We start from the raw sequence: 576,716 nt of genomic DNA on the forward strand, positions 1-576,716 counted from the left end.
TGTTGTGTCTAAACCATCCAAGACCGATGGCTACCCAGCCTCCTTTCGAAAACCTCCAGCGAAGGAGCTTCCATGATCTCTCGAGGCGTCTGTTCCATTGTCCTACTGTTCTTACAGTTAGGAAGTTTTTCCTGAGATTTAATCTAAATCTGCTATGCTATAGTTTGAACCCATTGCTTCTTGTCCTGCCCTATGTGGAAAGAAAGAACAACTTTTCTCCGTCTTTTTTATGGCAGCCTTTCAAGCATTTGAAAACCACTGTCGTGTCAGCCCTCAATCTCCTCTTTTCCAGGCTAAACGTATCCAGTTACTGAAGCCTTTGCTTGTATGGCTTGCATTCCATCTCTTTGATCATCTTTGTTGCTTGCCTCTGGACCCTCTCCTGTCATCCATTAGTTTGAAAATATTCCTGCCAATGGATCTGAGATTTCTTCAGCTAATTCCTTTATTACCCTCAGGTGAATAGTATCAGGCCTCACTGATTTGAATTAATCCAAATTGGTCAGAACATCTCTGATGTGTTCTTTATTTATCCCAGTCTGCATCCTTTCCCCTTCACTGTCTATGGTAACTTCATTTAGTCGTCCAGTCATGTGTTATTTTTTGAGAGAAGACTGATGCAAAGTAGGCATTGAGCAGTTCTATCATCTTCGTATCATCTTCCGTTACCAGCTCACCTTCTCCATTGAGCAACAGACACACACAGTCCTTGATCTTTCTTGTTTGTCAGATATATTTGAAGAACCCCTTCTTGTTGTCTCTAACATTCCCTGCCAACTGTAACTCATTCTTTGCCTTGACTTTCCTGAATTTGTCCCTATACACTTGTGATGTTCTCATGCATAATTCCTTGGTGACATGCCCCTCCTTCCATTTTCTGTATTTATCCCTTTTGGTTTTAGATAGCTAAAAATGTGCAACCACATTGGCCTCCTGTGGCTCTTCTTATCTTTCCTTTGTACCGGAATAGCCTACTATTTCTCTGAGTTGGTTGAAATCCGCCTTTCTGAAATCCAGTGTCCTTGTTTTGCTGTTCTCAGGTCCTTCTTTCCATAGGATCTTGAATTCTATTAGATCATGATCACTTCCTCCCAAGTTCTCAACCACCTTCATGTTTGCAACTAATTCATCTCTGTTGGTCAAAACTAGACCCGAAATCTAGTTGTTTCCTGATTCAGAAAGTTGTCCCCTACACATGCTAAAAAACTTATAGGATATATTATATTTTTCTGTAATAGTCTTCCAACAGATATTAGGGAAGTTAAAATCTCCCATTCATATTAGGTCATGTGTATTAGTTAATCTTGTTACCTGCTTGTAGTATGACTCATCCACTTCTTCCTGATTTGGTGATCCATAATTGATCCCCACCATAACATCACCACTGTTCTTTTCCCTTTTTATCCTCACTGAGAAACTCTCGGTAGGTCTGTCACTAATTTTGTTTGAAGCAAATAAAAGAAAAAAAACTTTTCTACTATTGTGTTATCACTTGTGCCTTTAAAGATGACATTGTCTGAGGTTAAATATCTCTCCCATCAATACTTTGATATCCCTATAAGTATCTCAGGGCTTACTTTCCAGTCACAGATGATTTTGAACCAGATACCTGTAGGTCAGTAAGTCTCAGATGCCTGTAAAATACAGAGAACCACAATCAAACTTGGTGACCCTTCATGGACATAAGTGGAATTACACCAGAAAGGAGTTTGGTCCAGTTATGTAATCTATTTTATAGTGGTGCCCATCACTGAGAGATTCCAATATAGATATTACATGCAATAAAACTACATTAAAAGAACTTTATTAAGATTACAAATTCAAGCACTCAAAGATTAGGAAATGCTAGAATTAAGGTTGCCTGTGTCACTGAATGTGTGGCCTCAGATCTTATTTATGACACTTTTCAAACTCTGCTCAGACACAGAATTATGGGCTTCATGGGCTTACTCATATCATTGTAGTATCTGAGTACTTCACAAACATTAATACATTTATTTTCACAACACTCCTGTGAGATGTGGGGGGACTATTATCCCTATTCTACAGACAGAGAATTGAGGCAGAGAGATAAAGATGAAAAAAAATTCCACTAATTTTGAATGCCCAGTTTGAGATTACTAGAACCTGATTTTTCAAAGTACTTAGCATTATATGCTACATTATATGTTCAAAGCACAGATCCCATTGATTTAAGTTGCAGCTGAGAGTGGTCAACACTTCTGTAAATCAGGTCGCAGGGTCTTTTCTCTCACCAGGCCTGGGTCCTCAACCCTCCATTGGGACAGCTTCCTCCTTCTCCTTTCCTTGCCATGAGCCACAGAAGGGAGAGAACTAAGAGCACAGGAGAGACAGTCTCCTTGCTCTCAGGTCCTGTTCCCAGTGCAACCTTAGCCTTCAGCAGCTGGGAGCAGCAATTCCAGGGAAAATCCAGCTCAGACCTGGCAGCTGAAGCTGGAGCATGCTCAGTGCAGATGGAATCTTTGGAGAGTTTATCTGGGAAACTCTAACAAGTCTGGCTCATAACTTGACCAATTGTAGGTGGATTTTTCACAGGGACAGAAAAATGCACCATCCTGATACCGGGCTTCCTCCCAAATTTCAAGTCCCTGCTTGAAAGCATGGAGGTGCTCGAGCTTCTCAACTGAACAGTGGTATGCATTTTTTAATTCATGCACCAAACAACATATTTTTCCTTACATAGCTCTGAGAAATGGCTGAACTGTTTTTGTTGAAATAATAAATAAAATAATAATAAATAAATAATAATTCGTCCAGAACTCTGGCATGGAAAATTTCAGCTCAAATGAATAACATTTGGCAAAGTTATAAGCAACGTATATGCCGCCTAGAAAAAAAGGTAATAGTCTCCCTTGCCTTCCCAGTAGGTAGGAGTAGGATGTTTGAATAACATTAGGTATGAGTGTTTATGTTCATGTAGGGAGAGTGAGTATTATGGTGTGTAGTACCCCTCTAGGTCCCCCGAAAACCTCAAGTGGTTGGGGCTGGGATACAGCTGCATGGCCCTAAATTGCTATTTTCCTACAGGGCTGTGGAAACAGAAAGACATATAAAAAACCACAGGCAGCTGAGATTACTAACCTAATTGATATGACAGATATAAAAAGTGGAAGGTGGGACAGTCTAGTAGGCAACAGACCATAGAAAGGAATACTGTTCTCCTGCTCGAACCCTAGAAAGAAAAATTTCTATTTGTGGTTATAATTTGTAGGAATTTGGTAGCCTCTCTTTAAATAGTTTGTGAGCCCTTTGGTAGCCTTCATTGTTCTCTGATTTCCGAAGCCACCAAAACCCTGCCAAAACAGCAGTGGACATTTGTAGCTAGGACTTTGTATATGGTTATTTGTACCCCACGTGGCTCCTTCATATTACATTTGTTAATGTAAAAAGCAAAAGCCACAGTAGTATTCCAGGTGAAAAAGGAAGCGGACAATAGAGTTAGGACTCAAACTATATTTGCAAAGAATGAGATTCCTGCATTGTGAAGTGCAGGCTAGATCTGAGGGAAAAGCAGAATGTGATTTTTGCAACACTGTTAATGAATAATTAGTGTCCATCTTCATCAAAATGTTGACAGAACTACCAATTCCAAAATTCCAATTTCAAATAGTTGACCAGCTCTATTTAAATCATTGCATAGATTAATGAATATAGCATTGAATGGCTGCAGGGTGCTGAGCAACAAGATGCAACTAAGTACAGAAATGAAGTTAATAAGACAGATGTGCACAGAAATGGCAAAAATCAATTTGGAAAAAAGAATTAAGTCTTGAACTGAAGGAAATATTCTGAGAAGTTAAAAAAAGAACAGGAAGTTGTACAGATTTACTGCTGTATTTAAATCAAAGAATGAATGGGGCATGGGGGAAACGCGTTGGAGCAGATGAATGTAACAAGATAACTAAGTGGAAGGGACTGAAAGGTGTCTGACACCATGTCACTGTAATACAGAATACTCAAAGGTGAAAGAGAAGCTACAAGATGAAAGGAAAGCTGATAATGGGTGACACAAAATGTTCTCACTCAAGGACGATGATACAAATGTGACTACAAAGCCATGGTATCCTGTGCACAGAGTGTCACTGGGGTCAAACAAACACATCTATGTGTAATAAACAGCAAACAAATAGTTAAATTACAACTATAACTTTGCCTGGTGTAAATTGGCATAGCTCCATCATCTTCAATAGAGCGATGCCAGTTTACACCACGTGAGGATCTGGATCAGCTAAATGTGATGTACGTTGAACAGCTCCTTTAAAATCCCAACCATGCAGAAGTATGCAAAAGTTGCAAAAACACAGTATTATATTTGCTAAATATATTTATATTATGCTCACAAGTAAACAATAAAGTCAATGTTAGAAAAATCTAGCAGCAAACAATAAAGGAAGGTATCATGACCAGGTATGGAGTAGTTGACAACTAGGACTGCTAATGAAGGAGATAATACAACACTTTCAGATTAAATTACAACCACTTTTTTCTACCAGAAACCAGAATCTTTTGATTTGGGGGCAGTCCCTTGATATATGGATCATGGAGCCAGATTGCTCAACACAGAAATCACTAGTATAAAACCACGTTCTATATCAGGCCTGCATAACTCCAAAAAACACAGCTGAGGTCTGAACCTCCTTCCCAGCTCCCCTGAAACACAACACCCTCCCAGCCCCCCCAAAACACAACACACACACAGAATGCCATCCGCACCGTGGAAACAAACCCTCCGTCCCCAGCACCGCCCTGCTGAAACAGCTATGGACTGAACAGGAAGGATTTTTTGGGGGGAGGGGGGAGGAATACTTTATTAAGAATTTTTCAATTAAAGAAAACAATAATTTTTTGAATTATTTTAATTTTTTTATGAATCATGGAAAAATGAAAAACACCTGTTCCGTTCAAAGCAAACATTTGCGCTTTTCATAATTACCTTGCAAATTTAATGAGACATATTACATCTCTTTTTGGCAACAAGCTTGTCGTATTTGGGGGTCATATTTGAAGTGGATATTTTTATAATGTCTTCCAAATGGTCGTCAGTCAGAGAAGAACATTGCTTGTTTTTAGTCATGTTCATAATGGAAAATGTTTGTTCACGTATGTAAGTGCTTCCAAAAATGCTGAACGTTTTCGGTGCAACTTAGATAAGATTCTTGTATTTTTCATCATCCAGACTTTTGTAGAACTCCCTCAGGCTTCTTTCTCTGTGCTTATTTCAGTAAACTGATGAACACTGAAGTTCAATAACCTCAACTGCAAATCTACTGGCACTTCTTCTGGATACACAGAAAAGGGATCTTCAATCAGCTTCAACTGGATGTCGTCTTCTTTAGACAAAGTAAGTCTTCTGTCAAATTCTTCAGTCAAAAGATTGATGTGCTTTGCGTATTTTTCTCCTAACTCAGCGTGTTTGTGCTGAGGAACACACTGTGCACAAGTGGGAAAGTGACACATTTCACCTTTTGACAGCCGACGTTTGAAAAGTTTCAATTTCATTTTGAAAGCTTTCACTGCTGCACACATTTGAAATATAAGTTGATTTTTTCCCTGAAGTTGAATGTTGAGATCATTCAGGTGTGCTGTAATATCACAAAAGAAAAAGAGATCTTGATTCCAGGACTCATTTTCAAGCTCTGGGAATTTTATTGGCCCATTTTCTAGGAATTTTGCTACCTCCTCTTTCAAAGCAAAGAAACGCTGGAGCACTCTTCCTCAACTCAACCACCTCACTTCCGTATGGTAGATTAAGTCACTGCACTCAGCGTCTATCCCTTCAAGAAGGGCTCGGAATGTCCTGTGTTTTAGTCCTCTAGAACGGATGTAGTTTACAATGGAAACTACCACTGGCATTACATGCTCAAATTTTAAGACTTTGCTACACAAAACCTGCTGATGTATAATGCAGTGATGTTTGGTTATTTGTCTCCCGATAAATTCTTCTTCTGCTAAACCCAGGGTTGTGAGTTCAGTCCTTGAGGGGCCACTCTAGGGATCTGGGGCAAAATCAATACTTGATCCTGCTAGTGAAAGCAGGGGCTGGACTCGATGACCTTTCAAGTCTCTTCCAGTTTAGGAGATAGGATATCTCCATTAATTTATTTATATTTTTATTTAAGAGTAACTGCTCCAGCATTTTTTCTGCACATAGCTGAAGCACCATCAGTACAAATGGCCACCAAGTTTGTGAAATCTAATCCTGACTTATCATTCGTGCCCTTTATCACTTCACTGGAGATTTCTTTTCTCGTTGTGCGACCTGTCATGGAGCACATGCCAACAAGTTCTTCAGTAATTTCAAAGTTTTTATCAATACCTCTCATAAAAATAAGAAGTTGGGCGATGTCTTTTAAATCAGTGCTTTCATCCATAGCAAGGGAGTATAAGCAGAATTCACTGACTCTCTGGTTTAACTGATCACTTAGATTGGTAAAAATGTCAGCTATTCTTCTCTGTACAGTCATGCATGAAAGACTGACATTCTCAAATATTCCCCTCTTTTCTGGACATAACTCAGATACAGCAATCAACATACACTTTTTTAAAAACTCGCCTTCTGTGAAGCATTTCCCAGCAGCAGCAATTTCCTTAGAAATTTGAAAGCTTACTTTAGTAACCGTATCATTCTCAATGCTCACTTTCTTGAAAATTTGCTGTTCTCCACTAAGGTTTTTTCACTAAACTGGCTGCTTTAATTATTTTTTCATTTGAGTCCAATTTGGCGAGATTGGGATGTTTAGTTTCAAAGTGCCGCCGAAGGTCGTATGCTTTTGGAACGGCTAATGTTTCACAACACACGAGACACAGTATTTTGTCTTTGGAAACAGTACATAAGTATTTATTCACCCATTCAGTGTTGAAAACTCTGTGCTCTGATTCTATTTTTCTTTCCACTCATGGTAGCCATTATGAAGCTCAAGATTTTGTTGAATAAATTCACCCACAAGGAAAACACTCACAGTCACACACAAAGAGAAGAGATATCTCACGGCACGTTGCCCACTAGCAAGGCACTGATGGTGTGTGGAAGCCTGTAGAGGGGGAAAGAAATGGCAAACATAGGGTGACCAAATCACAGCAGTAAAATAGGACCCGCCCCCCTCCCCGCTCGACCCCCCCATCACACCCCTCTTCAACCCCACAGGGGTCACTATATTACTGCACACAGCAGTACCAAAAATTAAAATACTGAAAATGGATGCCTCTCTCCAGCCCCTGACTCGCCTCCTCACCCCGCCCCAGTATAAAGCCTCACCGCCACTGCCTGCCCGCCCACTCAGTTCATCATCCCCTCATGAAATAAGGGGAGGAGGAAAGGGGGACAGTTTGAAGGGATTTTCTGGGGCTATAAACTAAGCAGGGGAGGAGAAAGGGGGGCAGTGTGAAGGGATTGGATGTGCCTGTCCAACACACACACACAGGGGCCACAGGGAGCTGGGGGTGGGGGCAGCGTGATAGGGGCCAGAGAGGGGAAAGGTCCCTGGACCAGGGAAGGGAGCAGCAGTTGGGGGCAGGTACAACACACACACACACACACACACACACACACACCCTCCCCTGAGGAATTCCTGGCTGCCCACAGACAGTTCAACATCCCCCTTGGGAGCAACCAGTGCAGTAGCCACCCTGCCCTGCCTTCAACTGAAGGAGGAGGGTTGTGGGTGGGTCTTGGCCCAGCCCCCCCCCCACGATCTGTGGCTTGAGCCCAGGTCAGGTGCCCCTCCCCTCGCTCAGCACTTACCAGCTCTGCCTCATGCCCAGCACTTCCCGTCTCAGCAGGTGGGAACATCCTTAACTTACCTCATAAGCTTTGGGGAAACAGGGCCCGGAGAACCAGATAGAGAACCCTACCGAGGGTAACGTATCCCTAGGGCTGGGGGCAGGGGAGATGTCAGTAACTGTGGACGCCATCCCCAATGTTAGCTGTCAGGGATTTGCAGCCAAGCAAAAGGCAGAGCCCTCTCTAGAGAGCATAAGGAAATGTATACTAGAAGCAACTCCAGGAAGGGAGGGGAGCTGGAAATTTTTTTGAAGAGGATGGGAAGCTGAATAGAGAGGCCCCTGTGGGGAAATAACAGAGGCCCTGGGCAGCCCTATACGCAGTTGGTTGTATCCAGCCAGCACCGTGGGGAATTGACGCTATTGTTGCAGGCACAGAGGGTGCCCGAGGCAAGCAACAGTGGTTCGTGCCTGGAGTGCTTAGCGCCGATGAACACACACCAGGGTGGAGAAGCAAGCAAAGTTTATTTGAGATCTCAAAGCGGTGCTGGGAGACTTGACATGCCTCAGATCCAGCACCCCTACACAAGCGGCTTTTCCCTTTTTATAAGTTTTTTTTTCTCTTTCTTCTTTCTTCCCCTCCTTCCTCCCCCGTAGCAATTACGTAAGCGCAGGTGCATTAAGTAATCTTGGCCGCGGCAGCTCGTTAGTAAGTTTTCCTTCTGCAAGTTATCTTGTCCTTCTGCTAAAGGTGCACAGGCCTCATTATTTCTGCTTTAGACCAGTTAAAACTGTTGCAACTGATAACGGCTGTTACACCTGGCCGTTTAGGTTGATTAAAGTTCAAACATGGAGGGACTCTTGTCTGCTGAGGCCTAAAACCAGGAAGGCTCCATACCCTTGTGGCCTTCCACCCTACCAAGTTACTTAGGGTTATGCTTAGTGACACCAACAACTCCCTCCTCTGAGAATACTCAACAAACTTTTGGCTGAGTGTTCTCACATTTAAAGGATAACATGTGATTTAGCTCTAGGGAGCTGAAGTGCTTTACAGCAAGCAAGCAAGAGAAGAGTAATGATACACAACACCACACCAGTGAGCAGGAGGTGAACAATGCCTTCCCCTAGTTCTCCCAGGTTGAGTAACCAGCCCCCGAGGGAATCAGAAATAGTGGGTTTCCTTTCCTGGGCCTTCCACTGTTCAAAAGCCTGTTTGGCTGACAGGATGTGCTTGTTAATATCCTGTGTGCTTTCTGGGACATAAGGACAGCAGTCATCCCCTATAAGGGCGCATACCCCACCCTGGGAAGCCACACTTCCACCCAGGAAGTGTCCACGTATGTCTTGATGATCACAGATCAGATGGTATTTCTGATGCATCTGTGAGGGCAGTGGGCCAAGTCTGGTACTCAAGATCGCTCCGAATGGCCATCAGCTGGTCATTCAGGAAATCCTGAATTCCTACACATACTAGATCCCACTACAATGCCTTCCCAGCCTCAGTGATATTCAATACCATCTTTCCTTGGTGTAGTACTATAATACACCTGGTATTTAACTATTCTCAGATACTTTCAAAAGGCATCGACATTAATAGCATTGGAGGGGGGTTTACATTATTAGTCACTCTCCAGGACACAGAATAAACCCCAAGCTCCAATCAATACCACATTCCCAAGCATGGGTCCCACAAATGTCCTCCAGCCAGTGTATAATTCTTTGTTTCTTCACCAGGGTCAGTTCTTAATGTCCTTTCTAGTCAGGAATTCCTGGACTTTGGCAATTTCTGAGTGTTCCTTCTTCTTTCCCGAAACAGTCGTGGTTCAGCATCCTACAGGGGAGAGGTTACTAGCACATCACCCTGTAATGGTTTTGATTCTTCTAGAAAAATTCAAAGGCACAGTAGATCTGTCAGTGGACAAGGGAGAGGTTACTAGCACTTCACCTTGCACTTTTCCCCTGCTGTCCAGAAGGCACAGTGGAGCTAGAAGGCGAAATAGGCTAATCATCAGTAGGAGAATTCTCCCGATGTGGAGGGGTCTTTTTGCAGTGAGAATCTTGGGTCCAAGCAGTCAGTCTTTGGCACTTCACAGTGGTGTTGGTAGGTAACAGGACTTAATAAGGGCCTTTCCAGGGTGGAGCCAGAGCAGTCTTTCATTGGTGGACCTTTACATCAATCCCGTCTCCTGGTTCCAAGGAGTGGCAGGGCTGCTAGGGTCTTTGGGTAGTGCTTCTTTACCTGTGAGAAAAGAAACTTAACACATTTCATTAGTGCCTGGCAATGTTTTGCAAATCTCATAGCTGCGTGGGCAAATTCAAGCCCTCCTTTTCCTGGTTGTTAGCCAAGTCTTAACTGTGAGCAGTGTCCTTGAATGGAGTCAGTATCTTATCTATAGCCTGAGCTTGCTATTTTATTTTATTTTTTTCAGTTAATTCATTCTGTTCTTTGTCCTTTTTCCCTTCTTGGCTTCTTTTAACCTGCAAAGGAAACTTCCACTTTTTACTTATACACCTTTTTCCCAACAATGAACACACAAACATTGTCATTATACAGTACATTAGTCTTATTATTTAATATATGCCACACACACCCTTTTACTAAAATAACCTTATTACAGAGCTTTGGAGCAACAAGCCAGGACAAGCACACCCACTTTGAGGAGTTCACTCAATACAACCTCTAGTCCAATAGCTTTCCACCATCCCCAGCCCTCTGGCTAGAAATCTGAGGTAGCCAGAAAGATCCCATGTACAATATGGGGAGCAGGTAACTTTTCATGTCTTTGCTTTCAAAGACTGTTGGTATGCAAATTTTAACAACAATTTTTGCAATTAACAACTTGGCCAATGAAGTTTCTTTTCCTTACTTAAGGAAATGCATTAGACTTTAGTATATCACATTCTCCTGATTTATCCAAACACTTTGTATTCCAAGTTGAACAAGACAAGTATCTGCATTTTAATTTAACCTTTTTGTTTAATTTTAAAATAGACTATTCTATGAAAATATTAAACACAACAATTCCGGCCACAAGACAAACACCACAGGACAGAACATAGAACACAAAACATGATTGTACGTTGGTAAGTTGAATGCTGTTCAGCTGGCCTCAGTTTTCTCTGGTTATCTGAAAGACAAAAAAACAGAGGTCTACCCACCCCTTCTGGGCAGACAATCATCGCTTGAAATATACAAATACCCTTGTTGACTTCAGGCAAAACAGAGGAATTACCCCATATTTTCTTGTATTTGTTTCATAGGCAGCCCAGGTTTTCAATTACATAACACTGTATACATTCTTCAGCTAATTCAAGTAAATTGTTCATAGCCAAATTAAATGATTGCAATCCAATAATTTCTTTGCCTGAATTTATTTACAAACATTTCACAGACATCAAGAACTTTCTTCTTTAGCATTTTTACAAAGTTCAGCTGCTGTTCCCTCCAGCAACTACAGAGTTCACTTCTCACTCTCCCTTAAATCACTTGCTTGTCTCCCAACAGCCACTTTTATCAACTTAACTCACCATTCCAAGTAAGTCCTGGGTAGTTGAAATCCCCATGCTTACACTTACTGACTCCTTCCTTCCACTACACCCTTAAAGTTTTCCAGTCTGTTTTCCAATCTCTGTCTGTTGCCTGCCCGCCTGGGCCTGATCCTGCTTTTCTTGCTGAACCGTCCCTTCCATAGACACCAACTTGTTCCACTACCAGTTTAGCTAGGAGGATGGGCTTCTCAACTAGCCCCCACCCCTCCTGGTCTCTTCCCTTAAACATTCTTACTCACATGACTACCCGAGTACTCCCTCGTGAGGCTTGTCACCTGGACAAAAACACATGACCCATTGGGCAAAGGCCATTTACTTAACATATAATAAAAACTCCTTTAGAGGGTTTACCCAAAGACCCATCCATCTGTCTGCTGACACTTAAACAGAAGAGAGAATTACACAGAGCAGAGGAACCTACAGTCTAAGCTAGGCTTTCCCACTTCTATACACTGACCGCTACAGGGGATGGGACAGAAGGATCTCAATTCGACCTCAGAGCTTCCTCGCATGCATGGCTTCCACTCCGAGGAATTACGAACGAGAGGTTCAGTTCTGCCCACACTCCTAACGCCCAAATGAACAGAGCAGAAAAACAACAGTAACCGGTTAAACAGAACAGAACCAGAACCAGATAGCGTTTTCTTATCCTATTAGGACTCACTTTTACTCATGCAGTTCTCAACATATAACACCAACAGTACCAAGCAAAGCAAACATAAAATAACAAGGGTAAAACAAATAAATGGTGTAAATTCTGCAGGGCTCCCCCCTTCTTAATTGCTTACCAAACTGTGACAAATTTCTGTTACCAATCTATCTCTCATGTCAGGTGATCAGGCTGACACAACAGGATCTTTGGGGGAAGATAAAGAAAACACACCATATGACTGAATTTTAAAGCTTTATTAATAAAATAATAAAACAACAACGGAGAGTGTTGGGAACACTCCCACATCACTCAGGAAAATATTAATGCCCCAAACCCGAAGCCCCTTTCATACTCACACACATACGTCCAGACTGGCCACTTCTCTGTATAATGTTTAGAGAAGGGGGAGAGGTGGAAGGGAGATTATCCTGTATACAGCTTGTCGAGAATTTCCAACATGCTTCCGCTCTTGGGAGGGCTGTTCTTTTACACCCTGGAATCTCCTGCAGTGTCTCTTTCAGAGATTCCAGTCCAGGTCGGCTGCCTGTGACTTCTTCGGTGTCACCAAGCCACACCGGCTCCGGGGTCACAAAGGCACACTGTTGGATCTTACTGGACAGTTAAGTTTTGCAAATGTAATCTCAGTTCTGTAACTTGTATTGTCTTTGGTTTGCCTCTGTCTATATTTTTCCTTCACAGCCAGCTGGGGCCGAAAGCAGTTTTTCTTTGTACTTAGCATAGTCTGCATTGATTCTTGACCTTGAACGCAGAGCAACCCCCCCCCCCCGGCCCCTTCCATCCCTGGGCCAAGATGATTTTTAAATTAACCCGTTCCTTTCCTCAATAGACAAATTTTCTCACACTGTGTCAGGGGTTTTTGGTGATTAAACGCTCCTCTTAGATGTATGATCTTATCTAGATTGAAGTACCTTCTAGTGGGCATTGTTTAGATGGATTTTCACGCGTGTAAATATTCCAATTCTCTAAATACCTGCAGGTTGATGAACCATAATGTACGTACATGTAATATGCTGGGGTACCCTTAGGGGATGAGATGGAATGTTTAGAATGCCCCTCCCCATTTTCCACTTACACACACAGGGAGGGTGCCCCGCGCTAGCGGCACATAAACTAAGGATTTTTCCCTACAGGGTACTCACACAGGAGATGCTAACGAGGATGGCCACGACCCTCCTACACCTCCCTTCAGCAAAGAGCGTCGGCTAGTCTCTGGGAGACGGCGCTGCTTCCTCTGATTGCATCCAGTGAGATGATCAGACTATCAGTAGCCCACACGGAAAGGAAAGGGGAAGGGAAGATGGGTACACACACTTCTAGACCCAGGCAGCTTCCTCACCGGACGATGCCAGGCCGAGTCAGCCCACCATGGGTCGGACCTCCTAAAGATCCACTAGTTACCGGGCTTGCGTTAGAGTAGTCCTGGTCACGAGCTTCTGCTTCACAGGGTACTCTGGGCGTCTTCTGGTAACAGTCACTCACACTGGCCCCCAGTACCATTCTGCATCTGATCTTGCTTTTTAGCTACAACAGGGAGAGAGTGCACTAGGACATAGAGTCTCCCCTTTCTAAACAGGTCCCTCCTTTGTCCCTGCACTATCCCTAACCTGCTTTTGAATCCTTGCATTCCGCCAGACAGGGGGAAGAACAGGAGCTACGGTGGGGGATTTTTACAAGAGCTCTCCATGCAAACAGCTTCAGAAGCTACCCGTTCGCTGACAAAACAGAAGTAATTGGAGGATCGTGTTATAATTAAGTGATCCTTCCGGTGGCCACCTTTCTGGTCCTGTAGTTGATATTGAGGCCAGTCTACTATACAGAACTTTTTAGTTTGCTTTTAGTTAGTGGATCTGATCCAAACACCTCCCAATTCGCTAGAATGCATTCTAAGGGTGTACACCATGCCCTGCCTGTACTCTGTCCCTGCCCCATATCCTAGGGTGACACTGGGCATCCCCAGGTCTTAACAGGCAAAAATCCAGACCACTGGACTGTTCCTACCTTATCCAAGGGACCGGTTCCTCACCGTCACCCTCAACTGCTTCTCCACTACTCGAGCGCATTGCACTGTTGTGCCCTCTGGGGTCGGTCGAACTGCGTCTCCGCTGAGGCCCCCGGTGAAGTCACCGGTGCGCGCTGGGCATCGGTCGTCACTGCGATCCGCCGGCCACCGAGAGGGGTCCAGGCAAGGCTGATTTTAGCCTCGAGGCCCACCCAGGGACGCCAAAACTGTTGCAGGCACAGAGGGTGCCCGAGGCAAGCAACAGTGGTTCGTGCCTGGAGTGCTTAGCGCCAATGAACATACACCAGGGTGGAGAAGCAAGCAAAGTTTATTTGAGATCTCAAAGCAGTGCTGGGAGACTTGACATGCCTCAGATCCAGCACCCCTACACAAGCGGCTTTTCCCTTTTTATAAGTTTTTTTTTCTCTTTCTTCTTTCTCCCCCCCACCCCCTTCCTCCCTCTGTAGCAATTATGTAAGCGCAGGTGCATTAAGTAATCTTGGCCGCGGCAGCTCATTAGTAAGTTTTCCTTCTGCAAGTTATCTTGTCCTTCTGCTAAAGGTGCATAGGCCTCATTATTTCTGCTTTAGACCAGTTAAAACTGTTGCAACTTATAACGGCTGTTACACCTGGCCGTTTAGGTTGATTAAAGTTCAAACATGGAGGGACTCTTGTCTGCTGAGGCCTAAAACCAGGAAGGCTCCATACCCTTGTGGCCTTCCACCCTCCCAAGTTACTTAGGGTTATGCTTAGTGACACCAACACTATTACCACATGATGGTCCTTTTGCTGGTCACTTGGAGGTACAGAAGACATATGACAAGCTAAAGAGGAACTTTTACTGGCCAGGAATAGAGAATGACGTGAGAGATTATTGCAGGTCTTGTGCAGTGTGTCAGGAGAGGAAACAACCCAGTGGACCCCAGAAATCTTCCCTGCGTCCCTTGTCTGTGATACAGGAGGCATTCCTGAGGTAGCAACGAACACTAGGCCCCATGTGGCGTCCCACTCAGAGAGGTGGTGGATTTTGCCAATAGGTATGCTGAGGCAGCCGCTCTGCCAAATGTAGAAGCTGCGAATGTGGCAAGAGCCTTTCTCACTACATTCAGCAGAGTGAGTTTCCCTAGCGAAATTTTGTCTGATCGGGGGGCAAATTTCATGTTTAAATATTCAGTGAGCTATGGAAGATCTGTGGCATGAAACAACTTAAGACTGCCTCCTATCGCCCCCAGGCCAGTGGTTTGGTGGAAAGGTTCGATGGAATCCTAAAATCCATGCTGGGAATGTCTGCCAAGAAAAGGGGCCAAAATTGGGATGAGTTGTTGCCCTTTCTGTTGTATGCTTACTGGAAGGTATCCCAAGAGTCAACAGGGTTTTCTCCATTTGCCCTTTTATATGGGAGAAAAGTAAGGGGGTCCCTCAATCTTATTAAAGATTCATGGGAAGGATGCAATGAGGTGAGGGAAGATCCAGTAACTGAGTATGTTCAAAGGTTCAGGAAGGAGTTAAAGGACATGATGGAAGTTGTCCAAACCAACCTCCAAGACAGGCCAAACAAAGGCGTTGTATGACAAAAATACTTGTAAATGCACTTTTGACATAGGAGATTTGGTGATGGTACTCAGCCTCGTGAAAAAGTTCAGAATGCAAAACTCTTGGGATGGGGCCTTCGAGGCGGTGGAAATGACAAATGTGGACACATATCAAGTTAAGAACCCCCATGATGATATTGTCCACCAGCTGGTACACGTGAACCAGCTTGAAGCCTATCACAGCAGGGAGCCTATAGTAAACAGGATCTGTTGTGTGGAAGGGGAAACTGAGGCACACCCACTCATTGATTTGATGACTCAATACCAAGATGGTTCGACTCTGGAAAGCATTGAAATCTGTGGAGAATTAACACCAATTGAAAGGGGGGAGGTGTTAACAGTGCTGCAAGGATACAGTGGGGTGTTTTCCAACAAGCCAGGAAGAACACACTATCCCATAAAATCCTCATCAAATGGACACTACCTCCCATACCAGGCCTTACAGGGCCACTGGCAAGGTACAAGAGCAGATTCATATGGAGATACACAACATGTTGGACCTGGGAGCAATTAAGGAATCTTAACAGCTCTTGGGCATCCCCTGAGGTTTTGGATGGCACTGTAAACTTTTGTGTGGACTATAGAAAACGTAATGCTGCTACTGTAACAGACACATACCCTGTGCCGATAATTGATGATATGCTGGATGTACCAAGTCAAGCCTTTCAATTTAACTAGAGGTTACTGGCAGATTCTCCTGCTTAGTAAGAAATAACAAGCACAGTTGTAGAAATCAGGATCAGCTAAAGAAAGATTAATGAAAAGGGCTCAATTTACTGTGGGCTTGTCTATGTTGGGTGGGGGGGAGGGAAGCTGTAGTAGCTGCTGCATAGTAGGTAATCTGCACTGACCTCCCAGGCACTCTTACAGTGCATTAGCTTAATATGCTTTGGAAGTGTACTAAGCTAAACTGCACAGTAAGAGTGCCCATGCGGGGAGTTAATGCGGAGTAGCTAGTCCACTTTAAATTCATATTCTAGCTTATTGAGCACTAACTTCTCCGTATAGACAAGCCCTGCAACTCAGGTCACAGGCCCACACAAGGGAGTAAGAACTCCCCTTTATAGCCCTGCATGAGCTACCCAGACCTTTGGTCTAGTCATGTGGGAGTAAGCAGATGGTGAATGCACCATGGAAAAGGTAGGCGTGGATTGGGTGGAACCTTGGCTCCATCCCCACTACTCCCTGGCCAGCAAAGCTGAGCCAGTGTGAGGGGACATCATAATTCATAGTCTAGGCTATCCATAAGTTTTTACCCCCAAGGACAAAAAAGAAGCAGGAGAGGACCCTGAAAAAAGTAATTGGGCAATTGAAGCCAGGGTGTGACCTGTGTGCTTGTAGGCTGGTTTTTGGTGTCCAGGCTGGGGGCCACAGCAGGATAGCATTTAAGGCACCCAGAACCACAGGGCAGGCAGTGATACAACCGCTCACTGGTCTAGGTTGAACCTCAAAGGGTCCCAATCACTCTTTGCTCTGGGCTGGACCTAGTCACAGGGTAGCCCACAATGAGTATCCCTGTGTATTAACAATTATAATTTGACCAACTCTGATCTTAATCTTCTTTTTGATAAGGTCAATAGTTGCTGCTTCTTCAATGTCTCAACTTTGTAGCTCTTCCCAAGCCCCATCTAATTTTCAAAATCCTTCTTAATGTGTGGAGGTCAAAACTTGACACAGTATGCCTGGGATGGTCTCGTCAATGCCATATGTACTACTACCAACTCGTGAATCTGACTTCATAGTCTTATTTACACATCTAAGGACCCAACTATATTATGTCAACACAGTTACCTTTATCAAACACATTTGCAAGTTTGTCAAAGAGTAATATCAAAGATTCTCAAGAAAACCTTTCTGCCTAGAAGCTATGTTGATTGGCCTTCATTATACTTCTGTCCTTTACTGACAAAGTCCTGTATCACCCGTTCCATTATTTTGCCTAGTCTAACCAGCCTGTAATTATCTGGAATCATCTTGTTTACCCTTTTAAAACATATTGGAACAATATTTGATTTCTTTTAGCCCTCTGGAATTTCCCCAATTTTCCAAGATTTATTAAAAGTTTTGATAAGAATCTTTTGACATCAGTGTTCTGTTCTCTTGATAGGCTCTTTCAGAAAAACTCCCGCCATGTTCCATGCACATAGGGGTTGCACAATATTTTAGTTAAGAACTGACATGGACTGGAGAGCAGAATTTTTCTCTTTATGTTGCAGTCAACCTCATTTGGTTTGGCCTGTTATCAGAAAAGCGTTCAACGGACTGTTTCCCCCAGAAGAAATATTTATGAGCAGACTAAATTCCTTGGAGGAGCTCAGTTCAGACTTAGGCTTTATTTTTCTTACGTCCCATGTGTATCGAAAAGTTATGTCTCATCTCTCATTCTGATATCTGCAAATTAAAGTGGTAGCTCTTTTTCCATTTTCCTTAGTAACACTTACGTGCTAAGAAACCTCAGCATTGTGCTGTTTATCATATTTAGTGATGACAGAAGATATTATCTCCACAGCGTCTTGATGCAGCTGGCTGTGCCAGCCATAAATATTTTAACGTTTTTTTTGGAGAAAGAATTTATAGTGATTCCATGGTGTGCTTCTTACACTGCTATTTACACCTGTTATAATATATATACAACATGTGTGAGGGATAAAGAGTTCATTGAGCTGGAAGAAGCTGAGAGGAAAACCAATATTCTTCATTTTGTGATATAATAAATACATTCAAGTTTGTTTCCTTCATGAGGAACAGACGCAATGCACATCATACTGTGAGCTTCTTCAGTATAATTTTTTTTGGCACAGATTGTTAGAACTGGTGGAGTCCCATCTATGCACACTTGATTGTTACTGTTATGTGTTGTTCAACATTATTGCCAAGGTTTAGATCTCAACACGGCACTGTCACTGACAAATAATAGCTTTTACTGTATTCAGGCTTCGGGAAATTACTGACATTTATCTTCACCTTCAAATCACTGGCCATGAAGTCTTCTACAGTGGTTGGAAAATATATATTGCTTTCAATGAGCTTGATTATGACTAGGCTTACCCAAAGTGCAGGGGTGTCAGAGCAAAGGATTCCCCATTACATCCCTATGTGAGCGACCTGGACCGGAGATGTTAGGGTTCATGTATATGTGGGCACTATATGTGTGTTGCTACCTCCACCCAGCAGGTGGGTAGGAAAGGGTGCACAATGCAAAAAACAGCTGAGTGAAGCCAGCCATGAAGATGATTTGCTGATGCTATGGACTAGCAATAAAACTACTCCCCCCACCAGGAGCAAGGGAGCGGCACTGCGGGCATTGAAACTCTCAGAGGCATTCATTACTTCCTATGCTGCTCTTGAGATAGCCCAGCTATGCACTGGCCCCTACAGAGAGCTTGTGGCAAAGCCACAATCTAGCCTTAGGTTACAGAGTTGGATTGTTGCTGCTCTTATTTGATTTCAGCCCCAACCCTGCAGGGTGCTGATGTAGAGTTGCCAGGTGTCTGGTTTTCGACCAAAATGTCTGGTTGAAAAGGGACTTTCACAGCTCCAGTCGGCACTGCTGACGGGGTTGTTAAAAGTCCGATTGACTGCTGAGGGGCTAAGGCAGCTCCATGCCCAGCTCTGCGTGGATCCTGGGAAGAGTCAGAAAGTCTGGCTCCTAAGCGGAGGGGCGGCCAGGGGGTCTCTGCGCAGTACCCCCACCCACAGGTGCAGCCCCAAGTGCCAGCTCCACAGCTCCCGTTGGCTGGGAATCTGCAGCTGACGTGAATCCGGCTAGGAGCTGGAGGAACATGTTGCCACTTAGGAGCTGGAGGAACATGCTGCCACTTCTCAGGAGCCATGCAGACTTCCTACGTCCCTGGGAAATGCTGGGGCAGCACTGGTGTGGCTGCTAAGGGGCTGCCTCAGGTCAGCACCTCCCAGAACCCCTGCATACTTCAGCAACCAGAGCTGTCCAGAGCCTGCACCCCAAAGGCTCTCCACACCCCAGACCTCTGCCTCAGCCCAGAGCCCCCTCCTGCACCCCAAACCCCTCATCCCTGGTCCCACCGCAGAGCCTGCACTCCCACCCCAGAGCCCTCATTCCCTTCTGCACTCCAACCCTCTGCCCCAATCCAGAGCCCCCTTCTGTACCCTGAACCCCTCATTTCTGGCCCCACGCCCAGAGTCTGTATTCCCTCCCACACTCCAACCCCCAGCCCATACCCTGCTCCTGCGCCCCTAACCTCCTCTTATATCCCCAGTCCCAAGCACCCTCATGCTCTTCCAAGCAGCTGCCCCAGCTAGGTGGCCTTGCTCCCCACAAGTGGCCAGCGGCAGTTTGGGGAGGAGGAGCCAGGTGAAGATGCTCTGAATTTGCAGCTCCCTTCCCTAGTAGTCTCTCCTTGGGATCCTCCTCTTCAGCTCCTCTGAGCTCTCGAGGGTATGTCTAGACTGCAATTAAATGCCCTGCTGCCCTGGCTCACAGGACTAGGGCTGTAACATTACTGTGTAGACATTTGAGCTCTCTGAGTCCCTCCCCTTTGGGATTCTCAGAGCTTGGGGGTCAGCTAGCCCAAACACAGCCTCGGTCAGCAAACAAGTGGCAGCCAGCTTTAATTGCTGGGTAGATCACACCCAGCCACACCCCTCCAGGCAAGTGGGACACAGCAGCTGCTAGCCTACGTGGCCATGCAGGCCAGTCCCACCCTGCAGGTGGTGCATGTAGGTTAGTGTGGTTTTGGGATGTCTCTGTCAGTGCATCCAGGGGCAGTGCACTGGGGCTGGGCCGGCCTCAGCCTCTGGGGTGGCCACTGCAACCTACCCAGTCAGCGGGGCACATCAGGAGCCACGCCAGCAGCCAGACATCGCTGTGTGCTGGTGGGTGCCCACTGGAGTCTGCAAAAAGTAAGTGGATCATATGGTCTGATGGTGCCAACACCCCAGGCAGCACAAAAGAGGCCTGGCAACAGGGAATGCAGAGCTTCACTAGGACTGATGTTCCTGAAACAGAGTCCCTGGCTATGGTGATCTCCCTCACACCATATACAGATCCTTTATGTTTCAAAAAAAGGGCAACTTAGAAATTATAGAAGAAAGTTTATTTTTAAGGGCACCTGTCAAGGTTTTCCCCCCCACTTTGAACTTTAGAGTACAAATGTGGGGGACCTGCATGGACCCTTCTAAGCTTAACTCCTAGCTTAGATCTGGTAACGCTGGCACCAGCCAGAATATAGTGTCTGGCACACTTTCTGTTCCCCCAAAACCTTCCCTGGGGAACACAAATCCAGACCCCTTGGGTCTTAAAACAAGGAGAAATTAACCATCCCTCTGCTTTCCTCCCCCTAGACTTTCCCTTCCCTGGATTGCCTTGAGAAGCTTCACACCAATCCAAACTCCTTGGATCTTAAAACAAGGAGGAATTAACCATCCCCCCTCCTTTCCCCCCACCAATCCCTGGTGAGTTCAGACTCAATTCCTTGGATTTTAAAACAAGGAAAAATCAATCAGGTTCTTAAAAAGAAAGCTTTTAATTAAAGAAAGAAAAGGTAAAAATTATCTCTGTAAAATCAGAATGGAAAATGCTTTACAGGGTACTCAGACTCATATAGACTAGAGGGACCCCACCCGCCTTAGCCTTAGATTCGAAGTTACAGCAAACAGAGGTAAAAATCCTTCTAGCAAAAAGACACATTTACAAGTTAAGAAAACAAACATAAGACTAATCCGCCTTGCCTGGCTATTACTTACAATTTTGAAACATGAAAGACTGATTCAGAAAGATTGGGAAAGCCTGGAATGATGTCCTGTCTCTCTCAGTCCCGAGAGCGAACAACACAAAAAGCACAAACAAAGACTCCCCTCCACCCGGATTTGAAAGTATCTTGTCCCCCTATTGGTCCTCTGGTCAGGTGTCAGCCAGGTTTACTGAGCTTCTTAACCCTTTACAGGTAAAAGAGACATTAACCCTTAACCATCTGTTTATGACAGCACCTCCCCAGTGTTTTGTGACACTCACTCATATACAAATACCATTGTATTACAGTGTACAATTCTTTGTGTGATTATTGATGTGTAATGTGGAACATTGGGCACTGAACCAAGGACAAGTGGTCATGCTGTGTGTGACATTCTAACATATTTGCTCTCAACCTGCTTTGGGACAAATCTGGAACACAGTACAGGTGAAAACCCTTGAAGAACACCAGAAAATCTCTTGGCTAGCAGGATGGTACAATAGGGAGGGGTCAGTTTTTGCAGCATGAATTATATTTTATGTAACTTCACCTTCTTAACATTAAAGATCTATAATGAATTCATACAATAACATCAATGCAATATTAAGGTTATAGATTTATACGTCAGGAAATGTTAACCTTAAGACTCCCATAACATTAATTTGTCCACATTGCATATATTGTCTATTAAAACATACATTTAAACAATTTAACTAGTCATTAAACATTGCACCAGCATAGCTTTCTCCCCTGCTATATAGTCCATTGTCAAGTAGGGAAGGAGTCAGTCAGTGGCTGCAGCACTACTGGATCCCCTACCAGGACAGTTGGGTGAAGGCAAGAAAAATCAAGCTCCTGCAATGGTTTCTTTAGTCTCACTCATTGCGAGTGAGTGGTACTCTTTTGGGGGCAATTAATTTTACAATAGTGTTTAAAATCTCTCCCTGATGAGGTGAAGGGTGTTTGAATCACACATGCCATCTCCACATTCAAACTGTGGCAAATCCTGGTGCCTGCTTGGGCCTTGCAGTAAAAATGAGTGAATGCGTGAGGGTGGGGGACAGCAAGCGACGGAGGTAGGGGGAATGGAGTGAGCGGGAGATGAGGCCTCGGGAAGGGGTGGGGCAGGGCAAGGATGTTCCATTTTCTCTAATTAGAAAGTTGGCAACCCTATGCTTATGAGGGCTTCCTACAAGGTGTCGAGAGTGCTTTCTACAAATGAGTGAAGGGCTTGAAACCTCTTGACAATCATACCATAAAAAATTCTTTGGCAGTTAATAGATGCAAAGTTAAAGGACTCATTTCTCACAAATACAGAAGAACTCCTAATGCCATGTGAAGCACTTTCTCGGTAGAGCATGTCCATCTTATGTACAGTATCATATTCTGAAGTCAATGAGAGCCACAGGGCTTGGTGCCTCTGAGAAGCAGGTTACTTTTAATTATGAGACTAAATACAGAGTTAGGCACCTAAATTCTGGCACTCAGGTTTAGAAATTTGGGCCTTAAATCTTTGCTAAGGACCACTTGTTGCTGTGAAAATTAGCATGTTTTGATATTAAAAACAAGATTATGGGTTTAAAAAATCATGTTTGTGACTTTTCTTAAAGCTCCCCAGGGATATTTTCTTAAGAGTAAAGACATTAGTCCAAGCATCCTGGCCAAACACGCATTTGAGTAATTAGATTGATCAGAGAGCCCAGAAGCCTTCATGAGGTTCACCTCACAGAGATTCTGGCAACTGAGTTTGGTGGCAGAATGTAGGTGAAACTAGAGTTGTGTCAGTAGGAGTCAGATGGGCAAAAGTGAAGGAGAACGCAGTAGGAGAGCTAGTAAAAAATTATGTATAATTTTGGTGGGAATTTAAAAAAAAATTAGATTTTTTATTTCCCACAAAAGAAATGTCACCTTTTCCATGAAAATCAACTCCCCCAAAATTTTCAGGTTTTCAAAAATATCTGGTAATTTTTTTCTGTGTTCAAAAACCAAAACCTGATTTTCTTTTTGCCCCCACAACAGAGTCAAAACCTGAACATTTTTCCATAAAAATTCTTTTAATGAAAAACTGGAAAATTTCAATCAAAATGAGTATTTTCTGAGAAAACTTTCATCTTGGTCAAAAAGCCATTTTTTTTGTTCAAAAAAAGATTTTTACCAAAAAAAAAAAAAAGCAACCATTTCTATGCAGTAGTTACTGGTGTTGCCGAAATATTCTCTTAGGCTTGGCATGTCTACACAGGGAATTGTCCTGTAACAGATATTCCTAATTGACTATTCCTGATTAAATCCTTTTCTGGAAGTTCTAAATCCACTTTGGAGTGGATTAAGCTAATTTGGAAAAAGGCACTCTTATTCTGGAATAAAAGCATCCACACATGGAGTTAATCAGGAATAATTGTTCCACCTTAAATTTACACCCTACCTTAATCTGAATTAATGTCCCTGTGTAGACAAATCCTTTCACTGAGAAAAATAATTCCCTCCACTGCAGGAATTTTGGGTGAAATTCTTTGGCCTGTGTTATGCTGGAGATCAGACTAGACAATCATATTGGTCCTGTCTGGTCTTAAATCTCAATGAATCCAGTGCAAGCAGGAAATCACCAAGATACAGACATGGGCTTTGACAGTTGACATGCAGTGGAAGGAACAAACTTTGATGTTTTCTGGGGAGAATCAATAACATTTAATGTAGGGCATAAAGGAAAGAGAGGATAATGTTAGTGTTGCCACTCTGGAATACGGGGAGGATGGTGGTTTAGCATCTGCTTGTGCTGCTGTAGTGCAATTATTGAGACAGCAAAGCCAGCATCAAGATGCATCCTGATGTATTTCCTTCTACCTTCGGAACTACCCTCTTGCCCTGGTGCTCTTATTCAGAGACAACACATACACCACAAGATTTCCACCATTCTTAGCATCGTCCTTGTTCTAACACATTTTAGGACCTTTGCTCTTGGCTGTTGTTAGAAGCTTGTTTTAACCCTATATCCAATATTGTATTCTGGGCACAAATAGCAGTCTGCCTGAATGTGGCATTTCCCATTCTGATTATTTCATCCACATTCTCATGTTACAAGTGATGCCTTCTTGCATCAAAAACCACATGCCGTTACTTCAGCATTATTCTGTGTTTTGCTCATTCTCAGTACGTGAAATTCAGCAGAGTCCTTTGCTTCAATTTCCCCTGCGTGCGGGGCATGAAAGCGTCACCTATGAAACCAAGCATTTCTGAATAGCCATCTGCATGACTGTCAGAAAAATCAGTTTCTCAAGGAACCATTTAGTTTGATCCGAAAGTCACAATGCTCTGATGGCATTTGTACAAGAGGGTTGTGAATTGTGTTATAAACTCACCTTCAGCTTAATCTTTCTTGTGGAATAAGAACAATCCAGCTGTTAGTAGTTCTTGCAAGATATGTTGCTGCAAACTGGTGTTATCCTTTCAGGGAGTTTATTGTAGGCTTCTTTGCTGAAGTGACACATCTAGTTAGTGAGTAAGTATTGGCATCCATGAAAGTTACCACTGCTGGTGTAGCGAAGGACACAGTGTACTGAGCATGCTCAGTTCATCTGCTGAAGCCACTGCCCTTCACTTCATCTCATTTGCTGCCAGACATTCCACAAATGTGGGCCATTATTCCACTAAGTAAACTTACCTTACCAACACAGGCTGCCAATTCAAAGTAGTTATTGTAGACATCCCTTCACTACATGTTATGCAGTGCTGGGTTGGGTTTGTTTGCTATTATCATCACCAATTACATTATATATTTTTTTCAATTGTGTGGTTTTATCATTCTTGTTAGCAACAGAGTCCTTTTATGTGTAGTTTGCCTCCAGGGATAAGAGGGTAGCTTCTCAACTGGTGCTAATTGCTGCAGCTACATTAATTTCAATGGAGCTTTGATTTACACCAGCTGATGAGCTCTCCCAAAGTATCGGAGACTTAATTTTGTCCCCTTCTGTTATGTGAAACAATTTAAACTCATTTAATTTTGTCTCAAATAAAGTATGTTCTGGCTGAGCCTAGTGTTAATTCTCTGCTCCCTTCAATTTACCTTTATAACAGGTTCCTATCTCTAAAATGCCTCCTTGAGAACTTTACAAAATTTGCTTCACTGCATAGCCAGATGATAGCAAAATCACTATAGAATCTTCTTGCTTGCAAAGAACTATAGAGCATTAGAAAAACTAGTCCATCCCTTATGCATCATGGTTCATTGATCTGTATACAAAATAAAACTCAGTTTCAATTTTCGAAGCGAGCCTGAAGCAAAGTCATTCCATTGCCCCTAAAATTTCCATTGCTGGGGTTTGACCATAGACTGCTAACATATCCTCTGTAGCTCCTGTTGGATATCTGACAATGTGCACAGTTTATGATGTTTTTTTGTACTACACCTGTGCTACCAAGATTGGGGCCTCATTGTGCTAGGCACTGTAAAAACACATAATAAGAGAAGTCCCTGCCCGAAGACAAAAGGTGGGAGACAGGAAGTATTATCTCAATTTTATAGGTGGGGAACTGAGGCATGGATGGATTAGGTGACTTGCCCAAGGTCACACCGAAATCTGCAGCAGAGTGTGGAATTGATTGTAGAACTCTTCATGAGTCTCAGGTCAGTGCCTTGACCACCAGACCCTGGGGTGAACAGTGCCCCTCAGGCATCAGGAATATGATCTGATGCACCTAGTTTATTTACAGGGCACATAAATATACTGTGTGATTTAAGGAGAATGCAGTTAGTCTCTCTCTGTCTCATGTACACTGTGCTGAAGGCATGCGGTAGTTGTGCAGTTTATAAGTGAATGGGCTGGCTTCCCCTTTCATTATGTGTAAGTCAGGAGTCACTCCATTGTGTGTAAAACTAGTGTAAATGGGAGATCTCTAATTCTTAACCTAGGACATTGTTACAGCATACTCTTGCTGTAGTGCTATAGCCCTGGGATGTCAGCTAGAAGACATTTTTTGAGACTAGTTATATATCAGCACTAACTAATGCACTTGTATAGTTACTCAGGGCTATCCTTGTGGGGTATGGGGCCCGGGACAAATCAGCCCTCGTGAGCTTGGGGGCCCCACTCTGCATCAGCAGCTGGGCCGGTGAGACGGATCCGGCCTGGTGCTGGGCCGCCCACTGCTACCGCAGGGCTGTTGTTGGCCATAGCACCACAGCGGCTTGGGGCTCCAGTCAGGGCGGGGGACTCGCTGCACCGAAACGCAGGCAGCCAAACTGGGCGCTGTCTGTGCTAACTGCCAACAAGATGTCGGGCCCTGCAGAAATGACAGATTCGTCTTCTGGGACTGACTGCGCCGGCCAATCTCACTGGCCCGCAGGGCCCCCCAAAGTGTGGGGCCCAGAGTGGTCACTCCGATTTGCCCTACCCAAGGGGTGGCTCTGTAGTCCCTGTTGCCTTTGGGCTACATTGTCCCTGGCCCTTTTGTTGTGCCTGGGAGGATGGAAGTATTCAAAGAACTTATGCTCTTCTCCCATAGCACATGCTGTACAAGGTCCAGAAACACTTTGCAATCCCTCTCTGAGCTCCTCTCGCACCAGTGATATTCTGCTCAGCCCTAAATAAAAAGCAACCCCTCATAGGCCCAGTTGAGTCATTTAAGAGCAATAACACTTATTGCTGGGCCAATTCTCTGCTGATTACATTTACTGGACTCCACTGGGAATGCATCTGCTGTAAGTCTGCCTACAGTTTGTCCTGCTGTTTTTGTGATAGTGTGTTGCAATTTAGACTCCCTCAGTGGCAAGTTGGTAAAGTTCAAAGCAATCTAATGCACAATGAAAATTGTTCATGAAGTGAAATAGTATGAGCTCGGTAGTGGCTTTGCCACAAGCCCCAGTTGATAAATAGTGCTGATGAAAATATGAATCTTATGAAATTGATGGGACACCTTGCATGAGCAAGACTTAGTCATCTAAATAATAGCTTGCAAGATCAGGTCCCTATGTGAAAAAAAAATGCTCATGGAGTCTTTGTTATGCTCTCAGTTTCCATTCAGCGAGACTTTATTGGCATGAAGTTTGGATCCAGGATTTAGGGATATACAGCTGTAGGGCACTGAATCAGGCCCCATACAAAAAATATACATGCACACATGCATCTTTATATATTAAAGGAAATGTTCAGTTTGGAAAATAAAAATAAAGTGCCCATCTCTTCAAGTCCTGATTCAATTGTTATTCAGTCCTGACGTGGCAAGTTGCAGTTGATGTCAACAGAGATTTTGCCTCGATGAGGACAGAATGATAACTGGGGTATTTGACCTGCTGCCCTGTGGTGAATGATGGTGGTGCATGGGGAAACAGGAAGAGTGCAAAGAGCTCCACCCTTTTGCGGTGCTGTTCAGCAACAGGGGGCATCTGTAGTCCTGGCACTCCCCAGAGTGCACATAACCATTTCCTCTATGTCCTCTTGTACATAAAACCCTCCAAAGAGACAGGGAGAGAGGTAGGGCCAGGGACCTATTCCTGCCCCATCTCCTGGCAATGGCCAAAGCTGGCCATATTGATAGGAGACTATGTTTAATGAATGAGGGGTGTAGCAGTGGACAATCTCTCTGGGATCCAAACAGCTCAAAGAGGAATTGCACCTGGGCTGGTGCATCCTAAACATGGAATTGTGCCTTCAAGGCACAACAGAGCCCTGAGCAAGGACTTTAGGGCTGGAGCTCATAACACTTCATGCTGGTACCTAGAGCTTTTCATTCTCAGAGCTTGAAACCTGACCACAGCTTCATTGGAACAGGTTCAGAAGTGAATCTCGATTGTCAGCTTGACAGGCTTTGACCAAGCTGATGCTTGTTCTTAGGAGAAAATGGAAAAGGATGAAAGAGAAACGTGGCTTGTGTTGACTTAACTGAGTACGAAGGACTGCAAGCAGATTGATAGTGCTGTCAAGAGAATGCTAATGCCACATTTCATTGGAATGGTCACGGAGCTCAGTTATCCATCCAGTCGAAAAACACATTAGCAAACAAACCAGTTTAATAGGGATTTCCTCTAATGATGTACAGCACTTGTTAAAATCCAAAAGAGGGGGGAAATGGAAAATACCCATTTTGGGGGCCATTCTGATAAATTCATACAGTACATTTAAATACAAAGCACTGGTCTGAATAACTTGCTACTCTCCTGTTCTCAGGAGGACTAGCGAGAAATAATTTGAGATGGTAAAGGAAAGATACAAGTGGCTTGTTTTAAATAAATTTCCTTTTTGATATTGCAGGTCATAGATCAAAAGGATATATATGTGCAACACACCGTCTCCAAAGAAAGACACGAGTTTCACACACTTCCTGGTAACAATTTTCCATACATGTCATTAATGAACACACAGACAACAATGACCTTTCAGAGATTTAGAGCCTTGTCTGAAAAGAGAACCCATACAGAGCCCAAAGGTGGATGATGTCGTTGTTAGGGAGCTACCAGGAGTGCCATTAAAAACAGTCCAGCATTTAATGTAGTAGTTTAATTTCCTATAGTATTTGTGATGTTCCCCATTTGAAGCAGAGGGAATTCTAGTACTATGGCACAGTGAAATACTGTGACACCAAATGGACTAGATCCTCAGCTGGTATAAATTGGTATAGCTGCTTAGAGAGAATGTAGATAATAGCCAACCCTTGCGGCCAGAGCTGTATGGAAATCAGTGGTCTCTGCTCAGTATTATCTTTGAAAATCAGACCCACAGTTGTTGTTTTTTGTTCAATGTGTCTAAAAATCAGGCATTGTATCATTGTTAATATGGTGCCAAAAGTATGAATGGTGCTTTACATGCTGTGTCAAATAAACAGTATCCTTCTCCCAATAAGCATACAAACCAAGGACCAAATTTTCAAAAGAGCTCAGCACTCAGAATTGAGGCCAGATTTTCAAGAGCCCAGCTTCTAAACTTGCATCACAGTATTTGGCCAGACTTCCAGGAGAACACTGGCTGTGTGGTGGGTGCTGAGCAGGTTTGAAAATCTGGATCTTATTTAGATGTCTAAAAGGGAGCTGAACTCTTGACAATCCATGGCCCAGATAGGGTACATTAGAGTGAGGAAGTGAGGGCAGCCCCAAGGGATTGATCCTGTGCAGTGTAAGTGTGGAGTGCTGTGCATGTAAACACCAGGGAAATGATCAGGAGCTGAGGCTTATAATTGCAAAACCTAATTTTGTTTCTTTATATGATTTAGAACCCAATTTCCAGACTTATCCCTCTCAGTTACTTCCATATGTGGGCACCTAGATTTGCACTTAGTTGCCTGAAGCGGCTCTTAGGGTACCTCAGTGTTGATGAGGGTTCTCAGGTGTACAATCTGGGCCTCTAACATAGATATGCCCATGTTTGAAAAGCAGCCTCTGAAGACACCATCGTAGTCTCTGAATCCCTCACTGTGATGCTGGGTGTGGTTCTGGAGCACAGAGCACAGGACAAGTCCTATTTTGCCACTGGAAAGAGAAAAAAGCATTGGAGTCAATGTCTCCATTGCTCACAGGGCAGGGCTCATTTGCACTGTCCTTCTGTACGCAGCTCCCCTTTTGTTCTGGAACAATCATAAAAAACATTAGATCAGGCAAAAGATAAACATGACTCTTGCTCATCCCCTCATGCAAAACCCCTGATTCAACAAAAGGATTCCATACACTGTCCTCATACAAACAACCCCAAGCCCAAAAAACCCAGCCACCAAATGCTTTGAACTCAAGCCTCTAAAACTGCAAAGTCTTTGTTTTGTGGTCGCTTTATAGCGTTCTAATCCACCGACAAAAGCTGGATGCCACTCTCTCTCTTTCATACTGGACACACACAATTGCAGCTCATGGAAAGAAAGAAAACAGTCCCTCAAACTGCTGACAGCCTCTGGAAAGGCAGAGAGGAATGAGGCGGGGCTATTTGATTTTATTTAATTTGCTGCTGGTGGCTGGCATTTAGTGCCACACACTGCCGTGGAGAGAAGTCATTGGCATTTGAGGATGAGGGGCCTAGTTTCTATTTCTCCCTCCTAAATTCCCCAAACACATTTCTGATCCAAACTGGAGAGACAACAACACACAGAAGAGGGGATCTTGGGCCTGCACAGCCTCCCCCAAGCCATGTATAGAAGCAGCTACCTGCGAGAAGTGCGTAAGGAGAAGTATGAGCGATCTGATGCCTATGATGAGCTTCGGGGCACCTCAGACTTCAGCAGCCTGGCCCAAGCCCAGGGCCTGGAGAACCTGCAGGAGCTCAACGAGAGGTTTGCCAACTACATCAACCGGGCCCGGATGCTGGAGCAGCGCAACACTATCTTCCGTAAGCAGCTGGAGACCTTCCAGCGCATGGATGTGCTGGCCGGCTTGGAGGAGGCCTTTGCTGAGCAGATTGAGCTGAACCGCCTGCGCATCCGTGAGCTGTCTGCCGACCGGGCCAAACTGGAGCGTGAGGACAAGGATTCACAGCGCATGCTTGATGAATACCGTAATAAGTAAGCCAGCCAGAGTCAAGGGGTGCTGCCCAGCTCCTCACTCTGGGTATCTATTACCCTTACATGTTACCACTTTCTAGGGGTGTTTATCACTGTTAGGGAGAATGTACCATCTTTCATCTGTAGAAGCAATTTGCTCTCAAACAACAATTTTGTTTTGGTTTGGCTCTAGAAAGCTCTCTTAGTTAGATGCATTTCTTTAGGGAAGGGGGACGAGTCCCATTTCTTGTTTCAAACCTCCACAGCCCCTGCTTTCAAAGTGTGTTATTTGCTTGCTATCCCATACTAGGAGAAGGCCTGGCTGACAGCAGCATCCTCTAATTGCCTAATGAGTCCAAAAGCCATAAGACATAGCCCATGGGGCCAGGATCTGTCCTGGATGTTGGTGCATGGCCACTATATTGACTTCAGTGTGCCCAAGAGCAGGGGCCTGCTCAAGGGAGAGGGGGCAAGCTGGGGCATCGGCCTTCCCAATAATCGTCAGGGCACAGAACTTCTTTGGCCCCGGGAACACGGAGACAGGGAAGAGTAAGTTCCTGCCGAGGTGCAAGGAAAAGCAAACTCCTCCCGAGAGTAGGGTAAGGGAGGGGAGGTTTGCGTGAGTTCCAGCTGGGGCTGGGGCAGGGAAGAATGAGCTTCTGTCAGGACTGGGGCAGGATGGGGAAGGAAAGAGCGAGCTCAGGCCGGGGAATGGGGAGAGGGAAGAGTGAGCTTTTTCCAGGGTGGTGGGGGCACTGAGCTCCTTCCAGGGTGAGGAGGGGGGAGAGTGAGCTCCTAGGGGGGCACAGAATATGCCCCTCCAAAAAGAAGAAGAGTGATGAACGTGACTAGGAGCACCGGGGAACCCCTAGGCTGCATTTCGTGAGAGTACTGCTCTGTGGGCACCGGTTACTCCTCCTGCCTACTAGCAGTAGCATGGTCTTTGCAGGGAATGCATAGGTAAGCACCCTGTTAGCTTTATGAGCATCATGCTTATGCCTGCAAGAAGCACAGTAAAAAAGGCACAACCCAGTTGGGAGGCTGAGGGACAAAGGTGACTTTTGTCTGATGTATTTTCATGTCTCTCTAGCACAAAGCCAGTTTGCTGGTTATTCTTAGATGGTTTAAATCTATTTGAAAACTGATTCATGAGCTCTGTGCGAAGACTTAGATTGTGAGGAATAATAATTATTAATGATTTTGGCCAAGGCCCAGTCATGCAGCCAGTAATGCAAATTTACTCCTATACTAAGGCTATATTTACTATGTAAGCCCTCAAAAGGGGGGTATATGGTGCCTATTCTTTAACCTTCTGCATAGCAGTAAATTTTACCCATTAAGGCATTAAATCTGTGTGAGATGGTTGTCCTCAAAGGCAGATAGCACCTTGAATGGACATAAGGCTTCTTCCGTATGGGATGGTTAGGCAAGACCATCTCTTAACTCAGGCGTTAAGATCCAGTCAGTTAGGAGCTGTAGAAGCAGAGTCCTAGACCCAGCTCTGCAGATATGCTTATTAAGGAGAGATGGTGGCCTCTCATAGCTAAGATTACAGTTACTCTACAGGACAATTGATGAGACTGATTTTGATCTCATATACAGGAGAAGAAAGAGAAAAGCAAATCCTTGTATTTTCAAATGTTTAGTGTTAAGTCAAAAATAGGAATAATGTTACTGACCCCTCTGTAAAATGCTTTGAGATCTCCTGATGAAAGGCACTAAAGACGAACCAGGTATCATTTTTATTATTGTAAACAAGACACGAGAAGTCATTCTTCCGCTCTACTCTGCACTGGTTAGGCCTCAACTGGAGTATTGCGTCCCGTTCTGGGCACCGCATTTCAAGAAAGATGTGGAGAAATTGGAGAGGGTCCAGAGAAGAGCAACAAGAATGATTAAAGGTCTTGAGAACATGACTTATGAAGGAAGGCTGAAAGAATTGGGTTTATTTAGTTTGGAAAAGAGAAGACTGAGAGGGGACATGATAGCAGTTTTCAGGTATCTAAAAGGGTGTCATCAGGAGGAGGGAGAAAACTTGTTCACCTTAGCCTCTAATGATAGAACAAGAAACAATGGGCTTAAACTGCAGCAAGGGAGATTTAGGTTGGACATTAGGAAAAAGTTCCTAACTGTTAGGGTAGTTAAACACTGGAATAGATTGCCTAGGGAGGTTGTGGAATCTCCATCTCTGGAGATATTTAAGAGTAGGTTAGGTAAATGTCTATCAGGGATGGTCTAGACAGTATTTGGTCCTGCCATGAGGGCAGGGGACTGGACTCAATGACCTCTCGAGGTCCCTTCCAGTCCTAGAGTCTATGAATCTATAAAAAAAAAATGAAGTAAATCAAGAACTTTTTGAAACTTAAATAATGTTAAATGTCTCCTTTTTGATTCCTCCCCCTCAAGTGCTTAATGCTTCTTCCTACCCCTGTCTCCTAGTTTTTGAATACATTGGGAGGTAGATTGAATCTATTCTTAGCTATTAGTGATATGAAAGAATTACTATGAAAAGTATGTTTGCTTTATTATACATACAGTAGCTTGTATTTTATAATATTTAAACATATATGTTAATTGTATCTTCAGATTCATAAAGTTCTTCTCCCCTAGTGGGGTCTATGGGGGTCTTGGACTGTCTGGGCTTGGTTCCGCAATCCCTCTTCACATTGAATAGCACTTATTCTCAGGAGTAATCTTGTTGAGATCACTAGAAATACTCACATGAGTACATGCTGCCCATTTTAAGGAATGAGGCAGTGCACCCTCCTTTTTGCATCTCTCTTTCTGGGATAGAGATCCTTGAGTAACTACACTGATTGCTTTTGTCCTTCTGCCTTGGATCCTCTGGATTTAGCTTCTACCTGCATGTTGTGAGTGCTCACCATGACCCACTAGAGAACTACAATCCAATGCTCCAGCAGAAAATACTGGAGCCCAGGAAAGAAAAAAAATAGCAGATTAAGGACATGATAGACACTAATTCCTTCTGGCAAACTGGGAAAGAATTTAAGACAAATAAGCAAACAGATATCCCAACAATACAGATTTGCAAAAATCAAGGCATAGTGCTTCTGGGATTTATATAAAGGAATTCAACCAGGATAGTTGACACAAGAACAAAACAGCATCACTTAAGAAAAACAGTTGCACCTGAAGACGTCATTAGAAACTACCATCCCTCCTGGTCTCCCCTTAACAATACAGGAACAAGAAGAATCCTTTCAGAAACTCATACCTACCTATGTAGCCCAAATCAAGCAATGATAGTGATGGCATCATGCTCATGTAGCCCCTTGGAATGGACATTGCTGACAAATGGGAGCATGGAGCTAGCCTGAGTGAATTGTACCTACCTCTGACAGATATTTAAGGGGTCTGTCTGGTTGTGGTTTGTTTTTTACTCTTGTATAGCTTTTCACGCCAGTGGAGTCTCACTGAGCTGAATTGTGTCCTGTCTTAGTTGCTCTATGTTTGGTTTCTACTGGCTGGACTGTCCAGTCACTGATGTTTTAAACATGTTTTATGTCACTTTTTTGCAGTATAGAATACTTACTTCTTTCTGTGACCAAAATAAAAAATAACTGCTACAACTGGCACATTTGATTACCTGTTTTCAAAGATACCTCCTCCCCCCACCCCCCCGCCTCTTACAAATACAAAGATTTTAGTATCCTGGCACGCACGCACGCACGCACTCACTCACTCACACACACACATACACACACACACACACACACACACACACACACACTCTGAATTTATCCTATTGACTTGCAGTGGTTTTCAACCTTTTTTAATTTCTGGACCCCTAAAAAATTTTGAATAGAAATGAAGACCCCTTTGGAAATCTTAGACATAGTCTGTGGACCACATGTTCTGTCAACCACAGGTTAAAAAACACTGTTCTGTGGTAACCACAACTTTTCGCAGACCCCTTAGACAAAGTCTACGGACCTCCAGAGGTCTGCGGCCTCAGGTTGAAAAACCACTGAGCTAGATCACACGTCCTTCTGAAGTTACATTTTAAATGCACTAGGGTTGCTACACTATTTGCAGAATTAAATCCTGATGAACCACTTGAAAACAGATCTTACATTCAAATTTATTTTTTGTTTATCTTTAATGGGATTCACATCTCTCTATATTAGCATGAATAATTCAGACTCTATGTATCAATGAATAATGACTTCTTTCTCTAGAACTCACTTAAGTATTCCTGCAGACTGCCTACCACAGCTTGCAATACCATGTTGCTAATTATGTAATTGTATTAAGTATAATTATCATAGCAGTATTATATTTTGCATGTGGGAAGGCGGAAAATACGGAGTATATTTCTCTCTCTCTCCATGGTATTCAGAAAGTTATTACAAACTAGATTATTTTAATGTCAATGTCTAAGCATAAGTAATTTTTAACTGAAAAAAATTAAAGATTTACTCATTAAAACAGAGTGTTTCATTTAAAATATATCCAAAGATAGAACTTGTGGGATTTGTGCATAATGTAACTCCGTGGAGATTGTTAGGTATAAAGCTGGGAGCTGGATTCCTCAATAATTCTTCATAACAATTTTTGTTATGATTAAATCTAATTGATATTTCTCCCAAACTGGACCCCTTTTGTGAAGCCAGGGTGACCATGTAACCTGTAATCAGAGGTATGGGGCACACCTCTAGTAGCACAACAGCTGGAATGTGTGAGGTAAGAAGCGCTCCATAGTCGGTAAGCATCTTCAAAGCCACTTTCCAAACCCCATCTGCAGAAGCTATTGCTTTTGGTTTGCTCAGAGTGAGACATGGCCAGGGCGTATGGCATTGCTTAATGCTCTACAGGAAGATGCTCAGATTCTTTGGTGATGAGCTCAGTAAAATAACCTGAGTAGAACAGAATAGAACAGAAAAGTAGACATGTCCTAGCTCCAGTCTTCTTACTCCCCTGTTACCTATGACTTGTTTGATGTACATACATGGTGACTGGATCCATCAAATGCACCATGACCGGAGCATCAGGCACTGGACAGCAGTGACCCTTAGTAAGAGGTTGGAGGAGGTGGCTGTACATGTCTTCAAAATGTCATCCACCTAAACAGTCCCAGACCATCCTGTACACATTCTGCTGCCCTCAACATCCACTGACCCATGGTAACCCTAACAGCCTCCCAATGCAAGAGAGCAAGGAGCTCACTGATTTTTTGGTAGTATGTGTCAGCTGGCCTGACCAGTTCAGTGTACCCCAACTCACTAATTTCATAAGTTGTATCTAATGGTGTTATGTAAGATATCAACAGAAAGATAATGACATACTGATCATTAATATTAGTGTGTGGCATATGTATGGAGGACAACTTTCAAATTATAAACATATTAGAAATAATGTTATCAAAGTATGTCTGACAGGCAGGGCTAGACAAAGGAATGTAATTCTGCCACCTGGAAGATATTTCCAAGGTACATTAAGAGACAATGGGCACACAAATTCCATTGACGGTCAGCAGGACCATCAAGACAGCAGGAGGAGGAGATTGCAGGAAACAGATAAATTTGCATTTAGCAAACTCTAGAGCGGGAAGAAGCCTTCATGAAACTCCCTAGACCAAGAGACTCTGTCGCTTTCTTCGTAGCTTGAATGAATGTTACTTTGATGGGGGGAACCTTCAGAAGAATTCATTTAAAGATTCACTGGACTACAAAGGAACTAACAGAGAACCCCAAGTTATATTTCACATATGAAGACAAAGGAACTGAGCACTTTGAACTTTGTGGGAGATCCTTGACTTGAGGAGTTGGTCAGCCATCTTGCTGGAAGGTAGATTGGTAAGAAAACTATCATGAACAAAGGCTGTAGCCTGTTTTGCTAAGTCTTTGCATTTTTCTCTTTTGTTTGCTAACTTTGTCCTTTATACGTGAACTCATTTATAATCCTATCTCTTTTTGTTAATAAACTTGTTTTACTTTTAATCTAAACTAGGCAGTGCTTTGTTTGGTTTAAAGTGAATGCTAACTCTAGTTAATGTGGCAAACTGTTGGGTATTGTGTCTTTAAAGGAACAAACGAACCTTAGTATCTGTCTGAATGGTCTAGGAAAGAGCTGGACATTGCAGATCACAGTTTGGGGAAAATCCGGGACCCGGGTGATGGGTCATTTTGCCAGGTGTAATCAAGGCTGCTGGAGTCCAGAGAGGGACAGTGTGTAACAAGCAGGCTGCTGGAATCAGAATTGCTGAGTCAGAGCTGCTTAAAGACATTCAAGTGCATGGTTGTATGCTGGCTGGAAGCATCCAGACAGAGCCACAACAGCAAAGCATTCTAAGGCAATCAAGTTACAGGAGAGGCAGTGACACCACCCCTCAGGGGGTCTATATTGCACCCTAAAACGTGACACCACCTAGAAGAGGGATGACTTAGCACAGATAATTAGGGCCCTACCAAATTTTTGGCCATGAAAAACATGTCACAGACCATGAAATCTGGCCGCCTCCCATGAAATCTGGTCTTTTGTGTGCTTTTACCCTATGCTATACAGATATCACGGGGGAGAGCAGCATTTCTCAAACTGGAGGTCCTGACCCAAAAGGGAGTTGCAGGGGGGTTGCAAGGTTATTTTAGGGGGGTTACAGTATTGCCACCCTTACTTCTGCATTGCCTTCAGAGCTAGGTGGCTAGAAAGTGATGGCTTTTGGCCATAGAGTGACCAGATGCTAAGTGGAAAATATCAGGACCGCCGCAGGGAGGGTGCCTTTTTAAGTGTTACATTCACCCGTCCGGGTCTTCGGCAGCAATTCAGTGGATGGTCCTTCAGTTGCTGACGGTTTTCAGCGGCATTTCGACAGCTGGTAATAAATCTTGCCGCCAAAGACAGAAGCACCCGACACCGAAGATTGTCAGCAACTGAAGGACCCTCCCCCAAATTGCCACCAAAGACCTGGACGTGTGAGTGTAAAGGAAAAATAAATGCCCAAAACAACATATCGGGACAAATGGCATCTCAACAGTACTTCAGTTGGGACGTGGGATAAACTACTCATTATCGGGGCAGTCCTGATTTTATCAGGACGTCTGGTCACCCTAGTTGGCCAGGTACCCAGTTCTGAAGGCAGCGCCCCACCAGCAGCCGCACAGAAGTAAGAGTGGCAATACCATACCTTGCCACCCTTCCTTCTGCGCTGCTGCCTTCAGAGCTAGGTGGCCAGAGAGTGGCGGCTGCTGACTGAAGGTCTAGTTCTGCAGGCAGCAGCACAGAAGTAAGGTGGCAGTACCATACCATGTCATCTTTACTTCTGTGCTGCTGCTGGCGGCAGCCTCTGCCTCTCCCAGCCAGCAGCCACTGCTCTCCAGCTGCCCAGCTCTGAAGGCAGAACCACTGCCAGCAGCAGCGCAGAAGGAAGGGTAGCAGTACCGCAACCTTGCCCCTACAATAATCTTGTGACCCCCTCAATTCCTTTTTGGGTCAGGACCCCTACGATTACAACACTGTGAAATTTCAGATTTAAATAGCTGAAATGATGAAATTTACTATTTTTAAAATCCTATGACCGTGAAATTGACCCAAGTGGACCATGAATTTGGTAGGACCCTACACCTAGTGGAAGGACACACCCGGGCCCTAGCTGACTGCACTACCAAAAGGGGCAGCATAACAGTGACGCTACTTCATTGAGAGTGGTGTATAGTAAGAACTAAATAAGGAAGATTGGGCTCATTGGTCTTGTTAATACAAATAGTAGTCAGTACCTCAGAGATAAGCAGTATAAGCTATGTCATGTATATTCTTAGTCTGCCAGTTACAGGTACTGCAAGATGAAATGCAAGTATTTCAGGCTTGTGCATCATGCTGGTAGGACTTGCATTCCATAGTTTGTCTTTTCTTTGGCAGAGGTATCTATTGGGAAGAAGGACTTACCAGCCAAAACATTGCTGTTTCTAGTGAGAAAAGGTCAGTGAAAGTACATCTCCTTCATTGTGCCATAAGGAGACAAGACATGGGGTCATCCTGACCTCCTGTACATGAGAATTCCTCTGCTGCTCATCCTTTACTGAAAACGTTTTGTCTCCAGCTCTGGCAAGCTTCATCCCAGGTACCTTCCGCTTCCTTGCTGATTTTAATATTCTTGGAGTGAGTTAAGGGAGAGGCAGCTTTCAGGCATCTAGGCATGTTGAAGGCCAGGACCATGAGTTGAATCCAGCACTGTGTGGCTGAATGCTGAGTAATGTGGTGATGTTTTCTTGTCTACTGTTCTGCTTAGGAGACAAGACGCTGCATTTTGAGCCACACTCAGCTCCTGGAAGCCTCCCAGTATCAATGCCAGGGAGAGAACATGACTGTAGTCCAGCCTTGAATAACAAAGATGTGGATCATTGTGGCTAGGTCTACATCTGTGAGGAATAGGTTCATTCTACTTATCCACTGGAGAAGGGAATAGATATTTCTAGCCACTGCTGAAGTCTGGCATTTCAGAAATGGAGACGAGTCCTGTTATAACTCCTAGACTGTACATGTCCCTCATATTCAATAGGCAGATGCCATCAACTAACGGGAGTGCTCATGGATTCTGCTAAATAGCTGAACTCGGGGGTGTAGTGGCAGAATTCGCATATTGGTAGCTCTCTGACTGCTGAAAGAGGAAAGCAATGCGGTGGTGGATCTTTTAAAGGTCTGCTCTAGCTTACTTGAATCAGGCAGCTTCTTCAAAGGACACCTACTAGCTTTTCCCTACTCCTGTGGCTACTAATACTCTATATGCAGCAACACAAGTGAAGCAACAGCCCCTCCATTGCTGACTTCTTCTGCTTGCTGCTTGGCAACAGTCAAGGCATGAAGAACATTGTCCAGTCCGCTGTCCACTGTCCAGCCCTGGATCCACACTGCCAGCTAAGGATCACATTTATATTAGGAATAAGGATCTTAGTACCTTTATCTGCTTCATGAGGGTCAAAAGATGACTTTGCAGACCTTGGTTTCATCCCCTCACATACTTACCATATCAGCACAGGTACGCCAGTCAGTCTGTCCCCTGACTGGCTGGCCCTTTCACTGTTCAAGATTTTCAAAAGTGACTAGAGATTTTGAGTGTCACAATTTCTGGGTGCCTAACTGGAGGCAACTTAAAGGGGCCTGTTTTCAGAAAGCACTGATTTCCCACCCTCTGAAAATCAGATGCCTTTAAGGTGGTCTCCAGTTGGGCACTAAAAAATGGCATAGAAAATACTAGTCACTTTGAAAATCTTGGCTAGCATGTGATTTGTTCACCTTTGGGGATAATCAACTGGTCATTGCACTTCTTCAGCAGTTTCCCATGTATTTTTTTTATTGATGAACATTTTTGCATGATTGGGCTCCACGATAGAAGAAACAGCTCGAGAGAAAGAGAATAGAATATAATTTTGTTTTCTATCACGCCTTTCTTATGGGAAATGTTCTAATGAGCTTTATAAGGCAACAAATACCATAAGATCCTGGCAGTATAGTGAGTGTAAAAGCCAGTGCAGTAACCATGCATTTAAACATGTGATATCCATGTGTATGTGTGAAAGACTTTTTCAGAAGTTGCATAGATCTCTTAGTGTACAGAGAAGAGCAGAACAGAATGGGGATTGAGTTAAATCTCTTCCAAGAGGTGGTCACGCTAACATCACAGTATATTGAGTGTAACGCTTTATCCTCAGATGATACATGAACACACAAGGGAGTGTGGAGTGGAGTAACGTATGGGTGTTATAACAGCCTTCTTATGCCATTAGCTTTTGGGCTAAAGGACAATGATGGAAATGGCTGCTAAATATATTTCAGTTAATGGTACTATATGGAAATTCAGGCAATGAGCCAGAATCGGATATCTCCCCTCCCTGAACTGTGGTGGGGTTGAGATCTGGACTCAGACTCTGTCAGCCTCATCTCTTTTGAATTCAGTCAGTTAAATTACTGAGAGAACAGCATTTTACCATGGCTGTATGATTTTCATGATGTGCTATGATTTTCATTCTTTCCCAGTTGCCGGAATATATCTATGCAAATTAATGAACTATTTGTTGCCAACTGCACATTGAAGAGATTTACAGGGTCCAACAAAATTTGTTTTAGGTCAGCAATTTAATAAAGCTCCATAATGAATACGGTCTTAACTCAGAGGATGAACGGCTTTGCTGGTGCGCTGGGAAACATTTGGACAGCTATTGTGATTTACTAACAAGCTCTGCTTTAGAAAGCTACAGAACAGCATTTCCAGAAGAAGAAAGTCATGAATGTACAGAAGCGAGAGTGAAACTAAGCAACCTTTTCATTTTTTTTACCAGTTTGCTAGCAGTTCCCAGTTCACCACTGGCACCGAATAATAGCGTTGTGTCCTGCCCTTGCAACATTGTGCAGGGAGTAAAGAGGCTTATTTAGCCCCACCCGATTCCTTTGTAGACTGTCTGTGCTGTGTGGAAGTCGGGGGCTGCAGAGAGAGAGACAGGATGGCCCAGTTGCGGGATGCTAGCTTAGGACATGGGGCAACCCGCTTTCAACTCCCGGTTCCACCACAAACTTCCTGTGTGACTTGGAGCGAGTCACTTGGGGCTAGACCCACAAAAGGTAGTTAAGCTCAGCAATGTGATACTTAACTTCAGGCACCCTGCCACCTCCTGGAATCCTCAGCCTCGAGTTTGGCACCCAGACGCCCCCATTGAGATGCATGGGGCGAATTAGGAGCCTTAACAATGGGATGCTTATGCCAGGAGGGCTTTGGCTTCCTCGACCACGGGATGCTACTTGAGGAAGGACTGCTAGGAACAGATGGCGTTCACCTTTCGAAGAGGGGAAAGGCCTTATTTGTGCACAGACTGGCTAACCTGGTAAGGAGGGCTTTAAACTAGGTTCGACGGGGACAGGTGAGCAAAGCCCACAGGAAAGTGGGGAACAAGACCTGGGAGATGGGTTGGAAACAGGAGGGGGCACGGGCTATAATGACAGAGAGGAAGGAGGGTCAGGGCAAAGCTGGGAGGCAAAATCAAACCAGTATCTTAGATGCCTTTATACAAATGCAAGAAGTATGGGTAATAAGCAGGAAGAACTGGAAGTGCTAATAAATAAATACAAGTATGACATTATTGGCATTACTGAAACTTGGTGGGATAATACACACGACTGGAATGTTGGTGTGGATGGGTATAGTTTGCTCAGGAAGGATAGACAGGGGAAAAAGGGAGGAGGTGTTGCCTTATATATTAAAAATGTACACACTTGGACTGAGGTGGAGATGGACATAGGAGACGGAAGGGTGGAGAGTCTCTGGGTTAGGCTAAAAGGGGTAAAAAACACAGGTGATGTCGTGCTGGGAGTCTACTACAGGCCACCTAATCAGGCAGAAGAGGTGGATGAGGCTTTTTTCAAACAACTAACAAAATCATCGAAAGCCCAAGATTTGGTGGTGATGGGGGACTTCAACTATCCAGATATATGTTGGGACAATAACACCGCGGGGCACAGACTATCCAATAAGTTCCTGGACTGCATTGCAGACAACTTTTTATTTCAGAAAGTTGAAAAAGCTACTAGGGGGGAAGCTGTTCTAGACTTGATTTTAACAAATAGGGAGGAACTTGTTGAGAATTTGAAAGTAGAAGGAAGCTTGGGTGAAAGTGATCATGAAATCATAGAATTTGCAATTTTAAGGAAGGGTAGAAGGGAGTACAGCAGAACAGAGACAATGGATTTCAGGAAGGTGGATTTTGGTAAGCTCAGAGAGCTGATAGGCAAGGTCCCATGGGAATTAAGACTGAGGGGAAAAACAACTGAGGAAAGTTGGCAGTTTTTCAAAGGGACGCTATTAAGGGCCCAAAAGCAAGTTATTCCGATGGTTAGGAAAGATAGAAAATGTGGCAAAAGACCACCTTGGCTTACCCTTGAGATCTTGCGTGACCTGCAAAATAAAAAGGCGTCATATAAAAAATGGAAACTAGGTCAGATCACGAAGGATGAATATAGGCAAATAACACAGGAATGCAGAGGCAAGATTAGAAAAGCAAAGGCACAAAATGAACTCAAACTAGCTATGGGAATAAAGGGAAACAAGAAGACTTTTTATCAATACATTAGAAACAAGAGGAAGACTAAGGACAGGGTAGGCCCACTGCTCAATGAGGAGGGGGTAACAGTAACGGGAGACTTGGAAATGGCAGAGATGCTTAATGACTTCTTTGTTTCGGTCTTCACTGAGAAGTCTGAAGGAATGTCTAGTATAGTGAATGCTTACGGGAAGAAGGTAGATTTAGAAGAGAAAATAAGCATAGAGCAAGTAAAAAATCACTTAGAAAAGTTAGATGCCTGCAAGTCACCAGGGCCTGATGAAATGCATCCTAGAATACTCAAGAAGTTAATAGAAGAGGTATCTGAGCCTCTAGCTATTATCTTTGGGAAATCATGGGAGACGGGGGAGATTCCAGAAGACTGGAAGGGGGCAAATATAGTGCCCATCTATAAAAAGGGAAATAAAAACAACCCAGGAAACTACAGACCAGTTAGTTTAACTTCTGTGCCAGGGAAGATAATGGAGCAGGTAATCAAAGAAATCATCTGCAAACACTTGGAAGGTGGTAAGGTGATAGGGAATAGCCAGCATGGATTTGTAAAGAACAAATCGTGTCAAACTAATCTGATAACGTTCTTTGATAGGATAACGAGCCTTGTGGATAAGGGAGAAGCGGTGGATGTGATATATCTAGACTTCAGTAAGGCATTTGATACAGTCTCGCATGATATTCTTATAGATAAGCTAGGAAAGTACAATTTAGATGGGGCTACTATAAGGTGGGTGCATAACTGGCTGGATAACCGTACTCAGAGAGTAGTTGTTAATGGCTCCCAATCCTGCTGGAAAGGTATAACAAGTGGGGTTCCGCAGGGTTCTGTTTTGGGACCGGTTCTGTTCAATATCTTCATCAACGATTTAGATGTTGGCATAGAAAGTACGCTTATTAAGTTTGCGGACGATACCAAACTGGGAGGGATTGCAACTGCTTTGGAGGACAGGGTCAAAATTCAAAATGATCTGGACAAGTTGGAGAAATGGTCTGAGGTAAACAGGATGAAGTTCAATAAAGATAAATGCAAAGTGCTCCACTTAGGAAGGAACAATCAGTTTCACACATATAGAATGGGAAGAGACTGTCTAGGAAGGAGTATGGCAGAAAGAGATCTAGGGGTCATAGTGGACCACAAGCTTAATATGAGTCAACAGTGTGATACTGTTGCAAAAAAAGCAAACATGATTCTGGGATGCATTAACAGGTGTGTTGTAAACAAGACACGAGAAGTCATTCTTCCGCTTTACTCTGCGCTGGTTAGGCCTCAACTGGAGTATTGTGTCCAGTTCTGGGCACCGCATTTCAAGAAAGATGTGGAGAAATTGGAGAGGGTCCAGAGAAGAGCAACAAGAATGATTAAAGGTCTTGAGAACATGACCTATGAAGGAAGGCTGAAGGAATTGGGTTTGTTTAGTTTGGAAAAGAGAAGACTGAGAGGGGACATGATAGCAGTTTTCAGGTATCTAAAAGGGTGTCATCAGGAGGAGGGAGAAAACTTGTTCACCTTAGCCTCCAATGATAGAACAAGAAACAATGGGCTTAAACTGCAGCAAGGGAGATTTAGGTTGGACATTAGGAAAAAGTTCCTAACTGTCAGGGTAGTTAAACACTGGAATAGATTGCCTAGGGAAGTTGTGGAATCTCCATCTCTGGAGATATTTAAGAGTAGGTTAGATAATTGTCTATCAGGGATGGTCTAGACAGTATTTGGTCCTGCCATGAGGGCAGGGGACTGGACTCGATGACCTCTCGAGGTCCCTTCCAGTCCTAGAGTCTATGAGTCTATGCACAGAAGCCACCATGCTGAGCAGGGAGCTGCCTAAGTTAGACAGTGGTAAATGCCAGGGTGAGGAGTGTGACCTATGCCCCACCCCCACCCCCTGGGCTGGAGGGGGTGCCTTCCTCTGCTCAGGATTCATAGCTGTGAAACCTTTCCTGGAATTAGGTGCCTAAGGCAGATCAGCAAAGAATCCTGTGGCACCTTATAAACTGACAGACGTTTTGGAGCATGAGCTTTCATGGGTGAATACCCACTTCGTCGGATTTCACCCACGAAAGCTCATGCTCCAAAACGTCTGTTAGTCTATAAGGTGCCACAGGATTCTTTGCTGCTTTTACAGATTCAGACTAACACAGCTACCCCTCTGATACTAAGCCAGATCAGTCCTTTCTCAAGAAACATTGAGAAGGAGGAGTCCCCTTATACTCAATAGCCCAGTGGTTAGTCCACTCATGCAAGATGTGGGAGATCAGGGTGCAAGTACCCATGCTGTCTCATTGGGAGCAGAGTCTTCCTCCTCCCAGCTGAATGCCCTAACCACAGAGCTGTAGGGTTTGCCGGGAGTGGGTCTCTTTCTATCTTTCAATAGTTATTGGGTCAGAAAGAGGGAGAGAATGACACTGTGGCCTAGTGGTTAGTGCACTCTCCTGGGAGACCCACGTTCCAGTTTCTGCTCCAATGAATATTTAAGAATTTTATACGAAGTGGGACAGCTTCCACAGGAGTGAATAACTCTAGAGTTGAATGAAAGAAGTTTTCTTGTGACTGGACAAGTACCTTGGAAACCATGAACTCACCTAGAAGGAACTGATGATTTTGGGAGAGAGTTGAAGGATTAAATTATTAGGACGAGAGAACTTTCTTCTAACTCTTTAATGCTTTCCTCCTAGGTCGAGCCTCAGGCAGTATTCACTACCATAGCCTATGTTACACCTACTCTATAGATAAACAGAAGATTTCCATTCCCCGGGCTAACTAACCGTATTTTAAAATGTTTAAAGTAGATGATGAAAAGATGGCAATTTTCTTTTCTGCACTTCTGTAGTAGAAATTACTTCAGAGAGCGAGGAATAAGCAGCCAGGCTGTGCCTATCTCACTCTTCAGCCACCAGCAACAACCTGACTTTGATGAGCAATTTGTTCGGTGTTTGATGATAAAACCTGGTTGCTCAGGATTGTAATATGTTTCTAATTGTTTTTTTAATTGCAGCATCTCGTTTAATTACTTCTCTGGTTAAGCAGCTTATTTACAGTCTTGCTTTTCTTAAAGGAAAAGAGGAGAAGACTCTGCAACAGGGTTCTTTTGTGCCATCTCCAAAGAAAGAACTACAATCACTCAATCACCCTTTAGGGGTGGTGGTGGTGGTTGTTTCTTTCCATGAGAAAAACCTCTTTAGGAGAGGATTCTTTGTACATTACAATACAAAGCTGACATTCTTAAAATATAACCTTTTATGCCATATTTATCTTAATTCAGAGAGAAACAAAGCATAAACTACATCATTTTCTTATTTATTTATTTCCAATTTTTCTCTAATATAGGAAATTTCACATATACATATGTGTGTGTTTCTGTACATATATATAGGAGTATATTATAATGGCATATAAAAGTTCATGCATTTTCTAGTTTCAGCAGGCAATGTTAAATAATGTGCTCATTAAAATCTGCACTGGAGTTTATGAACGATATAAAATGGTGGGTAATATTAAAAAAGACTCAAACCTCAAGAAAATCAAATGTATCCTCATTCTACACTTCTTACTCAGATGAAACTCCCATTGAAATCAACTGTGCACCACAAATTGCAACATTATTTACTGTGGGCACAACTAAAATGTCAACATTTATCAGTTTTTACTGTACCACAGCAGATTATCCCAGATACACTGTCATGGTTATCTCCTCTAACAGCAGAATGAAATATTGTGATATCTCAGCTATCGAGTCTGGTAACTGTTGGTAAATAGTGACTTTTAAATGGTGAGCACTGTTGTCTGATATAGTTTTGTAAAATGTAAATCACTGACATTTTATTGGAAAAGATCTATCCTCAGACTTTCTTTAGAGAAGTCATGGCAAATGTCCATCCACTTCATTGTGCTTGTTGCTTGATGAAAAGAGTAGAGGGACCTAATCAAAACAAGAATTACACTCACCATCTGAAGCCAAAGATCTACGCTTAAGTTATGAATAAACCTTGTGGGCCTGGTCAAGATTCATAGTCAACTTAATGTGAGGCTTCTATAGTGCACGATATTGTAGATGGAGACACAGTATGTGAAGAGATAAGCCACTCGACTTCATCTTCTTTGTCCTATCTGCAGGTACAGAAATGAACGTGAATATCAGCAGAAGCTAAAAGAGACCCTTGAACGCCTTAATAAGGTGAGCCTGTTACAGTAGGAGTGTGCTGTTTGCATCAGCTGCTTCCTTTCATTTCATTTACTAGACATAATTACTTTGATGTCCATTCAGTTTGGTTCAACTAATTTTTAAGCAGTTATTTTAGTTCTGATGGAATTTATTTTGGTAATATTATATAATATTACTTTTTCTCCCATAGTCACACGTATTGGTGCCCCCACAAATCATGAAAGGACAGTTCCTATCCTCTCTCCTATTTCTGGCCATAAGCTATTAGTTTGTGCAGGTAACTTTACTGTCAATAACATTAAGAAATTGGAATCTAGGATAGTGCGAGAATTTGGGACCTTTCCTCATTCTCCAGTCCTGGGTGATTTCTCTTCATCCTGTAAACCCTGAAGGGGAGCCCTTCGGCACAGATTTTCAAAGGTTGATTTCAATGTGAATTAGGCACCTAACCTGCTTAGACCCTTATGATAAAGCCATTAGGTGACTATCTGCATCTTTAGGTATTTAAATACCTTTGAAAATCTGGCCTTAGAGCCTGATCCTAAACATACTGCAGTCTCTGGGAATAGGTTTTGGATTAGGCCCTTAGAGAGAGACCTATCTGATCATTAACTGGACTTACTCTTTCCTTTGTTATCCTGCACGTCCCTAGACCCATGGAATATAAACTTTGTAACTGATCCAGTAACACAGGCCTCTTTAAGTTACAGTTATGTGCATTAGTAAGTTTTTAGCTGGATTCGGGCTGTTAGGCACGATTCTGAGTTTACTGAAGTAAATGAGAGTTTTGCCTGAGAACGGAATTCTGGACCAGGTTGGTAGGACAGACGATGGCTGCACTGATTTACCGTTGGAAACATTCATTGTTGGCAGAGTTCCTTAATATCAAACCAAATATAGTACAAATCAATAAATAAGAGAAATGAAAGCCCAAGAGAACAGATTTTAAATTCATTTCCTCTACAGATGGGTGATTTGTCTTCTGTGTTTTCCCATGTAGTCCCTCATTTGCCTGGGATTTTTTAAGCCCTTGACAGGCCTTTATGGCAAGCTACACATCTTGTAAGGATCCTTCACTAAGAATTGCCCTGCAGAGCATTCCCACTGTATATCTCTTGTTGTTGTGTGTCTCTGGCCACCTATGGGAGAGGTGTACTGATATGATGATAATGATGTGGAAAAGCAGAGCAAAGAAAGTTACATCTAAATATGAATATATATCATTTTGGCTATAAGGCAAAGAGAAATAAAAATGATTGTTCTGGTTGCTGTAAACTGCTACTGTCTGCATGGTTGAAAGCATCATACCAATGAGCTCATTAAGAAAAGAGCTCCGGGCCAGAGGCAAGCAAATTGATCTAGAAAAAGGGCTGTTTTCCCTAATCATTGTTTTGTTCTTTTTGCATTTATTGACCACTAATAGCTGAAAGCCAATGCTGTCACATTGGTGTAATCTGTAAAGTCAGATGTGTTAAAAAAAAAAAAAGCCAAAAATGGCTGAGAACTTAAAAATTGGATGATAACAGACCACAGATCCCAGTGATGATTGAACCTGGTGATATTCTAAACAAAAATTGCTCTCAGCCGTGCTTTAGCTATTTCCATCACTTCACACTGACTCAACAAACCTTCTTGGGTTCAGAGTGACACACGGACAGAATGAGACTCCTGGAATGTTGTTATATAGATTAGCAGTTCTTCTTACTATGGAAGGGATCTCACTTAACAGAGATCCCATCTTTATGTGTACTGTCATGTTTTTTAAACATTCAGCTCAATGATCAAAGAAATCCCTTTAATCTGGTGCATTGTAATTATTGAGCTCCTGGTCAGAGAAAACTGCATGAGTCTCTCCACTCAGGGGTTTGTCAGTTCTTTGTCAGTCCTGTTACGACAGTCTGGGAGCTTCAAGGAGATTATCTGGCTTTGAGGATTAAAACTGTATCCTATCCTGCAGGAAAAGGTCAAGTCCATTAAATAACACCACGTTCCCGTTAACAAAAAAAAATAGACGTTTCATTCCTTGATTTCTGCAGATTAAGAGGATTTTGAAAGGCCTGATCTCTGGCATACCTTGAATGCTGTTGCAATCAGAACCCTTAAGCAGAGACTTACCTTTAAGGAGGTGAACAACCCACTGATGGAAGCTTGATTTTGGTTTTGGAGTGAGGGTGGGTCAATACCTACGGAAAGCCATAACACCGTTCTCCATCTTGGCCCTGTACCAGTGTTGTCCTTTTTCCATGACAAAGAATAATACTCCGTCCTCAAACTGTGCTAGACAATCATGAGCCCAAGATGTGGAACCCAAATGTAGGCAGAATGCTGAAGCTATTCTGTAAGTCATACCGTTTAGCCAAATGGTGATAAAATGAACATAAGACTATTAAGGGAAAACACAGAAAATAGCAGATGAATATTAAAAAGAGCTAGTGCCAAGCTCCCTAATTCTTATCACAGAGATAACAAATGTCTTTCATTTGTAGAGCAGTTTTTACAGTGCCGCAAAATATGTTAGTGGTGAACAGCATAATGACTTGAGCTGGGATTTATAAAGCACAGTACCATTCAAAATTAGTGTGAGTTGGGTGCCTAACCCTAGTATCGTGATGAAATCCTGGCTCCACTGAAGTCAACGGGAGTTTTCCCATTAATTGAGGTGGAGCCAGGATTTTACACCTGGTATTTAACAGCAAAGGGCCGGAGTCAGCCTGACTCTTTTGCAGGTTCTCAGTGATGGGGAGGCCACAAGCAGCTTTGTTGCCACTTGTCTGATCCTGACTTGAGACATGCAATATTCCAGTTCCTGCATTTAAGCAAGCACAGGGACTCCCAACTTACTCCCCTAGGGACAGGGAGAAGATGGCCTATCGCTGCCTGTCTCCTAGAGCTGCCAGTGGATCCATCTGACTGAACAGTAGGCAGTAAAATGCATCCTAAACAGGGGATATAGTAGAGTGCATGCAGCTCAGCACCTGCGGGAACTCTAGTAGTGAGAGTGCTTCCCAGTGCTCCCTCTGGGATGGTGTGATTCTGCACCAAGTCCAGCTGTTGGACCAGGGGCGGCTCTAGGCATTTTGCCGCCCCAAGCCCGGCAGGCAGGCTGCCTTTGGCGGCATGCCTACGGAGGGTCTGCTGGTCCCGCGGCTTCGGGAGGTCCGCCCCAAGCACATACTTGGCGTGCTGGTGCCTGTAGCCGCCACTGTGTTGGACTGTGCCTCTGAGGCACAACTGCGCCCTGAATTACTAGTGCTGTTTCTAAAGAGGTTAAAATGTAACATTTCCTGGCAGCTTTGTTTCCTGGATTCTTCTGTCTTCAACTACCGTCCGATATATAAACATTTCTTACTGGAAACAGCTAACAAGATATAATGGCACCTCTGTACCTCACAAGGGTGTTGTAAGGATAAATACATTAAAGATTATAGAGCACTCAGATATTCCAGTAATGGGGGGCCAAACAGGGGCAACAGATAGATACAAAAATCTGAAGTTTCTTGCTCTCACCCAGTTTCTTCTCCTTTATCTCATAGAGAAGAAATAAGTGACTGTGTTTTCCCCATTCCCAAACTTGCCCCTGGAAACAGTAGGCATGATTAGATGAGAACGTGCTCACAAGGGACATCATATGCAGTGCCATTTAGGCCATTCATACTAACTCGGTGGCTTATGATGTAATGATGCAACTGTACTATACTCATAGTACTAGCTTCAACACTACTTAGACTCTATTGGAGAGAAGGAGAGGTTCTGCTATCCAGCCTGAATGTATTTATTCTATAAACTATTCAAGATAATGTTTAAGCTGAGCCTGAGTAGCCATTTGTCAAAAGACAGCCAATTAGCAGATCTTTTTCCTCCATCAATTTTTCTTTCAATGCTGTAATCTAAGGCTATGTCTACACTACAGAGGTTTGTCACCAAAAGTTATTCCGTTGTAATTAAAGCGCTTTAATTAAACTGCAGTTGCATGACTACGCTATGCTCCTTGTGTCAGTAGAGTGCATCTGCACTAGCAGCTCTTGCATGGACACAGAGAGCAGTGCACTGTGGGTAGCTATCCCACTGTGCACCTGGCCACAGGGTGCCTTGAGAAGGGTTTGCAATGCCTCATGGGGCAAGTACAGCATCACATGATGCAGGTTTCTCAATCTCATCATGGACATCCTAGTAGATTGCCACCTCTTTTCTACTGAAGTGGGTGCGGGAAGGGAAAGAGTGTGTAACAGGGAGTGGGGGGTGGTAGGAGAGACAGAAACAGAGTGCGTGTTAGGGGAGAGTATGTGTGTCCACATGCTGTCCCCGTAAATTCAGACAACTGCCAGAAGCAACCAGTCCTGACATCAGCCCCCACCTCCCTCCCTGGCTCAGCACAGCAGCCTCTCTCTCTCTCTGGAATCCTTTTCTACTTGAGATCAATAGGAGTTTTGCCTTACTACTGGCAACAAACCAAGGTTAAATCAACATTGACACCATTGAGGAAGTGGGTGAGAATTTATACATAAAGACTGATGTATTAGTGAATTCTTTATTCATTTGTTCCGGCTATTTTTTATTGTTCAAAGTAGAAGGAAGATCCCAGTGTCAGTTGCTTGACTTTCCCTGAGTCCATTTTAAGGTATCCCGGGCACTAAGATAGCAAAGAATCCTCTGAGCAATGTATGTGCTTTCTAAATAGGAATCTATTCATAAAGAACTATGCTACAGAGCAATCAGTAACAATCAGCTACCTTCCTCACAATCTCTTTTACCTTATGGACCTTTATTTCTCTGATTTTAGTGAATGTGTGCTCTGTAGACTCAGCACCTATGAATAAGAAATAGCTTTGCTGGCAGAGGATGTAAACACAGAAAAATAATTAAGGTATCAGAAGTGGCAAAAGACTGAGTAGCCTGTAGCTCAGCAGTTCTCCAATTTATCTCATCAAAGCAAGTAGTTACTGTTTACTGTGCACTGAAGAAAACTACTTCCTATTTTCTGAGTCCCATGTAAATAGCTGGATTCTGTCATCCATATACACACTGACTAATACCTTACTCTATGAGGTGTCCCACTGATTTCAATAGGATTACTTACCAAGTAAGTTCAACAAGCCAGAGTCTCCGCTGGCTACACTGATTCCAGTGATTCATTTGTAATGAAACAGGTGCCAGGTCTCAAGCAATTAGTTACTGTGGCTCAAGCAATTTTTTAATGTTAATAACTAATATAGCAAGCCCAGACATGCCAGGGCTATGAACTGCCAAGCCTAGAAGTGCCGGGGCTCAGCCCTGGAAAGCTTTGGCACAAATTAAGCACTGACTAATTCATAGATTTATAGATTTGAAGTCCTTAAAGAGACCTTTATGATCATCTGGGCTGCCCTTCTGCATAATACAGGCACAGGATTTCACCCAGTGATTCCTGCATCAAGCACATGATGTCTGGTTGTGATAGGCTAGCTAGAGCATCTCTTAGCAGTCAGTGCAGTGTCGTTGGAAGTCAATATAGCTATGCTAGTTTGTGCCATCTGAGGCTCTGGCCCAACACATTTAAGGATGGCAGAATCTGGCCCAGTGTGTTTAGAGTTGGCTTTAATACTTTCATTATTCCTTTCTGTGCCCAAAAGAGTTTGTCTTCTGTCTGTGTTTGGAGTCAATGCACAAGTAGTCAGCAAAATTCCATCCATTTGCAAATCATAAGTTTTGTATCTCTTTTAAGTGAATACCATGCAGTCAACATGTCTGTCTCTCCCTCTAGAAGATGAGTGGAGAAAAATGTGCATTTAAATAGAGCCACAAGGTCCTGATCCTGTGATATGCTCAGCAGCTTCGATTCTCATGGACCTCAGTGAAAACTGAAGGCACTCAGCCCGCTGCAGGAGGAACTCAACTCCATCTCAGAATTGGCCCCTCACTGTGCAAATCTAGTTTCCATAGCAAAGGAAGAAAACTGAATGGTTTCTTTTCAAGCGAAGTTTTACCTTAGATGTGCACTTTACAGAATTAAGCCAGTAGAACAAATAATGGCTTGCATGGCGAAGAGTTTGAAAAGTCCATTAACGTCTTTAGAAAAGGTTTTTCAATGCCAGGAATATGAAATTAAGAAAAAAAATCAAATTTATCTTTCTTTGCTGTTTGCATTCTTCTTTGAATTAAGAAAAATAGATTGTCTCCTTCCCCAGCTCTATTTTCATTGCTAATCCTTCATCTTTCACTTTTCTATCCCATTTCTGGCATATTAAACAGTGTTTTTCCTTCCCTCTGCAAAATGCAGACGTGGCTTTGTGCACACAGGGATCATTTGAATGACTTGTACTTTTTTTCATCTACTTTTTAATGTCCAGAACATCCCTTCTCCTGCATATTTCCAAGAGATCATGTGCTTAGAATTTGCCAGTATATTGGAGCTCACTTAGAACAAGTTTTATGGGTATTTTATAAGCTCACCAAATGGAAAGGCAAATCCAGTCATCTCTGGAGTCAGGGAGGTCTCTCCGGCATCAGAACCAGCATGGTTCCACTGCACAGGGAGTGCATTTTCAAAAGTGGCACAGCATGAACCCCAACATGTGGTTCAGAGCCCAACTCCACTGGCCTACCTGTGACAATGCAGGGTGGGATGGGGGGGCAAGGTAGAGCATGAACTGTGTGCTGCATGGATCCTCAGTCCTCTCCTTTCACAAAGGGTCATGGGGTGCTAGTTCAGCCATTGGGCAGAAATAGCCTTCTCCGAGCAGCTCTGCAGCCATTCTGCCTGCTGAGGAGAAAGGTTCCTGCTCCCTAGCCCCTTCATGGAGATTACCAACCACTGGTCTGATACAGGCTAGGCTCCAGTGCCACAGATTCAGAAGGGACCATCGTGATCACCTGGCCTGAACAGGATATGGCTCATAGTGATCAGAGATGGGTGAAAGTGAGGACACATTTTCACAAAGGGTCACTCAAAAATTTTGTTTAAGGCAGTTTCACAGTTTGAAGATTTGGCTTTTCTGCCAAAAAATGGAGATATTTGTTTTTCACTTAAAACATATGAAAACCTGAAAAACAAATTTGTTGCTGGGAAATATGATGCCTGTGAAGTTGTGAGCAGACATGGCAGGGGTCTGGTGGCCATCTCTGACATTTCTCTCTTGTGCCTTATCGATGTGGAGGAACATAAAAAGAGAAAGCAAAATGTAGCACGCTAATGTACCACGCTAATGGATACAACTTCTACTAAACCCCTTCTCATTATCAAAGTGTGAATATGTGTTAGAGGTCTCTCTCTGTGGCTGAGTCTGCTGGAGCTATAGGTTGAGAGCTTTAGCTCAAGCTATGCACTTAGCTCTGGAGGTTCCTAGTGTGTCAGTGAAGATGGCATCTTTCACACAGACAGAAGGGATTATAAAGATTAGGTAACGCAATCAGGGAACAAAAACAATCAGCTGACAAAGATGACAAACCGCAGAGCGCATACTATCAAATGAGCGCTAGAACGTTCACTGAGGCAACCAGTTTGTGAGCAATCTTTAGGAAGAACTTTGTCCATGCACAACAGTCACTGATCCATCTGAATAACGAAGAGCCTTACTGTGTGTTTGCAGACTACTGCTGAAAAGGAAAAGGGGCTCAGTTTAGTGAATGATTTGTTGTTTGTAAATTTTATACCTCTCTCCATTAACAACAAACAGGGATCCAAGCCCTGTCATGAAGGCCATTTTGCAAACAGTTTACTCCATACATTTATGTGTGTGTGGTAAAATTCTGTGCCACTGATACATTTCACATGATATCAAATGACATGGAGGATGTTACACATCTTAGCAGGTTCTTAATAGCAGTATTCTCTACAGCAGGGCAGACAGCAGATATGAGATACATATTATGCTGAGAGCAAAGTTCTGGCATTTGACATGATTGCATTGTCCATATTTATCAGTGACACAGAATTCACATCCCCATATCCATCACTTTATGCTTAAACTAGTATTTGGGTACATTCAGGTCAATTTATAAATGTAGGAATGCAATGGCTTTTACTCAGAAAGATAAGTCCATTCTGCTTTGCAGTTCATTTTCTGTGCATAATACTCAGGATGAAGCCTGGTTGCTTTTTATACACGCAGGAATCTTTACAAATAGAGAAGAACACATCAACGTACAGAGCCATTAAACAACAGTTCTGCAAAGCACTGGACTTGTCCTATCTCTATTTGTCAATGGGAGTTAGGTTCTAAATACCGTTGAAGATCTGAGCCCTTGATCACTGCGAGGGCCACCTGTGGGGGGGGGGGAGGAGGGGCAAGTGGGCCCACAGAGGCCCCCATGAGAATATAGTATTCTATGGTATTGCAACTTTTTTTTATGGAAGGAGCCCCCAAAATTGCTTTGCCCCAGGCCCCCTGAATCCTCTGGGTGGCCCTGATCACTGCTGGAGTCAGTATCTAAAGATTTTTTTAAAAAAATTCACATAAAGAATAATGAAAGAATGATACCAAGTTGAGAAGAAAATAACTGGATGCTGTGTTATTTTGATACAGCGTGAGGGTTCAGTGAATGCATAGCTAAATCTAGCTTATTTAAAAAGAAAAACAGCAAACACATTTTCTCTCTTGGGCAAACATTTGAAAAGCTGAAGACTAGACGTTGCTCATTACATACAAAAATTCTTGCTAATTGGGGATGTCTGCTTCCCCCACAAGACTCCTAACGCTATCGTTGTTGTGCTGATCTTTCTCTCAATAGGAAATCATTAAGGCTGCATAAATGCTCCCCAAATGCCTGATGACTGGCTTAGAATATTCTGGTCATGGTCTGTTTTAATTAGTGGCATTTGCTCACAGTGCAGTTAACTAGCACTAGAGTAAAAAAAGTTCATGGTCGTTTTATTGGTGCATCAGCAAACCTGGCTGGATGAGTCAATGGCATAATGAAAATCGCAAGCATCAACACATTTCTCAATAGCATATCAGCCCTGGTGGTTAATTTGCTGTGCATGTAAAAATGGAAATCCCTCTTTCACCATAGTCACATGCCCTGCCCAGAGAGGCGAGAGTTTAATTCACTGCACATGATCTGATCATTGGGCCAGATATTTACCTCTGATAATTGAAAGTGGTGAGTTTTAAAGGGATGCCATATGTTTAAAAATCTGTTTCCTCCTCCCATTAAGATCTATTGTTACAAGCAACATCTAGTGTTACTCTGACTGCAATCGATTAGGAGAAAATATTTGTTCCCTTATTTTCTGTTTCCTTTGTGCATTTGACAGTACTTTATGCATAGCCAGCATCACATGTTCCTGTGTATAGTCAGTTATTTATTCAGACCATGTCTATGCTACAGATGCCACAGAGGTTTAGTTCCAATGCTGTAACTATGTTGCTGTACTGCCATAGCATAGACACTTCTCACAGGAATGGAAAGGGGTTTTTTCATTGCTGTAGGCACTTCACCTCCCCGAGCGATGGTAGTTAAGTCAAAGGAAGCATTCTTCTATTGACCTTGCTGCATCTACACTGGGGGTTCAGTGGGTGTAGCTGTCACAGTCTGAGGTGTGAATTTTTCACACCCCCTTAGCACCAAAGCTATATGGCTCTAATGTTTAAGTGTAGATCAGATCTTAGTTTCCCTTGATGATTTTTTAATTGTGTCAGGTTAGGTTTTGTGTGAAGTAAAACAGTGGTTCTCAAACTTGGGCCGCCACCTGTTCAGGGAAAGCCCGTGGCAGGCCAGGCCAGTTTGTTTACCTGCCGTGTCCACAGGTTCAGCCGATGGTGGCTCCCACTGGCCACTCCAGGCCAATGGGGGCTGCAGGAAGAGTGGTCAGCACGTCCCTCGGCCCGCACCGCTTCCTGCCGCCCCCATTGGCCTGGGGCAGCGAACCGCAGCAAATGAGAGCCGCGATTGGCTGAACTTGCAGATGCGGCAGGTAAACAAACCAGCCCAGCCCGCCAGGGTGCTTACCCTGAACAAATGGTGGCCCAAGTTTGAGAACCACTGAAGGAGAACACACTTTCCTGAGAACTAATCATCAGCCTTTGTATCAACTTTGGGATTATCATAGATGACAAAATCAATTAGATTGAATGGGCCTGGTTCTGATCTCCTGGACACCAGTGTAACACTACTGATTTCAGTGGAGATATGCTTGATTTACCACAGAGCTTGGAATCCCGCATGTGCTGGCAAGTATGATATAGGTAGGTTCACAGTGCACATGCTCACTTTTCTATCCCAAATCCTGAAAAGTACTGAATCAGACCTTCTCCCTAGCATACTCTTACCTTGAGGAGCTGCCATGAGCAGTGCGGCTGGAATTATGAAGAAAGAAATGAGTCAAGAAAAAAAAGCGTTATGTATTTAGAATGTAACTATCTCATAAACTCAGACACATTGGACCTGATTCTAGTCTCTGGTATAAGGCTCAGATTCAGCAAATCACTGAAGAGCATACTAACTTTCAGCGTATGTGTAAATCACATTGATTTCATCAGGAATTAAGTGGGTGCTTAAAGTTAATAACTCGTTTAAGTGCTTTGTTGAATGGGGTAGGACTTCTCATGTGCTTAAAATGAAGCATGTGCTTAAATGCATTGGTTAGTTGAGGCCTAGCAAAAGAGGATCTTCACTGAAGCCAGTGGTGTTACACTATCTAGATGAGATCAGAATCAGGCCCATGAAATATTAGTGATTTTAGCATCCATGGCTACCCCAAAGTTGCTGCAAAACTGTTGATTATTGCTGTTGAGCACAACTTACCATTCAAAATCTGATGTGATAGAACTAAAGAGACACCATCACCTTGAAATGTAGTTAATGGGAAAATATGAATTAAATGCACGTTTGGATGTACAGCTACCCTGGAGACTCACTGTCAAATTTTTGATTTTACAATCAGATATTCCAATATTTTACAATTTCCTTTTGCTCTTGCTGTGTCAGAGATGCACTAATACAGCAGGTGGAATGACCTAAATAGCTGCTTGTATCGGGAAATTGTGAAACTATACTTAATGTGCTGTCAAACGCAGAAAGTAAACAAATTGCAAAAACAATTGAGAAAAGGACTCCCCCCCGCCAAGGTCTCAGGATGTACTTTGTTCTCTAGAATAAGAGCTACTGAAAATCTATGGGATTTTGTGATATCATAACAAAACCATTAACAGAGAGAGACTGCAAAGGGCTGAGTTTACATGATGGAAAAAATGTCTCCAGGGTTTTCAGAGAGCTTGTGTTATTTAAAGTCTTACCCACAAACATTTGGTCACGGAAGTTGCCAAAATGCATTGATTTCCTGACCAAGAGTTACATGTAAACAATCCTCCAAAATACAAAGAGTGAAGTTTTGGGGCTTTTTTGCCATTAACTTCAACGGAGGCTTGGATTTTACTCAAGGTCCAGATTAACCTCTGGCACGTGGCTCCCCTGGTGGGCCGGGCCAGTTTGTTTACCTGCTGCATTGGCAGGTTCAGCCAATTGCTGTTCCCACTGGCCGCGGTTTGCCGCTCCAGGCCAATGAGGGCGTCGGAAAGCCGCGGCCAGCACATCCCTCGCCCGCACTGCTTCCTGCAGCCCCCATTGTCCTGGTCCGGCCCACCAGGGTACTTACCCTGGTGAGCTGCGTGCCAGAGGTTACCGACTCCTGATATATATGATAGATGCCTCGCCTGTGTCTGTTGATATATTTTAATACCTTTTTTATCACTGCAAGGAATAGTTTTGTCTTCTGTAAATCTCAATTCAGTTGTATTGGTGCAATTCAGCCAGCTCAGGTATCACATACAAAGTCCATTGAAATTGGTGAATTTCTTTCCCTTGATGTCAGTGGGCTTTGGATCCGGTTCATATTGCATTTATAGCTTCATGGAAACACCCCCACTTAAGTACATTATAAAATGTCATAGGAACCATTGAGTGTTAGGGAGTTGCCACAAGGATTCAATTGGTCGTGTTCAGGAGACCTACCAGAAACTAAACTCTATTGGGGAATGATATGCTTGATTAGATGCTGATGTATTAGATAGCAGGCTGAAACTTATCCCCATAGAATTTGTTATTTTGTATTGTGAGATTGAAAGTTACTGGGAAGTATTTGATATTCAGGAGCTTGTTTAAAGTCGTATAACCAAGTAGTGAGCCAAGTGACCTCTTTGAATTGAAACAGGAGTTGGATACTGGGGCCAGATGCTGCTCTCTGTTACGCAGGTGTAAATCATGGTAATTATTTTGCATTCTGTGTTCATTTCTCTAGACCAACTGGACTCTAAGAATCTTCTGCCTCCTGAATTTATAATTAATTGCAATTTTTTGCCACAAGACTTGCTTTTCTAGTTTTTGTGGGCCACCATGTTAATAATTATTAGTCCCAGAAATGTCACAGAAAAATCCAATTTTATGATGTGTGTAGCGGAGTGGTTACCCCTGAAGGGCTTAAAACAGCCCTGGGAGAGGGCTGTGGCAGGGGAAAAGCTGGGCTGATTGGCAGAGCATCTGCAGCAGGGGACACTCCCCAAGCGGAGCACAGCTGGCCCTTATAAAAGGGCTGTGAGCCAGGGGCTGGAAGAATCTCCCTCTAACTGAGGAGGGAGATGGACCTAGCTGCTGGAATCCTAAAGGGTACTGGAGTGAAGCAGGGCTGGGGAAAGGCCAGAAGAGCAGGGGAGCTGTAGACTGGCAACTCCCCAGGCTTCAGGGCCTGGTCCTAAGCCCACAGAGATACTATGATGAGTGGCTTTTACACTGCAGTCTGCCCCAGGGAATGGGGTCTAGTTGTGACTGGCAGTAGCCTATGACTGAGGCGAGGTGGGGATAGGTGGTCGGGGTTTCCCGGGGAGGGGAGACCCCGAGACTGAGGGTTTACTGCCGGGGGCAGCATCCCAGATAACGGGGCACCTGAGTCCTGGGAGGGACACTGGGGCCAAGCGGCAGCGGGACACCAGCCTGCAAAGGGTGCTGCAGGCTGGAAATTGAGCTAATTCCCTGAAAGACCAGCAGGAGGCGCCACAGGGGTGAGTCCGCACGCTTACAATATGTGAGACATCACAAAATGAAAAATTTCAGGGTGACACAGAAATATGGTATGTTCTTTAGTGTGATATTTTTAAAAAGTGTCAACATATCAAATGCTGTCATAAATATTGGAGAAATCAATGCCTTATATTGTTAATTCCTCCTGCTTAGAATCAGACACCACTGCAAGCTTCACTGATCGGTATTTCATAAAGTGTCTATTCCTTGGCTCCCAGCCACCATAAAGCATGTGGTCAATGAGCTGTGACAGCACCACAGTACTGAAATGTATTAACTGCTTGTCTTTATCAGTTTTTTTTAGAAAAATAGTGTATACCACAGGAGAGCCAAATGGATAAAAGTACATATTGTTTGTTAGTTTCATCATACCCTTGTTTCTCCCATTAGTCTTTAATTCTCAACATAGGAGGCTACAAATTTTAAATGATTCACTTTTTTGGATAAGTGACTCCTCTATTCTTAGTGATCCTGAAGCCAGTACTGAAAGTGTTATGTTTATCTGCACTGCAGGAAGCGGATGAAGCTTTGTTATGTAATCTGGAACTTCAGATTGAATCACAGTTCCTGCAGGATGACATTAATGCCACAAAGGACAGGTACAAGAAGGTAATTGCACTGAATTCCCCACCTCTCAGAGGGCTGGTCCACACTAGGGGGGGGAAATCGATCTTAGATACGCAACTTCAGCTACGTGAATAACGTAGCTGAAGTCAAATATCTAAGATCGGATTACTCACCTGTCCAGACGGCGCGGGATCGATGTTCGCGGCTCTCCGTGTCGATTCCGGAACTCCGTTGGGGTTGATGGAGTTCCGGAATCGATATAAGCGCGCTCGGGGATCAATATATCGCGTCTAGATTAGATGCAATATATCGATCCCCGAGCAATCGATTTTAACCCGCCGATACGGCAGGTAGTCTGGACGTACCCAGAGAGGAGTCTGGAAGGTTGAAAAGTGTCACACTAACTTTTGATCTCCTTTAGCGGCCACTTGAGACACCTACAGAGTAAAGGTTTGTTGTTTTGTTTTATTGTGAAAAGGCCTTTTGAAAAGGTTCAAACAACCACACTGACCCCAGGTAAGACTGGATATGTTAGTGAATAAAATACATTCAGTTCGATATTCTCTAGACCAACAAGTAGGCTTGGTGTATTTTATCAAAGGTCACTCACTCAAGATCAGCAGTCAAGAATCTTTAACATGATTAACAGGTTTCAGAGTAGCAGCCGTGTTAGTCTGTAGCCGCAAAAGGAACAGAATTAATATGCAAATTAGATGCAATTAACTTAGGTTTAAAGAATGAGACTGGGAATGGTTGGGTCATTACACTAATTAAATCTATTTCCCCATGTTAAGTTCTCCTCACACCTTCTATGGGTCATCTTGATTATCATTTCAAAGGTGTTTTTTCTCCTACTGATGATAGTTCATCTCAGTTGGTTGACCTCTTACAGTTGGTATGGCTATTCCACCTTTTCATGTTCTCTGTATGTATAAATATCTTCTGTCTGTGTGTTCCATTCTGTGCATCCGAAGAAGTGGGCTGTAGCTCTCCAAAGCTTATGCTGAAATAAATTTGTCAGTCTCTAAGATGCCACAAGTACTCCTGTTCTTTTTATGATTAACAGGATCTGCTTGAATCTTTTATCATTTAATCTGGGACTCGGAGGATTGTAGTCTGGCATTCCCAGGAAAAGACCCATTGTTAAATAGCTTCAGGAGCCGTATATAAACTGGGAATAGATTTGGTAACGTTAATCCTTTCCCACAGTTCTTTGGCATTGTTTCCACTGATAGCAATGGAAGCTAGATCAGGTCCATAGGGGCAAAAACTAGAACAGGGTCAATGGTCAATGATTCAAACCAGATGCTGGACTTGGTCAACTTTTTCTGAGCACATTTACTAAGTGTCATCTGAAAGGAGTCACAGTGCTACGCATCGGCCATACAAATGAAAATAACCTCCTTCCACCCTTCTTCATTACGCCATTAACCACCCTTACCCCTTCTCCTCCTCCTCCACTGGTGTCTAGATCAGATTATATTCCCATTTGTTCCTTTAAAACATGAGTAACATAATACTGAATTAAGAATATGCTGCATCTCATCAGTAACCCAACAGCTTTAGCAAAGTACTATCTGAGTACGGTGATTGGGGTACTAAACCGCTAAGATATGTAGAGCCCAGTTCAGATGAGTAGAAGTTCACTAGAGTCAGGGTCGCGTGTATTTATGACAGATCTGATTTGACTCATACTTTTACAAGTGAAAGAAGTTATCATCAAGGAATAAATCACAGAAGGTCAATCAATTGAACTGAAAATCTTGCTTTACTAGTTATTAATTAAAATGATTTTACTCCACCACAGAATATCATGGAAATACAGACCTATATCAGCATTTTACAACAGATCATCCAAATGACTCCTAGTGTGACCACCATTACAGTTGGAATAAGTGAGGTAAGTGTTTCACTGAGTAAATAAATGCTATGTAGTGAGCACTAGTAATGTGATAGTCGATAGTTACCCTAAGTGCCTGAGATACTCTGTGACGGGTTGGATCACAGAAACCCCCTTCGGGCTGCCAACTCATGTGCCAAAATTATTTCTGCCCTGCTTTCCCTGCCAGCCTGGGACTCCAGCACCCTGTCTTGTTGAGCCAAACACACCAATCCTCTCCAACACAGACCCAGGGTCTGAACCACGTCCCTCAAAGCAACCTACAGAAAGGTTCTTGTTTTTAACACTCAGATGCCCAATTCCCAATCGGGTATAAATCCCAAATAAATCCATTTTACCTTGTATAAAGTTTATACAGGGTAAACTCATAAATTGTTTGCCCTCTATAACACTGATGGAGAGATATGCACAGCTGTTTGCCCCCCCCCAGTTATTAATGCATACTCTGGGTTAATTAATAAGTAAAAAGTGATTTTATTAAATACAGAAAGTAGGATTTAAGTGTTCCAAGTAACAGCAGATAGAACAAAGTAGAGGGCGATGCCGTGGTATCTGTGAGTAAATGTGGAATTTCTAATGATGACAACAGAAGATGGAAGTTGCAGCTTTGAAAACCTTGAATGAGCTTTAGGAGCTTAAGTATCAAAAGAGATGTCAGAAGTCTTGAACAGGGATTTCTGCTAACCAGATATATTTTGGGACCTATACCAACCCCATGTTAAAAGTCTACTCCAGCAGCAGCAGAAGTAGGGCTGTGTCCCATCAGAGTAAAGAGATTCCAAGATTTGAGGATAGGGATGTGAGCCTACTTTGTCTGCTCCCTCTCCAAAGAGGCAAGATGTGGCAAGAGAAAGAGGGATGAACCCTTGTGAATCAAACTGATTGGATGAAATGAGGTGAGACAAAGGTGGTGGGGTTTCACTTTCGCACCAGTGTAAGACAGTACCCCAGGAAACAATTGTTGTTTGGGTGTGAATGGCATAAGCAGACATTTACTAGTCTGCTCTACACAGCAGCATGGTAAACCTTTTCCTTTCAAATGAAGTGAACGATTTTAAACTAGAAGCAGTGCTTCTACAATGCCTCTATTGGGAACTTGAGACGATTAAAGTTATGTAGCAAGAGGCTGAGATGTCATCTCATCATTCATTTTGTCTTTTCAGATTGACTGCAGGTAATGAAATCTCTGGTGGCATGTTTACACTTATCAGACATTCTTTCTTCTTCTTTTCTCAGGAAAGGCTGATAGCAGAAAGGAGAATTCCTATCCTGCAGAGTCAGCTGGAAGAGTACAAGAGCATTCTTTGTCAGCTGCAGACTCAGAAATTGAAACTGCAGACTGAGGTACCATACAACTAACTGGAAAGTCTAGTGACTCTCATTGATTCAGGCTAGTGTATGACGGATGCCTGAAAAGGATTTTTTTTATTTGAATTTTACCTATCTCAGCTTCCTCCTTCTGTCTAACAGGCCCAGTATCATGGGATGAAGATTTATGTAGTTAGTTTCAGAGGGTCAGTCATTACTGTGTGATAGCTGCTTAGTAGACTGAGTGGAAGTGATCGGAGGCCTTAATCCAGTACTTAGTGGAACAAGATGCCCAGATCACAACTGGATTGCTGATGGACAGTCTCAGCAGACAGGTCAAAGACTGAAAAGGTCCAGGGTCTGAGTCTCCCCTTCCCCCAATCCACTATGAAATGCATTGGCACTGTGGGATAAAATCAGAAGTCTTCAGACCTGTCAGTTCAGCGCTTTTCCTGAGCACTAAATTCACTCCCCAAGTGCTGGGGTTGATGTGGGAATTACTGGGTGAGATTCTGTGGTTTGTGCCATGAGGCAGGTCAGACTCGATGATCACAACAGTCCCTTCTGGCCTTAAAATCTATGAATTTCCTCAAAGTGCATGTCCGGTTTCACACAACAGCCTACAAATATCCTTGATAATGATAACAACGAATTAGCACCTCCAGCCAGAGCTCAGGGGCCATCAGCAACAACAGTCTCTGTGTCTGTGCAGTGCTGACTCACAGGGCATGAGTTACTAGGACATTTCCTGCAGCCCCTGCCTGTCCCCAGCCAAGAATTTCATAGTACGGCTTATGCCTTCTGCAGCAGTTCATTAGGTTCTGTGATCCTGTCAGGCTAGGCTGAAATAGCAACTTAAGCCATGAATGTCAGGACCTATATGCTCACCCCTAAGAAGGATTTAATTAATGGGTGGTTGTGGGAAATGTTTAGCTTAGCACTGCACGAAGGAGCCCTTACTTGTCTGTTCCGGGGACAGTGTGCTGATGCGCAGCACCCCCTGGAGATCTTGGGAAGCACTGTCACTACAGCAGCTTGCTGAGTCTCCACAGCTCTTCTGGCCAGCACGCAGAGGGGTTGGGCTAAGGCCACACCTCTACCTCAGCTTCCTGGGGGTGTCTAACACCCTAGTCAGGACTCAGGGGACAGTATGGACTGTGATGGTGCCTGAGTTCTGCTCAGATGTACAAGTAGCTTGAGAGAACCTGCCCTCAGATGGTTAACCCAAGAAAAGATGAGCATGATCTGGCCTTTACCAGTCACAATTTCAGAACGAAACTTTAGTTTTCAAGGTGACACTTTATATTAAGATTCCATTTATAAAGGGTTAATAAATGACATATAGCAGTTATACTCATATTGAGAATATCAGTAAAAGGGGCTGTAGGGGGTTATAAGGCATGGTTATAATCCACCTGTTGAGCTGTTGGACTCTAAGGGTGGAATTTTTCCAAATAAAACAAATCACTCAGGTTCTCTGGAAACAGCTCTTCCCCTCCTCCTCCCTCCCTCCCCACAGTCTATAACAATTGAGTAATTAATTATTAAAGCAATATATTAATGATTTATTAACCCTCTACAGCAGTAGTTCTCAACCTATTTACCCAGCTCTGTGTGTGTTGTGGGCAGCATGCACACAATATATACACTGCCTGTGCAGCCACACAAAAAAACCCCAGGTTTAGTATTTGTTACATGACAGAAATACAATTCAAATTGATACAGCACCTTTCAATTCAACACTGGCAAATGTCTGCCAAGGGCATTTTAAGTTAGTAAATAAGTCAAAACATTAACTGTTAAAATGAATGAATTTACTGTAAGGATGGCATGGCTGCATTGCACTGCTGCTGGTTGTGCAGCTAGGCTGAGTGCCCAGAGATCACAGCTGCTGAGCCTGCCGGCAAAGATGGGGAATGCTGCCCAGTGCAGGGTGCCCTCCCCGAGCCAGAGACATCCCCCCCATGCACCCAGCCCCTCCAGCCAGAGATTGTATCCCAACCCCTCCCACACTGCCCTCCCCCCCCCAGCCAGGGAATGCACTCCATCATCCAACCCCCCTGGAACTGCCCTCTCCATCATACAGTCCCTCACCCAGGGACTGCCCCCCATGCAGCCAGCCCCCCACCTAGGAACTGCTCCCTGATAACTGCCCCCAGCACCAGAGCTGAGAGTCTATGAACCAAATGGTAAACCCTGTATATGATGGAAACCATTTCAAGCCAGGGGGTGCTGCAGCACCTCCAGCACCCCTAGTTCCAGCACCTATGGCCCGATACTGCACCACCCCATTTTTACACCCTGCACTTTTTCTGCATCTGGGATAGGTGCCCCTCCTGCCTCTCCCAAGTTATGGCCCTGAGGATGTCACATGGACCACAGCTGTGTGCTGATTGAGACCCACTGCTCTACAGCCTAGTTATGAATGAACCCTTCTTATAAAGTGTGACTGTTTGTAAAAGAAAGTGCTACAGGAATTATGTAATAAGCTAGGCAAATAGCAGAGGTAACACTTTGCTGCAATTCCCTCTTTTTTTTCTTCAAGTGACACAGCACCATCTTGTGGCCAACTTACATTCCAGTGATGTATTAATAAAATCCTATTTATATGCAGGAGTCACTGCACAGACGTTAGTCTACAAGCCAGAATGTTCTGATATTAACATTTAAAGGAAACTCCCATGTACTACTTCCTTGGTCATCCTTTAACTGGGTGGTGGAGTAGAAATCCCAGAAGGATTAGCTGCTGCTTGCTCCCTGTATGTGACTCTCCCCAAGTGTTTTGTGAGGGTCAGTGGCAGGATGCAGCTTGTAACGTTAAAGTTTGTCTTTCAATTACTACACATGCACTGCAGCTAGCTGTAACTTGGTCTGCAGCACTGCACTCTGGGCTCCCACAATGCCCGTGGCACCAGTGATGTCACATTTAGTAACATGGCTGTACTAGTAGCAGTCTCAGAATTAATCACCTTCAGTCTCATATAGCACCTGTCCATCTAACGTGAGCTTTGCAGTCAGCAATGAGATATGTAAGTACTATATTTCCCAACCGACAGCTGGTGAAACTGAGGTAGAACGAGCTTATGGGCTAGATTTTAGCCACCTCCCCGTTGGGCAGAACAGGCAGCTCTCGTCTCTAGGCTCCTGTCCAGTCAGCAGCGGTAATCCTTGTGCTGGTGCCTTTGGAGTGCCACGTACAAGGGATGTATAGCAACTGTAGTGGTGCTACACAACCTGCTGGGGTTGGCACTGGGTGGGATCTAAGGGGGTTGGAGCCAAGCTTCCTCTAAAGACATGGTGCAAGAAGAATATAGGCTGACCCTCCAAAAAAGAGCTGTAAGAGGCAGCCATGAGCCTGCTCCTGCCAGAAGAATTCTGACTGCCTGTGTCTTCCATGGGCAGAACAACTCTGGCCATTGCTGTTGTCATAGCGCATTAATGTGTGTCCTCCCCACCCCCGCAAATGCAGCAGTGTGGCCACTAAACCAACACTGAAACTCTGAGTGACTTGCCTGGAAACATACATAACATCTGCAGTGACGTCAGGACTCTAGCTCAGACCTCCTGTCTATGCTGCAGCCCCAAAAACCATCCTTATTCCTCTGATTTTCAAACCTGCTTCCCTCCTCCCTTTTGTCTGCCAGAGACCAGATTTGCAAAGCCCATCTTCTTACTGTCAATATTAAGGCTGCTCAGAGCAGTGTGATCTATGATGGATATATTTATAGAAAGGCCTTGAATGTTTTAATTTATGGAATAGATGACCATGGTGGGAGCAATAGATGTATTTTTTAAATATGAATGAATAACTAAATGAATGTAATGAAAATGCCAATAGGCTAATGGTGCAGCATCAGGCCTGGTTTTCAGAACTTGTGCAAGGGAATCCAAGATCTTTGTGGAAGGTATTCATCTGGCCGACTTAGACATCTGCATAGTGAGAGCTGGAGGGGAATTCTCTGACCTAAATACTTTTTCATAGGAAAATGCAGATTTGTAGAACCCAAAACTGTTTGCAGAAAAGAGTCAGTTTCACCAAAGCTCTCAATTCCAAACATTTCGGTGGAAAAGTTTTGGACTTTATTTAATTTAAACTTTTAAAGGGTTTTTAAAAGATCAAAAGCAAAACAAAATTTTTCAGAATTATGTTTTGATTTAACCAATCTGATTTTTTTTTCGGATTATTGGTCCATGAAAATGTTTGAGGTTGCAACTTTTCATCTCACTTCAGTATGGGGAAAAATTGAAATCTCAAAATCTCATGGGATGGGAAAACCACCCATCTGTATTCACTAGCCATGTATAGTATTGTAGTCAGCTTCCTCTTCAATAATTGTGCCAAGGGATACAACTTATTTTCAGTCATTAGTTTGCTGACATAGAAAAGTATGTCTCGCCATTTAATGATTCCTCTGAAAATGTCTCAGTCCCCACATAGGAACTGGTGTATATCATTGCTTTCAATTTCCTTTATTTCAGACCACCATGCTGGAACAAGCTATTAAGAGCACTCAAGAGAGTTATGATGATGAGGTTCAGCTGTACAACGAGCAGATTGAAGCCCTTAGGAAGGAGATAGAGGATGCTGAAAGGACCTTGGAGAAGTATACGAGTGACTGTCACCAGCTGGTGATATATCAGCAGTCCCTGGAGAATGAGCTGGAGCGGTACAAACGTATCATTGAGAATGAAGACAACCGGTAGGGCTACTTTCTGTATGGTGCGTATGGTGGCCAACTTTCTAATTTGTGAAAACCTGACACTGAGCACTGGAACATCCCCCACTTGCTGCGCCTCTTCCCCTGAGGCCCCACCCCTTGCTCCACCTCTTTCCCTCGATGCTCCACCCGCATTTCTCACTGCTCTCTCCGCCACCCTCCCCCTGCTAACTAATGTGAAACAGTGACTGGAACCCAGGCCTCTTGGCTTGCAGGTGAGTGCATGAACCACTGGGCAGGAGGTACCGTGGGGTCAGGCTCTCTCAGTCCTGACTGTTACAATGGCTCCACTTTGTATAAAATGCTGAAACATTCATTGGGCCATAGAGAAAATGATTCTCCAGCCTGCTGGTTAGGGCATGTTCCAATCCCCCATTCCACTAACTATTTAATTATTTATACAAAGAGGACAATGGGAGACCTAGGCTTGATTCCATTCTCTGCCTGATGTGGTGAAGGGATTTGAACTTGGGTTTCCTGCCTCTGTGGTGAGTGCCCTACTGTGATGGGTTTCCCAGCGTGCAACCTGGCAGGTGGGACCACTGAGCCATCTGTCCCACCAACCTGGGCTCCCTAGCACACTGTGATACTCTTGGCAAGCTACAAACCTCTGACAGGGACTGCATTTATGCAGACATCCAGAAGCAGGGACACACCTACCTGAGTTACATGAATGCTCCCAACCATTCATGAACCAGCAATAGAAACACTTCAGCCAGTTCCCCAGCATTGCACCCCAGAACTGGCCTATCTTGTCTGGTTAGAAGCATTACCAGTGTAAGTTCATTTCCCAGTCTGCCCCTCCCTCAATGTGGAGAGAACACACACTAGCCTTTGTAAACTGAGCTGAGATTTCCAAGCACTTCAACCAAAACGCACTGGTTTGGGAGAATATTAACAGATTTATTTACTACAGTAAGATAGATTTTAAAAGCATGTAGGACAAAGTTGGTTACCCAAGAAATACAAGTAAATTTGCAATCTTAGTTCTATAAACCAAATAGGATTTGAATCAAGTGGTGTCTTACCCTGATGGATGGTCCAAACCCCAGTACACTGGCTAGGACACTCCTCCAGCCCAGGACTACCCTCCCTAGTTCAAAGTCTTTATCCTCTAGATGTTTCTTCTAGATGTTGAGTTGTGGGGGGAGTGAGGCCAAGCCATGATGTCACTTCCCCTCTTTATAGTTTCTTCCAACTTGCTGGAAAGATCTTTTGCTTGTGAAAGGGAATCCAATTCCATTGGCCAAGCAATCTCCATTGTCTACATGCTCTCTCTGAGGAGTCTTCAGAGATGGTCGGTGGGCGAGTGGATTCCCTTCATTGGGCCATCAGCACACCTGGCTACTCCACTGTTGTACCTGAAAGGCTGGTTGTGAGTTATCTCAACCTCACAAAATATTTCAATAACATACACATAGCAAAACTTCATAACATTACATACAATGATAGCACATACAATCCAACAGGATATTGATGGTCCACAGGTCAAGACTTTTTAAATGGTACTTCAGAAAGCATGCTTTGTACAAAACATATAATCATATCACCATTGTGAATATGGGGGTGCCAGGATTCTACTCTGAAGTTCAGAGTGCCACACCTACCCACTAGCCTATAATATCATATGTGCTCGCTCTCTTTAAATTAAAGTGCATATTTATTTTTTTATAAACTGTGGACCAGCTTTTTATAAACTGCAGGGGGAGGGATAGCTTGGTGGTTTGAGCATTGGCCTGCTAAACCCAGGGTTGTGAGCTCAATCCTTAAGGGGGCCGTTTAGGGATCTGGGGCAAAAGTCTGTCTGGGGATTAATCCTGCTTTGAGCAGGAGGTTGACTAGATGAACTCCTGAGGTCCCTTCCAACCCTGATATTCTATGATTTAACAGGAGAGAGTTAGAGACTTCCACTGTATGCATCTGTGAAGTGGGCTTTAGCCCACAAAAGCTTATGCTCAGATAAATTTGTTAGTCTCTAAGGTGCCACAAGGCCTCCTCATTCTTTTTGCTGATACAGACTAACACAGCTACCACTCTGAAACCTTCCAGCAAAGTATCCCATAGCTAGCAGTTAGGACACTCACCTGAGAGATGGGAGCCTCAACGTCACATGCAGTCTCAGCCTCAAGCAGAGAGGGCATTAAACCTGGGCTTCTCATGTCCTTAACCACTAGACTAAGGCATTGGGAGTCTAGGTCTAGCTCCTCATCTGCCCTCTTCCCTCCCCAACCCCACAGCCATTTGGTGTGGGGTTAGGTGTGCTCTGGGCATGCATACCAGAACAGGCCCTCCAGGTGGGACAACACCCAGTCTGAAGATCTCGCTGGGGTTTAGGTGTGAGACAGCTGCATCATTGCTGAGACTGAAGCAGCTTTGCCCATGGTCAATGGCAGAAATGTAGGCACCTAGGGGACTTAATCGTAGAGAGTTAGATTCCTAGGGATGTTAGACATCTCCAAGATTAGAAGGCAGCTAAGCAGGGTTAGTGACGATCACAATAAGGTGAGGTGGTTATGTCACTTCCCCTTTTTTTATTCTGTCCTCGATGCTGGAAGAAATCCTTGCTGTGTCATGGGGGGTTAGGCAGCCCCGTGGTGTACATGCTTGAGCAACTGACTCTCATGTGAATTGCAAATCTCTTGTTTAAAACTCCCTTGCTGGTGAATGGCCAATGGTGGTTGCTTAACACCTGGTTGGGTGTTGGTCACTCCTTTGTTGCCAGAGAAGAGCTAGTCTGTGTGTGTTTTCCAGATCGCAGCATGTTTCAGTGACAAACTTATAACAAAAATCTCATAACTTCATATACCATAACGATACCTACATTTCAACAGGCTAGTAATGTCCAATAGATTATGACTTTTCCAATGATACTTCACAGGGCATTTTTTTTTACACAAAATATCATAATCATATACAAGTGGTTCATATGGGGTTACAGGGTGTTATTTTGAGGTACAGTGTGTCTCAGTTCCATTATGTTTTCTGACTCAGCTGGCCGGTCCCCACCCACTGTATTTCAGCACTGCAGAAACTTTAGTGGGGGGAAATTGAAAAGTGAACTAATTTTGGTTTTTTTTGACCCGATACTTGTCACCCTACGCCTTACCCTTAAACTACATTTTGTGTGTGTTCTTGTGAATCAAAGGGGCATTTTCTCCTCTTAGTTCATATGCCTCTGAGCTCCCACTGGGTCATTCAGAGTTGCAGGTGATATGCAAGGTTAGTTGAACAGAGCAGAAACAAGTAGGTGCAGTGCCCAGCTGGGAACACTAGAGGGAGCTTGCATGAAGAAAAATGAGCAGATGGCAAGCGCTGTTGCACTAAGTTAAATAAAGAATCTAGTTTACTTTTATTGACTGCTTTCTTATTTGCATTAAACTGCATATGCATATGGTTTGAGGGCTGTATCTGGCCCTTAGTTCTATGTGGAAGATCGCCAAAAGAGTTAGATACCCAGATCCCACTGACTTCCAGAGGGCATGGGATGGCTAACTGCCCTTTGTGCCTTTCAAAATCTCCCCTTACATCATGAAATCATTCTTTGACAAAACTAGGGCTGCTTTTTAAAACTGTGTGTTTTGCTCTACATGCTATATGTAAGTATAGTAGGCCAGATCCTCTGTTGGTGTAAATCAGCATAGTTCTATTGAAGACAGTGGAGGCATTGCTGATTTACACCAGCGGGGACTCTGGCCAGTAGTACATGGCCTATGCTCTATATTGATTTGAATGCTATTTTATGTTCTCATTTTGCTGTGAGACGAATTGTCCTACTTGTTTAAGGTATTCTGGGGGAAATTTGACTCATGCAAATTCTCTCTGCCAGGTTAAATTCTGCCATAATTGGAACCCCAGTTGCACTCTTCACACAGAGCTACAGACCCTGCCAGGTTACAACCTGGAGGAGGCGAGGTAAACGGCTGATATTCTTTTCTTGTTTGAGGAAATACAGGAACATTTGCTTTTTAAACCATTTTCACTGATCTTCAGCATGGCCCCATTGTTGAGGCCTCAATCAGAGCCTACTGAAGTCAATGGGAGACTTTCAGTTTACATCAGTTGGCTTCAGATCTGGCCCTTGAAGGCTGGATCCCCTAACCAACTGGTTCCTTAGCTATACTGGTGGTAGGACATTTAAAAAAATGCAAAGAGATCACATAGACTTGGAATATAACCTAAATCCTGACAATCCTTTCATTATTACTAAACAAAATAGGATCATTTGGGTAGCCCTGCAAATACGCCTCTACCTCGATATAACGCTGTCCTCGGGAGCCAAAAAATCTTAGCGCGTTATAGGTGAAACTGCATTATATTGAACTTGTTTTGATCCACCGGAGTGCACAGCCCCGCCCCCCCAGGAGCGCTGCTTTACCGTGTTCTATCCGAATTCGTGTTATATCAGGTTGCGTTATATCAAGGCAGAGGTGTACAGATAGGCAACTTAGTCATGTTTATCTGCCATGAACGCAGTTTGAGCTGAATGGAGTCACATTCCACACTGTATGATTGCTCCTCAGAACTGTATGATTAATACATTTAGAATTAGGATGTTCGTAAGAGCAGGAACTAGTGAAGGAAAATATCCAGGGCTAAAGTAGAAATGATTTTGTTAACAATGGAGATGGATGGTTTAATACCTAGATACTTTACATACCAAGTTGATAGATGTCTCAGAAGTATCATGATAAATAGATGGGTAATTGGATGTTTTATTGAAAACAAGGCATGTTAGAAAATGAAGATAAACTGTTGCATGTTCAAATTTTTGGTGTTTTGCCAAATACAGCAGGCTTTAATTAAGTTTGTTAGTGAACAAATTAGCTACTAATACATGGAGACCAGATCCTCAACTGGTGTACATAGATGCATCTCCATGGAAGTCAATGAAGCTATGCTCATTTACACCAGCTGAGTATCTGGCCCATGCATCTAACTGTGCTTTGGATCATTACCTACAGGACTTGACTTGAGAGTCTAGAGAGTAAGGGAAGAACTTGCCTCTGCGTTAGGACATGAGTGAGTCTCCTGTCAACATTCACATGAACCTGATTTGCATTTATGGGGATAGCTCTGGGTGGAGTCTGCAATTCTTCCACAAGGAACGGGGTGGGGGGAATGTTTTTTAACATGGCAATGTTTTTCCTGTCACATCTGGGAGATGTTTCTGCAGCTGGAAAGCCCAGGAGTCCTGTGAAGCAGCTACAGGAACTACTTCCATGTGGGTATAGCCCTTAATCCTGCTACTGATCCCAGATAGTGGTGTTGCACACTCTATTGAAAAGCAGCAGTGAGCCCTAAATGTACCTTCAGAGCATTAGTATAGTCTTCATAGTTTATAGATGCTGATTTTGTGCGCTCCGTTTTGTATATGCAAAAGTTAGTATTTATACATTTTATGTATAAAAGTGGTGATATTACATGCAAAATGGATACGTGCCCAGTGTCGCACCCTCAGAATAACCATCTTCATACATAAAATGAATCCTTGCCCACCTTTGCAGCTGCACTCTGTGCTGCACACACTGTACTGACAATCAGGCCCTTTGGTTTGGAGATAGATTGCTAAACTGCCTTGGCCAACTCCTTTCAATGGTGTGTGCTGTTGCCTTTGTTTTGGATTTTCTTTAGATATCACCCTGGTTATGCAAGAGATTGCAAGTGCGAAACCAAGACAAAAAGGTCTGGCCAAGAAAATTTCTAGAAGAAAGGAGATCACTTCCAAAGACCTAGATGGGTTTTCACCTGAAAACAGCTATGAAAGAACTCTGGAAGGCTTTCATCAGGATCAGCTTCAATTTAAACATGAAAGCACAGTAATATGTGAACCTAAGCAGGAAGGATTAGAACTAGATGAGCAAGAAACGGTCCCAGAGGATGTGCCTGATGGAGCTCGGATTAGTAAAGCTTTTGATGAATTGTGCAACACTGTAAGAGAGAAAATTAGATGCTACAAGAGACCCGAGCCTACCAAAGGGCGTTATGTACTTGTCACAGGGGAAGCAAGCTATGACCATCCTTGCTTCTATTCTTCCTCCACCCCGGCTGGAGGTGGGATCATTGTTTCCACTAGCAATGGAAAGATACCAAATGGTGGGGAGGTGGAGCCAATTCCAGAGCTTCCTGAACCCTCTGAACCATCAGCAAATGAGAAAGGGGAAGTCCATGAAATGCAATATGAGCTTGAAGAGAGAGAAGAAATAAATGAACAGGGCAGAAAGTCAGAAGAAAAAGCCGAAGAGCCCTCAAAGCAGCCAGACATCACTGAGCCTGAGGCAGCACCTCCAGCTGGTGTAGTCAGCCCTTCAGAGCCAGACATATTTGAAGAGACAGAGTATGACAAAGAAGACCAACGAGAAGGCCAAGCATTCAGAGAACCAAGCTTACCCAGTTCCATGAGCTATGAGAAGGTGGAAGTAGTAGAATCCATCGAGAAGATTTCAGATGAAAGAATTCAGACTTACGAAGAGACAGCTATGATTGTGGAGACAACGATTGAGAAGACAAGCAAGAAGAAGCTAGGAGACAAAGGCTCTTAAGTTACATCATATGATAAGCAACTTGTCTGGCATAGTTATTAAATGACGTAATTATTTTTTTCCCTGACACAATGCTAACATAGTGAGACTTTTGCTGTTTGATATAAAACATTGCTACATTAATGGCAATTCTGTCTGGTGTAGGTTTACCTTTAATGTAATAATCACTAAAATGTACTTGGGCAACTAGTAGCAGGTTCATTTACAAAACACTTTTTGTGATTAAGACAAGTAGAACGTAATTATTAAGAAGTTGCTTGTCTAAACCACACCTAAGTAATATGTGCTCACTAGAAACTGGCCCCTTGCAGTTTATATTCTTCTAATGATGCTTTAGCTGCCATTAGTTTCCAATTTTCAGACAGCTGCAAATGTTAGCTTGTGACATCTGGTTCATTGAATAAAAGTTTTGCATCCTAAAGAACATAGTCACAGTGGGTGTGTGTTACCTTTAACATCAAACAGTAGCATTAACCAAGCTAGTATTAACCAATTAACAAACTGACTGACATGAATGATGTTTTCAAGGTGAAAGACAACGCACTTTAGTTCAGTAACATATTTCAACTATCCCTGTTTATACCCTTTATGTATAAGAGAGCTGAGCAGTCATTTAGTTTTAGATATGTTACCAAACAAAAATATGGCTGAATTTGTCATCAAGATCTTACTATATATCATCTAGGCTACTGAGGATAAAATATGCAACGATACCAAAAGAAAAAAAGGGACAGCTTTAAAAAAGAATGGGTCAAGAATCTTAGTTCAGCCTTTACACACAACCCTCCCATTGACTTCGGGGGGGGGGGCAGGATTTCACTAGGGTTTTCATTTAATTGTGTTTATTTTTAAACAGTTTGCATCTAATTTTTATGCTTGAATGTCTGTTATTGTCTGGTTTAAAAAATAGCTTCCTTGAACTCTATTTAAAATTGTGCCCACTGCAAAATCCTGTTACTGAGGTCGAGGTCTTTAGTGCATACTGGAATCTCTTCAGAGGACTGCAGACACTTCAAAGATTGTCCGGTTGGGGTATTTTCAGTGTATATTTTATTATTTTTTCCCTCAAATTTGTTGCATTTTACTGATCCAGACCTAGAAACCCCATACCTGATCCTGCAACATCTTAGTGAGGGGATTGCTCAAGCACATAGGGAGTGAAGGTTTGCAGGACTGTATCCTGTTTTTGACACATACGAGAAAATACGGTTTGACACATAAGTATTACACGGTGTATCAGAAATTGGAATGTCTGTCATGTGGGAAATGCTGATAGTTTGATATTTGTTTTCATGTACAGATAAGCCAAAGTATGGAAATTTGTCACAGAGGGAAAGTTCCAAAAAATTTTGATTCTGAAGTATCAAAACACTTTATTTCAGCTCAGTTAGACGGTCACCTGCATCAGCCTGAGCTGCCACAGTGCCTCATGTGAGGAGCAGCTCGGGTGCCTCATGTCTCCGATTCTCCTCTATGGGCCAGGATTGCTGGTTGTACTACAGCTCCCTTGATGCACTACAGTCTTGGGACTCCCATGATGCACAGAAGCAATTCAACCAGAGAGGAGACCATTGTACATCATGGGCAATGTAGTCCAGCCATGGATGCCATAGAAGCTAATGGCTCTTGATGAAAAAAAAATCAAAATTTTCCATGGGGAACTTTTGATTTTGAGAAAATGTCCTTTTCCATAAAAAAAAAAAAATCAATAAAAAATTCCCAACCAACTCTAATTACCCAGAACTACAAATTTATCATTAAATGTTAATGATGCTCCCATATGTATATTGCTTTCTTACTATCTCATCCATGTAGGCCAAATCCTGCTCACTTTATTCATGTGAGTAGTCCCAGCAATTTCAATGAGAATAAAATCTTTCACCTCTAGAACCATAAAAATGTGTGCATAAGTTGGGTATTACTTAAGGGCAAAGGCTGTGGTCCAGCAGAGGACTTAAGCAAGTACTTAAGCGCAAGCATGTGACTAGACCCATGAAAATTAAGCATGTACTTCAATGGTTTGCAGGTGTCGGGCCTAAACCGTGAAGGCCTTAACTCAATTTTTACTCAGACAAAACATGTATTGAAAGGGCTGAATAAAAACTGTGTAAGGGCTTCAGGATTGATAAGGCCTTTGGGATTTAAAGTAACAAGAACCTCTGACAAAACTCCTGCTGCAGCATATCAGAATGTTCTGTATTACATAGGGCTTGATACTGTGCTCCCTGCAAGCACTGATAAAACATCTATTGATTAAGAGGTGACAAGAATCGGGCTCATGCCCCTAATCTGCTCCTCCTCATTATATACTGTGGGACAAGAAGAACCATCTGCACACTTTTTTCCTTTGGAGCTTGATGATGCATTTTACTAGCTAACCTACATTCATATTGTGCTTTTTATAAAATGGTGTCTTTTTAAAACAGTGATAGGTAATGCACACATTAACAGCATGCAGAGATGTTGATCAATTAATTGAAGACTGAACAATGAAAAAAATAGTTCTAGACTAAAAGGCCAAGAAGCTGACTAATCAAATTTTACTTCAATCAATCTTACAACAGCAGTATTGCTTCCTTGGGGGGAGGGTGGGGTGTGTGTGTGTGTGTTTGTGAGAGAGACTATTACATTCGCAAATCGTGTGTGTGTGACTATTACATTCACAAATCATGTTATATTTAAAGGAATTTTTGCTGTTGTCTTCTTGTAATGCTATGAAGTATATGTCATAAGCTCCTTTTCCATAGCAGATTGTTTTGCAGCTTATTGTAGACAAGGAATCTTTAAATGTAGACAGTGGGCCAGATTCTAGTTACCCTACAAAAGGAGGTGGGGCTTCTCCTAGGTAAATGAGTCCAGCTGAGTGCAGTGTGTGCTAGTGAAACATATTTTGACTCAGTATGGGGGAAAGTCTTCCCTGTGCAGAGGCCTAAGCACAAAGTCCATCCACCCACGTAAGTCCTCAAAATTGGGCTCAACTGGATTTAAGTGGTGCTGTCACCATGCACAGGGGTGACTTTCACCCTGTGATTAAAATAAATTTGGTTTTGAGGCCTTCATATATTATACAAACTCCAAATGAAATAAGTTTGTGCCCCCTGTTGTGGGGGAAGCAGTATACTGTACTCAAACAAAACGTAATGCACTTTGGTGTTAAGGGCTGAAGCCTGTGAGAGGCTGAACTCCCTGAACCACACTGACATTAGCAGAAGCTGAGGCCATGCAGGACTGGGTCCTGAGTTCAGAGATATGCGTTCCACAGACCTACCAGTCATGCAATAAAGCGGCCACAAGGGAAGAACGGTATTGTGACCAACACTTTAGATAGCTGTATAGAAGAGAAAGCCACAATATGAAAGCCCAGGGCTTGTAACTTGTGCATAAATAGCCAGAATTATGTCTGTTCTTGCTAACAACGATTGTGGAAGGGATATAAAACCTCAGGAGTTAAACCTGTCTCTTTACTGCGAACAAGACCTGTGTTTTACTCTATTCTGCCTCCCATGACAATGGGTATTGAGTAAATGAATTTCCTGGGATCATTCAGCGCTCCAGTCATGTTGGGTGGCTAGACAGCTGGGTGTCTAATAACATGTGATTCCTGTCCTATAGGAAGAAATGGGTACTAAAAACAGGAAAACCCCAAGGAAAGACAAAGGTTTCTTGTGGATCAAAATGGCTATTTGCAGTTGTTTTTTGTTGTTTGTTCTGCATTCTGAAAAGCTGGATGCCACTTCCACTTTCAATAAAGCTGGATCTAATGAAGGCTGGTTGTTCACAGGACAAGCTGGACTGTGTCTCACAGCACTGTTGGTCATTCAGGCCCTGATGCAGAAAAGCACGTAAGCAGATGCTTATCTTTAAGCCTTTACTTAACACCCCTTAACACTCAAACACATGCTTACCTTTGACCATGTGCTTAAGCCCTTTCCTGAATTAGGGCCTCAGTTGACAGTGCTTCATTGTATAACACACCTAACAGCTAAAACATTGCTGAACAGCTTTAGTTTTACTGTCGTTATGCTGCGATGCCTTTCCTTGATGCAGATAGTTATCTCTTGTGCATTGAACATACCTGAGATGTGATTTACCTTATCAGGCCTCCATTATTAAAAATAGAGCATTTTGAAGTGGTTTCACTGAATACACGTCACATCCCCCATAACTTCTGATAGGCAATGATGATAGGACCTGCCAGTTTACAACATCTCTTTATTTTACTCAGATTATAAAACATCATCACAGGGCTTTATATTTTAACAACATTCACCTGTTTTAAATCAAGAACTGAATTAGTTCCTCTGTTATAAATGCTAATAAATTAATTTATGTTGCATCAGCGATACCATAAAAACTTATTCTAACTGGACATTTTTCAGTGCTTACTCTGATGCAAAAATTCTGAAGAGTCTGAAGTCTAGCTATATATATATATTATATATATATATTGTATATACACTTGGTTTATATATACGCATATCAAAACTCATAATTTCTGTTAATCACCCCTTACAGTCATCTTGCACTTAATAATTTAAGTCAATATTATGAAAATATGAACACCCATTAAGTTATTTTGCTGCTATAAGACATTTAATGTTTAAACAGAGAATTGCAAAATTACATGAATGCAATAGGAATTAACGTACACTTTCATTTAAAATTGCCACAATTTTCTTAATCCAAGAACTTTTTCCATATTTTAGAATACTCTTTAATATGTTTAAATGATCTGTTTCTTTAGTAAATACATACACACAAACATGACGCATGTGTATATATATTTATTGTGTTCATTATATGTAATATATACAATGTATGCTTGCATATATATTACATACTATATGTATGTTCTATATATCATGTGTGTTTGTGTGTTATCAAATGCATATGTACACATAATAGGGGCAAGTTCTTCCCTCTGATATGCACGTGCAACTCCCATTAACTACTGGGAATCACAGGCCCAATTCTAAACCCATTGAAGACAATGGGTGTCTTCCCAGTTCCAAAGACACCCACCTACTACTTTAAGAATTGGCTCATTGCCTACATGTGTGTATGTGAGGTTAGAAGTGGGCCCGTGGTGTCCTTTGGTTTATTTTAAGACCCCCAGATGAGATATAGTTGATGCCTTCCATCTATTGGAACAAATGAACAACATGATTTTAAAAGTCACTCCTATTAGGTGGTATTTTAAAAGTAAAAGCCTGACGGCCTGTTTCTCCTTCCACTTACACCTAAGTGTGACTCCATTGTCTTCACTGGAGTAACCCCTCAGTAACAATGGTGTAAGGCAATGGAAATCCTATGAACACTTAGGTGCTTAACTTGGCTTATAGTATACATAATGTAAACATAGTTTAAGTAGATAATTTGTTTGGGATTTGAAAGGAAAAGAAAAAAAAATCCTGTTATGGAAGGATAAGAGAAGAATATTCACTTGAGATAATAGAAATATACATTCTGGGGTAAAACTATGCATTTCATAACCTGTTGGTGTCATTTTTAATCATTAGATAAATATGTATTCATTTTAATTGTAGTTTGCAACTGATTAACCCAAGCAGCTCTTGATAACACACATTTTAGATGTATATTCTGCATATTAAAAATAGAAAATAATCAAATTCTGAAACTAATTACTGCCAACTTCCTAGGCCCCAGTCCTGCAAACACTTATGCACATAGAGTAGTTATGCTGAAGCCAAAGTAACTACTCATGTACTTAAAGTTAAGCAAGTATACAAGCGTTTGCAGGATTGGGCCTGTAGTTACTATTCAGAGTTTACTAACTGAGCTCCTAGTCCTACAAACACTTTTGGGTGTTGTGTTTGCCACTGCGTGTCATCTCCATTGAGATCAATGGCAGTAAGATAGATCAGGCTCTGAGAGGTTTAATTTACTTTTTTGAATCAGATGCTAAAAACACTCCTAAGTGTAAGAGTTTGAAGACTAGGTCTTTTAAACAGCAACAATGATTTATGGGATAATTTTTCACAAATTTATTCTTTTTTATTGCTAGTCAAAACTAACTTTGCATTGTGCACATATAAAACAATCTAAGCAGCCTTTCTTCTTAAATAAACTGATACAATTCAAAACTGACAAACTCTATCATTTAAAATAAGAAAATTTGAATTAAAAATTGCTTTTGGACTGAAAGTTCATATGCCAAGTTTCTCCTATAGCAAATTACCAACCCCAGAATATAGGGGTTTGTAATGGAAATGCTGACACAGCCTTATCTTATGCTGCTATAATTTCAGTATAAAGGAGAGCAGATGCCATCGCAGAAGGGTAGCTCTCCAGTTTGAATTTCATTCCCAATGTGATGATTTGGCATACATTGATCTGAATTACCAAATTTTAAAAAAATACTTGTGCTTTTAGAACATTTGGACCCTGTTTCCTAATGCACGTCCTTTATCAGACATTTTGTCTCACTTATTACATACAAATGAATCATCTCTAAGTCAAAAAATGTTCTGTGGTGTGTGTAAGTAAAAAGGAAATGGCAATTTCCAAGAGGAGATTACCATCATTCTTCATCTCTAGATTATTTTTTCCTTTTAGGGCCTATGCCTATTCTTACTGAAGCCAATGGGAAAACTCCCATTGAAGTCAATGGCGCAGAATCAGGCTGTTGGTCATTCAAAGGCATCTCTAGCCAACTTGTTACTGTTAACATCTCTATCATGAAAGCTGACCAAATGGGTTCATTACCACTAACTGCCAGTTTTAAAATTTACTCCCTCTTTTTTAAATTTTTAAATACAAACAACATTTACCACAAAAATATGAAGGGAAAAGCCATCACGGTTTTGTTTGCAAGTTATTACCTATTTGTATGACACAAAATCATTTACAGTCACAAACTGTACAGAGTAGTTGATAGGGAACAACATATTTGTGGCTTAGAGTAAAAAAAAAGATTGCTTCGGTTGTAATTAAAATAATCATTGACAGGATCTAAGACTTTAAAATCAATAAAGTATGAGAATTTGGCTATGGAGACATTGTAATGTGTCTAACACAGAGGTCTGGATAGTAGAAAGGTGAGTAGAATGATCTAGAATGGAAAGAGAGACCAACATGCAGAACAGTGCTAGTTCTTGCTCAGTATACTCTTCAGACTTCTCTCTACTGCTTCGTCTAATTCTTCTTCCAGCTCTTCCTTCTTGGACATAGCCAGTTTGGACTGGTAATCTCTTACTATTTGGTCTATATATGGTGCGCTTTGTGTCCCATGTAGCATCAGTGTCCATTCCTTCAGTACTCCCCGCTGTGGCACGCTATCAACAAATCCAACTTCCAGAACCCAAGTGCCTCTGGGGTCTTCTCCCCAAGTGTGTGTTGTCATGAAAGGCCATTTGTCAAAACCCACCTTGGAGTCATCATCTCTTGGACGTCGGCTCAGTAAAATGGATTTAGTCCCCATAGGTGATGTCATGTTGATGTTGAGGTCCCCTCGCCTAGTCGAGTTCACGGTTATAACTGCTTGCACATGTTCTAGGTAGCGGACAAAGTTTTCTTTCCCCTCACAAGCATCAGTTGTAAGTGTTAGAACCAACTTGCCACTTGATGGTATTTTTCTGAGGGTTTAACAACAATAAAATAGGTTACAATGATATATACAGTGAGGCACACCTTATTTTTCATTAAACATCTACATGTGTTTATACAAACACAGAAAAATACTATAATAGAAATTGAAGAACATGAATGAGCAGTGAGAACGGAACTCCTTAGACAAGCAGGAGTTGGAGGTTGTGCCATACATGATTTGAAGACTACGGTAAGTGCTCAAGGATGACCCATTGCCTCAACAAGTTAACTATCAATTCATATGGGTCACCATTGTCATCTTCATATTTACTCATCACCATAAAACTGACCCCGGCTTAAATACCATTATGAAACTCTTCAGTCATCTACATAATGAAGTGGAAAGCAAGCCAAATCCAGAGATTTAAAGTGACCATGGGCACCAAATCCAGATGGTACTTATTTTAAATATTTGCTAAAATCATTATTTTTTATATTATGTTACCTGTTCATTCCCATAGCCTCCTAATATTAAAGTATGTAACCATTTCCTTCTTAACTCAAAGCAATTTATTGAAAGGCAATAAAGGTGCCAAATCTAGATCAACAGGACTCAAGCTTTATCAATACAATATTGGCATTTTAAGGAGTAAGTCAGCACCTGATTTGAAAGTAGTTTACCAAACAGACACAGAAAGAAGTAACACGTTAAGGAAGTACACGCTGAGAATTAAGAAATAGCAATGTCTATTAAAAATTATAGACGGCTTTTTTTGCTTACTAGTATTTCTGGTTCTGGTTTAATTATAGGTTATATTCTCTAGAAAAACTGAGAGCAGCTGGTCTTGTGAGACAGTCACTATTAAAGGATGTCAGAAAGCATTTCTGGCTAGAATGACAGGAGGCCATTTCAGAACCATCAGATTCAAATCTGTATCCTTGCCCTAATCTGCACTCAAACCCAAACCATGAGCCCTATCCCTAATTTAGTCTGGATTATAACACACTTTTGTTTGCTCATTTATACTAAAAAATTGCTATAGTTGACATTTTAAACACATACACACACACAGGGACAACTATTTTGCCACATTCTCAATATGTCAAATCCTGAGGCCTTCCTTCCTTAGTTATTATAACTCAGTTCTTATGTAGAGAAATTTCCAGTGAACTCAACAAAAATTGCCTGAATACGGTTGAAATAAAAACTAGGGACAAAATTTATGGCCAGCCTCTGCATGAGTGCAATTTACACTCTATGGGTGAAATCTTAGCCCCACTTAAGTCAATGGGAGTTTTGCCATTGACTTTGGAGGAGCTTGGATTTCACATTTTGTGCTCGCAATTACACTCTTCGTGCTTGTGTGAGCAAAGCAATTGTTCCCCAATTTTCAACCCAAAAGGCAGAGTTTTGGTGCACTCCTTTCAGGTGCTAGCCAATGGAGAGTGGTAGCAGTGAGTTCACTCCCCAGGTATGCCTGAGAACGCTGGGAGACGCTGTACCTGAGAAAGCAACAATACCAGGGAGGATTTATGTTGGTGCAGCGTGGCTCCACACTGCCATTAGCACATACCCAATAGGCACTCTTGGGCCCTGAAAAATTACCTCAGGAATTGCCTCACAAATCATACTAACTACAGAGGTGGTGTAAAAACCTGTGAATACCTTGAATGCCTTTAACAGCAACATGCAATGAACAACGTAAAATGTTGCCTCTGAGTGAGTGAAGCAGCTGAAAGATATAGGAATTACTTCAGTCATTACAGAAATCCTTTAAATGTAATTATCAAACTCTGTTTGCCTTCTGACCTGCCCAAAAATTCTTCTCAATGGCTAACTTCCATGCCCCCCCCCCCATTATGCAATTGTTCATAATTCTATAGTGTTGCATGTGTCACTCTTTTAAAAAGTGCGGCATTGGTCATGTTGGAATGAAGAAACAGAATTTCCCTTTTAAAAGTAACGTTTGCAATCAGAAAAATAAGGTTGACATTTTACTAAGTGCTATTATGATACAGTGGGACTCAAAAGGAGCCTTTATAAGGGTTATTTGTATATGTTCAAAAATTTAATTTTTCAAAATGCATAACAGGGTGAAATGCCACTCGGCAGGAACGCATGTCCATAGGAAAAGTGGCACTTTATAAAATAAAACTTTTCAAAGTCCATGTTAAGTGGGCTTAGCTTTTAAATGTTGAAATTCATGATTTTTCCCTTGGCAGCAAGAGCAACCCCAATGATAAGGTTGTTGACACTTAGCAACCATTGACTCTTTGCAAGAGGAAGCTGCATTTCTGTCCATTATCAAATGACATAGTTAAACTCTGGTGTCTTGGAATCTTTCACTGCAATACACCATAGAGATCAAAATGTCTAAAGCATCATTAACTAATTTAGAGTCTGTATAGCCTGTAGCTTCAGTGAGACCTTCTATCGCCTCGATCTCTTCAGACCTCGTAGGTTAAGCAGGCTTGGGTTTGAGCAATATTTGGATGGTAAACGTCCCCAAAATACTTTAGGGTTGAAGGAAGTGGGTGTTAGTGAGTCAGCAGCTGGCACTCTTACCATTAAGTCTGCACTAAATGCATGTTCCAGTCTGATGTTAGAGGTGCTGTCTTCCCCAGATGAGATGTAAAACTGAGGCTTAGACTACCTGTAGTGATTAAAGCTCCCATGGCATTTTTTTTCCCAGGAGTGAGATTGCTAACCCAGCTGTTTTAAGAGTATGTGAAGTTTGTAAAGTGCTTTGGGATTCTTTAAGAGGAAAGGCACTGTTGTACATGTAAGGTATTGTTATTAATTACTGATTATTAACTAAATTAATTCAGATTAAGAGGGGGCAACCTGGGAAGAACCATCATTCAATGTTCTCCCTTTAACTTCCATGCACTTTCCAAACCTAAGGTGGTTTTTGTTAAAGCTTTCTGAAATGTACATGAAAATGTGACCTTTTCTTTATTTTAATAATTTAGAATAAAGTTTATTAAAACATCTTAAAATCCAGAACAGTATCCAAATGGTTTTTTTGTTTGTCTTTTTTTTTTAAGATAAATAGGCTCTGTTCCAGCCTAGGTTTTTTAGTATAGTAAAGTAAGAAGGAGGTAAATTATTACAAGATCACTGTCATGCTGTTTAATAATGTTTTTATTTTGAATGTATTATTTTGATGAGAAATGGGTACAAACTGCTACACCTTTAACTATCACTCTTTCCCAATAATAACAAATAGCACAATTCTTCTATGAGCAGTAAAGAAAGCATTTCACAAAGGTGTGGCCATAAGCCTGTCTCCTCTCAAAAGTGACAGTGTTGATCATGAAGTAAATCCTGAGTCTTATGCTATAATGATGATATTACATAGCTCTCATCATAGATCTCAAGGTGCTTTACAAAGGAAGTCAGGATCATTACCCCCATTTTATAGATAGGGAGACTGAGGCACAAAGTAGCAAAGTAATTTGTCTACGGTAATCTAGCAGACCAGTAGTAGAGCTGGGACTAAAACCCATCTCTCCTGAGTCCCCGGCAACTGCACTATCCACTAGGCCACTCTGCCTTTCATAGAGCATTACTAATGGCTTTGGGCCAGATTCTGTTCCCCTTAAATGCATGGAGTAGTACCTTACCAGGACTACCTGAGGAATAAGTAAATACTCAGTGTGTATAAAGGGAGCAGAATCTTGACCATTGTACATATAGTGACAAAGTTCCTTCTCTACCTTGGTGGGTCCTGTGCTTATTGGCAGATTTGCTCGCCTCACAGATTCACCCTGTGGATCGGGAACAGACCAGAGACCTTCCCCTCTGGTAGAACCCACAGTCCAAATCAATTCCTCCTGTGCTTGATCAGGAGTTGGGAGGTCTAGGGGGAACCTGGGCCTGCCCTCTACTCCGGGGTCCAGCCCAGGGTCCTGTGGACTGCAACTGTCTAGAGTGCCTCCTGGTACAGTTGCACGACAGCTACAACTCCCTGGGCTACATCCCCATGGCCTCCTCCAAACACCTTCTTTATCCTCACCACTGGACCTTCCTCCTGATGTCGGATAACACTTGTATTTCTCAGTCCTCCAGCAGTATGCCTACTCACTCTCAGCTTCTTGCACGCCTCTTGCTCTCAGTTCCTCACATGCACTTCCTCTCCCCTGGCTCCCTTTGGCCTGACTGGAGTGAGCCCATTTATAGCATCAGATGGGCCTTAATTAGAGTCAGGTGCTTAACAGCCTCACCTGACTCTTAGCAGGTTAATTGGAGTCAAGTGTTCTCATTAGCCTGGAGCAGCCCCTGCTCTAATCACTCAGGGAACAGAAAACTGCTTATCCAATGGCCAATATATCTCCCTTCTACTACTCTGCTGTTCCCAGCTGGCTGGGTCTATCACAATATTAATAATATAAAATGTTTGAAATAAAGGTATAATGCTATGAAGATTTTATCTTCCAAATCTGATTTGCTACACTGCATGCACCAGCTGTAGATGGGGAGGGAGGCTGATTTAAAAGTCTCTTAGATGTGAAATATGTTATTCTGCCAGTGAAACTTGAAAAAACGTTCTTTGAACAGTTATAAATCAGTGATGATGCAGATCAAATTAATCAAGCTCAGGACACCTGGCTAGAAGTCGACACAACCTCCAATGGTGTGGTGTCATTATTGAGGTCTTGTTGGCATCCATATTTCCTCCATTTTGAAGCCTAGAGAATCTCAAACTTTAAATATTGATGTCTTTTCGTCACATCACACACAATAGGCTGTAGATTCTTCCCTAGCCTGTTTCTGCTAATCAGCAGTGTTGCTATGGCACACTCCGGTCTATCCTGTGCTCACCAACCTAAATATAGAAAACATTGCGGCAGCAATGCCCAACTACAAAAATAAAACAATTATCCATGGCTGAAGCAAAATGTCAGTTACACTTCTCATCATCCAAGCAGAATCGCTGGAGATGGGCTGGATCCTCTTCATATGGGTTTTGTTTTTATTTTAAAACCCAAAGTATAAAGATGTTGCAAATCATGAATTTTATTATCCACACAAGAGGCATGTCGGATGTGTGGCATCAACACTGTATTATTAGACATTTACATAAAACACAAATATTTTAGGTGAATCACATGTACGCTAGTATTTTCTGGCTTGAGTCTGTAACAGATTAGAGAGAGATTTTCAAGCACAGTTACCAGTAAGGTGCCTGACTGTCACTGAAATGGCCTATCATTTGTGCCTTTGAGACCTCCCCTTTAGAAAGCCAGATCTTGGAATTTGTCCGAGCAGTGCTAGGCATAGCTCAGGAGGATGTGAAAAGGTGGCTTCAAGACATTTTTTGGGCCTCCCCTCCAGTTTCTGGGGCTGTTTGGCAAGTTGAGCAGCCATGAAAGGAACGTCTACTCTGCAATAAAAGACCTGTGGCATGGCTGCGGTTGGCCCAGGTCAGTTGACTTGCGCGGGACAGTCCAGGATCAGCTGTGGGGCTATACTATTGCAGTGTAGACGCCCGGACTCTGCGACCCTATGAAGTGGGGAGGGTCTCACAGCCCCAGCCCAAATGTCTTCACAGCAGTTTTTAGTCTGGCAGACCCAGCCCAAGTCAGCTGACCCGGGCTTTGAGACTTGGAGCAATGGGTTTTTTATCACAGCGTAGATAAGGCTTTCTTGTACCTGGGAATCCCTGGAAAGCAAATACATTCCAGCCATATCCCTTATTCCCTGGATACCTCCAATGGGGCAAAGCACCTCTTTAAAAATACTTTAGCAGTAAAGAGCACCAACTTTCATTTATTTTGCCATCCCATCATGTCTTTCAGTTGAGGATCCTTTTTGATGGGGTGACATTAATCACTGCAAAACAACTGCATACTTCTATCTAATACATTTCAGTAGTGGTAATGTGACTGGGAAATTAAGAAAGGAGGAGACTATTAGGTACAGTACTGAGCTATTTTTTGCTGAATATGCTCACAAGATGTCTCTACAATTTTAACTTTTGGACACAGCCAGACGTAACGGACTAACCTCTTTCATTTACCCCAGAATAATCCCCATTTACTTTAAGGGTGCTGCATTAAAGTGATAGAGGTCAGAAATTTTTCAACACATTGTTTTTTTAATTAAAAAATGCTGAGTTATCAAAAACCAAACTTTTCATGAAAAAGGGTTGCAATTGACAGATTTTCCCATGCAAAAAAAGTCAGAAAAAAGTTATTAAATGGAAAATTTCGTTTTCCAGTTTGAAACAAATTTTTGTTTAGAAATTGAAGCTAATACAACTGAAAAAGGTTAAAAAGAAAATAATGATGAAATCAAAACAAAACATTTTGAAATTATCACAACAAAACATTTCAATTGACCCAAAATGGAAAATAAAAGGGTTTTCAATATGCAAATATTGTTGATGATTTGATTTTTCATCCTGCCCAGCTCTACCTGAGGGGAGATTTTGGCCCAATTTGTCTTTATAAATATAATCATTCTGCATTTTAGTTATTCGGTCAAATCTGAATCATCCCTTGGCTTTGGTTTTGCAGAAACAAAATTTAACAGATGAGATTTTGCAAAACCAACTTACAGTCTTCCTGGCCTATCTTAGCTCTGTGCCATGGTGGTACATTGCTTTCTTCTCTTTTTCCTATAAATAATAATGCCTTTAAACAATGGCACTGAAAAGCCAAATTGAAAATGTTATAGGCATAAATTGGCCATCATTAGATTAGTATTTCAAATAATTAAATTGAACTTTAGCTGTTGTAGTCAATTAGTATTAATTGACTCACTTGTTGACTCATTCTACTTTGCACATGAAAGTAATCAGAAAATAATTTGCCTACCTAGCTGGCAATTAGAGATGTGGAAAACATAAAACAAACACATTTAAATGCTGTAATGTTCAAACTGAATCTTTGATACCTGTGAGTGATTGTTATCATTTTCTGGAGTTAAAATTATCCACTAGAATAGGAAATTGCCAAATTTAAATATATCACATTGTAACAGAATATACAATGTTTACACCCAAACACTATTGTAATAATCTTTTTACAAAGTATGCTTTTTAAGGTATCATTTGAAAAGTTATGATTTGCTGGTCAGTACTGTCCTGATAAAATGTGTGTGGTAACATGGTACGTGAAGCTATAAGTTTCTCCTGTATGGTGTGATTAGCAATTTTTTAAACCCCACAGCTCTGCCAAAACAGAAATTGGCAAACAGGTCTGTCCCAAACAAAGGAATATGTGCTCTACTTAATTTGCATTGAAGCAGTAAACAGAGTCATCAAGCAGGAAGGGATGACAAAGGGAGTTCAAACATGTGAGTAAAAGCCAGCAGTGAACATCCTTCCACATAGCCTTTGTGTCCTGTGCCTAGCTCGTAATATTTTTCAAGAGGGGGACTGAAACTACAAAAAGGAGGGTGAAATACTCCAAGGCACCTGTCTCTCCCTGCCAATTGCATTCACTGGACTCAAAGAGACAAAGGAAGCAGATGTTATACTCTGCAGAGGGGTCCTGACCTGAGAATTTGGTCCATAATCTGCTGGAGCATATAATGAGACATTTTGCTTGATTCTAGTACAGTTTGTTAAATTACGTAGTGTATGTCCTATCCAACCCCACCTTCCTTCTGATTTCTTCCTCTGCTGAGAGTTGACAGGTCCTCTCCAAGAGGTGGATGTTACTAAATTAGGCTTTAGGAAACATCTTATCTTTATTTTTCTTGTAACCATTTCTGACTTTTATGCCTTATTACTTGAACTCACTTAAAATCTCTCTCGGTAGTTAATAAACTTGTTTTACTGTTTTATCGAAACCAGTGAGTTTAAATTTAAGTGTCTGAATAACTATTTGAGATAATCGGGTGGCATATTATTCCTTTTAAGGAGTGATAGACTTAAAATATTTGTGCTATCAAGGAGAGGGATGGGCAGTATGGGACATACATTTCTGGGAGAAAATCTGATACTGAGGTTGTATTGGGTCACTGTTTCTGTGTGTGTCTGTCTGTGATCACTGAAGTGCCTGAAAGGGAACAAACTCCATAGACTGGAAAAAGAGCATTGACTTCACTTACTCAGGTTCTTGTATTGATCCTCCAACACAGTGGAATCTCTCTGGAACAGTCTTCCAGTCTTTTGCCATTTTAACCATTGCCCCAGCATCGAGGACTCCATAGCCAAACAAATGGTTAAATTCCAGACCAACACCATTTCTACGCCATTGATGGACTTCGTCATGAAGTTGGTTCCTTTTGGAGGTGAGCACTGTCAGATGCTGCATGTCTCTCCACGTCAGATCCAGGCTATGGAAGAATAACATAGAAAAGGTTGTTATTTTGTGGTGTTAGAAGAAGAATGAGAAAGAATGATGTGGCCAAAACTGTCTTCATTCCATAAAACCTGCCTCAGAAAAAATCCTCCGTATCTTTTGGCCCAGAACAATCTCAAACAAAGATCTATTGACACAGTGCAGCCAAGAGGATCTGAGCACCATCCTTGCCAGGAGGCGTTGGACGTGGATCAGTCGTGTGCTTCAGATGGAAACTGATTCCATCACCAGAGCAGCAATAAGACACCAGAAGGCAAGTGAAAACAAGGCTGCCCAAAACCAACATGGCGAAGTGCTGTGGAAGCCGAACTGAAAAACCTGGGGCACAGCTGGGGAACCATTGAAAGACTTGCCAGAAACAGACAGGAGTGGAGGAGCTTCATCACTGCCCTAAAGGCCAGAGGCGTAATAGGAACATGATGATGATGACGAAGAGAGGATGGTTTTCTCTTTCCATAATAAGTTTGAAAGGACTGGTGTATTTGAACACTCAGTAAGGTAAATGCACTAAAAATAAAGGCATAGACATTGTGGCTCAGGTTTTAGCTATTTTTAGCATGCTAGCCCAAGTCTATCTGCTGAGACTGCCTACAATGGGTGACTGCCATGGGTGACTGCCTACCCATGGGTGACTGCCGGTAGCAAAAATCCTCAACTGCTGGAGACAGGACATTAGATGGGGAGGGCTCTGAGTTACTACTGAGAATTCTTTCCCAAGTATCTGTCTGGTAGGTCTTGTCCCCATGCTCAGGGTCTAACTGATCGCCATATTTGGGAATTTTCCACCAGGTCAGATTGGCAGAGATCCTGGGGGTGGGGGTCACCTTCCTCTGCATCATGGGGCATGGGTCACTTGCAGGTTTAAACTAGTGTAAATGGTGGATTCTCTATAACATGAGGTCTTTAAACCATGATCTGAGGACTTCAGTAACTCAGCCAGAGGTTAGGGGTCTATTCCAGGAGTGGATGGGTGAAGTTCAGTGGCCTGCAATGTGCAGGAGGTCAGATTAGATTATCACGATGGTCCCTTCTGACCAAAGCCTATGAGATTGGGAGGCTTGCTCCCAGCTGCAGTGTAGACATACTCTCTATGGTCAGACTCCCACAGACTGTTCTAGGATTTTAGATCATAGAGATACCTATTAGTCCTCCAGAACTCAAAGTAAAGAGACCCTGTTTGGAGCACAGACTCCAGTCTGCTCACAGCTATAGAAATATGGCAAGTGCACAGGGCATCATGATGGAGACAGTGGTGCTGTGTAGGCAGTCATTCTAGCCATACCTCTACATCCATGGGTGGGTGGGGAACTGGGTGCTAGCCAGGGTTTATATTGTCAGGGAGCAACTGGTGGTAGAGCAGAGGAAAATTCAAGAGGTGGGGGGAATCCATGGGGACACAGCCAGAAGTCGGGACAGAGGAAACTGGAGGAGGGAAACAGGTGAGTCAGCTTGGGGAGGGAGCATTGGGGAGACAGACGGTGGAGTCAGAGAAAGACTATGAAGGGCCCGTCAGCAGGCAGCCAGAGACAAAGCAGGTAGGGAGGGGAGGAAATATCTGTAAAATGAATCAATATATGAAAATAAGGCAGTGCACATTATATACACTATGCAAATTAGGGCATTGCATTATTTACATAAGCTCATCTAAGTTTCTGCACCCAGGGCTTGATCCAAAGCCCGTAAAGTCAATGGGAGTCTTTCTATTTATTTCAGTGGGCTTTGGATCTGGCTGTTCTAGCTTTAACAGCCCTTAACTTCAGCATGACAGACAAGTAATTCAAAAAAACAAAAAATCCCTCTGCTCCTAAACCTACTTAGCCTCCAGTGCCAATGCAAACACGCCAGCTGCCTCTGGTGCAGCTGCAGATGTTCCAGAATGACGTAAGGTACAGTTGCCATATAAATCCGTAGTAGCCTGCAAAAATATCAAAAAAAATGTGTAAGACTAGCTATTTCATTCTCCCTTGTGCTACAGACATGGAACAGCACGGAAGGCAATGCTTGTTGATTAGAGTAACGTTATACTTGTCACTAGAAATAGAATAATTACAGCCCTTTTCAAACTACTAGATCACCTTTAAAAAGAATGGGTAGATACACAGGGCAGGTGGGAACACGTGATTGGATAACGACAGTAAGAAGTAAATATTCATTAACATCTAAAATTCATAGAGAGATTATATTTCTATAAATGTCACAAAGCCCCGCCAGTCATCAATAGGATTTGAACCCAAGACTTTTAGCACCATAGAAGTCTTCTACTGCTTGAGTTACAGGAGTCGCTCCAATAGCAGGCAGTAGTATACGGTGCTATCATCTGTGAGGACTAGCCACTAGAGGGAAATGTGACACAGCCTGCAAGCAAATTGCACAGTGATAGTCATGTATGTAATGTAGATCACTTCATGCATACAACTGACCCAATGAAATAAGTCAGTATTTTCAAACTCATACAACAGATCTAGGACAGTCCAGATTGTCTCTATACTCAGAACATGAAATAACTGGAAAATGTGTAGTATCTGTTGACAAACATTGACCTTTTTATTAAGACACCTGCCTGGCCCTTTTTAAATATCAGATCCCACCCTGGATGATCTGAAGACTGTTAAAGTAAGAGATGCCCCACCACACGCTAGCATACTGGGAGGAGCATGCTGTACCTTTCCAAGAGGTGGCATAGTGGAAACGTTCCTAGTGCACACCTGGAACTGTGAGGGATTGTACCCCTAGGGTGTGAAGCTCCACTCTCCCTCAACATGGGCCTGCACCTATCAGGTATAATCTGACACCTAATGTGTCATCTTTGGAGCAGGCTCCATCTTCTGTTTTGTACAGCACCTCACACAATGGATTCCTGATCCAGGCCTGGGGCTCCTAGGTGTTACTACAATGCTAATAATAAATAAATAATAATAATAGATCACTGTTGAATTAAACAATGGGAATTTGCGATGCAAATGTCAAGGTTGTTTATTTAGAGTTTTACACACATTAAAAAGGAGCTTTAATCCTTTGCTCTAGAGGCTTCTTAAGCTATTAAATAAACAACCATTTCTGTAACCACACTCCTAGACCAAATCTCTCAGGAAAAACACTAACCAGACGGGCAAAAAGCGAGAATATGCAGAAACCACCCAGGAAGCTTGACAATATTCCATATTTCACTACTACTTTGCCCTGAACTTGTTTCATTATCAACCTTATTCTGCCAAACCTACACAGGGTTACAGACAAATTGGCAATGACTATATTAGCCTAAAATTGGAGGTGATGTGTTATGCTGGGGATTTCAACTCTTCGTTATCATGCAATTACACAAAGAAAGTCTGCCTGGGAATTAAAAATTCTGAGGACATATGAATAAATAAGACCTAGCTTCACTTTCCAAGTTGTATTCCGATAACTAGGGAACAACACCTACATGCAGCCATAAAACACGGAAGCTCATTGCTGCTTTCAATATTGACCTCTCATCTCATCAGCTGGCAGTTTGGGCATTGTTGGGTATTGTGAATGAGAAAATATTATTTTAACAAAGGAACATCTGCTGCTCCTAAGCAGAAAATGATGCGTACAGACGTGTGTGAGTGTAGGGAGCAGGACAACAGCACAATAATATCTGCACTCACCACACCAGCTTCGGGATTTCTCTTCCTCCCATTGCTGAACGTGGAGGCCAACGTCGAAGAGCAGCTTTCATCATACAGAGCTGTCCGGCCGTCATTAATAGCAGAATTGATGGAGATAGTCCACATGCTTGATGCATAGCCGTCACAGTTACAATCATCATAGCTGCCACCATCTCCAGAGGCCCAGACGTAGATGCTTCCCTTGCCGCCACGGCCCTGTGGAAAAGAAATTGAGTCTGTCAGGTTAAATTATGAATTCAAACATGAAGCAAGGCATCCATCTGTCAAAGAGAAAACAAGCCCTAGATAAATGTGCATCAGTAGCAAGCTGAAAGTGCATGGACTGCTGCAGACTTTAAAAATCCAGTTAACCGTTAATCACAGCCTGTTCTGCAATCTTTTATGTGCAGAGTGTTCTCATTTATCATTTTGTTTGCTTGGCACACCAAAGGTTTCTGTGCTAAGACATTTTATGGATTCATTAGAACCTGGAGTTGATATCAGGCACTAAGCACTATGGAGACATAAGAATACAAGAACGGCCATACTGGGTGAAACCAAAGGTCCATCTAGCCCAGTATCCTGTCTTCAGACAGTGGCCACTGCCAGGTACCCCCGAGGGAATGAACAGAGCAGGTAATCATCAAGTGACCCATCCCCTGTCATCTATTCCCAGCTTCTGGCAAACAGAGGCTAGGGACACCATTCCTGCCAATCCTGGCTAATAGCCATTGATGGACCTATTCTCCATGAATTTATCTAGTTCTTTTTTGAACTCTGTTATAGTCTTGGCCTTCACAACATCCTCTGGCAAGGAGTTCCACAGGTCGTCTGTGAAAAAATACTTCCTTTTGTTTGTTTTAATATTGCTGCCTATTAATTTCATTTGGTGACCCCTACTTCTTCTGTTATGAGAAGGAGTAAATAACACTTCCTTAGTTACTTTCTCCACATCAGTCATGATTTTATAAACCTCTTAGCTGTCTCTTTTCCAAGCTGAAAAGTTCCATTCTTATTAACCTTTCCTCATATGGCAGCCGTTCCATACCTTAATAATTTTTGTTTCCCTTCTCCTAACCTTTTCCAATTCCAATATATCTTTTTTCAGATGGGGGCGACCACAATACACACAGTATTCATGATGTGGGCATACCATGGATTTATATAGAGTCAACAAGATATTTTCTATCTTATTAAGAAAGTGATAGATAAGGATTCCCAACATTCTGTTTGCTTTTTTGACTGCCACTGCACATTGAGTAGATGTTTTTCAGAGAATCATCCACAAGGTCTCCAAGATCTCTTTCTTGAGTGGTAACAGATAATTTAGACCCCATCATTTTGTATGTGTAGTTGGGATGATGTTTTCCTATGTGCATTACTTTGCATTTATCAATATTGAATTTCATCTGCCATTTTGTTGCCCAGTCATCCAGTTTTGTGAGATCCTTTTGTAGCTCTCTGCAGTTTGCTTGGGACTTAACTATCTTGAGTAGTTTTGTATCATCTGCAGATTTTGCCACCCCACTGCTTACCACTTTTTCCAGATCGTTAAAATAGATATACTATTCATTTAACTGACCAGGTTTATAAGGTACACTTAAGGTCTGAGTGTGGCTGGAAAACCATGTAAAACTGTCACCACTTTCTTTGCTCAATAGATTGGCTCCCTGGGCATATTTTACTCATGTCTGTTTGTTTTACTGACCAAACTAGCTTGAATTACTGATATTGCTATAGAACCAATACCGCTATGAGAGTAACAATCATCAACAACAGAAAGCACCTCCCAACTCCCCTTATGAAAATGAAGACATGATGGATGGAACCCTCTCAGTAGCTAAAGGAAAAGAAAGTAGTATCCTCCCACATACTCCATGCAACCAGGAAGAGGAAGGGGTTATTTCAGCAGCTTACCCCAAGAAAAGAGGGGTCAGGGCTGAATAGAGAAATGTTCTGACAGAGTCTTGAAACCTTCAATGAAATCTTGGCTACATTGAAGTCAATAACAAAATTCTCATTACCGTCACTGAAGATTTTACCCTTGTGAGTTTTAATCTTAATCCCCCACCCCCATTTATTTCTGATAATATAAAAGGGAGTAAGAACACAGCTTAATATCTAGCTCTCGGATATGTGTGCAGTGCTGAAGGTTACGAAAACTACCTAGCAAATGTGATCTGGAAGTCATGGAGCACATAAATACAGCCCCCTACAATGTCATTTTAAGAAAGTATGTTCTCTGACAGTACTTGATATCAAATCCCATTTCACAGCAGTGCCTCATATCTTTTATCATAACACAGTGGATGATGCAACTTCATTATTTTTAAACGAGTTGGCAAATAGCATTATAATTCACTGATATCACAGTGGGATTTCTGCTGTTAGGATGTATTTCTTCTCTGGAGAAGAACTCTTGTAATAAAGATTATGGCACCAGATAGCTTATTTAAACCAGCCTAAAGGTACCCATATAGACTCGAGGTTTAAACTAGGTTTGACGGGGACAGGTGAGCAAACCTCACAGGTAAGTGGGGAACAAGACCTGGGAGATGGGTTGGAAACAGGAGGGAGCACGGGCTATAATGGCAGAGAGAAAGGAGGGTCAGGGCAAAGCTGGGAGGCAAGATCAAACCAGTATCTTAGATGCCTATATACAAATGCAAGAAGTATGGGTAATAAGCAGGAAGAACTGGAAGTGCTAATAAATAAATACAACTATGACATTGTTGGCATTACTGAAACTTGGTGGGATAATACACACGACTGGAATGTTGGTGTGGATGGGTATAGTTTGCTCAGGAAGGATAGACAAAGGAAAAAGGGAGGAGGTGTTGCCTTATATATTAAAAATGTACACATTTGGACTGAGGTGGAGATGGACATAGGAGATGGAAGTGTTGCGAGTCTCTGGGTTAGGCTAAAAGGGGTAAAAAACAGGGGTGATGTCGTGCTGGGAGTCTACTACAGGCCACCTAATCAGGTGGAAGAGGTGGATGAGGCTTTTTTCAATCAACTAACAAAATCATCCAAAGCCCAAGATTTGGTGGTGATGGGGGACTTCAACTATCCAGATATATTTTGGGAAAATAACACCGCGGGGCACAGACTATCCAATAGGTTCCTGGACTGCATTGCAGACAACTTTTTATTTCAGAAGGTTGAAAAAGCTACTGGGGGAAAGCTGTTCTAGACTTGATTTTAACAAATAGGGAGGAACTCGTTGAGAATTTGAAAGTAGAAGGAAGCTTGGGTGGAAGTGATCATGAAATCATAGAGTTTGCAATTCTAAGGAAGGGTAGAAGGGAGTACAGCAAAATAGAGACAATGGATTTCAGGAAGGTGGATTTTGGTAAGCTCAGAGAGCTGATAGGTAAGGTCCCATGGGAATCAAGACTGAGGGGAAAAACAACTGAGGAGAGTTGGCAGTTTTTCAAAGGGACGCTATTAAGGGCCCAAAAGCAAGCTATTCCGATGGTTAGGAAAGATAGAAAATGTGGCCAAAGACCACCTTGGATTAACCACGAGATCTTGCGTGATCTACAAAATAAAAAGGCGTCATATAAAAAATGGAAACTAGGTCAGATCACAAAGGACGAATATAGGCAAATAACACAGAAATGCAGAGGCAAGATTAGAAAGACAAAGGCACAAAATGAGCTCAAACTACCTATGGGAATAAAGGGAAACAAGAAGACTTTTTATCAATACATTAGAAGCAAGAGGAAGACCAAGGACAGGGTAGGCTCACTGCTCAGTGAGGAGGGGGAAACAGTAACGGGAGACTTGGAAATGGCAGAGATGCTTAATGACTTCTTTGTTTCGGTCTTCACTGAGAAGTCTGAAGGAATGTCTAGTATAGTGAATGCTAACGGGAAGAGGGTAGGTTTAGAAGATAAAATAAAAAAAGAGCATGTAAAAAATCACTTAGAAAAGTTAGATGCCTGCAAGTCACCAGGACCTGATGAAATGCATCCTAGAATACTCAAGGAGTTAATAGAGGAAGTATCTGAGCCTCTAGCTATTATCTTTGGGAAATCATGGGAGACGGGGGAGATTCCAGAAGACTGGAAGGGGGCAAATATAGTGCCCATCTATAAAAAGAGAAATAAAAACAACCCAGGAAACTACAGACCAGTTAGTTTAACTTCTGTGCCAGGGAAGATAATGGAGCAGATAATTAAAGAAATCATCTGCAAACACTTGGAAGGTGGTAAGGTGATAGGGAATAGCCAGCATGGATTTGTAAAGAACAAATCGTGTCAAACTAATCTGATAACATTCTTTGATAGGATAACGAGCCTTATGGATAAGGGAGAAGCGGTGGATGTGATATACCTAGACTTTAGTAAGGCATTTGATTCGGTCTCGCATGATATCCTTATAGATAAACTAGGAAAGTACAATTTAGATGGGGCTACTATAAGGTGGGTGCATAACTGGCTGGATAACCGTACTCAGAGAGTAGTTATTAATGGCTCTCAATCCTGCTGGAAAGGTATAACAAGTGGGGTTCCGCAGGGGTCTGTTTTGGGACCGGCTCTGTTCAATATCTTCATCAATGATTTAGATGTTGGCATAGAAAGTACGCTTATTAAGTTTGCGGACGATACCAAACTGGGAGGGATTGCAACTGCTTTGGAGGACAGGGTCAAAATTCAAAACGATCTGGACAAATTGGAGAAATGGTCTGAGGTAAACAGGATGAAGTTTAATAAAGATAAATGCAAAGTGCTCCACTTAGGAAGGAACAATCAGTTTCACACATACAGAATGGGAAGAGACTTCTAGGAAGGAGTATGGCAGAAAGAGATCTAGGGGTCATAGTGGACCACAAGCTTAATATGAGTCAACAGTGTGATACTGTTGCAAAAAAAGCAAACGTGATTCTGGGATGCATTAACAGGTGTGTTGTAAACAAGACACGAGAAGTCATTCTTCCGCTCTACTCTGCGCTGGTTAGGCCTCAACTGGAGTATTGTGTCCAGTTCTGGGCGCCGCATTTCAAGAAAGATGTGGAGAAATTGGAGAGGGTCCAGAGAAGAGCAACAAGAATGATTAAAGGTCTTGAGAACATGACCTATGAAGGAAGGCTGAAGGAATTGAGTTTGTTTAGTTTGGAAAAGAGAAGACTGAGAGGGGACATGATAGCAGTTTTCAGGTATCTAAAAGGGTGTCATCAGGAAGAGGGAGAAAACTTGTTCACCTTAGCCTCCAATGATAGAACAAGAAGCAATGGGCTTAAACTGCAGCAAGGGAGATTTAGGTTGGACATTAGGAAAAAGTTCCTAACTGTCAGGGTAGTTAAACACTGGAATAGATTGCCTAGGGAAGTTGTGGAATCTCCATCTCTGGAGATATTTAAGAGTATGTTAGATAAATGTCTATTAAGGATGGTCTAGACAGTATTTGGTCCTGCCATGAGGGCAGGGGACTGGACTCGATGACCTCTCAAGGTCCCTTCCAGTCCTAGAGTCTATGAGGTCAGTCATTTTAGATATAAGTATCTGGATATAGTGTTGTAAAATGTATGCTGTAAGAACAAAAGCTAAGGGACATGGGCTTGTATCTGTCCAACAAGTGATTCTTTAAAAGCAAAGCATCAAAATAAGATGCTTTTTTCTTCCATTTTAAAATATCCCATTTGACTTGTAGCTGTAGATTTGGGGAAAAGAAGAAACAGGGACCCAGTATCCTAAAGTAAGTGCTTGCCAGAAGGCAATGCTTCCTCTCTGTGGTGAGATTATGTTTGGTAATACCCCAAAACTATTCCCAATGATGGCATTGAGATGGCCTTTGGTCTTAGCAGTATTAGTATAAAGAACACCTTCCTTCTAAATTCGCAGGACTGCACTTTTAATTGGATATTAATAGTGATGTTATACTTTAGCCAGTTTGCTAACTCCGGAGATGGAAGAGTAAGTGAGGCTAGGCAGTATTTTTGTACTAGGAATAGAAGATAGCAGTCACTAATCTCCATGGCTCCTTGTTAACTTCCCTGTATTTAAATACATCTTTCATTGGGATAATTAAAAAGGGATTCTTCTATCACATTAGCAAAAGTTTGTGAAACATTAATACAGTGTAGAAGACTAAATCACATAAATAAAATAAACAAGGTGATAAGTGCAAGCAGCAGAGTATAAGGCTATACAGTGCTGGTTGGGACAGGTTCCTAAAAATAATTCATTTATATAAATATTAAATGCCCCGAGTTATCATCTTCTAGGAACAAGTAAACAATTTTTAGAATTCAAAAAAGTAACTCCCTCATCACATTCTCCCCAATTCTCTTACATTTTTCTCACTTCTCTATTCTAGCTAGGACTGGAAACAGAAGTGCACAAACACCGTGGGAAAGGCTTTAATAGCCCAAATAAAGGACTGGACATCTCCTCAGAAATCCTGTTCTTTTGAGATTTCCACCCCAATGTGGCAGATTTCAGAGGTTCAGTTGGCCAAGGGAAACTTTTGGTTAATTATTTGAATATTTCAAGTTCTCCTCTTATTAGTGAAGATACTAAAGCTGATCAAAACGTGCATAATAAAACCAGGAAACAGGAAAACTGGAGGAAATTTATCCAGTCTGGGGCTTAATTACAAATCTGTCTAATGCTGAGGGCCTCCTTTTGAAGTCCGGACTCTCACATGTGACACATGAATATACTCACACTAATCCCATTAACGCTAATGGTAAGTGTTACTCAACATGGGGAAACATGGCAGACTCAGGCCATGAACAGAGTAGGAGTAAGTAAATGCTGAACATAACCGAGATACCAGAGGGAGCTTGGAGAAAGACACGAAGAGAAGAGAAAAGAACAAGGAGACAGTGGAGCTGTTACATTTTTGTATGTTTGTTTCACTCAGATTCCTGCTCGTTTCCCCAGAAAATACAGCTGGGAGTTTAGCTTCCAGATTTGTGGCTCTTCTGAATCCAAAACTCAAATTGGGAGTTGAGGGTGAATCAGTGTGGACTTGGCACAGGTATAACAGACGTCTAAAGGACACTGTTCATTCCAAGTATACTGAAATGCAATACAGGGGCACATACAAAACATGGAATGTTGGTGGCGGCTGCTGTACTATTTTAAAACAATATCTAGCTGAAGAAACCAACAAGTTGCCTATCTGTAATCTTGTGTATACACTACCAGTTAAAATAGGCATGGCTTGCCCACTGTGTAACTATGTTTTCCATTTTAACTGTTGCTTTGTGGAGCTCATACTTTTCAGAAAACTCCCTTTACTGTTGTCTAGCTAGCTAGACTGTTGGGTAACACTGCAGGCTAATTATTGAAATAGCTCCTTAAATAAAACTCTTGAGATGTCTCTTTATTACTGCAGTACACACAGTGTTAATAGTAGTGTCCAGGGGCCCCAGTCATGGAGTAGGACCCCACTGTGCTGAGCATTGTAGAAGCAGAGAACAAAAGGATAGCCCCTCCTACTAAAACCTTACAATCCAGCTATAAGGCCAAGTCTATGCTATAAACCAGAGGTGGCCAAACTTACTGGTACTCGAAGCCACATACGACAGTCTTCAGAAGTCCGAGAGCCAGAGCGCACCTGCTGGGAGCTGGGACTTGGGGCTTCAATCCCGCTCCTGCTGAAGCCCCGAACTCCGGCAGGTGTGCGTCATAAGCCTGAAGCCCTGAGACCCTTCTCCCCACTGGAGAGAAGCTCCTACCCCACTAGCCCTCTGCAAGGCAGAGGTTCCGAGCTCCTCCCCTCCCCGATCTGGGTAGGTGGCGAATACAGGGGTGGAGGGGGCTTGCGAGCCACACTTTCATGCAAGTCACAATTTGGCCACCCCTGATATAAACTTACATTGGTATAACTATATCTGTCACGGGTATGAAAAATCCACGCCCCCGAGCGACACAGTTATACCAACCTAACTCCCCGTGTAGATAGCTGTATTGATGGGAGAAGTGCTACCACTGCTCACTGAGGTGGATTAACTATGCCACTGCAGCATTTTTAGTGAAGCCCTGCCCTAAGAGACAACTGGTAGATACAGACAGATGGGGATGTACAAGGACACAATGTGACAATACTAGTCTCAGCACACCAATTGCCTCACTTTGTCAAGAATGTTTTAGAATCCATGGCAAAAGAGTTTTAAGAAGGGACTTGAAGGACAACGTGATGGTTTCAAAAGTTCACAGGCAATTTCTCCCAGGTGTGAGGGGCAGTATGGGGAGAAAATGTGAAGGTTCATCTTTGACAAGTATAAGAAAAACATCATGCAGTTTGAAATTGTTTTCTGTCAAGAAACAGAATTTGTCATTGGGTTTTCTTTTTCTTTTTCCTTTTCATGTTATAACTGTTTGTACAGATTTTTTCTTTCTTCCCCTTGAAAGAGGAAATATTTTGGAATCTCCTGTATAATTTAATTGTAATTTTTGTCCCTACCATAGAGCTAGGTAGGATGGTTTTTAAAAAAAAAGAGGATGATATCACTCGTTATCAAATTCTAGCTTTTGGAGTCCTTTCCGTAGGCCCTTATGACATTTCCACAGGACTACATTTGTTTCATTCCTGTTAAATTCCATACTGCTTTCCCATAAGAGAAAGTACATTTCTTTCTCTTCTAGTGTTGTAGTTAAGGTTAATGCTTTTATATTGAACTCTATAAACATTTAAATAAGAATAAATACTAGCCATGTCTTTAAACAACAACTGTTAATTACATTCAACAGGGCTGTATTGTTACCCATGAGACAACGTGGCTAGAACATGTTGCCCTGCCTGAATGCTTTTTACCAAATTGTTCTGTGCAAGTGACACATCAAACATCTTCCTATCACTCCTCAGACTAAGGTCTGAATCCTCCTGTCCTACATGCAAAGAGCAATCTGGAATCCTGCATCCAGCTGGAATAGTGACATGTCTTTATAGATCAGGTCCTGTTTGGTGCTGGCTAGTTCAAGGGCCTGGACTGCCAGGTCTCTCCTACTAGGGCCTAATCTCCATCCCTTAGTGAAAAGGTTTCAATATGAGTTTCAGATTTGGATCATACCTGCCTTAACAAGTGCTTTTGTCTCCAGTGATCAGTTTCTAGATTGGATTAGAATCCATAATATAGACAACATTTCATAGCAAGAATTATACAGCCTAATATAAGGCGCATGTGCGTATGGTTTCCCATTACAGCCTACAGCTATGTCCTTAGTGCTATATGCAAGGAAATCCATCACTGCATCCTTTAGAAAGGACTCAACTATAGCCCTTTGATTTGTCTCCTGAATTATTTATACATTAATTCCGTTAACAACAGAATTTATCCTTCCTGCAAGCACATTCCTGCAAGTATTTCATACATGCAATGCTCTTTGACCAGAAAGGGTGTCCTGCCTATGGAGTTTGAAGGCACAGGCCATATCTTACTGAATCACAACAGGTGACTCAGACTTCCCTGCCCACTGAAAGCTTTTCTCTGAAGTGTTAATATAATTGTTACTATTTAATAATTGATATTTTTCTTTAATTAAACAAATAAAAATAAACGTAATGGTCAAGCCATTGTCCATATCTAAAGACGGCATTCATATAAATGAAAACATACCTCAATTTAGTTCATATGTAAACACACACACAAACAGATCTCTCAGGAGTTATCTTCAATCAGGTAGGTCATTTGTAATATAAGAATGAATGAGTTGGTTTAGATAAAATATGAATGGAACTGAATTTTAGGCCAAAGCCTGTATCAAGCCTGAGGTTCAGAAGAGTTCAGATACTGTTTGCTCCCAATAATTGTTCATCTCCATATGCCAGTGCTCTGCTCAACTGTTGCAAATTGGCATAGCTATATTAAACCACACTGATGATGTGTATTCTTCACATCGTCCCACTTACTTCAGTGGGATCCCTTGTGAACTCTGGTGGTGTTTAATGTGAGTTAGGATATTTGAGTCTGGCCTTACATTTTGCAGGTAGTTTGCACCGTTCTAGTATTAATCACATTTGTAAAATTCATAACATTCATATTTCAAAAGTAATCCCCCATCAGTGGTTTTGAAACACCTTAGATTATTAACAGAGAAAGGATTTTAAAACATCTCATTTAAATTTCACCACTTAAAGTATTAATTTTTTCCCCAATCAGACCATGCTATAAATATGGGCCTGTCGGTTTCATTTTTGCATTCTCATGCATTAGTTGAGTGCTGGTTTTTTGTTTCAGTCACCGAAGGGAAATAGCTCCACTCCAATGTTTTCACTTAAAACAAAGTGCACCAAATTAATGAAAATATTTTGCACTAAGGTTTTGCATTACAAACCGAATGGAATCAAAACTGAATTGGTCCTGTGCCTTTAAACCAATAATTTAAATCCAAAAGATGAAACATGCAAATCAAGGACCTAACTACATTACCAAAATTCCTATGTTGGGGCACTGTGTTGCAACATGGTAACGTTCTCTCCCTGTTCCAGCAGTAGCTGGGTCTTGTCTTTGTGGATAAGAAAAAGAGTTCAACTGCCCAAACTGTCAACTTTACCAGTGGTAATTAAATCAATGGAGTAACATCAGATTTACAGCAGTGTAACAGAGCATGGAATTTGGCCTCAGACATGCAGCACAGTTCTCTAAAGTTACAATAAAGTTTTATCTTAACTTATACAAACAAGACAAAACCCACGATTACAACCCATAGCTCTGACACTATAAAAGCTGTAGTAGTACGTTGGTCCTAAATTTAAAAGCAAATTAGCAAGACTTCCTTTGAAAAAGTGCTAATACACAAGACTGATGTATCTCAAACTAATTTCTTGATGCCCATTAAATTACTGAGTTGAGTAGGTGGTAGTAGGAATAGCTAAATTTGATAAAATTATTGCTCTCAACCTTCACCTTCCAACAAAAGAAGTGCAATTTCCATAGCACTGGATGGGGGAAAATGAGAAATAATTTCTTGCATGTTTAATATTCTCACAGCTTCTTTCACTGGAGAACCCAATTACACTGACATGATTAGCTTATAAATTCTTACTATTTCTCCCCTGGCAGTTTCTACTCTCACAGCATTTTCTTAGGTAAAACCACATTATGGGGGCACTAAAATATTCACCAGTAGTGGAGGAATCGATAACATATTGTATAGTCTGGCTGAGCAGGCCAAAGCTAAATAAGTTATTTCAAGCCATGACCTATCCTTTAGCACACAATAATATAAAAAATCCTAAATGATAAAAATGCAATAGGCAGAGACTGGCTGTTCTGATTACTTTTTTCAGTCTCTTAAATTCAAACAGCTGAAGCTGGAAGACTGAAGCAGCAAGAAAAAAGCAGCCTCTTGGACGCACTCATAAAACGGGGACATATCAGAAAACTTCTAGATTGCAACTGTGGCCTATATTTTGGACTAGAATCAGCCCTAGTTCAGAGGACTTCACCTGGTTTAACTCTGGGTGCAATGTCCAGGAGAGTTGTGCTATGCCAAGTATCCCATCTGGCTCACCCCCAGCCAGTGCAGCCCCCAAAGTAGGCAAGAACTGGCCCAAAAGGGAGCATCTCATCTTGCAAGACGTCTAGTCAACCATGACCTTTATATACCTATCTATCCATCCATGATATCTGCCACTCAATGCTGTGTCTAGGTGTGGTGGTTAGTGCTGACCACTCCTCCTTCCGTATGAGTGCCTAATGGGTCAGCTGATCAATCTCGAATCTATTGGACTGATCTTTAATTCCATCCCCTTTTTCTTTTTTCTGTGCTCCATATCTGCGTTAATATTTATCCTTCAGTTTGGGTTGAAATCCTGCCCTAACTCACCAAAGAGATGGGTGTGCTCATGCCTATATGTCCATGTGTGCACAGCAGCATGTAGAGGTGAGGGTTGAGGACCCCTTTTGCCGATGCAGGTTAAGAAAGCTCAGCAGGCAACATGCTCAGCTATGCACCTTACTGTAGATCCACAGAGAGGCAGCACGTGTCCTTTCTCACTAAACCCCAGCTTCTGCTGCTGATCACAGATGTGGACAGGAAGGCTAGAGGTCTGCACTGCAAGTCAGATGGCAATGTCCCTTGTAGCACTGGGAGAGAAAGTGTATTAGCCTGGCCCCTTTTTTAATGCTCAAGCGAGTGCCAAGGAGTGTAACCTGTCTTGCTCCTGGCAAGGGTGGTTGGGGAGACAAAGCTCCCTGTGCATCTTCCCCTCCAGCCCAAAGTACTTGTGCACGACAGGACAGAATTTTACCCTTATTCTGTTGTGGTCTTTTATTTAGGCACATAGGAATTGCCATACTGGATCAGACCCATGGTCCATGGACTAGCCCAATACCCCTTGGCAGACAGTGGCCAGCATCAGATGCTTCAGAGGAAAGTGAAAGAACCCCACAGTAAGCAGCTGTGTGATAATCTGTCCACCCCCCACTCCCACAGTGTTCATCCTGGTTTCTCATGGTTAGAGATGACTTAAACCTTGAAATCTTGCTTCCCCTCCAATCATGCTGTACCTGTTTTGCAAAAAGGTGTTTCCTAGACAGTGTAATTTAGATCATGCTCTATGTTCTCACCTGTCTATATGTGTAAAACGCATGCTTGTACTAATTGTCAGCTTTTGCTGAGGTTTAAAATGTATGAAATTTAATCCAATTTTTATTCTATATATTCTGCTAACTCAATAATTAGTTTATTTAGTATTTATTATGTTATTTCCCTTTCTGCTGATAGTAATGACAGTTGGTGGACTGGTCCTACAAGCCTACTGATTTCTAGTAAGTGCCGCCAACTCCCATGAAGAACGGCCTACCAGAGTGCAATCAAGAACAGGGAGGGCACAGATTCATTCTGCACAACAGCCCAGATCCATTTACACTAGCATTATTGTTATTCTTCTTTGATATTTGTATTACAATAGCAACTAAGAAACCAACTCTGGATCACGGTCTCATTGTGCCAGGCCAAACAAATAACAACAGGCTGTCTTGCCCCCAAATGCTTACAGTCTGAGAGACAGATTCTGCCACCCTTTCTTATGCTGCATAGTACCTTACTTGTGGAGTAAAGTGCATCTTGGTGTGAGTAAAGTTACAGGAATCTGTCCCGTGATTACAACAGGCTGCAAGAATGAATGAGTGTAACAAACAGAAGGGAGAAGGCCAAGCGAAACAACAAGCGTGTTGTGTACACGTTAACACAGCAGTTTTGAGTCACTTCTTTCCTAGCCATCAGATAAAAGGAACAAAAAATGAGATAAGCATGAGAGATCTCTGCCATTATCCCAATCTAGCCATTATCAGGTGACATTTTACTGCAGAGATCACAGCAGAAGGAGGTGTGGAGGAAGGATTTTAAGGAGGATATGGCAGCATGTGCTGGGGAATTCTCATGAATGTCTTTTCTCCTTGAATTTATTTCCAAGTTGCAGTGGCAACAGGATGAATATTACTTGTGCCTGTCAATTTACTTAATTTTATATTCCTAACAAAAAACCCCATTACACCACATATCACTCCTGATTATTTATTTTCATTTATTGCATCAGAGAGAAGGATATTAAACTTGCTGTGCGCAGGGGTTCTATTATCTTAAGTTTCTTTCCAGGACGTTGCAAGTATCATTTTCAGTTTAATAGCACATTTAAATTCTTGACAGGTCCCTGACTCAATGCCAACCTTTCAGCTCTCATCATTTATTTATCAGTTACTATCCTAGTGTCTGAGAATCATGCCCTGGACTGCATGTTTATTCATCTTCGAGTCTATAAAAAACATATGACTTTGCTTTTTGATCAGTATTGTACCATTCCGAAAATAGTCACAAATGTAGATTTCAGATTGTAGGAGAACGAAAGAAAGAAAGAACGAAAGAAAGAACTTCAGGCCTGACATTGAAATGTATTTAATGTAGCATTTAGCATATAGTAAGGCACCTAAAAGGATTTTCAAAACATCTAAGCAAGTTAGGCCCTTAACACCCATTGCAATCATGTAAAGCTGCCTAAATACCTTTTGAAAATCTGGCCCTCGGAGCAAAAAAACCAAAACAAACCCCAAACGCCCCATATTAATGCAACATTGCAACAAAGAACGGGACGGCACAAAAGTCAGGCTATGCAAAAACAAATATAGGCCCCAGTCCTCAGAAGCGCTGAAGGAGAGCAGAGCACAGTTGAGAGCTGTGTGCATAACTTCCTTTGTGCTCCACTGATCACACTGCTGGCTGTGTGCTACACTGCTGCCCCAGAGCAAGCAGGATCTCAGCCGTCAGACTGCTCTAATTGATGCCAGCCTCCAATTGCCCCTGGAGCAACTATGGCAACTGGAGACCACTGAAGCACAGAGAAGCCCTGACCATATCCCCCTTTCCCTAGTCACAGTCTCAAAAGATGATCCTATACCGGCTCTATATCTTCAGATGATCCAGCCAACACTGGGATGATCTTCCCAGAGCAGCGCCTGAATGCAGTTGAGGATCAGGGTTATAATTTGCCCCACTGAGCATGAATATGATTACACATGATGGTGCTTTATTACACCCATGGGAACAGAAACTTCAAATGTCCTAACTTGGGTGCATTTATGCTCTCAGTCTTATTGTTGCCTTACTGTACCGTTTTACAATGAATTTCCCTAATACTTTGCTCATACACTGATCCAATAGCACTTCTCTGAAGCTAGGCCCCTCAGGGCACTGAGTGGATAATCACACATCAGGTGTGCAGAGGAGACAGTTTGCTAATGCCTATCATTTGGATTTCAAACCAAATTTCTCTGGGCCTGATCCAAAGACCACTAATGCCACAAGAATGTTCCCAATAACTTCAATCTATCTAAAGTACTTACCTGGCTCCCATCACTGCAGTATCTGAGTGCCTCACAGACTATAATGTATTTATCCTCAGAGTACCCTGTGAGGTAGAGAAGTATTGTTATCCTCACTTACAGATTGGGATCTGAGACACAGAGGGTATGTCTACACTGCAAAGTAAGCTAGGGTTGGAACTCGGGCTCAAGCCTAACCCCCCTTCCATCTACACATAAATCATGCTAACTCAGGGATGAGACCCAGGGTCCCAGGAGTGGAAGATCCATGCCTGACTCAAGTCAGGACTTAGGGTTCAAGCTCTATTGCTGTGCAGAGCATACACATCCCCACTGGACTTGTGCTCTGGGAGTCCACGAAAAGTATCCCACAATCCCACAAGCTGACTTTCTTTCTCTTCTAGACAGTCAAGTTTGGTGGACAGTCAAGTTTTCCCATACTGCACCTTGAACGAAGGGCAAGAGAGGCCATATTTTGGGAGGGTGTTAGGAAGTCTGGGATTTGGGCAGTTGCACTCAGGCCCACGTAATGCAGTGTAGATGCTGCTGCCCCAGGCTGGGACGCAGGGTTCAGCAATTCCTAATCAGAGGTTAGAAAGGAGTGTAGACACTTGAGTCCTAGGTTAACAACTACCTTGAGTTTGAGTAACCCTAGGCTTACTTTGCAGTGTAGACATACCCTCAGGGGCTAAGGGACTTACCCAGCATCACAAAGAGAACCTGTGATAGTGCAGGGAATTGATGCTAAGTCTCCCAGTTCCCAGGCTAGCATGCTAGCCCCTGAATCATCCTGCTGTGGGCTTTGAAGAATAACCTATACACATAAGGAGCTGGAAGTTTTAAAAAGAAGCTTCATCAAGCATATGAACTTGAAATTTGCTGATAGGATGCCCAGCAGCAGCAAACACGTTGGGTTCCTTCTAATATCATATGAGTGCCTTAGGATTCAGTTCTCCACCACGTTCAAGCAAAGCTGTATAAGCAGCACAGAGTGAAGCAGATTGGCCAAGTGTTTTCTTGCCAGGAAAGCATTTGCAATACGCATGAATACTGTCCTACCCTGGAGGGGTCTACCTTTCGCACTGTAATAAGACAAAGAAACTGAGGGTGTTAATGCACAGAATGAAGTAGATTTCACCAAAGAAATACAGAGTTCTGCTTTTCACCTTCCTCAGTCACCTTCCCAAACATCAATTTGCACCAGTCTGATTTAAAGAGGTGAAAATGGAATTTATGTACCATAGCAGAGAGAAAGAGCTGAGGGTCAAACAATAAACTTTGCATTCACAAAAACATTCTCTTTGCCTGCATGTTCAGTATCACGGACTCCGCAGCACAAGAGCTTAGAGCAGTGGAGGGCCACCTGCGGCTCGCGGGCTGCACACGGCCCATCAAGGTAATCCACTGGCAAGACAGTTTGTTTACATTGACCATCCGCAGGCACAGCCACCTGCAGCTCCCAGTGGCTGCGGTTTGCCGTTCCCAGCCAACGGGAGCTGCAGGAAGCCACTGACCGCAGGGATGTGCTGTTGAGTCTGATCCACAGCCTGCCACGGGACTGGTATCGTTACAAGACTCATGTTATGATCCTGGCTGCAGTCAGTCCCCATGCTGGATTTGGGGGCCAGCAGCATTCCATCCCAGCTCACCAGGTCATTATGTAGCACAGTAGTCTCTGTGCTGGGCACAGTGCCCAGGGCCTGGTCAAAATCATCCTAAAATGGGCATGTTGCTGGAGAGTTGCCCTTGGTGCAATTTTATTCTGGGTCTTTTTTTAGCATCTTAATTTGTTCCCTGCACTGATCACCAGTCTAGAAAATCTGCAGAGCTACCAGCTTTTTAGCTATCTGCTGGTATGCGTGGTCACTCCTTGTGATTTTGCTGAAGTCCACCGGCTTACTGGCCTCGCCCCACAGATTCACCAAAATCTGGCTGTGCTCTTGCGACCAGGAAGTAGATCTCTTTGCAAAAAGCTTCTTCTGACCGGTCTCCATTGAGAACCCTGCAGACTCTCAGATAGTGTGCTTGCAGACCAGTGTTCAGCAGACAATGGGTTAACTCTGAGCTGAACTGCTGCCATTTGCAGGGGTGCTGGAACAATTTGTATAGTGAGAGTGCTGAGAGCCATTTAGCCAAATTGTAAACCCTGTATGTGATGGAAACTACTTCATGCCAGGGGGTGTGACAGCACCCCCAGCACTCCTAGTTCCAGCACCTATTCCATTTGCAAAGGGAATTATGGCTGCCATTTGCAATAGAGTGCAATAGACTGCATCACAGATTGTTGGCATAGAGAGAACCAAGAAAGTTGCCCCCAGGAACTCTGGGATACGTCCAGAAGACTTCTGGGACCAGAGTGAAGCCAGGTCTTTGTGCATGCAGGAAAGCAACAGGGCTCTGACCCTAGGTCCCAGCTTAACACAGGCTCAGACCCTCCAGCCCTGCAGGGTCCTTGGAACCTAGGTCCAAGCCTTAGGTTAACACAATTGATGTATGGACGCGAGGGGGGATAGGCTTGCTCCCGGGGTCAAGCCCTGGATTACATTGTTGTGCAGACATAACCACAGAGATACTTGTGCGAGAAGCAAATGGGAGGAACAAGCTGGCAAAGAAGAGGTGGCGGGGACGCTGTGAAATGAAAGAAGAACAGATAAGTAGTTAGAGGCAGAGTTAAGCAAGGCTTGGAAGGTTAAGCAGAACAAGAAGCTTGAATCTGATGAAATGGAGAAGAGGTGGCCAGTGGAGGGAGTCAGGCCCTGATTCAGCAAAACACATAAGCAATTTAGGTTTATTCAGATTGCCATGAAGCATAGAAACCCCAGTGCTATTGTACTAGGTGCAGTGCAGACATAACAAAAAGAGCTCACAATCTAAGTATAAGACCAGAGATAGCAGGTGGATACAGCAGGGGAGCACAAAGGAACAACAAAATGATACTGTTCAGTATGAGAAGAGCTGGCACAGCACACTATGGTCACAGCTGCCTATGCCCTGAATTCAACTGGACATATGTCCCAGCAAAGTGAATAAATGAATTGCTGAACTGGGCCTTCAAAAAGAGAAGCAACATAATCTAAATGGCAAGCAAGGCAGATGGTGTTAGCAGCTGCATTTTGTATGCACTAGATGCTGAGAAAAACAGAGAAGATCAGATTCCCCCAGATACTGTGATCAGCACACCTTGGATAGGAATATTTTGATAAGTTCAGCAGCTGCTAAACTTGACACTAGAAGCATTTGTAGCTAAATATTCCAGGAAGACTGGGGAGCTTAGCTGACTTACAAATTCAGCAGGCTGATAACATACATCGTATAGGTAGATATGTCCTGTTATTATTTTCAATGTAAAATACTAGAAACAAATATTGATTCCAGACCATAAGCTCTTCAGGAAAAAGACTGTGTCTTCCTTTGTAGCATTCAGCAATGAGTATATGTTGAGTGTAACAATATTACTCAATAGTGTTAGGCAACAGAATTGTTTTTATATAGTGTCTCAGTTTATTCCTTCCTCTGTGTAAATTCTATGAACGTCAGCTGGACGTGTACTGAGACTCCTTTCACACTGATTTTGAAATTTGCAATGACATAGGAAGGCACATAATTTGAAAGTGGCAGTGCACCATGTCCCTATGTAGCAATTATGTTTTTTTAAAGGGAACTGCTCTCCTGTTTCAGAGGGAAACAAATATAAAAAAATCGGATATGCCCAATGCTCTGATGCTTGGACTGTGTAGAGATAAAGAACCAGAAGGGAAAAAAAATCTGTTCTTGTACGTTCCACAGCCATAAAGCAGGTGTGATGCCAGTATAAATCCACAAAACAAATTAAGGCATATTGTGATATGATAGCAAGTTAATTAAAAGCTCTTTAAATACCACAAAACTGCACAAATGGAGACTACAAATTCAAATCTGTTTCTCTTGAGAACATAAGATACCTCTATTAAGACTAGCTCACATTCCCTTGCCAGGATTATTAGTGCCTTTTCTGTCACTTTTAGATTCGTTCTGCATGTGAATGTTATAATAGAAAAGTTCCAGCCCTGTCCTCGTCTCCTAAGGGCCTGATTCTGCTCCCATTGACTTCAGTGGGAGTACAATCAGACGTGAAGACAGTTAATATTTTCCCAGAGGACTTTGATACACTGACCTGGATCCCTGAAGATATTAGTCTGTTATTTAAATAATAGTCAGCATACCACAAATAAAAGTTACCGTCCCAAAACAAGGGAATGGTAGAGGATCAGGGAAGCCTTTGCTGAAATGTTGGGTAGCTTGCTAAGGTGAAACCACATAGCAGGCTAGTGCAATTCTTACTGTTAATGAAGGATTGTTACAATAACAGTGCTATGCATGCCCACTACAGTGTCAACCATTTGTGAACTAGTATTCATTTTATCAATGTGCATTTTATCTCTTTATTCACTTTCTAAAATATTCATACATAGAAAAGAATCTGCCTTTCATTTATTTATTTTTTTTCCTAAAATGCCACCCTGGTGAGCCTGATTTAGATACTGCAAATATATGTAACAGTCACAGTTTTAAAAATGCATTAACAGCACAGGACCAGACCCTCAGCTGATGTAAGCTGGATTCAATGGAGCTTACAGCCACCAAGGATCAGGCCCACAGAGTCTTGTAATATTTGTACAATAGACTGACTAGATTCAAAGGAAATCTCTAACAAGTTTGCTTGAGTTATTTGAGCATGTTGCTGAATTTACAGCAAGAGTGAGACAGTGCCTATAATTCATCTGCTCAGGGCAAATCACCATAAACTGTGGATTCAAGAAAGCTTTACTACCTACAACAGTTCTTTTAATTACCATGTCCCAAACCATGGTACACTGAATGTACTGTTCTGAGGACCGTAGTGGAGGCAAGGCGGGAAGGAAATCCTTCAGCTGGAAAATGAATAATTACAGAGCTACCACACAAAATCTCCCAAGATTTACTGGGGAAGTTCAAAGAGGTTTACCATAAATACACTGTGTACAATCAACTCAGGGGAGAGGAGTCACTCCATACAGCACTGAGGGCAAGTTTGTTCAAACTAACTGGACTGTGCTAAGGAGATGGAGACAGGTAAACACATTTCACTCCCTCTGTTCTTCTGCCCTAAAAACATTCTGAACCTTCTACCACTTCCTGACGTCTCTCTCTTTTCCTCCAGATCCAGATCTTTTTCTCCCCATTCCATCCATCCTTCCATCTTCCTCTCCACTTCCTCTTCCTTGTAAGCCTTCCCTCCTATTCTTCCACCTTCGCTCCCTCTCTACCACAGCACTTCCTCTCAGAAAACAAACCTACTCAAAACTCTTGGGATCAAATCCCTTCCATGTTCTGCTCACCTTCTTTCTGCCACCAGTTCACCTCCTTTCTGCCGTACACCATATGCTGGTTCCTCCCCGACCTCTCTCCAGATAACAAGCTCCACCCCTTGTTGGTTCCCAGCCCAGTAGAACTGGGTGTACGAAACCTCATTGTGTGGTTGAGGGGCCAGGAAGGGTTTCCAGGAGAAAGGGGTTACATGAGTGGGACTCACTACTCTGTCCAATGGTTCCAAACCACCTTTTCTCCTCATCGCTGGAGGTCCACTCCAGTCCAAAACACCTCCAGTCCAGCCCCCTTCTGAGCTACACAAAAACACAGAAAGCAGCCACTTCCCACATCTCACCGAGGAACTAGGCTATTCAGACATAACTATTAGCTTTATCAGCAATTATTCACCTAGGTGCCTGTACGGCTAAAAATACCAGCCCCTAATTTTGATCAGAGATAGGAACTGACGGACTGAAATAAGCAGAAGATGGTTTTGTAAGTGTGAAAGTAGATATGCTGCATAATCCCTTGCATTACAATGCAGTACAACTCTAATCTCTACAGCTGTAGCCCACTGTGCCTGATAGAGCTAAATAATGCATGAAATGCTTAGCTAGAACACTAAGGGCCACTGAGGTCACTGGGAGTGTTTCCAGTTACTTCAATGAGCTTTGTACCAGCTCTTAATAATACGGAAAGAGAAATGAAGAGGCACAGACAAGACAAGCGTGCTGGTTCACGCTCCAAATTCCCATTCCATGAGAAATTTTAGAATTTGTTTTCATTCTGATTCAGAACAAAAATATTTTTGAAATTTCTCCTGGAATTGAACTTACAAAAAAAATAATAATTTGGAATTTCAAAATGTTTTGAATTTTATTTTTGAATGTTAACATCTTTATTATTTTATGACACAGCAGCAGCAGCAGATAAAATGTATTACTTCTTTTTAAAATGTATTACTTCTATTAAGGGCAGCTGCTGCTAAACTTTGATCTAGAAACAGATAAGATGTTTCAATCAGTACTAAGTAGCAACTGTCTATTTTTAAATAAATAAAATAGGATATTTCAGCTATGATGTTATGCCTTATTAAGACAAGTCAGCAGTACATGTTATGTACTACTACTGACATGCCATGAAATAATGTAAAATAACACAAATAATAAAAAATAAATAAAATTCAAAATGAAATTTCAAAAATTGTCCAAAACAAAATTTCTGACAAAATTCTTTCAAAGTCCATCCCCCCAGGAACTTTAGTCAAAATCTACCATTTTTCAGAGCATTTCAATTTAAATGAAAATAGCATTTTTTGTCAGGAAAAAAAAAAGGAGAACAGTTTACAGATCAGAACTGAAAATAGATGCCGAGCTGATTCTAGTTCCATAATAACAATGACAATGAGATGTACGTACCATCCCATTAGTATAAACAGTAGCTCTGATTTCCCCTCAGCATTTGATCCTCCTGAAGACTCTTAGTCATAGAATCATAGACTATTAGGGTTGGAAGGGACCTCAGGAGATCATCTAGTCCAACCCCCTGCTCCAAGCAGGACCAATCCCCAGATTTTTACCCCAGTTCCCTTAATGGCCCCCTCAGGGATTGAACTCACAACCCTGGGTTTAGTAGGCCAATGCTCAAACCCCTGAGCTATCGCTCCCCACCCCCCCTGTCAATTCACTTTTGCTCCCTATCCACTTCTCTGTAGCTGCAGTCTCATCTCCTTGCTCTGCCTCTCCAGTCAGTTCTTTCCCTAATCAGTACTGATACATGCTCATAGCTAATGCTCACCTTCCTGCTTATATCTGGCCCAACGATGGGAAGAAAGAGACATCTGAGAAGCAGATCACGAGAAGGGGGATTAAAGAATGATTCTAGCATGGAGGAGGTGAGTTTATGTCCAGGGGATCGGAGATTAAAACCCCAATGGCCACAATGCAATCACTGTGCATCACCTCTGCGATGAGGTTTATCTATAAATGACTGAAAGACAGTACAACTTCAAAATGTGATAATGAATCTGGTGAGACACAGAAAGGGCCAGAGTTGTGCCACCTTTACAGATCACATGGCTTGTGTTGGAAGACATCGAGACACAATGATCGGAGAGGTCTTTTACATTTTGACTGTGATCCCATATGATAGAACAGAACAAACACATGCCACTCGATTTAGAGCAAGATTGAGATTTTAATGTAGACAAACTGTGTCCTGAGACCAGGGAATAAATATATGCAAACACTGGTGCTGCAGAAGGAACCACCTGCAGTGCAGACCATGGCAAAGATTTGTGAGCAATAAATCTACAACTGGGACAGCGTGACATAATCAGATTGCGTTCTGCAATGTTCCTAAGTGATTTGCAGAGTTTTGACCTACCCACCTGCAGTGCTTTCAATGCCCAGTGTGTGTCAGCAATACAGTCATCTTCCCCAGTGTGTTTAACAGAAACATTACCTTGTTCACACCATCTGCCATGGCTTGCAAAGTTAGTTCTCTAGGTCCATCCACAGTCTTTCCATTATCAGTTGGCCCCCAGCTGGCACTATATATATCTATGACTTGCGGCATGTGACTGATAGAAGAAGCCTCAATAATATCTGTCATAAAAGGCTGGTCCAGCATTCGGATACCTGTTGATGTAATCAACGTAAAAATGAATTATGAATTGCCAAAGACAGGATATAGGCTCAGAATCTGATTTATACCTGCAGTTTCAGGCATTACAGCCCACTGGTTATCTTAGTTCCACAATAATTTTGTATGGAAAGTTCACATTCCAGTCTGTACAACAGAGTGTTATCATCAAACCATACATCTATAGCAATGAAGTGGGGGCACAGAAAGGAGCGAGTGGTTTATTATGGATTCTACTAATGAACTTTGCAGTTATACAGCACCTTTCATCAACGCCGGCTCTACTGTTTTCGCCGCCCCAAGCAGCATGCCGAATTGCCGCCGGGGACAGCAGGGGCAGTCCGTGTGCCGTTAGGGCAGCATGCGTGTTTCCACGCAGCAATGCGGCGGCAGCTTCCGTCTTCAGCTGGAAGACAGAAGCTGCACCGCTGCGGACAGCTGAACATAGAAGCTGCTGCCGAATTGCCACCGCCACGGAAATGCATGTGCTGCCCTAAGGGCACACGGACTGCCCCAGCTGTCCGCAGTGGCAATTCGGCGCGCTGCTTGGGGGCAAAAACACATGGACTGCCGCCCCTTGCAGACTGCTGACCCAAGCACCTTCTTGGGATGCTGGTGCCTGGAGTCGGCCCTGCCTTTCATCCAAGTGTTTCCAAATACATTAAGAAACAATTAAGCTTCACACACTCTGTAAGGAAAGAGTAATTACACATGTTTTACAGATGGGGAAGTTGAGACAGAAATCGTGTGATCTGATCACGATCATAAAGTCAGTCAGTGGAAAATTCAAGGACTAGAGCACAAAACTCTTACACAGCACTCTCCCCTAACCATTAAATCACATTATATACTTCATTCATCTCCCAACAGGTTTTCCCTTGTCTTTCTCCACAATATGGGATAGTGTTTATAATCAGAAAGGAGAGGGAAATCTACAAATGTCTTATATGGAAATAATGACATCTGTACCTTTGTACACATGTACAGAAGGGAAATGGCTCTCATACTGAATTCTTTTTTTGATAACTTCCAGTATAGGCTGATTTAATTTGTCTCTTAATTCCGACTCCAACCAAGTCAAAGAGTATGACGATTTGAGCAACATAAGCCTTTCTGGGGACAACACTAAATCATGATTCATTATAAACCCAAACACAGGCCAGGCTGAGGGTTAGAGACCTTTCATTGAGTCTTGCCTGAGACTAATCTGGAATGGTTTAAAGTAAACTCATTCCATGTATGGCTTTGGGTGGGAACTCATTAGTTTTCAATGTTTTAAACTAGGAATGGCCTGGAACAACAACAAAAAAAACATACAGCTGGGTGGGAAACAGATTTCCTGTCCCTCAAAATATTCTCAACCAGGCACTAAAGTTGAAATCTTGAAAACCTGGAAAAAATTGGTTGAGGTCAAACAAAACTTTTTATTTCCATAATTGTGAAATGTTTCATTTTGATTTTGACCATTTTTTATTTAAAAAAAATAGAATTAGCTTAATTGTTTTAACAAATAGTTGTTTTGAACTGGAAAACTGGATTTTCTCATGTCTGAAATGCTGGCGTGAACATTTTGACAATTTTAAAACTTTTTTTTTTCAAAAATGTTTCAAGTTGAACCATTTTGTTTTCAACAAAATTGGCGTTCTCTGAAACTCAGGGTTTGAGATCCCGCATACACTCAAAGAAGCAAAGGCTGGCATGAATGTCTGTGAACTGAAACTGCTGAATTTCACAGACAATGACAAGAGAGTGCCCAGACAGAGCTAAAATGTGAGGATATGACTTCAATACAAAAAAGCGGGATCAAAGGTAAAAAAGTTAGGAGCCAGATCGTCAGCTGGCTGTGACGTCCTACGCCACTTTACATCTGTTGAGGATGGGACCCAGAGATATGTTGTAAACATGTCAGCTTCCTCCAGAGGTTTGATGGATTTACTGATTTCCACTGGCCCCTTGGTGGTGCTATAGACCTCAGTAATAAACCAGAGCCTCTCTCAGTTTAGAAACATGGGATGTTGTTTGCCTTAAAATAAATGTATCTCAATATGGAATTTTGTTAGGAAATTGACAAGTGTGGTAGCTTGTTGCAGCTTCGTAGGACATTAGTACAGCCCAAGGGCTTTGCTATACAGCTTATAAATAACTGACTTGAAGTTAGAGAGTTGCATGAATAGTAGAGATAGCCCTGAACCGAATGGATGCAAATGTGGGTGTTCAATATCAGAATATAAATGCTGTGTTCTGTGCCCTTCTTTGATCAATGTGTGTAATTACTGAACAATGGTGACAATGGTCCCTTCTCAATGCAATGCTACATATAAATTTGAACTTCATGTCTCACTGACTGCAGAAACTAGAACAATAACACCATTCCTCCCCTTCAAATTTTGAAGGGAAGGGCAGGCATTGCAGTGGAGACAGGCTAGAACAACCTGGAGTCATGAAGACCTGTGCACTTTAATAAGTAACTGGCTGAAAGGAAGCAGGAAGTAACAGATCTCTCATGACAAACCCTGTTCTTACAAGATTTTCAACTAGGGTATGGCTACACTTGGAGATGTGCAGCGCTGGGAGTTACAGCTGTGTTCGTACAGCTGTGTAGGGAAAGCGCTGCAGTGTGGCCACACTGACAGCTACCAGCGCTGCTGGTGTGGCCACATTTGCAGCATTTGCAGCGCTGTTGGGAGTGGTGCATTGTGGGCAGCTATCCCAGTGTTCAAGTGGCTGCAACGTGCTTTTCAAAGACGGGGGTGGGGTGGAGTGTGACAGGGAGCATGGGGGAGATAGAGAGAGTGGATTTTTGGAGCTGACACTGTTCTCAGCTCCCTGCCTTGCAAGTTCTAAGGACTGGAAGATACACAGTGCCTACCTTCAATCATTTTAAAAGTTTTGACCTTTCCCCCACCTGTCTCTTATTCACTAAATGCAAATTATGCAATCCTAAATAGTCTTTAGACCATATAAGCAGCTGCTCAACAGTACCCTCTCCCCTCTCTCCTCAAGCAAACAGCTGTGAACATTCCAAAGCAATTCCCCTGCCTCCGCTCGCTCGCTCGCTGGAGCAAAGAGCAGCTGTGTTTGTTTTTTAGCTAAATAGCTATGGGGAGATCAGAGTTCAGCCATTCTTCCGGTTTGTTGTGGACAGGAATTCTGTGATACCTCCTAATACCCTGGAGGCCAATAACAGCACTTTTGGTGGCTACACTTGATGACCAGCGCTGCATCACCAGCACTGGAATCGCTACACCCCAAGCAAACCAGGTGTACAGCCAGCATTGCAACCAGGGAGTTGCAGCGCTGGCCGTTCTTTGCAAGTGTGGACACAGAATGAGTTGCAGCGCTGTAACCCCAGCACCAGCGCTGCAACTCTCCAGTGTAGCTATGCCCTCAATGTATACAGATCCAAGAAGTCTAGCTGCTATTTTGTATTTTCCCATGCACATACCCACATCTACACCCTCATCACCCCCACCCCTTTTTGGGGTGCAGATCTAAACCAGACTCATCATCCAAACCCTTTAAAGTTCATTCATTGCAAGGAAAAAGAGTCAGAAGTTGAAATAGCACTTTGTACATGCTAGCTGATCTTTGGTTTTTGAGCTTAGGTTTCCTGAACAAATAATACTATTTCAATTAGTTTTGTTGATCATGATTTGTAGTGATAATTTGCTTGGCAGAGGAACACAGGAACTGCCAGACTGGGTTCAGGCCAGTGGTCCATCTAAGGCCACAGGGTGTAACATCCTCTACAGAGTGTGATTTCTAAAGCACATGAATGTGTTGTGCATTAATTGGTCTGTAGACTCTGCTGGAGTGCACTAAAGATTCACTAGAGCTCTTTAATGTGGTCCTGTTTCAAATACCACTCCATGAAAGTGAACCAGGAGGGTCTACACAGTCCAATTAATGCATAATAGGTTAGTGCACTTTAGAAATCACACCCCCATAGAGTGCATTACCCCACCATGTCCACAAGCACTAAGTCCTGTATCTTGTCACCAAGAGCGACTGATAACCATTGCTTCACAAATCCTTGCAAAATATCCTGCATTAGACAACTTGCCCACAGAAAGTTCCTTTTTAAGTCTCATTAGTCAGAAGTGATTAATTCCTGAAACACAAGTGTTTATATCCTTTCCATAACTCCTGGCTTTTTATTTGTTCGAAGGGGTTTTTTTGGTTCTGTGAATTTCCTTGGGGTTTTCCTAGTCAGGACAGAGTTTTGTACCATTTTGAGTGGCAGATAAAAAACAATACTCCCTGTGAGAGTGCCATTTTGAGCCAATTATAAAACGATAGAACTGTCTTAGCTTAATTGCTTAGTAGAAATTGCTTTGCCATTCCATCATGGAGATTTTGCTTCTGGGCATGTGCCCGATTTGGGAAGCTTATTGTTTTATGGATCTGGATGTGGTGATCATTCAGATATAACAACGAAAAGGGAGGCCAGCTAAACCGTCAGAACACAAATCACTGTGCATGCACTCCAGGACCCAAACTGTCAGCTGGGGTCAACAACCATCAACATTAATGGCACTACATTGATTTACACCAGCTAGGTATCTGGCCCCATGCAAACTTAGAGATAAGTTCAGTGTAATGGAGTGGATTTTGCTTTTTCTGAGATGCACAACTGATAGGAAAAAAATCTGAGGCAGCTCAACTCTGCATCATATTAAGTACAACTACAAGTATATTTCTTCTGCTGCACATTTAGATTTGTTTCAGATGAGATCTACAACAGTACACAAAAGGAGAAATAAGTTAGCTCATATTGAAATCAGTATGAAAACAGGACTTGAAATGAGAATGAGCAGAAGGAATGCCATTCCCCTTGTTAAATAATTAAGTATATTAACAATATAGGAGAGTAAGAGGAGGGGAGATGTTAAATGTTTAGCACTTAAAACTTCTGTGACAGAAGTACAAATTCTGGACCAAATCCTGCAGTCCTTACCTGGGCAAGGCTCCCGTGAACTACAGTGGGAGCCTCACCCAAGGAACAGGAGTGAGGAGAACAGGATTGGGGTTTCTCCCTGTATTGGTATCATACCTGCCACCTTTGAGTTGTATGCCACGCCAACTCCACAGATGTTATTGTTTGCTGCAGCCGACACTTCCCCTGCACACCTGGTTCCATGACTGCAAAGATGAATAAAGAGAGACCACGTAAATCACTGCTCCTGATCAACATTACCACCCAGTTTGCACACACAGTATCACACACCATTAGGAGCATGCTGGATCAGGCCATTTGGTTAATCAAGACTGGTATCTTTCCTCTTGTCCCAGTTAACACCAGATGCTCCAGAAAAAAGCAAAACTCCATTGCTGCCCTTAGAAAAATGCACAGTGCTGTATGTGGAGTAACCAGTTTACCCTCAAAAGCCTGAACAATGTTTATTTTAATACTAGCATGCATAATTATGCTCTATTTAGTTGTAAAGTTATTCAGCCCTTTTTAGAATCCAGTTTTTCAAGCAGGCTCTATCTTGTTGGAGAGTAGAAATAGCATTGGAAAGAGCTGTCTAATAATAATACTAATACTTAGCACTTCAACAGCGTAAAGTAATAGTACTTAGCACTTTTATTATTTATTTTGCATGTTATGGTAGCACCTAAAGGCCCCATGGATCAGGGCCCCATTGTGCTAGGCGCTGTACAAACACACAGCAAACTGAGTGCCCCGACCTGAAGAGCTCACAATCTAAAGAGGCAGCAGATAGATGCAACACACAGATGGGGGAGCATGTGACAATGCGGGTCAACATGTCAAGCAGCAGTCACGACACACCAGCTGCAAAAGCTTTGCCAAGTGAGGCAGGGTGCTGTGTGTGTGTCTCATCCTCCTCTAGCAGCTAGTCCACAGAGAAGATACCAGCCCAGTACTGCTGGTAGCTAATAAAGTGATTTCTTTAAACTCATGTAGGACAAGTCTGTGCTTTGGCACTGAAGGCCCCAGGTTCAAAATCAGCCCATTGTGCTTCAATCGTATTTTTCATCTTCAAAGTGTTTTACAAACCTTAATAAATTAGTGCTTAAAATATGCATCAAGTTAGGCTTGGAGGCCTAAGTGGGGGAGGGAGGGTGGGCATCTGGTTTTCCTCTCCAATAAAATAAACATAATTTTTTTTTTTTTTTTTTACAGTTTGCCATGTTTTAGCAGATGGGATATTTTCTACACCTAAATTATATTACCCTCCATGCATGTATATTGTGGTTATCTCTGTAGTATCCTGGTGGCTCACAACACTAGCTTTACCATATTATAAAGGTCACATACACTCCTATGCTTTATACCCTGCGGCAGCTGGATTATTTTGTTTTATTTCTTTTTTTAAATTCAGCCTCTATCTTCTTTCCCTCTACCTCAAAATGCAGGTTGAAAAGGCTGGTACAGAGGTGTGAGAAATCTTGGGACCATGTATTCTTTCTCCTGTAATATTTCCTAGCTTATGTTTTTAGAGACACATCTATTGTAGGAAAATGACTGGTTTCCAACTATCCCACCATCGTGAAAATCTTATGCTTGTTTCAGGACCCTTTTCTGAAGGCTCTTTGGGCAGCGAAAAGACTGAAATATGTTTCTTGTACATGTGCTAGATAACTTTCTTTCAATAACTCAGGAGGTTTTCCTTGACCGTCCTTGTTAAAAGAACTGTGAAAAAAGGTACAGCGTGGCTGGGCATTCATTATCTAGTCACCTGTAGGACATAGGGTGTGACACTGCTCCCAGACTGCTCCCATCACACAGGGAAGCTACAATGTTCAAAAGCTTTCTAAAAATGCCAGGTCACTCCCACCCCACGACCTCTCCCCTGGTTGTAGGAAGCTCTGCAGATTTCCCCACCACCACCACCTACACTTCCTGCATCCATCACTGTTCAGCTGCAGGGGGAGGGATCACTGTACAGGGAGCTGCTCTACCATCTGTCCAACCCCAGTGCATCCAGACCCCCTCATGCCCAGGCCCTCCCAATGAGCCTCCTCCCCCCGCACCTGGACCACCCCAACGAGCCACCCGCACCCAGATCCCAACCCTACTGATCCCCAACCAGCTGCACGTGGATCCCAACCCCACTGATCCCCACTCCCCCAGCATCTGGACCCCCCACTGAACCCCCCCACTCTCAGACCCCCTGCTGAACCCCAACCACCTTCACCTGGACCCCCCCTGCAGTGTTCTGTTACTGTTGCACCCAGAACCCCCCAACAAGCTCCTGTGCATCCAGATTCCCCCCGCACCCGTATCCCCCACTGAGCCCTCTCAACCCACACCTGGATTCCCCCCACACCGAGCCCCTCCACACTTGGATCCTGCCTTGCTGAGCCTGCCTGGCCACACCTGGTGCACCTAGCATGGAGGGGAAGAGTTATGTGGTGTTTCTAGGGCAGGCCCGGTCCCTGCGCTGTGTCAGGGTTGGGTGCAGCCTCACGGCTGAGTCCATGTCCCGAGAGGAGGGAGCTGCAAAGGGATCTCTCACCTCTGTGTAGCCAGTGGCCTGTGCTCCCCAGTGCCAGGCTGGAGTCTCCACATTTATTTGGCAAATAAAATTTGCAGAATTTTATAATATTGTGCACAAAAAAATAATTTTTTGGTGCAGAATGCCCTCAGGAGTAATTAATGCAATAAAAAAGGCTGCTGTATCTGTTTATACAAATCCCCAATTATCCATTATGTTGTTCTCATTATATTGACTGAAAAAATGAGAGAGAACACTGCAGGTGTGACCTTTAATAAATAGAGGTGAAGGGTAATTGTAACTCTGACCAAGTTCTTCAGAAGTACTTAATATGTTTGACAAACTAATATCTGGGAAAGGGGGAGGGAACATGGAGAATATAAAGTGTTAATATTTATAGGGCCGCATAAGTAGAAATGAGCTGTCTCATAATGATTTATCTATATTACAGTAGCACTTAAAGGCCCTGCCTGAGAAGGAGCCCCATTATATTAGAGCTAGGCAAAAAAAGTTGGCCAAAACTTTTCTGGTGGGGGGTGAAAATTGCAGATTTGGAAACCCAAAACATTTTGCATATTTATAATCAGTTTTGCTGAATGGTTCATGTTAAAAAAAAAAAAAGGCCAAAAAAGTTGAAATGTTTTGTCACAACATTTTTTAAATTAAAGATTCAGATTTTTTGTTTTGCGATAACCTTTTGTTTCAAAATGTCCTTCAAAATGATTTAATTTGTTTGAAAGTGCTGAAAAAGACTCAAAATCAAAATGAAACGTTTCATTTGGTCAAACAAATCATTTATTTCTACCTGAAATGATTTTTTTACTTTTCAAAATCACCAATTTTTTTTTGAAGGTTTTCATTTTTGGTTTGACCTGAAATGAATCCCCCCACCCCAATCCAATATTTTGGAAGTGCCAGCAAATTGAAAAAGCTAATATTTGCACAGCTCCTCTGTATAATACACATAGCAAGAGACCCTCAAGCACTCACCTTCTGAACAGGAAGAGAAATAGAGAGGTGACTTGATCAGCATCAAGCAATAGGTTAGGGACAGAACTGGGAGCAGAACCCAAGTCCTCCTAAATCCCTAGCAAGTGCCCTACACACTGGGCCACACAGCACAGATACCCAGCCCTATGGGCCTTAGTGCAGAGGTGTAACATGGGTGGGCCATGACCTTCCCAGTCAACACTCAGGCACACCCAAATCTAAGCTTGTGTGATACCCCTGCCGCACACACACCTCTTCCTGTAACAACAGCAGCAGATTGCTCCAGGGGCTGGGCAAAGAGACAGAAAGCCTCTGATCCTGGGAGCATAGCCCTCTCCCCCAGCTGTTCCAACTCAGTCAGTAACTGCTCCTGCCACCACCCAATAGGGAGGGAAGAGGCACACAATTTAGAAAACAGATTCCCTGCAAGAGCCTGTATCGGTGGAACCGTGCACCCAGGGAGGCAGCAGTCAGAGCCAGGCAGCTGCAACTATGTGACAGAGAGAAGCAGAGGCTGCTGCTTCTGTGGTGTCGGGTACAGGACATGACACAAGAGGTGATGGGGAATGGGTAGCCGAGATAGGAAAAGGGGCCCAGCCAAACTGTCTGGTCATTGCTCACTGACCATAAGTTGGGGCCCTCCCAAATTCCCATTCCTCACTATGCTACTGTTTCAGAGACCACTGTTTATTAGAATTAAGGTGACAGATTTTTGGCTGTCTTAAATAGCATGAGTTAGAAGAGGTATCTGTGTTTACAAGCAAAGCAGCTGTGGTTAATGTAATCCTCTGAGCATGAACACCTCCGAGTCTTTTAAAAATCTAATGACATTTTGCACATGCAGCTGCCTGCTAACAAAAGCCCCCTGGTTCCCCTTTTTAAAAAAATCTCCACTTCCTGTTACACAAATCACTTAAAGAAAATATTTCTCTGTAAGCAATTTACGTAAAAATGATATTTCACTTTGCAGTTCCTTCTTGCATGCATTTAAGTCACTCACTTTATCACTGACTGCAAGAGGAGCAAAACTGGACCCTTATAGTCCATTCTTTGAAAAGCTAACCCTGTACGACTCTTACACCAGCTAAGGATCTGCCCCTAAAATTTATCAAATACCACCCATCTGCAACAATGGGTGGGGGAAATTGATGGGGCCAGCGGTGAAAGGGGGACTGTCCCAGCAGCAAGGGAGGGACACACTCACCAAGGCACAATAAGTAGCTCCTCCCTCTGGGAGTCTGTCACCCATTGGCCAGCTGGGAGACAGGGGTGCTCATTGGCTAGCGTTCCCCAGTTCCCAGAAGAGGCCATGTGAAGCCTCTTTTGGCTGTTACAGCAGGGAAGGGGTTACTCACTGCCTCCTACTTGCATCCTATGGGTGGGTGGGGTCCATGCAGGGGATGCAGCTCCTGTCCCAGCCTCGGCGCAGAGGGAGCCCAGCTGGGGGGTGGGGCAGGGTGGAGAGGGAGGTGCAGAGAATTAAGCAATGAGGAAACGGGATGAAGGAGAAGAGCAAGTGGGGGGGGCCTTGAGGAAAGAGGCACAGCAGGGGCGGGGCCTCTGAGGGAAGAGGCGGAGCAGGGGCGGGATGTACTCCGTTTTCATGAGACTGGAGATCAGTCGAGGACCAATGTGCCTGCCACAGGCGCAGGAGGAGAGTCACAGGTCGAGGGGAGCAGCTGGGCAGGAGCTGAGACCTCTGCAGGAATAGTTCATTTTGCAGATAGTGGTGAGTCAAAAGAGGGTGTCCTTCCTGGTTAGGATCCAGAACCCCTCCTACAGGAGGTGCAAGGGATGGATTCAGGGTTTGAGGTTGAGAATAGTGAGGGTCCAAGCCTCAGAGGTGGACAGAGATGATGAGGAGCGGCTGAGTGACCCTGGGACTGCGCTTCACACCCATAATCTGCCAAGAGCTCTTCAGGCACCCTCAGGATGCAGCAGTGGAGTTTGTCAGCAGCTTTCAGGCACTGAAGGAGGGAACTGCCAATCTCAGCACAGTGGGGCAAAATGGCAACCCAGATCCCTCCTCCCTCAGACATCCAGCCCGGGGATGTGGGCTGACTTGGCAAAATCATTGGCATCGGTGGCCCATAGGTTGGCAGCCTCCTTGATGAGAGTGGGCCCCTCTCAGACGAGGGGGTACGACTGTCAAAGGTTTGGGGGGCTGGTACCTCACAAAGGAATATGGAGCAATTAGGAAGGGACTCCCCTGTTTCCAGGTGGCATCATTCCGAATGAAAAAAGGCAGGAGACATGACAGCTGATGACCATAGAGCTTATGTGAGATCCACTGTCCACTTGAGAACCATCTGCTTAAAAGGGGTTTAAAAAAAGATTTGGAAAGAGGAGTTTGTGGATTTATCTATCTTGCTGTTCAGGACAGAGGAAGGGAGAGAAAAGCATGAAAATGAGAAGGACAAACCCTCCAGGCCTAAGGTGCCTCAGACTCTTGAGAACTGGTGCACAACCTTTCACATTTATGTGAGTATAATTTGTGTGAGGAGCCCCGAGAGGTATATTTCCTTGTTTAAGTATGAGTAGGGCCTTACCAAATTCACGGTCCATTTTGGTCACTTTCTTGGTCATAGCATTTTAAAAATCATAAGTTTTTCATGATTTCAGCTATTTAAATCTGAAATTTCAGTGTTGTAATTGTAGGGGTCTTGACCCAAAAAGGAGTTGTGGAGGGGGTCATGGTACTGCTATCCTTACTTCTGCACTGCTCCTGGCGGGGGCGCTGCCTTCAAAGCTGGGCAGCTGGAGAGGGGCAGCTGCTGGCTGGGAATCCAGCTCTGAAGGTAGAGCCATCGCCAGCAGCGGTGCAAAAGGGTGGTATGGTATGATATTGTCACCCTTACTTCTGCGCTGCTGCTGGTGGGGTGCTGCCTTCAGAGCTGAGTGCCCAGCCAACAGCTGCCGCCCTCTAGCCGCCTAGTTCTGAAGGCAGCCCAGAAGTAAGGGTGGCAATACTGCGACCCCCCTAAAATAACTTTGCAACCCCCCTGCAACTCCCTTTTGGGTCAGGACCCCCAATTTGAGAAATGCTGGCCTCCCCTGCAAAATCTGTATAACATAGGGTAAAAGCACACAAAAGACCAGATTTCATGGGGTGGACGTAGGAGGGGGAGACCAGATGTCACTGTCCATGATGCATTTTTCATGACTGTGAATTTGGTAGGGCCCTAAGTATAAGGACTTAATAGTAGGGGCTCATGCTACATATGGAGGCGTGGGGTGGGAGAGTGTGATTAAAGAGAATTTAGTTAGAGGATAGCAGAGGAGCCTGATTTACCCTGGGGTAAAATAGACCAGGACCTTTACTGAAATGTCTGACTCCTTATCACCTTGCCCAGCTGACATTCACTGAGAGCAGGTTGCCCATGCCAAAACCTTGGCTTCAACATGCCGATATAAAAGCCAACATGTGCTTTGCATTTAACGATGGAAAATGTTTTCATTCCCAGTGCAGGTACAAAACCCACTATAGGAGGTGCAGGGATCAGCATAGCGCACTCTCCTGTCATGGAGTAAAGGATGGTTCCAACAGGACAGTAGGAAAGCATGTTCTCAAGGTCCCAAGGCTTCAGGAGCTGCTACAGGGGAGGCAGTAACCATGGAAAAGGCTCCTTCTTCAAGAAAGACACAGGTGTTATGGAACTTGTTTCTGGACTACCCTAAGAAAACAGATGCTGCTTACTTATGGAATGGATCTTCAGCCAGTTTTCAAATCCCTTATGAAGGCAGGAAGTGCCACTGCTAGACAGAGAACTTGAAGTCCAGTAAAAGCTTTGAGTATATAGTAAGGGCAAAGCTCACCTTGGAAGTAACAGCAGGCAGAGTGGCAGGCCTCTTCTGATGTATTCCAGTGCCAGATTTGTGCATCTCCCCCCTGGGTGTGGTACCAAAGAAGGCAAAGAGGGAATACAGGCTGCTCCATCACCTGTCCTACCCCGGAGGCTCATCAGTAAATAACCATATTGACCCCCTGCTGTGTTCAGGGAGATGTTTGTCGTTTGATGCTACAGTAGCCTGAGGTCAGGGACTGTGGCCATGGGGCACTGTGGCAAACTGTGACACCAAGTCTTTATGAAAACTTTACATGTATTTTCAAGTTGTTCTCAAATGCCTTTCCTGACAGATTTCCTCCTGCTCATAAAATCCCAGTCTCCATATTGCTCCCTTTAAAATAACATGAAGGCTGTGGGTGAGACGTGATGGAGGAAGGAGAATAAAAAATAGTTATGAAGCATAAATTCAGACTTGGGTATCATGATTTCTTCAGTTAGCAGACAGAAAATTATATACAGTTATCACCTCCACAAACATTTCAGGTATGCCTTCGCCTTTCTGGAGTAGCAAACACTTTATATACCATAACTCAGCTGATCAGAGTGATAGAAGAGGTTCCCAGGAGAACACACTAGATAAAAAAAATCAATGTGAAAACAGTAATATCTAATCTTCAGGCAATAGCGACACAGCAACTTCTGTGCTGAAAACCACAGAGTTTAGTGGAGAGATAGATACTGAAGCTATCAGTAGAGTCTTATAATTTCCTAATACCTGAAGTGACAGCTGACTGAGCTCTATTACCTGTTAAACCAGTCATCTGTGTAGCGGGGATATGGGTAGGGATCGTTACTGCTGAAGTCGTAGCTGGCTTTGGCATTCTGGAAAACACAAATATTTCAACGAGTCTGCATGAAAACAGGCTAACAAAGCAAAACAGAATGTAGAATGAGGGAACTTGTAAAATGTTAATAAACTCCCCTTTTTGTTCTATTTAATCCATCTCAGTGTCATCTGATATACCTGGTTTGCTGGACATAACACATCTCAGCTATTATTAGTTACCGCATTAAATGCCTGAGATGACCTTTCCTCAAAGTAGTATGCAAGCAGCATAGGCTGGTGTTTATTACTATTCCGACTTCTGTCTCTGGGTCACTGACGTACCATGAGCAAGTCATGCCACATCTTTCTGCCTCAGTTCCCCCCAAATGGAGATAACATTTACCCACCTTTTATAGTGCTTTGAGATATTTGTATTACAACTGTTGGGCATTATTATTATTGTTGTTTGTATCAGAGTGGTGCCCAGAGGCCGCACCTGAGAGGGAGGGCTCATTGTGCTAAGCAGTGTACAAAATAGTAAGAATTTACATCTAAATAGACAAGGCAGACAAAGAGTGGGAGGGGAAACAGAGGCCCAGATCGGTAAGGTGCTCAAGGTCACACAGCATGTCAGTGGCAGAACCAGGAAATGTCCAGAAGCGGAGGTTTTCTTTAGGAGGAGAGGTAGATTCAAGCTAAAAACTCAACCTAGTTTTTACATAAGAATGGCCCTACTGGCTCAGACCAAAGGTCCATCTAGCTCAGTATCCTGTCTTCTGACAGTGGCCAAAGCCAGGTGTCTTAGAGGGAATGAACAGAACAGGTAATCATCAAGTGATCCATCCCGTTGCTCATTCCCAGCTTCTGGCAAACAGAGGCTAGGGACACCATCCCTGCCCATCTTGACTAAAAGTCATTGATGGACTTATCCTCCATAAAATGTATCTAGTTTTTTTTTAACCTTGTTATAGTCTTGGTCTTCACAACATCCTCTGGCAAGGAGTTCCACAGGTTGTCTGTGCATTGTGTGAAGAAATACTTCCTTTTATTTTTTTTTAAACCTGCTGCTTATTAATTTCATTTGGTGACCCTTGATTCTTGTGTTATGAAAAGTAGTAAATAACACTTCCTTATTTATTTTATCCACATCAGTCATGATTTTATAGACCTCTATCATATTTCCCTTAGTCATCTCTTTTCCAAGCTGAAAAGTCCCAGTCTTATTAATCTCTCCTCATATGCCCGGTACTGAAGTCAGGCTTACTGACCTGTAATTGCCAGGATCACCTCTGGAGCCCTTTTTACAATTGGTATCACATTAGCTGTCCTCCAGTCATTGGGTACAGAAGCTGTTTAAATGATAGGTTACACAGTACACTGCAATTTCATGTTTGGAGTTCCTTCAGAACTCTTAGGTGAATACCTTCTGGTCCTGGTAACTTATTACTGTTTAGTTTAACAATTTGTTCCAAAACCTCCTCTAATGACACAATCTGTGACAGTTTCTCAGATTTGTCACCCCAAAAGAATGGCTCAGGTGTGGGAATTTTCCTCACATCCTCAGCTGGGAAGACTCATAAAAAGAATTAATTTAGTCTCTCTCCAATGGCCTTATTGTCCTTGAGTGCTCCTTTAGCATCTCGATCATCCAGTGGCCCCACTAGTTGTTAAGCAGGCTTCCTGCCTCTGATGTACTTAAACAATTTTTTGCTATTACTTTTTGAGTCTTTGGCTAACTGTTCTGCAAATTATTTTTTGGCCTTCTAATTACATTTTTACACTTCATTTGCCAGAGTTGATGCTCCTTTCTATTTTCGTCACTAGGATTTAATTTCCACCTTTTAAAGGATGCCTTTTTGTCTCTCACTGCTTCTTTTACTTTGTTGTTTAGCCACAGTGGAACTTTTTTTGTTCTCTGTGTTTTTTAATTTAATTGTGAAAGAAGCTTTTCACGACTGAGAGAACTTCAGGGGCTACTCCCAGCAATTCTGCAGCAAAAGCCAGACCATAGGAATTCAAAACAGTACATAGGTGAAGTGTCTAAATGAGAGAGAGAAAATGTATTGCTAGTTCAAAACACCCCATCTTCAAGTATCAGGATGAAATCCTGGCTCTGTTGAAGTCAGTGGGAGCTTTGCCATTGACCCTTCCTGTTGGTGTATAATAGACCAAAGAGAAGTGAATGAGTCAACAGAAAAAGATCAAGTCCTTTCATGTATTAACATGTACTGGGTCCACTTATAGTACGACCAGCTGGACAGCTATCTGGGCATGGTAAAGTCAGAATGAAAATCCTGCCTGTCTATGAGTAATTTAATTAGGAGATAAAGTACACTCTGTACCAATTTCTAGGTTTGTTTCCTCTAGAGAGAAATGCATTTGAATCAGGAATTAAAGAATTTTCTAATGCCATTGCCATGGATTATGCATGGCATGGATTTTAGGCAAACTGGAGGTAACTAATTTTAATTCAAATCTCATTCTCCTAGCCAGTAATATGAGTATGTTCACATTCAAAATCTAATTTGATGAGTTCTGGGCTTTGCCAGTTCCTCATTTGGTGCAGAATTTATGACCTTTTTCCCCATAAAATTCTCACTTTAGTGAAAATTGCTATTTCAATCTTGGTGTGGGTAGATTCAATCCACTCCCCACCTGCTAAACCCAAAGGAAATTACATGTGGCTAATTTGTCAGGAAGGAATTAGACATGCAGACACCCTTTGTATACTCATCAGCTGCTCTTGGTGTTGGTATCAGACAAAGAAAGAAGGGATGGAAAGTCCTTCAAGATATATAATTATATGACTATATATTCAAAGTAGGGATGGGCAAATTGCTTCAGAAAACAATCCAACCCACCCTACAGATGCAGCTCTCCTGTATGTTCAAAAAAAAAAAAAGTTGAATAAGGATGACTTTGGCCCACAGTTCTTTTGTGCTTTAAAAATATATATAAAGATTTTTTTTAACATAGTGTTCAGTTCTTTGCTCCCTCATATGGGTACAATTCCCTATGGAACTGGTCCTGTACCTTCCGGTTTTCTCTCGACTCCTACACTGACCACAAGATAAAGAAACAATAAGCCTAAATGATGGTGTGTAATGTCTTTGACAAATTGCTTGTGAGTACTGTTCAAAGCCGTACAGTGGAAATAAATAATTCAGTTGTTGTACATCAGATCTTAAGTGCAGAGGATAAATTCTTCATGAGATGGAAAAGCAAACAGTGTATTCTTTGCCTAGGGGAGTATAACTGAGGGCAAAATGCCTCACTGAAAAACACCCAAACAATGGCACCAAAACAGTGTTGCTATGGGGAAGGCTTCCCTTATTTGCCAGCTGAAGCATTTGCCTTCTGTTTGTTTTAAGACTATTCAGAAAGTCCCACAGGGTTCTTGCTGCAAACAGTTCTGGCATGAAGATTTCTCTGAGCCCTGGTAACCTTTTATTTACATTTTAAAAGGCATCTATTTATAAATGCATAGGAAATCTGCTAATTAGGTATACAGTTTGTTTTACATGCAAATACAGAGGTAGTTAATTTGTACAAGTAGAGGCATGGGTGAACATTATAAACACCATTTCTTTTGGACCAGCATTGTTATTTGCAATTAGATGGTCAAATATCAGCAAATGGACACCAGGTTGTCAGCCTGCCTGGGGCGCAGTGCAATTTGGTGTTAGCTCTGGGTCATTGCTCTTTGTCCTTCTTCTGTGTGTATAGAATATTGACTCTAACCCAGTGATCCTTGATTGAGACTGTCAGAATCAGGGTAGGATTGTCCCATATCTTTAATTTCTTTTGTCAAAACATGCTCACATGACTTTATGTGAGCAACACAATTTCTTTTAAAAGACTGTTTCTCTTTGGAACAAATCCAGCTCTTTGTTTTCATGTATATGGGACAGAAGGCAGTCAGATGCTACAGGGATGGGTGACTTTAGAGAGACCTAGTTAGATATCTAACATGGACCCCTGGGTAGGCCTGGACATGTATAGAAACTGAGTTATCCCCTCTGTCACCCATAGAGATTGGGGATATTTTACTTCATTTTGTTGGTATTTTCTAGTGTGGAGAATGAGGGAGTTCTGTGTATTATTTTTTATAACCTTAGTTTACCTGCATGATATTTTCCTGCCTGATGATATTTTCCTGATAGAATAGCATTTAATCAGAGGAGGCTGATGCGGGGGAAGTAAACATGAAATGAAACAATGACAGATAAGTCTCCTTAGAGAACAGTGGGGGAAGCTATGGACTGGGGAATGTCTCTGCTAGGCTTCAGCCAGGCTGGCCAAGTTTACTTTTCCCAGACACCAGTCTAAGGTCAAAGGGGATACCAAAGCCTTAAAGATGCCAGCTTAAGGAAGAAGGTGGCTGTAGTGGGTTGTCAGCAGCTGCCTTGGTGGGGAGAGATTGACAAAGACACAGTGATGGTGAGAGACTCAAACTGTAGCAGGCATGGAGATAATTGAGGTCAAGGGAACATACAAAAGCATTCAAGGAAAGATTCTGGTGTAGGTGAGTCCCATGCATTCTTGTATTAATCCTATGCTCTGTGTGCTACGTACCTCTGTGTGAACAAAAAACGTTTTGTTTTGAAGAAGTTGGTTCTGAATCATTTTAATCAGCTGCTGTTACAGGCTCATGGAGGTAAAGGCCATACAGATGTCAAACCCAGGGCCGGCACAACCCACTAAGTGACCTAGGTGGTTGCCTAGGGTGCTAACATTTGGGGGTGGTGACTTCAGTGGCCGGCTGTTCAACCGCTGTGGTCGTCAGCGGTATTTCGTGGGCAGGACCTTCCACCGCCTAGGGTGCTAAAAAGTCTGCCGGTGCTTCTGGTCAAACCCAGCTAGATCTGTTGGGTTAACATGGCTGGGAAACAGGGGGGCTGCAACCCAGAGATCCAGTCTAAGAGTGGTAGGAGTGTGTGGTCCCCTTTCTCCCCAGAGAGGGATGAAGGTGGCAAATCCTATCCTCAATAGGACAACAGATGGGCTGCCAGAACTCGTTTAAATGGAGGTAATAATTATACCTGGCTATTGTAGAGTTCTTTTCTTCAGTGGGTAGCATTATATTCATTTTACAGATGGGGAAACAGACACAGAGGTGAAGTGACTTGTACAAGGTCATCTGGCAGGCCAAGCCAGCAATAGAACCCAGGTCTCCTGCAGTACAGCACTCTTTGCACCAGGCCATGTGCCTCACCTACATATATCTCTTTCTCTCCCTTGCCCCAACTCCCACAAAGCACCATCACAATTGATACTAATTGACACCCTCACTAGCAGCCTCAATGAATAAGGTCTAGGACCGAGTAGGCCAGGGGAGTAAATCCCCTTCTTCTCGCTAGGGATGACCCTCCTGATAAATATGAGGTACACTGGCAGGAAGATGCTAGTATTTCATGGGTTCATACCACACCATTCTGTGGATAAAAGGAGGACTTTGCTCTTCAGTTCTACCTGGTATCTTCCATGAGAACATTTACTAACACAACATTCGAAAAGAAAGGGTATTTCCTGCATGACTCCAGAAAGCAAGAGGGAAAGATGAAATCCTGTGAACGTGGGGGGGGGGGGGAGGGGGAATCTATTGACTCACTAACATGCTCCTTGTGGTGTCGGGCTCCTAGTTTCATAGGTTTTAAGGCCAGAAGGGACTCATTAGATCTTCTAGTCTGGCCCCCTGTATATCCTAGGCTATAGAACTGTATTCATTTATTCATGTATGGAGCCCAATAACTTGTATACAAAATTCCCATCACAGTTAATGCAAGTTCCCTGTGTTCATCTCCAGCATACTAAGAAACAAACCAACCGTAACTATTTGCAGCATATGACAGGTTTGTTCATACAAGTGATTGAGTTTGGGCTGAAATGTGATGGAATACTACTGGCCCAGCACAGTCTGAGTTTTCAGACACTGCCGACAGCCAGAACACAAAGTGACAAGTCATCTTCAAAAATTCCTTGCCCATGAATACAATAGTTTGCTTCTAGCAATATAAGAAGCCCCTGTACTTATTAGTTATAGGCACATCATAAAAAGAGAAGATTCTCAATTAGATAAAACCAGCAGACTTCTAATACTGAAAGGGCAGCAAACCAATCCTGCTCTCTTTGAAAAGAGCCAGATAATAATAGATTGGAAAGGCATTTGAAAAGGATGGGCTATACCGGCCCTTGGTTAGCACCCAAGCTCAGAGACCTACTGGTTCTTCTCTACTGCTGATCCAGCTATTCAGTGTTGCCTCAGGGGATTTTACTTTTCCTCCCAGGGTGATGATATATTGCATACTGCCTGTTCTCAGAGCTCACTAATTACTGACAGTACAGTACAAGGTGCAACCATGATTTCAGAATGCAAAGCAACAGTTCACAGAGCTTCCAACTGGAACAGCTGCTCTAAGAATTAAGCAGTTTAAACTAAAACAAAACATTGGACAAGATTAGTGGAGTAGGACTCCACCTTGCCACATGTGTTTTGCACAAACATCCACAGATGTAAGCAGGGTCTGAATGAGCTCTCCCCTGACATCTGGTGGTGAGCTGGGGGAAAAGCCTTCAGGAACTGACTGTAGGCACAGACACACCGACTCTGCCTAGGTGCACAGCATAATGGAGCTGTTTTGCCCAAATGATCACTTTTGGTTGGTGTCAGATTGCAAGTCACTTTGATGTTGGGTGCTGGGGTGATGAAAGGTCATTGTCCTTGTCATGTGAGTGGGGGCAGCAGAACTATCCTTGGCATGCCCTGATTGAGGAGAGTCACTCTCAATGGAACTGCACCCTCTAAGCAAGGCGTAAGGGGGCCAAAGGTGAGTGAAGTGGAGAGTGGGTGGGGACAGGTGCTTGTACCTGGTGGTGTGGTCTCTGCCCAAACAGTCCTAGACATCATTTGACTCTTTCCCTCTCCACTGTTTAATAACAGCTGATTAGACTCAACTCCGAGTCTTTTGTTTTGTTATGGATCCACTAGAGCTGAAATAACACTTAGACCGGGCTATCAGTTAAGACTTAGGCCAGCATGTGGGACATACTTGCAGCATTTTCCCCAAATTAATGCCAAGTTCTTTCCCCCTTTTTTATTAAAAGTTTTCTTCTCGATACTCAGACTGACTGCTTATGAGAGGGGAAGTATTGCCTCTTAGAGGTGCCTGGAATGGTGTGTAAATTTTCCCAGGTTACTGCATGGTAGCTTGAGCTTCTTCTGTGTTGCATTGTTATAAGAACTCTTAGATATTGAACTCGACCCTTGTTGCTGCCAACTCCACTTGACAGAAGGGTTACACAAACAATATCACATTTCTCTTCATTCTTGTATTCTTGCCAACCAAATTTGGAGTGGAGACATGGATTTCCTTAGTTAGGAAATGCATTTGTTGTCTGCAGCAGAGCTGGTCAGAATGTTTTTCCATTGGGAACACCAGTTAATTGAAATTGGAATGTTGAATGGAGATAGTTTGAACCTACCTGGCTCCTTGGCTTGCCTGACTGGTTTTTCAACACCCACCTGGCAGTCTGATGGGAGCCAAGAGTCTGGAAGCCCTGGATTCCAAGAACCTAAGCTCCCAGATCCTCGGCTCCTTTGCAGTTTACATGGCTACTGTGGAATGGGGCTCCCCAGGCTTCCTGGCTGGCCGATGGGGAACCAGGAGCCTGAAAGCTGTGGGAACTGTGCCTCACAAGCTCTGAAACTCAAAATCCTCCATGAAATGGAATTCTCTTTCTGCACAGAGCTTTAGTCCGCAGTCACAAGGACAGCTTAGTTTAATTGGAGCTGATAACAACATTCTGGGTAACATCATAGTAATAGGAATTTGGAAGATAGCCTTAAGACAGTTGCATTAATTTCCTCAAATCAAACAAGTCTGTATTAGGTTAGAAACCGAACTATTTGAGGAATTAGGTAGCAAATGGGATAAACTGTTTAAAAACAAAATGACTGACTTTGTATGCTTTTGTATCAGGATGCTGATTGTATTTGCTCTGGCTTATGTCGTATAGTGCTTTGACTCTGTATTTTCTTGTCTTGTATAGGTAGGAAAACAACTCATACCGTTAACATTTCTGTTTATCTTCATTAAAATAATATTTTAAAGGCAGCTGTTTTAAAGGAGAACGGCTTCATTGAGAGAATCATAGATTGTGTTCTCCTGCTCTTTAGATCAATTTGTGAAGTGCAAACTCTTCTCTTCATTTCTACTCAGCGCTAGAATGTCATGTAGTTTCTTATTATATCTCCTTTTCACTAATTTCTTTCCTACTTTCCCTGAAGACATGGCCAGTAAACCAACATGAGCAACACTGTCAGATGAAGCTTTTCAACCTGGGTGAATCCTCACAAACAAGACCTGTATCCCCAGATAACCTTCCAAACTCTAATTATTTCACAGAAATACATGGGGCCAAATTATCAGCTGGTGTAGATCAGCATAACCCCATTGATTTCTGTGAAGCTTCACTAATTCCCAGCCAAGAGACTGGCCCATAATTTATATGACATTTTTTGCAGATAGTGTCAGGAACAAGAAATTCTTACAACCCTCAGCCATGGGGAAATAACCATGAACTCCCTACTTCTTTGCCACACAAACTGCTAAAGCTTTCCCCACTGCAGTACTCCAAACCATGTGAGCACAGAATGCTTGCCTGTAACTTCAGAACCCAGCAGTTCTACCTGCAAAGAGCTAGCAGCCTTCTCCACAGAAATCACTGAGAGGCGACAACAGGTGGCACATAACTCCCTTAGACTCCTTTGAAAATACCAGCCTTACTCTCTTAAAAATTAGGCCTCTCTGGAATGAGATGACAGCCTGAATCCAATTGTGGAAGAAAATTGTCCACATCACAAAAGCAGAACTGCAGCTGTCCCCTTGGTTACCCTTCTTCACAATTTCAGTAGAGACTAAGCTTGGAATGGGCAGGGAGACAGCTATCATATGATCTTCCATGATGATTCCTCTGAAACAGTGCAGAGCCACATTGGTACAGCAGCATGAAGGAAGCATAAACTGCCCCTACTAAAGCTGTGTCTGATCAATGGATAGATTTGTCTGGATGGCAGCCATGAGCACTAAAGTAATGGAGTTTCACTGGTGTAAATGAGGTCAAGAAGAAGCACCATTGATGTAGTGGAATCACTCATAATTTAAATGAGATTGGATGTAAACTGACCAAATACTAATTTTACCCCAGATCCCTAAGTAACCCAATGCTCAAACCACTGGTCCTGCTAGTGAAGGCAGGGGGCTGGACTCAATGACCTTTCAGGGTCTGTTCCAGTTTCTCTAAATGAAAAGGGGTGTGTGCATGTATATAGTGGAGTTGTTTTCTCAAACTCTCAGTGCCCAGTACTTATAAATAAATACCCTATTGTATTATTACTTATGTTTGGCTAAGTGCAGAGAAAAATGTTCTCTTCAGATCACTTTCATGCCCAGCAGAACCAGCCTGAATTTATAGCACTTGATAAACTTGAATAATCTGTTATACTAGAACCACAAAAACCTTTTAACCAGATATTTCCTATTTGATTCTGCTTAGGAAGCACTTGCAAGAAAGTGACTATTAGTCTGTATTTATTTAATTTATTTTCTTCTTACAAGCCAGAGTTTTTTCATATCATAACTGGAAAAAAAAATTATAAGCGCATAAGCATTAGTAATAATTGCAATTTTCTTTTGACTGCTTCACAGTTTCCCATCTCAGTAATTTTCCTCTGCACTGGCTGTGTTTTTAAACTAAGAAGGCTGGATTTTCTTGGCAATATTTCATTCACACTTGTGAGTACATGCCCAGAAAAACAAAACTTTGCTAAGATAGAAAGAAAGTATCTGGTCTAACTTTTAAAAGTGACTATTGATCATTGATTTTGGCTGCCTAACTAGAGATGCCCACTCAGTGAAAAGTGGGCCCTTTTAAGGGGTCTCAGCTTGCATACCCAAAACTGAAGCTCTTAAAATCACTAATCACTTTTGAAAATGTAGGCCTTCGTATTTCCAAACTTCAGAAAAAAGGATTTTGACAGAATACTATAGTTAAAAGCAAGCAAGCAAAAACCCAAAAGTTTGCTAAATGAGGGCTACACTCTACAATCACTATTCATCCAGAGTAGCTTTTTACTCCTTAGATAAAGGTGGCAGAGTCTAGCCTTGATGTCTAAAATAAAATAATAAGTAATAATGTGTTATAGTAGAAGTTAGATGATACTGTTAAACATCAGGTCCAGTTATACCCACTTGTAGGATTCTTCTGTAGCTGAGTGGACTGACAGACTAGCAAAGATACCTACAGGTGGCCAGACACTACTGTTTTTGTTATCCATAACTGGATAAGTGTTAAACTATTCGAGATAAGTCAAGTAAATCAGGCAGAAATGCCAGGGCTGCAGAAAACCAAATGGCTACCAAAGGCTAGCAGACAGTGGAGAGCGATGTCAGAGTTTACGGTCATGAGAAAGGATCTGACAACCACGCTCTGAGCAGTAATGAAGGAAGTTACAGACTTGGAAGAACATGTCACTGAGCCTGTAGAGACTGGCCTAAGAGAAGCAAGTGCGAGTGAGACAGAGCTGCAGAGCCACATGGCACTCATGGACCAGAGAAAGTGGGGTGCAGCTTCAACTGGTTGATCTAGAAAACAGACTGAGAAGAAATAGCTACTCTGGGGTGAGGGATAGCTCAGTGGTTTGAGCATTGCCCTGCTAAACCTAGGGTTATGAGTTCAATCCTTGAGGTGGCCATTTGGGGATTGGTCCTGCTTTGAGCAGGGGATTGGACTAGATGATCTCTTGAGGTCCCTTCCAACCCTGATATTCTATAGTCATACAGGTTCTTTTTCTTTGTGTATGAATAGACTTGGGAAGATATGCTGAGTAGTTGTAGTTTTGTTTATGCAAGGTTGTGGGTAGAAGGAGTTGAGTGGACAACAGGAAATTTTGCTCTCTGCCTGCACCTCCAATTAGACAGTCAATAATTGAGGCAGAGGAGTTCCTTAGGTGTTGGGCAATGGTGCTGGGCTGAGATTGCTGAAAGAGGGGATTGCCCTGAAAGCTGTTTGACCACCTTGCGGACTGTTTATGTGTAAATAAAACAAAGTTACACTTAGTGTATACCTAGACTCGGCATCACTACCACCACCACCACCCTGCAGAAACACAATGCTGGGGTCAGAACAGGACACTGGTGTTGGAAGAAGGGGCAATCCTAGTGTTACAAGCGAGACAAAGTTTTAAGGTTGCCAACCCACCAGGATTGTCCTGGAATCTCCAGGAATTAAAGAGTAATCTTTAATTAAAGATCACATCAGGAGATGAAACCTCCAGGAATACGTCCAGCCAAAACTGGCAAGCCTACAAAGTTTCCAAGATGGCAGATTGGCAGCAATAGTGATGATAACCTTGGATCAGAGCTACTTTGTTTGCAGTTTATAAACTACCTAGGCATAGGCTGCCAAGCTTTTAATCTACTTTTACTAAAAACTATTTGACTTACAGAATTTACAAACCCTATGGTGACTTCATGGAATTTTTGGATGTGCAAATATTGAAACTTGAACAACTAACTCCAAAATGAGTTACAATTAATAAAACACATTTAGAGTCTCAGTATCAAGATATTTTTGAATTACAGTCTGCTTTTATAACAAAAAGAACGGGAAGACTTTTCAGAAAGAAAACCTACAATTTTTCAAAGTCCCTTCAATCAAGGAAGCTATTAAAGAGATTCATCTTATGATAAAAGATCATCTTCCTAGAAATCCCCTGGCCTCCTTACTTAATGCTGCAATAAAAGATCTGCATTTTAAACAGAATGACATTTCATTATTATTGTTACAACTAACTTCTGTATTGCACCTTATTGAAACAATGTGACACCCCCGTCCCCTCCTTATGGAATTGTGGAATTAGAAAATATGGACTGTTCTTATAATGGAAAAGCTTTCACACCAAGCTGTGCTCAAGGGAAGAGACAAAAAGGAGCCCCAGGTATTTAGAAATCTGGTTACAGTTTCTAGCATACTCAGAGGAGGTGGGCTCCCCAGTTGGCAAACAGACTCTTTGATCTTGAACAAGTAATGTAGGATGTAGTATGCTAACATTCTATTGTAATTGACTTAATTTTTTTAAATGGCTTATCTAATTACCCTCAAACCTTCCCTTTCACAAATATTTCTTTGGCTTAAGCAAAAGCATGAGAATTTTTTTGGCAGAAATCAGTTTTTATTGAAAAAACACACACACACACACACTAATTTGGGAATGAAAAAGTATCAAAATAGGTTTTTTCAATAAAGGCAGTGATAAAAACAAAACAAAACAAAAAAAAAGAAGTGGATAAACTAACCTAAACTATGCTCCATATTCCCCAGTTTACCCTACCTCAATTACACTACTAAATAAAGGCTACCTGACAACTTACCTTAATACTATCATGGCTCTGTAATTTTCACTGTGTTGTGTAGGAAATCAGAAGTACTACTCCCATGGTTAACAGGATTTGAACAGCTGATTACCTAGCCAGGTTCTATTTACAAATGGAAAAAGGAAGCTAAAATACAAAAACTTATAACTATCAGTTTGCTTAGCTAGCTACCCTTTAACTTTCAAAGTGGTGCACAATGGTCTTAGAAGTTTGCCCATCATAAAATAAAGGGGAATTGCATGGTTCTAGCATTGCATGTTGCTTTGAAAATTAAAGGATTTATTGTTAAGCACTGTCAGAGCAAGCAGCACTTTTTCAAGCTCTTATTATGCAATGTGCTCTTTGTTGATTTCTTTAAAGTGAAAAGATAAAAACTTCCATATCTAGAAGGTTAGAAATGCAAGATTCATTGATTTATATTTATATATTGTATTTCTTTAGCAGTTGGACAGAGCTCAATAAGTTTTACTGAAAAATGTTAAGGACCTACATAGTGGCTGGCATTAAAAAAAAAGTGGAAATCCAGGTCCACTATCCTTAATTGTATTCCTCCACTTAGTATAAGAAATAAACAGTGCTGTCTTTAAACACTGAACTGTGGTAACCAATAACGAATGTTGAGTTTTAATGGCGGCCATTGCATACCTACACCATCTACAGAGGCATGAAATGGGAGGAGGACGAGGACAGTTGTCTCTCATATGCATTAGCTAATCTCAGTAGGCCTGATAGAAAGCCCATTGAAATCAATGGAAAGATTCCCATTGTCAAATGCCAAGTGGCAGCTGAGATTTATTTATTTTTTTTAATCAGCATTAGAAAACCCTCCAAATTAAAGGCGTATAGTAAGAAGATAACCATAGTGGTAACTGTGGCAGAATGACATGGTTATGTGGCGAGGATGTGGGGAGACCACACATGCTTATAGGGACTACAGCTTAATCAAGAACACAACATGGGATAGAGGAGTTTGAGGGATTTATTGTGGCTAACATATTTAGGGGATAGTCTCGTTCACACTGATGTCAAAGGCAAAATTCCTTTTGATTTCAGTGAGTGCTAGATTAGGCTCTAAATCTTTCCATGAGAAAGACAAAGCAAGTCTTTGGGTATGTTTCTAGAGGTGTATTCTACACCAGAAGAGGTCATTCTGGCATTATACATGGTGTTGGTGGAATGTGGTCATCACCTTTAAAAACCTAGTGGTTACAAGATTGATGATAAAGTGCAGGGGATAATGCAAATGCTGCTGTAATCTCATTTGTTTCTCTAAAGTAAGAATGGAAATATGTTAAGGCTGCATCATGTGAAACTCTGGTCATGTTATCACAAGAAAAACAAAGTAGAAATTAAAACTCTGCAGAAGAGGGAATCCAGTATGGTTCAATTTGTTGCAAGTATTAGTTATAGCAGCTTGACTTGGCCAATAATGCATTTTTTTAAATAAAAAGCAGAAAGAAAAACTGTTATAGATCTGAAAGGCAGCAAAGAGACTGAAGGCAGTAACTGGTAAAGACAGTGCATTCTAAAGCTTTACAGATTGACATGGAAGGAAGAAGCCTACAGGCAATTCAAGCAGAGTTTCATTTAAATTGTACAAAGATGGAACAAGATGCAAGGCCATGTAATAATAGTCTTGTAAGCCAGTTCCAAATTTCCAAGAGTAAATCAGAAAATACTATACAAGCTACTACCTAGACTTCTTTTGTCAAGGAGAGGAGATGCAGGTTGATTTGCATGCCTTAAAGCTCCTGAGGAGCCACACTGTGTACTCTATTCTATAGAAGTTCATAGCTCTCCATCTTCAACCCTGAGCGCCTTCTAGTAGTGCATTAAGTGACCTGACTAATATCTGCCATGTGTCTTCTCAAGACCTTCAGTGTTCCTTTTTATAAACTATTGTCATTTATAAAGAATGTTTTAATGGTTTATTTTGTATGGAAGCCTATGAAACCAATGGAAAAAATCAAAACAAAATTCTAGGAAGTGGGGTTGAGATCTTTGGAACAGTCACTTGCAAGAGCTTCTTTTGTCCTCCATGGGAGCGCTTTCCCTGGGTGAGTTCTCCGTAGAAGAGCTGTTTAGGAATGCATTTGTCTGACATTCTCACGACATGTCCGGCCCATCTGGTCTAGGCTCTCATAAGCAGTGTGTGAACTGACGGCAGACTGGCTCTGATAAGGACTTCAGTATCAGGCACTTTGTCCTGCCATCTGATTTTTAGAAGCTTTTGCAGATAGGAAATATGGAAGTGATTGAGCCTTCGTGCATGACTCCAATAGACAGTCCACGTCTCGCAGGCATACAGCAGAGTTGGAAGCACCACTACTCGGAAGACCTTCAGCTTTGTTGGTAGGCTGATCCCTCAACATTCCCAGACGTTGGAGTGCAAATCGGACAAATGCAGAGTTGGCGTTAGCAATTCTGCAGTTTACTTCATCATCAATTGACACTGCTCGGGAAAGGGTACTGCTCAGGTACGTGAAGTGGTCCACTGCCTGAAGTCTCTGTCCATTTACAGTGATGACGGTTCTGAGTACGGAGTGTGGGGAGCTGGCTGGTGCATGACCTCAGTCTTCTTGATGTTAATGGTGAGACTGAAGTTGTTGCATGCAGATGAAAACTTGTCCATACTGGCTTGCATTTCTGGCTCTGTACTAGCATTCAGAGCACAATAAATCATCGGCAAAGAGAAAAGTCTTGAAGTACAGTTTCCTTCACCTTGGTGATGGCACACAGTCGCCTCAGATTGAATAGCTTCCCGTCAGTTCTGTACTTCAGGCCTACTCCTTCAGTGCAGTGTTGAAAGGCATCAGTCAGAGTGGCAGAGAATATCATGCTGAACAAAGTGGGTGCTAAAACACAACCTTGCCTGACGCCGTTGGTGACTGGGAAGGCCTCAGATGTTTCATCGTCATTCAGGACACGAGCCATCATACCGTGATGAAATTGATGTACCATTCGTATGAATCTGTCTGGACTGCCGAATTTCGACATGATCCTCTACAGGCCCTGGCGACTGACAGAGTCGAACGCTTTCTTGAGGTCCACAAAAGTTGTGTAGAGTTCACAATTCTGCTCTTGACATTTCTCCTCACAGCAAAGATCATGTCAATAGTCCCACGTCCCTTGCGGAAGCCGCACTGCGATTCTGGCAGTAAGCCCTGCTCCAGGTGAGTGATCAAATCAGTTCAATAGAACTAGTGCAAGAACTTTCCTCGCTGTAGAGAGCAGCGAGATTCCACGGTGATTGTCGCATACCTGGCGACTGCCCTTCTTATAGAGGTGCACAATGGATGCATCTCTAAATTCCTGTGGAATGGATCCCTTCTTCCAGAAGGATTGAAACAGCTCAGGGAGTTTCCGTAGCAGCACGGGTCCATCGACTTTGTACACCTCTGCTGGTATGGCATCTGACCCTGGGGCTTTGCCACTTGACAGCAGGTTGATGGCTTTCTTCACTTCGTCCTCTTCTGCTGAAGCATCCATGGAGTCATTGACTGCAACCTGGGGCATCTTGTCAATGGCCTCATCATTGATGACCGAGGGGCAGTTGAGAACTGCTTCAAAATGTTCAGCCCATATCTGGAGAATCTGCGTCTTCTCTGTAAGGAGCACGGTGCCATCAGAGTTCAGGAGGGGAAAGCTCCCAGAAGACTGAACCATAGAGTGTGTTGAGGGCTTCATAGAACTGCTTATAGTCGTTCCTGTCCGCATACGCCTATATTTCATCTGCTTTGGCGCTCAGCCATAAGTCCCGCATTTTGCACAGTCGGTTCTGTACTGTTCTGCAAGCGTTGATAAAGGTGGTCATCTTTGCCGCTGAGGATGGGTCGTTCGGATATGCACGAGGCGGGCAGTGCTTCTCAGCAAGTAAGGCCTGGATTTCTGCATCATTTTCGTTAAACCAGTCTTGCCACCTGCATGTGGAGGGCCCCAATATCTTCGATGCAGCTGTATGAACAGTGTTGCGGACTTGCTCCCAGTCTCTCTCAGCATCATCCTCAATACAAAGATCAGCAAGCTCATTCTCTAGGTCTTCCGCTAGATTTTCAGTGATGCGGCTGTTCTTCAGCTTCGACACGTTGATCCTTTTGAGAGCCTTACAGCCTTGTGGTCGTCTCTTCGGCATGATACGGAGCTTCATTTTGGATACTATGAGCCTGTGATCTGTCCAACAGTCAGCGCCGCACATAGCTTTTTTAACCCTGACATCTTGTCTGTCCCTTCTGATGATAATGATAGTCGATCAGACACCAGTGCTTGGAACGGGGATGCATCCACGAAGTCCTGTTACGGGTAGGGAGGCGGAAGACCGTATTGGTGATCAGAAGGTCATGTGCTGCACAAGTTTTCAGCAGTAACAGGCCACTGCTGTTACACTTTCCCACTCCATTTTTCCCTGATGACTCCTTCCCAGGCTGCGGCTTCGCATCCGACTCTTGTGTTAAAATCGCCAAGCAGGATCAGCTTGTCTGTGTGGTGCACTGATGATAGCAGAGCATCTAGTTCTTCGCAGAACTTATCCTTCACATCCTCTGGGTTGGTCATTGAGGGAGCATATGTGCTGATCAAAGTAGCTTGTTTTCCTTTTTGGAGCGGAAGCTGCATTGTCATGAGTTGGTCATTCACACCCTTGGGGGGACTGGCAAGTTTCCGAACAAGATGATTCTTGATGGCGAAGCCAACTCCAGATTCGCAACGCTCATCACTGCTGCGGCCACTCCAGAAGAATGTATAGCCTCCACCTGACGTGGACAGCTGTCCTTCATTAGCAAGGTGAGTTTCGCTAAGGGCTGCAATGTCAGTGTTGTAGCATGCAAGCTCTCTGGTGAGAAGTGCTGTTCTTCTCTCCAGTCTGTTTGCCGTGATGTTGTCCAGTAGCGTGTGCACATTCCATGTGCCAATGGTGATCAGTGTCACACTAAGTTTTGTTTTTGTTCGACTGCTTTCATGGAATCCCCGCCAGCCACTGTATGCTGGCTTGGGTAAGGTGATGGCAGGCAATGTTTAGGGCACCTTTTCTAGCCCCCTCCTCATTCTACGGAGGTGAGCGGTGCAATCCTGAATAGGGCTGCTCATTTGCTCAAGAAGATGCCGAGCTCCACTGCTGCTTCAGTCAGTGAGGAATGACCATTATACCTTAGCCGCCTGTGTGCAGGTCCATGGCTACAGCTCCCAGTGTATCCACACCTGCTGCTTCATTGCTCACCCATCGCCACAGGACTTGATATGATATGTCGTCGAGACTTGCACGTGAATTGAATTAAAGTGAGGGAGAGTTGCGCGATGTCAACCTCACTCTCTCTTCCCAGTCCCTATCTGTATCCAGTGGCAGGACAAGAGTCGAGACGGCTGGAGATAGGGTAGGGCGCAGTGGACGACCAGGACGCCTACGTGTCTTGTCGTGCTCTTGAGCGGTCCACAACACTCACTGTCACTGCCCTCCTGACAGTTGAACCAGGTTTCCTCAGTCAGCCTGATCCAGCCTTCGCATGCAATGGGTAGACAGGCCCTAACTCACTGAGGGTCTCAGACTCATCGGCTACCCTCACCTGGTGTAGCCCGCCAGTCGAGACTGCTTCCGGGGTGTGGCCGCTGTCGCATGCTGACAGTTACTTGGAGCCACAGGTGAGAACTGAGTGTCAAGTGGGGACCAAAGTGGATGAGCTACTCCTAGGAGTACGACTGCTCCCCCATCAGAGGTACTACCCCTCCCTGACAACCCCATACACCCTACATTATCATTTACATATCATCAAAAGGCTGTTCCGTCAAAGATTTATAGGTTTGACCATAGCCAACATTTTAACAGTAACTTACTGGATATGCAAATGGGGTATCTTAGATACGATTAGTTGACTGAACAAGAGCTTCAGAATTACATTAATCTGACATGGTATGACAGTTGACTGATTTTGCAATTGACTCAAGTGCCACGGAGCTTAAGATGACAGCTTCCAACAGGATGTAAGACTGAAACATTATCTAGCATTCAAAATACAAGGTATAGAGCTTTCAGAGATTGTATAGTCTTTGTGCTCTCCAACAGTCTTACTTAAACAAAGAAACACTTGTAAAGTCCAGAACAAAATACAGGCACAGAATTTTAACAAGATGCAATGTAAAGAAAAACTCAGACAAAGAGTACATTGTATGTCAAATAGTAAGATCCTACCATTAATGGGATCCACAAATGCTATGAAGATTATGGGTGAAATCTAGGCTCCATTAAAGTCAATGGCAAAACTCCTACTGACTTCAGTGGAGCCAGGATTTTACTCTATGTATGGTATGCTCTGTTCTATTCTACTATTAATTTTATAATATGTATTGCATCCACCACGAAAATTGTATAAACTTAAAACTAGTTAAAAAACCAAACTGATCTGGGCCAGGCAACCAAACAAAACCTTAATTATAAAGTTGTTTAGCTGAGAACAAAATCAATTTTTTTTTCATATTTTGAACATATATACAACCACTGACATCAGAAATCCTAGTGAGCACTAGAATAATATGGAGAATATAAATGCTGTGGATTAAGAACAATCAATGCAAATAAAAGATCTGTAGCGTCAGGGAGAAGCAGTGGAACAGAAACATTAAGGCATTTCAAGTGAGCAAGAATAATTTACAGATAATAATACTGAAGGAGAAGCATTTAAGTATGATAAGTCATCTTTACCTTTGTCTAAGTTATAACAAAAAACAAATTACCACCCAATTACATTAGGTTAAAGCAGGAGTAATTCCACTATATCAGACTTGTGTATGGGAGAGGAGAATCAAGCCCTTAGACTCCTTTGTTAGTTCCCATCTTCCATGCATTACCTGCTCAGTATATATCTTGGCACCTACTGCAATGCATTCCAGAAATCACATGCTGTTTTCAGGGGCAGTGAACGACATGAGCTCGTCAGATTTGCAAGGAATGATAGTGAATAAAGCCCAAGGCATGTAAATGTTTGTCTCACCGCTCTCAGGATCAATGTGTTGTCATGCATCAAGGAACAGTCAAACAGAATAGTAAATAAAGATTTCTGGCTTTCACTTTCCTTAATCAAGAGGAGAATGGTGCAGTTGTGGATCCAGAAACCATTCCCTCTAGACCAATCCCAGCTGGTACTAGATGGAAGTGCTGGAAACTTTATAAGGTGCTCGGGAACTTGTAAGGCACAGGCACGGATGGGTAGTGGCATGGAGATGCACTACCCCCAGACCAGCTGTGAGAGGTGTGGGCATAGGTAGTGCACAACAAGGGTATGATTCTCTCCACAGCTGGCCAATTCTACTGGTGTGGCCTGAGTGTGGTGGGGCCATGGTCTCATCTACCCCAAACCCCTTAAGTGGTAGCTAGGGACACTAACCAGAAGCAGATCTTTCACTCAGGACTCTGATTGTGATTAGCCCTGGAAAGCAGGAAGGCTCTTCCACAAGCTTACATATTCACACAGGACTTGGTCACAATCCATCCCTTATTGCCTCCTCCTCCCCTTATTTTGTTGCCCATTCAATTACTTTTGGTTCTGAGAATTGAATTTTCCTCACCACACTTCTCAGTGGGCTTGAAAGATTCCCACTGAGGGAAAACGGTGACTTACTGTAACTTCCAACTCAAACTTCTCTTGTACAGCTGTAAGCTATGAGGCCAGCAACTGAAATGCATTATCCAAAGGCTAGAGCTGATTTTGGTGATGAAGCAGGACAAAATGTTGAAATATCAAAATTTTCCATTCAATGGAAATTCTGAAGTTTCAATTTTTTTGATCAAAATGAAATGTTCCAACATTCCTGAAACAGAAATGTTTCATTTAAGTTTGCTGAACAGCATTTCAACACTAAACTGAATTTCCCTATTGCCTTTGAGAGTTGTAATTGAGGCTCCTATGCTCTTCAATGGGTCAGGCTCTCTGGCTGGACTACATTTCCCATAATGCAGCCACAGTCTTGTCACTTCTATGATGTAATCCAGAAGAAATGCATTATGGAAGATGGAGTCTTCCAGGAAGTTTGGCCCATAGAAGTGAATTGGGGCTGGAACTACAAATCTTATAAGGCAACATTCCATGGGAAAATTCAGTTTATTTTTTTTAACAGATTGAACAAACCCTATAAAACAAAAATAAAAACAATTTGAGTCAGTTTAAAAAAGCAAAATATTATGATTTGGATCAAACTGATCCAAAATAAAATATTTAATTTTCCCAAAAGAAAAATAAAATATTTTCTGGAAAATCAAAATCTTTCTGCAGAAAATGTCAATTTTGCAGAAATCACCTTTTCCATCAAAAAAACACTGATGAAAGATTCCTGATCAACTCTGTCAAGGACTGACTCAAATTAAATCAACAGATTGAGATGCAAAGAAAAAAAAACCCTAAATGACCCAATACTATGTCTCTCCATGAGCACAGCAAATAGAGTGGCTGCATTTCCTCTCTATTCCAAATAATAAAGGGGCTGTGGGGGGAAACCTTCAAAAATTGAGTCCACAAGACTCACCTGAACAAGCCCAGGAAGTAGTAACAAGCTAAATTCAAAAGCATCAGCCCAGAATCGATGCAGGAGCATCATTTCCTGAACTCCTAGACCTTCTGTACACTTGTGGTAGTGTGTTAGACATGTGCAGCTACACACCACAGTGAAAGTAAGGCTGTGTCCACGCTCACTATGGAATGTAGCTATGTACTACAGTGAAAAGATCTGGCATGGTGGAGGCACTGGGAGCCTTTCCCCACTGTCTCCTCACTGCCAGAGCCTTTATTCTGATGCTGGAGCCTTTCACAGTGGTGGGGAAAAGGCTTTGCTGGGAGAGCTGCCAGAACCTTTCCCTGCCACAGTGAAAGACTCTGGTAGTGGGGAGCAGCTGCCTCCCTGCTGCCAGACCCTTTCCCCAATGCTAGAATCATTCACTGGAGCTGTGAATGGCTCCAGAAAAAGGGAGGCAGTGAGTGCCTGCACTGCCTAAAACAGCAATGTAGATGTGAGGGCAGGGCCGTCTCCAGCTTTCTTGCCACCCCAAGCGGCAAAGAATAAAAAACAAACAAACAAACCACACCACAACCCAATTGAGCTGCTGCCAAAGAAGAAGAGAGGGAGTGAATGACCCACCTCCGAAATGCCACCAAAGACCTGGACGTGCTGCCCCAATAACGGACGGACTCCGCCCTTTTCTATTGGCCGCCCCAGGCACCTGCTTCTTTCACTGGCGCCTGTAGCCATCGCTGTGTGAGAGGCACTGCTTGAGTATGCAGAGAACCATTTAGGGTATATACACCTTAAAAGTTCAGGTGTGTGTGGCACTCTACTCCACACACCTAACAGTGCCTCACCAGCTACACCACTATTTATACCTGTGGTAGCTGCACATGCAGCATCTGTTCTCTATGCACCTACTCCTATACATGTGCACGCCTCATTTGAGCAAACTATAGTTAATTTACTATCCATGGAAGACTCTTCAAGTGAAAAAGAACAGTAGTAGGTAATTACTGAAGTGGTGAACAACCTCGCGCCTCCTCAGGATGCAATTACTTTAGTTTTGTGGAGAAATAAGCATTGAGGACAAAAACTGTAGTCTTTAGTTTATCAATGAGCATGCATGGCACTAAGCTTTTTTCTGTTTTTTTTTGTTGGTGGTGGTTTTTTTGGTGGCTTACACAACAGAAATACATTTAACTCAAACTTTCCTCTCAGGTGGATGCAACAAAGGAAGAGATCTGACAACTTTGAGAATCCTGCAGTGCTTTGAGGATAATCTTAGTCCACAGCAACAGTGATATCCAGCTGCCATTTTGCTCCTCAGTGTACAATTCACGCCACTCAGAATATTTTATAGCCAGATCTTTGCTGGTATAAATCAACATTGCTCCATTGCAGCCATGGATGTCAATAGACCAATGTTGATTAGTACAAGCTGAATATCTGGCCAGTGGCTCCAAATCCTGAAAGATGCCAAGTGGTTTCAGTTTCTCTCATACTGTGCTAACATCTATGCTTTACTAAAGCAGGTAGAATAATATTTCTGCTGCAAGAAATAATTTTGGTTCAGCTGCAAGCACAGCTGTGAGTGTGACCCAAAATACACTGTCTGAAGCAAATCACTCCTTCCTTGACAGTTGCAGGTTCTTAGGCTGAACAAGGCCAGTTCTATCTCAGACAATATGAGATGGAACTGATAAGAATCTGTTTTCATCCATTTTGGGGAAAATTTAAACTGTGACCCTCCTGCTATTTTCAACTATTCATCTTTGTAAATGCTTTTAGAGCTAAAAAGCTTTGCTAGTATTTATGATTATAATGTAGCTTCATAGTTCATAAAACAAGACGACACTGCCATATTCTTCATAGCATCACAGCTTCCCTTTGCTATCTCATTAGCTGCGCACATATTAAGTTGCTAGAGAGACAGAAGAGAGGAATTTAACAGTCATCATAATTAATATATAATATTCAAGGAATATTGTAACTGGCATCTGCAAACACTTCCATTGCTGTAGAAAACACTTGTTTATTGGGCCACAGGATGTTTTCTAGGATAAAAAACATTTTCCATGTACAGTAAATTTAGGACAGGCTCAAAGGCACTCTTGAAATCAGCAGTTTCCCACTCCAAAGCAAGTAGACACCCTTGCTTACCATTTTGCCCCTGATCAGATGGACCAGCTATTTCCTTCACATCCTTACCCAAATGAAAGGGCTAAGTGGTATGAAGAGAATCAAATATATTAGTGGGATGAACCTTGGAAACAACCTTGGAAACAAATTTAGCACAATCTCAAATGTACTTCATCTTTGTCTAATTCAAAACGAAAGGCCTGATTTTTCTCTGGCTTACATCAGTTTTATACTCATGAAACTTCATTGCCTTTAACATAGTTGAGTACAGGATCAGGTCCAAAATAATTACTTAGCCCATCCTCAGAATGCCAAGGGCAGCTATCCAGCTGCAAAAAGTTGCCTGAGCAACACAAACTAGCTAGACAAAGGGCTAAGGATCTGGCTGAGGACAGAGGGCTAGATGTCCAACATCTATAGCTATATCATTCTCTCTGATTCTGTTTTTAAGCCATTCAACTATCTGATATATTCCACCACCCTGGTGGAAAAGACAGTTTATGATCACTTTCTTCCATCTCAACTTCTTCCGCTAAAGAATTTTCTGCTGCTTCCATATCTACTATATTTTACCCCAGCAGAATCTAGCATAGATGCTGTCAGAAACTTGTCAGTCCATGTCACCCTAAAACAAGTTCTCCCCCATCCTTTACAGTTTGTAGGATAGTGCAAGGTATAGCAGGATTGGGCGGCTTTTGTGCAGAAGGACTGAGATGATTTTCAGAGTACGTGATGTAAATACCTACACATTCACAATAGTTTGCCATACTTCAGTGGACAACACTGTACAAGAAGGGTTAAATCCACAAAAGGACTTGGGTATTGCAACACTCAGCCTTGCAACATTTAACTCTTAAGGAACCCTATTGCTCAATGGGATCCTAGGCCCTAAGTTAGGTGCCCATGCTTACAATACAATGCCTGGAGAGAGTTAGGCACCTAAAAATGGGATTTACACAACCCAGCAAGCTGCATGGGTAGCCACCTAACCTAGTCAGTAGGAAATACCAAGGAGAGGGGTCTAAGCTCTGCCCCTCAAAGTTAGATAAGTGCCTAACTTAGGGCCTTATATCTGCTTGGGATTCAAGGCCACGAACCCTCTTCTCATGGAGTTAGGTGCCTAAGCCACATCAGCTCTTTTTCATGAAAGAATCTAGAAATAGAGAAACCCCACCCCATTATAGCCAATAACGCAGTGGTCCGGGCACTCACACTACATGTGAGAGATCTATTTTCAAATCCCTGTCTAATCATACTCTCTCTTTTTCTCTCACATAATTAATATTTTATTATTGATACAAAGTGGAACAGCTTCAACCAGAAAGCCCCAACCCCAAAATACCCTACTGCAGTGGTTCCCAAACTTGTTCGCCATTGGTATAGGGAAAGCGCCTAGCAGCCCAGGCCGGTTTGTTTACGTGCCGCATTCACAGGTCTGGCCGATCGTGGCGCCCACTGGCCGTGGATCGCTGCTCCAGGCCAATGAGAGTTACAGGAAGCAGCGGCCAGCACATCCCTCAGCCCGTGCCTCTTCCCGCAGCTCCCATTGGCCTGGGGCAGCGAACCGCAGCCAGTGAGAGCTGCGATCAGCTGGACCTGCTTTCCCAAACAAGTGGTGGAACCAGTTTGGGAAACACTTCCCTACACCAGTAACTGCTACTATACCTTGCTAATCCCCTGCCAATTGATTATTGAAAACTAGGTGGCATAGTGAGATGGAATGTCCTCCCTCCAAGGCTGACTGGAAGGAACCACTCAAAGCCACTACACATGCACTCAGGTTCAGGCAGAGCCAAGTGGTCTCTCGCAGACCTGAGCTATGTGACTGCTTAATGTCTATAGTCTTCTGCCTCCTAACCTTCACCACCAGGTTTCTGATGATATTTTGGAAACTTCATGGATTGTGCCAAAGTAGGAGCAAGTCAAACTCTCTTGGCCAGATTCTGATCTCATTTACACCACTTTTAGTGAGTGGTCAGATCTGTAGCTAGTGTAAATTGGATAATGCATCTATGCCAGTTGAGGATCTGGGCCTGGAATACTTACACTAGAACCAAAACCAGTGTGAGATAAGAACCAATTTCTCTCTCTCTTCCTGTCCTCTTTTATCTCCATATACCTTTGCTCTCACACAGGGCTTTTCTCTCAAACAATTTACTGAAATTTGTGAACAGAAAACCAACAGCTGCTATTCTCCTTATTTTCCTCTTTTAATAAACAGCTCTCATACACTGCAGTGGATCTTCATTCTTCTTCCTAGGAGATCATTAATCTGAAAAATCACTAGCTCTGTGGGTATGGTCTGAACTGCAAGTAAACCATGGACTATATTATGCTCCTATTTTAATTATTAGTTCATAATTAAGGGTTCTCATAGTGGAAAAAATAATTTCCTGAAGGCAGAGCCAGTGCAGAATTTCCAAGGCTTGAAAGAAAAGATTGATACTACATTAAAGGCAGTTACTGCAGAATGGAAAATTCCGGCTTTGTCATAACTCTCTGACTTCAGGAGAGCAAGTAGCTATACCTTTTATATCCAGCTGCACAGGAAAGGTAGCCTGTACAGTGTAGGAACAGCAGAATGCTGCTCTCCATACATATGGAAGGGCTTTCAGATTGTAACGAAAATTACCATTGCAGTAATCAACCTTACAGGGAAGCACTTGAAGCAGTCCTGTCTGAGAAGTGTTTGCTCCTGGCAGAGGAGGAGCCCTCTGCACAGGACAGAACTGGGGCAGGGACAACACATTGCATGTTCCTTACATTGTTGCTTGGACATTTTCTGCCTGGATATTTAAAAGCATATGAAGTCTGTGGGAGTCTTTCCAAGGACTTTAATAGGTTTAGATCAGACCCTAATTCTCTATGCGCCCAATCCTGAAAAGTGTAGAGGGCTCCAATCCAGCATGTGTTTAACTATGATCACTTGACTAGTCTCACTGAAGTACATGGGATAACTCACCTGTACAAATGTTCTGTTGGACTGTGGCCAAAGTGTTCAGCACCTTACAGACTCACGCCCATTAGCACCAGATTGTCAACCATGAGCAGCCAGTTCTGAACAAGCATTTTTACAGCAACTCTTGAAACTCATGAAAAACAATATTCCATCAAGGAGATTCCTAAAGGCAGTTTTGTATCACACCATTGCATTGCCACTACCTTTCCACATTTCCATCAAATATATAGAACCTTCTGCATTAGAGTTAAGATTTAATGAATGAAAAAGCAACGTTTATAAGTCAATTTGCAAGGGAATGGATCGGACAGCTTACTTCCATTAAGTCTTTTTTTCCTACTCCATTTGGAACATTCACCACAATTTTTACTTTAAACTGTATGTGTCATTTTTTATTGTGTACTTGATATTTTTTTTTTTACAGATGTACTTGATTTTTTATAAGAATAAATTGATATTTAAAAAATAATCTCTATAGCTTCCAGTTGTTGACAGTGCTTGCTCAGAGATGAACCACACATTTTTTCTGGTAACAGCATGGCATACATTCTCACAGTTCCTGCTAGGATCAATCCCAGCTCTCACTTCTCTGGCATGTGCTACCCTCTTGTGAAACTGACTAGAAACAGAAAGCAGAATAAAGATGATAGGGACAGCACAACTGAGGAACCATGTGGGGTTGGGGATGTGACACTGCAGCCTATATGATTTTATAAAAATATGCTAATAAGTGAATATAATGTAACTGGAATAGGCTTCATACAAAAGGTCTCCTGTAAGGTATCATTACAAAGCTTATAATCTACTGAATGTGATCATTCTATTTGTATAAAGGTAACAGTCTTGGATCTGAAACTAGAAATATGAAATATAACTCTGAGGGCCTATTGTAATTATGCAAAGTGTGAGCCATTAATGGTGGTCTGGAATCTTGATGACTCCCATAAACCAGAGCAATTGACTGAATGGCTCTGTTTGTGGGCAGGCCTTCCTGTGAGTCAGGCTGGGAGGAATGAAGGTTTGGGGTTTTACAGTGACATGTGATCAGGTCACCTGAACTGGAATCCATCTTTAATCTGGTGTTTTTCCATTGAGAAGGAGGGGGTGGAAACCCAGAGGGACAAAGGATTCCTGCTTTATGAAAAAGATATACGTAAGTGGGTGGAACAAAGAGGAGAGGAGCTATCATGAAGAATCCCCTAGCTACCACCTAAGCTAGAACAAGAGCTGTATTAGGGGAAAGAATTGTGCCCAGGCCTGGAAGGTGTCCAGTCTGAGGGGAAAAACAAAAACAAAAAAACAAAAACAAACAAACACTACTTACTGAAGCATCTCTGAGGGTGAGATTATTCAGTTTGATTAGACATAAATTTGCATGTTTTATTTTATTTTGCTTGGTGACTTACTTTGTTCTGTCTGTTACTACTTGGAACCACTTAAATCCTACTTTCTGTATTTAATAAAATCACTTTTTACTTTAACTCAAAGTATGTATTAATACCTGGGGGAGCAAACAACTGTGCATCTCCCTCTATCAGTGTTATAGAGGGTGAACAATTTATGAGTTTATCCTGCATAAGTTTTATACAGGGTAAAACAATTTATTTGGGTTTAGACCTCATTGGGAGTTGGGCATCTGAGTGCTAAAGACAAGCACACTTCTGTGAGCTGTTTTCAGGTAAACCTGCAGCTTTGGGGCAAGTAATTCAGACCCTGGGTCTTTGTTGGCTCAGCAACACAGGGTGCTGGAGTCCTGAGCTGGCAGGGAAGACAGGAGCAGAGGTAGTCTTGGCACTTCGGGTGGCAGCTCCCAAGGGGGGTTCTGTGATCTAACCCGTCACAGGGGGGCACTTAATATGAACAAATATTTACTGTGAATTCTGCTTTTTAGGGGGAGTTGTTGCTGTCAAATATTATTTTCAACCTAACACCAGAAGCCCAAGCTTGCCTCTTTTGTAAGACAGGATTTTCACTGTAGAATGTTGGATGCTTCTTTTGCCATAGGGAATATTTTCATAACATGTTATTAGACTCCAAAGCTGCTAAATGACTTATTTCACCTTCATTTTAAACCTGTGAAATTCCCTTTGTGAAATGATGATGCATACAGTAACATCAGGAGAACAATTGTAATTGTGCCCCTTAATATCAAGCTAAACATTATGGTTTCAGTTAAATGTAAAACCAAAATATTATGGAGGATAGACACAGAGGTTATTTAAACTTAAAAGTACACATAAAATATGTATGAACTGATTTAAATATTTATAATCCTGCCACCATGGCCATGGAGGATATGAATTCTTTATAGCATCTGGGCCATTGTGTGGGTCACCCAGTTATAATATTCATAATAGCAGCTGTCATAAACAGATGGTTAAGGGTTAATGTCTCTTTTACCTGTAAAGGGTTAAGAATCTCAGTGAACCTGGCTGACACCTGACCAGAGGACCAATGGGGGGACAAGATACTTTCAAATCTTGGCAGAGGGAAGTCTTTGTTTGTGCTGTTTGTTTTGTTCGTTGTTCACTCTTGGGAAAAAGAGGGACCAGACGTGCAACCAGACTCTCCAAATCTTTCTGAATCAGTTTTTCATGTTTCAAACTTGTAAGTAGCCAGACAAGGCGGATTAGTCTTCTGTTTGTTTTCTTTCAACTTGTGAATGCTTTTCCTTTTGCTGGAAGGATTTTTACCTCTGTTTGCTGTAACTTTGAATCTCAGGCTGGGTGGGATGGGGGGGGAGGTCCCTCTAGGCTATATGAATCTGAATACCCTGTAAAACATTTTCCATCCTGATTTTACAGAGATAAAGAAAAGGAAAAAATAAAAAATTAAAAGCTCTCTTTTTTTTTTTAAAGAACTTGATTGATTTTTTTCCTTGTTTTAAGACCCAAGGGGATTGGGTCTGAACTCACCAGGGATTGGTGGGGGGAAAAGGAGGGGGGGAAGGTTAATTCCTCTTTGTTTTAAGATCCAAGGAGTTTGGATCAGTGTAGCCTCTCAGGGTAACCCAGGGAGGGGAGAAAGTCTGGTGGGAAAAAAGAGGAGGGGGGGAAGGCTAATTTCTCCTTGTGTTCAGATCCAAGGGGTTTGGGTCTTGGGTTCCCCAGAGAAGGTTTTTGGGGGAATAGGAAGTGTGCCAAACACTATATTTTTGGCTGGTGGCAGCATACTAAATTTAAGCTGGTAATTAAGCTTAAAAGTGATCATGCAGGTCCCCACTTTTTGGACGCTAAAGTTCAAAGTGGGGAAAAAACCTTGACAGCAGCCTTTTCACTATAGCCATGAAATTCTGAACTTAATTACACTAGTATAAATCAGGAGCAACTCCTGTAAAATCAGAGAGTTAAACCAAAGTAAAACTTGTGTGCAAGTCCAGAATTAGGCAGATTATCCCATCTGGAATGGCTACACTTAGGCCTGGTCTACACTATGAGTTTATATCAAATTTAGCAGTATTAAATCGCATTAACCCTGCACCCATCCACACAACGAAGCCCTTTATATTGATATAAAGGGCTTTTAATATCGGTATCTGTAATCCTTCCCGACAAGGGGAGTAGCGCTGAAATCAGTATTTCCATTTTGGAATAGGGTTAGTGTGGCTGCAATTCGACGGCATTGGCCTCCGGGCGCTATCCCACAGTGCATCATTGTGACCGCTCTGGACAGCGATCTGAACTTGGATGCACTGGCCAGGTAGACAGGAAAAGCCCTGCGAACTTTTGAATTTCATTTCCTGTTTGCCCAGCGTGAAGCACTGATCAGCACAGGTGACCATGCAGTCCCAGAATCAAAAAAGAGCTCCAGCATGGACCGTATGGGAGATACTGAATATGAACTCTCTACGGGGAGATGAATCTGTTCTATCAGAACTCCATTCCAAAAGACGAAATGCCAAAGCATTTGAAAAAGTCTCCAAGGCTATGATAGGCAGAGGCCACATCAGGTACTCACAGTGCTGCGTGACAGTCATAACGGAAAGCCAAAGAATCAAATAGACGCTCATGGAGGGAGGGAGGGGAAACTGAGGGCTCGAGCTATCCCACAGTCCCCGCAGTCTCCAAAAACCATTTGCATTCTTGGCTGAGCTCCCAATGCCTAAAGGGTCAAAAACATTGTCATGGGATCTCCACCCCTCACCCTCCCGAGAAAGAAAAGGGAGAAAAATCGTTTCTTGCCTTTTTTCAGTGGCACCATATGTCTACTGGATGCTGCTAGCAGACGCAGTGCTGCAGCATTATACAGCAACATCCCATTGCCTTCCCTTCCTGATGGCAGAGGATACTATTGGCCTGGTAACCATCATCGACATCCCATGAGTGCTCTTGGCTGGCTTCAGTGAGGTCGGCCGGGGGCGCCCGGGCAAAAATGGGAATGACTCCCGGTCATTCCCTTCTTTAAGTTTTGTCTCCTGGAGATTCAGTCCTGCCTGGAATATCATGGCAGCTGGAGGCTGCCTCCCCGCTCCCATTTTATCTCAGTAAAGTCAGCGTTGTTTCTTATTCATGCATTCTTCATTACTTCATCACACAAATGGGGGGACACTGCCACGGTAGCCCAGGAAGGATGTGGGAGGAGGGAAGCAATGGGTGGGGTTGTTGCAGGGGCACCCCCTAGAATGGCATGCAGCTCATCATTTCTGCAAGGTGTCTGGGGCTCTGATCTGGTATGGCTGTTTGCCTCTCTGATTCTTTAATAGGCTTGCCTGATATTCTAAGCAGGACTGACTCTGCCTTTAGACAAAATGTAAAGAAAGGAATGACCTGGGGAGTCATTTTCAGGTATCTAAAAGGGTGTCATCAGGAGGAGGGAGAAAATTCGTTCACCTAAGCCTCCAATGATAGAACAAGAAGCAATGGGCTTAAACTGCAGCAAGGGAGATTTAGGTTGGACATTAGGAAAAAGTTCCTAACTGTCAGGGTAGTTAAACACTGGAATAGATTGCCTAGGGAAGTTGTGGAATCTCTATCTCTGGAGATATTTAAGAGTAGGTTAGATAAATGTCTATTAGGGATGGTCTAGACAATATTTGGTCCTGCCATGAGGGCAGGGGACTGGACTCGATGACCTCTCGAGGTCCCTTCCAGTCCTGGAGTCTAAGAGTCTATGAGTCATTTCCATTTTTGCCCATGCACCCCCGTCCCACCTCACCAAGGCCAGCCAGGAGCACCCATGACAGCAGCAGACAGTACAATAGGACTGTTAACGTCTCTGCTACCTTGCAAAGGGAAGTGAATGCTGTTGTGTAGCACTACAGTACCACATCTGTCAGCAGCATCCAGTAGACATACGGTGACAGTGAAAAAAGGCTAAACAGGCTCCATGGTTGCCGTGCTATGGCGGCTGCCAGGGCAATCCAGTGAAAAGGGTGTGAAATGATTGTCTGCCGTTGCTTTCATGGAGGGAGATTGACTGATGACATTTACCCAGAATCACTCGCAATACTGTTTTTGCCCCATCATGCATTGGGATCTCAACCTAGAATTCCAATGGGCAGGGGAGATTGCGGGAACTATGAGATAGCTACCCACAGTGCAACACTCCGGAAATCAACACTAGCCTCGCTACATGGACGTACACCGCCGAATTAATGTCCTTAGCGTGGCCACGTGCACTTGACTCTATACAATCTGTTTCCAAATACTAGTTTCTGTAAAATCGGAATAATCCTGTAGCGTAGACATACCGTTAGTTGCACTTCGGCCCCAATTCTCATCTGCACCAAAGCTCATTCAGCACAGCTGAGGAGGTGGGTTTAAGATTCTCATCCTCAGGCCAGCTTGGCCCCAGGCATAACTCAGAACATCAGCTTGTAGAGACCCCAATGGTTCTGTTTAAACCCCATCACGCTTCCAGGACACCACATGTAGGCGGTGAGGGGGTGGCACAATACTATTACAACTAGTTCTGTGCCACCTCAGGTTCTCCCATGTCAGGGGCATCCCCAGCTGCCAATTAAGGGCATCTTTAATGCTTCTTTGCACTGTGCTGAAACCCCATGAATCTTATTCATGAAAGCAGAACCTGCAGGTGTTTTAGGGCCTTTGGAAATCAGGCTACTTTTATTTAGGGGCCTAAATGTAGATTCCCCCTAACTTTAGGCACCCAAGTTTTAAAATGCTGACCAATATTATTAGCAAAAATGTTCAATAGTAATGTTTTGCTAAAAGCCAATTCTTGCTCATCTCATTCTGCTGTTATTGAGAATTTCAAGCTAGCTCAGTGGTTCCCAAACTTTAACAACCTGTGAACCCCTTTCACTAAAAAAGTCAAGTCTTGTGAACTCCCTCCTAAAAAATGAATATTTCCAGGGATTTTCTCCTTTACCTGAGCATAAATTATAAAAGCAGTGATCTTCGAAATATAAAATTTGTGTTTATGACATGCTTATTACACACTTATGTATCATTACAGTTATTACATTATGAAAACAGTAACACTCTTCCAAGATCTCACTTTCGTAGCTTGTATCTCTTTGAATAAGCCTGTTATAAGACAAGGTTCCTTTGTTTCATCCAGGAGTATCAGATGTGAAACAGCACGAAGGTATTTAAGAAGCCAACTCAAAGAGTTCCTCCTACACAAGCATTCAGGTCTTGAGCAGTCCAGGCAAACAATGGACGTTATAAGAAAGCTTAAACTTGTTCTTCATAATAATTTAATTTTAAAAACAGCAAAAAAAATATCCATCCCCTTTTCATTTCTTATAAGGAAGTTTAAATCTCCTCAGTGTGATCGATAGGCTTGCTTTGATCTTCTTAGCTCTTGGAAGTCCAGAGGCTCCAGGCTGCTGCCCAGAGTCCCTAGGGCAGGGGTTCCCAATGCGGTGCTGCGGGCACCATGGCACCGCCGGGGCATTTAAGTACACCCATGTACTGGCCTGCGGACGAGCATCCGCCAAAATGCTGCTGACAAGCAGCGTCATCTAGAGGCATCGCCACCAAAATGCTGCCGATTTCGGCGGCATTTCAATGGCAACACCTCTGGATGACGCTGCTTGTCGGCGGCGACGCCTATTGACGTTGCTGCTTGTCGGCGACATTTCAGCAGCTGCTCGTCCGTCGCCATGGTCCTCCGTGGTTTGTCGTCTGGTGCCCGCCAGACAAAAAGAGTCGGCGACTACTGCCCTAGGGACAGCAGTCCACCATTAGGGAATTTCTTTCCTGAGAACCCTCTGTAACATTGAGAACCCCAGTCTGGGAACCACTGAGCTAGAAGCACTCAGATCATGAGGTGGCTTATTGCAGCCTCAAGAGCCCATACTTTATAAGGCTAAAACAAAGCCCGTGATGTAACAGGCTAGGTGACATAATTAAAAAAAAAAAACAACACAAGCATTATGTATGGTTTCCATAGAAGAAATAAAGATTTGTCTTACCCAATTCTCCTTTGACAACCTATAATACTCCAACCTCAAGTGGCTTGGAAACAGCTGAGAAAGTTCACTTTTTAAAGCAATTCTCATAGGTTGGGGGAAACAAGGTTCCCCTTACAATGCCCACAATATGGAGAGATGTCAAAAACATTCAATTATTTGTCTCTTGTAGAGTTATGTGAATATTTAATTGGGCAAACCTCACTCCCACTCTCTGTCGCTATGACAGATGCACTTTACCCAGCCTTGGGCTAATTACTTTGTGTCTCTCACAAAATAAGGGAAAAAATCTTTAACTGGTGTAAACTGTCATAGCCAGGGCCAGCTCCAGGCAACAGCATCCCAAGCAGGTGCTTGGGATGGCAGTCTGCAAGGGGTGGCAGTCTGTGTTTTTGCCCCCAAGCAGCGCGCCGAATTGCTGCTGCGGACGGCGGGGGCAGTCTGTGTGCCCTTAGGGCAGCACGCGCATTTCCGCGGCGGTGGCAATTCAGCGGCAGCTTCTATGTTCAGCTGTCCGCGGCGGCGCAGCTTCTGTCTTCCGGCTGAAGACGGAAGCTGCCGCTGCATTGCTGCCGCCGTGGAAACACACATGCTGCCCTAACGGCACACGGACTGCCCCTGCTATCCCTGGCAGCAATTCGGTGCACTGCTTGGGGCAGCAAAAACAGTAGAGCCGGTGCTGGTCATAGCTCCACTGAATTTCAGGGAAGGCAATGGAGCAAGGTCAATTTACCCCAGCTGAAGATCTGGCCCAATATAGTTTAGGGTAAGAGCACAAGATCACATTCTTTACTTTACACAACATGGCATCAGCACTACTCTCTACCATATTGAACAGCTCAGTTGTCTGTTCACTGGATATCCTTGCCTCTCAATATTGAAAGTTTATAGATGATTACAGCAGGTTGGGGGAGAGGGGAGCAAGGGAGGGGCTTTCCACTTCCGGAAGAAATCAGGCGACTCCAGAGTCTGACTGTCTTTAGGAACAATGCTAAACCTACCTCTTCTAAAAGTTCTTTCCGTCGTAACAATGACACTCACAAGCCTGACACCCCCTTCTATTCCATAAACCCCAATCAAGCATACAATAAAGGAAATTAACAAAAATCATTAAAAAAGAAGCAGTACCGTTTACCCTGAAAAAGGAGAGTGCCAGAGACTCCATGAAATCCAGTAGGCACTATTGCTGTCAATTTTATGTAGGAGGTGCCCACATGCTATGCTGACGGACAGTAGAATAAAACACTAGATGTCAGGCTATGTATCATGGTGAGTCATAGATGCTTGGGATGAATAAAGAGCCACCCTACTCTGCAAATGTCAGAAAACTCTGAGGTCCTATTTTGCAGGAACTCTCATGTCTCACAAACAGGTGACTACAGGTCTTGTGAGAGCCTGGTAATATGAGTGATCCAGTCCCAGCTGTATGATTTAATCTGGTTTTTAGATCTAGATCTGCTCTTAGATCCAGCTTAAACCAAATCTTTGGTACCTGCTTCAAATTACAACTCAGTCAAGCAAAAGCAATTCTCTGCATAAGTAACATGTTTGCACCAGATGACAATATTTTAAAATGGCTTTTTGGTCACTGGCTTAAATATGATTATTAATGTGGATCAGGATATTACTGTGCCATGTCCTATATCTCCAGCTAATTCATACTGAATCTAGGACACATGGACCAGCTATATAGACTGTCCTTGCCTTGATTATATGGACATTTTCTATGGAAGCTCAGTGATATCTTTGAAACACAATGGCTTATTTCAATTTGTTCCTCATGTTTTTAGGCTCTTGTATTAAATGGATCACTCTAAAATATCAACACAGACTTGATTGTGTCAGTTAGGGACCATGATCTTTCTTGTATATTTGTCTTTCCTGCCCTCTTCTCCCCTCTTTTTCCCTTCTCCATCACTGCTGGAAAGTCCTCGTCTGTTACTCATGTCAATGTCACTTTCATCTCCCCCTTTCCTCCTCCTATTGAACCTGTCACTCAGTGCTGTTGCTTTTCCTGTACAGCAGTGTTTTCCAAATTTGTTCCGCCACTTGTGAAGGGAAAGCCCCTGGCAGGCCGAGCCGGTTTGTTTACCTGTCACGTCCACAAGTCCGGCTGATCGTATACCCCACTGGCTGTGGTTCGCCGCTCCAGGCCAATGGGAGCTGCTGGAAGCGGCACAGGCCGAGGGATGTACTGGCCGCTGCTTCCCACAGCTCCCAATGGCCTGGAGCAGCAAATCATGGCCAGTAGGAGCCACGACTGGCTGGACCTGCAGACACAGCAGGTAAACGAACCAGCCCGGCCCGCCACGGGCTTTCCCTTCACAACTGGCATCCCAAGTTTGTGGAACACAGTCCTACAGCATTTCTAAATTCCACCCTTTCTCTTCCGTCCCTATAAACAAATCCTTTATCTTGCACTGAGACACACTCCCTCTCCCTCTCTCTCCCCCCCCCCCTCCTCAGCTTGTTCCCTGCAGTCCATCAAAGATGTCACTGCCAAAATCATCGTCCTCACCCTCTGCTTGGACAATGTCACTCTCTTGCTGACCTTACTGGCTACGGCTCACGTTCCACCTCAAGGGCAGCCAGTTTGAAGGCTCTGCACAGCTCTGGTTCCACTTTTCCTAGCTCTCATCTCTCCCCTGCTCCCCCGTGCTTCCTTTCTGCTGCCCAAACTCCATTTTTAAACACACTTCCATGTGGTCCCTTCTCGCATTCTTATGCTTGCACCTGCTTCCATGTTTCTCCTGACTCCTGGGACTCCCTCCTTTACCAGATGTATTGAGAATCCTCTCTCCATTTCAAATATAGCCTTAAAACACACTGCTGCAAAGCCTGCCAATATTCATTTACCAGTTCAAGGTGGAAGGTCCCTTGAAATGTGTTAACTACTTATGCTAAACAATCTGTTCCACCTTGTATTTAGCTGTGACATTCTGCATATGTTTCCCAGACCTGAAGAAGAGTTCCGTGTAAGCTCAAAAGCTTGTCTCTTGCACCAACAGAAGTTAGTCCAATAAAAGATACTACCTCACTCACCTTGTGTCTCTAGTCAAGCATAAACTTTTTAGAAACAGAGTCATCTTTCATGTTTTGTTCACACTATTACTGCTGGATAAATTATGTTAGTAGTAGTAATAACATGCTATTCACTTGGATCTAGACCGGGGTAGGCAACCTATGGCACGCGAGCTGAAGGCGGCATGCAAGCTGATTTTCAGCAGCACTCACACTGCCCAGGTCGTGGCCACCGGTCCAGGCGGCTGCATTTTAATTTAAATGTTAAATGAAACTTCTTAAACATTTTAAAAACCTTAATTTACATACAATAGTTTAGTTATATATTATAAACTTATAGAAAGAGACCTTCTAAAAATGTTAAATGTATTACTGGCACCTGAAACCTTAGAGTGAATAAAGGAAGACTCAGCACACCACCTCTGAAAGGTTGCCGACCCGTGATCTAAATGTAAAAAACATATGTAAAGGTCATCTTTGTGCAGAGTACTTTATTTGTTTCAATTTAAATAAACTTCCGGCTTAGTCACTCATTCGAGATAAGCATATTGTAGTTAAAAAACACAGGATTTAATAACTGCAATCAAGTCATTAAGTAGATTAATAAGGTGTGAAACTGACCACCCTGCACTTTACATTCTTGATTAGCTGTTTTCCAAGTGCATTGCCATTCATGCACGCCTCCCACTTCTACACAGTCCCGGTGAAATCCTGGCTCTGTTAAAATCAGTGGGAACTTTGCTCTTGACTTCAGTGGAGCCAGAATTTCACCCTTTGCGTGTGCCTGTTATTCTCTTTAATTGCACTGGAGGATTTTCAAACTGTTTTAAAAATAGCTGGCTGAAAAGAATCCTAAATATATCATCATCTCCCCTGTCATTTTTGTGCCAGTGTATGTGCGTAATGTCTCTTTAACCATCAATTCTAGCTTTCCTTGTTCGTTTTAAATCACACTTGGAAATCAAATCTGTTTGCAATTCTGCTTTCAGGATTCCCAAATTCATAAAATTTGTAACCACACCTTACAATATTAAACAAGAAAACTCACTGTAGTAGCAATAAGTCAATTGAAAAGAATGGCAGTAGTTGTCCTGTCTAATGGATGGAGAAAATGCCAGAGACATGTTGAGATTGTTCAGCAGAGCTATACGTTGCGTGATTTAGAACAGCTGATTAGAGCTAGTCGATTTTACATCGGAGACCGCCAATTCATCTGAATCTAAACACCGCACAAAGATAGTTCAATTTTATTGAAGTTCTGACAGAACAGAGGCTGGGGTCTGATGGAATCCTACTTGTCAGCTCATCAACCTGGCTTCTCAGCAGTCCATCTGGTCCCTAGCTTACCTGAGGCTTTTAGGCTCTTACTTGCTCCACAGCCCACTAGGCCCGAGTCAGGGCTCCATTCTCTTTCACAGGGGACTGAAATCTTTGGGTTTTGTCCCAAATCAGAATGAAACTAGATTCTGAAATACCAAAATCCTCCATGAAACTGAATTACCTTTCTCCACATTCTCTATGCTGACCACAGATATAGACATGACAAGGTTATAAGCTGTGTTTACCTTTCACAGCAACTCATGAATATGAAACAGATGATATCAATGAGGCTACTGTATAGCTAAAGATTACCCAGGACCACGTGATAGGTATAGTGCATTGCATGTTTTTGTATATTCCTTTATTGTGAATTACACTTCAGTGCAGAGAGCCTGAACAAGGTCTATGCACCACTTAAATCCTGTTTAAACTTACAAAATATAGTTTAAATGAGACTTAAGCAATGTATGAACCTTGCGCCAGGCCTCTGTACTGTGGTGAATTTCACCTTTCGTATTGAAAGAAAATTGATACAGAACTCTCTCTCTCACATCTTCCGTACATAAAAATTGGCAAACATTATAGTCCTCTGCACTTCAGCACAGGGTAACCACCCACTAGCATGGAAGGGGTTAAGGAGAGCCTTTGATTCAATCTAGCGCCGCCCCATTATATCTGCAACCAATGCCAGGCTTGGAGGGGAGAGAAAAGGAGGGAGCCTGGCTCAGTTCGGGGCTGACAGGCGAAGACGCAGGAGTTACCTGAGGGAAGGATCACTAGGCTGCCGGCCAAGACAGTCACCACAGACCCCAGTAGTTCTTCCTGGCCAAAGGAGCTGGAGAATGAGACCTAGGAGCACCTGGCCTAAGAGGAACCTGTCTGACTAAAGCATGGAGATCTTGTGGGGGTTCTGAACCTGCCAAACTTACAGCTGCCCTGCCATGAGGAATCTGGGACCACATCAGGATGTCACCCAGGGCCCACAAGGTGGCACTACTAAGAGACAAGCCACCACAGGAGCTTGGACTATAGGGGCCATGCCTCAAACTACAGGGGCAACAGCAGGAAGCAGCCCAGGGCAATGAATGTATACTCCCTGCTGGGAGGTCCCCTACTCAGGGGTGACATCAGGTTGTAGCCCAGGGCCCTGTGTGAGTGGGATGGCCCAGGTCCCACTACTCCCCCACCTAAAAGACTGAGGCACCTCAACCACAGAAGCAGGGGCAGGAAGCCAGGTACTCTAGACACTACGTCAACTGGCCCTCCAAGCCCCCACCCCTCTTGTTACATGGCCCTATAACAAAGGCCATGGAATCAGTCCCTTATGTGGAATGGAGGGGGGGGGGGAGAGTATGCCTGGCAAAAAGATGTTTCAAAAAATGTTCGAGAAAGTGGAGAGTGGCACACCCTCATCTCGATATGCAATGACAGCCACAGCCATTGTGTGTGTGGTTTCAAGAAAGTGGCAATACTGGCTACTTAAGTGCTGCAAAGGTGCCATCAGGATTATGCTTCTTTGAGCCCCATTGCACAACAAATGGCCTAACCGTAGCCATCAGTTTCAATGTAGAAAAAGCCTAACATAGAGTGGCAACTGAGGGCACCAGCAGAAGCAGGTAGACAGAGCAGTAATGTCAAAGAGGACAGGACAATGATAATGGAGTCTAGACTGTGAAGAGGTAGATCGGAGGCGAGTCTGAAGAAACAATCATTTTACACTGTACACAGTGTCTGACTGTGCTACAGAGAGTTCATGCGCAGGATCTGGGAATGCTCTGAAATGTTGAATTTAATCACATGTTGTAAATGTTACAGTAGTTTTCAAACTCATACACATTATAGCCATTGTGAACAAACAGCAGCCCGCCCACAGCAGTAGCATCTCTGTTGTTCTCCACCTGCTAGGTGAATTCTGCATTTTAATAGCAAGATTTGGAGCCAATTCCCAGGTTACTCATTTCTGTCCTGAATTCAATATTGCAAACTGCAGCTTATTTAAAGGTAGGCAACACCATCATTCCTCCACACTGTTTCATTCTTTACCCAGGAAGCTCATGTCTAGCAATTTGCCAGGTCCCATTTTTAGACCACTTGCTTTCTATGTAAGATTTATCATCTGCAAGATCAGTAGCTGAGTTGTGCAGTTCCTGCATTCAGTGTGTAAACATTGTATGAAAGACAGACCAAAACAATAAAGAGTCTCACATTTTACAGAAAAGGTCAATGTGTACTTACATAATTTGAGGCAAGATCAGGATGAAGATAATCAATTCCTGCAATGAGACAGAGACAGCACACAAACCAAAGGTTAACATTAAACAAACCAAACCAGAACCCCTACAACAAACACTTTATAATAATCATAAAGCACAATAAGAGTCAATTGCTACTATAGGAAAAACCATAATAAGGAATAATGCTGGTCTGTAAGCGTGTAGACTCACCCCTGCGATGCCTCCTGGTCTCTCAGGGAATTAGCTCGATTTCCAGCCCACAGCGCCCTCTGCAGGCCCATGATCTGCTACCACTTGGCCCCCATGTCCCTCCCAGGACCAGGTGCCCCTTTATCTGGGGTGCTGCCCCCTGGCAGTAACCCCTTTCTCTCAGGGTCTCCCCTCCCTGGGGGACCCCCACCCACTATCCCCACCTCCCCTCAGTGTAAGGCTACTGTCATCATCTAGCCCCCATGCTCTGGGGCAGACTGCAGTATCAGCCTACTCTTCACTGGCAAGGTTGGGTTTGGACCTGCTGCCTTTCCCTACCCCTGAGCTGCCCCCTGCAACCCCCAGTACCTGTTGGCCTTACACTAGGCTTCCCCAGCCCTGCTCCACTCAGGTACTTTGTCTGTAACTCCCTGCAGCCAGGCCCTTCTCCATCTGCAGGCAGAGGGAAACTCTGAGCTTCTGGCTGCCCTGGCCTTCTTATAAGGCCTAGTTGCTCAGTTTGGGGTGTGGCCCCCGCTGCAGGCTGCTTCCCACTCAGCCTGGGCTGTTCTCCCTGCCCTCCAGCCTTCTTCCAGGGCTGCTTTTAACCCTGTCAGGGCTGCGAGTGGGTAACCACCCCGCTACTTGGTCTCAAAGCTTGTTTGGCCTGAGAGTGTTCATATGTGGACTTTTAAATTAGGGCACCAGTTCTGCTGTGAGCTTAGCTGGGAGCTTTAATCCATTAAGTCAGTACCTAAGTGCCACTTTGCACCCAAAAGTGTGAAATGAGACACCAAATGTATGGGACAAGTATCTAAATTGGATCATATATGGTTAATAATGGTAGTTCTAGTAAAATTTTACATTTATATAGTACCTTTCATCTGAAAGGATCCCAAAATACTTTACAAACATATATATCTATATTCTATTATTGAATATATTGACACAGATTACTTCACCCACCACTAAGGTGCAGCCACTGCTGGTTAAGAAAACAGCACATTTTTAAAGGCTTGATTAAAAACCTATTGACTTCAGTGGGCTTTGGATTTAGGCCCTAATAGCATATAGTTTTAATACACAAGTGTAGGTGAGGAAAGGAAACTATCATAGCCATTGGAAACTGCACAGGAAAATTAAGTAAGCAGAATATTATCTAAATTAAAAATGGAGAGATCACTCAGGCAAACATGTCTATTTCTGCAAATAGTGCCAGGGAATTCTTAATGGTGGATCAGATTGGTTTGCAAACTTCTGAATACCATTACAAACTGAGCATTCAGCTTACTAAGATATTCCATGGTGCTTACTGAGCTTAAAACTAGATGTGTGTGACATTTAAGACATGTGACATTCAGTTATCTGCTTCTGAATTTACAAATTAGAAAATCCCCCACAGATTCACTCACATCCATTGGTAATTTGAGCAAACTGAGCCTATTTATAGTTTTGCACAAAAACTATGAAAAATTTGTGATTTCTCTGTGATTCTGTCCAGAAACAAAGTGAAACTCATAATGCATAAACTCTGGAAAACAAAACAATATAGTCCATGGATTTAATCTAGATCTGTGAAAATAACTGATTTTTTTGGTTCAGTGGCTGAATCAAAGAGATTGAAAAAATTTGTTTACACCCAAAACAGCTTAAAAATATTAAAATGAAAAATCATATAAAAAAATTAAAATGGCATTAAAAAATGTCAAAACAAAAATTTGACTTTTTGTTTCAGATGCTACCCACCCACCAAAACAATTCAGCAAATTTGATGTAAATGACGAGGGGGCAAGGGCTCTTAGTAATTTGAGCTGTGTTGGCTGGCCTTCACAGGTCACATACAATGTTTCTATTCTTTGATTGGATGATCGTAACTCTTCGAAGTGCAAATATTCACATTTACAAATTCAGAATTGGCTTTCTGCAAACATTTGCTTAAATGTGCTGTGTTGGTGAACATTCCTGCAAGTAACTGGCTTGCTAGAATAGTCACAGGGTATCAGTTAATCATGGGAAAAAACTCCTTCCATGCTCCACTCTCAAAATGCATCCTCCAGCTAACTAGCATTGCCTCAGCAGCCTAATTTAGACTGAGCTTCAACCAGCTCACTGTCACCCAGGTTGCAATTGTGCCCAGTCTCTGAAAATGCAGTCCTTGCTAAATGGGACCAGTGAAAAGAAGGAAGAGAGCTGTGACACATTCACATACTGATGTAACCACAGGCCAGTCTTCCTCACTATTTACCCAGCCGTCTCACTTGAGTATGGAACAAGAGGGGGGTGCCAGAATAGAACAGGGACAGATCCTAGTGGATCACTGAAGATACTGCTGGTTTCAGTCCTTTCTCCTATTTTTAGTATTGTTCAGTCACTATGGCAAGTGTACTCAGCTCCTGCAAAATTTCACTAGCTCAAAAGCGCTGAGAAAATGTAAGAGACTTCCTATATTTTGTTTGCAGTGTTGTTGAACCTGTGTTTTTTTGACCCAGGTCATGAGAGAACAAGAAGAGCTTTGTAGCTCGAAAGCTTGTACCTTCCACCAGCAGAAGTTGATCCAATAAAAGATGTTGCCATACCTACCTTGTCTTTCTTGTATTTTGACAGTCTGATGAATCCATGCAAAGTACAGCTGTGTTTTCAACATGCTGTTATCTTCTCTCCCACTTCCATTTTACGCTAAACTATTAATGTATATAATATGTGGGTCACTATGGACATCCAGTGAGAAAGTATTAATTATTTCTGTTCTGCTGTACACAGTCAATATTTTAACAAGGGAAAATGCTCTTATATCTACTGTGTGCAAGGCAATTGAAATCCCCATTGAAAGCCCACTGAAGTCAATGTGAGGCCTCACATTCAGCTAATGGCCATAAAAGAGCTGTGTGTGTGATTTATAATAATTAGGGGTTACTTAAAGTTGTATAAGGTTTGGATGTTCACATTTCAATGGCCCAATTATAACACATATGCTTTCCCCTGCCAATCTCAAAGTCTTTACAGAATCTGGAGAGCAGCATTGGCATTATCATTAATCTAGGTTATACTTTATTTCAAATTTTTAAAAGAAGATTCTGCATAAGATTGTACTAAGTAAGCTATTTAAACATCTAAAGCTGTCTTACATGTCTTCAAAAACAATGAGGAGTCCGGTGGCACCTTAAAGACTAACAGATTTATTTGGGCATAAGCTTTGGTGGGTAAAAAACCCCACTTCTTCAGAGGCATGGAGAGAAGAGCGTTACCTTACAAGTGGAGAACCAATGCTGAAGGCCAATTTAGTTGGGTGGATTGGAATCCTCACTTACCATCATCCATAATTCCTATGGTAACACCTTTCCCTGTATATCCCAGCTCCCAGGCTTCAGCCACATTTAGATCAAGTCCAGGGGTCCCATCTGCTTGACCAGTGTTGATCTAATACATCAATTGAAAAGAAAAAGAGTATTATAATTTCTTTTTCTTTTGTGTGTGTGCACAGATAGTCTACTATTGTAGTGTGCTGATTGAAACATCTTATATTCTATTCTAGATCAAAATGTCTCCTGTTTGTGTTGTAATGAAACAGATAGTTGAATTTACCTCTTCCAGACCTAAAGAAGAGCTTCACATAGCTCAAAAGCTTGTCTAATTCACCAACTGGAGTTGGTCCAGTAAAAGGTATTACCTTACTCATCTTGTCTCTCTCATATCTTGGGACCAACATAATTACAACAACACTGCAAACAATATTTGAAATAGTTTAATAGACTGTTTCATGACAACACAAACAGGAGACCCTTTGATCTAGAAAAGAATATAATATGTTTCAAATCAGTACTAAGCAGCATCTACCCTTAACGATTTTAAAAAGTAAAATTAAACACAAATAACTACTATATTGTCATATTTGACACATCTGTAGTAGGAGTGCATGTTATGCTCCCTTACTACTGACATGTCAAGAAATAATGTAAAAATAAATATAAAATGAAAAAAATTCAAAACAATTTTAAAATTCTGAAACAAAATATTGAAATTCTGAAATTTAAATCCATACTTTTCCTAAATGAAAATTTTCTGAAACGATTTTTTTTGTTTTGATTTTTTCCTGGATTTTTTGTCAAAGTTAACATTTTTTAAAACATTTCAATTTAAAAAAAAACATTTTCTTTTGGAAAACAAAGTTTCAACAAAAATGTTCTGACTAGCTCTAATCAATAACTTTCTTATAGCTCCTGAGGTTCTTCCTGTTCCCATTTTGTTTTCTTTCCTATGTGCGACACCTTCAACTATAGCTGTGCAAATAACTAATTTGTTGGTTCACTGGCAGTCCAAAAACTTTTTAAAAAAATCAATTCAGGGAAACGCCAAACCATTTTTTTAAAAATTTTCAATGAATCAAGAAGTCAAGAAAAAATTGTTTGGATTTCAAGCCTCTTTAACTGTTTGTATATGTATATTTAAAAAGGGAAATCTGGAAGCAAAGAGTTAGATTCATAAGGAAACTATGGTACAACCCCAAAGAGCAGGAGCAGAAGGCAGTGCTACTCTCTCATCACACTCACTAGCTAGAGCACTCAGCCAGTCTGTAAGAAACTCAGGTTCAAATCCCCACTCTGCCTGACTTGGGGCAGGGATTTGAACCTGACTGCCCAAATCCCATGAGGCTATATATAAAAAGTGTGCATGGCTGAATGAATAGTTAATTATTTAAACAAAATGCAACAGCTTGAATAGGAGATATATGTAGAGAGCCGTGGCTAGGGCACTCAGCTGGGAAGGGGAAAACCTGAGCAGGGATTCACAAGTGGCTCTCATATATTTCCAGATAGGTGCCCTGGATATAAAGTGACAACCCCCCTCCTTCTTAGATTTGTGCCTAAATCCATTTGTGACTCTTTTTGATGAAAAACTGAAATTTTCCAACGGGGAGGGGAAGACAACATTTTCCAAACAGTTGTGTAACACATTAATGAGCTTCCACATAGACACTGGTTGCATCCGTATGATTAAGAGCTCCTGAGACTTGATACGAAGGTACATTATCAATTTTCACAATCCTGGCTGCACTGTATGAGGGCTCACACAACCCCCACTATGGCCCTGATTCAAAGTCCACTGAAGTCAATGAGAGTCTTCACTGACATCATAGAACTTTAAGATCATGCCCCTAACTCCAGTCCCAGAATACAGCAGGTTCCCTATATATCCTGGGAAAAATTCTCTTGGAATAAGTTCAAAGTTCTAGTGAGAAATCTGGAGGGCATGTTCCCAGATTATTGCAACAAGAAGGAATAATGTGTAAGTAAACTGTGGGGGGTTTTGGTTACTGAAGATCTCTACTAAAAATGACTGATTTGCTTACCAGATACCATTGCTTTGTAAATAAAGGATCGTTCATGTTTATGTCAATTTCATTGATCTCTCTATAGCCTCGCTTTTTTCTGCCAAAGCCTTCCTGCTGCACAGCCTTCTTTATCTGGAATAGTAATGTTTATATTATTAACATAACATCCATATTTGTAACATATTTTTTCCACTTGTTTTTTCTCAGAGAAGTCAAATATTCTTAATCAATAGAAGTCAAGGCTATTTAAGAAAACCCACTCCAGGCTTCAGGTTTTGGTTAAAATAATGACATGGATCTGAACCAGTACTGACTTTTATCCTATGTATTTCCAAAGTCAGCCCTGGTTTCCTGTATCAAAAATAGCACACTGGATACACAGAATAGTTTAATAACACTTCATTTCTACCAAAAGGTTGTGCTATGAAAAAAATAGCTGGTGTAGGAGACTTCATCTGTGCACTTGAGGTTCTAAAATATTTTTTTGTGTGTTACCAGTTTTTATGAACTTCCTTACTATAAATGCCTGGCTGTAAATTGATTTCCCCTTTAGCACCTGGAAACACTGTAGATTGGTAAGCCTCTGGGTGAATTAAACAGCTCACACAGTCTATCAGTGTACCCTCACCAAGTGTCTTCATTGTCACTGTTCTCCCTTGTGCACCAGATAGATCACAGATATAATAGCAACTAGAAGTCTCCCTTTCTGCTCCCTGGCTCAGCCTTTTACATTGCTTGCCTTCTTTTCCCAGCTATCCCACCCATGAGCTAATTATCTCATCAGCTCATCAGGTTCTCTGTAGGTCCAACTGATCCCTTCTAACCTTCCAAACCCAATCAGACCAGCTAAATCCCTCCTACTCTATTCATACCCAGTATCCTCAGTGTTCTCTAAGCTACCAGGAAGCTGGCTAACAGCACCTTGTCACAATGCCTGACAGTGAACCAAATATATTGCCCAGAAAGACTCAGTGGAAAGAGTCAGCTTAGATGGTTACACGGAGACTGGAAGAAATGAAAGTATTGCTTATTACACATAACAGATCAAACCATAGATATCAGATACACCACTGAACTTTGCTGGATATCTGTATTGAGTTAAAGAAAGGGATGAGAAGATTGTCGGAGATCTCTAAAATAAGGTTGGGTGGTGCCATGGAGACAACAGAGAGATGATCCATGATTACGCCTTTGTCAGCTACCACCTCTGCTTGCTATTCCAAACCCCAAACTGTCATCACACGAAATAAATTAAAGAACAGAAATCAAACTGCATTACAGGAGAATGCCAGAGAAAAAAAAAAACAAGTGTTTGTACTCCCACACAAACCCACTGGCTGCACATGACCCACTTCAACAAGGGAAGGAGCAAGGATTTGATATTGTAGGAGCGCGACTCCTTAAACATCAGCTTTTCATTTCCATCTCTTTTCTTCAAGACGAATTGAAAAAAATGGTACAAGACACACAAAAATTGGCTCTGAAAGCTTCACTATTCAGTGTTCCCAGGTCTGATGGGCAGTGAATTGTTACATCTTTATTATGGTCAGAAGAGGAAATATATCAGAAAGGAATGTGCAATGTCCCCCAACAAAAATCATGCTACAGGATGTTTTATGAATGTTTTACATAAAGATGATGTATGCAGTATGTTAAAACCTGAAAATGCAATATTTTTGCTCTAAGGCTTGTGTTCACTAAGAAAAAAGCTGTGTTCTTACTAGAGCTGGGTGAATAAATAATTTTTTTGCCTGGTGATAGTTTCAATCCCCCGCGCAACCCATGCAAAAAGGAACAAAATGGTTCAGGGTCAAACCAAACCAGAAATTTTTTGGAATTTTTGGTGGATTGAAGAAGTGTGCTGTGGGTCGGTTCCAGAGTGTGGATTTGGACGTGGGGTTTCTACTTAGTCAAGGTTGGTGCCCTAACTTCTAAACAACAGTAGCACCACTAACTAGGCCTCCTCCACCAGTTGCTTTGTAAACAGCCAAAACTATTTGTGTCAACTTCATGAAGAGTTTTGGATTTACTGAAACTGCATTTTTGTTGACTAAACTATTCCTCTGAAAAACTGTGTCCAGCTCTAGTTCTTACCTCATGTGGTACTTGACACAAGGTAAAATCTTGGTGGAGAGAATGTAGATGAAGTTTTTGTATGAACTAGCAGGCCTAAGTGAACCCTAATATCTCCCGTGGTCTTTACCTTAACCCGCTAATATGTGTGAAAGCTACAAGCTGTTTTGTCCTTACCAGGATTTTATCTCATGTTAGCTAGCCCAAGGCCAGAGTGCACCTTCATCCCAGTGAACACACACACAGAAGGTGTAACAATGCCAAGTTCATATGATGACTTCAAATTCATATAAGTCTCAGGAAACAACCAAAAGTTCCCCATAAGACTAAATTCCCTATTGGCATAAGAATGCACAACTCTGATAACTTCATTGGAATCATGCGCCTACGTGGCAGCAGTGAGTTAGTTTAGAGTGTTTTATCCCCTTTCCTAGGGTGCATCTAAGAGAGATGTATTTTCTGTAGATCCCGATAGCTAATACGTTTTAAGTCCTAGTGTAGTTGGGAGGAGGGGGGAAGGCATCTACGGTTCACTTTGACCAGCCAGCATATTGAAACAGATAAAGTTGCCCTGTCTATACTAGGATTTTAAACATCACCTTGATTGATCGGTCTTTCAGCCCTCGTATAGACTGAACCGATCACAACACGTCTTACTTTCTTTTCGTATCTGGGCCTTCCTTCTCCATGCACGGCCATGTCTTTTCACAATAAAATCTTCCTATCTCTTTGGGAGTCAGCTGAGTAGTTGTTTCAGTTCCCATCAGTACCACTCGGTTCATTGATTGTCAGTGAGCCTCGCTATATGCCTGGCTCATTGCATTTTACTATGCCAGTTCTCAGCAATGACGTCCTGCACTCCACTCTACTGTCTGATCACTTCATTGGGAACTCAGTCCCGGATTGACATTCCCAGAATTCTTCTTTCCATTGCTCCCCAGTGTTCGTCAGTGCCCATGTTTAAACGTGTTAGCTATTATCTTCTAAAGACATGTTTTTCCTTGTGTAGATAGGGCACATAGGCAACACTAGAGAATATACAGAGCCATTGGGGTACATTCTGATCTCCTTTCTTGCTGCAGTAAAGCCGTTACTCCATTAACTTCAGGACAGGCCCAATCCTGAAAATGCTTGTACATGCAGTCCCATTGTTTTGCAAACATGCATAAACTGAAGTAGTTAAGACTGTTTGCAAGATCAGGGCCTTAAACTTTTGAAAATGGCATCATGAAAGATTGGCTTTGTGAAGTGTGACAGTCATTAAAAACTAATGGAGAAACAAGATTTGCTTCCTAAAAAGGCATAGTATTTTCATTCTCTCAGAGTCTGGCTCACTTGTCAACAATAATGGCCTCTTGTTATTTTCATTCATTCTATAGTGTTTCATTAAGTGCCTGGATTAAACGATGAACACAATCTAAGCATTTAGATTTTTATTAGCATGTGACTAAATCATTTATGAGTTACTAGCTGGATTCCAATTAGACTAAAAAAGAACCATCTATCAAAGAAGGTAGCTCACTGATGACAAAATACCTGCAAGGAAAAAAGAGATTCAAGTATTGATTTTTAATATATTTCCACTTATGCATGGTGCATAAAGTAACTTGGATGGTAATAAACCAGCAGGATTTTGATATAGGACAAATTAACAAAATAATCAATTGACTGCAGTACTGCTCCAGGAGGGCCAAGAACCACTGCGCTGTAACTGAGTGCCTCTCCCTGTGCAACAGAAAAATGCCAAGAAAATCAGCTCATTTTGAAGGAACAGTGTAAATTGTACTGCTGAGCTCCTGCAGTTAAATGACCGTGTGCTACACTGAGCATGAATGATACATATACTAAAATTATTCCAGTGGATACATCTATCACAAAATCAGTATCAGCGGAACAGCACACACAACCCTCCTAGCTGGAGGGGGCAGGATGTTCATCTCAAGAATCAAGAGACATCTCTGCTCTTGAATTTAAATAAAGGAAAGTTCAAACTGAATCACAGGAATAAAATTCCTGACACAGATATCTATTAGGTGCTTATTTTAAACTGTGAAGGTGATTAACCATTGGGAAAAAAAACCCTGGGAAGTGGTGGATTCTCCATCTCTTAAAATCTTCAGATGAAGACTGGATGCCTTTTAGGATGATAACACACGTTACTGGGTTCCATACAGGAGAAACTGGATGGAATGCCACGGCTGTGTTATACAGGAGGTCAAACGAGATGGTCTAATAGCCCCTGCTGGAATAATCTCCTGTGGAATAATCTCCCAAGAGAAGTGGTTGAATTCACAGCATCTGAAATTTTACAGGACTAGAGTGAACAAAACACTAGAAAATGTGTTGGTGGGAACAATCCTGGATTGGCTGGGAGATGCTCCTGATTATGACTATTATTGTTATTTTATAGAACACACTAGAATGTGGGAGGTGCTTCACATAAAATATGTGGCTTGAGATTTTCAAAGCAGTCAAAGAGATTTGGACATTAAAATTAATAGAAATTGCGAATCCAAATCTGAAAATCTCAGCCATAGAAGAAAGGTCCCTGTCCCAAACTGCATATGGTATAAATGATGATCTTTTCCATCTCTAATTTCTATCTACTTCTTAGGACTTGTTTTCACTACTGGGGAGATTAATGCTCCTGCAATCGATGCAGTTGGTGTCGATTTAGCGGGTCTAGTGAAGACCTGCTAAATCAATGGCACAGCGCTCTCCGGTCGATTCCAGTACTCCAGATCTCCAAGAAGAATAAGGTAAGTCAATAGGAGAGCGTCTCCCATCAATGCAGCGCAATGAAGTCACCGCAATAAGTCGACCTAAATTGCGTCAACTCCACTTACATTATTCATGTAGCTGGAGCAGTTTAACTTATGCTGGCTTACCCTAGTAGTGTATACAAGGCCTTAGTAGCCACAAACACAGATGTTCACGTCTCCTAACAGTTTATGTTGTCACTTTTATGGGTAAGAGAGCTAAAAGATCTTTGCTAGAGGAATGTTAAACCCTGTCATATCTTAGAGGTTGGCTATTTTATAGCTACCTCATCAGCAGAATTGAAAGAAGACTGTTAAAAACTTACAGAGATGTAATAGATGGAAATTAATCATATCTCAAGTTGTCTGATGTTTCTTTTAAAGCCCCAGCTAAGCAGTAGTCAGGTTATGTGAGAATCTCAACTTTCATTTAAAACAAAAAGTAAATATGTAGGCCTCCTCATTGTGGAGAAAAGCATAAAAGTATAACCCAAGTGTAACTAAAGGCTTCAAATCCAGAGGAGAATAAAAAGAACCCACCATTTATTACTTTAAAATTTCATGATTTTTAAGGCAATCTCATGGATTTTTTTGGCTCGCTCATAATTTTCAAACACTGGGGCCACGGGGAGGACCACAATATAGCACTTCAAACCTAGGCCTGCGGGGAAACAAAGAACTTGGCAGATAGAGAACAACAACAAAGTGTGGAAGCAGAGCGTAGACCAGCAAACAGGAACTCGGTGGCATCTGCCTCAAGGAGAGGGTACTGTTTAATAGTATCGATACAGAAGCGGATTTTCCATCCTGCCAAAATTTTAAAGATTTTTTTTTTTTTTGGAGGGGGAAGGAAATCATCTAAAATCAGGCCAAAAAGCAAAAAGTTTTAAATTTCTTGTGAAACAAAATTCTGAAAAATGTCATGTCAAAACATTTTGGTTCAATACATTAGAAATATTTCACTTAGATTTTGACCCTTGTTTATTTTTTTAAATATAACACAATGTAAATTTCAAAACAAAAACTCATTTTGAAATGAAAATTCTAAACTTTTTGTTCCAAAAATGTCAAAACAGGATGTTCCTGACATTTTCAAAACATTTCCAGGTTTTTTCTGAACAAAATTTCATCAAAATCGATATGTCTGCACACACGAAAAAAAAAATTAGTTTTGTTGAACAACATTTTCCAACAGAAAACAGTTTTTACAAAAAACTTCCAACTAGCTCCACTGTATAGCACTTTGCCAAGGCAAAAACGGCTTGAAAAATAACAGGCACACAAGATTTAACCCATACAACTCCCACTCCAGTGAGTGGGAGTGGAGCAGTTAAGCCAAATGTAAGCAAACTAAGGGGCCTCTCGATGCTCCCTCTGAGGTGGTGTCGCTGTGTATTGCTCCCAGCATATGACTTTACCTGCACTGCACAATCCAGATTTACAGGTGTTCAGTACTCACAATTGGGGCCAGATCTTCCGTAGAGTTCCAAGGCACTCTATTGTAGCTATTCCATTGTGACGCTTTATGGAAGATCTTTAAAATAATCTAAGCTCTTTTGAATATCTAGTCCTAGTTGTGGGAGGTGAGCTGTGCCTTTCATAACTAGAGAACAGCACCTTGGCACAGCACAGCTCCAGAAACAGAGCAGGCCTTTTTTTTGCCTGAAATTCAGCTAATCCTGTAAAGTAAATATCTTAACATATTAAAGACAATATTTCATAATTCTTGGTAAAGTCATTATCAGCAAATTATCAATTATAAAAGACAAGACTAAAGTAGCCCATAGTCAAGACCTGCAGACTCAGGAGAATGTAAAAAGTGTTGAGAGATGCAGTTAACATGTTAGAATTAATTTTTTTAAATTTCACTATACCCTTTTTTCCTTCAGGAAAGTTCCAATAGAACTCACAATACATCTAAAATTAAAGAGCATTATAACTAAGACACTGATCCTTAAGTGTCTGTAGGACTGCAGGTCTAGAAATTTTATTGGATTCTCCTATATCTGCTTAAAAAGAATTTCATCACATTCTGAAAAATTCAAGCCTCTTCTGGAAACTATCCACTTAGACAGTAGAGGAATAAATAGCTGGTTATGAAAAAATAATTTGTTTTTAATTATAGAGGTATGAAATGGTTTGATAATTGTTCTAAGTATTTCCAGTGTTATTTTTTTCCTTTGACACCAACCACTCATCTTATCAAATGAATCCCAAAAGATATAAGAGGAATCTTAAGCTGATTCTTGCTATAATTAATAAGGTTTCTCTTAGAAGTGCTGTCAGACTGAGTCTGTATAAATCAGGAGTTCCCTTGAGAAAGGTACATCGTAGCAGACAGTAAAGTATGGTCAGATCAGCAAACTACTTCATCTGACATCAAGGAAATAATTCAAATTGACAATCCAGCATCTCATCCTTGATTCACAATATTAAGGGTGTATCTTTTATCATATTAGTAGATATTAATCTTTTTTTCTCTGTATATTAAATTCATTTCCATATTAACTATTCTCTCAGAATCTTTATGATATTAACAGCGTGTGTTTGAATTCTAAGCCAAGAGCATTGGTTTTTAACCTGAGAGTGACCTGTATTCAGGAATTTGATGTGATTGAATACTGTTAATGGCTGTATCTAATTATCCTCAGCATCTCCAGGTTTCTGGGAACCACGGTGTCCAGGAAAAAGACTCCTCAAACTAATACTTCTGGAAACATATTTATAAGCAGTAAAGAGTCCTGTGGCACCTTATAGACTAACAGACATACTGGAGCATGAGCTTTCGCGGGTGAATACCCACTTTCCATGAAAGTCATGCTCCAATACGTCTGTTACTCTATAACAGTGGTTCCCAAACTTTAACAACCTGTGAACCCCTTTCACTAAAATGTCAGGTCTCATGAACCTCCTCCTAAAAATGAATATCTCCAGGGATTTTCTCCTTTACCTGAGTATAAATTATAAAAGCAGTGATCTTGGAAACATAAAGTTTGTTTTTATGACATGCTTATTATACACTATTTAATATTAATTATCATTACAGTATTTTTATTACATTATTAGAACAGGAACACACTTCCAAGATCTCACTTTCGTAGCTTGAATCACTTTGAATAAGCCTGTTATAAGCAGGAGCGGCTCTAGACATTTTGCCGCCCCAAGCATGGCGGCATGCCACGGGGGGTGCTCTGCCGGTAGTCGGGAGGGCGGCAGGCAGCTCCGGTGGACCTCCCGCAGGTGTGCCTGCGGAAGGTCCACTGGTTCCGAGGTCCACTGGTCCCACGGCTTTGGTGTACCTCATGCAGGCGTGCCACCTGCTGCCCTCCCGGTGACCAGCAGAGCACCCCCCCGGGCATGCCGCCCCAAGCACGCGCTTGGCATGCTGGGGCCTGTAGCCGCCCCTGGTTATAAGACAAGGATTCTATGTTTCATCAAGGAATATGAGATGTGAAACAGCAGGAAGGTATTTAAGAAGCCAACTCAAAGAGTTCCTCCTACACAAGCATTCAGGTCTTGAGCAATCCAGGCAAACTACACACATTGCAACAAAGCTTACATTTGTTCTTGATAATACTTTTAAAAACAACACTAGCTGCCTATTTCATTTTAATAACAGCAAAATATATCCACCTCCCCTTTCCATTTCTTATAAAGAGTCTTGAAGTTTACATCTCCTCAGCGTGATCGATAGGCTTGCTTTGATCTGCTTAGCTCTTGGAAGTCCAGGGGCTCCAGGCTGCTGGGCCCATGCTGCCCGGGGTCCCTAGGGACAGCTCCGGCCACCATTAGGGAATTTTTTCTCAAGAACCCCCCTGTAACATTTTGTGAACCCCCAGATGTTCACGAACCCCAGATTGGGAACCACTGGTCTATAAGGTGCCACAGGACTCTTTGCTGCTTTTACAGATCCAGACTAACATGGCTACCCCTCTGATACTTTCCAGAAGTATGTTATAAACAAAACTGGGTGATTGATATGGGACACTTGTTATGGCAGATGTTTTCTGGAATGGACTGGGTGACTGATAAGGAATAATTGTTATTACAGATGGATTCTGTAATGGATGAAATAATGATTCATAGAAAGACGTTTTTAACTCATTTGGTTTTCATGGCTGTTAGTAATAATGACTGGATTAGAGGTTCCTTTTTACTTCATTAATCAGGTAAACTGAGGACCATAAAAGAAATTCCGTCTGTAATTAGGAAAACAGAATACGTGTAAATTTAACCGGGAAAAATATGTGTGTCTCATACCATACAGAAAGACAGAGGTTTTGGAAGTTAGATGTGGGGTGTGCAAACTGCTGGCATCCCCTCAGTTACAGGGGTGGCAAAGGATCTGTTTATTCTGTGCAGGGCTGTATTGATCTCTGACTGATAATCTTTGATTAATTAATTCCATTTGAATTTTATAATCTTGAATCACTATTAAATCCAAACATGCAACAGATGGCACTGTGTGGGCTAACTATCACACCTGCCATTACGGAGGGTTACCAAGCTTCTCACAGGCACTAAAATCAGTGAGGGGTATTCTGGCAGATAGCAGGACAGATAAACAACTCCAGAGAAGTACCCCAGGAGGAATATACTGGTTCAGACAGGATTCAAGAGGCCAAGGAGACATTATTGAGGGTCAGCAGCAACTAACTCAGAGACAGGGGCACCATTTAGGTAGAGCAGGGAGGGCAAATTTTGTACCACAATAGACATTTTGGTAGAGATATCCTCCTGCCTTCCCTAAATGGCGCCCCTGCAGGTCAGCTTCATGGCGCAGCATGTCAGGATCCCACTGCCAGAGCCTGTACCCCTTCTCCGGGGAGCAGCATAGGAAAAGGCTGTACTTCGCAGGATGGGAGCTTATCACAGGGCCGCAGATGCTGGACAGCAGCTGGAGGGAAGGAAAGGAGGAGGATGGGCTGTGCAGCTGGTTCCCAGCAAGCTATGTGCAGCTGCTGGAGGTAGGAGATTGGCTTCACCAACCACCTGGTGAGTGGGGGGCACGAGGAGGGAGCACAGGGAGCTAGAGCCACGAGGGAGCGTAGGGGTTAGGAGAGAATGGGGTGCAGAAAGGGTTGGGGAGAAGAGGTGCCTGCCCCCATCCCAGGCTCTGCAGCAGTCACTCCAGCCCCTCTGGGCCCTGCTCTTGCCTCTGCTCCTCCCATCCCTGTGTGTGAGAATTTCCAAAGGGGTGGCACCCCAATATTTCCATTGTGGGGGCAGTAGCCCCCTGACCTTCCTGTTATGCCTCCCCTGCTGCCTGGTGGGAGGTGACAGATGGAGGCCTAAGACCTAAAGGGGCACCCTTCAGCAGAGAGGGCAGAGGTGCTGTTATCTTGTGAAAATGGCGCAGGTCCATTTTCAAATTAGTATCAATAGGAAAAAAAATCCTCAATTATCAAGCAGTTTTCCATTTCATTACACATGTCTCATTCCCCCAGGATGCTGCAAGCTGGGAGGAAAGCTTTGATGAAGTGCTTAAATTAGTCCCCACCCCAATGGGCGTGTCTTTATGTTGCCTAGCACCATGGGACCCGATTGATCTATTTGAGAGCTCTCTATGCTACTGTAATACAAATATAAATATCAACACACAGTCAGGCCATTCTGGGAAACACTGTAGAAAGTTGATCATTATTCAGTCCATAATAAAATACCAAAGAAGTGCACTTTCTGAGCTCAAAGTTTTCGCTGCTGTCTCCACCAGCAATGTTAATTGCATGAGTTAAACACCTCCTCATTTAACCAAGTTCAGGTTAAGAAAAATGAAATTACTGACTTGGCTGTGCCTCACTTTGTGAACTTTCCATTTGCCCAATATTAGCTCAGCGCCTGGTAAATGAGATGTTTTCACCAAAAGGGGTGGGGCAAAAATCAATAGTCTGTCCATTTAGATGAGACTCTCACAGTTCAGTGACATTCAGGCAGTGCTGAGTAAAGAGAAAAGGAATCGATGCGTACAAGGAGGCTGCAGATCATGTTCAGCCAGTTCCGCTGAGGAATCAATAGCGCTCTACTAGCCTCTCCTTTGAAATTCAAGTGAATTGACTAGGCTGTAATAGCAAGATAAATGAGGAGATTGACGCTGTATTTCTGCATTTGCAATGATAGGAGTCTAAGAGCAATTGGGTAGTTCCAACAATGCCCCATTGCAAGACAGCAAGCCAATTTAATTTGATCAGGAAATAAAAGCTACCAATGAGAATGGAATTTCACAGGAATGGAATATAACTGTAGAACAGTAAACACCTACATTCCAAGGACATCTAGTTAAGAGCTTCTTCTGTTATGCCAGGCTCCTGGCATAACATTTCTTCATTGCCAAAGCAGAAGGGCAGCAGTTTACATTTAATTTGCATAGATGTAAATGACTACAGACATTGCCAGGCAGCGGCGAATTAGACCCAATGAGCAGAGATTTTTTTCTGTAAGCTTCATGACCTCACTATTTATTTTGTGAGATGCATTTTTACAAATAGTAGATTTCCATTCCTCTTTCATCCATTGCAACTACTGGTTGGACCCAGGGCTGGTGTAACCACTAGGCGGCCGCCTAGGGCGCCAAGATTTGGGGGTGCCAAAAAGCGATATCCTGTGTCACAGAAGTCAGCTGAGCGGGGCAGGACGGGGAGCAAGGCCTCCATAACAAACCCAGCCCCGCAGCGAGGGGCGCCGCACAGAACAGTCAGTGGAAGCCTGTGGTGGAGCAACGAGGAGACAGCGGGCTGGGCGCAGCAACCAGCGCTACTGAGCGACAGAGCCGTTGGGGGAGGCAGGATGCTGTCCTGAGCTCAGGTGAGCTTCTCCCTCCAACATGCCGTGCCTGGAGCCAGGCGCAGCTGCCTCCTGGGGTGAGGAGGGAAAGTGAAACTAAACCCCACAGTGTGATGGAGGGGAAAGGGCTGGCGCATGTGCCGCTTCCAAACACCGACCCCCTTCCCCGGTGGCACTGTGCCAATGAGGGGAGCCGGCCCTGATCCCCAGGGAGATCCGCACCTGCTCCCTGGGAAAGCCCGACCTTGCCCTCCTTGCCCCGGGTCCCCCTCTCCGGAGAGCGAAGTATTCAGAGCCCAGGAATGTTTAGAGACCCTGCGAGCTGGAGGCATTCTCAGCCGCCTCCTTGCTCATAGGTTCCTCCAGGCCAGAAGGCACCATTGTGATCATCTCCTCTGACCCCCTTGTATTAATTCTAATAAACAATGCCACATTATGCAGAAAGTGTATAATAAGCGATGCTGCAGGGGGAGGGGAGAGAGAAGGAAAGGGACAGGGCGCAAGGTGGAAGTTTTGGCTGGGGCACAAAATATCTTTGCACTGGCCCTGGCCAGAATTGTGCACACCTCGACTCTGGGGAATTACAGACCAGTCAGCTTAACTTCAGTCCTGGAAAGATAATAGAGCATATAATTAAGCAATCAATTTGCAAACACCTAGAAGATAAGGTGGTAAGTAATAATTAGCATGGACTTGTCAAGAACAAATCATGTCAAACCAACCTAATAGCTTTCTTTGACAGGGTAACAAGCCTTGTGGAGGAAGTGGTAGACGTGGTATAGCTTGACTTTAGTAAGGCTTTTAATACTGTCTCGCATGACCTTCTCTTAAACAAACTAGGAAAATACAACCTAAACAGAGCTACTATAAGGTGGATGGAAATGGGTTGGAAAACCATTCCCAGAGAGTAATCATCAGTGGTTCACACTCATGCTGGAAGGGCATATCAAGTGGGGTCCCGCAGGGATCAGTTCTGGGTCCGATTCTGCTCAATATCTTTATCAGTGATTTAGATGATGGCATAGAAAGTACACTTATAAAGTTTGTGGATGATACCAAACTGGGAGAGGTTGCAAGTGCTTTGAAGGAAAGGATTAAAACTCAAAATTATCTGGACAAACTGGAGAAATGGTCTGAAGTAAATAAGATGTTCAAGAAGAACAAATACAAAGTACACCACTTAGGAAGGAACAATCAGTTGCACATATGCAAAATGGAAAATGATTGCCTAGGAAGGAGTACTGTGGAACGGGATCTGGGGGTCATAAGCTAAATATGAGTCAACAGTGTATCATTGTTGCAAAAAAAGCAAACATTATTCTAGGATATATTAGCAGGAGTATCATAAACAAGACAGGAGAAGTAATTCTTCCACTTTACTCTGTGCTGAGTAGGCCTCAGCTGGAGTAGTGTGTCCAGTTCTGGGTGCCACATTTCAGGAAAGATGTGGATAAATTGGCGAAAGTCTAGAGAAGAGCAACAAAAATTATTAAAGCTCTAAAAAGCATGACCTATGACGGAAGACTGAAAAAACTGGGTTTGTTTAGTCTGGAAAAGGGAAGACTGAAAGGAGATATGAGAAACAGTTTTCAAGTACATAAAAGGTTGTTACATGGAGAAGGGAAAACATTTGTTTTTCTTAGCCTCTGAGGATAGAACAAGAAGCAATGGGCTTAAATTGCAGTAAGGGAGATTTAGGTTGTTCATTAGGAAAAATGTCCTAACTGTCAGGACGGTTAAGCACTGAAATGGATTACCTAGGGAGTTGTGGAATCTCCATCACTGGAGATTTTTAAAAGCAGGTTAGACAAAGACATAACAGAGGTGCTCTAGATAATACTCAGTCCTGCCATGAGTGCAGGGGACTGGACTAGATGACCTCTTGAGGTCCTTTCTAGTCCTATGATTCTATGATTCATGGTTGTGATATTGGGAGAGATTTTTTAATTCCAAGGCAGGGTAAAATAATGGAGGGCAGTCTTTGGGGGAATACACTCCAGACAGTAACAAAACATCAGATGCACAAGCTGATCAACGCCTGTATGAAATGGCCCATTCACCTACACTGGGCTTTACCTTGAGGTGCTGGAGATTTCAGACCATCGTCTCCTGGACTGTCCTTGGGCTAAGGGAAACAGAGGAGAGTTTGCTAAGATGTGGCACTTCCTCTTTTCTTGGGACAGAGCGGAGTTCAATAGGCCTTGGAAGCTGGTGTGTGAAAGAAAGAGAAGGGATACCTGTTCTCTGCTCAAAGGGCCTGCTGGGCTGGATTAGCTGTTATCTGTGTCCCTTTTACTTAGTGTTGGATAATGCTTGGATAATGGTCCCTGATAGGAAATACTATCAGCTGTTTTCAGAGTAGCAGCCATGTTAGTCTGTATCCGCAAAAAGAACAGGAGTACTTGTGGCACCTTAGAGACTAACAAATTTATTTCAGCATAAGCATTCGTGTAGCCCGCGAAAGCTTATGCTGAAATAAATTTGTTAGTCTCTAAGATGCCACAAGTACTCCTGTTCTTTTATCAGCTGTTTTGGGGCTCTAGTCTCCTTTCTAGTATTCAGGATGTTTCTGAGAATGGCGGCGAAAGAGGAATAGTCATACGCTTCCTTCGGAGTCTCTGAGATAACTTCTGGCCTTGGCTGCAGCTACTTTGGTCCATTCTAGTCGTGCAAAGCTGTCAGCTACCTGGAGGTTCCCCTTGCATAAGGACAGTTATCAAGGCACTGACATCAAATATTTCAGCACAATGTCCAATCATGCAGTGGTGAACCTTGTGGAGGAATTTATGTGTGTGTGAAATAGGATATAGGCTACCATAACAGAATTCTCCTCTCACATCAATGGCAGCATCCTCCTACTGCAAGTAACTTCACAAGGTACAAGAAAAGAGAGCCAAGCTCAGTGCCTTTGAAATACAATAGACACACTCTGTCTATCAGACAATGCAGAATCTAGGTAACATCTACAACAATTTAGAGATATTACTTTGGTCACCAGAGGGCTCTCATTTTTCCATTAATACAACAGAAACATACTGTAACTGAATCTCAAAGTCAACGTATGGTCTCTCAGGGTGCATCCACACAGAAAGTGGAAGCCTGTGGCAAAGAGTTTTGGATCCCAGGTCTTCAGACTTGGGTTCGCATGCAGAGCTAAAAATAGCTGTTTAGACATTTCGGCTCAGGTTGGGATACCATACCATACCATACCAATCCATACCATGCCACACTTACTTCTGCACTGCTGCTGGTGGCAGTGTTGCCTTCAGAACTGGGCAGCCAGCCAGCAGCCGCTGCTCTCCAGCCAGCCAGCTTTGAAGGCAGTGCACAAGTAAAGGTGACAATACCAAATCACCAACATTAGTTTATATTTCAAAAATCTGTCTGGATGGAGATTGCAGGACCAAGAAGAGGTCATGTCCAAGAAAACCTGGGTTAACTAAGAACTGTAATGAAATACAAAGGATCTAAAGGTTATCACAAAATTTTGTGTGATCTTGCAACCCCGTACTCCCTACAATAGCCTTGGGATACTCTTTTGGGTCAGGACCCCCAGTTTGAGAAACTCCGCTCTAGATCATCAGCTCAGGATGGCAGCAGCTAACCACTGTCCCCATAATACATGATTATCTTAAATGACCTCAGTGTTCTCTGTCCAGTTCTTAGTGAATAAGCAATGATCATGGAAAATCAGCTAATACAATGTGTAGTAATGGGAACACTTGTCACAAGATGGAGCAGGGACACAAAAGATTGAAAGGGCAGAGAAACTGGCTGTTCATTCTTGATCTTCAGTAACTATTCGACTTCAGTTTAAAATAAGACAATATAGTTCTTATAATTTAGCTGTGCATTTCACCATACACCATAGAGTGATTTCTGTATTTAGTTTTATACTAAGGATGTACAGAAACAGACTGAAGTTCCAGTGGCTGAGACAATACTCCAGACTCCCTATTGTTATCTCTATAGTGTGTAAATTATGCCTGGAGCACTACAAACCGAAGACACAGGCCAGATCCTTAACTGCACCCAAGGGTGGCTCAGTGCAGCTGAAGGCAGTGGCGGCAGTAAAAGGAGGTGTGATGGGGTGTGTATCCACACAGGCAATGAAAGGGTTAACAGGAACCTGAGTCGAGTTAGGCCACTCGGTGGCACTTGTCAGGGTGTTGGACAAATAACCCTGATAGAGAGGTGCTGTATCTTCATAAAGGAAGGAGGATAGGCTCAGTTGGAGGAAGACCAGGGAAGAGACCCAGCTGAGAGGTATCTGGGTGTTTCCTCTTCTTGGCTAAAGGCTGAGGGAAGGCTGGTAGGCATAAAGCTTGGAACTAGACCAAGAATGTCTGGAGCCAAGAGGAAGCCTGGGATACCATGCTCTGAAATTGGAGAAAAAAGAACTTTGTGAGCATGAGCTGAGCCCTGCAAGACGACTTGAGGAAGGAGTGTATGGGACCTGGAGAGGAAGCCTCAGAAGCTGAGGGTGCAGGGAAGGCTGCTAGAAGCAGGAGAAATGCTGGGTATGGACAGTAAAAAGGCAAAGGCTACAGGAGATGATGATTCTCACCACAGTGGGCCCAAAAGAGCGTTCAATATGGAGCTGAGACAGAGGGAATACTAAGATGGTGGGATACAAAGGGTTCTCACCATGACATGCTTGAGAGAAGGCCTAGTAAAGTACTGGGAGTTGCTTGAGTTGAATTTTCTTTGAGTGGTCTACATTGAAGACCCCAGGGGAGGACACTGGATCTTAGTAACCCCTCGGAAGAGGAGCCGAAGAGACTGGAATGCTAGGTACTGTTCTATGTGGACTTGGAACCGTAGTACCTTGGAAGGGGCATGGAACTGAATTGTGACCTGGAAGGAGGGCCAAGTGCAAAAAGAGGTGGACCAACACAGAACTCGACTGACCATCAGCAGGAAGTGCTAGACTGGAGAGAACTGCTATGCCATGGTCAGCCAAGAAGGGGTAACAGCAGTGAGTCCACTCTCTCACCTTTCCACTCCTCTAATCATGATCGCTTCTCTGCCAATCTAGTCACTCAGCACAATTTATAGCAGCATGAATGTGCTGAGCCATCTCATTCACCTTGAGGGCTGCTCTAAAGGTGCCAGAATCCCCAAAGAGTTATTACATCAACCAGGGATCATTGAGGCATAGGGACACCCCAGCCTAGCTTTCTGCATTGGCAGCAGGGGAAGAGCAGGTCATGTAGAAGCTGCTATGGCAGTTCTGCGCTGCCCGAGGATCCAACTATAGTGGGGAAATTCCAGGGCTATCAGGATTGTAGCAGTATTGTACTGGGGGAATGATATAAAGCTGCCCTAATGGAGCCCTGGATCTGCCCAAAATCCCTATGCTTACAATCCAGGTAAGATTAGATGGGGAGAAAGAGATGGAAAAATAAGGGGAACAGTAACAGGATTATATGAAGACTTGAGTCGCTAACACATTTTTAGTTTTTTCCCTCAGGCTCTTGATCCTTTTTGTTACATTTATTATTAGTAGAAAAATGTGGCCCTCCTAGTGTGACAGTCTGGGACGATAAGGGGGTGCAAATTGCTCCCTCATGCCTCTGTGCCAGTTACCTGTATAACAGGTTGCAGTGTGGGAGAAGGAACAGGTGTAGCAAAGCAGTTATGTTATTAACCCCTAGTGCAGGCTGGTAGGAAATATTAGGAAATTAGCCCTTAATGCACTTGGTGGCATAGCTGCACGAGCGCACTGGGGAGTATATGCTGCCCCAGTGTGGATAAACTCCCTCCCCCTGCCCGACGCAGCAGGGACAGTGGGAGGAAGACTGTGATTCACAACAGCTCATGACCCAAGCCACAGGATTTATCAAGTTCATGCTCTGTCGTGTAACTACAGTAATAATAGTAATGATACACTGCATTTCTTGCATTTTCCACTTGAGGATGTCAAAACACTTTACAAACATTAGGGTGAAATTTACTCCATACATAGGGCTTGCATGAGACCTCTGACTTTAGCCTCACAGTACTCATGTGTAGGAAGCATTATTATCCCATTTTACAGCTGGGGAAAATGAGGCACATAGAGGTCAAGATCTTAATGTAGCCTGTAGATAGTTCAGAGAAAAAAAACCCCAAACTGATTCCTAATCCTGTGCTTTAAACCTGGCTTCAAGTCACTGTTGTGACTCTCAGTGTTTCCACTTAACTCTGTACACAATGCTTCCCACTTGACTATCTTCCAAGAGCCCATCATTTGCCTTGAAACATGTTCTTTGAAAAAATTATTTCTGCTTTTCCCATAAAACATAGACTTGTCCCCCCACTGCCCCAATCAACAATCTGAAATAAGCAGAGGACCCTGCTGTAGTCTCTCATTCATTTAAGAACCGCACAATAGCCCTTCATTGTATGGACTTGATTTAGCTTTAAATGCTCATTCCTTGCCTAAATGGCTTCCCATTAGAGGAGACAAATATACTTTTGTATAGCTACCCTAAGAAATAACAGCAGCATTACATTGTGGTGGTGGAGGCTCCATTCATTCAGTATGGCTGAAAGTAAAAGCTTATTTCAGCTGTACTTTGACATTTATAGCTTTCCTAAGCAGATGATGCTTTCTGGTTGGGAGGTCCTATCGCAGTGAAACATTATCATACACAAATGGCTTCAGAATCTGATATTTTCCATTAGTGAGCTGTTAGTCACATGAATGACTGTCCTCAAAGTCAAGAGGAGTGATCATGTAACTGCTCATCAATATAAGTATGGGGTTCACAATCTGGCCTATTACAAGTTGGGACACACATTTTCATTTGTTTTTCTATCAAAGCACTGGCCATTTTTCCCCTTTCCCTGTTTCTTCTATGTTATGAGCAGAGACCAGACCAAACTTTCCCAAAGACTATGTTTAGGCAGTTGGAGGGGGGAAGGAAGGAGGAAAGCAGGTGTAGGGAGCACAGTGGCTAATCTGCAGGAGACTAAAAAACGTGAACAAGACACTGGTTTTCTATATTATGAACACCCTGTTCTGAGAGTCATCTGCTTCTATTTGATGTATATATAATAATATAGAGAGAGATGTACCTATCTCAGAACTGGAAGGGACCCAGAAAAGTCATTTTCACAAGACTTTCACTAGCAGGACCAAGTACTGATTTTTTGCCCCAGATCCCTAAGTAGCCCCCTCAAAGATTGAGCTCACAACCCTGAGTTTAGCAGGCCAATGCTCAAACCACTGAGCTATCCCTCCCCACAACAGAGGATAGGCACTATGTGAAGGAGTGAACCACTGCACATGGCTGCATTCTCTTCCTCATGGAACTCTGGCAGCTTGTCTGCAGGTTTGGCTCTCCACCTCACCATTATTGTTTAATTGCCATCAAAAATCTTCATCCCATCTGCTTCTCTGACAGTGTGAATGTATGAATGATTGAATGAACTTTGCTTTAATAAAAAAAATCCTTATTTTTATAATCCTTCCTGCTTGAAGGATACCTTGACATTCACCATCTTTATTAAAAAAGCCCATCCTTTTTAATAGTTAAAGCTGCATCTCCTCACATGTTTAATATTATCAATAATGAATGTATGGAAGCAGGATTTATTATTGGCTTTTTAATACTTTAAGGCCTCTCTGTGACTATCTCACTCAATGCAAATAAAAGATGCAATCACAGAATGATGGTCTTCATAAACTAATAGCCTATGGATATTGCAGAGGCTTCATAGGCTTCCCAAGGACCTTCATAACTAGAAGCCAGCAACAAAACAAAAGCTGATCTCATGATAAAGAGAAATTACAATACAGGGCTGCTTGTATTAGACTCTCTGCTCATGCATCAGACGGAGGCAGAATTGTTTACAGCAAAGCCACTTCCTTATTCTATTAACATAAACACATTGCATGGTAGAATACAATTATGCATTTCTTTCACAGTATAATAGGAAGATACTGAGAATCTGAATTGATCGAGCTGCACACTAGGAAGGCTGCTGGCCCATCAACACAAAGCTGCAGAGATTTATGTAAAGCTATCATGAAACACACTAATAAAAGAGGTAGTAGGAGCTGTGATTTTATACAGCATCATATTAGCACAGTTTATAGCTATCACAATAATAACACCCCCTCACCTCCCCCCACTATGAAGTGACAACAAAGATTGTTTCTTCTAGAATAATTTCCTTATCCAGGGAAAGAGTTAGGAGGATATAGGGATGGAAAATTGGTTTGAAAAAGACAAGACATCTCAGTCCTTTCCCCCAAACCAAATTCCAATTTAACAATATTGACAGTATCCCTCTTCCATAACCTTAGCTGTCGACAGGCCACCGCTAGCACACAGAACCCTTCTCTTAACCCTCAAATAGACTTTTCCATTGCTGAACCAGCCACCTTAGAATTGCTTCTGCACAAGAGCCAGCAAGAGTTTACACTTCCCCACCAGACATGCCAAACCCGTGGGAAAAAAACACAGAAATTGAGCTTGGTTTTGGCTTAATTAGCTTGCGAGTTGCTTGTTGGCTAATTTTTGGCTTGTTGCTTGTAGCTTGTCACTTTTTTGTTAATCAGCCCCTGGCAAGCAGGGGCACGCGGGGGAGAGAGCAGGCCCAGATTGCACGCCAGGGGGATCTAGTCACAGAGTGTTGGGGTTCTGAGGGACTGCCTTGTTTTGGCCTTGTTTTGAAATGGGATTCGCTTGATTTTTGGCTTCCTGTGAAAGTCGGGGTGCTTATTTACCATGTCAAAGTTGGCAACTGTGTCCCTCACCCCAAGGAGTAAGGGACATGAGTAATGGCAAGAGATCTGGCTGGAGCACAGAGGATGTTTTCAGCTGGTCACAGAATCCAGAGGCTGTAAAGGTGCCATAAAGCCACTTTTACTCCCCTAACTCTCTGAATTGTGCTGAGCACAGCTTGGATGCTGCTCAGAATCTGTCATAAACTCCAGGTCTTTCCCTGAGTCAGAGACCCACAATTTATTATTTGACAAAAAGCCTCCAGAAACGCCTGAGATTGGAAGAGAGTAGCTGGCCTAACAGAGACATTGCAGGCTTGAGATCTATTGATGAAAAATATCATTAAGGAGGGTGGCAAAGAGAAGTATAGCATCAGCAGAAGGGAAGGAAGAATGATTGGGCTGGTCTGGGAGCAGAGTTTGGAACAAGCCAGTACTTAGAATAGTAAGAAGGAGGGAAAAGTGAAACCTCGGAAGGTTCAGATGAGAATTAAAATTTTGGAGTTTCTCCAAACTGAACCCTTCCTGGGTTCACCCTTTATCAACATACTGCCACTGACAACAAAAAATTAAGGCTTTATGCTTGCCATAGGCATGGCTTTCTTGACATAACCCTTGACTTTTAGGGCTTTTTCATATCTACACGTTTTTTGGCCCTCTGTCAAGCCTGTTCCTGAGCAAGTCTGCTCTGTCTCTGACACGTTTGGATCTCTGTATGTCCAACGTGGAGGCCTATGGGACAGCAACCTTGATTTCTAGAGTGCCAAGAATTTCCATTGCAAAACAGATTATATTTGGCTCAAAATAAGATAACCTGGTTCAGATCCTGAATAATGGCTTAGGCATGTACAGAGCCACTCAGGAGAGGGAGTGCACAGATGTTTGTCAGCTACTTCTGTGCTCTCTTCATCCTGGGCTTTTCTAGTCCCTGGTGCAACTCAGAACACTTGCATGCTCTCAGCTGCACCTTCTGCCAGGAGACTATTTCCAGCAGTCAGAGATCTCTGGATCATGAGGAGTTATGTTCATGTCCCCTACAACAGCAGCCAGAAAGGAGGATGCAACCCAAACTTTCTCCTACACATAAAGTTGTTCTCCATGGGCCAGAACCCCCAAGCATAAGGATGAAAAGCCCTAGTGGAGCAGTATAAAGCACAGTCCAAGGCCATAATTTTCCAAACATCAGTGGGGCCAGAATTTCACCCCTGGTTTACATACATAACAGGTGCGTGCAAATCTGGGCCGTTCTCCCATCGCATCAGGCTTTGAAAATGTTCCCCTAAAGGTTGTAGTCACCCCCTGTGAATTCATATTAATGAGAGTTGCATGCATACATTAAGAGATACCCCTAAAACTACCATGTAGTTTGATGCTGTATGTGTCCCTCATGCTTACTAGATATATGGACTGCTTTATATTCAACTTAAAGTAACAAAAGAGTCATTATGCTAGGAAAGATTTGAACTGTTGCTGCTTTATTATTGTACTTTTGGCCAGGAATGAAGGAACACATTTTCACCTCAGTAATTAGCATAAAATAATTGGACTGTGGAGTATATTTTTCTCTCAGTGCACATGCATAATTCTTATTAACATTAGTGGAGTTGCTTTATTCACATGCACTGAAAGAAAGATATACCCCAGGGTGCTGAGAAAAACTCAGTCTGAAGTGTGCTCTTGCTTACTGTTGAAGATTTTCATGAACTCTAAATTACCATTCTCATTACACACTTCTCACCTTTCATGGCTCACTTCCACTGGGACAGAATGTTTAGCATACCCTGCACAATGACTTGCCCCGGCTTCACACAGTAGATAACTTGGTTCACAGAATTCGCAAACATTTTTGGTTAACCTCAGTTCATGATGGTCAAAATTTCATATCTTCTACCTACAATAGGCAGGGTTGGTGCCTTGCATAGAAGGGAAATATCAAGGGAAAGTTTCTGCCATGATTTTTTTTGTCCCACCCCTGCCCAAAAAAAAGAAAGAAAAAAAAAAGATGAATCCAAGGTCAACTCTACCAAGTGTCTGCTACTCCTAATGATAATAGGGAATTTAATAATCTCAAAATGCCCAATATTAGTCTGTGTCATGGGAAACAGTGATTATCTGAGACTACTACTACTGTATAGAATAATGCAATATAGCTGCAAGGAAACACAATAAAGGTAGGCTCGTCTTCATGATGATCTGAACCAAATATATGGGTTTCAGAAATGACACTAAACCCATATCTGCTTTACTTCAGTGAGTCTTTGGACAATGCTAAATAGTCTAGTTCAAAATCAGTCCCTGTCAGCAATACAGTAGTGTCAGTTCTCAAGTCTTTTGTTCTGTGTCTCACTCTGTCAGGTGCAGGCCAGTTGTTATATCCTTGGAAGGCTATTACAGAAGAAGAGTGGTGACGATCAGGCCTGGTGCTAGAGATACAATGGATTATATCAGGGATGAAACTTGCCCACCGTATTGCCAAAGTCCTGGGTCTAAATACAGTTTTGCAGGATTATGGGCACCAATAGCATAGTGCAAAAGTAGCTGAGGAGCAGTGAAAGAGAAAGATGGCTGAGGTACCATGAAGTGGATAAAGTGGCACTTACAAAGTGCCAGTAGAGGCCCCTTTTATAGGTTGTTTGTTACCTGGAATTAAATTGTTCAGCCAGAAAGGTAAGTGCAATGGGTCAAGATCTGCTTCATGTACATGTGTCAATACAAAGTAATTCTGTTGACTTGATTGGATCTTCTCCAGATTTATGCTGGTGCACGTGAGGGCAAAATTCAGTCTTTTATGGTAATTGCCTATAAGCAATTTCCCTCAGTTCCAGAGAAAATTAGCACTTCCATTTCCAATGGAGCCAACCGAACTGGCATGCGCAGAGGTCTAGATCATGGAGTTACCAGTGCATCAAGTAAGGGGCACTGCACAGTTGTGCTGCGCCAGGAGCTGAGTAGGGACTAAATTGTGACTCAGTCATAGTTTGCTCCCTAGTTTTCCCTTGCACCGATGGAGAAGTCATCACTGCTAGCCCCTCACAACTTCCCCCTGCATGGCAGGCCAGCAGTGCTGGTTGATGCAGTGCGATGGCAGGATCAGCGGACCACTCTTCATCCAGCTGTGCAACCTCAGGGGAGAACATGCTCCTGTCTGCATTGTGGCCGCACTACAGGTAACTGACACTGGAGAGGCAGGGAGCAACTTACATGCTCTTAATCCCCTACATCAGTGGTCTCCAAAGTGGGGTGCGCAAGAGGATCCTTCGGGGTGTGCAGCAGGAGGAGCTCTTTTTTTTTTTTCCTTCAGCAGTTCGGGTGGGAGTCCGAGCAGCTTTTTTTTTTTTTTTTTGTTTGGGGCCGCAAAAATGGCAGAGCCGGCCCTGTGGCACGGCAGGGGGTGCATGCTTAAAATATTTTTACTGATAGGGGTGCGGGATCAAAAAAGTTTGGAGACCACTGCCCTACACAGCCATATAACTCACGTCACAATCTGGCCAAGGATGAGGAAGCAGCTTCAATTCATGGAACAAATTAATGCTATACTGGAAGCACTGCCAACCAAACATCACTCAGGAACAGGAGGCCTGTGTTTACATGAGATCTTGAAAGTGTCCTTTGTATAAATTTCCTCTGACTACAGCTTGATTTTTTTTTCCAGTTACCTTCAAACCTAATTCTCCTGATTATACAAAGGTTCTCCATAAATGGCTGCACACTTTGGTGTTTGTGGCTAAACAAGCAAACGGAGTTGCGCACAGAGAATTAAGAAAAGGGGCTTTTTCAAGATTTCGTAAATTTGCACAAGCAAGAATGCAGATTTTGAATCCTGGAAATGTTCTGTGTACATAAATAAACTACACAGAAATGTTCTGTCTGAATAACTCCAAAGAAAATCATTTCCATTAAAGGTTATCTGAGCCTCTGACACAGAACACAGTTGGAAAACAAAGTACAGTTTCCCATTTCTCACCCACACACAACACAGAACAAATAAAGACTTGAGATAAGTCCTCCCTTCTTTTCCTGCTGTCTAGCTCCTAAGGAGGTAAAAACACACCAGAAACAAAAGAAAAATCATTAGTTCCTTTCTTTTTATGAGTGGAACTAGTAGTTACATATATATTTGTGCTGTATTAATGAGGTTTCAAATCACTTTGCACAATGTAAATAGCTTTACAATTGCACTGTACTTCTTAATATAAACAATAATATATAAATCTGACACTAAAAAACACAGCTTTTACATTTCACAGCTTCAATTGCTAAGAAAGCAGCCATTTGTTACTCTGTAAATCATGTTTTCTGCAGAAAAGATTACACAGTCAGGGTGTGCATGAGTAAACTGGACTACATTTGATGAAACCACATTTCTAACTCACAGAAGATATGTTAAGTTATCTGATGGCTTGGGGGAGAAAATCTATTGGACAATAAAACAAAACACAAAGAAATAAGGAAATTATAAATTAGGTAAGTTTTTTTGGGGGGGCGGGGGGAGGGAAATGAGTGTCTCTTACCTTATGTTTGTTCAATGCCTAGCACAGTGATTTCATTTGAGCTCTATAGGTATTACCATGATATAAACAATAACTAAGAACAATAAAACTAGCATATTTGGGCTTTATAGGATCTATACTGACTTGTATACCTTTTTCTCTCTCACTGCTTTCTTATCATGTATCTGGTTGCTGTTGTATTAATTTAGATGGAATATATGGGCCAAAGGTGTTAATGTAACCCAGTTACTGTCCAACATTAAACAGCATTAAACGAGGTTCAGGGCTTGGTATGCAGAAACCTCAGCCTGCTTAGTACCATGGCATCCTTTCAGTCTTTTATTACGGGCAAAGAAAAGAAGGGAAAACAGTTAAAGCATTTGAAATGTAAAGTATTCAGTACGGCTCTCATTTAAACAACATCCCTTGTTTCTTTTCCCTTTAGCTGGAGAGAGTTTTAGAAGGAAAAGCCCCCTTGTCTGACAGTCCCTTAGATGGCATCAAAGATTGTAACAACCATCCTTTTGGGGAAAAGAAAAGAAGTTCATTGAGATGGGCTGGGGCTGTTGTTGTGGCTGTTGTTAAAAAGTCCGATCCCGTTTCATTCCAGGTGGTGCTTGGGATTCAGCTGGAGCCAGCAGAGGTGGCAATGTCATCTGGGTCCCTATCTCTGGCCCACTCTGATCTGAACATCTCTAAGGATTAAGAGAAGGAAGGTCCAAGATCCCAGGAGACGGTGCAGGAGGCAACCACGATGGTAAAGCTCACTCCAGAAGCCTCTGTCTGTTCTTCCATATTTTTCCCAGAAATCTCTTTCTTTAAGGACTCCAAAAGAGAGTGATGGGTGGCACAGCTCATCCCCTCATTATTTTGTCTACCCATTAGGCCTAATATCTAACACATCAGTTTTGGTTCATTAATTTCCAAGGCCATATTTTCTTGTTTACCAGGCATGATCTTATCACAGCCCTTGAATTATGCAGTAGGCCTTTGTAGTTGGAATAATTCAGATTTTCTGTCTCCCTTTCATATCTTTTCTCATCAACATGTTATTTGAGGTTACTGTAACATCTTATGAACTTTACATACTTTTTACAGTTGAGCTCACAGTTAGGGTAAATTTGTAGGCCCAATTATCATAACATTGCCCAAATACTACACAGACTCCTAGATTCTGCTGTGGCAGAGAACTGGGAGTCAAGAGACCTGAATCTTTGCCAGTGATTCATTACATGATCTCTGGTAAGTTGCTTAGCCGTCCTATCTTTAAAATGGGGAAAATCCACCTTGAGAAATTGCTATGAGATCTATGTATGAACAGTATTATATTATTAGTTGCTAGACTGGCACTCTAAAAATATCTAAAATAGACTGGCTGATCATTTTATTGGGAGTTCTGTGGGTATTAAATTCAGATGTCAGTTTCCATCTCAACCTCTCCTGTTTGGTAAGGAAGCATTTTGCCAAGATCTCATTTACTTACTGGTTTCTATCTGAATTATTCATTGTTTCCAAAGCAGATAGGCCATTTACCCTGCCACTGAGTCTCAAAGACAGTACAAATATGCTATTAATGGATTCTTCAGATATAAACATTAAACACAGAAAAAACTGCCATCTTTTTGAAAAAGGCCCCACTCCATGTCAAAAAATCAACTTTCTAGAATTAATAGTATGATACCTTTAGACTTAAAAATGCCTCATATACCTAAGCTCCTGGTCCTCTGCATGCCACTTATCTGCATTTGGATTCTACATTTCTTTCAGATACTCCGACTTCCTTACATTCCCCTTGGACCAGATGCTTCATAACAGAGTGACACATTTGCATTATGACACTGAAGTGGTACTGCCGTCAATAATAACACAGAAAAGGCAGAAGGGTAATATAATTAATGCCAAATTGACATGGGTTTATGGAAAATAGATCCTGTGAAACTAACTTAATTTTTTGTATCTATTACAAAAGTTTGGTTGAGAAAGGTGTTGATGTAAAATACTTAGACTTCTGTAAGGCATTTTGACTTGGTACCACATGACATTAATTAAAAAAACTAGAATCATACAAAATTACGATGGCATACATTAAATGGATTCAAAGTGGTTTGCAGATAGGTCTCAACATGTAATTGTAAACAGAGAATCATCATCAAGCTGATGTGTGTCTAGTAGGGTCGCGCAGGGAACAGTTCTTAGCCCTGTGCTATTAAACATTTTGATCAGTGACCCTGGAAGAAAACTTAAAATCATCATTGATAAAGTTTGTGTGGATACAAAGATTGTGGGAGTGATAAATAATGAAGAGGACAGGTAATTGACAGAGCAATTTGGATTGCTTGGCAAACCTATTGTAAGCAAACAATATGTGTTTTCATATAGCCAAATATCGATGTATTTGTCTAGGAAGAAAGAATGTAGGCCATACTTACAGGATGAGGGACTCTATCCTGGGAAGCGGTGACAACTGAAAAACTCTTTCAGGTTATGGTAATCAGCTGAACATGTGATCTCCCAGTGCAATGCTATGGTCAAAAGAGCTAATGAAAATTAGTAGTAATAGGGAAATTATATTACCTCTGTATTTGGCACTGGTGCAACCATTTCTGGAATACTGTGTCAAGTTTTGGTGTCAATCAGGGCCGGCTCCAGCCACCAGCCCAGCAAGCAGCTGCTTGGGGCAGCAGGTCCGGGTCTTTGGCGGCAATTCGGTGGTGGGTCCCTCACTCCCTCTCGGAGTGAAGGACCAGCCACCAAATTGCCACCGCAGACTAAAGCAGTGGCAGTAGAGCTGCAGATCACGATCACAGCTTTTTTTCTTTTTTTTGGTGCTTTTTGCTGCTTAGGGCAGCAAAAAACCCTGCAGCTGGCCCTGGTGCCAACAATTAAAGAATGATGTTAATAAATTGGAAAGGGTACAGAAAAGAGTCACAAGAATTATTAAAGGATTGGAAAACATGCCTTATAAACTCAAGGCGCTCACTCTATTCAGCCAATCAAAAAGAAGGTTCAGGGGTGATTTGATAATAGTTTATAAGTACCCACACATGGGAAACAAAACGTCAATAATGGGCTCTTCGGGCTAGCAGACAGAGGTCTAACAAGATTCAATAGCTGGAAGTTTAAGGTACACAAATTCAGATTAGTCATGAGGCACAACATTTTTGACGGTAAAGGTAATTAACCATTGGAACAACTTACCAAAGGTTGCAGTAGACTCTTCATCACTGACAATTTTTAGATCAATAGTGGATTTTTTTTTTTGAAAAATAGTATGATCCCCATCTGGGGTTTACCTCAACTAGCTACGTCCAGATAAGAATTACCCACGCCTTGTTTCCTCTAGGATTTTACACTGAGATAGATAACTGGTGATAGCTATCTCAGTGTAAATACAGCTTTCTTTTTTTGCTGTGAAGTCACAGCCTCTGGATAAAATTCTCTCTTGTGTGAAGCGCTGCCTCTTGTAAGCCCTATTTTGGGGACTTAAGTGGTAAACTCTGCATGAGGTAAATTTCACTCTTTGTCCTTGGGCATTGAACAAAGGCAGTATGGGCTCAGTTAGGTTTTGTTTGTGGTAAAGTCTTCAGGCAGTTACAGATAGAAATTGCCTCCTAGACTGATATCTAACGAGGTGTAACAAGTTTTCCATTCATATGTCATTGCTCAGCAAATTATTAGTAGAAAATGTTTTGCCTGTACCAAGCCTCCTTTGTTTCAAATTCTCAGATAAGGTTCATGGATATAGCCCTGATAAACTTTGCTTGCTTCCTACCACATACAGGAGTAATATAACTTATCCATTTGTGTGACTGTGAGAAACTACTCCATATAGCAGAGCTATGGTCTAACTAAACCGATAAGTTCCTACTTCTAGGATTCCTGCAGTCTAATACATAGGTCCCATGCTGACAAATCTAACTCAGTGTAAACATGTTTATCTTCTTTTATTATTACATAGTCATACTTCACCTTGGGCTGCCACCTTAACATGGTGGAGAAACTTGCATATACTTAAGACCCTAAGAACGATGCCATCTGAAGTCCTGTACTCCCCGTAGGGTCACCCATGGCAGTAAGGTCGAAGGCGAGGTACCAGACAAAGTACAGCCCAGCACAACGCAACTCAGTACAAGACCTCAATGGCAGAGCTTGTGGATGAAGCAGGATCACCCCTCAACGGCTGTGAAGGCGGACAAAGGCTGCAACAGAGGAGAAACCCCTGGTCGTCTTGGACCTCCTTGCCACTGGACCCAGGTGCCTCCTCCACGAAGATTTGTGTGGCTGCTGGTGTGCAACAGCTCCTGCACGTTACATTACTCATGCACACGCTTCTTTCACAGGAAGAACTTTTTTCCCACCCCTACCCAAAAAAGTCCTGTGGTGATGGGAAAGTGGTGATGGGGATTGGTGAAGTGATCACCCGGAGTCCCTAGTCACAGACCCACACATAGGCAGTGACTGCAAGATGGTCATCATGTGCCTCTGGACTCAGTTAGGGGGGCATTTTCAGCAGCAACGGTCATGACTGAGCAGGCCTCTTTAGGAACCCCTCTGCTCACCCCATATGGGAAGGAGCTATAAAAGGTTTCCCAAACACAGGCTATCCCACCATACCTGACTGGAGAACCGTGTCCAGAAGGATCACTCCCAATGCGATTGAAAACGAAAAATGTTTCTTGCAACTTGGAATGTCCGTACCCTGCTAGATGGATCAAAAAGTGAAAGACCCAAATGCAGAACAGCAATTGTTGCCCGAGAACTCTCGAGGGACAACATCAACATCACTGCTTCCAGTGAAACAAGACGTGCAGATGAAGGCCACTTGAGGGAAGCAGTTACACTTTCTTCTGGAAAGGGAAACCAGCAAGTGACAGGCAAATATACAGTGTTGGCTTTGTAATAAAAAACCTTCACCTTAGCCACCTGAGCTTGCCGGTAGCATCAATGAGCACCTTATGACCCTCCGCATTCAAGTGGTCAATAAGACATTTGCCACCATCATCAGTGCATAAGCACCAACTCTTGATGCTGAAGAAGAACAGAAAATCCTTCTACATTGACCTTGATAAAATTTTGTCATCCATTCCAAAATTAGATAAGATAATCCTCTTAGGGGACTTGAACTCAAGAGTTGACCGTGATTCTAACATATGGAGTAGCACCATTGGGAAGGAAGGAGTGGGCAAGGCCAATTCCAATGGCATCCTTCTACTCAGCAAATGTGATTACAACCACAATCTTCAGAGAAAGCAACAAGTACAAAACAACTTGGCAACACCCCCACTCAAAACAGTGGAAGAACAAGATCTAAGAGATGTCCAAATCATCCATGTCATGAGAGAAGCCAATGATTGCTGAACTGAACATAGCCTAGTGAGTTCAGTCATGTCCATCAGGATTGCACCAAAGCATAGAAAGCAATCCAAATGATACAGATGGCAATACAACATCCAAAGACTTCAATCCTCAGTGCACCAAGAGAACTTCCAAACACTCCTCAGTGAAAAACTAGCCATAGGCACACCTGGAAATGACAACACAAGAGTTGAAGAAGACTGGGAAGCACTAAAACAGACCATCCATGAGGTTTGTGAGGAATCCATTGGCTACCATCAGGACTGGTTTGACAACAACAACAACAACATTGAGATTACAGCCCTTTTGGGCCAGAACAGAAAAGCTTTCTGTGACTGGCAAAACCAGCCACTGTCCAGTCAGAAGCAGAACTCTTTCCATCAGCTCAAAGCTGAAGTTCAAAGGAGGATCTGAGAAATCAAAACCCAATGGTGGGAGTACACAGCTAAAGAACTGCAAACATCTGCTGACAGACATGATTTGCAGAGCTTTTTTTGTGAGACAAAGACCCTGTATGGACCAAGCTCATGTGGCCTCACACCTCTGAGATCTGAAGATGGTAGTTCCCTTCTTAAAGGCAATGAATCCATCAAAGAGCACTGGAAGGAACAGTACCAAAAGCTTCTAAATCAAGAATCAACTGTGAATGATGATACCATCGACTCCATCTCTCACTACACAAACCTGGGAAACTCTTGCCAACCCACCAACACCTGAGGAGGTCTGCGAAGCAATTAAACAAATGAAGAACAATAAAGCACCAGGTCCTGATGGCATACCAGCTGAAGTACTGAAAGTTGGGGGAGATACACTGACTAACAAGCCTTACTTGATGCTCCTCAAAATCTTGCGCACCAAAGAAATCCCCGCTGACTTACCTCAACTTCGAGGCTCTGTGGAAAATCATGTCAAAATTTGGGTGTCCAAGCAAATGTATCACCTTTCTAAGACTCCTCCATGATCAGATGACTGCCTCCATCCTGTACAGTGGCTCCACCTCTGAGCCCTTTGTCATCTGAACTGGCCTAAAACAAGGCTGTGTACTGACACCCACCATATTCTCCACTTTCTTAGCAGCTATGAAAACATTAACCCAAGACTGTCTACCACAGGGCATTGGCATCCAATATCAGACTGACAGCAACCTCTTCAACCTGTCTCATCTTCATGCTGGAACTAAAGTAATATCGGCAACAATAACCGAACTCCAGTATGCAGATGATTGTGCTGTAGTTGCACACTCAAAGGAGGATCTACAAACAGCCCTTAATTGCGTCTCTGAAGCTTACAAAAGCCTTGGGCTAACTCTGAACATCAGGAAAACAAAAGTTCTCCACAAGCCAGTCCCTGGTCAATCATCAGACCCAGCAAGGAAGATCTACATCGACAAAGAAGCACTGGAAATGTAGAATATTTTGTCTATCTTGGCAGCCATTTGTTGAAGAGGGCAGACAAACATTGAGATTCAGCACAGAATTAGCTGTGCCAGCCCTGCCTTTGGCAGACTGTCTTGCCAGGTGTTCAACAATCACAACATCAGAACACATACTAAACTTCTAGTTTATAAAGCGGTGGTAATCCCAACTCTTCTCTATGGCTGTGAGACTTGGGTGACCTATAGAGAACACCTGAAAAACCTGGAATGCCAGCACCAGCACTTTCTTTGGAAAATCCTCAAAATAAAGTGGGAGGATCATCACACTAATGTCAGTGTCTTCACAGAGGCCAACATCTTCAGTGCTGAGGCCCTGATTACCCAGCACCAGCTGAGGTAGAGCAGGATCTGTGTGCACATGGCTGATGTATGCTTACCAAAACAACTGCTGTACACCCAACTCAAATGAGAAAGGTAATGGGGAGGCCAAAAGAAACGCCTTAAAAAACACCCTCAAGATAAATATACAGAGATGTGGCATCGACACCACACACTGGGAGACATCAGCCCAGGATAGGGATAACTGGCAAAGACTTGTCAGACAACCAACATCTACTTCTGAGGAAAATCACCTTGCCCTGGTTGCAGAAAGAACACCAGGAAAGGCAACTGTCATGCAGCAATCTCGGCCCAACCCTGTCTTCCAACACCAGCTGCAATGTCTGCCAACAAGCCTGAGGCTCAAGGATCGGACTCCTCAGTCACCAAAGGACCCATGAAAAATAAAACCTGTGAAAGAGATCATCCTCGACCTCAAGGGATTGCTGACATATAGTCATAAAGAGAAAATGAATTCTATCTACAGTACACTGAATTTTAATCACAAAACTCATTGAAGTAGCCAAAATCGTATTTTCTAGTAGTGTTGCTCTGGTAAATAATGATAAAAACGTCTACACAAGATTCAACAAAAGAAAAATGGCAAACGAATGTTAGCAAGAGAGCAATACACAGGTGTGACTGTGCTGGTAAAAGCATAGGCAAAATCTTACAGGGTTTCCTACAAACGAGAGTTTAACTCTCACTAACCAAGTTGAGAAAATAAACTGGAAAAAAAAATTTAATGGAGAGGCAATATCCTGACCCATCCCTTAATAATTCAAATAAAAGCTCTGAGAGATGTTCCCAAGTCAAACTGAGATATCAAGGAGATAGCTGTCAGAGGAAGAATGCATGGTCTAAATCTAAAATTATAATCACCCACTTTTGTCAAGGGCTATTAAATCATAGCTCTCAGAGCACTTTATAAATTATTCTTGTGGGGGAGGGGGAAATCTACACTAATTCCCAAAGTATGGCCTGTTTCTCCTGAATTAGACAGAACGGATCTTGCTGGTTCTATACTAATTAGTGAAGTGAATGACTTCAAAAAGTGTTTGTTTTAGATAATGACAAAGGAATTGAATGATCAGCTAAACCCTTGTACCACCTGAGGCTGTCATGGACCTCTATTACCCCTCTTAGGCAACAGCCTGACAGAGAAGATTGACAGTACTGATGACATTTGACTTCCTCTTTCAACAGTGGACCCTCAGTTCCTCCCTCCAAGTCACCACATCGACCCCCTACAGGCTTTCATCTTACAACCTTCCATTCAGGAATTCCAGATATGCAGTTCACCCCTACTCCCTGAAGCTCCTTTCCACTCTAGAATGTATTGTTTAGTTCAGTCCATTTTTCTTCTGGACTTCGTTACACTGTCAGATTCTGCAAATTCTGCTACATACTCGGGCTTGTTCATCCTCAGAATCCATAAAATGTCAGAGAGAGAATTGAAAGTGGAAGCTCTTGGTCTCAGTAGAAAAGCAACTGTTCGTTAGAACACAAAATTCAGGGGGCCTGGAACAGCAGAGAGTGGCTGACTGTTATGGCAGGGCAGAGGGAAACAGAGACCTATGAAGGAAGGGCCCCAGAGAATACCAAGAGACCAGTCATGACGATCCACTTGAAAGGAAGGAGGAAGCCAGGTTGCAAGAAGACTTCTTGGGAATTGCTGAGGCAGAACAAGTGTCCCCCAAACCAAACCCATCCCAATCCTTAAAAACAGGTTCAGGTTCAGTTTAATGAAATGGCTGAAGGGAGGGTGGTTCATCCATGTCTACTAGTAATATGAGGAGGCTGAAATTTTTTTTAGCCTACAGCGACACATTCTTCCAAAAAGTTTCTCATTTGTCACTTTTTTTTTGCATTAGCTATGCATTTGAGGTTGGGATGGAGAAGAGAGACTTAGAATTAAAAATGTTTGTAAAATGGAATCTTCCTTTTGCAAAAAACTTTGACATTTTAAAATTACTTTCCATTCCAAATCAAAACAAAGTCAAAATATTGATAATTTTAATGAAACAACAAATTCCAAAGTCTCAAACTGGATATGTTGAAACAGAAAATTTACAGTTTCAAGCTGAAGTGATTCAACATGACTTTTTGTTTTAAATCAACATTTCTGAATGTTTAAAATTTGTTTTGTTTCCAAGTGAATTTTTTCTTTGATTTGCTTGATGAGAAAAATGTGGTTTCATCAAAATCAAAACTTTCCTCATTAAATTTTCAATGTTTTATTAATTTTTTCAAAATTTTTCAATAGAATGTTGATCAGTTTTTCTCAGAACATGTCCCTCAGAGATGGAGAAAGATCTCCAGGGGTGATTCAGATATATATTGTGACAGTCTGTACTCTTATGTTCACCCTTTTTGCAAGACTATGATAAAGTTTATACAAAGTATGCCTTGTGAGGTATCATTTGGAAGCAATCTGCAGAGCTTATTGTCCCGGTAAAATATGTGTGGCAACATTGTATGTAAAGTTATAAAATTTTACTGTAGAAGACACGTTCCAAGTCTGGGAAAACAGGTCCAAAACAGTTCCCCAGAGACAAAAGGCAAACTGGCACCTCAGCCAGGTGTCAGCAAAGTCAAATGGACAATCACCTGGTTAAGTGGCCATTCTTTGGCAGAAAGAAGGGAATGAGCAAGAAATTTACACCTTGTCAATGGAGCAGCTGCAGGTTCCCATGTAAGCAGACTGACTGTCACCTGAATACCAGCTGGATATGATTCTCAAAGAGAAGGAAAAGATATAAAAATGAGGAACAGAGGCCCCAAATCACCTCTCCCCTGGTCTTTACTCATGGCATCAGCATTGTTTGAAAAACAAAGAATAATTGAACTGGGGGAGAGGTCCTGGCTGAAGAAATCCAACCAGACTGCTGTAAACATGTGGTGAGAGAAACCTTTTTGTTTAAATTTACTTAGCATATTGTTAGGTATTAGTTTGCCTTTTATCTTTTATATCTTTGTAACCAATTCTGAATTTTATGCCTCATTATTTGTAATCACTTAAAATCTTTCCTTATGAGTTAATAAACTTGTTTTATTCTTTTATCTAAACCAGTGTGTGTTTGGATTGAAGTGTCTGGGAAGCTTCATTTGAGATAACAGGCTTTGTGCATATCATTTTCTATTAATAAAATGACAAACTTTCTATGAGCTTGTGTTGCCCAGGACAGCAGTTCAAGATGCACATTTCTGGGGAAAAGTTTGGGACTGGGAATGTGCTGATGTCACTCTGCAATATAATTCAGGAGTGGCTGGCTAAGAGTACTCCTATAACAGAGCTGGGAGTAATTTACATGCTAGAGGCTGTGTGAAAGCAGGCCAGGAGTAGTTACTCTCAGAGCAAAGCAGTGTAAAAGGGACTATAATTTGGAAAACTGAGGGGATACAGCAGTTAACAGTCCAGATTGTACCCTGGGTAACATTATATATGAGACTAGGTCTGAAATCTAGACAGTTAAATGACTCAGCCATCAAAGAGTATCCCTCCTTCAGAAGATGAGACGCCTCAAAACAAAAGGCACTTTGCTATAGCGAACAAGGAAATTTTTCTAATAAAAGCTCTGGTTCACAAAAAAATAAAATTGATTCCAGAAGATGTTTTCCCAGGAGAGAGAGTTATTGCTCAGAAATGAAAAAGCTGTGTTCAATTATATCATCATCTCTGGGTTTAGAGAAACAGACCTCTTGTCCAAACCCATCAGAGATTACTTGTTATCCTGCAATATCAGAAGCATAAAAATATGAGAGGCTGGCTGCTAAAAAAAATGAAAGGAAAGGAATTCACCTGCTCTGTGCTAGAAAATACAATAATCATAATGTAACATTTATAGTGCTTTACATCTATAAAGACATTTTGCAGACATTGTCAGAAAATATGTGCAAGTTCTCCAAAAGGACATATATGCAGTCACAGCTAGAACTGATGATGGCCCATTACATAAGAATAATTTCATCCCATATGTAACTATGCTTACTTCAGTGGAGTGACAACAAGGATGAGTTTGGCCCACTGGGCCAGAATCTCAGCTGGTGAAAACTAACATAGCATCATGGAAGTCAACAAAGTAACACGGAATGATTGGGAGGCTTTGGCCCATTATATCTGCTGGATGGTGAAGTCCAGGTGGATTGGTACCAAGTTTAACATATCACTGAACTTCAGAAACAAAACAAACCAACGTGTTCAGTAGATGTCAGGCATTTGTTTCAGAAGTGATTTTCTGAAGTTCTTGAGAAACATCTACACAACCCATCACTGTGGACTGGTAGCAGAAAAAAGAAAGGGGAAAAATAAAGTTTGGGGCTTCTTCCAAATAAAGCAAGCAGAACTGAGGGGAGGAGGAGAACCAGTTCTTAATATTCAGAAGAACAGTGCAGGATTACATGAAGCTAAAGACAAGCAGTAATCCTCTTAGCAATTTTGCTGTGAGACCTGTAATATAAAAGACCTAATTAAATCTGGTAATGGTTTGTTCGGTGGAGGTTTCAGGTTTGCAACAGCTGAAGCACACACTATGGCATATCTTTCTTGACCAAAGAAAAATACTCAAGAGAAATGGAGACAGACTATATTAATGAAAGATTAAATTAACTGTGCGTGTGATTATTTATTTTCAGCATTCAGTCTGTATTTTGGTGCCAATATAAAACATAAAGAAATCACTTAAAGCAATGTGCCTATTTTGTTTCCACTTCACACAAGTATATTAGACTGTCATATCAATCAGGATCTATTTATGATAGCAAGAAATGCATGGAGCTCCTAACTAGAACAAAACCCTTTCCCACAGAGTTTAAGGTATCCATTAGAGCATCATTTCATACTGACTTTCCTGATCAGACTTGATCTGTAAACAGTACAAAAGTTCACAAAGTAAGAAGCATTTGTCATCTTAGATAACTAGTGAAATATATCTATTCACGTTAGTAACTACTAGTGGCCATTCTAAGTCTACGGTTAGAGGCAGCTATCTTGCTATAAAGAATGTAAAACTGAACAACTACTTCCAAAAAATATTTGAAAACATTTCCTAGAATATAATTTTGAATCCATTTGGATGGCATTCCAAGCCCTTCCATTTACTTTCTGTGACCTTTTGTAGGAGTGATTTTTGCATGCAAAGAAAATGGTGTGGGTGCTTGTGCAACCTTTTGTTGTACCTATTGATACAAGAAATGTTGGTACATTAAAAGCTTTATGCATTTATATGCCACCCAATTAGGAATCAGGAGTAATATTATGTGACCGAGGGACCAGTCAAACTGTATAAAAGGATTCCAAACATAAAATATTTGCAGCAATAGTCACTGGGAATAGAATGCAATCAATCTGAAATACATTCGCCAAAAAAAATTCTTAATTTTAAACAAGCAAATTAGTAAAAATATTTAAAATACTGCGCGTGTATATAATGAATTAGTTTCTAGTTATATTCAGTATGTGTCACTTTAAATGCCTGTTAAATGAAGTCAAGGAGCAAGAGGAATAAATTGCCATAAATCTATAATAATACTTTCTAGGGTATGTTGGGCAACAAACCCTATTGATTGCAATTTCTTTTCTAGGTTGACATAAATATTTTATACCTGTAATGCTTCTTATGTAATCTATTTCCAATCTTTTAAAAGACTGTAAAACAGTTTTCCAATTATTCACTAGACCATATGGTCTGTTACAATTAGATACTGACCAAAGCAAACACGAACCCTTTCCAGATTGGGAGACATTCTCAAAAGGTGGCTCTGTAACATCTTTTCCTATGTGCTAGATATTAATTTGGCTAACTTCAGTGTAAGGTAAAACATGAAAGGTGGACATGAGGATTTAAGAAAGGAATTCTATGACACACATAATTCTGGGTTCTGCCAAAGAATAGCACTGGCCAATCTGTGCATGCAAACATGATTCATCACAAATATTCATTTGAATTTGAAACATTATGGATCTTGCCATTATGATATGCAAGTGCAGTCAGCATGGTACGTGAATAATTACTGAGCCAATTTCAGCAGCATAAGCTGAACTAAACTGAGCACTGGTGAATACAGAGGTAAGTATGCAGAATGAGGGTGAGTAGATAGGAGCGTGATCAGCGAATAGGTGACAAATTACAATCCAGTGAAGGCAAATACTGCACACAGCTGCCCTTTTTAGGATTTTTAGTTACTCTTCTCTCTAACCGTGGTAGTAGCTTAAACAGTGGTAGCAGGTTAAATCACTTTTGCATGTCCACACTATGCCTCTAGTGTCGGCAATACGCACCCTCACTAACAGCACTTGCATCGATGCAGAAAGCAGTGCACCGTGGGTAGCTATCCCACTGTGCAACTCACCATTATCTAACACAGGGTGTTTTGGGAAAGGTTTGCAATGCCTCATGGAGGCAAACAAGTCATGCATGGATGATTGGGAACATGGTTTCAAATCCCATGATGCAGTTTTATCCATCCCATAATTTTTTCTGCATCCCATAATAACTTGTCTCTTTTCAAAAGTCCAACAACCCACACATTGGCATCTGTGTGAGAAGTGTGGATCCTGAAGAGCTCTACATTATTGTGATGAGCATTGTGAGCATGGTGCACCTGATCCTGCAGTATTTGCAGAGCTGCTAGAGGAGCAATCTGCAGGACATAATGGATAGTTTCCAAACAGTGCAGAGTGATTGGTGCCATCTGACCACCTTGCCACAGAGTGCATCGACAGAAAGGGCTACTTTTCTATGGTACTGCAAGCACTGGTGGATCACCGGGGATGTTTTACTGACATCAGCAAGGGCTGGTCAGGAAAGATGCATGACACGTGCATCTTTAAGAACACAGGCCTGTTCAGAAAGTTGCAAGCAGGAACTTTTCCAGACCAGAGGATTACCACTGGGGATGTTGAAGTGCCAATAGTGATCATGGGAGACTCAGCCTGCCCCTTACTGTCATGGCTCATGAAGCTGTACACTGGCCACCTCAACAGCAGCATGGCACACTTCAACTACAGGCTTAGCAGGTGCAGAAGGACAGTTGAATGTGCCTTTGGCCATTTGAAAGTCCACTGGTGCTGTCTACTCATGAGATTAGATCTCAGTGAAAAAAAATATCCCAATGGTTATAGCTGCCTGCTTCACAATATCTGTGAAGCAAAGGGGAGAAAGTTTCCACCCTGGGGGAGGTGGAGCAGCTGTCTGCTGATTTTGAGCAGTCAGATACCAGGGCTATAAGAAGAGCTCAGTGGGGAGCTATATGGCCCAAGGAGGCTTGAAAAAACAGTTTAAAACAGAGCAGCAGTAATGCATATTATGGTAATGTGTTCTGCCTGCATTTGTTTTTTGCAACCTGGTATGAACCTTGTAAGAAGTGATGTGTGTGTAGTAATATAACATTGCAACAGCACCTATTGCTGTTCTCTGTGAATTATGTCAGCCTCAGCCAGCATATGTTGTGAACTAACAAAGATGAATTAAGTTTCCATAAATAGACTTTTAGTCCAAAACCAGGCAAACAGACACATTTATAACTGAATAAAACTTTATAAATATAGAGAAAAGAACTTTTGTAGGGGAAAGAACAGTTATTTCCATTTACCCTGACCTGTGAGAGACAGGGCTGGCATATGTGTGGCTGTGAATATCTGTACTCTACCCCAGGGTGGAATGGTAGGGGTAGTGCAGCAGTCCCGGACACCACATGAAATGTGGGTGTTGTTAGTGTAGGGAAGTCCTAGAATGCCCTTCTCCATGGATTGTAGAGGGAGGCAAGGAGGGTCTGTTGAACCTGAAGGTCAACAAGAGTCTCCAGCATGCCTGTTTGCCACATGAGAAGTGCTAGCATCTCCTGCTGCATGTCCCCTTCCTTTTCCTGTGCTTTTCTCCTATCCCCTCTGTCCCTGTCCATTTTGTCTGCAAGGGTTATCCTTCAAGCACTATGCTCCGTATCTAAACCGCCAGAGGCTTACAGGATCTCTTGGAACACGTATCCCACTTCCTCTTCCTTCTCTTCTTTATCTGGCTGAGTTGCTCCACTGGTGTGGATGATGAGACCGTCGAGGCCACATTTCCAGTTGCAAAAGATACAATACACAGAGGTACTACTGTGAGAGTATTCAAAAAAAAATGGAAACTTGATATACTTAACTTACTCCCCTTGATCCACACAAGTTACAAGCACTATATTCTCACTTTTCCTTGGGATTCATAGATCAGAGCAGCAGCCATCCGACCCATGGTGAGTATGGCCAGGTGGGGAGGGAGCGACTTAAAACAATAAGGGGGTGGGGGAAAATAGCTCACAGGCATGAGTATCTATGGATAGGGCAATTGAACTGAATACTTGCTCCATTTTCCACAGGCGGTGGTGATTTTAGCTGATCTCTCACTTCTGAGGGTAACAGTGCCAGAAAAGGAATAGCTCCTGCACGCATCTGCTTGCAGACTGGGTCCGTATGTTGCTAGTCCGTGTGCCTCAATGGCGCCTGAGGAACTAATCGCTGAGTGACATGGGAAAGTGTCCTACTGCAGTGGAAGAAATAAGGCAGCCTTCCCCAGAAACCTTCAGCAGAGGTTTGCAGACTACCTCCAGGAAAGTTTCCTAGAGAGCTCTATGGAGGATTCATGGGATATCCCGGTGCCCATAAACTGTTCTGCAAGGCCCCTTCTGCCTAACTGTGAAGGGGAATGAGAAGCAGATAGCAACTCTACCTCTATTTGGTTATTTCATTATCTTTTCTAGCACGATTAAAAAAAGAGTAAATCAACAATTGTGTCCCTGCAATATCAAAGCAAACTACATACTTACCAGAGGTTCCTTCCCCTGCATCCAGCTCGCCCATGCTGGACTATAGGAACTGACTCAACTGCTCTGGAGTCAAAAACAGGTCTTGGCTCGCTGTGCCACTGGATCCCCCAGTCTCTTGTCCCCCATACTCCTCCTCATCATCATCCAACACCTGCTCCTCACTGTTCACTTTGGAGCCCTTCAAAGTATCCATGGACTTGTTGGGGGTGGGTCCTCCACCGAGGATGGCATGCAGCTCTTCGTAAAAGCAGCACATTTGCAGCTCCACATCACAGCAACTGTTAGCCACCCTGCCTTCTGGTCTGCCTGCCACAGCTCCTTGGCTTTCACTGCTGTGGATCCCTGTTGTAGCCCTTCTCCTCCATGCGCCAAGTAATCTGCTTATAAATACTAACATTTCTATGGCTGGATTGGAGCTGTGTATGCACAGCCTCTTTTCCCCATAGACCCAGGAAATCCACAACCTCCTGTGTACTCCAGGCAGGAGAATATCTGCAGCATGTAGCCCGCACGGTCAGTTGCTAGGTGAGCTCTCCAGGTCGAGCAAACAGGAAATGGAATTTCAAAAATTTGCTTGTCTTTAGAGGGGAGGGGCATATACTTGTGTACCACCAGGCAGCAGAGTTCAAAACAGTGACCAGTGTGGTCAGAGCACTGAGGGACAGCTCTTGGAGGCCACTAAAGTTGACATAAGTAACGGTGTCTACACTGACACTGCATCGACCTAACCACATCAATCTAAGCACTACGCCTCTTGCTGAGCTGGAGTTATTAAGTCAGCACAGGGGGTGAGTTACATTTGGCGGGAGCAACATTTTAGTGTAGACACTTACAGAGTTAGGTCAACATAAACTGTCTTACATCAACCTAATCCTGTAGTGTAGACCAGGCCCAAGCATGCTTAAGAGCTGCACTAAAAGGAACTAATAGGAGCTGACACCGCTAAAGAAATGTGCCTATAGGCTTTGGGGCTTGATCCAAACCTCCCTGGAATCAATGGAAAGGCATTCATTTACTTCACTAGGCACGGACTCAGGCCTTTGGAGAAGAGTAATTCTTACAACCAATCATTCCATGTCTCATGTCATATGCTGAGTGCTATGTTCTTGATGGTTCAACAACCTGTAGAATCTGCTCCACTCAGCTTACTTCACCCTACTGAATCATTCAGAACTCAGCATCCTACAACTATCTCAGCACTGCTCTCTGCTAACAATCATTTGTACCTGTCATGGTATATTTCCCCAATCTGAACCTTAGAGTCCAAAAGTTGGGGTACCAGCATGAATTCCCCTAAGATTATTTACCAGCTTAGATCTGATAGCTGCCACCAATCAGGACTTGGAGTGCCTGATACACTCTGGTCCCCCCAAAACCTTCCCTGGGGACCCCCTGGACCTTAACACAAGGAAAGTAAACTCTTTCCCTCACCAGTGCCTCTCCTAGGCTTTCCCTCCCTGGGTTACCCTGGAAGATCACTGTGATTCAAACCCCATTCTCCCTCACCCAGAGGCAATACAGACTCAAGCCTCGTGAATCTAAAACAAAGAGGAAACTTACCTTCCCCCCCAGCCCTGCCTTCCTCGCTCTCCTTTCCCCCCCACCAATTCCCTGATTTGTACAGACTCAGTTCCTTTGAGCCTTACAAGGGGAAAAAATCAAACAGGTCTTAAAAAGCAAAACTTAATAAAAAGAAAGTAAAAGTTGTCTCTGTAATTTAGATGGTAAAAGTTACAGGGTCTTTCAGCTTATAGACACTAGAAAGAAGCCTCCCCCCAGCAATATACAATTAAAATACTTCCAGCAAACTACACATTTGCAAATACAGAAAACAATCAAAAGACTATAACCGCCTGTTCTACTTAATACTCACTATTCTGAATATATAAGAGACTGTAGCAGGGAGATTGGCAAGAAACCTGGTTGCACGTCTAGTCCCTTCCAGGACCCAGAGAGAACAAAGCCAAAAACACAAACAAAGGCTTCCCTCCATCGAGATTTGAAAGTATTTTGTTTCCTGATTGGTCCTCTGGTCAGGTGTCCGGTTCACTGTTTGTTAACCCTTTACAGGTAAAAGAGACATTAACCCTTAACTATCTGTTTATGACAGTACCTCTTTAGCATCAAGCCCCTTGTGTAAATCCCATGACTGTAGCTTCTCATTCCATTATTCTCACCATTATTATTTGTATTGCAATAGAGTCCAGCAATCCCAATGAAAGATCAGGGCTGGGAACTGCAGAGACAAATAAAAAATGCAATCCCTGGGCCACAAGGTTTACAATCAATATGTGAGACAGGGCACACCAGGTAAATGAAACAGAGTGGGAGGCTGACTGGAGGATGAGGTTACAATAAACACAGTTTAACAGAAAAGCAGAATCTGCACTCACCGCTTGACTAACCAATGCCAGATAACAGCTTGCAGGCATCACAGCAATGGTAGGGGGGGTTTAACCAATTAATTCTACCTTTTCTAGATACTTATTGAGTTTCAGGGTTGAAGTGTATATTCTTAAGAAGCAAAGCTCACATGAAGTATTTTAATATACTACATATTTCAGCTGCAATTAGAGATGGAGAAGTTTCATGAACTCATGATGTAAGTGTTACGGATAAAGTATAACAACTCCCATGCTGGTTTGTGATGAGTTTTTGGTTTTGTTCATTTTAGACATTGGTTAAAATTAAGCAATTTCCTAGCTTTATCCTGCTGTTTAAATGTCATCTTCAGCAATGACTTGTCATGGTTTACATATGTCACCACACTACAAACCAACTGTACTTTATACTGTAGTTTTATTTTTCTTTTATATTATTTATATTTTACTCATTTATCTATATAGCTATTTCTATATTTTTTGCACATGTAGATTGACTTTCTTTGTCCAAGTAATCCTACGTAGTGTTTCTTTGCAATACATTATGTTCACTTTTTCATAAAACATAACCATATAGTGTCCAATCTCAATGTTATTCTTTTCTGGAACAGTTTTTCTAATTGCAAATCAATAGATGCATCTGACGAAGTGGGGTATTCACCCACGAAAGCTCATGCTCCAAAACGTCTGTTAGTCTATAAGGTGCCACAGGATTCTTTGCTGCTTTTACAGATCCAGACTAACACAGCTACCCCTCTGATACTTGACACCATGCAAGGCACTGCATTTAGCCGTATGGAGTGGAAAACCATCAACCTCATGAAGAAACTTGCACAAATACAGACAGATATCATCTTCCTTTTCAAATGCAAACAGATGGACATCATACCAAATGGACTGAAGGTAAAAAATCTACTGCTATCTACATACTACACAGACCACAGTGAGAGATTATGCCATACTCTATCAAAGAAACTGAGGAACCACCTGATCAGCATCCCATACAGCAAACAGGAAAACATCAAAAAAGAGCTCTCCAACCTGGAGACTCTCATTAATAACCAAACTTCCATACAAACGGACTTCACTAAAATAAGACAGGAGATCTACATTACTCACTTCACCTCTCTACAAAGGAAAAAGGACTGTAAGCTGTCTGAACTCCTACCAGCCTCAAGAGGACACAACCATGGTACCCCCAACCCACCCAGCAATATCGTCAATCTATCCAACTACACACTCAGCCCAGAAGAAAAGTCTGTCCTATCTCGGGGACTCTCTTTCTGCCCTGCCACCCCCACCAACATGATACAGTTCTGCGGTGATCTGGAAGCCTACTTCCGCCGTCTCCGACTCAAAGAATACTTTCAGGACAACACTGAATAGCGCACTGATACACAGGGACCCTCCCACCAACAGCACAAGAAGAAGAACTCCACATGGACTCCTCCTGAGGGTCGAAATGACAGTCTGGACCTCTACATTGAATGCTTCCGCCGACGTGCACAGGCAGAAATTGTGGAAAAACAACTTCACTTGCCTCATAACCTAAGTCATGCAAATTGCAATGCCATCCACAGCCTCAGAAACCACCCTGACATTATCATCAAAGAGGCTAATAAAGGAGGTGCTGCTGTCATCATGAACAGGTCTGACTACCAAAAGGAGGCTACCAGACAACTCTCCAACACCAAATTCTACAGGCCACTTCCCTCAGATCCCACTTAGGAATACACTAAGAAACTGCACCATCTACTCAGGACACTCCCTACACTAACACCAGAACAAATCAACATACCCTCAGAGCCCCGACCAGGGTCATTCTATCTACTACCCAAGATCCACAAACCCGGAAATCCTGGACGCCCCATCATTTCGGGCATTGGCACTCTCACTGAAGGACTGTCTGGATATGTGGACTCTCTACTCAGACCCTATGCCACCAGCACTCCCAGCTATCTCCGTGACACCACTGATTTCCTGAGGAAACTACAATGCGTTGGTGACCTTCCAGAAAACACCATCCTAGCCACCATGGATGTAGAGGCTCTCTACACAAACATCCCACACACAGATGGAATACAAGCTGTCAGGAACAGCATCCCTGATGATGCTACAGCACAACTGGCTGCTGAGCTCTGTGCCTTTATCCTCACACACAACTATTTCAAATTTAATGGACAATATATATCTCCAGATCAGTGGCACCACTACGGGCACCCGCATGGCCCCACAACATGCCAATATTTTTATGGCTGACCTGGAACAATGCTTCCTCAGCTCTCGTCCACTCACGCCCCTTCTCTACCTACGCTACATTGATGACATCTTCATTATCTGGACCCATGGGAAGGGGTCTCTGGAAAAATTCCACCACGATTTCAACAGCTTCCACCCCACCATCAACCTCAGCCTGGACCAATCTACATGGGAGGTCCGCTTCCTAGACACCAGCGTGCAAATAAGTGATGGTCACATTAACACAACCCTATACCGAAAACCTACCGACCGCTATGCCTACCTTCATGCCTCCAGCTTCCATCCCGGGCACATCACACGATCCATAGTCTACAGCCAAGCACTGAGGTACAACCGCATCTGCTCTAACCCCTCAGACAGAGACCAACACCTACACAATCTCCACCAAGCATTCTCAAAACTACAATACCCGCACGAGGAAATAAGGAAACAGATCAACAGAGCCAGACGTGTACCCAGAAGCCTCCTACTGCAAGACAAACCCAAGAAAGAAACCAACAGGACTCCACTGGCCATGACATACAGTCCGCAGCTAAAACCTCTCCAACGCATCATCAGGGACCTACAACCCATCCTGGACAATGATCCCACACTTTCACAGGCCTTGGGTGGCACGCCAGTCCTCGCCCACAGGCAACCTGCCAACCTGAAACATATTCTCACCAGTAACTGCACACCGCACCATAGTAACTCTAGCTCAGGAACCAATCCATGCAACAAACCTCGATGCCAACTCTGCCCACATATCTACACCAGCGACACCATCACAGGACCTAACCAGATCAGCCACACCATCACCGGTTCATTCACCTGCACGTCCACCAATGTAAAATACACCATCATATGCCAGCAATGCCCCTCTGCTATGTACATCGGCCAAACTGGACAGTCGCTACGGAAAAGGATAAACGGACACAAATCAGATATTAGGAATGGCAATATAGAAAAACCTGTAGGAGAACACTTCGACCTCCCTGGCCACACTATAGCAGACCTTAAGGTGGCCACCCTGCAGCAAAAAAACTTCAGGACCAGACTTCAAAGAGAAACTGCTGAGCTTCAGTTCATCTGCAAATTTGACACCATCAGCTCAGGATTAAACAAAGACTGTGAATGGCTTGTCAATTACAGAACCAGTTTCTCCTCCCTTGGTTTTCACACCTCAACTGCTAGAACAAGGCCTCATCCTCCCTGATTGAACTACCTCATTATCTCTAGCTTGCCTGCTTATATATACCTGCTCCTGGATATTTCCACTACATGCGTCTGACGAAGGGGGTATTCACCCACAAAAGCTCATGCTCCAAAATGTCTGTTAGTCTATTAGGTGCCACAGGACTCTTTGCTGTTTTTACAGATCCAGACTAACACGGCTACCCCTCTGATACTAGATTATTTCAATTTACCAATTAGATAATTCAGAATGGACATGTTTTAACACCGTATATCAGGAATTGTTTAAAGTATTTAATTTTCTATATTTAATAAGGCGGTGTGATACTCTACATTAGAATGCTCTTGTACATGTTGAACACATTGTAAGTATCCAATCAATGCAAGTAGTATTAGGAGTTACACTGTAGTTAACATAGGCGATTCAAGCCCAATCCAGGAAAATACTTGTGTGCTTAGCTTAACTTTAAACATGTGCTTTATCCCATTGGAATTAGTGGAACTATTCATGTGGCTAAAGCTAAGCATGAGTTTAACTGTTTTGGTGAATCAAGGTCTCATTCTTTTTTTAAATGCTTTCACTTTGACACAATGTAAAAATTGGCACTTGTACAATATATTTACAAATCTAGCTGAACAGAAACTTTTGAAAACAGTTCATTTTCAGTGACATCCTATTTGCATGTACAAAGCCTCAAAGTGGCAAGAGAGGCAAAATACATACAAGAATACTTACTAGAATCTAGATTAAAGAGAGTCAGATACAGCTAATCAATTGCAAAATGACTGCTCAAGGGGCCTAATCCACATCCCTTGGAAATCAATGGAAAGACTCCCATTGACTTGTTCTTAGAGCTGCAGCCACTTGGCCCTGGCAAATTTAAAGGGCCTGCCCCAGAAACGGATGCTTTGAAAAGGTTCCTATAATGTGATAATCCTAGTGGCAAGAGAGAGAGGATGTGGTAGTGACAAGGGAAGGTTCTTCTGCACAATGTACAACAGCACTCCATCCTAGGTATCTATAACTTCATTATTTTAACTTCAACATCTACAGGATTTTCCTCCTCTATTTGGTTTGTCCTCCTTTCTTTAGTCATGATCCCAAACATGCCAAAGCTCACAGAGCAGAAACCAAACCCTGGACCATCTCCCTGATGTGCGACACTATTTCTAGTCCACTGATCACTGCCAGCAGAATCAAGATGCCAAACCCAGTGAGAGAACTTCCTTTCCATGGCTCAGTCACCCAAAGCACTCCACTCAGCCTTGATTTTTCCTCCACTTCATTTCCCTTATTTGGAATGACATGTACCAGCTGACTCAAGCTGACATACTGTATAACTATTATATTTTTGTCCTGTTGACTGCAACCTGTCTTCCTCCACATTTGATATGAAGGTTTATTCTGTCCCTCCACATATTGATTCTGATTAGTTCACAGTATTTACATTCTATTCTTAAAACTGTGACTGTTGCAAATGGTTCAAACATTGTGAATGCAAAGGGGTTTGTATCTACCTTTACTGTGTGTGTCCTGCTAGTTACAGAATCTAACAGACTCTATTTTCTAATGCGATGTAGCACACCTGGCATAAAAAAGTCTTGCAAGGAGGCTCTGAACTGAGCTATAAAGGGAAATAAATGATACTCACAATGAAGTAAACTTGATAAAGCTCTAAACTCAACACTCTGGCCTAGCTGGAACACTCTCCTAAAAGCCAACCCTCACACAGTGCAGATAAAGCACAAGAGAACTTGCCCCAGGAAGACATGCTAGATGAAATAGTGCTCCACTCATAATGGAAATATTACTTGTTTCCTGCAGAATACACTATACTCTGCAACGTGACAGATGAGAAAAATACTTCAGTTCTTGTTTGATGAAAAAAGCTTGCAATATTTTTTATCTAATAGTGTGTGGGTTTTTATAAATATAGGAAAAAAAGACATATCCACTAATCTGGTTTCTTTGCTTGTTCATTATTTATTAAAACTACTTAAACAAAGCCCCTTATTGGTTAATGTTTCATTTCCTTTTAAAAAGATTATGGCAGTGCTCGCTCAATGCTGTCATACAGTGCTGTAAAATTTATGGGTGCAACAAACCTTGCCTATGTGTGATTCTATTGGTCTGCCACCACAATTAAATCATTCTTCATACTCTACATTAAATAGTCTTAATTAGGGAAGTCTGTCAGCTTCACAACCTGGAACATGAGTTTACTGCATAATTATCCACACAAAAAAAAAAAAATCAGAAAATGGGAAAGGCCTTTTGTTCTGTTTGTTAATACAGAGACAGTAAGTTCCATGCTTTTGGAAAATTGGCTAGTGTCTCAATGCCAAACATTGCACCTAAGATTCAAGAAAGAACAGCTAACCTCCGGGACTAATACCTAAAACAAAACTCCTGTAACAGGGCTCGGGTAGCCAAGCGGCCCAGTGATTAGATTGTCTGGTTCTCAGACCCCTGCAGGCTGTGTGGACTCAGTTTTGAAGGCTGTGGGGAGGAGACCCAGGCCCTCCCTCTCCACTGGATCCCAGCCCAGGCAACTGGGGGCTGGAACAAGGGGGTTAGAGTCCCTCACAGCAGGGAGTCAGAATTCACTGCCCTGGGTTACTTCCTCCCAGTCCGTTCAGTTTAGGCCTGGGTCCCTCTAGTCCAATCTACTGGGAGGCTTGATTCCTCCAGGATTCCCTCTGGCGTTCAGATAGTGCCTTGCTGGGGTCCCAGGCTACTTCAGGGAGGGCAGCCTCAAGCTGGTGAGGACAAGTCCCCAATATATCTCTGGGGTTCACTCACTCATTTCCCTCTTTTGCTGGGGGTTCTTCCACAATCTCTCTTGGCTGGAAAACCAGTGCTACTTCCAGATGGCTGACCTGACTGGCAGGCCAGTGGTCTGTCCCTTCAGACAGGCAGACAACTAGCTCCTGCCTGTTTGCCAGTCAGCCCTGAAGTGAGCCTGGAAACCAGGCTCCCTTCTTTTATCCTGCCTCCAGGTCTGGTATTGGCTGCAAGCATAGCAGGGCGGGGCTAGTTGGGCCCAGCTCAAAGGCTCTCTTTAACCCCTGCTGGGCTGTGCTGGCAGTTTCTCTGCTTTATCACAACTCTTAACTATGGAAATTAAATATTTCAGCAGAATCTGAGTAAAAAGGGGTGAATTTCACTAGGAATGCCTCTTAGATTTTAGCGAGACAAGGTGGGCGAGGTGAAAGAGACAAGGTCCCAAGCTGCACAGCGCTCTTTTTCTATATTATGGGCCTGAAAAAGAGCTCTGTGTCACTCGAAACCTTTGTCTCTTTCACCAACAGAGTTGATCCAATGCTTCACCTACCTTGTCTCTCTAATATGCTGGAACCAAAATGGCTACAACAACACTGCAATCAACCAGTTTTAGGAACCCAACCGTTTTCATCCCAGTGACAGACAGCGTCTTGGAACATCATCAAGATTCATGTTGCATAACCAATGGTCACATCCATGGTAAAGCACTTTTCTGCACCTGCCAAAGCCAAAGGAAATTACATAAACAACAAACAGAAGACACACGGAGAAGGCTGTGGTGTGATTTGACTCTCAGACAGGCACAGCACACTGACCAATGAAGTAATGGATACACCTCCTTTGTCCAACATCTCACCCTCTTGGTTCCAGTACTCCAGATGGATTGCAGGGGTTGTTGAAATACCTCATCAGGTGCACCATCACAGGGCAGCTCATGAAGCCAGGGGACATAACTGGTACCAGTTAACAGACTGGCCAAAAAAAGGTAGATAGAACAGCTGGAAGCAAATAAATTGGTATCTGCATACTGATATATTTACTGACTATGCAAAAGGCCTTTTTCTTAAACAAACCCTATTTTCCATACATCTGGTGGGTAGAAAACCTGTATTCCAACCCACTCATCTTCGAGTACTACATAAGGTATGGCAGCTTTCTTGGGACCACAAAAAGAAAATGAAATAAAACTTTCTTCACCCCCTGAAGCTCCAACCTATTCAAGTGTGCATAGGCTTTTTTGCTTGCCTTTTCCCTTATACATTGTCAGTCACTCTAGACAAACTGTAAGGTTCCACATGGCATCTTCTGTGCATGTGGTCAGCCCGGGATGAAGAAAATACCTTTTCCCAGCAACCTCACTAGACTTTTAAAAAGCTTTTATTTAAAATTGCTACTTGTAGTTTTAGGTATTTCGGACCCCAGTTGTATTACTTTTTAGTCTTATGGGGCTGCAGATAGCACTGGGGCTCCTGAAAGATGGATTAAAACTCCCTCACTGCCAGGAAGATTCAATGACCACACAGTGTCCTAATGCAATTGTGTCCTTTATAAAGGCCAAAGCAGGATGTGGGCTAAGGTTGATGAAACAATGAATAAATTTCTTTTTGTATTGGTTTCAGCACACGCATAGGGATAAGGGACCACAGGAAGGAATGTAGGTGCAAAATATAGCCATTGTACTTGTTTAAAAAAAAAAGGCAAGATGTTACATTCAGTCACATTCATTTACTTTTAATTTCTAATGAAATGCTGCAGAAGTGTGCTAAGAATGCCAGCTTTTGAGTTAAAGACTAGTTAAGGTTTTGATTTTTGCAAAACTGGGGATGTTTCAGTCCTGAGTTGTGAACCATGAAGTTTCAATCAGAGCACTTATATTGAAGCTAGCTTTGTAACAGAAAGTCTTATAAACAGGGGCAATACACTTCAATATTACAGAGTTATTCATTTTCAAATGTACCAGCAGTTATGGAGTATTCTATGGCTGTTTGCTTTCTTAACAAAAGGCAACCAGGAGATCTTTCATTCATAGACACACAAGGCATAGTCCACCTCTTGTGATATTTTCATGTGAAGAAAGATTGTGTTAAACAGTTTTGAATTTAAAATATATGTGAAACTCCATAGGAAGCTGTCCTGTACAAGACACTAATGACAAAGAGGCGTGCATGAAAGACAGACAATGCAAAGAATGTGTGGTTTATGTGTATTTGTCACACCAATTTCTAACAGACTCAAATGACGTTGCAAATTCCCCCATCTGTGGAAATCAAGCCACTTATTTAAGATGCCTGAACACTGAACACTCAAGTTTGATAATTTTGACCTAAGTCCACATTCTACACCGTTTCTTACACAGAAATAGTAAGTGATTATTTCCCATTATCCTTCCAATATTTCTTATTTTGCCATCAGATTACAGCTGATGCGCCTATCTTTTGCTCCTGTTTTGTAAGCTTTTTCAAATTGGTCAATGTCTTTCCACTTCTGAGATGTGTTTTTACTAAGCATGATCAATTAAATCATTCCTGTCTTAGGATAGGACCAGGTGGTTTAATCTCAGCCTCCAAGAATAAGACATCCATTAAAACAATCATTTCTCTTAACTATTTTATGTGCATACACAAATATATGCAATGCACTTTGAGTTCTAATAATGGGAGACGGTCAGTTAAATATATGCACCCCAGGACAGTACCTGAATATGTTATTTCAATGCAGCTGTTCTTTCTGAATATTAGACAGATAAGAAATCTCCTTTGGCTAATTAGTCAGCCATCTTTTCCCATTCCTATATACAATTGTCCAGAAGGAGAGCAGTAAGCCCAGTGTGGCTTTTGGGAAGCTGCTTTTGCAATGCATTGTGCCCACTATTAGGGCATTGTACAGACTGTAAAGACCTAAGATCCTGCTTCAAAGCCCACTGAAGTTAATGGGAGTCTTTCCATTCATTTCAATTGGCTTTGGATCAGGCCCTTAATCCTGTGCTTCCCAATCTGGGGACCTGTCCCTTTGGGAGAAATGGGAGACTAGTCCACATGTGCACATGCATGCGTACAGAGCAGGAGAGGCACCGCAGGGACTTGAAAAGCAATAGGAGAACGAAGATCCACTCTGATCTCCCACTGCAAAAGTGCTGCTGCAGGCCAAGTGATTCCTGTACTGCTGCCTACCTTCCTTCCCCAAATGCAGCTGGCCACAGAAATACCTTAAACATGCAGGGTCTCAGACTCCAGGTGTGCCTGCACTGAAATCTCAGGGTGTGTCTGCAGCTCAGACATATGCAAGTTAGCTTGATTCAAGCTAGCTTGGGTACCACAGGTGCCTTACACATCATGCAACTTTTTGGAGAGTGGGGGGAATGAGGGTCACAATCACATATCAAAGCACAAAGACGTAAAAATATTAGGTGTGACAAAGTTCCTCCTCTACCTTGGTAGGTCCTGCGCTTATTTGGCAGATTTGCTCACCTCAGTGATCTTTCCCACAGTCTGGGTCAACTTCTCCTGTGTCTGATCAGGAGTTGGGAGGTTTAGGGGCAACTCAGGCCCACCCTCTACTCCAGGTTCCAGCCCGGGGCCCTGTGGATTGCAGCTGTCTATAGTGCCTCCTGTAACAGCTGCATGACAGGCACAACTCCCTGGGCTACTTCCCCACAGCCTCCTCCAAATACCTTTTTTATCCTCACCACGGGACCTTCCTCCTGGTGTCTGATAATGCTTGTACTCCTTAGTCCTCCAGCAGCACACCGTCTCACTCTCAGCTCCTTGTGCCTCTTGCTCCCAGCTCCTCATACGCACTTCCTCTCCTCTGGCTCCCCCTCACCTGACTGGGGTGAGCTCCTTTTTAAACCCAGGAGCCCTGATTAGCCTGCCTTGATTGGCTGCAGGTGTTTTAATCAGCCTGTCTGCCTTAACTGGTTCTACCAGGTTCCTGATTACTCTAGTGCAGTCCCTGCTCTGGTCACTCAGGGAACAGAAAACTACTCATCCAGTGACCGGTATATTTGCCCTCTACCAGACTCCTGTACCCCACTGGTTTGGATCTGTCACAAAGGACAGAAGAGAGAACATAGAGAGAAGAAGAACATGACAATTGTTAGGATGTGGGGGCAACCAAATGTCAATCCACTCAAATAAGGCTCCAGCAAAATGGTTGGGCATCTCTGAACAAGCTGTCATACCAATGAGGGTATATCTAAAATATAGTAAAAGTGCATAAAACAAGGATTTTTTTAAGACTAAAGGCCAGATTCTCTACATTTATGGCTCCCTGATTTTCTGTCCTTGCCTGAGCCCTGGCAGCATTTAGAGCAGTTTAAGGGCTCCTCCAAACTGTGTCCATTGGTCATAGAGCCCCAGAAACCCTACATGGTTTTCTCCTTCTACCGCTGACACGGACGGCCCTTACGCATTTACCCTTTAAGGCTCACTTTCTAAACCATTACATTTGTAGTAATCACCGGTAGGTGGCTATTCATCTGGATGTGTGTTTCTAATGGACTCATCACCACAGCATCAAGGCACCATGTTCAGAAGTGAACGTATGTATCTATGTGAAGATAGAACCAGTTCTCGTCCCTATATTAAAGCTTCTTTCTTGAGTGGAATTAATGTACGCAGCTTCCTGAAAGGAGAGTCTGTGTGGGAGGAAAATGTCTTCATTTAAAACTTGAAAGAAAACAAAGCAATCTTGGATAGAACAAATAGGTTTTACAAATTGAGTTTCAACTCCTTGTCCTTATATGAGAGGCACTACATACCACCAGCAAAAACAAAAAACTAAAAATTAATTCACCTAAAAAGTGAAATAAGAGTTGTGTATTCTTACCATTCATGTTCATTTTCAAAACATTTGCTAACAATACCTTTAAGCCTCTCAGCAGGAGGTGGGATTGTGAGGTCTCTTAAGATGTTACAATGTGCATGAAGGAAGGAAAAGCCGTTGTTTACTTGCAGCTACTAGGCTGGGAAGGTCTCTGCTCTTGGCACAGTCTCCACTCTGCAATCAACTCACATTTTCTTTGTTAACTGAAGATTACACTTCAGAGAATCAGGCACCCCAAATAAATAAAACAATAAAAACAATGGTGGGGGGGAGATGCAGTTTTACTTTCACTAAAATTGTTATACAACTGCAATTGTTGTATTCTGGCTGGTAAATACCCCAATCCTCACCGTTTGCCTCCTACTCATATTGCTATCCCAAACACTACTGTGATTTTAGCAACCACCATGGGTGAGTTCTAGTCCTTGCACCAGCAGGAAGTGAAACCAGATATTATAGGGATAACCGAAACCTGGTGGAATAGTACTCATGACTGGAGCACGGGTATTGAAGGCTATGTGCTGTTTAGAAAAGACAGGAAGAAAGGCAAAGGTGGTGGAGTAGCCTTGTACATCAATGATGAAATTAACTGTAGCGAAATAAGAAGCGATGGAATGGATAAGACAGAGTCTGTCTGGGCAAAAATCACACTGGGTAAAAAAGCATCTAGAGCTTCCCCTGACATAGTGCTTGGGGTGTGCTATAGACCGCCGGGATCTGATTGGGATATGGATAGAGACCTCTTTAATGTCTTTAATGAAGTAAACACAAAGGGGAAATGTGTGATTATGGGGGACTTCAACTTCCCGGATATAGACTGGAGGACGAGTGCTTGCAAGAGTAATAGGGGTCAGATTTTTCTGGATGTGATAGCGGATGGATTTCTTCATCAAGTAGTTGAAGTACCTACGAGAGGGGATGCCATTTTAGATTTGGTGTTGGTGAGCAGTGAGGACCTCGTAGAAGAAATGGTGGTAGGGGACAACCTTGGTTCGAGTGATCATGAGCTGATTCAGTTCAAACTAGATGGAAGGATAAACAAATGTAGATCTGCGATTAGGGTTTTCGACTTCTCGAGGGCTAATTTTAAAGAGTTAAGGAAATTAGTTAGGGAAGTGGATTGGACGGAGGAACTAGTGGATTTAAATGCGGAGGAGGCCTGGAATTACTTTAAGTCACAGCTGCGGAGACTGTCGGAAGCCTGCATCCCAAGAAAGGGGAAAAAAAACATGGGCAGGAGTTGTAGGCCAAACTGGATGAGCAAGCAACTCAGAGAGGGGATTAGACAAAAGCAGAAAGCTTACAGGGAGTGGAAGAAAGGCAGGATCAGTAAGGAAAGCTACCTTGGTGAGGTCAGAACATGTAGGGATAAAGTGAGGAAGGCTAAAAGCCGCATTGAACTGGACCTTGCAAAGGGAATCAAAACCAATAGTAAAAGGTTCTACAGCCACATAAATAAGAAGAAAACAAAGAAAGAAGAAGTGGGGCCGCTATACACTGAGGATGGAATGGAGGTTAAGGATAATCTAGGCATGGCCAAACATCTAAACAAGTACTTTGCCTCAGTTTTTAATAAGACTAGTGAGGAGTCTAGCGATGATGGAGGGATGATAAACGGGAATGTGGATATGGAAGTGGATATTTCCGCAACTGAGGTAGAGGCTGTACTTGAACAGCTCAATGGGACGAAGTCGGAGGGCCCGGACAATCTCCATCCGAGGATATTAAAGGAACTGGCGCGTGAAATTGCGAGCCCGTTAGCGAGAATTTTTAAGCAATTGATAAACTCGGGGGTTGTGCCGTATGACTGGAGGATTGCTAACATAGTTCCTATTTTTAAGAAAGGGAATAAAAGTGATCCGGGTAATTATGGGCCTGTTAGCTTGACGTCTGTAGTATGTAAGGTCTTGGAAAAAATTTTAAGGGAGAAAGTAGTTAAGGACATAGAGGTCAATGGTAATTGGGACGAATTGCAACATGGATTTACTAAAGGTAGATCGTGTCAAACCAATCTGATCTCCTTCTTTGAGAAGGTGACGGATTACTTAGATAAAGGAAATGCGGTAGATATAATTTACCTAGATTTCAGTAAGGCATTTGACACGGTTCCACATGGGGAACTGTTAGTTAAATTGGAAAAGATGGGGATGAATATGAAAGTTGGAACGTGGATAAGGAACTGGTTAAAGGGGAGACTCCAGCGGGTCGTATTGAAAGGTGAACTGTCAGGCTGGAAGGAGGTCACTAGTGGAGTCCCTCAAGGATCGGTTTTGGGACCGATCTTATTTAACCTTTTTATTACTGACCTTGGCACAAAGAGCGGGAATGTGCTAATAAAGTTTGCGGATGACACAAAGCTGGGGGGTATTGCTAACACGGAGAAGGACAGGGATACTATTCAGGAAGATCTGAACCACCTTGTAAACTGGAGTAATAGAAATAGGATGAAATACAATAGTGAAAAGTGCAAGATCATGCACTTAGGAATTAATAATAAGAATTTTAAATATACGTTGGGGGCGCATCAGTTGGAAGCGACAGAGGAGGAGAAGGACCTTGGGGTATTGGTTGATAGCAGGATGACTATGAGTCGTCAATGTGATACGGCTGTTAAAAAAGCAAATGTGATTTTGGAATGCATCAGGCGGGGTATTTCCAGCAAGGATAAGGAGGTGTCAGTACCGTTATATAAGGCGTTGGTGAGACCCCATCTGGAATACTGTGTGCAGTTCTGGTGTCCCATGTTCAAGAAGGATGAATTCAAACTGGAACAGGTTCAGAGACGGGCTACTAGGGTGATCCAAGGAATGGAAAAACTGCCTTATGAAAGGAGACTCAAAGAGCTTGGCTTGTTTAGCCTGGCCAAAAAAAGGCTGCGGGGGGATATGCTTGCTCTATATAAATATATTAGGGGGGTTAACGTTAGGGAGGGAGAGGAATTATTTAAGTTTAGTACTAATGTAGGCACGAGGACGAATGGGTATAAACTGGATATTAGGAAGTTTAGACTTGAAATTAGACGAAGGTTTCTTACCATTAGGGGAGTGAAGTTCTGGAACAGCCTTCCGAGGGAAGTAGTGGGGGCAAAAGACTTTTCTGGCTTTAAGACAAAGCTTGATAAGTATATGGAGGGGATGTTATGATAGGATCGTTAATTTGGGCAATTGATCTTGGATTACCACCAGATAGGTCTGCTCAATGGTCTGTGGGGAGATGTTGGATGGGATGGGAACTGAGTTACTGCAGAGAATTCCTTCTTGGGTGCTGGCTGGTGAGTCTTGCCCACATGCTCAGGGTTTAGCTGATCGCCATATTTGGGGTCGGGAAGGAATTTTCCTCCAGGGCGGATTGGCAGGGGCCCTGGAGGTTTTTCGCCTTCCCCTGCAGCGTGGGGCACGGGTCGCTTGCTGGTGGATTCTCTGCAGCTTGAGGTCTTCAAACCAATTTTGAGGATTTCAATAACTCAGTCCTTGGTTAGGGGTTGTTATAAAATTGGATGGGTGGGGTTCTGTGGCCTGCCTTGTGCAGGAGGTCAGACTAGATGATCATATTGGTCCCTTCTGACCTATGAGTCTATGAGGTTGATATGCTCTTGAAGGGCCTGTCTGTTCACACAAACCTTCTGCTACTCCTGTTCTTGCTCCCAGATATCTTTCATCTGCCCTGTAATCCTGGCCTTTTCACCTTTGGGGTAAGTCTCTAGGATTCTGGCACCCAAACTGCCAGGAAATGGCCACGTGGCAGACATCCACAGCTTCTTCACCCAGCAGACATCATTGTGGACAGCAGTGAAGAAGACTAGAATCAGCCAGAGCTGTTGAAACCTTCATCAGCAACACCAGCATAAGTGGATTCTGTCGTCATCAAGACAGAGTGTTCAGGACACAGGGTTGAACCATATGATTGGCATGGCTTCTGGTATAACCCATAGCCACCATAAGTCCAGTACTGTTCTTTTAGCATAGATGAAAGGATTTGGCATAAGGAGTTGTCTTGGGGTGCACTCATTGCTAGGCCTCATGGCCACTCTGGGGATTAGCTCATTCCAGGTCCAACTCCCTTCTGCTGCTTACTCTACTGCTGCTGCCTCTCTCCCTCTCTCTGTCTGCAACTCAGGTTGCTCCATCTTTGAGGCTTGGCCCTCCAGCCAGATGACTGTGTTTTCCTCTTTTGGGGTATCAAAGTCTCTGCTTCCAAGCTGAAGCCTTCCCTTCTCTGCCCAAATCAGTGCCACTTCCCCAGTGGCTGGGAGGGGAACCCAGACCCACCCTCTACTCTGGGTTCTAGCTCAGGGACCCTCTAATCAGAAGCTAAGGTCTGTACCACCTTAAACCTTGCTGCCTTTTTCTACACCTTTCCACCAGTTTTCCCTTCCTTAATCTACTGTCCAAAGAGTGGGTACAGGCTCCCTCACTACAGTTCCTGCTACTGCTAGCCTTCTGGCTTTATCCAAGCGCTGCCTATTCCATTCCAGCTGGGTTCTATCATTACTCAGGGGTTATTAAAGCCATTAATTCCCCTCAGATGGGGCCTATCTGGTTAATTGGCCTCTCTTCACTCTCATAAACCCCTTCTATGCTGGTGTGGGGTGAATACCCCATCACAGGAGTATACTGAGTTATTGTCTTTCCAGGAGGTGAACCCTCCCCAACCCATTATCTTCAACGTCCTGACGGGTCAGAAGAGGCAGCAGGAGATTAAGAAATGGTTCCTTGTTGAATGGGTTCTACTTAACTGCTATGCAACTACTTGGGTCCATCAGGCATGATTGCTGCAGAACAGACAGACAGCTTTGCTGTGTTTCACCATTTGTGATGCCCAGCATGCAGGGGGGTGGCTGCAGTATAAGAACTTCCCCAAGGACATGTTGTTCCTCTGCAGAAAAATCCTCATAGGGGAAAGCTCTAGAAATTCAGGACATATGGCAAAATTCACATTGCAGAACGTCCTTGCTATACTCCTTTCCCTTTGGAGAGGTAACAGAGGAGGCAGGGAGCAAAGCAATCAGGATTTGACTGAAAGTGTGTCAAATGATTTAGACGAGGAGAAGCATACACCCTTGTTAAGACATTTCTGTAGAAGCCTGTTTCCACAGGTATAATAAACTCTTTTCTCCTCTTCTCCAGAAACAGACAAACAAAATACCCCTCCCCCCCACCCCCAGAATCACCAGCTAATACTTAGTTCTTCATTTTAAATGATGGCTTTCAAGATGTAAGCAGGGTCTGGATGAGCTCTCCCCTGACATCTAGTTGGGACCTGGGGGAGACAGGAGCTGACCTTGTGTGCAGCATGATGGAGCTGCTTAGTCCAAATGATCACTTTTGGCTACTGCAAGAATGTGATAGTGTGAATTTCCTTCCTCTGTTTGTTTCCCCTCTCAGCCTCAGTGGTCTTTTCATAATGATACTGTATATGAATCATGAATAAATTGCTACAATAGTCCATAGACACTTTCTGATTATACTCGGCACTTCTTTTCTACATAATCTTCTTTCAGTGTTTACTGTAAGTATACAGGATAGTCAGCAACATACACGTGAATCCAAGTCTGAATTTTATCTGATAAACATTTTATGGCAGAAACGTTTTTTAAGCAATTATAAATGGATTTCAGGTCTTGTAATCCTTTTGTGATATGCCCACTTTAAGAAATCATCTTTTAAAACAAGATCAAGAGTGGATATCTGCCATTTAAAGTTGTGCAATTTATTATGGTACTTGCCATTCTAAGAGAAAGAAATATTTAAAATACTGTTCGAAGATTTAATGCCTTCATGAGGTTCATGTGCCCATTTCCAAATCTTCACCAGTCCCTAGCAATATTGCATTCGATGACACTATTGTGTCTACCACCCTCTACTGTTAATATTGCTTCAAACTTCATTAATATTGAGATAGCTGTTGCCAAACAAAGGTAGTAAGGTTGTTTCTCCCAGAAGGAACTGAAGCACTGTCCTAACTCCATGAAGACATCTTAACATACATTTGAACCCGGCTCTCTCAAGAGCAGTGATTTTTGTCATATAAATTCTGAATACATTTGGCATATCTCAAAATTGTTTTGGCACCAAACACAGAGAACATTTTACACAACTGATCCTTTTCAAGAAGTTTAAAGACATCTTGTTGCATCTGCAGTGTATGGAGATTATAAAGTAACCTCTTTGCAGTAGCATTCTGCTGCCTGTCTCCCAGGACTCTTGCAGAATTGACATGGTTTCCTCAAGGGACTTACTTAATTAAAGAACATTAATTAATTGAATGAACATCTGCACTGTTTTCAACTAATAATTAAAATTAGATAGGAATTGTAGTCCCTTCAAACTGAAAAACATACAGACTACCACTTCAGCTCATACCCACAGATTTTATTTCTCACTTTCTCAAAAAAAATTGGGTGGAAATAGATACAAATACTAAATTAATCTTAGTGGCTTATCAGAGATTCAGTGGACCATATGATTTGAAGACAGTCTGTTTGCTTTCTGGCTATGCTGACAATTTAATAGTATTTTATTCTTAGTTTCATGTGTTGAATTTATTAACCATGACAGTGCTGACATTCATTCCTTAGCAAACATTGGGGGAAATGATCTAGAGGGAAGTCATTACACTTAGGTGCACTGGTGGCTGAAGAGATTATTTTTGGAGTTCAAAAGTAGAGTGTTATGTCTGTAGTTCACATTTGCTCTTATCCATGCACATGGCTAGAGCTTTAATGATGGCTCCCACACTGATCATTGTGATCAGAGCTTGTTTTATTTGTGCTCAGAACACATATAATAAAAAGTGACTAACCTGTACAACTGTTTTCTTATTTTGAAGTCCCACGGGAGCTTTCAGGATCCCCTCATTATCTCACCATTCATGAGGGATGAATTACTCTGGCACTGAAATCACACTTTGGAGTGTTAATAATTACTGTTCTCTAAGTCATGGTGCTTTGACCAAAAGTCATCTCGTTAGGAGCCAAAAATCCAAGTTCTCTTGGATGACTTTCAGCATGGATGGAGAGGAGATACTAGGATGGTGGTGAGAAACATCAAGAACTCTAAGGGCAAGGAGAAGCTTGAAAGGCCAGGAGTTCATTGGAAAAGAGAGTGTCCTAAAAGCACCGGGAGAGTATTAGGAGAGCTGGGAGGCTACACATGAAGTTGTTAGGAGGGCCACAGAGAAAACGTCAAAGAGCCTACTGAGCAACACAGAAAGATAGGAAAGAATCAGAAAGGTCAGAGTGTGCTTCCAATTTGGAAATTAAAGCAAATCAGTAGTTCTGTCTGGAGCTGAATGGTGTACCAAATATCAAGGCTTATCCATGGCCATGCTTTGCCACTTTTTGGAGATATTTTTGTTATGGGTTTATTCAGTAAGGGAGAGCAGGTCGGCAGGTCGTAAAGCTAAGTCATCATTACACTATGTGGCAGTGCAGGAATCAGCAGGACAATCAGGAGGCAGTGGAAATTAAAACCAAAAATTCAAGTGAATGTGTTGGTTACGAGAGGTCCCAGACTGAGACCCCTGGAGACCCTGAAGTCCTCTTTACTTACATAGAATGGATACAAAATAGAGCAGCTCTGAAATGTAGGCTGCGTGTAATTAAACAATCTCCATATTGACCTATGTTCACATTATGCAGTCAAACAGTTCAGGCGTAGTCAGCGCAACAACAAGTCTAGTATTAACTAATACCGGGAGGCCCACCTTTGCAACATTGAGGGCCAAAATGACAACTTAAGGGACATGTCTGATTTACACAAACCTCTATAGAGAAGTAGAAATATTTGTTTCAAGTACATAGAGCTACACAGCCATCGGCTTGTATAATATTTGCCTACTCCTGTTCTTTATTAAATAGTTCTTAATCAACTGACTATTTAAGGACTGGATGGTTAAGGAAAACTGGAGACTTTTACTTCTCAGTCCACTCATTAGTATCCTGCAATAGGTGGTATTGTCTGAAAGTTGTTACTGTCCAGTCCTTGTCTGGTAAATTGTATTAAATGAATTTGAGAATCTCAGTTTAATGCTAAGGGGGCAGGGGTCTGCATCCCACACATACCCAAACTCTAGCTGGTGCCCTTGTTGGCAGTCTTAGAAAAGAAGCCCAGGAGTGAATGGGCATGGAGATCCTTTAACCCTTGAAGATGGTAGTTCAGAATATCAAGAGACATTCTGCACACCTGACTGATACTGACACAGGACCCATGATGCCTCACTGAACTCAGTATCACAACAGAGTGTGACCTAAAGAAAGTGGGGGTGGCCAGCAGCTGGCAGTTGCTTGGTTTCAGATAAAGTGGCCAGTGCAACACACATTACCAGCGGTCAGATGGGCTGACTACAATTTGGAGGGGTGCCATATTGTTGGTGGATCTGTGCCCAAAGTTATTTTAACCATCTCCTGCAAAGGCAGAGAGTGAGCTGGAAATTCTTCAACCCTGCTTCCCAACATAGCAACAGGCAGCTTCTCAGTTTTAGTTAAAATAACTTTCTTGTTTATTTATTTATTAATTTTGAAAGGTGCTCAGATACCATGATGATAGGCAGGGCAACAAAAACCTAGGTAGAATGGAACAGCACAACTCTTTCCCACGCCAACAGAAATGGAGTTGGGTATTCAGGGGAATAAATTGATCATCTATTTGCTTTCATAACATGAATGCCAAGAATGATTATTTTCTCTGGGCAGTAGAAACACTTTTTTTGTGCTAGCTGGTTCTGACCAGGCCCTAGTATTTACCTTCATAGAATATCAGGGTTGGAAGGGACCTCAGGAGGCCATCTAGTCCAACCCCCTGCTCAAAGCAGGACCAATCCCCAACTAAATCATCCCAGCCAGGGCTTTGTCAAGCCTGATCTTAAAAACCTCTAAGGAAAGTTTTTGTATAATAACAAAAACTCTGAGGAAGAGAGAGAGAAGAAACTGCTGCTAGATCACTGCATTATGGTAAAGGACCTTTTCTTTCCACCAGTAAGATGAATGCTGAGGGGGAGGGGAGGGAAGGGAGGTTGCTTCTTAAAACTAGAAGTTTCATTTGCAAGTGGGACCTGGAGTTTCTAGAATAAAAGTCAAAAGTCTGCTGGGCTGAATGAGCAGCTGGTCTTGTTTATGTTTGAAACATGCCTTTTGGAACTCATTGACTGCAAGTGCGGCTACTAGCAGAGATTGCAGTATTAATAAGTGTGAGCATGGATGGAAGACTCAAGCTCGAAGCTGTGACTGTTGTTGTCATGTTAAAATCAAAGCTTAGGTTGTTTTAACTTCTGTTCAGCAGCCACGGAGCTTGGCTCAGGCGTGGAATTACCTGTGTTAAGACTTCATGGTTATCTGATCCCATACGGCACAGTTGGTTGGCATGGAAATCATGATTGCTGGATGGCAAATCAATGGGAAAAGCTTACCCTCGGGTCTTTTTCCAAATGAAGCTTGTGCTGAAGACTGCGTCTTCTCCTGGCCCTGGAGATGCCATTATGATAAAAATGGTACCCAGTATCTATAAAGGGAAGCTGGGGAAGAGAAAGAGCAAATTAAAAACAAAAACAAAGCCAAAACAAATACACTTAAGAACAATAGAGAATTTTTTAAAAAGAGCCTAAGTCCTATTCACTTTTTAAAGACAGGCTCCTAAGTCACTTAGGTACTTTTACCCTATAACATTAAGGTTATTTGCTACAAATGTATTGTTTCACCTGTAAACATTGGTATCAATGTCACTCTGCATTCAAGGTCTGCAGCACCAGTATTTCTGCAGGGCTTCCAAATTACATCAGAATTATTTCTTATTCCCTGAAACATCCAAAATAAAAGGACAAAATTGTCTTTACTGCAAATGACTTAGAATTACCACAAATTGTATTTCAGCAATAAGGCAAGACAGAAATGCTTTTCTGAGCCATTATATTGCACCTAAAATGAAGTTCTAAGACTTAGGGCAGAAAGCAGAGTGATTTTCTCTACCAGATTAAGGCAGTGTCTGGAGTTTCTTCTCAATACTGTGGAATGAAATTGATAAAGAAAAATAAGGGAGGGGGGAAAAAGATGGTCTCATGCATTATTAGCATGGTACAACATTTCTGATAGCTCCACTTGTGTCTCAAGTTCTAAAGCCTTCTGCTAATTCTATTTTCACAGGCAGAGTCCAATAAATTATTTAAATCTATCAAAAGTTTTTTTTAATTCTCCTTTTGGCAACCTAAAATTTTTACTTCTCAAAACAAGCTGTATTTAATGACGCTAATATTTCAGTTTCAGGGACTTAATTTAGCGGCATTATCAAGGGAATAATTAAGAAAAATTACAAATACTTATAGGGGTTTTTAAAATGTTTTAAATCAAAACAAATCCAAAACATTTTATCAATGAGTCTGTAATACTTATGAAAATATAAACATGGAAATTATTAATCGTGATTCAACTTTTCTGATTGAAAATTGAGATCAAGGGCCAGATTCCAAAGGGTCTACTCATATCCAAGAGTCTACTGCACTTGATACGTAACATCAAACAGCAGCTCACAGGGCCAAGACTCTGCCTGTCTTTGAGACTTATTTGTAAATTAGTTTTACAGTGATTCAAGTAAAAAAATAGTCTAAAAGGGGCACCTTCACAAAAAGGATAGCTATTTCTCATGGTAATTCCCAGAATCCAGAGTACGATGCTAAATCCTGGCCTTCCAGATGAAAGCCCTTAGACTGATCACACAGGATATATTTGTGTGTACTGCAAAGATGTACAGTGAACACAGAGGATAAGCAAAATCGCTGGATTAGTTACCATTTGAAATACACTGACTAGATCGACTTTAATGCTAACCTTGGCCAAGATTGTGCCTACCCTTTCATAGCTGCACTGTGTATGCAGGGGCAGAGCGGAAGGCCACAACAAATCTTTTTTCTCCTTGTGCAAACTACACAAGGGCCTCATTTGACTGCCATCTCTGCATCCCCTACAGCTACAGTATATATGGGGTATGGCAGTGCATAGCTCCCAAAAGATGCAGGAGGAAGTGAAGTCCTGGACCCATCTCTGCACTGATATCAGCATGCAGGGCAAGTAGGCTATTCTCTATAAAGTGATGTAATAGGAGTTGCACTCTCCCAGCATTGCTAGGAGGTTCTGGGCGGGCGAAGTCTTCCTCCACCATGTGGATCTCCTCTCTAGACTCCCTCCACCCCCCAAAAAGTGCAGTTCCACATTGCCCCCATTACAGGGCTGCGCCTCAAAGGTACAATTGAACCCAGGGACAGTAAAACTGCAAAGCGAGAGAGAGAAAGAAGAGAGACCAAATTTTGCAGGTGACAAGGTCATCAAGCCAGAGAGGAAGGAGAGGGCATGGAGAACTTCTCACCATTCGGGGAAACAATCCGAGTGTAACACAATGACTAAGTATATCACACAACAAATAAAAGTCTTCTACTAGTTACTCCTTTAACTCAAGTGACCTAGACTTGCACTTTTGGTGATGAAGGTCCTGCTGACTCCCCACTGTGGAAGACTTGTTATGTATTTACACTGCCCTCATCTCAACAGAGGGTACTATAAGGATTATTCCAGCTCTCATAAATTCATGGTCAGGTTTCCTCCCTATATCCCCCAGTGAAGTCAAGTTATTTTTCCTTTTTACCAAGCATCCAAATCAGTTCCTATCAAGAATTCATTTCTGATGCTTTCAAAGAAACGTGTTCTCTTGGCTATTTTGGACACATCTGGAGAGAAATAATAGGCCCCTATGGCTCATTCTATGCACATTTTGTTGGACTGAACTTACATATTGTACAGTATAGCAAAACAACTATGGGTATGTAGAGGACTTGAACGTAAGCAAAAGCAACTAGACCAAGTCAAGTAATGAAAATCACAGATTCAGGAACATAGTCACAAATGAGCTACTTGAATCTGATTTATTGTAATTCAGAGAGTGATAGTACCCATTTATTAATAGTCAGAGGACTATCGGTTTTCATTATATTTGTGAATCCCAAAAACTTTGTGAATTTGCATTGGAATTATTCATTATTATTGGTCATTTATTAGTCTCCTGTTGAAAGGCTTCAATCATGGTAAGGAAACAAGAACAAATGACCAGTTGCTTACCAGGAATTGTCAGTAATTAATAGTGGTAGTGAACAATTTGCAAAGAGTTTGTGAACCAACAATTGTCTGAAAATTATTTGTCTAAACTCTTCAGTGAACACTTACAAATAATGAAGCTCTTGAGAGAAATCAGGATGAGATCACACACAAAACTAGGCCTAAGAAGGTGAAACAGTTTGATGAATATGACTTAACTAGTTGCTCAAACCCACAAACAGCCGTATTGGGCCCTCTGCTTTTGAGATGGCTTCCTGAAGTCCTGTCCTGATTCAGCAACCTCTCATGGACCAGTGAGACCACAGGGGAAAGTAACTAATGGTACAATATTACTCTCCACCAGTGACTTGGGGCTTTGCAAATGGAAGTGCTGACCATTGCTTTGTAATAGGGTGAAATCAGAATGAAAAGATTCATGTCTGTTACAAAAAAGAAATAAAATGTCAGTAACCAGTAACTCCATGACCAATAAGGAGGAAGGACACTCTAGAGCAGTGGTTCTCAACTGGGGGTCCACAACCCCCTGGGGGGCTGGAAACAGGTTTCAGGGCCAAGCAGGGCCAGCATTAGACTCACTGGGGCCCAGGGCAGAAAGCCAAAGCCCGAGCCCAGCCCGAGTCCCTTAGCTTTGCATGGACCATGGCGTGGGGCCATGGGCAACTGCCCTGCTTGCTACCCCCTAATGCCAGCCACAGACTTCCCATATGTCCTTTGGCATGTCTCTTACTCTGCCCTGTGCCTCAGCTCCTCATGTATAAAATGGGCCCTCAGACAGAGTTGTAAGGATGATTAAGTACAGTATTAATTATTCTGAGGGTCTCAGATATTAAGGTGATGAGGGCCATGAAAGTACCTACAGAGAACAGAACAGCAAACAGATTAATCTCCACTTGATGTACAAATATAACATAGCACTGAGTACTCTCAATGTGTATCAAAGTGAGAATAAGCCTCGAAGGATTTCAGGCATATTTTATATTGATCATGTTCAACACTTCCTTACAATCAACTCTTCTGATGCAACCACTCTTGTACATTTTAAAAAAAGCTCTAAGAGATACTGCAAAATCATGAAGGAGTCTCTCTATATCCTGCTTATCTCGACTCTTTCAAGATGACACTCCCCTAATTCTTTATTCTCCAGTTAATAATATAAACAACACGGTAAAAATAAAGTCATGTTTGGCTTCTTCCTTTATTATTACAACTGCAATCACACCTGCCAGCCCCAATCATACCAGGAACCCGCATTGTGCTAGGTGCTGTACAAATACAGAACTAAAAGTAAGTCCCTGCTCCAAACTGCTGGCAACCCTGTAAAAGAACCACCTCTAAAAATAAATTTTAAAACCTAATTACAAACTAAAAGGGGGAAACAAAAACTATTGAAAGGGAAGAGGCTTTGCTAATGACAGCAATTACTAGAACGTATTTTTAACTACAGAAGCAAGATTACATTTTACAGAAGTGAAAAGTATTCCACTGGGTACTGTTACTGCTTGCGTGTGACTCTGGGATGTCTTTGTTGCTTCTCAGGCTACTGTTCCAACTGATAAGCCAGGGAACAATTACATGATTAAAGTCTGCGTAGGAGGCAAGTACATAAGTTATACCTGCCTCAGCCCCTAGCTGCACCTTCCTCCTGAAACCAATACTCTGGGAGGTAAAAATTATCTTGGTTTCAAATGGCTTTTTTAATTTGCTCATGAACTTTGCACCTGTTCTGTGATTTTTCCTTCCCAGATGCAGAAAAGAGGGTGAGGAATTTACTGAGAGAGGCTCAGTCACAAGCACACAGCCCACAGAGAAGGGTAGTGCTTAGCTGTGCTGCTACATAAGTATCCCTGAAAGGAACTGTAACCTACGCAGCCACAATTCTCCTGCTGCTGCCCCATCATTCAAGGAGGGTAATTTGCTGTTGGCTTATCGCATCAGCAAATACCCCCTCTGCAGCCCCAGGGTTGGTTCAGCAGCTGCACAGTCAAAAAAAGCATGAGGTGGAGCCAGGTCTCCACTCATTCTCTGTCCATTCAATGCCCCCCTTCTTTGAGGAGGGAATAAACAGATGTACTGCACACACCTGCTCATCTGCACCTGGATCCAAATAGGACTGTAAGAGGGTAAGGGGGTGCTCTTGTTCCTTTTTGTTCCCCTGCACATGTGTAAAGTACAAGTTACAATCCTGCCTTTAACCCCTTCTCAGTCTTTACTTGGATAAAACATTTGTTGATACCGAAAGGGGTTTTTCTTGAATAAGAGACAGACTCAGTGCAGATGTTAATGAAAAGAAACCATATGAAGGGTCAAATTCAGATTTTAGATGTGCAATAGCATATTTTGAGACACACACACAGTGCTGTCATGGTGCATGCAAGATTAGAAACTGACCCTATCTTTGATGGTAACTTCCTTATTCTACAGCAGTAGAATTAATTCCTTAACCAGCAAAGGGAACATTAGCCAACGAATTTAGTATAATCAGAATGAAGGCACATGCATAACAAGCATATTATGATGCAATAGCTAAAAACAGCTAAAGCTCACAGTGGAATCAGTATTACTTGAGGCTCAGTGAGAGATGCTGCATTCAAAGTCTGTAGCCACTTTTAAGAAGCAACATAAATGAAGTAATTAACAAACAAGGAGAGAGCATGGGTCTGAGGCTTATAATATCCTTAACATTGAACTGTAATGATACATTGCCGATTGGTCAGCCTATCCCACTGTATTATATATCACAGTGTTTTCATTGTATGTTGCCAGTTGTAATGGAGTGCACTCACCTCTCGCGAGCGCCCCCTGGCCAAGTGCATGTGCCTGCACACTCTCTCTACCTGTTTGTGGTGGGTCTTCAGTGACTCAGCCCTCCGGCCTAGTCATACACAGTCTGTCAGTGAGACAAAAACAAAGCAAACTCCTTTCAGAGTGCAAGGCCAACAGGGGCCTCTCTCAGTGCCCTCTGAAACATCTCTCTCAAGTTGTCCCGCTCTGGTGCAAAGTGGTGCCCCAGGGCTCCCTCCCTGGAGGCAATGTCTTCACCTCACAGGGCCTTTTTGGCCACAGCTCTCCAGCTGGACCAGTATAGTTCAGTTCCCCTTCTGGGGTGCTTCAAAGTCCAGGTCACTTTCCCAGGGGACCCAGGCATACCTTTTACTCTGGGATCCTGCAGATAGCAGCCATCCACCATCCCCCTTCAAATAAACTGCATTGCTGCTACAATTCCCTGGGCCACTTCCCCATGGCTCCAGCATATTCTTCACCCTTACCTCAGGGCTTGTCCTGGTGGAGCTCCAGTAGCCAGCCTGGAGCACCATCCACTGTCCTCCAGCTCTAGCAAGGAACTGATCTCAGTCTGGCCCTGCAGCTTGTCCTATACTAGCCTACTGGGCCCTGACTGGTTGCTTCCCCTGCAGCTTCTCTAGGCAGCTTGTAGGATCTCTCTATTGCCCTTTTCTGGGGTCGGGTGTGGCAGGGCCACAAGGCCTCCAGGGAGCTTCAGGGCCTAGTCCACCCTGTCACAGATAAACTTAATATAGAGACAAATACACAATTATAAATTGACCTAAAGAAGTGATATTGATGAGAGAAGCTACCAGTCACTCTCTTCAACTTTGTGCTATTGATCACATATTCTAGTTGATGTATTTCTACTGTTCATAGTCCTCTCCCATCTTGTCAGTTGATAGTGTCAGTTAAAGTCTTTCATTATCTCATGTTTAGGTCCAAACTTATGTTTTTTTTACATTTAGATGTATAACCTGTTTATTAGTGGTCCAGTCAAAACTCTATGCGATATTAAACTGCTCTTTTTCCTCCTATTTTCCTTATTTTAATATCTTAATGTTGATATTAATTTGGAGCATTGTTGAAGGGGTTTCTCCCTTCAAAAAAAGTTCTCAAACTATCAGGTTTGGTGGCAGGCAATTACCTTCTTCCAGAAAAATACAAAAAGTTCCACCACATTACTAAGAAGCTATCCTTTTTCCTTCTCCCCTGTAGAACTCTAACATGATGAGTTAGTTTTTCTAGATCCAGAATATCCCACATTTTTTATATCCGTCAATAGTTTTAGAGGAGTCACTCCTCTTCCATCACCTTGCTGTGGTAATTCTAGCAGCATCTAGGAGATGAGTGATCAGTTTTTCATGGTTTTTCCGAGACTCAGAGTTTTCAGGACAATTTAATAAAAATACTAAGGGATTATCTAATACCTGATTCTGTTATGTCCTTTATGGAGTCTCCAATAGCTTTCCAAAATGTCTTAGTTTCAGAGCAGGAAATAACTACATTCCTACATGTATTCTGTTGTAACAAAGAAGCTTCTTTTGGTTCATATGATTGTTCTGCAGGGCATGCAAGAGTTGATCCGGAGTGACTAGGGGATGCAGATTTGAACTGTATCTGGCAGAAAATGCACTATCAATCTAAAATATAGTCCTGCATTACCTTTTGCCACTGTTCCTTAGAACGGTTGTGTCTGACGTACTCTCTGAGAGGTGCAACTCTGTCTGAGTGGTGAATCAGGTTCATAACATACCCAGATGCAACACAGCCCCTAAACTAAATAGGAGCTTCAGTAGAACTACTTGCACACTTAACTTTAAGCATGTGCTTAACTATTTAACTGAATTAACATCTAAGCAAACACTTGTGCTATGCAACCATTAAAGATCCCTGTTTGAAATTAATTCTTTCTGTGCACTGAGGATTAAGACAGGAATAACATCAAAATCATGTAGCACTTAATAGTTGTTTTGCCAGAGCCCAATGCAATCCAAACTTCAAATATCTGAGGTGTTGATCTACATCTCAAACTCATTTTCTGAGTGGGCCATAAATGTGGTGAGATAGTTTCTTTCATCCTATTACCTGTGCCCTATTTCCACCCAAAGGAAAAGAAAATCTCTATCTTTCAGTAGTAAATGCATTCAGAAGATGCACATTTCCCCAGTGAACTGACTGGCTCTGTTACAGTTGTCTGAGAACTAGGAACTGCCTTGCAGCAGAAATTAGAAACCTTTTCATCCCACTTAGAAAATGCTCTGAGGAGGCTTATAAATATTCAATATGCATTTTAAAGCTCTCTCTCACTCCAGTTAGCATTAGCAATTGCTTTACTTTTAAATACACAGATGAAAGTCAAGCCTGAAGCCAAAGGCACTCAATGGCTATAGTGATAAGGGCCATATAAGTATGGAACTAGACAGGAAGGTAGGCACTTTAAGATACAGAAATAACAAAGCAAAGAAAAATTAAGAAAGGACTAAAAATATTGTTGGATAAATTGTTGGGAAATATTACTTAGGATTACTGCTGTTTCAAAGGTTTCCACAGAACTCACCAGAAATCTAATTTGTTATTTGCCCAGGGCACCAGATCTGGACTTCAGTTTGGCATTTTATTCAAAACACAGCATCCCGGCTGCCCAAAGCTACCTAGCACCATGCTTTGTCATTGTTTTAGTCCTGACTCAGAAGGCAAAACATTGTCAACTCTAAGGATCAGCCCAAGCTTCAGACCCAAACACTTTTGAAATCTGGCAATGGTCAGGTCCAGTTCTGAACTTTGTGACTTGGGCCTACCAGGCATAATTCATGTCATACCTAGGTGTTCCTTGAAGTTCCCATTGTAGCTAATCATCTTATATAATCATGTAATTTTATTATCTATTGTTGTAGTTAACCCATAGGTAATCAATGGGTGATGAATAGATTTAAACTGTAGGTACAAGTACAGAAATATGTAGGATAGTGTTATAGGGATATGAGATTGATAAGCATGTATTATTGGTGAGAGAATAGTAGGTATATAAGGAAGACTATAACACAAGGCCTACAGACTTTAGATCTGTAAAATATGCAATTTGGCCACACAAGGTCTCAGGCTGGAAATAGGTCGACATGACTAGATGACCAAGAGATAACCCTGTACCAGTAAACTGTAAGATTATAATAAACAATGTGTTATGTGCTGATATTTTGAAAACTATGCAGCAATAGACTGTAAAATATGCCACAATCTGCCAGTTAATATTGCAAGATGTCCCATTACATTTCAGGGGATTCTGTAATAACTTCAAATTGCTATGGTAACTCATTGATGTTAATGTAGATGTTAATGAGAATAAGGGGAACAATAGAGGTAGCCTATGAGAAATGGGGCACCCTAAAATTCATGGGTTGTGGAAGTGCAAATAAGGAGAACGGGACTGACACCCTTATGCATATGCATGGTTGGTGTCAAAGAAATTCAGGATAAAAGATGTTGTCTACCTCAGGAGGGTAGGAAACATCCCAGGGGATGGCCACCTGATGGTCATCCTACTCATCTTTATGTTTCCCCAGGGGATGTAAGTATGAAATCACTGATGCTGGACATCTTATGGTTTGTCTCTATCTCTGTCTATGTTTTAACAGTTGTGGCATTGATCATCTGCTTAATGAAATTGTTAATAAAAGGACTTTGATAACATGTGAATGTAATACTTTTGGTCATTCTTCCCCATGTGCTTCAAGTCTTCAAACCTAATGATATTTCTAATCGTGATTCTCACCCTGCTAATTCTGATACTGTAGCCATTAGGGAGTGTGAAACTTTGGCACAGACCACTGTGGTTTAAGATTCCATTGGTAATACCAACCTGTCAGTATTATAAAGGCTACATGATCCAGGTACTAATGAGGCCTGGCCTTGTTTATCTTGGGAAATCTAATATGTTGAAGGGATAGGCTGTAGCAAAGTCAACACTAATCTCATTAGTATTTAACATGATTGTTCTTCCAAAATACTTTCAATGGCATTATATATTTATATAATGTTTCTCCCACAAGATAATTCATAAATGTATGACTAGTGGTTTATCTGTATTTATAGCTTTATTTAATGTGTCTTATCCAACCCTCTTCTTTAAATAAAAAAGAGTTTCAGACAGCAATAAATATACATTATGACCTATTTGGTTTAGTCCTATTTGATCTGTTCTTTTTTTTGCATAAGTCGTTAATGGAAATCGTGTAACATATACTGTAATATGAAGGTTTGTTATGGTACATCAGGATTATCCTAAAAATGCATGTTGGCCTGACTTACAGGCTTGATCCAAAGCCCACTGAAGTTGACAGAAATAATCACATTGACTTCACTGGGCTCTGAATGGTCCTATATCTGCAGTGGAAAAACTCCTGCAGAGAAAAGCTAATGAGTAGACTCAAAGTCGAAATACATGGACTCCTTGGAATCTTTGCCTTTGTATTTATCTAGTTATGTCCTTTCCCTCACACCTTCCTCCTGCACATACTATCTCAGGAAAGGTCATGGGTGGCACACTTGTTGGTCGTGAGAAGTTCAGTAAATGGGGGCAGGGGAAGAGAATAAAAAAGAAAGAAATGCCAGTTCTTATATTATCGCTGATCATCTGTACAGGTTATCCTGTTAATAGATATTTAAAGCCTAATTATCCTCTGCTTTGCATCTTGCGTAGTGATTTACATCTGCCAGGCTGATATGGTTTCTGAATTAAAATGGTTAAAATTTAGGTTTCGGTGCTGTGAATCATGTAGGTTCAAGTGCATTTACACTTCAGTTTACTTGATCATTTGAATGTTCAATTCCGCAGTATACTGGGCACTGGTATAAAGAATTAGTACAGAGGTGGTGGATTACTGATCATCGTTGTTAGTTTATTGCTGGAGGAAAAAAAACTTGTCAGCCTGTGATAAGCATTTGCTTAACTTACATAAAAGAATCTGCACAACTTAGAGAGATTTTTCTATTATATTCCAACAACCCTGAAACCTGGTACTGTCACCACGACCAACAATGTCAAATCAAACCAAAGCGAGTCAATAGTTTCCAGGTTTGGAGAACATGAGTAACCCCTTCAAGTATTTGTACATAAGAGGTTGACACATTTTGCACTAGTCTTGCACTGTCTATTGATCCAGCAGATCATTGCCTGAAGATGATGACTGTTATCATTGAGTCAAAAACCTGAATTGGAGGCTTAGAAACAATGGTTACTTCTCTGTCCACTGATACCACCAATGTTACAGGAAAAAGAGAATTCTTCAATCATGCCAAGAAACAAGAAAGAGATAGAACGCAGAAGGGTACAGTCGTTGTGGGTGTCTGATAGGAGCTTCTTCCATTTTTAGCAGCAACATATGGCCACTGGGAATAAGAAAAACAGCCTCATAAAATAATTCAACTAAATGGTTCCATAATTGCTGCATATACAGCAGGCAAACATGCTACATTATTTAGAATAATAAAGCAAATATGATTCCACCAGAAGCTGAAATCAACACAGTTATCTCAAACAGAGGTTAATGGTGCAAAATTTAAGACTGATAATTTTGGTGCATTTTGGTCACTATGTGAACTGAAAAAAGAAAGTAAAATGTTTTTCTTTAGAAGCCAGGGGCATGCTTTCTGATCTCACTTATGCTGATGGTGGTGTCAGTGGAGTTACTCCTTCATTAGTGAACTGTAAATGACATCAGAAGCAGAAATCTGCACAATACATTACCCATACCACCTCTGTTCTTATCTGATTTACACTGTGAAAATTACTCTAAGCTAATTAGATTTTTTCCCCTTGTCCCATATCCATAAACAGTCCTTTTACTCTTTTGTATTTCTGGATTCTCTGTTCAACACTTCCATTTGGTAGATCCCAGTACTTAAAAATCTATAACATAGAACTTCCATCAGTGAGGCCACCACTTGTCGGACCATTACAGAACTTCGAGGTCACCCTGGAAAAGCTAATCCACGCTTCAATAATGAGCCAAAGTGATTATTGACATCTCCAAGTCATTTGCAGAAGTCACCTCACTCCTCACAAACGTGAAACTCACCATAGACATATCCCTTGTCACCTCCAGCAGAGAATATTAAAGTATTCTCCTTCTTAGGCTTCCCCTGAAGTTGATTCAGAAGCTTATGATACATCATGCTGTTCACCAGCTCCTTAATACAGGTGCATGGGAGTGAATAATACCTGTCCTATGCAACATTCCATGGCTATGAGTAAGTGGAGAACTTCCATGGTCTTGTTAATGATAAAGAACTCTTAAGGACTTAGCAGCAAAGAATCTGTATGACTTTCTTTCATATTCCTGTCCCACCAGGGCAAAGATCAGTTGGATTATCCTTACTCATTATGTCAGGGTTCATTCTGTATAGAGACTCAGTGCATATGTAACCTAGACACCTCCTGGATGTGGTGTTCTGTCCCATCTAGTGGCACCGAGACCACTTAGAGAGAGTTAAATGAGTCTGGTCTACAGCCTTACCTAAGAGTCAGTTGGCTTTTAGTTCATGAGGTAGAGGCCCATGCACTAAGCTCCAGAGGCCCAGGTTCGATCCCGCCTGCTGGTGACCAGGGTCTGTTGGTGTTACAAGTGGGAAATGACTGCCTAGGAAGGAGTACTGCAGAAAGGAATCTGGGGGTCATAGTGGGCCACAATCTAAATATGAGTCAACCGTGTAACACTGTTGCAAAAAAGGCAACCATCATTCTGGGATGTACTAGCAGGAGTGTTGAAAGCAAGACATGAGAAGTAATTCTTCTGCTCTATTCCACGCTGATTAGGCCTCATCTGAAGTATTTTGTCCAGTTCTGGGTACCACATTTCAGGAAAGATGTGGACAAATTGGAGAAAGTCCAGATAAGAGTAACAAAAATGATTGAAGGTCTAGAAAACATGACCTATGAGGGAAGACTGAAAATATTGGGTTTGTTCAGTCTGGAAAAGAGAAGACTGAGAGGGGACATGATAACAGTTTTCAAGTATATAAAAGGTTGTTACAAGAACGAGGGAGAAAAATTATTCTTCTTAACCTCTGAGGATAGGACAAGAAGCAATGGATTTAAATTGCAGTAAAGGAGGTTTAGGTTGGACATTAGGAAAAACTTCCTGTCAGGGTGATTAAGCACTGGAATAAATTGCCTAGGGAGGTTGTCGAATCTCAGTGGAGATTTTTAAGAGCAAGTTAGACAAACACCTGTCAGGGATGGTCTAGATAATACTTAGTCCTGCCATGAATGCAGGGGACTGGACTAGATGACCTCTGGAGGTCCCTTCAAGTCCTACAATTCTATGATTGTGTGAACCACTGCAGTAATGACTGCAGTGGCTGTATGTCGACCTAACATAGGTCAAGTTAAGTTTATAGTGTAGACATGCCCTCAGATGCTACAGTGCTGAGATTAGGGCCGGAGAGAAATCACAGATTGGGTTTCTGTTCCAAAATATTGAGTTTTACGTTTGAGAGAAAGGTTTTTCTGACCTATGTCCAATAAATGTACACCATGTCCAAGAAACAAGGTGTCAGAGCTGGTAATATTTCTATGCCATACAGTCCAGTCAGCCATGAAGCCTCTAATTTCCTGATTAATGTTCTTCCAGTACTTATTACTAGCTTTCATATTGTCACTGTAGTGATTATTCCAATGCTCAGCCAAATCAGAGGAAACTGTCACAGCTCTTGGACACAAATCTCTGATGAAGTCCAAATTTGCTCTCAGAGCTTGTATGAGGTGTACACCAGGAATAAGGCCCAAATCATCTCCGCCTGAGGGATTCACCAAAAATGGTTTTTCACCATCTCCTAAGTCAGTGATCATAAATGCTGCAGAGTGGGCAAAATGTGGTTCCAATGCAGCCCATCTCTCTCCACCCTGTAGTCAGCAATCCTTATGTCATGGTGTACTCCTTGCTCTCTCACAAACTTCTACAACCTTGAGATCCAAGAACTGCCCAGAATCCATATGTTGGCAACCCTGGCAGCACATATATTTCTCTCCCCTCAGTGGTCAAGGTACCTGTGCTGTCAGTTCCAAATCTCTGTGCAGTGCATCTTGGGAAACATCACATTAATCTGCCCCAAGATCAGGAAGTAGCCACTTACCGTCTCCTTTCTCCCTCTCCCCACCACCCACCAGGAGCTAGCAAAATACACATTTTCTCAAACAACCAATCAGCCTTGCCTACCACCCACCCTCATTTCCTGTCCCTCTGCAGCCACAACCCCTCTCCCTGTCCCTAAGCCACCATTCCACCCCCCCAACCCTCACTGTCTCTCTCACACATACACACAAAGTCCACTGTCTCTGACTTCTCCCAACACATTCTAACAAAAATGCTGCTAGACCAGCTCCTGACTATTCTGCTGTGCTCACAGTAAATGCCCCCATAAAATAAACATGTTACACTACAACAGACAACAGGAGTCATTAAAACTTTATTGCATAGATGGAAACACCACTGGCAAGGCATTCACTGATGAGGAATGGCATCAGCATTTTGCCTCAAACTATCCCGGACAAACAGAAGTGACGGCACAGAAACCTTCTCATAGTTTTGGAGTTTTTTTTCCTTTGTTGAAGCAGCAAAGAATCCTGTGGCACCTTACAGACTAACAGACGTTTTGGAGCAAAGAATCCTGTGGCACCTTACAGACTAACAGACGTTTTGGAGCATGAGCTTTCGTGGGTGAATACCCACTTCGTCAGATGCATGTAGTGGAAATTTCCAGGGGCAGGAATGCAAGCAAGCTAGAGATAATGAGGTTAGTTCAATCATGGAGGATGAGGCCCTGTTCTAGCAGCTGAGGTGTGAAAACCAAGGGAGGAGAAACTGGTTCTGTAATTGACAAGCCATTCACAGTCTTTGTTTAATCCTGAGCTCATGGTGTCAAATTTGCAGATGAACTGAAGCTAGCAGTTTCTCTTTGAAGTCTGGTCTTGAAGTCCTGAAGCTTTTTGCTGCAGGATGGCCACCTTAAGGTCTGCTATAGTGTGGCCAGGGAGGTTGAAGTGTTCTCCTACAGGTTTTTGTATATTGCCATTCCTAATATCTGATTTGTGTCCATTTATCCTTTTCCATAGAGACTGTCCAGTTCGGCCGATGTACATAGCAGAGGGGCATTGCTGGCATATGATGGCGTATATTACATTGGTGCAGGTGAATGAACCGGTGATGGTGTCGCTGGTGTAGATATGTGGGCAGAGTTGGCATCGAGGTTTGTTGCATGGATTGGTTCCTGAGCTAGAGTTACTATGGTGCGGTGTGCAGTTACTGGTGAGAATATGTTTCAGGTTGGCAGGTTGTCTGTGGGCGAGGACTGGCCTGCCATCCAAGGCCTGTGAAAGTGTGGGATCATTGTCCAGGATGGGTTGTAGATCCCTGATGATGCGTTGGAGGGGTTTTAGCTGGGGACTGTATGTGATGGCCAGTGGAGTCCTGTTGGTTTCTTTCTTGGGTTTGTCTTGTAGTAGGAAGCTTCTGGGTACACGTCTGGCTCTGTTGATCTGTTTCCTTAATTCCTCGTGCGGGTATTGTAGTTTTGAGAATGCTTGGTGGAGATTTTGTAGGTGCTGGTCTCTGTCTGAGGGGTTAGAGCAGATGCGGTTGTACCTCACTGCTTGGCTGTAGACAATGGATCGTGTGATGTGCCCGGGATGGAAGCTGGAGGCATGAAGGTAGGTATAGCGGTCAGTAGGTTTTCGGTATAGGGTTGTGTTAATGTGACCATCACTTATTTGCACCGTGGTGTCTAGGAAGCGGACCTTCCATGTAGATTGGTCCAGGCTGAGGTTGATGGTGGGGTGGAAGCTGTTGAAATTGTGGTGGAATTTTTCCAGAGTCTCCTTCCCATGGGTCTAGATGATGAAGATGTCTTCAATGTAGCATAGGCAGAGAAGGGGCGTGAGTGGATGAGAGCTGAGGAAGCATTGTTCCAGGTCGGCCCTAAAAATATTGGCATATTGTGGGGCCATGCGGGTGCCCATAGCGGTGCCACTGATCTGGAGATATATATTGTCATCAAATTTGAAAGAGTTGTGTGTGAGGATAAAGGCACAGAGCTCAGCAGCCAGTTGTGCTGTGGCATCATCAGGGATACTGTTCCTGACCGCTTGTATTCCATCTGTGTGTGGGTTGTTTGTGCAGAGAGCCTCTACATCCATGGTGGCTAGGATAGTGTTTTCTGGAAGGTCACCAACGCATTGTAGTTTCCTCAGGAAATCAGTGGTGTCACGGAGATAGCTGGGAGTGCTGGTGGCATAGGGTCTGAGTAGAGAGTCCACATATCCAGACAGTCCTTCAGTGAGAGTGCCAATGCCCGAGATGATAGGGAGTCCAGGATTTCCAGGTTTGTGGATCTTGTGTAGTAGATAGAATAACCCTGGTCGGGACTCTGAGGGTATGTTGATTTGTTCCGGTGTTAGTGTAGGGAGTGTCCTGAGTAGATGGTGCAGTTTCTTAGTGTATTCCTCAGTAGGATCTGAGGGAAGTGGCCTGTAGAATTTGGTATTGGAGAGTTGTCTGGTGGCCTCCTTTTGGTAGTCAGACCTGTTCATGATGACAACAGCACCTCCTTTATCAGTCTCTTTGATGATAATGTCAGGGTGGTTTCTGAGGCTGTGGATGGCATTGCGTTCTGCACGACTTAGGTTATGAGGCAAGCGATGTTGTTTTTCCACAATTTCTGCCTGCGCACGTCGGCGGAAGCATTCAATGTAGAGGTCCAGACTGTCATTTCGACCCTCAGGAGGAGTCCATGTGGAGTTCTTCTTCTTGTGCTGTTGGTGGGAGGGTACCTGTGTGTCAGTGCGCTGATCAGTGTTGTCCTGAAAGTATTCTTTGAGTCAGAGACGGCGAAAATAGGCTTCCAGATCACCGCAGAACTGTATCATGCTGGTGGGGGTGGCAGGGCAGAAAGAGAGTCCCCGAGATAGGACAGACTTTTCTTCTGGGCTGAGTGTGTAGTTGGATAGATTGACGATATTGCTGGGTGGGCTGGGGGTACCACGGTTGTGGCCCCATGTGGCAGGTAGGAGTTTAGACAGCTTACAGTCCTTTTTCCTTTGTAGAGAGGTGAAGCGAGTAATGTAGATCTCCTGTCTTATTTTAGTGAAGTCCATTTGTATGGAAGTTTGGTTATTAATGAGAGTCTCAAGATTGGAGAGCTCTTTTTTGATGTTTTCCTGTTTGCTGTATAGGATGCTGATCAGGTGGTTCCTCAGGTTTCTTTGATAGAATATGGCATAATCTCTCACTGTGTTTGTTGGTGCATGTGCACTGCTATTCTTCCAGGCTGTACATCCGCACAAGGGAAGAAGCGATTCTGTTTTTAAATGCCATTCAGAAGTTGAGTCCTGCAAAGACTCAAGCGGGTGCCAGGCACTAACCTGGGTAAAATTTGACCAACTGAGCCATCTGGACCCACATCATAGTTTGATCTCTAGCTCTGTGCAAATAAAACCTCACCTACAAACATTTTGTAAAATGGCTAATGGGGAGAGGGGCTTATATCTCTACAACCAAGCTCAAACAATCCCAAATGTGGCTATCCTGCCCCCGCTTCTGAGGCACACCAAATTTCAAAGGATTCTGACCAAGCATGTTGATTTTAGAGGACTTGGAAAGGTTGACCTGTAAACAGAAGTCATGATGCAACCTTATCTATAGTGGCACTGCTGCACCATTTTAGTAACAACCAAGACAATCTGTACTCCAAGGAGTTCACAGTGTAAATGTGCACAAGATGTGTTCATGGGTTGGGGTGCACAGGCAGAGCTGCGGGGTGCAGGAAGGTTGGGGTGCAAGGGGGTTGAGGTGCACTGGCAGAATTGTGGGGTGCCACATGCCTCTCACCTGATCCCCCAGCCTCTCTCCCTATCACATTTATCCACTCCCTATATCTCCCCTCCCCCATGGGAGTCCTAAACCTTTCTTCCCCTATTCCTCCACTGCTCCCCTCCAAGACCCTTCCCCTCCAGGAAGCAGGGCCGGTACAAGGATATTTTGCACCCTAGGCAAAACTTCCACCTTGCGCCCCCACCCCAACTTTATAAACTTTCAAAAATGAATACTGCATAATTTGGCATTGTTCATTAGAATTAATACACATTTGACTTGAAAATTTATTAATTTCATTATTTAGTCTACATATTTAATGAAAATAAATGAATAAACTGACATGGTGTGGGGCTGGCTCGCTTTGGGTAGGGGGGTGCGGCAGGGGCTGGCTGGAGACAGGGCGTAGAGCTGGCTTCAGGCGTAGGGGTGTGGCAGGGGCTGGCTGGAGATGGGGGCATGGGGCTAGCTGGCTTCGGGCGGGGGGGTATGGCAGGGGCTGGCTGGAGACAGGGGGGTGTGGGGCTGGCTGAGGGCAGAGGATGTGGGCCGGGCTGTCTGGCTTCGAGGAGGGGGGTGTGACAGGGTTTGGCTGGAGACAGGGGGCGTAGGGCAGGCTTCGGGCAGGGCAGGTGATGCAGCAGGGGCTGGCTGCGGGCAGGGTGGTGAGTACCAGGGCCCCCCCTAGATATTCTGGGGCCCTATGCAGCCCCCCCCATGGGGGTGTGTAGTGCCCCAGGCCTCCTGGGGGGGTGTTGGGGGAACCCCAGACCTCCATGGAAGCAGGGGGCGCCAGGCTTCTGTGGGGGTGCGGCGCTGGCTTGGAGGGCAGGGGGGAACCACCCCCCAGCACTCACCAGCGGCGCAGCTGGGGCCAGGTCTCTGCACTTCCTCCCGCCAGTGAGGGCAGCCCCATCCCTGCTGCAGAGCTCAGGGGAGGGGGGCGGGGTGGGGCTGAGCAGGGGCGGGGGCCCTGGGGAAAGGCCAGAGCAGCAAGGAGCAGCGCAGCGGCCCCGGTGGCCGGAGGAGGAATGAAATCACTTCCCGGCTGGCCGGAGCTGATCAAAGCCGCAGCGCTCCCTCGCACAGTGGCGAGAAGAGGGTTACATGTTTAGCCGGCACCAGGTGAACATCCCAGACATTTTGGGCACCACTTTTTGTCACCCTCAAATCTTGGAACACTACGCGGCCGCCTAGTTTGCCTAGTGGTTGCATCAGCCCTGCCAGGAAGTATTCACATGCCTGTTTTTCCTCCAGATACTTTGATTGCATTACCCCCAGAATAAAACTACTTTTATCTTAGGTGGGAGGATTGTGATTAATTTATCCTTAGTTATGTTAATTGAAGGGACAGTTCACAGCCATCAGTCTCAAAGAGGTCTGTGATTCATCTAGTCATTAGTACCTCCCAGTTTAACACTACAAGACAACTGAAGGAAATGGTTTAACTGGGGGGGAGGAGAGAGAGACAGACACGACTGTAACTCAGGAACCTCTCCATGAAAATGACCCAATATTTGGACCCTAACATTACCCCATGCCCACATACAAAGCAATCCAGGTAACTGCTCTGATTTTAGAGCACTTACAGAAGCATATAAAACTCCACCTGTTTTTCTGTATTGGAGGGCACATCGTGAAAAAAAAAATTACATTTTCTTATAAACCTTCTCCGTTTGGGTCCCACAAAGATTTCACAGAATCTTAGAAGATTAGAGTTGAAAGAGACCTCAGGAGGTCATCTTGTTCAATCCCCTGCTCAAAGCAGGACTTGCATCAACTAAATCATCCTCGCCAGGGCTCTGTCAAGCCAGACCTTAAAAACCTTTAAGGATGGAGATTCCACCACTCCCCTAGGTAACCCATTCCAGTGCTTCACCACCCTCCTAGTGAAATAGTGTTTCCTAATATCCAACCAGACCTCCCCCACTGCAACTTGAGACCATTGCTCCTTGTTCTGTCACCTGCCACCACTGAGAACAGTCAAGCGCTATCCTCTTTAAACCCGACTTCAGGTAGTTGAAGGCTGCTATCAAATCCCCCCTCACTCTTCTCTTCTGCAGGCTAAACAAGCCCAGTTCCCTCAGCCTCTCCTTGTAAGTCATGTGCCCCAGCCCGCTAATCTTTTTTGTTGCCTTCACTGGACTCTCTCCAATTTTTCCACATCCCTTCTGCAGTGGAGGGACCAAAACTGGACACAATACTCCAGATGTGGCCTCACCAGTGCCGAATAGAGGGTCATAATCACTTCCCTCGATCTCCTGGCAATGCTCCTACTAATGCAGCCCAATATGCCATTAGCCTTCTTGGCAACAAGGGCACACTGCTGACTCATATCCAGCTTCTCATCCACTGTAATCCCTAGATCTTTTTCTGCAGAACTGCTGCTTAGCCAGTCGGTCCGCAGCCTGTAGCAGTGCATGGGATTCTTCTGTCCTAAGTGCAGGACTCTGCACTTGTCCTTGTTGAATCTCATCAGATTTCTTTTGGCTCAATCCTCCAATTTGTCTAGGTCACTCTGGACCCTATCCCTACCCTCCAGCATATCTAACTCTTCCCCCAGCTTAGTGTCATCTACAAACTTGCTGAGGGTGCAATCCACGCCATCCTCCAGATCATTAATGAAGATATTGAACAAAACCAGCCCCAGGACCGACCCCTGGGTCACTCCGCTTGATTCTCCGGTCTGCCAGCTAGACATTGAGTCATTGATCACTACCTGTTGAGCCCAACAATCTAGCCAACTTTCTATCCACCTTCTAGTCCATTCATCCAATCCATACTTTTTAACTTCCTGGCAAGAACACTGTGGGAGACTGTATCAAAGGCTTTGCTAAAGTCAAGATATATCACGTTCACTGATTTAGTGTGTATCATGGACTGCCTTGGATAAAATTCAGCAGACTGAGACTTTCTTCGCCTGTGTTACATTAAGAGTTTGATCTCTAGCGCTGTGCCAAAATAAAGTATTTTTTGAAAAATGGCTATTTTTCCTGGCTTATATCACCTCAACCACTGGCTCAAATGATCCCCCATACGGGTCACTAACCCTGCCCTGCACCCTTCTGAGGCACACTAAGATTCAAGGAATTTGACTAAGCATGTCATTTTTTTCAGAATTTAGCAAGGTCAGCCTTTAAACAGAAGTCAAGACCCAACCTATAGCTATAGCAGTGCTGCTGCACCATTATAACGAATCATTGCTTGAGAGAGGCAGCGTTCTCTCTGCTGGACGGAGCCTGTGCTGTAGCACCTGAGTTTCTAATCATGGCTCTGATACTCACTGGCAACTTGGCTATGGTACATAATGGCCTAATTTTCAGATGTGCCAAGCAATCCCTTTAATGAGAGTTGCAGGTGCTTAGAGCCTCTACAAATCAAATCATTCACCTCGTTACATTTCAGTTGTCTTGCCTGTAATATGGAGGTAATTATACTTATTTACCTACGTCACCTGTTAGGATTCACAAATGTTTGTACAAGTGCTTTGAAAATATTAAGTGCAAAGCATAATCATTATATTCATATATTCAGGTGCTTGTCTGGCAATAGATATTCATAAATATTTTTTAAAATTTAAATAATACATGACATCAATTTCCTCATCATAACAGCCACATCTGCCTAAAGGAAAAGCCATGTTACCAAATTTAAGCAATTCTCCTAGCTATTTATCTTCTCGGAATTTAGGAGTACATGATATATTCCTGTCTAAGCAGGAATGGGATCACCAAAAACAACAGCCCTCTCCCAGCAAAGGATCATTTGACTAGATGACCTTTCCTCCCTTTCTTTGTCGATGCAAGTGACCTGGTTGTTTGAACAATAAAGAGACTAGATCTGGTGAAAGCTGGGACCGTATTTACCCCAGAATTCATACAGAGGTGGCTTCAGAGATAAGGCTGTTTTCTTCATTCTAGTAAAGTTCTTTGTTTAGTGTTAGAAGAAAACGATTTACTGAGATTCTTTAGCATTGTCACATTATGGCCAAATTCTGCTCTCATTTACACCGGCATGAGTCTGAAGTAATTCATTAGAAGCCAAGGGAGTTACTCCAGATTTGCACCAGTATAACAGAGCATCTAACCCTCTGTCAGGAATCACAGTAGATTTAAGAGCTCGTTCTTGAAAGAAACAATGAAGATGAACTAAACTCACTGTTGCTGGAGGTTAAAGGGGGGAAAATGGCACCCCACCATCAAGAGCCTTGCCTACTGATTTTTGAGGCAGCTGCAGAATAAGACTTTATTGGTTGTTAATACCAATTAATAAATGTCAGCAGTTTATTGCCATCATAAATTGAGGTTAATATAGTATGTACTGATACGTTATCTTTCTTAAATTACATCAGTTAAGTGAGGCAAATGTAGGCTTTTAATTAGCTACTCAGCATGTTTCAGCCTTTAGAGCCTGGAAAACTCTACTGGGGTACCATGCACTTTGGGATTCAGGAAAGACAGGCAGACAGACTGTGTTTTGGAACAGTATGAAAGAGTTTGACTGCATATGTGTCTGAGAGAAAGAAAACAGCTGTTTGTGGGATTTTTGAGATTGGCTCACAATGCAAAAATGTGGATCCGGATCTCAAACGCCCAAAATTTCAGGCCTGTTTAGATCTGGGGTTTTGGATCTACCCGTTTTAATGACAGAGGCCTTGACAAAACTGAGTTTAGACCTAGGTTATGATTCTGAATACCTCCAACCCAAATTTAGAGGTTCAGATTGAATGCGGGTTGACTCAAGCCCATAACTAAACATTCAGTGATGAAGGAAAGTATGATATGTGCATAGTACAGAAATGTATGATTAATTACTTATGTTGCAGTTATGTGTAGAAGTCCTAGTCAGGGATTTCTATCATTCTAGGCATTGTATAAACAAGTAAAACAAAGGCAGTCTCTGCCCCAGAGAGCTCATGGTCTAGGAATCATAATTGTGAAAAGACTCATTAATTTCACACATGTACTTCCACAAAGATTGTCTGAGAAGATAAGAGAATGGCTAGAGGATGCAAATGTAGAGTAGGCTTCATAATACATGCTCTTTTTTCTTAGGCACCTCGAAGAATTGGAGACTCTACCATCTGGCTCTAGCTTAATACCCAAACAACGCCAAATAATATTGTCCATTTCTCTCTCTCTCTCTTTTTTCATCAAGAATTTTTATTTTTTACAACTTTAAATGTTATTTTGTTTCAGGTTTTTAAATCAGGGTTATATAATTTTGGCTATAATAGAGTGTGGTCTTGCATAGTTACCTTCTTGTACTGAACTGGTGAGTAAATCATAGATTATTAGGGTTGGAAGGGACCTCAAGAGATCATCTAGTCCAACCCCCTGCTCAAAGCAGAACCAATCCCCAAATGGCCCCCTCAAGGACTGAACTCACAACCCTGGGTTTAACAGGCCAATGCTCAAACCACTAAGCTATCCCTCCCCCCAAATGCTCTAGCACAGTCGTGGGTAGCTTGAATACTTATTGGCTGCCTGAAAACAGGTTATCTATGGGCAGTTAGGTCATTATTTTCATTTGTTTTAAGTGGGCAATGAAGTAAGTTAAGAGCATAACATGTACATGGAAATTTTACCGGGGAAGGTTGATAATACATGACAAATCTCTTTGTGTCCTAGTTATTCATGTTTTGGGTGTAAAAATGAAAAATATCCCCACCTACTGTAGGCATACAAAATACAAATGGATAAATAAATGAAACATGAGAATAATGGGCCAGGACCCAGTTTCCTTATTCAATTATTACTAAGCCTCCAATACTGACTGAAGAGTTCAAGTGGGTGGGGCCAGCTTCATAATAATGTAACAAATCTGTGGTCAACAAAGATTTCATGCTTGCTGCTAAATTGCACATGACAGCCATGTAGAACTTCTTGCAACAACCGGGATAGAATTCAGATCCTCCTAATCCAAAGCACAAACCCTCACCAGCTGAGCTACAATTTTAGCACTATAGAATGGGATTTTTCAAAAGCAGCCAAGTGAGTAAATACCCAGCATCCACTGATTTACATGAAGAGCTGAACTCCAAACTTCCTTAGAAACTTTTGAAAATCCTGTGTAGAGAGACTGGCAAACAGTTGAGGGGTTTCGGAGTAGCAGCCATGTTAGTCTGTATTCACAAAAAGAACAGGAGTACTTGTGGCACCTTAGCGACTAACATTTGAGCATTCTTATTCCTGCCAGTAGAGGGAGAGATATACATATCCCTTAGCCAGGTCATTACACCCTTCATAAAATCATTGCATACCCAAGTCCTCTGGGGATCTGACACAATTTATAATATCCTTTAGAAATGACTAGGAGGAAAGTGCTGGAAAAAGATCAATTATATCGATAACATATTGCACAGCATTTTTGCATTTGAGATTCTTTCAGCAATTACCAAGATATTATTTTACAAATAGAAACTTCACAAATGGGTTTCTGATGTATAACACTTTTAATTACAGCTGACTGAATCATACCCAATCATTTGATTAATTTAGCTGATTTAGGGGTTAGTGAAATTGTCTTTGATCAGATGACAAGTTTCTCAGGATTTTTTACTTGAAACAATCCACCAAAGAAATTTCCAGATATAATGCAGCAACTACTTTGCAAGTACTTCATTGCAATTATTTGAAATGTGAGCTGCAATGGTTAGGGATTTTTAGAATAATCCTGTAAATGCTTAAGCAGAAAAAGCTTTCACTATAGGCACCTGTAAAAGTGTAGACCTATACCTGGTCTATGCTTAAAAAGTTTTCTGGTATAACTATGTCAGCACAGGCGAGTCTCATCTTACGCGGGAGTTCCATCTATGGTTAGCAAGTAAAGCGAAAACCGCATATAGTCAAAATTACATTGAGTTGAGTGGCAGGCAGAATCACCTACACTACAGGTACAGTATTAAATTTGTTATTTTTCTTTTTTTTTGTCTGTTTTTTTTGTTTTTCCCGACCACGTAAAGCTGAAATCGCACATGTTAAATGCGCGTAAGATGCGACAGATCTGTAAAGCATATGTCAGTGATTTTTCACTTAGATAGTTAAGCTGGTAAAAGCCTTAGTGCAGACACAGTTATACAAGTAAAAGGTGCTTTACACCACAGTAGCTTATTTCATTTTACTGTACCAGAATAAGTACTTTTATTACACTGATATAGCAACAAACACTAGGGTTTTTTGGTTTTATTTTCGTTTTTTGCCATTTAAACAATGCTAGCATAGTTAAAGCAGCAAATGTTTTATGTATAGGCAAGGCCTTATACCTTACAACTTGTTTGAATGAGAAAAAAAACTGTACAGGACACCAGGTTATCTCCTACACTTAAAAGGAAGTTGATTCTCCTGAAAGGTGGCAGATTGGCAGCTCTGGATATCTCTGAGGTGCACCAGAAATTCAAGCATCTCCACAATGCCAGCTAACGGGCCTCAGTCCTGGTTTGGAAGGCTCGAGTCTAGCACTGGGACGGTAGGTCAGTGTCCAAGTCCTTTCAGTCCTTGGCCTCTGACACTTGGAGTCAAGACACCCAAGAGAAAGAAGACAGGGTCTGAACTCCAAAAATAAGCAATTGAATCAACTGATTGTAATGTTACTGCACTATAAAAGTGTATCAAGTAAGGTCTTTTCTGAAAGCCTTTGGCACAAGGGTGATTAAGATCATTGTGAAATGTAAGGGCATTATGGATACTCACTGATATTATGCTTCAAACTCTGGGACTGATGGGAGAAAAAGGTGTTTTCCCAGACAGGAGGGAAGGTAGCTATCTATTGTCAGGGTAGGCAGTAACAACCCCTTACTGGTCTGGGTTGAACCCCAAAGTGTCACAGCCTCTCAGTTGAGTCTGCCAACAAATTCATGTCAAACATGCTGTTGGTCCTGTGATAGAGTCACTTATCCTTAGGATCTGGACTGTCAGTTTACACCTATCACTATTGAATTATACTGGATTTGAACCTATGACCTAGTAATCAAAGGCTCTATTTCAGGGATTCTCAAACAGGGGTCGCTGCTTGTGTAGGGAAAGCCCCTGGTGGGCCGGGCTGGTGTGTTTACCTGCCCCGTCCACAGGTCCAGCTGATCGTGGCTCCCAAATTCCAAGTACACGAGCTGACAGAGCTAATGTAGCCTCAGATCAGTAGTGGTGAACACTAAGCAGCTTTGCCTGTGGGTGTAGATTCCTCATCTCCACAGAATTCCCCAGGGCGCTGCCCAGTTAGCTGGGCTGACCGTGTTCTTGGGGAAGGCTCTATGGTTACATAGCAAACTCTAGCATGGCTTAGGCAACATTCATTGGGCCTGCTCTTCACCTAATGTAAATAGAGCTAGACCAATATATGCCAGTTGGGGGTCTGACCCATTGTTTTTAAATCCTCCGTTTACTGGAAGAGTTATTTACATGTTTATATTTCTTCTCTTGAAGATTTTTTCTCTGACACTGTGAAAACTGAACACAATTTTGAAGTAAAAATAAGTAGGTGTATATTCCCAGTTCTGCCCTGTATCATTTAAAAGAAAAGTGAAAAAGAAAAAAGATCCATCGTGTCTTTGCTGGGTCTTTGCCCTATAATCAATTTTGTCAGTATATTGAAAGAGTTGCTATAAATGTAACATTACCGAGAGTTCGGGTGATGTGCAGTAAACAACATCACAAATTCGTGCAGCTATATAAGCAGCCAGAGTTTTGCATCATTAGAACATCTACATGATTACAAATCTGCAGCACACAAACAATAACAAACTCTGATGGAGTTATTTCTAGAAGCAACCTTTGAATGTGTGTATTTTGCTAGAAAACAGAAATCACTCATTTCTAAACAATAAGAGATGCAATTACAGAGGGGAACAGCAATAGGGAAGTATGAACTCCTCATTTTACATTCTATGCTCTTAAGCAAAATTGAAAACTACAGCTGAGGAGATAATTATTTCAACCTTAACTACAGCGTTCACTATCAATGGATGCTGCATTATTCAGGTCTATAGCAAATGAGAAGTTGTTTCATAGATGTTCTTTATGCTGTGTCGCAAATTCTTCCTTCTTTTTTTTTGCTCTGTGTGTTTGTGCATATACATACAATAACTGGTTTGTTTTTATTTGTGCCTGAATAGCAGTTTAAAGTGTTTCCTACTAGTGCTATAGCTGAATCCATGGGAGAATGCAAAAAAAAAAAAAAAAGTGTCCAGACATTATGGGCCAAGTGCTTTTCCCAGCTACCCCTGTGCCATTCTGGACTAACTCCACTAACATCAACAGAATAACTCACTGGTGTAAATGAGATCAGAAAAGCCCTCTATGCTCTATATCTTGGCCCCATTCAGTGATTGGATGCCAGGTACTAAGAAATGTATTTCTCTAACTGGAAGGATCCCTCAAAATCTAGCCCGCTGTGTCTCTCCTCTCAGTTACTTTCTTCCCAGTTTTTTCTAAAATGGGGAACAGTTCATCAGAACCCAGAAGTGTGCAATTCCAGCAGCCAGATCACACATTTCCTACCAGCTAATTGCTTCCTATCTTCTGAGCACATCAGTTCAGACACCAAGAAGCGTGAGTATGCATCATTCCCTTCTGGACACATAAGAACCACCAAACTCTTGCTGCTCAGACAATACGTAGGACATTTACTTTTTCATACCTTTTAATGCAATTTGTATTATTAAATTCTGATCAGTGAAATTAAAGCCTTGGGTTCCTCATGAAATTTAAGTATCAAAGTGTACCTTTGGCTGATCATGTCTTTATAGTTTTAATGAGAGGTTTTCCTATTTTCATAATGAAGGAATATTTGTGTGACTGAATCTTCTAGGATGACATAAAATGGATTATTGAACTCCTATCAGGGTATGCTTTAGTCTGAGGCCTGATCTTCAGCTCACTGATTTCAATGGGAGCAGAAAACAGCAGCAGCTCCAGGTACCAGCACTCCAGGCACTTGTCTGGGGCAGCAAGCCGCAGGGGGCGCCCTGACAGTCCCTGCGAGGGCGGCAGTCAGGCAGCCTTTGGCGGCTTGCCTGTGGGAGGTCCCCGGTCCCGCGGATTCGGCGGCAATTTGGCAGCGGGTACACCGAAGTCGCGGGACCAGCGGACCTCCCGCAGGCAAGCTACTGAAGGTTGCCTGCCTGCCATGCTTGGGGCAGCAAAAAAGCTAGAGCTGCCCCTGGCAGAAACAGATCCTATATTTTAAAACAATACATATCTATGGTGCACACACAAAGGCCTAAATTCCCAAAGATTGGTCTCCCCTTTTGCATCTGAATATATTTTCACCTGCACTTTACAGAGACAAAGACCTGCTCCCATGATAGTAAACATTCTAACATCTGTACTTTGCCTATGCAAAATCAGGGTTAGAAATGTGTGCAATCTCTGCACTGGTGGGCCTACCCGCAAAGTACAGACACAGGTATGTGCACAAAAAATTGGAAAGGTACATGCACAGAGGCTCAGGTAAAAGTCTGGCTGAACACTGACCTCCAAACAGGCCGCTGAACATTTGAGTAAAATCGATAAGAAAGTCTCAAGAGCCAAATCCTGCATTCCTTACTCACGCAAAATTCCCCATTTCAATCCCTGACTGTTTTCAGTGCACAAAAATGCAGCACTGAACCTTAAATGTAGAAATAAGGCACATTTTAAATAATGGAGGTAATTAGCCATTGGCACAATTTTAAAAGCGTTGTGGTGGATTATCCAGCACTGGCAATTTTTAAATCAAGCCTGGATGTTTTTACTAACAGATATGTGCTAGTTTAAACAGGAGTTAATAGAAGACCTATGGCCTGTGCTGTACAGGAAGTCAGACTAGATGAGCTCAATGGTCTAAATGATAAATGCAAAGTGCTCCACTTAGGAAAGAACAATCAGTTTCACACATACAGAATGGGAAGAGACTGTCTAGGAAGGAGTATGGCAGAAAGAGATCTAGGGGTCATAGTGGACCACAAGCTTAATATGAGTCAACAGTGTGATACTGTTGCAAAAAAAGCAAACATGATTCTGGGATGCATTAACAGGTGTGTTGTAAACAAGACACGAGAAGTCATTCTTCCACTTTACTCTGCGCTGGTTAGGCCTCAGCTGGAGTATTGCGTCCAGTTCTGGGCACCGCATTTCAAGAAAGCTGTGGAGAAATTGGAGAGGGTCCAGAGAAGAGCAACAAGAATGATTAAAGGTCTTGAGAACATGACCTATGAAGGAAGGCTGAAGGAATTGGGTTTGTTTAGTTTGGAAAAGAGAAGACTGAGAGGGGACATGATAGCAGTTTTCAGGTATCTAAAAGGGTGTCATCAGGAGGAGGGAGAAAACTTGTTCACCTTAGCCTCCAATGATAGAACAAGAAGCAATGGGCTTAAACTGCAGCAAGGGAGATTTAGGCTGGACATTAGGAAAAAGTTCCTAACTGTCAGGGTAGTTAAACACTGGAATAGATTGCCTAGGGAAGTTGTGGAATCTCCATCTCTGGAGATATTTAAGAGTAGGTTAGATAAATGTCTGTTAGGGATGGTCTAGACGGTATTTGGTCCTGCCATGAGGGCAGGGGACTGGACTCGATGACCTCTCGAGGTACCTTCCAGTCCTAGAGTCTATGAGTCCTTTCTGGCATTATAATCTATGCATGTATCCCCAAAAAAGCCTCTTTCAAGATTTAGGGGCTGATCCAGATCTGACCACTGTGATAACTATCTTTTTAGCATTCGGTGTGAAGTGGGAGCAGACCTAAAAACAATTCAGGGCCTGAATACACAAAAGTATCTGAACAATCCTTGGATTATGGTTTTATTCATAGAAAAAACACAAAACAGGACCAATGAGAAGGAAGAAGGAGCCTGACCGCTTTGGAAGAGGGAGTGGAGGGTATTTTGTCTGTTGTAGAGCTTCCACAGCTGCAGATCTGGCAGTCTGCCACTCATCTATATTTCTGCACCATAGAAACTCCTGACCAATGCTCTGTACTCCCGAAGTTTGTGGCGCAGCTCAAAAGAGGGAAAACGGGATGTACCATAAGTGGTGCAGTGTAGTCATCGACAGGGTTGCTTGAATATAAGAACATAAGAACAACTATCATGGGTTAGACCACAGGTCCATCTAGCCCAGTATCCTGTCTTCTGACAGTGGCCAATGCCAGATGCTTCAGAGGGAACGAACAGAACAGGTAATCATCAAGTGATCCATCGCCTGTCGCTCATTCCCAGCTTCTGGCAAACAGAGGCTAGGGACACCATCCCTGCCCATCCTGGCAAATAGCCATTGATGGATCTACCCTCCCTGAACTTACCTGGCTCTTTTTTGAACCTTTGCACTCAGAGCAAATCCCCAAACTGTGTGCAGAACTTGTTGGAATAAATAAAGACATGCAGCTAGGCCAGCTGGTGTTAAGCAAAATGGGGAGAAAAGCCACTGCCTGCTCAGGTATGTATCTTTGCTTTCTGCATCGGCACAGCTCTTCTACATATTTTCAGCAAATGCAGGATTTGGCCCATAGTTTGGAAACAGCAAACACAAAATGTTTTGAAATTTTTAGGACACTGACCATTGATTGGTCAAAGCATTTCACCTCTGCAAGATGAGCAAAGGTGGAGTATTTAGACATGGTAGCATTTTGTCATGACTAGGAGATATGTAGCTAATGAAAACAAAATGTGAAGGGAAGTTGATCTTACTTAAAAACCTGCACAAAAATCTGTTATGATTAGGTGACCTTTGTGACTGCCATCTGCAACTGCCTCATGAGAGAAGAGCGAAGAACTGGGAACGAGGATGCCAAAATCAAGAAGCAGAATTTAAACATTTGTTTCTGTAATCTGTACTGAGAAAAGCTCTATTGTGGAGACACTTACATTTTGTGAATATTGCTTCATGTAATAAACCAAAGTTTAATTTTCTTGAATAGAGAATACGAACAGTAGGAAATGTAAAATATAGAACAATCCTGGGTAGAGATTAGGTAATATTTTTTCCCCCCAATTACAATTTATTGATTGTGTAATGGACTAGTCGGAGGTATGATATAATTTAACAGACTTTTCTGTGCAAAGTATAGTAATGCAGAGTTGCCAAGTATTACAATTTTTTCATGAGTCTAACAATATTTGCTATAATTCTTCAAGCCCCGGTTACTGGATGCACAGCTTTCATTTTCTAGCCCTCAGGGTTATGGACAAAAGCATGAAAACATGATGCAAGAGTGCTTCTAGGGTTCAAAAGCAAATAAAGAGTCCTCCGAACATTTTTTTAAAAATTTCACGATTTTTGAATGCTTAGGGTTGGAAGGAGTGGGAACGTGAAGAAAAGAATGTGGCTTATAAGAGTGACCATTTTATGAGGATATTTAGAGTTGGTTTAGGAAGGTGCAGATAAATTGGAAAGCTCTCAACCTTACAAATCAAAGTACATCATTAAAATGTAATTAAAGCAAAGAAGGGAGTTTAGGATTATTTGAAATAAGATAAATTCAAGTTAAGATTTTCAAGAATCCGTGCCTAATGCCAGAATACAAGATCTATATTTAGGCACCTGATTTTCCAGCGGGCTGAGCACCCAGCATCTCCCACTGAAGTCCTTGGGCACTAGACATTAGAAAAAAAATCAAGCCACTTATTTAGGTGCCCAAATATGGACTATAACTAACTCAGATTTGGAGCTGGAGTTAAAGCCCACAGGGGAGGGAAAGATTGAACTTGAGTTTCTGACTAGAGTTAAGAGCCAAGTTGCTGCATCTTCACTGCCAGTTCAGCCTGAATTAGTTAACTAGGGTTAGCTAACCAAAGGTAAGAACCCCCCCCTTTTTTTTTTTTTGCATTGTAGACCTACCCAAAGGGGTCTGGCCTGTCAAAGAACAGCTAGAAGGTATAATATTAGCCCTCATTACAAATTCCTCAGTTATGTTTTACTGGAAATCTGCTGCTAAACAACCTGCTATATCATCTCATTTGTCAGTTATGAATGAACCCTGCATACATTGAATTAGATATTTTTAAAAGTCTTCTATGAAACAAATAGCTTAAATTATTTAAAAAATTATTGTCTGAATTATGTAATAATTCTCCCATATGTATCCTATATTTACATATATGATATTCTGTGCCTGTGAAGAGACAGATATAAGACCAAATAAGTATGACATATTATCAAATGAGGGCTATACTCTGCCAGCTTTACTCCTACTCTCCTCTGCAAGAAACACCCTTGAAATAAATGCGATTACTTGCAGAGTGAGGTGCTATTCAACATGAGTACAGAGGGCAGAATTTGGCTTGAGTGAATAATTTTTCAGACTGTCAAACACAACCCTTGTGGTTGAAGAATGTAACTATGATCAGTGCTATCTGGTCTACAGTTTAATATTTTGGGTATTTTCTGTATGTTTCATTATACAATTTAAAACTTTGCAATAAAAAGATCTATTTAAAATATTTCGATGTTTATTATTCAGATGGTGCCCATAGTTGTAGGTACCTATCCTGAAGAGTTTAGAACCGAAGGCCCTGATTCTGCACAGACATACGCTACATGTGCCCTCTTTTAACTTTTTGCACTGAGTAGTCCTATTAAAGCTGCCTCTGCAGGATCAAGAGCTGAAAGGACACTAGATAAGACCAGTGAAGACATGATAGATAAGAGTCTCCAGAGTTCACAAATACTGAAAAAGCACCAGAGCAGCTGGCACAAGCCAAAAGAAAGCAGAGATCAGAGCACTGAATCAGAGCCATCAAACTCTGTGCCAGACATAGTGAGGATTCCGCCGTCAAAGTGAAGATAATAATCAGCCTCCTTTGTATTATCCTCTGCTACAGACCTTGCTAAATGCAACACATTTTAAAAACTGCACTGATATTTCGTCTGCCTGGAAAGAGGGAGAGAGAGAGAGAGAGAGAGTAGGGAGGGAGGGGGTGGAAGAAGGCACAGGCTGGTTTGGAATAACATCACGTAACCTAGAAGTCTCTCAGTGCAGTGTGTGAACCACAGCAGAATAGTTTATGAGTGTGATTCCTGGGCATGCACACACATCGCTGTGGGCTAGTCTGCTGGCTTGGCACTGCTTTTGTCTTTTTACCTGGAAGGTTTTACTCCTAAATAGCAGCACGTTCATGCAAGATAGCTCTCTCTGCACAGATTACATGGAAAGCAGGTGCTCTGCTGGACACCTTAGGAGACCGAGAACATTGTCTTGGCTCTCTGTTGTGAGAAGATACAAGAATAGGAGCCAGGCTTGTTCTTAATGTAAAATTAATACACCTGGGACAATTCTTAATATGCATAGGAGATGTGTGAAATTGTACAACCCCAGCTGTGGATTTCAGACAGGATCAGGACTCTCACCTCCAGGCTGCTGGGGAGTGGCCCTTCCCCACCTCCCTCTCTTTCTCCTCTGAATTTTCCCCACCTGGATCATAAGAATATATACATTAAAAAAGCAAAGGTGAAAATAAGCACTGCCATGGAGCCACAACCTCACTAGTCAGCGCAAGCAGTGACAGGTCCCAGGACATGGTGGTGAAGGAGCAGGCTGGGAAGAACAGGGGAGACTGATGGCCAAAATGTCACATCCAACAAACCCCAGCAGTATACAGACGCTCAGGTACAGCATCACTTCCAAAAAGCACCAGCAATGAATTCCTGTTACTAACAGAATGAGGATTACAGTCTTACCAACCAGCACAGTATCAGAGTCAGAGCTGGAATGAGGCCAAAGTGGTAATTTATTTTGTCTTAATTTCTCTAATGAAACCTCAGTGGAGCTGCCACAATACAGCCCAGATGCAGTTCGTTGCTCTGGAGAAGGCAGTCTAACTACACATTGGTTTTGATCTAAACAGAAGGACCCAATCCACCGCTCCCTGACGTTAATGACCAGACTCCCATTCAGTACAATGGAAGTTGGATCAGGCTCTTATTGCATAACTACTGGGAAAACAAAAACACCAAAGAGCAGCAATGCTAACACAATTCCTCTGCCCTCTGGGAGTTTATCCTTACCCTGACTGCTACAGTTGTACTGACCTCGAGCATTTAATCAAACCTGTTCCCTAGTTTAATCTATTTATTAATTATACTATTAATTATTATTATTCAGATAACCTGGATTAAGGGATCCACATCTAGGTTTAATTAACATTTGATCTGGAGAGATTGCCAGTTTGGGTTTGCCTGGGTTGACTTCTCAGCAACCCAGAAACAAAACAATGTCAAAAGGTACTTCAAGTTCTCCAGGTCAAATAACTGTATAGGATCCTGCATTACTTTTTATCCAATTCTCTTGTCTTAAAATCTCACATTGCTCTTAGGGAAAACCATGAATATCGATGCCTCTGTCAGCCTGGCTCTGAGTGTCAAAGCAAATGGGAACCGGTCCTCACGTGTAAGTTATGTAAGCGCCTTCGGTGAGTTACCTTTAAATCTTTTATAGCGGTGCAGTTTCTAAGCAATTTCAGTTAGTGATCAGTGTATGTAGGTTTAAGGAAGCGCATGGGTGTGCACCCTGTATTCTTTTGTTCAGTCCCAGAAATTGCTTCATAGTATTTCAGGATGGGAGTTAAATTGGAGGATGTTTACACAGCAATTACTAGGTACTAAACTAACCATGCGGGGAAAAGCCGAGTGTTTAGTCCAAGAAGCCCTGATCTGAATCATATCGTGTCACCGCGGATGAGTAGCGTGTAGTGGATCTTTGCACATCCACTATTTCAATATGTTACCCCACAGGGATTAAGGAGCGATTTTAAAACAGCTCTTATTTGTTTTCATTCCTTTACATTAACTTGCTAGCTGGGCTGACGGAGGGGTGTGTTCAAACAAACGATTTCCTGCTCTCTTTCTGAAAACTACCAGTTCTCAGGTGCAGAGACCCACAACATGACCTTAGTACAAACTGAAGGGCATTTTAATTACACAACATGGGGGGGGGGGGGCGGGGGACACACACAACCCACCAGGGTTCTGTCTGCAGATGTATCCTGCCCTGTTATAAAATGCGTGCAGAGATCTCATCAACGTGCAGCAGCGGCTGTTATCAAAACAATGCACCACGCCACGGCCTTAATTGTCAATGCAATTAAACAGCGAGAGGGTCTTACCTTCCGGACCCCACTAAAGCCATATTCGGCCGCGAGTTGCTTTGCTTCCGGCTCGCCCCCTCGGTGCAACTCCACCAAAAAATGATTCGTGTAGACGGCTCTCTCAGCGGCTGCCAAAAGGAGCCCCAGCCAGAGGAGCCCAGCGATCGTCCAGGGGGTAAGGCATCCTCCCTTCATGGCTCTTGCCTAGTGAGAGGGAGAGAATAAATACACCAGCCCGCCGCCGAGGAGAGTGGAGGTTTGGGGGGAGGCGCTGCTGAATGCAGCACAGCAGCGTGTGCGCTCCCTCGGCAGCTGGCGCTGGGAGGCGGCGAGGCGGGGGAAGTCGGCTGGGCGGCTCGTGAGCTGCCGCGGGTGGGTCTGCGCGCGGGGGGTTCGCGGCCAGATCTGCATCGTCAGCTCCTCCTCGCCGCTAGTTCAGCGGCGGCTCCAGGGAAGCACCAACCGGGCCGAGGTGAGATTGCAGCGCTGCCAATCACGTGCGGGCTGGGGAGGGGGCTGGGCTAGGGCTCACCCGAGGCGAGCGGTTCCCGCGGCTGCCTGATTCAGCACCCTGGAGAATTCCTCCATTTCCCGGGGCAGGGCGAGGGGGAGCCCGGAGAGACACGCGCTGTGATCAGCACAGCGCTACCCCCGTGCTGGGTTGCACTGGGGGCTAGAGGCTTGTTTCCCTGGGGGGACCGTGCTGAGCTAGACGGCAGGAGATGCTCCAGTCCCAGATGCTGACATCAGTACACCCGGGGCTGCCTTCCTTGCACGGGCTTTCCCCAGCCCATAACCGAGCAGCCGTGCTCTGCTCCCAATGCCCGGCAGACTACAGTGCACTCCAGCTTCTCTCGTCTCCTCTTTAGATGAGGGCACGCTGAGCAGCACAGACGGTGCAAGAGCCGACCACGTTGTGCCCTGTGCAGAGGGAAATATAAATCCGTGTCAGGGAATGTACAAACAAAACCTTCCTCCCTGAGCCAGTGGAGTAAAACGAAGCGAAACCAGTTCAGAGCTTTTAAAGAAATGAATGATGTACTGGCAGTTAAAGTAGTAAGGACTTAGATGGTTTCATCTGTTGGTGGCTGCATGAGGAAGCAAACACATGTCGGGTCATGAGAAGTATTCTTGTGACCCAGGTTTCATCACATTGTGTGTGTAACCTACCTGGATGTATATTCTGTCCAATAAACTCAAACCCTCCAGCACACTGGAGAGGAAGAGAAACAAAGCAACAACCCATGCAACCTGTGAGTGTTGTAAGCACCTAATGAGATATTCCCAGCTAAATGTATGGGCAAAACATTGATAAGAATGGATATTGTCATTTAAATAAGGCAGTCAAGGATGAGGGTGGGGGACACACAATGCACTAGCAGGGCTTCATATAAGAGATAGAGCTTTAAAAGGGAGTAGAAACTCAGTTCTTTAGAAAATAAGCATTACAAGCCTGCACAGAGTCAATTTTCAAAACTCCAATGGGAATAAATAACACAGAAAACTGGATCCTATGATGTTACTGTGTGTTTCTGCAGGTTTACACAAATGTATTTATTAATGTATCACTCAGAAAGATAAACTCCTTCAGTTGCCCCATCCTATTGTAAAAAGGAAGAGACATTCCCTGAGGAACAGAGAAAAATACACTCCTTTGAGATGTAACAGTTGTGTTGTTATAGAGAGTGTGTGCAACATGGTTATTAATTTTGAAATAAACAGAGCAGTAGACTTGTGGTAATCCATTTTACAAATGGTTATAGTGAAGCAGAGATTAAAACAATCTGCATAAAAGAATTTGTAAAACAGTAAAGATTAAAGGTATATGGGTTGTCTATTTTCATTATCTTAAAATACCCTCAAGAGAAGGAGGGAACAGATAATCACAGTGATAGAATGGACACTCCGAAAACAAATGGGAGCTGATTTATTATGACAAAATTATTGATTTCTTTCCTCTGCATAAAAATCCCCTACTCAGGCAGAAGAAAAATGAAACCCAGGGCCTGATCCAAAACACATTTAAACCAAACTGAAAGCTTTAAAATGAATTACTAATGCTGAGAAAGGTATGCATTACAAATGGAATATCGAGGCGAAAAGCAACCTCTGAAGCCTATTTAAGAGTTTATGTCAATGAATTGCAGGTTTTTAGATGCCTGTTCAAAGAGCAGGTATTTACTGAAAATAATGTCACACACTATAAAAAAAATCCAAGTTATTTTTTTAATTGAGCCTGTGACATTCCCATTTCAAAATGCTTCTTTTTTTTTTTTTTACTACTAAAGCATTTGACATGTTCCTGGGAAGTTTTGGTGCTTGTGAAATTACAGGATGATTAGCACTAATTAGAGCTTGCCAGAGAGGAAGCAAGGACTGTAGTGACTACTGCGCAGTTTCTCAGGGATAGAAGGGGAAATTTCTAGGATCTACCTGCCTCAAAGGATCCTAACTTCCCTATAAAAATGTTTGAAGGGTCCCTGCCCTCTAAAACTGCTCCTCTGATCGATGCTTTCCACTTTGCTGCTGACATATAGAAGGTGGAGCATCAATAAGAAAAAGCTGTTCAGGAGTGGACATGGCTCCATTAACTCAGCGTGAAGAGCTCCCAGCACTATAGTCAGGGGCAAGGGAACATGGCTTCCTGCCATTTCTGGTTGCCTTAGAGAGTTTGCCAACTGTTTGAGGTGGAGGAGAACAAAAAGGGAGGGATATTAGAAAGAGAAAGGGAGAAAGGGAAAGAGCAGGGAGGTGGAGGGCTTTGTGATTAAGGCACTGGACTTAGATTCAGGATACCTGGGTTCAGTTCCCAGCTCTAAGACAGACCTGGGCCCAGATCCTCAAAAGGTATTTAGGTCGTGGATCTGGGGCTTGCTGTGTAAGCTCAGGCAGGGAAAAGTCCATTAAATGCTCCCAGTTAAAGAAAAATGGTAGTTATGAGTCTGTGATCTCAGTCCAGAACCCACTGGATCAGTTTCTGTAGCTTAAAAACACCATTATAACTGGCAGCTCAAGTTAAGATGCTATAAATGAATGGACATGGCAACTGAATAACCCTATTGGCAGGGCAAATTGGTGGGGCACCCTGATAAATGTGCACTGCCATTGTTCCTCCTGTACTTCCTCTACAGACAAACCCAGGGTAGCCAGTACATTACCTATCCCAACAATTAAATTCACTTCATTTTCTCACAAAAAGAAAACTGGAATTAGTACATGGCCAACAAAATGCTAACATTAGTTAAGTGTTTAGTGTTTTGGGGCAATAGAATTGGATGGTATTGTGCCAAAGAAGGTCCAATATCTCATAAAGCAAATTTTTAGATGCTTTTTATCTGTGTGGAAGGCAGTGGAGTTCTCTAGAACAAGATTTAAATTGCTTAAATCTCTAATAGTGCTAGTAAGCATGTGAGCAGTGGCATTTTGAAAAGCTGAAAACAGAACATTACAATAATCCAATAGCATGGTTATGAAAGAATGAATCATCATCCGAGCATCATTTTGAACAAGCTTGGGTCTCCCTTGAACATATTTTTTCTGAAGTTGCCAAATGAGAATATAACCATATTTCTCACTGGAATCTGAAGCAGCATCAAAGATAATACCTGGATTTCTAGCAACAGATATAGGGATAAACAAGGGATTATGGGGAGTTTGAAATGAAAGTATCAAGTGCATTTTAGCAATTAATGGCATGAGGTGGCATTGCTTTACTTTAGAAAGCTGGACATTCATGTTAGAAGTTATTAAGGCGGGAAGTGAGAATAATAGCATTTGAAGACAAACTAAGTGCAAGGAGGTATAGCCATGTACCTACTGTGTACCAGGGATACTAGAGCGGGTGCCTGGGCAAAGGTTTCCCCAGAACCACCTAGGGAGTGGGAGACCAGAGAGGAAAACTTATGCTGTGACTACTTCAAGTAATGATAGGATCAAAAATCACTTCAAAACAGTGCTTTAACAAACAGGCTAGGTTTCCAAGGAATGCTCATTTTACCCTTAGTATCACATCTTAGCCAAGTTTATCTTCCTCAAAGAGAAAGACCAATAAGTATCTACTAGTCTTTTCCACTCTTGGCCCAGAGACTCTTCATTCTATCTGCCTTCACTTAGTGGTGGGCAGGTTCTCTCTGGTTTCTATCAGTGCTACTCTTCACATCCACCAGATGGGTTCACTAAAAAATGACAGACATTGCCCCCGCCCCCATCTTTTGTGCTTATCCTAAGTAGGATGACCGGACAGAAAATGTGAAAAATCAGGACAGGAGGTGGGGGGTAATAGGAGCCTATATAAGAAAAAGACCCAAAAATCGGGACTTTCTCTATAAAATCGGGATATCTAGTCACCCTAATCCTAAGAGAACAAATTTAAAAAGAGAGACTTTAACCCAGAAACAGCCAATATCTTAAGGTTCATGCAAGCCCCGTAAATACTGTTTCAGAGCTGTGTATTGACAGAAGCATAGACTGATACGGGTCCAACAAATTCTGCTATCAGTCATTTACATTGCAGTCATTCCTGGAAGCCTACAAGGGTCAAGGCTCCATTGTGCTAGGTGCTGTAGTAAATTGAAAGATGCCAGTACAATTCCAAGTAGAGAGGTCATCTCTCAAATCTTCTGTACTTTGCTTTTAATAACTAAATAACACCAGCATGGGACTTGCAGTACTTACATAGAAAATGCCTAGAGAATACTATGAATACAGCGGTAACATTCCTCGGTTAACAAAGGTTTACAACTGGCAACTATTTTTGGTAGTAAAGAAATACTCACATACTTGCACCTGTACATTGCAGATGCAAAATACTTGAATGCTCACTTTAAATCGTCTAATATTTGTACACGTTCATACTAGCACCTGTGAAGGTCACAGAGGCCAATCGATTTTGCTGGTGCGTGTTTTTAAATATGTATGTACTATTTAAAGTGTGCGTGCAGGTGTTAGTGGGTGCACAGGTGCCTAAATCAACAAGGGACAGTTGTATGTATGCATGTATGTAATTTAGTGCCTACAGAAGGGAACACAGGCTTGACAAATTTAGACTTATGTATATTATATTAATAGAACCCTGCTAGGGTTGAGAAGATTTGTCGAAATAAGCACTGATACTAAAACGGTTGTAAAATGGCTTCAGGGACATTCAACCACAACAATGGAGTGAACAGTAATCTGAACAATCATAGCAAATCAACTAATCAAACCAAGAAGTGCTTCTCTAGACCAAGGATCAGTCCTCTAATGTGCTTGGTGTACTTACTCTAGAGGGTTTCTAGAGTGTCTTGTGGCATTTGAAAAACCTCATGCTGAACTAGTTGGTGGTGTAACAATTTGAACAGACCTCTGTCGTTTGATGTTATTGGACTTTTTGATTATAGATTTATTAATGCTGACAACAGCATTTAAAGGTAACTGGCTCCTGATTGTCTGCATATTTTGCCTTAAAATAAGCTATAATGGGGGGAGAGAGAGAGAGAGGATTAAAACAGATAGTGCTTTGCATTTATGGTGTATGAATCTAAGAGGTTGGCATTTAGCTGGTTCTACAATTAAAATAAGTCCCTACCATCCCTGTATAGCATTGTATTGTCCTTCAAAACATAGAACACCACTTGAAGTTCAGCTGCCCACTAACAATTTTCCAGTCTACAGTTTCTGGGATTCATAATCCTACATTCCTCGGAGAAGGAACCAGCAAAACACAGGATATTTATTGTACAAGTACATACAGGTGCCATGGTGTCAGCTATCTTAGTAACATGGAATTATAAGTACTAAGAGAATGCAATGGCAAAGTACGTAGTAGAGAATGATTAATGTAATCAGTGAAAGCAGTTCCCCATACCTAATATTATATTTACTTTCACATGCACATGATCCAAAAAGATGAAAGGTGGTTTTAAAGATACATTACGGCCTATGTGCCTGCTGTATTCGGAAGGGTGATGAGAACAATGTGAAACACTGTTAAACTATAATCTATACAATAACTTCACAGAGGCCGTGTGCTTAAGCCTTGATTCAGCAAAGTACGTTTTACTTTAAGCAGGAGCTTAAGCCTGGCTAACTTCAATGAGATTTAATTAATGTAATTAACTATTTTACTAAATAGAGCACAAAAAATAGATGTGATTAGTCATATGTTTAAGTGCTTTTCTGAATCAGACCCTAAATAGCCAATGCAGAAAGTTACCTTAAAGTGATGAATTTAAATCATTGTATCTGTATGACGCATTTGTATTTATAAAATAAGCTTGTCAGATTCAACACTCTTGTATCATTTTTATGACTTGTTAGAAAGACTCTGCAGGGGAGGTCTGTGAGAGTAATTTTAGAACTAGAATTGCTCAGAGAAATCAGTGAGGCTTGGAGCTGATGGCATCTCGGTGACATTTTGGAAGATAACAATGGATGAAGAGAGGACTCCTATGAGACTGGAGAATGCTGTGGAAAAGATCAGAAAACACTTAGGGGAAAATAACTTGGTGGAGGGCCAAGGAAAAAGGAAACCCAAAATCCAAGACAATGGGGACAACTGGTAAGAGGCCAGGATAAAATTGGAAAAGATACAGGGTTGGCTCAGAGAGGTATAGGTCATATATGAGTAAGGTTCAAAGTGACTAAGTGTGGAGTTCAGAAGGGGAAATTAGAGAACCCAAAGAACGGGCTTCTGAGAAAATCCAGCTACCCAGATGACAAAACAGTAACAAATTACTCATTGGTCGGAAAGCAGTGTGTATGGAAGCTGCAAGCTTTGCTCTAAAAGAACAACAGAACTGGGATGGGAGGAGTGGGGTATAGGGGGATGGTAACATCCCCTTCTAACTTTCCCAGCTTTTGTAATTTCTTCTTCCTTTCTATGATAGCAGCAGTGAGGGCGAGTGGCATGTAGATAATGCACATACCAATACCTGCTCAACTCAATCAGGGCTCTAAACTGGAATCACTTGGATTTAACCTGAATAAAGCCAGTTGAAAAGTTTAACAAAGTTTTTGATGGGAAAATGCAGTTTTGTCAATTTCAAAATGTTTTGCAGAAACATATCAATTTCTATGAAATTTTCAGTGGGAAAGAGTGAAAATGAATCATTTCAACTTACTGATTTAATCTCGATAATGTCAAAGTGTTTCATATATAATTTATATCATAGTTGTTTTACATTTTCAGAACAAAACAACTCAAAGTTTCCAAATCAAATTTATTCTGAATTTCTGTTCTGCGAGAAATGTTGACATTTCTATTTGAGCTACGTGGGGTAGGTGCCGTCACTTTTGTTCTGTTTGTACAACCCTTATCTCACTGGTGTCCTGTACCATGAGCAGGCATTATGATCATATAAAGAACTTTTTGCTCAAATTTTGAATGAAAACAAATTTCAAAATTTCAGAATTTTCCTTCCCCCCGCATAAACTCTAACCTTGAAAAACATGGCACGCTGAAATTACACCTTCCTTCAGTATACACATTAGCTGCCATGATTCAGGAGATACTTATTGTTTGCTTGGAAAGGGATGAGAGAATCTTACTCTTGTATTTGGCCCCTCCCTAGCCAGGAGCAGCACCAGGGTTTTTGGTGCCCTAGGCGGGGGTCCTTCGGCGCTCCTGGTCGTTGGCGGCAGTTCTGCGGCGGGGGAGTCCTTCCGCGTTCCCGGTCTTCAGGGCACTTCGGCAGCAGGTCCCGGAGCGAGTGAAGGACCCGCCGCAGAATTGCCGCCGAAGACCCGGAGCACGGAAGGACCCCCCCACTGCCGAATTGCCGCCAAGGGCGGCAAAATGCCACCCCCCCAAATCCTGGTGCCCAAGGTGACCACCTAGGTCGCCTAAATGGAATCACTGGCCATGTCTCTAGCAATCATCAGATTTTTCATAGCAGAAAGGACAGTAACAGTGGAATTCATATATTTTCTAATAAAAGCATAAGTGCCTTTTTCCAGATTTTCAGTGCTACTGCACTGTACATGTTGATGTTATCATCAGCCCCTTGTTCCAAGAGCAGAATAGTTTGCATAGCACCAGAGTCAGCATAAGAAGGGAGACATGATAGAAGCTGAATTTTTGTACAAAGAAGAGGTAAGCTGATTCTGAAAGAGCTGGGTACTTATCAGTCAGGAGTAAAACACTGAGGAAGAAAGAGGCTCTTAGTGCAATCAAGATCTTCTTGTTAAGAAATCATTGCTTTAGTTAGACAACATGTTTGCTTATGGCTGGGGATTAAGAAGTCAAAGTCATCATTGGGTTAAGCCCATGAAAATAAATGGAGAGGTGGCAGGGATATATTTGACTCACATCATCACTGGTGTTTCTTTCCCCCACATCTTTTAACCCCGCACAAGTTAAAAAAAACTGCTTGAAAAAGGATAAGAATTCAAGACCCTGTAGTGGGTGTTACCCATAAAGCACTAAAACACTGGCCTGTGTCCAGCCAAAATAACTCTCCCCCAGCTGTAGAGAAGGGTAAGACAACCAGTAATCCATGGTCAGGAGAAAGGATGGATACTATTGGTACAAGTACTTAGCAGGTGGAGGGGGGTTAAGGTACCTTTTACTCCTCTTCCACCCAATAATCGTAGGGAGTTGTGCCCAATTAATTTTTGTGCTGCCTGTAGTTAGAAGATACTCCCAGTAGTTAGAAGATGCTGCAAGATACAAAATGTACAATAGATACTGTATCTCTATGTAATCCCTGGCATAAGCTTTGTTGAATTGATGTCAAGGTTGAGAATACATATCACTCGAGTAAATTTGCATGCCATGAGTAATACAGGGTCCCTAAAAGGGAAGGAGTCTGTGCTGAGCCTCTTAGAGAGAGAACTAAAACTATGTCTACACTGTGAGCTAATGAGGTGATTCTCCAGCTCACATACAAGAACTCGTACTAGCTCTCATTGAGCTTGCATGAGTATAAGTAGCAGTATAGGCATGGTAGTACGGGTATCAGGAGTGAAGGCATGGCTGAGTCATGCTGAGTACAAACTCACCTGACACTGGTGGGTATGCACTCAGCAAAGCTCAGTTGTGCCTCCGCGGTGCTTACACTGCAATTTATACTCATGCTAACTGGAGGAGAGCTAGTGTAAGTATGGGTATGTCTACACTATGGGATTACTCCAATTTTACAGAAATCGATTTTTGGAAACAGATTGTATAAAGTTGAGTGCATGTGGCCACACTAAGCACATTAATTCGGCAGTGTGCATCCATGTACCGAAGCTAGTGTTGACTTCCGGAGCATTGCACTGTGGGTAGCTATCCCATAGCTATCCCAAGTTCCTGCAGTCTCCCCTGCCCACTGGCATTCTGGGTTGAGATCCCAGTGCCTGATGGGGCAAAAAACATTGTCGCTGGTGATTCTGGGTACATCCTCTCCCTCCCTCCATGAAAGCAATGACAGACAACCATTTCGCGCCTTTTTTCCTGGGTGAACTGTGCAGATGCCATACCATGGCAACCATGGAGCCCACTCAGCTCAAGACAGCAGTCATGAACATTGTGAACATCTTGCATGTTATCATACAGTCTATGCTGAACTAGGACCTGAAAAACCAGGTGAGGAGGCGGCAGCTACGGCAGCGTGGCAACGAGAGTGATGAGGACATGGACACAGAATTCTCTTAAACCACAGGCCCCGGTGCTTTGGAGATCATGGTGTTACTGGGGCAGGTTCTAGCCGTAGAACGCCGATTCTGGGCCCAGGAAACAAGCACAGACTGATGGGATCACATAATGTTGCAGGCGTGGGATGATTCCCAGTGGCTGCGAAACTTTCGCATGCGTAAGGGCATTTTCATGGAACTTTGTGATTTGCTTTCCCCTGCCCTGAAGCACCAGAATACCAAGATGAGAGCAGCCCTCACAGTTGAGAAGCGAGTGGCAATAGCTTTCTGGAAGTTTGCAACACCAGACAGCTACCGGTCAGTCAGGAGTCAATTTGGAATGGGCAAATCTACTGTGGGTGCTGCTGTGATGCAAGTAGCCAAAGCCATCATTAAGCTGCTGCTACCAAAGGTAGTGATTCTGGGAAATGTGCAGGTCATAGTGAATGGCTTTGCTGCAATGGGATTCCCTAACTGTGGTGGGGCGATAGATGGAACCCATATCCCTATCTTGATACTGGAGCTCCAGGGCAGCCAGTACATAAACCGCAAGGGGTACTTTTCAATGGTGCTGCAAGCACTGGTGGATCACAAGGGACATTTGATCAACATCAATGTGGGATGGCCGGGAAGGGTTCATGATGCTTATGTCTTCAGGAACACTACTCTGTTTAAATGGCTGCAGCAAGGAATTTACTTTCCAGAACAGAAAACAACCATTGGAGATGTTCAAATGCCTATAGTTATCCTTGGGGACCCAGCATACTCCTTAATGCCGTGGCGCATGAAGCCATACACAGGCAGCCTGGACAGTAGGCAGGAGCTGTTCAACTACAGGCTGAGCAAGTGCAGAATGGTGGTAGAATGTGCATTTGGATGTTCAAAGGGACGCTGGCACACGTTACTGACTCGCTCAGACCTCAGCTAAACCAATGTCCCCATTGTTATTGCTGCTTGCTGTGTGCTCCACAATCTCTGTGAGAGTAAGGGGGAGACATTTATGGCAGAGTGGGAGGCTGAGGCAAATCGCCTGGCTGCTGATTACGCGCAGCCAGACACCAGGGCGATTAGAAGAGCACACCAGGAAGCGGTGTGCATCAGAGAAGCTTTGAAAACCAGTTTCATGACTGGCCATGCTACGGTGTGAAAGTTCTGTTTGTTTCTCCTTGATGAAAACCCGCCCCCTTGATTGACTCATTCTCTGTAAGCAACCCACCCTCACCCTTCAATCACAGCTTGCTTTCAAAGGAAATAAAGTCACTATCATTTAAAAATCATGTATTCTTTATTAACTGATTATAAAAAGAGGGAGAGAACTAACAAGGCAGCCCGGGTGAGGTTTGGGAGGAGGATAGGAGGGAAGAAAAAGGCCACTAAAAAGTTCAAAATAATAGCCTTTCGCTTGGGCTGTCCACTGGGGTGGAGTGGGAGGGTGCACAGAGCCTCCTCACTCCCCGCGTTGTTACACATCTGGGTGAGGCGGCTATGGAATATGGTGAGGGGGGAGGGCAGTTATACAGGGGCTGCAGCGGCACTCTGTGATCCTGCTGCCGTTCCTGAAGCTCCACCAGACGCCAGAACATGTCAGTTTGATCACGCAGCAGCCCCAGTGTTGCATCCTGCCTCCTCTGATCTTCCTGTTGCCACCTCTCATCTCGAGCATCTCTCCTCTCCTCACGTTGGTCCCTTCTGTCCTCACATTGGTCCCTCCTGTCCTCACGTTCACTGGCATCTTTCCTGTACTGTGATATCATGTCCTTCCACTCATTCAGATGAGCTCTTTCATTGCGGGTCGATTCCAAGATTTCAGAGAACATTTTGTCTCGCGCCCGTTTTTTTCGCCGCCTTATCTGAGATAGCCTTCGGGATGGAGGAAGGAGGCTTGAAAAATTTGCAGCTGTGGGAGGGAGGGAAAAAAGGGAGAGAAGTATTTAAAAAGATACATTTTACAGAACAATGCTTATACTCTTTCACGGTGAACCACACTATTCACCTTACATACCACATGTGATTTCGGTACAAGGGTTGCATTTTGCATCTTAATATTGAGTGCCTGAGGCTTTGGTGTTAGAGATCACAGACGCAGGTATGGGCAACAGAATTCGGCTTGCATGTGGCTAGGGCAAGCCATTGTCTTTTGGCTTCTGCAGCCTTCATAAAAGCAGCGCCCCCCTTTCCCACATACCAAGCAAAGCCCATTGAGTGCTGCAGTTTTCCTGTTAACAAGCAGCAGCAGAAACCAAACTAACACCCCACCCTATCCAATTCTCTGGGATGATTGCTTTACCCCTCCCCCCACCGCATGGCTGGTATCAGGGAAGATCCCTGCTAGCCAAATGCGAAAAGCTCAGTGCCAATGCACCCCCACCCCCAGCTTGGCTAACTGCAGGGAAGGATTTCTTTTCAGCCACAGGCAAACAGCCCAGTAGGAACAGCCACCTCTGTCCCCTTAATTAAATTCCCAATTTCAACCAGGTTACCATGAATGATATCACTCTCCTGAGGATAACACAGTGAGATAAAGAATGGATGTTGCTTGAATGCCAGCAAACACTGGGACCATACACTGCCAGGCTTTGTCATGCAATGATACCAGATTACTTGCTACTAGCATGGCGTGGTCAAGTGTCCTACCATGGAGGACGGAATAAGGCTGCACTGCCCAGAAACCTTCTGCAAAGGCTTTTGGAGTACCTCCAGGAGAGCTTCATGGAGATGTCCCTGGAGGATTTCCGCGCCATCCCCAGACACGTTAACAGGCTTTTCCAGTAGCTGTACTGGCCATGAATGCATCCGAAGTCTTCAGGGCAAATTAATCATTAAAAAACTCTTGCTTTTAAACCATGTTTTATATTTAAAAAGGTACACTCACCAGAGGTCCCTTCCATGGCTTCATGGTCTGGGATACTGCCTTGGGAGGTTACTTCATTCAGGCTGAGAAAAAGATCCTGGCTGTTGGGGAGAATGGAGTGCTGTGTGCTCTCCACAAGCTCATCCTCCTACTCCTCCTCATCTTCCCCATCTGCAGAATCCTCAGCCATGGCTGAGATTACCCCGGCCTCAGAATCCACGGTCAGAGGTGAGGTAGTGGTGGTGGCCCCACCTAGAATTGCCTGCAGCTCAGCATAGAAGCGGCATGTCTGCGGCTCTGTCCCAGACCTTCCGTTTGCTTCTTTGGTTTTCTGGTAGGCTTGTCTGAGCTCCTTAACTTTCATGCAGCACTGTAGTGAGTCCCTATTGTGGCCTCTCTCCATCATGCCCTTGGAGATTTTTTCAAATGTTTTGGCATTTCGTCTTTTGGAACCTAGTTCTGCTAGCTCGGAATCCTCTCCCCATATAGCGATCAGCTCCAGTACCTCCCGTGCAGTCCACGCTGGAGCTATTTTTCGATTCTCATACTGCATGGTTACATGTGCTGATGAGCTCTGCATGGTCACCTGTGCTGATCAGCTGTCTACGCTGGGCAAACAGGAAATGAAATTCAAAACTTCGCGGGGCTTTTCCTGTCTACCTGCCCAGTGCATCCGAGTTCAGATTGCTGTCCAGAGTGATCACAATGGTGCACTGTGGGATAGCTCCCGGAGGCCAATACCGTCAAATTGCGGCCACACTAACCCTAATTCAAAATGGCAATGGCAATTTCAATGCTACTCCCCTTGTTGGGGAAGAGTACAGAAGTGGATTTTAATAGCCCTTTATATAGAAGTAAAGGGCTTCGTTGTGTGGATGGCTGCAGGGTTAATTCGATTTAACGCTGCTAAATTCGACAAACTCGTAGTGTAGACCAGGCCTTATGTGTACTCAAGTAGGGGTAGAGATAGCCTAAGATAGCTTGAAGCCACCTATGTGTCCTGCTCATCCTGAGCAGCTCTAGGAGCCCCAGCCCTATTTAGACAGTCATTAAGATGTTCATATTTACAACAGTCTTCCCAGGCTGCCCTACTGGCCACAGCCCTTCCAAGAATCTCTCCAGAGCTGCCTGCTGTGGCCCACCCCACCCCACCCCACATACTCCCTATGCCAGAGCTTTGCAAGGACGTCCTCAGAGGCCACTCCCTAAAGGCATCTTCCACAGTGCCTGTTCTGTGCAAATCCTCCCTCCAGCTGATGAAGGGCTTTTAGGGCCTTTTTACAATGTGCCAGCCCTTTTAACTGGCTGAGAGTCTGGAGTGGGGTAAACATCTCACCCGGAACATCTCTTTGCCCACAAAATGTCTAGGTCTGGATCCTAAAGTAGATGTAAATGAAGAAAGCAAAATGGTGCTGAGGAGTCACGTAGCATTTGAGACATTTGCAACTTAAACCACTTCCCAAACCAATGCTGTGGAGTGCACATTTTTGATACTCACCGCACCAGCAGTACTAGTGCAGGATCATCACTATCTGCAGACTTGTTAAAGCCTTTATAGATGAGGGCAATCCAGGGAAGATAGAGGAAGGCAGTGATACAGTTACCAGCATTTTCAAATTTAAGGGGTCTACTACATGCCTTTTTTAGGCTACAGCCTTTTATATTAAAAGCTAAGAAAACAGTCTGATCAAATGACAAGTTACAAAGCAGACAAGAAGGGAACTCAAAAATGGGAAGGACAGGAAGCTAGGGTCTCTATGGGGCAAAGTTAAGGTTGTTTGAGTGAAGTAGTTCCATATGTTGAAAAGTTTGGGTTTTTTTTCAAGTTTATCCTTAATTTTGACTCTCCTGGCTTTCTAAAGGGTCCATGAAGATGTCTTCTTGCTTTCTTTATTCATGTTGGCACAGTGACAAAAAGATTAAAAAGTAGTTTGGGTGAATATCATTTTAACAGAGATTTACCCTTAAAGCTCAATATTTTCTACTTCAGATAAAATTCCATAGCTCAGTGAAAATGAAAGGCTAGTGGAAGAAAAATGAACATCCCTCCATCTCTGCTGGCGCTTCTTTGATTACTCTTGTTCCAGTCATTCTTCTGTCAGTTGCTGCCAGAAGGAACAAGGTGTTAAGAAGCCCCAAAATGGGTTGGGGCATGTCTTGGGCAAGTTTGTCCATTTTCTTTTTCATACTGATTTCACACATTCCCAGCTTAGCCCCCATGAGAATGCTGCTGACCATCTGTTAGTTTCCCCATCTCATTGTGTGTGAAAAATCTCAAACAACCCAAAAATTGCTTGAAGCAGAATGTCCCAGAATAATAATTTTCAGTAAGCAAATCAATATTTATTTCTATCATCGTTCATGTCCATTAGCCTCCCTTTGGTGCTGTCTTTATGCTGTGTTTGTAGCATGCATGGCAGAGGGGCATTGCTGGCACATGATGGCATATATCACATTAGTAGATGTGCAGGTGAATGAGCCCTAAGATTGACATTGGATCAAAGGCGGTTGTATCTTAGGGCTCATTCACCTGCACATCTACTAATGTGATATATGCCATCATGTGCCAGCAATGACCCTCTGCCATGTACATTGGCCAAACCGGACGGTCTCTATGTAAAAGAATAAATGGACACAAATCAGACGTCAGGAATGGTAACATACAAAAGCCAGCAGGAGAACACTTCAATCTCCCTGGTCATTCTATAACAGATTTAAAAGTAGCCATTCTTCAACCAAAAAAAAAGTCAAAAACAGACTTCAAAAAGACACTGCAGAGCTACAATTCATTTGCAAACTTAACACCATCAGTTTGGGCTTGAATAGGGACTGGGAATGGCTGGCTCACTACAAAAGCAATTTTCCCTCTCTTGGTATTGACACCTCCTCATCAGTTATTTGGAGTGGACCACATCCATCCTGGGCGAATTGGCCTTCAACATTGGTTCTCCACTTGTAAGGTAACTCCCTTCTCTTCATGTGTCAATATACGTTTATGCCTGAATCTAATTTTCACTCCATCCATCTGAAGAAGTGGGTTTCTTACCCACGAAAGCTTATGCCCAAATAAATCTGTTAGTCTTTAAGGTGCCACCAGACTCCTCGTTGTTTTTGTGGATATAGACTAACATGGCTACCCCTCTGATACATGAAACCATTAGTAGGACACTTCTTACAGCATTTTGGACTTATAGCACTATAAGTGCTAAGTATTGTTTCTCGTAGATTTTCATAGACTTAAAAGCCAGAAGAGCTCATCGTGATCATCTGTCTGACTTCCTGCACACTGCAGACCACAGCCAACACTCCAATATCCTCCCCTTTCCATCATCAGTCTTAAGGCTGGATAAATTAATGGGACAGAAGCCAACATCTGCTATTCGTTATGGGCCTGATCCAATACCCACTGCAGGCAATGGATGCCCATTCACTTCGATGGGCTTTGGCTGGTGCCCTTCTGCCAGCAAATTCCACCTCACCAGCGGAATTCAGGCCCCAGTTCAGCAAGGTACTTATAGCTAGATCCACAAAGGGATTTAGGTATTGCAGGGGATCCACCTAAACTTGCTATTAGGAAATGCTCCACTCCTCTCAGGGAGTTAGATGCCTAAGGCTGGGGCCAGAGGGAGGTGCCTATCTCCACTTGAGATTCAAAGCCATGAACCCTCTCCTGGAGTTAGGTGTCTAAACTCTTTTTTGTTGTTTTTGTTGCTGTTGCTGCAAGAAACACAGCAGCAGCCTCCCCATTTAGCCCTGTGGTTAAGGTACTCACCCTGGATGTTGGTGACCCAGGTCCAGTCCCCACCTTTCTTCCACTGGGGAGCAGGGATTAGAATTTGGGTTTCCTCCCCCCCAGGTGAGTCTCCTAACCATCGGGGTCCAGAGTAATTCTCAATCACTCTGGCCCAATGCAGATTTAATTATTTATTCAAAGCTTCAGCAAGAAAAGGAAAGCTTGAAAGAGCCCAACACTAGCGTAGCCCCGTAATTAAGGCACTCCCCTAAGATGTGAAAAGCCCAAATTCAAATGCCCCCTCCATATCAAGCAGAGGGATGAATTGAATCTGTGCCTCCTCCATCCTGGATGAGCCCTCTAACCACTCGGCTAAAGGTTATAAGGGAGGCTTGCAAACAAATCATTTTGTATAACAGTGCAGATACTTAGAATTGTTTGTAATTTTTAGACATCAGCCATATTTTGGCATGTCATTTGCAGTCCCTCTACCAATGTTCCCTTGATTAAAACTCAAAATACCTGCTCAGCATCCCATAACTCAGAGTGCAATATATTTTCCTCAACACAACTAAGTGAAGACTACAAACCCTGGCCTGCCGCCTTTGCAGCACATGGGTCTAAGTCATCTGTTAACCTCATTCCAGCTTCTCAGCTCTCATTTCCTTATCATTGATTGCATGAGTTGTTCGGTTTCTCTGTTTGTGCACTGTTGAGACTAATGCTTTTCATAATCAACACAGAGAATTTATGAGAGTGACACTTGCAGCAGTGAGGAGAGTTTGCGGGCTGTCAAAGATCAATCCAACCATTTCAACAGCTGTGGATGGTTCAGTCCTTATCTTCCATCTTGATTTCACATATAATTGGTGAGAGCAGAGTGTCAATGCCACTAGCAGTTAACAATGGTGGACCTGGAAAACTTCTCCAGCTCATTCCTGTGAACTGCGAACGGTCCTTGATGTGGATGTCTGGGCCTTTATCATCTCCCAGGCAACAGACACATTGTTGTAGCTGATAGAGGCAAAGTACTTCATATTTCATTCACTCCACCACCCGATAGCTGAATTTTCAGGCAAAAAATTCAGTAGTTTCTTTTTCATTAGAGGAGCAGCCCCAGTTGGAGAACATGAGCCACTTCTCACTGAAAATGATTGAGATTGTCAGAAAGAAGAACTCATGGAGACACCCCGGGACTATGAAGGCCAAATGGTGTAAATACTGTTACTTTCTCCATCCCGCCCCATCTGTTTATTCACCTGTTGCATATTGTGTAAAACAGGGGTGGGCAAACTTTTTGGCCCAAGGGCCATATCTGGGAATAGAAATTGTATGGTGGGCCATGAATGCTCACAAAATTTTAGCCATCAGAACTGCAGGGTTAGCATGGAGGGCAAGCTTCAGAATAATTTGTCAGTACTTTGTCATTCAAAAGGGTCAGGATAACTCTCTTTATGTCATTCAGTCTGAAGTGAGAGCAGAGCTAAAAACAATTCAGGGCCAGTATATGTAAAGGTATCTGAACAGTCCTCGGATTATGGTTTTATTCAGAGAAAAGCACAGAACAGGACCAATGAGGAGGAAAAAGGAGCCTGACGCTGCATTCCAGACACACCCAAGTCTTCAGGCATCATGATCTAGTAGCTTCGGGCACTGGCATTAGAGTCAGGAAACCTAAGTGCTGTTCCCATCTCTGCCACTAATTGGTGAGACCACAGGTAAGTCACTTCACCCCCCTGTCCCTATGTTTCCCCTCTGACCTTTTGTCAGTTTTGATGTTGAGCCCATCTGGGCAGGGTGGGTCTCTAGCTCTGTGCCAGGCAACATACAGACAACAGATCACCAGCTTGCTGCGCTCTCTGGGCACTACTGTAACACAAACAATAAAAACTCACTCCTTTGACATAAGTGGTTAGTTTGTACAATGGTTTGATGTGGTCAGTTCTTAGGACCCAAATCCAGCTCCCCTTACTCAAGAGCCATCCCTTAGAAGTCACTGGAACTATTCAGGCGAAAAAGGGTAACTAGACCTTGCCCAAGGAGTCCACCCATCCCTCAAACCAACACCACCTACAGAGAGAAGCTTCTGAATGGGAAAATTATTGATTCAGTCTTCTAATTCACAGCAGAATATAGAGTAGTTCAAATAAATGATATTAATAAAAGGCCATTATGACTTCATTGAAATACATCTTAGATATTGAGCGACCACTAGCAATTCAAGGAAACAAAGGAGAATGGCATGAAAGATACAGGACAAAGCTCATTTTTCAAGTGTTGTATTGGTGGTACAAAATCTTACATCACAAAATCACGTATGTGTATCAGTGTATGATCCAGTGTATGATAATTGCTGAGATATGGGATAAAGTGCATCCTGAACATTAAGCATCAGACAAAGGATGCCTTTTAAAGTAAGGGATAGATGGTCACCTTTTACAGGCAGTTTAAAAAATAATGATTTACCACCAGGCTTCAGATGCTAAAACAGATTCTTATAGGCTTATGCCTACTGAGTAACAGCATCAGAATCTGGACTTGAGGTGTTCTAGCACAAGCTGGTAGCAGTGGCACAAGCAGCTCTTGCCTACCCTGTTTTGAGCCAGATACGGTATAATCCACACCCATTGCTATAAACTGGCTCTGAGCAGATTTCTACTTGCCTCTCCACATTTAGGTGAACAAGGGCCCTACTGGCAAGTGCAGGATGAAGGCTGGAGCCACAGGCTAAGAGCTTTTGAAGTGTCACTATGCTATAAACACACAGAGAGTCTTTGTACTTAGACACCACACACACACTCAAGCTCAGAGGCAGAGAACAGAGGCAGCATACAAGGAGATGTAGTGGTCTTGAATTGAAACACTTTCAATGCGAAAGTAATTCAGTGTTCCTGTGTTCGATACACTGCCTTCCAAGCAGGACGTACAAACTGTAACCAGGACAGTGGAATAGAGGGACAGAACCAGCTGAGACATAAAAGCAGATTATTTAGTACAACAGTGGCTGAGTAGCAATATCTGCAAGCAAAGTCTACCTTAAATAAAGACAATGGGTAAAGTCTTGGTCTCACTGAAGTCAACGGCAAAACTCCAACTGACTTCACCCAATGTTCTTTTAAATTCCATTTATGGCCAGGTCAAAGTAAATAGGCAGTGCCACTGAAAAGCACTTGGAGGAAGGCAAGAAGCAAATGTGAGCAAAATAATGAAGGGCTTGTGTCATAACCTATTCCCAGATTTGGACCTTAGCGTCCAAAATATAGGGGTTAGCATGAAAACCTCCAAGCTTAGTTACCAGCTTGGACCTGGTAAAGCTGCCACCACCCAAAAAATTAGAGTGTTTTGGGGCACTCTGGTCCCCCCAAAAACCTTCCTTGGGGACTCCAAGACCCAGATTCCTGGAGTCTCACAACAAAGGGGAATAAACCATTTCCCTTCCCCCCTCCAGGTGTTCCCTCCCTGGGTTCCTGGAGAGATACACAGAAGCAAGCTCCATGAATCTAAACAGAGGAATTCCACCCTCCCTATTTCCAGTCCTGGAAACAGAAGTACTTCCCTCTTCACCCAGAGGGAATGCAAAGTCAGGCTAGTAAATCTAACACACACAGATTTCCCCCTGACTTCTTCCTCCCACCAATTCCCTGGTGAGCACAGACTCAATTCCCTGGAGCTCCCCACTAAAGAAAAACTCCAACAGGTCTTAAAAGAAAGCTTTGTGTAAAAAGAAAGAAAAATACATAAAAATGGTCTCTCTGTATTAAGGTGACAAATACAGGGTCAATTGCTTAAAAGAAATATGAATAAACAGCCTTATTCAAAAGGAATACAATTCAAAACATTCCAGCAACTACACACATGTAAATACAAAAGAAAACAATATAAACCTTACTGCCTTACTATATTTGTATTTACAACTTGGAAACAGAAGATTAGAACGCAAGAGACAGAAATCCTCTCATAGCCGAGAGAGAGACAGGCACAAGACAAGAACAAAGGACTCACACACAAACTTCCCTCCACCCAGATTTGAAAAAGTCTTGTTTCCTGATTGGTCCTCTGGTCAGGTGTTTCAGGTTACTCCTTTCCAGGTGAAAGAGACATTAACCCTTAGCTATCTGTTTATGACACGCCCCCCAAATTGCAGACAGTGGGGAAGCTCACTGGCGGCGATTTCCTCCTAGAACTTTAAAATAAACAGATTAATACAACACATGCATCTTTACATATACCACTAGGTATATAACTAACAGACTTCTACATTTTAAGAACACTTTTTAAATACTGGATTCTGGGAAACTCTCACGGGAGAGTGCATCAGCTACTTTGTTAGAAGCTCCTGAGATGTGCTGAATTTGAAAATCAAAATCTTGGAGAGCTAAACTGCAACGAAGAAGTTTCTTGTTGTTCCCCTTGGCAGTGGCTCTACCTTGAAGGAACGTTCTCTGGTATGTTTGTCATACCAGGCCTTTTGCTCTTACTGAGCATCCTTTAGGTTTTCTTTAGCAAGGGCTAAAGAGTGTCGGAGGGTGTTTTGTAGGTTGCTTACAAAGTCCAGAATGTTAGTCCCTGGAGAAGGCGTAAACCCCTCCCATTGCTGCTTCAACAACTGTAATGGCCCCTTAACCTCGTGACCATACACAAGTTTAAACGGTGAAAACCCTAAACTGGGATGTGGTACAGCCCTGTAGGCAAACAGCAACTGCTGCAACACTAGGTCCCAATTATTGGAGTGTTTGTTGATGAATTTATGTATCATGGCCCCCAAAGTTCCATTAAACCTTTCCACCAGGCCATTGGTTTGATGGTGGTACGGGTTGGCAACCAAGTGGTTCACCCCATGCGTTTCCCACAGTTTTTGCATGGTCCCTGCCAGGAAATTAGATCCTGAATCAGTAAGGATGTCGGAGGGCCAACCTACCCTGGCAAAAATGTCTGTTAGGGCCAGGCACACATTGTTAGCCCTGGTGTTGCCTAGAGCTACTGCTTCCGGCCATTGGGTAGCAAAGTGCACGAAAGTCAGTACGTACTGCTTTGCTCTGGGGGTCTTTTTTGGGAAAGGACCAAGAATATGCACAGCTACTCGCTGAAATGGGACCTCAATTATGCGGAGTGGCTGGAGAGGGCCTTGACCTGGTCTTGGGGTTTTCCCACTCTTTGGCATACCTCACAAGACCGGACATACTTGGCAACATCCTTGCCCATCCCCTCCCAGTGGAAGGACTTCCCCAACCGGTCCTTGGTTCTGTTCACCCCAGCATGGCCACTGGGATGATCATGGGCTAAGCTTAAGAGCTTCCCCCGGTACTTAGCTGGAACCACCAACTGTTTTTGCGGCTGCCATTCTTCCCGGTGTCTACCAGAAAGAATTTCCTTGTATAAAAGTCCTTGGTCTATAACAAACCGGGATCGATTAGAAGAGCTGAGAGGCGGTGGGGTGCTCCGTGCCGCCGCCCAAGCTTTCTGAAGGCTGTCATCTGCTTCCTGCTCAGTCTGGAACTGTTCCCTTGAGGCTGGGGTCACCAGTTCTTCCTCAGACTGTGGACTTGGGCTTGGTCCCTCTGGAAGCGATGTAGGTGATGGAGTTGTTTCTGTTGCTGGTGAACCGCTCTCCGCTGGTGCATCTGAGGGTATTTCAGGCTCTGGCTGAGCCTTTTGGGTATGGCTGTCTGTTGCTTCTGCCAGTTCTGGCTCGCTGGCGCCCACTGGTGTTGAGTTTGAAGATGTGGTTGCAATTGCTGGTGCTGGTTGCTGTTCCAGTTCCGGGCCTGAGACTGGAGGTGCTGTGGCTGTTTCAGTGGTTGGCATGGAATCTGGGTCCACTACCTCTGTCTGGGTCTCTGGTAACACAGACGGGGCGTCTGTGGACGGCTCAGGAACAGGAATGGGTCTGGAAGCTTGCCTGGTTTGGCTACGTGTAACCATTCCCACTCTCTTGGCCCGCTTCACCTGGTTGGCCAAGTCTTCCCCCAGTAGCATGGGGATGGGATAGTTGTCATAGACTGCAAAAGTCCACATTCCTGACCAGCCTTTGTACTGGACAGGCAGTTGAGCTGTAGGCAAGTCTACAGCTTGTGACATGAAGGGGTAAATTGTCACTTTGGCCTTTGGGTTGATGAATTTAGGGTCGACGAAGGATTGGTGGATAGCTGACACTTGTGCCCCCATGTCTCTCCATGCAGTAACCTTCTTTCCGCCCACTCTCAAATTTTCCCTTCGCTCCAAGGGTATTTGAGAGGCATCTGGGCCTGGGGATCTTTTGGGTGATGGTGGTGTAATGAACTGCACTCGGATGGCGTTGTTTGGACAGTTGGCCTTGATATGTCCCAGTTCATTACACTTAAAGCATCTTCCATCTGATGGGTCACTGGGTCGAGGTGAGTTACTGGAGACTGGTGAGGTGGAAGAATAGTGTGTCTGTGGCTTTACTTGGGTTGTAGGTGGGGTTTTTGGCTGCCCTCGGTTGTAGGGTTTATGGTCGGTGTGCCCTCTGGGATATTCATTCCCCTTGACAGTAGCTTTCTTGCTTTTTGCCACTTCCATCCATCTGGCTCCAATCTCCCCCGCCTCGGTGAGATTTTTGGGTTTTCCATTTTGTATGTACCGTGTTATGTTCTCAGGAACACCATCCAAGAACTGCTCCATTTGTATGAAGAGGTGCAGTTTTTCCAAGGATTTAACATTGTGTCCTGATATCCAGGCCTCATAATTTTTTCCAACGTAGTAGGCGTGTTTGGGAAATGACACATCTGGTTTCCACTTTTGAGTTTTGAAATGCCGACCGGCATGATCCAGGGTTATCCCCATTCTGTATTTGGCCTTGGTTTGAAAAAGTTTATAGTTGTTCATTTGCTCCTTAGGCATTTTAGCTGCCACCTCTGCTAAAGGTCCACTGAGCTGTGGCCTCAATTCTACCATGTACTGGTCTTCAGGGATGCTGTACCCAAGACAGGCTCTTTTAAAATTTTCCAAGAAGGCCTCAGTGTTATCACCTGCCTTGTAGGTGGGAAATTTCCTGTGATGTGGAACCATAATTGGCGAAGGGTTGTTAGGATTGGTTGGCGCATGCAGCCCAGCTTGCGCTAAGTCCAGTTCATGTTTTCTCTGTTTTTCCTTCTCTTCACTTTCTTTTTGTTGTTTTTCCATTTCTCAGCGGTGGGCCACCTCTTCTTCTTCTTGTTTCCTTCTGTGGGCCACCTCTTCTTCTTCTAGTTTTCTTTTGTGGGCTGCCTCTTTGGCTGCTTGTTCTCTTTTGTAGGCTGCCAGTTTCATGGTTTCTTCCTTTTCTTTCAGCTCCACCTCTTTTTGACTTTTTTCCAGTTGTCGCCTGTGTTCAGCTTCTTTGATTTGTTTTTCTACCTCCTTTTTTTCCTTGGAAGTCATGGTTCCTGTTTTCTTGTGTTGGGGTGCCCTCTGGTGTTTATTGTCTTAACTGCAGGCTCTGTTGCCTCCTGGGGTCTGCCTAGCAACAGTGCCTTTTTCCCTTTCTTCCTCTAGCTAATCTTTTAAATGTAAAGTAAACCAGAAAAACCACTTTATTTGCATGTGTATTGTGCTGGTAATGACTCTCAATGGGAGTGCTATTGTCACAAAAGACCCTTAATAGCTCCTTAATGGTTCCTTGCTTAATATGCAAGCCACAACTGCCAGAGAGAGGAGAAAAAAAAATTCTCTCTGGTTCCTTTTAAAACCAAACCCTCTCTGCTAAAAAACCCCTAGCAGAGAAAAGAAAAATATAATATTCCTACTGGCTTCTGGATTCTATCTATCTCACCACTGCACACCATGTCATAACCTAGTCCCAGATTTGGACCTTAGCGTCCAAAATATGAGGGTTAGCATGAAAACCTCCAAGCTTAGTTACCAGCTTGGACCTGATAAAGCTGCCACCACCCAAAAAATTAGAGTGTTTTGGGGCACTCTGGTCCCCCCAAAAACCTTCCCTGGGGACCCCAAGACCCAAATTCCTGGAGTCTCACAACAAAGGGGAATAAACCATTTCCCTTCCCCTCTCCAGGTGTTCCCTCCCCGGGTTCCTGGAGAGATACACAGAAGCAAGCTCCGTGAATCTAAACAGAGGTATTCCACCCTCCCTATTTCCAGTCCTGGAAACAGAAGTACTTCCCTCTTCATCCAGAGGGAATGCAAAGTCAGGCTAGTAAATCTAACACACACAGATTTCCCCCTGACTTCTTCCTCCCACCAATTCCCTGGTGAGCACAGACTCAATTCCCTGGAGTTCCCCACTAAAGAAAAACTCCAACAGGTCTTAAAAGAAAGCTTTGTGTAAAAAGAAAGAAAAATACATAAAAATGGTCTCTCTGTATTAAGGTGACAAATACAGGGTCAATTGCTTAAAAGAAATATGAATAAACAGCCTTATTCAAAAAGAATACAATTCAAAACATTCCAGCAACTACACACATGTAAATACAAAAGAAAACAATATAAAACTTACTGCCTTACTATATTTGTACTTACAACTTGGAAACAGAAGATTAGAACGCAAGAGACAGAAATCCTCTCCTAGCCGAGAGAGAGACAGGCACAAGACAAGAACAAAGGACTCACACACAAACTTCCCTCCACCCAGATTTGAAAAAGTCTTGTTTCCTGATTGGTCCTCTGGTCAGGTGTTTCAGGTTACTCCTTTCCAGGTGGAAGAGACATTAACCCTTAGCTATCTGTTTATGACAGCTTGTCATATTGGATCAAACGTTGGGCCCATTAAATCCAGAATCCAAAGGTTTAGTAACCAGTAATCTCATGAATCCATGGACAAGAGTTTAGCTCATTTGCGATTGACTTAAACAAAAAATAAATAAAAAAAAATAAAGCAAAAACCCACTGAAAAGGAATAAGCATCCTATAGCCTGTAGTGCTGTAATTTTACACAGATATATTTAGTCACTATGTAGTACTGCTCTAAGTTTCAGAATACACCTCTTTACTGTACTGGAAGTCCTCTAACAGCTGGTAAAAGCTTCAAGTTTCACTGTTTTGGTGTCAGCCATCTCCAAGGGTACTAAAATAATCACACAGAACTGAAATCTCACTCATGGTAACTGAAGATGCTGCATTTATTTATTTATTGATCTATATTAGATATAGAAAGAGTATCTACCCCAAGCTTTCAGCCGTGACCTTCTAGACAATAAAACAAAACAAATAACCCCAGCTTCAGAGGATTTTATAAAAGTTTAAACCCTTCAAACCAACACCCCACCCCATACTCTTCACCCCACTCCTTGTGAACCAGGGGAAAAAAATAAGAGCCTTGCAGTTCACATTTGCATTTTGCAGACTGGTGATTGAGAAGGTGTTTTTCCTGATTCACTGCACTTTGTACTGAATGCTGGGCTTTGGGATTTGGAGAGAGGGTAAAAAGCGAACTTGTCATTTTTTCCTCTCCAACTGTATGTTGTATGTTAAATCTGCTAATGAAAAGCCTGAAAGCACAAAAAGGTGAAGTAAAAAGGCATACCCTTTTGTTGTACTTCTAACCTACGAGTGACATTTTCAATAGCATGTAAGTGATTTAAGAGCCTAAGTCCCACTTTAAAAAGTGATTTGGCAAGACAGACTCCTAAATAAATAAGGGTATAGAGAGTACACTTAAAGTTTGCAGACAATACCAAGCTGGGGGTGGGGGGTTTGCAAGTGCTTTGGAGAACAGCATTAAAATTCAAAATGATCTGGATAAACTGGAGAAATGGTCTGGAGTAAATATGATGAAATTTGATAAGGACAAATGCAAAGTACTCCATTTAGGAAGGAACCATCAGTTGCACACATACAAAATGGGAAATGACTGCCTAGAAAGAAGTACTGCAAAAAGGAATCTGGGGATCATAGTGGACCATAAGCTAAATATGAGTCAACAATTTAACACTGTTGCAAAAAAAATAAAAAAAAAATAAAAATGAACATCATTCTGGGATGTATTAGCAGGAATGTTGTAAGCAAGACGAGAAGTAATTCTTCTACTCCACTCTGTGTTGATTAGGCCTCAACTGGAGTATTTTGTCCAGTTCTGGGCACCACATTTCAGGAAAGATGAGGACAAATTGGAGAAAGTCTAGAGAAGAGCAACAAAAATGCTTAAAGGTCTAGAAAACATGACCTATGAGGGAAGACTGAAAATATTTGATTTGTTTAGTCTGTAGAAGAGCTGACTGAGAGGGGACATGATAACAGTTTTCAAGTACATAAAAGGTTGTTACAAGAAGGAGGGAGAAAAATTGTTCTTCTTAACTTCTGAGGATAGGACAAGAAGCAATGGGCTTAAATTGCAGCAAAGGAGGTTTAGGTTGGACATTAGGAAAAACTTCCTAACTGTCAGGGTGTTTAAGCACTGGAATAAATTGCTTAGGGAGGCTGTGGAATCTCTATCATTGGAGATTTTAAAGAGCAGGTTAGACAAACACCTGTCAGGAATGGTCTAGATAATACTCAGTCCTGCCATGAGTGCAGGGGACTGGACTAGATGGCCTCTTGAGGTCTTTTCCAGTCCTATAATTCTAAATCACTTGGAGATTTTACCCTAATCTCCATTTTGAAAATGGAGTTAGGAGATTAACTCTCAAAGAAAGTCAATAGGACATAGATGCCTCAGTGACTTAGTCACATTTCAAAACTGGATTTAGGGTAAAGTCTCCGAAAGTGACTTAGAGCCTATGTCTTGCCTACTAAACTCAGAGCACATATTCTTTTTCTTGCATATAGTTATTCATTCTGCCTTCTCAAGGGACATCCAAGAAAGAGAGACTGCATTTTCACAACAAACAGTTGAGGCCATTATCTTGTATATTGGGTTAACTTTCCACTCACACACACACACACGCACACACACTTTAATTCTCCCAATGCCAGCTATTTACAGGTTCACTCCATCCTTGAGACGCAGCCTCTTGTACACTGAAGGATCCACTCATCTCTGTTTTGATTGACAGGATGAAGATTCTTCACTTTCATTTTGTATTTGACCAGCCCTCTGCTTCAAACATCAATGTTCTGATAAAGGGTCAGCAATGGAGAATTTCACAAGATTTACCAGCCTAAAACCAACTCCATCAGTCTTAATAACTGGTGTCATGATCAGCAACTCTTGTCTCTGGAAAGAGTTGGTTTTCAATTGCCCCAAAGTGCAGAGCTGTCTTTTCAGCAGCAGTCAGTGGCCATTTCAGGCACTTCCTAGTGTCAAAGCTAAATTGAAAGCTTTTCTATAATAATAGTAAACAACGCAATGGAGAATATTTTCATTGTCTCCAAACTGGCCTGGGATATTGTTCATAAGTGAAAGAATACTTCAAGAACAGGTAAATTCCTTCTTCTCCACCCTTCCTATTAAAATGCCCCCGTTGGCCTAGCAGGGGAATGTACACAGGTCCCTTTTCTAGCTAAGGTGAGTGGGAAACAGAGTTTAACTGACTTACCAATGCTTATCGAGGCTCTTTGTGGCAAACGCAAGTACAGAATGTTGATCTCTAAGCTAGCAGAGCCTGTTTCATTCACCCGGCTACAATGTCTCTCATGAAAATTGCTTCCAATCTCTGTAATTAGGTAACTACAACTGTACAATCAGGCTGATGGAGCTCAAGTACTTTACAAAGATGAGTGAGCACTAAGAATGAAACCGCTCTATGAAAGTGTAAATCATTCTCCTTAGCCCCATTTGTCAGAGGGGGTAATTAAGACCTTGGATACAGAGAAATGTTTTACCCGTTTCACTAAATTGGTTTAGAAACTAATGTAGATAAATTGGTGCAACTAAGGTGGACATAATTTTACTACATCAGTTTCTAAACTGATTTCACTAAATCAGTAAAACTGGGTATCTATTAAAGGCCTAAGCCACAGAGAAGTTCTTTGATTGGCTTAGGGGTATTTTGGGGGTTCTTAGGCAATGGTCTTTCTTCCTTTTTTTCCTCCTTCCCCAGAAGACTCATGCTGTCAGGTGCTCCTCACCCATTCCACCTACTTCCCAGTCAGGGGATGGGTTCCCTTCTCAAGAATGTAGTTCTTGGGGGAATGATTTTTTTCTGGTTGGTGGATGGACCTCTCCCTGCCTGCTCTGAGGAGTGCCAGTTCCCTTGGTGGGGAGGGCGTCTGTTTCAACCCCACCATTCCCAATGAATTTGTTGGTGTGCAAGGCTCAGTGTGGATGCTTTAGCATCATTCTATATCAAGGGTAGGCAACCTATGGCATGGGTGCCGAAGGCAGCATGCAAGGTGATTTTCAGTGGCACTCACACTGCCTGGTCTTGGCCTCCGGTCCAGGGGGCTCTGCATTTTAATTTAAATTTTAAATTAAGATTCTTAAATATTTTAAAATCCTTATTTACTTTACATACAACAATAGTTTAGTTATATATTATAGACTTATAGAAAGAGACTTTCTAAAAACGTTGAAATGTATTACTGGCACACAAGACCTTTAATCAGAGTGAATAAATGAAGACTCGGCACACCACTTCTGAAAGGTTGCCGACCCCTGTTCTATATTATGGACACGAAACCATATCAAGACTGTGGTTCACGGGCATTTTCAACACCTTGGTGCTGTTATATAGGGAGAGGCTGCATGTGTGTGTATCATTATTAAGGAATAATAAGGTAATCTGTAAATAGTCTTTAAAACTGACTGATTGAGATTAGTATGACATATTAAAATTATTCACAATACAATCAAGACAATTACTCTGACCAGAGGGTATAAAACAGAAGACCAGTCTAACAATTAGTATGCCCACTCAACAGCAAAAAGAAGCATTATCTTGAGGTTAATGCATGTGAATCAGGAGATCTGAATTCTCTTCTGGGCCTCTGCCAATGACCTGCTGCCTGGTTTTGGCACGCCACACAAGATCTCCAGTCCTCAGCATCCTTGCCTCTGAAACGGAGCCAGGAGGGGTTTATTTCTGAAGCGTTCTAGAGGTCTTTGAGATTCTTGGATGGGAGAATCTGTGAAAGTGTAAAAACGTATAATTATTCCTTCAAGAGTTTCCTAACTACATAAGTCAATCTGCTGGCCTTCAGTGCTTTTGTAGAGCTGCACAGGAAAATGGGCCTTGTTTGCAAGAGCAAGCCATTCTGAAAGCCATTAAAATAGACCAGTTTGTATGTAGCCAGCTGTTTCACCATCCAAAGGCTGACTCACCCCACTCCATTCATTTTCTGTAGCAGCTTTCGTGAGATTTGATGATATTTAAAGGGTAAGTGATTTGCCCAAGGTCACACAGAGGTCAATGCCATAAGCAGGAGCAGACATAGGTCTCCCAACTTCCACATTACCAGGAGCAGAAGGATGGTTTGGTGTCTGAAAGCATAGGCCAGCTTCTGCACTGATTAATATATTGTGCAAATCTCTTGACCTCAGTAGCACTGGCTGTGGTCAGTATCAGATTTGGCCCATTGAATGTAGAGAGCAGAGTCACAGAAACTGAAGCAAAACACTGAGGAGGAAGCTATGCTAATTATAGGACCAAAGGGAACCACCAGGCATATCCAAAGACTGAATTTGTATCTGACATCCAGTGTTTTTTCCTCTGGTTATAGCAAAGAATGGAAACCCCAGGAATTTGAGTTTCAAACCAGCTCACCTACTTGCTACCTTCTTGCCTTAGGCGGATCACATCTGCCTCTTGTACCTCAGCTGGCCCATTTGCAGGGTGGGTGCAAGGATGTTTCGCACCCCAGGTGAAACTTCCACCTTGCACCCCCACCCCACCCTGAGCACTGTGGCAGCTCTCCGCCGCCCCACGCCCTAAGGCACCCCCCAGTGGCAGCTTCCAACCCCACCTCCGCCCTGAGGCGACCCCCCCCCGTGGCAGCTCCATGCCCCAGCTCACCATCGCCGCCCCACTTCTCCCGCCTCCCAGGCTTGTGGTGCCAATCAGCTGTTTGGTGCCGCAAGCCTGGGGGGGAGAGAAGCAGAGCGGGGTGGCGTGCTCAGGGGAGGAGGCAGAGGAGAGGTAAGCTGGAGCGGGGAGTGGTTCCCCTGCATGCTGCGTCTCCCCTTACTTGCTGCAGGTGGCCCTCCCTGTGCCCCCCTGCCCCAGGTCCCTCCGCCTAAATGCCAATGATGAGCATGGTGGCCGAAGATCCAGTCGCCGCCGAAGGTCCCAAATGCCACCTTCCCAAATGCTAGCACCTTAAGTGACAACCTAAGTCGCCTAATGGGTAGCACCGGCCCTGCCCATTTGAAAGTTTGGATTAAAAGTAGGATTTCACTTTTACACTGTATTTGATGAACCAAGGTTTTTTGCTAAATAAATTACAAGCCATTATTTCTGTAGTAAAAACACAAGGTGGGATTTATACATAGTAATTTTCTCACTAAATACATACATTGAATGAAGTGCTTAGAAGTCTGTTGAACACCACTCTTTGTACTGTTAAAATATTTACTGTCACTACCTGGTGGATAAAAGGAGAGGTTGAGAGCAGCATTTTCTCAAAGTGTGACAGTTTTCTGAACAAGTCTATCAGCATGGCATGACAGCCAGCAAGTAAATTACAGCACCCAAGCTCATGCTAGGAAATAACTAAGTTCTGTGGGCTGAATATATGCCAGAGCTGGCAGCAGATATTTAAAAAATTATAGAATCCTTTCAAATTTGAAGGGCTTCCCTAGCCATCTTGTCTATTATCCCTTCCCTTCTATGACACTATCACAATCGTGTTCTGCTGCACCCAGCTCTTGGGCAGGAAACCACCACCATCATGCGCAGTAAGATTTACCGTTCCATTTTAACAAAGTGAGAGTGAGGACAGCTGGGAAGAAAATAAAACCATCTGGTGAGGATAGGATGACCAGACAGCAAATGTGAAAAATCAGGACAGGAGAGGGAGGGTAATAAGAGCCTATATAAGAAAAAGACCCAAAAAATCGGGACTGTCCCTATAAAATTGGGATATCTGGTCACCCTAGGTGAGGAAGCCCTGATCTGACTTGTTTTAATGACAGAGGTTTTCCAGCACATGCGATGGAGGCTTAATTGGTAGCCGCAATGGCAGCCGCAGAGTAAGGCCCAGACCCTGCAATATGCGTGGGCACAGGGGTCTGCCCACGAGAGCTCACTGCAGGATCATGGCCTCACTTTGTGGGGACAGTACTGACCAAGGGCTTTGCGTGAGTGGAAACTGCTCCCAGTTTCTATTCTTGCTAGTTGTGAGTAAATGTAAACACATACAATAACCCCCAAGAATACAGATGGAGAAAGTACTGCAGCAAAATAAAGAAACTCTAGGGCAAGTCGGCACTAGAAAAGAAACCATTAAATAACAAAGCTATTAGAAAACAATGTCATTAGAGAACAATGGGCAGGTGACGAACCCAAAGTGTTCAGATCCAATCCCAGTAGCAGCAAGGCAGACCCTGCTGAAGTTAATGGGGCTACCCAGTTTCCCTTTCCCATTTTGCATGTCTGTTGCATTTTCCAGTGTTTTCTGTGCTGATCTGTCTAGATGATAAAAAAAAAAAGTAAGAAAAAATATGTTTCAGAGCACTCAGTACAAGGGAAAAAAGATCCTTTTCCAGGAGTCTCTGGAACAGTGGAGGATAAAGACTCCAGTACACCAACTTTTATCTCGGTGTAGGATATTCATGTTCCATAGCTTTGTATGGCTCCAAAGCCAGGGCAAAAATTAATATTGGAAATGGCCCCTGCAATTCCAGTTTAGGTCTGCCAATTTACTGTACAAACACATGCCTGGCACATTACAAAGCCAACTAATGCTGCCAAGCTTTGAAATGCATTTTTCAGAAGAAACAATGAATAAATAAGAATTATTAAACTTTAGGGCTCATGAGTTAATTGAGACCTGGGTTCTGAGTGCGAAACAAGGATTGTCAGACACTGCTTAGGGAGGGAGAGATGGCACTGCTCTCCATCGTTCTTCTCTGTGATTCTCCAAACCATTAACCTACTCTCTTAACTGAAGGCAGCAGTTATGCAAGACAGTATTTCATAATAAAAGGAATGAGTAGCAAAAAAGGTAAAAGAAAAGCACTGAAGGAGGAAGTAAAGGCAAACAATTTAGTCAGGATTCAATTTTCGATGGTGCACAGCAAGAGGTATTTGACATTTTCATCTTCCAGGATTAGCACTTGCAGGTATTGATTTAAACTAGGATTTATACCCTGACTGTCATTTTTATCAAGCACACAATAAGAGAGATTAACAAGAAATTGCAAAGCATACCAACTCTAATCAATTACAAACTGCTTTCATTTTAAATTTGCAGCTGGGCTGTGAAAACACACACGTACATGACGGAGCAGGAAGCAAACATTATGTCTGAGAAAGACTAAAAATTGTCCCCATGACCGGGCTGTTTCAAACAAAGAACGGGTTCACAATTTGTTAGGCCATTTTTAAATGGTATTCCCTAGCCTGGCTTATGATTTTCTTGAAAATTGAATGCATGCCCATTTACTGTGTATTCCAATGAACAAATGCATGCACCCCTTCCCAGCAACTTGCAAAGAATAAGTAATGTAGACAGTTGCTCTCTTATCAGTGTGTATAAATATTAGTATTTTACAGATAAAAAGCAAGAAGCCAATTAGACTCATAATTAATGACAATGTCACTTTGCTCATATGATCTCACAGGGTCACTACATACTTTGCTAAACCAATACATTAAAATCACGGGAGGAAAATGTGTAAGCTAAGAATTCCTGTTGGCTATTGTGGGAGTTATGCTTGAGTAAGGAAAATTGTAGGACTAGAAGGGACCTCGAGAGGTCTTCTGGTCCAGTCCCTAGTACTCAGGGCAGGAATAAGTATTACCTAGACCATCCCTGACAGGTGTTTGCTTAACCTGCTTTTAAACCCTCCTTCTTGTAACAACCTTTTATGTACTTGAAAACATTTATCATGTCCCCTCTCAATCTTCTCTTCTCCAGACTAAACCTATTTTTTTTAAAAATCTTCCCTTTCTAGACCTTTAATCATTTTGTTGCTCTTCACTGCACTTTCTCCAATTTGTTCACATCTTTCCTGAAATGTGGTGCCCAGAACTGGACACAATAATCCAGCTGAGGTCTAATCATCATGTAATAGAGCGAAAGAAGTACTTCTCATGACTTGCTTACAACACTCCTGGTAATACATCCCAGATTTGTTTATTTATTGGCAACAGTGTTACACTGTTGACTCATATTTAGCTTGTGATCCACTGTGACCCCCAGATCCCTTTTCACAGTACTCCTTCCTAGGCAGTCATTTTCCTTTTTGTATGTGTGCAACTGATTGTTCCTTCCTAAGTGGAGTACTTTGCATTTCTCCTTATTGAATTTTATCTTGTTTACTTCAGACCATTTCTCCAGATCATTTTGAATTATAATCCTATCCTCCTAAGTACTTGCAATCCCTCCCAGCTTGGTATCATCCACAAACTTTGTAAGTGTACTCTCTATGCCATTATCTAAATCATTGATGAAGATATTGAACAGAAATGGACCCAGAACTGATCCCTGTGGGACCCCACTTGATATGCTCTTCCAGCTTGACTGTGAACCACTGATAACTACTTTCTGGGAAATTTTCCAATCTGTTATGCACCCACCTTTCAGTAGCTCCATCTAGGTTATATTTCCCTGATTTATGAGGTTATGTAAGACAGTATCAAAAGCCTTACTAAAGTCAAGATATATCACATCTACCCCTTCCCCCGTATCCACAAGGCTTGTTACCCTGTCAAAGAAAGTTATTAGGGTAGTTTCACACAATTTGTTCTTGACAAATCCATGCAGACTGTTACTTATCACTTTATTATCTTCTAGTGTCTGCACATTGATTACTTATTTACTCCATTATATTTCTGGGAACTGAAGTTAAGCTGACTGGTCTGTAATTCCCCGGTTGTTCTTATTCCTCTTTTTATAGATGGGCACAATATTTGCCCTTTTCCAGTCCTCTGGAATCTCTCCCATCTTCCCTGACTTTTCAAAAATAATTGCTAATGGCTCATATTCCTCCTCAGTTGGCTCCTTGGGTATTAGGATGTATTTCATCAGCCCCTGGTAACTTGGAAACACCTAACTTGTCTAAGTAATTTTTAACTTGTTCTTTCCCTATTTTAGCCTCTGATCCTACCTCATTTTCTCTGGCATTCATTAAGTTAAATGTCCAGCCGCTACTAAACTTTTTGGTGAAAACAAACAAAAAAGTCATTTAGCACTTCTGCTATTTCCATATTTTCTGTTATTGTTCCTCCCGCCCCCATCCCCTATTGAATAATGGGCCTACCCTGTCCTTAGTCATCTTCTTGCTTCTAATGTATTTGCAGAATGCTTTCTTGTTACGATTTATGTCTCTAGCTAGTTTAATCTCATTTTGTGCCTTGGCGTTTCTAATTTTTTCCCTACATACTTGTGTTGTTTTTATAGGCTTTTATATTGGCCTCTATAGGAAGGCAGTGTTGCCCCTTTAAACAGTGTGTAGGCCTGCAGTTTTTGGTTTTCCATTCCACTAAATATTCTACATTGCTCTGAAACACTTTTATTGGATTTACTTTTAAAAACATTAAAAAAAGGCTTTGCATCCAGCAAAGACCAAGCTTTTAAAGCATCAGAAAGGGCCACTGGGTCTCAGAGATAGGTACTATCTGTTCCTATTTTCTCTCTTGGAAAGTACAATACAATTTAATAGGCATTGTAGTGATCTTGTTTTATAGAAATATGATAGGGTCCTGTAATAAATACTCTAAAAGCCCATAGGATATATAATTCCCTATTACATTCTTTCTATAGGTTTTTTTGAACTATCATATAGAATTTTATCAGTAGAGACAGAGTTTTTTAATACACTATATGGGATGGTTCAAAAACCTATGGAAAGATTATTTGCTTTTAAGTTTTATAGGATTTTTCCATAAAGATTTGATGTCCTAAAACTTCATTTTACCTATACCCAATAACGTGGTATGGTAAACCATACAATGTGCCAGTTGTCCTTACTTATACCTGTGCAACCCCATTATGAACAACCGGGAAAACATGTCAAAGGCTCCTAAGTGATTTAGAAGCCTAAGTCACATTGGATAGGGAAAAAGTGGATGTATGCTCCTAAATAATTTAAGTCTCAAAAGCACTTAACAAAAAAATCCATGCACTTAGCTTTAGTTCTGAGCTTGTACAGGTAAAGCTGGGGACAGAATCTGCTCTCCCATTTTCCCACTGATTTCAAGCAGGATCAGGCCCACAATCATTATGACCAACCTTGCTTTTTCTCTCTGGGTGATTCAACAGAGAACAAGTTCCTCGTTGGTGCCTCTCTCCTCTCCTGATTGAAATCATTAGCAGTTAACAAGGATCTTACAATCAAATACAGGTCTCCATACCCACATGTATTTGGAACACTCTACTTTGAAGCATGCTGAAATCAGTAAAGAAGTGCCTTCTAAAGTGCCTTTCATCTCTGGATCTCAAAGTGCTTTACAAACAGTCATGTGAGAAGCCTCCAGACACCTTTGTAAAAGTAGGCAATTTTACAGGTCTGGAAATTACAAGCCACAAAGAAGTCACATGACTTGGTCAAGATCACAGCCACAGTCAGCCAGTGCCAAAGCCAGGAATAGAACCCACCTTCCTCAATCACCTACTCTGACATGCTGCTGCCCTCACAAATGGCATGTAGATTTCACACCATTTTAAAGTGTCCATAGCTTTCTTCTTTTTAGGCTTGGAAGAATTCGATTTTTATCCATAAGTATTGGTAAATGTCAGTTTCACCACACACACACCCCAATGAAAAAATAGTTCCATCGATAATAATCGAAATTTTCAGATAGGCAAAGTAAGAAAAATGCTGCTTGAGAACTTAGAGTTTGATTTAAGGCTATTTAACTTTGTATATCTTGACACATGCTGAGGACAATGTGTGTTTTAACAATTAGAAAGCTTTTACTTTTTGAATTTCAACCTCTGCTGTCATTAAATAATTATTGTCTGGCCCCCTCATAATTTCCTGCAACTGAAAATTTAAATTGATAACAAATCAGAAAAAAGTGCTTAAAAATAAACATCAGGATTACCTGTTGACATTATTAAAAAAAATTGAATTCTGCCAATCCTAGTTATTACTGTTTTCTCACCAAGGCAAAACATGAATTTTCCATAAGGACTATATTAGGGACATGATACACCTGATGCACTTTGAACATCTGACAGCAAATGAAACTTCCCAGCAAAGCATCTTTAATTTGGAAAAAAAAAAAAAAAGAAATCAAGCCATCAATTTGCCCCATGCTTGCATCGTTCAAAACTTACAGGCTAGATTTTCTTCAGACTGTCAATAAAAGATTACTCATCCTTTCCACCCCTTGAAATGAGTAGGTTTAAAAGAATAACTAGAGAAGAATCACCTTGTGAGTGGGATACGGAAAAGTGACTTAGGCGCACAAATCCCACGGAGGAAGATTTTCAAAAGCACAAATGGAGTGAATGTGCCAATTCCCACTGACTTGCAATGAGGTAAGACCTAATTGTCCCTACATACATCCTCTCAGTTGTGTCTATAAGTAATGAAAATTATTTTGCTGAATTGTTGAAATTACTTTTATGGTACATACTTCTTTTAGGATTGTAGTATTGATCTAATGCAGTGGTTCTCAACCTTTTCAGGCTACTGTACCCCTTTTGAGAGTCTGATTTGTCTTGCATACACAAGTTTTACCTCACTTAAAAACTACTTCCTTACAAAAAATCAGACAAAAATACAAAAGCATCAAACCACACTATTACTGAAATATTGCTTACTTTCTCATTTTGTCTGTATGAAATTTTACTGACTTCCCTATTGCTTTTTATGTAGCCTGTTATAAAACTAAGCAAATATCTAGATGAGTTAATGTACCCCTTGGAAGACCTCTGTGTACCCCGCAAGGGTATGAGTACCCCTGATTGAGAGCCACTGATCTAAAGACATAAAAATATATCTGTTCTGAAAACCTCAAAGTCAAGGGGTTGAACCAGTGACTTTGAGAAATCATTACATGCTGTGCAACAAAAGTCTCCAGTTTAGAACCACACTGAACCCAGATCCAGCAGAACACTTAACCACAATTTTGACTTTAAGCACATCACTAATCCCTTTGACTTCAATGGAACTACCAATCTGCTTCATGTTAAGTATGCTTGCTCCCTAGGAAGTTGAAGGAACTCAAATGTGTTACAGAAATGGACTTGTGCTGTCAGGGGAAATATGTCCATGCAGCACATGGAAAAATCACTTGAAAGTGTGACCCTGGCATGCACACTGACTAAGGAAAGTAACCAATGGGCTAGCCCATCAGCTGTTCTGAAGCACCATACAGCCATTGAAGTCAGCCAAGCTACACCAGCTGAGGACCTAACTCAATATTTCTTTTCTTCTTTTTCTGCTATAGGACTCATATACATAGCTCAGTGCTACCAAGCTGGGGGTCTCTGTAATAACAGGGTAGTGCCTGACCTTGATATAACACAACATCATTTGGTTTTGCCTCTGAATAGGACCAAGCCAGGGATGGCAAGGTGTTAATGCCCTAAAAAGCTGCTAGTTTTCAAGATTAGTCATGGTTCTTTTAGACATATTTGTAAATTATCCAGATTATCAGGAGAATAATTCTGGAATACAGATCCTAGACATCTACCCACCCAAGCAGAATGCAGTTTTACTCTATCAGTGCACCAGCCATACTTCAAGCATGGATACACAATGAGCTCTGGGGAAACTCAGTAGCTCTTTAACAGCGCATTAAACACAACCATCTAAAAGATAGGAAATAGCATTCTCTATCACACCCAATTGAAACTAGGGCCCAACTGATGAGGGGAAAGGGAGGGGTTTGGAGATTTTCTTTTGCAGTATATGTGGTTTTTGGCTGTGTTTTTACTGAAAGGAAACAGTACTTAGATTCCCAAATTGGACTTCAGAAAAGACAATATGACTAACAACTCAGCACTCATGAAACACCTGGTTGGAGCTACAGCGATCCTAAAGCTTCTTTACTCAAAATTAGAACCGGTATCTCCAGCTGCATTGTCTCCCTCATGCCATACTGGACATGGCTGCAGTGACAGTTCCAAGGGAAGAATGCTTCCTAGTGCATCACTAAGCCTCCTGCTGCAGCACATTCAACATTTCATTAAAGGTCACTTATCCAAGTGTTGGGAAAGTCCAGTCCCACTTAGCTTGTGGGATATGATGCAATTGCAATCCAAGGAATTATCAGCTCTAGACAATTTACCCAAGGCAGAAAAATAGAGATGATCAAGGATGAGGGATCAAAGGAAAAAAAGTAGATTATAGATTTTTACCCTAGTTCCAGCATCTGGTACCATGTTATACGCATTGATGTAAACCTAAGCCCCCCCCATCATACTTGTCTCATGCACAGCAAATATTCTTTCATAGAGGACAAATGTACAGCTAGCTTCTTCCTGGTAACCTTTTCAGTGGCTGAATTTCTCTTGTAATTACTGCAGGACTGTTTCCCTTATCCAGCATTACCTTGTTTCGTTTTGCTTTCAGAGTAAACAGCCTCATCTGACAACTTATTCATCACTCACTAATGCCTGTGAACATGAGTGTTGTGCATTCCTGATTTGTTTCTCTTTAGGTTAGATTACAAAATGAGACTAAGGGGGAGACTTCTGAAGGTACAAATGGTAGGTAGATTCCTAGCTCTCATTCATTTTCAATTATTTAGGCACATAACTACTATCTGTGCCTTTGAGAGTCTTCTTAGTATCTCAAGTAAATCATGAGCATTTATAATACTTCAAAGAACCACTGTTTTTACTCCCTTGCTAATAGGTTTTAATTAACTACAAAAAAGGACCTACAGTAAGGCATCATTATAGATGGGAATTAAAAAAAAAAAATCAGGAAATTAAAAGTTCTAGCTTCCACAGACACTTAAGCTTTAATCAAGCCACACTTCCTACATGGTATTTTAGAGCAGTGGTTCTCAAAGCCATTCCGCCGCTTGTTCAGGGAAAGCCCCTGGCAGGCTGGGCCAGTTTGTTTACCTGCCGCATTCTGAGGTTCAGCTGATCACAGCTCCCACTGGCCGCGGTTCACCGCTCCAGGCCAATGGGGGCTGTGAGAAGTGGCGCAGATCGAGAGATGTGCTGGCCGCCTTTCCTGCAGTCCCCATTGGCTTGGAGCAGCAAATTGCAGCCAGTGGGAGCCGCGATCGACCAAACCTCTGGACGCGGCATGTAAACTAACCAGCCGGCCCGCCACTGGCTTTCCCTACAGAAGCGGCGGACTGGCTTTGAGAACCACTGTTTTAGAGCAATAGTTGTGTAGTTAAAGGTCTGCCTTTATATATTACAGTATGCCTTTCTATTGACTTCAGTGGACTTCGGACTATGCCCTTTGGGCTTATATTATGAAATATGTAGCTTTTATATCATCTAGACAATCTGCAACAAACCAGTTCTGAAGATTATCCTGGCAATGGTCCTGCTACACAAAGGAAGGTGCAAGTTTTAGGCTAGCCAGGGCAGAGCCACTCTGCAGAACCACAATTCCTATCCTGCCTCAACATGGTCTGGCCACATCAGAGGTTCCAGCATGAGGACAAGTCTGGAAAGCAGGTAATCCTGTCAAAGGACAAGTTAACGCCTCTAGCCATGTGTCATCAAAGCTGATGGGCCATCATCTATCACGTGAACATTCTTTGGCAAAGAAAGAAGGCGGGAAGAAACAGATATGTATCTCAGCAAACAACAGCATCACATCTCTTCCCCACCAGACTCCATGTCTCCTTGCTCTCAGATGGAAAGAACTTTAATTAGTGGTCGTGCTCACAAAAATGTTTTTCAAAGAGCGACTGAACTATAGAAGTGAGAGGCAGAAACACCTCAAGTTCTCATTCCCTGTTCAACTCTCTCTATTCCCCTAAGATGACATAAGAAACAGCCTTGGGAGCACATACTAACCTGAAACTTTTTCAGTAATGCTACTGTAAACCTGTGGTAAGAATTTTAGTATTAGGAAGTGTTTTATCTTTATTTTTCCTTGTAACAATTTCTGACTTTAGTGCCTTAATCTTTGTCCTCACTAAAAACACATCTCTGTAGTTAAATATGCTTGTTTTATCCTTTAATTAAAACTAATCCAGTGTTGTGAAATGTGTGGGTAACTCCATTTAAGGTGGCAAGCTGTTGTCTCTTGATCCCCTTAGAGGGGCAACAGGCCTAAAATATCTGAACTACCCAGTTGAAGCCTGGACAATGTATAACACAAGCTGGGTGTGGGGAGAGGAATTCATGACTGGGAGTGAGTTGGGGTCATCCTGCAAGTAGTAATGAAGGTTGCTGGAAACCAGAGTGTGGCTGATGTTTGCTGACAGGCTACTATGACCAGAATTGCTGGACCAGCACTGTAGCTATACACAGACACTCAGGGTGTGATTCACATGTTGTTTGACTGTGAGGATCCTAGGTTGGAAGCCACAGTAATAGAGCATTTTGAGGTACCCCAGGGTGCAGGTAGGTGGTGACACAGCCCATCACTGATCTGACTTGCATTGTCATGCTACTAGGATGACCTGAGGAATGGAAAACTTGTCTTATGAAAGGAGATTCAAAGAGCTTGGCTTGTTTAGCCTAACCAAAAGAAGGCTGAGAGGAGATATGATTGCTCTCTATAAATATATCAGAAGGATAAATACCAAGGAGGGAGGAAGAATTATTTAAGCTCAGTGCCAGTGTGGACACAAGAACAAATAGATATAAACTGGCCATCAGGAAGTGACTTGAAATTAAATGAAAGTTTCTAACCATCAGAGGAGTGAAGTTCTGGAACAGCCTTCCCAGGGGAGCAGTGGGGGAAAAAGACATATCTGGCTTCAAGACTAAGCTTGATAAGTTTATGGAGGGGATGGTATGATGGGATAGCCTAATTTTGGAAATTAATTGATCTTTTGTCTATTAGCGGTAAATATGCCCTGTGGCCTGTGATGGGATGTTACATGGGGTGGGATCTGAGTTACTACAGAGAATTCTTTCCTGGGTGTCTGGCTGGTGAGTCTTGCCCCCATGCTCAGGGTTTAGCTGATCACCATATTTGGGGTCGGGCAGGAATTTTCCTCCAGGGCAGATTGGCAGAGACCCTGGGAGGTTTTCATCTTTCTCTGCAGCGTGGGGCATGGCTCGCTTGCTGGAGGAGTCTCTGCACCATGAAGTCTTTAAACTAGGATTTGAGGACTTTCATGGCTCAGACATAGGTTAGGGGTTTGTTGTGGGAGTGGGTGAGATTCTGCAGCGTGCATTGGCAGGAGGACAGACTAGACAATCATAGTGGTCCCTTCTGACCTTAAAGTCTATGGGTTTAAGTCCCCTTCTCCTTTAAAGCCCAGTTAATTTCTGAAATTTGAAATTCCTTTTTCTGATTGCCCACTTTGGTGAGCACACCTAGCAGCTCTCCATTGTTAAGTGTAACTGCCAAGCTGACCATGCCAGCTACATGCTCCAGACATGTTGCTGCCTGGAGTCGACAGGAGGTATTGAATCTCCTGGGCCTGAGGGAAGAAGAGGCTGTGCAAGCACAGCTCTGAACTAGCCATAGCAAGATGCACATCTATAAGCGGATTGCTTGGGGGATGCAGGAAAAGGGCGATGACAGGGACCAGCAGCAGCGCCATGTAAAAAGCAAGGAGCTGCAGCAGGAGTACCAGAAGGCCAGAAAGGCCAAATATCAATCCTGTGTGAGAAACAGACCTGCTGCTTTTACAAAGAGCAGCATGCTATACTCAGCGTAGACCTCACCTTCACCCCTAATAGCATCATGGATGCCTCCCAGGTGCCCAAGTCACAGGTCCCTGTCATGACCAGCACGGAAGATGGTGATGGACAAGGAAGAAGAGGACGACTATGGAGGACAGGCAAGTAGGGGATCCAGCTATGCAACAAAATAGGAACCTCAAGTAGTTTAATTTTAAATTACAGAGATGGTCCCCCAAAGTAGCAGGACACACCTTTTGACATTACTTTGCTGTCCCTACCTCTGCCAGCACAAGTAAAGAGAAGTAGAGTTGCTACCTGCTTTTCAGAACTGGCACTCCACCATATGCAGCTGCTCCAGGAACATCACCACCAAAAGTCTGATTTGGTTCTTGGTACTGTGACATTATCCAGGGTACAATCTGTACTGTTGAACAGCTATGTCCCCTTAATTCTCTAGCCTAGGGTCCCTTTTACACTGCTATGCTGTCAGATCATCCACTCCTGGCTAAACTTGTGAGCACTCTGACCAATCACTCATGAATTACATACAGGGTGACACCCACAAATTTTTAATCCCAACCTTGTTCCCCCAGAAATGTGCATCTTGTACTGGTCAGTACCCTTCTGAACAGTACAAGCTCATGGAAAGTCTATCATTTCATCAGAGGAAAATGATAATGCCCCTGCCTTGTCATCTCAAATGGAGTTTCCCCGCACACTTCAATCCAAACACACTGGTTTGGATAAAACAAGAAGGTAAGCTTATGAACTACAGAAAGATAGATTTTAAGTGATTACAAACATTGATGCATAAAAGTCAGGACTGGTTACAAGAGAAAGAGAAGAGTAAAATACAAACTAATATCTAACTTAACAACCTAAGTGAAATTAAAATCAAAAGCTTTTCTCTCAGTATATACTGCAGTAAATTTCAGACTGGGTTTCCTTTTAGCCTGGAACTCCTCCCCCTTAGTTCAATTCTTTGAGAGTCATTAATTTCATGAGCAGAGAGACAAATTGGAGGTCATTGTCTCTCATTCTTATATCCCTCTCCTATCTTTGAGGATTACCCCGAGCTGCAGTGCAGGCAATCAAATAATCTCTTGTGGACTTGCGGATTGAACCATCCTTGTGATGCAATGTAAATTTCTCATTCACACCTTCCCATTGCTGGAAGTAAGTGACAGCCAACTTGACTTTTTTGATACCTTTCTGGGGATGCCAGTGTGTCCGTCTCTGAAAAACTGCTTAGGCCTGCGATTCTAAGGCCTGGTCTACATGACACATTTAAACCGAATTTAGCAGTGTTAAACCGATTTAACCCTGCACCCATCGACATGAGGCCCTTTATATCGATATAAAGGGCTCTTTAAACTGGTTTCTGTACTCCTCCCCGATGAGAGGAGTAGCGCTGAAATTGGTATTGCCATGTCGGATTAGAGTTAATGTGGCCGCAAATCGACGGTATTGGCCTCTGGGCGGTATCCCACAGTGCACCATTGTGACCACTCTGGAAAGCAATCTGAACTCGGATGCACTGGCCAGGTAGACAGGAAAAGCCCCGTGAACTTTTGAATTTCATTACCTGTTTGCCCAGCGTGGAGCTCTAATCAACATGGGTGGCGATGCAGTCCCAAATCCAAAAAGAGCTCCAGCATGGGCCGTACGGGAGATACTGGATCTGTTCGCTGTATGGGGAGACAAATCTGTTCTATTAGAGCTCCATTACAGAAGACTAAACGACAAAGCATTAGAAAAAAATCTCCAGGCTATGATACAGAGTCCACAGCACAGTGCTGTGTGACAAGCGTAATGGAAAGCCAAAGAATCAAATGGACGCTCATGGAGGGAGAGAGGGGGTACCGAGGACTCCAGCTATCCCACAGTTCCCGCAGTCTCCAAAAAGCATTTGCATTCTTGGCCGAGCTCCCAATGCCTGGAGGGTCAAACACATTGTCCGGGGTGGTTCAGGGTATATCTCGTCAATTTACCCGCCCTATGCTTCCATGAAAGAAAAGGGGAAAAAAATTGTTTCTTGACTTTTTTCAATGTCACCGTATGTCTACGGCAGGCTGCTGGTAGACGCGGTGCCACGGCACTGAACAGCAGCATCCTCTCCTCTCCCTCCCCGGTGGCAGACGGTACAGTGCAGAATGACTGGTAGCCATCCTCATCATCATCCCGTGAGTGCTCCTGGCTGACCTCAGGTGAGGTCGGCCGGGGGCACCTGGGTAAAAATAGGAATGATTCCCAGTCATTCCCGGCAGATGGTACAGAACGGCTGGTAACCATCTTCATCATAGCAATTGGGGGCTGAGCTCCATCAGCACCCCCCTTTCATGTCTAAAGAAAAGATTCTGTACTGCCTAGACTATCATAGCAGCGGGATGCTGGGCTCCTCTCCCCCCCACCGTTTAATGTCCTGCCTGGACTATCATAGCAGCTGGAGGCTGCCTCCTCCTCATTTTATCTCACTAAAAAGTCAGTGTTTCTTATTCCTGCATTCTTTATTACTTCATCACACAAATGGGGCGACACTGCAATGGTAGCCCAGGAGGGTTGGGGGAGGAGAGAAGCAACGGGTGGGGCTGTTGCAGGGGCACCTCCTAGAATGGCATGCAGCTCATGAGCCAGCCTTAGGATTTATGGTGTCCTTGGTGATATTATTAAACTGGTGCCCCTGTGCCTGATCTGCTCTTAGCAACACAAACATAAGCTTACAGTATTGGAAAACTTGCCACATTCACGTTATTAAAATCAGTTTAACTTAATTAAGCACACTGTAATGCTGATGGACTAGCACTAAAGAAGCAGCACTATAGAAAAAATTCTGATATGACAGAATGATGCAAATAATATATTTTTTTTAATTTATCAAAATTTTATTGGAAATTTATATGAAGAGGTATTGAAACAAAGATTTGTTTTTAATTAAAAGCAGTCTTTCTGGCTTTTTTGGCTGCAAAATCAGTAATAATGTCATCGTATGACAAAGACAAAGTCGTGTCTTGTTCGATTGCAAGAATAGCAAGACCAGTTAAGCGTTCCTGACTCATTGTAGAGCGGAGATAGTTTTTAATGAGCTTTAGTTTTGAGAAACTCTGTTCTCCTGATGCTACTGTTACAGGAATTGTCAGTAGAATACGAGTGGCAATGTACACATTAGGATATATGTCAACAAGTTTGCGGGTATGAATAAACTGTACTATGTCCATCACCGATTTTGCATGTGGTATCATTGATGACAGTGTACTCAATTCTTCATACAGTTCAAGTCCATTTAAATCAAAACTATCACCGCGCTTCAGGAGGCTCTCTAGGTTCTTGCACTTTGTCATTAGCTGCTCTTGTTTTCCTATTTCGCTGAATTTAGTTATGTCATACAAAAATCCAAACTGTTCATGGTGTTCTTGCAAGGTATTAAACCTTTCATCAACAGCAGATACTGCTTTATCCATCAGAACATTAAAAAATTTAACCTCAAATTTCTTTTCTGAATTGTCTATGGGCTCGTCTGCTCCTTCATATTCCATTTGTCGTTTTTTCCTTGAAACTCGTGTCACATTCGCACATGGAAATTTTGGTTCTACACCGAGTGCCTGTGCAAGCTCTCTTGCTGTAACCTGTGCTTCTTTGAATCCATGTTCTCTGTATTTCACTAAAAAGTCTTGTGTGTTGTTTAGTAAGGTAAGTGTTGAATCAAGCTGCATCATTGGACTCTGCATTATTTTGCTTACACTTGAGATTTTAACAAGAATGTCATACCAGATTACAAGTATCAGAGGGTAGCCGTGTTAGTCTGGATCTGTAAAAGCAGCAAAGAATCCTGTGGCACCTTATAGACTAACAGACGTTTTGGAGCATGAGCTTTCGTGGGTGAATACCCACTTCCTCAGATGCATGTAATGGAAATATCCAGGGGCAGGTATATATATGTGTGCTAGCAAGCAAGCTAGAGATAACGAGGTCAGTTCAATCAGGGAGGATGAGGCCCTGTTCTAGCAGTTGAGGTGTGAAAACCAAGAGAGGAGAAACTGGTTCTGTAGTTGGCAAGCCATTCACAGTCTTTGTTCAATCCTGAGGTGATGGTGTCAAATTTGCAGATGAACTGAAGCTCAGCAGTTTCTCTTTGAAGTCTGGTCCTGAAGTTCTTTTGCTGCAGGATGGCCACCTTAAGGTCTGCTATAGTGTGGCCAGGGAGGTTGAAGTGCTCTCCTACAGGTTTTCGTATATTGCCATTCCTAATGTCTGATTTGTGTCCATTTATCCTTTTCCGTAGAGACTGTCCAGTTTGGCCGATGTACATAGCAGAGGGGCATTGCTGGCATATGATGGCGTATATTACATTGGTGGATGTGCAGGTGAATGAACCAGTGATGGTGTGGCTGATCTGGTTAGGTCCTGTGATGGTGTCGCAGGTGTAGATATGTGGGCAGAGTTGGCATCGAGGTTTGTTGCATGGATTGGTTCCTGAGCTAGAGTTATTATGGTGTGGTGTGCAGTTACTGGTGAGAATATGTTTCAGGTTGGCAGGTTGTCTGTGGGCAAGGATTGGCCTGCCACCCAAGGCCTGTGAAAGTGTGGGATCATTGTCCAGGATGGGTTGTAGATCCTTGATGATGTGTTGGAGGGGTTTTAGCTGGGGGCTGTATGGGATGGCCAGTGGAGTCCTGTTGGTTTCTCTCTTGGGTTTGTCTTGCAGTAGGAGGCTTCTGGGTACACGTCTGGCTCTGTTGATCTTACATGCATCTGAGGAAGTGGGTATTCACCCACGAAAGCTCATGCTCCAAAACGTCTGTTAGTCTATAAGGTGCCACAGGATTCTTTGCTGCCTATACCAGATTACGACAGATGTTAGAAACTTGAAGCTGGATATTTCAGAGGCCAATGACTGTGCTTCACTTTTAGCTTTTGGATCTCTGGCTTCTTCCGAAATAGCAACCAATGCTTCATAAACTTCCTCAGATTGATAGCTCAACGTTTTTACACTTTCTACTCTGCTCTCCCAGCGTGTCTCAGATAGAGGCTTAACGGTAATACCATTGACATGTGCTTTGAATATTTGCCATCGTTGAGTGGAAGCTGAAAAGAGCACGTAAATGCGTTGCAGCAAACCAAAAAAAGATATAGCTTCTACAGAAGACTTGGCCATATCACACAATATCAAATTAAGGCTGTGGCATGCATATGGAACAAAAAAGGCTCGTGGATTTTCTGTCAGCAATCTAGCTTGCACGCCAGAAATGCATCCTTTCATATTGGCGCCATTATCATAGCCTTGTCCTCGAATGTTCATTATGGACAATCCCATTTGTTTTAGTTCATCAAGGAGAGTTTGAAGAAGTCCAAAACCTGTAGTGTCTTGTACTTCTAAAAATGTGATAAACAATTCCTTAACTGTAATCTGTGCTGAATCACTAATGTCAACAAATCTCACTATTAATGACATCTGTTCTTGATGACTTATGTCCGGAATGCAATATAGAATTACGGCAAAATATTTTGCCAAAGTAACCAATGAAAAAATTTTGTCTCTCACTTTATTGCTCATTAGCATGATCAGTTCATTTTGAATTCTTGGTCCCAAATAGTGGTCATGTATTTCATTTTCAGTTACTCTTCGGAGATGTTCACTCATCACTGTGTCAAATTTTTCCAGCAGTTGTACAAGGCCCAAAAAATTTCCATTTTGGGGCTGGAATAATTTCTCAACGCTTCCTCTAAAAGCAAGATTGTTTGTTGATAGATATTCAACAATAGATAATAGACGTTCAAGAACACGATGCCAATGCTGCTTTTCTGACTCCAGCAATCTTTGATTTTGGGCATCAAGAGTTGTCTGATTTTTTAACCTTACACTCAGCTCACACCATTTGTGCATACTTTCAATGTGGTATTGTGCCTTTTCATGTTGTGGTAATATGTGACTAAGATTTTTTCAATCATTAATACCCATGGTTGCTATCTTAAAATTGCAACTATTGAAAATCTTTCATGGGAAACAAAATACAGCGTCTTTGCATTTAGAGTACACAAGCCACCGTCTATTGACAATTTCACCATTAAAAAGTCTTTTGTAGTAATTGTTTTTTGTGAATTTCCTACCTCTAATGTCTTTAGGATATTCAAGACCTTTTATTCTCACAGGGCCTTTCTCAAGTATAATGGCATGTTATTCGTTGTTTAAAGATTGCGGCCATGTGCCAATGTCATCTATATCCTATGCTAGTACAGTTTCAACTGTTTCAATTTCTTGTTTTGTGTCTGCATCTGTTTCAAATGATTGTTCTGTGTGTTCTTGCATTTCTTGAGCTTCATCTGCATAAAAATTTTCTGGGGAAGTTACATGATGATCTTGATCAACTTCGTTGTTTTCATGATGTACAAACTTAAGTATAGAACCCTTCTGTGCTTCTACAGCTAATCCTATTTCATTTTTCCATTTTCTTTTTTGTGACCCAGAAGGTTGTTTTCGATAGGACATAACTTATAAGGGTGTTTTTAAAGAAATAACTGTTTAAATTATTGTTATTATCAGAAATATTATTTAAAATAGCTAATATAGAATAGCCGTGAGCCTGTGAACTTGAACTAGTGCGAAGACTGAGACACAGTAGAGTTGGAAACCCATGTCATTTTTACAAAGCCACTTTTTAGTTTTAAATGTATAATGGGCATCAGTCTTAACGTTAGTTACAACTCTATATCAACTTTATACTGTAAATAGATCAATGGCATTATCCAGTTTAATAAGCTGGGTTTCCAAACAGCGGGAAAATATAACCCTAGTTTTACTCCTAGGTAAAGCACAAAGTGACCAAAATGAAGTCAGCACAGAATCATCTCATCTAGATTAAGGTAGCACAGAAATGTTACAGAAGTCCTGTTGTGCCTTATTTTTGTTTGGAAAGACATTAGCAATAGCAGCACATTCACATGATAAAATACATGATAAATCACTGCCTCTAAAGTTCCATCAAAAACTGATATTTTCACAGCTCTAGCATGATCTGCTGTACAGATTCTTCACAAAGAAGTGTCCCTGGCCTTTTTAACTCATATTAACTATGTATTTACTTTATGAAAGTTGGAGAAAACATTGTGAAAACGTAAAACATTGGTTGCCCAACTTCTGGGCTGGCAAAAGTTATACTGACTCACAGGGGAAAAAAAAAAAGCAAGAGAATCTTAGTACAACATATGGTCACTCTATACCAGAGGTCGGCAACGTTTCAGAAGTGGTGTGCCAAGTTCACTGTAATTTAAGGTTTCTCGTGCCAGTAATACATTTTAATGTTTGTAGAAGGTTTCTCTCTATGTCTATATTATATAAATAAACTATTGTTATTATCTGAGGTCTTGGCCACTGGTCCTGCTCAGGCCACTGCCAGCTGAGTAAATGAAACCCCAAACCAGCAGCAGGCTAAGTGGGGCTGGTGGCTGGAACCCTAGACAAGGATCCCAGGCCCTGCTCAGCCTGCTGCTGGTCTGGGGTTCTGACCACCAACTCCTGCCAGCCAGAATCCCGGCCGCCAACCCCCCCTCAGCCCGCTACCAGCCTGGGATTCTGCTCACTCAGGCTGGCAGGAGGCAGAGTGGGGCTGGCGGCTGAGTTCCTGACTAGCAAGGGGCTGGCAGCCGGAACTCCGGAGTAGCAGTAGGCTGAGTGCTGCTGGCACCCCAGACTGGCAGCAGACTGAGCCACTCAACCCCCCACCGGCCCTGCTCAGCCCGCCACCAGCCCACTCAGCCCACTGCCGGCTGAGTGAATGGAACCCCAGGCTGATAGCAGGATGAGTGGTTCAGCTGGCCTGCTCAGCCCACTGCCAGCCTGGGGTTCCTTGGGGGTCCCCAGGCCAGCAGCAGGTGCTGAGTGGGGCCGATGTCTGGTATCCCAGCTGGCAATAGGGTAGCAGCTAGAACCCCAGAGCAGTGATGGGCTGAGCCGCTCAGCCTGCTGCTGCATACCATCAAAAATCAGCTCACCTGCCACCTTTGACACGTGTGCCGTAGGTTGCCGACCCCTGCTTTATACACTAGTGAGATGAGCATATTACAGTTGTTGGAGGGCTCTTATCAGGAGTAACAGGCTATAGGAAAGTCAGTCAACATTTTTGTTTCTCTGATGAAAACTGGCCCACTCCCTGCCTCAAACCAAACCTGTCACTAATAATTGTCAACAACTTAATTTTCTGTTTTGGCTAAGATTGATTTTTTTTAAAAAAAAAAAATATTGAAATTGGATTCAGGATTGTTAGCAAGAATTTTTGGCAAACAAAGTTGTTAAATGACAATCTAAATGGCAACACAGTACTGCTTTCATGCTTGGCTCACCCCCCAGCCTGCTGGTCCAACAGCTGCAGTAGAGGAGGAGATAGGTGGAAAACTGCAGGACCCCAAAATCCACCTCTTGGGGTGCAGAGTGGCAACAGCAGCAGCAAACCCTCAGATCCAATCACACGCCAATGGGCACCACCACCAGCCTTACGGACTATGGTGAAGTTAGCACAGAATCTGATCTCAGGGACGGGGCACCCATGGAGCCACAGCAGCTCATCCTGCCCTGTGCAGCTCCCCCCGGATGAGATGGATCGCTGGCAGCTGCCAGCCCGGGGGAGAAGCGCTCCCCAGCTAGGGTGGCCAGATCCAGATGTCCTGATTTTATAGAACCAGTCCCGATATTTGGGGCTTTGTCTTATATAGGCACCAGTTACCCCCACCTAGAGTGACCAGACAGAAAGTGTGAAAAATCAGGACAGGGATGGAGGGGGTGGTAAAAGGAGCCTATATAAGAAAAAGACCCCAAAATTGGGACTGTCCCTATAAAATAGGGATATCTGATCACTGTACCCCAATCCCCTATCCTGATTTTTCACATATCTGGCTAACCCCAGCCAAGCCCTGTGTGACATTCCAATCCTGGCTGCCTGCCGAGGAAGTGAGTTACTTTCACTTTCATTCCTCAGCAGGCAAGCAGCCAGCCCTCCCCCCACCTATCCCCCAGCACCTCACCCAACCCAACCCTGACGGAGGGGAGGGAGGAGAGAGAGAGGGGTGCTCCTGGGGAGGAGGGAGAAAGGAGGGGGTGCTCCATGGGGTGGGGGGGAGAAGAATGGATGTTATGGGGGACAACAAAGGATACTGGTTCCAGAGCCACAGAGCCTGCCTCACCTCACCTCAGTCGGGGGGAAAGAGTCACACTCACAGGTGAGCTCCTTCCCCAACCCCTACCCCCTCCCCTTCCCAGAGACCCCAGCAGCCAATCCCATTCCTCAGACTGTGCTGCATTCGGCTCTCTCTAGGACCCAGCAGCCCTGCTTCTACACTGTCTGGGCTGCCTGCAGAGTGGTGCGCCCAGGCAGAGTGAGGCCCTACGCGGCTGCCTATTCTGCCTATGCCTAAGGACAGCCCTGCAGCTCATCATTTCTGCGAGATCTGACACAGAGTGGCTATGCTCTCTGGTACACTGGTTCTCTAGTACATTTGCCCCATATTCTAAGCAGGACTGACTCTATTTTTAGATAAAACATAAAGTAGGGAATGACCCGGGGAGTCATTCCCATTTTTGTCTTTGCGCCCCCGGCCAACCTCAGCGAAGGCCAGTCAGGAGCACCCATGACAGCAGCAGATGGTACAGAATGACTGATAACCGTCATCTCATCGCCAATTTATAATAGCATGGCAGACAGTACAGAATGACTGATAACCGTCTCCGCTACCTTGCAAAGGCAAATGAATGCTGCTGTGTAGCGCTACAGTACCGCCTCTGTCAGCGGCATCCAGTACACATACGGTGACAGTGACAAAAGGCAAAACACGCTCCATGGTTGCCATGCTATGGCATCTGCCAGGGCAATCCAGGGAAAAAGGGCGTGAAATGATTGTCTGCCATTGCTCTCATGGAGGAAGGAATGAGTGACGACATTTACCCAGAATCACCTGCAACACTGTTTTTGCACCATCATGCACTGGGATCTCAACCCAGAATTCCAATGGGCGGGGGAGACTGCGGGAACTATGGGATAGCTACGGGATAGCTACCCACAGTGCAACGCTCCAGAAATCGACGCTAGCCTCGGTACACGAACGCACACCTCTGAATTTTTGTGCTTTATGTGGCCGCATGCACTTGACTTTATACAATCTGTTTTACAAAACCAGTTTATGTAAAATTGGAATAATCCTGTAGTGTAGACATACCCAAACTCTGGAACATGTTACAGAAATGTTGTATAGTAGAAACCTGTAACTTTAGATACAATGTTGACACACATTTTACCATGACAATAATGTTCAGCAGATTATGAGTTTTCAACTGATCTCACAAGTCATACTTTGTAAAGAATTTATCGTAGTCTTGTAAAAGTGGTGAACATAATTGTATAGACTGTCACAATTGCTCACAGCAATCTGTCCTTCAAAGAACTGTCATGTTCCCCGTGTCTCTTCTTGCAGCTCTGCAAATATTGCAGGATCATACAACCTGTGCTTGCAACGCTCATGACAATAATGCAGATCTGTGCAGGCATCATTCTTCTATCAGAGATGGCAGACAGCAAGGAGGGCTGCACAGTTTATGGGATTTTGAAAAAAAAGGCAGAAAAATTAGATAGCATTATGGGATGGAGACAGTTGCAAATTGAGAAGTTGATCCCATGCTCTGAGTTACTCATTTCAGCCCCATCATGCATTGCCAAAACTTCCCACAAAACAGGGTCCTGGATGGTGGTAAGCTGCATAATGGGATAGCTACCCATGGTGCATTGCACTCTGCAGCAATAAAAGCACCATGAATATGACACAATGGTGAATACATGCACCACCAACACAAGGAGCCAAGTATGCACACACACAAGCAATATATTAACTGTGGCGGCTCTATGTCAACGTAACATGAATCAACCTAAAAGTTTGTGGCGTAGACATGGCTTCAGGCACAAGTTTCAGTCACAGCATGAGCCCCAGGAGAAACTCTGAGCAGAGTGCAACACATGCTTCTTCAGTGGCCAGCCAGGTTTGCTGGGAGTAAACAAGAAAGAGGTCTCATCTGCCAATAGCAGCACTGGCAAAGGGTCCTTTGGATGGAAGCCCTGAAAATATTTATATCCTCAGCTTGTTTATTAAAGCAAGACTGAAATATTTACATCCTAACAGGGCACAGATAAGATCTGAGGTTCAGCAACAGACACTGGACAGATGGTTAAAAAAAAAATTCCAGGGCACAGTAATGGAAACCAGTTCACCTGCACCTCTTCAAATTTGCATCCTGATGCTGCCCGCTTGGACTCCTTCCTACCAGCACCTTTCCTCTGGCCTATTACCCAGCCCCTCCCTGGCCTCTTTGCAATGAGCAACATTTCCCAGGGCTACTCCCCAGAGGTCTAGTTCCTACCCTTCTGTCAGAACCAACCACTGGACTTTGCTCCAGTTCTGTCTCTCCCAGGTATCGTCCCTCTCCAGGCTCTCTCCTCCTCAAGAGCCTTCCTGTTCCCAGTCTCTCTTCCCACTACCAAAAGAGTGACTGCAGAGTTCTTACCTCACTCTGTCCCTGCCGCCCTTTTCTACTAACAAGTTTCCTCCTTATAGCCACTCCGCAGCTGAGTTTCATCTCTAATGAGGGCTGGCCCATGCTTCAGGTGCAGCCAGTTGGGTTAATTGGACTCAGGGCCACATGAACACTTTCACCACCTGTGTGAGGTACACACACACACACACTTCATCCCTCCAGAAAAAAAACACCCTTTTTTGTAATGCCCTGGCTTAATGTAAGGTTATATAAGAGTTTGTTTTGCTATACACTTACCTCCTGGAGGTGGGATGACTGTATTTCAGAATTTAGGTTTAAATTACATGCGTTTTTGTGGCTCAGACATAAACACTGCAAACTGTCAGCCATTCAGTGAAAACACACTTGTTTTCCTTTAGGCTTGCACAACACTTTGTCAATACGCCCCCATGACAGAGGAGCTAAAGATGAAATATTAATTTGTTGTGCTGCTTGAATTACACTTCATAGTCGGGTGAATCTAAAAAGGTCTTCTGTCACAGATGTGTTTTTGTTACACTTAATTGCTTGTCTTGTTCTCTTTCAGACTCATCAAAACATTTAAGATCTCTGCGTGACTTCAAATATCCCAATTGCAGCCTCAAAGGCTGACAAAAGAAAAATGAAATAGGAGTGTGGGCATTTTCCCACCCACCCACACTTTCTGAAGAAATAATATTGGAGAAGAAACTCTGGGATCAATATTTTCGGTGTGGGGTACCCTGGAGCAGTGATGAGTAAACCTGGGGAAGTTCTGAAATTCAGAACACTTCTGAATCTTACCTGAAGTTTGTGGAGTTCCCCCCCTAATGGGAGCTGAGTGAGTTTGCATCCAGTGTCTCCTGATCAACCAGCTGAATGAGAAAGGAGAAGGGGAGTCAGGGCTAAAAATGGTGGTGTAAATTGGCACAGTTAAAGAGAACCACTTCCTGCAGCTCCCATTGGCTGGGAACAGTGAACTGCAGCCACTGGGAGCTGCAGGCAACTATGCAAATGTAAACAAACTGTCTGGCAGCCTGCCAGCAGATTACCCTGACGGGCTGCAGGTTGCCCACCATTGATGTAGAGGGTAGTGGGAGGTATGCAGTGCTTGAAGGTATTCAGTGTATTAAAAGGTTTAGGGAAGACACAGGTACTTCTGCTAGTAATGGCTGTTGGTAAGGGTGGCGGGTATTTTTTATATCGAAGCAAGAGTTCTACCAAACCAGGGTTGTGGGATATAAGTTTCTCATGCTCCACTCAGATCTATGCCATGAAGGCTGTTGAGTGCCAATGGCAGGTGGCTTTGGAACCCTGCAAACAGCAGCTTCCTGCTGCCTCTTCCTTCCAGCTCTATTCCCTGGGCCACTTCCCTGCAGTCTCAGTTCCTTCTGCTCCTGCCTGTGGCTCCAGCTTCTTTGCCTTCTTCCCAGGGCTTTGAGCCTGTAAGTCCTGGCAGCCCATCAGGAGCTCTCCCAGTCTCTGCTAGCACCTGCCTTTCCCCAGGTGCTGGTCTTTCTGTAGCCCTCTAAAAAGCCAGTTTTCTCCCCAGGGCTCCCTGCAGCAGACTAACTCACTCTGGTCTGCAGCTTCCTTTTATATGAGCCAGCTGGGCCCTAACTGGCTTGTCCAGCCACTGCTCTAATTGTCTGCAGCCACCACCTTAATTGGTGGTTTCCCCTGCAGCCACTCCTTTGGCCACCTGCCACTCAGCCTCCCTAGGCTGGTTTTAACTCTCTCAGCTTCAGTGCAGGGCAGGCACCCCGTCACACACCTTCCCCCTCAAGCCTACAGCCCTCAGGGTTTCTGTTGTCTCCAGCCCTGCATCCCCCACAGCTGGGCCCAAAGTTTGTCCCTCTATTCCTTTTAAGAGGAAGCAGATATTCTCCCTCTCTTCTTTGGCATATTGGACCTGGATTCTCTGGAACTCCAAGCTCCCCTCTGATACTTGAAGGGCCTCCTATGCAGCTCTTGCACCTGGAGGTCCCCCAGTCCCTTTTCTTCCTTATTTGGGGCCTCCACAGCAGTCTCCTGCAGCCCTGGGTTCACCCCTGTCTCCTCTTCTCCCCACTACCCCCTACTGGGTGTGGGAGATCACTCTGTGCCAGGCCCACGGTCCTCACTGACCCATCTCCCTGGTCATCCTCAACCTGGCCTCGTTCCTGGGCACCCCTTTCTTAGCCCATTTCTCATTAAGAAGGCAATGTCTCTTTAGGTGGCCCACTTTCTAGCACCAGAAGCACCTCTTCTGCTTCTCCCTAGCTATGGGTCTTACCGTGCCCTTCTTTTTGTCAGAGTCTTCTGGGCTAGGCCGTGCTCTGTGGCTCTTGTCCAAGGACTGCCTCTTCAAGTGCCCTTGTCATCCACAGGCCCACCATGCCCATCGTCATCCTGTTCTCTTCTCCTGGCCTTTCCCTTTTCCTCTCCTCCCAGATCCCAGTCACCCACAGGTATAACAAGGCATCTTCACCACTACTGGGTGCTTGGCTCTGGCATCCTGCCTTCCCTCTCTATACCTGTGGCTTCCCTGGATCTCCTCCCATAGCAGCTGGAGTATACACAGGTAGCTTGGCTACCTGGGCCATATAGGTCTGCAGGTACTCTTGGGCCTGGCACTGTCTCTGCTGGGCCCTGAGTAGCTGCCTAAGCAGTGCCTGCAGCCCCTCTTTCTGCGGGCGCTGCTTCTCCGGAGCCCATACCAGGAAGATACACAAGCCCTTTGTGAAATAGGCTTCCTTGTATTGCGGTTCCATAGTCTGAGTCTCTCAATACATTATCCCCGGGTAATCCCCTCACAGTCCTCAATCCTCCCCTCAAATCAGGTGTAACCATGTGCCTGCATTCTCCTCCACATCACAGGGTCACTCAACACATTGTCACCTCATGCTGGGCATTTCAGGAATTAGCTCAGTCCCAGCAGGTGCGCCCTCGGGTAGTGGTGGCTCTCCCACATTTGCCTCTGCCAGCAGGCCCATTATGGCTGCCTTCTCTCGGCATCTGCTTCATGGCACAGCCCCCCAGCTGTGTCACCAGCCAGTTTCCCTCCCTTCCAGGGGACTCCTCCACCAAGAGTCCTCACAGGGCCTTGGCAGTTCACAGCTAGGCTGCCTCTTCAGTAGCTAGTGGGGGGGTGGGGAAAGAGGGGTCAAGCCCACCCACTACTCCAGGCCCCCATCCAACTCCTTCCAGGCTGGAGCAGGTGGTCATCCCCCTACACACTCTCTGCAGCAGACCGCTTCTCTCTAGTCTGCAGCTTCCTTTTATATGGGACATCTGGGCCCTGATTGGCTGGTCCAGCTGCCACCCTAATTGTCTGCAGCTGCCACCCTAATTGGCTGTTTACCCTACAGTCACTCCGTTGGCTGCCTGTCACTCAGCCTCCCTAGGCTGGTTTTGACCCTCTCAGGGCCAACGCGGAGCAGGCACCCCATCCCAGACACAGATTCTGATAGCCTGAACTAGAGCATTTTGCTACATTTGCATCTTTAACTCCCTTTGGAAATCTCATTGGAGTTATTCTATTCATTTGAATGGATAGGAGGGGGCCTCTGTTATGGAGGGTATTCTTTCTACAGTATTATTTATATTCCATGGTTATTTTAGTATGTTAGTATTATTCATTGTCTTCATTATATAATAACAACTTCCATCGCACTAGGGTTCAATGAGGTGTTAAATGTATTAAAGTATTTCCAATAATTATATTCTAGCAGTATAATGGCAATAAATTTTAATAATTAGCAACTTAACACCCTTATCTGCCATGTTATAAATAGGGAAACAGAGTCACCCAAGCTCATACAGCGTGCAAGTGTTAGAGCCAGGGAAAAACCTAGGTCTCATGATTCCCAGTTTGGCTCTCTGTCTATAGAGTCACAGTGCCCTCCAAGAAATCTACATACTTGCATTTTCAAAACATCTTTACTCCAATGCACAACTTCAAGACACAGCTCAGTGGTCTTTGATTAGTATTCAGAATCACCCAGATGAACTGCTAAGAAGTAAAGACATTTATTTAGTTACTAGACAGCATGATAGCTCTGGATACAGAATATCTTTAATTGAAAAGATGATCCAATAATCTGAATGCATCCAAATGCTTTGCTGAAGCTCCCATCGGTAATACAAGTACTGTATGACCAGCAATGGGAATGTGTTCTGTTATGGAGCAGCGCCCACTGAAAACACTATGGGCAAGGTTCTCAGCGGGGCTAGGCCAGCAGAGCTCCACAGGCACACCAAAGCTATGCTGGTTTAAACTAGAGCCTTAAGCCCCAGAATATCAACATAAAATCACCTGACTTAGAGTTCGGCTTTTAAATTAAAAAAAATAGTATTTCAATAATGTTAGAGATCAGCATCAGATTAGCAAAAGCTCGGCAATGCAATGCTAGAGATGGACTATTGGCTACCAGTTGGAATTTCTTTCCCTTGTTAGGAGGAACATATTTTCACCAAAGGTTACATAGTGTGGACCTAATTGTGCTACCATAGGTCACTAGAACACATGGAGGGCCTGATCCAAACTCCACTGACATTCATGGAAGTCTTTCCACTGACATGAGTGGGCTTTGGAGCAGGCCCTGAGCTTGAGACGAGTGTGAAGCTGCCCAACACCAGTGGATTGTAACTCAGGAAAATGTGACCTTAGCGTGGGGGTATGGAAAAAAATAAGTCAAGTCAGGTGCTCGGCACCTCTGAAAATCAGGCCACTTATTTGGGTTTAGGGAAAATACAGATTGAAGTGCCTAACTTTCACATGCAAAGGATAGCATATGTCAAGTTTAAAGTTCTTGATGGACCTGGTATTAGTAACAGCATATAATACCTTCTACAGAAGAATGCCTAACAAGCTACTCCAATATAGAGTACCTCTGGGTCCACAATATAATATATCCAACACTTGCACAACAGACAAAGGCTGCATTGTTCCAGGAGGAGTGCCAGACATCCCCACACAGGCTGTTTTTATCATTTCAATAGGAGCACTGGGACTGTGTTCATTTACAGATATTGCTTAAAAATGGACCATGTTGAAAGGCACACAGTTTGTAATTTAGCTTTAATTTCCAAGTGACTCTTTTATACATGTGTAGTAGCCTATAGAGAGAAAGAGAGATCCAAATTATGTCAGGTTAGTTTCAAGTTACTTTATTTTACTATTTTATCATATCCAACCTTATCCGTCACCAGATGGGAACTGAATATGGATTTTGAAGATCAATTTCCTATCTTGCAAGACTGCTGGTGATTTGACCCAATACATATTTGAATATTTTTTAGGCTTGAGTTTTACTAGGTCTTATTTTTCTTAATATATTAGCTAATGATTATTGAACCAGTTCTGGAAATACAGATACTGTATTTCAGTTGAATACATAGGCACAGCCTGAGAGATTCAGAACTATGTTAGAGATGCTCCTATATTATAGGTGGGAGTAGTAGTACCACCTATTATTAAGGTGGCCAGAGTCTTCCCTTTAAATGCTGGTAACTTTGTAAAACTTTAACAATTTGGGCCAAAAGTTTACATACTGTGTGTCAGCTTCAGGCTGAATTTTTGGGGAAAATTTCAGCCAAAAGAGTTCAGTGGTTTCAGAGTCTCAATAAAAATGGCAGTTTGGTTGTGTTGCCCTTTTGTGTGTAAGTATTATGATGGTCTTTAATTATATTCTCCTATACTATTTTTTTCCACAGCACTCCTGCCTCATTCAGTGCACTGCATGGACCTGCTCTGGAAATTAACCAGAACTGTGTTGTGAGAAGGCTGTTGTTTGTAGAACCCCAGTCTCATTTAATGCAGAAGCTGGAAGGTATGTAGTGAATGAGGTAGGGCATTGCAGGAAGGGTCTCATAGTTAGCTGAATGCTGCCCTGGAGGTTTGTATTCTACCCCTGCCTCTGCCATGGAGTTCCTGTGTGATGCCACGCAAGCCATTTAAACTAAGCTTTTCATAGGCAGCCATTAATTGTGTGCCCAATTTGAGACTATGGGGCCTGATTTTCTCGACACACACTGCAGCTGAATTCAATGGGAACTGTGCTTTGAACATGTAGAGTACCTTGTAAGTGTTAAGGACTCTATAAAATCAGGTATTAGGCATCTCATATTGGACACCCAAAATTAGTGGATACTTTTGACCTTAATCTCTCTATGATTCAGCTCTCCACCTGTAATAGGAGGTCACTACTACCCTCTCACCTCTCAGGAGGTTTGTGAAGATTAATATTTGTGAAGCACTCAGATACTATAATGAGGAGCAGCAGAGAAAAGCTCATGAGGAAATTAATAATTCGGCCTGCTGAGCAGGGTTTGAATAGCGTGCAGTAAATAAGGCCTGGAGCCACACATGGAACAATGATGAGAAAACAAAATAATGAATAGCTGCTCATTAAGTGAGCATGGTCCATCCTGTGCACTGAATGAGCCAGCAGTCCTGCGAAAAAAATTGTGTGAGATCATGTAATTAAAAACTGCATACACACAGGCAACCATAATTCTGGCAATTCATAACTTTTGAATGCTTGACTTTACAACCTTAATACCATTTTTATTGCTGGGTTTTTTGTTTGTTTTTATTTGCATGTATGAGAGTCGATACTGGAGAATGGTCACATTATTGGTCAAACACCACTTGCTATTCTGAACCACATCTATTACCTGATGGTCTAAATTTAAGGCACAGCCTTACATTGATGTCAACGGGATGGGCACTGCCCCACTAAGAACTCCTGGAAGCATCATGCCTCATGCAGGCATGACATCTCAAGCAACCTAAACCTTGAGGAGGGTGCAGCATTCCCCTCCTATGGGAGAAGGGCCCACCTGAGCCTTGTCCTCTTTGGAGAGACTTGTGGCTGGTATCTGAGGACAGCCCTGGTAGTATTCCTCAACTGATGGGTTGCAGTTGTGGCCAACTCCCATGCAGGATTGAGAAGGTGCAATGCCCTTCTATCTCCCAGTGCATCCGCACAAGGCTTGGACACAATTTGGCCCTGTGTCAACCATGAAAATCATCTAAGTGGTGGCCCAGTGTAGATAAAAGTAAGGGTTATGAGTACAAAGCAGGAGTAAGAAGACACCAGACATAAGACAAAGCCTAGCATAAAACCATATATCATATTATAACTGAAATGGTTGCATGAGAGAGCAGTGTACAAAGACTACTGGGGATTACTCCTGACTTGTGTTCATAAGCTATTACCATTATTTATTGAATGCCAATAGTCTAATCTGCTCTGTTCAGAACAGAGGAGATACTAGGAACTTCCAGAGTGAGCAGACAGATAAAGCAAAAGTCCAATGAGTGATCAAAATATTCTGTGTGGAGATTTCCCCCCCACACACATCCTTCTTGCTTTTACGGAAATGATCAGGATTTAAGAGCATCATGGAGGAGGAGCTGGTAAAAGCCTGACACATGGGGTCAAGAAGTTCCAGACATAGGGAATACTTGAGTGATGACATGGAGGAAAAAGAAGAAGAAACTGTTAGTCCTTGCATATGCTCCCATAGGAACATAAGAATGGCCACACTGGGTCAAACCAATGGTCCATCTAGCCCAGTATCCTGTCTTCCAACAGTGGCCAATGCCAGAAGCTTCAGAGGGAATGACAAGAACAGGGCAATTAATGGGTGATCCATCCTCTGTTGTTCAGTCTCAACATCTGGCAGTCTAAATCTTAGGGACATTTAGAGCATGGGGCTGCATCCCTGACCATTTTGGCTAATGACCATTGATGAACCTATCCTCCATGAACTTACCTAATTCCTTTTTTGAACCCAGTTATACCTTTGGCTTTCACAACATCCCCTGGCAACAGGTTGACTGTGTATTGTGTGAAGTCTTTCCTTTTGTTTGTTTTAAATCTGCTGCCTATTAATTCCATTGGGTGACCCTTGGTTATTGTGTTATGTGAAGGAGTAATAACATTTCTTTATTCACTTTCTCTGCACCATTCACAATTTTATAGACTTCTATCATAACCCCCCTTAGTTGTCCCCAGGAGTGCAAGTACAGTGGTAGGTACAGAGTACAGGAAAGATATGGGGCCACTGGATGGCCCCATGCCAGCAGCTCCACCCCGCTGGAGGACACAGCTCAGGGGGCAGGCCTGCGCTAAGTCCTTTTCCCGCTCTGCTCCTTTCCCTGCTGCCACAGTGGGGAAAGGAGCAGAATATAGCTAGGGCATTCGTTCTTAACAGCACAATCCATATCCTAACAAACAAAGGCTTTGTTTAAGTTTGCTAGCATCTATATTGCTGTTTTACATTGGTCAAGACCAAGTCAAAGGCACAGGAGTTAGTCACTAGTGTCCTTCACCCACAACAGAGCATCCCTGTCAGTGTGATTTGGCAGAAGATGCACATCAAACACTAGAGACCACATTTTCCAGATTTTCTTTTGAAAATCCTTATCTAGGTGCCTAAATGGGAGTTGAGCTCTCTTGAAACTCTACCCTGGTGAGTGCTGACCACTTAAAAAATCAGGCACTGAGCTCTGAAAATCTAGCCTTATGTGAGCTGTGGTTTCTGTTCAATTAACCTCACTGAGGCTTAAGTGGTAACTGAGAATGGTTCCTAGAGCTGGAGAATATGCACCAAAAAAAATATTTATGAGCATTTATTTGAATGGAAACCACAGATTCACCTTGACAGTGTACACATCCCTTTTAATTCATGTCTCACAACATTTGTACAAGTAATATTTTAATCAGCAAGAATGTTCCTAGAGTGAAGTTCTCTTGGCTACTTGAGGAAATGCCTTTTCATGAGGTTTTGTGTTGGAATATCTATCGGTCTCAGATTCTGAACAACTTTTCCTCCTGTTTATGGATGCTTGTCATCAAGTCAGGGAGCAGAAAGGATAACAGCTGGGCCCAGAACTTCAAAGATATTTAGGTACCCAACGTCCATAAATAAAATCAAAATCTGTTCATGGATAATCCTCAAACATGGGTCAAAGGGATGATCTGTGTGTTGTAAATAGCTAACCAAGCTCTCATGGTGACTAAACGGTGCTATGGAGAAGCTGACTGAAATCAGTACGGGCACAGAACTAAAGGACTTAAGTGGCCTGGATAAATGAAAGATGCACTTTTGGACAGCAGCTCTTGTGGTTTTGCAAGCTTAGCAGTCTCTGTCCCACCATATCTGGCTACAAGCCTTTGGGGTTTATTGTTTTCTATTCTGCATATGACACTTCTGCTTCTATTGTTTCCAGATGTGACCTTCATGTTCTGGAAAAATATCTGATGATGAACCTGGCATTACAAGAACAATCTAATATCAAACAATAAAACAGGGGAAAGATATAGGTCTCTGTCTAGAATAATATACAAGAGAGTTCAATCTAATTATGCAACAAGAAAACTCAGCTAACCAGTAGTGAAAGAAAGAAATTTCCTCTTGTAACAATGGGAGCTATGTTAGACCAAATACAGGACTGGAACACTGGGGGATTATTATTGTATATAAGCCACGTCCTGGGAACAATGCACTATACCTGGCTGAAAGAGAGAACCCAGAGATCAAGGAAGACTCTCCTATAAATCTTTCCTCTTTACATTTCCTATCCTTTTCTCCATTCATATCTTCCTTCCCTCTCTGCTCCTTCCCTTTTCTGTATCCTTGTGTGTGGTTGATGTGATGGTTTTATGTTTTGTGTGTATTGTATCTTTCAATTTCTAAAAATTCTTCACATCTGCAGAGCTCGTTACCTGTTTTGTTCCCAGAGTTCCTTGGTGTGTTAAGGGAAAGTGGGGTGATTGTCCTTCCTATCCGTCTTTAATTTAAGAAGTTTTCAATTTGGGGTGTTGCTGTATCCTCAATGACACCTGGAAGTATAGGTGGCACCAGGGGCCCAAACCATTATTTTACAACTTCATCTGTTGCAGTTGTAAAATTTTAGACGGGCAAAGGGGGTGTCGGAGGGGACAGGGAGAGCGTGGGGGCCTTGGGCTGGGAGCAGGATGGGGAAGAGTCACGTGGAGGGTCATGTGGGGACTGGGGAGGTCACGTGCCCCCCCTTGTGTCCCTCCCATGAATGCAGTACTGGCAAGAAAGGATTTGTACCTTCACCACTGGTTGTCCCTTTTCTAATCTGAACAGCCCCAGTCTTTTAAATCTCTCCTCAAATGGAAGTTGTTCCATACCCCTAATCATTTTTGTTCCCCTTCACTGTAGTTTTTCCAAATGTAATAGATCTTTTTTGAGATGGGCTGACCAGAACTGCACACAGCATTCAAGGTGTGGGAGTACCATGGATTTATATAGTAGCATTATATTTTCTCTCTTATCTATCATTTTCCTAATGGTTGCTAACATTCTGTTTGCTTTTTTAACTGCAGCTGCACACTGAGTGGATGTTTTCAGAGAACTATCCATGATGACTCCAAGATCTTAGATGAGTGGTAACAGCTAATTTAGACTCCATCATTTTGTATGTACAGTTCGAATTCTGTTTTCCAAAGCACATTAGTTTTCATTTATCATCCTTGAATTTCATCTGCCATGTTGTTGCCCAGTCATCCAGCTTTGTGAGATGCCTTTGTAACTCTTCACAATCTGCTTTTCACTTAACTATCTTGAGTAATTTTGTATCATTGCAAACTTTGCCACCTCATTGTTTACCCCTTTTTCCAGATCATTTACGAATATGTTGAACAGCGCTGGTCCTAGTACAGATCCTTGGGGGACTCTGCTATTTACCTCTCTCCATTCTGAAAACTGACCATTTATTCCTACCTTTGTTTCCTGTCTTTTAACCAGTTACCAATGCATGAGAGGACCTTCCCTTTTTACGCTGTAGCAAATTGATTCCTTCACTCATTAAAAGGAAGTCTCCTTCTCTTTGTTTTCAGATGCCCCAGTGTATCTCCAGCTTCCACTGAGCATCCTTGATCACAGAAGCTATTTACAACTGACTAGAGGTGGAAAGAGTTGAATCCTTCCATATTTCTCTGCAATACATCACTAGAACATGTCCCTTGGCTCACGTGTCTGCAAAGCAGACTTGCCTTGACGATGCACTTAGTGCAAGGATGCTCCCATGATTACCATACAAAGCTTTCTCTTTTATATTAACAAAACATTCCCAACACTCTCTAGTGATCTATAATCAAAAAAGGAGTGTAGGTGGCAAGTCCATTCTGTAGCGAGGAATGTAATTGCAGCAAATTTGTTCAAAATAATTTAAGAAATCTCTCAAGGAAAGAGAAGGACACGTTTTCACAGCTGTGAGATTAAAGTCAGGACCCACTGAGATGGAAAGACAAAATCAAAATTACACACACACAGAGAAATCTGCATACATATGTGTATGTATTATATAATACATACCTTTCCCTCACTGAATTTGCCAGAAAGCATGTGTGACCTTTTTCACAATTCATTTTTTGTCATTCACACATTGCATTTTCCACTATGGATTGAGAGAGGCCATTGCTAGAAGAGTTATATTTAATAACCATGCCTTCAATCATGCTTTTTCAATAAAAGCCTCATCTGTTAGCTGTTGATTCGCTTTGATACAGTACCTGATTCTCTGGCTGAAAATGAAATGATGAGCTATTTCTTTCAGAACTCAGATTTGCTATGGGGATATATCTACCGCCTCCAAACACAAACAGCACATACAATGCACTGAAGCCTTCAGAGAATTTCATATTGGATTGCTCAGGGTGAACCTTCTATGTTTAATTTTGTCCTATTTCTTCATGATGAGTTCAAGATGAGCAGTGGGGTTTTTCATTATTATTTCTGTGTTCCAGGCTAAAAATCAGCCTATTCTACCCACTATACATCCCCATTATACCCCCACAGTGACATAAGTGACCTGTGGCAGAGCAGAGAATTGAGCCTTCAAAGGTTGGCTTCCTGAGAAGAGAAGAGTCGCACAACTCCTACTGGCTTGGGTAAAGGTCTGTTCCTTTTGATTCATCAGCTTAAAATGGAAAGTTTTCTAATTCAAACCTCAGCTAGGGTAATGTTCAGACACACAGGCAATAACACCAGCCCCAAGATAGAGGACTATTTTTGAGTGTCCACTAATTTTCAATGCCCTGCTTGAGACAACTAAGGCCTGGCTTTCTGAGGTGTTACAAAACCCACAATTCCAACCCCAAGCCAATAGGAATTTTGGGTGCTCAGCACCTTTGAAAATCAAGCCCTAGGTGTGCCGTGTCGGTTCAATGAAAATGCCGACAGTTTGCTATTCAAAAGTACTGTTATGATCCCCAGGGAGAAGTGATCACACAGGAATGGCTTAGTAGTATCCAGACAGTGGTGAATTCTGTAAGAGACAGAGAAATAACTCTAATTCACCCTTGAATTGAGTGAAGGAGTTTTAACAAGAGGCTCCTGTGGCCTTCAAAAGTGGCTCTTCCATTGCATCACTGCAGTGAGCATGTCCCTGCCGGAAAGGAACTACTGTGAAATTACAACAGCAAAAATGTTTAGAGTCCTGACGGGGATGTTCATGATACATAAATAACCTGTTTTGCGCCATCTTTAGCCAGTATTTTGTTATTTCACTGATTGCTCCCAACACTGAGTGAAAGAATACACAAATTAATAGTAACTTGACAGGAAGCATCTTTGCCCACTTCTTCCTGGTACTGCCATTAGGAAAGGCTGCATTCCCCTATAGTTAACCCAACTCTTTGAAATCACCCATCATAATTCACATGGTAACCCACTCTCCCGGGCCCCTTCTAGAGGCTGGACTAAATGCATGAATTTGCTATAGCTTGTAGACTATCCAAGTTTGGCTCTTTAGCTCAGGCTGTAGATGTTTGTGCTTTTTTTTTTTTTTTTTTTTTTTAGCTCTAGAGGTCCTCAGTTCAATTCCCCATGCTGACAAACCCACTTTAGGACCCTCCATTACAACACTGTGGGTTAAATAACAACCCAAAACTTGTTGCATTAGTTTATGCTTTGAGGAAATCTCAACAGCATGACAGTGAAGGTTTACCACTTGCAGAGTGTTTCACTTTGGAAAACTATGCGAATGTTTATTTAAAAGTTAGACCATAGCTCTGGCTCTGCTTATCCTACTTGAGAACTGAATGCTTGGGCAATGAAGGCCAGTGTTACAATACCTTAGCTGAAGTTAAGGAAGGGAGCTAATCAAGCCCTCTCCATCTTTCTGTGCTGTTCTTTTCCACCCAAGATTTTTAATGTGTTTTCGTTTTAGTCATTACCTCCTTTCACTCTACCTGCTGTGACTATCCTCATGTGGCAATGATCATGGATTAGATAGGGAGAGCATCAGTCTTTTAGATTTATGCTGTTCTTTCAGTTTTGCACTCTTTCCCCTTTGTGGTGGAGTAATTTACTTAGGATGAAAGAGTCCCAGCAGAAGAGCTATTAAGGAGTTAATACAGAAGTGTATCCCACTTGTATTAAAATCCTTTCTGGAAAACTAATATCTAGCCTCAAGGGAGAGAGAAAAAGAAGCCAGCAGCAAGGTATGTGCTACACACATGGTTTCCTCTTTCATCTTGCTTTTACACTTACACTGTAAAAAAGACCAACCAGTCTTACCTCAGGGAGTAGTTTACCATAGAGGGGCACCCCGGGGCCAGGAAAACATGGCAATGCCTGCTGGTGGAGACCATCTTTGATCACTGGAGTGAGTTTGGGCATGAAGCTGATTTATAGCCTCATGTGGTGGCAGGAATACAGCACTGCAGCCTCTCACTGAGCTGAATGGAGGATTACTAAGTACATGCCTGCTTGCTTCTCACTGGAGCTCTTCAAGTAGAGAGCGAAAATTGAGGAAGACACAGAATAGAATGCTCCAAAACGTCTGTTAGTCTATAAGGTGCCACAGGATTCTTTGCTGCTTTTACAGATCCAGATTAACACAGCTACACCTCTGATACTTCACAGAATAGTGGGACTTTGATAGAATAACTTTTCAAATTTCAATACAACTACAGTATTCCATGAAGTTTGGAAAGCTGTGCTCTCCCTGCCCAGCAGACATTTCTTGAGAAGCCAAAAAAGTTCACACAAGAACAGCCATACTGGGTCAGACCAGAGGTCCATCTACCCAGTATCCTGTCTTCCGACAGTGGCCAATGCCAGGTGCCCCAAAGGGAATGAACAGAACAGGTAATCATCAAGTGGTCCATTCCCAGCTTCTGGCAAACAGAGGCTAGGGACACCATCCCTGCCCATCCTGGCTAATAGCCATTGATGGACCTATCCTCCATGAAATGCCTCCCTGCTTAGCTCTGAGACAACTCTCATGGGTGAGAGTAGCTATTAGTGCAGTGGAAATATGTCACTTGCTGTATTCAACTCTATAATGACTGATAAGCTGCAGATAAGTTGGAAAGGTAAAAAGTGAGCTGAATTAGAGCATATGTGAATTGCTCAGGACAGAAAGAAAGTTCAGATCTTTTTCCTCAGAACTCTCCAGCAGGATATCAAATAACACACTCAACCAATGAACCACCAAACTAGTTGGGTCATTCGTTTCATTATTCGTATTACAGTAGCACCTAAAGGCCTTATCTGAAATCAGGGGACACACACACAGAGTAAAGGAAATCAGGGGACACACACACACACACACAAACACACACACACACACACGAGTAAAGGAAATCAGGGGGGACACACATACACACACAAAGAGTAAAGGATAGTCATTGCTGCATAGAGCTTACAGTCTAAATATGAGAAGGGAATTTGACTTAGGAAGAAGTGATATCAAACAGACTAGTGTTAAAATTCCAAAAATATTGAACAAAATACGACTGTCAAAATACTTTTAAATAGTTGATTAAAGTTAAGAAGGGTCTTTAAGTTCTGCTGTTCTGAATTACCTGAAATTGATTTATTCTTTTTAACCTAGTCAAACAAAAAATGAGAGGTACAGTAGGCCCTATTACTAAGGCTGGTCAAATATTTTCTGTCAAAACTACTTTGATGGGAAATTGAGGTTTTGTCTAAACAAAATTTTTCATATACATTTCTGCTTTCCACAGAAATTTATGATTTTTTGTAGAAAATGTTTTGTCCAAAAAACAAATTCCTGGCTGCAAACAAAACTTTTTCAGCTGAAAACTGCAAGTTTTTAGTCTTCATCTGAAAATTTTCCATTTGTCTGTAGACAAAAAGTTGAAAAATTCAGCAAAAATGTTTTTTCATCGTGTCAAAATTTTCTATGGGAGGAAATAACCTGTTTTCCAATCAGCTCCAATTATCAGAGCTATTAAGGCAATGCCCTTTGCACAGGTTGGCAGTTTGTGCTTGATAAGGACCCATGCTCAGAAGTTCACTGGAATCCTGTCAGGAGAGGAGGGGCACTGGAATGGGGTGGAGGTGACTGAGGGCCGTGGCTCTCTCACTTTTTACCGGCAGTGAGGACGAGCGACTGGGGAGTGGGGAGGCAATCCTGGCAATTACAGGCCAGTAAGCCTAACTTCAGTATCAGGCAAATTGGTTGAAATTATAGTAAAGAACAGAATTATCAGACACATATGTGACCATGATGTGTTGGGGATGAGTAAACACAGCTTTTGTAAAGAGGAATCATGCCTCATCAATCTATTAGAATTATTTTGAGGAAGGTCAACAAACATGTGGACAAGAGAGATCCAGTGGATATAGTGCATTTAGACTTTCAGAAAGCCTTTTACAAGGTCCCTCACTAAAGGCTCTTAAGCAAAGTAAGCAGTCATGGAATAAAAGGGAATGTCCTCTCATGGATTGGAGAGGTTAAAAGATAGGAAACAAAGGATAGGAATAAATGGTCACTTTCAGAATGGAGAGAGGTAAATAGTGGTGTCCCCCAGGTGTCTGTACTGGGACCAGTGCTCTTCAACATATTTATGAATAATCTGGAAAAGGGGATAAACAGTGAGGTGGCAACATTTCCAGATGATACAAAAACTACTCAAGATAGATAAGTCAAAATCTGACTGAATAGTTACAAAGGGCTCTTACAAAAAATGGGATTACTGAGAACTAAATGGCAGATGAAATTCAATGTTGATAAATGCAAAATAATGCATGTTGGAAAGCATAATCCTAACTATACATAGGAAATTATGTGGTCTAAATTAGCTGCTACCACAAGTTATAAACATACAGCTAAGGGTAGCTTAAAATCCCTCTTTACCCTATAAAGGAATAATTCCTCTTTTACCTGTAAGGGTTAGGAAGCTCGGATAACCTGGGGGGCACCTGACCAAAAGGACCAATAAGGGGAGAAGATCCTGTCAAATCTGTGGGGAAAGGTTTTTGGTCTGTGGCTGTTGGAGCCAGCCAGGAAACAGGGCAGGGGAAAATATATCTGAACTAAGCATCTAGTCTTGCAGAAATAGTAAGTAATAGCAGAAAAGAAATGTGTTAGATTATCTTTTGTTTTAGCTTGTGAATTTTTCCCTGTGCTAAGGGGGAGGTTTACCCCTGTTTTTGTAACTTTTAAGGTTTTGCCTAGAAGGGAAATCCTCTGTGTTCTTGAGTCTTTTGTTATTCTGTAAAGTACTTACCATCCTGATTTTACAGAGGTGATTCTTTTACCTTTTCTTTAATTAAAATTCTTCTTTTAAGAACCTGATTGATTTTTCATTGTTCTTAAGATCCAAGGGTTTGGGTCTGTGTTCACCTGTAGCAATTGGTGAGGATATTGTTCTCAAGCCTCCGCAGGAAAGGGGGTGTAGGGGCTTGGGGGGATATTTGGGGAAGGTAGGGCTCCAAGTGGCCCTCCTGAATGTTTGTTTAAATCACTTGGTGGTGGCAGCATACTGCTCAAGTTGGAAGTTATGTCTTGGGAAAATTTTTAACCTAAGCTGGTAAAAATAAGCTTAGGGGACTTTCATGCAGGTCCATACATCTGTACTCGAGTTCAGAGTGGGGAAGGAACCCTGACACCACACAAGGAAAATCTTGGAGTCAGTGAGGACAGTTCTCTGACAATATCTGCTCGATGTGCTGTAGCAGCGAAAAAAGCTAACATACTTAGGAACCATTAGGAAAGTGATAGATAAGACAGAAACTACCATAATGTCACTATATAAATCCATGGTGCACCTACACCTTGAATACTGCATGCAGTTCTGGTCGCCCCATCTCAAAAAAAATCTATTAGACTTGGCAAAGGTACAGCGAAGGGGAACAAAAATAATTAAGCATATGGAACAGCTTCCATCTGAGGAGAGATTAAAAACATAGACACTGACTTCATGGGTGCTCCAGCCCTGGAGCACCCAGGGAAAAAATGGTGGGTACTGAACATCCATCAGCAACCCCTAATAAGCTCCTATCCCTCCCCCCAGCACCTCCCTCCCTCTGCGGACCATTAGAAAAGCAGCACCTCTGATTGCAAGGACTGGGCCTGTTCAAATTAGAAGAGAAACAACTAGGGGGATATGATAAAGGTCTATAAAATCATGAATGGTGCATAGAAAGTAAGTGTTATTGACCCCTTCACATAACAAAAGAACCAGAGGTCACCCAATGGAAGTAACAGGCAGCGAATTTAAAAAACAAACAAACACAACTCATTACCAGGGAATGTTGTAAAGGCCAGAAGTATAACTGGGTTCAAAACAAGAATTAGATAAATTACCTTATTATCTTTTAAGTGTTTACAAACTGATTGCTTAATTATTTGCTCCATTATCTTTCTGGGTACTGAAGTTAAGATGACTGGTCTATAATTCCCCAAATTGTCCTTATTTCCCTTTTCATAGATTTGCTATATATTTCCCTTTTCCAGTCCTCTGGAATCACCTGTCTTCCATGACTTTTTTAAGATAATCGCTAATTGCTCAGATATCTCCTCAGTCAGCTCCTTGAGTATTCTAGGATGTATTTCATCAGGCTCTGGTGATATCTAACTTCTCTAACTAATCTTTAACTTGTTCTTTCCCTATTTTAGCCTCTGATCCTACCTCATTTTCACTGGTATTTACTATGTTAGACATTCAATTGCTACAAAACTTTTTGGTGAAAATTGAAACAAAAAAGTCATTTAGCATTTCTGCCATTTCCACATTTTCTGTTATTGTTTTCTCCCCTAATTAGTATTGGGCCAACCCTGTTCTTGGTCTCCTTTTGCTTCCAATGTATTTGTAGAATGTTTTCTTGTTACCCTGCGTGTCTCTAGCTAGTTTAATCTAATTTGTGTGTTGGTCCTTCTAATGTTGTCCCTATATAGTTGTGTTATTTGTTTATATCCAGCCTTTGACCTAGTGTCCATTTTTGTGGGGCTCTTTTTTGAGTTTCAGATCACTGAAGATCTCCTAGTTAAGCCAGGGTGGCCTTTTGCTATACTTCCTATTTTTTCCATGCAGCGGGATAGTTTATTTTTGTGCCCTTAAGAGCATAACTGATATAAGTTTGCAGATGACAGAAAAATTATGGGGGTGATAAGTTGTGAAGAGGAGAGGTCACTAATAAAAAGTGCTCTGGATTGCTTGGTAAACTGGGCGCATGTAAACAATATACTTTTTAATATGGCTACAATTAAATGTACACATCTAGGTACAAAGAACGTAGGCTAGACTTACAGGATGGGTGCCTCTATCTGTCAGGGCCTGGTCGTAGGCGGCCAGGGCTTGTGGTCAGAGCTGGAGTCCACAATTAGGAGGCAAGAGTCAGGGTGGATCAGAAGACCACAGGGGTCAGAGACAAGATGCAAACCATGGGAGATAAGAACCACAAGCCAGACGTCAGGAGCGAAGCCCTTGGAGCAGGAGACACATGGTACAGTCTAGAACAGGGTGAATCCCAGTTGTTCAGACAGTTTCCTATTCCGTTTGCTGGCTTGAGTAGGACCAGCAGGCCAATTAGCTGCTTTGGGACTCCACCAATGGGTCGTCAGGGCAGAGCCTCAAACTGGGGCTGGGCTTCATGATTCTAAGTCAGCACTTGTCAGCAGGATGCCAACTGGAGGGCTGAAGCATGGGTAGACCTGGGGTCAAGACCCATGTTTCATTCTGTGAGGGACTAACTCTGAACAATATTTGGGGTCAGGTGGATAATCAGCTGAACATGAGCTCCCATGTGGTGATGTGGCCAAAAGAGCTAATGCAATCCTTGGCTGGATAAACAAGGGAATTTTAAGTAGGAATAGAGAGGTTATTTCACCTCTGTATTTGGCACTGTTGTGACCACTGCTGGAATACTGTGTCCAGTTTTGGTGCCCACAATTCAAGAAGGGTGTTGATAAATTGGAGAGGGTTCAGAGAAGATCCACAAGGATTATTAAAGATTTAGAAAACCTACCTTATAGTGACAGAATCAAGGAGCTCAATCTATTTAGCATAACAAAGAGATGGCTAAGGGGTGACTTAATTATGGTCTATAAGCATCTACATGGGAGATATATATTTCATAAAGGGCTCTTCAATCTAGCAGAGAAAGGCAGAGCATGATCCTATGACTGGAAGTTGAAACTAGACAAACAGAGACTGGTAATAAGATGTAAGTTTTTAATGGGGAGGATAATAAACCATTGGAACACTTTATCAAGATGGATTCTCCATCACTGACCATTTTAAAATCAAGATTGGGTATTTTTCTAGAAGATCTGCTCTAGGAATTATTTTGGGGAAGTTCTATGGCCTGTGTTACACGGGAAGTCAAAGTAGATGATCATAATGGTCCCTTCTGACCTTGGAATCTATGAATCTACAAGAAGTGCAACACAACTCAAAGCCCAGGAGGAGGTAAGGGTAAGGTGACTTTAAGCCACCTTTATGCTTCCCTCAGTAGTGAGGTGCTCTGGTGACTGGAACATACTTAAACTTCATTGGGGGCCTGTTGAAATTAAAACCTGACCAGCCCTGTGAGCTGCAGCACTGCCTGGAATTGCTGCAGCACTGTGCTGTGGCTCTGTCAATGCTCCACTCCCATCCCACCTTCAGCTCCATATCAGAGCTTACAAAGGGGTCCTCAAAGAGGCAGCCTTGTTACTGTATTCAGCAGTGCTTGCTTGCACCAGGAGAATTTTCCTCTGGTCAGACCTGGGACTTCTAGAGCCTCTTTACACTGCTCTGGCCCTTTTACTTGGCATAAAGAGGCCAAGGCAGGGGCAAGGATCTCCCTCTAAATAGATAGGCCAAGATTTTCAAAACTGAATGTCTGTAGTCAGGCTACATATTTAAGCACCTATGTAACTACTCAGAATCCAGGAGCTCCCACTGAAGCTGGGAGGAGGGATAGCTCAATGGTTTGAGCATTTGTCTGTTAAACCCAGGGTTGTGAGCTCAATCCTTGAGGGAGCCATTTAGGGATGGTGGGGCAGAAATTGGTCCTGCTAGTGAAGGCAGGGGGCTGGACCAGATGACCTTTCAAAGTCCCTTCTGGTTCTAGTAAAAGCAGCAAAGGGTCCTGTAGCACCTTATAGACTAACAGATGTTTTGGAGCATGAGCTTTCCTGGGTGAACATGTACTTCATCAGATGCACCAGTTCTAGGAGATTGGTATATCTCCAATTTTTAATTTGGGAGGAGGGATAGCTCAGTGGTTTGAGCATTAGCCTGCTAAACCCAGGATTGTGAGTTCAATTCTCAAGGGGACCATCTTAGGAAAAAATCAGTATTTGGTCCTGGTAGTGAAGGCAGAGGGCTGGACTTGATTACCTTTTAAGGTCCCTTCCAGTTCTAGGAGATTGGTATATCTCCAATTATTATTATTAAAGCTAGCCTTAAGGCCCAATTTTCAAAGCTAGTCTTGAATCGATACTTCTAAAATTGTACATGCAGCTGTTGTGTGCCAGCAACCTACATTTCCATTCACAAAATGGGTAAGTGTGCTCAAGCACCCTCAGGCACATGCAAGAATTCATTTTACCCATACAAATGAGGGTTGAGTGAAGAAGAACACCAGATTTGAGGGTGAGGAAGGCATTTTCTCTCCGGTCAGATCGGCAAAGGCCTTGGGAATGGGGAAGTTTCATCTGCTTCTGCAGCATGAGGTGTGGGTCACTTGCAGGTTTAAACTAGTGTAAATGGTGAATTCTCTATAATGGTCTTTAAACCGTGATTTGAGTACTTCAGTAACTCTGCCTGAGGTTAGAGGTCTATTACAGGAATGGGTGGGTGAGGTTCTCCAGCCTGCAATGTGCAGGATGTCAGACTAGATCAGTGGTTTTCAAACTTTTTGTATTGGTGACCCCTTTCACACCAAACCTCTGAGTGTGACAAACACATCCTTAAAAATTAAAAATGGGGGGTAATTTAATTTAAGGGGGGCTTGGGGCTGTCAGCACCACAGAGCTGACAGCTCATGACCCCCATGTAACCACCTTGGGACCCCCTGAAGAGTCTCAACCCCAAGTTTGAGAACCACTGGACTAGGTCATCATGATAGTTCCTTCTGACCTTAAAGTCTATAAGTTTAAGTGCAAGTTTCAAAAATCTGGCCCTTAAGACTCAATATTTTTATAACCTGAATGCCCCAATTACACCTGTAAGGTGAGAGAGACAAGGAGAAGTGAGATAATATCTTTCACTGGACCAACTTCTGTTGGTGAAAGAGACAAGAACTAAAAGAACTCTGTGTAGCTCAAAAGCTTGTCCCTTTCACCAACAGAAGTTGGTCAGTAAAAGATACTACCTCACCCCCTGGTCTTTCTCATACCCTGGGAACAACATGGCAACAACAACACTGCAAAGATGTACAGCTGCATGCTGAAAACAGGCAATTGCAAATTCATCTGCAAATTAAAACACTAGGAAACTGCATGCAATTGTTTATTTTTGCATATTCATCTGCATGTTCTATGAGCAAGGTATGCAATTTTAAATTTTTTTAATGTAGTCTTTAGATAAAAAGATAGTTTCAGTCTCTTACACTTTACCAGCATGAATACACTACCTCTCCCTTTAAAAACAAAACAAAATACCCTATATTAATCTGTCAAAACCACCAGGGAATACCTCAGGGGATGAGTATCTATGATCACTCTGGGGGAATCCAAAGTATACAGTAATGAACTTGATTTACCTTTGTCCACTGGCAACTGATTATCTGTTAACCATCATATTGCTTAATTATTTCAAGAAAAGAACAAAACAAAAAGTTGATCTGGCATTATTCTAAATTCATCTAAAAAAGCGTTGTTGAAATTAGATGTCTAAATGTGTCCTTTTGTCTGCTAACTGAACCATCGGTGATGCTTTTGCCATATACCACATAAGATTTTAGCTATTATTGAATTTGGGATAAAAATAGACACAGCCAAAATAGAAACAGCCATAATGCTACTGGATAATTCTTGCTTCCAGTTCTGCCTACATGTATAAGCTTAAGATCTCCATGATATTCCAATCAAGCTGAATTAAAATGCTTTTCAAGTATAATAATGTGCTACACAAAATTTATCTAATTTAAAAAATTGTAAAAAAAAAAAGTCTTAAAGTTAAAATAGTGTCAATTTTGCCTCATGAGATCCAGGAAGACAATTACAGCAGTCTCTCCCTTTCTCTTTAAAAAAATAAATAAATAAATAAAAGAATATGCTAATTAGAAGTCCGTGTATTTTATCTGGAACTTCCAAAGTGGAACTTACATGAAAAAATAAGGTACCCGAACAGCTGTTGTGGGGGTCTCTTATGAAAAATGAATCCTCAAAACACAACAGTATCACCTGTAATTTAAGGTACAAAAGACCTACCATCTGTCAGCTCCTTTCTGTCTAATGATAGCTTCACATTAAGTATGTTTTGACAACAGTACCTAAAAAGTAATGCTATTTAGATACATTTCATTCTTACCTTGTTTTCTTCTTCTTCTTCTCTCTCTCTCTTTTTCTGTATCAGTTTACAGAGAAACCTCATTTATGCAAACCCCAGTGATCTGAAAAACTGATCTATCCAAAACAAGTTCTCATCTCCCAATAGATTTTAAATGAGCCTGACTCCCAGTTACACTTTATGTTGCTCTGGCAGTGTAAGGGGCCTGGAGTGTGGGAGGAAATGTCCGTTTGGGAATACCAGTGTTGCCAACTCATTCTGATTGTGAGTCTCATGACATCTGGTGTTTTTTCCTAAATCCCCAGCTCCTGGAAGCAAGTGATCTGGAAACAAATATTTCATCTTTCATTTTTCAAAAAAGGAAGTTACTAGCCTCCCGCTTGTGGTGAAACACTGGCAAATGCAAACAGAGTGCATCTTAAAGGTTCAGAAACCAGATAAAAATACCCCACATTTAATATATTTTAAAATTTCATGATTCTTAAGCCAATCTCATGATTTTGGAACGTGGGGGTCAGCAATACTGGAATACTCCTTGAAGAGCAATCTTCCCTGATGGAGTAGAGCAAGCTTAAGGGATACCAAGCCCTGGTATTGGGAGCACACTGGAAAGGAAAAGGCATAAAGTAGGTGGAAAAGGAGTTTGTCTGGAGTTCCAAGTTCTATGGCTACTCTCTGCTTCCTAGGGTACATAACAGGCTGTGTGAAGCAAAAGAAATTCAGAGCTCCTCAGAATATGAGTGCAAAGGTGGCTTAAAGTGCAGAAAAGAGGGACTGAGAATATGGACCAGTGCAAAAGTCCCCAATATATCCACCCTGCCCCCCCCCCAATTTTTAAAGTAGTTTCACATCCTTCATTTTATGCCAAAGACTAGCTTTTCCCTTTATAATTTGTATCTGTCCATGTTGTCAGAGGCTAATCCTTCCAAACCATATGTATGTGCTGTGGGCCCAAGCATGCAGTAATTGTGCAGGGAAAATTTTACATGTCCGATTTTTAGAGCCTGGGTGGAAAGCCAACAGCAGTCTGGACTCACATGCTAGAGCATGGAACCGCTGCATAATGGTGTGAAAGAACAAGCCATCCAGGTTCAGATCCTGCCATGGGTGATTCCCAGTGGCACTGAATCCAGTCACAACTTTCCCTGATCATCTTGTCCAGTTTCACCATCACAAACACCCAGGATTCTAGAGACTTTTTTTTTTCCTGGAAGACAGAGTTTGCTTGTTCCTTACCCTCAGCCTCATGTCTGCCTTGATCAGGGGAGGAGAGGGTGCAAAGCAGAGCAGACCTCAGAGCAGGGATCCAGGATTTTTAAGTATTAGGGCCTGTCTGCACTACAAAATTAAGTTGACGTAAGAGCTCACATCAACCTAACTATGGAGGCATACACATTGCAATCCTCCTCCCATCAGTTTAACTCTCCTGCTACACTGACAACAAAACGACCTTGATGAGAGGCAAAGTTCTTAGGGAGATGTAATTAGAGTGATTCAGTGTCAGTATAGACACTGCATTGCTTATGTCACATTAAGTGGCTTCCAGAAGGTGTCCCACAATGCCCATTGTGACTGCTCTGGTCACTGGTTTGCACTCCACTGCCATGCAGCTGGATACAAAGGCATGCATCCCTCCCCTTTTAAAGTCCCGGGAATTTTTGAAATTGCTCTCTCTGTTTGCTCGGCGTGGAAAGCTCACATATCATCTGTCCAGCTGACCATGCCAGCTCCCTGCAGCAAATGCACTCCTGCCTGGAGTACACGGAACATGGTGGATCTGTTGGGTGTGTGGAGGAGAGGACCGCTCCAGCCGCGGGAACTTTGGTATATACAGGCTGATTGCTTGTGGCGTGGAGGAGACGGGGTACGATAGGGACATGCAGCAATGTCGTGCAAAAATTAAGGAGCTGAGGCAGGAATACTAGAAGGCAAAGGAGGCCAATAGTCACTCTGGTGAGGTGCCAAAGACATGCTGCTTCTTCAAGGAGCTGCACACCATCCTTGGAAGCAACCCCACCTCCACAAGCCCTGTGGACAGTTTGGGGGGGCTGGAGACAGTGGCCAGTGTCGTGAACCTCGAGGACGATGTGGTGGATGAGGAAGTGGATTTGGAGGAGGATGGGGGACAGGTAATAGGGACATCTGGTGGCGTGGTGAGCCAGGACCTCTTTTTTGACTCTGGAGGGATCTAGCCAGTCCCAGCACTCTGGTTTGGGCATGCCTGATGCAGGAGAGGGAAGCTCTGGTAGGTTGTCCTTGTGCTTTGATACCACAGGGATGCATGTGGTAATGCTCTGCTTTTTTTGAAGAAATCAGGATAGAAAAGGGATTGAAATAACCAACATAGGTACAGATTGTATCTGCTTCTCATTCCCCTGTGCAGTTAGGCAGAGGAGGCCCTGCAGAAAAAGTTTCTTTATACATATCGGGATGTCCCGGGAATCCTTCACACGGATCTCTAGGAAAACTTTCCTGGAAGAAATCTGCAATCTTCTGCCAAAGGTTTCTTGCGAGGGCTGCTTTGTTTTTTCTGCCACTGTAGGAAATTTAACCATGCCAATCAGCAATTACTTCTGCAGGCACCATAGCTGCACATATATGAGCAGATGCAGACCCAGTCTGCAGCCGCACACATGCAGAAGCTGCACCCTTGCATCCTTGGTTACCCTCAGGAGTGAGATATCAGCTATCACCTCGCCTGTGGAAAACAGTGCCAGTATTCAGAATAGTAGCCCTATGTGCATGCAGTGATACCCCACTGAACCCCCCTATGCCCAAGCCCAAACTAACCAGGGCTGGGGCTCCCGCCATGCTGTATGCCTGCCAAGGGAAAGTGAGAAAGTTGTGTTTCTAACCTGTTTGGATCAAGAGTGTGACTACACTCATAATAGTGCCTCTGTCTATTGTTTCTTTAGCATATGCCAATGTGCCCTTGAGGGTCTCCTCTTGCACACCAGCTGAGTGGCTCAGGCTGATAAGACAAGCTTAAGGAAGATGTGTTCCAGGATGTGCTGCAATCGTCTTGCTTCGTATTGCAAGTAAAGAGCATAGAGAGATGCTATCAATGACAAACTGCAGATGGGTAGTCAGGATAGGAAACACGGGCAGGAGCAGATGATAAAGCAAACATGTTGAGGTCCCTGACTGAACTCTGGGCAGAACACATCATGCTCACCTTCCCCTGAAGCCATACAGAACTACCTTCCAGGCGCTCCCCACACATTCCGTGCATATTCCAGGGTCGTCGCAGTACCCCAGACACTCCACCCCAAGGGAGATGTTTCACAATGACAGCTGGACATACACTCCGCTGTGAGAGCCTCAGTGGCAAATGTGCTCGATTTTCATGTTCCTTCCAGAAGATAGAAATATTTGCATAACTGTTGAATAAAAATGTACTTATAGAAAGTGAATGAATCTTTGTCTTTTACATATGGTGGTTGCTGCTAAAATTCATAGACAGTCCCAATAGGTGCATTTGCATTGTTACATTACTTCACACACAGCAATCATTACAAAGTTCATATTACAGTGCAAGAAAACACTGCCTGGCTCAATGCATTACAGAAATGCACATTACTGTGGCTCATTGTCAAAATGCTCCTTTAAATCAAAATGCTCCCCGATTCAAATAGCTCCCCATTAAGCCCCTGGTGTCTGGTATCTGGCTGCTCAATAGCAGCAGCCAGCCGATCCACCTCAATGCTCCACTCCTGCAGAAACATTTCCCCCTTAACTTCACAAATGTTACGCAGAGCACAGCAGGTTCCTATGACCACGGGAATATTTTCCTCACTGAGGTCTAAGCTGCCAAAGAGGCAGTGCCAGTGCCTCTTTAAGAGGTCAAAGGGGCATTCAACAATCATTCTGCACCTGCGGAGCCTGTTGTTGAAGTGCTCCTTGCTGCAGTCAAGGCTTCATGAGCTATGGGAGCAAGGGGTAGGCTGGGCCTCCCAGAATCACTATTGGCATTTCAACATCCCCAGTGGAAATCTTCTGGTCTGGAACAAAAGTCCCTGCTTGCAGCTTTCTGTACAGGTTGGTGTTCCTGAAGATGCACATGGTATGCACTTTCCCTGACCAGCACATGTTAATGTCAGTGAAACAACCACAGTGATCCACCAGCACTTGCAATACCATAGAAAAGTAGCCCTTTCTGTTGATGTACTCCATCTCAAGATAGCACACATATCCCTATTTTGGTCCCAGACTATCTATTGCCTCACCACAGTTAGAGAATCCCATTGCCTCAGACCCACCCACGATTTCATGCACATTGCCCAGAGTCACAGTCCTTTGTATCAGGAGGCAATTAATGGCCCTGCACACTTGCATCACTGCAACCCCCAAGGTGGACTTCCCCACTCCAAACTCATTCACGACTGATCAGTAGCAGTCTGGCGTTGCCAGCTTCCACACAGCAATCACCATGCGCTTCTCCACCAAGAAAGCAGATCTCATTTTGGTGTCCTTGCACCAGAGAGCAGGGAAAGCTCCATACACAGTTACAGGAAGGTGGCTTTGCACGTGCAAAAGTTCTGCAGCCACTGCTTGTCATCCCATACCTGCATAACAATGCGATCCCACTACTCAGTGCTCGTTTCTCGTGCCCAGAACCAACAGTGCATCATGTACAGATGCTCCATGAATGCCAACAGCAATCTTGAATTGTTTCTGTCCACAGCACTGTCATAGTATCTTTCCCCAATCTGAACCTTAGAGTCCAAAAGTTGGGGTACCAGCATGAATTCCTCTAAGCTCAATTACTAGCTTAGAACCTGTAGCGCTGCCACCAATCAGGAATTCCAGTGCCTGATACACTCTGGTCCCCCCCAAAACCTTCCCTGGGGACCCCCAAGACCCAGACCCCCTGGATCTTAACACAAGGAAAGTAAACTCTTTCCCGCACCAGTGCCTTTCCTAGGCTTCCCTCCCTGGGTTACCCTGGAAGATTACTGTGATTCAAACCCCTTGAATCTTAAAACAGGGAGGAATGTTCCTTCCCCCCTCCCCTTCTCCCTCACCCAGAGGCAATACAGATTCAAGCCCCGTGAACCTAAAACAAAGGGATTCCACCCGTCTCCCCTCCCTTCCCTTTCTTCCCTGTTAAGTACAAACTCAATTCCCTTGAGCCTCAACAAGGGGAAAAAATCAGACAGGTCTTAAAAGCAAAACTTTTAATAAAAAGAAAGAAAAAAGGGAAAAGTTTATCTCTGCAATTTAGATGGTAAAAGTTACAGGGTCTTTCAGCTTATAGAAACTGGAGAAAAAGCCTCCTCCAGCAGAAATACAATTTAAAATTTCTACCAGCCAGATACACATTTGCAAATAAAGAAAAACAATCAAAAAGACTAAACCGCCTTTCTACCTTTGTACTTACTAAATTTGAACAGAAGATTAGAGAGCCTGTAGGTACGTGTGGTTACTCTCAGAACTCAGAGAGAACAAAGCCAAACCCAAAAAACACAAACAAAGGCTTCCCTCCACTGAGATTTTAAAGTATCTTGTTTCCTGATTGGTCCTCTGGTCAGGTGTTGGGTTCCCTGTTTGTTAACCCTTTACGGGTAAAAGAGACATTAACCCTTAACTATCTGTTTATGACAAGCACACAGCAAGGCAGGCAACACGGTGTCATCGTCAGATTTGCAGCTCATGAACTACTGCAGGATCAGGCACATTGTGTTCATAACGCTCACCACAATACTGGAGAGCAGTGCAGAATCCATGCTTTCTGACAGAGATGGTAGGTGCACAGTTTGCAGGGTCAGGGCTGGCTTTACACCAATTCCACCGATTCCCTGGAATCCGACCCTGCGCCCGCGCCTAAGGGGGCCCCGCTCCAGGGGTCTTCAGAGGCATTTCAGCAGCAGGGAGTCCTTCAGTGCTCGGAGTGGACCCCCCACCACCACTGAAGTGCCGCTGAAGCTCCGGACCGCTGCCAAGTATTCCAGTGGGGCCCTGTGGTCATAAAGCCAGCCCTGTGCAGGGTCTGTTGAAAAGCAGTGTGAAACACACTAGGAAAACCATGGAATGATGGGACAGAGAAAACTGCATCATGGGATGCTGAGGCCGCCCCCTTGAGGCACTGTGAATCCTTCCTAGAATGCCCAGCAGCAGATGGTGGCGAGTTGCACAGTGGAATAGCTACCCCCAGTGCACTGCTCTCTCCCTCAGTGCAAGAGCACCTATTGTGGAGGTGCTCTGGCATCACAAGGAGCACTGTGTGGACGTGAAAACATGGTTTAATTTTTGCAATGGATGCATGTCGATGGAACTTAAGTCAACTTAACTTTGTGGTAGAAATATAGCCTTTAGAAATAGTTGATCCTTCCTCTACTCATGGCTGGCTCTGCAGGACTGGATTCTGGTCCCCTTCTCCCCCTTGACATTTGGGAGCTCAAGAACTTCTCTTAGGATCCCTGCATCTCCCTCCAACATTTTTTTTTTTAAATAGGCTTCCTTTGGGCCATCACTGATGCTGGTCTCCAGTTTCCTTACAAAATGAAGGATAACAGATAAAGCACCACTGTATCACCATCTCCCTCCTCCTTTTGGCTATAGCTCTGAATCTTTCTCAGAATTTTCCAAATGGCTCATTCTGGGTATCCTATTTTAAATGTGAAAGGAGAATCAAGAGTCATCATTAGCAGAATGAATATGCATCCACCTTCAGTGTAGCTAAGTAGACTTTGCATGATACCTCATCAGAAACATCTCTCATCTCATTCTTCAGCCCTGGAGGATAAAACACCCTAGAAAAATATCAGTTTCATGGCAAAACACTCCTGCTTATAAAAATGTTCTTCACTGATGCATCAAATCCTACTAACCCAAGGGCTTGCTGATGATGGAGTTAGGGATCATCTAAAAGTTAGGTGCCATTGTTAAGCATAGATTATTATTTATTTATTATGTATTTATTGTTTATATGGCTGTTTTTGATGTATTCTGATTTATGTTGTCCTCCTCTGGATTCCCTCCTTCGGTAAGAGTTCACCTCTCAGCTACACATCCTAAGGATTGGGGCAGGAGGATACCTTGAAGGGGAGGGAATAAGAGGGTAACTCTAGAGATGGAAAAACCACATGAAAAATGCAGGCTAAATATTACATGAAAGTCACTTAGAGCATATTAAGCAAAGATGATTCATAGTGTAATTCAGCACAGCCAGAAAGTAATAGAAAATGCAATGTCAAAGTCATAGCCAAAACATATAGAACCCTGTCCTATACAGAGGGCTCAGCGTATTGTTCATCTGCACCTCTTCCTCCACCCAGTCCCTTTCTCTGCATGCAGGATGGAACATAGGAGGCCAGCTGCATAGGGTGATTTTGCTGAAGAAAACGGCTGGCTGGCTGGTGCAGACAGTAACCTGGCAGAGCTGCTTCTTTTCTTGCTGCTGTTGCTTGGCTCAGCACTCCCCTCCCACTCATGGTCACGCTGGCTGCGTGCTATATGATTACACCGTGCAACATATCCAGGTTATACTCTCCCCAAACTTTTTGCTGCCGCTTTTCCTGCTGGTTTAAGAGCAGCAGCAGGCAGCAGACAACATTATACTGCTGTAATATAAGCACCACCACTTGCTCTTAAGTCACACCACTAGATCCAAGCTACCTGCTAAGTCTGGGCTTGTAATAAGAATCATATCTTTCTCCCCTAGGAATAGCTCATTACTGCTCTGTGTATTGAAATCTGCTTTTCTGTTGAGACTCTACAGTCAGTAGAAACAGGTCTGATTTTAAAAGCCTGCTATGAGATACTCAAGGTAACTGCTCACATGTGGACTATGACCAGAACTGGTGCAAGATCCTCAGCTGCTGTACATGAGTGTAGCTCTGTTGATTACTTCATTTATACCAGCTAAGTGTTTGGCCCAATTTCTGTGACTTATTCTTCTGTGGACCTTAGTGCACACGTGAGCAATTATTTTTGAGAAGGCTTTTAAAAATCAGACCTGTTTCGACTGATTTCTTGATCTGTATTTCATGATTGCATTGAAGTGACTGGAGTGATGCCAATTTACCCCATCTGAGGATCTGGCCCATTAATTGGTGTCAAGAATACCCCTGAGAAACTCACAACTCCGTTTCCACCAGACCACACCACCCAGCAGAGCATGCTGGCTGCAGAAATGAGTGCAGCCTACATCTTCTTTGGAGCTACATTACCTACTAGCTCAGAGGTAGGCAAACTACGGCCTGTGGGCCAAATCCAGCCCGCAGGACCATCCTGCCCAGCCTTTGAGCTCCTGGCCAGGGAGGCTAGCCCCCAGCCCCTCCCCCCGCTGCCCCGCTTTCCCTGCAACCACGCCGCCATGCAGGCAGCGCAGCTTGTGCACCTCTCAAGCTTTCCAATAAGCCAGTCCTGCCGCTCTGACTGGCATGGTAAGGGGGCAGAGGGTCCTGGGGGGCAGGCAGGAGATTGGGAGCAAAAGGCGGTTGGATGGGGCAGAGGTTCAGGGGCAGGAAACAGGGGGTGTATGATAGATGGGGGAGTCCCAGGGGGCCTGTCAGGGGACGGGGGTGTGGATAGGGGTCAGGGCAGTCAGGGGATGGGGTGGCTGGATAGGGAGTGGAGTCCCAGGAGGGCGGTTAGGGGCAGTGGGTCCTGGGAAGGAGTGGTCAGGGGACAAGGAGCTGGAGGGGGGGTCGGATGGGTCGGAGGTTTTGAGGGGGGCAGTCAGGGGGTGGGAAGTGAGAGGGGGTGGAGAGGGGGCAGGGACCAGGCTGTTTGGGGATGCACAGCCTTCCCTGCCCGGCCCTCCAAACAGTTTTGCAACCCTGACATGGCCCTCGGGCCAGAATGTTTGCCCACCCCTGCACTAGCTTCACGCATCACTGAGCCCTGCGGAGTGTGACTCTGCAGCACCCTGTGCTCAATGCTTTGCCTTAATAGCCCAGAATCTGTACAATTAATTGAGAGCAGGGCTGGCCTTACCATGAGGCGAACTGAGGCAGCCGCCTCAGGTGCCAGATTGGGGGGTGGGGGATGGAGGGGGTGGTACGAGGACCCAGAGTGTAGAAAATTGTGTCTGCTGCTGGTGCATATGTATTCTCTCTGCTCTAGATGCACAGAGCTGATGGAGTGCTGTGCTGGAGGAAGGAGGGCACAAGAGACATAACAGGCAGGCAGGGAGAAAAAGTGAGAGAGAACAACAGAAAGCAGCAGGAGCTGCAGGAAGAAAGGAGGAGGATCCTCTTATGTATCTCATCACCCCCAGGAGCCTGGACTGATTAATGTCAGCTTCTCAGGGAGCTTCCTGTTCCTGCTGCTTCCCTGAACCCACTTGAGGAGAATAGGTAGTCAGCTGAAATAGTAGGAGCCAGTGAAGCCCTTAAGACGCTGATATCTTCCCTCATTTAGGCCCTGCTACCAGCCTGCTTATTTGTCCCCTTCAACTGAGTGTTGAGAGCAACTATAGCGGCACAGAACAGCAGTCATGAGTGAAAGAAGAAAATGCCCCTCTGGGACATCATTCAGAAAAAGAAAGAAAGCAAAATAAGCTTTTCTATCTGAGCAGGAAGGAGCTCTCCTGAGATACATAGACACAAATGTTCATGGTGAGCCTTCCGGCCCCAGTGAGGATGTGAGTGCTGAGGAGATGGCTGATCTTCCAGTTAGTCAGAGTGCAGGTGACCTGGCAGCTACTACAGCATCCATATTGCCATCTCAAATGGATGTAACCATGCTCATTCCTGAAGAAAAGGGTAGATCAGAGAAGAGTGTGGTGGAGGCACAAGAAACAGCTGCTGCTGAGTTTAGTTCCTTAAGTCTAGATGATCCAGGACTGTGGACCCACTTCAGCAGTAGCCAGAGGGACTTTCTTGTACTTCATGTGCCACAGCAAGTAAAAAGCTTCATGTTCCCCAAAGACAATGAAAATAGAAGTTTCCATCCAACACATTACTGGCGTGAAATCCCCAATGATGACAAAGTGGAGAGGCCATGGCTTATGTACTCAAAAACCCAGAAGACTGCATACTGTTTTTGTTGCAGGCTCTTCCAGTCTAATGTTCCAGCCACACTGGGTTCTACAGGAACAAAAGACTGGACAAATCTGGCTAGAAATCTGGCATGCCATGAGAAGGCAGCAAATCACCAGAGAGCATTCCATAGGTGGAAAGAGCTTGAGATGAGACTAAGGTTAAAGGCCACCATAGATGATCAGCATCAAGAGAAGTTTGCATCAGTCTCTCTTTACTGGAAAAATGTTCTGAAAAGGCTCATTGCCATTGTGAGATTGCTTGCTACCCAAAACCTAGCACTGTGTGGCACTTCAGATCAGCTGTGTGTGCCAGACAATGGAAACTTCCTTAAAATTGTCGAGTTGATGGCTGAGTTTGATGCTGTACTCCAGGAGCATCTAAGAAGAGTCACCACCCAAGAAATGTACACACACCACTACCTTGGAAAAACAATTCAAAATAAGATCATACAGTTACTGGCAGCAAAAGTCAAACAGAAGATTGTGACAGATCTGAAGTCAGCAAGATATTACTCTGTTATTCTGGACTGCACACTTGACATCAGCCATACAGAACAAATTACTTTAATGGTGTGTTTTGTAACAACAACAGAACCTAGTGAAAATGTCCTTGCAATGGTGACTCTCAGAGAGCATTTTCTAGAATTTATTGATATTGATGATACTATAGGAGCTGGTATGACAAATGTGCTTCTTAAAAAGCTGGAAGATTCAGGAATTGCGATAGCTGACATGAGAGGTCAGAGCTATGATAATGGTGCCAACATGAGAGGAAAGAACAGAGGAGTGCAGACACAGATCCAAGAGTTAAACCCTTGAGGGTTTTTGTCCCGTGCAGTTCTCATTCATTGAACTTGGTGGTCAGTGATGCAGCATCAGTTTCTAGTGAGGCTGCTGAATTTTATAATGTAATTCAAAGCATCTTCGTACTTTTCTCTCCATCAACAAATCGATGGCAAATTTTGAAGAAACATCTGGGAACATCCTCTTTGACAGTGAGTGCCACATGATGGGAAAGTCGAGTGGAGACAATAAAGCCTATCAAACACTAAATTAGGAAGATAGATGATGCCATAGTTGCCATTATGGAGAATAATGCTATGACAGGAACTGTTCATGGGAGAACAGTGGCAGAGGGAAATGGAACCACCAGAAACATACATAACTTCAAATTTCTGAGTGGCTTAGTGTTGTGGCATGACATACTGTTTGAAATAAATTAAAGAGGTCCTTTCCGTTGCAAGCAAGAGAGACTCCAAGGTGTTGACCGTGATATATCTGGAGCAATGGAATACCTGGACAAAACAAAGTCATACCTACAGTCTTACCAATCAGATAAGGGATTTCAAAATGTTCTGAAGAGTGCACAGAAGTTGACAGAGGAATTTCACACTGAAGCTATTTTCCCACCTATTCAAGAATACAAGAGTCACAGAAGAAGACATTTTGATTACGAGGCATGGAATAATCCCATAAGAGACCCCAAACAACAATTCAAAGTTGAATTCTTTAACCAGGTGCTAGATTGCACAGTACAATAAGCTGAAGAACATTTCATGCAGCTCAAGGAACACAGCAGTATATTTGGGATGTTGTATGATATTCCAGAACTCCTCGCTATACCTATAAAGACCTACACCAGCAGTGTAGGGAACTAGAGACAGTGTTGACACATGATGACATGCATGACATTGATGCAAGTGATTTAGGTGATGAACTGAAAGCCCTTTCAAGATGCATTTCAGCAGGACCAACTCCAAAGGCTGTTCTGGAATATATGTGCACAAATAAGATGATCACTCCTCTTTCCAAATACTTTTGTTACTCTGCGCATACTTTTAACACTTCCTGTAACTGCTGCCAGTAGAGAATGCAGCTTCTCAAAGCTGAAGTTAATCAAAACACATCTACGCTCCACAATGACACAGGAGAGGCTGGTCGGCCTTGCAACCATCTCAACAGAGCATGAGCTGGCCCAGACTGTGGACCTTCAGGAAGCAGTTCAAATCTTTGCAACCAAGAAGGCATGGAAAGCACCATTTTGATTACTCAAACAGATAAAAATGCCAGTGTTTACTATGCAGACAAGAAAAGTTATGTTTGCAGTTCAGGCGTTTAAAAGTTAAGTGTTACTTAACATTTTTGAACAAGGCATTTTAAGTTGTTAGTTCTCCTTTATTGGGGTAGGTAGCAGAGCAGTACCATGAGAGGAATAGAACAGGACAAAGGCAAAACTGAGACTTTTAAAGTTTTGGACCAACCGAGGGGGCATGAGAGCAACATTTGAGCTCCCTGCCTCAGGTGCCAAACTGTTGTGGGCCGGCCCTGATTGTGAGCCATATTATAACTGCACCTGTGACAACAATATGAACATGAAGATGTAGAAGATTTAATCCCCTAGCAATTTGGTTTCCTTACATTTCCCAAGGAAGACAGTGTCCTCATTTCACCCATTACTTTCAGCAAGGAAATCTGTAATTTACTTTTCACATGGCCTACAATTTTCTTTTAATTTAAAAATAAACCAAAAAAAATCTCCAGACTAACCTTTTCTTCACGGTTTGTACCTGAGGTATAACACCAGTGACTGGACATGAGACCTTCTTCTGCCCTCTGAAATTAAGTGTAGGTTTTTGGGTTTTGTTACCAAGGCAACCCTTTTAGTAACTATTGAAAGTAACATGCTTTGGAATAAGCCTTCTAAGCTGCAGAATCATACAATAATACTGTCCAGGAACAATACCTGAAATTCCTTCTTACTGAATCAATTATTAGGAGCCAGATTTCAACTGGTATAAACTGACATAGCTCAACTGGAATCAGCTGAGGATCTGATTCTGTCTGTAAAACTGGATGGTTGCAGTGCTAAAATTAATAGCAGTTTGCACAGTAGTGCTCATTGCTATTAAGGACAAAAGTCTCTGGTGAAACAGTCAGTGCTATGAAATGATGTAATGCAAGGACAAGAAGCTGCATGACACACAGCTAGCAATTAAGGAGGTGGCACTCTTCACTCAAAGGGCTAGATTCAGTACCCTTATTCGTACTGGTCAGTACAGCAAGTATTTGCAAGTAGGTTGATTTAACTAAATGGGATTACTGATGTAAGTACTATTCAGTGTGTGTGTAAGGATTGCAGAATTGGGCCCTAAATCAGTAAGTACTGAACCAATGGGTGAGGGGGTTCTGTACATCTGGAACTGCTGTCTTTCAAATGAGACACAAATCCTGACCGTCAAGGTTCCTTCCCCACTCTGAACTTTAGGGTACAGATGTGGGGACCTGCATGGACACTTCTGAGCTTGATTACTAGCTTAGATCTGGTATCACTGCCACCATCCAGAATTTTCAGTGTCTGGATCACTCTCTGTCCCCCCAAAACCTTCCCCTCCCTGGGTAGCCTTGAGAGACTCCTTCACCAATTCCCTGGTGAGTCCAGATCCAATCCCTTGGATCTTAAAACAAGGAGAAATTAACTATCCCCGCTCCTTTCTCCCACCAATCCCTGGTGAGTCCAGATCCAATCCCCTTGGATCTAAAAACAAGGAAAAATCAATCAGGTATTAAGAAAAAGGTTTTTAATTAAAGAAAAGAAAGACAGAAGAAAATCCTCTGGGAGAGATTAGCATACCAGCTACTCTCACAGACAACAGATTCAAAACACGGAGGATGTTCCACTGGGCACAAATTTAGTTACACAAAAAAATACCCAATTTGATTCTACCTCTAATTGCATAAGACAGGTTACAAAGAAATAAACATAAACCTATTTATTCCTTTCTAAAACTTACTACTCTGATAAGAGGCTGGTTCCTTGATCTTTTTCACTTCGGCTGAAACTGAATCTCTAAACAAAGGAAAAACTTCTGTCCTTCCTTTTGAAACATCTTGTTCCCCCATTGGTCCCTCTGGTCAGGTGTTAGCTAGGCTAGGTGAACTTTTTAACCCTTCACAGGTAAGAGAGGCATTAACCCTTAACCATCAGTTTATGACACTATTTGCCAAAAATCCCAGAGTACTTCTCATCAGAGTAGGAGTTCTAATAACATGCGCCACCACATTTCAACATGAATAATTACATGCTTACTTGACTAAATTTCCCCATAATTTCATTTGGATACAGTATAATTCCTCACTTCCTGCCCAAGAGTGTAAGGTAGTGCTGACAAGGGACATTAAAGGGTTGTCCATGTATCCCAAAGATGGATACATTTCAGTGAGGAGCAAAGGAATACAAACACACTTGTGCAATCAGTAAAGTTTGTAATGTGGTTTGGGACCTACTTACTTCAAACATGCTACGAAAATGCAGGATGATTCATTACCACAAAAGTCACATAATTTCTTATTTCTATTGCATTAGCACTTAGGAGCCCAGTCATGGATGAAGAAAGACCCCATTATGTTAAGCATTGTATAAACACACAATAGAAAGATGGTCCCTGAATTATGATGTGGATGACAATTAAATCTACAAATAAATGTTCCATTCATGAAGGGTGAAATCTGGACCTTTCGAAGCCAGTAGCAAAACTCCCATTAATTTTAACAGGGCTTCACCCCAAGTTTTTCGTTCCCAAACTCAAGCAAAATTGCCATTGACTACAAGAAGAGTTTTGCCTTAGTACGCACAAAATCAGATTTCAGAATTGGGCCCAAGATTCTGTAAGAGAACAAGTAACAGCACAGCAGATGTCCCCTGTGACAGTCCTGTAGTACAGCTGCTAACAGTACATTGCTATGAGATAGTAACTGTACAGCTTTTAATTACTAATGCAAGAAAACCAAAGCAAACAAAAGCAAATCATACTGAGATGCTGGAGTGGGCTGTCAGAGTGCATAAACTCAACATGGGAAAACTCATTTTGAAAAAGAAATCCTGCCACTGGAAAGCTGAATCAGGTAACACAGAACCCCCCCAAAAGTAAAGCTAAGTGCACTAGCCTGTACCACCACACAGCATGAAAGCACCGGTATGAAATAATCCCCTGTGACCAGATGAAACAAGTCAAGAAAATATATAACAGATGAACTTCCCATTTCTTGTGCTGTATTCTTTGCATAATACTGTACATACCAAACACAACCCATGAAAGCAACAGTTTTTATACCACAGCGAAACTCACAAAATGTTTTTAATTGACTTGGTACCACATGAATGCTTTAACAGCTGAAATAGTGCTGTTATTCTCCCAGGTAATTATACATAATAAATGTATATAATTCTATAGATAGGGCTGGTAGCACCACTTATTATAAAAGTTATTTGACACTTCCCATTATAAGACCCTGTTTTCAGTTGCTTATAACTTTGCCAAACTTTAATCCATTCTGGGTGTCTGCCTCAGGCTGATTTTCCCAACTTAAAAATTCTGGTGACCTTTTCTTTGAAAAGCAGTGTCATCTCCATGCTTTGAAGCAGGGACTTGAAATTTGGCAGGGGCTGCCCTCTGTGTCAGGGATGTGCCTTTTGCCATCCTTGTGGAAAAAAGTTCTAAGCCTTACACACACACACACAGATTGCACCTGCTCAGTACAGACTTCTTAGATTTTAACAGCTAAATTCCCTAAGATTCTGTCCACACTGGGCATGCTCTTGCCAGGGCTATTACATCTCTGGACTGCTACAGGCCAGAACCAGAGACCTGAACTGAGAACAGAGAACCATTCTCTTCTGCGTTCACAATAAACCCAAACTGGCCCAGACAGAGTGGAGGGGGAAGCTATCCAATTCAAATACAGAGGGGACAGGAGCTGTCGGGCGGGAGGGGAAATGAGGAGACAAGGAGCCAGGGAAGGCAGGGGGTGACAGAAACAAGGACTGGGGATTGCCAGGGAGGGGAAGAGGGAAATTTGGACTGGGAGTTTAGGAGGGAGATTGAGACTGATTGGACAAGGAGACTGGGCCTGGGCAAGGACCCAAGGAGAATAGAAGCTGGTGCTGGGAGAGACTGGTTGTGCAAGGAGACTACAACTGGAATGAGAAGCCTGAGGAGTGGAGACTGGGGCTGGATGGGTGAGGAGAATGGGACTGGGTTGTGGAGCCAGGGTGGCAAAGAAATGGGGCTGTGACAGGGACAGGTTTGAGGGGATGGGGCAGAAAGGGCCATGCTGGAGGGGAAAAGGCAGAAGAGTCTGTGCCCTCCAGAGAACACTCCCTTCCAGAGCCCGGAATGGATTACAAGATCCCTGAATCTCACCTTTCCTCTGCTGTTGGCAAATATCTGTGAAATCCACTGAGAAAGAGTCCCAGCCCCTTTCTAGTACAGGATGACAACCCACCACTGCTATCAGTTACTCTATTAGCAATAGGGGATCACCGTTTGTTTCCTTCTAGGCTGTCTTGCTAAGGTTCTATACCAGTGGTGGGCAAACGACGGCCCAGGAGCCAAAGAAAGCCCTCCAGACATTTTAATCCGGCCCTCGAGCTCCAGCTGGGAAATGGGGTCTGAGGCTTACCCCACTCTGATGCTCCAGCCAGGGAGCAGAGTCGGGGTCTGTTTCTGGGAGCTGCTTGAGGTAAGAGTCACGCAGAGCCTGCCCCCCAAGTCCCTCCCATGCCCCAGCCCTGATCCCCCTCCTGCCCCATGAAACCCTTAGTCCCAGCCCGGAGAATCCTCCTGCACCCCCCCACCCACCTCTCCTGCTTCTTACTAATGTAACAGCCCTGTTTCTGCCATCCCTCTTCCTGATTCTCCTTCTAAATTAATACCCACACAGATGAAGCATATTTAGCAGAAGCTGTGTTCCAGAGCCAAATCCTAGTGAAAGTCTTTCTCCAGCAGCACACAATCTAGATCTATGGCCAACCTCACTGCTGTGCTTTTCATCACCTTGATTTAGCAAGAGTTTAAGCATCTGCTTAACTTTAAGCATCTGAGTAGCCCCATTGGTTTCAATGGGGCTACTCAAAGCATTGCTGAATCAGAGCCCCCAGGAAGGGAATTGAATGACATCTATGGCTATGTTGGGACCAGGTTACTATGGAGTTCAGAGAGATGCTCCTTATACCTAGCTGAGCTTAGTCCCTGGCTATTGTTTTCCCAGTGACATTGCTCTCTGTGCTACCTTTAAGAATATAGCTCTGCATTTACTTCCAAAATGATCACTGTACATCGTAATTTTATCCAAGTACAGTTCCATTCTACCCTGGAGTGCCCCTGTCACCCTGGGATATGGACAATTGTACATGGAACTTTGAAGAATAGCTCGCTGAGTTGATAAGACAAATCCTTCCCAGACCCTCTGCCTTGAGTTATAATAAAATAAGTCATTTTAGGAAGAAAACTTCTTCAGAAAGTTTTGCTTTGAGAACACAGTCCTAAATGTGTACTGAACTTTTCTTTAACTGTCTGCCTCCACAGTATTCTAGATAGCTATCTCTGTGGGAACCAAGCCAGAATTCAAATAGGCACAAGGATGGAAAGCAAAGAACAGTTTGTTCCTTAATGAAGGTTGCTCACTTGATGGAAGTTGCAAATAAAAGCCAGCGGGAATTGGAATTGAGTAATCTGAAGCAAATATGCAACTTTTTCTTAATTAGGAACATATTTGAGCTGTTGCCATACTCACCTTTAACAGCCATTAGGGTTTTAGGTAGAAATCCCCCATAGTTATAAAGTAAAATTTTATGCAATTGTAAATTGAATGTTAACTGTATCCCTTCCCCTGCTAGCAACATTCAGTCAGCTTTCTTCTTAACTCCATGTTGCTCCTTCTTCAGATAGGGACAAAGACAACACCCATGGCCAGAGAGGGAACATATTTAGCAAATGCAATGTACTTCTATGGACTTTTGATTGGTTTCTCCGTAGCATTCATAGGACTGTTGGAGGAACAACTGCAATCATACGACCAGCCTTGGGCACTGACATCACCCTGATTTATTGTTTGCTGTTTTCCTTGGATCCACTCTTGTGTTTCTTCACCATGTGCTTGTATCATCCTAGTAGTTAACACCCATTCACTACCACTTGGGCAGACACCATGCTAAGGTGAGATGTGACCTCTTTACCAGAGGAATTGCTTCTGATAAAGGTAGACAACATAGGCCGAAGGAAGGAGTACAAAATAAAACAGCGAATTGTTAAAAACCTTCAACAGCTTTCTGCCACAATGAAAAAGTCTTAAAATACATGGCCAGCTTCACACAGACTTCCTCTAATAATGTTCTGAGGAATGCTTATTCTCTTTTTCCCCCAAAGGAGGAGCATCTGTTATAGTGTATAAAGTATTTTCACTGGTTAAAGTTAAGTTGCACAGTAGTGAAAATTCAAATACAGTGTATAAAGAACAATTTATGCGGTTCTTAGATACAGATTTTTCTCTTTTCACACAGAGATCTGAAAATAACTGGGTTAGAGTCACTTCAACCCATATATGAAGCACCAACATTAAGAATGCAGCTGAGTCAATTTAAGACTTAAATTTTATTAGCCATGCACTGTGCCTGTGCACCCGAGCCATGGCTGGGCCCTTTACAGGGGCACAAGGACTGGAGAAGCCCTCTCCCCTGCTCTGTCCTTGTATGCCTACTTTTTTGTATCTCCATAGGGAGGAGCACAATATGCCCATGAGCCATTAGGGGTGATTAAAATGCTTCTACCATAATAAGATCCACACCAAACCTTGAACAGAACTTGATCCCACACCAAACCGTCAGTGAAAGTTGAAACAGTATGAAACTCCCCTTCCCCATCAATTATTTTTCAATTGTGTGCAGTTTTGCACTTCTGGGATCTGGCCAGAAGTCAAAAACAGGAGTGTGACAACACCAAGGCAGAGATTTGACCTGTATGCTCCATATCTGTTTGGAATAGAAATAATAGAATCTCCCCAAAAAGCCTGTTATCCTGATTTATAGCCCAGGTATGTGGATTCTACTGGTGCCACTATAGCATTCTGAAAGCAGGGATGGCCCAATGGTTAGGGTGATAGTCTTTGAGTTGAGACCGGAGTTCAATTTTCTGCTCTACCACAGATTTCCTGAGTCTCCTTGGGCAAGTATCTTTGTCCCACATCTAAATGGAACATTATAGATACCCAGCAACTCAAAATTTCTCCTTGGGGGCTTAAATTTATCAAGCTTAGTCTTAGATTAATGATTTTTTTTTGCAGAGTTTGAGCAGAACATGTGATAAAGAATTCAATACAATTTAATTATTGCTTATCCTTTTGCATGCCAACCATGAAAGTACCTGGGTGCTTTTCAATAGTATTATAACAAAAAAAAAAGTCAGAATAATGTATGTGTCCCATCTTTCATAACAATCCTGATCTAATATATCCAAGTAAACAAAACATTAAGAACCAGCAGAGTATTTCTAGAAAAACTATTGCTGGGATGAATATTTATGAATGCAACAGAAAGAGGCTGTGAGGATTTCCATGAAGAGGTGAGTACAGTGCCTCCTACTAGCAATGGATGTGTTTATATCTTTTGCATTCATCTGCTCGCTGAGGTATAAACATGTTTTCGACAATCCTTCCAGGTTTGGCATTGTGCCAGCTATACTGATCGTCCACTGCAATAATGTCATTCCCTGCAGCATTGCTTTACTGATGCTGTATTTGTGAAAATTATATCAAACTGTATAGGGTCAAACAGTACAATCAAGGTCTGCATGTAGATTAGGTTATGAACTGCAATACCTCCCCATCCCCAGTGTCTTGTATGAGAGGCTGTTGGTTCAACATGTACTTTGCTGCTCTCTGTGCCTGATTCTGCTCTCATTTACATCAGTGGTAAAACTCATACAGCCAGATCATCAGCTGATGGAAACAGACATATAGCTCCATTGATATCAAAGGACTTGTGCTGATTTACACTGGTTGAGGATCTGGCCTTTGACTCAAAAGGAAGCAGAATGCGGCCCACTATGGACAGGAAGAGGCTCAGGTGTTCTCTGCTGTTTACAAGATGTTCTCTCAGAGGCTCATCAGAATGATAACACTGGAGCTAGAGGAGCAGCTTGCAGAAGTGCATACTAAAGTAAGCATGCTTGGAGCCCTTGTCAGGGCAGCTCATTGAGCAGTGCAGGCCTCCTCAGATTAGACAAGTCACTCCTCCCTGCTCAAAGCCCAATTAAATAAGCTTTGTGCAGTGAATGCAGGGGCTGCATTGTGACCCCTCTGTAGCAGTCACAGCCCCTCCGCAAACTTTATATGAGGATTCCTGGTCACTGAAGCCCCGTAAGGGAGGATCCAGGAGATGTCAATCACCCCAGCCTAGCTGGGGCTGCTGAGGGATCCCTCTTCACAGCACACAAGTGCTGCAAACTTCCACAGGCACTATGGCCACTCCATCCCAGCCATCTGTGCAGGGTTAGGGAGGGGCTTAGGTGATGTGAAGAGCCTGTGCATGCTCTCCATCCACACTAGGAGGAATTTTACCCCAAGTGAACACAGCATTGCCTAGAACTCCTTGGGAAATGGTTTTTTTCCCCTCGCCACAGACATTTTTTTCATTTTTCTAGAAAAATTTCCACAAAACATTTGAGGGTTTCATCAAATAATTACATTTTCCAGGTTTTAGCAAACAGAAACCCATTTTTTTTATTTTATTTATTTTGGTTTTCAATTTTTCAAAAAAATAAAAAAGCTTAATATTTTTCACAGAAAAAATATTTTCTTGATTAAACCTAGTGCAAAAAAAATGGATTTTTTTGGTTCACTGGCAATTCCAAAAAATGTGGAAAACATTTATTTCAGTTCGAACCACAAATGAAAATTTTGGAACTTTTTGGCTAAGCAAACAGTCAAAAAATGATTTGGGCCCAAACTAAACGCTTTGTTTTGATTTTGAGCATTTTTTAATTTTTGTAAACAATAAATGTGAAGGAAATTTTGAAGCAAAAAGTGATTTTGAATGAAAGAAATAGAAACATTTTGTTTCCTATAAGTCAAAATGGAATGTTTTGAATTTTTCACAGTTTTATCTGGGGGAGAGAGTTGGCAGGAAGAAAAGACGGTTACTTACCTTTGTAACTGTTGTTCTTCGAGATGTGTTGCTCATATCCATTCCAGTTAGGTGTGCGCGCCGCGCGTGCACATTCGTCGGAAAACTTTTACCCTAGCAACTCGGTGGGCCGGCAGGTCGCCCCCTAGAGTGGCGCCATCATGGCGCTTGATATATATCCCTGCCGGCCCACCCGCTCCTCAGTTCCTTCTTGCCGGCTACTCCGACAGTGGGGAAGGAGGGCAGGTGTGGAATGGATATGAGCAACACATCTCGAAGAACAACAGTTACAAAGGTAAGTAACCGTCTTTTCTTCTTCGAGTGATTGCTCATATCCATTCCAGTTAGGTGAATCCCAAGCCTTACGTAGGCGGTGGGGTCGGAGTGAAATGTGGCAGAATGAAAACTGCTGAGTCAGAGGCTACAGCATCTCTTGACTGTTGAACCAGGGCATACTGCGAAGCAAAGGTATGGACCGAGGACCAATGGAGCTGCGCGACAGATCTCGTGGGTAGGAACACGAGCCAGCAAGGCGGCAGATGAAGCCTGAGCCCTGGTAAACTGCACGATGATATGGCTTGGGGAAAATATGAGCCAAATCATAACAAGTTCGGAAGTCTGCCATCACCCGAGATGTGATCCTCTGAGAGGAAAACAAGCAAGCCCTCCCTTTGGCCCGCTACCGTGACAGAGCTGGGGCACCTTACGAAATGGTTCTGGCAGCGCAATATAAATGCGAGCACTCCACAGATGTCCAAGGAGTGCAATGGTTGTGCCCATTGCGTTGAGCTGTGGGTAACATGAAAGGCCGAAACCACCTTAGGGAGGAAAGCCGGGTGCGGTCATAACTGCACCTTGTCTTTGTGAAACCTAGTGTACGGCGGAACCCTCGTAAGAGCTCTGAGCTCGGAGACCCGTCTGGCCGATGTAACAGCTACGAGGAAAGTTTGTCGTCCAAGACGGGTATATCAGAGGGCCAGTCGTGAACGGCTCGACTGGGGGAGACATAAGTCTGATTAAAACTAGGTTGAGGTCCCAGGTTGGGGCTGGCAGCGCACCCGAGGGTGCAAGCTCTCCAAGCCCTTGAGGGATCTCGAACCCATAGAGCATGAGAACACGGAACGTCCACCTTAGCCTGGCTGGAAGGTAGAGATGGTTGCTGAGTGTATCCTCAGCGATGATACCGCCAGGACCTGCCGCTGAAGGCCAGAGGTAGGCCAAATAGAGGGGGTCGAGACCTCAGCAGGAGCAAGATCGAGCGTATTGCGGCTGTAGAAGAAACGCTTCCACCTGGCCCGGTACGTTGACCAGGTGGAAGGCTTCCTGTCACCCCGGCTCAGTTACGCAGCGGCCACACCGTGAGGCGAAGAGGCTGCAGGTCCGAGTGACGAAGCCTGTTGTTGCCCTGAGTGATGAGGTCTGGGTGGGGTGGCAGGGTAATTGGGTCTGTTATTGACAGGCCGAGCAACGTGGTATATCAGTGCTGCCTGGACCACTCTGGAGTGATCATGATGATGCGCGCTCTGCCCCTGCGGAGTTTGAGCAGGACCTAATGAACCAGTGGGAACAGTGGGAAGGCATAATGGAGTTGGCCTTTCCACGGCATCAGGAATGCGCCCAAGACCGATCCTGAGGAGAGACCTTGGAAGGAGCAGAACATCTGGCATTTTCTGCTCTCTCGGTGAGCGAACAGGTCTATGTGAGGAAACATCTCCGCTTCTGGACAGCAGAACGCCTCACATGGGGCAGAGTGATCACTCGTAAGACAGGAAAGACCTGCTGAGTCCAAGCGCCAAGACGTTCCGAACGCCTGGGAGAAAGGACGTCACCAGCTCCATCGAGTAGGCCATGCAAAAGTCCCGGAAATGGATGGCCTCCTGACAAAAAAAGGGGGGGGGGGAGGACCATGTCCCTCCCTGGATACTTATGAAGCACATGGCCGCTGTGTTGGCTGTAAACACCGAGATACAACGGCCTCGCAGCTGCCGCTGGAACCCCTGGTACGCCAGGCGGACTACTCTCATTTTTGGGGCATTGATGTGGAATGCCAGCTCCCGAGAAGACCAAAGGCCTTAAGCTCGGAGGTGACCGTGAGCACTTGAGCAGAGAGATGACGCGTCCGTCGTCAGGGGCAGTGAGGGCTGGGGCGGAGGAAACCGCCTCCCTGCCCACACCAGGGAGGGAGTTAGCCACCACTCTAGGGAGCCTAAGGTGCTCGAGGGAACGGTGACTACCATGACCATTGGCTCCCTGTCCAGGTGGTACGCCGAGGTGAGTCGGACTTGGAAAGGACGGAGGCGGAGCTTGGCATGTTTGGTTACCAACTTGCGGGCAACCATGGACCCAGGAGACTGAGACAAGTACGAGCCGAGGTCGTTGGGAAAGCCTGCAGACCTCAGATGATTGTTGCCATCGCCTAAAACCGCAGTTGTGATAAGCAGGCTCCGGCTAGGTAGGAGACCAAGATAGCTCCTAGGAAGTCCAACCTCTGCGTGGGAACCAGAGTGGATTGCTCTATAGTAATCATCAGGCCTCGACCTGTGAATAAGACCGTGACGATGCCCACGCGCTGAGTGGTTTGAGTCTCAGAGTCTCCTCGGATAAGCGAATCGTCCAGATACGGAAAAACGCATATCCGACATCAGCGAAGGTAGGCGGCGACTATGGCCGTAAACCAGAAGTACTGACAGTCAGCTAGAAAGCGGAGGTATCTCCTGTGCGGAGGGAAGATGGCGTAGCGAAAGTACGCGTCCTTCATATCCAGGGCGGCATAGTAGCCCCCAGGAGGCAAGGATGGAATAATGGTTCCCAGGGATACCGTGTAGAACTTCAACCTTATCCTAAACCGGTTGAGTCCGTGCAGGACTAGGAAGGTCTGAGACCTGCGTTCGAGTGGGGAACTAGGGCATAACGGGAGTAAAACCCCTTGCCCCTTTCGTCCATCGGCGTCTGCACCTCTTGTACGAGGAATTGCTCGTGAGAGGGGTCCCTGAACGGGGACAGGGCTGGAACAAATTAGAGGTGGTATCTATGCTCCACCGTGCGCAGGATCCAGCGATCTGAAATTAACTAGGGCCACGCCAGGAGAAAGCGGGATTGGGATCCCGGTCTGTGACTGGTACACCGCCCTCAGGCGCACCTTGGAAGGTTCGTCTTTGGTCCCAGTGGTAATTGCAAGGGACCTTGACCTGGGCTCTTTAGGGGTCCTGACGTTCGTCTGCGACCGCCTTGGCCTCGCCGTTTGCCAAAGTCCTGTCTCTGGCTAGGCACAGAGTATGGCGGGTGGGGGCAGAAAGGCCTGCGTTTGGTCGCTGGCAAATGCATGCTGAGAGAGCGCATTAGGACCCTATTGTCCATTAGGTTTGGCAGCCTGGGGCTGTCTTTGCCGCGAAAGGCCTTTACCACAAAGGGTAAATCCTGAATGGCATACTGCAGCTCCGGCCGGAGGTTTAAAACCTGGAGCCATGAGATGCACCTCATGGCGACACCAAAGGCCAGAGTCCTGGCTGCAGAGTCTGCTGCATCCAACGAGGCCTGGAGGGATGCTCTGGGTACCTTTTTCTTTTCCCCCGTCCTCCAAGACGGCAGCGAACTCTTGGCCGGTTTCGGGGCTGGCGCCCGCTGGCCATCATATCAGAATCGTGGTCCTGAGCATAAGATCTGCGCATGTGGGATGACACGCATGCGTGTCCGGATGGCCATGGAGGTACTAAAAGAAGGCACAGGCAGAGTCTCTGACTCTATCGGACCTTGCCCAACTCGGCACCGGGAACCGGCACCGGGATGCGTACCGGTACCTGGAACGAGATCCAGACCCGCAACCAGAATGGTGCCTGGAGGTCGACCGAGATCTCGAGGCTCGGGGAGAGGCTACAGGAGTCAAGGTACCTGTCGCGGTGCCGGGAGTCGGAACGGTGCCGAAGCGGGTCGGCGAATGGGATACCGACCGGTGCAGCGAGTGCGACTAGTACCGATGAGGAAAACAGCACCGGGACTGCAAGTGGTGTCGGGCGTGCCGACAGGATCTGGAGTGTCTGCGGGACCGTGATCATGAACGGTGCCGCTCTGCTGTGCTGACAGAGGATGGTCACATGAAGAGACTGTATTACCCGCACCGGCGGTGCCGGGGTCAGGCAGCATCGACTCTGTCATGGCAATGAGATCCCTCGCCGTTGGTAATGCCTCCAGCATGGAGGGAACAGCAGGCTCAACCACAGTGCATACTGGGGAGCTGTCAGGCACCGGATTCGACGGCCCTCATGGGACCGGGATCGACGGTACCGAGGTCGTCAGAGCTTCGGTGGGCGTCGGTGCCGGGCGATCCGAGTTAGATGAGCTGTGTGGCTGCGGTGCCGTCGGCACGGAAGCAGCAGGAGCAATAAGCTCAACCACGGCGCGCGCCGGGGAGCCGTCAGGCACCGGATTCCACGGCCCTTGTGGGACTGGAATCGACGGTGCCGACGTTGTCGGTGCCTCAGAGGTGTCGGTGCCGGGCAATCCGACTTAGATGAGCTGGCTGCGGCGCCGTTGGCACGGAAGCAGCAGGAGCAGTAGCTCAACCACGGCGCGTGCCGGGGAGCCGTCAGGCACCGGATTCTACGGCCTTTATGGGACCGGGATCGACGGTGCCGACGTCGTCGGTGTCGCAGCAAGTGTCGGTGCGGGGCGATCCGACTGAGATGAGCTCTCTGGCTGCGGTGCCGTTGGCACGGAAGCAGCAGGAGCAGTAGCTCAACCACGGCGCGTGCCGGGGAGCCGTCAGGCACCGGATTCTACGGCCCTTGTGCGACCGGGATCGACGGTGCCGACGTCGTCGGTGCCGCAGCAGGTGCTGGTGCCAGGCGATCCGACTAGACGAGCTCTCTGGCTGCGGTGCCGTTGGCACGGAAGCAGCAGGAGCAGAAGCTCAACCACGGCGCGTGCCGGGGAGCCGTCAGGCACCGGATTCTACGGCCCTTGTGGGACTGGAATCGACGGTGCCGACGTTGTCGGTGCCTCAGAGGTGTCGGTGCCGGGCAATCCGACTTAGACGAGCTGGCTGCGGCGCCGTTGGCACGGAAGCAGCAGGAGCAGTAGCTCAACCACGGCGCGTGCCGGGGAGCCGTCAGGCACCGGATTCTACGGCCTTTATGGGACCGGGATCGACGGTGCCGACGTCGTCGGTGTCGCAGCAAGTGTCGGTGCGGGGCGTTCCGACTGAGACGAGCTCTCTGGCTGCGGTGCCGTTGGCACGGAAGCAGCAGGAGCAGTAGCTCAACCACGGCGCGTGCCGGGGAGCCGTCAGGCACCGGATTCTACGGCCCTTGTGCGACCGGGATCGACGGTGCCGACGTCGTCGGTGCTGCAGCAGGTGCTGGTGCCAGGCGATCCGACTAGACGAGCTCTCTGGCTGCGGTGCCGTTGGCACGGAAGCAGCAGGAGCAGTAGCTCAACCACGGCGCGTGCCGGGGAGCTGTCAGGCACCGGATTCTACGGCCCTTGTGCGACCGGGATCGACGGTGCCGACGTCGTTGGTGCCTCAGCAGGTGTCGGTGCCGGGCGATCCGACTTAGACGAGCTCTCTGGCTGCGGTGCAGTCGGCACGGAAGCAGCAGGAGCAGTAAGCTCTACCACGGCGCGTGCCGGGGAGCTGTTAGGCACCGGATTCAATGGCCCTGGGGGACTGGAATCGACGGTGCCGATGTCATCGGTGCCTCTGCAGGTGTCGGTGCCGGGCCATCCGACTTAGGCGAGCTCTCTGGCTGCGATGCAGGTGGCACGGAAGCAGCAGGAGCAGGGGGCTCTACCACGGCGCGTGCCGGGGAGCCGTCAGGCACCAGCAGGAATTGTAGGCTCTCTCAACCTCGGAGGAAGGGAGCGGTGCCGAGTCGACTTCGGTGCCGGCGACGGCCGGTGCCGAAAGGCCTTGGCAGTACCGGCGGAGTCCGGTGCCGAGGAGGCGCTTCTGCCAGCCGCTTGATCATCGCTCGGCGCCCAAGGTGGAGGGGTAAGTGAAAGTCCCGCTCCTTTTTGTTCTCGGCTTAAAAGCCTTGCAAATGGGGTACTTAGCTGTCAAGTGATTCCCTGAGGCACTTCAAACAGGAGTCGTGTGGATCTCCCTTTGGCATCGGCTTCTGGCAGGCCGAGCCCATTTTAAAACCCGGTGAGCCGTGCATGGGCTCCGGCACCGGGTTCATGGAAGGGGCTACTTCCTGAACCCCGCTAACAATTATCAATCTAACTATGTTAGCAGAGAAAAAATGTATAACTATACAAATATATATATAAAAGAATTATAACTGTATAACTATATACGAGAACTACGAGTAGCTAGGGAAGTGGAGGTCAGCTAAGCCGCGCTCCACTGTTCCAACGACCGACACGGGCGGTAAGAAGGAACTGAGGAGCGGGTGGGCCGGCAGGGATATATATCAAGCGCCATGATGGCACCACTCTAGGGGGCGATCTGCCGGCCCACCGAGTTGCTAGGGTAAAACTTTTCCGACGAATGTGCACGCGCGGCGCGCACACCTAACTGGAATGGATATGGGCAATCACTCGAAGAAGAATTTGGTGAACCTGACATCAATGTGAAAACTTTTGATGTCACCGAATCTACATTTTTTCCCCCAAAATAGTTCTAACTGAAAAAATTCACCCAGTTCTAATAAAACCCCATTTTGCACTTTAAAAAATTCATAATGACATAGGAGAAGGGCTGGTACCTCTCCACAGCTGAGTGAATGGCATGGGCTTTCTTCTCTTCTCAGGCCAGGCTGGTATTTTCAGACTTAAAAAGCAGGCAGATGGACTGCCACAGGGGAGCAATAAAGAAAAGAGAGATTATGAAAAATAACACTGAAAACACTAAAAAAGCAAATATCAGAAATAGGAAAGGCAAATAATACAAAAGGCAAGTAGCGTGAGTAATAGGAGCAATGACACACAAGGCAAATACTGTCTGAGTTTAAGATGGAACAGGATGAATAAAGTAAATATTAAGAATAGTGCAAGTACTGTGTGTAATAATCCTAATGGGAATTATTCAATATTATGAACAAGATGAGTGTTACTGAGCTATAATATTGGATAGAACATTACAGATGTGAATGCACAGGATGACAGGAGACAACGTAAGCATGTTGATAATAACTTTTTGTACCACAATCCGGTGAGCAGTAATAAAAAACAACACAACACAAGGCCATGTTACAAAGCCAGAGTCACTCTTGTTAAACCAGTGGTGACAGTATTGTAACATATGCAGCACATGTATACTTGAAAGAAAGGTTTGGCATTGTTAAGCAAAGAATAAAATCCCCATGAGAAGGAATATTGCAAGAAAACAAAGGACTGAACTGAAGCCACAGCAAATATAAATTATAAGGAACAACATAACCAGTTGCTCTTGCAGCCCGTTTTATTGTGCTCCTGAATAATAGTAGCAGTGATGATGATGGCACAATGGGCAAAATTCACCTCTATGAAGAAGGACTAGTGCAAGGCCTACATAATACTTAAGTTTCACCTTGTCTTTGTAACCTTTCAATCACAAAGTTAAGGAAAATGTATATTCCCCATAATCCTTTAATAACATTGTGACACATTGTACCTCAAAGTAGTGCCCTGTGAGCCCCATATTAATAATTCATATATGGTTGTGATATTTCATACAATGCATGCCATGTAAGATATCATATGAAAGATCATGATCCCATTTTCTGTCAAAAATATGTATATCATTAGTGAGTATGAAGTTATGGTTGTTATTGAAATATGTTGTGAGTTTGGGAGTTGCCCACTGCTAGTTCTCCAGTGACAACAAAGGAGGTGACTCACATCTAGGCAGGTGTTAAATGACCATTGATCAGCAGGGGAGTTGTAAACAAGAGGTTTACAATTCTGCAAGAGAGTTGTGCAAGCACCACATAGTGGGCATTGCTCAACTCTGACTCAGTGAGGCCCACCAGGACACGTCTGGGCCAGTAGTTTCCAGGCACATTGACTAAAGGTATAAAATAATTGACAGTGGCATGCGATTACCTCTCTCCTTCCTCGCCTGTGATGAAGGCAACAAGAACACTGGGAAGACAAAGACTTGAACTGAGGAGACTGGTCCCAGGCTGAGAAGGAAAGTCAGCCTGTTTTACGAACTCTGTAACCTACCTGCAACATCCAATGGGATGAGAAAAGCTTTTTGAGTCAACTTTTGCTTAGTTTAAAAGTTTAGAATTTAGAATGTATGTTTAGTTTTTATTGTCTTACGATAACTGTCTCTGGCCTTTATATCTACCACTTATAATCTCTTAAAATCTATCATTCTGTAGTTAATAAACTCATTGTAATGTAGCAAAGAATCCTGTGGCACCTTATAGACTAACAGACGTTTTGGAGCATGAGCTTTCGTGGGTGAATACCCACTTCGTCAGATGCACTACATGCATCTGACGAAGTGGGTATTCACCCACGAAAGCTCATGCTCCAAAACGTCTGTTAGTCTATAAGGTGCCACAGGATTCTTTGCTGCTTTTGCAGATCCAGACTAACACGGCTACCCCTCTGATCATTGTAATGTTTTATCCTTATCAGTGAATTTGTCTACAGTGCTCAGGAAATCTGCTCAGGTTACAAAGGCTGGTACACATCCACTTTCCTTTGACAACATGGTGAACTAATTAATAAATTTGCACTGTTCTAAAGAAGGTCTTGAGCAGTACAAGACGGTATATTTCTGGGGTGCAAGACTGGGATTTGGGAGACTTGCTGGTGTTTCCCTACATATAGTAGCTTGGAGAGCATACATGCAATTTAGCTGGGTGTGCCTCTGCACGTTGGTGACTGAGTGATAACAGCACCTGGAGGGTGCTGGTTGTCACCGGCAAAGCATTGTGAGAGACAGCCCAGGCTGGAGAGTAAAGGGGGCTCAATGGTCCCACAATTCCAGGTTGTACCCCAGGGATTCTGTCACAAACATCACTCTCAGATTTCATTTATGTCTGCTTCTATGACTTTAAAGCCACAGATTTTCAGCCCAGAAAGGAATATTATGATCATCTAATCTGACCTCCTGCATAGAACAGACCATAGAATTTCACCCAGTAATTTCTTCATCAGGGCCAATAACTTAAGGTTGATCTACTGCATATCTTTTAGAAACTTTCAACCTTGTTTCAAAAAGAATTGAAGTGATGGAGAATCTACCATATCCTTCAATAAATTGTTCCAGTGGTTAACTACCCACCTGTTAAAAATGTGCGCCTTATTTCCAGTCAAAAGTTGTCTTGCTTTATCTTTAATGTATTTGAGTTCTGAGCAAGTGACATGTTACTGCCCCTGGTGTGTGAATTAAAGCCTGTGCATCATATTGTCCTTTTCCGTGCAGACTTCCACTTTTTAACTGCTGAAAACATTAACAGGTTGATCAGGAGCTGCACAAGTCCCAAGGACATTCTTGCCTTCTAGCTAGTACAAAATGCATCTAAAGATTTCACTGCCAGTTCCTGGGGTTTGATTTTACCATCAAATAATGAGCAACTAGACATAGACTCATAGACTCTAGGACTGGAAGGGACCTCGAGAGGTCATCGAGTCCAGTCCCCCGCCCTCCTGGCAGGACCAAATACTGTCTAGACCATCCCTAATAGACATTTATCTAACCTACTCTTAAATATCTCCAGAGATCATAAAATTCAATCCAAACCTTTTCCTCTGGTGTCATGTCTCCTAGGGTTCCTAACCCAAAGCTGTTTTGCCCATGCCCTAGATCCTCTCTGCCTCAGGACTAAGATCCCTAAGTGAGGGCAGCCCATATATGAAGTCTGTTTCCTCCCTTTTTATTCCCTCCAAGCTTGATATTATAGGCAGATGTTGATGATGGGACAAGCTTCAGCACCTGTCTTCATTAATCTTTTCCCACCTTGTCCCAGTTTGGGTTTAGTCCAGCCACCACATTATCTGGTGCCAGTTGATTGATGTGTGTGGAACTGAGGGTCTACATAAAATAATCTGAGTCTGTTTACAGTGTATACCTGTCTAAATCACAAAAATATACCACCACAATATGAAGTTCCTAAATGGCAACTTAACTGACAGTAACAGAGCAACAGAGGAATGAATAGGCATGGAGAATTGAATGACTATACCTTAGTATTATCATACATTATACTAAGTTTGACTGAGGCCCTTCCTTATACACCTCTACCCCGATATAATGCAACCTGATATAACACAAATTCAGATATAATGGGATAAAGCAGTGCTCCGGGGAGAGGGGCTATGCACTCTGGTGGATCAAAGCCAGTTCGATATAATGCAGTAAGAGTTTTTGGCTCCCGAGGACAGCGTTATATCAAGGTAGAGGTGTATTTCTCCCTGGCCCATTTTTAAATTTGTGAGTGAAAATGTACTGCTCATGAAAGGTGTCAGCCAGGTATCCCCCCACAGACACATCCATTAATTATCCACAGGAAAGGAAATACACTGAAGACTTGCTAGCTAGCACAACCCACGTTTAGTGCTGTTTTCTAAGTGGTTCTCTGGAGCCATTTAACATGTTAATGATCAAATTCAATAACTTTTGGCAGTTCCACTTCAAAAGATTTCAGCAATAAAAAGGGGGTCCAAAATTAGGAAAAACAGATGTCTTATTAGGTTTCATTAAGCAGGACAATTCAAGCCAATACTGTGCAAATCTTAGTAAAGCTATTATTTTTTTACTTACAACAGAGATATAGGCAAAACTATCCCAGTTGTCTGGGATATGTTTTCTTAAGGTGTTTTTCTAGTCTTAGTCATGTGGTAGAGGTTCATTTATGTCTCTGGTGGATGAATATCTGAGTTTAGGTATATGATAAAGAAGGATTCTCATGCCTTGTACTGTATTAACCAAAGACTGTTTCTGCCATCATGTATAATCCCTGACTTGATCCATGAAACTATGTTGACTTCAAGGGAAGTGAACCATACTGAAGGCTTAGGGCCCCTTAGCCTCACCTGAGCAATTCCACTGGGGACATTTTGGTGTCGGGGAGAGTAAAATGTGGTCTTTTGCAATGCAGTTAAAGGCACTATAAAATTAACAGAGGCAAGTGGAAACAGAGACAATAAGTAATAAAGAAAAGTAAATGAAAAATTAATCACTCAATAATATCAGAGAAATAATTGCATCCCATTGGGGTAAAAACAAACCCATACCAAAAGCACTGGTGTATGGAATTTGTGACAAACACACAATTGGGAGAATTTAAACATTAGGCAATACAGTTATGCAAACAAATCTCTAGTTCTAAGTTGTTAATGTAAATGGTTTTACATTTGGAGTGGTTCCTCTAGGAAGTGTGGTAGAAGAAATACCACACAAAAATTAAATGTGAAGAACCAGTCAAATTCCAGTCAGAAGAGACCCTCCGAAGGTTCAGATGAGGCCACCAGAGTAGAAACCAAGGTAGAATATGTAGAAATGAGAAAACAGACACCATTAATTAAAGCGTGTTGTCATCAAACAAAGGCAATAAATATGAGGGGCTCCAGATGTCAGAGAAGTGCTACTGTGTATGACAGACTCAGAAGTGTGCTGTCATTACTGGACAAATTAGCAGTGTCTAATCTGGTTGTCACCAGCATGGATAACACATACTGCCACAGTTCTCTCAGCAGAAATGTGTCAGCTGAAATGATGGTGGCATTGATGCTCAAAGATATTTTAAGTCATACAAGAAACAAATAAAAAACACAATCCAAAACCTTCATCTATTAACAACACAGTACATTCTCTTTTGTTCCTTCATATACAATAGCCAATCAACTATAATACTTCCAAATTTGTGGGAGATAATATATAGGAAGTGTCAGAGGTTATCACAATTTTTAAATCAAGATTTGATGTTTTTCTAAAAGAGATGCTCTAGTTCAAACAGAAATTATTTCAGGGAAGTTCTATGGCCTGTTTTATACATGTGCTCCCTGCTGGCCTTAGAATTTGTGAATCACTTGTTATTTCCAGCAGAGCCTATAGATTCCAGTTAAAGAGAGTTGGTAGAAGATGGATGAAGGCTTAGAAAATTATGTGAATAATGTGCAATGGAGAAAAAATAATCCATGTTAGAAAAACTCATAGAGGTTTCTTGATACTGAGGGCGATCCTCAGCTGGTATAAATAAGCTTAGCTCCTTTGCTACAAGACTTATTATATATCCTTTTTTCTCACAAAAAATAAAATCTCTTTTTCCACTAGACTTTTGTCTCTGGTGGGCCACTATCCTACTATTTGACTCTGTTTTTATCCAGTGTTAACCCATGCTAATCTCCTCCCAATGTCACTGACACTGGACCACGCTACTAACATTATTTCCAAAGACAAGAGATGCAGCTATTTCCCTATTCTACCTGCAAGCCTGATCAAAAGCCCACTGAGGTCAGTCAGAAAACACCCTAAATAGCACCCTGCTCATGCAGGAGCCCCAAATGCGTGTATCTGAACAACCTGTTCCCATAGCACCCTGCTCTCATCACAGGTGTGGAGGAACCTGGACAAGAACTAGGGATTGCCACTACTTTTTCCTGCCTCTCCTCCATGTTTAATTTGCAATGGCTCACACTGTCCAGACTGAGAGGTAACTTTCCGCTACTTTAATCAGTCCTAATGGAAAGTATGGCAAGAGCACCTCAAATCCCAGATGATTTTGTCATAGTGGACATTTTCAACACTCCCAGCAATGAAAAACCATCCTACTCTTGAAGAGGGATAATTACTTAGCCCCTGGAGGGCCAGATCCTGCCCTGGGGATGTGTGCTCAGAGAAGCAGAGTCTGCTTTTCTGGATTTTCCAAACCTACAGCCATGGGAGATCTAGAAATGTAAAGCACTCAGCTTTCATTCAGCAACAAATTGGCAGCGCTAGTTTTTCTGTTTACCACAGTCACTCATCCTCTCCATTACATCCAGTCTCAATCCACCAGCTCCCTTTTGTTCCCCACGTCACACAGTATGATGTTCATCCCTTATTCAGGAAGGAGAGTGTAGCAGGGACACCAGCTATCAGTCTGGGTCAGTAGCAGCCTGTATCTTTCATCAACGCAGCAGTGCCCAGAGTCTTGGCCTCTTCATGGATATAGGTGCAGAGGAGGGTTGGCTCCAGGCAAGTTCACTGGAAGGTTCCATGGAGGGCAACACTACCATATGACAGACTTGCAGTGCATGAGGGTTCACCCAGCCTGCTCACAATGTCCCCAGTTCAGCTGCACGTTAGCTTTTCTTCAGCAGGCCCGTCTGCAGGTGTTACAAAACCCAGAGCAAACCACTGTGTTCTGGAACCCAGCAGCATCAGACTCTTTAAACAGAGACAAATGGCGATTTTTACATTGGGTGATTCTGTTGCTCATTCATGTTAATTCAGAGGCAGGTGCGATCATGAGAGAAGAGTCAGGAAGGGAGGGAGTTGGTGGGAAAATATTTTGCTGTCCTGGGAAGAATACTGAGGTTGGCCCAGATGGGAAAGACAAGAAAGACACAAGTAACTTCTAGGTCTCACCTCCCAGTTCCAAGCATCACCTACTGGCAGTGGCAGATTATCCAATGGGCCCATAGGGCCCGTGCCCAGGGCTCCAGCCAATTGGGGGTCCCCGAAAAAATGGGCAACCCAGCAGAAATCTACTGCAGGGCAGCAGAAGCCTGGATCCCTGCTGTAAGCTGTGGGATGGCCCAGCGCCCCAACCCTGGTCCCCGGGAGCAGCACCGCACAGGCAGGCAGTCAGGGTGGGGGAAACCCCAGCGCTCCAACTCCAGTCCCAGGCCCAGCGGTGCAGTGCCCCAACCACGGTCCCTGGTAGCAGCACCAGGCAGGCGAGGGGGACGGGGAAGCACCAGCTCCTGGACCCTGCTACAGTCCCAGGACTGGAGGAGCTCTCCCTCAACCCACCCTGTGATCCCAGGGCTGTGGCAGGAGGCATAGCTTCTCTGGTCTTGGAGCTATGCGGGGGGAGCAGAAAGAAGCAAATGAGGGTGCAAGGGCACAGTGAGGGGCAGAATGGGGTAGGACAGGAAAAGGGCCACAGGGCAAGGGGTGGACTGGGGTCAGGGCTGTGGGTAGGGCCATGGGCAAGGACACAGGCAGAAGGGATGGAACGGGGCACGGCCATAGGTGGAAGCTGTGAGGTGGGGCCACAGTGCTGGCTCCAGGGGGCCCCCCCCTCTTGTTCTGGCCCAGGGCCCTAGGAGACCTTAGTCCACCTCTGCACTACTGGCACCTTCTACTCCAGAGTGTAATAGGAGGGAGTCAAGCTATTGTGTCTGCCAAACCCAAATGAGGCATATGGTCATGCTTTCTGTCCCAGCAGGTACACTGCTTTGTGCAGCAAGTGCTTGCAAGAGCTGCACTGTTTTCCTTCCTTGAGCAGCTGTGAAGTGTGCACTTATGCATATTCTACACATACTTCCTGCTGTGCTCTGGATCCACAGGATGGCTCTGATCTGAATGCAGGACCAGCTCTGTTCTATTCAAAGTGTAAACCTATCCTTGGCCTATCACTTATGGGTAGAATTTTGGTCATTTTTTTCTTTATGGCCTAGGCCCAGCCTCTTGCTTGCCAAGGAAAAATGCTGTTCTATTAAAACTCTGTTGGAAATAGAAATTAAGGGACTCCTACTACAGTTTCCAGCTGTGTGGTGTTCTGCTTTGTGAGTACAGCTTATTAGCATTTCAAATAAAAATGTAACACCCCTTAATAATTTAAAACCATATTCCAATGAGATGTTTTTAACTGTCTATAGCTGTGATGCCGCAGCAAATGGATAAGAATTGTTCTTTTTAAAGTGTTACAAATAAATGTTAAGTATGAATTTATAAATATTTAAATGAAGGGTGTTAGACTGTCAGCTACAGTGTACTGTAGTTCAGTAATATGCTGAAAGATGTAGTCTTTCCTCAAATAGTTTGTTTTTGCACAAATTCATCCTACCCAGAACTAATTATCCAAGCTTTCCACGAAGTGGTCTAGCCAAGTTAAGAGAACAAACAAACAAAAAAAGCAATCCAGTCAAAAAGATACCAATACCAAAGAGTGATATGTCTCTTGCAGCTTACTTTGGTTGAACTGTTTTGATCTTGAAACAACACTGCCCTCCAGCAGTGAATTGTTACAAGATTATAAGAGTTCTCTAAGATTGGCAAGCCTAATAGCTGAATTCAAAACACTGAGAAACAAAGAACCAAGAGCAGAAAATTCACAGAATGGATCCGCACTGAGCCAATCATTGATTAAAACTGAGTCCCAAAAGTTTCCAATTATTTTATATGCAGTGCTGTTGTAGCCATGTTGGTCCCAGAATATTAGAGAGGCAAGGTGAGTGAGGTAATATCTTTTATTGGACCAACTTCTGTTGGCAAGAGACACAAGCTTTTGAGCTTACACAGAGCTATTTTTCAGATCAGACCTGAAGCTGTGTAAGCTAGAAAGCTTGTCTCTCTCACCAACAGGAGTTGGTGACAAGATGTGCAGCAGAATTCACAGATTCATAAGGATCTGAGAGGGGCTACATTGTGAACACTTCTGGTATGGCCCTAGGAAGACCTTTCCAGGGGAGCTGATACAGACTGGTCAATGTGGCGATGCCTGAACCACCTGTGTACTCAAACTGGTAGATCAAAGACTAACATGATCAAATCAGACTACTCTAATGACATGAATATATGTGTGTGTGGTGAAGTGCTGACCATGGAGGATCTGCTCATTTTCTGACTCCTTGAGGAGATGTGTATGAAGGAGACCTTGCTGCCATGATGGAAAGAGCCAGTGCTTGTGCACACTTCTGGAAAAACATCTAGTTTATGACGAACACGAGAAGAAGAACCAACAGAAGTTGGTCCAATAAAAGATGTACCTCAGCAGACTTTAAACAAGATCTTTGCAAATGTATTATGGGCTAACTGAGTTTTGTCCATTACTAGTATTTACCAAAAGTGCTAAAAAGTATCCAGAAGTTTGGATTCTATATTGAAAGTGGGTTGGAAGCCTCGTGAAACCCTACTTTGCAGCAAGATTTCATAGATTTTCTGGTTCCAGTTGGGTAATTTTTGTAGCTGACATTTTCATTCCTGGTCTAAGTCAAAACCAGGAAGTGCTGAGATAATCAGAGGAAAAAAAATCTATCATGTACTGTGGTATCAATGGTTATATTCATGGGAGAAATATCTTTTTCCACAAGAAAGTTCAAAAAAGTAAAATCTGCAAAGGTAATCTGCAAAGATTGAATACTTTTGTGAAATCTATCAACTGACAGAAATGCATAGAACATCATCATATTTTGAGAAGATTTCTGTTTACAGTATATATACTATAACAAGGATATTATATTGTACATAAGAATGGCCATACTGGTCAGACCAAAGATCCATCTAGCCCAGTATCCTGTCTTCTGACAACGGCCAATGCCAGGTGCTTCAAAGGGAATGAACAAAGCAGGTAATCAAGTGATCCATCCCCTGTTATCCATTTCCAGTTTCTGGCCCATGAATTTATCAAGATCTTTTTTGAACCCTGTTATAGTCTTGGCCTTCACAACATCCTCTGGCAAACAGTTCCACAGGTTGACTGTGTTGTGTGAAGAAATACTTCCTTTTGTTTGTTTTAAACCTGCTGCCTACTAATTTCATTTAGTGACCCCTAGTTCTTGTGCTATAAGAAGTAAATAACACTTCCTTATTTACTTTCCCCATACCAGTCATGATTTTATAGACCTCTATCATATCGCCGCTTAGTCGTCTCTTTTTCAAGCTGAAAAGTCCAAGTCTTATTAATTTCTCCTCATATGGAAGCTGTTCCATGCCCCTAATCATTTTTTTGCTCTTTACTGTACCTTTTCCAATTCCAATATATCCTTTTTGAGATGGTGCAACCACATCTGCACACAGTATTCAAGATGTGGGCGTACCATAGATTTATATAGGGCAGTGGTTCCCAAACTGGGAGGTTGTGAAATGTTACAGGGGGTTCTTGGGGAAAAAATTCCTAATGGCAGACAGAGTTGTCCCTAGGGACCCCAGGAAGCACTGGGCCAGCAACCTGGAGACCCTGGACTTCCAAGAGCTAAGCAGATCAAAGCAAGCATATTGATCACACTGAGGAGTTAAACTTCAAGACTCCTTATAAGAAGTGGAAAGGGTGGGGGGATATTTTTTGCTATTTTTTTAAATTAAATAGGCAGCTAGTATTATTTGAAAAATTATTATGAAGAACAAGTTTAAGCTTTGTTGTAATGTGCATTGTTTGCCTGGACTGCTCAAGACCTGAATGCTTGTGTAGGAGGAACTCTTTGAGTTGGTGTCTTAAATACCTTCATGCTGTTTCACATCTGATATTCCTTGATGAAACATAGAAGCTTATTCAAAGCGATACAAGCTACGAAAGCGAGATCTTGGAAGAGTGTTGCTGTTTTCATAATGTAATAAAAATACTGTAATGATAATTAATAATAAATAGTGTGTAATAAGCATGTCATAAAAACAAATTTCATATTTCCAAGATCACTCCTTTTACAGTTTATATCCAAGTAAAGGAGAAAATCCCTGGAAATGTTCATTTTTAGGAGGGGGGTTCACGAGACTTGACATTTTAATGAAAGGAGTTCACAGATGGTTAAAGTTTGGGAACCACTGATATAGAGCCAATATGATATTTTCTGTGTTATTATCTATCATTTTCTTAATGATTCCCAATATTCTGTTCGCTTTTTTAACTGCCGCTGTGCATTGAGTGGATGTTTTCAGAGAACTATCCACAATGACTTCAAGATCTTTCTTCAGTGGTAATAGATAATTTAGACCACATAATTTCCTATATATAGTTAGCATTATGCTTTCCAACATGCATTACTTTGCATTTATCAACACTGAATTTCATCTGTCATTTTGCTGCCCAGTCATGCAGTTTTGTGAGAGCCCTTTGTAACTCTTCGCAGTCTGCTTTGGACTTAACTATCTTAAGAGGTTTTGTATCATCTACACATTTTGTCACCTCACTGTTTACTCCTTTTTCCATATTGTTTATGAATGTTGAACAGGACTGATCGCAGTACAGACCTCAGGGGGACACCACTATTTACCTCTCTCCATTCTGAAAACTCACCATTTATTCCTACCCTTTGTTTCCTATCTTTTAACCAGTTACTGATCCATGAGATCAGTTTGTATTTTAATATTCGTAGTGTGTTTTGTTTTAGTACTAAACTATAAACCTTCTGGTGAATCACTGCACATTTTTCTGTTTGTGAAATTTGTGAAAGCTGCTACTTCCTTATAACCAGATTTACAAACAGCCCCAAAATGGGAGATTGTGATATAATCTTTCCATAAGAGAAATTTCTTCCTAATCTCCTCAGTCAGAGGATGACCTGTGCCCTGAGATATGAAGATATATATCACTTCCAAACTTAAAAAATAAATAAATAAATAAATAAAACTTTAATTGTGAACAGTCTCATTATCTATATACACTTCCAGTCCACTTAATCTTGCTAAGGCAATGAGTGCCACAAACTAAGCATGCCTTGCATAAAAAATGTTTATCAATCTTAGGTCTGTTGCCTTTCAAGTTCATCTAAAGTTCTCTTGTCCTTGTGTTATGAGAAAAGGTAAATCAGGTGCTTCTATTTATCCTCCCTATACCATTCATTATTTTGTATAACTCTCTGATTTCTTTTTCCTCTCTGAATTAAAGGTCTTTTCAAGCATTCTTTATATGGAAGTTTTTCCATTCCTCAAATCATTTTTGTCACCTGCCTTTGAATCACCTCTATTTTTTTCTTTTTTTTCTACATTTGTACTAATAGAGTTTGTTAAACATTTCTATACAGTGTAATGGGTTTTTAGATGAAAAGTTGCTTTATAATGGGATGTCTCTGTGGTACTGTGACACTCTGTATCTCAAAGTAAGCACCCTGGAATTCCCATATTCACTACCCTGATATAATTATGTGTTTTGTACAAAGCATGTCTTGTGAGGTATCATTTTAAAAGTCTTGATCTATTGAACATTAATATCCTATTGAATTGGATGTACTATCATTGTGTGTGAAGACATGAAATATTTCTATGTGTTACTGAAACATGTTGTGAGGTTGGGAGATGCCCACAGCTGGCCTTTCTGTAGAGACAAAGGTGCACCCATCGCTGGCCAGACAGGCGCTGATGGCCCATCAAGAAAGGAATCCACTATCCCAGAGACTTATCAGAGGAGGCACGTACACCATGGGGGCAGATTAACCCATGTCACAGCAAGGATCTGTCTAGCAGCTGGAATAAAGTATAAAAGAGTGGTGGTGACATCATTACTTGGCCTCTCTCCCTCCACATCTCAACTTCTGAAAGAGGGTCTGGAAGACAAAGACTTTGAACTGGGGAAGACTGGTCCCAGGCTGGAAGGAGATCCAGTCTGTGTACTGAGAAACTGTGTACTGAGGAGCTGTGAGCTGCTTGTACCATCTGCTAGGGTGAGAGATTGTTTGATTCAAGTCTTGCTTAGCTGTTGAAGTTAGAATTCAGACTGTGAATTTACTTTTATTTCTTAGGTAACCAACTGTGATCTCTATGCCTGCTACTTAAAATCTGTCTGTCATTCCCGTTAACTAGAAAACTCTGCTGCTACACTGAAGTAATTAGCCACCCCACACAATGCCCCCTGCAAAAGAGCATTCTGTAGAATGGAGACATTAGCTGACAAACACCAACCAGGGAGTAAAATCAAATACTTGGTATTTGGAACACATCCCTGACTAATTAGGTTCCCAAGGTAGAATCATCCAATTTCTCCTCTTCCAGGCAAAATAATCTTTCTAGGGGGAAAAAAATCTCTCCCCTTTCTAGAGAGAAATGGGATGGTACAAAAACATCATCAGTCTGAAACCAATAAATACATCGCTTATTTTTTTAAGTGACAGAAGCCCCTTGCAATGGGGGCTTTGAAAATTGAGGCCATTATTGCTCACATGTGTTAATTCAACATTCTTAAATAATTGGGTAATATCCCAAGCACCATTACTTAGAACAAGGTGTTTTTTTTTATTAAAGTGAATTTAATCTTGATGAAAGGACCCAGATTCATCGCTCTGACCAATGAAGTCCTCTATTTAACCACAGAACAGTTACAGCATGGCACAGTAGCATTATTAGCTTGTCCCACGCTACCCTACCAGTGTTCCTTGGTAAAAATCTGACGGGACCACCTGTAAGAGTAAGGCGATAGTTCAGACTCCATGCTCATTCAATCCTTATCTCTGCAGATTGGAAAGGGCAACTTAAAACTATTTGCGCGCATTGATGGGTTCTAAATTAACTGAAACCATTCACGAAAAAAGCCTATTGTAGGCGTCAATGACAATATAGTGAAGAGACAGACAATAAAAACAAACAAGATGTTAGGCTGTATTATAATGGAGAAAGAGAATAATACTTCAAACACTGTAATACCATTACAAAAATCAATAGCATGTCCTTGCTTTGACAACTGTGGTTAGCTTTGGACATCCCATCTCAAAAAAGATGCAACAAAAACCTCAGAAAAGGAGAAGAAAAGTACTGGAGGCATGGAAAGCCTTCCACACCAGGAGAGCTGAGAAAGATTAGGACTTAGTCATCTCCTTTCTAAACTAAATAGAAGGTACATGAATAGCATATAAAATAGTTAATATTCAATCATGTACTCCTGTTTACCTCTTCTCTTAATACAACTCACTGAAAATTAAAAGGCAAAACTGCTAAAAAGAAATATTATATATATTATACATTGCATACTTAGTCTATGGAACTTGCTGCCAGAAGATGTTAACTTCTTGCCCAAGTTATATGGTTCAAAAGTGGATTAAACATCTACAGGAACAGTAAGAATATCATATATATTTATAGTAGTTAGGAAAAAATGTTTAAGGCACAAGCCAATGGTTACTGACTGGGGTTTGAAAGGAACTTCCTCATGAATTTGTAATTGTATAATTGTCCATTACACCATCCATCAAAAGCACTTGATACAAGCATGGTCAGTGATAGGAAAAATTACTAGATGGACCAGTAGTGCGATATTATATGGCAGTTCAAACGTTCGCAAGAGAGTGACTTTTATTTGTTGTTTGTCACCCTATGATTCTGAATACAGACTGCAGAGTGGCTAAGAATAACTGTGTTTATGGCTGTGTTTCTCTTTGCATGAACACTTTGTGGAAAGGTGTTGGGTGACCTGGGATCCTGTGACCAGCACTGGTAATAAGGAGGCAGGTTTAAATCCATGTAATTCTGTGAGCTAAAGGCAAAAAACAGACAGAAAACAGCAAACAGGGAGCTCCAAGAGAGTCTCTGCCAAGGAAGTAACTTAAGTGTCTGGATACTACTGTGCCCCAGAAAGTAAAGAGACTTTCTTTAAGTAATCACATAGGAAGAAAGATAATAGATCAGAGGTAGGCAACCTATGGCATGGGTGCCAAAGGCGGCACGCAAGCTGATTTTCAGTGGCACTCACACTGCCTGGGTCCTAGCCACCAGTCTGGAGGGCTCTGCATTTTAAATTAATTTTAAATGAAGCTTCTTAAACATTTAAAAAACCTTATTTACTTTACATACAACAATAGCTTAGTTATATATTATAGACTTATAGAAAGAGGTCTTCTAAAAACATTAAAAAGTATGACTGGCACGCGAAACCTTAAATTGGAGTGAATAAATGAAGACTCGGCACACCATTTTTGAAAGGTTGCTGACCCCTGTAACAGATATTAAATGAACCAAGGAATCCTATGAGAAAGCAGTGTGATGTCACTTTTCCTGAATGAAAAACAAGAAAGTACATTAACTCCAATCCAAAATGGTTTTCTTTTGTTGGAATCCTGCAAGACCCTCTTCTACTTCGTTCCCAAAAACGCTGTTCAGCTCTGGAATTCATCACTTAAGTACCTTGATTTGGCATACAGTAACACTACGCCCAAACTGGCCAAGCCCAAACACTGGGAGTGGATGCAGAGTACACTACAAATCCAAAATTACACAGCAAAATTCTTCCTTATATACATCTTTGCTACCATCTGCATTTCTGACTATACGTTGCATCACATGCTTCATGATTGGCTTGGTTACTTTTCAGGAACCAATCCCTGTACAGCATGCTCTGTCCATGTGCTCTTCATGTATAACCTGATCTCTACATTCCAGGTTTATCTTGTCCACTCTCTCTGGTACCTACCAGAGTGTTCATGCTTATCTTAGCTAGACTGCCTCCAGCCTAATGCTTGTTACACCACTATTTTCAACTTAATCTTCCACTCACCTTCCCAATCATGCCCACTATGAAATTAGGTCTTACTGATGTCAAGTTACTCACATCAAGTTAGGCTTACATCTTTCTGAAGGAAATCTCTTTCTAACTAAGTTTTTATGTCATGCTCCTCATCATGCTATCTAAGCACTATGGTACCTGAGCATGAAACAGAAAGCAATGGATCATCTGAAATGTCACAGGATGAGACCAGAGTGGGATAGTCACAAAGGAGCATGATAGAAGAAGTTGGCAAGTAGGCAAACCAGTAAGATAAGCAAAGACATCTATGGAGTTTTTCAACCTAATCAACTAACAACAGATATTCTGCCCTTAATGAGGAAGCAGATGAAAAGCAGACTAAGAACAAGTCAAAGATGGATGGTAGCCCAAGCTGTGACAAAGAAAGAAGAACTGAGAAGGAGTCACCAGAAGGAAGAGGTAAGTAATCCTGATCAGTGATTCTATAGCGAGAGACCTGGCCCAAGATATCTGTGGAACAGACAATAACACTGGGGCGGTACATAGTCTATCTCATGGGGGCCAAGGGAAATAATATCATAATAAGGGTGATGGATCTCTTAGAGAAACCTGGAGGCCTGTCACTAACTCTAATCCACATGAAGCAAAATGAAATCAGCAAGAGAAGATTCATTATGACTAAGAATCACTTCAGGGACCTGATGGGGCCTGGGGGAAAATAAGGATGTGATGGAGACAGAGGATCTTCTGGTGCCAAGCTCAAACAAGGCTGATGCTGGAGACCAAGCAGTGGATGCATTAGTGATGCCGGGGTGCAGGTTTTGGATCGACAGAACAGTGAAAGGCCTCCAGCAATGAAAGCCTGTATGGCATTGTCTCCAGATAAGCACAGATAATAAATACAGTAATATTAATGAAAGGCCAGATCACTCCCATCCTTGGTAAAGTCAAGAAATCTGACAGTCCCTCTCTCACTGAATCTGCCCCCCTCTCATCACATCTCCAGAAATAGTGGGCACATGGCCTTCAAAACCCCATTTTCAGAGCTCCTGGGGGTCATATGCACAGAATCCTTGACTCAGTGCCTGGGCTGTGTCCCCTCTGAAGCTCTGTTCTGGCTCCCTGGCAGTATTCCTGTCTGTGCAATCCATGCTGTAAGGAGGACCCTGGCAGGGATCATCTGTCACAAGGATCCCACTTCAATAAAGAATGGATTGAAAATGTGAGAAACAATAAATAAGTGTTGTGCCACTTGCCAAAAGCTACTTACATTCAACATGGTCAGAATTAGGCTCACAGAGTCTAGCAGCAGAAGAGTAAGAAACTTCAGAAAAGCAAATTCAGTAGAACTGTGAATCATGCAAGAAAAGCACAATGACAGGATGTATAAAATCCTGCAATACAGGAGAAACCTGGGATTTCTATTCAAGATACCATAATTATGGCTCATACCTCTTTCAATCTTCTGAAAAAGAGAAAGGCAAAGAATACACGGCAGTGAATGAGTCTTCATGAGGGACTGCTCAAAGATGTGAGGTTACAAAGATCTGTACTGAAAAATGGAAAGGAAGAGAGGCATAGACAGCCAGGAAGAATACACAGCCAGTTAAGACTTGTAGAAAAAGAAGAGAAGGGACTGCAAGAAAGCAAGGTGTGTAAATGATAGCCAGAGTGGTTAAAGAAGGGTTTTTGTAAACATAAGGGGAGGAGATTAGGACTAAAGATAAAGTAGGTCTATTAATAGTTGAATCTAATGACTCGAAAATTTTTAAAATAATATTCTCCCTGCTTTTTTAAATCTGTATTTAACAAGAAAAACAGAGATTTGGGCAATCACTGCAGAACATAAGGCACTTCGTAAAATATCTTTTGATAAAGAACTGATAAAGGAATTCTTTGAAAATTTTGGTACAGGTAGTCAACTGTTTTCTATGATATGCACCATAGGGTAGTAAGGATCTTTAAGTATTGGGAGCTTATTTCATACTTTGATTTCTGTTTCAGAGTAGCAGGTCTGAGAATCAAATTGTCATCTCTCTAGATCACATATTTGGCTCAGAACAAGATGAATTTTCTGTGGTACTATGTCTGAGGAAATTGCTCATTGTTTGTCCCCTCAGGCTTGATGCAAAAAGGAAATTAAAAATACTTCAGCCACACTCAGCTGATATGAAATACATCATCTGAAAAATGAAACTGATCTGCAGCCCATGACATTTGCCATGGCCGATGAACTCTCCATACATATGAAAGCTAACAAGGTTTGAATTGAAAGGAGCAATGATGAAGATTGTTTGTAACCAATAGGCCTTTATCCTTAGCTGGTGGAATCAGCATAGCTTTGTTGGTTTTAGAGGGGCTATGTCAAACTACACTAGCTGAGAACCAGATCCCATGTGTATATTTCAGCATTACTGAATGGGTCTGATGTTACCAGACATGGACTCTCCTTCCTAGCAATATCTCTCTGAAAAGGCAGAAAAGTAATTGCAGCACAGCAGAAAGTGAGTCTCTCTTTTTTCTTTTGTGGCAATGTCAGTATTTCACAACTATTCCAATGTTTTGTAATTCCAGCTGAGTAAAAGCCTTCCAACTCTTGATTCGATTGGAAAAAAGACATTTTTTTAAATGCCAGATTTCCTTAAAGAGAGACGTCATTCCCTACTTCTCCCAAGATGTGGGTAATTGCAATCTGTTCACAGTACCTGCTCAAAGATCAAGTTAAAACAGCCAGACCTCGCCAAAGCAGCAATGGACTTTATACTCTTAGCAGGCAAGCAATGCAACTCAGTCATTACACATCCAGTTAAACTGATGTAAGTATCGTGATCTCACAGTTTTGAAATGATTGCATTTTACTCAATGGAAAGGATTGTGCCATTGCATTGACACTCACTAAAAGCTCGATCCTGTAGAAAAGCGCTTAAGTATGAGAAGTCCCATTGACTTCACTGGAATTGCTCAGATCCTTAAAGCCACATCCAATAAATAAGCCATGCAGGTGCTTAAGAAGCACTCTGCTGAACTGAGCCACAGTGCTCAACACCTTGCAGGATCAAGTGCAATGAAGTGAGACAAGGTATTACGTAGCTATGGTATCGATATGACACCATCACCATCACCAAGAGCCTATGATCTTTAAAATATATGTTCTCTCAGCAGCCTACCAGATGGGGAAGTGAGGCACAGAGAGACTTAGTGGACTTGCCCAACAGGCCACAGGATGTCTGTGGTGGAACAGGGAATTGAACCAAAGTCCATCAAATCTCAGACTAGTGCTCTAACCACTGGCTCATTCTTCCTCACCTTTGGCACATATAAGACATTACTAGGACACGTATTTGCAGCATGATACAACCTCATAAATACCCCAGGACATCATCCTCTAGCCTCTCAAAGGGCATCTAAGATACAAGCCTTGTCATCAGGGCCAGATCCAGGCACCATCAGAGGCAGCACGTGCCTGGGGCAGCACATGCTAAGGGGCAGCATTCCGGACATTCTTGGGGCGGCACAGTCCGGGTGGGATTTTTTGTTTGTTTTTTGTTTGGTTGGTTGGTTTTGCACTTGGGGCAGAGCTGGCCCTGCTTGTCATATATTATTCTTATATTGGCTTGGTAAAAATCAAGGATTTTCACATTCATTTGTCAGCTAGTCAATGAGGACCAGTGCTTAGCACTGGGGTTGAGAAAGGCTCTTTATTTATGAACTTTCACTAAGCATTATGACGACAAATTTCTGTTATTAATTGCCATATCGGATCATAGATTGCCGGTGGAACATCTAGTCCAGTATTTTGCCCCCATCACAGGCCTGTATCAGGTGCTCCAGACCAAGGTGAACAACTACATATGAATTAGCTGGAATTGGTATTCATGCAAGAATATGCAAATGTGTGAAATTTCCTGTTAGTCATTGGTTGGCTTAGACCCTGCAGTCTGAGGATTAGTATTCCTTGCCTTTTGCTTGAAACACTGAGGTCAATTTTTTACAATAATAATTTGTATCCTTATAGGTGACACTGTGGATGCTCTTCTTATTATTCATATAGAAGCCTTATCATTTAAAAAAATCCAGTTGAACTGTGATTCTCAAAAACAGCTTTTGTTAATGAGTTCCATGAGCTAATAGTTCATTGTGTTAAAAAGTATTTCCTTCCATCAGCTGTGTGTTGCCTTTTAACTCCATTGGATGTCCCTTCCTTTTATTAGGAGAGAACAAATGGGAGATTACTAAATGACCTTTGATACACCTTTAATTGCCAGACTGGATCAGACCCAAGGTCCATCCAGCCCAGTGTCTTGTTTCAGACATTGGCCAGCACTAGATGCTTCAGAGGAAGGAGTAAGAACCCCACAGTAGGAAGATGTGAGATAATCTGCTTCCCGCTCCCACCCCATCCCTGATACACATTAGTCTCACTCTGGTCTCAAACAGTTAGAGATTGGCTTACTCCCAGAAGTAGGAGGTTTAAAATCCCTTCCATATTTTACATACTTTGCTCATACCCTCATTCATGAAAGAGTCCTAATCTTTTTTATCTTTCCCTATCTTAAGTATTTTCATGCCTTTCTCTGAACCTTCTCTATTTAGCTATATCCTTTTTGAGATGGGGAGACCAGAACTGGGTATAGACTTCAAAGGAAGGTGAACAATTGATTTATATCATTATTATTATTTCATATTTATTTTATGATAGCACCCAGAAGTTCCATTTAAACTCAGAGCCTTACTGTGCTATTATGGCATTGTACTCTTTTCAGTATTGTTCTCTATTCCTTAATACAGCCTAATATGTTTTTTCACTTTTCTGACCATTTCTGTATATAGAATTATTTTTTTCTTGGATTGATCTGTTCAGTGAGGACTTGGAGTCTTACTCAAATTTAGAGCCTATCAATGTCTATGAGTAGGTCCTTGGAGTATGACACTCCACCCTAGCCTAACGTTCTCAGCGTTAAGTGGGTTCTTGGCATCAAACAGACATTCTATTAGTCAGCAAGGCTCAGACCCTCAAAGGTATTTAACTGCCTAATTCCAATTGATTTCAGTGGAAGTTAGGAACCTACTGCTAAGGCCAAGTTACCAACGGTCCATAAAATGTACTCGGTTATGACTTCTAGAATTCCAAATTTCTGACAAACCACCACTTTCCTAAAGGGAAAATATACAAACATAAACAGATATGGACACAAAATGTGTGTTTTTGCTTCAGCATTTAGCAAGTATGGAGCATGTTGTCATGCGCTGGCATTTGTGTAGAAACATCATGACCATGTCAGCCCAGACCAGCCTGTGCTCCAGTGTCCCTCTTTGGAATGTGGTTAGCAGATGAGAACATTTACCCATGCAGTCAACCTTCTCTTGCCACCCACTCACTGGCAACAGCCGCTAAGTCCTGAAGCATGAGCTCTTCCTGCTATCTAGGTTCTTACCTCACCACAGTACTGAAGCCAGTTAGGATTGATAACAAAGGCTAGCCATTTGTCCAGCCCTAATAAAGAAACTATTTGCAATTTTAATAATAGCCCACTGCTACCACTCCACAGTGTTCTGGGTTTGTTCACACTGACCTCAATGGGAAGAGGATCAGATGCCAAGAAAATTACATGCTCTCCACTGTTACAAACAGAGCTCAGTCCTGCACTGAACACCTTCAAGTCTGATTTATTTTAATGAGAATTGAAGACACCTGACACCTTCAAAGGAACCCCCAGACCCTGTTGAATGAGGGACAAAAATCTTAATAAGGAAATTCCCAGAAAATTCAGCATGTTGATAAAGGGACTGATAAAGGCAAAATATGAGGAATGAACAGAAATCTAAGGGACAAAGAAGGTGCATTTATTATTAAAAGTTAATGAAACATAAGATGTCCCTATGTAAAAAGCTTATGAACTGGCCATATGTTTCAGAGAGCAGGAACTAACGAGGATGATTAGTAATGGGAGAGTTTCTAATTTATCATGTGCTGCATCATTAATTTTTCATAGATGCATTGTTAATGGGACAATTTACAAAAGGTTAATGAACACAACCCAGCTACTCAGCGAAATGATGGAAGGTTCTGTTTTAGAGCATAAGGAGACATGTTTGCTGTTGTGCACCAAGAATCCTGTCTGCATGCCAAAAATATCTTACAAATTGGTTGCTAGGTGCTCTGCTCCTTGACATTTGCATGCTTGAGCAAAGCACATCTGCTGTTTAGCAAAACATCTGAATAAATGTCATTTTTAAACACTGTCTGCTACAAGTCTGATTAACTTGTAAATGAAATGGGAGCATCATCTCAGTTCTTAGAGGAAACTCCTATGATGATACTAGAGAATACAGATCAACTCTTAAGGTACAGTGGCAGTTTGTAGCATTCCCCAAACAGCTTCTGACTAGGGGCAAATCATCTTTTACTCATGTCAACACCCTTGTTAACTAGCTGTCATGGAATTTGTTTCTACTGGAGTGCATCTGCATTCTCTTAATATGAGGCCTCAAATAATGCACCGTGCAGTAAAAATTGTGCAATAAGATGGCTGGAAGGTTCAAAGGAGTAGTTACAGGGCTAAAGAGAAAGAGCGGTCCTGAAGTTAAGATAAGGACAGGAACTCAAGAACACCAAGTTCAGTTCCTAGCTCTGCCCACAGACATCATGGTGGGATCTTGGGCAAGTCACTTAACCTCTGTGCTTCATTTTCCTATTTGTCAAATGAGGATAATATTTCCTTTGTTTAATTAAGTAATAAGCTCTTTGGATCAGGGAATGTCTCTTACTATGTGAATGCAGTGTATGTATTGCAAGACAGTTCTATATCTGGAAATGGATACGGTGCCAGTACACAGTACCAAAAAGCATAAAGCACAATTCCTGGGTTTTGTAGGACCATAAAACTTGTTACCGAATGCTGCAAAATTGCTTCTTCTCTATCGCTCTTTTCATCAGCTTTGAATAGTATATACAGCACCTAGCACTTGGGGGTCTCAACTCATTTGGAGGCTTATATCATTCTACTACCATAATACTAATAATAATTAGAACCTTTAAATCGAAAACTAGGCCAGGCTGGTAATGATCAAAAGTCATTAGCCTGGTGGCTATTCGGTAATCTTAGGTGAGTAAAGTTAGTTGGTGGTTTGAGACCAATTCCCAGAAAGCATATAGCAACTTCACAAAAATCACCAACCAATACTTTATGGCAGTCTCAGAAGGGAAGTCAAGGACTGAAATAGTGGGGCATAGTGGAAGGAGTGTGTTCGGAATTCATACTGCCACGGCCTGTGCTGAACATGCTCTGAAAATAGAGGTCTTTAATCTCCAGCCCATCAATCCAGAACTAAACCCACATTACTGAATTTAAGAAAACCTGCCACAAGAAGAGGACTGCCCTGCCTCAGACAGCCAAGACAGGCTTGCTGAGAGGGAGACAGTGATAAGCCTCATTGCTCCTGAATCTGCATAATCCAGCCTCAGAGCAGTACACCCCCACAAGGAGGGACTGGAGGTAGACACCATTGAGACTAAGCCCAACAGGCTGATCCAGGAAGATTGCCTAAATTTCTGGTCCCCCTTTTTCTCATTATTTTCCCATGGACTCCCTTCTCCCAAAAGGGAAGAAATGGGGGGTAAGACTTTTATTTTTTTGCTCCAAGGATCTCCTTGGGTGTCTGCCAGAGGGGGAGAAAGAAAGACAGTATAAAGGATCTGAAGCGGGGTCTGGAGAGGATCCCTACTCCCCACACAACAGATAATCTCAGAGAAGCATACGCCATTTTTCAGGGGGGTAGAGAAGATTAATAGTGAGAGACAGAAAATATTAAAAGAGAGATGGCCACAATTAACACGCAGCAGGTTCTGTAAAATCAAACTATGGATGTGCTACTGAATCAGTATTGCTAACTCTCCTGATTTTATCGCAAGTCTTGGGACATTTGATATTTTATTTAAAGCCTCAGCTCTTGGAGAAATGTGATTAGGTGAGAGGAAAGAAAACAAATAAAAGTTTCTAGCCCTAGTAATTGTGAATAACATTTTCAAGCTTTTCTTCACATGCACCCTAAAGCCTCAAAAAACAGAAGGCAAATAAAAACATTTACACACACACACACACACACACACACACACACACACACAATTTTTAAGTTGGTCTCATGGGGGCATTCTGGTGCCTGGCACACAATTTTTAAATGTTTGGGACTGTCAATATGCTGACTCCATTGCTGTTAGTGCTATGCCTCCTCTCTGGGTCTATTCTTCATAAGAGAAAACGAAAGTATCCTACAGCCCTAGCCCAAATGAATGTAGCACCACTACTGTATGGCAAAAGGTCAGTTTCTGGCTCATCCCTAGAGCAGAACCCAAGGGGATGCACAAGCAGTTTTGTTTTATCCTCCAGCATCATATATCGTCTGAGTCCCTTTATGTATGGCAGCTCCCAGACTGCTTCCTCCATGCTGTCGGGGTACACATTGTCCCCAAAGGAATGCTTGAAGAGCAAGACCTGGCCATACCCTCTCCTCACCAGCTCAAGCGGTTGCTTGGGTTCAGTGGGCTACACCATTCCAAGGAGAATTCCAAAATCTCAGGCGGATCAGCTCAATTTTCCCAGTGCTGTGCAGGAACCACGCCTGTTAGTGTCCATGGGGATGCATTTGCACTGGGACTGTAGCACTGGACATTTAGCATTGCAAAAAAATAAAAATAAAAATCCATGGCTACCCAGATGACAGGCAGGAGAAATACTAAACTTAAAATAAATGAAAAGCTTTCATGTACAGATGTATATATAAACACACACATATTTATAAGATGTATTGCTTAGAATATCTCCAAGTTATATAGGTTCAGTACATGTTAAAAACCAGAAAACTACAAAGTGTTCGGCAGTGAATGCCTGCTTTGCTGCATCTTATGTTATGCATGTTTTAGGGGCTATTTTTAAGAAGCTGAAGGTAGAATAAGATTAGCCCTAAATCTGCCTGGAACATTGTTTCAAACAAAGCTAAATGATTAGTACAGAGGCTAATTTGTGTGGAGGTGTTTATAGGTTTGTCATATTTTTTACTATAATTTTTCTATTAATAAGGCACTTAAATTTACATGCTGAGAATTGAAGCACTAGATAAGTAGATAGGGTACTATAAACAGATTGGTTTGAAGTGGCTCATGCTAGTTGCATTCTGTAGATGCTATAAACCTACACTTGTTGTGACAGGGTAGTTTTTCTAACTACTCTTGAGAAAAACCATTTGTGTAAGCTGTCAGTGCTAAGGCAAGCTTAATTAAAGGCAATGAAAATATACTAAATTTATAAGTGATTTATGGCTAAGTCTTTAATTAGTGAAAATAGGAAATTGACATTCCGAATATTACCTCATCCTTGCTCCATCTCTTCTTTCTCAACCTCTTAAGCTTTACATAAACAAACATAATAGAACTTATCCAGCAGGATGGATAGTCTTCTGACTACAGCACTGGACTAGGACTCTAGAGACCTAGTTTTAATTACTGGCTTAGCCACAGAGACTTCCTCTGGGACTTTGGACAAATCACTTCCACAATATTATATAATGGGGAAGGTAGCCATCTATACTATGGTCGCCACTTTTACAAAAGTGTGATAAATCTTGTACAAAGTTTGCCTTGTGTAGTGTCATTGGAAAAGTTATAATCTGCAGTGTATTAACTTTTTATAATATGTGTATCATATGGAGTTATGGAATTTTGTATGTGGTTGTAACTCAAGCCTGTTGTGAGTCTGGGAAGTCTCTTCAGGAGTAAAAAAAGAACTATAAAACAAACTGCTGCTTGTCAGTCCCAGAGACACCTCATATGTTCCACATAGAAGAGGCAGCCAAAGATTTCCAATTTGCATATAGACTTTAGAGCTGTGCAACCCAGCATGTAAGCAGTGGAGGCCTGATTCCATAACACAGCCAGGATTTTTCCCACAAAAGGGATCAAGATATAAAAAGGCAAGAACAAAGGCTCCCGATTACCTCTTTCTTATGTTATCTCTGTATCAATGAACTCTAACAATGGAAATTTTGAACAAAGGACTGAGTTCCCCTGAACTATCCTGGGAAACCAGAGAAACTTATAGAAACTAGCAGATAGCAGAGATCTTATAACATTTTGGATTTACAAACTTTGTAACGTAATTTACCTGCTTTAAACCTCTGAATAACTCATTTCTTTTCTCATATAATAAACTTGAGTTTATTTCTTAAAAGAATTGGCTAACAGCATTGTCTTTGGTGAGATCTGGAGTATACCTTGACCTGGTGGTAAGTGACTATCTCCTTGATGCTGGAAGAACCAAACGTGTGGTGATCTTTGGTTTAAATATCCTTTCATCACAGCAGTCCAGTTGGTCTGGGTGGTAAATGAGACTGGAGTACTAAGGGAACTGTCAGTGGCTCTATGGTGAGCTAGTAAAGTGACTCAGGAGCACACATATACATTACTGGTTTGGTTAAATCTGACTATACACTATACCACCCGTTTCAGAGTGTTTGCCCAGTCTGACCTAGTATGGCACTCACAGTTGTGACCCCCACTACACTCCAGTGATAATATTTGTGCTTCAGTTTTCCCCTACAGGAAAAGAGTTCCTTTCCCCTCCACTTCGTTTGTCTTGTCTATTTAGATTGTATCGCCTGGATTCATAAACAGACTTAGACCCACATCAGTATATCTGCTAGTTGCAATGTCTTTCTCCATGTCTCTTGTTGAAATCATTCTACTTTAATTAAATATTAATTGGGCTAGAGAAAGTGTGAGACTCACTCCATAATCCAGTGGCTAGCGTATTCATCTGAGAGGTGGGAGACCTCTGTTCAAATCCTGTCTCCTCATCAAGTGTGGGGTGCATTGAATCACACTCTCCCCCATCTCAGGTGAGTACCCTAACCACTGGACTAAGGGTCTTCCTCCACCCCACCCCTATCTGTTTTGTGTCTGCCTCTGAGCATACCTACAGGATCAGGCCCCACAAGGAGCCTAGGCAGAGAATAGGGTGGGGAAGGGATAGCTCAGTGGTTGAGCATTGGCCTGCTAAAGCAAGGATTGAACTCACAACCCTGGAGGGGGCCACTTAAGGATCTGGGGCAAAAGTCAGCACATGGTCCTGCTAGTGAAGGCAGAGGGCTGGACTTGATGACCTTTTGGGGTCCCTTCCAGTTCTATGAGATAGGTATATCTCCTGATTTGAGGATCACACCCCTGGGGTTTAGGCATGAGATAGGCATCTGGACACTTGCCTGCAGCAATGATGTACATGCCCAGAGGCAGAAACTTAGATGCCTAAGGAACTTTTGCTACAAAAATGTAGGTGTAGAGTGAGTTTAGTCACCTACAGAGGGAGGTTGTGGAACAGTGTTGCCTAAAATTGGGACATAGGCACCTAAATCTGGTGTTTGGGCACTGAAGACCCTTTGTGGATCTAGTTTTAAGCTCTTTGGGGCAGACAGTGCACCTTATGCTCAGTCCTAATCACACTGGGGCTCTGATCTGGTTTGGGGTTTCTAAGCATTACTGTAAAACAAAGAAAACTACAAATCCTGAAATCCTGGCCATATGCCACTGACTCCAGTTGGGCCAATGTGCCATGCAAAGTACCCTAAAAATTAGGTAGGACATTTCAAACCAACCAATCTACATGCTTAAATATTAAGTTTATAATATATGCCACATTGAGGAAAGGAAAATGGAAGATGAATAAGTATTTGCAGGACTGGGTCCAAAATGCTAAGGGAAAAGTATAGAGAAACATTACTAACAAGCGGGCTTAATCACCCTAAAAAACCCTCAAAGTAAAAGAGAAAGTCATATAATGTTATAAAATTGTATAGCTGTCCCCCAGCCAATCATGAATAAAGAAATTCTGAATGCTCTTCACTGGAGTTAATGAGAACCATATTAAATAAAGTACATCATTGAAAAGATTATAAACAGACTTTCTAGATTCATGTCAAAATACCTAAATCAGAGAAGCCTGTTAATTCAAAAACTAGAACTACATAATAACTGGGATGTTAGCATTTGGTTTGTACAGAACAATAAAGTCTAAAAGTTTACTCAGTAGCACTACATTAATATCAAAGAGCAGTTCCACCATACTAAGCAAGTGACAGGATACAACTTCTCTGGAACTAGTTCAGTAACCAGGACACTTAAAGCCATGGGTGGGGGGGTGGACCCTCCCTTCAGGGAGGATAGCCCCACAGCTCCACCCCTTCCTTACAAGGCCCCACCCACCACGGCAGGAGCCCTGAGCCCCCACTTCCTCCTCCCATGGCTAGAGAAGCCCCAGGCTGGCTGGAACCCTGAGCCACTCGCCCTGACCCACACCCTCTGCCCGAGGTGCCCTGAGCAGCCCCGCCAGCTGACTGACCCCAGCCCAGCCCAAGCAGCCCCTGCCACACCAGCCGACCCAAGCCCCAGCTGTGCCAGCAGGCCAACCCAAGCCCCAGCCCCAGCCCGCCAGCTGGCCAATCCCATCCCCATGCTGGCCTGAGCTGCCCCAGCCTCGCCAGCCGGCCAGCTCCCACCTCAGGCTAACCCCATCATCAGGCCAGCCCAGTCAGCCCCAGCTATGCCAGCCAACCACAGCCCCATGCTGGCCCAAGCAGCCCCAGCCAGCCTACCCCAACCCCAGCTGGGGCAGCAGGCCTAGGGAACCAGCCCCAGGCCAGAGAATGGAAAACACCATGCTCCTGCCTCCCTAGCCTATTATACCCACTGCCATGATTAAGATTATTCTTGAATATGAACCCTTTGAATTCACTCCTGAAAACCCTGCATTTGTACAATGCTGTTGAGTTCATACAGAGCTTTCAGGTCACTAATTCGCATGGGTACAGAATTGTAGCAAATATGTTTTCTTCTACAAATCTTTGCCTAATTGAAAACAACTTTTTGTAACATTTCTAGCCAGTTTTGCAGATCTAAGACTTTTAGATGGTTTGGGTAAGTTCCCATACATTAGGGAGTGTATTTTAAACCAAAATCTTTATTCCTATTGAGAGAGTCACCTATCACTCATTCTTGTAAATTTGACTTTTGTTCTTGATAATAAACACACATTCACTTTATAATCCTGGGGGAATTCTGTACCAAATTAAAAATTCTGCAGAGTTTGTCAAAACATAATATAATCATTCCAGTTTCAATTATTTTGGTAATTTGTTTTAAAATATCTATCAACAATACACACACAAAAGATTCCTCCAATAATAGAGAAGTAAAAAACCCTGTGACAACACAGTTACTGTTGGGGGGTGCTGGAAGGACCTCGTGGGGCCTCCAGAGCCCAGACTCCTGCACTCCCTTCCCCCCTAGAGCCCAACTATGGGGTACCCCCAAAATTCTGGATTGGAATGGTTTCCTTTGACAACTAGTTTGGAATCATTTCTATTTATTTTCTTTCATTCTGTTTAAGTGTTCTGCTGAACATTTTAATCAGTATGTCTGCCATTAATAAAGGAGACGCGAGGAAGGTAATTTTGCCTCTAAGTAAACACTTTAAAAAAACATTAGAATCAAACTTTAATGTTTTGCTCTAGCAATTTATTTTTTCAATTTGCTAAACTAAAATAGAAAGAGATTCAAATCACGACACCCTGATCTCTGGTGCAGAAATTATAGTGAGTAATCCTGCTTAATGAAGCTCTGATAAATGACTGACTCCATTATGAGTAACATTACATTCTTTAAGTTCTCTTTATTGCTAAACTCTTAAACAAAACAGACTTTAAAAAGGCACAATTTGCATACGCTGAACTGTGTGTTGCTCCAGGACTATGTGTGCATACAACCTTGTGACAGCGAAGCAGATTGTGTTAGTGATTCCATATGGAATTTAGAAGGTAATAGTGTATTTGAGATTCTAACATCTAAGCCAGTTTGTCAAAACTGAATTACCTTTTTCCTTCATCAACAAATGCTACTAAATGGAATAGTACAAATTGTGAATTACAGTAGTTAGAAGAAGCAGCCACAGTGATGACATGGGGTTAATTTCTTAGTTTTTACGAGATCTCATGGTACTACCAGCTATTTTCCATTGGGAAGATATCATTGTTCTTGGAAATGGCACAACTTTTTTAGCTGAATTTTTCCAGAAGACTTTAGCCCAAGGCAGATACTCAGCATGGGAAGTGTTCAGCCCAAATGGTTAATATTTGGCAAAGTTATAAACAGCTGAAAACAAAGTCTTTTGATGAGGAAATGTCAGGCAACCATAATAATAGGCATTGTTACCATCTCTACTTTTATGTATAATATTGACTTAACACTTTTAGTTCTTGCATGGCTGGCGTGCAGGGAGGAGGAAGGTGGCAATCACAATTATTCACCTAGCTCTGGCAATCCAAGGGATCTCTTGGAAGCTATTTAACCAAGGGCAGTTTTCTAAATTTACTGCCAGCCTCTTCTTTTCTGTACTCTATTATTAGCCAAATACTTATCACATATACATGTAAAATACTGAGATCACCTAGAAATATTTTGTATGATAAGCAAAGGCCATAAAATATACAAACAAAGTAGTAATCACTCCATTCTGAAAGTGTAAAAAAAAGAAAAGTTATTCTTGGCTAACTAGGTCATCAGAATAGGAATAAAGCACTATACAGCATTCAGTCTAATACTTATCCCATAAAACGTTTCCCATTCACTAAATGAGAAAACTTGTACAGTATTATCAATTAAGTTTCACACTGAGGTAGTCTTTATATCCAATCTCAAATCAGTAAAAGAGGAATCACTGAAACAGTTCTTTCTTCTTGCTTTTTCTGCCCAATTAAACCACCTAGTCAGGATTTAAAAAAAAAACCAAACCTCCCACATTATACATTTTCTGGCATTTCCACAAGCAAAACCATTTAAAAATCTGTTTTAATTAGTTTAACTTCAGACACAAGTGATAAACATTGTTTCCCAAGACTCATAGCAGATTAAGTTATACCCAGGAAAACCAATGTATTACCCCAAGAGAATATCAGATCACTGTCACACCAATATCAAAATCTATTTCATATCTAAAAATATGAAATAAATAGTTGTTAGTCTCCATCTAGATAAGTTATATTAAGGAAAGGTTAACAAGAAATAGGAACATTGTTAAAAGTCTGAGCACAATTCTTCCCCACTGGAATACCTTGTGAAAATCAGAAGCATCTCTGCTGAAGTCCACAAGGGTCTGCAATTGCAGGGGGGGGGGAGGGGACACCAATCCTCTTACCTGTATTTCATCTCTGAGGAGAAGTTTTATCAAAACCAAACCACTGTATTGACTAACTGCCAGGCCTTCATGCTCTCAGCTGAAAATCCTATTGCTCTACTGCACCCCACCCCAGAAAACAGCTCTGAGAGAAGAAGAGCTGTCATTTTGGGAGCCAGAAAGAAGTGCTCGGAACCAGCAACAGCCAATTAAGGCCCAGCAGGCCAAAATAAAGAGAGAGTTCCTGTCTAAACCCAGAAGGGTGATGCTCCCTAGGCTGCTGCCAAAGAGACCATCCTGACTCTGGGCCAGGCCACAGTCAGACCATGACAGGAGTTCAGAAGGAGCCCTGCTGATTCAATTCTAGAGAAAGTTTAGCTCAGAAGGGCAAGGAACTACTTCTATTTTGCGTTCATTATACCCTGAAAGTGGTTTTGGACTGTGACCCAGCCAGTGGGCAGCCCAGATCAGGACAGCAGAAAGGTTGTTTAAGAACTGTCTTTTTGACCCACCTCCCCTTGAGCTCTGCCTCTTCGGGTTGCTACTTCCATTGAGTTATGCGGATTTACCCCAGCTGAGGATTTAGCAAAACAGCACAAAGGCCAGCAAGTTATGGGGAAAGCAAACAGGTGATCAAAGCCAGCCTTAAGTTTGGCACTTCAATCTGTCCTTAGCATGAAAAGAGAATTTGGGGCTGGGAGCAGGGGGACTAATTATCAGTTTAATTTAGGGTGACCAGACAGCAAGTGTGAAAAATTAGGATGGGGTGAGGGGAGTAACAGGAGCCTCTATAAGAAAAGGACCTCAAAATCAGGACTGTCTCTATAAAAATCAGGATATCTGGTCACCCTAGTTGAACTACTTCTGAGGGAATAGGGTGAGAATAAAACAGGATTCCTAGGCCTCTTGGCAGTATTCAACCATTATATTTGCTGTCCTGTGTTTGTAACTAGCACTGTTCTGCTGAGTCCTCCAGTGCATGTCCAGGTATAGGATTCTCTATACACAAATAGAATTGTGGAGGGCAAATCAAATGGGAGTTACTTTATTACTGGTATTTTTTCCCTCTGACAGTCATCAAGTCACAAAAGCATAATTAAAAAACAATCCAATTATTTAGAAACAAGCTTTTAAAGAATGAGCCTACAGCTTTGAACCTGCTGTTTCAGATTGAATAGGATACCTGTAAACTGAGGAAATGGTGATTTAGATTAAGCCTATTTAAAGCTATTTGGTTGTGTAGTTTATCTCCATCAGCGTCAGTGGTCTGAGTGGTCCAAACTCATCTAGTCAAATGGTACAGGATTCTGTGCCATACCACTTTTAAAATCCATCATCCTAACAGGTGACATGTGAAACAGAAGTTGTAGAGAATTAGCAGCCTCCAAGAGCTTTTTGGACAAATGTTCTTAACAGTCACATTTATGAGACTTCTCTTTAGTTCTATGTTAGATAGTTCCCATAGCTAAAATGGCAGTTTTAAAACAGGGTAAGAATATTTTATGGTGTATATTAAAGATGCTGTAGCATGTTTTGAATTACACCTCTACCTCGATATAACGCGACCCGATATAACACGAATTTGGATATAACGCGGTAAAGCAGTGCTCCGGGGGGGGCGGGCAGGGCTGTGCACTCTGGTGGATCAAAGCAAGTTCGATATAACACGGTTTCACCTACAACATGGTAAGATTTTTTGGCTCCCGAGGACAGCGTTATATCGGGGTAGAGGTGTATAGTGCACTGTGTGAAGAAGTACTTCCTTTTGTTTGCTTTGAACCTGCTGCCTAATCATATCATCTGGTGACCCCTAGTTCTTGCGTTAGGTAAGGGGCAAAATATCACCTTTTTCTCCACACCATTCATGATTTTAGAGACCTCTATCATATCTTGCCCCACTTAGTCATCTCTTTTCTAAACTGAACAGTCTCACTCGTTTTAATATCCCCTCATCATTTTCGTTGCCCTTCTCTGAACCTCTTCCAATTCTAATACATCTTTTTTGAGATGGGGCTACCAGAACTGCCAGCAGTATTCAAGGTATAGGTGTACCATGGATTTATATAGAGGCATCCTGATATTTTCTGTCTTATTATCTAACCCTTTCCTAATAGTTCCTAACATTCTGTTAGCTTTTTGGACTGCCGCTACACATTGAGCAGATGTTTTCAGAGATCCATCCATGTTCTTATCTCCAAGATCTTATCTCAGCTAAATTTAGACCATCATTTTGTTTGTATAGTTGGGATTATTTTTCCCATATGCATTACTTTGCATTTATCAACACTGAATTTCATCTGCTGTTTTGTTGCCCAGTCACCCAGTTTAATGAGATCATTTTGTAACTTTTCACAGTCTGCTTTGGACTTAACTATCTTGAGTAATTTTATATCATCTGCAAACTTTGCCTCCAAACTGTTCACCCCCCTTTTCCAAATCATTTATGAATATGTTGAATAGCACAGGTCCCAGTACAGATCCTTGGGGAAACTGTTCTATTTACCTCTCTCCATTGTGAAAACTGATCATTTTACTCTAACCCTTTGTTTCATGGATCAGTAACTGGTTAAAAGATAGGAAAGAACCTTCCCTCTTATCACTGGCTGCTTAGTTTGCTTAAGAGCCTTTGGTGAGACCTTGCTTTCTGAAGGTCCAAGCACACTATATTGACTGGATCACCCTTGTCCACATGCTTGTTGACACCAAAGAATTTTAATAGATTGGTGAGGCATGATTTCCCTTTACAAAACTTGTGTTGATCCTTTCCCAACATATGTTTTGTCTATTTGTTTGATCGTTCTACTCTTTACTGTAATTTCAACCAATTTGCCTGATTTTAAGCTTACTGTCCTGTAATCTTTTGAAAAAATAGGTGTTACATTAGCTACCCTCCAGTCATCTGGTACAATAGGGTACATACCACAGTTAGTAGTTCTGCAATTTTGCACTTGAGTTCCTTCAGAATTCTTGAGTGAATACCATCTGGTCTGGTGACTTATTACTATTGGATTTATCAGTTTGTTCCAAAATATCCGCTAATGACACCTCAATCTGAGACACTTCTCAGATTTGTCACCTAAAAAGAATGGCTTAGGAGTAGGGATCTTCCCCATATCCTCTGCAGAGAAGAGATGTGCAAAAAAAATTTCATTTAGTTTCTCTGCAACAGCCTTGTCTTCCTTGAGTGCAGGAGCAGTGCCAGGGTTTCTGGCGCCCTAGGCAGAAGTTGCGGGGCAGCATTTTGTGCTCTCCCCATGGGGCACGCAGGAGCTTACGGTTCGGCTCCCATCACGCCACCAAAGAAGGACCCTCTGCCGAAATGCCACAGGTAACAGCGGCAGTCATTGAGCTGCTCAATTGTCTGCCACTGTTTTCCGCGGCACGTCGGCAGAAGGTCCTTCTTCGGCAGCACGACGGGAGCGGAACCGAAAGCTCCCGTGCGCCCCGTGGGGAGAGCACAAAATGCCACTGCCCGAATCCTGGTGCCCTAGGCAACTGCTAGGGTCACCTAATGGAAGCGCCAGCCCTGTTGAGTATTCCTTTAGCATGCCGATTATCCTGTGGCCCCACAGTGGTGTAGCCAGGTGTAGGGAACAGGGGGAGCAATTAAAAAAAAAAAGCGCCACCTGCTGCGGCGCTTTTCCTCACCCGGCAGCGCTCTGGGTCTTCAGCAGCGTGCCCTTCACTCGCTCCAAGTGTCTTCTGTGGCACTGAAGGTCCCACTGCCGAAATGCCGAAGACCCAGAGCAAATGAAGGTACCTCCACTGAAGTGCTGCCGGAGACCCAGTGTGCTGCCAGGTGAGTAAAATAAAAGTGCCATAGCAGGTGGCGCCACCTTTTTTTTTTTTAATCCCTCCCCTGGGTGAGTAAAAAGGTGTCAAGAAATTGACAAGGTGCCACTTATGCTCAGTAGGGGAGTGGCCACTTCCCCGCTCCCTCGCAGCTATGCTACTGGCCGGCTTCCTGCTTCTGATGTACTTGACACACACATAAAACAGCAATTTTTCTCTTTTTTGCTCTTCAAATTCTTTCTTGGCCATCCTTATTATACTTTTATATGTGACTTGGCAGAATTTATTTTTTCTATTTTCATCACTAGGATTTGACTTCCAATTTTTAAAGGATATCTTTTTGCCTTTAACCTCTTTTACTCTGCTGTTTACCCATGGTGGCATTTGTTTAGTCCTCTTACTGTGTTTTTATTATTTGGGCCACACATTTAAAAATGACCTATTATGGTGTTTTTAAATTGTCTCCATGCAGTTTGCAAGCATTTCACCCTTATGACTGTTCGTTTTAATTTCCATTGAACTAACTTTGTCTTGTGTGTGTAGTTTCCCTTTTTTAAAAGAAATGGTACTATAGTGAGATTCTTTGGCCTTCCCCCCGCCAACTCAACAACGATGTTAAAATAAATTTAGTTCCCCCTTTAATAAATTCATCCCTAAGGGATGTTTCCATCTGAACTGTGTGCTCCTCCACACCTGTCAGCTCTCCCCACAAAAATGAGACTCAAAAAACTTGATCTACTTAGTTTAACAAAGAGAAAATTAAGACTTGATTAGTCTATAAGTATCTACATGGGGAACAAACATTTAATAGTGGATCTTCAGTCTAGCAGAGAAAGGTATAACATGATAGCTTGAAGCTAGAGAAATTGAGATTGAAAATAAGGCATAACTGTTTGACAGTGAAGGTAATTAACTATTAGAACCATTTACCAAGGTTTGTGGTGACTTCTCCATCACTGACAATTTTAAAATCAAGATTAGATGTTTTTCTAAAAGATCTGTTCTGGGAATTATTTTGGGGAAGTTCAATGGCCTGTGTTATATGTGAGGTCAAACTAGATTATAATGGTCCCTTCTGCCCTTGGAATCTATGAAGACAAAGGCCTGAACGTACGAAAGGAGTTCATCTCTGCTCTAAAGAACCTATTTTTTTCTGTGTTCAAATTAATGTTAAATCAATATTTTTGATCAAATAGACCGTGGACTATAAAATAAAGCGAGATTGTCTTAACTAAAAATCAGAGGAAATGTTTGGTTACTAATTTTTAATAAGTATAAAATAAAGGTTGTTTAGCTACCTTAATAAAACCCTTTCCAAAAAATGCTTCATAACTGAAATTTTAGTCCATAAGCTTGTGCGTAAAAAAAATTTTTTTAATTAAAAAGCATTTTGTGGCATTAGCAAGTAAGGCTAATTTATCCAAAGATAATTTTAAAGCAAGCTACATTATTCATATGCAGGTTAATTTCACAATCATTTGCAATGCAGACCAACTGGGATAGCTGAAGAACTGCCAATGAATGGCAGGCATTGGTAATGACTGAGCAGTATTTAGCTGTTGAAAAACTTACAGGGATCTATTCAGTGGCGATAGTTTACAGAATCTGTAAAATTTCTCTGATTTCACTGCAATTAGTAAAGAAAAAAATACATGAGAGAAAAGCAGATCAAGTTATGGTCTTTCCATTTCTTCTTCCACAAATTATTACCTTAACAAAAGGACAGAGACAGAAAGGGTGGAGGGAAAACATAACATACAAGCCAAGTCATGACTTACCCTCACCCTATCTACTGTCCCTCATTTCAGTATAGAAAGATCAGCTTCTGCCAATGATTGGCCTCAGAGCTGGTGCAAGGATGTTTCGCAGCCTAGGCAAAACTTCCACCTTGTGCCCTTCCCCATCCCGAGCCCCCGCCCTCAGGTGCCCCCCTGCCCTGTAGCAACTCCCTACCCCCAACCCTGAGGCACCCCTCCCTGCCCCAGCTCACCCCTGCTCCGCCTCCACCCAGAGCACGCCTTGGCTACTTCACTTCTCCCACCTCCCAGGCTTGCGGCTCCAATCAGCTTAGGTGCCGCAAGCCTGGGAAGCGGGAGAAGTGAAGCAGCCACGGCGTGCTCAGGGTGGAGGTAGGGCAAGGGTGAGCTGGGGCGGGGAGCTCCCCTGCGTGCCGCACGCCCCCCCCTTACTTGCTGCAGGCGGCCCTCCCTGTGCTCCCCTGCCCCAGCTCCCTCTGCCTAAATGCCGGCGGTGACCGGAGATCCGGCCGCCGTGGTCGCTGTTGAAGAAAATGCTGCCCCCCCAAATCCTAGCGCCCTAGGTGACTGCCTAGGTCGCCTAAATGGTTGCACTGGCCCTGATTGGCCCATGGTACCATTCTCTGCAGGCAGGCCCACACCACTTCTAACAGCTCCCCTTGGCCAGGAACAGCAAACTGTGGCCACTGGGAGCTGCGGGTGGCTGTGCAAATGTAAACAAACAGTCTGGTAGCCCGTCAGTGGATTACCCTGATGCCCATCACTGCTCTAGGCCAACACTTCAGAAGAGAAAAAACACAGCAGCCATGCACTTTTCTGATGGCCAGCTAAAATTTCTTTTGTTTAACACTATGTGCAGTGCAAGAAGCCATAAGATGGCTCAGAGAGATTTCAGCAATAAGGTCAACTGCCAAAGTAAAATTTAACTTTTTTAAAAATGGTTTTAGCATGGTAAAATTACATTTAAAGGTCATTGTAGCTGATTACTGAGAGTGCAATATTAAGAACACACTGCTATTTGCTTTAGCAAATACCCAAGCTAGGAATTTGGATCTGGAGAAATAAGGGCAGGTAAAGATAATTGGATGTAACTGTTTGCTGCAATTATTTTCTTCAAACAGTAAAGGGGCCAAATCTATTCTTGAAGTAATTTCATAACTGACCCCACAGGTCTTGACCCTGGAGCCACAATGTTCCCAGTCAAACATAACCTCCCTGTGCCCACCTAGCCGCTACCAGCTGAGCAGGTGAGATCATGAAACCTGAAATTATACCAGTGAGGGCTTTCCTGGGTCTGACTGATGGAACACTGAATTCTGGTCAGGGCTTTCAATTTAAACCTCATTATTAATGTTATAAGAATGAATGCAAAACAAATTGACAATAAGTTTAACTTAGTTGAAAATATTCTCTGAATTCTGAAGCCTTGCCTGCATCACAATGTGTATGGTAACCATTTTTCCAAGAAGGGAATGAGGCCTGTTACATTTGTAACATTAGTAATTCAGAGTCAAGACACAAATTAGAAAAATAATGACCGAGTCTGTTAGAAGGTTGACTGAACTGGACGTGTGGGAGGGAGGAAGTTACCTGAGCTTCCACAGACTCCTACCCACCAAATATTCCAAAAGGGTATTAAGTGACAATACACCTAACCAGTGAAATATGCAACATACCACAACAAACTCACTGACTGATGAAACCTAATGGGTATGGATGACACATAGCAGCTTCTACCTTTCCCACCTTTTCTAGGGAGTCGAAACATCAGTCTTTCTGAGTCCCAATAATCTTTTACTGGCACCTGTTTAATTTACTAACATTTCAGATTTCCTAATTGTTATTTCATTATTCTGTCTGAGAGCTGTTTACTGCCTTGGTTTTCCTTTTAAGTAATAGCAGCAAAGAATCCTGTGGCACCTTATAGACTAACAGACGTTTTGGAGCATGAGCTTTCGTGGGTGAATACCCACTTCCTCAGATGCATGGATTCTTTGCTGCTTTTACAGATCCAGACTAACACGGCTACCCTCTGATACTTTTAAGTAATGAAACCTATAGTAAACGTTGTGTGGCAACTTTCGTTATAGGACTCTATTTTCAGTTGCTTATAACTTCTCCAAACTTAAATGTTTCATGCTGAAATTTTCTATGTCAGGTGTCTGCCATGGACCAATTTATTTTTTTAAAAAATAATTCAGTACAATAACTTTCCAAGAACAAGCTTAGTGAAATATTTTTGTCCATATAAATCTTTCATACAACTGTTCGTTAGAACCGCTTTCGCTGCAGGGTGGCCTTTCTGTCTTTTGCCATCCCCATGAAAATACAGTAAATACTGGCCAAGCTATGAGTCTTTCAAAATCTCAGCTCATACATGCTCAGTAGAAACTTGTTTGAGTTTCTCAAGTTAACTTCTTGGAAGGGTCCATCTGTACTGAGTATGCTCCAGCAGGACATCCCCTACAATTGCTGGTCTGGGCCACTGTGGGCCCCTGTGTTCTCAATGCCCCATACTCCTGAGAAAATTCTGAGACACTGCACAATTTACACAGAATTAATGTTCTGCGCAGAATTTCATTCCCCCTCAGAATTGGTGCTGCAGAGCTGCTGGCTGCCACTAGGGGCTGCTGGACCCAGCAGAGCCCAGCTTCCCACCTTGCAAATAGAGGACACTGCTGAGAGCTGGAGGGTTTCCAGCAGCTGCAGTTCCCAGCATGCCCTGAAGGAAAGAGGTGGTGTGTGGGCTGCAGCCCCATGGTGAGCAGCTCAGTGAGGATGGAAGCCCTATGCAGCATAAGCCCTGCACAGCCCAACACTGAAATCACCACAGGAAATTCCATACATGCCTGGTCTGATCAGCATAATGCTGTTTCTCCCTCTGGATCCCTGGGCTCTGGGGGGAGGGAGTTCAGGTCTGGCCCCACAGAGGGTGTCTCATGGCTGGGCTCTTGGGGGGGGACAGGGGAAGTGGTGCAGGTGTCTGATCCTGTGGCTGTGCTCTGGTGGGAGAGGGGATGCAGATGTTAGGGCTGAGGGGTCCCACGCAGCCTGCTCCAGCACCCACCAAATACCGCCTCCTAACATACACACACTCACACCCCTTCAGCACCACCACCCCATGCCCCCTCCAACTCCCCCTTCTCCCAGCAGTGTCCACTCTTTCGGGACCTCTATATGGTAACCCTTTGGGGACAGGAGAAAAAAAAATAGAGAGAGAATCAGCTAAAAGACCAGAGGGGCAGAGTTCTTCCCTCCCACAGCTCCCCAGACATGCACAGCTGGCACGTGTAACACAGCCAGACTGAGAAGCCGGACAAAAGCATCACAGAGAAACAGGAACTGGGTTTCATCATGGTTTCTTTAACACTACTCCTGGAATAATATTTTCTGTTGTCTGTATTGTTACAGACGTACTTGCTGACAGGTATTTTGAAATAAATTACCAAAATAATTGAAACTGATGTGATTATATTGTGTTATATTCACAAATGAAAATATGCAGAATTTTAAAATATTGTGTGCAGAATTCCGCCAGGACTAGCCCCTTCTGCTGGTGCTCAGGCAGAATGGAGATAAAGGAGGCAGCTGCCTGACATACATATGGGTGAGGAAGGAGGGCTGGGGAGAGGGAAGAGGTGCAGGGTATGGGGGATGAGGCAGAAGACAGAGAGGGGGAATAAGAACAAGGAGAGAGGGGGCCAGGAATGGGGGAGGATAGGAATGGGGAGAGGAGAGTAGAGGAAGAAATAGAAGCAGCTGGTTGGAGGAGAATAGGAGTGCATGAGGGGAAAAACAGGAGCAGGAGTTGGATGATTTTACAACCTTAACATCTTTCAGAGGGTTTTTTAAAATGTAATTTCACATTTAGCTTCTAATTAGATGAGGTTGTATATTCCTTATACAAACAAACAGCTACATTACTAACTTGTGTCATTAATTTGCTCAGATTGATTGGCCAGATGGAACTGATTTACTAGCTTTGTCCAACCTTGTCTTTATATCCTGCATAAGAAATTATCTTTTTGAAGGAGAATGCTCTGAAAGTTCAGAATCAAATTTAGAAACTTAGACCACAATACTGGAGCCTTTATTCAGCTGAGTAGTGCTCAGTCAAGCCTTTTTTGCCTTAAGTTAGAATATTATAAGTAAAAATAAAGAGCATCATTCTGCATATTTATGTTTATGTACCAAGATTCACCAATGAAATTCACTTGATTACAAGAAACTTGCACGGATACAAATAAGAGCAGAATTTGGTTGTTTAAGGCCTCATGACTTTGACATTCTTTTATCAGGCCTTTAAAAACCATTATTATCCCCCCCCCAAAAAACCCTGACTATGTAACCAAACATTCTGCGTTATGTTCTTTGACATATTTGTAAGGAATTTTCGCTAAAAGGTTTTCAAACTACATATAAAAGAATGCAGAGAACTCACTCTGAGCAAAACTGGAAATCTAGTAATGAGGTAAGGTCATTATACCTTCATGTTCACTTTTGTGATGCTTGAGCAATCCTCTCATTTTCCCTAGAGGCTGTTGCTTTTGCTAGAGGGATGCAGGAGCTAGTAAACCACATGTGCAGAAGTCAAATTAAACAAGATCTTTCACAGTATATTATTTGTAACTGTTGTTTAACATCTTCCACAGATTTGTAGTTACTAGTAGGTATGGACAGTGGGGTGAGTGAGGATAGGGGTGTGTGAGAGATTCCTTGCTGTTAAATATTAAATGATCATGTTACATTTTTATGTTTAAATGCTTTTAGGTTAACAAAGTTAACTGTCTTGTGAAAGTCCTGCTTGAACACGATTCCCTAGCAAAGCTAACAAAAGAAAATTGAAATGTCAATGAAACCTTTGAAAATTCTGAATTTCAACAAAAAACTAAACAATTTTCACAAACATTTTGTGAAAGTTTTGTTTTTCAGCCTGTTCTGTTCACCAGGAACTAGATTCACAAAGGGGGACTTCAGCATTTAACTGCCCTTTTAGGTGCTTAAATCCAACATTTAGGCACCACTGGCATTCACAAGCCCTCCACTCAGTTGCCAGCTCTCTTTTAGGTGCCCAAATCACATAGGCACCTACATTTCTGCCAGCAAATCCTGTATTTATCTTAATTTCTGCATGTGGGCATGTCCGAAGCCACCTAAGTCCTGACACTGCTGGGCAGCTTGGCACTAACTCACTTAAGCCACAGCAGGATTCATAGACCAGGCATTTCTCCCACCTATCTTGCCTGTGGGTATTCTCAGAACACAGCTACCGCCACAAGAGGTGACTGTTGTGGTGGTACTGCCCCCAATATCACAGTGGCTAGAGCACTCCCCTGAATAGGAGCTCAAATCCCAACTTTACCTGATTTTGGAGCAGAGATTTGAACCCAGGTCTCCCATTTCACAAGTTAGTGCTCTAACTTCTGGGCTATTAGGGAAGTACCACTTCTTCCTCCTCCAGTTTTTCATAAGAAAGGGCTAGCTGATCCAATGTAGGTGCCTAATGCCAGGAGAGGGTTCATGGCTATGAATCCCAGCTGGAAGGAGGGACTTCCCTCCAGCCTGGAGTTAGGCACATAACTCCATTTGAGTGGCAGGACTTAAGCCACACTCCTCTCCTCAGCACTTCCCACTGGCTAGCTTGGGTGTCTCCACACTCAGCACATTGACTCCTCTTAGGCATTCACCTCTCCCTATGCATTGTATAGGGAGCCTGGGCACCTAACTCAGGGCTGAAGACTCCATTGGACAGCATGGTGCCTCACTTCAGGCAGTACAATGCAGAGCATCAGTCACCTTTGTGGATCTAACCCTAAGGGCATGTCTACACAGGGATAAAAAACCCTCAGCTGGCCCAGGTCAGCTGACTTTAGCACGCTCAGGCTCCGGGGCTCAAAAATCCATGTGGACATTCGGGCTCAGGTGGGAGCCCGAGCTCTGGGATCCTGAGAGGGTGGAGAGTTTCAGAACCCAATCTCCAGCCTGAGCCTGAACAGCTACACAACGATTTTTAGCTCCCCCAAACTTAATAATTATGGTTTGGGCCCATTGCAATGGCATTATCAAACATTACTGGGGATACAGTGACTGCTGTTTTCATTTGGAATACAGATCGCTTTGGGATACTACATTCAAATGTATACAGCAGGGGTGGCCAAACAAACTTGCAAGCCGTATGCAAGTGCAGCTTGCAGAGCCCCTCGTGCCTCCCCCCCACCCTCCCATACTCTGCCTACCAGACTAGGGTGGGGGAGCTCGGGGCTTCTGCCAAGCAGGGAAGGGGCTCTAGGCACTTCAGCCCCATGGGGCACACCTGCTGGGGGCTTCAGCTGGAGTGGGGCTGAAGACCCCAGCCCTGGCAGGTGCTTTCCCTGGGGCTTAAGCCCTGCAACTCCACTCCTTGCAAGGCAGAAGCTCCTAGCCCCACGATCCTGCCGAAGGGCAGAACCCCTGAGCTCCAACAGGTGCACCCAGTTCTCAAACTTCTGAAGATCATCATATGCAGCTCAGAGATTCAGTAAGTCTGGCCACCCCGATATATAGATTACCAATGCCCAAAAGCTCAGATGCATTTAGATCTGGAAGTTTGGTTATGGCTCATCCCCTGTCATTACTGAAGTATGACAAATAATTTAATGAAAATATATTCTTAACGCTATTATAGCCAGATTCTATTTTTCTCCAGAATGTTTGGACCGGAATGGATAAAATTAACATCAGTTTGGTGACTCATCAGTACTTCCTGATAAAATTTTCCTAATATAGTCACTGATTTTTCTAGGGAAAAATAGATCAAACTTGCATAATTTATTAGAAAAGTGTTTTACTTAACTACGTTTGCAGGTCTTTTTTATAATACACAGGTGCTACAATTGTTTGGCACAATTCAGTGGTTAAACATGCATTTCAGACCAGTGACTACATCTTCTTGACAGTCCATATCACTGGACTATCTAAGTGCAAACATCAGTTAGATATCTAGCTACCATTGAAAGTCAATTGGAATTGGATACCTAATTGCCATTTGTGCCTTAGGGGGTGGGGAGGGGAGTCTACCCCTTCATAAATAGAACTGGTTGGAAATTCTTCATCAAAACAGGTTTCCATTGGAAAATACTGTTTTGATTAAGCCATTTGTGACCTTATATTTTGATAAAATTTTATTTTAAAAAAGTAAAAACATTGAAAATGAAGAGGCCCATTTTGACTCCTTTGGGTTAAAATTTTGATTTTTAAAATGACTTCATTTCAAATTACTTGGAATAAAAATTACATTTAAAGGGGTTGAAATTGAAACAATTTTTTTGTCAAATGTAATTTAAACAAAAAAAATTATCAAAACGTTGGCATTTTATCCCCATTCAGAATGTTTTTTAAAATCTCAGTTTTTCATGGGATAGAAGTCTATTTTGTGACCAGCTTTATTAATAAAAATACATTTATCCTCACAGCACCTTTAGTGAGGGAGAAAAGTATTATCACTATTTCACAGATGGATAAGTGAGGCACAGAAAGATAAAGTGAATTGCCCAAAGTTACATTGGATGTCTGTGGCAAAGCTAGACCAGTACCTAGAACTTTAGTCCAGAACTCAAACCTCGGAATCATCCTTCAACCCATCACATCCAAATGAGGTGTTTCCTAGAATTTATAGAAACCGTGACCTGCAGAATATTTATGGGAGCTGGCAAAGTTTTGTAAAATACAGAGTGGATAACATAAAAGATTCCCTGGTACATCAGTTTGCCTAAAAGCCCATCCCCAGATTCCACTATAAAAACAAATATTTCCTCATTTATACAAGTTACACATAGGTGGAAATAAACAGTGATGCTATCTAATACCTGGAGCATGGTATCTGTTTAGATGGATAACACGCTATAGAACAATTTGTAAAGCATAATTTCATCCATTCATAATGTTGACTGGAAGAAGTGCTGCTCAGCATAAAGGACTTAGATTGCTGGTAAGTGCCATTGTTCTTTCAAAGCAGAGTTATTGTAGTTCTTTATTTCCCTGTAGTTCCCAATGGTATTAGTCCTTAGATGCACTGACTCAGACTGCTTCAGTTCAACTCCTTACTGGTGTTTGGCTGTCTCAGCATATTCTGCCCATATCATACTCCTGACACCAAATGGTTTCCTGTAGGCTTTTGGGTTAATTTTGAAGTTTTTACATACATTCAAAGCCTCTGAATGGCTGTGGCCCAGTGTACTCGGCCTGTCTTCTGTCATCGTAGGTCCTTAACAGTTCATAATGGTATGAACAGGCAATTCACTAGGCCTCTACTGGATATTCCTAGTGGCCACAGAAGCCAGAACTTCTGAAGTGCCATCTTGTGATTGTAGCGGTGTTGCAGACATCCCTCCTTTTCTTGGTCAGAGGGAGGTCACACTGCCTCACTAGGTCATTGAGATCACTGACTAGTATCAGGGGGATTAGCAGACCAGGTGTTAGCATCCCAACTGTTCTAATACAGCTGAACTGCAACAGCCTACCAGCTCTGGCCCTTAGACAGCAATTAGGCTCTGGCCCACAGGCCAGGGAAGAGCTAACAAGCAGTCTATGAACTCAGCCCTCAAGCAGGACAGAGCTAGCAAGTAACCTGTCATCCTAGCTCTGGCAGGCAGTAGGCTAACACCAGCTTCCTGGCCTACACTGGGGAGGCTGCTACCCCAAGGGTGGGATGGAAGGGAGTTGGGAACCTGGGCCCATCCAACTCCACCAAGTCCCCACCCAGGACCCTAACAGTGGCAGAGTGATCCACCACTGGGTCAGCAGGGTAGCCAGCTACAATACACCGGCCATTTTTTAGGCAGCACAAGACCCAGACTTGAGTGAGCTCTCCTGAGTCACTTCTTACCCACCCTTCAGGATGTACACCTCTACCCCAATATAACACTGTCCTCAGGATCCAAAAAAAAATAATCTTACCACATTATAGGTGAAACCAACTTGCTTTGATCCACCAGAGTGCACCCCAGCACTGCTTTACCACATTATATCCAAATTCATGTTATATTAGGGTAGAGGCGTACCTGGATCAAAAAGGTGCCTTCCACCTCCCCAGGTTAGGTGGCCAGCAGCTCCCCTGCAGACAGATTCCTCCATGAGCAGGGCATCTCTGGGCTCAGTAGCCTGGAACAAGCAGAATATGTCTATCTCCCTCATTGTTTCTAACACCAGTAAGCGAAAGGCTCCATCTTTTATACTTCCTGTCCTGCCCGTCCACTTATGGTTGGAGGGGTGAGGTGAGTCTGGGTCTGCCCACCTAGGCACAGAGGGTGGTTCCTCCCCTTCTGGGTCAGAGGGAGGCCACACCACCTCCCAACATGATCATGGAATTACTTCCTATTACTAATTAGGATATCCCATTTGTGGTAACAATTAAAAACAGGCTGTAGAACTACAGGGTAGATTAGATAACACAGAAGGCTGGTAATAGAACAGTGAAACCTTCAAGCTGCAGGTTTGAATCCATCCTATGTCAGCAGTGATTGAAAGTCATTGTTATCCGAGAGCAGTGAAAAATTAGTCTGGTTCAGTCTGCTTTGTTGTGGCTGCAGTGGGCTTTAATTGAGGGCTCAGAATCAACCTTCACCGACAATTGGCATATTTGCTGGCAATCCCCATTAGACAGCCAAGTCTGACTGTATATAGAGACTTAATCACCGTCTCACCCTTCAGAGGGTGTCCTTCTGTGTCAAGGTTGAAGCACATTGGTAGGGCACTATGGGGAGATTTTCACTAACTTTGCCTCTGCCTGTTCTGGGGACACATGGAGGACTTTGTTCTCCAGGATTTTCAATTCAACACCTTTCACTGAGACTAAATTCACTTAAAAAGAGAGAAAGAATAGAATATGAACTGCTACTTTTAGCTGTTCTTAGCTACTGGTTCTCCAACAGTACCTTGGTATCCTCTTTTGTAAAGTTGTTCCATAAGAATCCAGTCCAAGTTAGCAGGAGTCTTCTGTCCATTGATTTCAGTGTGAATTGGATTCAGTCTTAGTGCACTACCTTGGTGTGTGCTTCCTTGAAGGCAACCACTCAGAGTAGTGCTGATGCTCATGTTAGCAGCAACAAGCTACAAGAAAGGGAATAGCTCAGTGGTTTGAGCATTGCTCTCTTAAACCCAGGATTGTGAGCTCAATCCTTGAGGGGGCTGTTTACAAATCTGGGGCAAAAATCTGCCTGTGGATTGGTCCTGCTTTGAGCAGGGGGTTAGACTAGATGACCTCCTGAACTCCCTTCTAATCCAGATATTCTATGAAATCCTTCTTTAAGAATAAGTTAAAGTGGGCTCAATTGCTGCTTTTACCCTACCAAAATATATCTATTGTTTAATCATGTATACACAAAACTGCCTTTTCATGAACACTTGTCATTTGTTGTGAGCTATCAGGGAAATGTTATAGGTTAAACAGAAGATACACAGGAAAATTCAATTTTGTGATGGGGCTTCAGACCCCAATTAGCTAAAGCAGCCAGGATTGGCATTAGGAAAAATTAGAACAAATGAAGAAGATATTTGTCCTGTTTTGTCTTATACCCTGGAGGCTTAGGACTGTAACACTTTTACAGGTTTACGGGTTGCTTTTATGAAGTATTAAACAGAACTCTCGTATAAACAGCTGGGCCCAGATCTGTGATGGTACTTGAGCACCTAAACCTCAGACTTAGATGCCTAAGTCTCAATTTTAGGCACTACTGTGATCCACAAAACCCTGCTCTGCTGCCACCTAACCCTGCAGGTGCTTAAACACACTCAGCACCTCAGTTTTCTAAGTAAAAGTTCCCTAGATGCCTATGTTTCTGTCTCTGGGCATGTACACTGCTGCCTCCCTCTATGTATGGGGGGGCCTAACTACCACTTAAACCCCTGAATGGTCCATGAAGGAGGGAAGATAGGCAGCCATCAACCTAGAACAGAAGAATGGCCATACTGGGTTAGACCAATAGTCCATGTAGCCCAGCATCCTGTCTTCCAACAGTGGCCAATGCCAGGTACTTCAGAGGGAATGAACATAACGGCAATCATCAAGTGACCTATCCTCTGTCATCCACTCCCAGCTTCTGGCAAACAGAGGCTAGGGACACTCAGAGCATGGTGTTGTTTCCCTGCCCATCCTGGCTAATAGCCATTGATGGACCTATCCTCTATGAATGTATCTAATTCTTTTTTGACCCCTGTTATACTTTTGGCCTTCACAACATCCTCTGGCAACTAGTTCCACAGATTGACTATGTGTTGTGTGAAGAAATACTTCCTTTTGTTTGTTTTAAGCCTGCTGCCTATTAATTTCATTAGGTGACCCCTAGTTATTATGTTATGTGAAGGAGTAAATAAGGTGGACTTCTTCACTTTATCCTCACCTCTCAAGATTTTATAGACATCTCTCATAACCCCTCTTAGTCGTCTCTCTTCCAAGCTAAAAAGTCCCAGTCTTTTTAATCTCTCCTCATATGGAAGCTGTTCCATATCCCTAATCATTTTTGTTGCCCTTTTCTGAACCTTTTCCAATTCCAATATATCTTTTTTGAGATGGGGTGACCAAATCTGCATACAGTATTCAAGATGAAAGCGTACCATGGATTTATATAGCGGCATTATGATATTTTCTGTCTTATTATCTATCCCTTTCCTAATGGTTCCTAACATTCTGTTAGCTTTTTAGACTGTTGCATTGAGCAGATGCTTTCAGAGAACTATCCATGATAACTCCAAGATCTCTTTCTTGAGTGGTAACAGCTAATTTAGACCCCATCATTTTGTATGTATAGTTGGGATTATGTTTTCCAGTGCGCATTACTTTCCATTTATCATGCAGTTTTGTGAGATCCCTTTGTAACTCTTCACAGTCTGATTTGGACTTAACTATCTTGAGTAATTTTCATATTGTCTGCAAATTTTGCCACCTCATTGTTTACCTCTTTTTCTAGATCATTTATTAATATATTGAACAGCAATGAGCCCAGTACAGACTACTGGGGGACACCACTATTCACCTCTCTCCGTTCTGAAAACTAATAATTTATTCCTACTCTTTGTTTCCTATCTTTTAAACAGTTATTGATCCATGAGAGAACCTTCCCTCTTATTTTGCTTAAGAGCCTTTGGTGAGAAGCCTTGTTAAAGGCTTTCTGAACGTCTAAGTACACTGTATCTGTATCCACTGGATCACCCTAATCCACTTGTTTGTTGACCCCAAAAAAGAATTCTAATAGATTTGTGAGGCATGATTTCCCTTCACAAAAGCCATGTTAATGCTTCGCAACAAACCATGTTCATCTGTGTCTGATAATTCTGTTCTTAAGTTTCAACCAATTTACCTGGTACTGAAGTTAGGCTTATTGACCTATAATTGCCAGGATTGCCTCTGGAGCCTTTTTAAAAATTTGCATCACATTAGCTGTCCTCCAATCATCTGTACTGTCATGGTATAAACCCCCACTCTGAACCTTAGCGTCCAAAAGATGAGGTACCAGCATGAATTCCTCTAAGCTCAATTACCAGCTTAGTACTTGTAGCGCTGCCACCAACCAGGAATTCCAGTGCCTGGTACACTCCGCCTCCCCAAAAAAAACCTTGCCCTGGGACCCCCAAGACCCAGTCCCTCTGGATCTTAACACAAGGAAAGTAAACCCTTTCCCTCACCATTGCCTCTCCCAGACTTCCCCTCCTTGGGTTACCTGGGAAGATCACTGTGATTCAAACTCCTTGAATCTTAAAACAGAGAGGAAAATCCACCTTCCCCCCTCCTTCTCTCTCCCCGTCCCAGACTCTCCCTGAGAGGGAAAGTAATCCTAACACAGAGAGAAAATTAACCTCTCTCTCCCCCTTCTCTCCTTTCTCCCCACCAATTCCCTGGTGGATCTAGACCCAGTCCCCTGGGGTCTCACCAGAATAAAAAAAAACAATCAGGTTCTTAAACAAGAAAAGCTTTTAATTAAAGAAAGAAAAAACAGTAAAAATTATCTTTGTAAATTTAAGATGGAATATGTTACAGGGTCTTTCAGCTATAGACGCCGGGAATACCCTCCCAGCCTAAGTATACAAGTACAAATTAAAATCCTTTCACCAAAATACAAATTTGAACTCCTTCCAGCCAAATACACATTTGCAAATAAAGAAAACAAACATAAGTCTAACTCACCTTATCTACCTAGTACTTACTATACTGGACATATAAGAGACTGTATCAGAGAGATTGGAGAGAAACCTGGTTGCACGTCTGGTCACTCTCAGAACCCAGAGAGAACAACAACCAAAAACTAACAGCACACACAAAGACTTCCCTCCCTCAAGATTTGAAAGTATCCTGTCCCCTGATTGGTCCTCTGGTCAGGTGACAGCCAGACTCACTGAACTTGTTAACCCTTTACAGGCAAAAGAGACCTGAAGTACTCCTGTTCTATTAACCCTTAACTATCTGTTTATGACATGTACAGAAGCTGATTTAAATGATGGGTTACATACCACAGTTATTAGTTCTGCAATTTCATATTTGAGTTCCTTCAGAACTCTTGGGTGAATACCATCTGGTCCTGGTGACTTATTACTGTTTAATTTATCAATTTGTTCCAAAACCACCTCTACTGACACCTCAATCTTGACATTTCTGCAGATTTCTCATCTGAAAAGAGTGGGTCAGGTATGAGAATCTCCCTCCCATTCTCTGCAGTGAAGACATCTGCAAAGAATTCATTTAGTTTCTTCGCAATGGCCTTATCTTCCTTGAATACTCCTTTAGCACCTTGACAGACCAGTGGACCCACCAATTGTTTAGCAGATTTCCTGATTCTGATGTGCTTAAATTTTTTGCTTTTAGTTTTTGAGTCTTTGTGGGAGGAGTGAGGTTGGGGACAGAGCTGCTCGGGGGACTGAGCGGGACTGGAAGTGTCGTGATCCTTCGCACTCCCCATGGAGAGCTGGCCTAGCCCCTGCCACACATCCCTCCAAACATTCCTCTTTGTGCCCCACAATTTGGGGACCATTGCTATAGTATTTTCTTTTTCTGGCCCCTTTTCATTGAACCAAAAGGGCACTCCGTAGAAGGAAATAAAAGAAAATTGAATTTGCTCAAATCCATGCAGGCTATCTGCCTAAAACCACCCTCTGAGATAAATACATGTAAAAATTAAAAAGCAGTATTAAATTAGCTGCACTGGCAGAATCAAATTTAAATATTTCAACAGATAATATATTGTCCTTGGACATCATTTTTAGAGCACGTGTGCCCATTGCAGTTTGCAGAGCAGCATTTGGTAACATGTTAATTGAACAATAGTCAGTGGAAAAAATAAGTCCACTAGCTATGATGGGGTCATCGCAAAACCTTTAACTTATGCAGCTAAATGCTTTCTCTCTCTCTCACGTGGTCCAAAACTTAAACAGCCAAGTTGGTGTTTTGGTGTGAATTTTTGTTTTGGTTTGGTTTGGTTTCATGGGTTTTGTTTGTTTGTTTTAGTGAACACGTATTCTAGGCCTAGGTCTTCAGCTGATGTAAATCACCACAGTCAGGCACTAGAAGTGCATCGATTTATACAGCCAGATCCTTGGCTTGAGTATCTTCATTGATGTCTTCCAGCTGCACAAGACAATATGAAGGCTGTACAGATATCCCTAAATGCATTTATGATGCACTAAGATGGCCATACTTGGACACCAGAACAAGGGATGCCATACCACAGATGTATTTGTGAACATAGTAGGCTATCCCTCTCTAGCATCCTCTCGGGGAGGGAATGGACAGTGCTCCTTTCTCAGAGTAGAGGGCACAGCCCTTCTGGTTGTGTTGTTCAAGGCATTGGCCTTCTTAAGGGATAGGGGTGGAGTTAAAGTGGTTTCAAAAAGTGTCAGTATGCTTACACAGCCCACAAAAAGCAGTCCTCAGCCTCTGGAAAGCTAAAGGGGAGTAGGACTGGGCATAGAGTGTCCAGGTGTCCAGTTTTCGATTGGAAAGTCTGGTTGAAAAGGGGACTTCACAGTGTCTGGACAGATCTACCAACCGGACACCCAACATCCAGTTACTGCGGGTGGGGGAAGTGGGGACATGCCAAGTCATCACTTGTGCCAGCCCCTACTCAACCGGGGCTGCCTTCTACCTGCATCAGGCAGCTGCAGCTCCCAGCCGTAGCTCTGCAGGTGAGTCCCTCCTAGGGTTGCCAACTTTCTAATCACACAAAACTGAGCACCCTAGCCCTGCCCCTTCCCCTAGGCCCTGCCCCTTACCCATCCCCTTCCCTGAGGTCCTACCTCCCGCTCACTACATTCCCCCTCCCTCTGTGGCTCACTATCCCTCACCCTCACTCACTTTCACTGGGCTGGGGCGGGGGGTTGGGGTGCGGGAGGGGGTAAGGGCTCTAACTGGGGGTGCGCACTCCAGGCTGGGGCGGGAGGGGACTCCAGGCTGGGGCAGAGGGATTTGAAGTGTGGGAGGGGGCTGCAGGTTGAGGTGGGGGTTGGAGTGCAGGATGGGGTATGGCCTCTGGGCTGGAGGTGCAGGCTCTGGGGTGGGGCTTGGGATGAGGGTTCAGGGTAAGGGAGGGGGCTCTGGGTTGGGGAAGAGGGTTGGGGTGCAGGGGGGTGAGGGCTCCATCTGGGGGTGCAGACACTGGGGTGAGGCTGGAAATGAGGGGCTTGGGATGCAGGAAGGGGCTCCAGGCTGGAGGGGGTATGGGCTTTGGGCTGGAGGTGTGGGCTTTGGGGTGGGGCCAGGGATGAAGAGTTTGTGATGCAGGAGGGGGCTCCGGGTTTGGGATGCAGGGGTGGGCTCAGGGTTGGGGCAGAGAGTTGGGACCAGGGCCAGCTCCAGGGGTTTTGCCGCCCCAAGCAGCCAAAAAAAAAAAAAGCCCCAATCGCAATCGTGATCTGCGGCAATTCAGCGGGAGGTCCTTCGCTCCGAGCGGGAGTGAGGGACCCTCTGCCGAATTGCCACCGAATACCTGAAAGTGCCGCCCCGCTCCGGAGTTGCTGCCCCAAGCACCTGCTTGATAAACTGGTGCCTGGAGCCGGCCCTGGTTGGGACTCAGGCTTACCTTGAGTGGGTCCTGGTCAGCAGCACAGCAGGGCTAAGGCAGGCTCCCTGCCTGTCCTGGCACCACGTTGCCCCCTGGAAGTAGTCAGCAGGTCCAACTCCTTGGGGGACAGGGGCTAGGAGGCTCCATGCACTGCTCTCACCCTCAGGCATGGTACCCAGCCAATGAGAGTGCGGAGCCACTGCTTGGGGTGCGGGCAGTGCAGTGCCCGGATAGATAGGGAATAGCCTGCCTTAGCCTTGCTGCACCCTTGGCTGGACTTTTAACAGCCTGGTCAGTGGTGCTGACTGGGGCCACCAGGGTCCCTTTTTGACCGGGTGTTCCAGTTAAAAACCAGAGACCTGGAACCCTAGTCCCTCCCAACCAACGCAGAGCTGGGAGCGGGAAACAGCACTGAGTGACAGGGAGGAGGAAAGAGGAGTGAACAAGGGCTGGGACCTCAGGGGGAAGGGGCAGGAGCGGGACCTCAAGGGGAAGAAATGGGGCAGAGGCAGGTCCTCGGGGGAAGGAGAGAGAAGGGGGGTGTTCCAGCACTCCTGCTGAAGTGTCTAGTTTTGGCAAGCATAGTTGGGCTGCCAAGACTCTCAAGCCACCTCTGTGGTGTTTAGATATTGCTTGTGATTATTAGAACTGGGAGGAAGGGCTGTTGGGAGTTTGAAAGGACAGGAAACAGGAAGGAGTGGGGAGGATTTGAGGAGGTGGGGTGAGAGTTACAGAGGGTGCAGCAGCAGCTTGGTAAAGAGGTTTCCACTTTAAAAATAAAGTCCTGTTGAAGTTTGTTAGTACCTTGCCTGGTTGATACAATAATCTCCCGGCCTGGTTCCACTGCCTCCAGCCCCAGCAATCAAAGAGCTCAGAGTTACACAGGGTTGTAACTAGGGCAGGGCGAGCAGGGCAGCGGCCCAGTGTGCAGAGCCGCTGGGAGCGCAAAAATGGGGTGGTGGGCAGGATCAGGCTTAGCAGCATCATCTCCCCTCCCCCCCCCCCAACCCCACAAGATCAAGTGCAGGCAGCAGCGTCTGGCCAGAGCCCAGGGTGCTCAGCCCCCCTATCCCCACCCCAGATTGCAGGCCTAGTGATCCCAGCCAGAGCAGGCTCTCCTGCACTAGCAGGAGGGGCAGCAAGCAGGCAGGGCACTGAATGCAGCTTGGCTCCTACTGAGCATGCTCACTGCTCAGTATTGCCTGCTGAAGCTGCTGCCCTCGCTGGGGATTAAAAAGGTTAAAGGGGCAAAGGGGGAAATCAGACGGGTGGACAGGGTTTGAGCAGGGGATGAAAACTGACTGCGCAGGGGGGTCAAACATCAGGAGGCAGGGGCAGGAGTGGGGCCGAGGAGCAAAATTGGGGGAGAGAGGTAGAAGCCGGGGTTCAGCCCAGGGGTGAGGCACTGCCAGATGGTGGCAGAGGGGGTAATAGTTACCCCAATGGGATGAGCCACCTGTGCTGTTTGCAAAAAATAGTGTGGGGAGGCAGAGTGGCTTCCATGCTTAGGAGGAAGTTTTCAGAAAAGAGAAATGAAATTCGGGGCTGCTTGTGATTTAGTTAGGGGAAGCAACAATAGAAACAAAGAAAGTAAAACATTGCCCAAGTAACACGGGCCTTCTTAGCCAACACTCAGTAGGGACAAAACACGCCCTGCTCCCTCCTTTAGCTGTGTTTTCCTGTTACTGTGACCTACCCTTACTTGTTGCTACCCAGCCTGTTTCAACCATTATTACAGAGAACAGAATAAGGAGTCTCCCTCTGATCCATTGTTATAATGATCCATTAACTGGCCAGCAAGGTGCACTCACACATCAGGGAACTGATGCCTTCAGGGCAGATTGGCCCAGGATGCTGAATACATGTTGGCTTTTCTCGTAAAAAGCCTCTAATTTTGAACTAGGGACAACTTTCAGTAGTGACCAGACAGATAAAAATACAGGCCATTTACTCTACAGGTGATGAGACCAATAGGGAAATCTGCATTGTGTGCAGATCTGGATTGGGGCTGCTGGTGAGACATGAACTAGGGAAGAAGCATGTGCACTGTGACCTGTGCTTGTAGCATTCTGAGCTGTGACCCAGCCAGGCTGTTCCTGACACCCTTCTCTATGAGACCGAAACCATCACCTCGGTGATATGTCCAGGTAGCCACTATAACCATGGCATTTGCATTGTCTCACCCTGAAGCACAGCATTATCTGATTTCACAATCACCGCAGCCACATACTTTCTTCTGTCTCCACATTTAGGTCTGAGAGGCCTCAACTGGCCAGAAGTTCTATGTCATAAAACCATAGGGTTAAACGGGACCGCAAGGGTCACCTAGTCTAACCCCTGCCAAGATTCAGGATGAATCATGCCTCTTAATCCGCTGTCACAACATAGCTTCCCCAACAGAATGATACTTCCCACACTGACGTTATACAAACAAGCCATGCTGCTATAACCCTTTACCTTTAAAGGGACATAATCACAATTTGCTTGGCAGGATTCAGCAGAAAAATAAAATCACAATGCAAAAGGTAAAAAACAGAAATCTTACAATCTCTCCTCTCCCACCCACCCCCCACAAAAATGGCTGTCTCCCTCATATAAAGACCAGAGAAAGAGTGGCTTCTGCTTATACAGAGTCAGATGCTATGTTGGTAATTCAGTTGTTAGTTAGTTCACCTGTGGGATAAATTCATTCTTTGTTTACTTCTGAGTCCCTTTCATTCTCTGATGTGTCATTGAGAGACGTGGCTGCTTATTCTAGCCACAGTCTCACTGTGGGGTGATGGAAAACCACCAGTATCATTTTTTTAATATACAGAAATGCAATTTTACATCTTTCATGGAATTAAGTCATTGCAGTATCCATATATATGTTACTATTCTTTTCAATCCATGGTTTTTTTCAGTGCCTATCAATGAGTTTGCTTAAAGGTTATATAGGAGGATACTATAGGGATGTTAAAGGATTGTGTGAAAATTAATGTGGCACCTACAAGAATCCTACAGTATCTTCTATTGTCTACGTACCAATACGCAAAAATAAATGCATTATCATTACTCTATAATAGCCTAACTTATGTCATCTAAAAGAACCAGCAGGGGGCACAAATAGGCTTGCTCACCCAGGACACTAAAATGCCTAGTTACAGCTCTGGATTTACACCGAGGCTCCTTCAGCCTGCCACCCTGCATTGAACAGGGATTCTCTCTTTTAAAGACCTGTCCTTCTCCAGGCTTGACAAGCTGCACATGTGCACTAATTGTGGCTGATTTTGCTTAGAGGAGCTCTTAACCTCTTCCTGCCTGGGGTGGGGATCTGCCACACCACAGTGAAGAAAACAACACAGTAAATCTGCTGGTGAGATACATAGTTTCTCCACACGATTATGTATATAGGTCTCAGTTCTGGATAATGAGAAGCTAAAGGACAAGAACATGCACTTAGTCTCTCTTAAAACTTTTCCTGAGTCGGAGAGATACCAGAAAGTCCTCGAGCTCACTGCTTTCCCCTGCAAATGGAGACTGGTCATTAACCTCCCCATCTCCGTAATGTCATTAACTTGTCTGATCCAGTCTCTGAATAGGTGGATGTTAATGAATCGCAATACATAATTTTGCTGAAATTAGATTTCTTAATATGTACCATACTTTAATTCTCCATTTCCCTGCTTGCTAATAGCTTAGATAAACAGTTAAATAAAACTGTTCATATAAATCTTTTGGCAAAGATACTTAGATCTTCCCTTCATTGAGGGAGGTATGTAGAAATTTGCTCAGTGCCAGACTCCGCCAGGTCTCTGGCTCTTAGCTCCTTGCTCTAGGGACTTAATGTACAGCCTATTTGTATACTCAAATGCAGGAACTGTCGGGGTACAATATTTTTATAAGGCATCCATTGCACTCTTGTTGGAAAATTTGGACCACTGGGAAGCCAACCCATAAGGACTTGGACATCTGCCACAGCTCAGCAGAGGGGACTCAAAAGAAGGGGCAAAACTAGTTTAACTACCTCTTGTCCCCATATTCACACATACAACTTTTTTTTCTCAAGTAACCCAACTCCAAGCACAGAGGGAGCAGCTCAAAAACACCTTTTTTTAGCCTGTACCTCTGCCTTTTTTTGTCCCCAAACTTAGAAGCCTTTTTGGTCCATCAACATTTAATCCCTTGCACTAGGAACCGAATTCTGAGAGGAGCAAAATTATTTCCCCTGCTTCTCTTACACACAACAAGATTTTCCAGCCAGATAATTCCATCCATTCAGCCCTAAATCAGCTCAGTAAAGGTTGGACACAGCATCACTCACAATGTTTGGAGTTTGTACTATGACTAACACAATGGGGTCCTGGCCCATAACGAGGGCTTCTAGGTGCTATAGTAACACAAATAATAATAATGGAAACAATGGTCCATGTTCTGACCCCAGCACCTGATCAATGAGTCCCCAGCCCCTTTACAACACTGTGTTTTACAGCACTACTTTTCCAATACTGCACAGTCCATCACAATTACCAAACAGCACCTTAATGACAAACTTACTGCTTCCTACCTCCTTTATTAAAATACACCTCTCTGCACTGCACAATAGTAACACATTAGCTAACTAATTCTGCTCCTTTGCCGCTTCTCTTGTATGTAATATCCCTATCTCTGCCCAGACAACGAAAACCTTGATGTTAATATCAGCTCCTGCAAAGCTTTATTCTTTCCCAGAACAAAAGTATCTAACCCAACATCCGGCAGCGGTGACTGAAGTTCCCATCTGATCCTCTATCACATTCCACCACAATTACATTTTCACAGTCTGATTATAGTTTCATATCCTCTCCGCTGTGACTCCATTTAGAATACTAGCTTTCTGATTGATTTCCTACAGTACCAACACACGTTCTGTACATAATAAATATGCAAACTCCTTATTGATATAGTCATAAAAAAGCACTAGGCAATTATTATTCCATCTCACATTCTTCCCATAGGTAGCACATAAATAAGATGATGCCTGTTAAAGAAACATGCTGCTTCTAAATTTCTAGCATAATACAGATGCATTTTACATTTACGTACACGCTGCCACTGTTTAATCTAAATCCAACCTGGAAAATTTTAGGAGTTCACATAGATCATTTAAGGATACCAACAGACCAAATTATTTCCCATTTGTCACGCCTCCATCATTCACACCTACACTGAACTAAGAGCTGGGAGAGCTCTTTCATTTTGTGCATTGGGGCTTGTTGTAAATGTCAGTTGCTAAGAACTGCTCTGCTCAATTCCCTGAATTCTCTAAATCATTTTTTTAATCAACCTGGTCTGGTCATTAGATTTTCGTCATGTCTTTACGTGCATTTAATTAATTCGGTCCAGCAGCAAGGAACTGAACAGAGTCACAAATAACTAATAACAAATAACTAATGAAACGTTGGAAACTATTGCTGAAACATTAACAACACTTGAAAAAAGGCTCTATATAAACAGGGCCAATGAGAGGTGGGGGAAGCCGGTACAAATTACCGGGGCCTGGCAGTCCGGAAAGGGGCACAGGGTCTGGCTTCCCTGGCTTCGTTGGCCCTGTTTAGCCAGTCCACCCTTGCTGGGGGGCCTAAAAAAAAATTTTCACCGGGGCCTGAACCCATTCTCAGTGGCCCTGTATATGAAGCAGAATGGTAATTAAAGCTAGTCCCTCCCCTCCCTCAGGAGGTTACTAATGATTCACCTACTACAGAGATGAGGAAGAAAGGCTAGAATGAGATGTGATCTTGGGGGGACGGGAAAGGGTTGTTTATTTAAATAGACTTGGGTTCATTAACCAGGAGGTGCTAAACCTAGGGTCCCATGGGAGCTATGCTTGTAGAGTCTGCTACACACCTAGATTTTTCCTGTAAAACGTATGCATTTAAACAAAATTTTAAATGTGCATAGTGTCAGTGGAGTTTGTAAGGTTTTAAAGTAAATGTAAATGAGCACTTTGCTTCAAAATGTTTGCGAACTTACTAGTGACAGACAGATCTCAGAAGGATTGATGGCTTGGGATACTTGAGATTAGCACTATAAAGTCTAAGGTCCAGATCCTTGGCTAGTGTAAATCAACATAGCTGAGGATCTAGCCCTGTATTTCCCACTAAACCTATTCATGTTCTTCACAAGAGGAAGGATAGTTCAGTGGTTAGGGTGCTAACCTGGAGCCTGTGAAACCTTGGTTCAATTGTCTGTTCTGCCACAGGCTTCCTTGTGACCTTGGGTACGGCACTTAATCTCTCTGTGCCTTAACTCCTGGTCTGTAAAATGGGGATACTGCTACTGCCCTACCACACAGGGGTGTTCATGAGGATAAATATATCAAAGATTGTGATACTATGGTGATGGGTGCTAGACAGATAGTAATCTGTCTGGAAATTTCATAAGGTTAGGGTTTTGCCCCATAAGAATTCTAGTACTTGCTGGGTTGTGTTATGTCAGTCAGACATCCAAGTGGTGATTAGAGTTTTAGCAATCTGTTTGCTTTTGGTCACTGATCAAATCAGGAAGTGTGGAGCTGCATGTGAAAAACACGTTTAAAGGTTATCTGCACAAGGGCTGCCAAGTGTCCATGGTGAGTGGGAAAAAATACACATGCCTTGTTTAATTGATGGATTGGGTGCAGAGTGCTCCATATAAGAAAGAACCCAAAGGTTTAAACGTTGCTATCAATGTTAGCTCCCTGAGGATATAGGAAGTACTGTGGGACCTGTTCCTACCAAGCCAGAGGCCTACCTGAACCTCAAACACTACATGAGGGTCAAGAGCCTTTAACAACGTTGCTGGACCTGGTTCATCTGTGTCTGAATGTACATAGCTGCCAAGTGTCATAACACTTGCATATTTGCCCTCTCTCTTTCTTTGCTTACCCTCATTACTCCCCATAACCCTGCTAGAATCTCATGCAGCCAGAGGGTTGCAAGCCCAGTTCTCGCAGAGTGCCTTCCATGACACCAGGGGATGTTGGATCTACAAGCAGGCAGGCTGCCTTTCTTCCTCCCTGCAGGCTGCAGGAAAAGTGATACGATACTACCGTGATGGGCTTGATATAAGAACCTAGACTGAGTACCACTGGCTGACTCAGTCTCCCACCAACACGCATCCCTCAGACCTTTTGTTAAATGAGACTGAGGCGCAGCTTCAAAGAAAACACAGGAAAGACAAAGCAGGATTGGCCCAGGGGAGGAATATTGGAGCACATTACAGATAGTCTGGACCTGTATTCCCCATTCACTGCTACTTCTGCTGCAGCGGCGAGAGTGCAGTTGGTCAGTTTGTTTGGATCCCCTAGGTCACCTCCAGCTGCTGCTAGGAAGAGTGCAGGGAGGTAGTGTCCTTTGTGCCTCTCCTGAACTTCCATTGCTGTTGTGGGGAAGAAAAGCAGGAATCTTTGGATCCTACATGTCCTAACGGCCCCACTCCTTCCCTCTCATCAGTGAGGTGTTGGACAAAGTTGCACAACACTAGGAACTAGGAACATACTTTGGATTTCAAGGGGATTGAGTAACCTGTCAGAAGAACACACTACCATGGTGAATCTGCAAACCAACTTCCTGTTTGTGTTTGTCTTATTCTGGGATATTACTATGAGTCTCCCACTTCATCCTTCTGCCATATCCCTCTTGTTAGGGAAGCTACTCTGGTACCATCTATCACTGTGCTTCACAGAATTTAGCATTATGGCTACTCTTTGGAGCACGCTGCCAGGTTCTCGTCTGCTTGATTTTTTGGGAAGTGCTTTATTAAAGAAGTGAGTTTTCAACCATGCTGTGAAGCAGGGCCAGCTCTGGCTTTTTGCTGCTCCAAGCAAAAAAAAAAGAAAAAAACCTGCGCAGCAGCCGGAACAGCAAAGTGGGGGACACCAACCTGCTGCCCGGCTGGAGCAGCAAGGGGGGGCAGGAAACCATCCTGCCCCCCGGCCGGAACCGCAAAGGGGGACAGGGGGGAACCAACATGCTGCCCGGACGGAGCAGCAAAGGAGGGGGCGAGAATTCCGGGAAACCTGCCTGCTGGTCAGAGCGACGAAGGGAAGCGGGGGTGAAACAAACCTGCCGGCCGGAGCAGTGAAGAGGGGCGGGGCATGAAACAAACCTGCCGGCCGTCCGTCCAGAACAGCAACGGGAAGGAAAAACAAAAAAAAACAAAAACAAAAAAATACCTGCAGGGCGACGGGCACGCGGGGACTCCCAGCCCTGCAGACCTCGGGCAGCGGAGTGCACACCCCAGCTACTGGGGGGGTAGGGGAGCTGGAGAGAGAAGGGGGTGACCAGGGCTTCCTTAAGTGGGGCGCTCACCACGCGGCCCCTCCTGCCACGCCGCCTGCTGGGAGGGCTCAGCGCCGCTCCGGTGGGCGGGCTGCCGTGCCAGGCTTGCTGCAGACCTGGCACTGCTCCTAGCAGCTCCCCTACTCTGCGCCGCCGCCCCCTACAGCAAACCAAAAAGAAAAAAACCTGCAGGGGCGGCGGAAGCGGCGAAGCGCAAACAAAACAAAACAAAAGGATTGGACAGAATGCCGCCCCTTGGAATCTGCCGCCCCAAGCACTAGCTTGCTCGGCTGGTGCCTGGAGCCGGCCCTGCTGTGAAGATGGAGAGAGTAAGCAGGACTTTTCCTAATATCCTCATCCAGAAAGCGTTACAAAGCATTGTCTACAGTTCAGAAAGTTATTCTGGAAGCTCTCTCTTATACCTAAATTTTGGCAGATGGCGCATACCATGCTGTGTTGTTGCAGTCATAGGTCAAAGTAGAGATGAGCCATTAGCTGCCATGGGTCTATTCCACTAAGAGATTTACAGATCAATACCTGAACTTTGGTCAGGATCCAGCACGGAATCGATATTCAGGATAGGTAGCGGAACACTATGTAATGTATTCTCTTCATCTCATCCCACTCAGACGACCAGATGCAGTATTATGTGCCAACTGTAGTTTTTTGGGTATTTTTTGACTAGACAAAGGTTGAGTGAACTATGATAGCGATGCATTGAGGTGATGAATGCACAGATTATTACAGCAAGGTCATTATCAGAGAAAGAAGAAAGGTGTATTCTTGATATCTGGAGCTGGAGGAAGGTGCCTATGGTGACTCTGCTGTTTGAATGTCCAATGCTATTAGAAAGTCCCATCTGACCTCAAGGCTGCAAACTGTCTTAGCTACCAAGAAGCAGAGGCTTCCATAATCTCATACTTTATAACACCTGAGTGGAAATGCTTTATCTGGCATTTAGGTTCATTTTAAAAGAAAATCCTTTCCTCTTTAGCATATCTGTGAATTATTTTAATTGTTATAGAGACTAACACTCCCCTACACTCTTAAACAGATATCTTTTACTGCATTGCTTTGCAAGCATGACCGGCTCCCTCTTGCTATTCTTTCACCATCTTATGGGACAAGTAGTGGATTTCAAACTACTCTATATTGTTTTATTTTTTGTCTTCTCTTTTTAGCTAGCATGCAGTTCCCAGGTACCTTGTCATGTCTGTTTTCTCCATAAGATAAGCACCTTGGGCTTTAACAACCTATGTTTTTATTTTTTAAACTATAGTACAATAATATTTTTTTCAAAAAGCTAGGTTTTCTCTTGTTATGTAGAGCACTGACTACCCGGAGGGTTTTGCCATTTGTTTTCCTCATATAAGTCAAGCATAGGTTTAAAATGTGATTATATTGTGCTCTGAAAAATAATTCTATAAAAAGGGTGTGATGGGCCTCTGTTTTTTTTCAAAGGATTGCAGCTCCAGTGTGCTCAGTTCATGAGTAAAGGGTTTTTTATTTATTTATTTTGAGTTCTGCAAACTCACTCTGGGGCCACGTCTACACTACAGAATAAAATTGAAATTATTAAAACCGGTTTTATAAAACAGGTTTTATAAAATCGATTTTACGCATCCACACTAGGGCACATTACTTCGGTGGTGTGTGTCCATGGTCCCAGGCTACCATCGATTTCTGGAGCGTTGCACTGTGGGTACCTATCCCATAGTTCCTGCAGTCTTCTCTGACCCTTGGAATTATGAGTTACTACCCCAATGCCTGATGGGGCAAAAATCACTGTCATGGCTGGTTCTAGGTACAGCCTCACCCCCTCCCTTCCTGAAAGCAGCAGACAGCCATTTCGCGCCTTTTTTACTGGGTGAACTGAGAGCAAACGCCATAGCACAGCAAGCATGGACCCTGCTCTGATCAGTAGCGCGATCGTGGACGTTGTAAACAGCTCACGCATTCTCGTGCTGTCTATGGTGAACCATGAACTGCAAACGCAGGAGAGGAGGAGGCAGCTACGGCAGCACAGCGACGAGAGTGATGAGGACCTGGACACTGATTTCTCCCTAACCGCGGGCCTCCGCACTTTGGAGCTCCTGATGGTAATGGGGGAGGTTCTACCCATTGCTCGCCGATTTTGGGCCCAGGAAACAAGCACAGACTGGTGGGACCGCATAGTTGTGCAGGTGTGGGACGATTCGCAGTGGCTGCGGAACTTTCGCATGCATAAGAGCACTTTCTTTGAACTTTGTGACTTGCTTTCCCCTGTCCTGAAACGCCATAATACCAGGATGAGAGCAGCCCTCACAGTGGAGAAGCGAGTGGCAATAGCCCTCTGGAAGCTTGCAACGCCAGACAGCTACCGGTCAGTCGGGAATCAATTTGGATTGGGAAAATCTACTGTGGGGGCTGCTGTGTTGCAAGTAGCCAAAGCAATCATTAAGCTGCTGCTACGAAAGATTGTGACTCTGGGAAACATGCAGGTCATAGTGGATGGCTTTGCTGCAATGGGATTCCCTAACTGTGGGGGGGCCATAGATGGAACCCATATCCCTATTTTGGCACCGGAGCACCAGGGCACCCAGTACATAAACCACAAGGGGTACTTATCAATGGTGCTGCAAGCACTGGTGGATCACAAGGGACGTTTCACCAACATCCACGTGGGATGGCCAGGAAGGGTTCATGACGCTCGTGTCTTCAGAAGCACTACTCTGTTTAAATGGCTGCAGCAAGGGACTTACTTCCCAGACCAGAAAATAACAGTTGGGGATGTTGAAATGCCTGTAGTTATCCTGGGGGACCCAGCCTACCCCTTGATGCCATGGCTCATGAAGCCATACACAGGCAGCCTGGACAGGAGCTGTTTAACTACAGGCTGAGCAAGTGCAGAATGGTGGTAGAATGTGCATTTGGCCATCTAAAAGGGCGCTGGAGAACGTTACTCAGTTGCTCAGACCTCAGCCAAACCAATGTCCCCTTTGTTATTGCTGCCTGCTGTGTGCTCCACAATCTCTGTGAGAGTAAGGGGGAGACCTTTATGGCAGGGTGGGAGGCTGAGGCAAATCACCTGGCCGCTGATTACGCGCAGCCAGACACCAGGGCAATTAGAAGATCACACCAGGAAGCGGTGCGCATCAGAGAAGCCTTGAAAACGAGTTTCATCATGGGCCAGGGTACGGTGTAACTGCTGTGTTTGTTTCCCCTTCATGAACCTCCCCCCTGTTTTGACTCCTGCTGCAAGCAACCTACCCCCCCACTTCCATTACAGCTTGCTTATGGAAGTAAAGTTACTATCGTTTAAAAAGCTTGTATTCTTTATTAAAAGTCATTCCCTGTAACCAACCCAGCCTCCCACTTGCTTTAAAAAGCATGTAATTATAAAAAGAGTAAGAGAAATAACAAGGTACCCCAGGAGTGGTTTGGGAGGAGGATAGGAGGGAAGAAAAAGGCCATTAAGGACATTTCAATGTAATGACAGCCTTTTGGTTGGACTGTCCACGGGGGTGGAGTGGGCGGGTGCAGAAAGCCTTCCCCCACGCGTTCTTACACGTCTGGGTGTGGAAGACATGGAACATGGTGAGTACTGAGGGAGGTTAAACATGGGCTGGAGTGGCACTCTGTGATCCCGCAGCTCTTCCACCAGACTTCGGAGGATGTCAGTTTGATCGCGCAGCAGCTCCAGCATTGCATCCCGCCACCGCTGATCTTGCTGCCTACACCTCAGATCTTCCTGCCGCCACATCTCATCTCGAGTGTCCCTCCTGTCCTCACGTTCACTGGCATCTTTCCTGTACTTTGCTACCACGTTCTTCCACTCCCCCAGATGAGCTCTTTCATTGCGGGTTACTGCCATGATTTCTGTGAACATTTCATCCCGTGTCCTCTTCTTCCTCCTCCTTATCTGAGCTAGCCTTCGGGCTGGAGTAGGGAGGCTCGAAAAATTTGCAGCTGCATGAGTGGGAGAAAAGAGTGATAGAAGGATCATAAGAGATACATTTCACAGAACAATGATTTTACTCTTTCACAGTGAACTACACTATTCACCGTACGTAGCACGTCACTTCACTACAAGGTCGCCTTTGGATTATTTTAGTATTTAGTACCTGCGGCTGTGGTGTAACAGATCAACACAGACGCAGGTCCGGGGATTACAATTCAGCTTGCAGGCGGTCATGGTAAGGCCTACATCTAAAATGGCAGATCACCCTCTCCCTTCCCCCTGCCCCCCCCCCCCACCGCGTGGCTATTAGCAGGTAAAATTCCTGCTGGCCAGCCAACTGCTAAAAAGCACATCTTTTGCTTTTTTTCTTATGCCTTTAGAAGAAGCAGCAGAGGAAATACTGTGAATTGTGTTCTCCCCCACTCCGCATGTCTGCTATAATGGCAGATCACTGAAACCCTCTCCCCTCCCCCTTCCCCCCCCCCACAGCGTGGCTATTAGCAGGGAAAATTCCTGCTGGCCAAATGCTAAAAAGCTCAGTGCCATTAAAGACACCTCCCCGTAGGAATGGGCAGCTTTTTCCCTTCCCCTCGCATGGCTACCTGCAAGGGAAGGATTTCTTTTAAGCCGCACGAAAGCATCACCGTAGGAATGGTCATCTCTGTCCCCTTAATAAAATACATTAATTTTTACCAGGTGACCATGAACGATATCACTCTCCTGAGGATTACAGACAGAGAGAAAGAAATTATGCTTCTTGAATGCCAGCAATCCCCGGGACCATACGCAGCTAGGCTTTGTCATGCAATGATACCTGATTACGTGCTCCAGGCATGGCGTGGTAAAGTTTCGTACCATGGAGGACGGAATAAGGCTGCCCTGCCCAGAAACCTTCTGAAAAGGCTTTTGGAGTACCTCCAGGAGTGCTTCATAGAGATGTCCCTGAAGGATTTCCGCTCCATCCCCAAACATGTTAACAGACTTTTCCAGTAACTTTAATGCCAGCTAATGCATGCAAGCCCTCATGGCAAATCAATCATTAAAAAACGCTTGCTTTTAAACTATGTTTTATATTTACAAAGGTACACTCACCAGAGGTCCCTTCCATGGCTTCACTGTCTGGGCTGGTGGCTTGGGAGGGCTGGGAGTTTAATTCTGTCTGGGTCAGGAAAAGCTCCTGGCTGTTGGGGAGAATGGAGTGCTGTGCGCTTTCAGCAAGGTCGTCCTCCTCTTCCTCCTCGTCATCTTCCCCCTCCGCTGAATCCTCATCCATGGGTGAGATTATTACTCCCACCTCGGAATCCACAGACAAGAGGGGGCTTGTCATGGCGCAGCCCCCTAAAATTGTATGCAGCTCAGCGTAGAAGCGGCATGTTTTTGGCCCAGATCCAGATCTGCCATTTGCTGCTTTGGTTTTCTGGTAGGCTTGTCTGAGCTCCTTCACTTTAACTCTGCACTGCACTGAGTCCCTGGTATGGCCTCTCTGCCTCATGGCATTAGAAATTTTTTCAAAAGTTTTTTCATTTCGTCTTCTGGAAAGCAGTTCTGATAGCACAGAATCTTCTCCCTATACAGCGATCAGATCCAATAACTCCTGTGTGGTCCACGCTGGAGCTCTTTTCCTATTCTCAGGAGACTGCATTGTTACCTGTGCTGCTGAGAGCTCCACGCTGGCCAAACAGGAAATGCAATTCAAAAGTTCCCGGGGCTTTTCCTGTATACCTGGCCAGTGCAGTAGAGTTCATTTACCTGTCCAGAGCGGCCACTGGTGCACTGTGGGATACCTCCCGGAGGCCAATAACTTCGATTTCCGTCCACACTAACCCTAAATCGATTTAGTAATATTGATTTTAGGGTTACTCCTCTCGTTGGGCAGGAGTACAGAAATCGATTTTAAGAGCCCTTAAAATCGATTTAAAGTGCCTTGTAGTGTGGACGGGTACAGCGTTAAATCGATTTAACGCTGTTTAAATCGATTTAACCTGTAGTGTGGACCAGGCCTGGGATCAGTAATTCAATCTGGTTTGGCTCGAACATCATTATCAGTAATAAAGATTTTTTTTTAAAAAATTGGAATTTAACAATCCTAATACTGAATGAGCTGGGACATGCTTCTACTCCCTCTCTTCTACTGGATTCACAGTGCCAACAGGACTAAAATGTAGCAGAGTAAGCAGATACTACTTGGACTACACATGGTAAGCAGGTCTACTCAGGAAGAAGGTGTCATTTTTAGATAGGCAGTTCTCTGACCATAAATGGACTTTTATTTTGAAAGATTTGTAGCTAAAGTGGATATTAGCAATAAGTATATGGTTTTAGAGAATTTCTATAATGGGGCACCTTCCTCTAAATTCTCCTATAGGTGCTCAAAGATACAAAATCTCCTACTGGCCAATTGATATTGGCTTGCACCTTGTACAGTCACTTGCACCAGTCCAAAAGGAGTGTAAAATGCTACCAATTCAGACAAGCGGTGTTTTACTCTCACTTTTCACAAATGCACATGATGACACAAGGTGCCAGCAGCATTGTTAGCTCTGCAATGTACAAATCTTGCAGTGGTTGCAGTTTTTCTTAAAGCCCCATCAACTGGAGTTAAGTGATTACCTCAGAATCTCAGCTTCCATTTTTTAAAAATATACGTTTCTAGCCTTCCTGACTGTGAGGAAAACCTTGAAAATGTGAGCTGAGGGCACCCTAAAGGCTCAAAAATAGAAGGCAAAGAAAATCCTATTTTATATCTTATGATTTTTAAACCAGTCTTGTGATTTTTGAGGCCTGATTTATGTTATATGGATGCCGTGGACTGGCAATAAAGAGAAGAATCAGGCCCTATGTGTTATGACAGATGATTTCTGACATGAATAGGGTGCAGTAATGAAAGGGAGTTAGAAAAGGGGGCTGTGTGGGACAGAACTTTCTATTGTCCATGGAAAAACACACAGTGAGCAACTAAATGCAATAGCCCCTAGGAAAGAGAAAGCAGTGTCTTGCTCACATTTGGTAAGATCCTCCATCTTGAATCTCCTCACAGCACTGCCCCTAAGCACACAGACTGACAGCCAAGTGGGGCCTGATTGGCTTCTTAAACCAGTTTTATACCAATCCTAATTTACATTGGTGTAAATGAGCAGAGAATCAGGCCCATTGTATATAACCATGCAGCACCCAAACAGAATAATCATAGCTACATACAGAAGAGTTATGAGAGAAAAATGAGAGAGACTATGCTTCAGAACATTGGAAGATACACGCACGACTCCAGACAGCACCATAAGTCCATGATTTTCATCAGAATTACCATTTCCCAGCCCCTCAGAACCCCATGAAAGCAGCAAAGGGCTTGGTTTTGGCACCAGTGAATGGTCTTGGCAGAGCAGCAGACAGAGAGTGGATCAAAATGTCAGGATTATTTATGTGGTCTGATGAATATTTAGAGTTACAGATTGTAGCGTGTTAGAGAAACTGAGAGAGAGAAAAGGGAAATGACATTTTGAAACACTGGGTCTGCGTTTAGTGTATTCATAATGAAAAGATTAACTACAGTAGGAAAAGCTCACCAGGCTTTGCCAGGAATTTCAGGGGTCAGTTCAGTACTACCACTAAGGCATCAAAGCTAAAATAGTGAAAGAGAGCAAAAGGAATAAACAGACAAGGGAACTGACCCTATAGAAATAGTCCCTGGGAATGACAATGTCAGTTTCAACCCTGCGATACAAAATAATGAAGAGCTATTACTGGCACAAGCGAGCCTCTTAGCCCTTAAAGTTGTTCAACTTCAAGTCTCTCGCTGATGTGCTTGACCAGGAGAAGTGTATGAAACAATAATAAGATAGTCCTTAAACAGAATAAAAAAGTCCTGGGCTTACAGAAAAATATAGCCTGCATGGTTATTTATTTAACATGAAGGGAGATATCACACTCAAAAAAGGCAAAAACAAGGATTTAAAAAATGTGGTTGATAATGATAAATATCTGGGGGCTTTTTTTCCACCTTCAGGGCTGCAAAGAGTAACATAATACTTTGCATCTTGGGAACCTGAGTTTCAAAAGAGCTCGGCTCCCATTTACCACCTAAATCAAGTGATCAGATGTTCAGAGGTGCTGAGCACCCCACAGCTCCTACTGAGGGCAAAACCTGGCCACTTCCATTTAGTCGTCTAAATGTGAGCTGAACTCTTCTGAAAATCTGATGACCAACACTCAGGGTCTTGAAAGGCCTGAATTAGTTACACCCAACAAGTACCCTTTGAGCTAGGAAATGTAGCCCCAATAAGCAAGATGGAACACAAGGGTTCTTCGTGTAGAGATCCATCCCCTACCACCAGTTCTGCCTGGAGCTGGGAATTTGCCACCTCCAGAGAGCAGGCCACAAACCTTTCAGATCTCTGGGACCAGCAGGAGGTGAGGCAATTTATACAGAGGCCTAAGTACCTTTGTGTCGGCTCTGTGCCCCCACTGCCAGCTCCCCACAACAACCCTGTCAGGGCTTCCCTATGTAGCAACTGCCCCAGAATTTCCCTGACCTGAAAGGAGCATGATAGAAAAATAACAGTGTCTGAGATTGTATTAACATTCCATTGGAAAATCCACTGGGTGCAGAAGGGACAAAAAGTGTCCTGGTCCATCCATTCCTCCCCTGGTCTGCTCACTCCCAAAAGATGACCAGGCGTAAGGAGCAAGTGGCTGGAAGCTGCCCCAGGGCTGGTCTATTTCCTTTCAGCTGGGGGGGGTGTGATCTGTGGACTGAAGATCTCTTCCTTTAAAGCATGAGGTATGACTGGCCCTGTGTTATTCTACCTGTTTTACAGATGGGTGAACTGAGACAAGGAATGAGGATGTCAGTTGTAGGGTCAGGATTGGAAACCTAAGAGTCCCAATTCCCTGACCTCTAGGCCTAACTACAACATCACTTTCCTTCCTCTAATGCAGTGTTTCCCAAACTTGGGATGCCGCTTGTGTAGGGAAAGCCCCTGGCGGGCCGGGCCGGTTTGTTTACCTGCAGTCTCTGCAGGTCCGCCCGATGGCACTCCCACTGGCCGTGGTTTACTGCTCCAGGCCAATGGGAGCTGCGGAAAGCAGCGTGGGCCAAGGGACGTACTGGCTGCCGCTTCCCGCAGCTCTCATTGGCCTGGAGCAGCGAACCACGGCCACTGGGAGCCGTGATCAGCCGAACCTGCAGACATGGCAGGTACACAAGCAGGCCCGGCCCTCCAGGGGCTTTCCATACACAAGTGGTGTCCCAAGTTTGGGAAACATTGCTTTAATGTAACAATATAGAAGTGTTTTACTATCTGTCATCTTAAAAATTGAATGAAACGCACAACCCTCCAATCTCCATGGTCCTCAGCTCCCCCTAAAGGCCTATAGAAGTTATGAAAATGCTGTTTAGAATATTCAACTATAGGACAGACTCCCTGGAGTAAATTGGTGATGCCAGCTCACAGAGGCTGAGGATCTAGCCCTAAGTGTCTCCAAGGCACTTCTTCCCCCTCTTTACGCACACAAATTTGTGAGATGAGCTGCACTTTATAAGAGGTCGAGTCCAACATTCTGCACGCACAGAGAAAAGGAAGTGGTTACCATGGCAACAATCCTCATGAAAGTGCTTTCAATTCACTCTTCCCTACAAGCCACCTACTCCCCACTGCCCCAAATTCCCTGGCATGTATCTTTCACCCCAAAATGTACTGAACATGTTGACAGCACAGTGAAATGAGTACTTAGGCCACGCATTGCCCACCCACATACCAGTGGGGATCGTATAAGTGGGTGGAAGGCAGCATGGATCCTCCAGTGATATGCTGGTATCTTTTAGACAAAATGAGCCGTTAAAGGGATGATGAACACTCAACAGGCTGGGGCGGGGGAGGCAGTGGAAATTCTGATCACTTTTCCAGGGGCAGCTCAGACTTCAAATATAGATTGTATGACAAGAAAGCCAGATTGTCCCAGTTTTCATCCAGGGATCTCATTCTCTCAAGTAAATTCACTTGAAATACGGTTGCCGCTGTGACTCTCTAAAGCAGTGGTTCCCAAACTTGTTCCGCCGCTTGTGCAGGGAAAGCCCCTGGTGGGCCAGGCCGGTTTGTGTACCTGCCGTATCTGCAGGTTCATCCGATTACGGCTTCCAGTGGCTGCGGTTTGCTGCTCCAGGCCATTGGTTGTTGCTGGAAGTGGAGGCCAGTATGTCCCTTGGCCCGTGCCACTTCCAGCAGCTCCCATTGGCCTGGAGCAGTGAACCGCGGCCACTGGGGCCGCAATCGGCTGAACCTGCGGACATGGCAGGTAAACAACCAGCCCAGCCCACCAGGGGCTTTCCCTGCACAAGCGGCAGAACAAGTTTGGGAACCACTGCTCTAAAGGCATTTCTTGGCATGCTGTTTGTTCTGCTCTGTGCCAGGCTCTCCGTCCTGGGGTAATTGCCTATTATAAGGTGTTAGGGCTCAGTCTTATGAAGGCCCCACCCGGGGAGTCATCACGGATAGTTCTCTGAACTCAATGTGCAGCAGCAATCAAAAAAGCTAACAGAATGTTAGGAACCATTAGACAACGGACAGATAAGACAGTAAATATCATAATGCCACTACATAAATCCATGATACACTCATACTGTGTGCAGATCTGGTCTCCTCATCTCAAGAAAGATATATTAGAAATGGAAAAGGTACAGAAAAGGGCAACAAAAATGAAAACTGGTATGGAAGAACTTCCATATGAGGAGAGATTAAAAAGACTGGGATTATTCAGTTTAGAAAAGAGATGACTGGGGGTCTAAAAAATCATGAATGGTGAAGAGAAAGTGAATAAGGAAGTGTAATTTATCCCTTCACATGACACAAGAACCAGGGATCACTCAATGAAATTAATAGACCGCAGGTTTAAAACAAACAAAAAGAAGTACTTCTTCACATATTGCACAGTCAACCTTTGGAATCTATTGCCAGGGGATGTTGTGCAGGCCAAAACTATAACTGGATTCAAAAAAGAATTAGATAAATTCATGGAGGATTGGACTATCAATGGCTACTAGTCAAGATGGTCAGGGATGCAACCCCGTGCTTTGGGCCCTAAGCCTCTGACTGCAAGATGCTAGGACTGGACAACAGGGGATGGATCACTTGATGATCGCCTCATTCTGTTCATTCCCTTTGAAGTATCTGGCATTGGACACCATCGGAAGAGAACATGTGGGGAAGAGACTAGACAGAGGTGAGCACTGAACTCAGATAGGGGACAGACAGACTAAGAATGACCTGGTCACCCAATTGAGATGTTGGAGTGAGAGCTTTGCTTACGCTCTGTGTTGGTTTTTCTGAGAACAAATGAGGCCCTCAAAAAGAGGGTGCTCTTTAGAGAAAGATCAAGCAAGGGCTCACCTGCAACACCATGCCTGCCTGCAAGAGGGCCTGCTGGGTCAGCATGGAATGATGACACAAAGCAGAGGGGAAAGCAAAGGTGCCCATGATATGTGTAACACATGTAGCATATACTCTATATCAGAATTATGAGTGTGACCTAGTGGCTAGAACCCTGGGCTGGGACTCAGAGACCTCAGGCAAGTCACTTCCCCTCTCTGTGGCTCAGTTTTCCCATCTGTAAAACAAGGATAAGGATACTGACCTCCTTTGAAAAGCAGTGAGAGTGACATAGGAAAAGAGCTAGATATTATTACTAATATGAACATGGCCCCTTTTGTATAACAGTGTCCATACATGTTAAATATAGACAAAATATTAAGTTCTCAGAGATATGAAACATTTGTCCTTTCAGCAAGGGTTATTTTGTTCTTCCTTTACTCCCGAGAAATGCCTTAGGCTTAATATCCCTGCCTGCTCCACTGTGTGCATTCACTTTTATTGCATGATCTCACAACAAACAGCAATTCCAAATACCATTCAGCCAACTATGCAGCAAAATGTAATTCAAAGGAATTATCACTGACGTTTATATTTTTAACTTCAGTGGGATCTGTATGTTCAGAACAAATGGCAGGATTTGGCAAATTGTATGTAGCATATTGTAACACATCTGGTGCAGGGGGCAAAGTTATAGCTCTGTGGTGGGACTCGCAATTAACTCCAAATTTCCTGACTTGTGGTGTTGAAATCTGAATATTAAAATTCTGTGGAGGCAAGATTGCTTTTCTTTTGCATGTAACCTTTATTACTATCTACGTGTTCTCTTAATATAGAGACCCGGGAGCCTGACCCATAGACTTTAATTGATACAACCAGAGTGAACACAAGCAGAAACAAATGTTCATGCTCTGTCTGCACTAAAGATTAACAGTCGTGCTAGTTAACTTGATTAACTGACAAACACTCAGCTGGAATCTCAGCACAACTAAACTCTAGAGCAGATAAGTCCATACAGAGCTCTTTCACCTACATGCATAGCAACACTGAAGATTATACTTAAAAATAAACTGCTCTGCAATGACTTCAGGCATGGATGGAATACTAAGAGAAAATCAGAAGGTGCAGGAGTGTGGGATGTGTAGGGCAGGGGGAGATGGCAAGAGTGAAATGGGAGGGACATGGGCTGTGGCTAGGAAAGGGAGTGGCCTGGAGCTGTGATACCCTGTCTCTGAAGGGAAGCTGGGCAGCGATGGCACGGGGGTTGTATGCAGGGGAGACAGTTGAAGGCCAGGGAACAGAGAGGCACTGAAATGGTGCTGGGAGACCACAGTACAGGAATGGATCTAGAGCAATGCTTGGAAGATGAATGCCCAGGGCTGGACAGGGTAAGGGAATGGCTATATGGACAGGGAACTGCTGGATCTTTTAGCCATATTACATTTTAAATATTTCATATTTTGAGAGAGAACCTCAACACCTTATTTTTCCAGGGTGATTTAAATCCTTCCTCTCTCTCACTCCATTGTTAACTACTTCCACATGCCACCCAGATATAATTCTGCAGCTTCCTATCTCCTACGGACTTGCTAAATTGCAGGGGGAAGCCCTGCTGTGATGACCTGTATAAGAGTCTATTTGCCATCACAATTTATACTATTTATGCTCATTCAAAAAATGGCAAAATTCACAAACAAAAAAAGTCCAGAACCTTAGCTAGGATTCCCAGGTCTAGGAAACTCAGGAGATTCGGCTTCCTCAATGCGGTTGGGCAAAAGAAGCAGCCTATCTGACTTCTTTAGTAACTATTGGGGAGATAGTACACCAAAACGCCCACATGAGAGTGGACTGGAGGAAAAGAACTTTACTCAGCTCACTATATAATAAGAGAGAATCCTTGCCTGAAGAGAAGGAACACTGTCTCGGGCAAACAAGAGAAAGTTTTATAGCTCTAAGGAACAACTATGAATGGAGGCATAGGCACTGCTAATTTAAGGAAACAGCCATCAGTTACTGCCCTCTGTTAACTTAAACTTTCCCAGGCCACAGGAACACAGTTTGCCATTGGCACATTTACAAGAATAAATAATTTTCATGCCACTAATGAAATTGGTTGACCAAACACAACTGAATCTTTTAAAGGTAACAAATACAAGTTATGAATAAGATTTTAAAATACTTGTATGATGATTCATGTATGTTAATAATGATTACATTTTTAAAAAAGGAAACTCTCTCCCCTTCCTCTATTTCTCAAATAAACCATGCACTTTAAATGGATCACTTAACTGCGATCTCCCTTTTGAGTGTCAGTTACAGCTGTTTCCTGCACATCCCTGGGAATTAAGGATATTTTATCCTTGGGGAGAGGGGAGAATTAGATAGGATTAACTAGCTACAGTCACCAAAGGCCAATGAGAAGAATCTATGGCATCTTCCCAAATACTGGTGCCACAGCTGGTGGATGGGACACTGAGCTGGCATAAAGTGAAACTGCCAAATTTAGCACTACTGGTGTACAAAGATCAACTGTGACCACAATGCTAAGCAATTTGGCAGTCTGACTCAAATTTCCTTGTTTGGGGAGTATCAGCTGTTCCAATCCAAAACTCATGTATTGATTGTTATGGAATCTAACAAATTACGCAAAATCCCTTTCTATAAAAATATATTTCAGTCAAAATATCTCCACCATTTGGCTGCTTCCTACTCACCTTATGGTACTACAGTTCCCATAAAGATTTGTTCCTATGTTCAATGTAACTGCAGATAATCTGAGACTGTCAAACATTTAACATATTCTGTCAGTCAGAATAATACCTTTCTTTGTGTGTGGGCACACATGCACTCTCTCATAATGACCTGTAGCCAAATTCATACAAGAAAACAGAGCCAGAAAAGAGAAAAATTAGCTTGCCTTCCTTTAAAGGGTTAGCACAGAACATGGAATTATTTCCTGTCAGTTAATTTGTTGTGGACTAACTAGTGCCCAGTGAAAGAAGAGTCAAATAAGAGCTGAAAAAAAACAAAACGCTTGCTCTACAACTACATTAAATTAAAGGCAAATTGAAGCAAATGTAATTCTTACTCAAGAAAACACTTCAGACTGTATTTTCCACCTTACTTTTACCCTTTTTTTACTGATGGGTTCTTTGCTGATTCATCTTTTCCAATAGTAATATAGAGTTAATGGGATCTAATGAAAGTATAATAGGAAAAATAAACATTTACAGTCACTCCTCACTTATCATCTTGGTTAACATTGTTTCGTTGGTACATCGCTGATCTATTAGAGAACATACTCACTTAACATTGTGCAATGTTTGCTTATAACATTGTTTTGCCATGGGGGCTTGGAACCAGGGTGGACTGGAAGCCCCCAATCAGCTCCCCTCTACCACCCCCAGTGCCTCCCTGCAGATCAGCCACTCTCCTCTCCGTCCCCATGCTTCCCGCCTGCAGCAATCAGCTGTTTCTTTGGGAGAGAGAAGCAAGGTTGCGCCACACTCGGGGGGACGGGGTGGAGCAGGGGTGGGAAGAGTGGGGGCGGGGCAGGGTCTTGATGGAAGGAGTCGAGTGGGGGCGGGCCTGGAGCAGAGCCGGGGGTTGAGCATCCCCCAGCACTTTGGAAAGAATAGCAAGAGGAGTAGCTGGACGATCCACACTCTTTCACCCTTGACTCCACCACCTCAACCAAGCTTCACAATCATCATTGCTGCGTACAGTATTAAATTGTTTAAAATTCTTTAAAACTGTATATGTATATAATGTCTTTTGTCCGGCAAAAAATATTTCCCTGGAACCCAACCTGCCCCTCCCCCCCATTTACATTAATTCTTACGGGGAAATTGGATTCGCTTAACATCGTTTCGCTTAAAGTCGCATTTTTCAAGAACATAACTACAACATTAAGTGAGGCATTACTGTACCTTTCACATATAATCCTATTGTTCTTATATTTTTAGGAGCAAGTTCTGCCCTTGCATTCATCCTGCAATCTTCGCGCAGACAAAATTTCCATTTTCATTTGTTGAAATCCCATAGGAGTTTTATAAACTTGAATGCTGCAGCATCTGACCCAAGTATCTCCTGGTCTAGCTGTTCCACCGTGTATAAATAATTAAATATTTAATATAAACCTTCCAAGTGGGTGCCATTTCACACTCTTCTCTCTGGTCCAATGATTAAGTATTTGTGAACAGTGGAACAACCTCAACAGGGGAACTCCACTCCAGAATATCCCAGAATTTAGTGGCTAGCGCACTCTGCTGAGGGCTAAGAGCCACTTGTTCAAATCCTGTCTGCACCTCAAGCAGAGGGGGCAACCGAACCTCCATCTCCCAGGCCAGTGCTCTAACCACAGAGTTAAAAGTTAATAAAGCAGACCCCAAAAGGGGGGGTTATTTGTCTCACGTGACAATATGGGTGAAGTTATTAGGAAGCCCAAGAAGGAGAAATTGAGATGGGGACAGAGTCTGCTTCCAGATAAGGTTAGAGGCCTCTAGTTCCCTTACTCCTTTTTAAACCAGTCCTAATTTTGAGGATTCCATGACAACACTGTCAGATCTAGAAGCCTCACTTCTCACATACTTTGGCAAGCAAAGCACTCTGGTTTCTTCAAGTAAGGAGGTTCAACCATTTGGAAAAAGGTTAATGGAACAACATTAAGGCTTCATCAGAAAGGCAAACAGAGCTGCTAAACACCCTGCAACTTGATCCTCAAAGATAGGGGACTTAAGTGTGTTTACTTCTCCACCCTGCTGATATCAGATCTCTTGAATCTGAAGGAGTCTAAATTTTGTTATATACACATTCCTGCAAAGGAACCTGAATTTTCTGTTTGTATTGTGCCATGTGAGACTGTAAAAAAATCTATTGTATTTTATTAACTGGGAAATTTTAGAAAACTGTCTAACCACAAACCAAAACTTTGCTAACTTAAAGTTGTAGTTGTTGAAGTGCCAATTCCACAAGTACAATTGCCAAAATTCAACATAATCACCAGCGAAGGCAGCCTTCATCCATGTTCCCAAACATCATCCCAGCCAAACACCCTCACAGACTCCTCATCACCATAGCAAACTCTTTTCATGTCCAACATCAACCCAACCCAAATGCACACACAAAATTCCTAAATCACATTTAAACCCACAAGCTTAATTCCAACCACAGCCGCATGAAGTTGAATAAGTAAAGGGTTGGAATTGGGGGAGGGGCAGAGCCAACGCTTCTATTTAGGAGACCTAGGCGGTTGCCTAGGGCACCAGGATTTGGGGGGGCGGCATTTTGCCACCCTCGGCTGCAATTCGGCAGCAGCGGGTCCTTTCGCGCTCCGGGTCTTCGGCGGCAATTCTGCGGCAGGTCCTTCTCTCGCTCCGGGACCTGCCGCCGAAGTGTCCCGAAGACTGGGAGCACGGAAGGACCACCCTTGCCGCAGAATTGCCGCCAACCGGGAGCGCGGAAGGACCCCTGCCTAGGGCGCCAAAAACCCTGGCGCCGCTCCTGGGGAGGGGAGTTGTATGTTTGACAACAAAGACAAGCAATTGTTGGACTTTCTGCTGCCTTCTGGACTATATGCTCCCACACTTCAGATCCACTGCAATTATGAAGACACAATTCAATCATACTGTTACATGGTAGCTAATATTATGTGATGTCACATATGTTACTATTCCAGTATATTGGAAATGGATCAGTTGCATAAAAAAAATAATCAAAGTGAGATTTTCAAAGCTGATCAGGAGATTTAGCAATGCATTAATTTCCTTGGGCGTCCATATTGACTTTGAAAATCTCCTTCTGATTGGTTATTTTGACTTTTCCTATATAATTCAACAAATTTGAGGGGACAAAGTTACAACTGGGGATTAGCTGTGAGGACTGTCTGAGCCTTCACTCATTATGAACAACTAAGAGCTGCTCACACAGTTAAGAGAAATCCAAACAAACTACACATTCCATAGAACTGCCATATTCCTGAGCTCTGTGTGGCTCAAAAGCTTGTCTCTCTCACCAACAGAAGTTGATCCAATAAAAGATTTTACCTCACCCACCTTGAGTCTCAAATATCCTGGCACTGACACAGCTACAACAACACTGTATTCATGTGCTGTTAGACAACAACACAGCTGTGTTTGATTTGACAAAACTGGAGAGAATCTGACTATTAAAAATGTGAGCTGTAGACACACACCAAAACACCCATCTGTGTTAGTACCTACTAACTGTGTGGGAGGAGAGCACCTTCTTTTGAGACATATTCCTCCACTCATGTCATCAGTGGGGATTTCTACACTTGGATCTATTTGCCCTGTTTTTCTTCAGTTTCCTATGCAACAACAGTCTCAATTCTCTTGATAAATCTATAGTTGCTGTGTGTCTCACTATCAAAAGATAATGAAGTAGGCTAGGTAGGCTCCTACTGAGCCTTTCTTTGGCCATCCAGACCAAGGTTCCACTTGACCACACTTGTCAATAATCCTGCAGAAGTTTGGCAAAGTGACTCTGTCATAAACAGATAGCTAAGGGTTAATGTCTCTTTCACCTGGAAAGAAGTAACCTGACACACCTGACCAGAGGACCAATCAGGAAACAAGACTTTTTCAAATCTGGGTGGAGGGAAGTTTGTGTCTGAGTTCTTTGTCTTCTGCCTGTCTCTCTCGGCTATGGGAGGATTTCTGTCTCTTGCTTTCTAATCTTCTGTTTCCCAGTTGTAAGTACAAAAAAGATAAGACAGTGATTTATATGTTTTTTTAATTTTGTATTTACATGTGTGTAGTTGCTGGAGTGCTTTGAATTGTATTCTTTTTGAATAAGGCTGTTTATTCAATATTTCTGTTAAGCAATTGACCCTGTATTTGTCATCTTAATACAGAGAGACCATTTTTATGTATTTTTCTTTCTTTTTACATAAAGCTTTCTTTTTAAGACCTGTTGGAGTTTTTCTTTAGTGGGGAACTCCAGGGAATTGAGTCTGTGCTCACCAGGGAATTGGTGGGAGGAAGAAGTAAGGGGAAATCTGTGTGTGTTAGATTTACTAGCCGACTTTGCATACCCTCTGGGTGAAGAGGGAAGTACTTCTGTTTCCAGGACTGGAAATAGAGAGGGTGGAATCCCTCTGTTTAGATTCACAGAGCTTGCTTCTGTGTATCTCTCCAGGAACACCTGGAGGGGGGAAGGGAAAAGGCTTATTTCCCTTTGTTGTGAGACTCAAGGGATTTGGGTCTTGGGGTCCCCAGGGAAGGTTTTGGGGGGGACCAGAGTGCCCCAAAACACTCTAATTTTTTGGGTGGTGGCAGCTTTACCAGGTCCAAGCTGGTAACTAAGCTTGTAGGTTTTCATGCTAACCCCCATATTTTGGACACTAAGGTCCAAATCTGGGACTAGGTTATGACATGAGTGGCAGTGGTGAGATAGATAGAATCCAGAAGCCAGTAGGAATATTATATTTTTCTTTTCTCTGCTAGGGGCTTTTTAGCAGAGAGGGTTTGGTTTTAAAAGGAACCAGAGAGAATTTTTTTCTGCTCTCTCTGGCAGTTTCTGGCTTGCATATTAAGCAAGGAACCATTAAGCTGTGACAAAAGGGTCTTTTGTCACACAATAGCACTCTCATTAGGAGTCAAATACCAGCACTATACACATGCAAATAAAGTGGTTTTTCTGGTTTACTTTACATTTAAAAGATTAGCTAGAGGAAGAAAGGGAAAAAGGCACTGTTGCTAGGCAGACCCCAGGAGGCAACAGAGAACCTGCAGTTCAGAAGATAAACATCGGAGGGCACCCCAACACAAGAAAACAGGATGTCACAAAAACCAGATGCAGTACAGCTCCAAGCAATGGAAAAACAGATAGAACTGCTCAGAACACAGATGGCCAGAGATGAGGCAACTCACAAACAAGAGATGGAAAGGCTACGAAAACAAGAAGATGCCAAAAATGCAGCCCACCACTGAGACATGGAAAAACAACAAAAAGAAAGTGAAGAGTAGGAAAAACAGAGAAAACATGAACTGGACTTAGCGCAGGCTGGGCAGCATGCGCCAGCCAATCCTAACAACCCTTCGCCAATTATGGTTCCACATCACAGGAAATTTCCCACCTACAAGGCAGGTGATGACACTGAAGCCTTCTTGGAAAATTTTGAAAGAGCCTGTCTTGGGTACCGCATCTCTGAAGACCAGTACATGGTAGAATTGAGGCCACAGCTCACTGGACCTTTAGCAGAGGTGGCAGCTGAAATGCCTAAGGAGAACATGAACGATTATAAACTTTTTCAAACCAAGGCCAGATACAGAATGGGGATAACCCTGGATCATGCCCGTCGGCGTTTCAGAACCCAAAAGTGGAAACCAGATGTGTCATTTCCCAAACACGCCTACTACGTTGGGAAAAATTATGAGGCCTGGATATCAGGACACAATGTTAAATCCTTGGAAGAACTGCACCTCCTCATACAAATGGAGCAGTTCTTGGATGGTATTCCTGAGGACATAACTCGGTACATACAAGATGGAAAACCCAAAAATCTCACCGAGGCAGGGGAGATTGGAGCCAGATGGATGGAAGTGGCAGAAAGCAAGAAAGCTACTGTCAAGGAGAACGAATACCCCAGGGGGCACACCGACCATAAACTCTACAACCGAGGACAGCCAAAGACCCCACATACAACCCAAGTAAAGCCACAGATGCTCTATTCTTCCACCTCACCAGTCTCCAGTAACTCACCTCGACCCAGTGACCCATCAGATGGAAGATGCTTTAAGTGTAATGAACTGGGACATATCAAGGCCAATTGTCCAAAGAACACCATCCGAGTACAGTTCATTACACCACCATCACCCAAAAGATCCCCAGGCCCAGATGCCTCTCAAATACCCTTGGAGCGAAGGGAAAATTTGAGAGTGGGCGGAAAGAAGATTACTGCATGGAGAGACACGGGGGCACAAGTGTCAGCTATCCACCAATCCTTCGTCGACTCCAAATTCATCAACCCAAAGGCCCAAGTGACAATTTACCCCTTCATGTCACAAGCTGTAGACTTGCCTACAGCTGAACTGCCTGTCCAGTACAAAGGCTGGTCAGGAATGTGGACTTTTGCAATTTATGACAACTACCCCATCCCCATGCTACTGGAGGAAGACTTGGCCAACCAGGTGAAGCGGGCCAAAAGAGTAGGAATGGTTACACGTAGCCAAACCAGGCAAGCTTCCAGACCCATTCCTGTTCCTGAGCCGTCCACAGACGCCCCGTCTGTGTTACCAGAGACCCAGACAGAGGTAGTGGACCCAAATTCCATGCCAACCACTGAAACAGCCACAGCACCTCCAGTCCCAGGCCCGGAACTGGAACCACAACCAGCGCCAGCAACTGCAACCACATCTTCAAACTCAACACCAGAAAGCGCCAGTGAGCCAGAACTGGCAGAAGCAACAGACAGCCATACCCAAAAGGCTCAGCCAGAGCCTGAAATACCCTCAGGTGCACCAGCGGAGAGCGGTTCACCAGCAACGGAAACAACCCCATCACCTACATCGCTTCCAGAGGGACCAAGCCCAAGTCCCCAGTCTGAGGAAGAACTGGTGACCCCAGCCTCAAGTGAACAGTCCCAGACTGAGCAGGAAGCAGATGACAGCCTTCAGAAAGCTTGGGTGGCGGCACGGAGCACCCCACCGCCTCTCAGCTCTTCTAATCGATCCCAGTTTGTTATAGACCAAGGACTTTTATACAAGGAGATTCTTTCTGGTGGACACCGGGAAGAATGGCAGCCCCAAAAACAGTTGGTGATTCCAACTAAGTACCGGGGGGAAGCTCTTAAGCTTAGCCCATGATCATCCCAGTGGCCATGCTGGGGTGAACAGAACCAAGGACCGGTTGGGGAAGTCCTTCCACTGGGAGGGGATGGGCAAGGACGTTGCCAAGTATGTCCGGTCTTGTGAGGTATGCCAAAAAGTGGGAAAGCCCCAAGACCAGGTCAAGGCCCCTCTCCAGCCACTCCCCATAATTGAGGTCCCATTTCAGCGAGTAGCTGTGGATATTCTGGGTCCTTTCCCAAAAAAGACGCCCAGAGGAAAGCAGTACGTACTGACTTTCGTGGACTTTGCTACCCGATGGCCGGAAGCAGTAGCTCTAGGCCACACCAAGGCTAACACTGTGTGCCTGGCCCTAACAGACATTTTTGCCAGGGTAGGTTGGCCCTCCGACATCCTTACAGATTCAGGATTTAATTTCCTGGCAGGGACCATGCAAAAACTGTGGGAAACGCATGGGGTGAACCACTTGGTTGCCACCCCGTACCACCATCAAACCAATGGCCTGGTGGAAAGGTTTAATGGAACTTTGGGGGCCATGATACGTAAATTTGTCAACGAACACTCCAATAATTGGGACCTAGTGTTGCAGCAGTTGCTGTTTGCCTACAGGGCAGTACCACATCCCAGTTTAGGGTTTTCACCGTTTGAACTTGTGTATGGTCACGAGGTTAAAGGGCCATTACAGTTGGTGAAGCAGCAATGAGAGGGGTTTACGCCTTCTCCAGGAACTAACATTCTGGACTTTGTAAGCAACCTACAAAGCACCCTCCGACACTCTTTAGCCCTTGCTAAAGAAAATCTAAAGGATGCTCAGGAAGAGCAAAAGGCCTGGTATGACAAACATACCAGAGAACATTCCTTCAAGGTAGGAGACCAGGTTATGGTCTTGAAGGCGCAACAGGCCCATAAGATGGAAGCATCATGGGAAGGGCCATTCACGGTCCAAGAGCGCCTGGGGACTGTGAACTACCTCATAGCATTTCCCAATTCCTCACTAAAGCCCAGAGTGTACCATGTTAATTCTCTCAAGCCTTTCTATTCCAGAGACTTACAGGTTTGTCAGTTTACAGTCCAGGAAGATGATGCTAAGTGGCCTGACGGTGTCTACTACGACGGGAAAAAAGACGGTGGCATGAAAGAATGTCTGCAGCGGCGACAAATCAAGAAGCTGTGCACTAGCTTCGCCCCATTGTTCTCAGCCACCCCAGGACGGACTGAACGGGCATACCACTCCATTGACACAGGTAATGCTCACCCAATCAGAACCCCACCCTACCGGGTGTCTCCTCATGCCCAACTGCTATAGAACGGGAAATCCAAAACATGCTACAGATGGGTATAATCCGCTCATCTACCAGTGCATGGGCATCTCCAGTGGTTCTGGTACCCAAACCAGATGGGGAAATACGCTTTTGCGTGGACTACCGTAAGCTAAATGCGGTAACTCGTCCGGACAACTATCCAATGCCACGCACCAATGAGCTATTGAAGAAGTTGGGATGTGCCCAGTTCATCTCTACAATAGACTTAACCAAGGGGTACTGGCAAGTACCGCTAGATGAACCTGCCAAGAAAAGGTCAGCATTCGCCACCCATGCGGGGGTGTATGAATTCAATGTCCTTACTTTCGGGCTTCGAAATGCACCCGCCACCTTCCAGAGGCTGGTAGATGGTCTACTAGCAGGACTGGGAGAATATGCAGTTGCCTACCTCGATGATGTGGCCATTTTTTCAGGCTCCTGGCCTGAACACCTACTACACCTGGAAAAGGTCTTTGAGCGCATCAGGCAGGCTGGACTACCTGTTAAGGCCAAAAAGTGTCAAATAGGCCAAAACAGAGTGACTTACCTGGGGCACCAGGTGGGTCGAGGAACCATAAACCCCCTACAGGCCAAGGTGGATGCTATCCAAAAGTGGCCTGTCCCAAAGTCAAAGAAACAGGTCCAATCCTTCTTAGGCTTGGCCGGGTACTACAGGCGATTTGTACCACACTACAGCCAAATCACTGCCCCACTGACCGACCTGACCAAAAAGACCCAGCCAAATGCAGTTAAGTGAACTGATGAGTGTCAAAAGGCCTTTACCCAACTTAAGGCAACGCTCATGTCTGACCCTGTGCTCAGGGCCCCGGACTTTGACAAGCCATTCCTAGTAACCATGGATGCATCTGAGCGTGGTATAGGAGCAGTTCTCATGCAGGAAGGACCGGATCACAATTTCCATCCTGTCGTGTTTCTCAGCAAGAAACTGTCTGAGAGGGAAAGTCACTGGTCAGTCAGTGAAAAGGAATGCTACGCCATTGTGTACACCCTGAAAAAGCTACGCCCATATGTTTGGGGACGGCGGTTCCAGCTACAAACTGACCATGCTGCGCTAAAGTGGCTTCATACTGCCAAGGGGAACAACAAGAAACTTCTTCGTTGGAGTTTAGCTCTCCAAAATTTTGATTTTGAAATTCAGCACATCTCAGGAGCTTCTAACACAGTAGCTGATGCTCTCTCACGTAAGAGTTTCCCAAAATCCAGCAGTTAAAAAGTGTTCTTAAAATGTAAAAGTCTGTTAGTTATATACTTAGTGGTATATGTAAAGGTGCATGTGTTGTATTAATCTGTTTATTTTAAAGTTCTAGGAGGAAATCGCCGCCAGTGAGCTTTCCCACTGTCTGCAATTTGGTGGGCGTGTCATAAACAGATAGCTAAGGGTTAATGTCTCTTTCACCTGGAAAGAAGTAACCTGAAACACGTGACCAGAGGACCAATCAGGAAACAAGACTTTTTCAAATCTGGGTGGAGGGAAGTTTGTGTCTGAGTTCTTTGTCTTCTGCCTGTCTCTCTCTCGGCTATGGGAGGATTTCTGTCTCTTGCTTTCTAATCTTCTGTTTCTCAGTTGTAAGTACAAAAAAGATAAGACAGTGATTTATATGTTTTTTTAATTTTGTATTTACATGTGTGTAGTTGCTGGAGTGCTTTGAATTGTATTCTTTTTGAATAAGGCTGTTTATTCAATATTTCTGTTAAGCAATTGACCCTGTATTTGTCACCTTAATACAGAGAGACCATTTTTATGTATTTTTCTTTCTTTTTACATAAAGCTTTCTTTTTAAGACCTGTTGGAGTTTTTCTTTAGTGGGGAACTCCAGGGAATTGAGTCTGTGCTCACCAGGGAATTGGTGGGAGGAAGAAGTCAGGGAGAAATCTGTGTGTGTTAGATTTACTAGCCGACTTTGCATACCCTCTGGGTGAAGAGGGAAGTACTTCTGTTTCCAGGACTGGAAATAGAGAGGGTGGAATCCCTCTGTTTAGATTCACGGAGCTTGCTTCTGTGTATCTCTCCAGGAACACCTGGAGGGGGGAAGGGAAAAGGTTTATTTCCCTTTGTTGTGAGACTCAAGGGATTTGGGTCTTGGGGTCCCCAGGGAAGGTTTTGGGGGGGACCAGAGTGCCCCAAAACACTCTAATTTTTTGGGTGGTGGCAGCTTTACCAGGTCCAAGCTGGTAACTAAGCTTGTAGGTTTTCATGCTAACCCCCATATTTTGGACGCTAAGGTCCAAATCTGGGACTAGGTTATGACAGACTCACCTTGATTAGGAGCTGAAGGACAACTTTGGTGCCATTGACTTCCTGATGATCGCTAGCTGTCTGTGAGGTAACCCACACTAGACTGGGAGGACATGCATGTCACAGGATCAACCTCTGCTCTCCCATGGTTGTTCCTCCACAGTCAGGATTTAGCTGTAAATGAACAATTTGATACCCAGTCAGAATGTATTTAACTCCTTTAACATCGGTTGGAAAAATCACATTCAGTACTGCTGAAATAATTGCAATAATCCACAAGATGGTCATTACTGTTGCTTTGACATGATCGTTTCATTACATCGACAGTCTGCAACTTAATTAATCCACTAATTATTATGAAAATCTTCATTTCTGTGAATTCTAGTTTAACCAGCTGTCAGGATACACAGATGAGGCTTGTAAAATGTGTGTAAATTCTTAAACATATTTCTGTATATTTTAGTTTCATTGGCTTCCTTGTTAATGGATGGACTGTGGCAGACTTCAAGAACCTCAAGTATCCCCTTACTCAGGGTACCCAGACTGAGTTAGCTGCACCCCCTCCTCACTGGCCTGAGTAGAGGAGGCCACACAAGGGGGAGTGTGTGGGTGCTGAGGATAATAATAGGCTAGCTGGATATTTTTCCCCCCGGGATAAGAGGCAGGAATTGTTACACAGGTATGTTCCAGGCACAGAGCCTCCTGGAGTTCCTTCTGGAGATGCTCTGGCTCATGCACCACCCCTTGCACAGGGCTGAGTCTAAAGGAATTGCCTAGCCCTCATTAGAAAGTTAACTGAAAATAATTTCATATTAGGTCTATCTCTCTTCACATACACTATCTGCACCTCATGTTGGATCTAAGGAAAATCCATCAGTGGCTCACATGATCATAACATCACTAAGGGGAAAGTTTCCATAGGCACAAATTAGGGATTAGACATCCATGCGCTCTATGAAAAATTCCACCTAAAACAGTTTAAGGCCCATAATGGGATGGGAGCTAACATTGGTCCTTATGCTCCACTTAGCTTGGGAGCAAGGAGCAGTTCCAGTGCTATTGCCCTGCCTCAAGTGCCCTCCACCCAAAATCCATACATCTGGGAGACCGTCTCATGGTCAGAGGGTTATGCCAAGGCTGCAAGAAAGAGGCGTTAGGGAGAAACCATAACTCAAGGCATAGTCCTTCAGAAGTGGCAGGTCTCTAAGGGGATGGCTGTGTGCAAGTTAGTGCTGCTTTTTCCAGCGTTTCATTGCATTCTGCAGGGAGTGGGTGGAACTGGGAACTGTGTTTTTTCCAGGTATGCTGGTGGTGCTGAACTACTGCAGTAATCACTTTTTAATGGATTTTTAACTTTAGCATTAACTCTAGTACCCCTACATACAAATGGAGAAAAGCACAGGCAAATGACCTCCTGTTCAGGAGAGGGACAGGAGCCCTTAAGAGAGCAGCTGTGATATAATCTACCAATCCATGCTGCATGCTCCTGAATTGTTTAAAGCTTTTGAGGAAGACAGAGAGAGATCCACTGATGCTGCAAGTGACTTTGGATATTCGGAAATATTTTACTCCAAGTAAATCCTGCAAGTGGATGGCTGGCTTCGGGGGGGAGGAGGAAGGTAAAACAGTGGAGCAAACGTCTGAGTCTTGAAAGCTGCAAACATACATTCTGGAATGACTGTCTGGGAAGGAAATAGAAATCAGGAGATCAGCAATACTGCCAGGATACAGGATCAGACTTGTTTAAGACACTTTTGGCCCTTTTTTATGCATAAAAAAATCTGCCTGTGCTACCTGTAGTAAGCAAGTGCAAGTTTGTAAGTTCCAGCATAGACAGGATTCAGATGTTTTTGGAAAGTTGCCTTTGAGCAACTTTTCCTGACATGATGCCGATAATGAGAACAAGTTTACAATCTAAAGGCCTGCTCTTGCAAATATCTGCACACAGGAGTAACTCTATTCATGTTAAAGCAGCAAAGAATCCTGTGGCACCTTATAGACTAACAGACGTTTTGGAGCATGAGCTTTTGTGAGTGAATACCCACTTCCTCAGATGCATGTAGTGGAAATTTCCAGGGGCAAGTATATATATGCTAGCAAGCAAGCTAGAGATAACGAGGTCAGTTCAATCAGGGAGGATGAGGCCCTGCTCTAGCAGTTGAGGTGTGAAAACCAAGAGAGGAGAAACTGGTTCTGTAGTTGGCAAGCCATTCACAGTCTTTGTTCAATCCTGAGTTGATGGTGTCAAATTTGCAGATCAACTGAAGCTCAGCAGTTTCTCTTTGAAGTCTGGTCCTGAAGTTTTTTTGCTGCAGGATGGTCACCTTAAGGTCTGTTATAGTGTGGCCAGGGAGGTTGAAGTGCTCTCCTACAGGTTTTTGTATATTGCCATTCCTAATGTCTGATTTGTGTCCATTTATCCTTTTCCGTAGAGACTGTCCAGTTTGGCCGATGTACATAGCAGAGGGGCATTGCTGGCATATGATGGTGTATATTACATTGGTGGATGTGCAGGTGAATGAACCGGTGATGGTGTGGCTGATCTGGTTAGGTCCTGTGATGGTGTCGCTGGTGTAGATATGTGGGCAGAGTTGGCATAGAGGTTTGTTGCAAGGATTGGTTCCTGAGCTAGAGTTATTATGGTGCGGTGTGCAGTTACTGGTGAGAATATGTTTCAGGTTGGCAGGTTGTCTGTGGGCAAGGACTGGCCTGCCACCCAAGGCCTGTGAAAGTGTGGGATCATTGTCCAGGATGGGTTGTAGATCCTTGATGATGCGTTGGATGGGTTTTAGCTAGGGGCTGTATGTGATGGCCAGTGGAGTCCTGTTGGTTTCTTTCTTGGGTTTGTCTTGCAGTAGGAGGTTTCTGGGTACATGTCTGGCTCTGTTGATCTGTTTCCTTATTTCCTCGTGCGGGTATTGTAGTTTTGAGAATGCTTGGTGGAGATTTTGTAGGTGTTGGTCTCTGTCTGAGGGGTTAGAGCAGATGCGGTTGTACCTCAGTGTTTGGCTGTATATCTATTCATGTTACTAGTGCCATTGAGGCCCTACGCTGCAGTAATGCTTTGTTTCTGGATTCTGCAGCATTGCCCTGAAGACTACTCATGTAAAGTTTCATTCATGAGCAAGTATATGCAGGCTCAGGGATTAATTTAAAACCAGGCATGGCATGAACATACCAAATAGAAAAGAACGGGGGAGAAAGAAAGCAACAGTAACATTAACATGCATTTATAGAAGGTACTAACATGCATAGCATCCTGTTCAGTAGCTGGATCTGTAGAGGATCTCCTGTCATTGCACAGAGCAGAGAATATGCCCTACTATAACATGATAATTTGTAATAAGCAAACCTGTATTTTATGAATACATCATTGGTTTTTTTAATATGCATTACAACTTTACAGTACCTTTCTAGCTTCCAAAGTAGAACACGAATACCAATTATTTATTCTTAAACTTACAGAGAGCCAAATTTTGATTACCTTGTTGGCCCCCAATTGGTGCTGGTACGAAAGCTCCTATGTTCCAGATTGCTCTGAAACCACATGTGCTCTTCATTTGAGGCCAGATCCTCAGCTGACACAAACTGGCAAAGTTCCACTGAAATCAATGGCATTGCACCAATTTACACCAGCTGAGGACGTGGGTCTTTATCTGTAATTAAAATAGGGAGAATACACCTATTTTGGGTACAAAACAATAGTTCTTGCATGAATTTGTCTTACACTGCATTTCCATAACTTCTGTTCTCTTCAGCATAATGAGCTGAGGTCTTTCAAGGCAATATTTCCTATGAAAAAATCTGCAGCCTTGTCAATTATATTTGATTGTTTTTCCTCTTTCATCAACTGCCACAATTACTCATTATAGTTATGCACATATCAGCGTTTTCCTTAAGAACATTTTCTCCACAGTTGAATAACTACAAAATAGCCCAGCTCTCTACCACATGCACCCATCTCCACTCCCACTCCATTAAGAGAGCAAACATACATTTTTCAAAACAGGACATGAGACGTTCATCAGCTATCTCCTAGCAGCCGCACTTGATGAAATACCAAATCATACAGTCCTCAGTTCAGTATCTGTTTGCTTTGCCAACGGTAGTTTATTTTAACATTAGAGAACAAAAGAAAACTCTTATTAAATAAATTCAATCTGGAAAGAGGCAGCTGTATTTCAAAATAGGAAAGCAAAAGTTCAGATCATTTTTATTGCTAATGATACAGTCTGATATCACTGTAAGTGGGGAAAAGATTTTGAGTTCAGAAAAAAAAAATATCGGAAACAGTTGCCAAGACCCACATGGAAAAATTAATTTCCCCTCTGTAGTAGTGTCTGATTATCATAATGTCCTTCAGATTTGAGGAAAGAAAACAACATACTGCATATGATTAAAACTTGCTAGTCACTCTGGAGAATAAAAATATGAGAGCTACAGAAGAACAGATGCCAATAATGTTCCAGTAGATTGTACGATGAAGAAAGCTTTCAGCATTATTTATAACCAGTCACTTTCAATCTATATCTTCCCTTCTGTCCCAACCCTGACCTCCCACACAAGGGGTCACCACAGATCAGACTGAGTTATAGAAAAATGAAAAAAACATTGGAGAAATATATTCATAAATAAAATAATTTCTGTGGCTAGAGTTTAGGATAGGGAGATTGGGAGATTGAAATTACACAGTTTATGCAAGTCACTGAAATGGAGAGGTGGTTTTCCTCTTAATTTGGACACATAGGACTTGATTGGAAGCCTACCAAAGTCAATGAGAATTTATTGACTTCAGTGAGCACTGGATCGGGTCCATGCCACCAACATAGGATAGCTGTCAAAGGTCACTGTCCTGGGTCACTTACTTTCAGGTTTGAAATGCATCCTATGTTTGTGCAGCTGTACATGAAGGGAACAGTTTCCAGATATCTTCTGGAAGTAAAATCCAAATGCACCGGCTAACGTAGTAGTGTACATGGGAAATGTTTATTATGCATCATTTCACAAAACAGAGGGTACAATTAGGCAATGTTCTTATTGTGTACCTTGTGATTACCCTTTAGGGGAAATCAAAGCTAAAACCAGCAAACTAAATCTAGTTACTGTGGATATAGAGAAGGACAAGAAAATGCAATAAATGCTGGCCTTTCCCTCAAGGTGCTACTGTTGAAAGTTGATGGCCAAACAGCTAGAGTGTGCTCTGTTCTTTAACATCATCAATGTTACCTGCCTTCAGGAAACCCATGTGAATGCCCTTATCGCCAGTTGTCTTTTAATCTCTGGTTTCAACCTCAAATTATAGTTTGCATGAAAAATATGTAATATCCAATATAGTTGATGTGAAGAGTCTACCATCTACTTCTGACTACTGTGGCATCATAAGGATTGGTCAGTTTAAAGTGGCTAATGTCTACAACATCCATAATTAATTATGGCAGGCTTCAGCTCTACCATCACTCCAGCATCCTGCCATCTCTATTCTGAAGACGTCAATAGCCACCACACCACATGGGGCTACAGAGAATCTGATCAAAGTGGGATAGACGTTGCAAACTGGGTTGCCCTCAATGAACTCCATCTTCTTCATGACCATAAGCAACTAGCAACTTTTCAGTCTTCCTACTGGAACCAGGGATCCTCCCCTGACCTCAGATGGATCATATCTGCTGGAAATCACCCTCTACCAACAACCTGTAGGGTCCTGGAAAATCACACACACACACACACACACACACAACCAATTTTGCCCCATCCTCATCCAAACAGGGGTTACCACACCTAATCTGACCACTACCACCAGGCTACACTGGAACTACAGAAAGGCAAATGGAGACAATTACACTAAGATCACTGACCAATAAATAGTCTGTGTCCCTCATAACATTTCAATAGCTGAAACACATTCAGAGTTTACCAAAACATATCTCCTTAGCCTTCTGCCATAGCTTTACCAAGGCCAGATCAAATCACTCTTTAGCAGCTAGCTACTGCCTAATATCACTCCTGAGTTGTAGCTACAAACTCCTGGAGTGAATGATCCTATAGAGAATTACGCCCATGACAGAACAACTTTTGATCAGCGATCAGGCCAGTTTCCAACCAAATCAAAGTATGTGTGACCAAGTATTAGCACTTATTACATATACTGAGAATGGATTTCAAAAGAAGAAGAAAATTGGAGCTGTCTTTTTTAGACTTATTGCAGCCTATAATACCTCTGGCACACTGATCTGCTGTATAAGATGTCAAGAGTTTTTCCTAGATAGGTTGCCATGGCAACTGGGTTGATGCTCAGAGGTAAACTTTTGAGATGGCTCTGAGCCACAAAACCAGCAACTGGTGATTCCAGAAGAATGGACTCCCACAAGGCTCAGTGCTGGCACCAACTTTATTTCATGTATTCACAATCTACCAAACATAATCTCCAGGCACTTCCAGCTCCTGCCACATCTGCTGGAACTAACCTCGTCTTTTGTTGGGGCCATCAGAGACCCCTGCTCCCTCTGCTGGATTTTCAGATCCCACCCTGGGTTTGCAGAGCTACAAAAGTCTGAAAAAAAATCCCAAAATGGCAAGTCTTTGAAGTGAAGATACAAGGTATCTGGCTGTGGAGAAATCAGGCCTCAGCAGATTTAGCTGAATGGAGTTTTGCTGGAATTTGAGAGTACCATGTAAAGATTTTGTATTCTTGTAAGCAGAAAGCTGGAGATGGAGATGCTGGTTTGCAGTATCCTACTCCAATTTCTTATTGATCGTCTTCATCCCTTTTTCAAGGATGCATCCATGGCAATTGAGAATCCTTCCTTCTGCCAAATTCTTTTAAGAGGGTTAAATACTGTAACAAGAGGGAGATATCAGTCAAGACAGAGAATAATCCATTCAGTCATCAGCAAATGTATCTGGGAATGATTAGGGGATGCAAGTTCGATTTCTGCTGCTTGGGGTAGAACCATAACAAATGTCATGGGAAGGAGGAGAAAGGGATAAACAGATGAAAGATTACTAGAGAAGGGTCAGTATTGGAGCACTTGTTCTGAACTATTCTGGAGCTTTTCAGCAGCCCAAATCTAGATAGAAAGCTCATGACTAGGACTTTCAGTCCTTAGAATAATTAGTCCCTGCAGTGACAGCTCCTGGTGCTGGACTTTCAGAGCAGCAGAGTAACCTTCTGCCTTGCTTTCTGCAGCTCATCATTCTCACGTGCCTGTTAAATGTATATCAACATGATGGTGGGTAATGATAATAGTTAAGAGTAAAAAAGAATTTGTAGATTTTGAGGGTTCAGCTCTCAAACCTCCACCTGCAACTCCACAAACACACACACCTCATAAAAGTTTAGTTTCTGAGTCATTATCTTTCTCTTTTAAATACGCTGTATGATTAGAGTGTGTTCAGCTATAGAAAGGATATCATTCACCAGGAGCCTTTCATCACAGTCCCTTTTACTGATTTGATTTGCTCTCCTTTGTTATCTGTTAATAAAAGGAAGATTTAAATTAATACTTGGCCAGGTCACTGTAAGCATTTCCTCAGCCCAGTACTGAGAAGCCTATTTCAGAAGCATACCCAGGGTATGAGGAAAAAATGCCATGAATATTAAAAAAAACATGCCAAGCAGGTTACCATCTGGCAGCTCTGGTCTGTAGATCTAAAAACCTTAAGAGGCATTCCCTTTTCTTGGGAAGGTTTCATAAAGTACCAGTGACCAACATCATTAATCTTCATCCTCTGTTCTGGACCTTGAGGAGCTTTCATAAAAGCCTGAAAGCAAATGAAAAGTGTTTCATTCTACAACAAGAGACAGCATCTCAGCTGCCTGCTTAGCACTTAGATAACAAACCAACAGTAAGCATTGCACACTTAATTTACCCTGCCTTTTAAAAGTGAAATGTTAACCCTTCAACAATTTTTAAATGCATGACTTTAAGCACTCAGTAAACAACATTGGCCTATAGTTATAAAAGGGTGTCTTCAAACAGTACTATTCTGCAATCTATTTGTTTTGATCAATGAAAGTGATCTGTGCAGGTACTTCTGTTTTTGACAGCACATTTAGCACTTTAAAGCTATGTGCCTCCATTCAGCATGTTCACTGTGGCATAGAAAAAGATGACTATAAAGACAAACCGATGCACCTTTTTTCTTTCAATAGCTATTGATGAACTTAATGGAATAAAGTGTTTCAGTGAGCATGAGGCTCCTTTGGCACTGACTGTCTCAACATAATGGCAAATGGCAACAAGATAAAATGGAAGAACTAAGGGGCAAACGTGGTGCAGTGGACTATTGCACTCACTTTTCCAGAACAGAGAGAAATCCTAGTCTGCAAGTGAATATAAATTTTGCTGCTCTTAGGGCATGTCTACACTATCGTGCGCAGCTTCGGCATTGCAGCTATGCCACTATAGCACAATAGTGTAGGCACATCCTACAATGAGGCAAAGGGTTTTTCCCATCATTGTAGGCAATCCACCTCTGAGTAAAGGTACTAGTCTGATAGAATAATTCTTTAATCAAGCTAGCCCTGTCTACACATGGGGTTAGGATGGTGTAGCTATGGTGCTCTGGAATGTGAATTTTTCAAACCCTGAATGTCATAGCTATGTCAGACTAACTTTTAAGTGTAGACCAGGTCTTAGACTCCATGGCTATTTAACAACATCATAACTGCCATGCTAAGGACCTGCGTTCTATTCCCACTTCTGCCAGTCATGATGTGCATCCTCTCAATTAACTTATTTGTAAAATGGGAGGAGGGGGAAGCAGACACTAGAGCTGACTTCCAGGATAAGTAAGGTATGAGGCCTTATTCAGAAATAACAGATGTGAAGTGCACAGGCAGAACAAGAGTCAGTGGAAGGGATACCAAAATTTCTGGCATCCTGGTTGCCACCTCAGTGCATGTTCCTTAGACTTACATGGTACTGATGAAAGGAGAATATTTTCTGGTAAGAGGTGTGTGAATACTCAGGTTTGCAAAACTGATCTTCCATGAGCATTTGTATGGTGAAACTCAAACATTTGAACATTCATGGAGAATACACACAAGGGGCACAACCCTGATTTGATCATGAATCTCACAATATTTGGGTTTTTAAAAAAAAACGTTTTCAACTTAGTCTGATTTCTGCCTTCAATCTTGTGAAGTTTTGCCATTATCCAAAATGGTGACTATTTCCAGTGATTATCAATAGAACTGAAGCCACAACCTGCCCTCAGCAATGTCTCTTCAACAGTTGTAGATGAAAGCAAAGCTGTGCCCAGCAAAGACTTATGCCATCTCTCATTGTTTCTGAAGCGAGACTGCCCGAAGGGAAGATGATAACCCATGAGTCACCATATATGGGACAAGGATGGGACAGAAGAACGTGAAGCTTCTGGAAGTGAGACTTCGGGTGCATCAGGCAGATAGGACATGAAAAGATGAGGTGTTGGGGACGAGGGGTGCAGAAGGCAGACTGAGGTTGTGCAAGGAATAGGTGTTGCAAAGCGGGAGAATGTGATAAAGAGTAAACTGAGAGGAGGAGGAGAGAAAGAAATGTGGGAGGGCTGAGTGAATGTAGGGGTGGGTAGTGAACAGGAGGTTAAGGGGTGGGGGGGATTTAGAGGGGGGGCCCAGGAAAAGGGAAGTGTCCCTGCAGTTAGTGGCCAGGATTTGTGTGTATGTATATTTAAGACTGAATTTGGATGACCCCACACAAACTGGCAGTGGGCAGATTCTCCCCACAGGTGAAAGAAACAAAACAAAAACAGAAATACGGAGTTTTGAGGGGGTCTTTATTCTCATAATATTGGGGGATGAGACCTGATTTTTGAACAGCTAGAGGTTGGCAATATTAACTGCTCTGCTTGATCCTTGTAGCAGAAAAACCCCATCAGCTTGCTAGATGGTCTAATACTCCTTTAGTGCAGTCTTGTTAAATTCTACTTACCTAGTGTATTTTTAGCTAAGGCAGTAAAATATCCATTTTCTTCAAAACCACAGTCATGGTGGTCTTAGCAAGCAAATAGGTTTTGAGCCTGGGCCAGTAAATTTTCTGCATAATTGTGCAAGGGTTTCCTAATGCCTTAGAGGAAAGGAGAATTGTCCCATTCAGCCAGGAGGATGCAGCTGCTGCTCAGCGAATGACACACAGATGTCACAGACAGATGTCCATAGAGACTCCACTAGAGCTTTAACACAGAACTTGTGAGGTAGCTTCTTACTGTGTGAGTGCAAAAGCCAAGGATTTTGCTGACTCACAAGGCATCAGTAACTTTTCTGCCAAGGCAACATGACACTGTGAGCTGAAAACATCTAGGACTCCCTGCAACAGGAAACTCTGGGATATCCCTCCACTGCTGGAATTTAAACTGGCTGGCAATCACATTTCATTTCCTTTTATGGACAGCCTTGTCAAAACTACTTCTCTGCAGTGCAGTCTCAGCTGAGAATCTGTGACTCATATTTTATAATGAACTTTGGTATGCTTAGAAATAAGTGAGAACTTTAATAGGTGCATCACATCAAGACTTTTTAAGGGTGAATAAAGCTCTGTGCTAGGTCAGTCTCACCCTGAGAAGATTTAATACAAGCCATCTTCCCATCTTCTCTAGCATCAGCATTGCACCTATGGTCTGGCTCTGTGCTGGGTCTCCAGGAAGCACAACAGAGAATGTGCATCAAAAGAGAAAAGGGGTGGGGAAAGGGCAAAAGTTGACAGGGCTGCAACAGCTTATACCAGGGAACAGGCAGACCACTGAACAGTCCCAGAATGTGGAGAGTCCAGAGATGGCTTTCCCCTTCTTTCCTACCCCATCTTTGCCCTTAATTCAGGAACAGAGCACTGAGGGTGAAATCCTGGCTCCATTGAAGTCAATGGAAGTTTGCTTTTCAGACATGTCGCAAGAATGCCACAAGACATTCCAGCGAACGCCATTCTCTAGGTGGCTTGTAACATCTGGGATAAAATTTCACCAACAGAGGTATAGAGGCGGCCCAGAGGCATACCCCCTATTAAATGGGTTCATCAAGTCTGTTCCAATGTTGGACGCTCAGGCTGTCAACCCTTTGTAACTGCGCAGGAAAGGACCAAATGGCAAACAATCGTTACGGCTGACTATCTGGCTACGTGTTGAAGAGAGAGACAGAGAGTGACAAACCAGGAATTTTCTGTAATATTTTTATGAATGATATGCACTGTGGTGATTTACTTCACTAGAGATTGCTACCTGGTGAGTGCAGAAGGGTTAAAATGCTTGTGGGGCAAAGCAGGAGTCATGAGGAGTCTGCTGTGACGTTGCACTCCATATGTTTTATGGAAATACACTTATGAGTGTAAATATAATGTAACTGGAATATGCTTCATGCAAAAGGTCTCTTGTAAAGTATCATTACAAAGCTTATAATCTACTGAGTGTGTCCATCTATTTGTATGAATGTATCACTCATATCTGAAGCTAGAAATATGAAGTATTACTCTGAAGTCCTATTGTAATTATGCAAAGTGTGGGCCATTAATTGTGGTCTAGAATCTTGATGGCTCCCATTGACCAGGACAGCTGGTTGTAAATGGCTCTGTTTACTTGTAAGCCTTCCCATGTTCCTGTGAGTTGGGCCAGAAAGAATGGAGGCTTGGAGTCTCACAGGACATATGACCCAGTACTGGAAGCCATCTTAAACATGGTGCTTTTCAATTTAAAAGGAGGGGTGAGGACCCAGAGAGACAAAAGGTTCCGGTCTCATGCCAAAGTCATAAAAGAGGTTGGAACAAAACAAAGGAGGCTGCAGTCATGGGAAATTCCCTAGTTACCACCTGAGCTGGAACTAACAAGAATTGTACCAGAGGAAAGGATTGGTCCCAGACTAACAAGGAGTCTAGTCTGTAAAAGAAGCTTATTGGCACATTTCTGAGGGTGAGATTTACCTGTATTCAGTTTCTTAAATTTATTAGATTTAGACTTGCATGTTTTGTTTTATTTTGCTTGGTAGCTTACTTTGTTCTGTCTGTTATTACTTGACACAAATTAAATCCTACTTTTTATAGTTAATAAAATCACTTTTGTTTATTAGTAAACACTTAGTAAGTGATTAATACCTGGGGGAGCAAACAGCTGTGCATATCTCTGTTATAGAGGGCGGACAATTCATGAGTTTACCTTGTATAAGCTTTATACAGAGTAAAATAGATTTGGATCCCATTGGGAGCTGGGTGTCTAGGTGCTGGAGACAGGAATACTTGCTGAGTGGTTTTCAGTTAAAGCCTGCAGCTTTGGGGGCATGGTTTAGACCCTGTGTCTGTGTTGCAGGGGAGCAGCATGTATGGCTCAACAAAACAGGGTTCTGGGGTCCCAAGCTGGCAGGGAAAACAGATTGAGAGGTAGTTTCAGCATATCAGGTGACAGTCCCAAGAGGATCTTTGTGACCAAACTCATCACATTTGTAGTGGTATGAAAGGGTCGTTAAGGAATGGATGAAACCAACCCATATCAGTGGAAGATCTGGAAAGACAATGGGGAATGCCACTGACTGGGACATTCACACCTAGTAACCAACAGCCAAGAGGAAGGAGATTCTCTCACACACACCTCCCTGCAGGGAAGCAGAGCCAAGGCCTGAGCTGAAGAACAAAGGTGACTATGTTAAGAACTGGTCTTTGTGGGGAGACAGCAGCTCATACCTGGGACTGAGAGACAAACAGAAAAGAAACCAAGATGGGTTCTAGAGCAGCATGGCTCAGTGGAGCCCTGGCTTTAGGCAGAATGGAGTAGGTCTTAACCTTTGCTTATCTATGCTAATCCAGGAGCACTGGAACCTCAGTAAAAGTGGGGAACCATGAGGCCCCACCCCTGCTTTTCCTCTTTCCTCTCCCTCTGAGGGGTGGGGACACTGGCCGGGGGCTGCTCTCAGGCACCCTAGCCCAACTGCCCAGGACAGATGGTAGGTCTGGGACTCCCCACAGTGGCCTGGGCTCCCTGGAGAATTCTTACCATGGCTCAGCTCTGGCTTCTGGCCTGATCAGGGGGTGGGGCCTCAGGCAGAAGAGGAAGAGCTGGGGTGCAGCCTCACAGAATGGGGGAGCTAAGGCCCACAACAGCTTCCCCCATATCCCCCCACTGGGAAGGCAATGACACCGCAGGCAGGAGCCACGCTTCAGAGCGGGGGAGCTAATCATCAGCTTCCCCACTGCGGAGTGCAGCCCTTGCTTGCACTGCTCCTCACCTGCCCAAATCTTGCAGTTTGGGGCCAACAAAAGGTGGGGACATGGCCCCCTTGGCGTCGCCCCAGTTCCAGTGTCCCTGTATTAACCTAAGGACTTTCAGATTCTGTAGGCCAGATGACTAATAAATTATGACCTTATTTTGAAAAGTCTGCCTGGTGTCACAACAAATACCTGCTGAGGTATGTTGATCCCTGACAAGGGTGAAAGCCTCTGAACTGGCATCTATCTCAGTTGGACCCACTGCGCAGAGCTCACAGTGAGAAGCAGGAGTTCAGAGGTTCAGTTTCAGAGGTGTTGAGACCACCTGGCTTACCTTTAAGGAGAACTGGGACCTCTGGGGGCAGGGGGCAGTCTGGCACACTGAAGAGTTACCTCCAATCCAAGGGACCGTTTAAAAGCTGTGGCATAGCACAGCAGCTGTGGATCTGTGCTAAGTATTAACATAATCACACTGTAACAGGGCACAGACTCACCCCTGCGGTGCCTCCTGTTGGTCATCCTGGGAATTAGCTGTTTGACCCAAGAGCACCCTCTGCCAGCTGGTGTCCCACTTGGTCCCAAGTCCCTCTAGGACCCCAGTGCCCCTTTCAGACCAGGGTGCTGCCCCCTGCAATACACCACAGTCTCACTGGGTCTCCCCTCCCCAGGGAACCCCCAACCCTCTATCTCCACCTCGCCTCAGTCATAGGCTACTGCCAGTCACCAACTAGCCCCTGCTCCCTGGGGCAGACTGCAATATAAGCTACTCATCACTGGCAAGAAGGGTTTGGACCTGCTGCCTCAGCCTAGCCTTGGGCTGTCCCCTGCAACCCAGTATCTATTTGGCCTTATACTAGGCCGCAGCGTGGGAGTTTACAGGCCAGAGCTCCCCAGCTCCCTTGGCCTTCCCCCAGCCCTGCTCCAATCTAGGTACCTTATCTGGTACCCCAGCAGCAAGGCCCATCTCCCTCCACAGCTAGAGGAGACTGTCAACTCCTGACTTCACTGGCCTTTATAGGGCCAGCTGGACCTTGATTGGAGCATGGCCCCCAGCTGAGGCTGCTTCCCTCAATCAGCCCAGCTTTTCTCCTGCCACAGCCCTCTCCCAGGCCAGGAGTGGGTAACCACCCTGCTTCACACACACACACTACTAACATCTTTTTTAAAGGCAAATCCTACTATACAATGGTCTTTACTACCTAATGCTGTAAATTGAACCTGAACACCAATTTACATCTTATTTTTGCTACTCACTTTCAGACATCATCAATTTCATTCCCTCTCCTATTCTGTTCCATTAAGAGAATATTAGAGCATGTGTCTATGCTTATAGAAACATATATAAATCACATGGTTTTACAATGCATCATAGGAATAATGCCACTGCAGTCCTAATGCTTCAGGGGGACTTTGAAAAGAGGTGACCACACTGCAGTCAGCCTTGTATTTTTAATGTGATATTCATGGCTCATTCAGAATGTGGTAATGGTGAGAAAAATCCATTTTGCAAGAACTTCAAAAATTATGGGAAGAAGAGATGTAAGGGAGCTCTGAGAATATTTTCCGATGGATGAAAATGATACCAACACAATAAGCTGTAGTGAATATGAGAACATAATGTAACATGTTAAAAGAAACCAGCAGCCATTTCTTTCAGACCAGCGGTATAAGAGTTTGCAAGACAGGAGGCAATTCTCACCCTAAATTGTGACGTGTATTTTTTTCCTTTCCTTATTTTTTTTCAAAATTGCTTATAACTTGAGCCTATGACAGGCAGCCATGTTAGTGAAAAGTGATGTAACTGGTGGCTGGAAATCGTAATTATTGCCCCTTTAAAATCTATTCTTGATCACTATTGATGACCAGTATTGTTTCTTGTTCTTACAGTACCTTGTAATTTTCTAGGGCCAAATTCTACTCACTGCTACCAATGCAGTCAGTCAATCTGCAGTCAATTACACCCACATCATAAAGAGCAGAATCTGGCCTTTTGGTGTTAGCACTGAATTAGCTTGCTTTTGGAGGTGACAACAGACATGTCTGTTTGCAGTGGAAATTTAATCCTGTAATATTTGCAGAGAAAAGCAGCTGGAAAGATGCCCTCAAAGATGCCATTGGGTACCTTAGTGTAGGGGGAAGCCCAGATGACAGAAAATGAGAATACCCAGCTCTACATCACCTACTCCTTCCTTCCTAGCAATAGGGAATGTTTTACAGAGATGGAGCAGGGATGTCAGGTAGTGTTGCTATGCGGGACCAGAGAACAACATGTTGCGGCTGATTCTTGTCAGAGTATTGGCCCAGCAAACAATATAAGTCAATCAGGAAAGCCAATTTGTGAACACCTGGAGGATGAAGGGGTAATCACTAGCAGCCATCACAGATTTACCAAGAACAAAACATGCCAAACCAGCTTGATTTCCTTCTTTGACAGGGTAACTGGTTTGATGGATAGGTGGAATGTGATGGATATAATATACCTGGACTTCAGCAAGGCTCTTAACACAGTCCCATATGACATTCTGATAATTAAGCTGGAGAAATGTGGGCTTGGCAGAACTACCATTAAGTGGATACATTATTGGTTAAGCAACCACAAACAAAGAGTAATGGGGTTCTACAGGGATCTGTTTGGGATCTGTTGTTTAACATCAATATTATGACCTAGATATAGGAATAGAGAACATAGTGATCAAATCTGCAGCTGACATAAAGCTGGGGGAGGTTGCCAACACGTTGGAGGATAGAGCTAAAATTCAGAGGGATCTTGATAAAATGGAAAACTGGGATATAAACAACAAAATGAAATTCAAGAAAGACAACTGTAAGGTGCTACGCTTAGAGAAGGAACAAATGCACAAATACAGATTGGGAGATAACTGACTTGGCGGCAGCACGGCTGAGAAGGATCTGGGACTTGTGGTGGATCACAACCTCAACATGAGTCAGCAATGTGATGCCGTTGCAAAAAAAAAAGTCAATGCAATTTTAGGTTGCATTAACAGAGCCATAGCATGCAAGTCACAGGAGGTGATAATACCATTCTGTTTGGAATTGGTTAGGCCTCAGCTGGAGTACTGTGTCCAATTTTGGTCACTAATGTATAGAAAGGATGTAGAGCAACTGGAAAGAATCCAGAAGTGAGCGACAAAGATGATCAAAGTGATGGAATGGAAGCCATATCACATATTCTCACCGTGCATACACCAGTCAATGTTACATTATCTCTCAGCTCCTGAATAACCACAGTTGGAAAAAATCTCCCTACTGCCTATCTCATGTGATGAATATTATGTGCAGTGCATAATTTCTTTCACATTTGATGTATACAGTGTCCACTGGGCACATAGTTAAGAATGGCTCAGTTGTAGATTGTCATTCATGGGTGGCAAAAGCAAAGAGGAGCTAGCAGTAAATGAGGTGAGAATAAAGTGCTCTTTTCCTTGACTTCAGCAGGGACCAGGCTGGGCCTTCATGGCTAAATGCTGTTCCTGGGAATCCATATGGGCCAGTGAGAGCCCCAGGATCAGTTTCAAAGCCTAAGGTCGGAAGTGAAGGCACATAATTTCTGACCTTGTACAAGGGGATTTAGCAACTTCTCTGTATGCCACAGGTAAACTCAGCTCTCCATAACAGCATCTGCAATGTGCAGAAACACAAAGGCACAGAAGCCTGCACAGATACAACAGACCATGCCTGACACTCTTCCCCATGGCCTGTACTACTAGCTGTAGCCATTTGCACAGGCACCATGGGGTAGATTTCATCCCTCAGCTATTTTGCATGGTATCTAAGCCCTTTTACGGGGACTTTACTCTATATCCAGGATTTAGCCCTTGTTTTATACTGCTGTGCTACATTTTAGTCCACAGATTAAACCTAACACCAAGACAGATTATAAAGATTACTCAGATCTCATTTAGGCACTTAAATGATACAGCCAGACTTTTAGAAAAGCTCAACATTCAGCACTTCCAAATCCGGCCATTATTTAGGTGCCTAAATGGGAGCTGAGCTCTATTGAAAATGTGGACAGTATTGAAAGGAAGTCTTTCTATTTCTTTGTCCTTTTACCAAGCTAAGCCACAAACAGCTGCGTTACAAAATTGTTATAACTTTAAAGAGTGAAAGGTAATTCAGAGTTAAAACTGAAATGGACAACCAATGTTCTCCAACACGTAGGCACAGCACATCACCTACTTCACTTGCCCAAAGCGCCTTGGCATTGGGAGAATAAATAGGACATATCTCCCTCCACGCCATATGTCAGCATCAGTTTGTGACTGCACTTCATCAGTTGACAGAATTGAATACCAACCTAAATTAAAACTTTGTATGCATAGGGACAGTACCATATTCATGTGTACTTTACAAGGCTATGTAGGATAATGGGTTGCCATGGTAAAGTTGTAGTGATGACAGGTTACATGACATCAAACTCAACAATAAGGTTTCAGCAGAATGAAAAAATGTATTGGAAAAAATATTAAGCAGATTCTTGGAACGAATTATGCTCTTTATATTTAATGAATGGAAAAATTGTACCATCTGCCTTACTTTTCCTTGGTCAATGTATCCAGATCAAATTGGGCTCTTCTAAACATCTGGCCATTTGTTCCGATTTATGTGCTCGGAATACTGAAACTAATTGAGAGCAAGTCATTTTCATGCAGGTAATTTATAAAATTTCCTATAATCAAAGCCCTACTTGAATTGTGGGATGATTGTCAAATAATTGCCACTGAGTTGCGGACAAGACATGGAAAATCATAGAAAAGTAATAATGAAACTTTATTAATTAGTGTAATTTGGAAAAGCCAGAGAAGACCTATTTGTTCAAGAAAAATTTGCTTGAACAATATAAGCACTCAAGGGTTATGTTATGCCCATTAAATTTTTTGATAACCAAACATTTTGCAGTAACTATATTATGGTCATTAATGTTCACGGCTGACAAGCAGGCAACCAAGCTACCAGCTGCCAGGGGCCTTACCTATAATGGATTTGTGAATAAGTTTTTCCCTGATAAAAAGAAGAGCTGTTTGTTGTAAATAAAATGTTTCAGCCATGCTGCCAATAAGACTGATCATCAGGTCTCGGTTTTTGTCATTCAACAAACAAAAATCTTCCTATCACTTTACAACACTTCACATGTCTTTTAAGGCTTGCTGCAAAACCCATTTATCTTCCCGGGCTTTTAGGGCCTGATGCAAGGTTAGTGAAGTCAATGGAAAGACTCACCTTGACTTCAATGGACTTTAGATCAGTCTGTGAGAGAAGAACCAATGAAGAGGACTGGAGTTTGGTGGTAAAATGGGCTATCGTATGGCTCTGGTTATTATTTTCCAGATAGCAATATTTAGTCCTTGGGAGTATAAGGCTACCGGTTGCAGTGTTCTAGATTGTGTTTTTAAATATGTCATATCTACCTAGAGCTCTGAATAGGCATTGTTCTGTACATATAGCTATTACATATATAAATGATAGGAAATAAATATTCATGAATACTTTTTGTGTTATTTGCCTAGCTCTAGGCATGACTATATTAATGGCATACAAGACATTTCAGGAAATGAAAGTGTTCACTGTTCCAAATATTATGGAAGGCAGACATTGCTGAAATGTTGGAAGTCATTTAAACCACAATATAAAAATTGCTTGAAAATACATTTAGGATTTATTAACAGTTTTGAAGAGGGAGCAACATGACATCTATGTTAGACCTAGGTTTAGAGATGTTAGATCAGTTTGTTTAACGAGGCCTCTAATATGTTCTCAGAATCATGTCAATGGTTAATTTATATAAGTAATAAATTAACAAGGATGTGTGGGCTGTAAAGTGGTAGCATTTAAACTTGCCAATTGTCATAGGTAACTAAGTAACTATTTGCAGTATTCAGGGTATTCTCTATAGTAAATATAGAGGAGTTCAAGAAATATTGCAGATACTGAGATTATCCTGTATGCAGGGCTGCCCAGAAGGGGGGGCAAGTGGGGCAATTTGCCCCAGGCCCCGCAAGGGCCCCCATGAGAATATCGTATTCTATAGTATTGCAACTTTTTTTATGGAAGGGGCCCCTAAAATTGCTTTGCCCCAGGCCCCCTGAATCCTCTGGGAGGCCCTGACTGTATGTTTATTTTAGGCTAAACTGGCAGGGTTTTGAGGGTCATGGCTGCATGTTCTCCTTACATGTGATAAGCTACACTGAGTGCTTGTAGACCAACTACCTTGAAATTTGGAGCATTTTGTCCTAATTTTTCAGAAGTGACCAGAACTGAGTTCTCAGAAAATCTTGAATACCCAAACACTGAAAATCAGGCCTTTTGAAGATGTTGCATTGGTGCACCTAAAATCACTAGTCAATAAGGCCCAAATCCTCAAAGATATTTAGGTGCATAAGTCCCTTAGAAATCCGTGGGAGTGAGCTAAATGCCTAAATACCTCTAGTATCAGAGGGGTAGCTGTGTTAGTCTGGATCTGTAGAAGCAGCAAAGAGTCCTGTGGCACCTTATAGACTAACAGATGTTTTGGAGCATGAGCTTTCGTGGGTGAATACCCACTTCGTCAGATGCATGAGACATGTATTCACCCACGAAAGCTCATGCTCCAAAAAGTCTGTTAGTCTATAAGGTGCCACAGGACTCTTTGCTGCTTCTAAATACCTCTAGGAATCTGGGCTTAGAGCTAGTTGAAAAATTTCCCATGGAACAGTTTTCCATCAGAAAATGCAGTTCAGTCAGAACGGAAATATTTTTGCAGGAGTGTGTTGATTTCAATGAAATTTTCAATGGGGAAAAAATAAAAATGAATCATTTTGACTGTTTAGGTTTAGTATTTCTTTTTGGTAAAGTTTAGCATTTCTTTTTAATAAAGTAAAAATGTTTTGTTCCAACGTCATAGTTTAGATTCAATTTGGCTTATATTACATTTAAACTTTTATTATATGTTTTGACAGTTTAAAACAAGACATTTTATCAAAGCATTTTGTTTCAATAGTTCAGAACTGAATTTTTGGATAATTTTAATTTTGGAGGAAATTTAGAAAATATTGGGTTTTGTTTCAATTCAGAATGAAAATAAATATAAAGTATTAACATTTTCAACAGAACAGAAATTCCAGTCAATTTTGAAAATTTTAAGCCATAGAAAACAATTTCTGCACACGGAGCAGTTTGCATCATAACTCTCACTGCCCCTCATGACAAATAATATTCCTCACTTTGAACCAAAATTCACCTTTATTCCATATTTGGAATAAACCTTCCATGTTGTTAAGATCAAGACTATAACCAAGTTTAAAAAAGAACTAGATAAATTCATGAGGGTAGGTCCATCAATGGTTATTAGCCAAGATGGGCAGGGATGGCGTCCCTAGCCTCTGTTTGCCAGACGCTGGTAATGGGGGACAGGGGATGGATCACTTGATGGTTACCTGTTCTGTTCATTCTCTTTGAGGCACCTGACATTGGCCACTGTTGGAAGACAAGATACTGGTTAGATGGACTTTTGGTCTGACCCAGTATGGCCATTCTTATGTTCTTATATTTACCTGCTTTTATCCTGCACTAGTTATTAGGCTAAAGTGAGCATATTTCTCAGTTTTATTGAGGGCATCCTTATTTTTTCATATGGTGTCCCAGGAAATTCCTTGTGGACACTCAGTTTTTCATTTCAGCACAGAATTTGGATTGTTTTATAGCTCCAAAATATTTACACAGTATCACTGTCTGGAGAAGAACTTGCTCTCTATTTCCCAGGAACAAACAGTCCAAATGAATGAGTGAGTATTCAGTGTGATGAACAGTGTCTGGAATGAACAGAAAAATCAAATTAATGTAAACACAACCAAAGCTCTTCTATGGTTTAAAGAAAATTCTAGCAACACTTGCTCCACGGTAAACTCAGTCAGAACACCAATCCAAGAAACATATTTCTGTTGCTGCTGAGTCAAAAGCTGGCAGTAGCAAGACCAAAAAAAGGAAAAAATTGTCACACAATGTATAATTAGATTATGGAACTCATTGCCCCAGGAAGAATTTAGCAAGATTCAAAAGGGATTGAACATTTATATGGAAGTCAAGCAAATCTAGAGAATTGTCATAATAATGAAAACAAAACATTTGAAGGCGATATTAAAGCATTCTCCAATTATTAGAAATCAGGAGGAGACCCGGTGTGGGGTACAAATTAACACACATTTACCTACTGTGTGGTTCTTACACCTTCTCCAAAGCATCTGATACTGTTGGAGATAGTATACTAGACTAGCTGAACCTTGGGTCTGATCCAGTATGGCAGTTCCTATGTACTAGTGTTCTTTTGTAGGATTTTTCCAGTAGCCTAAAAATGTTGGCACAAAAATGTCCCCGTTTTTGGTTTTGAAGATATGGTAATCTGACCTTCAGGCTACAGAGCTACCCTGGGCTGTTGTCTTTGGGTGATGCGCCACATAAGCCTCTCATCCAGAACACCTTCCCTGGTTCCTCATTCACGGTCATACCTGAAACCAGTGGTCCTTAGAATAAATTACTATGCTCCAGATGGAAAACTGATCTTTGGTTTTGCTTCCTGGGCAGGCAGAGGTGCATACTAGAGGTCCCAGAGACTTGTGAACAGGTAAGGAAGGTTGGAGGAGGGGAGGAACATAACCTGCCTGTAGTGGGGCGCACTGCCCCACTCCCTGGGAGGATGGGCTGTGGCAGGCCAGGGAGCTGCGCAGCCCAGGAGCCAATCAGAAAAGGGCTTATGGGGAGCCAATCAGGGCCCAGATTGGAGGGAACCAGTCAGGGCCAGGCTCACCCATATATAAAGGCTACCCAGAGCAGGAGCAGTCAGTCTGTCCCAGGTCTTTGACAGGGGAAGGTCAGTCTCCAAGCAGGAGACAGCGCAGTGCTGGGCAGGCTCAGGGAGGCTAGAAGGCTCTAGCCCATAGCTGCCAGGCTGCAGGCCCTGAAGGGAAGGGCCTAGTGGGTGCAAGGGGCTGTAGGGGAAGCGACTCAGGGAAACAGACAGAGGAGGGGAAAGAAAGAGGACAGCGAGGCTGATGCCAGAGGGTCCCTGGGCTGGGAACCAGAGTAGAGGGCGGGCCTGGGTCCCCCCCCACTTCCTCCTTGCAGTACATCTGGCCATTATAAACTACGCCCGATCCCTGAGAAGAGGGATTAGACTTTGGGGTGTGTGGTTGCACATGGTGGCTGGAGTGGAGGACTGCTGATCACTGATCCCCGGAAGGGGGTGCAGATGGACTAAGGGGCACTGCTGGAGGGCAGTGGCCTCGAAGAGGACACTGCCGAGCAGGGAGCAACGTGGGTCCAGCGACAGCAGCAGAGAGCAGAGGGCAGAACAACGGATGGGACACCACCAGGAGGGGGCGCTCCACTGGAATCGAGCTGATTCCCAGAGTCACCAGCAGGAGGCACCGCGGGTGGTGAGTCCCCACCACGGGTGGCGAGTCCCCACCTGTTTACACTGCCTGAGAAGGGTCACAGGCAGACAAGAGGAAGTACACTTCCAGCCCTGGCCTGGCTGGCTCTTTACTAAGCTGGCAACAATGGCAGGCCACAATTAGAGCTGGTCAAAGTTTTTTAGCCTAACAGTTTGCCTGACAAAAAATACAGTTTTGCGATGACCAAAATTGTCAATGAATTTGTGTCAAGTTTTTTGAATAGTTTCGGTCAAACTGAAAAAGTCAAAAAGTTTTGGTGATGTTGAAACCCAATGTTTCATTTCGACATGCAAAAATTCTTTGAGACTTTCAGGCATTTTGTCAAAAATAAGCAAAGGACACAAAGTGACTGGAGGCAATAATGCCTCCCATATGAGATCTAGCCAGTGATTAGACTCTCCCCCATTGCAGGAAAGTGCCCAAGTTCAAACCCCTTCTCCACATCAGGCAGAGGGGGGAACTGAAGCCAAGTCTCCCACATGCCAAGTGACTGTTCTAACCACTGGGCTAAATAGGGTTCCCAGGCATCTGGTTTTCAACCGGAACGCCCAGTCAAAAAGGGACCTTTGTGGCTCTGGTCGGCACAGCGAGGGCCCTGGGCTAAGGCAGGCTCCCTGCTTGCCCTAGCTCCATGCAGCTCCCAGAAGTGGCCACCAGGTCCCTGCAGCACCTAGACACATGGGTAGCCAGGGAGGTTCCGTGTGCCCCCACCCCGAGGGCTGGATCTGCAGATCCCATTGGCTGGGAACCGCGACCAATGGGAGCTGTGGGGGCAGCGCCTGAAGGGACGAGGGCAGCATGCGGAGCCTCCCTTGCCACCCATGCATCTAGGGGCTGCAGGGACCTGGCAGCCACCTCCCGGGAGCTACGGTAAGTACCGCCATGACCCTGCACCCCAATCTGCTGCCCCAGCCTGGAGTGCCCTCCCACACCCAAACTCCCAGATCCTGCATCTCCCCAACATGCCTAACCCCTGCCCCAGACCTGAGCCCCCTCTTGTACCCCAAATCCCTCATTCCCAGCCCCAGCCCAGAGCCTGCACCCCCAGCCAGAGCCCTCACCCCCACCTCCTGCACCCCAACCCCCTGCCCCAGCCTGGAGTTCCTCCTGCACACAAACTCCCTCCCAGAGCCCACAACCCCCAACACCCCAACCCTGTGCCTAAGATCCCTCCTGCACCCCAAACCCCTCATCCCTGGCCCCACCCAAGAGCCTGCACCCCCAGCTGAAGTCCTCACCCCCTGTACTCCTACCTCCTACCCCAACCCAGAGCCCTCTCCCAGCACCCTGAACCCCTCCTTTCTGGCCCCACCCAGAGCCCGCACCCCCATCCCAGAGTTCATACAGCCCCCTGCACCCCAAGCCCCTGCCCCAGCCCAGTGAAAGTGAATGAGGGTGGGGGAGAGTGAACGATGGAGGGAGGGGGATGGAGTGAGTGGGAGCGAGGCCTTGGGGAAGGAGCAGGGCAGGAGTGTTCACTTTTGTGCGATTAGAAAGTTGGCAATCCTAAGGCTAAAGTTTAAAGGAGGCAGCACAACCACCACCTTGTCCTCCTCCCCGACCTTCAGCCTTTTTGTGAATCCTTTGCTTTCATTTGACAAAATACCTGAAAGGCTAAATGAAATTGTTGGGGTTGAAATGAAACCTAATGTCTCCGTAATATCAAAATCTTTGGAGTCAGAATGTTTTATTTTGGTAATGTCTAAACTTTTATTTAAAATTTTGACTTGATTTTTTGTAAACTTTTCAATTCCCCAAAAATTTTTGAAAAATGTCATTTTCAGTGTGCCCCAAAATGATTTTTTTTAAATTTCCACTGAACTGTAACCTCTATTATTAACTCACATCTAACCATAATCTCTGCGGTGATAGCAACAGAATGGCTGAAGGAATATGCTAGAAATAAAAGTCCCATAATCCTAAGGAATTACTAGAGAACCCAAGGTGGGTTTGAGGTGGTTGTGAGGTTGTTGTTGTTGTTGTTGTTAAGCATTGTCACTTTCACTTTCTCTTTCTAGTTCCTTTCAATCACATTTTTCCTGGAGAGCAAAAAAAACCCCAAAAAGAGTATCAGAGATGCACCTGCAGCCTGTCAAACTCTCAGTATCTGAACTTCAGATAAATAAGCCTCTTCTTTATGGGAACATCAGATGTTTACCCAGAAACTTGATTAAGCTTCGGTCTGCAGGACAACATTACACAGGGGCAGATGACCCAGGTGACTGCCTGGGGTGCCAAGCTTGGGGAACGCTGGGAGTGGGGAGATGTTTTTGTTGTTAGTGACAAAAGAGGAAATGGAATGTTTGAAGTAAAATGTTTCAAATGTTCTAATTGTGGATTAATTTTTCACTAACCTCCTAGAATGTTCTGGACCTTTGTAGAATCTCGTGAAACCTTCCAGACTTTCTGAGAATTGCATTTTCCTTGAACCTTCTAGAATGTTGTCAGTCATGGCCTTGTGGGTATATAAGGAGCGAGGCGTTGCCAGTCAGTCAGTAAGATATAAGAATGAGGTGAGAGCCCAGATGTCTCTTCCAATGAATGAGTTTCCTTGAATACAGGCTCAACTCCTAAGACTTCCACCATTTCGTTGGCAGCAGTGGTGGCATCTTCAAATCCATTCTCTCTCTAGGCCACAGTGAAATCAAGGCAGCTTCTCATCAAAGTAGTAGCAGGCACAATGTCCATCAACTGATTTTGTAATGCCTTGCTTATAACATTTACTTGGAATAGGATATTGTGGCAAACCACAACTGAGACCAGAAATTCGAAGTCAGTGATCTGGTTTGCCATGCTTTGTGCCTCGTGTCGGATTCTGGCCTCGGCTTTACTCGACTGCACTCATTCCACCAGGGCATCGTAAACCTCAATCACTTGATACCTCGCTGGCCTTATGTTGTCAGTGCAGCTCTCCCAGCAAGTGTCACTTAACGGCTTCATGGTCAGATTTGTAACACTGCCTGTGAGGATCTTCCACCTTGTAGCTGATGCTGAAAATAAGATGTATATCCTTTGCAGTACTCCAAAGAGAGATACTAAATATGAAGAAGATGATGCTGCATCTGGCACAACCAGGTTAAGGGAATGGGAGCCACAAGGCATGAAGAAACCTCTTGGATTCATCACAAGGATCTTTGCCTGGATGCCATTGTTTCTTCCTTTCATGTTCTCGCCATTGTCATAGTCTTGGCCGCAGCAATCCTGAAGCTTTATTTTATTCTCATTCAAAATGTTCATAAACAGTTCTGTTAAACCTTTTCAAATAGAGTTTTCTACAGACCAGAAACAGAAAAGTATTCCTTTACTTGGACACTGCCATCCTCCTCTACAAATCTTACTATAAATGACATCTTTTCACTGTGACTAATGCTGGGAATGCAGTCCCTGCTCAATTAAGGAACATGCTCATTTTAAGTTGTGCAATGCTCCCTTATAGCGTCCTTTGGCTGCCTGCTTGTAAGATTCTGTGGAAGAGCACTGACTTTACAAGGAAGCATTGCACAAGTTCCACTTCTCCGCCTCCTCCCCCTCCCTCCCAGGGCTTCCCCTACCACCAAACATCTGTTTAGCAGTGCTTCGGATTTTCTGGGAGAGAGGGGGAGGAGTGGAGATGCGGGGCTTCCCTGTTCCTCCTCTCCCTCCCAGCACTTCGCATTTAGGACTTTCTGGGAGGGAAGGGCAGGAGCAGGGAAGCGCTGAATCTCTGCTCCGCCTCCTCCTTCCCAGAAAGTCCTAAGCACCACCAAACAGCTGTTCAGCCGTGCTTAGGATTTTCTTGGAGGGAGGGAGAGGAGCAGAGATGTGGGGCTTCCCTGCCCCTTCCCCTCCCTCCCAGCACTTCACGCTTAAGACTGAACCTGTTCTCTGGGGAAGCTGCCACTGCTGCTGCAAAGGTGCTTCCTAGCGTCCTTGCCTGCAGCGGGCTGTGCCTGTGTAGGGTAAGCCAGGGGCACTTCCCAACCACAGTACAGTACTGTACAGTATAATGCCTTTTCTCTGCCCCCCCCCCCCAAATTTCCTTGGAACTTAACCCCCCACATTTACATTAAATCTTATGGGACAATTGGATTTGTTTAACATTGTTTCACTTAAAGTTGCATTTTTCCAGAACATAGCTACAACATTAAGTGAGGAGTTACTGTAATTGGATTACTCAAACCTGGTAGATCTGAATGTTAAATTCACTGGTTACAATCCCTTTAGGAAGGACAGAGTGGGTAAAAGAGATGGGTATAGCACTGTACATTAAAGACATTATTATCTGTTTTAGAGTTATGGATCAGTCAGAATGACAGGATCTTGAGTGCATATGGATCAATGTGCTAAATAACAAAGCCCTAGAAGGGATATTGGTGGGGTCTGTTACATACCACTGAATCAAACCAGAGAACAGAAGGGGACAAGTTGCTCCTTTAAGCATCTGTTTGTCATGAGTGGAAAGAAAAGTTGTAGTGTTATGGGGGACTTCAAGGTGTAAGACACATACAGGAGGTCTCATTCAGCCAGTAGTAAAACAACATTAGAGTTTCTAAAAAGGATAGATGATTTTCTAACACAACATATTGTACCCAGCAAGAAGTAACTCTATATGAACCTCATTATGACCGATAGAAATAAATTAATTGCTGAACTGGAAGTTGGTGGTTGCCTAGGGACCAATGTTCATAACCTGATTACATTCAATATGGGCAAACAGAGGACTGTCCCAACCAGAAATATAATTGTACTTGTGCTTCAAAAGGGCTAATTGCTCAAAGTTGAGGAAAACTATGTATTAAATTGGTTGGGAGTTCAGATAGAAAAAAATGAAAATTAAGAATTCTTTAAAAAGAGTGTATTAGATGATCCAAAAGACACAATTCCACTATCAAAAAAAGAGGGCTTTTACCCAAAGCTGTCCATTCTAGCTCAGTGGAGGAGTGAAGGCAGCTAGTAGAAATTATAATACAGATACAAATAAAACATATAGAGGGGAAGTAGATAGCAATTGCTGTATATTCAAAATTATGAAGTGTAGAACATTGATAAGGGAAACTAAAGACAACAGGGAAATATCCAGATCTAGCAGGACTAAGGACAATAAAGAGTTTTATGATGGCAAAAAAGCAGAAGTGTTAAATAAATGTTTCTATTCTGTATTTGGAAAGAAGCAGAATGATATACTTGTATCTCATGAGGATGATGAAGTACTTTCCAGTCTATTAGTAACTAAGGAGAATATTAAATATGTTACTAGTTATAAGCATTTTTAAAATCAACAGCCCAGGATAACTTGCACTCAAGAGACCTAAAAGAGTTGTCTGAGGAGATCTCTGGCCTGCTGATATCAATTTTTAAAAGAACTCTTGGAATATCGGTAAAATTAATGAAGACTGAAAGAGTGTTAATGGTGTGCCAATATTTAAAAGGGGCGAGTGTAATGATTGGTTAATTCTAAGCTGGTAACCCTGGCATCACTCCTGAGCAAAAAAAATGGAAAAACTGATAAGGAATTCAACCGATAAAGAATTAAAGGATGGAAATATAATTAAAGCCATTCAACATGGTTTTATAGAAAAATAGGTCCTGCCAAACAAACCTGATTTCATTATTTGTAAAGATTCCAAATTTGCATGATAATGGTAGCTATATAGATGTAATATACTTAGACTTTTGTAAGGTGTTGGACTTAGTATTGCATGATATTCTCACAATAAATTAGGACTGTACATTATTAATAATGGAGAGGTTACATGGATTAAGAATTGGCTAACTGACAAATCACAAAAAGCAGTTGTCAATGGGGAAATCATCATTGAATGGAAGTGTAACTTGTGGAGTCCTGCAGAGATCTGTTCTAAGCCCAATGCATATTAACATATAATCAATGATCTGGAAGCAAATATAAAATCATTACTGACAAAAGTTGTGGATGACACAGAGATTGGTAGAATGATAAATAGTGACCAAGACATGGCTGTCATACAGAGTGATTTGGGTTGCTTGTAAGGTAGGCACATTCAAACAAAATTTGTTTTAATACAGCCAAAAGCAAAGTAAGAAATATAGGTACAAAGAATGCAGCCACACCTACAGAAAGGGGGACTTGGTCCCAGAAAGCCATGACTCCACAGTGCAACAGCTTCAACAAGAAAGACTGAGGGGGCTCCTTATCAGAATATTCCATACACCAATGAGAGGTGGCAAATCCCTTTTTCTAACCAGATGGATGGAGGACTTGAACTGAGTGTCTCCCACATCCCAAATGAGTACCCTAACCACTGATCTAAAAGTTATAAAGGAGGTGGTCCTTCTCCCTGCCCCACCCCGCAATCCAGGCTTCTTACAGAAAACATTGTAGGTGCCTAACTCCAAAGGGGGTTCCCAGCTATAAATTGCAAGCAGAGATAAATACCTCCCTTCAGCCCAGACTTAGGCATTTATCTCCATGGGAGGGGCAGGGCTTAACATCCTGTCAGCATCTCCTATTAGCTAGTTCAGGCAGCTCCCCATTTAGAAAGCTGGCTTTTGTGAATCACAGTCTGTGCCTATCTTTCCCCACTAATTGTATAGGAAACCTAGATGCCTCACTCAGACTATTTGAATTTCCGTTTGTTCTTGCAGCAAAGAGTTCTGTGGCACCTTATAGACTAACAAACGGGAAGTTTGTTCTTGTGATTTTCTAGGTGCTTAAGTACCTTTGTGAATCTAGGCCTCTGTTCCTCAGATCTCCATCTGTACAATGAGGATCATAGAACCTCTTTATCTCTTGGGAATTTTGTATTAAAGATTCAGAGGTGCTTGGAAACTACAGGAATTGGGGCTATGTAACCTAGATTGACTTTATAGAAAGATGTTTTACTGTCTCTCTTCTCCACATTGATCAGAATTTTTGACAATTGTACTGGCTCATCACTTATAGAATTGAGGGAACCACAATAATATTCATGATCTCGAGTGCCACTTGGAATGAGAGGTGCATAGTGTAGCAATGCTGACAAATAACAAAAGGACATTGATGTCATTGCTAATGATTCTCTCTATGGAATTTTATTTAATCCTCGCTAATTTTCAGTGATTGAAATCACTTCTTGAAGCACATAAATATAATTTGCTCCAATAGACCTGCAAAGCTGGAAGATGATGCTCTCATTTTGCATTCATTCTAGACAGTTATAAAAGCAAACCCCTCTTGTGGAAAAGGGCTGTGCAGTGGGTTTCAAATTCTCACTCCTAACTTTTTTTTTAAATCTTCATCAATGTCCCAAATTGGCAGCCCTAAATCTGGGCCTATACATTGTGCACAAACTCTGAATTTGTTACTGACTTATGCCCCTGGTTTAGCTGAAGTTTAACAGTACTTCATTGCACACAGTTTCATTTGATAATTGTGGTGCTCTGTGGAACAAGGTGTGCAGAGATAAACTGACTGCGGTCTCTGTGCTATTTTATATTTCTGTAAATAGACATCACCCATCTGCACCACTTTCCCAATAGTGGACTGTACTCAAGATTTAATTTAGTAAACACTGACAAGTAAGGGGGATCTGCTTGAAGCTCCGTGGACATGAAAATGGATGGCTCAGCTAGCTTAGTGACTATTTTTAATAAAGACACCATAGTTGAGGGAGTGGAAGGGAACAAGAGAACTAGAGGAAAAATGCCAGAATGTTAATCTACCAATCTCTAGCTTTGGTTTTGCCACACTAGAGCAATAACATCTTAATTATCCAATGATCCTGGGGTCTCATGGTACCTTCCATTAATTTCCAGTAACAAAAAGAGATAGATATCCTAGTGCTTGAACTCTCAGATTCTGATGCTGACTTTAAAAACCATCTGGGAAAGCTAATTATAGAGAACTGTCTGGTTTACTCAAGGTCAAACAGCTCAGTAGGAGCCCCATGAAACTAGAGCTCATGTGTGGCATCAGGACCGTCCCTAGACCAATTGGTGCCCCAGGCAAGGAGCATCTTCGGCTCCCTCCTCCATTGTTAAACATTTAAATACCATATGGACTTGTAGGGAGCCCTGTAAGTTTTAGCAGGCTTAGGACAGGTATATCATGTTACTAGTATGGGTGTGCCCATGCTAATGAGATGATACAATGCTAGTCTGGTATTGTGATTTAGAAGAACCCTAGTGGTGTGACAGTGCCAAGGGCAGTTCCTACCACCCACTATCTAGATGTTCTGGTCTTCGACCTTGAATGAAGGCAATAGGCCAAGCACAGCTCCCAAGTCTTCTATTGCCTTCCCAAGGCCACTGCCTCTCCTGGAAAGAATCTGGACCTGTCCCTTTAAGACTAGACCAAAGTCAAGACACAAGCTACCATCTCTTGATTTCTGTGCAAAACACAGTAAAGGTCATATAATTTAAGGCCAGAAGGGACCAGCAGATCATCCAATCTGATCTGTACATCACTAAACATGACCCAAGCACCAACACACTAAATCCAACAACCAGAATTAGACCAAAGTATTAGAGTCCTTTAAACAGCCAGAAAATAACAAAGTCCAAAACATTTTCTTCCCTCGGGGTTGTATTGCCAGCCATTTCAATGTTTGTTGGAAACAAACATGCAAGTTCCTATATTGTTTCTTCTCTACAAGACCATGAAAATTCAGACATAGCTACTGAAAACAAACTGAGGGCCTGAGCTGTGACTCTTTACTGCTCCGCCCTGATGCAGGGCCTGGTCCCGTTAACTGCTAACTGTTACCTGTGTTTGTTAAGCCCCTGCCAGACGGCTTGAGCCAGGATTTCTGTGGCCTGACTGATTCCCCAGGGGCCAGTGCAGGGAATAAGGGAGATGGTGTGGTTCCCCGCCGGCCCAGAGAGGGATGAGCCCCAACGAACTCTCTCTTCATTCTCCAACCCTGAAATCCATGTAACCTTAAAACACAATCTCTTTCTCAGAAGCACAAAGCTTTGCCTCTTATGAAATTTTCATTTTAGCAGGACATTCTGCCCATGTCCCTGAGCAAAGTATTGCTGACAGTGAAGTTTAAGTTGACCCTCACTATTCACAGTACTGAATGTCATTATACCCTTTTCTAAATTATCCCTGAGGCGATGAATAAATTGGGCATTGCTCTTTTACTGGTTTTCAGGTGTGGATCGAATGCACAGCATCTCAATAGCACATAATCCAGCATCCTGGCTAGCCCTGTTTACAGAGGTGACAGAGGGGATGGGCGAATGTGATAGTGGGGTTTCAATGAATGTCTGAAATGTACCTGGAAAACAGGCTGTTAGCTCTGACTAATGGTGACATTTCTCTCTTGAAGTAGCAAAGACAGACCTATTAGCTGTTTTAAAGTATCACACATTGCCACAAGATTTAATGAGTCAGATCAAAGTGTCCTGAAATAAGCCTCTGAATTTCAACACTCCTAAGAGCTCTGAAAAGAATGTGAGGCAACACCTGTACAATGTATAATGCAAAGCTGGGACACTGCTAGACTGCCTGCACTGTACGATAATTTGATGACACCCGGAGGGTATTTCACATTGTGCCAATTTGTCACATCTGAGTTGTGAGGGAGAGAGAAAGAGAGAGATTAAAAACATCAAGCAGCAGCCAATGTTTGAAAGTGATTATGTAGTCTGTTCAGGGATCACATGGCAAGCTGAAATTGATTTCTACTGGACCACAGTTTTACACATTAATAACTCAAGGCAACTGAAACAAAACTAAATCCCTATGCACATCCATCTTGCAAATGAATGTAAATGTCACAATTTTACATAAGAACTCAAGGTACATCATTAACAAAAATTTCATCTAATCTCTTGTCCATCCAGATTCTATCATTCTGGACACAAGCTACTGTTGTACTATACAAAGACCTCTTCTATATGTTTCTAGATCGATGACTTCATCTAAACCTTGCTGTGGTAGGGTCCACTCACTCTTGCCTCTGCTCAAGTCCACAAACTACTCAGAGACCTTTATGCTGGTAAAACACCAGGTGCAGTAGATTTACACTGGTTCGCACCACCCTTGTACAATACACAGCCATGCTCCTACAGTCTTAGGGAGCTCTCAGCTTCTGAGACAAGCAGGGAGCAGCACTCTCTTTCTCCCACCTCATTTTCCCTATTTCCTTCCTGTGTCTTTTTGTATCCTCTGCCTAATTGCTTAATTAGCCGTCCAGCTCTCCTCCATCCACCAATTAGTCACAGTTCTTCTTAACAAGGTCTGTTCTGCAGTGTTTAATTGGAGCTGCAGTGACCAGAGTGCTGGCTCAGGCATTTTTGCCCAGCACTCTGTCACTCCTTTCCTCTACTTGGTCATAGCCATAGTCATGACCAAGCCTGGCTTATGTTATCCTCTGCTATACAAGAATAGGTGCCCCCTCTTTTTCCACCCCATACATATGCCTTCAGTGTTAGAACTGCATGAATTTTTTCAAACAAATAGTTGATTCACTGAAAACATGCAGCTTCAGATTGACCGTAACAATTCACAAATTTGACAAATAGTTTTGATCAAAAAAAAATGTTGGGACCTAGTTGTCCTGGTGCCCTCTTATACCTAATAGCCCAGTAGTTCAGGCACTCACATGGGATAGTGGAGACAGGTGGAACCTAGCCACTGGGCTATAGGATATTTTTTAGGGAGGTTCTCTGAATCTCTCTGGTTGTATCATGAATTAAATATTCATTGGGCCAGACAAAGAGTGATTCTGTAATCTAGTGGTTTGAGCACTCAGCTTGGAGGAGGGACACCCAAGTTCCTGCCCCAATCGATATTAAATGGTTTATACAAAGTGGAACAGCTTCAATGGGACAGGGGGGGAGAGAGAGATAGAGAGAGAGACTGACTCCTAACCCAGCATATGCCATAACCTAATAGATTAGGTTATTCATCATAGATAATTAAGTCCCAGGCAGACTACGAAGAGCTATAAAAGGATCTCTCAGGGTTGGGTGACTGGGCAATAAAATGGTAGATGAAATTCAATGTTGATAAATGCAAAGTAATGCACATTGGAAAACATAATCCCAACTATACATATAAAATGATGGGTTCTAAATTAGCTGTTACCACTCAAGAAAGAGATCTTGGAGTCATTGTGGATAGTTCTCTGAAAACATCCACTCAGTGTGCAGAAGCAGTCAAAAAAGCAAACAGAATGGTGGGAATCATTAAGAAAAGGATAGATAATAAGATAGAAAATATATTACCTCTATATAAATCCATGGTATGCTCACATTTTGAATACTGCATGCAGATGTGGTTGGCCCATCTCAAAAAAGATATACTGGACTTGGAAAAAGTTCAGAAAAGGGCAATAAAAATGATTAGGGGATGGAACAGCTGCCATATGAGGAGAGAATAATAAGACTGGCACTTTTCAGCTTGGAAAAGAGATGACTAAGGGGGGATATGATAGAGGTCTATAAAATCATGACTGGTGTGGAGAAAGCAACTAAGAAAGTGTTATTTACTCCTTCTCATAACACAAGAACTAGGGGTCACCAAGTGAAATTAATAGGCAGCAGGTTTAAAAATAAAAGGAAGTATTTTTTCACACAACGCACAGTCAGCCTGTGGAACTCTTTGCCAGAGGATGTTGTGAAGGCCAAGACTATAACAGGGTTCAAAAAGAACTAGATAAATTAATGGAGGATAGGTCCATCAATGGCTATTAGCCAGGAGTGGTGTCCCTAGTCTGTTTGCTAGAAGCTGGGAACAGATCACTTGATGATTACCTGTTCTGTTCATTCCCTCTGGGGCACCTGGCATCAGCCACTGTTGGAAGACAGGATACTGGGCTAGATGGACCTTTGGCCTGACTCAGTATGCCTGTTCCCATGTAATGAGGGAGACCTACATTCAATTTCCTCCTTGTGGAATGGGGATTCAACCTTGGATCTCCTACGTCCCAGGGGAGCACCATAACCCCTGTGCTATTGGTTATAAACAGCCCCTGGCACCACCAGCAGCAGTTTTCTGAATATAACTCTTTATTTCCTTTCCTTTTATTTAAAAAATGCCTCATTTTGGGTCCAACGGAATGTTTTGTTTGGCCTAAAATGAAGTTTTGCCACCTTTATTTGATTCACCAGGGGCGGGGGGGGGGGTGGGAATCAGTTTCTGTTTGATGCAAACTAATTTTTTTTCAATTTTTTGGTGCTGTCACTGAACTGAAAAAAATCAATTATTTGCCCAGCTGTAGCATGGATCCCATTTGTTATGAGAAAATATACCAGTCAAAAAACTAAATTATTTGTGAATTATTTCCCAATCTCTCCTTAAAAGTAAAGAACAAAAATGAAAAGGAACTGTATTCCGGAAATCTTTAAATGGAGAACAAAACTGGCAGAGGAAGAGAATCCTTACGTTAACAGTCATCTTAAGATATTGGTAATTTCTTCATATCCCAATTCATGGGCAACATTCTACCCCAATTTACATCTCATGAAATGCCTTTAAAATCAGCACAGTAAGAGGGGTGGAAATTAGGACGTATTTGACCGTGGGACAAGGGTCAAAACTATATGCTCTAAAATATATTTGGCAAAGTCAAGTTCAATGGTGTTAGGTTTTTTTATTTAAAAAAATTATAATTTGGTCTAGGTAACATTTAGTTTCCGAGAAACAGAGCAAAACAACAGCACAGCGTGGTTTCATTCACAGGTCAAAAGCATGTATATAAACACAGCTGCCATGTGTAATACTTGAAGCAAAATACTTTATTAGCTGATCTGCATGAATGTAAAAAGTTCACATGATAAGGAGTTTCTGTTTATGATTAATAAGAAATATATAAGAAATGGATTAATTAGATTAATACACCTTTTTCCCAAGCAGGAGTTGCATAGAATTTGGGTGAGGCATGCATAATTAGACAGGGTAGTACTGGGCCCCTTGCTACCATTACCTTCATGTGCTCCTGCCGCCTCCTCCATCCCTGTTTAGATCCAGCAGAGGAAGGAGTAGAAGTGGAGGTGATCCCTTCTCTTCCAAATACCTACTCAGCCAGGATGCCTCTGTGGCCAACAGCAATTACTGGCTATTTCTACAGACCCACCATATGCAAGACATCATGCCTAGGTATCAAACAGAGTGGCCAAATGCATGAGTATTATGGGAGATGCACAACACTTGGCCTGCCCTATACAACCATTCAGTTGCTAACCTCATTAATAATAAAGAAACTCTGAAAGCCCAAGAATAAGGATTCTGGGTAAGGGAAGTGATCTTGGTGTGGAATTGGACCTCGTTCTTCCAAAATGACAACTCCATTTCAGCACTGTCAGCTGGCTGTTCAGGTTGCGGACTACTTAGCTCCCTCTTTGTCTCCTGGAAGTCTGAAAGTTGGGGAGAGCTTGCCCCCAATGCAGGGCCACCGGGGGAGCACCAACTGCCTTTCACTCTCCCCATCATTTTTCAATTGTAATAAGGTCATTTCTTCTATTTGTTCTTGCTTGGTTGTTATTTGGACTTTTGGCAAGGTGCCAGACCGCATAAATTTCATTTTGGAGCGGTTAATTTTCAGTCTGACTTGGCTCCTTTTTGTGTTGAGTTTTCACAGCATTTTCTGTAGTTTGACAGTATTTTCAGCAATCAACACAATATCGTCCGTGAATATGAGATGGTTTAACTGCTCTCCGTTGATGCTGATTCCACCCTTCCAATTCATTTGTCTCGTTACCATTTCGAGGCAGGCTTTCTATATGAGCACTATGTCTGTTTGGGCCAAGAAATCAACATGCGCCACGATCAGGAAGGTGAACTCTCGCGAAGAAAGCAAGCAGGTTGGTGCGCATTCAGTTCTATCTCAGATGTCCTCCAAGGAAAAATAAACAAGGCAACATGCACCAGCCTCTTCAACTCAGCAATACTGCCAGCAATGTTGTACGGCAGCAAAACATGGGCTCTGACAAAGACAGAGGAGCAGCAACTGTTTGCCACGGAGAGGGTGATGGAAAGAAGCATTCTGAGAATTTCAGTCTGCTACCAAGTCCCCAATGAAGTGATCAGACAACAGAGTGGAGTGCAGGACATCGTTGTTGAGAGCAGGTATAGTAAAATGCGATGGGCCAGGCATATAGCGAGGCTCATTGACAATCAATGGACTGCAGCTGTTGCCGAGTGGAACTGACAGGAACTGAAATGACCACTCGGCTGACCTCCAAGGAGATGGGAAGATTTTATTGTGAAAAGACATGGCAACACATGGAGAAGGAAGGCCTTGATATTAGAAGAATGGAAGATGTGTTGTGATCAGCAAAATCTATACAAGGGCTGAAGGACTATTCGATCAAGATATCGAGGTAATAAGGTCACAGACTCCGCTGCCATGGAAGGAGCTGAGTACAGGTAACTGCAGGGGAATGCCAGTCACTGAAAAGTGAGGCTCAGTGTTTAGACAGTGCTTCATGGGCATGGAGCTTATCCAGGCCGTGGAGCTCTGGCTGGGATCTGCATTTATAGAGCTCCATTGTTGGATCTAGCCTTGCGTAATGTCTCCTGGCTGTGTGTAATTGCATCTGTTTATTCTGGTTCACTGTGAAAGTTCAATTTCAGAGTGTGTCATCCTGAGGCAGAGTTATTGTGCCCCGGTGTAGGCTCTAGTGCACCTATTTAAGATGTATAGGTGATGGCAGGGAAAGTATAGAAATTAGTACATCAGCTTCTGCAGCATGTACCAAATGCCCTTGCTAACCTGAGCAAGAAAGGCATTCATCATGTAAAGAAGTAAAAACTAACCTCCCGCCCTCACACATTTTATCTTTCATAATGTCCACCCCAGTATCTCAGCTGTGATTATTTCCAACGGAATTCAGCACATCAGTGTGAATTATAGCCACTTTCCTTACAAGTCTAGGTGCAGAAACTTTCATTATTTCTGACATCACATAATACTCATGCATTTTTCCAAGACTACAATTATTTTCCGTAGACTAGAATGCTCAGTCTTTGGGGACTAATTGTCAGATTCTCGCAGAGATTTTAGTTTAATCTAAAAATCTTTTCATTTCACTTCATTTAAATATTTTACAAAACAAGGGCTAAATGAATAATCAAAGACAGATCATTCATATCATCTAGGAAAGGAAGAACAGTTACATACTATACTGATGATTTTAGACAAGTCTGGTATATTAAAGCAACTCTTCTTACATAACCAAGAACTTGATTTTACCGCCAGATTTTTAAATGTCATTGGGACTACTTATGTGAGTAATAGCTACCAGATTTGGTCCTCCATCAAGAGCTCATGCTTCATACCTATCACTATTAATTGAACATTGTGGAGCACAGACCATGTCTGTTCCTTTCAAGGTCTGTGGCAACATGGGAGCTGCATTCCTTAAAATCTGCAAAATGCTTGTCTTGCCTGCCCTGCATAACCGGCCACTGGTGGTCTAAATAGCACTCACTGGGATCGCATGGGGCTTTTGATGAAACAAGCTATATACACTGAGTGCTAATTATTATCTATTTATTTTTATGGCTGTCAGGGACCAAGGAAGTTATAGATGGCTGTTGTGTCCTATTGAAATCCTCAGCAGTCCACCTGTCTCAAATCTGAATGACTATTGTGTTATTTGCAGAGATGGACCCAAATTAAAATCCTGCATCTAGGATGACTGCCTACTTTTTAAGGCAATAAATAACAACTGTTGGAGGGTGAGGGAAGACCACAGGACAAAGTTTATTCTGAAGGACAGGGTCTCACACTGCATATCATAACTCAAAGTGTCATCTTTTACACAATTATTGGTTTGAAACATAGAGCCAAATCCTCAGCTGGTGTAAGTCAGCAGAACTCCATTGATTTCAATGGAACTAGAGTGATTTACATCAGCTGAGGATTTAGCCCTTACTTTTTATCTGATTAAATCCTTCTCAGTAGCTCCTTATTGGGCACGGGATAATAGAAACCAAATAAATGATGTCCCATGAAATACAGGATGGATGGTGACCCTTTGTGGATCCAAGCGTTCCCCAACTTCAGAGCTATGCCACCTCTCCATTTGGAAACAAAAAACTTTATTCAATTACAGGTTATATTTCTAGGTGCAGTTCAAGAGAAGACAACGCGAAGAAGGGCAGGCTGAAATTGATATTCAGATCTGAACTTCATAGTTCAGGCCCATCACTAGTTATTTAACTTTTTAAAAAAGAAAACTTTTCCCTATATTGAACTAAACTTGTAGCTGATTCTGTAGAGTCAGTGTCATACATTTTTTGTGGCATGACTCATTTAATGAAAGTAGGAACTACAGTGCACAAAAACATTTTGTCTCCATCTCTGAAACACTTTCTTACCCACTGGCTGCTTGTATGATTCATTTAACATCTAGTACAAATATAATAAGAACTCCTATTCACCAGAATGACTTATGGTCCTTGGCTACCTTTAATACTGGCAGAAAAGGGAAAATGTGGAATAGGAAATGAGTTATTCAAGGTGTTATACAGGACTTGTGCATGGTATCCATTCCTGTGATATTTGTAACAGACTGAGCTGTAAAGGCAAGCTGAACCTAAGTATGGTAAAAGAGGAGTCCATGTTTTATTTACTGAGAGGCAACCAATGTTCCTGTTCTATTTTGGCTCAGCCCAATAGATGGATAAGCATCAGCTTCAAAGTTCAGCCAACAGTTAGTGCTTCATATTGTGGCAAAGTTCCTTCTCTACCTTGGTGGGTCCTGAGCTTATTGGTGGATTTGCTCACCTGACAGATTCACCCTGTGGGTCGGGAAACAGCCGAGAGACCGTCCCCTCTGGTAGAAGCCACAGTCCAGGTCAGTTCCTCCTGTGTTTGATCAGGAGTTGGGAGGTTTGTGGGGAACCCGGGCCTGCGCTCTACTCTGGGTTCCAGCCCAGGGCCCTGTAGACTGCAGCTGTCTAGAGTGCCTCCTGGTACAGCTGCGCGACAGCTCCAACTCCTTGGCTACTTCCCCATGGCCTCCTCCCAGCACCTTCTTTATCCTCACCACCAGACCTTCCTCCTGATGTCGGATAACACTTGTACTTCTCAATCATCCAGCAGTATGCCTACTCACTCTCAGCTTCTTGCATGCCTCTTGCTCCCAGTTCCTCACACATACTTCCTCTCCCTGGCTCCCCCTGGCCTGACCGGAGTGAGCCCTTTTATAGCATCAGAGGGGCCTTAATTAGAGTCAGGTGCTTAACAGCCTCACCTGACTCTTAGCAGGTTAATTGGAGTCAAGTATTCTCATTAGCTTGGAGCAGCCCCTGCTCTGGTCACTCAGGGAACAGAAAACTGCTTATCCAGTGGCCAGTATATCTCCCTTCTACTACTCTGCTATTCCCAACGGGCCTGGGTCTATCACAATACATATCTGGTCCAGATCTAGTTTCTGGATCTGAGAGCTTGGCTGGGGCCCATCTCTAGTTTTTACATTTCATGGCTAGATTGTTCAGTGAATGGCATCTGTGTGCACTGGGATGCCTGCTAAGCTAATCCTCACATTATGCACACAGAAAACTACTTTTGTGTCCTTGTGGAAATACAAAAGAAACCCATAGGAAGTGCCACACTATAACTGGCCCATCTCAGTTGCTCAGAGTGGTCAATGTCAGATGCTTTTGAGGAAGTTATAAGCCCCATACAGGCACCTAATTCATACCCTCTTGAGGGAAATGCTAAACTGGAGGAGTCCCCTTGTAATATCCTAGCTGCTGAAGGTTGTTTGTGCAAGTCTTACATTAGCCAATCTGCTGAGAATATTGCAGAGACAAAGATTTTACAGTTGCAGACTCTCTTAGGGAAGCATCTGAGAAATGCATATGGAAATCTAGATCCTTGGTCCCTTTATGCCACTCCCACAGTGTGAAGGCAACTTAAAGCTTTCCTATAGGCATCACTGGGTTCCCCTGATGTAGATGAATCCCTGTGTAAAGCTGTTGTGGCCAGCTTTATTCCACCTGCTTCCACCCTCACTCTGCAGCAAGGCAGAGATAGGGTATGGTAGAGGCCTAAGAAGGTAACACATTGCACTCAGACAAACCGGAACTGACGGAACAGTGCCTGGGTGGAAGGACTGTTCCAAGAACATTCAAGCAGCCCTGTAGCTGCTCCACTTTAAGCCAAGGGTCATTTTAACTCCTTGCCAGCCCCCAGGATTGAGGAAGGTGGCTGAGTCATTTTTGCCTTCAACCACCTCAGCTGCACTGAACTAGAGCTCTGCACTAGGGCTGGCAGGAATTTTCAGGCAAAGTGGGTTGTCACTGGCAAACGCCAATTTGTTGAAATCAAAAGTTTTCATGGGAAGAGGTCAATAACACTTCTATCCAGAAAGGTTGCCAGGTCCAGGATGGACCTTATAATCAAAACGAAAGCAACCTACTCTCGACTAGCCAAGAGACCAGTGGTTAGGGCACCCCCTAGGATGTGAGAGACCCATGTTAACATGCCTGCTCTACCTGATTCAGAGCAGGGATTTGAACCTCAGTAGCCTCAGCTATTGAGTACCCTGCTCTCTATTACTCTGTCATTTTTCTCAGAAAACTTTGAAAAGTCTCAATTTCATCCCAAAGCAGAAGGGGGGAAAAATTGAAATCTCACCAATTTTCCTGGGATAAAAAAACTGTTTCCTGCCCAGTTCATCTCGACACACTTGAGGATCAAACCCGTAAGTCCAACTGAGACCTAGACACACTAAAAACAAGAGAATAAAAAAATGACACAACAGCCCAAAACATATCAAGCAGAATGCAGATAAATGCTTTTAGACAACTGTATTTCATCATCATTTAAACCCTGAGAAGCCAACCACAGCACAAAACCAGCGACAAGAGGGTTTTCCTGATAGGCAAATTTTGAAGCCTACTCATGGCCAGGCAATTGGTATATTTTTTCTAGCCTGCCTCCTACTGAATACTTCTATAGTAATTGATCGTTCACTCTTTCCTTTGCTTCCTGCAGTGTCTATATATTCCTCGGAGGTTTTCTATCCAAATATTAACCCAATGCTGCCATATTTACCTTGAGAGAACTGAAAGAATCCCAACACATAGCAGTAGCAGGGCTGAAATCATGGCTAACTTAGTGACAGGCCATGGTGCAAATGAAAATGGCTTCCAAGAAATGTCTCTTAGAGTCTGCTGTGCTGGGCAGTTCGTTTCTCTGGCTATACAAATATTCTTCATCTTTGCTGCAGCAAAGCATCTTGTTTGCTTGAGCCACTAGAAGTGGAAACCAGAGTAACGGGGTTAACATTCGCTGGAATACTTTTTCATGCATACTCTGCCAGGCTGTCTTTTATTCTGTTCCCTTTACTTTCCAGATTTCATTTTCCAGAATGACCAATGTCATTTGTAATGTTTGAACAAGTAAGAAAAAGTGCTTTGATGTTTGCCATATCTGTTTGCACTTCAATGCAACTCCAACGGAAAGTCTACAAGCTGGCTTTTGTTGGCTAATTTTAATTTGCTGCATGAAGAGAAGAGTTAGCAAACAGCTAATAAGCTTTATTCTAGACATGAAAGGAATCACATGGCAAAGCATTCACACCCTAAATGAATGGTTTCTATACTCTTTATGAAATAGAGAACAGCCTCATCCATAAATTATGTTTTTTTCAACAACAAGATCATTTGTGTGTCCTGGCCTCTATCTCTAGTAGAGAACATGCAAGTTCAGATCAATTTACACATTCTGAATCCCTGACTCGCTTCAAAAATAAAGTCTACACAGGAAATATTTAAAAAAAAAACAAAACAAACAAGAATCTCAATGTCAAGACCATCCCTTCTGGTAACTAGAGCACTCTGTGTTACATGCTGGATATTTGATTTCCTTATTTTGCTATCCTGGTAGCATGGGTTATAAGAATAAAAAGTTATTAGGACCTGCCAGATCCTGAATGGCCTCAAACCAGCCATTGTGAACCAGTCATGAGCCAGCAATCACATGCTTACAGTAGTTTTAGCCAATTAATGGAATCCCTGAATGGAGTGAGCTGGATTTTTTTATTGATGCTAGGAAGGAAATGACTTGCCATGATAACAAGCTTTCTACTGATATGCTAAATTCTATTCCGCTGGGAAGTTAAAATTTCACTGATCTTCTAAAGGTGTTCATTTTAAGGTTAGGATGTAGTTTTAAACTTGGCTTGGGCAAGAACGTCTAGTCAGCTGATTTGTGTTCAGGACAGGACTAGAGACTATGAGGCAGGGGGCTTCAGGCTGCTCTAAGTTCTGCCTAACTTCCAAACTCTCAAGAGGCTATTCTGACAGCCAGGGCAAGCTCTTATTTTGTGTATAAACACGGATAAGTTGTTTAGTTTCTTAATTACTGCACAAGGTCCACTCCAAAGAGTACATATTTGGGACATTTTCCAGGCTGCTTTTTCCAGTTGCATAGGCTCTCCTTCCTGGATGGATATATAATTCTCCTTTTTCCAAGCATCTTGTGCCTGGCATGCTCACTTCTGGCCCATCTAGTGTTCTACCTTCTGGAATGCTGTCCTCAGGTCACTGATATAAAACTCCACAATATCATCCGCCTGTGTGAGTACAGAGGGCCTTTCTGGTCTTTGTTGCTTGAACACAAGTCACAAGGCAGTATGGGTTTGTGGAGTCTAAAAAAAAAATTCAGGAGAGTAATGGATAATTGGGTGTCAGCTGGTGTTGTAGGCAAAGATGACAAAAGGTGTTTTGTATCCCTGGCTTGTTGATCTTTGATGACTAAGATTCTAAGCCTGGAACCAACTGGGCTGTTAACTCTCTCCACTCCCCCATTACGGGCAAAGTGAGCAACACTGGTCTTCACCTTAGTTATCTAGAGTTGTCCCTAAATCTTGTGTCACAACTGTGAATCAAATTCTTTCCTCTGATCAATGCAATGCAGCTTGATGGGCCAAACTGCAACGCTACATGTTTCCTCAATGTACCTGGAACTGTCTCAATATTTTTATCCTTCAGAAGTCATGCCACTCTGTACTTTGAGAAGGTGCCATATACTACCAGCAAATACCAATTTCCAGATGGCATTTATGGTAGTGGGCCTTTCAAGTCAAGCTGTATGAACTCTCAGGGCTAACGAGGCATTTCCCCTAAAGGAATTCTGCCTCACCTTGCTGGTACTTTTCTTTCTTGACAGGTAAGACAGGAAAGTACCCAGTCCTTAACATTTACGCAGATAAAAAAAACACTGTTAGACACCCAGTTTGGTGTCTTTTCATACTCCAGGTGGCTTGCTGCTTTATTATGAAAACATTCAGAACTGTTCTCTGTGAGCTAGCTGGTAAGACAATCCTGTTTACATCATACACCCACTAGTTGGTAGTCGGATCAATGGATAATCAGTTCTGAACTGCAGTGAACCTCCCCAGTTTGGGTCTCCTTTGGCAGATCTAATGGCCCATTGAACATGAATCAGAGTCCTTAGATTGTTCTTGCCAGATGTCCTCACAAGACCAGGCTGAGTCTACTCTCATGGTCCTCACCTGGCCAAGGGCATCTGCAACTACAGTTTGCTTTCCAGGTTTACAGTGAACTATGAATGTATATCCAGACAATTTGTGAATCCATCTCCACAAGAAGCCTTTTGGTTCTGTACCTAGTAAACAGGGACAATAGGCCTTGAAGACCTCCACAGTAGCCAGACACTCCAGTTGTGTAGTGGAATACTTGGTTTCCCTCATTTAAATATATGGCCTCCAAAAGCCACTGGTCTACACCTACTAAACTCATGCTTTTGTTCAAATGCAAGTCCAGCAGGAACTCTGAAGGCATCATAGATTACCATAAATGAACAGGATGGATCTGGGAATAAAAGCACAGCATGGTTTAGAAGTCCTTCCCTCAGTAACTCAAATCCTTTTTGGTGTTGCTATGTCCAGACACTGTTGCTGTTAGTGAGCTGGGATACTGGCACCGCCTGCTGTGCAAATCCTTTTACAAATCCTGTGTATAATCCACGGGGCCTACAAATGGCTTTAGGTTAGTAGGAACCTTCTAGTCCTTTATAACATTCAGTTTCCGAGGCTGGGACTCCAACCTATCCTCATTGATTATACATCCTGCAAAGGTGATGCAACTCCTTGCATACTGACATTTGTTTCTCCCAAGTTTAAAACCTGATTCCCTAAAATGCTTGAGATCTTTTCCACCCCTACCAATGTTCCTCCCATGTTTTATGGAAACAAATTAAGTCAGCTAAGTACATGAGGATGTCTTCAGTTCTCAAAACTTGGATTACATCATTTGCTACTCTCTGAAACATCCCTGAGGCATTCATGAGTCTGAAAAACATTCCGCATAATTGAAAAAGTCCACAGGGTGTCAAAAAAGCTGTTTTTTTTCCTTGATCCTCAAGTGCCATTTTAATCTGATGGTATCCAGATACCAAACCAAAACTACTGAAATATTTTGCTCCTGACTTTTTTTTTATGTAGGGTATCTACTATGTGGGGAAGTGGGTAGCTGTCTTGAACTGTCTGTGAGTTAAATCTCCTGTAGTCAACACATATCCTTAAGTCTTCATTGGGCTTTTTCATAATTGCATTTGGAGATGTCCAAGGTGGTGTAGATTGCTCATTCAAGCCATGCCTCAGCATGTAATTTAGCTTCTCTTTCACTGCAATCTGATATGCTAGGGCAGTGGTTCTCAAACTTTTGTACTGGTGACCCCTTTCACATAGCAAGCCTCTGAGTGCGACCCCCCCTTATAAATTAAAAACACTTTTTAATATATTTAACACCATTATAAATGCTGGAGGTGAAGTGGGGCTTGGGGTGGAGGCTGGCAGCTCGTGATCCCCCATGTAATAACCTTCCGACCCTCTGAGGGGTCCCGATCCCCAGTTTGAGAACCTCTGTGCTAGGGGAATCCAACATGGGGGCTGCCTCACTCCCTGGCATAAGCACAATCCAATATTGTTTCTGATTGTATCTCCAAAGCTCTTTATTATGCTTGGAGAACATACTGGCACATCAGAAGAGTAGCTGTTCTAATCACTTCCTTTCATTTCCTTCTACAGCTTATCTGCTGTCTAGTCAGCCCCTAGCTCTTTTACTGACTGGGTCTCTTTACAGCTCTTGATCTCTGCCTCTGTGAGAGGCTTTGTGACACCAGCTACACTGACACTTTACTCTGGTCTGATTTTTCACTAGCTCCATTTTCTGGCCAGTCACATTAGTTGTTCTTACCCAGAACTCTCATTTTGGTCCATCTTGAAATTGAGTTCTCCTAATCAGCAATCATGACTGGATACTGGTAATCTCAAACACTCCTACAGGTTCACTGCAGCAGTCTTTTATCCTTATGGGTATTATTGCATGATTACCTGGCTTCACCACAACTTTATTCCAACCCACTCAGGGAGCAGTTCTGTCACTCTGTAGGCATGGTTAGAAGCATTTCTGATATGTTAAGAGCTTCGCCCCAGGAGCTATGCTTCCTCCTACCCACATCCAGCAGGAGTATATGAATAATATCCAGGGACAAATGTCTTCTAACAGCTCTCCAGAAGTTCCTGTGATGCCCTCAGATAAAATCCACTCCCAGTATAACAGCACTAGAAATGTTGATTATCACAAATATTGGTTATCACACCATTTAGTATCCAGATACCCCAAGTTCAGCAGGAAGTAGATTCTCCTATTGTCTGCAGTGGCTGATGATTAAGTCACCAATTTAACTCCTGCTGCAGTATAAATCTTCATCCCCTTCAGCACTGGGATGGATCAAACTTATTTCAGATCCTGAATCAAACAGCAGCACAGTTTTTCCAGCCATCTATGTCTCCAGACACATAGTAAAAGGTATCTGGGTAGCTTTAAACCTGGTATATGCTAATAGTTGCTGATGGTGGTCCTATTGCATCAGAGCTTCTAGTTTCCCTGGGGGTGGCTTCCCTCTGCTTGAACAGTTCTGTCTCAATGACCTTTGCTCCACATCACCTAGAAATGTTATCTGGCCTGGGATCCATTTGGGAAATACTCTCATCCGACCCTTGGGGAGCCTGAAAACAGCTTGCAGCAAGGCCTCCTCCAATATTTTAGCAAATTCTCTAGCAATCATTTCTTGAAATGCTGCGGCTGATACAAAGATGTCACACTGGGGCTAGAAATTAACAGCTAATACCCTTAAAGAAACCCCAGTTTCTGCTTCCATGTTTGTAACTCAGCTTATAAACTGGTCCATTGTTTTAGCCAGTACGTTGTCCTCCTTCACCAGTTATGACATTCCTCTGTTAAACCATTTATAAACTGACTTTTCACACAGGAACCTCTCATGGCTTGTCAGTGTATATAGTCCTCTTTCTGCATTGCCAGCGCCAGATTCAGCACAGCACAATTCTGCTTCACTTAAGCCATCTCTTGGCCAGAGTGGTGCAGGGGAAGACCTATTGATCAGTCTCTGCAATGTACACAGATAACTAAGTAGGGAGGTGCTGTCTGCCCTGATCATTACACCATACTGTTTAATTTACATCAGGTCCCCTTCCCTGGCCTCAGGGGGAAAGGGACCATGTCTCTCTGCTGGGGAGTAGAAGGGTCTGCTGCAGTTAGCTGCTGAGGTATGGGCAAGAAGAGGACACTTTAAGATAGTTAGATAGTGACAAACGACTGTTCTGATTGGCTGTTTTTCTAAGTTGTATTCCTGAAGCGCACAAAATAACTGTCACATTTAGAGCAAAGTGTGGGGGGAATGAGTGAATCAGAGGAGTATGGGGGTGGGGGGAGACCTTTATATGATGTAGATTCAGACTATAGCATGAGTTGCAGGAAGAGTGGAATACTTCATTTATTTAAAAGAAAAAAACAGGAATCACATTTATTTAGCATACAGGACACTAAAGAAAGGAAAATAACCAAATAGTCAGAGGTTTAAAAAAAATGCAAAAGAAGGAAAATAGGCAAGTGTTGACAAACTATCTGAAAGGTACATTGATAAGGCCCAAAGAGCAAAAGGGGAAGGAGGCAATAGTTTTTTAAAAGCCTTTAAAGACAATACACCACATTTAGACACAGAAATGCCCTCTTCCCCAACCTACACGTTGGGCCTTCTTGTGACTGCACTGTAGTCAGTCTGGTTACATCAGGCATGAATTTGGCCCACAATTTCCTTCCACCCCGCCACCCCCCAATTATTGTGAAATCCATTAGAAGTTGCTAGTGAAGAGCTGGGGCATTTGTTGTATTTCATCTGCGGCATGTATCACTGTTCAGTAATTATTGCCAAGAGGATTGTTTCAAGCACATCTCAGGGCTTGGCTACACTCGAAACTCCAAAGCGCTGCTGCGGGAGTGCTTCCGCTGCAGTGCTTTGAAGTGCGAGTGTGGTCACGGCGCCAGCGCTGGGAGAGAGCTCTTCCAGGGCTGCAGGTACTCCACCTCCCTGTGGAGATTAGCTTGCAGTGCTGGGAGCCGCACTCCCAGCGCTGGGGCACTGTTTACACTGGCGCTTTGCAGCGCTGTAACTTGCTGCGCTCAGGGGTGTGTTTTTTCACACCCCTGAGCGAGAAAGTTGCAGCCCTGTAAAGCTCCAGTGTAGCCAAGGCCTTAGTACACTACAACAGGATTTATTTCTTTCTGCCACTAGGGGTCCTTTGGCAGTATTGCACACAGTCTAGGTCATGATTCTTCATCAGGCAAAGTAAATACATTCTAGCACTTGCAGCAGCCCTGCTCCAGGACAGAAATGAGGAGTCTACAGCTTGGTAATCATGAAAATGTTAAGTCCTTAGTATGCGCCTGTTTAAACAAATAAAACACTTCCCTCCTCCTCCCCAAAGAAGGAAAACTCCAGTTTTTAGGGTCGCATTAAGCTTTTCCTATCTAACTCTAAATAGGGGGGGTAGTATGTGAGCCCCCATGAGCGATCACATTCAGATTGTGGTTTATGTGCTGCTGTAGGATGATTTATTTGTAGGCAGTCTGTTTGCAGTGGTGGGCAGTGTTTCCATTTATTTTAAAGATCTGTTATTCGTCTACTAAGGTTTTGGTGGTTTGGGCATTGCTGTAAGTCATGACCCAGACATATGCTATGGACAGGAACAAAACTGCTAATTGGATACAGAACCAAGCTGCAAAATTCAGATGTGAATCCTGTTTTTCAGTGCCTCAAAGCTTGGGGGTAAACCTTACCTAGAGAGAAGCTACAGTCTCTCCATCTTGAGATTGAATAGTTACTCTTGGTTTCCCCATCCATCACCGGCACTACTAAATCTCTGGCCCCACTGCTATCTACCCATGTCATAAACAGATAGCTAAGGGTTAATGTTCTTTTACCTGTAAAGGGGTAACACCAGTAACCTGAAACACCTGACCAGAGGACCAATCAGGAAACAAGACTTTTTCAAATCTGGGTGGAGGGAAGTTTGTGTGGGAGTTCTTTGTTCTTTGTCTTGTGTCTGACCCTCTCAGCTCTGAGAGTGATCTTTCTGTCTCCTGCCTTTCTAATCTTCTGTTTCCCAGTTGTAAGTACAAAGAGATAAGACAGTAGGTTTATATTGTTTGTTTTTTGTATTTACATGTGTGTAGTTGCTGGAGTGTTTTGAATTGTATTCTTTTGGAATAAGGCTGTTTATTCATATTTCTTTTAAGCAATTGACCCTGTATTTGTCACCTTAATACAGATAGACCATTTTTATGTCCTTTTTTTCTTTTTATATAAAGCTTTCTTTTTAAGACCTGTTGGAGTTTTTCTTTAGTGGGGACTCCAGGGAATTGAGTCTGCAGCTCACCAGGGAATTGGTGGGAGGAAGAAGTCAGGGGGAAAATCTCTTTGTGTTAGATTTACTAAGCCTGACTTTGCATACCCTCTGGGTAAAGGAGTTGGGGATTAGACCTCTCGGTACTTCTGTTTCCAGGACTGGAAATAGGGAGGGTGGAGTCCCTCTGTTTAGATTCACGGAGCTTGCTTCTGTGTATCTCTCCAGGAACCCAGGGAGGGAACACCTGGAAGGGAGAAGGGGGGGGGAAATGGTTTATTCCCCTTTGTTGTAAGACTCAAGGAATTTGGGTCTTGGGGTCCCCAGGGTAGGTTGTTGGGGGGACCAGAGTGCCCCAAAACACTCTAATTTTTTGGGTGGTGGCAGCTTTACCAGGTCCAAGCTGGTAACTAAGCTTGGAGGTTTTCATGCTAACACCCATATTTTGGACGCTAAGGTCCAAATCTGGGAAATATGTTATGACAACCCACCTGCCAATGTAGAAAACACTTATTACCCTAAGAAATAGGCCCCATTACAATCACTGTCATTCACCAAGACTCCCTGGAATTCCTCTCCATACGGACCACATCTCATGCGCATTTTCACTCACCTTATCTTCCACCTTTTTTCCGCTAGTGATTTTAATAGAACTAACAACATGGTAATGTGTTAAAATGCTTCTGTAGACAAGGCAATTTTAACACATCAGCTGGTCACAGTAAACCCTACTGGAGATGCTAGGGTTTATTTCAATCCCCCAAGCTAGCATGTATTACAACTGCAACTGCCTTGACTACACTAGGGATGAAATTCTGGCCAAGTTTGTCAATTTTGCCATTGAGTGTAATGGGGTCAGGATTTTTACCCTAGAAATTTTGCATGTGTCAGCGATCATGTGTTAAAAATACATAGGTATTTTCTTTCCACTAGTAAAGACATGGCCACTGATAACCCCCCATTGCCACTACATCAACATCACACTCACTCACCTCCAGTTCCTTCAGTGTCTGTCCTGGAAGCACCACTTTTTAGAAGCAGACCCTCTGGGGATGGAATAAGAGACATAAATACTCTCATCAGGCTTGCTATAATATCTGGAGAAAACAGGGTATATCCCATTCCTCCCATCTCTTGTTGTTTTTATACTTAATGCTTTATTTGCAGAAGTGTAACCTGGACTGGAGCCATTATTGCTGTTCATTTTCCCCTCAACCACTCCAGAATTCAACTGGGTTGTTAGAGTCTCTTTCCAACTCCTCCTCTTCCCACAGTAAAACTGCACCTATGGGCAAGAAACTTAGACTTTTGGCAGGTTAAGAATGGAAGCATTCAGGGCATCTGCTGCAGGAGAACAGCAAATATCAGCAGCTCTCCAAATACGATGGGCAGGTCTACACTACCGCTTAAATTCATCTACCTTACATTGCTCAGGGATGTGAAAAACTCAACCCCTCCCCGAACGGCACACGTTTTATGCTGTCCACTCCAGCGCAATGTCAGAGGGAGATACTCTCCTGCGGACATGGCTTCTGCTTCTCGCCGAGGTGGAGTAATTATGCCAATGGAATAGCACTCTCCCTTTGGCATAGCGCATCTTCACCAGACGCACTACAGCGGCACAGCTGCATCGGTTCAGCTGCACCAATGTAGCACTGCAGGGTAGACTTGACTTGCCCAATGGCAACAATGCTCAGGGGACTGGCTGGTGGCATTGTAAATTTACAGTGCGGCCTTATATGGCAGAGTTCACAAAGAGTCTCCACTTCCAGCTTGTGCCACAAGATCAGACTCATTAGGTTGCATCAGAAATGCCAGCTAATGGGAACTACTTTTTTATTGTGAGAAATAGAGGCACACACAACACCAAGGAATGTTTCTTTAACAAAACACAACATTTTATGTTCAGGATAATTAACAGCATTGAGATTTTTAGTAAATAAAGCCTTCTACTTCTCAATTGCCCCTGTTTCCAAAGCACTGAGCCCAATTTATCAGCCCCTCCTAAGATTCTTTGGGCAGGTGGACTGGCACAATAGGACCTTAAATCGGTCCTAGAGGGGCTGAGGAGAATATCCCCAGTTCATAAAGAGACAGAATGTGAGCCCACTGTATAGTACTCTTGGAGCGGGGGTCATGTCCACATCAACTGGGAGCAAGCTGGGACCAGTGAGAATAGGGCCAGAGCACAACATGCTGCAATATGGCCTAGCCAGTGGACAGTTCCCAGGGACCATGCTATCTGGAACATGCTAGAGAAGCCTTTTAGTATTAGCTTGAGCTTGGTCAGCTTACACTTGAAGATGTGTAAGGGTGGGTCACAGTCTGAACAGCTAAGGATTGTTCCCAGTGTGTCCACTGAGGCTCTTTGTCTTCACTGTCTAGCTTTCTTGACCCCCTATTTCATTCTTGGTGTCCAGTGTTTGGGGTGTATTTATATTTCTAGCTCACTGTAACCCTGCTGTGATAACTGGGCCTAAATTTACCCTGCTTTTAAGCTCAGCTGTAAGAAACTGTGGAAAAGTTTATAAAAAATATTGTGATAACCTATAACAATAAATACTGATTGGGAAAAGGTGAAAAAGAGGGGCAGAAAGACTGTACTAGTCCAAACAAAATAGCCTACTGATGTAATAGGAGGACTGTTCAAATCAGACCTGGTAAACAAGAGAAGTGTGGGACTGGAAATCAATGAACCAAGACTGGTGTGTTAAGCCTAAACTGCAGACAAAATAATGAAAGGATGGGCTATTCTGCCTATCACTCCCTTTAGAGCAGTGGTTCTCAAAGCCAGTCCGCCGCTTGTTCAGGAAAAGCCCCTGGAAGGCCAGGCCAGTTGTTTACCTGCTGCAGCCGCAGATTCTTCCAATCGTGGCTCCCCGTGGCCACGGTTCACAGTTCCAGGCCAATGGAGGCTGCGGGAAGCAGCGCGGGCCGAGGGATGTGCTGGCCGCCCTGTCAAACCAGGGGGGTTCTTTCTAAAAACTCTCCAGCTATAGGGAAAAGGATATAAAAGGCTTACTTAATACTTTATATTTTAAATGTTTTAACTGTTGGGGGGGGTTGTTTGTTTGTTTTTTGTTTTGTTTTGTATCTTTAATGAACGGTTTGAAAAAACAGTGTATTTGCCATGCTGCTAAGCAGGCTAAAATCTCCATACACCAAACCCCAAACCTTGTTAATATTGAACAGTTAAAGGGTCATGTTAACACTGTTGACTATTTGGGCCCAAATATTCTATCTAAATTAATACAAACCTTACAAGATTCATTAGTAATTAGCAACATTGATTTTGATCGTGCCTTGATCCTAACCTGTCATTCTCAGTCCATAGTCAAACTATTACAAGAAGATCATTCAGGTCAACAGCTGGTGCAGGAGTCCAGAGATGGCTACGTTACTGTATGCATTAGGAATTTGGCATGTGTATTGTATTTATTGTGGAGGTGTAGAAACTGTCAGTACAAATGATGCAAACTTCATTGCACTGTCACCCCCTTCTAACAACAAAACTTATTACACGACCCCAGCAGGGGGATGGAAGTCTGAGCCTATCTGACCCCTGAAATCCCAGGCTGGGGGTGGGAAACCAAAGCCTGAGCTCCACCACTCAGGGCTGAAGCCTTGGGCTTTGACCCTGGCCCGAGGGGCTTGGGCTTCAACCCTGGGCCCAGGTGGAGGGGCTTGGGCTTCAGCTTTGGCCCCAGGCCCAGCAAGTCTAACATCAGCCTTGGCAACCCCATTAAAATGGGATCCCAACCCACTTTGAGATTCCAAACCCATAGTTTGAGAACTGCTGGGTTGTGATGCATGGTTGCTGGCCTAACAGAGGAAAGGAATCACAGCTGAAAGAAAGGGTGCAGTTCTCAGCAGCCTTTGCACTGCACTGATTGTGGGCTGCACATTTTCAGGTTGTTGCATCTGCTGTAAGTTAGAGTGCGCCTATGGCTGCAGAACTGGCCTGCATAGAGCAGCCAGAGAATTGGAACAGTGTGAAGATAAGCTTCCAGCCACCTTAGTGTGCATTTCCATAACTTGTGCTTTGCATAGCCTGGCTAGACCCCTAAATCAAGCCCATACACTTGCTTTCTGTAAACTGGTTAGAATGAGTCACTTTAATATGGAGATATACCTATCTCATAGAACTGGAAGAAACCTTGAAAGGTCATTGAGCCCAGTCCTCTACCTTCACAGCAGGACCAAGTATTAGCCCTGACAGATTCTTGCCCTAGATCCCTAAATGGCCCCCTCAAGGATTGAGCTCACAACCCTGGGTTTAGCAGGCCAATGCTCAAACCACTGAGCTATCCCTCCCCCCACTTTCTTAACAGTGACCCCCTGAAAGCTTCTTACAATATTTGCTGGCTCCTGAATCCTGAACTTCAGGGGAGGGGGTTCAATAAGCAGGCAGAAGAGATGACTAATTGCGGCTTTTTTTTTCGGTGCAACATATGTCAGTGTACTCCCCCTGAAAATCTGCCTGCTTCTACCCAGCTAAAAAATGTGGGAGTAAAATCCTGTGCAATAGATACCATTTACAAAGCTCTACATATACACGCTGCATTAGAGCTAGCTCCAGAATGTGCTGTTGTTTGAATCAGATGTGGAAAAATTCATCAGAGTGGAGAACAGAGTGGAGCAAGGATTCCTGCTTTTTGTTACAAGTTTTGCCAGTGAGTCACTATGTGATCTCTGGGAAGCCACTTCAGCACCTCTGTTTATTGCTCTGTAGAAACAGAACAGGCAATACCTTCATCCCATGGGTGTTAAGGTTACATTGCCTAGTATTAATTACAGTTCTTCTATTACTTTCTCTCTCATGTTAACACATGGCTATGGTGTTGAATGCCAGAATAGACAGTTTTATTGGTAACCCACCTATATAGCTCACCTTGACTTAATGTTTTTACAAGGATTTGGTTGGTTCCATTGCCTACTTATAGAAGTGGTTGGGGCTGTTTGTTTATTAAAAAAAAATATGTTCTAGAGCAGGACAAAGCATCCACAGCCTCCCAATGAATGTGACCCTGGAGATTCACTGCACCACATTATTTATTTTTACTGCCCATCACAGAGTTGCAACGATACCATGTCCCCTGGTTGCTGGATGTAATTTGGGCACTGCTGTGCCTCAGTTTTCCCAGTATTTTCCTGAGCCTACTAAAGCTATAGAAATGAGCTGGCCCTCCGCCAAGATGCCTTCAAGAGTCGGATCCCTTCTGGGGCCACAGTGTCTGTCAAGCTTCCTTCCCCACTCTGAACTTAAGGGTACAGATGTGGGGACTTGCATGGACACTTCTAAGCCTAATTACCAGCTTAGATCTGGTATCGCTGCCACCACCCCCAAGCACTACTTTTCTTCCCTGGGTAGCCTTGAGAGACTTCACCAATTTCCTGGTGAACACAGATCCAAACCCCTTGGATCTTAAAACAAGGCGAAATTAACCACCATCCCCTCACTTTCTCCCACCAACTCCTGGTGGATCCAGATCCAACCCCCTTGGATCTAAAAACAAGGAAAAAATCAATCAGGTATTAAGAAAAAGGTTTTTAATTAAAGAAAAGAAAGATAGAAGAAAACCCTCTGGGAGAGATTAGCATACCAGCTACTCTCACAGACAACAGATTCCAAACACAGAGGATGTTCCACTGGGCAAAAACTTAATACACACAAGAATACCCAAATTTGATAATTCCCTTAATGGTACCAAGACAAGTTACAAAGGAAATAAACATAAACCTATTTATCCCTCTCTAAAACTCACTACTCTGATAAGAGGCTGGTTCCTTGATCTTTTTCACTCCGGCTGAAACTGACACTCTAAACAAAGGAAAACTTCCCTCCTTCCTTTTGAAACATCTTGTTCCCCCATTGGTTCCTCTGGTCAGGTGTCAGCTAGGCTAGGTGAACTTCTTAACCCTTTACAGATAAAAGAGGCATTAACCCTTAACTATCTGTTTATGACAGTGTCCTTTAACAAGTCCAGCAGAAATAGGAAAACAACTGAATCTTCAGCTCCAGTTAGGCTTAGCTGGCCACCTCCTTCCCTCACAGGCAGGCCTCAACTACCACACGATATGCTCACCTATGTCTAATCCTCAGCCCTAACTGGGCTTAGCTGCCTGAGCATCAGCTAAAATGTGGCATCTTCACATCCATCTACAAGCTCCCAGATCTCACTCAACCCCACAGTCTAGGGCTGGCACAGTTCTCTATCTTTCCAGCATTTCAGGCAGGCCATCATGCCTCAGGCACATACTGTCTGCCCCTCTGGCCTTCTCTCAGGCCCTCTCTCTCTCTCTCTCTCTCTCACACACACACACACGCACATACACACACACAGCTCATTACATCCTCTCCCCCAGGCGGCGGCGGCTCCAGACACCAGCACAGCGAACGCGTGCCTGGGGCGGCAAACAGTGGGGGACACCCTGCCAGTCCCTGCGAGGGCGGCAGTCAGGCTGCCTTCAGTGATGCGCCTGTGGGAGGTCCGCTGGTCCTGCGGGTTCAGCAGCAATTCGGCGGCGGGTACACCAAAGCTGCGGAACCAGCGGACCTCCGGCAGGCATGCCACCGAAGGCAGCCTGCCTGCCATGCTTGGGGCAACAAAAAAGCTATTGCCACCCTTGCCCTCAGGTCTCTTCTCACCAACTATCCTTCTCTCGCCTCTTTTGCATCCATCACCTTCACCAGACCACATCCTCCATAGGTGCAATAGGTGAAGTTACTAGCACTCTCAGGGTCCTTTATCCATTTTGTTGCTGATGCAGAGTTTACACTCTGTCACACTGCCTTATTCCCTAAGATGAGGTGAAGAATAGTGCAAATATTGTAGCAAGTTTAACTACTGCAAACTTGGGCTGATCCTGCTCTGCTCCCATTACAATCAATGGAAATAGTCTCATTAGCTTCACTTGGTGCCTAACCATATCCTGGGGAACCCTAATCTATGGGACTCTATTTCTAGCCCTAGGAACCCTACCAACTCTAAGTATATCTCTAGCCTGAGGAGCCCTCGCCATTGGAACCCGAACTCCAGCTCAAGTAGACCTACAATTTGGAACTGCAACTCTACCCAGGGAGAATCTCCTGTGGAATGCTAAGCCTCGCCTGGTTAGCCCTACACTTTGGATCATTAACCTGAGCCTGGGAAGCCCTAACTTTGGTACCTCAACCCTACCCCTGAGATCCCTACCCTTTAGAATAAGATGACCATATATCCCCATTTTCCAGGTACAGTCCCCAGATCTGTATCCCCTGGCAAACAATGCCCCCAGATGAGTTCTTGGTACACAAAATTTGTCCCCAAATGCCCTTACTTTTAATTTCTCATGTTGGTTAATATATCTAGTGAATAAACGTGTTAAAGAGAAGTATCCCAAATATTTCTATTATTGTTATTATTACTATTAGTTAAAACAGAGTGAGTATGACCTTGCTTTGCAAGGAGGAATATATGCATATCATACCATTAGACATAATCACAGTTTCAGGACAATGGACTGTACTTCCAATTTAAATAAAAAATTCAGCAACCCAAAATTCTTATATGCGCAGACAAATTTTGAAGCAAAATTTGCCCCACATCTGCAACTAAGGAACTAATTGACGACTGGAAAGATGCTGAATATGTGTCACTATTGCCTTGTGCTACTCCGTAGCAAAGTATTCACGTCCAATGTTGGAATTGTCTGTCCATGCTAAGAAACAAGATCCTGTTCTAAATGACAGCTGTTGTGGAATAACAGGATGTCTAAAGCCAACACCAAAGGTTGGCCTGTACTTACTGGCTGGCATTGCACCACCTAATATCAGAAGGAAGATAGCAGTCAAAAGGAAAAATCACTGCAGTTGGAAAACCCAAGGTATCCATTATATGGTCACACAGAAGTAACCAAACACCTTAAATCATGAAAGAGTTTTATCACCATTATTGTGACTTTGGATAGGACAGCTGGCAAGGCATGACTGAGGTTATGGAATGAAAGACTACATACAGTTGGATGCACTGAAATAGATCTGGAACTCCAGGCAGACCTTCCCAGAGCGGTCAATACAGACTGGTCAACATGGCGATGCCTAACCACCTGTGCATGTAAACTGGCAGATCAAAGACTAACATGATCAAATGGAGCTGTTCTAATGACATGAATACATGCAAGTGTGGTGAAGTGCAGACCAAGACCACCTGCTCTTTTGCCAACTCTTTAGGAAGACGTGTACAAAGGAGGACCTTGCTGCAGCAACAGAAAAAGCCATTGCTTGTTCATGATTCTAGAAAAACATCTAGTTTGTGACAGGACACAAGAAGGAAAAGACCCTAGGCAGGGACCGGCGAATTGCAGAAATAAATGTGTGGCTACACAAGTGGTGTCAGTGAGAGGACTTTGTCTTCTTCAACCTTGAGCTGATGTTCCAGGAAAGAGGACTACTGTGCTGGGATGGGCTCTGTCTATCAACTACTGGGAAGAGCGTTTTTGAACATCAACTGGCTGATCCAGAAGTAGGCAACCTATGGCACGCGTGCTGAAGACAGCACACGAACTGATTTTCAGTGGCACTCACACTGCCTGGTTCCTGGCCACCTGTCTTGGGGGCTCTGCATTTTAATTTAATTATAAATGAAGCTTCTTACACATTTTAAAAACACTTTTTACTTTACATACAACAATAGTTTAATTATATATTACAGACTTATAGAAAGAGAACTTCTAAAAACGTTAAAATGTATTACTGGCACATAAAACCTTAAATTACGGTGAATAAATGAAGACTCGGCACCCCATGTCTGAAAGGTTACCGACCCCTGGGCTAATCTAATAAGAAGAGCTTTAAACTAGGTCCTACGGGGCATGGTGACAAAAGTCTGGCCCGAGCGCACCTAGGCTCAAGTAGTGAAGAAAGGGGAAAGGGGCTAAATTCTGGACTACGGACTAGAAATCACAACTGCATTAAAAAGGCAAGAAGAAAAGCAACAGGCCGTCTGCAAAATATCTTTCATGTCTGTATACAAATACAAGGAATATGAGGAACAAGCAGGATGAATCAGAAGTCATAGTATTACAAGAAAATTATGACTTAACTGGCATTACAGAAAGTTGGTAGGACAATTCCCATGATTGGAGTACCAGCATTGAGGAATATACCTTGTTCCGGAAGGATAACTATGGGGAAAAGAAAGAGGTGTTGCGCTGTATGTCAAGACTGTGTACACTTGCTCAGAGGTCCAAGAGGAAATGAGCAACAGACTGAAAGTCTCTGTGTGAGGATAAAGAGGTAAAAAGAAGAGTAACAATGTTATGGTGGGGGGCTTTTGTAGATCACCAAATCAGGAAGAGGAAGTGGATGAGTCATGGCTCACTCACATGAGCTAGTATTAATGGGGAATTTTCCCTGATATCTCTTGGAAGACTATTACAGCAAAACATAATATGTCATGCACATTTTTAGCATGTGTAGGGGACAACTTTCTAATTCAGGTCATCCTTTTGGATCTGGTTTTGACCAACAGGCATGAATTAGTTGCAAACATGAAGGTGACTGGGAACTTGGGAGGAAGTGATCATGATCTGAGAATTCAAGATCCTATGGAAAGGAGGACATGAGAACAGAAAAACAAGGACACTGGACTTCAGAACGGTGGATTTCAACTGACTCAGAGAAATAGTAGGCAAGGTCCCAAGGAAAGATCAATAAGAAAGAAAAAAATCGAAGGGGGCTGGTAGTTCTTAAAAGATGTAATACTAGAGGCTCAACATCAAGCTATTCTAATGTAAAGGAAAGATAAGAAGAGCCGCAGGAGGCCAACGTGGCCTCACAAGGAGCTTTTTAGCTATCTAAATATCAAAAAGGGTACAAACAGGAAATGGACGCAGCAGCTCATCACAGGGAAGCATACATGGGAATAGTGAGTGTGTGTAAGAAAAAAGTCAGGAAAGCCAAGGCTATGTCACACAAAAAGAAAGATCAAGGAGTGATTGGCTCTGCTGCTCAATGGAGAACGTGAGTTGGTAACGGAAGATGACAGGAATGCAAAGCTACTCAATTCCTATTTTGCTTCAGTCTTCTCACAAAAAATAACATGTGACCAGACGACTCATAAAGTTACCATAGACAATAAAGGAGAAGGGATGCGGATCAAGATAAGTAAAGAACACATCAGGGATCTTCTGACCAATTTGAATGACTTCAGATCAGTGAGGCAGGATGCTATTTATCCCAGGGTACTGAAGGATTAGCTGAAGAAGTTGCAGAGCCATTGGCAATAATATTGGCAAACTCATGGATCACAGGAATGGTTCTAGAAGATTGGAGAAGGACTAATATAGTACCTGTCCTTAAAAAGAGGGAAAAGGAGGATCTGGAGAACTATAGACCAGTCAGTCTGACTTTGATACCTGGGAAGTTATTAGAGCAAAGTATAAAATATTCAATTTCTGAATACCTGGAGGATAAGAGTGTTATAACCAGGAGCCAGCATGGATTTACTAAGAACATATTATGCCAAATCAGCTTGAATTCCTTCTTTGACAGGGTAATTGGTTTTGTGGATAGGGGGAATGCAGTGAAGATAATATACCTGGACTTCAGCAAGGCTTTGGACACATCCCCACATGATATTCTGATAAGAAAGCTGGAGAAATGCAGGCTTGGCAGAAATGGCTACATAATCGGTTAAACACCCACAAACAAAGAGTAACTATGAATGAATTATGTCAGATTGGAGGGAGGTTTCAAGGGGGGTTCCATGGGGATCTGTTCTGTTGTTTAACATTTTTATTAATGACCTGGATGTAGGAATAGCTAGCATACTGATCAAATTTGCAGATGACACAAAGCTGGGGGGATGACAACACTTTGGAAGATAGAGCTAAAATTCAGCGGGATCTTGATACATTGGAGAACTGGGCTATAGACAACAAAATGAAATTTAACAAAGACAAATGTATAGTGCTACACTTAGGGAAGAAAACCCAAATGCACAAACACAGAAGGGGGGTTAACTGGCTTGGCAGCAGCACTGCTGAAAAGGATCTGGGAGTTGTGGTGGATCACAACCTCAGCGTAAGTCAGCAAAGAGATGTTGTTTCAAAAAAAGCAAATGCAATTTTAGGTTGCATTAACAGAGGGATAGCATGCAAGTCATGGGAGGTGATAGTACCCCTCTACTCTGCACTGGTTAGGCCTCAGCTGGAGTGCTGTGTCCAGTTTTGGTCACCAATGTATAGAAAGGATGTAGAGAAATTGGAAAGGATCCAGAGGCAAACAACCAAGATAATCAGAGGGATGGAATGCAAGATATATGAGTAAAGGCTGAAGGAACTGGGTATGTTTAATTTGGAAAAGAGGAGATTAACAGGGGACATGATAGTGGTCTTCAAACACTTGAATGGCTGCTGCCATAAAAAAGGTGGAGAAAAGTTGTTCTCTCTTGCCACAGATGGCAGGACAAAAGGCAATGGGTTCAAACTACAAGCATAGCAGATTTAGATTAAATCTCAGGAAAAGCTTCCTAACTAAAAAGTGTAGGACAATGGAACAGACAGTCTTGAGAGGTTGTGGAAGCTCCTTCACTGGAGGTTTTCAAAAGGAGGTTGGATAGCCATCTGTCTTGTATTAGTTAGCCACAACAAATCCTGCATCTTGGCAGGGGGTCACTAGATGACCCTTGCAGTCCCTTCTAACGTATGATTTTATGATTCTACGAAGAAGACCGGTGTCTGAATGCACTTTATAGTGACGTCACAGCCACGGTGATTATATGCACATTTGTTTTGTTTTTGTAGTGTATATGTATATGATAACAGATAAGATGCACAAAAAATGTTGCCTCACTACGCCCTGAAACTTACATTTTCAGTCTTGGCTACTTCACTGTGCTCCCACCCCTGTGTGTCCCCAGATTTGGCTTACAAAATATAGTCATCTTACTTTAGAACCCTAACCTTAACCCTAGCCCAGGAAGCCTTACCGTTGGGATCCTTAACCTTTCCCTGGGGAGCCCTAGCCTTTGGAACCCTAGCCCTAGATTAGGGGCCCCTACCATTTCGAACCCTAACCTTAGTTCAAAGAACCCTAAACTATAGATCCCCAATATAGCCTGGAGAACCCTCCTCTTTGTAACCTTAACCCTCGCCCGGGGATGCCTCCCCTTTCAAACACAAAACCTATCCTCAGGAGTCCTAACCTGTAGAATCCTAATTCTAGCCCAAGGAGCCCCACCCTATGGATTCCTAACCCAAGCCTGAGAAGCGTTGTCCTATGGATCCCTAGCCCTAGCCTGGGGATCCTTATCCTTGGCACCCTAATCCTAGTCCTGAAAGTCCTAGCCTTTCAAACCTGAACCCTAGCTCAGAGAGTCCTGCCCTTTGGAACAATAATCCTAGCCCTGTGATTCCTAATCTATGGAAACCTAACTTTAGTGCATTGAGCCCAAACCTATGGATCCCTCACACAAGCCCAGAGACCATTTGTTGCTGATCAGTTCACAGATGTTCCTCATTGCAAACAAGTTAGTAGTAACTGTTGACCATTTGTTGCTGATCAGTTTGAGGTGATTCTTCATAGCAAACAAGTTAGGAGTGGCTTTTGACCATTCAGAGTAGAGGAGTTCACAGAGATTCTTCTTCAACATTTAGCCAAATGGTCAGTCACAGCAATCATTCACCATTTGGTCTGTTTCTGTGCAGCCGCAAGGGCTCAATGAGTCAAGAGTCCAATGTTAGAACAGACTTGATGCAGCCATGTAATAGGGGGTCTGCTTCTGGGCCGCCTCCACCTCTTGGTTGGTAGAATTTTATCCTGGATGTTACAAGCCACCCAGAGAATGGCGTTCACCGAAAAGTCTTGTGGCTTTCTCATGACATGTCTGAAAAGCATAAGACACCATGTCAAGGTATGTTTCCCACTTTGAACTTTAGCGTCCAGAAAGTGGGGACCTGCATGTACCCTGCTAAAGCTTAATTCCTAGCTTAGATCTGATAGCGCTGCCACCAACCACAAATTCCAGTGTCTGGTACACTCCCTGTCCCCCAAAACCTTCCCCTTGGGTCTTAAAACAGAGAGAAATAAACCATTCCCCCTCCTTCCCCCTCCCAGACTTTCCCCTCCCTGGGTTACCCTGAGAGATACACTGATCCAAACTCCTTGGATCTTAAAACAGAGAGAAATTAATCTTTCCCCCCCTCTTTTCCCCCCACCAATCCCTGGTGAGTTCAGACCCAATCCCCTTAGGTCTTAAACAAGGAAAAAAATCAATCAGGTTCTTAAAAAGAAAGCTTTTAATTAAAGAAAGAAAAAAGTAAAAATTATCTCAGTAAAATCAAGATGGAAAATGTTTACAGGGTCTTCAGCTTATATAAACTAGAGGGACTCCCTCCCCCCTAGCCTAAGACACAAGTTACAGCAAACGGAGGTAAAAATATCCTTCCAGCAAAATACACATTCACAAGTTAAGAAAACAAACATAAGCCTAATCCACCTTTTCTAGCTAGTACTTACTATTTTGAATGTGAGAGACTGTTTTAGAAAGATTGGAGAAAGATCTGGTTGCACGTCTTGTCCCTCTTAGCCCCAAGAGCGAACAAAGAACAAAAAAAACAGCACAAAGACTTCCCTCCACCAAGATTTGAAAGTATCTTGTCCCCCCATTGGTCCTCTGGTCAGGTGTCAGCCAGGTTCACTGAGCTTCTTAACCCTTTACAGGTAAAAGAGACATTAACCCTTAACTATCTGTTTATGACACACCATCTGCGGACAATGTCCCTAGTAGTCTGTAGACCGGAGTGACCATAAACATCTCCATTACAAAACGAAGCCATTCCACTTTATGCCCGATATACAACATTGGCATTTTGTGTGGAAAACCTCCAGTTTTACCCAGTCTGAGGGGCATAGTGTCCATGTTTCACAACCATACAGCAGTACAGAGAGGATACAGCTCAAATAGATCATGAACATGTTTGTTGTGCCTAAGTATGTTGATTCCATATTTGCTGTAAACGACCCATGGCAGATGCTGCAATGCCAATCCAAGAGAGAACCTCCATGTGAGAGCTGGAGGAACTGGTGAGTACAGAACCCAAATAGCAAAAGTTGGAGACTGCTTTGACATTTTCTTTATTCAAAGAGATTGGGATCACAAGTGGACCTGATCCTAGATTTTAAAGCTTTGCCTTTGACTGCAAAACATGGAGGCCAACCTTAGCCAACTCCTCTTCCGTTTGCTGAAGTGCCTTGCGAACCTGCCAGGGCTCTGTACTAGAAGAACAATGTCATCTACATAGTCAAGGTCTGAGAGCGAGAGATCACCGATCTTAATACCTATGGAGATTCTTAATTGCAAAAAAGTTAGAAGCAAATTCTAATAATTCAGCACAGATTAGTTAGTGCACATTGCTGACCATTCCAGACTAATCAACTCCCTGACTTGCTTCATTGTAAACACATCACATGTGTCTGCTTGCTACTCCAGCATAGTCAATTTGTGGGTATTGTTGAAGTGAAACAAGATAGGAGAGACTATTGACCATTTGGGGCTGATCCGTTCTTGGAGATTGTGGATTGCAAAATAGTTAGAATTTACCGCTGGCCATTCAGGGCTGATCACTTCTCGAAGATTCGTCTAGCAAACCAGTTAGGAGGAACGGTTGGCCATTTCGGGCTAATCATATCGCTGAGCTTCTTCATTGCAAATAACTTAGGACTGAATGGTCAGCATTCAGGTCTCAATTTCACCGTGATTCTTCATTGCAAATAGTTTAGCAGTGTCAGTTTACATGCAAGTCTGGGAAGTTCACCGAGTTTGTTGATTGCAGAGACATTAGGAATGACTTCTGGTCATTCAGGGCTGATCAGTTCACAGACATGGTTGATGGCGCACAAATTTGGAAAAACTGCAGACAATTCAGGGCTTATTAGTTTGCAGAGATTCTTGATGGCAAAAAAGTGAGGAATGACAGCTGATCATTCAGGACTAATGACTTTGAGGAGATTGTCATTGCATAACAGTTAGGAGGAACAGTTGACTGTTCCAGGCTGATCAGGCTACAGACCTTCTTCAGTGCAAACAACAGAGAAGTGACTTCTTACCTCAGGGCTGATAAGTTTGTTGACTGAAAACAAGTTACGAGTCACTGATGAGCATTCAGAGTTTATCAATTTGGGATATTCTTCACTGCAAACAACGTTAATTGTCACTGCAGAGCATTCAGGACTGATCAGTTCATGGAGATTCTTAATTGCAAACAATTTAGGAGTGACTGGTAATCTTTTAGGGATGATGAGTTTGGCCAGTTTGTTCATGGCAAAGTTAGGCATGACTTCTGACCATACAGAACTAATGAATTCGTGAAGTTTCTTCCTTAGAAAAAAGTTAGGAATCACTGCTGACCATTCAGGACAGAGCAACTCACATTGATTCTTAATTACGCACAAATTAGAAGTAAATTCTCATAATTCAAGACAGACCAGTTGGTGCTGGTTGCACACAAGTTTTGAGTTACTCCTGGCCATTCCAGACTAATCAACTTGTGGACTTGCTTCCTTATAAGAGAGTCAGGTGTATCTGCTTGCCACTCCAGGCTAATCAATTTGTTGGTATTTTTGAAGGGAAACAAAATAGGAGAGACTACTGACCATTCAGGGCTGGTCCATTCTTGGAGACTGTTGATTGCAAAAAAGGTTAGAATTTACTGCTGACCATTCAGGACTGATCAGTTCGCAGAGATTCTTCTTTGCAAACAAGTGAGGAGTGAGTACTGACCATTCTGGGCCCATCAGTTCACTTAGCTTCTTCATTGCAAATAAGATGGCACTGACTGTTTTCCCTTCAGGGCTGTTGTTTGTGGAATCTGTTGATCGGAAACAAGAGAGGAGTGACTGCTCACCATTTAGGGTGGATCAGTTTCCAAAGATTCTTGATCGTAAACAGATTAAGAATGACTGCGTTACCCATAGGAACCCAAGCCCAGGAGTTCTCAAACTGGGGGTTGGGACCCCTCAGGGGATTGCAAGATTCTTACCAGGGCCACCCAGAGGATTCAGGGGGCTTGGGGCAAAGCAATTTCAGGGGCCCCTTCCATAAAAAAAAGTTGCAATATTACAGAATACTATATTCTCGTGGGGGCCCCTGTAGGGCCCGGGGTCTGGGGCAAATTGCCCCACTTCCCCCCCCCCCCACAGGCGGCCCTGGTTCTTACATGGGGGTTATGAGCTGTCAGCCTCCACCCCAAATCCCGCTTTGCCTCCAACATTTATAATGGTGTTAAATATATTTAAAACATTTTTAATTGCGGGGGGATCGCATTCAGAGGCTTGCTATGTGAAAGGAGTCACCAGTAAAAAAGTTTGAGAATCACTGCCCTAGCCCTATCTCCAAGAACCTTACAGCTGGGAACTCTAACACTAGGACAGCAATCCCTTCCCATAGGAACTCTAACTCTAGACCCTAACCACAGGGCAGGGAGTCCTTCCCAGAGCAACACTTACCTGAGGGGGTGAGCCCTACTCATAGGAACTCTAACCCTAGCTCCAAATAGCTTGTTACCCCAAAATTTAGGCTTTGAGGCACACCTAGAACAACCTGCCTATTGCCCCCTTAATCTGCTCTTCCTAAAATATAGCTCTTCAGAGTAGTCAAGGAAACATTTGTAGGACACGGATGAAATCCTCCGATAAAGTGATTTACATAGGGGCTGTTCTTTCCAGAACAAAGTATCTTTTTATTGATGTAACTAACTCCTAATACAGTATAATCTAAAATCCAAAATAAGACACAAATCTGTGCTCCATAATAGATGGCAAGTCTGCTATAGATCACTGACAGCAGTTTTTAAACATACTCTAAATTTTACATAGGTAAGTCGCACTTTACAGAATTTTATCATTTTATTATCACACAAACTAATACTATATACTACCTTGCACCGTACTATACTGATAGTGTAATTGGCAGGCTTACTCTGTTCTATTGTCTTCAGCTGTGCCTTCTGTGTTCGCTGCTGCACTTTGTCTGTATTTTAGTCTTTGCTCTGGTCTGCCTCACTCCTCTCCTCCGTTCTATCTCTGTCTTCTCCTGCTCCAGCTTTCATTCTCTTGCTCTTCTGTCTCACTCGTGTCTAATTTTTATACTGCCTTTTATGTTGTCATTCCTGGACATATGCCAATATTCTGCATGTGCTCACTGCCAGTTTATACTTCAGAGCTATGATTACCTCATTTGACCTTACCCTACCTGGCTTTTTTCCAACACCCTTTCACCTCACTTGGCTTTTTGCCAAAGTGCCATCTTAGCGCTCCTAGGCTTTCTGCCAATTTTATGTTGTTTCATAACTGATTTTCCCCCTACTTTTGCACCAAGCATGCTCAGGATCTGCAGTTTCCATCTTAGGGTGGCCTGACTCCTGTTTATTTAACACACAAAATGGAGGCTGGAGAGTTTCTCTGGTATCACCCTAACCCTAGGGCAGGGAGCCATATGCATAGGAACCCTATCCCTGGGGCCAGAAACCCAGTGCCTAGGAACTCTAACTCTAGCTCCAAGTATACTACCCCCAGGACCAGTAACCCTAAGGCAGGAAGACCTACCTATGGGAACTCTAACCCTAGGCTGGGGAGCCCTGCCCACAGGAACCCTAACCCTGGGGTAGAGAGTCATATTATGCTCTAATAGTACAAAGATAGGGCATGTACTGTATCTCCTGTCATGCTATGTAATAACACCCCTGTAAAGCTGTTCAGTGTGGTTGTGGGAACCCCTCATGCACCATTTACGTCAGAAGAGACTCTAAAGATAACTGTTGGAGGTGACAGAAGGGTGTCAATGAATATTCTTCTGATGCAAGCAGGATCTTCCAGTGGCTGCAGTTGATATGTATGTGCTGAAGCTGGTAACCTGTATTACTGGGTGATCACTTGGTTCTTTAGTAGGTATAGGAACACATGGCATCACCAGTGAGTAGCTTGTATTTCAGTTCCACCCTATTTCTATTTACAATGCACCTGATTCTGATATACACAAAGGTGCCTTTCCACCACTCTGGCAATAGAGAGCAGTCTTTATGTAGGTGTAAATTATACTTATTATCCATTAAGATTCCTTCCTGGCTGCATAGGGGATTAGCTCCTTCCATGGCAAACAACCGTTTCCTTGCACCATGGCTCCTCTATCTCTGGGGTACTCCTTGTTCATGACTCAGCCCTTCACCCTGGTTACTATAGTCCTCCAATTCCAGGGTATCAAAGTCCTATTGCCCAATTGTCCTAAGCAGTCTTCAGCTCCATTGCCCTGTCTATCTCATTTCCTCAGCGGCTAGTAGGGGGACCCAAGCCCAACCACTATGCTAGGTTCCAGCCCAGGGACCCTGTGTCCAGCAACTATAGTCTGCTTGCACCCAGACCCTGTTTCTGTTTCCCTGCACTCCTTCCTACTTCTCTGCTCTTATCTTCTGGCCTCCCATGTCTCTGGGTTATCAACCCAAACTTCCTCCTCCCACCAAGTGACTGCACACTACCTATATCTTTAACCCCAGACATACTTCCCTTCTCCCCTGGAGTGATTGCAGTCTACCTCCCTTCCAGCCCCTTTCTGTTGCCAACTTCCTAGCTTTATACCAACTCCACCTATTCCTTCTCAGCTGGGCTGCATCTTCAATCAGAATTTCAAGCCCTGCCTGTTTCCCAAGTGCAGCCTATCAGGTTAATTGACCTCACTTAACCTGCTTTTCCCCGTGTGGGGCAGACACCCCATCACAGCCTCTTTACACTAGCAGAGTGGGCAAAGAGCTCTTTAGAAGTAAGAATCAGGCCAATAAGTGATATTTATCCCTATGCAGAGCACCAGCACAAGGTTTATGTCCCATTTATATCTTCTTGAGGGCTCAAATGTTGGCTAGGCTGTCTGCTGGCTCGTTGCACAGCATTCTTCAGTGCTGGAGGCAGGACTTTCTCAGGAGCCAGTCCAAGATTGTTCAATGAACTGCCCCACGAACTAAGGACCATCATAAACCTCACCACCTTCCATTCAAGTGCAAGGCCAAATACAAATACATAGCAACATTTTAAAAAATAGAAAATTAATAAATAAAGATGTCCTACAAATACATTCTACTGCATATATTTCTTTCCCTAGAAAGAGAACAAATGTGACAGATGTTAGTCATGTCACTTAATGCACTATTAGAAGGTGCTTAAATACTATGATGATTAGCATGGCATAAGAACATATATGGAATGGAATAATTTGTCATCCAAAAAACCATCTTAGTTTGCAATTTTGGAATAATCCCCTTGAAAATCCTAAATCAATTTTAAGTATCACTTTTACAGTAAAAGCCATTCTTCTGTAATATCAAAGTTACCACGAGTGCAGTGTATTTTTCTTCCCTTCAGATATTTTAAAGCTTTTCTTTTGTTAATGAAATAGTTGCACGCATGTGGCATGACATTGCTCTTATGAACATCATAATTCTCTTCCCCCTAGAAAAAAGAGTTTCTCTCTAAGTTCATGTATTGCAAACTGCCAGTAAAATAGAAAAATTGCAACACTGAAAATTGCTTATGGGTGAAAATGATCTGTCTAAATCGTAATGAATGGCAAAGATTTTTTTTAAAAAAGTAATGTGTGGAAATTTTGTTGAGCACAAGGTATCCTAACTCTTGGAATCACAACAGACAAGATCTACTGCAATTTGCAAATAATGAGGCAGAGAAGAAAAACTAGCAGATGACTTAATCTGCTACAGAGTAATATAAATACATGAATTCCCAGGTTAGAAAAGGGTGTAGTTCATATTGGGGAATTATGAAACTATATATAAAAGTTGCTTTTAACTTAGTAACTGGGATTTCCAGTTTGCAGACAGACAGCCCACAGAAAACCATACCAAGTATTCCTTGATTATTTTTAAGGTCCATATTTTCAAGATCAATATTTAATTTACAAGTATTTGTTTGTATGCTCCTAGTTGTATAAATAAGCCATTTGTGACCATTACTGAGGCACTTGTGTACACACATGGCCAGTTAGAATCATCGCTAATCACAAGCATATACATGCAGATCATGTATTCACGTACATCAGGTATTTAGTGGGTAAATTCAGTGTACATAGATGCTTGCAAATTGGTTCACAAAATGAACTACATTCTTCTGACCTTCAGAGAAGGTGCAATCTCTGTTCTTACTGTATGCATATGGGTGTGATTATCCCTACTACTAACAATAGTTCCTGGATGTGCAAAACTGAGGAATTTGGGCCACATATTCACAACGTATACGGGTGGCAACTCCATTTCCATACAGTCATTCTTTTTCTTATCTTTTTGAGGTGTCTGCCCATTTTCACCTTTAATGTTTATTACTTGGTGGTACATACTCTTTAGAAGGTCACAGGTTTGTTCTAATGCCTGTGTTCTGTGAGCTAGCACCGCTACTCTCGCTTCTTGCCCAAATGAATGTTTCTGACCCATTGCTCTTTCTTTTCACATCATAATTTTATACCCAGCCTTTCGTAACTGCTGTTTATTGTAAGTCAGGTCTTTTGCAAGACTATTCTTTTGACAAATGAGGATGGAATTTACTTCCCTTGTTCAACTAAGTTGTTCTTTTAAGGTGTTGCTGGTCTTCTGCTCTTTGGATAAGGCTTGTTTTGCCTCTTCCAGTTGCTCTACTTTTCTCTTAAATTTTCTTTCCAGGATATTACAAGCCATATATACACAATCCATGGTGAGTCCTTTCGCCTCTTGAGCTTTTATATTTAATTTTTTCTTTTCAAAGAGAGAACACATTAAATGTCATGGATTTTTGTGTGCCCAAAGAACTCCATTACTTGGTTCTTTTTACTAACCCTACTCCACATGTTTTAATGTAGTCTCGCACAAAGGTCTCCAAGGGCATTTGTGGGTCTGTTAAAACAAATGCCTGAACAGATACTTTATTTTGTTCCATACTTCCCTGAGAAAAATAGTAGAAGGCATCCCTTCCTTGCTCCTAATAACTATTTTATAGAGATTTCCTCTATTGAGAAGGCTTGTGGTTCTTACTTTTCCTTCAGCTGTTTACAGCTCAAGTCCACCAAGAGGAGGGGCAGTGACCAAGGTACCCCACAAAGTTTTCCTTGATCCTTCATTGGTGGTGCAGTCTACAGGAGTCCAAAGTTTGGGGAGTTTATTAATGACGGATGACAGCAAAGCATGTGACTCACTCTGTCAAGCCTGATAGGGTTCCTGCCCGTACATGATTGCTGGGACCCTCACATACAACTGCCAATTCCCTATTTTGGTACCAACTTTCCCCTCAGCGCAAATCTTGCAACATCACATAGACAAACAAAATGACAAAATGCAAGCCAGGACAAGCAAAAGCAGGAAGTCTCCCTTTTAGTCTATTAAGACTTTTGACCTATTTTTGCTCAGACCTTTCTTTCCATTGGTTTTGTGTTATCATCTATGACTCCATGTTGGGTGCCAATTCTGTAGCCTTTTATTTTATTTAATGTTAATTACAGTCGGTTCGGCTCTGGTGGCTACAATTTCAAGTTCAACAGAGTTATCTCTGTTCGTTCTAGGTTTGGAGCTCATAGGAACACATGAAACCATAGGCAAGTGTAGCTAAGGGGCATGGCCTCCCTCAGAGATTGACAGCAAGGAAGATCCAGACACCCCCTAGCGAGCAGAACCTGGAAGACCCAGGCCACCACCCTGGAAGCAGAAGGGTGGGACAGAAACTAAAAGTATAAGAGGTGGGCCCTGCAGCTCAGTTGAGCAGGAGCTGCTGAGGGAGACAGATACTTCCAGCCTGGTGCTGGAGCTGTGGAAGACTTCTGCTGCCCTAAGGACACCTCCCAGGAACCAGGATTGCCAGGCACGCCTGACGCTGAGGAGCTACTGTGATTGCCACAGGCAGTCTGCCCAAGGAGAGAGAGGCCAGCCCCGGGGTTCAGGTACACCCGGAGGGGAGGGGAGGAAGGAGCCCAGGGTTAGCCAACTATAGTCTGGCTGCAGGGGCATCTAAACTGCGGTCAGCGTGTTGCGGTGGGATTCCCCGCTGACCCAGTGACAGACCATTCCGCCACTGTTAGGGCCCTGGGCTGGGATGCAGTGGAGTCGGGTGGGCCTGCATCCCCCTGCCCTGACACCCCGCCCCTGGGGTGGCAGTACTCCCCCTCCTTAGGCCAAGAGGCCTGCATTTGTTTGTCGCCGACAAGAGCCAAAATGACAGACTGGGGTGGCGTTTGCCCCTGCCTGAGCCCCCTAGATTGCCTGCTGGGTGCTCAACCCCTGCCTGAGCCCCTCCTTCTAGACAGCCTGTGGGATCCTCAACCCCCTGCCGGCCCTCTAGACTGTGTGCTGGGCACCTAACCTCTGCCAGCCCCCTAGACTGTGTGCTGGCACCTAACCCCTGCCGGCCCCCTAGACTGTTCACCCAAGACAGCAAGTAACACGTACAATCACAAGAACAAAGTTCACTAATTTTTAGTATCAGAGGGGTAGCTGTGTTAGTCTGGATCTGTAAAAGCAGCAAAGAATCCTGTGGCACCTTGTAGACTAACAGACATTTTGGAGCATGAGCTTTCGTGGGTGAATACCCACTTCCTCAGATGCATGTTAGTGGAAATATCCAGGGGCAGGTATATATATGCTAGCAAGCAAGCTAGAGATAACGAGATCAGTTCAATCAGGGAGGATGAGGCCCTGTTCTAGCAGTTGAGGTGTGAAAACCAAGAGAGGAGAAACTGGTTCTGTAGTTGGCAAGCCATTCACAGTCTTTGTTCAATCCTGAGCTGATGGTGTCAAATTTGCAGATGAACTGAAGCTCAGCAGTTTCTCTTTGAAGTCTGGTCCTGAAGTTTTTTTGCTGCAGGATGGCCACCTTAAGGTCTGCTATAGTGTGGCCAGGAAGGTTGAAGTGCTCTCCTACAGGTTTTTGTATCTTGCCATTCCTAATGTCTGATTTGTGTCCATTTATCCTTTTCCGTAGAGACTGTCCAGTTTGGCCGATGTACATAGCAGAGGGGCATTGTTGGCATATGATGGCATATATTACATTGGTGGATGTGCAGGTGAATGAACCAGTGATGGTGTGGCTGATCTTGTTAGGTCCTGTGATGGTGTCCCTGGTGTAGATATGTGGGCAGAGTTGGCATCAAGGTTTGTTGCATGGATTGGTTCCTGAGCTAGAGTTATTATGGTGCGGTGTGCAGTTAGTGGTGAGAATATGTTTCAGGTTGGCAGGTTGTCTGTGGGCAAGGACTGGCCTGCCACCCAAGGCCTGTGAAAGTGTGGGATCATTGTCCAGGATGGGTTGTAGATCCTTGATGATGCGTTGGAGGGGTTTTAGCTGGGGGCTGTATGTGATGGCCAGTGGAGTCCTGCTGGTTTCTTTCTTGGGTTTGTCTTGCAGTAGGAGGCTTCTGGGTACACGTCTGGCTCTGTTGATCTGTTTCCTTATTTCCTCGTGCGGGTATTGTAGTTTTGAGAATGCTTGGTGGAGATTTTGTAGGTGTTGGTCTCTGTCTGAGGGGTTAGAGCAGATATGGTTGTACCTCAGTTCTTGGCTGTAGACAATGGATCGTGTGATGTGTCCGGGATGGAAGCTGGAGGCATGAAGGTAGGCATAGCGGTCGGTAGGTTTTCGATATAGGGTGGTGTTAATGTGACCATCACTTATTTTCACCGTGGTGTCAAGAAAGTGGATCTCCTGTGTAGATTGGTCCAGGCTGAGGTTGATGGTGGGGTGGAAGCTGTTGAAATCGTGGTGGAATTTTTCCAGAGTCTCCTTCCCATGGGTCCAGATGATGAAGATGTCATCAATGTAGTGTAGGTAGAGAAGGGGCGTGAGTGGACGAGAGCTGAGGAAGCGTTGTTCCAGGTCGGCCATAAAGATATTGGCATATTGTGGGGCCATGCGGGTGCCCATAGCAGTACCACTGATCTGGAGATATATATTGTCATCAAATTTGAAATAGTTGTGTGTGAGTATAAAGGCACAGAGCTCAGCAGCCAGTTGTGCTATGGCATCATCAGGGATAGTGTTCCTGACAGCTTGTATTCCATCTGTGTGTGGGATGTTTGTGTAGAGAGCCTCTACATCCATGGTGGCTAGGATGGTGTTTTCTGGGAGGTGACCAATGCATTGTAGTTTCCTCAGGAAATCAGTGGTGTCACGGAGATAGCTGGGAGTGCTGGTGGCATAGGGTCTGAGTAGAGAGTCCATATATCCAGACAGTCCTTCAGTGAGAGTGCCAATGCCTGAGGTGATGGGGCGTCCAGGATTTCCGGGTTTGTGGATCTTGGGTAGTAGATAGAATAACCCTGGTCGGGGCTCTAGGGGTATGCTGATTTCTTCTGGTGTTAGTGTAGGGAGTGTCCTGAGTAGATGCTGTAGTTTCTTAGTGTATTCCTCAGTGGGATCTGAGGGAAGTGGTCTGTAGAAATTGGTATTGGAGAGTTGTCTGGCGGCCTCCTTTTGGTAGTCAGACCTGTTCATGATGACAACAGCACCTCCTTTATCAGCCTCTTTGATGATAATGTCAGGGTGGTTTCTGAGGCTGTGGATGGCATTGCGTTCTGCACGACTTAGGTTATGAGGCAAGCGATGTTGTTCCACGATTTCTGCCTGTGCACGCCGCGGAAGCATTCAATGTATAGGTCCAGACTGTCATTTCGACCCTCAGGAGGAGTCCATGTGGAGTTCTTCTTCTTGTGCTGTTGGTGGGAGGGCACCTGTGTATCAGTGCACTGTTCGGTGTTGTTCTGGAAGTATTCTTTGAGTTGGAGACGGCGAAAGTAGGCTTCCAGATCGCCACAGAACTGTATCATGTTGGTGGGGGTGGCAGGGCAGAAAGAGAGTCCCCGAGATAGGACAGACTTTTCTTCTAGGCTGAGTGTGTAGTTGGATAGATTGACGATATTGCTGGGTGGGTTAGGGGTACCACGATTGTGGTCCCATGTGGCAGGTAGGAGTTTAGACAGCTTACAGTCCTTTTTCCTTTGTAGAGAGGTGAAGTGAATAATGTAGATCTCCTGTCTTATTCTAGTGAAGTCCGTTTGTGTAGAAGTTTGGTTATTACTGAGAGTCTCCAGGTTGGAGATCTCTTTTTTGATGTTTTCCTGTTTGCTGTATAGGATGCTGATCAGGTGGTTCCTCAGTTTTTTTGATAGAGTGTGGCATAATCTCTCACTGTGGTCTGTGTAGTATGTAGATAGCAGTGGATTTTTTACCTTTAGTCCATTTGGTATGATGTCCATCCGTTTGCATTTGGAAAGGAAGATGATATCTGTCTGTATTTGTGCAAGTTTCTGGCCATCACATACAGCCCCCAGCTAAAACCCCTCCAACGCATCATCAAGGATCTACAACCCATCCTGGACAATGATCCCACACTTTCACAGGCCTTGGGTGGCAGGCCAGTCCTTGCCCACAGACAACCTGCCAACCTGAAACATATTCTCACCACTAACTGCACACCGCACCATAATAACTCTAGCTCAGGAACCAATCCATGCAACAAACCTCGATGCCAACTCTGCCCACATATCTACACCAGGGACACCATCACAGGACCTAACAAGATCAGCCACACCATCACTGGTTCATTCACCTGCACATCCACCAATGTAATATATGCCATCATATGCCAACAATGCCCCTCTGCTATGTACATCGGCCAAACTGGACAGTCTCTACGGAAAAGGATAAATGGACACAAATCAGACATTAGGAATGGCAAGATACAAAAACTTGTAGGAGAGCACTTCAACCTCCCTGGCCACACTATAGCAGACCTTAAGGTGGCCATCCTGCAGCAAAAAAACTTCAGGACCAGACTTCAAAGAGAAACTGCTGAGCTTCAGTTCATCTGCAAATTTGACACCATCAGCTCAGGATTGAACAAAGACTGTGAATGGCTTGCCAACTACAGAACCAGTTTCTCCTCTCTTGGTTTTCACACCTCAACTGCTAGAACAGGGCCTCATCCTCCCTGATTGAACTGACCTCGTTATCTCTAGCTTGCTTGCTAGCATATATATACCTGCCCCTGGATATTTCCACTAACATGCATCTGAGGAAGTGGGTATTCACCCACGAAAGCTCATGCTCCAAAACGTCTGTTAGTCTATAAGGTGCCACAGGATTCTTTGCTAATTTTTAGTAGTTTTATTAAAATTGTCAACAAAATTGTAAATGTACAATTCCTAAATATATCCATGTACCATTTATAACTACAGACAGGGGCAGTTCCAGGCCCCAGCATGCCAAGCGTGTGCTTGGGGAAGCAAGCCACGGGGGGTGCTCTGCCGGTCGCCGCGAGGGCGGCAGGCAGGTTGCCTTCGGCGGCATGCCTGCAGAGGGTCCACTGGTCCCGCGGCTTTGGCGGACCTCCCGCAGGCTGCCACCGAATCCGCAGGACTGGGGACCTCCCACATGCAAGCTGTCAAAGGCAGCCTGCCTGCCATGCTTGGTGCGGCAAAATACCTAGAGCCGCCCCTAACTACAGACATACTTATATCCTCCTAGATGGTGCTAAAGAGAGCCTGTTGCTCTCTCATGGACTGATCATCAGTAGAGGGATCGTTCCAGATACTGTACACCTTTCAGGAGTCTGATTTGTCTTGTGTACCCCAAGTTTTACTTGCTTATGCAATCAGACATAAAAATACAGAAGTGTCACAGCAAACTATTACAGAAAAATTGCTTGCTTTCTCATTCTTACCATATAATTATAAAATAAATCAATTAGAATATAAATATTGAACTTGCATTTCAGTGTATAGTATATAGGTCAGAATATACAAGTCATTGTCTGTATAAAATTTTGTTTGTACCAGGGCTTTGGAGCTGTGTTCTGGCTCCACTCCAGCTCCAGGAAAAAACCTGCAGCTCCACTGCTCCGGAGCTGCTCTGCACTCCAGCTTCAGGCTCTGCTCTAAAGCCCTGCTTTGTACTGACTTCACTAGTGCTTTTATATACATAGCCTGTTGTAAAACTAGGCAAATATCTAGACTGGGGCTGTCAAGCGATTAAAAAAATTAATTGCAATTAATCGAACTGTTAAACAATAATAGAATACCATTTATTTAAATATTTTTGGATGTTTTCTACATTTTCAAATATATTGATTTCAGCTACAACACAGAATACAAAGTGTACAGTGCTCACTTTATATTTATTTTTGATTACAAGTATTTGCACTGTAAAAATGATAAACCAAAGAAATCGTATTTTTAATTCACCTAATACAAATACCGTAGTGCAATCTCTTTATCATGAAAGTTGAACTTACAAATGTAGAATTACATACAAATAACGGCATTCAACAGTAAAACAATGTAAAATTTTAGAATCTACAAGTCCACTCAGTCCTGCTTCTTGTTCAGACGAACAAGTTCAGACAAACAAGTTTGTTTACATTTACAGGAGATAATGCTGCCCGCTTCTTGTTTACAATGTCACCTGAAAGTGAGAATATGCGTTCTCACGGCACTGTTGTAACCGGCATCGCAAGATATTTACGTTCCAGATGCACTATAGATTCATAAGTCCCTTCATGCTTCATCCACCATTCCAGGGGACATGCATCCATGCTGATGATGGGTTCTGCTCAATAACAATCAAAAGCAATGCAGACCGACACATGTTCATTTTCATTATGAGAGTCAGATGCCACCAGCAGAAGGTTGATTTTCTTTTATGGTGGTTCGGGTTCTGTATGTTATGTATTTGGTTGTCATGGTTTTTGTTCCTATGGCAACTGAGTTAGATTATTAGGGGATAGCCCAGCCAGCTTCAGCCAGTTAGGCGAGCTCTGTGTCTGTAAATAAATGGTAGTTTTGTTAGCTGTCTGCTGTCTGCTCTCAAGTGATTTCTTCCTAAACCGGCTGCCCCCAAGGATATAACAAGTGGTGACGAGGATGGGATTCTGGTGCTGCCCCAGTAACAGAAGGAAGTAGAAGTCAAGGTAAAGAACAAACAAACAAACTGCTTGTTTGCACTGACTGTGAAAGTGAAACTAAAAATCATGGCTACTCTGATCGGGCCACTGGAACCTTTTGATGAGAATATAGTGCAATAGCCTGTGTATACTGAGCGTTTTGAGCTTTTTGTTATTGCAAATGACATTACAGAAGCAAAGAAGTTGCCGATATTCTTAAGTGTTGCAGGGACTAAAACCTACTCCCTGCTATGCAGCTTACTACACCCTGTTAAGCCTGAAACTAAATCTTACAGTGACATCATGGAAATCCTGGGGTCCCATTTTTCCCCAAAACCACTGGTAATTGCTGAAAGATATCGGTTCCACAAAAGAGACCAAAGAAGATGAAACAGTTGTAGAATTTGTAGCAATTTTAAAAAAGCTAGCAGAACACTGTGAATTTAAAAAGATGTTAAATGATGCCCTGCATGACAGGTTAGTGTGGCCTCTACAGTGAAGCTATACAGAAGCGCCTACTGACAGAGTCTCAGCTTACATTATAGAAGGCTGTTGATATTGCTGTCTCCATGGAACTGGCTACAAGGGAGGCGCAATACATCGGTGCATCCTCTAGGGTGAAAAAAGTGTCACAAGAACCTACCCACAAAACTGTGCAGAGTCAGGAATGTTACCGCTGTGGTAAGCCAGGTCAGCAGGCATCAGAATGCTGGTGTAAGGACCTAGTGTGTCGACACAGTGGCAAAAAGGGACACATTGAGTGTGCCTGTAAACAAAAGAAAAGGAGGCCTGTGGTCTGGCCGACAAAAAGAGGAGCCCTGCATACCCTAGAGCAGACCCAGGATGATCAAGGTGACATCTCATCGCAAGAGGAAGTGTCACTGCATGTTTTGTCTTTGGCAGTGGGCTCACATGAATACTGGGTAACCCTGTTGTTGGATGGCAAACCTATACGCATGGAACTGGACACCGGTGCAGCCGTCTTGCTGGTCTCTGAGACTGTGTATAAAGAAAAGCTACAGCATTTTCCGCTTAAGGCAACAAAAACTATTCTGAAGTCGTTTACCGGAGAAGCTGGCCCATGCTGGAGGTGGAGCTCAATGGACAGGCTGCTAAATTGCCACTGTTTGTGGTGAGAAGTAACTACTCAGCCTTAATGGGTAGGTCTTGGCTTGGGAAGATTCAGCTGAACCAGGCAGAAGTGCACCGGATGACTAAAGAAGAAACCAGTCTAACCCCTATACTAAGGAAACATGCTGCTGTTTTTGGAGATGATTTGGGAAGTATGAAGGGAATCACTGTGACATTGAACATTAAACCTGACAGTCCACCAAAATATCTGAAAGCCCGAACTGTGCCATATGCCATCAGGTCAAAAGTTGAAACAGAACTGGAGCATCTGGTCACCAATGGAGTCCTAATACTAGTTACCCATAGCTTATAGGCCACTCCTATCGTTCCAATAGTGAAGAAAGATGGCTCTCTCCGGATTTGCGGTGATTTTAAAGTCACTGTCAACCCAGTATTGTGTGCAGAGCAATACCCACTTCCCCGCATCAATGACCTCTTCACAAGTTTGGCTGGGGGACAAAAGTTCAGTAAGATTGATCTGAGTCAAGCATATTTACAGATGCACGTCAATGAAAAGTCCCAAGAGCTGTTGACTATTGTGACTCATAAGGGGCTTTATCGATACTGTCGCCTACCCTTTGGAATAACGACTGCTCCCGCCCTGTTCCAGAGGGCTATGGACTAGATCTTGTGTGGCTTGTCAGGAGTTCCATGCTATCTGGATGATATCCTGGTCACTGGAAGGAATGAAGAGAATCACTTAAAGAATTTAGAGGCTACCCTACAAAGACTGGAAGAGTATGGCCTACGAGTTCGCAAAGACAAGTGTGAATTCTTCAAGCCCTCCCTTGAATATTTGGGACACATCATTGATTCTGCAGGTCTTCATAAGGCCCCTGCAAAAGTTAAAGCTATTGTGGAGGCTCCCCCCACCTCGAAATGTAAGCCAGCTGCACTCATTTCTAGGACTACTGAACTATTATGGAAAGTTCATCTCACAGTTAGCCACACTGCTAAAACCACTTCATGAGCTCCTGGGGCAGAACAAGGCCTGGAAGTGACTGAAGCCTGTTATGTTGCATTTAACAAAGCTAAGGATGCATTGCTAAATTCTGAAGTTCTAACACACTTTGATCCATCCTTACCCCTACAATTGGCCTGCGATGCCTCCCCTTATGGAGTGGGAGCAGTCATGTCACACATTATGCCTTCGGGAGAAGAGAGACCTATTGCTTTTGCTTCACGCACTCTAAGCAAAGCAGAAACTAACTACGCCCAAATCGAACGTGAGGCATTAGGAATTGTTTTTGGAATTCGGAAGTTTCATCAGTACCTGTTTGGGCGAAAGTTTACTCTTCTCACAGACCATCGACCTCTGACATCAATTTTTGGACCCTACACAGGCATTCCCCTATTAGCTGCTAGTCGTATGCAACTTTGGGCATTGTTACTTTCAACACACACATATGAAATCAAATATCGGAAATCCACTCTGCACGGCAATGCAGATGGCCTCTCAAGGTTGCCTTTGCCGGTCAAACATCAAGATAGTGCCCAAAAGGAAATCTTCTACTTTGAACAGGTAGAGAATACAACCATCACTGCTACTCAAATAAAGAAGGCAACTCGCATTGACCCAGTATTGTCCCAAGTTACGGACCTGGTGATGCATGGAAAATCTCAACAAACCTCTCCGGTCTCACCCGACCTTGTTTCCTACATGTCCAGGAGGATGGAGTTATCGGTCCAATCTGGTTGTTTGTTGTGGGGGAGACGTGTCATTATTCCACGGCCACTGAGATCATAGATGTTAGAACAGCTACGTTCCAGTCACTATGGAATAGTGCGCATGAAGGAAATTGCATGAAGCTATTTTTGGTGGCCTGGATTGGACAGTGCTATTGAAGAGAAGGCAAAAGCTTGTATGTCATGTCAGGGTGTGAGGAATGCATCCCAGTGGGCACCCCTACACCCATGGGACTGGCCTGAAAACCCATGGCAACGTATTCACATTGACTTCACTGGCCCCCTTGAAGGAAGAATGTTCTTGGTGGCAGTAGATGCCCATTCTAAATGGCCAGAAGTCTCTATAATGCAGTCCACTACTGCAGAGAGTACTATCCAAAAACCACGGGGACTCTTTAGTCATTTCGGTCTGCCAGAACAACTTGTGAGCAACAACGGACCGCAGTTCGTCTCTCAGGAGTTTCAAAATTTTATGAAGGCAAATGGGATACACCACATCACATCAGCACCATATCATCCATCCACCAATGGATTAGCTGAAAGATTTGTGCAGACAATGAAACACGCTTTGAAATCAGCAAGGGGACAACACTCCATTCAAAAGCGTCTGGATACTTTCTTACTTTCCTGCAGAAACACACCTCATGCTACGACCCAGGAATCCCCAGCCTTTCTAATGATGGGACGACAGCTGCGCACTTGCTTTGATCTGCTAAAACCTTCTGAACCCCGACAAATTGTGCAACATCAGCAGCAATATCAAGTCATCAGACGGGCACCCAGAGCAAAAGACTGAACCTTTAGCCCGGGACAGCCAGTTTTGGCTCAGAATTATACTTCCAGAGCTAAATGGGTCCCTGCCACGATCATCACTCAAACAGGACTTGTTTCCTACGCAGTCCGGACTGCAGAGAATCTTACCTGGCGGCGACGTGTAGATCAGCTGTTGCCAGGTCATGCCAGTCCTCAGGACACATCTGCAGTTAAGTGGTCTGACTTCACCTCTTCTGGTGAGACATTGAATCACGAATCATCTGTTCCTGACTGTTCTCCTCCATTACTGCCAGCGGCTGAGATATCCCTTTGCCCAGCACAAGCTGATACCACCTCCTCACCTGTTCGTGCTGCGGACCCTGAGCCTGTGGTAATTTCAGGTGCAACAACACCAGAAGTTCGCCGTAATCCACCTAGAGACAGAAGGCCTCCTCATCGGCTGGATCTTTAGCTAGGGCGAACCCACAGTTATGGGCAAAATAATCCCCAGGGTTTAGCCGGGAATGGAGGCAGTCTACCCTCCTTCTCTAGTCTAGTGTGTGTTTTATTTAGAGGATGTTCTTATTGGGGAGGAGGAATATGTTGTGTATTTGGTTGTCATGGTTTTTGTTCCTATGGCAACTGAGTTAGATTATTAGGGGATAGCCCAGCAAGCTTCGGCCGGTTAGGCGAGCTCTGTGTCTCTAAATAAATGGTAGTTTTGTTAGCTGTCTGCTCTCAAGTGATTTCTTCCTAAACCTCCTGCCCCCAAGGATATAACACTGTAGTTTTTGCATCAGAGTGTTTCTCTTTTAAGACTTCTGAGAGCATGCTCCACATCTCATCCCTCTCAGATTTTGGACAGCACTTCAAATTCTTAAACCTTGGGTCGAGTGCTGTAGCTATCATTAGAAATCTCATATTGGTACCTTCTTTGCGTTTTGTGAAATCTGCCGTGAAAGTGTTCTTAAAATGAACAACTGCTGGGTCATCATCTGGGACTGCTATAACATGAAATATATGGCAGAAAGTGGGTAAAAGAGAGCAGGGGACATATAATTCTCCCCAAGGAGTTCAGTCAAAAATTTAATCAATGCATTATTTTTTTAACTAGCATCATCAGCATGGAAGCATGTCCTCTGGAATGATGGCCAAAGCATGAAGGGGCATACGAATGTTTAGTATATCTGACACATAAATGCCTTGCAATGCCGGCTACAAAAGTGCCATGCAAACATCAGTTCTCATTTTCTGGTGACATTGTAAATAAGAAGTGGGCAGCATTATCTCCTGAACAAGAAGTAGGACTGAGTGGACTTGTAGACTCTGAAGTTTTACTTTGTTTTTGAGTGCAGTTATATAACCAAAAAAAAATCTACATTTGTAAGTTGCACTTTCACGCCAAAGATTGCAGTATGGTACTTGTACGAGGTGAATTGAAAAATGCTATTTCTTTTGTTTATCATTTTTAAAGTGCAAATATTGGTAATAAAAAATATACACCTTTGATTTCAATTACAACACAGAATACATTATATATGAAAATGTAGAAAAAACATGCAAAATATTTAATAAATTTCAATTGGTATTCTATTGTTTAACAGTGCAGTTAATCACAATTCATTTTTTAGTAAATCACACCAGTTAACTGTGATTAATAGAATGACCTAATCTAGATGAGCTGATGTACCCCCTGGAAGATATTTGCATACCCCTGGTTGAGAACCACTGCACAAATGAATAACTGCAGGGACCATGGTCTGGCCCAACATTTCAAGAAGAAAATACGAAGTTGAACTGAGACATTAGGTTAGGCTGTTTAAGGTTATTTAAGCATAGTCTGTTAAATTTCATATTTCTTCATCCTGGACAATGAGTTACATGTTCTTCCTAATGAGACTATAGAGTAGACCAGTGGTGGGCATCAGGGTAATCTGCTGGTGGGCCACCAGATAGTTTGTTTATATTTGCATGGCCACCCGCAGCTCCCAGTAGCCACAGTTCGCCGTTCCCAGCCAATGGGAGCTGCAGGAAGTGGTGGCCAGGTTTGCACTGCTTCCCGCAGCTCCCATTGGCCGAGAACGGTGAACCGCAGCCACTGGGAGCTGCAGGCAGCCGTGTAAATGTAAACAAATGGTCTGGCAGCCTGCCAGCGGGGTACCCTGACGGGACGCAGGTTGCCCACCACTGTGGTAGACCAACTTTAGACTGAGGACCCAAATCTCTCTCACTAGCCCTCCCGTTCCCTGCCATCCCGATTACCTCTCCAGCTTTTCTTCCTGGACTCCCTGCCACCATCTCTACCTTGACACTGAAAACTGAATTTTTCACCTTGCTTCCAAAAGCTCCTTTCCTCCTCTCTGTCACTGCTGACAATGCCACCATTCTCCTTGACTCACAACCTGGTTTAATTTTCAACTCTTCTGTCACATCGAAATGGTCACCAAAACCTGCTGTTTTTTCCTACACATGATTTCCAGAATCTGCTCAGTCCCTTCTAACCCCACTGTCAAAGCCCTCATCCAGGCCCCAATTATTTCTCACCTCAGCTACTACAGCTTCCTCCTCTCACCTCTTTATCTTGTCCAAAATAGTGGTGCAAGAGTCACTGATATCACTTGCTTCTAAGAAAGACCAGTCCTTTCATCGTGCCTTGTTCCTGTTGCCACAAAAAGCCATTAAGGGGTTAGGTTTACAGCACTGATAGAAAGCTTAAATCTTTTATAGTCACAGCATGCTCCCTTAACCTCTATTTATTGCTTTCATGCACCTGTGATGTACCAGGTCTTAAACCTAGGCCTGGGAGTCCCCAGACAGCCACCACACCCTGGGCTCTACCCAAGGCCTACTGAATATAGGTGGATTGTGAATCTGGTAGGGCTATAGCCCCCACCAAGACAGCACCCATGGGAGCTCTGATTGGAGGATTGCCTGGCTCCACTGATTGCTCCAGCTATGCCCTTTAAGCTGAGAGAGGAACAGTAAGTTTGAGCACAAGGTGATTTCCTGTTGTGGCTGCACTGGACCTTGCTTGTGTCTGCCTCTTGCACCCAACCTTGTTCCTCAGTCCCGATCCACTCCTGGCTCCTGCCTCACACTGCCTTCGCTCCTCTTCCCACCATGCTCCTGCTCCATGCTTGACCCTCTTTCTTCTTGCACTTGCAACTTGCCTCTAATCCTCAGTGACCAGTCCTGGCTCCGTCCCCAGCCTCTGACTTCTGACCTTGACTCCAGCTTGACGCTTGACTCTAGTATTTGGTATCGGACCTCGAATCTGATCCTTAGCTTTGATTCCTCTTTCTGACTCTGGCTCCACCCCTGGCTCTGGTAACTGGCTGTTGACTCTGGTGCTGATCCTTGGCTTTGTTCCCCACCCTGGATGCCTGCTGCACCCACTAGACATGACTCCTGCCGATTGCTAGGTCAGACCACCTACATCCTGGTCCATAACCACACTTAGCTCATTCAGTCAGGAAGCCTGTGGATAAGGCACTGGATTGGGTGGGCCGTGGTCTATTCCCAGCTATGTCCCTAAACTACTAGTTGACCTGGGACAAGTCACTTCATCTTGCTGTGTCCCGGATTCTCTTCCTGCCCTTTGTCTTGTCTAAGCTTGTAAACTGTTAGGGGCAGAGCTGTATCTCAGTGTGTTTGCCTACAACAAGGGGACCCTAATGTACAATTTGAATAGGAATCTCTAGGCACTTCTGTGATACAGTAGTGTCCATTCATTGCCACCTGAGAGTTTCTCACCACTTTTTGCCCAAAATTGAGCCCAACTAATCTCCTTTGCAAGATTGAGTGTTGCTGGTCTCTGAGCAAACAAACAAGACAGGTTTTCAGAATTGCTCGGTCAGAACTTGTTATCCCATCTGTTTCAGGAAATGAGGAGAAAAACAGGGGAGAAAAATCCATTCTAAAGTGTAAAAACAAAAACCAGGTGAACTCTCCACTGTAATAAAATTCAGACAAACAGGAGAAAAATTCACTGCCCTATAATGACTATTTAATCCTCCCAAATTTTAAAGGCTCCATCTCTGAGAAAATACTTGCTGAGAGAAATAGTTTTTTCAGGATTTCAGAAAGCCAGTGCGGTGCAGCGCATCTCCTCTGACTACATCGAATAAGCACATTTTAATTGTCAGGTCTGTTTACATAAGACTGCACAAGCTGTCATAGCCCATCACTGCTGGATGGAAAGCATCTAGCCACCCACTCACATTTTCATTGCTGGTATATCTGGCATTAGCTCTTCCAACAAATCTTGACAGCGCTGGCGGTAGAAGCCTTTTACTTTTCCCCCAGAGGCAAAATGCAGCTCAAGCACATAGTTCTGAACTAGGAATTAGCAAACCAATTTCTGGAAACAGCAAGCTTCAACTCTTAGTATCCCAGTTTCACCTGTCTGTCTGCAAGAGCCAGATATGCAGCTGATGTAATCAGTATAGCTCCACTGACTTCAACAGAGCCGGTTTATACCAGCTGCAGATCTGTGCCTTGAATTTTTGACTCCGAGGCAGGTCACGCAGTGGAGTGGGAGTAGAGTCAGTAGGGATTAAATTTAACCAAACAGCAAGATTCTGCTCAAGAATTACAACCAAAATCTTTTCCCCCTTTGAAATAAGCTTCTAGGAACACTAATGTGTTTTGAGCCAGTTCAGCAAACAGAGTTCTTAGACCATCCCGTTAAGTTCTTAAAGCAGCCATCAACTTTGATCTCCTTTGACTCAACTTTAAAAGTACAATACTTATTAAAAAAAAAAAGCCACTGCAGGGAGCACATGTTATACAAAAGCTGTGCCAAAACAATATTAAACCCTCCATAGCCACCAAAAATGTAATCCTAGGTATTGGCAAGTTGATGGGAAAGGAGGTACAAAATTAAATTGAAACACATTAATCTCTGGTCTAACAGATGTCCTCAATGAAGTTATGCAGGGATGAATTTGGCCAGTTATATGGAAAGTGTGTGTCCCACTCCATATTTCCTGTTCATTATTTGAAAACAGAACTAAATATTGTCTACTTCCATATTGTGTTTATTCTATATCCATCAATATACAGGACTTCTAATAATTTATTTCATTTTTGCCCCTTACCTAACATTAAATTCTGACCTCCGGAAGCATATGAATTAATTGGGTCACGTTCAGATTGGTGTAAATAGGTGCAATTTCATTTAAGTCAATGAAGTTGAACCTGCTTACATCAGATCCAAATTCAGTCTTCTACTGGGTCTATGCACCCTGCATAGGCTCTGACATAGTTTACCCAACACTGGCAACTAGTTAGCTTAGAGGTAAGTGCAAACCAAAATAAGAAAAACCAGTTTTTGCAAGGAGAACAATATCATGCAGGAGGCTAAGCCACAGAGGATAAGGTGACCTCTCTGTATTTTTCATAAAGCTGGAAGGTAGCAAACAAACACAAAGTGGCAATAATAGATCAGATGAATTGGTCTGTCATAAGACCCAACTTTGCCTTGACAGCTACAATGATAAGTGAGAGCATATTGACAAGGATCAAAGAGAAACGTGTGAAATGCAATAACAGAGACATTAGCAACCATGTTCAGTCAGCATCTCTTACCGAACACACCTGCCAATCCCGTAAAAAAACAGTGAAGCCTGGAACTTCCTTTCTATCCTGCTGAAGTGTCTAATTTCCTCATGTAGTCTTAACTTCCAGCCACATTCACACCCAAAGGAGGATGCTCCTTAGACTTCACATGCTGCACGTTACTAGTACTTGGACTAAAGATTTCGAGTGCTTTAGCTCCAGTTAGAGTCTCCAGTTCTTCACATGGATGAATATTTGCTATTTTTATTTTAAATGTTTCAAAATAACCTATACGTTTTACCTTCTGTTTGGAAAACAAGTCACTGAACATATAGAAAATCACACTACTAGATAAATGTGGTGTTGTGTATAATTAGTCTGCAAAACTTAACATTATAACAAAAGCTGTGGGAAGCAAGAGCTCAATGTAGGTTCCTAACTTAGGCTATTTGCACTCAACTGCTAAGGCAGTAGTGGGCAACCTGCAGCCCACACATGGACCGTCAGGGTAATCCGCTGGGGGGGGCTGCAAGACAGATTGTTGACATTGACCGTCCGCAGGCCCCAGTTGCCAGGAACAGTGAACTGTGGCCACTGGGAGCTGCAGGCAGCCGTGCCTGCATTCGGTCAATGTAAACAATCTGTCTCGCAGTCCACCCACAGATTACCCTGACGAGCCGCAGGTTGCCCACCACTGTGCTAAGGTAACAGGTGCAGTATAAAATCCTAGTCAGGATTTCATGTTTTGCACTACACTATATAGCATGATCATTTAGAACTTCACAGCAGCACCAGGAATAGAACTCATATACTCCTACTCAATGAGCACAGACACCTGCTGCTTGAGCCAAAGAAGATCCACTGATAGGCCACAGCACTAGAGGGCTTATGATACCCAGCTTAGCAGTTCCAATTCCTTCAAATACAACAAACTAACCAGCTTATTACAATGTATCGATCCCTTCTAAGCAAAAATAACTCCAAAACTTTCTCAGATTTGTCATCACTTCACAACAATATAAGCTTGTGTATTTATTAAGCAAAGAAAAAAAAAGTCTCACTAACATGCTACTACAAATTGCAAGTTTTTTGCCTGTAAAAAACCCACAGTACAGTTGTTGTTGTAATGGATCCAAGCTGAAGATAACAGACACAAACACAGTATGAATCACATACATGGGGAGGGGGAAGAGAGCTGGAAGTAGAACTCTAGCCCTTTAAAAACCCAGCACCTACCATGTATGCACAGCTCTTCCTAAGCAAGCCCATTTATTCTTAGGATAAGAGTATTTACATATTTAAAAAAATAAAAGAACCTATACACATGCTAATAAGCTCACAGAGATCACTCTCTGACTCCAACAGCAACTGTGGCCAGTAAACAGCTCTTCAAACCCCACCAAAGGGATTTTCTGTGGTCACAAGTCCATAACTGCTGTTAGCTCAGAACAAGCACTCTCATGAATCTGAGTCACCCCTCTTATTCAGTTTGAGTCTTTGAAGAGACCTTGAATAGGTAATCCGCCAGACAATTGGTTTCTCCTCAAGGCACAGCTCCAGACGGATGGATCCAGAAGCGGATAATTTGCATTCCCCTCCTCCCATGTATTTCCTGTATTTACAGAGAAGGCTTTTACAAGACACTATGTTGGACAGGGACAGCCTCATTCTGAGGAGAAAAACCACCACAAAACCAATACATTATGCAAAGTGAGCAGAGAAAGCTGTCAGCAGCCCCCCACCCAGAGAAAAGGTAATGACTTCATTGGTGGCAATAATTACAAACTCTGTGCCTCAGAATTATTTCTACAGTAGTCAGAGAATAAACTTAACTGGTGTGTGCAACAGCTTCCCAAGAGACTTGCTGCATGAGATCAAGAACATACTGTTTCTCCAAGATCTAACTGCCTACACATTTTCATAAACAGAACTTGTAAGACTCTGATGATGACCAGAAGATCTTACATGAAATGTTCACAGCTTCACCCTTTAAAAAAACAAACAACCGTTAATGAATAAAAGATAAATGTTACTGACCCCAACATCATGCCCTCCTTTCAAAAAAAGTTTCTGTAGCTCTCTTCCCTTCCTGCCATTATTTTTTGTGCTTTTTTTCCTCACGTCTCTAGTATTGGGAACTCACTTTATTCGCTCCATCTCCTCTTCCTCAGCATCACACTTTTCCTCCTTTATTTCTTTCTTGCCAGTATTATCCAACTGAGTATTCAGTGAAGATACTATGACACCAAATGCATTTTATCCATTATTACTCCAGTACATTTGAGCAGGAAGACTAGTAACTAAAAAGACTCCACTCAGTCAATCACTGTAGTTGGTAAGTGATATTGCATTAAATTTTAATTTTCTCTCCAAATAGAGAATACACATCTAGGATTGAGCGTATATGATCATGTGTAAATATAAATAATAATTCTTTGCTGAGCTTTAAATTAGAGGCTTCTATAAACAGGAAGTAAGCAATTTGTAACATACGACTTGAGCAATTTTTTCTCATCCACTCTGTCTCTGTGAGAATCCACAATCAATCCATTTGGAAAAGTAATTTTCATCTTCATGTTATATAAAAAAATATCAAGTTGCGTATGTTTGCAGAATACTAATGCCTACAGCAAATGGAGAATGGAAAATAAGCGCATCATGGAATCTGATTAACAATGTCCAATATAAATCTGTTCAAAGATAAAGCATTGCCCTGTGCAAAACAAGATATAGTGGTTTCAGTCTTACTGATCACTTTGTAGTGGTCGTTTAGCTATGTTGTTCAATACTTTCTTTCCAAAAGCTGGGAGTGGATTTATCCCTGATGTAGCTCCTATTAGAATTCAGGCTTCTCTTACAAGATGGTGATTTGACTTCTATGCATGTAGAGCACAGTAAGCTCCCCAAATGCTTCTATTTCAGATAACTGCAAATTGTGATCAGTCAGATGAGAATGATCAAAGGTAGTGAGTATGAACATAGCAATGTCCTTAGTTTCTACCACGCAGCTGCTGCTGCCTCAGTTTACATCAACCTAGTTGAGTGTAGAGCTGGTCACAAAAAATAAGCACGTTTTAATTTTAAAAAATGGTCTTTTTCAAAAATTGTGCCTTTAATAGTGTTTCCACATTTTATTTTAAAAAAAATTCTCAAAATGGATATTGAGTTTTTCCATTACCAAAACCTGGGATTTTGGTAAACAAAAAACCATAGAATCAGAGAGTTACAAGGGACCGAAAGGGTCAACAAGTGTAACCCCCTGACAAGATGCAGGATTTGTTATATCTTAACCATCCAAGACAGATGGCTACCCAGCCTTCTTTTGTAAACCTCCAGCGAAGATGCTTCCACAACCGCCCAAGGCATTTGGTTTGTCCTACTGTTCTTACAGTTAGCAAGTTTTTCCTGAGATTTAATCTAAATCTGCTGTGCTGTAGTTTGAACCCATTGCCTCTTGTCCTGCCCTCTGTGCCAAGAGAAAACAACTTTTCTCCTTTTTGTGGCAGCCTTTCAAGCATCTGAAGATCCTTATTATGTCCTCCTTTAATCTCCTCTTTTCCAAACTAAATGTTAGAATATAGATATTCAGGCCTGCCTGAAAAAGGTGGATACTTTAAGAACTTCAGTGTATTTTTATCACTTAGCTTGTTATAGAGGTACAAAACAAAGAAACAAAATCACAGTCCACCTGTGTATGGGCCTTCTCTCACTAGGATAGTCTGAGGCCTTGTTCTTAGGTTAAGGCCTTTGGCTAAGCAGCAGGGGCAGCCATAAGCTGGGAGGCGAACAGTCACATCCTCACATCCCAAATCAGTCACATTGAAATAAGGGCTGTTAGGAAGATGATCCTGTCCTGATAGTGCCCATCATCACCAGATTAAAAAACAGATCTTAAACTGGTTAAAGAAAACTTAGTTTGATAGCATCCTGTCAGGCAAGAAATCACTTATCAATGGATGTGCTTGTGAAACCTTAATTTCTGTACTGCTTTATCTTTATGGCCCCCACTTTTCTACTGTTAATCTATCTGGTTCTCTAATTGTTTCTGTCTGCTGTATAAATAATTTTATACAGGTATAAGTTAATTAGGGTAGTGGGATATAACTGGTTAGAGAATTATGTTACAATATGTTAGGATTGGTTAGTTAAATTTCAGTAAAATGATTGGTTAAGGTATAGCTGAGAATATTACTATATAAAGTGGGATCAAATAGAAAGTAGGGGGGGAAGGGAAATTGGAATCATGCTTGCTAAGTGGGGAGAGAACAGGAACAGGGAATAGGGACCTGGAACAGGACACGGGCAAGGGTCTGTGGTGTCAGAGCTGGGAAGTGGAACACGGGGTAAACGCTCTGCGGCATCAGAGCTGGGAACAGAATACTGGAGAACAGACTCTACCGTTGTATAGAGATAACCCCGACTGGTGTGAAGGGCTTTGGAACATGCTTACTTGGAAACTAACCCCAATAAACATTGCATTGTCTGCACTTTGGACTTCCGGTGTTTTGCTGCTTGCTGTTTGCCTGACTAGAACAAGGGAAGTGGGAGGGTGAAGGGAAAACTCTCTAACACTAAACATACCCAGTTCCTTCAGCCTTTGCACACATGGCGTTCATTCCATTGTTTGATCATCTTTGCTGCTCAGCTCTGGATCCTTTCCAGTTGCTCTACATCCTTTCTATTCATTCGTGACCAATTGGACACAGTACTTCAGCTGAGGCCTAACCAATGCTGAGTAGAGCAGCACTATCACCTCCCATGACTTGCATGCTATGCCTCTGTTAATGCAACCGAAAATGGTATTTGCTTTTTTTTTGCAACAGCATCACATTGCTGACTCATGTTGAGGCTATGATTCACCACGACTCCCAGATCTTTCTCAGCCATGCTGCTGCCAAGAATTACTCCCCATTCTGTATTTGTGCATTTGAGTTTCCTTCCCTAAGTGTGGCACCTTACATTTGTCTTTGTTTAATTTCATTTTGTTGTCTATAGCCCAGCTCTCCAGTGTATCAAGATCCCTCTGAATTTTACCTCTATCCCCCAAAGTATTGGCAAACCTCTCCCCCAGCTTTGTGTCATCTGCAGATTTGATCAGTATGCTCTCTGTTCCTACATCCAGTCATTAATAAAGATGTTAAACAACACCAGACCTAGTACAGATCCCTGTGGAACCCCACTCGAGACCTCTCTCCAATCTGACATCATTCCATTAATAGTTACTCTTTGTTTGCGGTTGTTTAACCAAGTATGTATCCACTTAATGGTAGTTCTGTAGAGCCTGCACTTCTCCAGCTTACTGATTAGAATGTCATGTGGGACCGTGTCAAAAGCCTTGCTGAAGTCCAGGTATAGTATGTCCTCCGCATTCCCCTATCCAACACATCAGTTAGCCTATCAAGGAAGGAAATCAAGCTGGTTTGGCATGTTCTGTTCTCAGTAAATCCACGCTAGCTGCTTGTGATTACCCCTTCAACCGCCAGATGTTTGCAAATTAAATGTTTTATACCTTGCTCTAGTAGCTTTCCATGTATTGAAGGTGGGCTGACTGGTCTATAGTTCCCTGTTGTCATAACATTTTTCCCAGATCTGGACCTTAGCGTCCAAAATATGGGTGTTAGCATGAAAACCTCCAAGCTTAGTTACCAGCTTGGACCTGATAACGCTGCCACCAGCCAGGGATTTATACAGTGCCTAGCTCACTGTGGTCTCCCCAAAACCTTCCCTGGGGGACCCCAAGACTCAGATTCCTTGAGTCTCACAACAAAGGGGAATAAACCATTTCCCTTCCCCCTCCTCCCCTCCAGGTGTTCCCTCCCTGGGTTCCTGGAGAGATATACAGAAGCAAGCTCCGTGAATCTAAACAGAGGGAGTCCACCCTCCCTGTTTCCAGTCCTGGAAAACACAAGTACCGAGAGAGCTAATCTCTCTTCCCTCCCTCACCCAGAGGGTATGCAAAGTCAGGCTAGTAAATCTAACACAAAGAGATTTTCCCCCTGACTTCTTCCTCCCACCAATTCCCTGGTGAGCTGCAGACTCAATTCCCTGGAGTTCCCACTAAAGAAAAACTCCAACAGGTCTTAAAAAGAAAGCTTTATATAAAAAAGAAAGAAAAGGACATAAAAATGGTCTCTCTGTATTAAGATGACAAATACAGGGTCATTTGCTTAAAAGAAAAAAATGAATAAACAGCCTTTTCCAAAAAGAATACAATTTAACACATTCCAGCAACTACACACATGTAAATACAAAAGAAAACAATATAAACCTATGGTCTTACTATCTTTGTACTTACAACTTGGAAACAGAAGATTAGAAAGCCAGGAGATAGAAGAATCACTCTCATAGCCGAGAGGGCACAGACACAAGACAAAGAACAAAGAACTCACACCCAAACTTCCCTCCACGCAGATTTGAAAAAGTCTTGTTTCCTGATTGGTCCTCTGGTCAGGTGTTTCAGGTTACTCCTTTCCAGGTGAAAGAGACATTAACCCTTAGCTATCTGTTTATGACACCTGTCTCCTCTTTTTTAAAGTTGGGCACTACGTTAGCCTTTCTCCAATGTTCCAGGACCACTCCTGTCATCCATGAGTTTGTAAATATTATTGCTAGTGGCTCTGAGATTTATTCAGCTAATTCCTCTAGTACCCCCAGGTAAATAACATTAAGCCTCAGTGATTTGAATTCATTCAAATTGGTCAGAGGATCTCTGACATTCTTTACTTATCCCAGTCTTCATCCTTTCCCCTTTATTGTCTATGGTAACTTTGCTAGTCACATGTTGTTGTTTTGTGAGAAGACTGAAGCAAAGTAGGCATTGGGCAGCTCTGCCTTCCTATCATCTTCCGTTACCTTTTCTATTGAGCAGCAGACCCAACCCACCCTTGATCTTTCTTTTTTTTTTTTTTTGGTCTGACATATTTGAAGAACCCCTTCATGTTGTCTCTAACATTTCTTGCCAGCTGTAACTCATTCTTTATCTTGGTTTCCTGATTTCTGTCTCTTCATGCTCGTGCTATTCCCAGGAATACTTCCTTGGTGATGTGCCCCTCGTTCCATTTCCTGTATGTGTTCATTTTGGTTTTCAGATAGCTAAAAAGCTCTTTGTGTAGTCACTCTGGCTTTGTGTGGCTCTTGTCTTTCCTCTGCATCAGAATAGCTTGAGGTTGAGCCTCTAGTATTACATCTTTTAAGAACTACCAGCCGCCTTTGATTCCTTTTCTTCCTAATTGGTCTTTCCTTGGGACCTTGCCTACTATTTCTCTGAGTCGGTTGAAATCCATCGTTCTGAAGTCTAGTGTCCTTGTTTTGCTGTTTTCATGTCCTCCTTTCCATAGGATCTTGAATTCTTAGATCATGATCACTTCATCACAAGTTCCCAACCACCCCCGCATTTGCAACTACTTAATGTCTGTTGGTAACAATGGACAACCCTTTAGCTTTTTCCTCAAATTTCTGAACGAGAAAGTTGTCTCCTACACATGCTAAGAATTTGTTGGAAGACTATTGCAGCAAAACATAATACATCCAACAGATATCAGGGAAGTTAAAATCCCCCATTAATACTAGCTTGTGTGTGTTAGGTAATCTTGTTGCCTGCTTATAGAATGACTCATCCACTTCCTCATTTGGTGATCCATAACAGACCCCCACCATAATATCGCTGCTGCTCTTTTCCCTTGTTATCCTCACTCAAGACTCTCAGTATGTCTGTTGCTCATGTCCTCTTGGACCTCAGAGCAAGTGTACACATTCTTGACATACAGCGCAACATCCTCTCTTTTTTTCTCATAGTTATCCTTTCGGAAATATCCCTTAATGCTGGTACTCCGATCGTGAGAGTTGTCCCATCAAGTCTCTGTGACGCCAATTAAGTCATAGTTTTCTTCTTATGCCATGACTCCCAGTTCGTCTTGCTTCTTCCACATACTCCTTGCATTTGTATACAGACATTGACTATATTTTGCAGATGGCCCTGTTCCTTTTCTTTTTGCCTTTTCATGCCAACAGCCATAAATAATTTTTTTATTTAAAAAAATTTGCAATACATTTTTTTTAAAAAAACAGGATCACTTTGATTATAAACAAAAACAGCTGCATAGTTTTGTGATGTTAGTTTTGCATTTTTAAGCCAATTTTAGTAGTGAGTACCTGCCGGTGTAACAAAAATCCTCCCAAAATCAGAAGTACAAACCTTCACTCAGTGCCTTTCCTGGGTCACTGCTTTCCTTCAAAGGTCTGGCAATCTTCTCTCTTTCCAGGATACAATAGCAACATCTCCTAACCATCAATGGGGAGCTCCCACTCTCCCTCCTCCATGCATTCCAGGTATGGGGAAGTGAACAAAGAACTGGCTGTCAGGTCCAACCAACTCTCTCCCCTCTTCTTTTCTCTTGCCACAAAGCTGCTTCGTTTGTTCCATCAAAATCCAGACTCCTTTCAGGGCACTTATCAGAATAGCCCATAACTCTTAGTCTTTCCCCACTCTCTTTGCTCTGAGGGAAAGGGTTGTTTATCTGCTCTGATGTTCCTTCCCAGCATAACTTCAATTGGCTGGGAACTACAGTTCACAAGTTTCCCTTCTTCAGAACTGAACCAAAAACAGGGCTATACTGGGCCTGTACTCTATTTTAAAAGGTTCAGATCTTCCTGATACAGGCAGGTTTTCCCAAATTTATCCTTATCATGCTCTTTCGGAGTTTTTTTTTCCTCTTTATGAAATATTTGATAGGTCTCTGTAGCATTATGAGCAAATAAGCTTCTTATAGATGAAACAGTTTCTTAACAACCCTATTTAATTAATCCCCTTCAAGGTATCCATAGGCTGCGGGTAGGATGGATGAGATGACCAAGATGACAATGGGGGCGAAATATAAAGAAAGATAAGGACTGTCAGATTGTGGCATAGAGTCTCAAGGGAAGTGAGGGATGTCCCATTGCCAAGGAATCTAAAACTGCACAACAGAACATTGGGGGAAATATACTGTAGGGGACAACCCTGCCCAGGCAGATGAATGCATTGGATGACCTGTTGAAATAATTGAGCCAACAAATTTACCATAATTGGGAGCACAACTGGAAAGTGAGAGTTCATAAAATGTTACAATAAACTAACAAATATTAGTAGGAAAATGTACGAAAGGGACCCAGGCTGAATTAATCCAACCAAAAGGCCTACCAACACAAATCAAGGACTCTGTTAAGATCTGTGACCCAAGAACCTCTTAATGGCAAGGGGGTGCAGATAGCTTACAGAAATCTACTGAATCTGGTGTGTACATTCTAGTTCATCAAAAAATGCCATGTGTGGTCTCAAATAAAACTTGGTGTCACACTGGTCATCAATAACATTTTGAAATGCATGTACAGATGTTGTATGAGGAGTTATGTATGTTTGTACTGAAAATATGTTCTTAAGGTTTGTGTCAGGAGGTGGGGGAAGGTGGTCATCAGCAAAGGTGAAAAACAGGCTTTCTATCAAATAAGAGAGGTTTATCCATTTAGTTGTTTTTCTAAATTGAGTATTGTCTCACCCACAATAGGCCTTCTTACCACCAGTCTGAACTAACTCCAAAAGGCAGCTTGTAAGAACTTCAGAAAGAAACTAACAAGATGAGAAAAACAGCAGGGGAAGAGAACCTTATCTTGAGGTGCACTTCAAAGATTGGCTTGGAATATATTTGGGAGGCAGAGAAAACCCCTTGGTACCCCTCACTTCTGAAGAAAGCAAACAGTGCTTTTGCTTTATGAAAAAGGGGTCTCAACCAGGCTTGGCTGAAAAAGCTGGAGAGAACTTTGGGTGAGCTAAACTTCTTTAGACAGTGGGTTAACCAGTTAGTTATGTTTAGTTTCCATAAAACATGTTATGATTTAGTTTTATATGTAAGCATTTGTTTCCAGCCATGGGGAACTTTAAAGAACTGGGTGTCAGGCCCAGCCAACTTTTCTCGCTTGCCACAAAGAATATATATGGAGATATACCTATCTTATAGAACTGGAAGGGACCTTGAAAGTTCATCAAGGGCAGTCCCCTGTCTTCACTAGCAGGACCAAGTACTGTCCCTGACAGGGTTTTTTGTGTGCCCCAGATCCCTAAACGGCCCCCTCAATGATTGAGCTCATAACTCTCTGTTTAGCAGGATAATGCTCAAACCACTGAGCTACCCCTCCTCCCCCCTAGTGCTTTTGTCCAAACTCCTGCCAATATTCTTACTCACTATCACCTGAATCTCTGTTCTTTGATAATAAACGTATTCTTTTCACTATAAATATATTTAAGTGACGTGGTGTTCATCAAAGTGATGGTTCTGAGTAGCTGATGCGCACTGTTCCTTTGGGAATAGCAGACCTGGTAATTCTGCTCAGTGGATAAGGGGCTATACTCTGCAAGGAATGCTCTGTGTATTCAAGTGTTGGTGTGTGTCTGTTGCCACCTGTACAAAGCGAGCAAGGCCTGTGAAGCCCTGAAAGGTCGTGGGTTGTGCTGCCAGGGGCTGGTGGTTTCAGGGAGCTGATCCACAGCTGGTACAAACAAGACTGCCTCATTGTAAGGACAGCTGGTGGTGAGGTGCCTCCTAACCCTGGAGAGCAGCACAAGATCATTCCTGGGAAATAAAAGACGTGTGGGGCTGGAAATCAATGGGCAACATTTGGTGTGCAAGGAAGTCTAATTGTTGAACAAAACAACAAGGAAATGGGCTATTCCACCCATCACTCCCTTTTGGGGTCCTCAAAGAGAGACTTTGTGGGGGGAGGGGGGTTTAGTGGACACTGGCTGACTGAAAGACAAAAAAACAGGAAGGAACATGTTTCACAATCATGGCTGCCACCCCAACCAACTCCTTGGACCCTAGAGTCCAGCATGAGAACATTGCACCTATTTCATGGTACTCCTGAGATATGTCCTGACCAGAGCAGGCAGGAGAGGGACCAGATGGCATAATCACTTTCACTGGTGCTGGCTAAATCCCAGCTACCACTTGGGATGGGATACTATTGTCCCCTGACCTCATGTGTCCTTTCTCTTCCCGACCTTTCATCTCTTTCCTATACCTCTCCTTTTTCCTTCTGTCTAAAAAAGGTCTGGCTTATCCTGCCCAGACTGTATATTTTGCAACACTGCTGTAAGCCTGTGACCAAAGAGGCAGTTAAAAGCAATACCCTAAAAAAGCCAGATGCTTGTAAGAGAGCCTGATCTCATACTATTTCCAACCCAGTGCTAAATAGGAGGGCACCAAAAGCCTCCTCTTGGATCTACCAAATTAAGATTGGAAAATGTTAGAAGATTCCCAGTACAGCCAAATTACTGAGTTTTTATCCAGACAGACCCAGGAACCCTCTGAGGTTCATCCCTCTCTAGTATCAATGAGAACTGCAGTGTTTAGCTGGGTAGCCTCCTAGCTTAAACAAGGAGGACATCTAGAGGTGTATGAAAGTACTACATAAATCTGATCCTGGTGAGAGTTTTCATATCCAAAATGGATACCATCTTTCTATGTAACTGCACATTTCAGGGAGTAACTTGCAGGCAGTTTGCCATTGGCCTCTCCCTAGAACGTGCCGTTATCACTGTAATTGTAGTCACAAGACACATTAAATAAGTCACTGAAAATCCCAGGACATTCCCATATTTATCTCTCATTTTTACTGTTCAGCAAAGGCTGGCAAGAGTCCCAAATTTGTCATCCCTAGCTGCTTAAACAATTGACTCTCATATAAACATAAAAACAAGGGTTTGTTTTTTTTAACTGGAGCAGAGTTTACCGCCACCTGCCACAGCAGCAACTTGAGTCTGAAATCCATAGACTGGCACAGTAAAAACCCTTGGAATTAGGATAAAAAATTTAGGAAAATAAATACACCTCTACCCCGATATAACATGACCCAATATAACACAAATTCACATATAACGCGGTAAAGCAGTGCTCCGAGCGGGCAGGGCTGCGCACTCTGGCGGATCAAAGCAAGTTCGATATAACACGGCTTCACCTACACCGAGGTAAGATTTTTTGGCTCCCTAGGACAGCATGATATTGGGGTAGAGGTGTATTTGTCTTAAAAGTGCCTCTTGCCCAGTGTGCTCATTTTCTTGTTTTATTGATAATAATCTTGTCACTCTAGCATGGGAAAAACCAGGCCTTCAGTGCACAGACACCTGATGCACTTGTGCAACGTAGAGGTTATAAAGACTGTTTAAAGCTAATTCTGCAATATATTCTTAAAGGGAGATTCCTGTTGCACACATCTGAAGCAAGAAAGGTGAAAAGAGATTAACTGAAAGAAGGAACACGTGGAAACAATTTCGAGTTTTATGCCAAATTTTGAAACAAAATGGGTGTCGTCGGTGCTAAGCTCTGAAAATTAGGCCAGTTATTTAGGTGTACAATAATTAGGCACAACTATTTGAAAATGTTGAACTTACTGTGTTTTTTCTACAAGTTATTGCTGGAACTGAAAAAATAAGTCTGCCTTTCATGGTCAACCTGCACACTCTTCCAACAAATGCGTACATTTTTAGGGAGAAATATTTAGCATCTGGAGAGTAAAAAATGTTTTAAAGTAACTGGAGGAGAAACATGCCTTGTAATAATTTTCATTGCTGGTGATAGAGAGCTCCAAATCCATAAAAAACACTATCTGAACACGAAGAGCTGTTATTTTGAGAGACCTTTCATCTGTAATGGCTTTATGTAACCATCTTCTGTTAGAGCTAAGGCAGTAAACAAAAAGTTTATATTCTTCTCCCTTTCCCACATGTAGGGATGAGTGAGAGAACTTTCCTATCGCTCATTAGACTAGCACTCTGAGGTCCAATCCCACCTTGGAATCCTGCCCGAGTATGGGACCAGGAGTAGCCCTTAGCTCAAAGAGGGAAATAAACTATACTAAGTGTTTTCCTTACACTGCTTACTTCTCACCTGTTCCCACTCAACTGTGCTGGCTGAGCCAATCCAATCAAAAAAACAGAATTTTTCACGTATAAAAGTTCTAATGGCAGACTCCCACCTAAAAAGAACCTATTTGCCATTCTGTTATGCTTGGGGAACCTGTGTTTTCCGCTCCATGTTTCTGCTGCCTCAGATGATTGAGCAATGAAAAAATTGCTTACCGGAGTGGGTCAAAAATGGTGACAGTATTCCCCCCGAAAAACACAATGTTTTGTGTGAAAGTTATACATCAAAGTTTTGAAAAATTCAATAGCTTCCAAGCAACTCTACTGCCCAGTATTTGTCGAGATGCTATACAGCACGTTGTATTGCCCTCATCATCCCACTACAAGGACACTGTTTTCAATTGCTTACAGCTTTACCAAACGTTAACCATTCAGCCATGTTGGGTGTCTGCCCTAAGGTGAATGCTTCAGCAAAAGTGGTTCAGCTGGAGACCTGGAGTGCAGCATGCTCGGTGCAGATTTGGAGAATTTAACAGGGATTCAATAAGCTATTAATTAGCACCATAGAATCTGAGCACCTCACAAATATAAAATGTATCTTCTCCACCCTCCCTGCCCTAGGCTGGTATTATCCCCTTTTAACTCAGTCTCTACCTGCAGAAAGAGAGTAAAACAACTTGCACCAATTTGACTGCACCAAAGTTTGGACACATTTAAACTAAACACACGTAATCTATATTGGTTTAGCTATCCTCTGTACATTTACAGAATTGCACCAATTTAATTAAATCTATTTAAAAAGTCACAAGTTTTTCCTGAAGAACTCCTCTGTGGAGCTCAAAATTTTGTCTCTCCCACCAACAGAAGTCGGTCCAATAAAAGATATTACCTCACCCACCTTGTCACTTTCATTAGATAGGCATAACTTTACACACAGAGAAAGCTGTATATCACCACCATGGAAAAGGGAGACCTGACAGACAGACAGTTCCCTCCAGTCCCACCACCTATGCTGGTGCTAACTCAGGTGATTGACACCCACGTGGCTGATAACTATATGAGCAGTCACTCTACAAAGCCATACCCAAGTTACTGTGCCTCACTGGTGCAGCACTTACCCTTATGTCTCTCTAAGGGTATGTCTACACGGCCTGCTTCTTTCAGTGGTGTGCAGAGTACACATTCCCATAGCTCCTCTCCCAGCACTGGTATAAATAGCAGTGTAGCTGGTGCAACACAGCTTAGGCAAGTAAAGTCAGGCCTACCGGGTGTGGGTATGTATGTGAGTACACTACATGTTCTACACATGCCTAGGCCTTGCCTCCCCATCTACACTGCTATTTTTAGCAGTTAGTGTCACGCTGCCTCCCTGCCACTGGAGCCCCTCCCCACCACAGGAAAAGACTCCCCCAGCATGGACAGGCTCTGGCAGTGGGGAGGCAGCAGGGAACAGTTTGGGCAGCTTCCCCCTGTGGACTCTTTCCCCACTGCACAGAAAGGCCCTGGCAGGCAGGAGGAGCAGTGAGAAAAGGCTCTTCCAGCTCCCCGTTGCTGGAGCACCTCCCTGCCATGATGACAGACCCCAACAGCAGGGAGGCAGCAGGGTAAGGCTGAGCCAGAGCTTTGACATGTGTAGCTACACACTGCAGTGTGGACACAGCCCACAGTGAAAAGGAGGTATGCTACATGTACGCTTCATGCCACCCACACTGGTTTGTAGCATAGACGTAGCCTAAAACGGCTGGGTGCACATCCCATGGTACACTGGGCTACAACACGTTGAGTTTCTCTATGATTCCTTCCCCATAGGAGAACCTGTCTGTTCTGGGCACACAGGGGGAATTGTGGGAAGGTACCGGTGGACGGTTGGCCCTTGAGTTGTTTAAGCCTGTGTCCTCACTGCAAAATGGGTGGATTACCAGCCTGAGTCACTGAAAGCAGAATCAGGCTCTAACCCACACCCCCAGGATTTGAAGGATTAAATTCTGAAGGGAGGGTTGTGTGGGAGGAGGGGTAAGAGCCTGAATTAACTCTTCAGTGAAAATATCCCTACAGACTTACTGAGAGAGAGCTGGGAACTGGACAAAATCCTGCTGAGTCCGTTTCATTCGCCCCACTCTTGTGGAGATCACTGCTCAGGCAACCCGGAGGATCGGAAGCGACATTTTTCCAGTTCCAGAGTTATGACAAATTGGGAATTCCCAGAGGCAGGATTAAATGAATAACACACTTGTTATAGCTGTGGTGTGGATTTCTGTATTACTTGGGTTTGGTACCTCTTTTAAAGAGACACCATGTAATGCTACTCAATGCCATACATTTTAGTTCCCCCATTTTAATGGAATAACAACATTACTTTGATCTGAGCAGAGGAGCAACAAGCATCACACTAGCTCACAATAACCTGCATTTACAGAGTGCAGCTCATCCCAAAGCACTTCAGGAAGTCCTTTTACCCACCACTGAAATGCAGCCATTTCTAAAGCAGCTTACAAACCGGACCACCAGTCAGCCCTGGGATTTGGGGGTCACAGCAAAAAACAAAATGGAAGCAAAAGGGAGAGACCCCTTAAAGCCCCCTGAACATTTCAATTTCAGCCACTGGAAGGCAAGACAACAACTCTGCTTGGCCACAGGTCCCAAGGAAACAAACCAAAGGCAGGCAGATTCTTGTAGCCTAATAAACAAAAACAGCCAAAAGTCTAACTGTGAGTTCCATCTCTGGAAGAAGCATAATCCCCCTTCGTGCAGGCAGTAAACTACCCCCCGTTACTTTTTTCCTACCCTGACTCTATACCAGGAGCTCCCTAGGCTAGGAAGAGACTAGAAGAAAGCAGCTCATCATTCGTCTGTTAGCTCTTTCATTCATATGGCTCAGCTGCCAATTCCTCCCCACTGCAACCACACAAGCCACAGCTGACAACTCAAGCAGCTTATAAAAGTCAGCTTCCTCCATTCTACCTAGGAAGGGGCACAAATACCCCATCGCGATGCTAGCTAACAGAGCATAGGAACGCTCCATGGGAATTCAGGACAGGAAGGAAGGGAGAACAGAATTGGATACAATTCAAATTGCAGGAGACATACTAGGTAGGCAGTTTTACTATATTAACTGGGTTAACACGCTTGGTACCACCATCCAGACTGTGATTAGAAGCACCATGGGATCTTTAATGACCACAAATGTTTAAGAACTTGATTCTGCATCAAAAGTTCACATTTTGAACTGCCAACACCATTTCCTGCAGCACTCAAGTTTTTAATCTAAGCATCTGACTCCTCTGGGAGCTGCAGGGCTCCCTTTTACACTTCCTGTCCCACCTCTCTGCTTTGGGCAGGGCAGGACAGGTGGGATGTCCTGGTTCTGCCCACCAGGGAATGGGGGGGGTTCCTCCCCATCAATCTTTAAGGGAGGTCATGCCCCCTCACTACAGCAGATATATGGTCTTAATCCTTTGGAGAAACTAAGGCAAGCAATTTACAAACTAGACAAGACCGCATTCGTAAAAACATTAAGCAGAAGCCTAGGGCCTGGTCTACCCGAGGGAAGAGAGGATCAATCTAAGTTACACAATTTCAGCTACATGAATAATGTAGCTGAAGTTGACGTACTTAAATCTACTTACTGCGGTGTCTTCACTGCGATAAGTTGACTGCTGACACTCCCCCGTCGACTCCACCTGCACCTCTCGTGGAGGTGGAGTACTGGAGTTGATGGGAGAGCACTCAGCGGTGGATTTATCGTGTTTTCACTAGACGCAATAAATTGATCCCTGCTGCATTGATCGCTCTGGAGGTAAGTGTAGACATGCCATAACAGTCAAGTCCAAGCCATCTTTAGTCATCCTTAACACTTATTGTTTATCTCACATAGAATAATAAACCACATACAGCATCATGCACTGCTAATAAGAAATGCTTCTTTCATAAAGTATTTGCCTGGGAGTATGGGGTAAAATTAGGTAAGCATTTGTAAAGCTTTTATAAAACCATTCATCCATAGTGTTAACAACTATGCTCAGGAGATGGAATACTTCTGTGTAATCAATCATTTAATTTCAAACCTGGAGCATGAAACAACCACTGGAGGGCAACACAACCCCACTGCACAATGGTGTATGATCAACAAAGACAAACACCAAGTAGGAAGTAATGAAGGCTTCCCTTCATCACAAGTTTTTGGGGACAGGGAGAGAAGTAATGAAGAGTGCTCAGTTAGTTCAGATAGGTGCCATGGTTTCAAAATCAGAATCTAGCTGGAGGACATAGTAGACAGAGCATATGGTCTTGGTGGACAGAGAAATTAGGAGCAGCTTTTTTTTTTTAAATAACAAAGATTAAACGCAAATTGTTTAGCCTGGGATTCTAGATATGCCTTCCAACTAGATTCTTAGTTCTGAAACCAGCTCAGATAAACATACAGGTGGTAGCTCTGCACAAGCTAGAGTGCTAAAAATAGTGGCATGGCTGGGGCAGCAAGTGCCACAGCTTGGACTTGCCATCTGAGTACAACCCCATTTGAGATCTTAGTTACATACTCAGGCGGCTAGCCCAAGCTGCCACAGCAAGGCTGCTATTTTAGCATGCTAGAAATTACACCTCCCAGCATACAGTGCCTGTCCATAATGCCATACATGCAAATGTACTGACTTATATTATAGTAAGTAAGGCACTGACAGATTTAATTCAGTATCAACGGATGCATCAATGTAAGCAGGGTGACTGAAAATGTCTGTGTACAGTGGGAGACCTGGATCTGCACATAGCTTTTCCACCAGTTTGGCTGTAGACTGTCTGTGATGAATGTGTGTAGGGGCTACAGTCTACCAGTGGGATGTTGTCAATTCTTCTCTCCCTGTGTTGTGGGTCCTTTCTTGTTTTATTCAACCAGTTCTGTAGGTGTTGCCCTACAGGCTCAGGCATCTGAATGCCAGGCTGCGTGGTTATGAAATGAGTTGCACCCAAGAACATGAAGGAGACAGTTTCCACACATTTGGTTGGGCTATATTTAATGTCAAAACTATTGATATACTTTCAACTGACTATTAAATTAGCAGTACTGCCAGCCTCAAGTGTTCAAGAACCACGAATCAGGCCCCAGAATATCATGAGATTTAAAAACTAGGTTCTTTTTATTTGTCTTTAGTGCTGGCACATTTAGGATTCAAGCTTTTCTCTGCAACCAGGAGGGCTAGAAAGTCTCTTCTTTAATGAAAGATGAGATTCTCTAGGACTAACCTGATTCCAGCAGCTGGAACATTAAGAAAAAGACCAGTTATCACAAGAGTCATGATACAATTGTGAGAGTTGGCAACAGTGAATTAGGGCTCAGTGCTGAACTGATTCAGTTAACCACCTGCCCCACCATGATGGTGATAGAAATACTACATGCATTTCCTCTGGTGTGAACCCCCACTTCAGCACCCAGGCCCTCACTGATGCAGGAAAAGACGGTTACTCACCTTTGTAACTGTTGTTCTTCGAGATGTGTTGCTCACATCCATTCCAGTTAGGTGTGCGCGCCGCGCGTGCACGTTCGTCGGAAACTTTTTACCCTAGCAATTCCAGTGGGCCGGCAGGTCGCCCCCTGGAGTGGCGCCGCCATGGCGCCCAATATATATCCCTGCCGGCCCACCCGCTCCTCAGTTCCTTCTTGCCGGCGACTCCGACAGTGGGGAAGGAGGGCGGGTGTGGAATGGATGTGAGCAACACATCTCGAAGAACAACAGTTACAAAGGTGAGTAACCGTCTTTTCTTCTTCGAGTGATTGCTCACATCCATTCCAGTTAGGTGAATCCCAAGCCATACCTAGGCGGTGGGGTCGGAGCGAGAAGTCGCGGCATGGAGCACAGCAGATCCGAAGGCCGCATCCTCTCTAGACTGCTGGACCAGGGCGTAGTGGGAAGCAAAGGTGTGGACCGATGACCAGGTCGCTGCCCGACAGATTTCCTGGATGGGCACACGGGCAAGGAAAGCCAGCGACGACGCCTGCGCCCTGGTAGAATGCGCAGTCACACGGCCCGTAGGGACGTGGGCCAAGTCATAGCAGGTCCTGATGCAGGACGTTACCCAAGAGGATAACCTCTGGGAGGAGATAGGAAGCCCTTTCATGCGGTCCGCTACTGCCACGAAAAGCTGGGGGGATTTGCGGAAGGGCTTAGTCCTCTCCACGTAAAACGCGAGAGCCCTACGGACATCAAGCGAGTGGAGCTGCTGCTCCCTGCCTGAGGAGTGAGGTTTCGGGAAAAAAACCGGGAGGAATATCTCTTGGTTGACGTGGAAGGCTGAGACCACCTTGGGGAGAAAAGCAGGGTGTGGTCTCAGCTGCACCTTGTCCTTGTGGAAGACCGTATATGGGGGGTCTACCACAAGAGCCCGGAGTTCCGACACCCGTCTAGCTGAGGTGATAGCTACTAGAAAGGCCGTCTTCCAAGAGAGGTAAAGCAGGGAGCAAGTAGCTAACGGCTCAAAGGGGGGCCCCATGAGCCGGGACAACACCAGGTTAAGATCCCAGGTTGGAGCAGGGGGACGGACGTTAGGGTATAAACGTTCCAGCCCCTTAAGGAATCTAGACACCGTCGGGTGGGAAAAAACAGAGCGACCATCCGCACCCGGGTGAAAGGTGGAGATAGCTGCTAGGTGGACTCGTAACGACGATATGGCCAGACCTTGCCCTTTGAGGGACCAAATGTAGTCTAAGATGTCGGCTACTGAAACTTCCATAGGGCGGAGATTTCTCTCCACGCACCAATAGGAGAAGCGCTTCCATTTGGCCAAATATGTCGCTCTTGTGGACGGCTTCCTGCTGCCCAAGAGCACCTCCCTCACCGGCGTGGAACAGCGCAGCTCAGAGCCAGTCAGCCACGCAGGAGCCACGCCGCTAGGTGCAGCGACTGCAGGTCCGGGTGACAGAGGGTCCCGTGCTCCTGGGTAATCAGGTCCGGATGAAGGGGCAGGGGAACTGGGTCGGCTATGGTCAGGTCCAGCAGCATGGGGTACCAGTGCTGTCTGGGCCATGCCGGGGCTACCATGATCACGTGAGCCCTGTCCCTGCGCACCTTCAGAAGGACCCTGTGGACCAACGGGAATGGGGGAAACGCATAGTACAGGTGGGTCGACCACTGGATGAGGAAGGCATCCGCTATCGACCCGGGCTCCCTGCCCTGAAAGGAGCAGAACGCTTGGCACTTCCTGTTCCCCTTGGACGCGAAGAGGTCCACCCGGGGATAACCCCACCTCCGGAAGATGGAGAGGGCGACGTCTGGGCGGAGGGACCACTCGTGTGACAGGAAGGATCTGCTCAATCGATCCGCCAGCGTGTTCCGTACTCCGGGGAGGAAGGAAGCCATGAGGTGAATGGAGTGGGCTACACAAAAGTCCCAGAGTCGTATCGCCTCATGGCACAGGGAGGAGGATCTGGTGCCGCCCTGCTTGTTGATATAATACATGGTCGTCGTGTTGTCGGTGAACACCGCGACACAACGACCCTGGAGCTGATGACAGAATGTTTGACAAGCAAGACGGACCGCTCTCAACTCCCGCATGTTGATGTGTAGCCCCACCTCCTCCTGGGACCACAGGCCCTGCGTCCTCAGGGTCCCTGCGTGGGCCCCCCAGCCGAGATCTGAGGCATCCGTTGTTAGGGACACCGAGGGCTGAGATGGGTGGAAGGGGAGACCCGCACACAACACTGACTGGTCCAGCCACCAGCCGAGAGAATCTAAGACCCCCTGGGGGATCGTGATTAACATATCTAGTGGCTGTCTTGTCGGCCTGTAATGACCGATGAGCCACAGCTGGAGTGGCCTCATGCGGAGCCGAGCGTAATTGGTCACGAAAGTACAGGCCGCCATGTGGCCTAGCAGGGTTAGACACGTCCTCACTGACGTCAAGGGGGCTGTCTGTAGCCGTTGCACGATGGCCGACAAGGCCTGGAACCGCTGCAATGGCAGCAAGGCCCTGCCCACAGTGGCGTCCAGGACGGCCCCGATGAATTCCACCCTCTGTGTGGGGGCCAGGGTGGACTTGTCTGTGTTCACCAAGAGGCCCAGAGCGGCGAACATGTCGGTGATCACACGGACATGGCTGCAGACTTGTTGGTGCGACGTGCCTCGAATCAACCAATCGTCCAGATACGGGAACACGTGGATACGACTGCGCCGAAGCTGCGCCACAACAACTGCCATGCATTTCGTAAACACTCTCGGGGCCGTGGACAAGCCAAATGGGAGGACTGCAAATTGGTAGTGCAGAGACCCCACAAGGAAGTGAAGGAAACGCCTGTGGGGTGGCCAGATAGCAATGTGAAAATACGCGTCCTGCATGTCGAGGGCGGCGTACCAGTCTCCCGGATCCAGGGATGGGATAATGGTCCCCAAGGAAACCATGCGGAACTTCAACTTCACCAGGTACTTGTTGAGCTCTCGCAGGTCGAGGATAGGCCTGAGGCCTCCCTTGGCCTTGGGGATCAGAAAGTAGCGGGAATAAAACCCCTTGCCTTTCTCGTTCTCCGGCACCGCCTCTATAGCTCCTTTGCCGAGGAGCGTCTGCACCTCCTGCCGAAGGAATTGCTCGTGAGAGGGGTCCCTGAAGAGGGACGAGGAAGGGGGGCGGGGAGGAGGAAATGAAACAAACTGCAGGCGGTATCCCGACTGCACCGTGCGTAAGACCCAGCGGTCTGATGTTATTAGGGACCACGCCGGGAGGAAAAACGAAAGGCGGTTGGAAAACGGGGGGAAAGGATCCATTGGGGAAACTGTTACTGCGCCCTCGGGCGCACCTTCAAAATGAAGGCTTGGGTCCAGGCGGGGGCTTAGAGGAGCCTTGGTTTTGCCCCCCTTGGTTCCCCGAGTGCCTGCGCCTTCCGTTCCTGCCGCGGCGCCTGTTAAGGTCCTGCCGCTGGCGGAACTGGGAATACGGCCTGCGCTGTTGTTGTTGTTGCTGCGGCCGGAAGGGTCTACGTTGCGTCACTGGTGTGTGCATGCCTAGTGACCGCATGATAACTCGGTTATCTTTCAGACTCTTGAGTCTGGGATCTGTCTTGTCTGAGAATAATCCTTGGCCTTCGAAAGGAAGGTCCTGAATAGTATGCTGGAGCTCCGGCGGAAGGCCGGAAACCTGCAGCCAGGAGAGGCGACGCATAGTTACACCCGACGCGAGGGTACGGGCAGCCGAATCCGCAGCGTCCAAAGAGGCTTGCAAGGACGTGCGTGCGACCTTCTTGCCTTCCTCTAAGATGGCCGTAAACTCCTGACGAGCATCTTGTGGCAGCAGCTCCTTGAATTTATCTGCTGCCACCCAGGAGTTGAATGCGTATCTGCTTAACAGGGCCTGCTGGTTGGAGACCCTGAGCTGCAGCGCCCCAGCCGAGTACACCTTACGGCCGAGGAGATCCATCCGCCTGGCCTCCCTGGATTTGGGGGCCGGAGCCTCCTGGCCGTGACGCTCTTTATCGTTGACGGACTGGACCACCAGGGAACACGGAGTCGGGTGTACATGGAGGTACTCGTAGCCCTTAGAAGGAGCCATGTACTTCCTCTCGACGCCCTTCGCAGTGGGAGGAATGGAGGCCGGAGACTGCCAGATGGTGTTGGCGTTGGCCTGAATGGTCCGTATGAACGGCAGGGCGACCCTGGTGGGAGCGTCTGCCGAGAGGATGGTCACAATAGGGTCCTCTACCTCCGAGACCTCCTCGGCTTGCAGACTCAGATTTTGGGCTACTCGCCTGAGGAGGTCCTGGTGCGCCCTGAGGTCTAGCGGGGGGGGGCTGTTGGAGGAGGTCCCAGCCACCGCTTCGTCAGGGGAGGAGGATGAGGAGACCCCCGGCAAGAGAGTGTCTAATGGGGGGTCTCCCTCGGCCCTCGCCTCTGCCTCAGGAGCCAAAGCGGAGTCCTGATGCTTGGACCCTTCCTCCCCATCCGGGGAGGGAGGGGGGCGAGACAAGGAGGCTTCAGGTGCCCTGCGCTCCGCAGTTACCGGCCTAGCAGGGAGCTGTTGGGGGCCCTGGGCCTGATGGTATGCCCAGGGTGTCCAGAAACCCCATTGCTGCGGGCCTTGGTCCTGCTGTGGAGGCTCACTGAAGAGCGCCGCCTGCCGGTCGGTGCCGAGCGCGTAGCCACTGTCCGTTAATGAAGACACGGACGGCTGTCTAGAGGGCCATGGCGGGGCGGACCCTGGATGGTAAGGGTCCGCGCGGGCCGGCACGGGCGATCTTCTCGGTGCCGGGGACCGGTGCCGGGAGTCGTATCGGTGCCGGGACCGGGACCGGGTTCTGTCACGGTGCCGGGATCTGGACCGGTACCGAGTGCCGCTTCGGTGCCGGGACCGGGACCTGCCACCGGTTCGGTGCCGGGAGGTCGACCGGGACCGGGACCTGCCACCAGCTCGGCGCCGGGAGGTCGACCGGGACCGGGACCTGCCACCAGCTCGGCGCCGGGAGGTCGACCGGTGCGGCGAATGTCTGGATCGGCTCCTGGAGTCGCGGTGCCGGTAACGGCGGCTGGATTCTGACCGCGATCGTCGTGATGTCGACCGGTGCCGCGAGTGCGACCGGTACCGCTGAGGGGAGCGGCGCCGGGACTGCGAGCGGCGGCGGGATCTGGAGCGACCGTGCCGTCGGGACCTGGATCGAGACCGTGAGTCCCGAGACGGTGCCGACATCATAGGCTTGCCTCTGGACACGACCCGCACCGGAGGTACCGGGGGTGGTAGCTGAGTGGGCTCGGTCATGGCTATAAGGTCCCGTGCCGAGGCGAAGGTCTCTGGTGTGGATGGCACCACTATCTCGACCCCAGATGTCATGGGGGAGCTTGGCGGCACCGGACTCGACGGACCCGCCGGGCCCGGAGTCGACGGTGCCGGGGGCCGATGTTGAGGCCGGGCGCTCCACTCGGGTCTGCCTGGCCGGAGTAATGGACTTCAACGGCCTAGGCTCTGCCCCCGGTGCCGGAGAAGGTCGGTGCCGGGGAGTCTTCTCGGTGCCGGTGCGATCCGGTGCCGGCGCCGACATCACGGCCTGCGAAGCCGCCGGGTCAAGTGCCGCCTCCATAAGGAGAGTCCGGAGCCTTTGATCCCTCTCCTTCTTAGTCCTTGGCTTAAAAGCCTTGCAGATGCGGCACTTGTCGGATCTGTGCGATTCCCCCAGACACTTCAGGCACACGTCGTGGGGATCGCTGGTAGGCATCGGCTTCTTGCAGGCCGCACACTGCTTGAAGCCCGGCGAACCAGGCATGAGCCCGGTGCCGGGTGCCGGGAAGGGCTAAGCCCCCGGCGAAAAACTATTTACAACTACTTATCAGTTAACTACTACTATCTACTTAACAATCTAACTAACAACTACAATAGAGATAACGATAGAGAACAAGGAGAGCTAGGGACGTGGAGGACAGCTATGCCGCGCTCCACAGTTCCAACGACCGACACGGCGGTAAGAAGGAACTGAGGAGCGGGTGGGCCGGCAGGGATATATATTGGGCGCCATGGCGGCGCCACTCCAGGGGGCGACCTGCCGGCCCACTGGAGTTGCTAGGGTAAAAAGTTTCCGACGAACGTGCACGCGCGGCGCGCACACCTAACTGGAATGGATGTGAGCAATCACTCGAAGAAGAACTGTCCCTTCTTATCCAAGGCAAAGTTGACCTGCCCCATTAAATTTTTACAGCACTGTATTTGAGCAGTAAAGGACTGCTTTCAAGAAAGCCTGGCCATCAAAATCAAGAATCACTGCATAAGTTGCATCCTGTGCCTCCCCTTGCTTTATCTCTTAGTTATCATTCAGCTGAAAATATAGTAGGTAATGCAGTTACAGTTCCCCTATGGACAACTTAAAAGTGGATCATATAGATTAGAGAAGGGAAGCAGCTATGAATGCACCCAGCCTGTCTCACCTTAATTCAGATCCTGCATAGGTCACCAGTGATCGTGAGATCAGGAGTGCTTGCAGTGTCAGCATGTAAAATAGACATCTGGAATTTTTTGGTGACATTTCTAAAGATGGGTTGGGCGAGAGCCATTCAACAAATGGCACAGCTGGTGAACAGACACTGAATTCAGCTCCAGCAGACAAATACTGCTTCTCCACTGCCTGATGTAGTCATTGTTCCACGCAACCAGATGTTCTATGGAAATGCCAAATTTAACTACAGGGTGAAATCCCAACGTTGTTTTTCTTCAGGATTAGATTTTCTAGGATCAGAGTCAGTCTTTGAGGCCCCTAGCTAGATTCTGTGCTGAAAGGCACACCACTGATGGCATACCTCTGGGATGGGGGACCCAGGTTCCCCAGATTCCTCTAGACTCCCTAATTGTTGGTGGGCTACTTTGCCGCTCACTGCTGTATGAACACTCCCTGTTCTGCCCCCAGTAGAAGCTGCAAAGAGGGACAACGTAGGGCCATATCCACTGGCCCTATCCAGCAGCTGCACAGCAGGAATTCTCCCCCAGATGTTTGTTGTTCCCCTATAGTCCCATGCACAGGCAAAGTGGTGAATAGAGACTGGAATAGGGTACAGACGGGTACTGCCTTAATCCCTGAAGTCTGGGAATATAAATGCCAAAGCTAGTCTCAGCTTACACCATCAGAACACTCAGGTTGCGTAGTGCTGAATCAGGCCCCAGAAGCACAAGCACAGAAATTCAGGGAGCCCTTGTGTAGAAATGTGTTTAAGGGTCCATGTACCCTTCTCTTTACCCATTGTGTAAAGCTAGACACACAAGCAGCCCTCAGCACGCAGTTAAGGTGATACTGTTTTTTAATAGTATTGGTGTACAAATGGTTTTCCCCATACACCGTAAATTTCCTTGCTTTTGTTTGTGTCTCACACACAGCTTTGTGCACTTTTAATGTCATTTTATTTAATAACATAAAATGTGCTTGTACAGTGAGAAAATAAATGCAACATAAGATACTGAAAGTCTTACCTCAAATATTAGATAACTTTGAATATGACAATGCAGTAGTTTAAAGTATGCTAACTTACCAATGAATATAACGAAGTAATTTTAGGTACAAAGACTTTTGAAGCATATGCCATGTGGTTTATATCTAAGGTTTTAAACTTTTTTTCCCCTGCAATCACTCCGTTTCAACAAATTCTTATTTAGAAATAAACGTATTCTTTTACAAACAAGAAGGAGAGAAAGAATTCGGAGTAGTCAGCCGTGGGTTTTCAGGTTTATAACCATCAGAGTCTCTTGGTATCCGCTTGGTGAGGACCCAGTCACATACCAGTACTATTCACAGAAGAAGTCAATGGCCTGAAAGACACAGTCATTAGAAAAATGAGCAAAGGCTTTCAGGCATTGTTATACCAAATAAGAACCGGGTATAAACTGAATCAAGGTGCAAAATACATTTTGAAAAGGTCAGCAAGGAGAAGCAAATGTTAAATAATTACCACCTTAAAATTCTACTGTATAAATCATGGAACTTGTCTCAGAACACTAGAGAAGAGTTCCATATTGACTAGATAATACTTTTTACTAAGCCTTTCTGGTTTTGTTTCTCTTTTGTACTTTCATTTATTATGGCTAATCAATGGTTGCTACACACTGAGCCACATTCAGTCCTGGTGTAATATAGTGGCCTGCCATGGAGTTCAGTGGAGATGAGGCCACTATATAGTAGAACTAAATTTGGCCCTTTAAATTCTTGTAAATAAAACTTGCTTGATAAAGTACAAGCCCTACCAAGTAACTGTTCAGTTAATTTATCCATAGAAATATGTTCTGTGAATTTCCCCTGAACCACACCTGCTAATAAAATACTTTTGAACATAAAAACAATGATGAAACAGATATATAGCTTGAAGAGGATTTTTCCAAATGCTTTTCTGTTTGAATGGAATCATACATTTGAACAGAACATGGCTTTCTATTCAATATGAATGAAAGTAATTACCATAAACCTGTTCAATGAAAGATGTTTTAAGGTTTTAATGAAAGTGGTTTTAAAGAGACAAGCTACCAAGCAATCTGAGTCTCTGTGCCAACACACTAGCTTCTGAGAAACCAAACATCTGCTTCACAGTGTAATTGAGGGGTTTTTAATGTGAATATATTACAAGTCTTCAGTAAAGTTAAAAATTCCATGGGGCAGTGGAAAGCTTGAGAAACTACAGTAGTCTGATACAGTGCAACAGAAGGATGTGTTTTAAAATAAAGCGGCCTGGTTGTTTCAAAATAAACATTTGAATATGTTTCCAATCACTTTAATTTTGTGTATTAACGCTTTCTCCTTATATGAGTAAACAAGCTTTTCTCACACACGGGGTGGAGGGCACGTAGATTATACAAAGTGCCTTTAAAATTTGCTAAAACTTTCCTTTTCATTGTTTTGGTTCAGTAAATTGAGAAGCATTTATATTTTAAAACAAAAAAAGTACTGGGTGGTTTTAGAAAAAAGCCCTTTTGGTGTTAAAAAATAGCCTGGAATGCTTCGTCTAATATTGAACTGAATTGAGAACGAGTGAATTTTCACATGTAGTTGAAACCTCTGCCCGTTCCCACTGCAGTAGATAGCAGAACTCAGTCAGGCTGCTATCACATAAGCAAACTGAAGCATGTGCTCATTACAAGAATTCTCTATAAAAGAGACAGATCTCTATTTGTGTAAATAATTAACGGAGACTGTGACAGTACAGGGTGCTCATGAATATGCAGCATGATTCTCCGGCTCTTTAGGACCAATAAAACTTGCTATACACTGCAAATGGAATCTTGCATGCAATGCATAA

The 576,716-nt window shown here is 43.4% G+C and overlaps 4 protein-coding genes across 5 annotated transcripts in view; 1 reads left to right on the plus strand and 3 right to left on the minus strand.

Annotated features, from left to right (window-relative positions):
• The first annotated feature begins 30,361 nt into the window (after window positions 1-30,361).
• BFSP1 (beaded filament structural protein 1) lies at window positions 30,362-75,448 on the plus strand. Its single transcript, XM_050952127.1, has 8 exons — window positions 30,362-30,732; window positions 46,882-46,942; window positions 60,434-60,529; window positions 62,295-62,387; window positions 63,624-63,731; window positions 68,175-68,395; window positions 72,240-72,325; window positions 74,045-75,448. The coding sequence occupies exons 1-8, from the start codon at window positions 30,362-30,364 to the stop codon at window positions 74,950-74,952; spliced, it is 1,944 nt and encodes a 647-aa protein (XP_050808084.1). The 3' UTR covers window positions 74,953-75,448.
• Window positions 75,449-79,146: 3,698 nt separating this feature from the next.
• PCSK2 (proprotein convertase subtilisin/kexin type 2) lies at window positions 79,147-274,029 on the minus strand. Of its 2 annotated transcripts, none has more exons than XM_050952128.1 (12): window positions 273,710-274,029; window positions 239,305-239,409; window positions 175,768-175,881; window positions 173,729-173,837; window positions 170,233-170,270; window positions 130,245-130,321; window positions 122,252-122,340; window positions 117,019-117,194; window positions 94,449-94,664; window positions 92,631-92,731; window positions 90,563-90,790; window positions 79,147-82,547 (listed from the first exon to the last, which is right to left on the minus strand). In XM_050952128.1, exons 1-12 carry the CDS (start codon window positions 273,884-273,886, stop codon window positions 82,061-82,063), a joined length of 1,917 nt encoding a protein of 638 aa, XP_050808085.1. In that variant the 5' UTR covers window positions 273,887-274,029; the 3' UTR covers window positions 79,147-82,060. The 2 variants fall into 2 exon arrangements, with proteins under 2 accessions (XP_050808085.1, XP_050808086.1); XM_050952129.1 differs by lacking the exon at window positions 273,710-274,029 and adding an exon at window positions 244,777-244,829.
• Window positions 274,030-274,399: 370 nt separating this feature from the next.
• Window positions 274,400-286,280, minus strand: LOC127049504 (uncharacterized). Its single transcript, XM_050950342.1, has 3 exons — window positions 286,158-286,280; window positions 284,752-285,182; window positions 274,400-274,612 (listed from the first exon to the last, which is right to left on the minus strand). Exons 1-3 carry the CDS (start codon window positions 286,171-286,173, stop codon window positions 274,400-274,402), a joined length of 660 nt encoding a protein of 219 aa, XP_050806299.1. The 5' UTR covers window positions 286,174-286,280.
• A 288,581-nt stretch (window positions 286,281-574,861) lies between these two features.
• Window positions 574,862-576,716, minus strand: part of OTOR (otoraplin) — a 4,134-nt gene continuing 2,279 nt past the window's right edge. The window contains exon 4 of the mRNA XM_050952255.1: window positions 574,862-575,238. Coding sequence (XP_050808212.1) covers window positions 575,215-575,238 — 24 coding nt within the window. The 3' untranslated portion in view covers window positions 574,862-575,214. The remainder of the gene's footprint in view (window positions 575,239-576,716) is intronic.

Source organism: Gopherus flavomarginatus, chromosome 4 (assembly GCF_025201925.1).
Source record: "Gopherus flavomarginatus isolate rGopFla2 chromosome 4, rGopFla2.mat.asm, whole genome shotgun sequence".
NCBI classification, from domain to species: domain Eukaryota; kingdom Metazoa; phylum Chordata; order Testudines; family Testudinidae; genus Gopherus; species Gopherus flavomarginatus.

Bases quoted from the DNA above. Each gene is read 5' to 3' on its own strand.
- PCSK2 (XM_050952128.1), bottom strand. From the start codon at position 273,886: ATGAAGGGAGGATGCCTTACCCCCTGGACGATCGCTGGGCTCCTCTGG. The intron at 239,410-273,709 runs GTAAGACCCTCT...TCTCTTCCCCAG, and splicing joins GCTTTAGTGGGGTCCGGAAG to CTTCCCTTTATAGATACTGG. The intron at 82,548-90,562 runs GTAAGTGAAGTC...TTAAACCCTCAG, and splicing joins GGATCAATACAAGAACCTGA to AAAAATACCATCAAGTGGCA.
- BFSP1 (XM_050952127.1), top strand. From the start codon at position 30,362: ATGTATAGAAGCAGCTACCTGCGAGAAGTGCGTAAGGAGAAGTATGAG. The intron at 46,943-60,433 runs GTGAGCCTGTTA...TCTGCACTGCAG, and splicing joins CCCTTGAACGCCTTAATAAG to GAAGCGGATGAAGCTTTGTT. The intron at 62,388-63,623 runs GTAAGTGTTTCA...TTCTTTTCTCAG, and splicing joins TTACAGTTGGAATAAGTGAG to GAAAGGCTGATAGCAGAAAG.
- LOC127049504 (XM_050950342.1), bottom strand. The intron at 274,613-284,751 runs GTAACAACGCGG...CCCTCTGCACAG, and splicing joins TAGCCGCCTCACCCAGATGT to GGCACAACGTGGTCGGCTCT.